The 557,714-nt window shown below is 45.7% G+C and overlaps 1 protein-coding gene across 2 annotated transcripts; it reads left to right on the plus strand.

Annotated features, from left to right (window-relative positions):
* Positions 1 to 12,217: 12,217 nt before the first annotated feature.
* LOC147706598 (cell adhesion molecule CEACAM6-like) lies at positions 12,218 to 464,921 on the plus strand. Of its 2 annotated transcripts, XM_086929103.1 has the most exons (12): positions 12,232 to 12,548; positions 127,072 to 127,208; positions 269,791 to 270,150; positions 354,730 to 355,008; positions 356,689 to 356,952; positions 381,110 to 381,385; positions 382,006 to 382,266; positions 435,481 to 435,621; positions 435,725 to 435,813; positions 449,744 to 449,776; positions 453,037 to 453,080; positions 464,527 to 464,921. In XM_086929103.1, the coding sequence occupies exons 2-12, from the start codon at positions 127,148 to 127,150 to the stop codon at positions 464,531 to 464,533; spliced, it is 1,815 nt and encodes a 604-aa protein (XP_086785229.1). In that variant the 5' UTR covers positions 12,232 to 12,548; positions 127,072 to 127,147; the 3' UTR covers positions 464,534 to 464,921. The 2 variants fall into 2 exon arrangements, with proteins under 2 accessions (XP_086785230.1, XP_086785229.1); XM_086929104.1 differs by lacking the exons at positions 354,730 to 355,008; positions 356,689 to 356,952 and having other exon boundaries at positions 12,218 to 12,548.
* The last annotated feature ends 92,793 nt before the right edge of the window (positions 464,922 to 557,714 follow it).

The raw sequence follows: 557,714 nt of genomic DNA on the forward strand, positions 1-557,714 counted from the left end.
GAGGCCACTGGTCGAGGTTAGCGAGGTCGGAAGGTTGAGCTGGTTCGGGGGGGATGTCACGGTCGGTGGTTTCGGCTGGGGCGACTGGGGGCGGTGGTGCCGGCCATTCGGGTTCTTCGGGGCGGTGGTTGGCACGGGCGGCCATGGACCGGGTGGTGACGCACGCCCAGTCCGGGACGCCTAACATCCCCAGGTGTTCTTTTCGCTCCACGGCTGCCCACGGAGAGCTTTCAAGGTCATTTCCCAGGAGGCAGTCTACGGGGGCATCGTCTCGGACCGTTACTTTCAACATGCCGGAGACCCCTCCCCATTTGAAAGGGACGCAGGCCATCCGACACAGACTTTCCGAGTTATCGGCTGATCGTACAGGGCAGAGAATGTTCGGTAGATACTGTTCTGGGGTCACCAGGTGACAGCGGACGGCTGTTACACTGGCCCCGGTGTCACGAAGGGCTTCGGCCCGGCGTCCATTGATGCTCACCCATTGGCTGTACTTCTGGGTGTTAGCGGGTAGGGGGACCCGCGGGACCATGTCTTTCCCCCCTAAGCATGCTAGAGCCATGGCGGCTGGCTCCCACTCTTGATGCTCTTGTTCGTATTCTTCCTGCTCCTCGGAGATCTGTTCTTCCCCTAGGGCCGCAGCGGCCACTTGGCGGGGTCTTGGGCTCTGGTACTGCGGGCAATTTGGGTCGTTTGCATAGTGGCCGACCCGTTGGCATCGGTGACACGTGACATTGGCTCTGTACCCCGGTCGCGCCGGGGTGCTGCCCCGGTTGGCCGGGGGGGTGGTGCTGGTAGCGGGGGCGACCGGAGCGTTGTCTCTTCCTCGTCCTTGGCCCCCTCCTCCTCCTCTGGGTCGGTGCTGACCATTGTTGTTCTGGTTCTGTTCGTAGGACCCATTCTGGCCCACTCTGGTGATCTCCCACCGGTCAGCTTCGGCTGCGAGCTGCCGGGGATCCGTTAACTTGCTGTCGAGGAGGTGTTGGCGGAGTTCAATGAAGCAATTGTTCGACAGATGCTCCCATACCATCAGATTGAACAGTTGTTCATAGGTCGTGACATTGCTTCCTTTGATCCAGCCCTCGAAGGCTCGGCTAAAGTAGGTTACATAGTCCACCCAAGTTGTACCCGGGATGCGGGTGCAGTCTCGGAACCTCTGACGGTACATCTCGGGCGTGAGGCCATAGCGGGTGAGGAGTGCCGCTTTCATATGGTCATAGGAGGTCATCTGGTGGTCCGGGAGCTGTAGCAGGGTATCGCGGCCCTCATTGAGGAATCTCCCCCATAGACCGGCTCCCCAATCGCTTCTATCGATCCGGTGTGCAGTCATAGCGATTTCATAGGCCTTAAACCATTGTTGGATGTCGTCCTCTCGGAAATATTCTCGGACAACATCCTTGGGGATGTGTACCTTTTTCTCTGTGGCCCCTGAGGTGTGGGGTCGCTCGGGCACCCCTACTTCTTTATTCTGCTTGCGTAGGTTGATCTCGGCTAGGTTCCGTTCGTGTTCGTATGCCAGTTTCTTTTCCTCGAGCTCCCTTTGTCTCTGTTTCTCCTCTCTTTCTTCTCGGAGACGCAGGTGCTCTAAGTTGATTTTTTGTTCGGCCAACTTAAGTTCAACGTCCATTTTGAGCCGGGCCATTTCTAGCTCGTGTAGTCGGGTTCTTTCTCTTTCCTGGATCTCGTCTTGCGAGAGACCCGTTCTTTGCCCTTCAGGGGCCGTGGTGGTTTTTTCTGCGGTGCTTTGATCGGGGGTTCCGGCAGCCCCGGTCTCTGCCCAAGATTCTAGGGCATGCTTAAAATCATCTTTGGTGCTTAGTCCGGTGGTAGCGATACCCAGTTCGATGCAGAATTGTTTTAGTTCACGATGGCTGTACTCCTCTAATTTCTCCATTTGGAACTTCTCGGTTGATCCGCTTTCTTTAGTTGTCATTGTGATTTCGTCGTGGGGTGAGCTACTCTCTGTACGTTATGCGGTGATTCGGATCGCGCCGCTGGCCACCAATTGTTAGACGGACCGGGAGGGTCGGCCGAGACTACGGGGAGAGGTCTCCGGGGAGAGCCGTCTCCAACGACTGTACAGACAAGTAACTTCCCCCCCCACAGACGGACACCACACAAGGTTGAAGTTTAACGAGGCTTTATATGCAATTCTTAGGTTACGATGATATGATACAAGGAGGTCTGGACTCAGGGGTCCCCTCGGTTCTGGTCTCTGGTTTAGGAAAAGGGGTAGCGGGACAGTCTTGTTACCGATGAGTGGAAAATAGCTCTCAATCCTCGAGCTCGGCGTTCTAGATGATCGGGCCGCGGCGGAGCCAGCAGGTCCCGAGATGGACGAAGGAAAAACGACGGTCCGCGGCGGAGCCTGCAGGTCCCGGTGAAGATGACGGTTACAACGGTCCGCGGCCACGCCAGCAGGTCCCGACGACGATGAAGGAGATGAAGGTTGCGAAGTCTTGTGGCAGCGCCAACAGGCAGGACGATGGTGCACAAGACAGAGCTACGGCAGCGCCAGTAGTCCGTCTAGGATGAGTTCCTCTTTACGTCTCTCGACTCCAAGATACAACTGCCTTCCTGCTCTGGAGCTGCCCCAGTTATAGGGCTGGTGTGCTTTGATGTCCGGACCCTCGCACTTGGAGGTCGGGAGGTCCGGGATGAGGGAGTCCAGACACCCAGCAGGGGGGTGGAGCCAGCGCTCGGGGAGGCGATGGGCGAGCGGCACTTGGTGGGGGAGAGCCATCGACACCTCCTTCTCCCATTGACTTGCCAAGTAGCCCGCTCACCTCCTGGGTGGATGGTGGTGCCGGGATGTCTGAGGCCTGGCCAGGCCCAGGGTTGAGGTCGGCCGGGGGCCAGGTGGCCACGTGGTGGAGTGTCCAAGATGGCGCTCCGGAATGGGCGCGTGGGCTGGCAGTGGATCGGACCCACGAGGTTGACATGCTCGAGGGCAGGGGTCCCTGAGGGGACGGAGGACGTGCAAGGGTGGTGTGTAGTACCGGCGTGACCGGGCTCAGGCCTGGTCGGGCCGGGGGAGAGCGGCCTTTCATGTGGCCTGTCCAACACATATTTCTATACAAATTGTGTTTTTCTGTAACTTTAAAGCATTCGTATAAGGATGACATTAGTACATTTATGTTCTGTCTTCGACCCGAAGCTCCTTGATTGGAGCACTCACTGTGGAATGTTTGAATAGGGTCACGTGTACTAGGAAGTCTTAACAAAGAACGTGTCGGGTCACACTTGTGAGCACTTCCTATTCAGAAACTTTTCGGATTACTTTTATTTGAAGTCTCAACGATCTACCCAATATGTGTGGAAAGCAAAGGAGCATCTACCGTTCACAGCATTTTAGAGTGTATGCATCCTACATTGTTTCCGTTTGTAATGTCCTCAGATAGAACATCTATAAAGGAAATAAAACACCTTACAAAAAAAAGATTAGCCAGTTAGTGTAATTTTTACTAGGCATAGGAACACGGTTTGTAATACTAATTCACGTGCAATTGATTTGATTTCTGTTTGACATCTCACTTTTCACAAATAAATAACTATCGGCTGCGCTTAAAGCATCTAATCTGCCCATCAGACAGTGTACTTTGGTTTAATTGTAATAATTGGAGGTCAATGAAATCTAAGGAAAAAAATTGCAAAAACATTTCCGAGTTTCTGAGGGGAAAAGAAGTAAAATCTGCAGGAACAACAGTGAAATATAATAATATTCCTGAGGTAAATTCCAAGAAGAATGAGAAAAACCCATTAAAACTCTACTTGTGTTTCTTTTCAACATTCCTGAATTTTTAGGCAACAAATACATTTAAACAGCTATCGTCTGTATTCGACTCATGCACATCTTTCTTCATCTACAATTTGTGAATCCTGATATAACCCTTTATGTTTCCCTTTGCATCTCCCAGTAAATAACTTCCAGCAGTCTTTCTGTTTGAAGATGCCAGGGTATCTGACAAAGACTCTTTCACTTAGGCCCCTCGTTGCATATTTGTACTTCTATAAGGCTGTCACACTTTTACATTCAGTTACACTGAATATGAGGCACCGAGTGACTTGGAACAGGCACCATACCTGCAAAGACTCGCTATGCAGTTGCCAACTGCTTAGCCTAATCCACAACCCACCTGTGTGGCCATTACAATGAATAAGTACCTCGATCTGTGCCTGCAGCATTGCTAGTTTATGTTAGTGGGTGGAGCTCTGAGTCCTCCTTTCCAATCATTCGTTTTTAGGTCTCGACTACAGCATTGCTATAGCAATGCTTGTTTGTCGAGATTATAGTAAGGCTTTCAAAAGTCTACCCAAAACTGCGGATAGGACACAGGTCATGTGAGCCAGGCGCAAGCACATCGCCAGCCACATCACACAGTGTCTGAGCCTCGGCATCAGACTTCAAAGGAAGCCGCTCCCCCGCCCCCCATCGACTTCAAAGGAAGCCTCTCCCCGCCCCCCCATCGACTTCAAAGGAAGCCGCTCCCCCGCCCCCATCGACTTCAAAGGAAGCCGCTCCCCGCCCCCCCATCGACTTCAAAGGAAGCCGTAGTAAAAAACAACTAATTTAGTCTACTTACCAGCCATCAAAACCTAGAAAAATAGGCCTTCTGCATTATTTTCTACCTCCTGCAAAGCCAACAAACTTAAACTGACTGGCTTGTTACATTTGTTGCCTGTAATAAAAGCCTTCTGGCTATGTGGACACCTCAGCCTCACCTTATCACTCATTGTTCACATGCCCTTGGAGTTGATCGATTTCTGAGGCATGAAACTGCTTTCATGTATAAGAACATTCCTCCTTGCCATTACATACACAATGAAAACCCTAAACACTTTTAAAATGACATAGTATTCACCTGCTTAATCTAGACTATTTGCCCAGCCTTTTTCTTACACCTCGAGTGTTGTTTGTCTAAGGAAGTGTTATGCAACATTGATGTGCAGTATGACCCATGCTCCTGTACAAAACCAGGGATATACTTTCTCCTGGCTAGGAGGCTTGGATGTTGGAAAAGCTACTTCAAAAACCACTATTGCTAAATGTTGTAACTTCTTTATCTCCCATTACCATTTTCTATGCAGGATATCCCTTATTTTGATTGTGCATACACATTTCACTAGGATGGAAGCAGCATTTCCAGATTTCTCCAGGCATGTTTCTATTACATGCAAGCCACCAGTTAGGTCAGACCTCATGCATTCTACATTGCTTGCTCTGGGTATTAGGCCTTAATAAACCTGCTTATTTCGGCCATTGCCTTCCCAATGCTACCTTTCTTTATCTTCTTGCTACGGAACCTACTCATGTGTCCTTCCAATAGGTGTCTGTCATTAGCACAGTATAGGTTCAAATAAAAAAAAAAATTGTAATTTCCCTTTCTTATGTGCTCTAAATGGGGCACGTGGAAAAAGAACAGTTCTGAGACAATTGTATTTGCATCTTTAGGTCAATTGTATGTTTGGTTAATATGCCTCGATCATTAGGTAGATTTAGTAACTGCAGTAACATATTTTGCACCCTGTCCAATAATAGAGATTTTGACTGGGACCTTGCTATTTTTAAAGTCTTGCGAGTTCTCTCAAAACATGTGGTTTTGTCACAGGTAGGGTATTTTCTTTGCTAGTTATATCCGGGCCCCTCACACAGACCACTCACACTGACCCCTCACACACTGCCCTACACACATCAGCCCCCACCATCTGCCCCCTCACACACTACCCTACACACATCAACCCCCACAAACTGCCCCCTCACACACTGTCCTACACACATTAGCCCCCACAAATGCCCCCTCACACTCTGCACCCTCTCACACTCTGCACCTTCTCACACTCTGCACCCTCCTCACACTCTGATCCCTCCTCACACACTGACCCCTCCTCACACACATTGACCCCCCTCACACATACTGACCCTCTCTCACACACTGACTCCCTCTCACACTCTGCACCCTCTCACACTCTGCACCCTCGCACACTCTGCACCCTCTCACACTCTGCACCCTCTGCACACTCTGCACCCTCTCACACTCTGCACCCTCTCACACTCTGTACCCTCTCACACTCTACACCCTCCACTCACACATACCACTCACACTGACCCCTCCACACTGCCCCCTCACACACTGCCCTACACACATGGCCCCCACAAACTGCCCCTCACACACTGCCCTACACACATTAGCCCTCACACTCTGCACCCTCTCACACTCTGCACCCTCTCACACTCTGCACCCTCTCACACTCTGCACCCTCACACACCGCACCCACACACACACCGCACCCACACACACTCTGCACCCACACACACTCTGCACACTCACACACACTGCACCCTCACACACACTGCACCCTCACACACACTGCCCCTGACACACACTCTGCACCCTCACACACTCTGCACCTTCACACCCACTGCACCCTCACACACACTGCACAATCACACACTCTGCACCCTCACACACTCTGCACCCTCACACACACTGCACCCTCACACACTCTGCACCCTCACACACTCTGCACCCTCACACACTCTGCACCCTCACACTCTGCACCCTCACACTCTGCACCCTTCCACTCTGCACCCTCACACACTCTGGAATGGAACATACACTCCAAATACCACTCAGTGCCACATAATTACACGCCACATATTTGCACTGCACTCAATGCAACTTACACTCCAAATACCACTCAGTGCCACATAATTACACACCACATAATTACACTATACTCAATGCAACACACACTCCACACAATACCACTCAGTGCCAAATAATTATATGCTACATAATTACAATGCGCTCAACGCAACATACGCTCCAAATACCACTCAGTGCCACATAATTACACGCCACACAAGTACACTCTACTGAATACAACATACACTCCTCAGTGCAACATAATTACACGAAACATAATTACACTCTACTCAATGCAACATACATACACTCCACATAATATTTATTTTATTTTATTTATTTTTAGCTGTTTTATAACGCGCTCTGTTACTACCAGAGTATCCTGGCACGAAAGGAGAAAACAAGCAGGTGGCCAAAAAGAAACAGAAAAAAAAAAACATTTACAAAGTCTAATAAGCAGATCTAAAAAGATGCGTCTTCAGTGCCTTCTTAAAAGGTACAACATTCTGGATTGATCTCAAGAACAAAGGCAGAGTGTTCTAGGCCGAAGCCGCAAGGACGGCAATTGACTGGCCTCCAAGGCGCATTCGCCGAAAGCGAGGTACACTAAGTAAATTACAATCAGCTGAGCGTAGAGATCGAGTGGGGGTGTAGCGGCTGAATCTTTTCTTCAGATAGGAAGGCCCAAGATCATTGACTGCTTTAAATGCTAGTGTTAGGATTTTAAAAGTAATCCTTTGAGTCACCGTCAGCCAATGTAGTTCCTTCAAATGGATTCGCACGCTCTCTCTACTGGGCACATTGCACAGAAGTCTCGCCGTCGCACTTTGGATGATCTGTAATCTGGCGACTAGGAAGGCTGGAGTTCCACTAAGAAGAGAGTTGGCATAGTCGAGCCGTGATAATATTAAGGCCCTCGCGACCGACTCTCTTGCTGAAGATGGAAGATATGAAAAGAACTTTCTCATAGCCTTGAGGGATCCGAAGCACACCCCTGTACGTTTTTTTATGTGTGCCTCAAATCTCAGATCCTCCTCAAACCATACTCCCAAGTTCTTTGCAGGGATGGTAACTGAACTTGGCTGGGGAAAATCCGGAGGCCACAAGAGTTCTCTAAAATTAGGCGGAAACTGGCCATACAACAAAATTTCTGTTTTGTCTTCGTTGCATTTTAGCTGTGCCACTGCTAACCAATTAAAAACCGCAGAAAGACAAGAACAAATGACCTCAGTGTTGAGTGCTGTATCAGGCCATGTAAATAGAAGTTGCGTATCATCTGCATACGCTATAATTTTGGCCCCCATTTGTTCAGCCAGCACTATGAGTGGGGTAAGGTACACATTAAAAAGCAAGGGGCTTAATGTAGACCCCTGGGGCACCCCGGTAGTAAGAGGCTTGGCCGAGGAAGAGAAAGGCGGGATCCAAACCTGCTGGGACCTATCGGACAAAAAAGATTTCACCCATTCTAGTGCTGAGCCCAGCACACCAATCTCAGCCAATCGAGTCAGGAGGAGTGAGTGCGGGACAGTGTCAAACGCGGCAGAGAGGTCCAATAAAATTAGAACCGCTCTGCCGCCACTGTCCAAACACTCCCTAATCGCCTCTGTGATCTCCACCAAAGCTGACTCCGTGCTGTGTGCTGCACGAAAGCCGGACTGGGCAGGGTGGAGAGCCTCCGAGGATTCCACAAAGGCATTCAGCTGACAAAAGGCAAGTTTCTCTCCAATTTTCGCCATGGCTGGAAGCAGGGAAATGGGTCTATAGTTGCCCGGCACAGCAGGATCAGCACCCGTCTTCTTCAACAAAGGAAGAAGCTTTGCCTGTTTCCATTCCTCGGGAACCTTAGATGTTTTGAAGGATAGACCCATTATTTGTGAAACGACTAATGCCACTTATTCTGCCACTGCAGCCAACACCCGGGCCGGGCATTTATCACCAGGGGCACCGGATCTCAAAGACTTAATCGCAAACATGGTGTCTTCCACTGAGGGGAGGGTAAAACTCTCCATAGTGTCACAGTGCCACATAATTATACGCTACATCATTACACTGCACTCAATGCAACATAACCTCCTCATAATACCACTCAGTGCCACATAATTATAGGCAACGTAATTACACTGCACTCAATTCAACAGACACTCCAAATACTACTCAGTGTCAGATAATTACACGCCAGATAATTACACTCTCCTGAATGCAACACACACTCCACACAATACCACTCAGTGCCATATAATTATATGCTACATAATTACACTGCACTCAATGCAACATACGCTTCAAATATCACTCAGTGCCACATATTTGCACAGCACAAAATTACACTCTACTGAATACAACATACACTCTCCATATTACCACTCAGTGCCACATAATTACACTCTTCTCAATACAACGTAAATACACTCCACATAATACCACTCAGGGCCATATAATTACACACCTCATACTTACACTCTACTCAATGCAACATAAATACACTTTATCTGTCTATCTATAATCCTTACTCTATCTGTCTTTCTATCGCACTCACTCTATCTATCGCCATCACTCTATCTATCTATCTATCGATCGCCATCTATCTATCTATCTATCTATCTATCTATCTATCTATCTATCTATCTATCTATCTATCTATCTATCTATCTATCTATCTATCTATCTATCTATCCATCGCCTCCCTCTATCTATCTATCACCCTCACTCTATCTATCGCACTCACTCTATCTATCACATCACCACAGTATCACTCAGCACCACTACAGCATCACTTAGGGGCACCACAACATCACTTTGCGCTACCACAGCATCCCTGAACACCACAGCATCACTCGTCGCCACCACATCACTCAGTGCCACCACAGCATCAATCTGTGCAACCATTCAACAATAACTGGTTCAAATATGTTCTCTCAATTTTTCAAGCTTTATTACAAATGTCACAAAAAGATGTTAATATTTCACTTCTGTTCTTGGATTTTCGTCACAATAAAATACAATGAACATTATATTCACAAAAGTTATTTACAAAAGCTATTGCCATTATAAATTACAATAACTTTTATTTAAGTATTAATTATTTAAAAAAATTAAAAGCCATTTTTATTTGTAATATCAATAGATCTAAGTCACGTAAATACAACACATATTGCATTACTAATGCTATAGGTGTCACATTTGCGAAAGTTAAAACTATTGGCATTGTAAATGACAAAGCTATTAATTTTGCTATTTTCAAAACCAACACATAAATAAAAAATTGGTCATTTACAATACCAATAGCTCAAACTTTCCTAATGCAAGACCTATTGCATTACAAATGCTTGTTCTACAATGTTCCCAGTATCTGTGCCGAGTTCCTACAGCCCCCGCCCCCCTCCTCCTCCTCTCACCCCGGTCTGCACATTTCCCAGTCTGTGCACAAGTGTAGGTCTCTGTACTATCAAGATACCTCAAGACCTGCGACTCCTTCGCTGAGTCTTAGCTGTTGGGCCATGAGCACTTTGCATTCTGGGACTTGTATGCCTACGTTTCCAGCATGACCCCTGTGGCTGCGCTCTTTGAGGGGCCCTTCAGGTGGCTAAACTCATAGCTATACACAGAGACCCCAGCTTTGCACTGCGGGGACTGCAGGAAGCTCGGTGTCACATGCTGGTGAGTGAAAAGACACTCAGCAGCAGCTTCGTGTTCCCTCACTCCTTTTCCATGAATTAAAGCTTCCATTTTCTATCCTTGCCCAGTGAAATGTGACCGGATAAATGTGGGTTCAAGTAGCGTTGAAAGTTGAAAAATTAAAGAAACTGCTTCCTGATGAAAAGGTCAACATTACAAGTACGGGGGTAACAGTAAAATAGTATGCAAATTCTTTAGTTCTGTCTGAATTTAATTTGTATGTAGTTTATTGGATTGCAGCATTAGCATTCTTAAAAACATTTCATTACTGATTTTGTTTGAAAAGTTCTCAGTGGTTTGAAGGTATGTGTGTCGCTTTTTGCTCCACCCAAAATGCAAAACAAATGTAATTTTTACACAAACCTCACAATATTAGTAGTTTGGTTTGATGTGATGGGTTCAGGCAGGCATATCGGTACGAGACTCTATGACGGGAACCCCATTTTGAATACACAGCAGGCTGCGGGCGGTCTAGCTGCAAGGGGGCAATGACATTATAAGAGCCCCTCATTGGACAGAGAAAAGAAGTACCTTTGTGACTCTTTCCAATAACTGCTTAGCATATGTTTATGCAAGACTCTTACGTCCCTCAGAGAAAGCTGAGAAACATGTCCGGTCACTGACCCCTCATAGATGAACCCATCTCATCACACCAAACAATTTTGGATTGCATATTGATAATGCCGAGAAATGCTCTGAGGGCTGTCTGTAACCCCTGAGAAGATATACTGCATCTGTGGGGGAAATAATTTTTTAATCCTGAAGAAGGTGTTGGCTATAAAACACAAGAGCCATAACCGAAACGTGTCGATGCTAATGTTGAGTCTTGACCCGTTAAGCTTATGGATACAACAACTCCTTTTGCGATAATACTACGAATTGGAGTTTGATTTATTTTCCTTCCAACTAGCGTTTTTCATCACTCTTTGTAATTTGGAATTCTTTTCCATTTTTGTGTATTTCCCATATTTTGTGTGGTATATATTAATTGTGTTTTTACTGTTTTTAATGATGTGTAATAAAATGTACATTTTTTTAAAAAACGTATCACCTATATTTCTTTCTATATCATTGTCTGTGGTTAAAAAGTCTTTCCATATATGTAATGGTGTGGCAATAACTGTTGTTGTGTTTAAAGTTACCCAAAGGGGAACCGTTTCTGACGGTTGTCTTTTGGTACCCTACCCCTTTGGTTTGTGGGTTTCTCTCTTTTATTAGAGACGTTGGGGCAATCTACCCCTGTTCTTCAGGACCGCTCCATCACTCCAGAATTTCAAAAGAGAAATTAAGACCTGGTTGTTTGAATGAACAATCCTCTAGTGCCTCGAAACCTTCACAGGTGTTTTGCAGTGCTTTATGAATTTTTGATTGATTGATTGAATATTACCCATCTGTTTATATTTCTTTTAAACTGAGCAGTCCTTATGTCAAATTTCGACTTGATTTATATTCAGACCTTTACCTGCCTTTTAAACCAAGCAGTTTCTATGTCGGACTGTTGTCTGTTATATTTAAACTTGTATTTCATTCTTTATTAACATTGCTACTCATTTACATATGGCCAGTCAAAATATATTTCAGTCTGATGTACAAACTGAGAAGCGACAATGTAAGCTGTTCTTTTACTTCTGTGCCAAAGAATTTAAAGTTCAGGAGGAGAACAGTACCAAATGTACAGACAATTATTGGATTTGTTTTGATTGCGAAAATATTCATAGATGCGGAAGAGAAAGATGACGTTATAACTCATAAAGAATTGTAAAAACTAGAGAGGTAATTCCCGGGGTTGGTCAGAAGCAAGAACTAATCCTGAAAGCTGAAGTGAACACTGCCAGTTTGGAGAGTAAAGAACTTCCTCTGCCCATGTAATAATGTGTGTTCAAGGGCACGTCAGTGCTCCAGGAAGTTTCTATTTAATGTATCTTGTTACCCGTGTTAGGCGCAGGGAGCTCCACAGCTTGTCCGGGTGCATAACAGCAAGTAAACAGATCCGAGCGCCCCTGTCCGGAGCGGATCCGAAGGTGGGCGAGGGAAGTGCCTCGAAGCAGAGAGATTAACATTCAGGCGGGAGGCTCCTGAACGGGGACAGCTCTCAACTTCAGAGGAGACTGCAGCAGCCAGAAGAGACAGTTTCTCCGGTCAGCGACTGAGCCTCTCTCAACCAAGGGCAGGTGCCCTGGGAAGTGACGCATGAACTTTCAGCCGAAGAAAGAAGCAGGTGCCCTGGTAAGTGACTGTGCATCTCTTAACCAAGGGAGGGGGGACAAGTGCTCTGGCAAGTGACTGTGCGTCTCTCAGCCACGGACCAGGGGCGGCTTCTCCATTAGGGTGGAGGAGCGTCGCACCTCTGCTTTCTTGCAGTGCCAGAAGCAGAAACATAAAATGGTAAAACTAACATTTTATGTTTCTGCTTTCTCGCACTGCGGGAAAGTAGAAGTGCCTGGTTGGGGGGGGGGGGGGGGGGGGGGGCGGGTCTGCTGTAAAGCAGGGAAGACACGGCTAGCCCACTGTAGTGGGTCCTGACTGTTTGGTTGGCCCTCTGGGGCCGACCAAACCAGTCATGCACACTCTCCCTTTTCTCTACTTTAGGCTGCATGCAGCCTATATAGAGAAAATGGCTTCCGTACAGGTGCCTGTCTGCACCAATCACAATGCTACCGCAATCAAACCCGTCCCGCTCCCCTGCGAACCCCCCAACCTGCGAAAACCCCCCCACCCCAAACCTGAGGAAACCCCCCCCAACCCCGGTATGCCAGCCGCAACTGGAATCACAGGCAGCACTACTTTCAGTTAACTCTAAATAACAATTAATCGGCAGCGGGTTTTCTTGTGGGAATTCAGCTTCTCTTTAGAGTAAAGGTTATTTTAAATTCTGAATCTCCCTTTGCCTCGTCAAAGGTCAGAAGCCTCCTATATGGTGGCCAGCTGGCTAGTAATACTAAATGGGTTGCCTTGATCCTAGACACGTATTTCTAAGAAACAAACTCTTCGTGATGTCACACAGGAACCATAAACCTCAGAACCTTGTTCTGGCAGGCCCATGAATAGCCAGGGTGCTGCATTCGCCCCAATGCCCTGCACGGCCCGGGGTACATAGGACAAACCTTACCAGAGGGCACCCATACCTATGCACATGGTAAATGATTAACGGCACAAGGTGAGCTGACCAGGCACAAATATTTGCTCGCCACTTCATCCATGTTTACAGGGTTTGTTTTGTGGACATCTCTGCTTGCGGAGCTGCACAGTTACAGGCCTGGACACATAGTGCCAATATCGGCCACACTCTCCAGCCCTCATGCAGCAACATACAGGTAATATAAATAAGCAGACAAGACAACTTTTATTGGTGGTGAAAATTGCTGCAGGTTTATTAGCATACCAAATATGCCAACAAGGTGGGTTATCTTACAGGTGATCCAAAGGCAAGCCGCCCCTCGCGGCCTTCCACCTGATGGACCAACTTGCATCGTGGCCTTAGCCAAACGGTGCTTAGCGGTTGTGATGAGGGGAAAGCCCCTCCCATTTTCGGTGAACCGTCAGTCCACCCCCTTACTCACGCTCCCCCTACAATGGGCAGAGCGTTCAAGCGACCCCAGGTTGTACAGGTTTCCAACCGCCCGTAGGACAGACGGGGAACCGTTGCACCTCAGGGTCCACCGCAAAGACTTCCTGGGGATATTAGGCCTCAGCACCCTTTGTGCTCTTGAAGAGGGTACCCCGGAGTACCTTTCCACCTCTGGATGGCCCTGTAACTCTGCCACAGCCCTGGTGGTGGTGACCGTCTCAACCAGGGCCCCCCACCGCAGCCGGCATTCCTACTTACATCCTGCTATTTCTAGGGCCTCTCCCCTTATCCAGCAAGAACAGGTCCATGCTTATACTGGACAGATTTACCCCATCATCCTCAAAGCACCCTATGAATTTGCCATGTAGCACCTGCGGGAATGAGATTTTGATATCAAATTATGATTATGATCAATTTAATAAATTATCTCATTCATCTATTTTGGACCGCTAATATCTGTCATTGAGGAAAAGACAACCCCCGCATAGATTAGACAAACCCCATTAACTGACGCCACTCTGAAGAACCACTTACAACTGATAAAGTTTAAAAGTTTTATATGAAGTTAATTTGAATGCCATACAATCCTTACAGAATAAATCTCAAAGTATACAAAATACAAAAATCAGTCTCTAGATCCGCAATCAAAGCTCCAGTGTGAAGTGGTTCCTTCTGCGTCATCTGCAGTAAGATAAAATAATCAAGTTAAAACTGTCCCTACTCTATGCTATGTGACATCCCTATTTCACAAGTTTCTTCCCTAAAAAGGTGTCAGCAGTTTGACTCCCAAAGAAGTTCAAACTCTCTTAGCCTCTAAAGGAATTCTTAAATGTTAGAAGCAGTACCCTCTCTGCCTACCCATCCGCTCTTCTTAAGAGTCCTCGGCCTACTGCGCCCTTGCGCTCTGATCTCTCAGCGCATCTGCTCAAGGCATCTACCCTTGTCTTTGCTCTCGCCTTAGCCTAATGCTAATTGCTCTGCTCTCCTCCCATTGCCCTTCTCTGATTGCTCTCTCCTCCCCGGGGTGCTGTCCCTAAAATACACAATCACTGTGTGGGTGAAACGCCCCTTGACGCCCACCACGGACTTTCCCCGATGATGTCAACTTCTTGCTTCTTCCATTGGTCCACTCCTTGCGTCGTTCGTTAAGTTGACCCGTCTCCTTAGATGTCATCTTCATCATCTCGCTGGCTACTTTCATTGACACTTTTATTGCAAAAGTCAAACGACCTTAGACAAAACTTTAACTCCATATCGCTTAACTTGACCCTTCTAGGTCCTGTGAATGGTCTTGTCAAAACACAGTTCAAATTCTAAGTGTCTCTCCTCACGCACAAGCAATAAGCTCCGTCCGGCATTGTCACCTTAAATCTAACAAGTGCTAGACTTCTTGGCTCTCACGTCCACATCAAGCTATTTACGACTTTTACAAGCCCATTAAATTACATACATTTGACTAAGCTCCTGCGAACTCTTGGTCAGTCGGGTTATAATCACAAATGACCTAAACTCTTCCAGCATTCCTACAAAAACCCTCTACACAGTGTAACCTTTAACATACATTTATATATTCGTACTTTTAGCAAAGTCTTAGTTATGCTTGAATACATTTTACCTAGAATATAAACTACGTAGAGTATAACTTTTATATTCTCACTGGTTACATCGTTAAATAGGTTCTCTGCACATTTCTCCACGTTACATTTCCCTACGTTTTTCTCTCATGTTACTCCATTTTAAAGTTATACACGTACATGTATTCTACTGTGCACGTTCTACATTTCATAAGCAATTCTACACATTTCTATGTCTACCCATCATATATACGGGCCTTCTAAATCTAATGCATGTTTAACATGTGAATACATTTACATTTCCTATACCATGTTATCACGTTAGTTGACCTTTATACTATTATCGTCAACTTTACATTACGATATGCGTTTCATTCCTACGTTTATAACATATACGTCTAAATATGGCTACTATATATTTTATATTCAAATTGCGCTCTCTCAGTTCCCCCCTTTGATGACTTTTAGGAGTCATCACTAAAAGCAATTTGAATACAACCTTTTATACAGAACTAGTTACCTCATTTCCTCTGTTTATCGATTCGAGTGCTCTCAGACTTTTATACTGTTGATCTTGTAACATAGCTAATCTCCTTTCTTGATCTCTCATCGATCTTTGTAACTGGTTCGACCTATACCATTTATATAATTTTACTAATCCTAATAATGTAATTATGCAAATTAATACTATTAATACAGGCTTTAATATGTACCATATTATACTTTTGCCAAGATTAGCAAACCAACTTCCAACCTTTCCCACTCCATGACCGACCTTTTCCCAAACATTTATTTTTGATAAATCTTCGATCTCCTGATGAATCTGTGTAATGTTCCGTATGACTTTCTCAAGTGGTTTTGAATTATCAGGAATATAAGTACAACATTCCTGAACCTTCAAAGCTTTACAAACTCCGCCTTCTTTTGCTAGTATTACATCTAGAGCAAGTCTGTTCTGAAGAACCATTGCTCTGATCGACTGCATCTCACCTTCTACTAGCATTAATGACCTTGCAGTACTGGCAGACAATCTATCCACTACTGTCGCTAACCTCCTAATCTTAACATCGTTGAGGATCAAGCCTAACAATGGAAACATCGCTCCAAATACATCACCTACTACCTCTGCATCTCCTACTTCCCTTTTCGTTCTCGTCGAAGCCTTTCCTTCTATGATCGCTAAATCCTTTGCATGATATATTTTGGGGAAGACAATTGCCAAGTAACACGAACCATACCAATTGTCAGGTAGTTTTACATAGGCATTTCTCCCACATACAAAATACACATTCGGAATAGCTTGCATCCCTTTCATAAAATCTTTCGTGTAGTACTCCAGTTTAAAAGAGTGCTCGCAACTAACTTCACCTACAAATTCACTCTCATAATATGTCTTGCTTCGAGTTAAACATAACTTTCCTCTCTGCGTTCTATCCAATGCTATTGGACCATTGCTACCTTTCTTTTTATGTGCCTTCTCTTCTTCTGTCCAATCTGTTTTCCATTGTCCTGACATTTTTAGAATCTTCTGCCTTCTGTATCGGTCATCTACTTGTGCAATAAACCTTTTCTCTACCTCTGACACTTTGCAAGTCAGATTATTTCTACGTGCATATGATGTATCTAATGTATCCCAAGGAAGAAAGAATTTAGCCAGTCTATCCTCCTTTTTGTAATAGTCCCACTTATTCATTTGCTTATAATTCGGAACTTCAGGCAGTACCGAATCATAATTTGAAAAGTAGTACTCAAATCCTTCTCTACCATAAAATATACTAAGCAGTAAACTACATGTTATCCCATAAGTCAATGGGAGATGATGATATCTAATGCCTTCATCTACCGAAGCCGGCAATTGCATACAAACGTAGCAATCCTTGGCCTCCATGGCATCGATATATTCATATAACAGTTTAGCGTATGCGTTTGACCTAAAATTTCCCTGTGACTCGTCTACGTGCAATCTACGAGCTTCATCTGCAAGTAACGCCTTTTCACGTATAACATTGCTCTGTTCGTTCTTTCCCACAAGAGCAGGTTTCAAAGTCGTTACAGTTTTTACATTTACTATTTCTTTATTGTTCTCATGTCCTATTATGTAAGATATTGTCACTACTGTAATTATGAGGAATATCACTACTGCTATAAGTGTACCTACTATACATCTAGCTTTTCTGTTGGGGTTGCCGTTCTCCATGTTATCAAAACAGCGTACCTCGTTCTCTAGCGAAAGTTCTCCTTTCCAGTCTTTGGTTGCTTGGTTGCTTTCTCAGTCTTTAAAGTGCTTTTTATCAACAAAGTCTCTTCTTGCACAAAAATGTCATTTCTCTTTTTAGCAGCAGACAACCCTAGCCCTTCTCCGTCCTCTAAATGTAATCCCTAATTTTATCTTCTTTCCACTCGGCGCTAGGTTATCTTCTTCTTTACAACTTATATACAAAGTCTTTAAGTATCAACAATTATTCTCGTACCTGCAGCTCTTGCAACAAGTTCCAACAACTCAAACCGAATGACTTTATCTTCTTCCTCTGATATTTGATGACCAAATGTTGGAAATTGTAATCTGTTCAGCACTAAATCTGTAATCCGACTCAAGTATGGGGGTATGGGAAGTGTGAAAGTCAGTAACCCCTCAGTCTCGAGTCCAGGCGTCAACATCCATATCTCCACTGCCACAAATGGATCGAGATCGATTATTTTCACGCTCTTCACTCTCCCAGATTTCTGTCCCCAAGACATCTGCTAGATAAGTCCACTCTGGGGTGGCGTACCTTCTGCAGGGCACACGTACCCTTCTCGATCTTCGTGGACTCTCAGTTCCTGAGTCTGTCGTTTCTTCCTCCTGATCCGATTCTTCAGCGATCGGGACAAGGGTTCTTTCTTTCTTTTCTTTCGAACTTGGCCTTTTCCTTCTCTCCGGCCAACTGGCTTCGTCACTCCTTGTCTTTCCGCTCCTTGTTCTAGGACCTGTCTCTTGGTCACTCTCAGTCTGCTCGATATCTGTGTCGGACTCCCAATTACTTTCTTCTCCTGAGGCGACTTCGGTCCCACTAGTGTCTTGACCTTCGTCGTCCTGTTCCAACACAGTTTCAGTTTCTTCGATCACCTCCACAGCTTGGCTTTCCCCCTCTATGGCTTCTCCGCTTCCCGTCGGATTTTCATCCGAGAGAGGAGCTGTTTCTTCTGGAGGTGTTGGCACTCTTCGGGTGTGTGAGGCATGTATCCAGTTTGGCAGACCTCCACACTTCACCGCAGTGTTCGTTACAAGTATGACTTGAAACGGTCCTCGCCAACGCACGTCTAAGCAGTTCTTCCTGACATGCTTCTTCACCAGGACCCAGTCTCCTGGACTCAGGTCATGGCACAAGTCTTGTGCTGATGGAACCTCTGCAGCCTGGACCTGGAGGGACACAGAATTAACGGCATCAGATAGTCCCTTGCAGTAGTCCAAGATCAAATCGTCTGTGATGTTCACTAGCGCTGCAGTCGGAACCGATGGCAATCTCATAGCTCTCCCCATTAGCACTTCGTGTGGAGAGAGGCCTGTTCTTCTATCAGGTGTGCTACGTATGCTCATAAGAACCACTGGAAGTGCGTCTGGCCAACTCAGGGATGTCGATGAACAAACTTTAGCCAGTCTGGACTTGATGGTACTGTTAATTTGTTCTACAATCCCTGAAGCTTCTGGTCGATAGCTGCAGTGTAACTTCTGATCAATATTCAAAGCTGAACATAGCATCTTCACCACTTCGCTATTAAAATGAGTTCCTCTGTCCGATTCCAAAGAGGATGGCACCCCAAACCTCGGTATCAACTCTCTAAGCAACAATTTTGCTACTGTAAGTGTATCGCACCTACGTGTAGGGTAAGCCTCAACCCATCTAGAAAATATGCAGACAATCACTAAAACGTATCTAAGTCTGTTGCATGGAGGCATTTCTATAAAGTCAAGCTGCATCCTATTGAAAGGCCCCCCAGACCTCCCAATGTGACTCAATGTAACTGGTGTTCTCTTACCTACGTTTAGTTGTTGACAGATCGCACATCGCTGACACACTGCTTCTGCCGCTACTCTAAACTTAGGATTAAACCATGTTTGTCTGAATACTCTCACCATAGCATCTCTCCCTATGTGTGCTGATCCATGCAATTTCCTTGCCATTGGACTAACAAGTTCATTTGGTAAAACTGCCCTCCCATCGGCAGAAACCCAAAAATTCATCTTGCTTTTTACACAACCTGCTGTTTCCCAGCTCCTTTTCTCATCATCTGGTGCATTTTCCTGTACTGCTCTTAATTCATCCCACGTATCTACAGTGTCTAGCAACATGGTCAATTCAGTTCTTTCTTGGATTCCCCCCACTTTTACATCAGTGTGAGAATATCCCTGTTCCGCGCAGTAGCGCGCTACTTCATCCGCGTAGCGGTTCCCTTGTGACACAAAATCAAGGTTCTTTGTATGTGCCACACATTTGACCACTGCTATGGCCATAGGTTTTTGCAAAGCCTCTAACAGAAGTCTCACGAATTCTCCGTTCCTAATGGGAGAACCCGAGGAGGTCATGTAACCTCTTTGAGACCATAACTGCCCGTAATCATGAACTACCCCGAAACCATACTGGCTATCGGTGTATATGGTGACTCGAAGTTTGTCGCCTGCTAAGCAAGCACGAGTCAAAGCAACAATTTCAGCTACCTGTGCGGAGTGTACTCCTTCCAAGCAAGCGGCTTCTATAACTCTGGTAATCGTGCATACTGCATAAGCTGCTCTCAGCTGACCGACATCGTTTCTTACGCATGAACCATCAACGAAGAAAATTTCGTCTGGGTCTGTCAATGGCTCATCTACGATATCAGGTCTCGGTTTGGTGCATAGTTCAGTCACATCGAGGCAGTCATGATCTGTACAATTTTCATCGTCCACTTCATTCGGAAGTGGCATCAAGGTTGCAGGGTTCAAGACAGAGCATCTTTTTAGGGTCACATTCTCGGCAGCCAGTATGACTTGCTCGTAGCGTGTGAGCCTGCTATTTGTCAGATGCTGAGTCTTCGTCCTGGTCATCAACAATTCCACAGAATGCGGCACATACACCACTAACTGGTGTCCCATCACCACGCTCTCGGATCTCTCGATGCTGACACCCGTTGCAGCTACGGATTTGAGACATCCGGGCAACGCTGCGGCTACTGGATCTAATGTAGCCGAAAAATACGCCACTGGCCTGCGCGCATCTCCGTGGATCTGAGCTAAAACCGCTAAAGCGCATCCCTCTCTCTCGCAGCAGTAAAGCAAAAAAGGTTTAGTGTAATCTGGCATTCCCAAAGCCGGGGCGCGACATAAGTCCTCCCTCAGCTGCAAAAATGCCATCAAACAATCTTTGTCCCATGGTACCGGATCACTTACTCCTTTGTGCGTCAGCTGTAATAACGGTTTAGCCTTCAGTGAAAAGTTTACTATCCACTGTCGACAATAACCGACCATGCCCAGAAACATCCTGACTTCTCTTTGTGTTGTAGGCGCGTTCATTTTCATAATCGCCTCTATTCTGTCTGGAGACACCTTCCGCTTTCCCTTTTCAATCCTATGGCCCAAGTATTGCACTTCAGTTTTACAATATTGCAACTTACTTGGAGACACCTTGTGTCCGTTCTCGGCCAAGTGATTTAGCAAGGTTATGGTGTCTTCTCTGCAAGCTTCCTCAGTTTCTGACGCAACTAGGAGGTCGTCTATGTACTGGACCAGAACTGAATTCTTGGGCAGTACTAGACTCTCAAGATTTTTCTTCAATAGCTGGTTAAAGATCGATGGGCTTTCTGTATACCCCTGAGGGATACGACACCATGTTAAAACGCGATCTTCCAGCTTAAAATCGAAAAGATACTGACTCTCTTCGTCTAAAGGTATCGAAAAGAAAGCCTGGCACAAATCTATCACTGTAAACCATTCAGCTTGGAACGGTATCTGAAATAATATCACTGATGGATTCGGTACCACTGGACAACATGAGACAACAATATTATTAATCTTTCGAAGATCCTGCACTATTCTGTATTTTCCACTAGGCTTCTGCAAACCCATGATCGGGGAGTTACATGGACTACCCACGATCTCCTTCAGTATTCCTTGTTTGATCATGGATTCGATCACAGGCTTTATTCCTGCAATCGTTTCTGGCGTTAGCTTATACTGTGGTGTTCTTGGATACTCAGCGTGGGGTCTTACCAAGATCTTTACCGGTTCTACTCCTTTGATCAATCCTATTTCTTCCCCAGTAAAATCCCATACCTCAGCTGAGACTTTCTCCCTCAAGTCCTGTGGAAGCTCCTCCACTGTTAAGGTAGGATATAGTTCCACACACTCTTGTGAGTTTACGACTTTAAAATCAGCATCCTCATCATTGGTCTGCACTTCTACTCCTTCTGGTGTGCAATGTATCGTGCAATTCAGTTTACACAGCAAATCTCTCCCTAGTAAGCACACAGGACTAGAATCGCAGATCACAAACTGATGTTCGTCACTGTAATTCCCTATCCTTACTGACACTGGTTCGGTCAGGGGATTCGTCATCCTTTTGTTCGCGACTCCTACCACCTGAACCATTTCCCCTGATATTGGCAGACCTGGGACTACCGCGGATCTCAACGTGGATCGAGTGGCCCCCGTATCCACCAAAAAGGTTGTAGGACATCCCGCTACTTCAGCCTCTACGTATGGTCCTCTCTGATCTACTTCCAAGGCGGCTCCTAGAGTACAATCTTCCTCCCTATTCGCCCGCTGCCCTGTAAGTGGATCAACGTAGTAGCATTCCTCTCCTCCTACAAACAATGGCATCTGTCTGTAGGTTTTCCCTCCGTTTGAGATGCGAGGTGGTTGAGGAAACGGGGCTCGAGGAGTCTGAGTCCCCCCTTTGACAAACTTGCCCTTCGGGACTGTGGCTCCCTTAACCACGTTGTTCTGAACCTCTTCCTCCTCCTGCTCTAATTCCCCTGACTCAACATTGTAAGGACACTCGCGTCGCCAGTGTCCCACCTCGTTACACTGATGGCATCTCGTCGTCTTTTTCAGTGTCGCGATATCCATTCTCGGTCTCGGTCTTTCTTCCTCATCTCTGCTCTGATTATTCTGTTTCTTCGCCTGCGTTCCTGTTCCCTGTTGCCGCGGTTTATCCTTTCCAGCAGCTTGCATTTGCACTAGCATTAACTTTTCTTTAAGCTTCTTTGCCTTAGAGTCTATCTCGTCACTACAGTACCTTGCATACCTCAGAATTTCATCTAAAGGTTTGTTCTGCCAACAGATCAGATGCTGTTGGATCATTAGGCATATTTCTGGTCTCAATCCGAGGACAAACTTTGAAACAAACTGTCCAATGTCCTTAGGATCCATTACATCTAACCCGCTGTACTGCTTGAATGCTTTCAGTAATCTCTCATAGAACTCATGAACTGTCTCTTTCGGTTCCTGAGTAGTTCGATCTATCTTAACCCAGTCTATGTCTTGCACCGGCACTTTATCTTTTAGCCATGTTATTACTCTCTCGTATTTCTCCATGACTCTAACTGATGGACCATTCGTCCGGGTATCTCTCGGAGGCTCACAATTAGGCCATTCAACACTAAGCTTGCACGCCGTCCACAAATCTCCGGGTACTACGATATCGAACAGTGTGTTCAAATCGATCCACAGTACCTTCGAGATCTTCACGAATCTTTCTACCTGTTTGTACCACTCGACGGGATTATCTCTAAGCTTTGGGAAGGAATTGGTAAATGCCGCCAAATCCCCCCTACTCCAGGGCACATGAACGTAGCTTCCATTCGCGATTTCTCGCAAAGGGAAAGCTTCCATTCGCATCAAATCTGCGTCCTGGGACTTCCCAAGTGCACTCCGTCTGACAGAGCCCTTCTTGGACCATCTTTCCTCCCATCTATCCAGATCTTTCCATATTCTGATACTTAAGATCAATTCCCTTATGTGTACCTTCAGCGCGATCGTTCTACGCTCATCCAGATCCCGATCTGTGCAAGTTAGCCTATGGTTACTCTGTAAAGCCTTAGTTCGCGACAGGTCTACCATGTACCTGTTTGCCAAATTAGATAGGTTCTCATGAGCTGACCTCGCCCTCCGAGTAATATCTTTGGATAAGAACAATATTTCGTCTGGTGTATACAAGTCTAATCTCTCCAGTGCCACTGTGCCATCAATCATTTCATCCAAGTCTGACTTCAGACTCATTACGTCAAGCCGTTTTGCCTTTATTTCAGCTTTCAGCATTTCAGTTCTGTGTTGTTCTCTCATATCCCTCTCACCTCCACTATGCGCCCTACGCCTGAGCACAGGTGAGTTATGAGGAGCCTTGCTTCCATTTCTCTGTTCCCACCTCTCTAGATCCCAAGCCTTTCCATCTTCGCGTGGGGTATGGTGGAATAATGCTCCGTCCCCCAACCCTACATTCCGTCTTTTAGGCTCGGTTTCTCCAGATATGAGATAGGATCCACCGTTCTGTTCTAACCCACTGTAACACGCTTGTTGTCTGGTGTCACTTAATAAACGATAGGTCCTTCACGGCCCTCCATGTTCCCGTGATCTCTTTCGTGATCACCGGATGAATGGCGAGACGTTTCGCGACTCCCTATGTTCTCCTGACTCCGTCCACCATCACCGGATGCATGTCGAGACGCTTCGCGACTCTCCATGTTTCCGTGATTCCAGTGTCTCACATCCTCACCTGGGGCATGGCGTGTGCACCTAAAGGTATTCCGGTACTCCTGTGTCCTACGTTCCCCTTCACTGAAGGTGACGCGAGGCACTTCGCCACACCCTGCGCTCCTGTCATCGCACATTTGTCTATTGCCGCTAATGGTAGGACAAGTATCTCTTCTGCTTTCTTGACTTCCTCTCGCCCACTCGGGGCTGCTTTCGCCAGCTCCACAATGAGAGAGAATCCTGTTGTCCTCTTCTCTCCACTCAGGTCCCGTTTCTAAACTCCTACCCCGAGCCTCTTCGACAGTTTCCCATTCTTTCAAATATTCTCTTAACTCCTTAAAAGACTTCGGTTTAGGACCCCTCAAATCCATTGGCCCTCTTTGACCTCCCTGTTCTGTCCTGGGACCCGTTGCAGAATCTAATGGGGTACTCCGACTCATCGGTGCTAGTATTTGCCTTTGGGGATTCATTGTGGCATTCCTATTCTCCACTTCTGCTCTTTCACTGTCCCATCGTGCCTGTTCCTCCTGCTGGACCCCTTCTGGGTTGTAGATTGACACAATAGGGCCTATGGTAACAGGAACTTGTAAAGCGTCTGGCATTTGGTACGACCTTGCGCATTGCGTCTCAGGAACCTTTTGGACCACAAATCTTCCCACTACTCTCTGTTCGGAACTAGTTTGGGGTATTTCCTCAGTCTTGTTAGCGTCCCACTCCGTTACTGGGATCGATTTATATTCCCCCCACCTAGCTCCGTCTGCTTGCGGTAATATGGGACTCGCAAGTTCACCGCTGTATGGAGGTGGTTTATCTGTTAATAGCCTCTCTATCAGATCCTCCTCCGACTCGCTTTCCTCATCTTCCTGTTCTAGAGGTTTCCTTTCTCCCGTAACTTCCAACATCGGGTACAGTTTATCTGCTTCTATCTTCTGCACCCTCCATTTCTTAGCTTCCTCGTCCCATTTAGCATCCTGCACTGCCTTTACCGATCTTCTCACTCTTTCTTGGCGCCTTTTTACGCCCTTTTCGTGTGCGGTCCTAAACCATACACCAAGTGCTTCAAATTGTGTTGGCCTCGGTAGAGGTCTTGTTGAAAGCATTGTCGCTTTCAGCTGGTTCAACACGTCTAGTTTAAACGTTCCGAATCTCGGAAACGCCAGTTCTTTATGCCCTTCAGTTAGCCTGTGCCACTCGGAAATCCACAGTATCGAATGTAAGCCTACATTTACTGCCATATGATAAGCTGGTGTGCCTTCTGGTGGAGCTTCTTCTCCTGCATATAGATTTCTCCTTTTTCTCCTAAAGATTTTCCCTAAACCCTTGAAACACTTCATTTCCGATAACGTACGATGTTCCTTACTAATTCTCTTCCTTGTTTGCGTCTCGATGACAACCACCAATCCCTGTGCGACTCTTGCTAATTAGCCTATCCCAGCGCGACTCTACGCTGACCGACCAATCTCTATGCGACTCTTCGCTGACGTCTGACAGACTAACCAATCTCAGCGCGGTTTTATGCTGACGTCACTCGTTCCCTCTTGCAGCAATTCTCCTCCGTTCTCAACTTGTCTCACGATTTCACATGCGTTTTCATTCATACACTGAAAAATGACTACTTCCGTCCAAGCGATCACTTTTCTCTGACTGTACGGCCACAGTCTAACTGTAATTGTCACCTCAACTGACAAAACGTCTTCCCTCTCACGGTCCGACGATCGCCTCAACTGATAGGTTACTTACACACAGTAAACGTACGACCAGCGTCCGTTACTCATTCACTCACTCATACGCTCCCCCTATCATCGGTCTGTCGGGAAATCAATGGTACCTCATGACCCCCTTTCAATGGTAGACAAGTTACTCTGGGTGTTCGATACACCCGAACCACTTAAGTCCTCTGGACATAAGATTTCATCCGGTTGCGCGCGCTCACAACCTTCCCTCAATCATACTACAGGCATTCAACTCCGCTTGACATTATAACACAGGAACAACATAAAACACCGCAATCTTACAACGCATGACCCTTATACTCACTCTCGACCGACTCTGCTGCTTTTCTCTCGACGCACCGTCAGCACCGTCTTCGGCTGCAATTCTTCTTCTGGTCGACGATGACTAGGGACCTTGGGGTAAACTAACCTGGCCTAGGTCGTCTTCCTCAAGAAGATAACCATCATACTCTGCTACCAACTGCGGGGAATGAGATTTTGATATCAAATTATGATTATGATCAATTTAATAAATTATCTCATTCATCTATTTTGGACCGCTAATATCTGTCATTGAGGAAAAGACAACCCCCGCATAGATTAGACAAACCCCATTAACTGACGCCACTCTGAAGAACCACTTACAACTGATAAAGTTTAAAAGTTTTATATGAAGTTAATTTGAATGCCATACAATCCTTACAGAATAAATCTCAAAGTATACAAAATACAAAAATCAGTCTCTAGATCCGCAATCAAAGCTTCAGTGTGAAGTGGTTCCTTCTGCGTCATCTGCAGTAAGATAAAATAATCAAGTTAAAACTGTCCCTACTTTATGCTATGTGACATCCCTATTTCACAAGTTTCTTCCCTAAAAAGGTGTCAGCAGTTTGACTCCCAAAGAAGTTCAAACTCTCTTAGCCTCTAAAGGAATTCTTAAATGTTAGAAGCAGTACCCTCTCTGCCTACCCATCCGCTCTTCTTAAGGGTCCTCGGCCTACTGCTCCCTTGCGCTCTGATCTCTCAGCGCATCTGCTCAAGGCACCTACCCTTGTCTTTGCTCTCGCCTTAGCCTAATGCTAATTGCTCTGCTCTCCTCCCATTGCCCTTCTCTGATTGCTCTCTCCTCCCCGGGGTGCTGTCCCTAAAATACACAATCACTGTGTGGGTGAAACGCCCCTTGACGCCCACCACGGACTTTCCCCGATGATGTCAACTTCTTGCTTCTTCCATTGGTCCACTCCTTGCGTCGTTCGTTAAGTTGACCCGTCTCCTTAGATGTCATCTTCATCATCTCGCTGGCTACTTTCATTGACACTTTTATTGCAAAAGTCAAACGACCTTAGACAAAACTTTAACTCCATATCGCTTAACTTGACCCTTCTAGGTCCTGTGAATGGTCTTGTCAAAACACAGTTCAAATTCTAAGTGTCTCTCCTCACGTACAAGCAATAAGCTCCGTCCGGCATTGTCACCTTAAATCTAACAAGTGCTAGACTTCTTGGCTCTCACGTCCACATCAAGCTATTTACGACTTTTACAAGCCCATTAAATTACATACATTTGACTAAGCTCCTGCGAACTCTTGGTCAGTCGGGTTATAATCACAAATGACCTAAACTCTTCCAGCATTCCTACAAAAACCCTCTACACAGTGTAACCTTTAACATACATTTATATATTCGTACTTTTAGCAAAGTCTTAGTTATGCTTGAATACATTTTACCTAGAATATAAACTACGTAGAGTATAACTTTTATATTCTCACTGGTTACATCGTTATATAGGTTCTCTGCACATTTCTCCACGTTACATTTCCCTACGTTTTTCTCTCATGTTACTCCATTTTAAAGTTATACACGTACATGTATTCTACTGTGCACGTTCTACATTTCATAAGCAATTCTACACATTTCTATGTCTACCCATCATATATACGGGCCTTCTAAATCTAATGCATGTTTAACATGTGAATACATTTACATTTCCTATACCATGTTATCACGTTAGTTGACCTTTATACTATTATCGTCGACTTTACATTACGATATGCGTTTCATTCCTACGTTTATAACATATACGTCTAAATATGGCTACTATATATTTTATATTCAAATTGCGCTCTCTCACACCCATGTCTAATGAAGCCAAATCCCCTCTGCTCAGTGAATTTATTCAGATCACAAATGAACCTCTTGTACGCAGGCTCCATCGCCTCCCCCGACTGAGCTCCATGCCACAGGAGCCGGGAGGTGAATTCAGACCACTAAAGTTCACCTGTCACCCATTGGTTGCTAATTTGCTCCTTGTGGTCTTATTCTAGGGGACCCTCCACTGTGTGTGAACCCTTGTTGTTGAGTTTCTGACTGTTAATATTGTCTGCCCGCATCCGGACCCTTCAAGTAAAACCAGCCAAACAAATCGCAGGCCCTCCTGCCAGGACACAACCTACATGGCCATTAACGTGCCCACATGTGTCCAATGAGATTAAACAAGTTAGAGGGAATATTGTATCAGCCAGACCCAAAGCGGAGCCAGATCTGAATGGTCTTAGTGTGGATCAGACTGGAGGAGGTATGTGGGCTAATGCAGGCCCAAAATCTGTGCAAAATGATAATGCATCACCATAGTGCCAATGGGCCTGAGTATAAGGAAATGGCGATGCTGTGATACAACTTATGTAAATGTGTGCAGTATTAAAAACCGACAGTTTATTTTCAAGTACATGTACATTTTCATGTACCCAGCAACACCTCCTGTGTAGCTGCAGGCATCAATATCTCATGTGTAACTGCACACAGTTTCCCTCATGTGAAACTGCACACAGCATTACCCCCTGTGTAACTTCACACAGCGTCACCTCATGCGTAAATGCACACCGCATCACCTCATGCGTAATTGCACCTGCCTCACCTCATGCGCAATTTAACATGTCACCTCATGTGTGCTGAGAGAGCACTCATTTAAGACACAGGGAAATAGAGGCAGGTGCACTCTTGTCACTGTCATAGAGCACAGTCTACACTCTAACCTAGTAAAACAGGTAGCTATTTCTCCCTCATGGAAGCTCTTCTCAGTTTGAGCAGAGCATAATTACTTCAAGTATGTAGGGTGCTGACTGAAATGCCTGAAATATTCTTGGACACCGGAGGTCCGACACCAGGCCATCCTCGTTTGCGGCACGAGTCACCTCGTGTGTGCTTGGACTCTGTCTAAACATGTGTACTTTCAAAGAGGTCCCCTCCTGTACTTGCAAACTGTCACACCTTGTGTATACTTGCCTCGGCGACGTCTCCAATGTGAATACCCCTGTTGTCCCTCCAGTGATTACAGCCATGCCTTGGAGACACAGGAGATAGAGGGAACTGCGCCCAAGTTACCCTGCCCTAGAGCACCTTCACTTTCTATATATGGGAAAACGTGCAGCCTACACGATCGTGTATCTTGACATTTCTAGGAACCAGTGACTTAGATCTCTGCACCTGAGCCCATAACTCTAATGGCCAAAATGCACCAGCAAATAGAAAAGTCCATTTCCGGTTTCAACTACCACCTCCCCCTTTATCATGAGTGAAAGTAGTTGTGTGAAAGGAAACATAACCGGAATAGCTTGATAACTCAGATAAAGGGACGTCCTTTAGCGTTAGGTGCCCCAGAAGAGTGACCCTGCCCCATGTGGTCGTCATTCGCGAATAAAATTAGTGTGATGCGGGCTTGGCTAGCTGATGAAACGTCACACATTATTACACTGAAATTAGGAACATGTCACACATGGCTTTGTAAAACCTTGTCAGTTGTGTAAGATTATTGTAACTGCAACTCACAGCGCACTGATTATCCTGCTATCGTTGTGAAGCTCCCTGGTGCTTCCGGGCCAAATGTGCGCTATCCAGGAGGCTGTAACTAAAATGCCTGCTTCAAGTAAAAAAGTGTATATCGCTGGAACTTATTAGGGCAGGGGCGAAGTATGTTTGAGTCCCTCCCCGCTGTGTTCACTTTCTTATTGCACTCGCAGTGAGGTTCCTTGCCAGTTGCTTTGCTTTTCACGACGCTACAGGAGTAGCCTGCTGTCTAACCCGTTTCCAGCCCGAGAGGAGGAGAGGAGGAACAACACCTGCGTGGCCGCAGAGGAGGCGCGAGGCGCGGCTCCGGGACTGCGAGGCTCAGCTATCAGCTACATCAGCTGTTGCCTCTTCCCGTGCGAGCCGCGCCCCCTCCCAGTGCCCGCCCCCACCAAATCGCCTACAACCTCTCGTGGCTCCAGCTACGCGGGCGCCACTCGCAGTGAGGTTCCTTGCCAGTTGCTTTGCTTTTCACGACGCTACAGGAGTAGCCTGCTGTCTAACCCGTTTCCAGCCCGAGAGGAGGAGAGGAGGAACAACACCTGCGTGGCCGCAGAGGAGGCGCGAGGCGCGGCTCCGGGACTGCGAGGCTCAGCTATCAGCTACATCAGCTGTTGCCTCTTCCCGTGCGAGCCGCGCCCCCTCCCAGTGCCCGCCCCCACCAAATCGCCTACAACCTCTCGTGGCTCCCGCTACGCGGGCGCCACTCGCAGTGAGGTTCCTTGCCAGTTGCTTTGCTTTTCACGACGCTACAGGAGTAGCCTGCTGTCTAACCCGTTTCCAGCCCGAGAGGAGGAGAGGAGGAACAACACCTGCGTGGCCGCAGAGGAGGCGCGAGGCGCGGCTCCGGGACTGCGAGGCTCAGCTATCAGCTACATCAGCTGTTGCCTCTTCCCGTGCGAGCCGCGCCCCCTCCCAGTGCCCGCCCCCACCAAATCGCCTACAACCTCTCGTGGCTCCCGCTACGCGGGCGCCACTCGCAGTGAGGTTCCTTGCCAGTTGCTTTGCTTTTCACGACGCTACAGGAGTAGCCTGCTGTCTAACCCGTTTCCAGCCCGAGAGGAGGAGAGGAGGAACAACACCTGCGTGGCCGCAGAGGAGGCGCGAGGCGCGGCTCCGGGACTGCGAGGCTCAGCTATCAGCTACATCAGCTGTTGCCTCTTCCCGTGCGAGCCGCGCCCCCTCCCAGTGCCCGCCCCCACCAAATCGCCTACAACCTCTCGTGGCTCCCGCTACGCGGGCGCCACTCGCAGTGAGGTTCCTTGCCAGTTGCTTTGCTTTTCACGACGCTACAGGAGTAGCCTGCTGTCTAACCCGTTTCCAGCCCGAGAGGAGGAGAGGAGGAACAACACCTGCGTGGCCGCAGAGGAGGCGCGAGGCGCGGCTCCGGGACTGCGAGGCTCAGCTATCAGCTACATCAGCTGTTGCCTCTTCCCTTGCGAGCCGCGCCCCCTCCCAGTGCCCGCCCCCACCAAATCGCCTACAACCTCTCGTGGCTCCCGCTACGCGGGCGCCACTCGCAGTGAGGTTCCTTGCCAGTTGCTTTGCTTTCCACGACGCTACAGGAGTAGCCTGCTGTCTAACCCGTTTCCAGCCCGAGAGGAGGAGAGGAGGAACAACACCTGCGTGGCCGCAGAGGAGGCGCGAGGCGCGGCTCCGGGACTGCGAGGCTCAGCTATCAGCTACATCAGCTGTTGCCTCTTCCCGTGCGAGCCGCGCCCCCTCCCAGTGCCCGCCCCCACCAAATCGCCTACAACCTCTCGTGGCTCCCGCTACGCGGGCGCCACTCGCAGTGAGGTTCCTTGCCAGTTGCTTTGCTTTCCACGACGCTACAGGAGTAGCCTGCTGTCTAACCCGTTTCCAGCCCGAGAGGAGGAGAGGAGGAACAACACCTGCGTGGCCGCAGAGGAGGCGCGAGGCGCGGCTCCGGGACTGCGAGGCTCAGCTATCAGCTACATCAGCTGTTGCCTCTTCCCGTGCGAGCCGCGCCCCCTCCCAGTGCCACGCCCCCTCTCACCCAACAACCATTTAACTACATTACCAACGCGCATCGCGGGACGCGCGCGGGTCGGAGCCCGGGGCGAAGCCCGGGCCAAGGGCGGGCCCGTTGTTGCCCGTTAGTGCCCGATAGAGACCGGACCGGGCCATCCCTCTTTTATCAACGACCTGGCAACGACCATCATGCCACCTAAAACCAGAAGCACCACCAAACCCAAACCCAAATCCAAACATGCACAGGAGGTAGCACAGGTAACAGGCCCCATTGACCTGTTTATATCGCGGGTCAATGAAACAATAAATCAAAGCATAGCCTTAATGGAAAAGAGGGTTTCATTGGATCTCATGAGCGCAAATGCCAAGCGCTCATCACTCGGCGCTATAGCGAATGCTGCATCCCCAATCAACCTGTCCTCCCAAAACAGCTCACTTCCAGTGCCCCTTCCAACCACAGAACTCAACACCGTTCCTTCAGTAGTTGATCTGTCAGTTACCCACTCCGAGTTGGATTCTTCATTATTATCATCAGAAGATTTGGAAGCAACCCCAGACCTAGCTGGCTGTCAAACGCAAGGAGACATCCAAACTTATGACAACCTACCCCAGCACGATGAGAGGGAAAGGGCAGCATCAGAAACCCGATTACCACTCAGCGAAAAAACACAAAGTTCACCCGTGACCAACTCAAATTCACCATGCTCTAACAGCATACTGCACATTCCTGACTGTACCCTCCCACACAAGCCAATACCTAGTAACAATAACGCAACTGAGCAATGTAAGACCTGCAGAATTACAACACAAGTGCTAACTACCACCAAAGACCTACTCTACCAATATCTAAAGCCCATCCAGCTGAGCGTTAGAAACCTCGAGGCTCAATTAACAATAATATCAGCTACTCTTCTAGATACAAACACCAGGATAGACGTAAAGGGACAGCGAAACACTACACACCCATCAAAAAAGCAAAATCAGAAACAAATTCAGAAAGTAGCCAATTCTACAAATGCACCACACACAGTACAAACGAACCCCAACCCACCGACAACCATACCCAAACCAATAGCAATTACGCTACATCCCCAGCAGGATAAACCAACACAACAGAAGTCCTCACAACAAAACAAAGTGCAGCAGATAGACACCAAAGGAAAGGCTGCGACACGAACCCCATGTCCAGCACAAAATTTAGATTCTAGTAGAATACCCCAGGAGAAACTTGACTCCCAGCTCACGAATTCCCTACCTCCCCAAAAAACACCTAAAACCGCTTCGGAAACTATCCCGAAAAAATATCCCGCAGTCAGACGCCCTGCCCACTTGCCCCCTGAAGCTACTCCCTACACAATAGTTTTAACAGGAGTACCCGAGTTAGTAGATGACACCCCAGAAACTGCATGGTCACTTAAAAACAAGGCCATGCAGTGGCTTAGCATAAATAGACCTCTTGAATCCCATTTATCAGGAGGAATCACATCAGCACGCAGGGTAGCCTGGATAGGCAAAACCAAGAAATCAATACGCGGTGATTGCATTATTGTTACATGCAAAGATCCCGCAACGGTTGATTATATATGCGCCTGGCCACAACTCGAGAAAAAAGGGGGAATAGACGCTCGCCACCTTTCTCTTTTCTATCCCCCAATGAGACAACAACACAACCCCCCACCCTGGGAATGGCACCATCTTCCCAAAGCCCCACGAAATCAGGACCCATGGCGTCAAACACCATGGAACCGGCGGGACTTCCCATGCGAGTACCTAGACAGGGGAGGGCCAAGAGAAAGGTACGTCGATACCCAAGTTCCATACTGGCAGGACAGACCTTACCCCGCACACGAAGATTGGCAGGGTTTCCCGACCCATAACCGCTATGAGTCTCTCGATATGATCGATTGACCACCCATGGTCGATCCGAACCAATCTACAGTTGCCTTCCAATACTTAGATGTCGCCCCACACTTCCCAGCCCCTGATAAGCACCAGATAATTCCACCTGCACAGTCTGAAGCAGCAGAGTCCTCAATGACTCAACAAAACAACCTCTCGACCCTTCGTTGCTCAGAGAACCTGGCCATGAGTGCAAGACCACTCACTGAACAAAGCCTAGCCACTGAAGTCACGACCAGTAGCAAAACCACACTTGCCACCTCGACCATGAATGAGGCCATCATCGCAGGCACAGTTTTCTGGAATGTTGCTGGACTAGCCAGCAAAATAACATGCCCTCAATGGCTAGAAATAGCACGAAGCCATCAAATCTTGTGCTTACAAGAGACTTGGCGTCTATCCCCTCTCCACCTACCGGGATACAAGACATTTTTTACCAAAGCAACGCCAAGCACAATGGGAAGACCCAAAGGTGGCCTCACGACCTATTTCTCCAACACTCTAGCAGCCACGGTAAAACTAACAAAAGAAACATCTGCCTTCCAAGTCATTCAAATTACACATCACACCACTGTATCGAGGAATATTTACACACTCATAAACTACTATAATAACTTAGGCACCCAGGACTGTTGTACAAATCTGGATGAAATGATGGCTCACATATCCATACTCCAAAACTCGAACATAAGTGCAACAATAAAATATATTTGGGGAGGCGATTTTAACCATCCAATATGTCCAAACCATAAAACTGGGATCTGTGGCCTACAATCTGTATCCGGCAACCCGATCCCCCACTTTGCACACACTCAAAGTGGAAACAAGCTGAACGAAATTATATTTACCCTGGACCTAGACTTTGTAAATGAGCTAGTGGACCCGGGCCAGGAATTTCGACCCACCTTCCACGGGAGAGGTTGCACATCCACCATTGATTTCATCCTAGCTTCTAATACCTGTAAAAATTTGCTAAATAACTACAAAGTAGGGCCCAGTCCGATCAGCGACCACTACCCTCTAAGTGTGGAGATCACAATGGAGAAAGCAGGTCCTTCCATAACGAGAACTAGTTCTCTCGATCAACAAACAATAACACTAAAGAAGAGGAACGGGTTCGCAATCAAATGGGCTAAAGTCGACCCTGAGACGACCTCGCAAAGGATATTCGAAAAAACGCACCCCTGGTTAAGGGATTGTCTGTCCGCAGAAGCCTGCCCTGAACTAATCATCGCCTCCTTTCATAACATACAAGGGGCCATAAGAGACGAGTTAGTCAAATATAGGACAAACAAACCAACTCCCCAAACCAAAAGATGGTTTAACTCAGACTGTAGAAAGGCCCTTTCGGCCTTAAAAGAAGCTCTTTGACAGGAACCTAGAGACGCCCAACTAATTTCTTCCCGGAGGAAAGCGTATAACGAAGCCAGGAAAAATCGTAGGCGCCAGATTAAGAGAGACCTTTGGTGCCAATTACACGAGAGTGCACTAAAAAAGGACAGCACCACTTTTTGGCAGACCATTAGATCACCATTCTTGGAAAATGACACCGATCCAAACCACCTCGATGTAGCAGTGACTGAGAACGAATGGGTCCTCCACTTCACAAAAATCTTCGGCTTGGCATCCGACACACCCCGAACAGAATACGAGGCCGAAGCAGAAACCCAATTTCTTCCCATTAACATACGCTTCACTGTTACCGAGGTTAGAAAAGCAATCCAAGCGTCAAAAACTGGCAAGGCTCCCGGCCCAGATGGGGTACCTATGGACTTGTTCTTGCACAACAGTGACTATTGGTCGTTAATAATAACCCGGGTAATGACCGCAGCCGCCCAAATCGGTCTCCTTCCATCATGGTCATCATCCACTCTCCTGCCAATATTTAAGAAAGGGGACCGCAACGACCCTGCGTGCTACCGGCCGATCTCCCTTCTGGACTCTACAGGCAAAATTGCAGGTCGACTACTCCTGGACCGCTTACAAACTTGGGCCAAGGTAAACAACATCTTCACTGACCTGCAATATGGTTTCCAGAAGGGGCTCGGTACGGTGGAGCAAGCCCTAAATTTGACCCTCCTGGCCGGGAAATACGCCCACGCAAAAGAAGGGAAGATCTATCTGGTCTACGTAGATCTGAGCGCGGCTTTCGACTGCGTTCAGCATTCAAAGCTGTGGGAAATCATGTCGAACCTCGGAGTAGACCCAGAGATACTGGCCTTTCTCAGGGGTCTATACACCAACGCAGAAGGCCGAGTGCGCTATGGCATCGGCGGCGACCTATCACGTCCTTTTAAAATCACGCGAGGAGTAAGGCAGGGGTGTGTACTGGCTCCCTTCCTATTCAATCTATACACCAACGGGATTGAAAAAGCTATGTTGGCAGGGAGCCAGGACCTCCCGCAAATTGCACGCCGCCCCATACCTATCCTACTCTACGCCGACGACTCGGTTATCCTGGCCCGAACAGCCAACCAACTTCAACGACAGCTGGCCAAATATGTGTCATTTATGGACTCCTTAGGACTAACAGTAAACACAAAGAAAACATTTACAATGTCCATAGGACCCAAACCTGGGAATTCAAAATCCATATACATAAACAACACCAAGCTGGAAAAAACGTCAGTATATCCATATCTGGGTATACTCGTGGACGACGCAATGACCTGGCGAAAAGCCATAGAAGCCAGAAATCTTAATTTCCGTCGTGCAACATCTGCACTCTGTGCTTTCTCCAGGAAACTAGGCAAACCAGCTCCGTCAGAACTCTTAACCCTATACTACGCAAAATGCCACAGTGTGGCGAGTTACGGAGCAGGCATCTGGGGTTATGGGTGCATTAAGCAATTACAGGCAACGGAGAACGCCTTCATTAAATACGTCCTGGCCCTCCCCCAAAGCTCCCCGATTTTAGCATCTCACCGAGAGCTAGGGATGGAATTTATGACAGACACCATACGTTGCCAGCCTCTCATTCTATGGCATCGCATATGGTGCAATCCAGAAAGCCACGTATCACGCTCCCTCATCACAGACTGTCTTAGCCTAGCTCACTGGAGAAAAATCCCCTGGCTCAACTACGTTTTTAAATTCTTTCAAGATCTCAACCGTGAGCAATACTTTTTTGACCCACCTTCAATTGAAGACATATCTAAGAAACAGCTGAAAGAACTGTGCATAGGCCACCTGAGAGAACTTCGTAACCAAGCGGAGATAGTGAAAATACAAAATGAAAAAATCTCCCAACTGCAAACAGAAAAACTGATACAGCCTTACCTCACGTTCTTTCTCTCGAATCATGAAAAGTTTCTATTGACTAGACTCCGGTTCGATCTCTTTTTTCGCCTGGTCTCATTTCCAGAACAGAACAATTGGTCACGGAACATGATTCGTTGTCCCTGTGATGGGGCCTCCAAGCAATCAACGGTCCATGTCACACTGTTCTGCAAATATTACAGTGTGGCCAGGAAAAAATGGATCCTTCCTCTTCTACGCTTAAGTGGCCATAGAAACACATATCCAGCGCTTGCCCATCTACAGTCGCCGGCAAACCCGCACGAAGCCAAAATGATAGTGATTTTCTTAAAAACAGTAATAAGAACTCGACAGAACATTGTTTTATAAATTATAAATTGTAATATGTAATCTTTAGTACAAAAACGATGGTTTTTTCTTCTTAAATTGTACTTTTTATGATTATGCAAATTTTTATAATCGAATAAAAGTTTATGATTCTGATTCTATTGCACTCGAGGTAATAATCTGTAGCCACATGAATGGAATAGTCGCCATGTAATCACAATGTACCCAGGTCGGTAACGTGGTCTCCGGCCCTGCAATGTGGCTGAACTAAAGAAACAGCAATTTGAAATCGGAAAAGGCGAAAGCCACCTTGCTCTGAGGAGGAAAAAAGCCTCACATCGGCTTGCGCCGCACACTGCGCACGCCACTCACTGAACAGCGGTGGCTCAGCGAGCAAAACCGCCAAAGCCCTCCAAGCAGCAGCTGCACCTAGGATTGAGCAAGACTGGATTCCCTGCACAGGGTGCACTGCTCTCCGCTGCCCGTGCACTGCACTTGCTGTGCACACCAACTGCCCAAAGTGCCTCATTCCACCAAGCAGCCCATCCCTGTGAGAGTGCAGGACCAGAAACCGCGAAAATGCAACACAAACAAAGTCTCCAAATCCATCATTATTCCTCCCCCTATATCTAGGGCAGCTAACGCAGCATCTACGTCCAGGAATAAGTGTAACTGTGTACTTCATGTGGGCAACAGCAGAGGAGGCTGGACCTGAGCACTCACATTCATAACGTAACCAAAGCGATCGCCGTATGTGCCCCAGGTAGCTACTCAGCTTCTAACCCTTGGCAAAAATATTGCGGTTTTTGGAATTTGCATTCTAGTCAGGACTCCCTTCGCTTCACATTACCCAAATGGTCAAGAAGAGCCATAGCCTTCTAAAAGCCGAATGACAGGATACTGGTAGGCGTTCCTCCGTGCCATTTATTCGAAGATGCTTCGACCAAGGGGTTGTCAAGTCTCGAGGCCGCATGCGCATGATGGGGTAAGCGCTGCGGCAGCACAGAGACTCGGGACACCACTTTAGCTTTCCGCGTGGTCCGGACTAACTCGCCCGGCCACGCCCTCTTTATTTTATAGTCCTCCGCGTGACGTGCTATGCCCGCGTGTGCGCACGCTTGTGTGCGTGGCTAACTAGACTGCTAACATGCAGTCTCGAACATTACATTCCTTTCAACCTTTATTTAAACAAAAACAAAATATATATATAAGTAATTGGTGTAATGGTAGTAATAAAGTAATACTGGGCCATCCGCCCTGGTACCAGTCTGGTGGATAGGAAGTCTGTGATCAGCCTACGGCAAAGTCCGCCAGTTGTGAAGACGGGGCGGATTTCTTCTCAGCCCATACCCTGCTGCTTCCCCCCGGGGAAGTACCCTCCGTGGGGTCTCTTGAGGTGGTTCTCTGGCACACCAGGGATCATCTGGGGACCGGGGGCTGCTGATTCTCGGCGTCTCAGGAGCAAGGGGGCTCGCCGCCGAGTCGTCGCACCGGGGTCATTCTCACCTCCTCTTGGACTGATTGGTCCCTCCGGTTCACTGGGTGGTTCTTGCTCTGGTTCTTGGCCTTGGGGACCTGGGGAGCTTGGGGAAGCTTTCTTGAAGAATGCAATATTGCGTGTGACTGTTTCCATCCCCCGTTGGGCCGTCACCATGGTGCCTGTGCGGCGCACGACTGTCCATGGTCGAGGTTCAAATGGGAGTCTGAATTTGCTCCGGGATATCTGTCCTTCACGTATACCTTGTCTCTTTCTCGGATTGATGGTTCTTTGGCCCTGCGTCGGAAGCTGGCTTAGTCATTTGACCGTCTCCGGTTGGATAGAGTCTTTCGTGAGTCTGCGCTGTTCGGGGTCCAGGTATGGTGGTTGGGAATTGTGTCTCTGACTATCCTCCCCATCGCAGAGGGGCCTGGGGCTGCTTCCGTGGTGCGATGTGGTGTGAGCCGATATTCCCTCAGGAAGGTGTAGATTGCTGTTTCCAAGGGGGTCTCCTCTGCATGGGCGATTCGGATGACTTTGTATAGAGTGCGCATGAACCTCTCTACTTCCCCGTTGATTTAAGGCCAGCAGGGGGTCACTTTCCGGTGATGGATTCCCCACTCTTTGAGGTAGTCTGCAAATTCTTGTCCATGAAATGGCGGTCCGTTGTCCGTCTTGACCCACTCGGAGATGCCATGCGTGGCGATGGCTTTCTCAAACTTTGCAATGACTTCCTTGGCAGTGAGAGTTGTCACAATTTCTACCTCCGGGTATTTGGTGAAGTCGTCTATGATGACGAGCATGTATCTTCCATCTGGAAGGTGTCCGAAGTCTGCACTGACGCGTTCCCATGGTCTCTGCGGGTTGTCTTCGGTGAAGACCGGGAGTGGACGTTCAGGTTGCCCCGCAGCTTGGCACCATCGGCACTCTCTGACGGCTAGTTCCACTCTGGTGTCCATGTCCGGGAACCACACTTTTGCACAGAGCCTGCTCTTGGTCTTCACTATCCCCTGGTGTCCGCGGTGAGCTAACTCAATTGCTTGCTGGGTTAGGCTTTTAGGCATCACGATCCGTGGTCCTCTCAATAGGCACCCTTGGCTGTCGACTGACAGTTCTTTCACCTTCAGAAATGTTTCCAAGGAGCTTCTCGCCTGTGGCGTCCTTTTGCTTAGTGACGCTTGAATGGCTCTCCAGTCGTTTGCTTGTAAGGCGTTCATCACCAGTTGGAGGACTTCATCGCTGCGGGTTGCTTCGATGATCATATCCATGCTCATCGGTAGGGGTCTTGATCTTTCCAGCACGACTTTCACATATTACTCAGTTTCCTCTGCATCCTCCTTTTTTCCGCTGGTTGCAGCTCGGGGATGCCTCGAGAGGTAATCCGCTGGGTTTGCCACTCCCGGCTTGTATTCTAACTTGTAGTATTATTCTTGGAGCTGTAGGATCCATTTCTCTATTCGGGGTGGCGGTTTGGTCACCGACCCTCGGAATAGTGGGATCAGAGGCTTGTGGTCTGTGGAAACGGTAAACGAGTGTCCGTATACGTAGACATGGAAATGTCTGCAGGCCCAATGGATCGCAATCGCCTCTCTCTCTATCTGAGAGTATCGTTGTTCTGTTTCTGTTAAGGACCGACTGGCGTAGGCAATGGGTGCCCAGTCATCTTCTCCTTGGTGTTGTGTCAGCACGGCTCCTAGGCCGTAAGGGCTGGCATCCATGGCTATGTTGGTAGGCTTCGCCGGGTCAAAGTATGATAGGGTCTTGTCTGCCGACAGCGCGGCCTTGGTGTTCCGGAAGGCGGTGTCCTGTTCTTCTCCCCACTGCCAGGGGGTGGTGGACTTGGTGAGTTCCCGGAGGGGCCTGGTGAGGTTGGATAGGTCGGGGATGAATCTTCCGCAGAAATTCACCATGCCCAGGAAGCTTCGTACCTCCGACATGTTGGAAGGGGCTGCTTGCACATCTCTCACCTTGTCCGGGTCGGGGGCGATTCCTTGGTCCGAGAAGGTGTAGCCGAAAAAACTGATCTTGTTTTGGAGGAATTGGCATTTCTCGCGGTGCAGGGTCAGGCCTGAGTCTTTGATTCTCCACAGCACGCCTCTCAGCTTTTCATGGTGTTCATCGACGGAATTCGCGTAGATGAGCAGATCATCGCTGATGTTCAGGACCCCTGGGAGCCCGCTTAGAACTTCTCGGATGGTGTTCTGGAAGACTTCTGCCGCGCTGGAGATGCCGAAGTTGAGGCGTCGATACCGTCTGAGGCCTACGTGGGTGGAGAAAGTGGTTATGTAGCTGGAGTCCGGGTGAAGGGGCAGCTGGTGATAGCCCGATCGGAGATCCATCGTGGAGAACCACTTTGCTCCGTTCAATTCTCCTAGAATGTCATCAATGGTGGGGGTTAAGTGCCGTTCCCACTTGACCGCCGCGTTGGGTAGGCGCATGTCCACACAGATGCGGACCTGGCCTGGTTGCTTGGGCTTGCGCGCCACCACGATTGGAGACACCCACGGGGTGGGACCACTGACTTTTTCAATGATGCCCTGTCGTTCGAGGGCCTCTAGTTCCTCCTCCACTTTTTTCCTTAGGTGGAATGCTATTCTTCGATGCCTGAGAGTGACAGGTTGAATTGATTGATCAATGTGGAGTGACACATCCTTCCCTTTGAGGCATCCGATGCCTCAGAACGTGTCTTCGAACTCTTCTAGTATCGTGTCGAGCTACTCTTCTAATACTGCCATTGCGAATGATATTAGTTGGAGTTCTTCGGCTGCCTGCCCACTGATGAGCATGCCACTGCCTTCTTTGGTGACGTAGACAGTCGTCGGGACTTTCCGGTCTTGGTGTTGTAGTTCCGTTTGGAAGCACCCGATTAGCGGAATTGGGGTCTTCTGTCCGTATGCGAACTCCCGGATCTTTGCTGTTTTCAAAGTTGTTTTTTCCCGCAGTTGGTTATATACGTTTGCCGCCATGAGCTCAATCGAGGCTCCAGTGTCGATCGTGGCTCTTACTTCCTGTTGGTGTATTCTTATGCGGCACTTTGGGAGGCGCCTCTTCTTCCTCTGCGGTTGGTCAATGGCGAGCACGTAGTGGACTGGGTAGTCGTTGGAGTCATCGTCCATGTCTTCACTGTCTGGGCTCTCTCTGATGACGTGGGCTGCCTCATTCTTCGACTTCATGGATCTGCATACTGCTGCAAAGTGGTTCATCCGTCCACACGAGCTGCATCTTTTCCCGCGCGCTGGGCAGTCTTGAGCGCGGTGGGGCATGCCTCCGCTGTATCCACATTCTTTGCGCTTTTCCTGCGGCTTCTTTCCTCCGAATTGGCATGATTTCGGCCGGATGACATTGAGCTGTTCGGCCGTGTTGACCTGTTCTGCTTTGACTGGCCTATGGAGAGCTGCCTCCATGTGTGACGCTCTCGCTTGCGACAGCTCTTTGGAGCGTCCTAACTTCAGGATTTCTGCTAGTGGTTTTCCGTCTTCTTGAAGAATCTTCACTCTCAGGTTTGACGAGTAGCACCCTTGTATAATTTGGCCTTGTATCTCCTCTTGCTCGTCACGAAAGCCACAGGTTCTGGCGAGTTCTTTAAGCCTGCCATGGAACGCATCAAGCGATTCTTCTGCCTCCTGTCTGGCTTGCCTGAATATGAACCGTTCATAATCTTTGCTGGCCATTGGTTCGAAATGTGCGTTGAGCGCATTGAGGAGAGTGATGTAGGTGTGTGGTCGGGCTTCCACTAGGGTCTTGTAAATCCTGTGGATGTCTTTCCCTCCCAGGTGAAGGAGTAGCGCCCTGCGACGTTCCCTCGCCGTGCCTGCACCTTCAAAGTAGAACTGCAGGCGTTCCGTCCAGTCCTTCCAGCGCGGCGCCAGGGATGCAGGGGCGCCGTCCACTACAAATGGCTCTATGGGGGGAATGGCCGCCATGTAGGCACGTGGAGCGGCCTAGCGCGTGGCTAGGGGCGATATTGCCGCAGTTCCTGCTTGTCGCGGTTCCACCGTGGCACAGCCTCGCTGATGGGCAACCTTGCCATGTGCATGCAACCGGGCCGGCGATTCTGGGTGCTCACGCCCTGGCAATGACCAGCGTCTGTGGTCGGCTTCTGACCGAGTGCCTCAGCTACTGGTCGCAACCCTGGGGGCGGCGCTCTTACCGCAGCACGTTGGGTCGGGGCGCCAACCCCGCCACTCAGGGCACACCACGCCTGTCGTCGGTCTTCTAGTTCCACGGCACCATCCGCGGGGATCACTGTCTGTGATCGCCGTCGTCAGCCGGCTCCAGGCTCGGGGCGGGCTGCTCGGTTCGGGCCTACTGCGCATGGGGGTCGGGCCACCGGTCGAGCATTGTCGCACCTCCGGAGGTCAGACGGGGTGTAGCGAACGGGAAACAGCATGGGTTCTAGACCCTTGTCGCCATTGTCAAGTCTCGAGGCCGCATGCGCATGGTGGGGTAAGCGCTGCGGCAGCACAGAGACTCGGGACACCAGGTTAGCTTTCCGCGTGGTCCGGACTAACTCGCCCGGCCACGCCCTCTTTATTTTATAGTCCTCCGCGTGACGTGCTACGCCCGCGTGTGCGCACGCTTGTGTGCGCAGCTAACTAGACTGCTAACCCGCAGTTTCGAACATTACAGGGGTCTGTTAATCACCGCAGACCATAAACAACACCCGCCTTGTAACAGGATTTAACCTGCCTCCTGCCCACAGTAGCATGTTCGAATACAAGGTAATTACCAACTTCAACACGCAACATTCTTGTTACCTGCAGGATCGGGCACATGCACCGCCTGCTATGGAGAGTTACATAACAACATTCACCGCCTAAGATTCCTGTAATGTTTTTAACTTAAAAGCACCATGCCCAGTGTTTAATATCATGAGTCGTTCCCTGATTGCAGATTGCCACCGGAATCACAATTTTGACAAGCGTCATAGGCGTGGCAACGGAAGCATGCGACCGACCACTTGCTGCATGGGAGATGCCTAAACAGCAGTACGCCCAAGACTGGGCCAATTGAGATTAGGTGGCACGCTAAGGCATCTGGTGCCGCCCACTTGTACACGTCACCCGGCCCAGGGGACCACGTGACCTCCCACGGATCAGAGGGTGTTGCGGACGTGACGGCTTGTCAGCCAATCTGGCCCCTGCATGTTAATTGTTCCCCAGTTGAAGAAACGCACTCTCTGCCCCACTTGAAACGTTCTGAAGCAATCCCTTGCACACCGCCAGGGCGTTAAATTGAGTTAATTAAGTTAAAAAAAAGTTCAAGTTCAAAATTTGTATAGCGCACTACTCACCCAGAGGGTCTCAAGGTACTTGAGGGAGGGGGGGGGGTGCTTTACTTATCGAATATCCAGGTTTTTAGTTGCTTTCTGAAGGAGAGGTGGTTCTGTGTAAGGCGGAGGTGGGTGGGGAGAGAATTCCAGGTTTTAGCCGCTAAGTAGGAGAAGGATTTTCCCCCCATGGTGGATCTATGGATGCGCGGGATTGCGGCGAGGGCTTGATTGGACGATCGTAGTTGGCGGGTGGGGGTGTGAAAGGTCAGGCGCGTGTTGAGGCATTCGGGTCCTAGGTCATAGAGGGCTTTGGGTGCGTGGGTGAGGAGACGGAACGTTATTCTCTTGTTGACGGGGAGCCAGTGGAGGTCTTTCAGGTGACCGGAAATGTGGGCTTGGCAGGGGATGTCTAGAATGAGTCTGGCTGAGGCGTTTTGGATGCGTTGGAGTTTTTTCTGTAGTTTGGCTGTGGTTCCGGCGTAAAGGGTGTTTCCGTAGTCCAGTCGGCTTGTGACCAGTGCGTGGGTGACCGTTTTTCTTGTTTCGGTGGGGATCCAACTGAATATTTTTTTGAGCATGCGTAGGATGTTGAAGCATGATGATGAGACAGCGTTGACTTGTCTGGTCATCGAGAGGGAGGAGTCCAGGATGAAGCCCAGGTTACGTGCGTGGTCCGTTGGTATGGGTGCTGTTCCCAGGGCCGGTGGCCACCATGAGTCGTCCCAAGCAGAGGGGGATGAACCTAAGATGAGGCATTCCGTTTTTCTCTGAGTTCAGTTTTAAGCGGCTGTTCTTCATCCACTCGGCTACATCTTTCATTCCTTCGTGTAAGTTGGTTTTGGTGGTGTTTGGGTCTTTGGTGAGGGAGAGTATCAGCTGGGCGTCGTCTGTGTAGGAGATGATGTTGAGGTTGTGTTGGCGCGCGATGGATGCGAGGGGACTCATGTATACGTTGAAGAGGGTGGGACTAAGTGAAGATCCTTGTGGTACGCCGCAGATGACTTCAGTGGCCTGCGATCTGAAAGGGGGGAGGCGGACTCTCTGGGTTCTTCCGGCGAGGAACGAGATGATCCAGTCCAATGCTTTTCCATGTATTCCGACGTTGCTGAGGCGTTGTATGAGGGTGCTATGAGAGACTGTGTCGAAGGCTGCGGAGAGGTCAAGTAGGATGAGGGCAACTGTTTCTCCGTTGTCCAGTAGTGTTCGAATGTCATCTGTTGCTGCGATGAGGGCGGTTTTGGTGCTGTGTTTGGCTCGGAAGCCGGACAGTGAGGGGTCGAGGGATTTGTTGGATTTGAGGAAGGCGGCGAGCTGACTGTTGACGGCTTTCTCAATGACTTTGGCAGGGAATGGGAGGAGCGAGATAGGGCGGTAGTTCTTAAATTCGATGGGGTCTGCTGTGGGTTTCTTCAGAAGGGCGTTGAGTTCGGCATGTTTCCAGCTTTCTGGGAAGGTAGCGGAGTTGAGGGAGCAGTTGATGCCGTCTCGGAGGTGGGGTGCGATAATGGAGTCTGCTTTGTTGAAAATGTGGTGGGGACATGGGTCGGTTGGCGATCCTGAGTTGATGGAGTTCATCAGGCGGATGGTGTCTTCAGTGGTGATTGGGTTCCAGGCGCAAATGTTGTTAGAGGGGGGTTTAGGTTCGGAGGTGGGTGGGATGGACTGGTCTCCGGACTGGTCTTCAAAGCTGTTATGTATGTCGGCGATTTTGTTGTGGAAGAATGAGGCTAGGGAGTCGCTGATAAACCCTTGGCCAGCCACGAGCTGTCACCGTGCCAGTATTCCCAAATACCCCAGCCTAGGGTGATGGCACCTGGCCTCCAGAAGTGAAACCCTGCCCTGAGCTTATTGATTACAGATAGTACAGGCTGCACCGGCGCCACCGGAATCGGACCCAGCGTGCGTCCATTGGGGCCTAGGGGCGTAGCCCCACCAGCCACATGGACCCACCGTCGGCGTCGCGTCAATGTGCATCGCGGGCGCAAGCAATCCCAATACAAATGACTGTACTGTCAGCCGCCGGAAATCCGGGACACACCCGGCGATTTCGGAGTGCGCAGGGGAGTGGCCTGCTGCAGCTTGAGTGACAGACAGTCCACACACTCAGGCTGCAGCAGACCAAAGTGCGCAAGTGCAATTTGTGGTAGCAACTTGCCCGAGCATGCGCACTGTAAGGGCCCTTACTAGAGAGCGGTACCAGGGGGTGCTTGTTCACCGGCCGCAACCCCCGGGGTTTACAAAGGGCGACTGGGCGAGCAGCAAATGTGCCCCCCTAGCCGATCCTGGGGCTGCATGCAGCGCCAGGATTGGCTGGTCCACTGCGCAGCATCCATCATTAGATGCCACGCGTGGGGGTGGCACACACTGCCTCAGCCACACTGTTAATGGCCAATCACTGTGTGACTTCATGTGAAGCCATGCAGTGATTGGCCATTTCGCCGGGATGAGTGCGCTGCTGTGACGTCGGTTCCATCTTGCGTGGTTGGTCCCTAGAGCTCAGCTCGCCACACCTGACCTCGTGCGCAGGCAGCACAGACGACCGTGTGTCCCGGCCTGTCTGTGACTGAGTGACTACTAGTGACTGAAGGTAGGGGATGGGTCAAGAGGGGGAAAGAGGAAGAACGGGAGGGCAGAAGGGTGACTAAGTGCCGGAGGAGTGTGGGATTTTATATACAACTGTGCCTGTGACTTCACACGGGTAATATACAGTTCTACAGTGCTGGGTGCAAGGTGGGGGTTTGACTAATTTACACGCTAATATTTACACTCTCTGTACAAGGGGAATCGGTACTCACTTGCCCCGGCGCAACTCTCCAGCGAGTTGCGGCCGCTCTCCAGCCTCCTCCACCGGACTCCACCAGTCCTCGGTCCAGACTTCGTCTTCTTCTTCCGCTTCACCGCTCGTCTCCGTAGGTTCTCCGCACGCTGTCTCCTGCCACGAGTCCTTCTGCTTGAACACACTCCTCTCTTCGATTCTGGCTTTTCCGCACTCCGCCTCGGGTTTGGGGGAGGGACGTCCGGGGTTACTGGCGAGTCCTTCCGGTTTTCCGCTTGTTGCAAAAAAGGAGAGAGGGGTGGAGTCCGGGTTGCTATGGACGCCACGGGATTGAATGGCGAGGTCCGGGGCTTCGAGGGACGAGGCCGCCGGGACGATGTAGGGGATGTGGATCCGTCACATCCCCTTCCACTAGCTGTCCTTCTTGATCGGGTTGGAGGGTGAGGGTAACGGGAGAGGTAATCGGCATTACCCTGATCAACGCCTTTCCGGTGTGAAGTCCAGAACCTATAGGGTTGTAGGGATAAGAATCAACGAAGGACGCGGCCGTTGTGTCCTTTGTTACGGGCCATCCATTCCAACCGGGCATGGTCGGTGTACAGGACGAAATCTCGTCCGTCCAGGTAGTAGCGGAGGCTTTCTACAGCCCATTTAAAGGCCAGAGCCTCTTTTTCTACTACGGCGTAGTTCATCTCTCTTGGAAACAATTTTCTGCTCAAAAAGAAGATGGGTCGTTCCTCCCCGTTGTGGTCCTTCTGGGATAGGACTGCCCCCAAGCCCTGTTCCGAAGCGTCAGTTTGGAGAATAAAGGGCAGGGAATAGTCTGGGCTGATAAGTACAGGACCAGACATCAGGGACTGCTTAAGGGTGTTACATGCATGTAGCCAAAAGGTATCAGGGTGTCTCAGAGCCTCTTCTGTCTTTGTAGACTTCTTTAAGAGATCGGATAGGGGTGCTGCGGTCTGGGAAAAATTTGGGATGAATCGCCTATAGTACCCTAAGAGACCTAAAAAAGCGCAGAGCTCTTTTCGTGTTTGGGGGAAAGGGATCGACTGTATGGCGATCATTTTATTGTTTTGGGGTCGGATAACTCCCTCGCCTAAAAGATAAGCCAGGTACTTAACTGTTTGGGCGGCTAAGGTGGTCTTTGAGGGGTTAATGGTGAACCCGAATGAATTCAGGGAGCAGACAACTTTTTGTAGGTGTGCAGGTGTTGGTCCCAGTCGTCACTGTAGATGATTATGTCATCCAAATAGTCCCCCGCGTATCGGGAATGAGGCCGTAACACTTGATTCATGGCCCTCTGAAAAGTGGCGGGGGCGCCGTGAAGGCGGAAGGGCAACACAGTAAACTGAAACAGGCCTTCGAACGTAGTAAATGCAGTTTTCTTTTTGTCCTCGTTTCTCAATGGGATTTGCCAATAGCCCTTGCATACATCGAGCGTGCTGATGTACTTGGCCTTCCCTATGCCCTCTATCATCTCATCAACACGAGGCAAAGGGTAGGTATCAAAGGATGAGATCTTATTGACCTCGCGGAAGTCAATGCAAAATATGATCGACCCGTCAGGGTGTGGCACCAACACAATAGGCGAATTCCAACTGCTAATAGAAGGTTCTATGATCCCCATGCGCAGCATCTGGGCTATTTCATCCTTAATGACGGCTCTGCGGGCCTCAGGGACCCGATAGGGTTGTTGACGTACCGTTTTACCGGGTTCCGTTTGGATGGCATGCTCAATAACGGATGTGTGACCAGGGTAGGATGAAAACACCTGTTGTAGTGGCCTTAAAGAGTAGCAGAGTTCTTGTTTCTGCTTCTCTGTCAATTCAGGATCCATACAGATCTCATAGGACAGGACGGTTTCTGGTTCCGTACCGGACAGAACGGGGCGAGGGCCTACCCATTCCTTTAAATGATTGACATGGTTTATCTGAGAGGTGTGCCGGGTAGGGTCTGTTTCTATCTCATATGTAAACGGCGTCACCTGTCGTAGGACCGAAAAAGGGCCCTGCCATTGCCCCAGCAATTTGTGGTCTGAGGAAGTCTTGAGGAGGAGCACCAGGTCTCCAGGTTTGAAGGACCTTGGTTTTGTGCCCTTATCATAATGTTGTTTCTGGGCTGCTTGTGCAGTCACCATGTTCTGTCTCACGATGTCCCTTATTTGTCCCAAATGGGTCCTGAGGTTCTCCATGTACTCAGGGAGGGGTCTCCCAGGCTTCTCTGGCCATGTCTAACAGGGTTCGTGGGGGTCGCCCATATAAAAGCTCATAAGGCGAAAACCCCGTGCTGCTCTGCACCTTGCAGCGGATCGCAAATAAAGCTAGGGGCAACATCTCCTCCCATCTTTTGCTCTCAAGGGCCAATAGTTTCTTCAAGGTGGTCTTTAGAGTGGCGTTGTATCGCTCAACAAGCCCATCCGTTTGGGGATGGTACGCGGAGGTTCTTATCTGCTTAACACCTAGTTGGGAACACACCTGTCTCATGAGAGAGGATACAAAGGGGGTCCCCTGGTCGGTCAAGATTTCTCTATGGAAGCCTACCCTAGAGAAGATCGAGATCAAAGCTTTGGCTATGTTCTGGGTGGTGGGTTGTCTTAGGGGTATGGCTTCGGGGATACGGGTGGCGAAGTCGACCAGGACTAAGGCTTATCGACACCCGCTTCTGGAAGGTAACATGGGGCCTATAATATCTATCCCTACCCTACTGAAGGGTATGTCTATAAGGGGCAGGGGTTGAAGTTGCACCTTGATGCCCCTCCGGGCTAAGTTTGTGCAATATAAGTTTTATTTAATTCCGTTCCATTCCAAGAGGCACTCGGGGGGGGTCGATATCTACTGTTCTTTTGGCAGATCGGACATGCACAGCAGTATTGCTTCACTTGCGGTAGACGCCTGGCCAATAGAACTTTTCCAGGATCATCTGACCAGTCTTGTCATCGCTAAAGTGGCCCCCCAGTAAGGGACTGTGGGCGAGAAACAACACCTTATCGCAAAGGGCCCTGGGATTATCAATTGAGGTGTTTGTTGGGTCCCTCCCTTTCTATACAAAAGTTTGTTCTTTTTATAGAAGTAGGGACATACTTGTAGGGGGTCTTCATTGTCCAAGGCACGCCCCCACGCCTCTTGCAGGACGGGGTCCTCCTGTTGTGCTGCGCGGAATTCCCTGTCTGTTTCCCAGGGGTGTTCTTCCAAATGAACGGGGAATGCTATAGCATAGTTCCTCTTCTCTTTCTTCTTTTGGGTTTTTGTTTTGTAGGGTCTGGCTGTTGTTTCGGGGGACGGATGGCCTTGGGGAAACGGGGCTTCGGACCACCACTTCTTCAAGGAGTCTGTCGTATCATGGAGAAGACGGGGAAGACCGGCGTAGTCGCTGCCCAGTATTACCTGTTCCGGGAGGGTAGGTACTAGACCATCAGTCAGCGTGCTTCCGTAGTCCATGGGGTGTTGAACTCGAACTCGGGCGGTAGGGTACAGTTTCGTATCACCGTGTACGCACTGGATGGCTACTGTACCGGTCACTGGTCCCACCGGTGTTGGCAGCTCTTGGGGCCGGAGCATGCTTTGCCTGCAGCCTGTATCAGTGTGACCGGCTGGGTGGGGAAAGGCAGGAGACGAGTCTTTGTAGTGGTCAAACCAGGTTTTATTGAGCTGAATAAACGGTCGGTACAGGTTTTTCTGGTATGGATTCTTCTAGGTGACCGGCTTCTTTCACGCCGACTCTTGCTTATCACGCCTTCCTCTCGTCTTCGGGGTGGGCTCCGCCTTCTTCTGTCCTCGGGCTCCATCTTGACCCAGGCTCCACCGAAAGGGATGACACAAAAGAGGGGATATCAGTACAGGCGCGAAACAATTAACAGTTTCAGGGAAAAGGGGTGAGGACCACCTTAGTGCTCGGGGAAGTATCAGGGTAGTGCAGGACATGTATCAGGGGATTAAACTAGGGCTATGGGACACCTCTTCTTTTTTACCGCACCCAACCCGCTATCCGGTCACGCACCTCGGTTAGCCACACCCCTCCAGGGGAGCGGCTGGGCGATGCGTATATCCGTTGGCCTCCTAGCTCTGTAGACCCTGCTGTTCTCCTCAGGAATCCGATCCTGCGGCTTCCCGGCGTCTTCTCCTCTGTCGGTGAATCCGCCGTCCAACCCTTCGTTCCTATTCTCGTTTCCACCTCCGATGTTACTCTCGCGTCCTCCTCCGATGTTGCTCTCGCCTCCTCCTCCGATGTTGCTCTCGCCTCCTCCCAAACTCCTTCTGTCTGCTCTACGATTACCACGCTCTCCTTCCTCTCCACTTCACCGTCCGCTTTCCTGCTCCACGCCTCTCCTCTCCACTCGCTGACCGCTCCTCCGGTGTAAAGACACCCCTGGTCCTGCGGGCGGGCGTCTTTTAAGGCGTGTAGTGACTCCTCCTCCTCTGTACTCACACCTGGCCAGTTAAAGGGCCCGTGGCCCATTTCTTCATCGTCGCAGCTATACCTCTCCTCATACCTGTTCCATGTAGGGGCCTCAGACACCTGCGGAAACAAGAGGGAGGGGTCACAAGTTACGGGCTCACTCCGGAAAACACAGGGGGCGGGGGCCACCCGTCCTGGTTACACACCATACCCCCGGGACACTTGCATTCGGGAAGTGGATTTCGGGACAGGTAATCGGCAAAAGTGTTGTCAACTCCCTTTGTATGGCGGACTGTGAAGGCGTAGGGTTGCAGCGCCAAGAACCACCTCATCACCCTGGGATTGTTGGACCTATTACGGGCCATCCATTGGAGGGGGGCATGGTCAGTATACAGGGTAAATGGCCGGCCCTCAAGATAGTATGCCAGTTTGTCCACGGCCCACCTGATGGCTAAGCATTCTTTCTCCACGGTAGGTTACTTGAGCTCTCTCGGGAACAGTTTCCTACTAACATAGAGAATAGGATGGTCCACCCCGTCCTCCCCTGGTTGGGATAACACCGCCCCTATACCATAATCCGACGCGTCGGTATGCAGGGAAAATGGACGTGTGAAATCCGGGGAGGTCAGGATTGGAGTCGTAGTAATCAGGCGTTTCAGTTCTGTAAATGCTTCCAGCATCTCGGTCGTGGGGTACAACAGCTTTATTTGTCTGACTTTGGATTGAAGTGTTTTCGAGAGAGGTGCGGCAAGTTGTGCGAACTGTGGAATAAAGCATCTGTAGTAACCAATTAGTCCTAGGAAAGCGCGCATCTCCCTCTTGAGGCTGTGTCCGAGCACGTATCCCAGGTACTTCACTTTCTGGAATGCCATGCGTGTTTTCTTCGCGTTGATGGTCAACCCTGCTCTATCCAGGGTCTCTAACACCTGATGCAGATGAGATAAATGAGTCGGCTAGTCCTGACTGAACACGACGATGTCGTCCTAATAGGCCGACGTGAACTTCGTCAGGTCCTTTAATACGTGGTTCATAAGCCTTTGGAATGTGGCCGGTGCGCCATGGAGTCCAAAGGGCAAAACCGTAAATTCGTAATGCCCGGTTTCCGTGGAGAAGGCTGTCTTGTGACGATCCTCCTCCCGGAGGGGCACTTGCCAGTATCCTTTGGTTAGGTCGATGGTACTGATGTACCGTGCTTCACCTAGTTTTTCTATTAATTCATCTATCCGGGGTATCGGATAGGCGTCGAATGTGGAAATCTCGTTGAGCGCGCGGAAGTCCATGCAGAACCGACGGGTTCCATCAGGTTTTGGTATCATTACTATCGAACTGGACCAGTTGCTCTTTGAGGGCCGAATCACTCCCAATTTTAACATATCGTCCACTTCCTGCTGGATTCCGCGTCGCCTGGCCTCGGGGATGCGATACGGTCTTATCTTTACCACCTTACCCGGCGGGGTCCGGATCTGGTGTTCCGTGAGAGAGGTTCGTCCCAGCTGGTCTGAGAAGTCTTGGGAGTGCTGGTGCAGGGTTTCCATCAGTTCCTTTTTCTCCTGGGATCGTAGATCGTCGTTGATCACGAGATGTCCTATGGTGCTCCTGGCTTCTGGGTTTGTTGGCTCGATTATATGGACCCCTGAAGGCGGGGGACCCAACCACTTTTTGAGCACTTGGGTCTTCCTGGGATGGATCTGTAGTTTATAGCTGGTATTCCCAATAGTAGAGAGCACACAATAGGGTCCTCCCCATTCCACCTTGAATTTCTGTGTGGAGGAAGGCAACAACACTAAAGCCCAGTCGTCCTTCTGTAGTCTTCTCCACCTTTTTCCCTTGTCATAGGCATGTTTTTGTTTTAGTTGACTTTGTTCCAGGTTGGTATATGCCAAGTCTCTCATCTTCCCAAGTTTTGACCGGAGGTTTCGGGCATACTCCAATGTTTTTAGCGTCTCTTCGGGTGTCTCCTTCTCCCAGGCCTCCTTTGTCATGTCCAGGAGCGATCGTGGTTGTCTTCCGTACAGCAGTTCAAATGATGAGAACCCCGTACTGCTCTGTTTTGTCCACGTATCACGTACAGTGCCAGTGGCAAAATCTGGTCCCAATCCGTACCGTTCACCTCCAACATTTTCCTCAGGGTTGTCTTTAGGGTTCAGTTGTACCTCTCTACGACTCCGTCCGTCTGCGGGTGGTATACCGCGGTACGTATTTGGTGGATGTTTAGCAGTTGGCAGACCTCTTTCATCAATTTAGACACGAACGGGGTCCCCTGGTCTGTGAGGATTTCTTTTGGGAATCCCACCCGTGAAAAGAGTTCCAGCATTTTATCCGCTACTTGTTTGGTGGTTGTGGAGGTTAATGAAAAATCCTCGGGGAATCTAGTGGCATAGTCTACCATCACCAGGACATATTGGTGTCCTTTCCGGGTCTTTGGTAGAGGCCCGATGAGATCCATTCCCACTCGTTCAAAGGGTACCCCAATGATGGGTAAAGGCTGTAGGAGTACGGCTGGGGGTCTAGTCATGTTCCTCTTCTGGCAGGTCTCACATTTCTGGCAGTATTCCATGATGTCTTTATATATGCCCGGCCAGTAAAAATGCTGTAGAATATTCTGTGTGGTTTTCTCGGCACCTGTGTGGCCGGCAACCAGATGGGCATGTGAGTAGAAGAGTACTTGTTCCCGGAATGCCACGGGAACCAGTAGTTGCTCTGGTTCGTCTTGTGCTCCCTGTCGATACAGGAGATCATTTTTCGTAATAAAACGGGGATATATGGGGGGAGTCTGTCCCTGCGTCCTCTGAGCGCTGTCCCAGGCATTGAAGAGAGTAGCGTCATTAGCTTGGGAGAAATGGAAGCTGCGGTCCAGTATCCAGGGCTCAGGGGTCACAAGTGCGGATTTAGGGAGGGTGTCTGAGCGTTCCCCCCTGGAGGGCCCATGCTCTGGTGAAACATATCCAGGAAGGCTTGGTTGTCTGTCCCTATGATGAGGTCTTCCGGGAGAGTGGACAGCATACCCACCTTAACGCTCTGGGGCCTACCTTCCGTGGGGTATATGGGGAGGATAGCGACCGGATAGGGCCTTACGTCCCCATGAACACACCGTATGTATACCTGGTCCTCTGGGATTACCTGAGTGGCCTTCACATGCTGGGTCTGAACCACCGACTGGCGGCAACCGGAGTCTAACAAAGCTTGTATGAAGGGACCCATTTACCCTTACACTCACTCTGAAGGCGTGCCCCATTTCTGCCGAGTACAGCACGGTCCTGGGGAGGAAGCTGACCTCCATTGGCTCTTCGGTTGTTTTCCTTCAGGGACACATCCTTGCTATGTGTCCCCAGGTACCGCACTCGAAACACTGCGGTCCGCTGTGTTGCGGAGGTTCGGGTCTCCAGGGTTTTGGTTTACCAGTCTCGGAATCTTTACCGGTTTTTTCTCCGCTTTACTGGTCATTTTCTGTCTCTCGGATTCCCACAGCGTTTGGGTCTTGGTTGGGCCCTCGTAAAGGTGGTGGCCATTTCTACTGCTTGGGCGGTGGTGAGGTTGTGATGTTGTCGCAACCACCTCTGCGTGGCGTAGGGTAGGGCCTCCAGGAACTGCTCTAGATACACCCTGTCCATGATCTCCTCCTTGGAGCAAACGGTGGGGGTCAGCCATTTGTCGGCCGCCATCTTCAGACGGACGAACAAAGTTTTGGGAGTCTCCCCGGGGACACCCCGCTCTTTCCTGAACTGGATGCGATACGCCTCTGTATCCAGTCCCAGATGATCAAGTATTATACGTTTAATGTCCGTGTAGGCTGTGTCCCCCGTCGGGTTAGCCACCTGGTACGCTGCTTGAGCTTCCCCTACTAACAAGGGGGCCAGAAAGAAGGGCCACCCACAGGCCCTTGCGGGTCTTTCAAAATTCAGGAGGAAGGAGTCGGGGTCCTCCCCCGGTATGTATTTTTGGAGAGAGACCCCTCCGATACTGTGGGGCACCCCTCCAGCGGACGGGGCCACTGTAGCAATAACTGGATCCAAGGCGTGAGCTGTCACGGTGGCCTTCATGATCTCCCGGTCGGCCTCGGCCGACTGGATCTGTTTCTCCATCACCCATTCCAGCCGTTCCAGTCCTTTCGCGAATCGCTGCAAGATTTCATCCATCTTTGTTAAGCAGATGGAGGGCGTGCCCGCATTCTCCACCACTGTGACCGGCTGGGTGGGGAAAGGCAGGAGACGAGTCTTTGTAGTGGTCAAACCAGGTTTTATTGAGCTGAATAAACGGTCGGTACAGGTTTTTCTGGTATGGATTCTTCTAGGTGACCGGCTTCTTTCACGCCGACTCTTGCTTAGCACGCCTTCCTCTCGTCTTCGGGTTGGGCTCCGCCTTCTCCTGTCCTCTGGCTCCGTCTTGACCCAGGCTCCACCGAAGGGGATGAAACAAAAGAGGGGATATCAGTACAGGCGCGAAACAATTAACAGTTTCAGGGAAAAGGAATGAGGACCACCTTAGTGCTCGGGGAAGTATCAGGGTAGTGCAGGACGTGTATCAGGGGATTAAACTAGGGCTATGGGACACCTCTTCTCTTGTACTGCACCCAACCCGCTATCCGGTCACGCACCTCAGTTAGCCACGCCCCTCCAGGGGAACGCCTGGGCGATGCGTGTATCCGTTGGCCTCCTGGCTCTGTAGACCCCACTGTTCTCCTCAGGAATCCGATCCTGCGGCTTCCCGGTGTCTTCTCCTCTGTCGGTGAATCCGCCGTCCAACCCTTCGTTCCTATTCTTGTCTCCGCCTCCGATGTTACTCTCGCGTCCTCCTCCGATGTTGCTCTCGCCTCCTCCTCCGATGTTGCTCTCGCCTCCTCCCAAACTCCTTCTATCTGCTCTACGATTACCACGCTCTCCTTCCTCTCCACTTCACCGTCCGCTTTCCTGCTCCATGCCTCTCCTCTCCACTCGCTGACCGCTCCTCCGGTGTAAAGACACCCCTGGTCCTGCGGGCGGGCGTCTTTTAAGGCGTGTAGTGACTCCTCCTCCTCGGTACTCACACCTGGCCAGTTAAAGGGCCCGTGGCCCATTTCTTCATCGTCGCAGCTATACCTCTCCTCATACCTGTTCCATGTAGGGGCCTCGGACACCTGCGGAAACAAGAGGGAGGGGTCACAGGTTACAGGCTCACTCCGGGGCACAGGGGGTGGGGGCCACCCGTCCTGGTTACACTCAGCAAGGGCTAGAACCGGGTGTCCATCCACTCTCACTGGGCAATGAAATTTGGGGGGGTAGCTTCTGCCGTGCGGCAAACAAAGTTCCGGGCTAGACCCACCTCCATCGGTTCTTCTTTCTGCGGGCATACTCGGGCGATGTGTCCATATCTCCCGCAGTGATAACACTGAGGTCCGGGTGGAGGTGGTCGAGGCATAACAGGGTAAGGAAACAGAGGAGCGGGCCCCGGTTTCTTGGGTGTAAGAGGTCTCGGGCCCTATTGTGGCTATGAGTTTGGGGTCGGTGGGTATGTTCCTCTTTTGGTTTCTGGAAGTCTTGTGCCCAGCTGAAGGCACTGGCGATCTCTATCGCGTTCACCAGTGTGAGGCGGGCGTGTTGACCAACCCATTTTTGTGTGGCAGGATGTAGAGACGCCAAAAACTGCTCCAGATATATTTTAGAGAGTATGTCTTCTTTTGTGGCCATGGTAGGTCGTAGCCAGCGATCGGCCAGATCTTTCATGCGAAAAGACAAGGCCCGAAAGGTTTCTTGTGGCCCTTCTCTGGCCTGGCGCAGCCTCAACCTATAGGTTTCGTTATCAATACCCAGGCGCTCTAGGATACATGTTTTGATGTCGACATAAGGGGTCTGTCCCTGGATGTTGGCCTGTTGGTAGGCTGCTTGTAACTCGCCGGTCAGTAGAGGATCCAGATAGTGACCCCAACGGTCAGGGGGCCATGTGGCGGCTTGGGCCAGACATTCAAAATTAGTGAAGAAGAAGTCCGGGTCTTCCCCCGGTACATACTTTTGGAGGACCACAGAGGGAAGAGAAGTGACTGGTCTTTGTTGACCTAGTACATCGGTGAGCTTGCCTAGTGCTTGGTCTTGGGCTGCACCCTGGCCTTTCAGGACATCTTGTAACTGTCCTCGGTTGTCCTCGACCATCTTGAGGAACTGCTCCATCATCTTCCCCAGTTGCTCCTGAGTCTCCACCAATTTCTTAACAGCGGCCTCCATGCTTCCGGATAATCAGCGCTCCCATCTGAGATGCCAGCCAGACGCCACCAACAGTTGCCCGGGGACGTTATCTTGTGGCCTGCTGAATGTTAGATCTCTCAGTAAGCATCATGTGGAAATCGCACTCCTCATTGAAGTTTATGAGTTGGATGTGCTTTTTCTGACAGAGACGTGGACCAGAGGTGATAGTGTTGTGGAACTGGGTTTGGCCTGTCCTTCGGGTTATAAAATCAGACATAATCCCCGAGTTGGGAATAGAGGTGGTGGCGTCGGTTTCATCTTTAGGGATACACTGGCACTCTCTCAGCTGGAGCTCAAGGAACTCCAAGGTTTTGAACTCATAGGCTTTTCCTTAAATGACCAAGGGAGTACTCTGCACTCTGGGCTGATATGCTACAGACCCCCTCGCAATACCTTGTCAGCTTTACCTGAGCTGATAGTTCTCCTATATGACCTTTCCAACTCCCATGCCAGACTATTAGTTCTGGGGGATTTTAATCTTTGGCCAAATGGGCCCCTAGATTCAGCTTATAGAGAGCTGTGCCAGGCTCGCTGTAATATACATCTACAGCAACTGGTGCTCTCCCAGACTCACCTAATGGGTCAAGTCCTAGACATGATGTTTGCGAACAACGACCAGGTCATGATTAGAGACATAATTCCCCAATGCTGGACAGACCATGCTCTTGTCCACTTCTCCCTATCACTCCCCGCCGACGCCTTGCGGGGGGGGGGCAATACGGGAGTCACTAAACTTAGTAGGCAATGGTCCAGACTTTTGAAACATTCTAGCCTTCCTACACTGTTAGCAGGGGGCTTTACCTTGGGAGGAAATGTGGAGGAAATTTATGTGAGTCTATACCAACTAATTTACTGAATCTTTGGATAAAATGGCCCCTTTGAGGAAAGTAAGGGATAAGCCCAAACCTTCCATGCCCTGGTACTCGAAAGATCTCCTCCAGTTGAAACTGCGATGTAAGCAGGCGGAAAGAGCCTGGAGGAAGCAGTATCTAGTGCAAAACAAAGCACTTTTCAAACAGGCCCTTCGGGACTACAAAGCTCAAATTAAGGGCGCTAAAGCCAAGCTCCTCAAGGAGATGTTGTTGCAGGCAGCAAATAAGTCCCAGACATTTTTTAAAATCGTCAAGGACTTTTCACGTCCTGCCTCTGCCACTAATAATATCCCTGCCTCTCAGTCTTTATGTGACTCTTTAGCAGCGGATTTTGAGGATAAAATCACCACCATTCTGAGTGATTTGGGTAACTCAGCTACCACCCGTCAGCCTTTGCCTGTTTTGGCTCCTTTACCTACCTCTGAGGTCCCTGTGGAAGATGTCGGGCAGGCACGGCTAGATAGCTTTCCTCCCCCTTCCTTTGAGGATTTTTGCCTTCTGGCCAATGGCGTGTCCTCAGGCTCTCCCATGGACCCGCTTCCTCATAGATTTTGGAAGGTGTTCCAGGAGGAACTTTTTCCCCCTCTCCATGCCATGTGCTGCCAGTCTCTCAGCACCGTCACTGTTCCCGACTGTTGGAAACTGGCTGTGGTCTCCCCTCTTTTGAAGAAGGCAACACTGGACCCTACTTGTACGGCGAACTATCGGCCTATCTCGCTGCTCCCCTTCCCTATTAAGATCCTTGAGAAGCTGGTCACTAAACATCTGTCCAGCTTTTTGGAGTCTAATCTCTGCCTGGACGTGGCCCAGTTCGGCTTCAGGCCAGCTCATGGCACTGAGTCTGCACTGATGGTTGTGTTAAATGACCTTTGTTCGCGTGTCGACTCTGGTCAAGCAGCCTTTTTAGTGCTGCTTGACATGTCGGCCGCTTTCGACACGGTCAGCCATGATATTCTCATCAGGTAGTGGCCTTGCCACCCTATAGATCTGCTATCAGAAAAGTGGGGCAAGGTGTGCCTCAAGGGTCGGCAATTAGCCCTATCTTATTTAATCTTTATCTCCGCCCTTTGGTCAGGCTGATCAAATCATTTGGTATTTCAGTTATGAATTATGCTGATGACACTCAGCTTATCTTTTACTTTGAAGGCAGTGATGCTGTGTCTCAGGAGACTTTCCACCATTGCATGACAGCTACAGCGGACAGGTTGCGCCTTAATTCCCTCCAGTTCAATAGCTCCAAAACGGAGGTGCTGCACTGTTCCGTGGATCGCATCCCTCGCCCTTTGCCTAGGGATTTTTGGCCCCCTCTCTTCCAGGGTACCGCTGCGGCGGCAGACTCCGCGCGCAACCTGGGTGTCATTTTTGAACCAAATTTACAGTTGGATGCCTTTGTCAGTAAAACAGTTGCTACATGCATGATGTTGCTTTGCACTTTGCGTAAAATTCTCCCTATGCTTCCGACTCAAGCCAGACCAGAGGTAGTGCTCAGTATCATCCTTAGCAGGCTTGATTACTGTAACGCACTGCTTCTGGGTGCTCCTGGAACCTTGATTGGTAAGCTGCAGCGCATTCAGAATATGGCAGCTAAGTTGGCCCTGTCTCGGCTGCACTCGGCTTCCTCTTCCTTGGCGTTAAAAGATCTTCACTGGCTGCCTGTCCACCAGCGTATCGGCTTCAAAGCGTCTTGCATAGTTTTCAGGGCACTTCGTGGGCAGGGGCCTGTTCGGTTGCAGGAACTTTTCTCATGGTACAAGACAGCTCTTCATCAGCATGTCTGGTGGTGGTGCCCAGAATTCAAAGGTTACGGATGGGCGGCCGTTCCTTGGGATACACTGCAGCCAAATTCTGGAACTCCCTTCCCTTGGCCTTAAGGAGTGCTGTTGAACTTACCTCCTTTAAGAAAGGATTGAAGTCCTATCTCTTTCCTAGGGCAGTGTAACTTTGTTTCGTGTGTCAGGCCAGGCAGAGTCAAAGCGCCAGGATACCCTCAGGGTGGCAGTTGCGCTATAAAAGTATGGCTACAATACAATAAATACAATAATCCCACTTCTGACACCAACTGTGATCGTGGGGTTTGGGCGGACCGGAATAACAGGCGTGGAGGCCGTATATAGTGGGCTATCTCTTAGCCGGTTTTTATTGTCAATACAGAGTTCGAAGGGGGGGGGGGAAAGGGAGAACAGTGTCCTGAAGCGGTGCTTGGCCCGATGTCGAGACAATGGCTCTTCTCGGAGGGAAGGTGCTTGGCAGGAAGTCGTGTTGAGGGCTTCTTCCAGAGGGATTAGTCGGTTGGTCACCGGGATGGCGGCTCCTCGGAGGTATGGAAAGGAGAGAGAGAAAGAGGGCTGTTAGTCCGACGAGTTGTAACAGGCTGATGCCGTATACCTTCACCAAGGGGGTGCTGGACTTTGAGCGAACGTGAGGAAGGTAGGGGACGGGTCAAGAGGGGGAAAGAGGAAGAACGGGAGGGCAGAAGGGTGACTAAGTGCCGGGGGAGTGTGTGATTTTATATACAACTGTGCCTGTGACTTCACACGGGTAATATACAGTTCTACAGTGCTGGGTGCAAGGTGAGGGTTTGACTAATTTACACGCTAATATTTACACTCTCTGTACAAGGGGAATCGGTACTCACTTGCCCCGCCGCAACTCTCCCGCGAGTTGCGGCCGCTCTCCAGCCTCCTCCACCGGACTCCACCAGTCCTCGGTCCAGACTTCGTCTTCTTCTTCCGCTTCACCGCTTGTCTCCGTAGGTTCTCCGCAAGCTGTCTCCTGTCACGAGTCCTCCTGCTTGAACACACTCCTCTCTTCGATTCCGGCTTTTCCGCACTCCGCCTCGGGTTTGGGGAGGGACTTCCGGGGTTACTGGCGAGTCCTTCCGGTTTTCTGCTTGTTGCAATTGGCTCCTGCGAAGAAGGAGAGAGGGGTGGAGTCCGGGTTGCTATGAACACCACGGGATCGAATGGCGAGGTCCGGGGCTTCGAGGGACGAGGCCGCCCGGACGAGGTAGGGGATGTGGATCCGTCACAATGACCTAGACCGTAATGTGCACTGTGGTATCAAGGGGAGTAAAACACAGTACTATCAGCATGGGCAGCTGTGTAGGCCTCTTCCCCAGTGGGGCTGGAGGCTGCGGGCGGGGATATCTTATTCCTGCTTATTGCAGGATTACTTTTGGCAAATTCACTATAGGAAGTTGGTGTGCTGGGACGTTAGTTGAAATGCTCAAAGATGGGCAAACACGACGTTTTGTTGGTGACGGTTAGCGTTTACCCAGGGTGGGGTGGGGTTAGGGACAGTATTTGGACTGGTTGTTTTTCCCCATACTTTAAGAGGCCTGCCTAGTTAGGCGGTGGCGCTCAGATCGTTCACTAGGCACATTTTGGTAAAGCGCGGAGGGAGGGCCTTCCCCTGTGAAGTGGGGGGTGGGGGCTGATGTGGTTGGATGCATACACTGCACATTGCAGGGATACAGGCCTACAAAGTGATTACGGTGGAATCTCAGGGGCCTTGGAGGGTACGTGATAAACAACATAGAGAGTTGTTGTATTTGTGGCTCCATGGCATTAGTATCACCTATGGTGGATGAGGAAACACAGAAACTGAAAAAAGAAACAGAGGGGACAGTTATTCTTCTCTACATACTCCACTTATACACAGGGTCCCATTTAAACTAGTCTACTCAGAAGCTGGCCCCAGTGGGTGGTAAGTCCTGGTGCAGGGGACACTGGATGGCCGCTTCAACCGCTAATGGTACGGAGGCTAGCCGACCCAGTCAAAGGTCCCCCGCACCTCTAGCCATCGCGTGCCGGACCCCGCAGCTGAAAAGGCCGAGCCGCACATGCTGTGCGCTTCAGTGCCTTGTATGCCAGCAGGCACAGAAGGACATGCTCTGCCTCCAACCCTTCATGGCACCCCCTTCGCCACTGCTAGCTCGCTGAATGGGGGCCGCAACAATGCACCACCCCTGCCCACGCAAAGCCGCCTCCACCATGCAACGCTAAGGTGGGGGCTCACCAACGGGCCCGCGGCGTGCACACAGGCTAAGAGGTGTGCAGCTGGGTCCGTCTCCCTTGCAGTTGGATGGGTGAATTGCAGGGTCAGAGACTACCCTCCCCAGCCATGCTGCTGGAAAAGGACGGTGGTCCTTGGCCGCCCCCGAGTCCTCTGGGAGACACGACCATCACAGCCCTTGGCCCTTACTACACGTAGCAGAGACCCACAGATGCCCCCCCTAACAAAAGGAGGGAGTGCCTCTATGCTGTTAGTCGTGTACATGGAGCACTGGCCGAACCCCCCCACCCCAGGCTGCCCACAGCCGTGGCCGGGCCACTCAGCCCTCGATACTAACCCCATGGGGAGGCAGAGGGGGGGTAGGTGGAGGGGGTATGAACTCACTGCCTGTAATTGCCAGCCGCTCCAGAACACATGCAAACAGCGACAGGGTGAGGGGACAAATCGGCTCCCGCACCGCTACTTAGCGGGTCTGGGCTCTGTGGGCTCCTCTTCATTTCTTTGGCGCCATCTTGGGTGAGGACGCGCCGTCCTAGAGGCGCCGGACCGAGCGCTCTAGACTTGCGGCCCTCCTACGCCCGCCCTACTTAAGGCTGGTCATTTCTTGGATTGCCAGAACTCGTATTGGACAAACAGCGTGGCTGAGACCCTGACGCTGCAACGCTCTGCTGCATAGCGCTTCGCGCTTTTAAAACTCCCGCTTTTTTCATTTGTGTTATTTTTATTTTCATTTTACCTTGTTTTTAACGGGGACTCCTGTCCCTCACTTGCACTATAATCGGCTCCCGCACCGCTACTTAGCGGGTCTGGGTTCTGTGGGCTCCTCTTCATTTCTTTGGCGCCATCTTGGGTGAGGACGCGCCGTCCTAGAGGCGCCGGACCGAGCGCTCTAGACTTGCGGCCCTCCTACGCCCGCCCTACTTAAGGCTGGTCATTTCTTGGCTTGCCAGAACTCGTATTGGACAAACAGCGTGGCTGAGACCCTGACGCTGCAACGCTCTGCTGCATAGCGCTTCGCGCTTTTAAAACTCCCGCTTTTTTCATTTGTGTTATTTTTATTTTCATTTTACCTTGTTTTTAACGGGGACTCCTGGCCCTCACTTGCACTATAATCGGCTCCCGCACCGCTACTTAGCGGGTCTGGGTTCTGTGGGCTCCTCTTCATTTCTTTGGCGCCATCTTGGGTGAGGACGCGCCGTCCTAGAGGCGCCGGACCGAGCGCTCTAGACTTGCGGCCCTCCTACGCCCGCCCTACTTAAGGCTGGTCATTTCTTCGCTTGCCAGAACTCGTATTGGACAAACAGCGTGGCTGAGACCCTGACGCTGCAACGCTCTGCTGCATAGCGCTTCGCGCTTTTAAAACTCCCGCTTTTTTCATTTGTGTTATTTTTATTTTACCTTGTTTTTAACGGGGACTCCTGGCCCTCACTTGCACTATAATCGGCTCCCGCACCGCTACTTAGCGGGTCTGGGTTCTGTGGGCTCCTCTTCATTTCTTTGGCGCCATCTTGGGTGAGGACGCGCCGTCCTAGAGGCGCCGGACCGAGCGCTCTAGACTTGCGGCCCTCCTACGCCCGCCCTACTTAAGCTCTGCCCTAGCGCGCAGCGGTGACGCGCAGCGGGTCGCGCCTTCCCTGCGCCTGAGTCGAGCCAGAGTCCTGCCCGTCTGCGCCCGTCAGCGCTGAGGAAGCGCTAGGGCAGGGCTCTGTCTCTTGGCCGGTAAGTTCTCATTTCCTGCTCTTCCCCACTGGCCTTCCATTCCCATGTATTCTAAATCTGACCTTCTCCGCCTTCGCTCTCCGTCAGGGCCTTGCCCAGCTCACTCTCTCCATCCTTTGTTTGGCCCTTTTAGATGCCCTGACTGCGCCTTTGCGCTTCCTACCCCTACCCCGATTTCTATTCACTGCCCCGCTCCTCGTTTGTCTCCAGAACCTACAATATTCAAGATATACCATCTCAATGTTCGCTCTCTGGTAAAACACCATCTTGAGGTCCACGATCTTCTTGATGAAGCCCCTGACATTCTTTTTATGTCGGAAACCTGGCTTCATAATGATGCCTCTGCTGCTATCAACTTGGCTCTTCCCCCTGAGTATACCATCTATACTCTTAACCGCGACTCTAGAGGGGGCGGCATTGCTGCCGCTATTAAAACTAGGTATCCCTGCACATGGAAACCTATGGATATTGTGGGTTGCGAAAGTGCCTACTTCTCTGTCTCCGCTAACCCGCATTTTTCTTTTTCCGGCTTACTTATCTACCGACCCCCGGGCCCTGATGCTGCTTTCAGGGCTGCTCTCCCTGAGGCAGTCAGTTCCCTGGCCCTAAAGACGGCCAATTTTAACATAATTGGGGATCTCAATCTCCACTTTGATTCCCCCTGTCCTTCGGCGGCCAGTAGCACTTGTGCTGATCTGGAGGCTCTCCAACTTTCTCAACTAGTTCTTCATGACACACATATTGGTGGTCATACCCTTGACCCTTTTTTTACTTCTCTTACATCGGTCAAAGTCCTGCCTCCTAGACCTATGGCTTGGACTGACCACCATCTAATTGAATGTCATCTCTTACTTGAAGATCCTCCTGCAGCTGCCCCTACTCCTATTATTTCCAGGCGCCCGTGGAAAAAGTTGAAACTCAATGATTTCCATCTGCTTTTAGCTGAAGCCCCTTTGGCTCCTTTCACGGATGTGGAGTCCGGCTATAATCTATACTGCCGCTGGCTCACTAATGCGTTGGACAAGCTTATTCCTTATGCCTTGACTAAACAACAGCGCAGCCATCCCAGCCCCTGGTATGATGATGCTCTTCGACTTTTAAAAAAATCTTGCAAACAAGCCGAAAGAGCCTGGCGCAAGTCTTATGACCCGGCTAGGAAAGCTTTGTACCTCGCCACCATCAAGACCTATCATAGAGCCATTTGCAGGGCCAGGGCCGCCTACTTCTCACGTGAATTCAGTGCTAGTTCCAACCCTAGCAAACTTATCTTTAAAGCACTGAAAGATCTTACTGCCTGTAGAGCCTCTAATGCTGAGATCTGCTCTGCCTCCCACTGTGAGGATCTGGCTGTTTTTTTTATCAATAAAGTGGAAGGAATTTATCGAGCCTTTCCCAGCTCTACAGGTCCCCAACAGCGCATCACAGCCACTTCTAAAACTACTCTCTCACTATCTTATCTTCCGGAGCTTTCTACGGAGGAGTTTGACAAACTTGCGATTAGGGTGAAATCAGGTTCCCCGAAAGATCCCTTGCGGCCCTCACAATTTAGAGAATCCTCCGCCTGTCTTCCTCCGCTCTGTAAACTTATTAATCTATCACTGTCCTCGGGCTCTGTACCAGCTGCCTGGAAACAGGCGCAGGTAATTCCTATCCTGAAAAAACCTGCTTTGGACCCTAAAAAAGCTGAACACTATCGCCCCATCTCTCTCCTCCCGTGGGCTGCTAAGCTGACTGAGGCCCATGTTAATACTATTCTAGCAAAACATCTCCATTCTGCGAATATTTTAGATCCCTCGCAGAATGGGTTCAGGCCCGGCCATAGCACCGAGACGGCGCTCCTGTATATGGCTGAACATCTCCGCATGTTAGAGGATTCAGGTCACACGGCGGCTCTTGTGCTCCTCGATCTAAGTGCCGCCTTCGACACTGTCTCCCATGACATTCTACTCCAACGTCTGGTTGAGGCAGGGGTGGATAAGCTGGCCCTTGAATGGTTCAGATCTTTTCTATCTGATCGCTCCTTCAGGGTCATCACTCCCCCCTTTGAATCCAAACCTCATGCGGTTGCCCAGGGCGTCCCCCAGGGATCGGCCTTAAGCCCCACTCTTTTTAACCTTTATGTCCAGCCGCTGGCTGATGTCGCCATGCGTGGGAACCTCTCCATCGTGTCCTACGCGGACGACACGCAGCTTGCGGTTGCGATTAGTGGGGCTTCCGATCTCGAGGCAGCCAAGTTCCGTGAGGGACTCATATCTGTGGCCCACTGGATGAATGATAATTTCCTACAATTGAATGCTAAAAAAACCAAGGTGCTCATTGTGGGGAAACAAGTTCATCTGTGGGGTGACAGCTGGTTGCCACGCGAGCTCGGTCCTACCCCTACCCCTGTCACTGAAGTCAAAAACCTTGGGGTGTGGTTTGACTCCCAACTGAGCTTTTCCACTCACACTAAAAAGACCGCGGCATCTTGCTTTGGAATCTTGCGTCAGCTTCGGTCCACCTTCAAATACTTTGACGCTCCTACACGTCAACTCATTGTGCAAGCTCTGATTCTGTCTAAACTAGACTATGCCAGCTCTCTTTTTCTTGGAGTCAATCAGGCTGAGCTCTCCCGTCTCCAACGCGTCCAGAACGCTGCCGCCAGGGCTCTGGTTGGTCTGCCTAAATTCTGTTCAGCTAGGAGAACCATCTTTAATCTCCATTGGCTCCCGGTGGCACAGAGAATAAAGTTTAAATCTTTGATTTTGACATTCAAAATCCTTAAGCTTTCTTCTCCTCAGATTCTGCAACAACTCATTTCTCCTTATGTTCCAGCTCGTTCTCTGCGGTCTTCTGTTCTCCACCTTGCCACTGTTCCCCGTTTCAAGAGATCCAGGATTGGCGGCCGCTCCTTCCGAGTCCTTGCCGCCAAACTGTGGAATTCCTTGCCCGTCCACATCCGTGCCATCGATGAGCTCCTTGCTTTTAGGAAGGCGGTTAAAACTTTTCTTTTTCCCATAGCCCCTTAGTTCTGTTGCCGTTGTGTTGTGTTTCCCACCTCCTGTCCGGTTTTTGTTCTGCACTAGCGCCAGGACGCCCCTTTGCTGGGGCAGCTGTGCGCTCAATAAATCAGGATAACATAACATAACATAACATAACAAAGAGGCCGCCAGGTGGGCAAGGGAGGAACTTATACCTCTCCTCCCCCACCTCGGCCGAAAGTGACGATCAGGACCCCAAAGAGGTCTCTGGACACTAGGCTGCTCAGTGTGCCATCCTGTGACATTAAAGTGGCCGCCCTCTCATGAGGGTCCCCTGCAGGGCCGTCGTCAATCAGCCTACAGACGCCAGAGATTAAAGATATGGGGCTAGGGCCTGCATCGTGTAGCTGTGCTGTTCATCCTGCTCACTGCAGCTCTACTGTTATTTTGAATGTGCAACATTATGTTTCGTGAGTGCCCTTCCCCCTCTCAGCGCCTTGAGACCCTCCCGGGAGAGTAGAGTGCTTACAATATCCCTAATTTATTGGGTTTTTTTTAGACAATAATAATAATATTAGAAATTGAACCAGTATTTAGAAGGTGCTCTAGGAATCGCCAGGGTTCATCAAATCAACCCAATATTAGATGAATAGGAAAAATGACTATCTCTGTACTTTGTCCATACCCACCTCCTGCAGCAGTACCCTAAGAGCTACAGATGCAGGCAGGTCTGCTGGCTGAAAGGGTAAACCTTCGATAAGGCGGAGGGCATTCCACAAAAGGAGCCAAAAGGTATTGAATGTGAACATGCAGAGGACAAGCTGTTTGCCATTCATCTTCCCAGCGAAAAAAATGAATAAACCGTGCCACCAAAAACCGCTTGCAATTACATTTTAGACTGCTACGGTTACTTCACGTGTTTCCTTCCATGGCTCTATTGGAATTCCACAAACGTTGCCCATTTGGGAAGGGTAAATTCATCCTCCAGCTGGGAGAGTTATGGTTTCACAAAGTGCTCATTTTTGTCGAATTAAGTAGGAAACAGACAGACGAATAGAGTGAGGAATTCAGTGTTTGTTTTTCTGCAGTTGTATGGGAAGTGCACCACAGGTCATGAACAGAGCAGAAAGGGTGTAGTGAAGTACAGCGCACACCCAGCTTGTCCATGCTGTTCAGTAAATAAAAGTTCTTGTAAGAGAAAATATAGAAGGCTACCAAGAGCAGGGCACAGAAACAGGTGCATCTATTCAGAATGAGGGGACATTTAAAGAATTCCTTACCAAGCACCTCCATGTATGGGTCAAAATTGTTGTGTTGCGTCTTGTGTGGCAACTCCACCAGTAGAAATGATAACATGGGAAGCATTTGCTGTTACATGCAGGCATTTTGTACACAGAGTACTACTTGAAATGCATTCGTAATTTCTGCATGTTTTTGAAATGGCGTTTCTTGCATGAAAGAGAAAATTAATTTACGGAAATAGTGTCATCATATTGATGTACAGCACTGCACAGTCAATTCATGTATTTAGTGTATAGTTAAAATCATTACAAGTGTATCAGTGTTCAAAAGTTAATATGGGTAAATGATAACATCAGCATATGCAAAGATTGTCCTCTATAGCTCATAAAAATTGGCAATTTCTTAAATGATAAATAGTTAAAACGTATTGCTTTATTGACATTCCTGCTTTCTCAAATTTGCTTGAAAATGCACCATTTGTCCACTTTTTAAAAAAAATTCTCGGGGTGGAACCCCCCAAACTCCTCATAAGGTATTCGGATTTGCTCGCTACACTTGCTTGCCGCAGTGCAGTACAACAATAATTTTGCACCTGGCCACTTTCAAATGTCACTAGCCGCCACTGCCCAGGACAGGGACAGGTGCCCTGGTGAGTGACAGTGCTTCTCTCAGCCAAGGACGGGGGACAGGTGCCCTGGTGAGTGCCTGTGCTTCTCTCAGCCAAGGACGGGGGACAGGTGCTCTGGTGAATGACTGTGTTTCTCTCAGCCAAGGATGGGGACAGGTGCCCTAGTGAGTGACTGTGCTTCATTCCGCCAAGGACAGGGACTGGTACCTTGGTGAATAAATACGCTTCTCTCAGCCAAGGATGGGGAGGGACAGGTGCTCTGGCGACTGACTGTACTTTCCTAAGACAAGGATGGGGAGGGACAGGTGCCCTGATGAGTGACTGTGCTTCCCTCAGCGAAGGATGGGGAGGGACAGGTGCCCTAGTGAATGACTACACTTCTCTCCACGAGGAAGGACAGATGTCCCGGTGAGTGACTGTGCATCTCTCAGCCAAGGACGAGGACAGGTTTCCTGGTGAGTGACTGTGCTTCTCTCAATCAAAAATGGGGACAGATGTCCTGGTGAGCGACTGTGTTTCTCTCAGCCAAGGATGGGGACAGGTGCCCTGGTAGGTAACGCATGAACTTTCAGCCAAAGAAAGAGACAGGTACTTTAATAAAGATGAGACATGCAACTAAGTACATGAGAGAGGTGCGCGCAGCCAATAAAAAAGGCAGGTGCCATGGTAAATGGTACGTGACAGAGACACTCTCAGCAACTTATAGACTCAAGGATCTAGTTTGAAAGTACTTTTTAAACAGGGTGTTTTTTAGAGTTTATTTCCTGTTCAGTAGTAAACCATGTTTTTTAGGTCTCGCAGAGAGACCTAATGCCGCCCATCCACAAAGCTGACTTTTCCGATGAGGATTTTCAACAGTTCACGAGAATAGAAATCACGTGACAAGCTCCTCATGCACGAGCTTGCCCGAGCCTTCCACCTGCCAGCAGCATTTCTCCTGCACTCGGCCCAACCCCCTCCCTCTCCATATGGTGCGCTCTGCCTCAGGCCAGCATCTCTCCTCCCATAATTATTCATTCACTGCAGGGCCTGCGTCTCGTCACCCTTCCTCCCCCTGCCAGCAGACTTCAAAGGCTCCCCCAGCGTGCGCTCGGCTGGCCTGACACCCCATCACCATATGCTTGTTCTTTGAAGATCTTTCTGAACCCTTCCATCTGCAGACCTCACACCTCATCGCTTTCCTTTTAAGGACCCTCTTTTCACTCTCTCCTGCACCTACTACCTTGCATCTCCTTTACTTCACTACCCCCTCCCCTCCACACACAGCACACCCATTCTACTGTAAGCAATTATTTAATTTTCTTTTACTTTCACCCTACCAGTATGTCAACAACCGAATACCCCTATGCACACATTCACATAAAATCAGAATTACATTTGGCACCTCCTGTATTGGCCTGTGCGCTCCGCAGGTGAGGAACGTATTGGCTCAGCATGTATTTTTGAAACCCCTAGACTAGTGACTCATTGACGAGCAGTTTGAAAAACTCTTTGCTTCAGCCTGAACTCCAACGATATCAGTCGTGGCCCGCTGGAAAACACTCACCCGCAGCCTGAACGCACACAGATACACAGAGAGGACTCTTTTGATAGATTGTACGCACTATACAAGAGTGATATGTTGCATGGGAAAAAAACCCTCCAGAAACACAACATCCTGAAAAAAAGCAGATGCTCATAGGGAATGCAAGAGTAGGTAAAATGTGAAATTGAAACGGGTAAAAAACATTGCTAGATTATTTTAATGCTTTTTATTTACACTCCTTGTTCGGAAATCGATCAGTATTTTTTTGCCTGTAAAGTTAAGGACATCAATATAGGGTCCGGCATTTTATATATATTTATAGGTTTTTTGGCTCATATGTGTTTTATATAACCTTCGAAAACGCAAATTAACGTAATGAGGATATTTACACGTCAGCTGGGAACTCGTGACATTATAAAGGCACCATGTCTGGTGCCTCGTGATTCTGTGAAGCAGTGGAACTCACTGGTAATTTATTATATATATATATATATCATGGTAATATGTATTTAGTTTTTTTTCCTAATGCAATTATTGCACCGGACTAATAATGGCCAATACAATGGTATTTCCGAACGAGTAAAATGGTCGTTTGAATGGCTGCACTGCCATCTAAGGACAGCACGCGTTGTTGCAGGTTCATTGCCATTTGTAAAATAGAGCACCAAACTGAGACATATTTCAGTTTTGAGTCCGATTTCTGTTTTAACAGTCCAGAATGTTTAAGTGGACTGTGACGGAAAAAAACATGGGACCCCGTTCAGCTGGGTTCGATGTTGAATGAGAGAAACAGAGCAGGCGCATAATAATTTAAAACGAAAATAACCTATTGCATAGCAAATGCTTGTTTTTATTGTAGATTTATATAGGGCAAATTCAACCCTTAGGTATCGGAGCGCTTTACATCAGCGCCGGTTACGTTACACAAGGACACATTCAGGCACCAGGAGATTGAGTGATTTGCCCAGAATCACAGGATGTGGACGCGACCCCGAGGCTTATTTCACATGCATAGCTCCAGTGGCCGTGGTCTCGCCAGCCTGCACAACAAAGTGCAGTTGGAACTTTCCAGTGCAAATTGTCAGGTGCAACCAGTAAAATTGGCTCAGTGGGTTAATGCATCGGTTTGTATGTATTGTAACTTATTTAGTGCAAATCTAGTGTTGCCCAACAATGGTCTTATTACCCTCTCCCCTGCCAAATTTCTCCAGACGTCTGACCACGCTCAGCGGGCTCCGGCACATAGTCCTGTCCTGTTAAAGCTCTTTGCTGGTTCCGGACATGGCCCACTCTGCATAAATACTTCTAATCAGGGCTTTAAGTGGGCCGGGTCTCACTGGTGCTGGGCACCAGCAGTGTTTTAAAAGGGGCCTCGAAACGGGTCTTCATCGGGCTCTGTTTTGTGTCTGGCATAAGCATGGGCGAATTTTGCGAATCTCGCGTTCGCGAATTTTGCGGATTTGCGAACTCGCAATCCGCAAAATCCGCGAATTCTCGCGAATTTGCGGATTTTTTTTGTGTTTGCGCGGGTTTCTGCCAGTTCGCGAGGGTTTTGTACAATGTCGCAAATTGCGAACTTACCTGTCGGGTCGCAAGTTTCGCGAACTTGTTGTTTCTACGTGTCCAGCCTGTTTGGGACACTCTTCTTCATCACTGCCACTCTCTGTCACCACTGCCACTCTCTGACTACTCATGCCACCCTCTGGCCCACCCATGCCACCCTCTGTTTCATCACAGCACCCTCTGGTTGTCCAGTCAGTGTACATTATTGTGGCAATGCAAGCACACCTTCCCTGCCTCAAGTGACCTGAATTAATTTGGGGCTGATTAATGTGTCACAGAATATTTTTTTAGCTGGCACCTGCTTCCTTAGTGCTTCCTGATTAGTGATCTTTTGCACTTGCTAAGTACTTTCATTGTTGCAAAATTAGTTACAACACCTGCCCTGCCCCAACTGACAATAATGAATTAGGGGCTGATTAATGGATTTGAACTTCCAGCCTGGCTCCTGCTTGTCTCCCTTAGCTGTAATTCAGGACCTTTGTGGCATATGTGTAACTATTCTGAGGTTCAGAGCAGGGTCACATAATAGTTGCAACTGGCAACTGAACTCTGGAGGGGCCCCTCAGGAAGCACTACAGGAAATGGCTACTAATGATGAGCCTGAACTTTTGAACCTGGTAAGTAGTTTCAGTTTTGCTAAGATCGTATTTCTGCAATTTTGCACTTATTCGCGGGGCGCGAAGTTGTACTGGGAAGCCGCGAACTCACGCGAACAGTGCGAACAGTGCGAGCAAAATCCGCTGCTCGCGGATTTGGCGGGAGATTCGCGAATCTCGCGGATTGCGAATTTACCGAAAATCCGCAAAATCCGCGAGCGAAACGGATTTTCCGCCCATGCTTAGTCTGGCACAAGCGGTCCGTTTTTAGGTCTACCTGAGCCAATGCGCTTGCACATTGCTCCGGCGAGACTTATGTAGGGGCTCCAGGAAATGCTGCCAGAGGGCTTTGGAATGCGGATTATGGCCAGTGCATGTGCGCCGGGCGCGTGCTCACCATTTGCTCCTCTGCCCCCCCGCATCAGACTTAAAAGGAATGCCATTTGTCTGAGCCTTGGCAACAGACTTCAAAGGAATGCGCTCCCGACCCGCCCCCGCCACAGCAATGCCGAGAACTTGTTTTTGTTTGCATCCATTTCGTGGGGAAGCCGTGTTTTGTACGGCGTTCTCTGCACCTTTCTCGTATTTTTTTATGGATGAAAGTGAAAGCCTACCGTGCTTGTTTACAGTAGCCTTGCTCCTCAAATGCTGTTGCTGTGTTGCCATCTCTCTAGGGACACAGCTTGAAAACACTCGACTTGCTAGCTGTAATGCTACGTCCGCTATGCTTTGCCTCTAGACACGTTGATGCCTCGCAGACTGTGCTGACTCTGCCCCTCCTGATTCTGAAACTGACCAACGCAATCACCACGCAGTCTCTTCTCTCTGTCTTATGATGTCAGCCCTGCCACCATTTACTTCGAACCCGAACCCTCACCCTCACACCTCCTCACCCTCACACACCCTCACACCCTCACACACCCTCACACACCCTCACCCACCCTCACACCCTCACCCACCCTCACTCACTCACCCTCACCCCCTAACCCCCTCACCCTCACAACCCTCACCCTCACTCACCCTTACCCCCTCACACCCCCTCACCCTCACCCTCACAGCCCCTCACCCTCACCCCATCACCCTCACTCACCCTCACACACCCTCTCACCCTCACACACCCTCACCCCCACACCCCTACACCCCCTCACACCCCTCACCCTCACACCTCACACCCCCTCACTCGCACACCCCTCACACCCACTCACCCTCAAACCACCTCATCCTCACACACCCTCACCCTCATTCACCCTCTCACCCTAACTCACCCTCACACACCCTCTCACCCTCACACCCTCACCCACCCTCACACACCCTCACTCACCCTCACACCCTCACCCACCCTCACCAACCTTAACTTACCCTCACCCCTCAAAACCCTCTCACCCTCACTCACCCTCACCCCCTCACCCCCACACCCCCTCACCCTCACACCCTCACCCCCTTACCCTCACACACCTCCTCAACCTCACACCCCCTCACTCTCACACACCCTCACCCTCACACCCCCTCATCCTCACCCTCACACACCCTCACACACCCTCACCCTCACTCACCCTCACACAACCTCACCCTCACACACCCTCACTCACCCTCACTCACCCTCACCCTGACTCACCCTCACTCCCGCTCACCCTCACACCGCCTCACCATCACACCCCCTCACACCCAAACACCCTCACACCCCCTCACACCCCCTGACCATCACAACCCCTCATACACCCTCACCCTCACACCCCCTCACCCTCACACCCTCACACAAACTTACACCCCCTCACCCTCACACCCCCTCACCCTCAAACACCCTCACTCACCCTCACACACCCTCACTCACCCTCACCCCCTTCACCCTCTCACCCTCACACACCCTCATTCACCCTCACACCCCCTCACCCTCACACACCCTCACACACCCTCACACACCCTCACACCCCCTCTCGCCCTCACACACCCTCACACCCTCACCCTCACACCCCATCAGCCTCACACCCCCCTCACCCTCACTCCTCCTCACCCCCACACACCCTCACTCACACACCCTCACCCTCACACCCCCTCACCCTCACACCCTCACACACCCCTACCCTCACACACCCTCACCCTCACACTCCCTCACCCTCACCCCCCCCACCCTCACTCACCCTCACACACGCTCACACACCCTCACCAGCATAGCATAACAAAACATAGCATAGCATAACAAAACACAGCATAGCATAGCATAACAAAAAAGCATAGGATAGCAAAACATAGCATAGCATAACAAAACAAAGCATAGGATAGCAAAACAAAACAGAATAACAAAACAAAACATAGCATAGCAAAACACAACAAAGCATAGCATAGCGTAACAAAACACAACAAAACATAGCATAACATAACAAAGGATAGCAAAACAAAACATAGCATAGTATAACAAAACATAGCATAGCATAACAAAACACAACAAAACATAGCATAACATAGAACATAGCATAGCATAACAAAACATAGCATAACAAAACATAGCATAACAAAACATAGCAAAACACAACAAAACATAGCATACATAACAAAACATAGCATTGCAAAGCAAAGCAAAGCATAGCATAACAAAACACAACAAATCATAGCATAGCATACCAAAACACAGCATAGCATAGCATAACAAAACAAAGCATAACAAAGCATAAAAAACATAGCATAGCATAACAAAGCATAGCATAGCAAAACACAACAAAACATAGCATAACAAAACAAAGCATAGGATAGCAAAACTAAACATAGCATAGCATAACAAAACAAAGCATAGGATAGCAAAACATAACAAAACATAGCAAAACACAACAAAACATAGCATAACAAAACAAAGCATAGGATAGCAAAACTAAACATAGCATAGCATAACAAAACAAAGCATAGGATAGCAAAACATAACAAAACATAGCATAACATAACAAAACATAGCATAACATAACAAAACATAGCATAACAAAACACAACAACACATAGCATACCAAAACATAGCAAAACACAACAGAACATAGCATAGCTTAACAAAACAACAAAACATAGCATAGCAAAACAAAACATATAATAGCATAGCAAAACATAGCATACAAAACACAACAAAACATAGCATAGCATAAAAAAACATAGCATAGCATAACAAAGCATAGCATAACAAATCATAGCATAGCATAGCAAAACATAGCATAGCATAACAAAACACAGCATAGCATAGCATATCAAATCAAAGCATAGGATAGCAAAACATAGCATAGAAAAACAAAACATAGGATAGCAAAACAAAGCATAGCATAGCATACAGCATCATTCCGCACCACCACAGCATCACTCAGGGGCACCACAACATCACTGTGCCCTACCACAGCATCACTGAAAGCCACAGCGCCACTCGTTCACCATCACAACATCACTCAGCGCCACCACAGCATCAATCTGTGTAACCATTCAACAACACCTGGTTCAAATTTGTTCTCTCAATGTTTCAAGCTTTATTACAAATGTAATAAAAAGATGTTAATATTTCACTTCTGTTCTTGGATTTTTGTCACAATAAAATACACTGAACATAATCTTCACAAAAGTTATTTACAAAACTTTAAGCTATTGCCATTATAAATTACAATAACTTTTATTTAAGTATTCATTATTGAAAACAAATTGAAATCCATTGTTATTTGTAATATCAGTACATGTAAGTCACGTAAATACAACACATATTGCATTACGAATGCTACAGGTGTCACATTTGCGAAAGTTAAAACTATTGGCATTGTAAATGACAAAGCTATTAATTTAGCTATTTTCAAAAGCAAAACATAAATAAAAAATGTGTCATTTACAATACCAATAGCTCAAACTTTCCTAATGCGAGACCTATTGCATTGCAAATGCTTGTTTTTATAAGAGGCCTTTAGTGCAAGCCTCTCAATCATATCTCTGCGGCGACACAAAGCCACCCTGCATGGCTTTGCATGGCCTCATAGATATGGAGTAAGGCTTGCTCTATGTCAAGGATGCGTTGTGGTGGGTCACCGTCACAATAGGCATGGGTTTTAACACATTCCTAGATTTACAAAGATCTGTAAGCCTGGAAATGCATCAAAACGTGTACTTCCCCAGGGAAGGCGTAAAAAAGAGAACTAACTTTATTTCTCATGGCTACACACAACGCTTTGTCTGATGTTTGGGCTAATCTTTATCCACAGACAGATGGTGATACTTTTTTCTCTGCCCCTCATAGAATAATGGTAAGGTTGGATTATTTTCTAATCTCCAATTCCTTGCTCTCAAATTCACAGGCTACCCCGCTTGGTTTCAGACCACAATCCCCTAATCTTGACAGTTAGTCTAAATGGGATAGTAAGGAAGGTATATATATGGACATTCGAGAGAGCTCTGTTAAAAGATGAGGGATATTGTAAACATATAGACAGGTGGATTAGAGAGTTTTGGTGTATTAATAAGGGGAGTACTAGCAGTGGCAATGCTTGGGATGCATTTAAAGCAGGGATAAGGGGAGAGACGCTTAGCTTTACAACCTTTAGGCAGAAAATGGAAAGAGAAAGGGTAGAACAACAAGTTAATTCTCTCTTAGTTGCAGAGGAGGAGCTGGGCAAGTTAATTTTGAGTGGAAGCCCCTTGGATCAACAACTGTTGAAAATTATGGTGTTAAAGGCTGGAATAGCTGAAAATATTGCTAATAAAACAGCAGCAAACTACTTGGCAAAGAAAGAACAAGCTTGTGAGTTCAGCGAGAGAGTGGGGCATATTCTTGCCGTTAGAACGAGACAGAAGATTACTGCAGGAGATATTAAGAATATGAAAGATGGATTAGGCAATTTGATTTCTAACCCTGCAGATATAAGAGAGGAGTTTTGGAGATATTATTCAGAACTATACGACGTGGAAGCTGAGGAGTGTAGGGACAAAATTAAAGACTATTTAGGAAACATCCAATTTAAAGAGTTAGAGGTAGCGGAAAGGGAAAATGTAGACTCTATTATAACCATTGAAGAATTGACATTAGCCCTATCAGACCTTCCGTCATCAAAGGCTGCAGGCCCAGATCAGATCCCTGTGGAGTTCTATTAAACATTCTTGGCGGCCCTCAGGGTGGAGTTACTGGATACGCTCACTCAAGCTCATAGTGAAGCTTCAATTCCAAACTCATGGGGAGGTACTGAAATCATAGTCATCTTGAAAAAAGGCAAACCTTCCACAGCCCCTGGGTCATATAGACCTATAGCTCTAATGAATGCGGATGTGAAGCTATATTCGAAAATTTTGGCAACAAGACTGGCTGCTGTTATAGAGAAGTTAGTTTCTCCAGTCCAACATGGGTTCATCCCAGGGAAGGGCACTACGGAACATGTTAGGACAGTGATTACCTCCTTCGATGCTATGGAGGTTTCGGGCGGCCCTGTTGCAGCTCTATTTCTGGATGCCGAGAAGGCTTTCGACAGGGTCGCCTGGGGGTATCTGTGGGAGTTAATGAGATATTATGGTTTTGGTGAAGGATATATTAGAGCAATTCAGGTTTTATATAAGGCACCAACGGCTAGAATTAAAATTAATCGAGAACTCACAGCTGCGGTACAGATAAAAAGAGGGACAAGGCAAGGGTGTCCGAGTCCCCCACTTCTCTTCGCACTCTATATGGATCCTTACTTACGTTATCTTAATTTTAATCCTAGAATTCCCACCCTTTGTTTGAATGGGTTAGAAATTAATGTGTTGGCATACGCAGATGACGTTGCTATAATCACCCCGGACTAAGCGTGGGCGGAAAATCCGTTCCGCTCGCGGATTTTGCGGATTTTCGGGAAATCCGCAATCCGCGAGATTTGCGGATTTCCCGCAAAATCCGCAAATTCGCACGCAGCGGATTTTTTTGGCGGCGCGCGGCGTTGGTGATACAATTTTTGCGGCGCGCGGCGTTTATCATCGTTTGCCGAGTTGTTTTTTTCGATAGTTTGCGAGTGCTGCGCCATTTTGGATCTTGCTGTGTGATCCCGCGGGAATTGGCGAGCGCGATTACGTCATCGCGGCTTGCCAGCGATAGTTTGTCAACGCGAGTACGGCGAGATCACGTCTCGCGGTACTTCACAATTGCGAGATTTGAGATGCGGCGAGCGAAAATATAAATTTGCAATTCTGCACAAGAAATCCACCAGCAAGCAGCATAAACCTTCTAGAAATGATGATTTTTATGTGAATAACTCCTTAGTTTGACATTTGCCTGCACTTTTTTAGCGAGGAGTCCATTTTGGGGAGGGGGGTAGGGGGGTGGGAGGAAGGAAGTGCCCCATAGTCTTCAACTTCCTGTTCCTGTTCAGCAGGCTCCTCCCAGTGCTTTGTCCATCTCCTGGTCACTTTTCATTCGGATGTGGACCTGGAAGGATTACTTTTTGTGGATGCTGCTGGATCTTTGGATTTGAGGCCTTTTTGACTTTCTTTGGATCACTGTTGGATTAGAAATTTTACAAGTAAGTTTGTTTGGGGCATTACAGTTGCTGCAACTAAAATTTTGGGATTTTCGATTTTTGGGCTGTTTTGGGGCCTTTTCCCCAGGGGTACTCAGTGGTGGGTGGACTGATTCTTTCTGTGGGTTGTCTTGAACTTAAACATCATGGAGGCCATAGATGAATTGGGATTGTGCTGATTTTTCTGTGTTTTTCGATTTTTTTTTGTTGTAAAATTTTGTGTTTTTCGATTTTTGACCTGTTGTTGGGGCCTTGACCAGGGGTAGTGAGTGGTGCATGGGCCTAGTCTTTCTGTGGGCTGTCTTGAATTTAAACATCATGGAGGCCATGGATGGAATGGGATTGTGCTGATTTTGCAGTGTTTTTCGATTTTTGGGCCTGTACTTGTGGCCTTTTCACCAGGGGTATTTGAGTCTAGCATGGGCCTAGTCTTTCTGTGGGCTGTCTTGAATTTAAACATCATGGAGGCCATGGATGGAATGGGATTGTGCTGATTTTGCAGTGTTTTTCGATTTTTGGGCCTGTACTTGTGGCCTTTTCACCAGGGGTATTTGAGTCTAGCATGGGCCTAGTCTTTCTGTGGGCTGTCTTGAATTTAAACATCATGGAGGCCATGGATGGAATGGGATTGTGCTGATTTTGCAGTGTTTTTCGATTTTTGGGGGTGTTCATGGGGAGGGACATGCCATGTGGCTGGTGGCCATTTTGAGTGCAGCTACAGGCACTGGCCATGTGCTGGCAGGCAAGTGGCCATTTTGAATGCAGGCTTTGTTGTTAGGCCTCCAACCATTTTGTCTACTTTTCAACCTTTATTTATGCCCAGGGGTAGTGAGTCTTGCATGGGCCTAGTATTTCTGTGGGTTGTCTTGAATTTAAACATCATGGAGGCCATGGATTGAATGGGATTGTGCTGATTTTGCAGTGTTTTTCGATTTTTGGGCCTGTACTTGTGGCCTTTTCACCAGGGGTATTTGAGTCTAGCATGGGCCTAGTCTTTCTGTGGGCTGTCTTGAATTTAAACATCATGGAGGCCATGGATGGAATGGGATTGTGCTGATTTTGCAGTGTTTTTCGATTTTTGGGCCTGTACTTGTGGCCTTTTCACCAGGGGTATTTGAGTCTAGCATGGGCCTAGTCTTTCTGTGGGCTGTCTTGAATTTAAACATCATGGAGGCCATGGATGGAATGGGATTGTGCTGATTTTGCAGTGTTTTTCGATTTTTGGGGGTGTTCATGGGGAGGGACATGCCATGTGGCTGGTGGCCATTTTGAGTGCAGCTACAGGCACTGGCCATGTGCTGGCAGGCAAGTGGCCATTTTGAATGCAGGCTTTGTTGTTAGGCCTCCAACCATTTTGCCTACTTTTCAACCTTTATTTATGCCCAGGGGTAGTGAGTCTTGCATGGGCCTAGTCTTTCTGTGGGTTGTCTTGAATTTAAACATCATGGAGGCCATGGATTGAATGGGATTGTGCTGATTTTGCAGTGTTTTTCGATTTTTGGGTGTGTTCATGGGGAGGGACATGCCATGTGGCTGGTGGCCATTTTGAGTGCAGCTACAGGCACTGGCCATGTGCTGGCAGGCAAGTGGCCATTTTGAATGCAGGCTTTGTTGTTAGGCCTCCAACCATTTTGCCTACTTTTCAACCTTTATTTATGCCCAGGGGTAGTGAGTCTTGCATGGGCCTAGTATTTCTGTGGGTTGTCTTGAATTTAAACATCATGGAGGCCATGGATTGAATGGGATTGTGCTGATTTTGCAGTGTTTTTCGATTTTTGGGCCTGTACTTGTGGCCTTTTCACCAGGGGTATTTGAGTCTAGCATGGGCCTAGTCTTTCTGTGGGCTGTCTTGAATTTAAACATCATGGAGGCCATGGATGGAATGGGATTGTGCTGATTTTGCAGTGTTTTTCGATTTTTGGGCCTGTACTTGTGGCCTTTTCACCAGGGGTATTTGAGTCTAGCATGGGCCTAGTCTTTCTGTGGGCTGTCTTGAATTTAAACATCATGGAGGCCATGGATGGAATGGGATTGTGCTGATTTTGCAGTGTTTTTCGATTTTTGGGGGTGTTCATGGGGAGGGACATGCCATGTGGCTGGTGGCCATTTTGAGTGCAGCTACAGGCACTGGCCATGTGCTGGCAGGCAAGTGGCCATTTTGAATGCAGGCTTTGTTGTTAGGCCTCCAACCATTTTGCCTACTTTTCAACCTTTATTTATGCCCAGGGGTAGTGAGTCTTGCATGGGCCTAGTATTTCTGTGGGTTGTCTTGAATTTAAACATCATGGAGGCCATGGATTGAATGGGATTGTGCTGATTTTGCAGTGTTTTTCGATTTTTGGGGGTGTTCATGGGGAGGGACATGCCATGTGGCTGGTGGCCATTTTGAGTGCAGCTACAGGCACTGGCCATGTGCTGGCAGGCAAGTGGCCATTTTAAATGCAGGCTTTGTTGTTAGGCCTCCAACCATTTTGCCTACTTTTCAACCTTTATTTATGCCCAGGGGTAGTGAGTCTTGCATGGGCCTAGTCTTTCTGTGGGTTGTCTTGAATTTAAACATCATGGAGGCCATGGATTGAATGGGATTGTGCTGATTTTGCAGTGTTTTTCGATTTTTGGGTGTGTTCATGGGGAGGGACATGCCATGTGGCTGGTGGCCATTTTGAGTGCAGCTACAGGCACTGGGCATGTGCTGGCAGGCAAGTGGCCATTTTGAATGCAGGCTTTGTTGTTAGGCCTCCAACCATTTTGCCTACTTTTCAACCTTTATTTATGCCCAGGGGTAGTGAGTCTTGCATGGGCCTAGTATTTCTGTGGGTTGTCTTGAATTTAAACATCATGGAGGCCATGGATTGAATGGGATTGTGCTGATTTTGCAGTGTTTTTCGATTTTTGGGCCTGTACTTGTGGCCTTTTCACCAGGGGTATTTGAGTCTAGCATGGGCCTAGTCTTTCTGTGGGCTGTCTTGAATTTAAACATCATGGAGGCCATGGATGGAATGGGATTGTGCTGATTTTGCAGTGTTTTTCGATTTTTGGGCCTGTGCTTGTGGCCTTTTCACCAGGGGTATTTGAGTCTAGCATGGGCCTAGTCTTTCTGTGGGCTGTCTTGAATTTAAACATCATGGAGGCCATGGATGGAATGGGATTGTGCTGATTTTGCAGTGTTTTTCGATTTTTGGGGGTGTTCATGGGGAGGGACATGCCATGTGGCTGGTGGCCATTTTGAGTGCAGCTACAGGCACTGGCCATGTGCTGGCAGGCAAGTGGCCATTTTGAATGCAGGCTTTGTTGTTAGGCCTCCAACCATTTTGTCTACTTTTCAACCTTTATTTATGCCCAGGGGTAGTGAGTCTTGCATGGGCCTAGTATTTCTGTGGGTTGTCTTGAATTTAAACATCATGGAGGCCATGGATTGAATGGGATTGTGCTGATTTTGCAGTGTTTTTCGATTTTTGGGCCTGTACTTGTGGCCTTTTCACCAGGGGTATTTGAGTCTAGCATGGGCCTAGTCTTTCTGTGGGCTGTCTTGAATTTAAACATCATGGAGGCCATGGATGGAATGGGATTGTGCTGATTTTGCAGTGTTTTTCGATTTTTGGGGGTGTTCATGGGGAGGGACATGCCATGTGGCTGGTGGCCATTTTGAGTGCAGCTACAGGCACTGGCCATGTGCTGGCAGGCAAGTGGCCATTTTGAATGCAGGCTTTGTTGTTAGGCCTCCAACCATTTTGCCTACTTTTCAACCTTTATTTATGCCCAGGGGTAGTGAGTCTTGCATGGGCCTAGTCTTTCTGTGGGTTGTCTTGAATTTAAACATCATGGAGGCCATGGATTGAATGGGATTGTGCTGATTTTGCAGTGTTTTTCGATTTTTGGGTGTGTTCATGGGGAGGGACATGCCATGTGGCTGGTGGCCATTTTGAGTGCAGCTACAGGCACTGGGCATGTGCTGGCAGGCAAGTGGCCATTTTGAATGCAGGCTTTGTTGTTAGGCCTCCAACCATTTTGCCTACTTTTCAACCTTTATTTATGCCCAGGGGTAGTGAGTCTTGCATGGGCCTAGTATTTCTGTGGGTTGTCTTGAATTTAAACATCATGGAGGCCATGGATTGAATGGGATTGTGCTGATTTTGCAGTGTTTTTCGATTTTTGGGCCTGTACTTGTGGCCTTTTCACCAGGGGTATTTGAGTCTAGCATGGGCCTAGTCTTTCTGTGGGCTGTCTTGAATTTAAACATCATGGAGGCCATGGATGGAATGGGATTGTGCTGATTTTGCAGTGTTTTTCGATTTTTGGGCCTGTACTTGTGGCCTTTTCACCAGGGGTATTTGAGTCTAGCATGGGCCTAGTCTTTCTGTGGGCTGTCTTGAATTTAAACATCATGGAGGCCATGGATGGAATGGGATTGTGCTGATTTTGCAGTGTTTTTCGATTTTTGGGGGTGTTCATGGGGAGGGACATGCCATGTGGCTGGTGGCCATTTTGAGTGCAGCTACAGGCACTGGCCATGTGCTGGCAGGCAAGTGGCCATTTTGAATGCAGGCTTTGTTGTTAGGCCTCCAACCATTTTGCCTACTTTTCAACCTTTATTTATGCCCAGGGGTAGTGAGTCTTGCATGGGCCTAGTATTTCTGTGGGTTGTCTTGAATTTAAACATCATGGAGGCCATGGATTGAATGGGATTGTGCTGATTTTGCAGTGTTTTTCGATTTTTGGGCCTGTACTTGTGGCCTTTTCACCAGGGGTATTTGAGTCTAGCATGGGCCTAGTCTTTCTGTGGGCTGTCTTGAATTTAAACATCATGGAGGCCATGGATGGAATGGGATTGTGCTGATTTTGCAGTGTTTTTCGATTTTTGGGCCTGTACTTGTGGCCTTTTCACCAGGGGTATTTGAGTCTAGCATGGGCCTAGTCTTTCTGTGGGCTGTCTTGAATTTAAACATCATGGAGGCCATGGATGGAATGGGATTGTGCTGATTTTGCAGTGTTTTTCGATTTTTGGGGGTGTTCATGGGGAGGGACATGCCATGTGGCTGGTGGCCATTTTGAGTGCAGCTACAGGCACTGGCCATGTGCTGGCAGGCAAGTGGCCATTTTGAATGCAGGCTTTGTTGTTAGGCCTCCAACCATTTTGCCTACTTTTCAACCTTTATTTATGCCCAGGGGTAGTGAGTCTTGCATGGGCCTAGTATTTCTGTGGGTTGTCTTGAATTTAAACATCATGGAGGCCATGGATTGAATGGGATTGTGCTGATTTTGCAGTGTTTTTCGATTTTTGGGGGTGTTCATGGGGAGGGACATGCCATGTGGCTGGTGGCCATTTTGAGTGCAGCTACAGGCACTGGCCATGTGCTGGCAGGCAAGTGGCCATTTTAAATGCAGGCTTTGTTGTTAGGCCTCCAACCATTTTGCCTACTTTTCAACCTTCATTTATGCCCAGGGGTAGTGAGTCTTGCATGGGCCTAGTCTTTCTGTGGGTTGTCTTGAATTTAAACATTATGGAGGGCATGGATGGATTGGGATTGTGCTGATTTTGCAGTGTTTTTCGATTTTTTTGTGCTCTATAACTGAACTGATGTTCCTCTGTCTTCCATTTTTTTTAGGTGCACAAGACTCAAGAGAACCACCAGTGCCAGGAAGAAGTCCTGCAGCGGTGTGTGTGTGCAGCATAACGTCACGCGACGTCACGTCTGGCCTCAGACAACTCTACAATTCGTGCAACTGCGGCCTGCTGTCTGACCTGCTCTGAAGAAGATGGCCCCGCCCCCAAAGAAAGTTCTCCGTAGCTCCTCTAGCAAGAAAGTTGCTAGTAAGGAGCAGAAGAAGCAAGTTACCAAGGAGGCTGGTGTGCCACCCGCCACTTTTTTTGGGAGCAAAAAAAAAAGTACGCCTGCAGCAGCAGGATCTGCTGGGGACCAAGCTGAGAGCAGCACCCCTGCTCCATTGGGTTCAGTGCCTCCACCACCACGCCAACTTAAGTCAAAGCCCTTGAGTGCTTCAGAGGCAGTCAGTGTACTTCTCCAATCACCATCGACCAGTGATGTTGGCTCATCGCAAGAAAGTAGCAGCAATGTCCCTGAATCAACACAGGTTGTTGTAACTCATCTGACAAGTGTTGAACAACCACAGCCGCAACAACAACACCATGTGCAAGTACACGCCCAAGTACATGTGGAAGGAGAGGCAGCAAAAGGAGATGCGCAAGCAAAGGTGCATGGAGGTTCACAAGTGCCCACAATAGTTGTTCCTCCCGAAGTAGGGGCACATTTGGAAATCGACAATGAAGCTGAGGTATCATTGGAAGCCACTCCTCCTGATGATCATTCATTGTCTTCCACATCCCTAGCAAGGAAAAGATCAAGGGGGGTGTCTACATCTTCTTCAAGCCCACCTCGTTCTGATGCAAGTGATCTGTCTTGGGAACCACAACTGCGGTCTGACAGTGAGGCACACCATGATCTGACACCGGTACCTAAGCGTAAAAGGAAGGTCGTCCAAAAACTCAAACCTATGGAGTGTGATGAGGCTCAACAAGAAGTGACAGATACTGCTGGTGATGAAGCCTCTCACGATGACGACGAGCCAGTCATCACAAAGGTCACTGCAGCCCCACCGGGCATGCAGCAAAGAGACATTTTGACCCTATCCCGAGAAGCTGCTGAGCGTGATGATGATGTCGGCGAGGAGGCAATGGAAATGGAATCATTAGATTTGGAGTTAAGTAGTACACCAAAACCTACCGCTTCCATATTTCTTCGCAAGAAGGTACCCACCTCGTCCTCGACCTCAATTCGTGGTGGTGAAAGTGCAAAACGTACTGAAGTTCGGCAATCCACATCCTCCACTTCATCTGTCATTAGCAGCAGGACCACCACCACCAGTATCGCCGCCTCCTCCGGCCCCCGAAGACATTTCAAGTCTCCAGTTTGGGACTTCTTTAGTGTTTGCCCAAAAAAGGAAAACGTAGCCATTTGTAGCCTTTGTAAGCTTCGATTTAGTCGTGGTAAGCTTGGTTCTAACTATGGTACCGGAGGCCAGAGAGGTCATCTTGAGAGAAGGCACGCTGTCCAATGGTTTCCGCACCTAGAGGCGGTCAAGAAAGCCGGAATTGCACGTAATGAAAACGTTGATTTGTCATCTGCTGATGACGAGGAGGTAGAAGAAGACGATTCAAACACTTCACTTACACCCAGTTCCCATGTCAGCAGCACACCCCATGGGAGCCACACTAAGAGTGTGGGAGAGAGTGAGACATCAATGCGGGAAAGTTCATCAGCGAGCGTAACTGGGTCGAAGAGATCATCATCATCCCGTAAATCATTGGTCCAGGGCAACATTAAAAAGATGTTGTTTACAGAAGCGCAATATGAACGCAACCACCCAATGACCCGTCTGTATAACACTAAGCTGGCTAAAATGCTAGCTCTGGACCTTCTCCCTTTTTCTTTTGTAGAAGGGGTTGGTTTTCTAGAATTAGTGACAGCGCTCTGCCCTAAATGGAAGGTTCCTAGCCGGTTCTATTTTGCCCGAGTTGCGGTTCCAGCACTACATGAAGATGTTCTGAAGGTGATTGGGGCAGCTTTGCAGAAGAGTGCTGTTCACACTATACATCTGACAACAGACATGTGGACCAGTGGCGCAGGCGCTGATTACATGTGCATCACTGCACACTGGGTCTCTTTTTCAGGGGCTAAAGCAAAGCTAAACTCAGGTGTTGACACTAACATTGTTTTTAAAGGTGCTCGGAAACATGCAACACTAGCCATGTTTGGTTTGGAGAAACGTCACACAGCAGAAAACATTTTGGATGTCTTTAACACAAAGGTCCTTAACTGTCTGTCCCCACTAAAACGCAAGGTTGGTTATGTTTCCACGGACAATGGCTCCAATATAGTTAAGGCCATGAGGGACGGTTACTATTTCAGAGTGCCGTGTTTGGCGCACTGTATAAACCTGGTTGTCCAAAAATTCTTGGGTAATAAACGCAGTGCAGCGTACAGTGTATTGGAGAACTGCCGAAAAATTTGCAAGCATTTCAGGCATTCTTTTAAGGCCCGGAAGCAGCTGAGGAGCATGCTATATCAATGTCAAATGCCAGTGAAAGCACTCATCCAGGAGGTGGTAACACGTTGGAACTCAACCTTCTACATGCTTGAGCGTCTGTATGAGCAGTATACGCAACTCGATCAATATTTCTTGAAAGTGGGTATAGAGGAGCTGAGGATGGGTGGGCCGCAATGGAACATAGTTGAAAGCCTAACACGCATGCTTCGTCCTTTTGAGGTCTTCACGCGTGCAGTCAGCAAGGAGGACTCTAATTTGGGAAAAGCTATCCCATTGTTGTACATGCTGGAGGACCAACTGAAGGAGGTGTGTTCTGTGTTTGGAAAAGATGACAAAAAGAAAGACTCTTTGCTTCTGGCTGAGCAATTATTAGAGCTCCTACAAGGTGATGAACGTCTTAAAAAGATCCACTCAGAACAGCATTACATTTGTGCTACTATTCTGGATCCACGCTACAAAAAGGCGCTGGCAGGCAGAGCATTCTTTCCTTTTGGTGATGAAGATGTTACAAAGTACAAACGTTGGCTAGCCTTGTCAGCCAAGAAGTTTGAAACAGAACGGCTGGAAATTGAAGGAAATGGCAGTACATCAGCAGGCCATCCCCAGTCAAAACAATCCACTTCTGCACCTGTGGCTGTGGCACAAGTGACCTCTCAGCCGTTAAAGACACCGGCAACCGGATCATCTGCACGAAAGACAACAGAAACATTGGAGGCTGAAGAGGATTGGCTAGCTCTGCGTGGGTTTGGTTCTCAAAAGGTCAGAGGCACAGCAAGAGCTACGCAAAGTGGAGGAACCTTGGAGGAGGACCTTGAGTCGATGGTGAAGGACTATCTGAATGACTCCACAGAGGTCTATGTTAATTCTGACCCATTGGCGTATTGGCATGGGAAAAAAGAATTGTGGCCACAGCTCACCAACCTGGCTTTAAACTACTTGTCTTGCCCACTCGCAAGTGTGTCTTCTGAACGGGTTTTCAGTGCGGCTGGTGGGATTGTAACTCCCAAACGGAGCCGCCTCTCGCCCAAAAATGTGGAGAGGTTAACAATGATCAAGATGAATCAGCACCTCATACCACCAGATATAAGAGTACGAGAGAGCGTGCCGGATGAAGAGGAGGTGGCCAGCCACATAGATGAGGGAATTTCTACTCTGTCAGGTGGCACTGACCTCACCCTGGCTGAATTCGCAGAGTATGATGACGAAGCCTTATTCTTATTCCTGGACCGTGATACCGACTTCGAGCCCTGAAAATGAGACAACGAATCAATAACTTTCTTTTTCATCCTTATTCACTTTTATTCCTGTGTGTCTGTCTTTCTTTGTTGTGCACAGTTAATATAATTCAAACTTTAATCAGATAATCACAAAAACAAGCCCATCAGCAGAACTGTCTTCACTTGTTTGCTAATTTATTTGAAGGTGCCGCAGTCTGCATTCCTCAGGTTCACAAGTTCAGAAGAACATGCTCCTCTATCCTCCTCCTCCAGACTCCTATTTCCATCAAAGCAGAGGGCTGGTTTACGCCCAATGAAGAAAGACTCAGCACTTGTGGGGGTGTTGTTCTACCTCTTTGCAGGTGAGTTGACGGGTCTGGGGCCATTGCTGGGAAGCACTAAAAGTGGTTTGGACCAAATCCGAGGCAGAAAATTTTTTGTGTTTTTGATGACTTGCTTGCCTTTGAGGTGCTCTTAGGGGGGGTTCCGTCTGTTTGTGGGTGAGTTTCGTGGTCTGAGAGCATTGCTGGGACACTCTAATCTTGATTGCATTTGCTTTTCAGGAAATCCGTCGTGCCAACCCCGACTTATGGCCTAGCTACGCAGCGCGTTTGGACCGAAGGCCCAGAAATATTGCAAGTATGAGATTTTGCTTTTGGCCTGTTTGGGGGTGTTATGCTTCTTGGCGGGTGGGTTGCCGGGTCTTGGGGCATTCCTGGGAAGGTCTAATACCGGGTAGAAGTGGTTGGGACAAAATCCAGGCCGATTTTTTTTTGGGCTATTTCTGACATTTTGCTCTATGTAGCGTTTTCGGGGGCCTGTTTGGGGGGCTTCCTGGTGTTTGCGGGTGAGTTTCGTGGTCTGGGAGCACTGCTGGGACACTCTAATCTTGATTGCATTTGCTTTTCAGGAAATCCGTCGTGCCAACCCCGACTTATTGCCTAGCTACGCAGCGCGTTTGGACCGAAGGCCCAGAAATATTGCAAGTATGAGATTTTGCTTTTGGCCTGTTTGGGGGTGTTATGCTTCTTGGCGGGTGGGTTGACGGGTCTTGGGGCATTCCTGGGAAGGTCTAATACCGGGTAGAAGTGGTTGGGACAAAATCCAGGCCGATTTTTTTTTGGGCTATTTCTGACATTTTGCTCTATGTAGCGTTTTCGGGGGCCTGTTTGGGGGGCTTCCTGGTGTTTGCGGGTGAGTTTCGTGGTCTGGGAGCACTGCTGGGACACTCTAATCTTGATTGCATTTGCTTTTCAGGAAATCCGTCGTGCCAACCCCGACTTATGGCCTAGCTACGCAGCGCGTTTGGACCGAAGGCCCAGAAATATTGCAAGTATGAGATTTTGCTTTTGGCCTGTTTGGGGGTGTTATGCTTCTTGGCGGGTGGGTTGACGGGTCTTGGGGCATTCCTGGGAAGGTCTAATACCGGGTAGAAGTGGTTGGGACAAAATCCAGGCCGAATTTTTTTTGGGCTATTTCTGACATTTTGCTCTATGTAGCGTTTTCGGGGGCCTGTTTGGGGGGCTTCCTGGTGTTTGCGGGTGAGTTTCGTGGTCTGGGAGCACTGCTGGGACACTCTAATCTTGATTGCATTTGCTTTTCAGGAAATCCGTCGTGCCAACCCCGACTTATGGCCTAGCTACGCAGCGCGTTTGGACCGAAGGCCCAGAAATATTGCAAGTATGAGATTTTGCTTTTGGCCTGTTTGGGGGTGTTATGCTTCTTGGCGGGTGGGTTGACGGGTCTTGGGGCATTCCTGGGAAGGTCTAATACCGGGTAGAAGTGGTTGGGACAAAATCCGCGCGGAAAAGCCTTTAGTTTTGGCACTTTTTGTAACTTAGGGTTCGTTAGGGTTAGCCCTAGCAGCTGGATTGCATGTGTTTCGGGGTGTTCTAGATTTTTCAAACTGAGTTCTGGGGTCTTAGAGCACTCGTGAGAATGTGTAATTTTGGTTGCAAGTCATTTGAAGAAAATCCATGGTGGGAAAGGGGGGATTTGGCATAGTTAAAGAAAGCCTTTGCCACTATTCTTAACTTAGGGTTCGTTAGGGTTAGCAGTATTTCTATTGCATGTGTTTGAGTGGGGGGGATTTCGAGTCTTGGAGCGATGCTGGCTATGGCTACTTTTGCTTGGTTGCTTGCAAGTGGTTTGAATGCAATCCACGGTGGGTAATGGGTAATTAGGGTACTTCGGCCTACTTTTACTTTCAAAGTAAGTTTTGTCACCAGTTTTCTGCTAGGCCTCGTTTTTTGAGATTTGATTGGGGGTCTTCTACATTTTTGCGACTGGCTTTAGTAAGGGTCTGGGTGGGAGCACTGCTAGGAAGATCTAATTTTGTTCTAAAACACAGTTTACAGTACACCTAGCTTGAGGGGCAAGATCCGCTACATTAATTTGCCCATACTTATTTATCCTTCAAAAGGTGACTCAGAGTACGCACTTTCAAAAACATTGTACTGTCTACTAGGAAAAACAAATTGTGACTTTTTGCACTCCACAGCCTACATACCTTATATTTATTTATCAGTGGTGTTGTAATATTATATCACTTCCTGTTTTTCGTTGAATAATTACAGGCCGGGTTTCAGTCTCTGCAATGGGGAAAAAAGGATGGAGTCAGGCTTCACAGTAGCGAGCCACAATTCAGCATCAGGCAGGCAGTGGACAGGGTGTCTTCTGGTGACCAACATCGGTGGACGAAGCGTCGGCTGCAATGGAGGAGTGCCGCTAATAGGAGGATTTTTTTTCTGCGGGCAACTTACTTACCACTTCCAACAGGACCACTACAACCACATAGATACAGTATCCCTTGCCTTTTTCTCTGACTGTGACTGCATTTCTTGGCTCTCTCTCGGCTTCTACATTGATCCCTTAACACATCACTTAGTCCACTCCACTATCTGCACCACACATAGTCATTTGTAAGTGCTCCTACGTAATTCGCAAGTCGCAGCACGCCCCAGGCCGTAGAGGACTGGGATGGCCCCAATGATGAAGCATGTCACCAAGGGGCAACCCTGGTGAGTGAGGGGACACCTAGAAAAAAAGCAATTTCTCCTTTTCTATCTACTATACCTTCTGTCAGGTTACGCAGCCCCTAAGCGCCTACCGTACTATGAAACTACATTTCCCATGAGTAGGCGGGAGACTTGCAGACTATTTAGTGAGACTATATGAGAGTACCCTTGTATGTTAGGACAGCACTTCACTGATGCCTGTCTTGTCTTCTGTTACAGGTATCCTTTCCCTGCTGACCCTACCTTTACCCATCCCACATTTTTTATTTTAGTTTGTTATTTTTCTCCCCCGCCTAATGCCTCGAACACCCTGTGTTTACACTTCTGGGTGTTGGTGACATTTGGAGGTGGAACCATATTTGCATCGACTGGATCACGGGGAGTAAACCTGACACCTTCCAGACCAACCCCATTGAGTGTTGTTGTGAATGGATTTATAGTGACCAGCAAGGCTCTCGGGTATCTGGCTACAGAGACCTTATGTTGAATATCGTTATCAATAATTCCACACAGGCCCTGTACTGTCGCATTCTTTCTTTCCACAGTTGTCGATGATATATTCTTACTCTGCTTGACAAAGAACCATTGCTAATGTGAAAGAACTTCAACCGAATTAGTAGTTATACTTTACCATTTGTTAGGCTACAATGTGGCACTGCTCTACTGTACTTCTGTCACCTGCTATATTCTCAGTTGTACCGTTGAATTGCTCAGGAGGACAAACCAGATTTCATTTTCTTTTTTTTCATAGGCATGCAACTGCCACTGTGTCACACCACTAGTACCACCGCTATGAGGAAATTTTATCCGACCAAGATTGCCAACGTTATTCGGTGTTTCCCGTGGAGCCAGCCCTGGGTCTAGCCCTACTTTCAAACACAAATTACAGGTAAGATAAGCGTTTGGTGGTTTGGGGGTATAATGGAGTATTAGTACGAGAGACGAGAGACTGAAGGTAGTACTACTAAAGTCCTAGGACTCTTGGATTCACTTCACTTAGTCTGTGAGAGGCACTTAGTGTTGAAAACATTTGGGCATTTACACTTAAAGGAAGAAAATGGAACTAAACTTTCAGGAAAACAGTCAACGTTAAACCCCCACCCACCAGGCAAGCAGTAAAAAACAGGTATGCTCAGATAAAGTTTGAAAAAGTATATTTATATCCCTAACAAAATAATCTCCCGCAAGACCCTCCCTAACCCCAACGATTGTCCTTCAAAAGTCCCCAAAAACCCAACTCCCAATTCCCACCCCCCAAAAGTCTCTAAAAAAGGGGCAAGGGACACTATGGGTGGATGCTGTTAACTTTTTGGGCCAGGGCATCATGCTCCTCGCGGAGCAAGGCGAGCTCCTGCTGAAGGCGGGACACCATCAGGGTAGTGCGGCGCAGGCGTGCCTTCACTGCCTTGCAGGTGCAAGGCCTGTGAGAGGCAGCTGTTGGCCTTGCTGCTCGGCGGTGGCGTTTGCCTTTGGCAGCCCGGCTCAGTCTCGGTGGACCACTGTGCTGGGTGGCAGCCCGTGGGGCCACGGAGGCCGATGCAGACGACGTTGTTGTAGTTGTCGACTGCACACTTTCCACGTCCTCCAGGGCCACCAGCCGCCGATATTCCGCAACAGTGGCCTCGATCCTCCGTTGCCGGGCCGCTCTAGCCAGCTCCTTCCTCCTTGTTCGTTTGGAAGGAGAACCTATATGAAGAAAGAAAGACATAGTCTGTAACCAATGCTCTTTAAGATTAACTCAATCATTCAGCAGAAATTTGTGCTGCAGTACAACTAGCAACTTGCAAGCGCATTACATAACTATTGAGGCCAGTATCTATCTAACCTCACACTTCTTCATCCTTGCTCTAACATTAGTGGGAGTTTAAGGAACAAATTCTACGAGCACTGTGGACTTCCATTGGAGTCGACTATGAAAGTACACCAGTCTTATTCTTCTTCTTATCTCTTGTTTTGGAAAATTGGTACGTTATTTTCTGCAAGCCGGCATAATGCCAGCGCAGTAAACTTGCACCCGAGAAAAAGAGACGCACGCCATGAGGAGTGACCTAGACTTGCGTTGCCGTTGCGTTACTGTACCCCTCCAGTACATGCAGGTGGAGAAGCTCTTACTTTTCTATTACGGGTGGCACTGAGAATACTCTGTTACAACTCAAGGGCTACTGCTTAATTAATTTAACTTTCACCCTACAGTGGAAATGAGTACTAGAAATGGAAAATTGAAGAAGATAAATAATCTGATTATCTATCACTTCACATGGGATGTTTTTGCTTATATATGGGATGACTTTAGGTGCTTTGCTTTTTATTGAGTGACCAGTGATACATCCACACATGAATGACTGAGTACTACTAAACTTATTAAGAGAGGTAGGGAGTGGCCACCATAATAACCGGATCTATGCAGTGCTTGCAATACAAACTACTGCTACTATTTATGGAAGTATTTGGACAAAATTAAAAGTTCTTTTCCTTGCCTTTCCTACACTGGAACGGACGTGCGGGTGCAGTGTTACATGCTCTTCAAAGTTACACTTAGTTCATCCACTGACCGTCTACTCTCTCTAGATCATGGGTACTCACAAACTTTCTCTCAGGGGCTACATTTACAGTGTAGTTTGGGGCCGAGGGCCGCACTGGTGGGGGCGGAGTCAGAGGGGGCGGGGCTAAAGCAAAACGATAACTTGTGACCATGAGGTTGCACACAGGTCCCTGCAGCAGATGCCCTCATCCACTGAGCCACCAGACCCAGCATTTACATACATCTCTCTCCCTCCTGCTCTCCCTCCTGCCCTCCCTCCATCTCTCTCTCCCTCCTGCCCTCCCTCTCCCTCCCCCTCTGTCATCTCACTGTGTGTGTGTCTATCTGTGTCAGCCTTCAGCCCGGGTTGAGACCGCTTCCTCAACGCGCACACACAGACAACAACACCAAAGTACTTAACAGGTCTTTAAAAGACCATTAACATATTATTGAGGCTTTGTTTGTTTTAGCGCCCCTGCTTCTCCACCCTGACAATCACTGCTTGCCCGGCCCCACAGAGCAGAGGCTTTGTTCTATTTCACCTCTTTGTGGCCTTGCATCTCCACTCTGCTCTGTGGGGGCCGGGGGAGCAGTGATTGTCAGAGTGGAGATGCAGGGGCGCTAACAGGTGAAATACAAAAAAGCCTCTGCTCTGTGGGGGCCGGGGGAGCAGTGATTGTCTGCAAGGTCTGCGCACCGCCAAGGAAGGCTTGCCGGGCCACCACCGGCCCGCGGGCCGTACTAGGAGTACCCCTGCTCTAGATACACATATGCTATCTAAGAGTCAGATAGTAGCATGATCCAGGTATATGGACACATACAGTTTCTGTGTCACCCACCCAGGCTGTTGTCCTTCCACCCATCATTGCTTCATCATTCACCCAGCCATGCATCTCATATTCTTGCCTTCCCAGCTAGTCTTCAATCTCAATAAGTAAGGAATATATAAGAGCTTACCTCTGGCCGCCACCACCACCGTCTCAACTCTCACAGCCGCCGCCGCCGCCTCCTCCCCTGAACAATCGGCCTCCGCCTCCGTGTCCAGCACCACCACCTCCACACTGGCCCCGCCACCAGATGTTCCACCTACAAAGTACATGTAACAATGTTAGAATAAAGCACTCACTAGTCACTAGTATTTGGTCTAGGAATGAAGACATGTGAAAACAATGTAATTTGTGACTGTCTACGTTAAAGTTAAAAAAAAAGTCCCTTTTTCCAGGGAAGGTTGTCTTGCTGCACTTTTTGGCACAACTGATGAAGGCTGTTTTTTTAACACGCACCATTTTTCTCCACATAGACAGAAGATGGACTTCTAACTACAAGATCAAGTTGAAACCAGGTGAGAGCTCGGCTCGACCACAAGAAATGTCTTCAATTAATCGTCAGCACTAACCACTTTTCCATTATCAGTTAAACGTTTAGTTTTATTATGACTTCATTTTAATAAATGTGTTTACTTTTAATAAAGCTTTTAAACTTAAATACAATCTGTGTTTTTTGGTCCAGACTAGAGTGACTGAGCGAAAGGTTTTGCAATTTTTGCAAGCATGAGTCCAGATAGAACACTTCAAAAGACATTATGGACAATCCCAGAGGACTGCACTAAGTTGACAGAGCTATTGCTGACTAGAATCATGGGAGTTTCGCCAACCGTGCAATCTTAGTTAGCTACACAGACAGACTAATAAGAATAATCTAGTAATACCACAGGGAGTCATAGTAGAGGCAGGATAAGAATTTAGATACAGTCTACAAGAAGAGCAAAGACAATTTTGAAAAAAGTCAAATGAGGAACGCTAGGAAAAATAGGTACTAGTCTAAAATGAAAACTTACTGGGGCCAGCAGAGGAGCCCTCGCCTGCCCGATCCTGGCCCTGTTGAACAGCATCCGCCGCCTGCTGCTCCTGTGTCCTCCTCTCGCCCCTGGGGGGAGCTGATGTACAACATGAAAGAAAGAACAGAAAACATGGATGATTGTTGCTTGTCAATGTCAACCAAATCAAACATTTCAAAAGAACAATAACAAAATATTTCCGCGAAATTATATTGATTATGGTTACTTTTCATTTATTTGCGGACCTGTGACTTCGAAAGTCACGTAACTCACTAAACAAAGTACTGAAACGTTCACCTAGGACTGGCAGTCCGCAGTCCGCAGGCAAGACGCAAAGTGACAGACAAACTCCATTGTGATTTCAGTCAGATCAGTGACAACACTAACAGTTGCCTGCTACATTACCAGTCATTTAAATAGTCAAACTATCAATCCACCGCCACTATTTTTCTTATTGTCAGGGTTACAAAGGAAGGGGCAGATTTAAGCCCTTGCGGCTCTTTTGCGCCGTTCTTGCGTGACTTTTGTGACGCAGCAGCTAAACAAAAAAGGTCGCCATGGTGCGGCGTATAATATTATAACAACGTGACGCATTTGGGAGATGCATCCCGTTATAAAGCCCTGCGCCATCAGGGGGCGTTCCGGCGCAAGGGAGGGCATTCCTGCGCTGGAACACATCCTAATAGTGGCTGAGGGAAATCTACAAAATATCTTTAGGACAATGATGCGTCACACAAACCCTGCACCTGCTTGAAGCAGAGGTACGGCTTGACCCAGCATTGGGGAGATAGGGTACCCCAGGGCATTGATGGAGCTGCGCCATCGTTGCGACGCAACTCCAGCAGTAAAGCTTCGGTGACGTTTTGGGCCCATGGTGCGCCGCATTGCAAATACGGCGCACCATGTTTGGTGGTGGTAGCGGGCCGCACAATTAATGGCGCATCCCTGCTACTTTGCAGGGATGCGACGGTAATTGCAATTCTGCCCCTTAGGGGCATACTTACTTACGCGTTCTGGCGCATCTCCAGAGATGCGCCAGATCATCATCAAATGCGTCACGCAAAACTACCCTTGCGACACGGCAGATGTGCCTCATTTACAATGCGGCGCGCCCTGGCGCAAGGGTAGGCACTTGCGTGACGCATCTCGTCACGTAAGAGCGGCGCATCGCTGGAGTCACGTCGCCAACACAATGCAACTCCAGTAATGCTCAGGGCCACCCAATACTTAACATGCTGTGTCAGTCCTTTCGCCTGCTTCGAGCAGACATAAGGAATTGAATTGACGTAGCAGCGTCGCAGAAGTGCCTGCGTTAAATCTTGTACATTTCACGCAGGCAATTTTGCGAGGCGCACAGCCGCTGGACCGCCCACCCTGCGTACTAGGAACGCACCCATTGTGGTGCAGGCCCATGGCTTTATAACGTGACGCATCTCCCTAGATGCGTCATGCTGTAAATGACTCGCAGGGATGCGGCACGTTTACGCCGCTGTTGCGTCACGCAAGGCAACGTAAACGTGGCGCAAGGGGCTTGTAATTGTAATCTGCCCCCTAGTGTCTAGCATTACGCAGTTCTGTAAAGTACACTCATACATAATAGTTACTCAGGCCAATGAGACCACGAAATAGAAAACAAATAAGCATAGTAGCAACGCCACTGAGAAGGAGAGCAGTGCACCTGAAATGCACAGAAGATTTTGAAATATAATTTAACTACAATGTAATCGTCATCAGCGGCATTATTGGCTTGCTCCATGTAAAAAACAAATATTTGCAATACAACAACACAGAGCAGGAGAAAACATCATAGTAGTGAGTGATTAAATGGCTACTACTACTCACCAAGCCCGGGGATCTCCAAGCCGAGCTGGTCCAGCAGGTCGCGCTCGCGGTCCAGGAGGTCCGTCCAGCGATGGGTGACCTGGCTGTAGGTGCGCTGGACCCCGTAGAGGTGGGATATGGCCCAGCACACCTTCTCCCACCGCTTCCGGCGCTCCCGCATGTTGTAGCCGCCGGCCGCGATCCTGCCGCCTCCCGCGATGGTCCTGGGCAGGCGGCGCTGGACGAAGTAGACCAGCGCGCCCACTTCCTCCGGGCTGAATATCTCCCGTCGCGTCACCTGCTCCCCCCTCAATCTCCCGCATGCTGTCCTGCCACTGGGTCCAGCACTACTCCCCGCCGCCGCTGCGGCCCTCAAGTGCCTGGGCAGCTTCACGGCGCCTGGCTTGACCATGGTCTGGGCAGGTAAGGTAGGAAGAAGTAGAAAATTAAGAAAGAATAGGATAGGGAAGAAGAAAAGAAAAGAGTTTAAAAAAGTAGTTTAAAAGTAAAGAAAAATAGCAGAAAAGACAAAAATATACAGCTAGGAAAAGAGAGGGATAGATAAGAAGCAAAATCGTAAAAAAAAAACTGAAAACAAGCAAAGGATGGCAAAGATACCAAGAGGATTAAACACCATGCCCAGACACAGGAAATGAATGAAAAACAAGATGGCCGGCGCCCGTTCACGAGCACGAAAGTAAGTTCGCGCGAGATTTTCCTCGCGATCTCGTGCGAACCTCTAGATTTCCCGCGCGATCTCGTGCGAACCTCTACTCGCAATGCGCTTACTGCGCGAGATTATACATAGCGGGCGGAAACGGAAATACGTCACGCAAACAAAATGGCCGCGCCCGTACTCGACCTTGGGGTAAATTCGCGTGTTGCGCTGCAAGCGGCTCGCGAATACTGCAAAAAAACTCGCGAAACAACAAGCCGCAAAAAAATAAAATGCTCATTCGCACGAATTGGCGGCTTCCGCGGTCGGTTTCGCACGACGCCGCGCCCCGCGAATAGCGCGAAAAAAACCGAAAAACGATTTCAGCAAAAGCAAAAGCAATGAGCAGGTGCAAAAGGTCAACCTCATGATTTGTAACGATTCTTTGTAGTGCTTCCTGAGGGGGCCCTCCAGAATTCGGTTGCCTGCTTGCAACTATTGTGTGACCCTGCTCTGACCTTAACTGTATGCCACAAAGGTCCTGATTTACAGCTAAAGGAGCAGACAAGCAGGTGCCAGGCTGGAACTTTAAATTCTTTCAGTGACACATTAATTAGCCCCTAATTCATTATTGTCAGTTGGGGCAGGGCAGGTGTTGTAACTAATTTTGCAACAATGAAAGCACTTAGCAAGTGCAAAAGATCACTAATCAGGGCGCACTAAGGAAGCAGGTGCCAGCTAAAAAAATATTCTGTGACACATTAATCAGCCCCAAATTAATTCAGGTCACTTGAGGCAGGGAAGGTGTGCTTTGCTTTGCCGAAAATAATGTACACTGGACAACCAGAGGGTGTGGTGATGAAACAGAGGGTGGCATGGGTGGGCCAGAGGGTGGCATGAGTAGTCAGAGAGTGGCAGTGGTGACAGAGAGTGGCAGTGATGAAGAAGAGTGTCCCAAACAGGCTGGACATGTAGAAACAACAAGTTCGCAAAACTTGCGACCCGACAGGTAAGTTCGCAAATTGCGAAATTGTAAAAACCCTCGCGAACTGGCAGAAACACGGGCGAACACAAAAAAAAAAAAATCCGCAAATTCGCGGGAATTCGCGGATTTTGCGGATTGCGAATCCGCAAATCCGCAAAATTCGCGAACGCGAGATCCGCAAAATTCGCCCATGCTTACCCCGGACCCATCTACGGCAATTGGAGAAATTGAACAAGAGGCCCATAAATTTGGCATAATCTCTGGTTACAGGCTTAATAGTGCCAAAACTCAAATCATTAAGAATGCAATGGTATGTTGTAACGATACACGAGTGGTTTCGGCAGCAGTTTATTTAGGGGTTGAAATTTCGTCTAATTTTGAGACAGTGGTAGAACGGAACATCTCCCCCTTATTGAGAAAAGTAAGCCTAGATTTGGTCAGGATAAACAACCTTAGACTTTCATTGGTGGGTCGCACCAACGTGATTAAAATGCTTATACTCCCTAAGTTTCTTTATTTTTTCAAAACAATACCCTTAAGGTTTGAGTCTTCTTGGTTTAACCCCTTCGAAGCTAATGACGAGCTGGGCTCGTCATGGCGCTTACCTGCTGTGCACGGATGACAAGGCCAGCTCGTCATGATTTATGGTGTTTTAGATTTTTTAGCGCAGGACGGGAAAACGCCTAGCAGCCATGTGGTTAATAAGCTTGAGTCAATTTTGAATACGTTTATTTGGGCACATGGGAAGACCAGGCGGGCTTACAAATTTATGACTTTACCGAGGGCAAGGGGGGGGTGGGGGGTTCCAGATTTTAGATTATATTATTGGGCTTCGGCTCTTGAATATATACAGGGTTTGATTGGTGCAAGCGGAGTAGATTTGAATGTTAATGCCTTTTCGACCATGGAATACTCTATTGTACTGGGCTCTGAAACTGCGAATGCTTTCCTAAACTGCGCCGATTCTTCATACTATAAATGCACTCGATTTAAGACTGTTTTAGCGGCACATAACATCTGGACAGCTGTAGCAAAAAAGTGTGGGTTGGGTAGATTCAACAGATACACTAGACTTTACAGGAATAAAACCCTCCCACCTTTAATTTTTGCTGATACTACTATGGCAGAATGGGCTAGAAAAGGAATTATAAAAATAGGAGATCTGTTGGGCCCAGATGAAAAGATATTGCAATTTTCCGACTTGATGGCAAAGTTCAATATTGTTAGACAGAGCTTTTTTAAGTATCTTCAGATCAGGAGTTTTCTCAGCAGGAAAAAAGGCGGTGAGGCTGGTTTTGTAAAAAATAACATTTTGGAAGCTATAGAGCAAGGCGGGGTGTGTTCTATTCGTCGTTTTTATGCTATTTGGTAGAATTGAAGCAAGATGATATTGAAAAATATGGAAATAAATGGGCTGGGAAATTAGGAATACAGAGCCGATTTTTTTCGGACTCGCTGGAATTAGGATGCTCCGTTCTCTGTTCTGCCTCGCTTCAATCTCAACATTACAAAACTTTATATCAACTTTACCATACACCGGATCGCATTGCACAGTGGGGAGGTATTACAGGGACTACCTGTCCTCGCTGCAGTACTCCGGCAGCGGATAGTATACATATTTTTGCGTTATGTCCTCAATTAAGAACACTGTTGAAAGGTATCGAAGAATTTATGGATCGTATACTTGGGTTGTATGTGATGTTAACACCAACTGTAATTATGTTAGGGGTTAGGGGGTTTGATGGTGAATATTGTGAATTTTTGTTTGCAGTAATGGCGGTGTATAGATTGCTGATCACTAGAGCCTGGCTGGATATAATACCTCCAGTAACTCAACAATGGATTGCCTTGTTATTGGGGACTTTTAATCTAGAAAAAGGCATTTATGCTAGGAAAGGAAGAAGGGCAAGGAGGTTGGGAAGGCAAACATGGGAACCAGTTCATCGATGGAAAGAAAGGATAAGTGAAAGTCATAATTGATTTAACACTTTTCATTATGTTCTGTGGGTTAAATGGAAGTAAAGTGATGTATAATGTTATATAGAATTTCTGTTCTTTAGTACTTGTTTAATATATGTATTTATATTTTGTGAATTTTGTGTAGTGCTATACGTGTGCCCATAAAAATTTCTCATAAAAATATTTTTAAAAAAACAACATCACTCAGCGCCACAACAGCATCAATCTGTGTAACCATTCAACAACACCTGGTTCAAATTTGTTCTCTCAATGTTTCAAGCTTTATTACAAATGTAACAAAAAGATGTTAATATTTCACTTCTGTTCTTGGATTTTTGTCACAATAAAATACACTGAACATAATCTTCACAAAAGTTATTTACAAAACTTTAAGCTATTGCCATTATAAATTACAATAACTTGTATTTAAGTATTCATTATTGAAAACAAATTGAAATCCATTGTTATTTGTAATATCAATACAGTTAAGTCACGTAAATACAACACATATTGCATTACGAATGCTACAGGTGTCACATTTGCGAAAGTTAAAACTATTGGCATTGTAAATGACAAAGCTATTAATTTAGCTATTTTCAAAAGCAAAACATAAATAAAAAAAGTGTCATTTACAATACCAATAGCTCAAACTTTCCTAATGCGAGACCTATTGCATTGCAAATGCTTGTTTTTATAAGAGGCCTTTAGTGCAAGCCTCTCAATCATATCTCTGCGGCGACACAAAGCCACCCTGCATGGCTTTGCATGGCCTCATAGATATGGAGTAAGGCTTGCTCTATGTCAAGGATGCGTTGTGGTGGGTCACCGTCACAATAGGCATGGGTTTTAACACATTCCTAGATTTACAAAGATCTGTAAGCCTGGAAATGCATCAAAACGTGTACTTCCCCAGGGAAGGCGTAAAAAGAGAACTAACTTTATTTCTCCTTGCTCTGCAACACACACAGAAAGAAGAAAACACGTGCATTGATTGGCCCTTTCCTGCACAAAAACAACACAGGCACCGACGTACCTGTGTTGACGTTTTGCTGCAAATTGTGCACCGGTGCTGGCTGAAAGGACAGGAATGTACTGTATTTTGTAAATATGGTACATTTCTGCTATTTCAAATAGGCATAGGACAGAGCAGCAAGAAGCCTTGCGGTGCCGCCCTACACCAATTTGTTGTAAATGTGTCTCCATATTTGTAAATGATGACACAAAGCAGACACAAATGACTCTTTGAGTTACAACAATGTGACAACTTGAGTGAGTCTTGGCTTTTAACCTAACTCACTATTCATGCTGGCATTATTATGCTCATATTTACAATGGTAAATAAAAATGTGACAGCATTTTAGGAACTGTTGGGCTTATTTACAAGTCCATTTTGATGCTCTGGAATCGTAGAGTGCAGACCAGACCCATATCTATGAGACCACGCAAAGCCACCTTGCTTGGCTTTTCATGGCTTCGTAGATATGGTGAGAGGTTAGGCAGCGCAAGTCACTGCATTGCTTCACACTGCGTCAGAGAGCCGTTCCATGGGCTTTGCGGTCGGTGTTCCCATGCCACATCCATGAGTTTTGAAGCATTTCCAGATTTACAAGGATCTGTATGCCTCCCCAGGGCAGGGGCAATGATTGTTTTTGTGCAGGAAGATGTTCCTTTGTGCACACACAAAAAAATACCTGATTCCAACGCAGGCACCCTTTTGCCCTAGGCGACGGTGTCTATATTGGTGCAAGGCTGCCTAAACGGTGCCCATGCAGAGGAAAGGACAGGGATGCATAGAATTGCAGTAAATATAATGCATCTCTGCACGTTCCTTATGGCGCAGCAAGCTGGATTGCGGCACCGCGTAGGATAATTCTCTTGCAAATGAGCCCCTGTGTTTATAGTTTTGCTTTGGTGTGCAGGTAACAACTATGTACTTCATGGAGTGGATCAATATCTCGAAAATATTTCTTCTGTGCGGTTCGTGTCCTTGTACCCATGAAGCACAAGGTTCTGGTTAGCTGATGCAGGGACCTGGGGCCATATTACGCAAAGTGCCCTAGGGGCGCAATGGGGAATTGCGCCCACTTGAAGGCCCCTTCTGTGCACTTTAGTATTGCAGATGGGCTTCAGAAACTTGTGCAACCCCTTCTGTAACACTGATAGCCTTGCCCACACGTAGCACCAGCTCTATCATCAAAGGGTGTTCCCTCATTTGTGTGAGGGGTGGCCGCATGCAAATAAGGGCATCTCTTTGTCTCTGCACCCAAGCTGTTTCCCCGATGCAGAGGCAAACATGATTTTAGGAGGCAAAAAGGCAAAGGGGCTTCCAGAAGACGCACCGACAGAGTGCCATAAACAGGTAGCGCTAGGATGGGGGTCAAGGAGGTCCTATGCACCCCACGGGCATATCCTTACTGGCAGGTGCAGTCACTCACTGCACCTGCCAGTAAGGGGATCACTAATCCCTCTTAAATGTGCAGGTAGGTTGCTGTCTGCACAGCAAAACATAGAGCGGCTGCTTTAAAGCCACTTCATATTTCATTTGAATACGCTGCGTCCAGGGCAGCGTGAGTTCATGGCTGCCCTGAGGGCAGTGCATTCAACATAATAAGGCGCACTTTCCCCTGTTTGCGTACAATGAACCTGTTTGAATGTGCACCTTGGTGAAGTTAATATGGAACTTGATGTATTTATCAATGAAAATCATATCTTGTCCTTATCAATAAAATGGCCCATTGTGAACTCTACATCAACTCCAACTCGCAAATATGTAACTAGGCAGGCCCTGAAACTGTTGCTCCGATATGAATTTATCTTAAAAAATGAAAAGACAGGAGGTGTTTGGCAAAAAAACAGGAACAGGTAGGTTTATTTAAATGAAGGGGCCAGGAGAGTATGACAGAGTAGCATTTGTAGAAAGTCTCTAATTGTACAGAAGTTTTGGCTGATTATTTATACTATTCCTGAGGTACAATAAACCAATCTGGCATTCTTGCAGAAGTCGCCCTCGAAGGAGGCTTCAAGGACCAGCACTATAACAGGGCCCTGGAGGAGCCGGTTTCAGCTGCCAAGAAGCCCCCCAAAGCAGAAGGGGTGCTTCCCTTGCGGTGCGCTCACACCAGAGAGGCGCCCAGTCACCTGGCCAAAGGGGAGGCCATGTGATCTTTGAACCCCCCCAATCACTACGCAATCCCAGTATCGTCGGGGAAAATCGTGGGAGGGGATATAAGGCAGCGTCCCCCACACTATTGCTCACTACTACATCGTGGAGCTGGAGAGCGGCGCCAACAGTTTTTCCAGATGTCGCCTCTGCCTGAGATGCCAGAGGAAAGCCTGTTGGATGAGGCAGACATTGATTGCAAAATAACTTTCAAAGTTGATCAAAGCATGGAACCCTGGTGTAAGGGCTCACAACTCAAAGTAGACCTGTTGCCAGTGCCACCCAAGAATAACGGATTTTGATCAGTTGCTTGAAAAGATGCAGTTTTCGACCCATGGATGAATCGGGGATTTGAGGCATTTGAGGATTTATTAAATAACAAACTGGAAGGTGGCAGTGAGCTGTGCTCTTTGAGGTATTGATGTTGCAATGGTATTGGTTCATAAGGGAGGTGGTATTTGGTGTGTTACTGCTTAAGAGAACCCCTGTACTGTGTGAAAGACAATGGTTTTTTTTCTCAGTTGGAATTTGTACTCATTGCAGCAAGCAATGTTTATGTAATCCTGCTAACTGCATCAGAGGTCTAGAAAGCAGTGTTTGTGAAATGTTATCAGCTTGTCCTTACATTTCTATTTATTGGTGTAAACACACGAGGCAGCACGATCCAACCAGGTGTTAGAACTGTGTGCGTGAATAATTTCTTGGTCCATTGTCCTCCCAGGCCGATCTATGAACGTGTGTGCGCCTCAATTGCTCAAAGGAATTGACTTTAACATAGGAATTCACGTTGGCATTTAACCATTGTGAGAAATGCAAAAGCTCATGTTACAGTCGGACTTTTACCTTTTCAAAGTGAGTGGTGTGTTTGAATGGTCATAAGGCCGCCATAGCTAGGCGGACACTGTGCCATTTTGCTGGAAGTTTATGGAATATCTTTGTATTTCAGACATTATTTGGCGTGGTCAGTGAAGTTTGATTACTGTTGGACCAGTCCTTTAGTTTTAAACGTTCTCTGCTTATAGTTTTGCTTTAATTTCTATCCCTTTTCCCTATTTTTATTTTTCCTAAAGAGGATACAACAGCTCTCAAGGCACTTCTAACTGGTGACTTGCTGCTCAATTGTTCTGCATCGCACATGGTCCTTTCTCTAACCCAGGAGAATATTATGGAATGTTGTTGTCCAAAGTGCATCTTTGTTCACCATTCCAAGATGGTCCTCATGTTGGTTCTAAATTTGGCGGTCATGATAAACTATGCAGAATACCTCTACAAGATGGTCATTTGCTGTTGTATTTAGTTTCATTATTGCAAGAATATATCCACAATCTTTAGATGGCAGCATGGTTTACTTCTACTTCTATTCTTTTTATTTATCTTTCGTATGGTGCTGAGTGTGTGTTATATTGCAGTGTGTCAGAGGGCGAATGGAAGAACGAGATAGATGACTTATTGAGCATCTAAACTTATCAACGACACACAAGACACTTTCATTCATAAGCCAGACCTCTTGGCAGTGCTTGTTTGATACTTTCCCAGAATTAGCAAAACCAGCAGTGCTGGCATAAAAGTGAAAACAAAATAAAACATTTGGGCATGCAGCACATTTAAACAGCATTTGTTAATGCCTGATTTTAAACATTTCGGCACGAGAAAGCCAAACATATTGGCTTGTTTGTATTTTAAGTTTAGAATGTACGAAGGGGCAGATTTACAATAACTGCGCCATCCCTGCATACCAGCAGGGATGCACCAGGGGCCTTATTTATGAAGGCCTTGCGCCACCGGTGCGTCACTTTTTCCCATGTTAAAAGTGACGCACTGGTGGCGCAAGGCCTTCATAAATAAGGCCCCAGTTATTTAGCGGGATGGTTGAAACCCCTTGCGCCACCATGGATGCGCTGCATTTACAATGCGGTGCACCGTGGCGCAAGGATAGACAGATGCGTGACGCATCTGACTGCAAAAAGGTGACGCAGTGCCGGAGTTGTGTCACAAGCACAACGCAACTCCAGCACTGCTCAGGGGTGCCCTATACTTTCTCTGCTGATTCACTCCTTATGCCTTATGAGTGCACCGAGCTTTTAAATATAGCAAGACTGACTTGTGTGGGGAGCGGACTTCGGGGATTTGATGGGCACTTTCTTCTCTTTCCTTGCATGGAAACTCGTCTCAATTGCATCTCACCAGCAACATGCTACAGACATTCCTGGCATTTCCAACGAAGGTTTTTAAACAAAAACAAGCTCTCAAGTTCTTTTCAGTGCATCTACTGTAACTAAAAAATATTCTTGTGTATGGTTATTCTTTTTAGCATAAAAAGTAAAGCGCATATTTTAGGAATGTCGTTTATTTCCAGGTGTGGACAGTAAACTCTGCTCTGCCGGAAGAGTTCGCAGAGGTTTGCCCGCTCCTCCTGCAGCGCAGAATTCCGGAAAAACTCCGCCAAACACAGCGTACCTGCATTTTTCTCAAGGATTGCTTGCCAGTGTTAAGTTGAAGAGCCAGAAAATTAAGCACTAGGACGAGTCCCGGTGCAATTACTGAACGCGGGTGGTAGCTATCACTTGCACTAAGAAAGCTTCAGCGCAAGTAGAAAATCTACTCCAGCGGCAGGAAGCATCAGCATTCCCTTATTAGATCCTCTTAGAAGAGCTTGCATGTTCCATTTTCAAATTTAACTGTGGAGATATCTGCAATTTTATGATTTATGACAAGCCAATGATAAGGATATAGATTTGAATGGTTCCTTGGGAAATATTATCTGCAGGTAAGAGCTATGGTATTGGTCACACACTCTGAAACATCCTAGGATAGAGGTCTTTCACTTTGATAATCATTGTTACGTTCTTAGGAGGGCATGAATATTGTTTTACCCAGCACATTTTTTTCATTTTTCTAATATTGTGATTCTTTAATTGATGGATCCTTGTGAGAAATGTTATGCTCCATATATCAGTGTAATAAACTGGCTCTATATATACTGTACCACAGTGAGGTACAGTGCGTATAGAGTCCAAGGTTCTCCAGAGGTGTGGCAGTGGCTAAAGTTAGATGGAACCTTACTCTCTAAAGTAGTAGCTTGGTCGAGTAGTAAGACAGTATCAGAGGACCGTGTAAAGCATTTGATGTACACACTCAGTCAGCAAAAGGTTTCACACAATCAAGCACTGAACTCGAGGCCAATTGTTTTTGTATAACAAAACATACTGTTGTTTATTTCTAGAACCAAGCCAGCCTGGCACACGTAAGCATAACAATACTTTGCAGTAGTATATTACTTGTGTGAACACAGTTCAAAATTGCAGTGTAACTTGTGCTGGTTTTGGATACAGTTTAAGAAAGCAGTTTGCAACACTTAGCAGGTACAGTACATTCAAATGAATGGGCTTTTAAAGTAAAGTGCAGTTAATTACTTTTCAGATTACTTTTACTAACTCATTTCCTAAAAACAGTTGCGAAAATACATTTTGGCTAATCAGATGTTTTTGAAGGACATTTTCTCAGTTTCGACTCGGAAACTTTTTGGGAGAAAAAGTGTCAATGTTATTCTATGACGAAAAAGAGGTTATCGGTTTCCAGATAGGTAATCGGTCTTTGTAGTTACGGTCCTGGGGTTAGACTCAGGGGTCTCCCATGGTCAGTGATGCACTGTTGCTGCACCCTCAGCAGCACTCAGGCAACTGGGTGCAGAGTGTTGAGACCCAATGTTTTCGGACGTAGGATAGGGGGGGCTCTGGTTGGTGGCTGCTGGCAATCAGGCCACGAGGTTGTGGGAGCAAAGCTCCTAGGGTTAAGCTCAGGGCAAGTTTGGGACCAAGTAAGCACAAAAGGGGCACGCTCAGCGGCCCTAGTACGGCCTGCTGCAGGGTGCTCTTTTGAGGTTGGGTGCCTTGTTGATTTCAATAGAGATTCTCCGGGACAAAGAAACACTGCAGGCTCAGAGACGAGGATCTTCCAGGACCGACCACCACTTCGAGGGGTAAGTAGGGATGTAGAGGGTTGGTTAGGCACTGCTGGGTTGGGCACACAAGGCCTTGGGGCGTCGGGTGCAGGGGTGGTTTGGGACATCGGATTTTCTTACCCACTCTTGTCGCGGTAGGGGGGGTCCTCTGGATTGAGGTTGCAGGCGTCGTCTGGAGGCTTGAGGCAGATCAGGGGTCGCCGGATCTCGGGTCAGGATTGCTGGGGGGACCGCCTCATGGTGTTTTTCTACTTGAGCTCGGGCCTCATTTGGTGGGTGCAGAGTGGGCTGGATTTGCGGTTCCTGGCTGGCACCAGAAGTTGCAGTTCAAACATGTCCGGTGTTCATGGGAGAAACAGCTTGGAAAGTGAATCAAGGCAGGTCCTCCAGGGTTTTTGAGGTTGCTGGCTGCTGGACACGCCGTGGTTTAGCAGGAGCAGGTGCGAGAGGAGACGGCCTATAAGGCTGGGGCCAAGTCATTCAGTGTCGTCCTCTTGTTAGTTCTGCACAGCTTTTCGTCCTTCTTCTTCTCTTCTTTTCTTGTGGTTGCTGGATCTGAGGAAGGTATGTTCAGGGTGCCCCTAAATACTATATTTTGGAGTGTTACAGGTAGGTAAAAGGCAGGGACCAATGGGTCACTTCCCTGGGGTGGGTACACCCCCTATTCTGCCACTCTCCAGTGGGAGGGGGACAAGAGCCTGTCCCTGGTTGGCTGGGAACCCCCATCCTCAAGATGGCAGGGACTCGAGGTTGTGCTTCATCTCGCCTCCCCCACCTGAGGGGTGGAGTCCTCACTTGTTTTTCTCGCCGGTTCTCCCACCCAAATTGGGGGGTAGAACCAGTGGGGACCAGTTGCTGAAAGCTGCAAGTGGTCTGGAGAGGCTCACAAAGGCAGTAAGCCTTTGAAGCTTCTACTCCGTGAACCCTGTCCATCCTGGGGGAGGAGGCTTGGCACCTCGTCCTAGGATGTGCATTGTTTCAGGCCCCCGAGAGCAGCAGGCTCTCGACCCAGGGGTCATAATCATGTCTGGTGGTGGCAGCCTGTGCAGCCACTCAGTCAGGTCACTGGTAGTTGGTCAAGTTTCAGGGGCCATCTCTAAATGCCCTATGTCATGCATTTTACATTAAACCCACACTGGCATCAGTGCGGGTTTAATGTGCTGAGAAGTTTGATACCAAATTTCTCAGTCTTCATTGTGGCCATCATGGTGCTGTGGAGTTTGTAATGACAAACTCCCAGCACCATTTACTCTTAATGGCATCACTGCACATACTGTGTCCAGGAATGGGCCTGGGCACTGTAGGGGTACAGGGATCATGCACCTGTACCCTCACCACTGGCATAAGGCACCCAGCTATAGGGGTGACTGATGTATGCCATGGCAGTGGTCTGTGGGCATGGCACACAGTGATGTGTGCCATGTCGACTCTTTGTTTGGTTCTGCACCAAGACACTCAGCCTGCAAAGGCAGTGTGTGTGTGTCAGGGTAAAGGGCCTCTAAGGGTGGCACAATAAGTGCTGCAGCCCTTAGGGGCCTTCCCTGGTCACAGTGCCCTGGGTACCTAGGGTACCATTTACCAGGGGTTGACAAGTGACAAGAGATGCCAATTGGGTTTAGGTTTCAATGCAATTTTAGGGAAGGAACACAGGCCCTGGGTAGCTGATTGGCAGGATCCCAGGGTACGCTCAGTCAAAACACATCAGCAATTCAGCAAAAAGTGGGGGCATACATGCAAGAAAGAGGGCACTTTCTCACTCCCCCCCTGTTTGACCTGACATCCTTGACGTGGTTTTTCCCCCATCTTTTTGCATCTGACTCATGTATTTTTGATGCTGTGCTGGATTTCGTTTTTGCTGGTTTAGATGCTTTGGACCCTCTGCCACTGCTGATCAGTGTCAGAGGGTAAGTGCTCCCTCTGTAAATTGTCATGTTGATTCGGTATACCTGATTGGCATATTTGTATCACCATGAAGTCCGTAGTAAAGTGCACTGTGTGTGCCAGGGCTGGTGATGACAGATGCTACTAGTGGGCCTGCAGCGCAGATTGCGCCACCCACATGAGTAGCCCTAAAATGATGCCTCAGGCCTGCCAGCGCAGGGCCTGTGTGCAGTCAGTGGACTGCCTTGTCCGCCTGGCCAGTGTTCCCACTGGCTGGGCCTAACCCTTCCATGTCTGTGCACACCAGTCACCCCTATGGAAGGCTCAAGGTACCCCCTGGGCAGGATGCAGTGCATGGATAAGGTAGAGCATGTACTAGTGCAGGTAACATGCTCTGGTAGTGAGCAGCAGCCATTTTGTGTGCTCACTGCTGTAAAGCTATCTTGCTCCATAGAGTAACATGGGGGAGGCTGGTCCCATTGGATCCCAGACTATCTTCCCATAGGAACAAGATGGGACATAAGTGAATGATATCCCTGAACTCAGAATTTAATAACACATCTTTTAGTAAAGGTTGTTTTTAAATTCTGTGTTTGAGAATAGTACTTTTAGAAAGTGGCTGTTCTCTTGTCTAAACCTTTCTGTGTGCCTGGGACTGTTTGTGGATTGACTGTCTGGGTTGAGGATGACAGGGTCTGCAGAGCCCCCAGGGGGTTATCTGAGCCAGCCCCGTGGATGAAAGGCAGCATCTGCTGCCAGGGAAGTGGGAGGAGATAGCATCTGATAGTGAAGGGCTGTGCCTGCCTAACCTCAAAGCTGGCTCCACCTCCTGCTGGGCGACTGTCACCTCTGTCCCTGGGACTGGGAGGAAGAAGGAAACCAGAAACACCCCAGACCCCCAGAACTGGTTTGGACCGGGCTCAGGGCCCCCTTTGCACAAAGACTTCAAAAGACTTCAAAGGACTTCAAAGCCTTTTTGGGGTATAAGAGAAGGACCCCTGACTACAGAAAATCAGATTCTACAATCAAGAGGAACCTCTGCCAGAAGAAGGACTGCTGAAGGAGCTGATGGAAGATTGCCTTGCTGTGTGCTTTAAGGGCTGACCTATCCTGCTATCCAACTGAAGGAGAGGAGAAGAAAGGGACTTTGCTGTGTGCTGTGACCCTGCCTGCTTGAAACTGCCAAGACTTTGCTGTGTGCTGTGTCTTTACTGAATCTCCAAGGGCCTGAGAAGAGCTGGCCTCCTGTTCCTGGAACCCAGGGTTAAAAGGTTCCTAAAGTGACACTTGGACGCTGGGAGATCGTCTTTATTTCCAGCCTGCGCTCTGCAAGTCATCCACCAGCCGTGGGAGAGAATCGGTGTGTTTATCGACACACAACCGACGCTGGCCGTGGGACTGCTTTGCTTCCCCCGTGAGCTGCTGGTGGCATATGCTGAAAGTATTGAGGGCGGCCTCCCTACTTCGTGTGCCTGTGGTGGGGACTGCTGTGCCCCGAAGCGCCAGATCCGTGCATCACCGCGCGACCTGGGACCCAGAACCGCTAAGAAAACACACTGCCAGCGGCCCGGGACCCGTGAGCAGACTCGGAGCGGCCGCGCTGGGATTGGCTCGCTCAGGGAGGCTCGCCCGAGAAGGACGCACTGCCATTGGTCCACCGCCAGGGTCTACACGAAGGAGCCGCGCTCCTATTGGCCGAGGACCGGAGAGGCGTGCGGCGTCATCAGGGGCTCGTCCCGAGAGCCGCGCACGGATTGGACGAGAAGAGGCACTGCTGCGGGGGAAGTCCTCCTGCCACCCCCTGGGCCCTCGCGTGACTGCTGCCTACCTCGCGTGTGGCGAACTCGTCACCAGAGACCCCCGACTGTTGTGGGGGCATAACGAGGAGCACGGGGAAGGTGACAGGAAGCGCTGAGAGCGCAGGAGAAACCGGGAACTCGCTGTCCAGAGCGGGTAAGACAGCCTGAGAGGAGCGGTGAAGGGCACTAGCGCCAGAGCGGTCCTAGAGTCAATTTGCTCGTTTTGAGAGCATTCTAATTATAAATCAGTGGCCATATTTTCTTACTACTGATTAACAGAGACTTGAGACTTGAGACATTGACTTGATGATAACTTCCTGAAACTACATACCACCCTGAAGATTAAGTGCATCATTTTTATAACAAAGTGATTATCGTGCAACTGCCTTATTTACATTGCTGCAACCAGATAAAGTTATATATATTTTTATAAAATATACTTACCTGTGTGGTCTCAGTTTGTGGTGGATTGGGGATTATTGTTGTGTTAAATGCAAATATTATACACATTGCCTTTGGGATAAGCCTGCCTGCTCGCGCCAAGCTACCTAGAGGAGAGCGGAGGTTATCTACTGTGTGTATTCCTTCACCCTGACTAGAAGCAAGGGTCCCTACTTGGTCTAAGGAACTTACCTCTGCCAACTAGAGACCCCCAGATCTAACACCCCCCCAAACAAAAGATGATTAGACTAACCTTTCCCTACGGAGTCTTCATTGTCTAAGTGGAAGAACCTGGAAAGTCCATCTGCATTGGCATGGGCAGTCCCAGGTCTGTGTTCCACTTCAAAGTCCATTCCCTGTAGGGAGATGGACCACCTCAACAGTTTAGGATTTTCTCCTTTCATTTGCATTAGCCATCTGAGAGGTCTGTGGTCAGTTTGAACCAGGAAGTGAGTACCAAACAAGTATGGCCTCAACTTCTTTAGGGACCAAACCACAGCAAAGGCCTCCCTCTCAATGGCACTCCAATGCTGCTCCCTGGGGAGAAGCCTTCTGCTTATAAAAGCAACAGGTTGGTCTTGGCCTTCATCATTGGTCTGGGATAGGACCGCTCCTATCCCTAGCTCAGAGGCATCAATCTGCCCTATGAACTGCTTGGCATAATCTGGAGCTTTAAGAATTGGTGCTGAGCACATTGCTTCTTTCAGGGTGTCAATAGCCTTTTGGCTACTAACTGTTAAGTTAACCTTCTTGGGCATTTTCTTGGAGGTGAGTTCTGTGAGGGGAGTGACAATGGACCCATATCCCTTCACAATCCTCCTGTAGTACCCAGTCAAATGTATGACATTACAATGCATACATTTACAATGCATGCCTTTACAACGCAGTTTTTACATCGCAACATCCTTTACAACGCATTCCATTACATTGCATGGCATTACATCGCATTTTTAGAAACTACCTTTACAACGCTTTTCATTACATTGCATTATACCTTTACAATGCCTACCATTACAACGCATACCATTACATTGCCTTTAAGGTAAGTATTGGATAGTATAGGGGTATAAATTACTATTCTAACTCCAGGGGGTGCAACAGTAGGGTAAGTATTGGATAGTGTAGGGGTAAAAAATACTATTCTAACTCCAGGGGGTGCAACAGTAGGGTAAGTATTGGATAGTGTAGGGGTAAAAATTACTATTCTAACTCCAGGGGGTGCAACAGTAAGGTAAATATTGGATAGTGTAGGGATTAAAAATACTATTCTAACTCTAGGGGGTGCAACAGTAGGGTATGTTTTGGATAGTGGAGGGGTACTATGCACTGTAATGGTATGCGTTGTAATGAATGCGTTGTGGTGACATACGATGTAGTGTCATGCGTTTTAATGGTATGTGTTGTAATGCCTGCGTTGTAGTGACATGCGTTGTAAAGGATGTTGTGATCTAATGACTTCGTTGTAAGTGTAGTGCGATGTAATGGTTGCATTTTTAAGGTTGTTTTCCTCCCAGTCAAGCCAAGGAATGCCCTGACTTGGGTCTGGGTTGTGAAGAACCGGGATTTAAACCCAGCGGCGCTAGGCGCACACCCAAAGTCTTCGGGTTCACCTGTCTTAGAATACAGAGACACGGGATACTTTTTGGTGGCGTCAAAGATCAGATTTATTGGCTGCAGCCAGTAACAGAGGTCCTAGAAGTACAACACGGTGTATGTTCTCAGGAGACTGCTCAACTTTACAAAGCAAGAAGCATGAAGACAAACACATTTTTCAGTTTGTCCAGTCCATAATTAATCATCAAACAAACCCAAGATAAACATTCTTCTTTAGACAAGGCCGGCCGAACCCATAATAAAAAGGACCACAACCCACATCATAAATAGACCATAAAGGAAGAAACAGAAACAGAAACAGATAGAAGTAGGATAAATCAGGCATGGCAAAAGGACATCCCATCTCCTCTTGAGCTTTTCAGGGAGTCTAATGATCATGCCTTTCAATGTCTTGTTGAATCTCTCAACAAGGCCATTGGTTTGTGGATGATATGGTGTAGTTAACTTGCACTGCACTCCACCCTCCTTCCACATTTGTTTTAGGTAAACAGACATGAAGCTGGAACCTCTGTCTGAAACCACCTCCTTAGGAAACCCTACCCTGGTGAAGACACCAATGAGGGCCTTGGGTACTGCCGGAGCTGTAGTAGTCCTAAATGGAATTGCTTCAGGTAGCATGATCCACTACCACTAGAATACATTTGTTCCCTGAGGCTGTAGGAGGTTCATGTGGACCGACTATGTCCACACCTACCCTTTCAAAGAGAACCCCCACCACAGGTAGTGGTATCAGGGGTGTCTTTGGGTGGCCACCTGTCTTGCCACTGGCTTGACAGGTGACACAGGAGCTCACAAACTCCTTCACCTTTTGGTGCATCTGGGGCCAGTATAAGTCGCTAACCAGCCTTTCCCAAGTCTTGGTTTGGTCCAGATGTCCAGCTAGGGGGATGTCACGAGCTAAAGTTAGCAGGAACTCCCTGTACTTCTGTGGCACTACCACTCTCCTGTTGGCTCCAGGATTGGGGTATCTTGCCTCAGTGTAGAGTAATCCCTCTTCCCAATAAACTCTGTGGGTACCACCGACATCTCCCTTTGCTTCTGACACAGCTTGCTGCCTCAGGCTTTCAAGAGTGGGACAGTCCTGCTGACCCTGGCACACCCCTTCCCTAGAGGGTCCCCTTAGGCCCAAGAGTTCAACCTGGTAAGGGTCAAGCTCCATAAGCTCAGTTCCCTCTGGGGTGTCCAAGTCCTCTCCCTAAGGGGAGGGGTGCTGATCTGTTTGATTTACAGAAGCTGGTTCCCCAGCCTTCTTACCTTTTCTCTTGGTAGTTTGGGCTATACTTTCAGGCTCCAACACTTTTTTTCTTGCTCTTGATCTGTGCTCTTGTTTTTACACACGCCAATTCAGGGATATCCAGCATTGCTGCATGGGTTTTTAGTTCAACCTCAGCCCAGGCCGAGGTCATTGCCAAGCAGACATGCATCTGATACTTTGGAGAGACCACTACCTGTTTCAGGCCAGTAAACCCCCCCAGTATAATGTCACCATAGCCATTGCATGATTAGTGGTAACACTGTCAGCACTGGTGACTGGGTAAGTACGCCCAATCAAATATTGCTCAGGGGAAACCAGTGTGTCTCTGACCATAGTGACACTGGCACCTGTATCCCTCAGAGCCTCTATCCTGGTTCCATTGATCAAAGTATACTGTAAGTATTTCTTTAAGTTGGGTGGCTACACAGCTACAGTGGCAAACTCAACTTCTAAAACAGTGTGCAACCTGATTTGCTCTGGACACACTGTTGATCCCATCTGTAGACTTGCTACCCCAGAAGTAGCTGTACTTGTTGAACTAGGAGCCTTATTGTTACAGGTAAGTGTCCCAACTTCTTAGAGTTGCTTCACCAGGCCTTTAATGGATCAAAGTTCTTCCCCCTATTGGGCTGTGGAGTATAGGGAGTAGTTTGGGACCCCCTCCCCCCCTGTGCAGGTTTTGGGGCCCTTTGGAAGACTCAGACTTTTTATCTTGGGGATTCTCACCACCTTTCCTCTATGGAGGTTTTGTAACCACCTTCTTTTGGTCCCCCCGTGGTTGTCCTTGTCACCCTAGTCTTGACCCACTGGTCTGCCTTCTTTCCCAATTCTATGGCAGGACCGGAGGCTTCGGATTATGCCTTACTTTCTTCACTTTATTTCTCACAGCAGCAAGAAAAAACATGTATAAAACTACTTTTCCCATGAACATCAGGGAAAACAGGAAACAAAACAGTAAGTCCTTTCTCAGTCTCTGTGCACCGGCAGCAACCATCATGCCTTGCAACCCCTCCTTCTTCCTCTTTCTTCGCTGCTCAGCAGCAAGTTAAGTGGCTTTTTCTCTCTTCTCCTGGGTTGTTGTGGGTTCCTGTGGGTGAAGCGTTGTTTGTTGTTGGCGCTGGTTTTGCGACCCCTACAGGTCCCCTTTTGGCATCGCGGGACGCTCCTGCGCTCCTTACGGGATTGGCAGCCCCAGTAGAGTGCGGTGCGCTAGGAGCGCCGCTAGGGGGCAGTGCCTTCTCTGCGTTAGGCGCGCTTTACCTCGCGTTCTTCGCAGCTTGGGCGCTGTTCCTGGCTACCCAGTGTTGACACCCTCCGGGGTCGAAATTAGGTTTCCCTTCATTCTGACGCCCTGAGTGGGTTGTATTGTTAGCTTGAACACCCTCCCCGGGTCGTAACGGGCGCTGGTGCGCAGCGCTTGGGAACGCTTGCTGGGTAGCGCCCTAGGAAGCAAAGGGCTGTGCGTTCCCTGGGCTTGTCCCGTAATTTGTGCCTCTGGGCCGCCACATCCTCTGGGTTACCCAGATCCGTATTGTGCCCCTCGGGGTCTCGCTGTTGGCTGTGCCGTACCTCTCGCCTGTGGAGCCCAATTTACCTCATTATGCAGGGGGAGTCAGGCCAGTACCACGAGGAAGACCCTCTCTCTTACGCCACCTGGGATGAGAATTTCTACCAGGCGGTGGACGACTCCATTTACAAGGCGGTGGATCAAGCGATCGAACCGTTAGAACAACGCCTAACGGCGCGTCTGGACGAGGCGTACGCGAAGATTGCGGCCCTCATTCCGGCGCCGGCCCCAGGCTCGGATCCTTCCCCGTCGCCCCTTCCCCCCCGCCTAAAAAGGCTTGCGTTGAGGGGATTGATCCGGTCGCCTTCGACAAGGTCCGGCACGCCTTCAAGGTGCTTGAGGACCAGGTACCCGTCCCAGACCAGCCGGCGGTCGCCGTGGCAGCGACTCCTCGCACCATGTCCCCAGAACCTAGGCAAGACGACGACTCTCCGGATTCGGATGAGGAGGAGGCCTGCTCTTCAAGGTCTTGGTTGCCGTCCCAGCAGCCCTCTACGTCCGCGACCCCCTCAGACATGTTGGATCCGGACGACATCGTTCACCCGCGCTCCTCTGACTGGGTGCCGGGTGACAAGGTGGCGGCGTATGTGGCAAACCGCCTCCGTAAGCCGGTGGACAAGGACGCTCGCAGCCGTCTTCGGGCGGAGTGTCCCAGACCCTCCTTGGAGGGAAAGGTGGCCATGACACCTGATATAGATCCCAAGATGGCCACCTTCCTGGCAAAGTTTGTAAAAGACCCCCGAAAGGGCATCGACCGATCATGGCGTACGTGCCAAGACAAACTGCTGGATGCAGTGGGCCCCTTGACTAAAATCCTCGACATGGCGGAGGAAGCTAAGGTCTCGGGGGACCCCATCTCCCCGGAGGTACTCTCCAATTGGGCGCAGCGGGCCATAGTGTTTGTCGGTAACGCTAACTGCGCACTCTCTACTGAGAGGAGGAGGTCCCTGCTAATTAAGATCGACCCCAAACTTGGCGACCTTGCTTCTTCGGAGGCGGGCGCCGTGGTGCAGGGCGGTTTATTTGGGGATCCTTTCATTAAAGATTTGGGCAAGTTCGTTGCGACGTTTACGTCGTTGGACCGGGCCCAGTCCAACATCAAGAAAGTGTTTGCCCCTCGGGTTTTCGAAGGGGCCGGACGAGGCAGGGGCCGCTCGTTCGGCCGGGGCGCTCCCTCTGACAGAGGCCAAGGCTCCGGACGTGGACATGGACAAGACCATGGGTCGAAGTTCAACAACTTTTACCCCACCCGGGGTCAGAAGTTCAAGGGACGTGGCGTCTATCGCGGACAACAGCAGGGTGGACGAGGTGAGTGTTCTACCCTCTGCGACTTTGCGGGTGGGAGGCAGACTGGCACAGTTCTTCCCTGCTTGGCTTTCCCTTACCAAGGACGCCTGGGTACTTCAGACGGTTCAGGGGTTTCAACTGGAATTCCATGGCCATCCGGTGCAGCCCCAGCGTCCGCGCCCCATTACCTTTTCACAGCGCGATGCAGCTTTGGTGCGAGACAAGGTTGCCGCCCTCCTTCACAAAGGGGCGATTTGCCGCGCATGCGAGCACCCGGCCGGCTTCCTCAGCAATCTGTTCTTAGTGGACAAGGTAGATGGAGGCCGCCGTCCGGTTATCAATCTCAAGGAATTCAACGAGTGGCTGGTTTACCGCCATTTCAAGATGGAGGGGATCCATCTCCTGAGGGATGTTCTGCGGCCGGCGGATTGGATGGTCCGCCTCGATTTGAAGGACGCCTACCTGGCGGTCCCAATCTTCCCTCCTCACCGCCGTTTCCTTCAGTTCAAATGGGACGGTCAGGTGTACGAGTTCACCACGCTGCCCTTCGGGCTCTCTTCCGCGCCGTGGTGTTTCACAAAGGTACTCCACCCCGCGGTAGAGGCCTTACGGGCTCGTGGTGTCAGGATGATAGTGTATCTAGACGATATGCTTTTCATGGACCAATGCCCGAGGCGCTTGAGAGCCCAATTGCAGTTCGCAGTGGACCTGTTGCAGGGTCTGGGGTTTGTAGTCAACGAGAAGAAATCCCTCCTGGTCCCGGCTCAGTGTGCTACCTTCCTCGGTTTCAGCATAGACTCAGTTTCGGCTACCTTGAGTCTTCCCGCACGAAAAATGTGCAAGATTCGCCACGAGTTGCGCCATACGCTGGCGAAATCGATGGTCTCGTTGAGGCACCTGGCACGGATTGTGGGCCTGTTGTCGTCTTCGATTCAGGCCATCTTTCCGGGGCCACTCCATTACCGGGCGATGCAACGGCTGAAGGCGCATCACCTCAGACAAGGCCTCACGTACTCGCAGCTCATCCCGTTGTCTGCGGAGGTGAGGGGCGAGATGGACTGGTGGCTGACGCACATGGAGGCCTGGAATGGTCGTGCCATTTTTGGGTCAGCTCCCGACGTGGTGATAGAGTCGGACGCCAGTCGAGCAGGTTGGGGGGCCCGCTGCGGAGAATTTTCTACCGGCGGTGCTTGGTCCCCCCACGAACAGTCTTTGCACATCAACTGCTTAGAATTGCTGGCGGGCTCCTTTGCGGTCCAATGCTGGACCAGGGAGCGGGTGCAGTCGTGTGTTCTTCTGCGGATGGACAACGTGTCTGCAGTCCGGTATATCAACCATCTGGGCGGCACCAGATCCAAGATGCTAGCGGATCTAGCGAGGGACTTCTGGAACTTCTGCCTAGATCACCAGGTCTCGGTCACGGTGGAATATTTGCCCGGCCACCAGAACGAGGTGGCAGATTGGCACTCACGCCATCTCCTGGATGCCAGCGTTTGGAAGTTGGATCCGGAAGTCTTTTCCCTACTGATGGCCCGGTGGGGCCCGTTCTCGGTGGACCTGTTCGCCTCGCGGCTGGACCATCAACTGCCGAGATACTTCAGCTGGCGCCCGGACCCGTCGGCGGAGGCGACGGATGCGTTCCTCCAGGACTGGTCGGGCGAACAGGGTTATGCGTTTCCCCCGTTCTCCATGATCACAAGGGTGTCGGCGTTGTTGCGCCGTCAGTCAGCGCAGGCGGTGATGATCACGCCTTGCTGGAGGTCTCAAGTCTGGTTTCCAGTTCTTCTGGAACTTTCTTGGGATTCTCCAATCCTACTCCCCTACTCTCCTCGCATTCTCCTGAACCCGGACGGGAATCCCCACAGGTTGGTTCTGGAGGGTTCTCTGAGGCTGATGGCATGGCGGATCTCCGGCGTCGCTGGTCTCTCCCAGGCCTTTCGGGAAAGGCAGAGAATCTGCTCTCAAAGGCACGGGCGGACAGCACCACCAAGAGATACCGATCTGCCTGGCACAGGTGGCGTCGCTGGTGTGTGCGACGGGATCTCGATCCCGTGGGGGCGGACGTTGTCTATGTCCTGAATTTCCTTGCCGACCTGGTTGATGTTGGCTTGGCCTATAGGTCTCTCAATACCTTCCGCTCGGCCATTTCGGCAGGTCATGACCTGGTTCAGGGTTCCCCGATTGGGGAGCACCCGCTAGTTTGTAGGTTGTTGAGAGGAGTTCGCCTCTCGTTGTCCCCGGAACCGAGGTACTCAGCCCTCTGGGACGTCAACAGGGTTTTAAATCTGTTTCTCTCCTGGCAACCGAATAGGTTTTTGTCCCGCAAGGAGCTTTCCGCCAAGTTGGCTATGCTTTTGTGCCTGGTTTCTTGCAGGAGAGTCTCTGATGTGCGGGCGCTTGATCTTTCGGCGCGGACTTTCTCCCCTGACGGGGTGTCCTTTACGGTCAGCAGGAGGACCAAAACCCTTACGAGGGTTATTTCATATCCGGCCTTCCCGGATTCCCCGAAACTGTGCGTTGTGCAGTGCCTCCGTGCATATGAGGATATGACTGAGGACACTCGCCCTCCGGGTGAGCGACAATTACTGATTGCCCTACGGAAACCGTACAAGGCTGTTTCTTCCCCGACCATCGCCAGATGGGTGCGTTGGGTGATGCAGGAGGCGGGGATTGACACTAAGCAGTTTGGTGCTCATTCGGCTAGGGGGGCCATGGCCTCGAAAGCTTTTGCGCTGTGAGCTCGGTTGGAGGACCTGATGAGGGACGCGGACTGGTCCTCGGACTCCACCTTCAAGAGGTTTTATTTTAAGCCAGTGATAGAAGTGGCTCGGCTTGTGGTCGATAAGCTTTGAACTGGCATAATCCGAAGCCTCCGGTCCTGCCATAGAATGAGAATTTGCCTAGCCTTGGTGCTGGTAAGTTCCAATTCTATTAAGGACTCGGAGGCGAGGATTATCCCTCCCTGGAACTTCCTGGAAGTGAACCCTCCCCGTATGGACCGTAAGTAATCTCTTTACGTGCTTCTCATGTGATTGACTTCTGGTACTGTTCCTCTCTGAGATGCTTATGTACCGTTTGTTCGGAAATAGAGTCCTGACTCCCTTATTTCTTCCAGGGTCTGATGGATCGAAACAAGATGCGTGAAGTTGACGGACAGAATGCTTCGCGCGAAGAAAGAGGAAGAAGGAGGGGTTGCAAGGCATGATGGTTGCTGCCGGTGCACAGAGACTGAGAAAGGACTTACTGTTTTGTTTCCTGTTTTCCCTGATGTTCATGGGAAAAGTAGTTTTATACATGTTTTTTCTTGCTGCTGTGAGAAATAAAGTGAAGAAAGTAAGGCATAATCCTCGCCTCCGAGTCCTTAATAGAATTGGAACTTACCAGCACCAAGGCTAGGCAAATTCTCATTCTTGGGGAGAAATTAGACCTAGGTCTACCAAATGCTGATGTAACTTTTCATTCGTGCAATTACTCAAAATGTGTTCCTTCATAAACAAATTGTAAAGTCCAGTAAAATCATGCATATTGTGTCCAGTTCACCAACCATCCAGTGTCTTTACTGAGTAGTCTACAAAATCAATCCAGGACTGGTTTTGGGTTTTGTGAACCCCCTGAATCTAATTCTGTGCTCCTTAGTGTTGAGTCCAAATCCCTCAATCAGAGTCTTCTTCATGAGACCCTGCATCTGGCCCAGAGAGGGTCATAGGCCTGTCTCTGCAGTTACCAGAGACCCCCCTGGAGAGGTTTTTTTCTCCTTTTTCATGTCAAAAGCCCTCTCAAAGGCTGTGAACAATTTGGTGACGTCTTCACCCTCCTCAAATTTAGGGACAATCCCTTTGGGGATTTTAGGATCATAGGATTGCTCTTTATCCTTGTTATTTGTATTGCTGCCACCATTGATGGGGGCTAAACCCATCTCCTTTCTTTCTTTTTCCAGAGCCAGGAGTCTGGACTCTAGATACAGTCTTTTGGCCAGCCTGGCTAACAGGCTGTCCTCCTCATTGAGGCTGTCCTCAATGCCCTCACTGGAACCTGAGCCACCTGTGTGGCCTCTAGGTCCCAGATGTTAAATCTTGGAATCAAGTTTACAGGGACCCTTTCTTCCCTAGGAAGTGATGGAGGTTGGTACCTACCTCCATGCTCCTCACCTTCTTCCCCTTCTGGTTGGTAATCACCATTCTCAGAAGGGCGGGCCTTAGCATACTCAGCCAACAGCTCCTGGAGTCTTTGGTTGGATGCTGGCCCATGGCTATGTTTTTAATTTTACATAAGGACCTTAACTCCTGAAAAGTCAGGTGAAGGTAAGGGGTGAGGTCGAGCTGCTCAACCATGTCATGTATTTTATCATGATTATCTTCACTAATAGCTGGGTTCTTTTGAGACATTCTAACAAAAAGTTCTAACCCCTCTTCCCTTGACTATAGTGACTTTCATTTTCTAACATTCTAAGGGGACTTAAGCAAGGCCCTAATAAGACTTTTAGTAGTTTGGATAAAAAATGCCAATTTAAAAAAATCTGAATTCTAAAGGAAATTTAAGAGTTCTGCCGTGTTATCAGATGGTAACCAAGTATTCCAACAAATGTTTGTATCCCACAGCGGATCCACCAATGTAAGAAATTGGCTCTATAATATAAAATTGTTTCTGTGTAAACAAATATACTGTTTATTTCTAGAACCAAGCAAGCCTGGCACAGGTAAGCATAAAAATACTTTGCAGTACTATATTACTTGTGTGAACACAGTTAAAAATTGCAGTATAACTTGTACTGATTTTAGATACAGTTTAAGTAAACAGTTTGAAACACTTAGCAGGTATATTACATTCAAATAAATGGGCATTTTAAGTAAAATGCAGTTAATTACTTTTCAGATTACTTTTACCAACTCAGTGCTTGATCCTAGATTCTGCACTGGGACATTTCCTGAAAACAGTTTAGTAAATGCGTTTTAGTTAGAGGTACGATTTTTCAAGAATATTATTGTATTTCAAAAGTTGACACAGAAACTTTTTCACATAGAATCACCAATGTTATCCTATGGAAGGAAATTTCAATTCGCAGGTAAGTTACTTTATCGTTACTTTACTTACTCAGCACTGGGACATTTCCTGAAAACAGTTGAGAAAATGCGTTTTGGTTAATCGGGTGATTTTTAAGGAATATTCTCAGTTTCAAAAGTCGAGATTTAGAATATTTTTTGGGGAGAAAAAGTGTCAATGATATTCTATGAGTAAAAAGAGGTTATCGGTTTCTAGGTAGGTAATCGGTCTTTCGAGTTAGGGTCCTGGGGCTAGACTCAGGGATCTCCCAGGGTCAGTGATGCATTGTTGTTGCACCCTCAGCAGCACTCGGGCGGCCGGATGCAGAGTGTCGATACCCAATGTTATCCTATGGACGATAGGGGGGGGCTCCGGTTGGTGGCTGCTGGCAATCAGGCCACGGGGGTGTGGGAGCAAAGCTCCTAGGGTTAAGCTCAGGGCAAGTTGGGGACCAAGTTAGCACAAAAGGGGCACCCTCAGCGGCACTAGTGCTGCTGGGTGCTGTTTTGTGGTCGGTTGCCTTGTTGATTTCAATAGAGATTCTCCGGGACAAAGAAACACTGCAGGCTCTGGGATGAGGATCTTCCAGGAGCGACCACCACATCAAGGGGTAAGTAGGGATGTAGAGGGTTGATTAGGCACTGATGGGTTGAGCACACAAGGCCGTGGGGCGTCGGGTGCAGGGGTGCCTTGGGACGTCAGATTTACTTACCTGCTCTGGTAGCGGTAGTGGGGGTCCTCTGGATTGAGGCTGCAGGCTTGAGGCAGGTCAGGGGTCAGGATCTCGGGTCAGGATCACTGGGGGGACCTCCTTGTGGTATTTTTCCACTTGAGCTTGGGAGGGATTCAGCATGTGCAGAGTGGGCTTAATTTGCGGTTCCTGGCTGGCACCAGAAGCTGCAGTACAAACAGTCCGATGTTCACGGGAGAAACAACTTGGAAAGTGAATGCAGGCAGGTCCTCTGGGGTTTTGGAGGTTGCTGGCTGCTTGACACACCGGGGTTTAGCAGGAGCAGGTTCGAGGGGAGACAGGCCTGTAGGACTGGGGCCAAGTCAGTTAGTTCTGCACAGCTTTTTGTCCTTCTTCTTCTCTTCTTTTCTTGTGGCTGCTGGATCTGAGGAAGGTCGGTTCAGGGTGCACCTAAATACTAAATTTTGGGGCATTACAAGTAGGTAAAGGGCAGGGACCAATGGGTCCCTTCCCTGGGGTGGGTACACCCCCTATTCTGCCACTCTCCAGTGGGAGGGGGCAGGAGCCTGCCCCTGGTTGGCTGGGTCCCCCCATCCTCAAGGTGGCAGGGACTCAAGGTGTTGCTTCACCTTGCCTCCCCCACCTGAGGGGTGGAGTTGGCAGAGGTTGCCCCACACCTCTTCCTCACTTGATTTTCACACCAGTTCTCCCACCCAAAGTGGGGGGTAGAACCAGTGGGGACCAGTTGCTGAAAGCAGCAAGTGGTCTGGAGAGGCTCACAAAGGCGGCATGCCTTTGAAGCTTCTATTTCGTGAACCCTGCCCACCCTGGGGGAGAAGGCTTGGCACATCTTCCCAAGATGTCCATTGTTTCAGGCCCCCGAGAGCAGCAGGCTCTCGACCCAGGGGTCCAGAAACATGTCTGGTGGTGGCATCCTGCGCAGCCACTCAGGCAGGTCACCGGTAGTTGGTCGAGTTTCAGGGGGCATCTCTAAGATGCCCTCTGTCGTGCATTTTCCATTAAATCCCACACTGGCATCAGTGCAGGTTTAATGTGCAGAGAGTTTGATACCAAACTTCTCAGTCTTCAGTGTGGCCATCATAGTGCTGTGGAGTTCGTAATGACAAACTCCCAGCACCATATACTCTTAATGGCATCACTGCACTTACAGGGCGCAGGAATGGAACTGGCCCCTAAGGGTGGCACAATCGGTGCTGCAGCCCTTAGGGGCCTTCTATGGTCACAGTCCCCTTTGGACCTATGGTACCATTTACCTGGGGCTGACATGTGGCCAGAGATGCCAATTGGGTTTAGGCTTCAATGCAATTTTAGGGAAGGAACACAGGCCCTAGGTACCTGATTGGCAGAATACTAGGGCACACTCAGTTAAAGCACATCAGCAATTCAGCATAAAGTGGGGGCATGCCATGCAAGAAAGAGGGTGCTTTCTCACAATCAGATCTAATTTGGTTCTTATTAAAGGCTATGGGCCTGATTGGTTTATTTTGGAAAAGTTATGCAAGGTGGTACAGGTTTTCTCTTTTTATTATGAACACCTACAGCAAAGACAGTAGGATTAATTTGTTATTAAAATAAAAAAATTAGAACCATTAGGCCTTTAAAGGCGGTTTGTGAATTTACTGTGTTACTGTTAATGCCTGTAGACTGGTATTGTGTTGCATGGAAGCTCACAGGTAACTTTAGTAGCCAAGGGTTTTGGATATTCAGTTTGATAAACCTTATGATAGAAAATGTTCACTGTGGTAATGTTAGGAGGGACTGACTGGTTTAGTTGTCTGTCAGGCTCGTTGAAGCAAATACCTGAAAAATACATACACACACCAAGATGACCCTCTGAGCAGACCATTTCTGCTGTTCTTCTATTAAAATGTGGTTCACTTTCTTCTTCTGCCTGTGGGAGCAAATGGCATGGGGCAACGGGTTAGAATATTTCAGCTGTGTGCTCTGTTGCCATGGGATAGTTGGCATTTTGCCTGACCACATGCACATCCATCTGAAAATGAGTGTGCTCAGTACGAAGTTTGGCAGGCCAATCCTTTAATTTTCAGGTTTTTTTAATAGATCCCTTTTCATTTATTTCTCTCTTCCATATTCAGTTTTGTTTTTTATGTTAAACTGCCCTACAGCTCCCAAGACAGTGCTGCCAAGCCTCTTGCAGTTCATTTCGTCTGCAGTGGGCTATATCAAGTGGCCACTGTTTCTCATCTGGACGCCCAGCTTGGAATGGCATTGTCCATAGTGCATCATGGTTTTATCGTTAGTTCAGTAAATCGGGCCCATATTTATAAGTATTTCCCTAATTTCTACAGGATCCCCACCCCCTGTGCAACTAGGGAAAACTTTAGGGGTTCTGAATCTGCAGAAATATTGCAGATCTTCCTTACCCAGTGATCCTAGCATCAACGTCGAATTTGAGCAGCACTTTAACACAATGTGGGGAGTGAAATGTGAAATTTCACTTACCCCAGGCATATAAAAACTCATTTTACAAGGGCGTACCTTATACATATCTGACCCACCACCCCTGGGATACCTAGGGGAGACCCTGGGGGTTCCTAATATGCCAACACAGTGTAGGTTGGCCATTTGTAATTCCCCTACCACCAAAGTCAAGTTTGGGCACAATTTACTTTTTAAAAGCAGTCCTGGCACCGAAGGCTATTTTTAAACTGACCTCAGGCTTCAGCAGCATGCAGAAAAAGCTGCTGGCCTCTAAACTGCCATGCCTCTGGGTACTGGGGACTTCTAGGTAGTTTCAATACCCTGCCCTGTTATATACTAGGGGCTGATGGGGAAGGTCATGCCAATTACAGGCTACCCCACCATACCGTAGTGTACCCTAGTGTATGTTAGATGTTTTAACAGTATTCAAATGTGTTCCTTTCAGCTTAGCACTGGCCCTGGGTCTGGTTAGGCAGAGCCCAGGGTCAGTCAAAATCAGTTACCACCAGCATCAGTCAGCAAAATGTTGGGGGGTGCCCAGAGCACAGGATTACTTTGTAACTGTAGTTAATTAGCAGTGGAGTGCATTCAACATGAAAGTAAAATACTATATCATAGTTGCATTTGTTGATGCTGTGAACTCGTATATATGTTTGTACGTTCGTGCATGAACATGGTATCGGTACCCCAAACTTAAATAGGGACCTGAGTCCCCCGTGACCATACAAGACAGTTCCCTGCCTCCTTAGACAGCACAAATTTGAATTTGATTGTCTTTTACAAATATTTCTTCCATTCTAATCCACCTCAGTAATTTTTGCCAGGAAAGAGTTAGCTCTTCAGTCAAATGTGAAAATGATTTTCCATCTATTTCTCTCTTCTTCACACAGGAAGGGGTACAGATTTCAACTCTGCATTCTCACTTTAGTACCAGAGGATCTCACAAGGAAGGAAAGCCAGACAACTATGTTACCAAGCAGAGGTGCACTTGGTAGGAATCAAAGGCTGCAAGAACTTATCCTAACAAGTAAGAGAGAAATGTAGGAGGGAATGAAAAAATGGGTCGGTTTGCATGAAGTATTTTACCTTAACTATAACAATGTTTTCTCATTATTTTTCATCTTTCATATGGCCCTGCCTCGTCATTGTACCTACCAATGCTCATAAACATGAATTTGCACCTTGAATACTGTATAAAATGACTTAGGAAGTTGAATGCTTACCCTCAATAGCAATGTGGCATGCAGTTCAAATATTCAGATCCTTGTAGGACAAGCTCAACCTTATATGCTTCTTGGGAAGATAACAGATGTTCTAGTAAACCAGGTACTATTAACACATGAAATGGCAGAATAATCGTGGCAATTGATTACTAAAAACACATTAACAAACTCACTTCATCTACCTTATTTTATGCACCTCTTTATTCCCACTTAGACTAATGTGTACATTTAATCACTTGATCACACATAATCCGATATACACAAACTCAGCAAACAATGAAACTCACTTTTAGTTGTCAAGCCTACTGTTTTTGCCAATGTTTAGTATTTCCATGTTGTTAACACTTAGAAATTTTCTATAACTGGAATCTTTACTAAAATCAAAGCACACTAACAAATATTTTCTATGGTGAAAAAAACGTTACCTAAGGCTGGTTATTGAACTTAGCGGTCTCTTCAGCATCACCCCAAATGTTTTTCTCACGCCTCTCCTGTTTTTGGAATCTGTTTTTGTTAACTTTCAGGACTCTTAACCTACTACTACTAACCAGTCCTAAAGGCCTTGTATCTCCTTTAGACATAACAAAATTGGCTTTCACCCAATCAGCACATTGATTTTACTTAGAAGTCCATAAAAAGTGGTACTACTACAATTACCTAGGGCATGTAAATTACATTCTAGTAGTAGGCCTGCAGGACTTAAGTAGGCTTTTAAACATGTCTTTGGGCTGCCTTTGTATCCTGTTTGCAGTTTTAAACTGTCAATCCAACCAGGCAAAATAACCCTTTTTAAAACATTTCCGTCACCCCTACGGTATGCCCTAAAAAGCCCATAGAATAGGGTGAAAAGTTAAAACTTCTAAGTTTTACATGTCCTGGTAGTGAAAAACTCTAAGTTCGTTGTTAACTACTGTAAGACCTACCGCTCCCATGGGATAACATTGGTTTACCTTATTTCATTCCATAAGTGGTAACGCTTGTTTGGGAACAGGTAGAAATGTCATGTTTGGTGTCTAAGGCTTTGCATTTTAAAACCTTCTTTAATGATAAAGTTGGATTTTGAGTCACAATTCAGACAATTTCACTATTAGAAAGTTCAAATGTTTATGTCCTAACCAGTTGATGCCTGAAGCCTGTATCCTGGAACCACATGAATAGGTGTAGTTGACAGATGGCCTTTGTGTATTCCTCCCAGACAGTATTACAAAGAAGGGCTAGGAGTTAGTAGTGTTGCGTTCTAATCTAGGACCCGATCAATACTGTGACCTTATGCCCCTATATGGCTATAATCCCTTTGTACCCCTATATTGGCATAACCGATCAAATGCAATATTCAGAAACTCGTCTCTGGCCTCACACGATCAGAGCCACATTTCAGAATCTCTTCCTCTGCAGCTTCCTCTGCAGCTCATTAGAGCAAATGACACAGCAGAAGCCACTATCTAAGATTCCTAGATTACACTCCGAGTTCTTCAACAAGATAAAAACTCAGCAACCTGGGAAAGCCCCGCTTGCTATGTTTTGATTAGTAATAGAACTCTAATGAGCACTGAGAGACGATCACTTCCTAGTGACATCTTTATTGACGTCTTATGTCCAAAAACGTACGTCAAACAAGGCACCTTTCAGGTATGAATATTACCAACGTTGCCTTAAGCAAACGCTGCCACGCTGATACTGATGCTATCGCTGCCTCAACGACATCGGCGAAGGATGGCGTGGTGAACATAGGAGCAGAACAGCTGTCCCCTGCAAAGCCCAGCAGATACAAGCTGCCCACGGACGCTGCCCCTCCTCCTCCTTGACGCGCTGAGAGAGACGCCGTCTTTTCTCCTGCTGAGAAAATCCAGCTCCGGCGTTTCCAGCCTACTCTTGCGAGTGACTGGGATATCGAGTCCTGGAAGGAGATACAAGACCTCCAACATTCTGTTCCAGAGGTATGGTGTTGACTAAACCCTTAGAGAGAATTCTTGAAGCAAACCTTGGCAAAACCAACTTAACTTAAAGCTACTTACTTACTCCCTCCCAAGAATTAGGCTTAGGTCAGGTACACTGGGGTAGGCGTAGTTAGAAGCACCAGTTGAGTATGTTAGCCTAATGTATATATGAATGTATATATGTGTTATTCATTTTAAACCATTGTATGGCTAAGAAACCATATCAATGCTTTTTACAGTATTATTTCGCAATCCTCATTTTACTGTACGCACTTTTTATAATAACTAGTCTTGCAATTGTGGCAATTCATTTCTCTTGTATGAGAAGAAAGACTGTTCAATAAATAATACCTTTTTATTGAAAACGCCCGTCTCTCTGTTCTCTGCATATTGGTGAAAGTAATCTGCACAAAACTGACTGAATAAAATAACTGTCTATTGTTTCACACGACTCTAGAGATTGACTTTTATTCTAAGGAGCAAAGTTGTCATGTTTATGCTGTTGTTGGAAAACTGAATCGCTTCTTGTCTGTACCAGGGAAGCTGATCACTTCCTATTCAGTCAAGAAAGTTTCCAGTGACCTCTGAGCTAGTTGGTAACAAACCCAATTAAGTTTAGCATAGTCAGTGGAGACCTGGAAGATCCGCACTTCTATGTCCCTACTACTGTTTATGTTATTCCAATGCGCAGGGCCTTTTGGGAAAATAGGAACTACACTACATGGCGCCCAACGTTTTGTAAGGCGATAAACTAACGCAAGACGTTAGAGTAACTCAGTCCTGCATTTTTCACACAGACCCCTTTCTCCCGTAAATACTCCAATAGACGTCTGGAGTGGGTGAAAGGTTAAAATCCGCCCGAACTTAGTAGGAAGAGATTCCTATGTAAAGCTCTGGTTTATTCAACATTGAAGGATACAGTGTTCCAAAATATTGTGCACCTAATCTTTGTCTCCTTGGAGACCTGCTCTGCAAAACCTGCATTTATAAAATGTCAATGGAAAACAACGGAACTGATGCCGCAGTAGATGCGACTCAGCAGGGTTACTGTCGGGACTACTGAACCGGGTGCAATAATCATCCCGGCACATTTAAGAAAATCTATAACGTCAAAACTTATAGAAAATGGACTGACCACACAAGGTGGCACAGTCGTCTTCGTGATAGAGGCACACGAATATCGGCAGACAGAGGTAGTCTATTCATGGATAAAATTGCCACAACACACGAGTTCCACTATTATAAAATAGGGGATCCACCGGAATAGTACGCTCCTTTCGAGGAGATTGAAATCCCATTAAAATTCCAAGAGCATTTGCTCTGGTTTAAAGGCGCCCTAAAACATAATGATCATATTACCAGGCTCGGTCCACTAGGTAGACCAGGAGCAACGTGGCCGGTTCTAGCCAGCTACACACCACACCCAGACATTGATAAAATGTCAAGTGAAGAACTCTTAGTCAAAATAAGAGAATTAACAAAGGCATATAGAGAGTTAGTTCAATTGACAATGGAGGATAAAACGATCCGCCAGAAGTTGAAGGAAACAGATATAACAGATCAACCAATTGAGCTTGCCAGAATTATAGAAAAATGTTATGAAGAACTAGGTAGAGACAGCTTGGGTGGAAAACCAGTAAAGCCGCAACTGCTCGAACATCCTGAAAAATTATTTATTGAAAATAATTCAAACACTCCTAAAAAGAGCTGGGATGGAAATAAACAATCCACTCCCAAGGAAAAAGTTTTCCAGTCCAGAGGAAGGTCTCCTCGACGGAGGGAAAGAACTCCGACTCGAGAACACCAGTCTCCCCAGAGGGAGCCCTCTGAGAAAAGATATAACCTTAGAAATAGGGATAATTTGAAGAAGCCTGATAGATATCAAAGTATTGATACACGTCCCTCTCGATCTTTTTCGCAGAAATCGGAAAGAAGAGGACGGTCAGACCCAGGAGAGCACACCAAGTCCAAAGACAAGGAACCTGCTCAAAGTAAAAAAAATCTCAATTTCCAAGACAGAAGGTAGCCAGTAATAGAGTAATCGAACATGCCGAGAATACTGAGGACACAGTTGAAAAACGGGGAGTGGGCACAGACAATGCTAGACAGTGCAGCAGAAATCACCATAGCTCGCAAGATCCTGATGAGTCATCTGGAGACAGTGGACATGAATGAATACATTCAAGTAGAAACTGCCGACACCAGAGTTAGCGAGCCCCATAAGATATACGAAATAACACTGCGTATAGAGGGTGATACGACTAGGAAAATAAGGGGTCTATTTTGGGATAAACTCTCAAAAGACTATGACATTCTGTTAGCTGAAAAAGATTGGCCCCCAGAGTTTGTTAGGGAGTGCCATCGTGGCGAAGAAATGATTATGCCTGCCTTCTCGAATCACATTCCGATTCACCAAAAATATACTTATGCAAGGAAATGGGCAGTAGCCCAGGCACCAGCATTATATAAAAATCATGTAGGATGGGATGAGGACTCTCCTCCTCACAAAATCCAGTTAAAAAGTCAACCGACTGCACAAAGGCAGTATCCCATTAAGCAAGAAGCTAAAAAACAAGTCAGGGAGATTTTAGATCAACTTGAATACCAGGGGGTGATTGAAACATGCACCTCTCAAATGAACAATCCTTTGTTTCCTGTCTCCAAACCAGACAATTCATATCGTCTAGTTTTTGACTACTGACACCTTAATGCATGTTGTAAAACATTTGCAGTACAAAATTCGCATAGTGCTGCACTAATGAACAACATAGTTAGGAAAAAATATAAAACGACATTAGACATATCTAATGGTTTCTTTTGTCAAAACATTGCACCAGAAAGCAGATATTTGACCGCTTTCTCAGTAATGGGGTCTCAGAAAAATTTCTGTAGGCTCCCACAGGGATTCAAGAACAGCCCAGGACTATTTTCAGCCAGAGTAACAGAGTTACTACAAATATATGATGATGAGGCATTATCTTACGTAGATGATATCTATCTCACAGACGACGACTTGGAGACTCACTTGAAAAGAGTGAACACCATTATACTTGGGTTCGCAGCAGAGGGTTACAAATTCAACTTTAAAAAGTCTCGAATTGCCCATCTGACAGTATTATTTTTAGGATACGAATTGTCAAGTGAAGGAAAAAGCCTAGCGGACAACTTCTTAGCGAAGTGCGCTGTACTCCAAGCTCCAAAAACGCTGAAAAACTTACTTTCGATTCGAGGCTTCCTGAATTTCGGTAGAACTTACATTCTAAATTATGCGGAGAGAGTTAAACCTCTCTACGAACTAATTAAACCTGATTTTAAACCAATCACTTGGACTCAAAAACACACAGAAATTTTGAGATCACTGCAAACAGACATGTTAGCAAAAACAAAATTAGATACACGTGACAACACACGCGATCTTGTAATCAAAGTCATCCCAGGAGGATGCGGATTCACGTACCTGACCTCTATTGAGGAAGAAAAGGTACCAATTTCAATTAAATCTCACTTGTACACACAAGCGGAGAAAACATTCAGTCTCACAGAAAATACCGTGAAAGCAGTAGAAACTGCATTCGCGAATGAACGAGAACTAGCACATGGTAGAAGGATCAATATCCTCACAGCGGAATGCGCCTTCGAGGCTCTATTCAGCCCAGTAAATCTGCCCACAGTGTCACTGGATCCGAAATGGATACAGTGTGTAGATTCTCTTGGAGCGGAAGATGTGAAATACTATTTCGCCCCGCAACTGGAAAAACTGAATGATTTGACATATGAAGAAGAATATCCTCTGCCAATCGAACTTCTGCCTCTCCCACAGTACGCCTGTATAATCTATACAGATAGATTTGTACAGCATTTCAACGTAGAGAACAAATCCTACGATGCAGCCGGTGCGATTGTTAAAGGTCGTTGGCTGTGCGGTAAATTCAGACCGAAAATAACAAAAACTGGATCAGTTAGAGACTGTTCGGCTCAGAGAGCTGAAATCAGATCTTTAAAGATGGCGCTTGAAAATGCAGAACGTGAATTCCCGACACTAATCGTGTGCGATTCGCATTTCTGCGTCAACTCTTACAATAACAGGTTGCAGAGCTGGATTCAAAATGATTACAAAGATGACACAGGTGCCACAATAAAACATAAAATGCTTTGGAAACAGGTAGCTCTTTTACAGAAAGAACTACAAAAGACTCACGTGATACACACTTTGAGTCATCAACGTGATGGCGTTCACGTTGCAGGGAATTCATTGGCTAATACAGCCACAGCGGAAGCAACTAAACCGGCTTCCGTAGCCACAAAAAAGTGTTCAGAAAAATACATAGACGGGGAAACCATGCTGGCAGTAAAAACGTCCGTAAAAGGCGACTGTGCAGCACTACCCGTGAACTATCCACTCAATTATGCATACTTAATTGATGCAAACTCCGTTCCTTTTGCTCGAATCCCTGGAGTGGGGGATAGGGTAATTCCACACATGAACAGGAGAATACTTTTAATAGCAGATGCACACATGGGATTGGGTCCTAGGCACAAAAAGATCAAGGAATCTCTAACTGAATTCCAATCAGTATACTGGTGGCCGGGAATGAGCGTGCAACATCAAATATATGTAAAGAACTGTCCCGACTGTGACAGGGATCGCAGTAGTGCACTGGTCCAGTCTGTTGCCCGGCTACCAATTAGAAACAGCGTAATGCTGTCTACATGCCATCCAGCATCCTATTAATCATTTAGACTAAACCCACTTAAAAAATGTGGCCCCAGCGCTCGGCTGACGCCAGAACGGTTATAAAAGATCTGCGAGTCTTTATCGGCACATACGCAATTGCCATGTTCCATTCTGACCAGGGTCCTGCTTTCAGCTCTCGAGCTTATAAGGAGGCCATGGACAGCATGGGCGTTGGATTGCGGTATTCTTGTCCGTCACACCCCTAAGGGAACAGTGTGGTAGAAAGAAAAAAACGGGACATAAAGCAATCTATAACAGCGAAGGTATTAGGTTCAGGTGCTGGGTGGTTCAAACATTTAATAAGTGTCCAGTTAAGCCTAAACAACTTGCCAAGAAATTCTCTAAAAGGTTTCAGGCCATACGAACTATTGTTCGGAACTAGAATGCTAATTCAGGACTTAGATAGTCAGGTATCAGTGGTAGAAGATAAGAAAACAGACTTTGACATCAAAGATCGTTTGGCTATTTACAGGACTTGAAAGAAACAAGAAAATCCTTAAGAAACATAAAGTTAAAACAACAGCCAGCTACCACTGACGAGGCACCATCAGCCCCAGCAAGGCCTGTCTGGATTCCAAAGATTGGGGATCTAGTCAGAGAAAAAATAGCGGTGAAGAAGGAATTTGGGCCTTCTTACAGAAAAGCAGTACCTGTCTTAGCAATCAACGGAACGAGATCAGTAGTACTACCGCCCCTTGCTGGTAAAAAGGAGAACAAAGTTGTATCAATCGACCTGGTAAAACCACAAGCATGTGGCCTATAATCAACAGTAGGCCCAGTGGACTCCCGAGAAACAACAGAATACCCAAACTTGCAACAATCCAAGAGGTTCAAACTGAAAGACTAATCACATTCGATCAGCCTGCAGTGCACAGAGACGGACTATGCAATAATGCCATGGAACTCGTGCCTCTTGAGACACAGATTGAAACAGTTCGTCAAGAAACACCAGTCTACAATGATGTGGCATCAGAATGTGCTACCGAAAGACAAATGGAAAGAACAATTCCAACAATTGACAGAACTGCCTCTGGCTACTTCATCAACTTCGATAACTTTTCTGAGGATCAAAGCGACCCCGAAGTGATGCCAGAAACAAAAAGGACTTTTAAAGAAAAAGCAACTGAACTCTTTCATCAACTCAAGGAAATGTACCTTATTTCTCCATGGTTAGAGTTCTGGTTTGGTCTAGGTGTATTTTTCCTCCTGCTTTGGCTCATCATGGTACTTTGTTTGGGAAAATTCATTGAGGGAAAATATAGTACAATGAACACAGCAAGTCAGAACCTCAATTTAGTCCTCGAACCACACAGATCATCCCACGTGAAGAAAAGAGAACTGTCAACAGTAAATGTCACAGCCATTCCAATACCCGGGGGGGTAGTATGGGAGAAAACTGACTATGAAATATATGGTCCGGTCGAAATCCTGAAGTATCCTCATCAATTCAAGGTTTCCTTAAGTGACTTTGTAAAACCTAATACATTCTCTGATGATTGGGATTTTGAAAGTATTAATAATATGATGTCTGATTTAGTAATGTCAGCTAGATTCACAGAACATGATTATTTACAAGGTTCGTCTAGTTATGAACAGATGTTCTGCTACACACACTATGGTGATCATTACTTGCATAAATCTGCACAACCTAGAAATGTTTTTAAGTATAACTAATGGGAACATTGTGCTACTCCACCTAAAAGCAGTTCTAAAACATTCTATGAGAAATTTCAGTACTTCTCAGGGTGTAACACCAGTGATGCAGAAACGTTTTATTACAAACTGTTAGATAAAACAGGATTGAAAACAATGCTGACAAATACTAAATTGATATATTCAGAAGCATTTTATGAAAAAATGATGACATTTGGTTTTGATTATTGGAAAAATAACATTGAAACAAAAACAATCTGGGGTACAAAAGATTGGCAGGTACAAGGCCTAGAAGCACTATTTCGAGCCTGCATGATCGCCGAACAAATAATGTTTTTAAATGAAACAATTCAACAAACAACTTGTCTTGGCCTAGCTAAGGTTAAAGACCTTAACAAACCATCTATTCCAAAGCCAATACCTGATAATGCAACAACAGATATTGAAATAGACGTATATAAAATTTTACATTTAAACAGAACACAACCTGATTGGAAAAAGTGGTGAATCTGGCCTACTGACACAAACAACTGTCAAGATAGATTCCTGAATAGAACACAGGGGTTAACAATGTCCAGACCAGACCCTAGATACTCCCAGAGACAACATCCAGGGATAGTAACAACATACAGTGTAGGGAAGCTGTGGCTTGAGTGGCTAGAATCATCCACACTGGCTGAAATTAAGCAACACTTATCTTTACTTAAAGATGGTGCTGATTTGCGCGATTTTATTATGGGACCACGCAAACAGCGTCAAAAGCGTTTCATAGTGACCAGCATCTATGCGGCATACAACGAGGCTTGGAAAGTCACACAAATTGAAACAGCTGAAAAAATACGAGAAATTGATCGTATTCATTTGGAAAAATCACTTTCTGTAGTGGACAATGGGTTAATGACTCTGTCCTCCAGAATATATTCACTGGACAGTATTGTATCATCTGCCATAGATATAATAGACAAAGACTTGCTAATGTTACAGCATGGCCAGTCGCTATTGCGTTCTATTGTACAGGTAGGCTGGACGCTGCAAAATCTTCATTCAGGCTATGTGCCTTGGCGTGTAATCAACACAACGTTATTGTTTTCCATCTTTAACCTTACTGATAAACAAATCAGCTTGGCACAGAAAGGAGCAGACTATACAATCCTGAGCATCGAAAAACTTGAGAGATTACCTTTGACAATGTCAGAAAGTCCTGTCATTGAATGGATAATACACGGGATTATCACAATTCCGATAACAACTTTCCAATTTAAAAATTGCCTTGAATCCATACCTACTGGCCAGTATGAACGATTGGGTAAAGGATACATTAAGTCAACATGGAAATTACCATATACACACACATGCTATAGTGACAGCAACAAAAATGTATTTCTTAGTGATGAAAACTGTAAACATTCACTAAGTAGTATACTTCTGTGGCAGGGTATTAATTTACACGGAGCCTGTGAAGGTAATTCAAACAACCTTTCATGCCACCAACATGTCACACCTGCAACGCAGATAGAGCCTTTCTTTATGCAACTCGCAAATGGGAGTTACATTCTAAGAACGGATCACAGCTGTTGTGGCCTTTTGCCAGGAAAAGCCTATCTTGTAAGCGTAACATCCATGGTCAAATGCTGAATGCAAGCATTGTTTACAAACGGCCCTGGAGACACTGAGACTCCCATATGGCCTCGTTTGAATTTCTCTTCTATATGAATTGATACTTTAAGCAGAATGAAGTCTGTGCTTTTGCAGACAACAGTGCCCATCACGTCATCAAAAGAGACATATGATCTCCTAGTTGCAAGGACGGCTACGGAGATACATGACCTTTTATCAACAAATTGCCCCGTGCATTTCACAGAAATGCTTAGCCAACTCCTTAACATGTCTAGTGCCACAGGCATCCCAGGCATATTTAATACGATTTTTACGGGACTGCTAACACCATTTCAAGCAATTCTGGGAATCATTCCTAATTTTGCCCATTCAGTCTTTGGCGGCATACCCCTGATTTTGGGACTCGTAGCAGGCATTTTATTTTTGACCCTCCTGCTCCGATATGGCAAGCCAAAACTCAGACATGACTCCGACAGGGATGGAAGAAACGATCCTAGCAATACGCTACCGGGACAGAATGACTAGAGTCCTTGGATTGGCCAGGCTGAGAGATCTGAACATGACCTGGTTTCTTTCATTCAGACCTATATGGCAGACCTGCATCTTACCTGTGCTTCGATGTATGCTATGCGGAGATGAGTGCGTGTTGGACATCTGTCTTGCACTTCCATCAGCAGTACCAATGGATGTCAATACTTTGCTAAGTCCGATAACGGCTCATGCCTTGTGTTGTCCCCAGAGGCTACCAATCCTGATGACGGCATTCGTTGAGACTCCTGTGCTACGACTAGGTGGTGACAGTAGAGCGAGAAATAAAAGCAACATCACCCAGGTGAGCATTGCTGATCCAGACTTTGATGATAGCAATCATTCTCACACCTGCCAAGTTACAGCACTATCGAACTTGGTCGAACTGTCACCTGATTTTGTAGACCAATTCTTTGAGAGCCTGTCTGATATGATGTTCTCCCCCGAACAGAAACAATAATTTAGAAAAGCATTCCGACACACAGCGTTCCCATGAACTCTGAATTCGGCCTTAAGTTTTGATCAACAAAAACTGCTGAAAAGCGTTGGAACTCTATTCCCCCGTTCAACAAGAATTTTATTTTTTTAATTGAACACTTTTTAAAAATATTTACCTTTTCCGGCACGAAAACTCTTTGCTTAAAGTAGACCTATTCTTAAAGAACAGAAGCTTCTATTTTTAGGTAAATCTAGAGACATAATAACTTTACATCAGCCTCTAGCACATTTTACAGCAATGCATTTATATGTGATGAAATTATCTCGCCCTTCTTTTCTGTATTAAGAGATATTTCATGTGTAATTTTTTCGCAAAATCGTTCATTGATTACATATGCTATAATTTTGAATGATTTCTGTGCTTAAAGACGTACAGTACATTCCATGTATTTCAAATACGCCATTTCAAATGCATATATGTATTTTGGGGTGGGTAATGTTACACAGGCATCATTTGCTATAGTTTTTAGTAAATTGATGGACATAAATTCGTAGAGTGGGTGAGCACTGAGAGACGATCACTTCCTAGTGACATCTTTATTGACGTCTTATGTCCAAAAACTTACGTCAAACAAGGCACCTTTCAGGTATAAATATTACCAACGTTGCCTTAAGCAAACGCTGCCACGCTGATACTGATGCTATCGCTGCCTCAACGACATCGGCGAACGATGGTGTGGTGAACATAGGAGCAGAACAGCTGTCCCCTGCAAAGCCCAGCAGATACAAGCTGCCCACGGACGCTGCCCCTCCTCCTCCTCCTCCTCGACGCGCTGAGAGAGACGCTGTCTTTTCTCCTGCCGAGAAAATCCAGCTCCGGCGTTTCCAGCCTACTCTTGCGAGTGACTGGGATATCGAGTCCTGGAAGGAGATACAAGACCTCCAACATTCTATTCCAGAGGTATGGTGTTGACTAAACCCTTAGAGAGAATTTTTGAAGCAAACCTTGGCAAAACCAACTTAACTTAAAGCTACTTACTTACTCCCTCCCAAGTATTAGGCTTAGGTCAGGTACACTGGGGTAGGCGTAGTTAGAAGCACCAGTTGAGTACGTTAGCATAATGTATATATGAATGTATATATGTTTTATTCATTTTAAACCATTGTATGGCTAAGAAACCATATCAATGCTTTTTACAGCATTATTTCGCAATCCTCATTTTACTGTACGCACTTTTTATATTTAACTAGTCTTGCAAGTCAAGTCAAGTCAGCTTTATTTGACAATTGTCATAAAAGCAAGTTCAATACATAAAAGTACATGTGTAAACCTTTAGTATTAAAACCAATATAAAACCATTATAAAATCAAACTATAAATATCATGAATAAATAGGTAAAATCATTACAAAAACTGTACAAATGTACAAAATATTACTCTCAAGTCTTGCAATTGTGGCAATTCATTTCTCTTGTACGAGAAGAAAGACTGTTCAATAAATAATACCTTTTTATTGAAAACGCCCGTCTCTCTATTCTCTGCATATTGGTGAAAGTAATCTGCACAAAACTGACTGAGTAAAATAACTGTCTATTGTTTCACACGACTCTAGAGATTGACTCTTATTCTAAGGAGCAAGGTTGTCATGTTTATGCGGTTGTTGGAAAACTGAATCCCTTCTCGTCTGTACCAGGGAAGCTGATCACTTCCTATTCAGTCAAGAAAGTTTCCAGTGACCTCTGAGCTAGTTGGTAACAAACCCAATTAAGTTTAGCATAGTCAGTGGAGACCTGGAAGATCCGCACTTCTATGTCCTTACTACTGTTTATGTTATTCCAATGCACAGGGCCTATTGGGAAAATAGGAACTACACTACAGTAGGATCGATCATCCTGACTTGATGGGAGGGGCAGAGAAGTCACCACACTTGCACTTCAAAGGAGCTGCCTCAGCACACACACAAATAACTTCACACTAGCCTTTTGTGACTCCAGCCATCCTGGGAGTAGATCAAGGAGGAAGGAGATTACAGAACTATTTGGGAAGGGACATCTTGGCATCTCTCCCACTTCAAACCTGGCACTAGGTATAAGTATTGGGCTGTCATTATAATATGATAGAATACTCCTGAGCCTGTGGCTACTACAGAAGAAGACCTACCCTGCTGTCAGAGGCCTGCCTTGCTGTCTGAGAAGGAACACTGGATTTCTTCCCATCTTCCTAGGCTACCTGAGTGATTCTAAGGGTCAGTTGGCTGACCTCCTGTCTAATCTGTAGGCACGCAACAAGCTCCAGAGGCCTCCCTGCAACTGCCGAGCTGACCTGCTGCAACTTTACCTGCCTAGACAGCAACTGGACCTGCCTGAACTATTGTGGCGTGGCTTGCATGTATTCTCCATTTTATATTCAACTCCTTAAATTGACATCTCTACCTCGTGCTGCTCGTTTCCATATTTCTCCACTTTTCTGCTCACACATGAATGTGCTGTATGTGTTTTTTCGATAGGTACTGGTGCCTTGTAGTCTGTACAGCAGGTACCAGGGTTGTACAACAAGAACATGAGTTCACTGTTTTCCGTACTTCCTGTGCTCATTAGGAGACTCTTCATTTTATCTAGACAAAACCAAATGAGCTGTTTGCACCTCAGCCCCAATTGAAAAGATAAGCATTTTATTATATAAACAGCTTCAACACTTTGACTGGAACATTTCCATACTGGGAATTATCACAAAACCCCTGCAGACTGTGACTGAGATGCAGCCCTGCTGACTCCGACCTCCATCCTGCTAAGGAAGATAGGCTGTGCACTGTGATCCGCTTCCTGACACCTACGACCAATGTATGGGGGCTAGGCTATTTCGGTTGCTGTGCCAGAATAATGCTACCACTATGCTCTCTTTAGTATAGTGTAGATACAGATAGTAGTTGGCAAACATTAGCAACAATTAACATGGTTGAATTGTTCAGATAGTAGATCACATTTTTGAAACATCTATAGGAGCCAATTAACAATACAACACTTTAAGGAAAATCAAACCATTCCTCCTTCCTAATGACATGCAGCTAGCAGTCCAATCCCTTGTTATCTTCCGCTTAGATTACAGACTTGTGACCCAAACTGGGCTTCCCAAAGCTAGACTGGTCCCTTCGAGGGCTACTCTGCACTCTGCTGCCAAACTCATCACAGGTTCAAGAAAACGTGATCAAATCACTCCAGATCTAATGCAACTCAAGTGGATCCCCTTTGAAGCAAGGATTCATATCAAGATATTCTGCTTGATGCAAAAAGAGAGTCATTATAACACTCCCCTTTACCTGCATAAAAACCTCAACTATCCAGCTTGAATCGAGCCCTAAGGTGCTCTAATACTCTAGAGCTAAAGCTACAAAAATTCAAAAAGAGGAGATCGTATAACCGTGCCTTCTCTGGTCTTGCTCCGAAAATATGGAACCCTCTCCATTCTGAAATAAGAATTAACCCCTTGATTGAAACATTCAAAATGAAAAACAGAGTGTTGCTCCTGAATAGCTACCTGGAACAATAGAGCTGAAGCCACCCAAACTAACTTTTACTTCTTTAGTACAGCACTGATTTTAACGTTCAATGATGCATTTTGCACTGCTTTATAACTTCTGTGATGTTGTTTGTTCCCTTTTCATGTTTCTGCTTACCTGAGCACCTACATGTTTAGCATTTTACCTTTTCCTGTTTATTTTGCATGCTGTTGTGTACAGCGCTCTGATACCCTGAAGAGTCATGTTCACACTATATAAAACCTTTCAAATAAAATAAAATAAAATTCTAACAATGCTGATTACAGTAACATGTCTCATCATTCTAATAATCGCAGCTTACTCTTTTTATACAAGAATATGATCATTCCAATAAATGTTTGAAAATGCATTGTGGTATCTTGTGTTTACCATCGGCATGCAAAAGTGACAAATGAAAGGGTTAGTTTGTTTTGATCGATTCCTTGGAAATCAGAAGGGCATATTTACAAACCCCTACCGCCACTACAACGTCACTATTAAAGACATTGTGGTGGTGATACAGGCTTCGCCGTATATACAAGTCAGTGTTAAGCCACTTAACGAGCCTTAACGCTGCCTTGTAAACAAGGCACCCTTTCATGCTATAGTAGCGTGAAAGGGGAGGGCAATGGGTGTTGCTGTGGGTATTCCACCTTGACACCCATTGATTTAGATGCTGCCCCATATTTACAAGGGTGGTGTAAATATGGGGCAGCGCCAAAATTAAGACCATGGAAAACCTGGTCTTACCATGGTGAAACTAGGAGAAATGTTTAATTTCTCCTTGTTTTTGCTGTTTCTATGTGTGCTGCATTGTGCGGGTCACATAGAAACAGCAAAATAATTTTGATTGTTTATGTGCAGGAAGGTGTCCTTTCTGCACATAAACAATCGTTAAAAAAATGAAGTTTTGCAATTTCTATGTGTGCTGCATTAAGCCACATACATAGAAGTTTCAAAACGCCAATTCAGATTGTTTATGTGAAGGATGGTACATCTTCCTGCAAACAAACAATCATTCCCCTCAACGCAGACACCCTTGTACTATGGTGCAAGGGTGCCTGCATTGGGGCTAGGCAGCTGCATTTAGCACAAAGTCAGGGGGAAATGCAGGGCTGCACCATATTCTTGTATAAATGGTGCAGCTCTGCGTTTCTAAAGTGACGGAGCTTGTTGTTAGCCTTCTTGGCTTAACAACACGCTTTGCCACTTTCCTTGTGAATTTCCTACAGAGTGTTATATTTGAGCTTGCCAACAACATCTGTTACCCTAGTTAGTTTAGAGGTTAGATGTGATACTGTGAGCTAAATGAAAACCACCAAGACTCACAAATGTAATAAACAGTCCTGCTATATTTGTAGAAACCATAAAACATACCACCACAACGTTTTAGGTAAGGTACTTATTTAATGTGTCTTCTGAGTAGTTTTCTCGTGTATGCCCAAGTCTCCTTTTTACTTCTACGCGGAGACACCAGCTCCATCACCCTCCTGGAGAATCTGAACAACATTGACCCCATTTCACCTCTAGCGACAGAATCAAATTCAGCCACACCACAGAACTCACCTGGTCTGACCACACAATCATACACTTCACCATCTCTGATGCCCAGCATACCATCACCAGGTGTCAGACCCCCCCCGACACAGCAGCTAGAGCAAAGTCACTGAAAATCAGTGTTTCCAGACCCTCAACACCTCCCAAACCAAGGCCTCAACAGACTTCGACCAGGCCATCCAGAACTTCGCTGCCTGGATCACCAACATCGCTGACTGAGTCTTCCCTCTGAAACCTACAAAATCCAACAAAACCTCCAAACATGCTAGCTGGTACACCTCAGACCTCAGGACAACCAAGAACAACTGCCACCAACTGGAGAAACAATGGGGCACCACATAGAACTCCACCGCCAGATCAGCTCACAAAATAGCCCTCAGCAAATATCACCTGCACATCAAGGAAGCCAAGAAAGCAGACATCACCACCTGCATCAACTCAGTGGCCAACCACACAAATTAACTCTTCAAAATATTCACAGAATTCTCCAAACCAACAACCATAGAGGACACCATCTACCCTACCCGCTCAGCCTATTTCCACAGCAAGATCACCAACATCTACGACAATTTCAACCTCCAACCCGCCACCCTAAACCCCTATGACCTCTTTCAACCAGCAAACATCAGCCAAACCGTTGCCACCTGGTCTCCGTTCACCACCCTGACCACCTCAGCCATCATGTCTTCTATCCACTCCTGGGAACCCATGACCCCTGCCCCCACAATCTCCACAAACTTGCAATGAACACAATCAGCATGAAACTCACCAGCATCCGAAAAACCTCTATCTCAGCAGCAACCTTCCCGGACAGTTGGAAACATGCAATGTCAGACCCCTCATGAAGAAAGTCTCTGCTGACCCTAGTGATCTAAAAAATTATCTTCTGATCTTCCAGCAGCTTTCTGAATTCCTGGAACAAAACTACCTATTGGACAACTCGCAATCAAGATTCTGTGCCAATTACAGCACTGAGACCGCACTGATTGAAGCCACAGACGACATCAGAACACTCCTCGACCGCGGAGAAACTGTGGCCCTGATCTTCCTCGATCATTCCTCTCCTCAACACCGTCTCCCACAACACTCTCATCAACAGACTCTACAACATAGGCATAGAGCAAGATGCCCTCAAGTGGATCGCCTCCTTCCTTACAGCATGCACACAGAGCATCCGACTGCCTTCCTTCACCTCGGCCCCAAAGACATCATATGTGGCGAACCACAAGTATCATCCCACAGCCCAAGCCTATTCAACATCTACATGACCCCCTCGCAGACATTGTCATCACACAATAATCTCCTACGCAGACGACACTCAACTGAGCATCTTGCTCACTGATAATCCCTCAAAAACCAAAATCAACTTCTACACTTCCATGACCAACGTAGCCAAATGGGTGAGAGACAGCTGCCTCCAACTTAACTCTGAGAAAACTGAAGTACTGATCTTCGGGAAGAATGCTGCTGCATGATACCACAGCTGGGGGCCTTCAGAACACGGACCTACATCCGCACCAACTGACCATGCACGCTACCTCGGCATCATCCTTGACCACCAACTGACCATGAAACGAAAAGTCAATGCATTTCCCTCCTCCTGCTTCCATACACTTTAAATCAAATCAAATCAAATATACTTTATTCGGCTTTTGAAAAACAAAACCATAAAAGTTCATGATAAAATACAATTTAGAATAAAAAACATTTTAAATGACCAGCGTACAGTAAGGAAGGGTCCCTGACATAGAAAGTTATTTTCCGCTCTAAGATTATGGCAGTATCAATGGGGTTCATGATTTAAACACAGGAGTTCATGGTTAGCCTTTGTTACATATCCAGATATTCAGGGGGGAAAGCACGGGATTATGGGGTAAAAGTCATGTAAGTCCCATATTGATATTGGGCCGTCTCTTACTCGAGGCGGGCAGGATTTCAAATAAGGTACTATGTTTCGATCCCTGAATCTCACGAGTACCAGGTCCCCCGCAACGTCTTTGGGAAGAGAGCCCAGCCAACCAACCCTTCTAACACTCCTTATTACTCCGTATAAATTGGGAGGCAATGGTCTATTTTTTGAGAGCCAAAATTTGGTTTTATTGACTAAATCATATTGTCTCTCAATTTTTCCCGGTGGCAGAGAAGGTACACCCGCAAGGATGCACACGTATGGGGCCGCTTCCGGAGGTAAATGGATAGAATTAGTTTTCTTTTGACCTACTCTCGGTGCGGTCAGCTGTGGGAGGGAAACTTTAGTGGGGACATTAGGTGTTTGTTGCTCTGAAGCAGTAGGGCCAGTGGGTTTTATTTGATGCCTTTTATACTGCACAGGAGGTTTTGAGCCTGGATGTGTAGGGGGAGTCTTAGGGCAATTGGTTGTAGCACTATGTTTGCCAACCAGCGGATTTAACGTAATGGCTTTCTCTATCACGGAAAGCCGTTCCCCTAACAGGTTCATTTTTTCTAATAGGGGTGCTATCATAGAAGTAAGCAGTTGTTCGATAATGGGTATTAATTGCAGTTGGGAAGGGGGTGCTATGGCTTCTGGAAGCTCCGCAGACAGAGGGATCGTTGGGGAGTTTGCAGTGGATGGAGATGGGATCAGAGGGGACTCATTGCCTTGTGTATTCGGACAGCAGAATTTATTATCCAATATGGATGGATCTCGAGGTGAAGCCTTATGTGAAAGTGAACTAACATTTTTGGGCAGAAGGGGAGTATCCAATGAGGCATATGTGGTTTTGCAGAGGAGATTCAGCTCATCTAGCAGGGAGCACGTTTGCCCACTGCTGTCTTCGTAGGTGAAATGGTTCATGGTGGTATAGGAATGTAGGGCCTTGATGTGAGAAAGAGTCCACTAATAGGAACACTAGAATCTTACAGGGGGTCTTTACCTACTATATAGTATGCCTACAATGTGGCAGCCAAGGGGGGTGGCCCGTCCTGTCCTTTTCCGGCCTTTGAGGGCCGTGGAGGGCCCGCCCTTTGCCCGGGCTTCGCCCGGGCTATGTCCCGCGCGCGTCCCGCGTCGCGGGAAAGGGATCGAAATTAAATCACTACTGGCGAGGGGGCGGGAACGCCGAGGGAAGAGGCAGCAGCTGGGTAGGCAGAGAGCCTGCTGGACCTCGCAGTCCCTCGGCGTCTGCTTCACAGTCAGAGTCCTTTCCCCTTCAAGCACCACAGACAGGGAGAGTGAGCGCTGACACAGCGCAGGGGTCCCACGACGACCTGCCCTCAGATCCCGGTAACAGCAGCAGTCCGTGAGCGGCACCCGCGGAGCGGGGGCCGCGATAGGTATTTTAGATGTCCAAGGCGGGGGGGGCGGGAACGCCGAGGGAAGAGGCAGCAGCTGGGTATGCAGAGAGCCTGCTGGACCTCGCAGTCCCTCGGCGTCTGCTTCACAGTCAGAGTCCTTTCCCCTTCAAGCACCACAGACAGGGAGAGTGAGCGCTGACACAGCGCAGGGGTCCCACGACGACCTGCCCTCAGATCCCGGTAACAGCAGCAGTCCGTGAGCGGCTCCCGCGGAGCGGGGGCCGCGATAGGTATTTTAGATGTCCAAGGCGGGGGGCGGGAACGCCGAGGGAAGAGGCAGCAGCTGTGTAGGCAGAGAGCCTGCTGGACCTCGCAGTCCCTCGGCGTCTGCTTCACAGTCAGAGTCCTTTCCCCTTCAAGCACCACAGACAGGGAGAGTGAGCGCTGACACAGCGCAGGGGTCCCACGACGACCTGCCCTCAGATCCCGGAAACAGCAGCAGTCCGTGAGCGGCTCCCGCGGAGCGGGGGCCGCGATAGGTATTTTAGATGTCCAAGGCGGGGGGCGGGAACGCCGAGGGAAGAGGCAGCAGCTGTGTAGGCAGAGAGCCTGCTGGACCTCGCAGTCCCTCGGCGTCTGCTTCACAGTCAGAGTCCTTTCCCCTTCAAGCACCACAGACAGGGAGAGTGAGCGCTGACACAGCGCAGGGGTCCCACGACGACCTGCCCTCAGATCCCGGTAACAGCAGCAGTCCGTGAGCGGCACCCCTTTAAATGTGCAGTAGAATCTTCAGATGGATTCCAACCACTACCAGAAAGACCGTCAGTCAGGCCCTCGTCATCAACCGCCTTGACTACGGCAATGCCCTCTATACCGGCATCTCCAACCAGCTCCTCTGAAGACTCAAAACAATACAGAATGTCACAGCCAGAATCATCCTGGACCTCCCAAATGAACCCACATCACCCAATGCCTGAGAGATCTCCACTGGCTGCCCATTCAGAAGAGATGCCAGTTCAAGCTGCTCACACCATTGTTTTCGGTCACAGAATGGACTCTTGCACAAGCCTGTGCATTATATCGCAACCGGTATACAGTCATAATATCGAGTAAAAAAATATAGAATTGCATTATTATCGAGTTAAAAATATAGAATGGACAAAATATCGAATGGACAGGATATAGATAACAAAAATATCGAATGTAATGGACAAAATATCGAATGGACAGAATATAGACAAGAAAAATATCGAATTTGAGGTAAGTAAGTTAATATCGATTTACATAAATATAGAAAGTGAAAATATCGAAGTATATAATATAGATGTTAAAAATATTGTTTGTTGATTAATATCGAATTTTTTAAAGTGTTTTTATGTTAGTATATGTGTGAAAAGTGTATGTTTATTTTATAATTTATTTTAAGTAATGAATTTTATGGTATTTAATTTTTGCGTAGTTTAATTCTGAAGCGGGTTGTGGGTTCATAGGGGAATAGGGTGGGAAGTAATTTAATTATAATTGATTAAATGTTTTAATTTATTAATTGGTATTTATCTTGAATTAATTGGTAATTAATTTGTAATTGGTAATTAATTAAATTATAATTGGTAATTTATTTTTATTAATTGATTAATTGATCATTTATGTTAAATGTATTAAATTATTTTATGTAGCGGGTTGTGGGTTTATAGGGGAATAGGGTGGTAAATAATTAATTATAATTGTTTGAATGTTTTAATTTATTAATTGGTATTCATCTTGAATTCATTGTTAATTAATTTTTAATTTGGAATTAATTAGATTGTAATTGGTAATTAATTTTTATTAATTGATTAATTGATAATTATGTTAATTTTTTTCTGTAGCGGGTTGTGGGTTTATAGGGAAATAGGGTGAGAAGTAATTTAATTATAATTGATTAAATGTTTTAATTTATTTATTTGTATTTATCTTGAATTAATTGTTAATACATTTTTAATTGGTAATTAATTAAATTATAATTGGTAAATAATTTGTATTAATTGATTAATTGATAATTATGTTAATTTTGTTTATTTATTGTAGCGGGTTGTGGGTTTATAGGGGAATAGGGTTGGAAGTAATTTAAATATAATTTATAAAATGTTTTAATTTATTAATTGGTATTTATCTTGAATTCATTGTTAATTAATTTTTTGGGGAAATAATTAGATTGTAATTGGTAATTAATTTTTATTAATTTATTAATTGATAATTATGTTAATTTTTTTCTGTAGCGGGTTGTTGGTTTATAGGGGAATAGGGTGGGAAGTAATTAAATAATAATTGATTAAATGTTTTAATTTATTTATTGGTATTTATTTTTAATTAATTGTTAGTTATTTTTCAACTGCTAAATATTTATTTGTAAATTGGTAATTCATTTGTATTAATAGGTAATGATTTTTAATAAATATGTTTTATTTGTATTTCTAATTGATTAATTATTATATTTTTTAAATTGGTAATTATTTTAAATTAATTTGTAATTGGTATTAATATTTTTTTTGTTAATTAATATATGAAGTATTTACTTTCCCTACTGTTGCGCTCACTGGAGTGGGAATAGTAAATTTAACCCCTACGCTATCCAACGGTTTCCCTACTGTTGCACTCTCTGGAGTGAGAATAGTAATTTTTACCCCTACGCTATCCAATGCTTTCCCTACTGTTGCACTCTCTGGAGTGGGAATAGTAATTTTTACCCCAATGCTATCCAACGCTTTCCCTACTGTTGCACTCTCTGGAGTGGGAATAATAATTGTTACCCCTACGCTATCCAGCGCTTTCCCTACTGTTGCACTCTCTGGAGTTGGAATAGTAATTTTTACCCCTATGCTATCCAACGCTTTCCCTACTGTTGCACTCACTGGAGTGGGAATAGTAGTTTTTACCCTTCCACTATCCAATGCCTTCCCTACTGATGCACTCTCTGGAGTGGGAATAGTAATTTTTACCCCTACGCTATCCAACGCTTTCCCTACTTTTGCACTCTCTGCAGTGGGAATAGTAATTTTTACCCTCCCGCTATCCAATGCTTTCCCTACATTTGCACTCTCTGGAGTGGGAATAGTAATTTTTACCTCTACGCTATCCAACGCTTTCCCTACTGTTGCACTTTCTGGAGTGGGAATAGTAATTTTGACCCCTATGCTACTAAAAGATTTCCCTATTTTTGCACTCTCTGGAGTGGAAATAGGAACTTTTACCCTCCCGATATCCAACGCTTTCCTTACTGTTGCACTCACTGGAGTGAGAATAGTAATTTTGTACCCCTACGCTATCCAACGCTTTCCCTTCTGTTGCACTCACTGGAGTGGGAATAGTAATTTTTACCCCTACGCTATCCAACGCTTTCCCTACTGCTGCACTCTCTGGAGTGGGAATAGTAATGTTTACCCTCCCGCTATCCAACGCTTTCCCTACTGTTGCACTCTCTGGAGTGAGAATAGTAATTTTTACCCCTACTCAATCCAACGCTTTCCCTACTGTTGCACTCAATTTTCAATTTTAAAGCTTTATTCGATTTTCACCTTTTTTAAAAATCATAAAAGCAGTTCATACAAAATATGTCACTTTGCAAATACACATAATAAATAATTGTAAAAAAGTATTAAATCAATTGGGGTGATTAATCGATTAATCAAAAGTTCATAGTGAATTCCGTAGTTTCAAAACACTTTTTAAAAACATCGACATAGACCTAATACACAGAGGGTTCCCTAGTTGTTGGAGATTCAGATAAGCCGATCTACATTGCCGCCATGCCCCACCTCTCAAATATTGTTTCAACCATCTAGCACGCTCTTTCTTGTATAATTTACATAATAGTACAAGATGGAAGGTGGACTGGGTGGATACATTGTCACATGGGCAGGGGGCCAAAGTTCTATTCCAGTAATTTTTATCCGGATATGAAACCAAGTGGTGAAAAATGTTGAACCTGAATCTCGTCAGGACAAAGCGTTCAAACCCCAAAGTCACAATGGTTAGGTATGGTTGTATTTTATAAGTAGTCAGCAGCGGCTGGTGTTCGAGCACAGATCTTTTACTGACTTCACTCCCAAGCCTTAGAATGTTGAAGTGTTCCATACATAGATTTCTTAAGGCTTTCTTAGGGGTTTTCCCAATTCATTCAGGTTTGTAGTACCATTCTGGCCTTTCAATGTCCATCAGGACTTTCCTCACGTACTCAAGCCATTTGATGCTTTTTACATTGTCTAGTGCCATGACGTCCTTAATTACTTCTCGATTTAGGCCCAATTCTGGCGTTGCCCAAATTCTCCTCCAGAGCAGAATTGGCTGGATTTTAATCAGGTCTGTCAGGTATTCCATTCCTAATTCCATGTGACAGTTGTAGACTGATATACTTTTTGGAAGGGACAGGAGGTATCGAAAAAAAATATTTTCGATGATTTGGAGCGCTGTGACGTCATGATATCCCCATATCCCTGCTCCGTACAGAGCAATACCTCTACACTTAGCCACATATATACTGAGCATTATTTCTGATTGTTTTTTGCCCAATTTACTAGCAAAGTGCTTTACAGCCACAACCGAGCGTTTAAAGGCTAAAGATCTATTTTTCACCTTGGGGCACCAAGCCCATGTTGCCTCGATTGTGACTCCTAGGTATGGGAATGTTTTTGTAACTTGTAGTTGAAGACCTGCCACATTGAGTTGCTTACATCTTGCTCCACCTTTGCCAGATCCCATCACAAAGGACTTTTTAGCGTTCAGTTTAAGGCCCCTATCCTCCATGTAGTCTACGTATTTATTTAATGCTTTTGGGGCGCCAACCTTTGTTCTTGCCATCAACACAGCGTCGTCCGCATACAAAAGGGAGCTGATCTGCCTATTCCCAACTTTTGGAGAGTCAATGTTGCTGGCACCCAATTCCTTCTCCAAGCTGTTAGTATATAATGAGAAAAGGAATGGGGCCAGCACACATCCTTGCCTCACCCCCTTCTGTATGCGGAAGGACCTAGTGCATTCCCCCCCCCAGCCCATACCTTACTCTGGCGGTAGCATTCGAGTATAATTGTCTCAAAAAGAGAACAATAGCTGGGTCCACTTTCATCTCCTCTAATTTTTTCCATAATTTGTTGTGTATTACGCAATTAAACGCAGACGAAAGGTCGACGAAAATTGCGTAAAAACAGCCCTCTTTTGCTCTGGTATATTTCCCCTGTAATAGAACAAAATTTAAAACTTGCTCCACTGTGCCCATCCCAAGCCGAAATCCGTATTGTACTGGCGTCAGGATATTCTTTTCTTCTGCCCAATCCTGTAGTTTAGTCAGAACCACTCTTCCTGCAATTTTCACTAGGGAATCTAGTAGTGATATCGGTCTGTAATTTGATGGGCTATCCCTATCCCCCTTTTTATGTATTGGGATGATTCGTGATTCTGCTCATGTTGTAACAAAACCTTTTACACAGCAGGCCCCCATTACTCGTAGACAGACAGGTGCCCAGAGATCTGTGTTCATTTTATAGAGATCACTTGGGATCCCATCTGGTCCCGGGGCTTTATTATTCTGAGTGGACTTTATAGCCGTCACAACCTCCTCTAAATTAAACTCTATCGGGATAGGGCAGTGTTTACTCTGTGATTGGGACTCATCTTGGGCATTGCAATATAATTTGGAGAAAAACTCCACCCATGAGTTTTCATCAATGGCGATTTCCATTTTAGCTGACACTTTGTTGTTAATAAATGGTGAGTTAACTACCTGCCAGAATAACTTTGGATCTCTACTTTCCGCCGCATTCATTAAGTCCCGCCATGCTTTTTCCTTTAATAGCCTTCTTTCTTTGGTCTCTTGCTAACTTATATGCCTTTCTAAGTGTTCTAATCATGGCATAATCCCTTATTGTTTCTTTTAAGGCCTTTTTAAGGGCTTTATATGTCTTGGTGCATTGGGTGTCAAACCATCCCTTAGGAGTATTGTTTTTTCTTGAACACTTCCTAGTCCAGACTCCCTGTATACTCCTAGTGATATTGCTAAATGCCTCCAGGATTTCACCATTTGTAGGATTATCCTCTAAACATACGAGTAATGAAGGGAGAGCGTCTTTCACGATTTCAAGGTTTTTTCGGGGTCTACCATACTCCATTTTAAAGCAATGCCATTTTGGCGTGCGACCACTAGATTTTGCGTCCATGCCAGGGTCTCAGTTAGTGAGGGTGTTTTTGATCCCGGTGTGCTAAGAAGAATTTTTAACTGTAGGTGGTCGCTCAGACCCATAGCCAGGGTCTCAAAATTCACCACCCAACCCCCATACCTATTCGTTGCACTCACTGGAGTGGGAATAGTAATTTTTACCCCTACGCTATCCAACGCTTTCCCTACTGTTGCACTCACTGGAGTGGGAATAGTAATTTTTACCCCTATGCTATCCAACGCTACCTCTACTGTTGCACTCTCTGGAGTGATAATAGTAAATTTTCACCCTTTACGCTGTCCTATGGTAAAATATTTGTATATTTGTTATTAATATTACGTTCATATATATATTCACTGAAAAAACCATAGGTTTCACACCAGTTATAGTTAGGAATTAGCATTTAAAAAACCTATTAAATTCACTGAAAAAACCATAGGTTTCACACCAGTTATAGTTAGCTGGAAATTTTACTGACATAAAACCATTGAAATTCCCACGTTATAGTTAGTTGGACTCACTATAACTTGCGCGCCTGTAATGCACTGCTGATGACGTCACATATTACATCACTCATGACATGGTCAGTGACATCACTCATGACATCACTGATGACACCATCCTTGTGACAGAGTGACAGACCTAATTTCAGTGTAATGTAACGCTTGAAACACATATTCAAAAATAGAAACAAACATTTTCAAAAAATGGAGATACCCAAACCAGTAACAACAACCAATTCAGTAATTCCACCATCTATATACACATCCACTCATTGACCAACAGTTCTATATAGTCACTCATATATATACTCACTCATCATATGTAGTGATACACCTATACATCCTGTTACACATCAGCAGTCATCCAAAAGTTACTCACACACATACTCACACATGCAAATAAACTATTGAACATCCATTTATTTGTATATACATTTATACACACACTACCACCTTACTTCTAAGGAAACTTACCCATACTTACTCTCTTAAACAATCACTTATAGAAACACATACTTATTTAAACAGGAACTCCTACAATCTCTCACTATATATACTATACTCACTTATATACATCAATACTCACATATACTAGATTAAAACATATGTCGTTACTAATGAAGACACTAGTGAGACAGTCATTCACTCACTAACACACACATATACACACTCATCCACCCATACAGTCCTGCACATATGCTGTCTTCAAAAGACATACAAACAGTGAGTCAGTCACCAACCCCTGCAGCCACTTATACACAAAGAGAAACACTGATACAAACATTTAAATATTTAAACAATACTCGCTAATATATGTATTTACTAAGATACACGTAATAAGCAAGTTACCCAACCAATTTTTTTTTTAAAAAACATCCATTTACACACTTATTTAAACATTTATTCTTCCATCGACCTTTACAAATACATATATAAAACAAATTTATTTTTCAGAAAGACACACATTCACTGGATGGTGTCATCAGTGATGTCATGAGTGATGTCACTGACCATGTCATGAGTGATGTAATATGTGACGTCATCAGCAGTGCATTACAGGCGCGCAAGTTATAGTGAGTCCAACTAACTATAACGTGGGAATTTCAATGGTTTTGTCAGTAAAATTTCCAGCTAACTATAACTGGTGTGAAACCTATGGTTTTTTCAGTGAATTTCATAGGTTTTTTAAATGCTAATTCCTTTGTATATCGAGTTTCTTACCTTTTTTTTTTTTACAATTTGCTGTTTTTTTTAAGTATTCATGTTTTTTTTTTATATAATTTTTTTCTTTTGCGCTCTGGGTGCGCGCTCCGGGAAGCTTTCAGCTAAACTCTCCGGTAAGCTTTTCCGTGAGCTCATCTGAAAGCGCACCCAGAGCGCAACTGTCGTTCGTGAAAAAAATATGAATGAAAAGTTAATAATAATGCAAAACATTTCGTACCATACAAATAAATTTAGTTTTTTTTAATAAGGAAAATGATTATGCATTTCTGTAAAAGTTTGATGACGTCACTTCGGCGCGCAACGTAAGTGCCCTCGGAAGCGCCTACGTTCGCGGCGCATAAACGCACGCAAAAGCGCCTACGATCGCGCCACGTTTGCGCCCCGGAAGCGCCTACGATCGCGCTGCGTAAACGCACCCGGAAGTGCACCGGAGCGCGCAGCGTAAACGCGTCGGGTCATGTGACCCTAAAATAACACTTTTCATTGGTTGCTAACAGTTTTTTTTTACAATGAATGAAATCCCCACCCATTTCCTTCACTTCTTCTTTCACTTTTGTGACTGAAAGACCTGCCTTTTTTGCTGTTGCATATTTCTTGGATAATCATGGCTGCCAGACCATCCAGCAGTGAAGATGACTCCAATGATTTCATTGATGAAGAGCCTCCTCAGCCGAAGGTCAAAGAGCATTTCATCTGGAAATTTTTTAAGTTTCCAGCAGACCAGAAAAAGGTGAATGCACCAAAAGTAGAGTGCAGGATCTGCAAACAGGTCCTGTCACGGGGTAACCCCCAAAAAAAGTACTCTTTTGGGAACTTTACCATGATCCGACATGTGGAGAGGAGGCACCCCCAGAATTTTTCCCGGGAAAGTGTCAGGGCTCTGGCACAAGAGGTTCCCAGAGATGGGGCCTCTACATCAACCGGAGGAGCAACTTCTTCTGGGAGAGAGCAATCGCAGGAGCAGGTGCCAAACATACAACCTGCATTTAACCATGGGGTCGTCAGATGCAGATACTGCAATCAACTCCTCACCTATGGGGAGCAAAGTGTCCTGCTCATGGTTCGAGCATTGGAGAACCATCGCTGCCCTTCCCACCCCTAATTTTTTTGTTTTCTTTTTGCTCCTGTTGAGCAGTTTCCATTCCCTGTTTTTGTTCCTGTTCAGTTAAAAGAAGAAAACCAAAAGTTCTTTTCAGAACTACCTCCAATTCTCATCAAAGAGCTATATTCTTAAAAAAATGAAGAGTAAGTGAAATATAGTGCATTGATGATTGAAAGGAGAATGAGTAAGAAAGAACAGAAAGGTATGAGAGGTGAAAGGAAGTGAAGTAGGAGGAATGAAAGAAGGTGAGTGTTAGAAAAGAAAGTTATGACACAGTGAATAAACTGGAGGCCTCATTTCTGAAAAGTGACGCATCGCTACGTGAAAACAGCGATGCGTCACTTTTCTGGACGCACTCCTTATGACATTCCAGATATGTCATATTTAATATATGACTAATCAATTCGCAAGGAGTTACAGATATGTCAGTATTTCTGACGTATCTGTAAACACAAAAGTAACGCATTGCTGGAGTGCGTCACAAAAGTGACGCAACTCCAGTAATGTATCCTTTCACATGGAAAAAGCACCATGTGAAAGGTTTGCTGTGAAGCAGGCGCAAGATTTTGGCGCAACAGCATCCTAAAAGTGACGCACTGCGTCATTATTACCAAGCTTTTTGCAGGGGAACACCCCCTCTGCATGCATTATACCTGACACTATTTTTTAAAAAGTGACGCATCTAGGTACATGGGTCACTTTTTAAAACTCTGCGCCACATTATATCTGCATCAGGTATAATGTATGCAGAGGGGGCAATCCCTCGCAAAAAGCTTGGTAATAACGACGTACTGAAATCTATGAGATTTCTCTGCGTCACTTTTAGGATGCTGTTGCGTCAAAATCTTGCGCCTGCCTCGCGTCACTTTCATGTTTACAGATATGTGAGAAATACTGACGTATCTGTAACTCCTTGCAACATGATTCGTCATACATTAAATATGACACATCTGGAATGTCATAAGGACTGTGGACAGAAAAGTGACGCATCACACCAGCAGTGTAATAAAATGTGCCTCGTTGCACTATATTTAAAGGATGCAACAGCATCCTAAAAGTGACGCAGTGAAATCTCAAACATTTCACTGCGTCGCTATTACAAAGCTTTTTGTGGGGGAACACCCCCTCTGCATGCATTATACCTCACGCAGATATAATGTGGCGCTTGATTTTAAAAAGTGACCCATCTACCTAGATACGTCACTTTTTAAATATAACGCAACGAGGCACATTTTTTTACACCACTGGTGCGATGCGTCACTTTTCTGTGCGCACTCCTTATGACATTCCAAGTAACGCATTGCTGGAGCGCGTCACAAAAGTGACGCAACTCCAGTAATGCGTCCTTTCAAATGGGGAAAGCAGCATGTGAAAGGTCTTGCCTCAGTCTAACACCTGCTGTAAAGCAGGCACAAGATTTTGACGCAACAGCATCCTAAAAGTGACGCAGTGAAATCTCAAAGATTTCACTGCGTCGCTATTACAAAGCTTTTTGCGGGAGAACACCCCCTCTGCATGCATTATACCTGACGCTATTTTTAAAAAGTGACACATCTAGGTACATGGGTCACTTTTTAAAACTCTGCGCCACATTATATCTGCGTCAGGTATAATGTATGCAAAGGGGGCATTCCCCCGCAAAAAGCTTGGTAATAACGACGTACTGAAATCTATAAGATTTCTCTGCGTCACTTTTAGGATGCTGTTGCGTCAAAATCTTGCACCTGCCTCGCATCACTTTTATGTTTACAGATATGTCAGAAATACTGACGTATCTGTAACTCCTTGCAACATGATTCGTCATACATTAAATATGACACATCTGGAATGTCATAAGGAGTGCGCACAGAAAAGTGACGCATAACACCAGCAGTGTAATAAAATGTGCCTCGTTGCACTATATTTAAAAAGTGACGCATCTAGATAGATGCGTCACTTTTTAAATATTGCATAACAATGCGCATTTTTTTACACCGCTGGTGCGTCACAAAAATTGACGCACAGGAGGCGCAAAACTAGCAGCGCAAGGCCTTCATAAATATGGTCCTGGATTTTCCCCGTGCTTCGCCGGTGCGCGTACCATGCGCTTCCCCCGCGCAAAACGAAAAAAAAAAAAAATTGAATGCCCTGCAGGACCCTATTTTAGCCCCTACATCAAACCTAGGGGGTCAGAGGGGGTCTACTCTTCCCCCTTATGGTCATTTGCCCCTTTTTTTTTAAAACCCCTTGTGTCTCGATTTTACCGAGACACAAGATGGCGGCCGCTCCAGACTGTTTAGAATGTTTACAGACACCCAAGAGCCAATCAGCTTCCTGCGCGCAAGTCGCGTGTCGCGCCTGGAGCGCACTCCGGTGCGCGCACCGGAGAGCGCATATAGATATATATATTTTTTTGAACCTAAATTACTCAAAATCCACTGGAGCACATATCTTGAGACATAGCAAAGGCACATCGGGCTACCAGTCCCTACAATTTTGCCAAGTTTGGTGGAAATCCATTCAGCCGTTCGGGCTAAGAGTGAAATCGACCGCCCTATGGAAATTAACATGGGGAAAACGCGTTTTGGGACCCCCCTTTTATCTCGGCCCCCGCTTGACGTATCCCCCCCAAACTTTTAAGGAAGGACCCGAGCTCGACGAGGCCATTTTCAGGAAATTTTCAGGCAGATTCGTCAACCGGTGCCAAAGTTATTCCAAATAGAATTTTGAGATTTAACATTGAAAAAAATCCTAACTATAACTACCTACTGGCGACCGCCAGTAGGTAATATATATATATATATATATATATATGTATTAACAAATCAATTTGTATGTTTTTTTTACTTACATTAATTATTTATAAATTTTAAGGTTATTTAAGCATTTTAAGTATGTTTGAGTTAAATATATTTATTATTTCATTAATTTTTAATTACTTTAAAGCATTAAAAAAAAATCAATATTTTGACTAACTATATTTTTACAATGATATTTTGATTCAATATTTTTGTACTTACCTGTTTGGAGATAGGAATTCGATATTTTGGCATTTTATATTTTTTACTCGATATTATGCTACTTCTATATTTTTGTCCTCAATATTGTTTCAGTGATCCATCGCAACCAAGCTTTTTGGGATAAGGACTCATCTTATCAAATGAAACACATATGGTCCAGCCTGCATTTGCAACCAAAATAACCTATTAAACATGAAGCTGACCACAAATTCTATCACATATTAGAATATCAAGGTATAATTGAGCCTTGCATCTTTCCTATGAATAATCCTCTATTTCCTCTAGACAAATAAGATCATTCCTATTGTTTAGTGTTAGAAATTAGGGGGCATCTTTACTGAAAACTTTGGCGCAGGGCAGCGCAGCAAGTTACTGTGCTGAGCAGCCCTGCACCACAATGAAAGGGCTGGAAGGCACAATATTTATCCAGTAGGGGGTATGCCTGTCCTTTTGCCCTATGCTGGCACCATTTCGGAAGTTCAGCACGTTACACCGTGATGCAAGGGTGCTTGCAAATTACAGGTAGGATTGGTATTGTGCAGGAAGAGACACCTTCCTGCACAAAAACAATCCATAGAGGGATTTTACTTTTTCTATGTGTGCAGCAAAATGCAGCACACAAAGAAAGAGGAAAAAACGTGGCGATATAAATATATTTCTTCTTGTTATGCCTCACCTGGGGAGGTGTAAGAGATTGATGCATTCCCAGGTTAACAAGTCCTTGTAGATCTGGAAATGCCTCAAAAACCATGGGAGTTGTGTGGATCAACCACCACAATGCCCATGAAATGCCTTCCGTGTGCAGAGTAAGGCAACTCAGAGATTTGGGTTGCATTGCTTGACTCCATATTTTTTTAAGCCAAGCAAAGTAGCTTTGGTGGCTTCATAAATGTGACTGAGAGGTTTGCGTTGTGCATGTACCACATTGTGTGGTGCAATATCAACAAAAAATGCCTCTGAGACCGTAAATGAAACTTTACTTGTGCCACAGTAGTCCTTTTTATTAACTCGGGGCTTCCACTTTTTTGAACAATTGTTCCTATTTTTAACAAATTAGGATTTCTTTCACCCAACACATTTAGAACATACACCTCTTTTTTGTGTGTGTATAGAGATATATATATATATATATATATATATATATATATATATATATATATATATATATATATATATATATATATATATATGTATATATAGTTAGGATTTTTTCCCTATGGGATTTTTGAAAATTCTATGTCTAATAACTTTGGCGTTTGTGAACGGAATCGGCTGAAATTTTCAGGAAAATGGCACATTTTGTTTCTGAGCGTCCCTTGAAAATTTGGGGGGGTTTTGTCAAGGGGGGGCCGAGAAAAAAGGGGGGTCCCAAAACGCGTTTTTAACATTGTGGTTGGCCTCACTTTTAGCTCGAACGGCTGAATGGATTTGCACGAAACTTGGCAAAATTGTAGGGACTGTTAGCCCGATGTGCCTTTGCTAGGTCTCAATATATGTTCTCCAGTGGATTTTGAGAAATTAACGTTCAAAACAAGATAAATATCTGTAACAGCGCTCCGGGCTGCGCTCCGGTCCGCTTACTTTTCGCGAAACGGAACTTTGCGATGCGAAGCTGATTGGCTTTCCGGTGTCTGTCAACATTCTAAACAGTCCGGAGCGGCCGCCATCTTATCTCTCGGTAGGATCGAGAGAGAAGAAGAGGTGAAAAACGAAGGGGGAATTTAATGAAAGGGGGCAAGGTAGACCCTTCTTGACCCCCTAGGAATGATGTTGGGGTTATTAAAGGGTCCCGTGGGGAAAATAAAAAAAAATTGATTTTTCACGGTAGAAGCGCTTCTCGGGCCGCGAACTGGGCCGCAAACTGGTAGCGAAACGGGAATTCGCCATTTTGTGTTTCGTTTTAATTAAATTACTAGGTATAAGGGGGTGCGGGAGACGTATCCTGATCCCTTATGTTTTCTGAGGGTGGCTGAGGAGGCTCATATATGTTGATATATGTCTTCCAGCGGCTGTGCGTGCGCCATCTTATCTCTCGGTAGGATCGAGAGAGAAGAAGAGGTGAAAAACGAAGGGGGAATTTAATGAAAGGGGGCAAGGTAGACCCCTCTTGACCCCCTAGGAATGATGTTGGGGTTATTAAAGGGTCCCGTGGGGAAAATACAAAAAAATTGATTTTTCACGGTAGAAGTGCTTCTCGGGCCGCGAACTGGGCCGCAAACTGGTAGCGAAACGGGAATTCGCCATTTTGTGTTTCGTTTTAATTAAATTACTAGGTATAAGGGGGTGCGGGAGACGTATCCTGATCCCTTATGTTTTCTGAGGGTGGCTGAGGAGGCTCATATATGTTGATACATGTCTTCCAGCGGCTGTGCGTGAGCGTTTTTGTTTTTTTTTGCTGCGTGACGTCTGTTAACGTTCGATTCGATGGAAATCAGGAAGTGTTGACCGCCAATTTGTCACTGCGATAAAATATTTTGTTATAAATTAATCCTTATTGATAAACATTGTATGCGCCATCTTGCCTTTTTTCCAATGGCACAATTTTGTCGTGCACGGCAGCCATTTTAGATGCCTTGACCAGACCCACTCTCTGCACGCCGTCGATTCTCAGCACGGCTTCCCACCCTCGCAAGCATCTCCCCCACGCACTGGTCACCCCCGCTCTCTCTCTCATGCATGGGCCATAAACTTCCCCCCATCTGCGCTGCTCTTCCCTGAGAATCACACCCTGTGCCCGCCCGACACCTCCCTTTCACCCTATTCACTACCGCACCCTCTGACACTCCTCTTCCTCTGTGTCCGATTGTCCAGGCCGGTCCCAGGCTATCACCTAGCCCTGCGGATGTAGTTTATGGCCCCAGCTGCTGAGAATCCAGACATGCCAACCCTCCCGATTCAGGCGTGAGACTACCGATTTCAGTGCTAGTCTCCCGCCTCCCGATTCCTGCAAGCAAAAACCCGATTCCTCGGGGGTTTCAGCTGACAGGGCTTGGTATTGTGTTACGTGCTAATTCTTCCAGGAAACGTCAGAGGGCCGATGCAGGGGCTCTAGAAGGGGTGATAAATCATTTAATTCTCATTAACAAGCGCATGGTCTTTTAAAGATATGTGAAGTACTCGGGGCGGCGGTGTGTGTGTGCCCTCTTTCAGGAGCGGGCGGGGGGGGGGGGTGGGGGGGGAAACTGCCAGCAACTTGCCAGGCCAGGCAGTGTTCAACACTTGCATCACCCTTTCTCTGCCTGCTATTGCGCTCCATGCTTCGGAAAGGTAAGAAAAAGAACGTGCATTTGAGTTTGAAATGTCCGATCCTGTAGCAGCACACTTCCAAAGCCCACACATGACAATAACCCGATTCAAGGCCCCATTCACCCGATTTTTAAAAAATATATAGTACTCCAACAAAGTAGGATTATAAAACTTTATTAACTTTATAAATATATCGAACGCAACAAAAACTGTAAATACATTTAAACATTTTTGGGCAAAAAGAAGCAACAATGGTCAGTAGCTGTCTTTTGTGCGAATAGTCCCAAGGCAGCACAACGTGCTGAGTTCTGGACGGCACCCAGGTGATGTTACCTGGGTGCCGCACTGGTTTTTGGTTTCCTACAATGCAGCTCAGAAAAACAGCGTGGGGCGTCCCGGGTGGTGCGGGGAGAGGCCTCGTCAGTAGCGGTCTGTTGTGCGAATAGTCCCAAGGCAGCAGAACGCGCTGAGATGTGGATGGCACCCAGGTGATGTCCAGTAACTTGCCGCACTGGTTTTGGTATCCTACAATGCTGCTCCGAAAAACAGCGTGGGGCGCCCCGGGGGGGGCGTGGGGGAGGCGGCGTGAATGGGCCTCCCCAGGTGGAGGCTCGTCTGCTGTACTGGGGCGCCCCTTTACTGTTTCAGTTGCCATTCCGCCCGCTTTTGCTACACTGTGCCTCATCCTCCATTCAGCTGTTTATCGCCCGCTCTTGCGGCTACAGCATCTCGCTCACCATGTAGTTGAGTTGCGCCCACTCTTGCGGTGCAGCGATAGGCGGCTGCCATTGGATTCTTAAAATGGCAGACGGCTCTTCGGATTTGGGCCTGGTCCACTAAAATGGCCCTGGGACACCTTGGAACTCGGACGCTTGCCTGCTAGGGCTTGGGCTCCATTCTCGAAAGCGTCCCCTCAGCCGTGAAGATTCTACAAAAGTCTTGGGGGCCCTCGACTCCTGCAGGCTTCCGGTGGGGAGCGGCTGCCATGATTGCTCGCGGAATGACCACGACGGAGCCACGAGATGGTGGTGCTCTCATGCTGACGCCAGCTTCAGTCTGAAACATCCAGAAACAAGGTGGGGCTTGCATCGTTTGGGAAAAAAAAATGTTCTAAACCAATAAAAAGTGTTATTTTTAGGTCATATGACCAAGCCTTCCATCATTAGGAAACCAAAAGTAAAATGAACCAATGAAAAGTTTTATAAACAAGTCACATGACCTGTTATGCGGCATAGGGCTACAAAAAGCATAGAAAATCCGTTGGCACGTGAGGCGGCGTCAGTAGCGGACCGATGTGCGAATAGGCCGAAGGCAGCACAACGCGCCGAGATCCGGATGGCACCGAGTTGTTGTCCAGCAAGTTGCTGCACTGGTGTGGCTATCCTACAATGCTGCGCCGAAAGTCGGCGTGGGGCGCCCCGTTGGCCTGTAAGGTCGCGTCAGTCAGTGGGTGCTGTGCGTCTCCCCCAAGATGGAGGCTCCTCGGCTGCAGTGCGGCGCCCCTTATCTTTTCACTCGCCGTCCAACTGAGTTGCGTCCGCACTTGCGGCTACAGTAGGCCGAAGGCAGCACAGCGCGCCGAGATCCGGATGGCACCGAGGTGGTGTCCAGCAAGTTGCCGCACTGGTGTGGCCATCCTACAATGCTGCGCCGAAAGACGGCGTGTCCAGCTGAGTTCCGGTAACTCTTGCGGTACAGTGACTCGAACGCGCCGAGATCCGGATGGCACCGAGGTGGTGTCCAGCAAATTGCCGCACTGGTGTGGCCATCCTACAATGCTGCGCCGAAAGACGGCGTGTCCAGCTGAGTTCCGGTCACTCTTGCGGTACAGTGACTCGAATGCGCCGAGATCCGGATGGCACCGAGGTGGTGTCCAGCAAGTTGCCGCACTGGTGTGGCCATCCTACAATGCTGCGCCGAAAGTCGGCGTGGGGTGCCCCGTTGGCTTATGAGGTGATGTCAGTAGTGGACCGATGTGTGAATAGGTCGGAACCAGCACAAGGCGCCAAGATCTGGATGGCAAGTCCTGGATGTTGAGTGCCATAGTTGAGAGTTCTGAGCAGTGCTTGTAAGACTGTCTGAAGCTTATTTGCACCTGCTGCAGCTTCACTATTGCCCTGGTGTGGCCAAAGATCGCCCATGACATAGGCGGCCGGCTCCCGAGGTCCGGCGGAACTTTTTTCCTTTTCCTTTCTGCATCTTGTCCCACAATCCGTTTCACCTGAAGACACGACCAGGTCCCTGAATGTGTGCAGGGGGACGTTATTGATTGAATCAAAATGGCGGCTTCACACAAAGCTGACTCAAGCGTTGCTGTTGATGCTATACAGACAAAAATTGGTTTTCAGTTTGTACATTCTTCAGGATTTTTTTTTCCATCCAAGGCTGATTGAGAGTTTGTAGAAAAATGGCTTCAGATTTTCAACATACTACTCTTCAACATTCTTCCTAAATGTAACAATGTGAGACTCACTAGGAGAACGGCTGTTTATCTTTCCTTTCAAAATGCTGCCAACAATATTTTCTGAATGGAAGACACCATCTTGTAGCATAAAGGGCCGAAAGGGGTTCTGGTCTGGCCGATGGTTGGTGGAGACATTTTGACTATATCTTGGACCTGCCCGGCCTCGCCCAAAATGGCGCCGGTATAAATGGGACGCGTAACTCCTTGTTGTGTACTGGTTGAACAACCTTGATATCACGAGATATGAATGCAGTTTTGATGCTCATGGCGGGCGGGGAAGAGAATTGATTGAATATTTCGACATCCCTATTGATATTAAGTTCTGATGTGTTATTGATTACTGTACTATTGAAAGTTCGAATTAACGTCACCCATGGTACTTGCCCGCAAATGTATATCTAGTTGATTTTTTTGTAAGTGGCTTTGTCGTATTTTAATTACAAAATGTACGTCCACCGATTCCGCAACTGTTAAACACCTTAGTTCTTGCAACCTAATGGCCCGCTCGTTACGTTCCTCTACAGTGTAAATGTCTCCTCATCATATACGTTTCCAGTTTGCTCCGTGGCCGGCCCACGTGGTTATAGGCCCGTATTTGTATACTGACATTTTCACAATAAAGGTTTTTAAAACAAAACATGGTAGTAGTATTTACATTGGTAAAGTTTTTACTTTTAGTCACTGTTTTCGAATCAGTAAAAGGCAAGTGAAATAAAGCAGTCCAATTACATGACGGATAAAAGGTATAATACGTAGGAACGCAGTAAAGATAAATGGTCAAGGGCAGTTGTGTTTTCCACTCCTGCAACATAAAGTGATCGATAAGAATCTGATAATCAGGCGTATCGGCAAGTAAGACAGCAGGCCGAGCCTCTTTTACTCAACGGCCCCGTCATGGGACGAAGAAACTCCCTTTTTCTCGAAAAAGGAATATATTTTACTTGCAGGACAGTTGTAAATTTTCCGGGAAAGTACATTAGCCTGGAACATTATAACATATATGTTTAAAAAAAAAGAAATGTTTGAAATCAATAGAAAGCGTATTTTTTAGGTCATATGACCAAGCTTTTCATTATTAAAATAACAAAAGTAAAATGAACCAATGAAAAGTTTTATTAACAAGTCACATGACCTGTTATGCTTACGTTACACGCTGCGCGCCGCGCCCCGGATCGCTAACGCGGCGTGTCATATAACGCATTACGCGACAACGTAAGTCAAGAATATAGTCAAAATGTCTCCACCAACCAGCGTTCGGAACACAACCCCTTTCAGCAGTCCAAAAAGTTCTGTTAAATGACAACAGAGGGGACAGGCAACAAGAACCATCAGTCAAAGAGGGGAGGGCAAGTTCTTCTCTACCGGGTCATGTTGGGGCGCTACCGGAACTGATCGAATTGGTAGTCTACAGTGTTTCTGGATGTTTCAGACTAAAGCTGGCGTCAGCATGAGAGCACCACCATCTCGTAGCTCCGTCGTGGCCATTCCACGAGCAAACATGGCAGCCGCTCCCCACCAGAAGCCTGCGGGAGTCGGGGGCCCCCAAGACTTTTGTAGAATCTTCACGGCTGAGGGGACGCTTTCGAGAATGGGACCCAAGCCCTATCAGGGAAGCGTCCGAGTTCCAAGGTGTCCCAGGGCCATTTTAGTGGACCACGCCCAAATCTGAAGAGCCGGCCGCCATTTTGAGAGTCCTGTGGCAGTTGCTTATCGTTGCATCGCAAGAGCGGGAGCAACTCAACTACATGGTGAGCGAGACGCTGTAGTCGCAAGAGCGGGCGGTAAACAGCTGAATGGTGGTAGAGGCACAGTGTAGCAAAAGCGGGCGGAATGGCAACTAAAACGGTAAAGGGGCGCCCCACTACAGCGTGTCTTCAGGTCAAACGGATTGTGGGACAAGGTCCAGAATAGAAGAGTCATCAAAAGGCAAAAAGTTCCGCCGGACCCCGGGAGCCAGCCGCCTATGTCAAGGGGCGATCTCAGGCTACACCAGTGCTATAAGACTTGGGGAGGGGGTCGGAGCCAAGCATCTTCTCCGAGTCCGTGCCATCACACCGCCCCTCGGGGGCCTCCGTCAAGCGGTTTAGGGAGGTACCATATCACATTGTTTTCAAATGCAGTCAGGTCCACAAACGACCCTCACTTACTTTGAGAATAGTGAAGCTGCAGTAGGTGGAAATAAGCTTCAGACAGTGTTACAAGCGCTGCTCAGAACTCTGAACTATGGCACCCAACATCCAGAACTTATGCCATTTGAGAATGGCAGTGACATCGAAGCAACTCAGGGACCAAAACCATTAACGTACTTTCACGTATGAAAATCTTACTTGGCGAGGGGGCAGCAGCGAAGCGCCCCCTCCCAGTCCGCGCCACCACACCGTATGTTGAAAATCTGAAGCCATCGTTCTACAAACTCAACCAACCTTGGATGGAAAAATCTAGAAAAATGTACAAACTGAAAACCAGTTTTGGTCTGCATAGCATCAGTAGCAACGCTTGCTATCAGAGTGCATGAGTTTCATGCTCGATGGATTGAGCTAGCCGGATCGGGCAATAAAAAGTATAAAATAGTTATGTAAATAGTTATTTAATAAAATGTTTTACCCTGTTACTTTGCTGGTGTGTTGTATATATTTTTAATATTTGCATAGGGTTTGTCGTTATTTTGGGCGGGGTGGGTGACGGAGCCGAGCTGTCTTGCAGCCCTCATGGTGTGGAGCTCAGTTCATCTCACTATTTTCGTATTTCTCATGAAGGGTTGTTCCTAATATTTCTATTTTAGCGAGGTCAAAAAGAGATCCAATTAGTGGCCTACTGATTTTGCTCGATTACTTTTATTTTTTTACACGATTTTTCACGATTTTTCACTATCTGCAAAGACTAAACAGAGTATTGCGACTTTGTGCTTGTTTGTAAATAGAGAATGAACCAAAGAGAATCAATTGTAAAGCAGTAAATGCTTGGATAACAATCAATCAAATGGAGAGACAAGCAGGCACGACGGATTACAACGGGGGTAAAGGCCTGCGTTAACTACTCTTCACTATCTGCAAAGAGAGAGTACTACTAAGAGAAAAGAGGGGAGGGGGGGGGCAGCGTTCAAAGCACATCAGCGTGCATAAACACGAAAAAGTTTTTACCTATCACGTACTTGACATTTGACAGCTTTTGATATTTGCTATTAAAAAAACATTGAAATTCACAGAAAAAACCATAGGTTTTAGGCCATATATAGTTAGGAATTTGCATTTACAAAACCTTGAAAATTCACTGAAAAAACCATTGGTTATAGACCATATATAGTTAGGGATTAGCCTTTTCAAAACCTTATTTTACTCACACAAAACCATTGAAATTTCATATATAGTTAGTTGCACTAACTATATATCGCGCACCCGCAATCCACTGCTGATGATGTCACATATTACATCATTCATGACATGGATAGTGACATCACTGATGACATCACTGATGACATCTCAAATGACATCACTGATGACATCACTGATGACATCTCAAATGACATCACTGATAAAATCACTGATAACATCTCATTTGACATGACTGATCACATCACTGATGATATCATTCATGTGATAATACCATGAACCTCTTCAGACTCTAATATAACCTTAGATACAATCAGTGTAAACAGACAGTCACAGACTGTCACTCATCCATGGAGTTACTCACACACCTAGTCAGTTATGCAAAAAATTAATCACACCTCCATTTTCTCAACTATACAGTTATACACACCTTACTTATTGAAACATATACTAACACATATTTACTCTCTTATACAATCCCTGATACATGTTCACAATGATCCATACAGCCACTCACACATTCACTGGCTCTTATGCACAGTTATTTATATATGTCAACTCTCACATGTACTGTGTTTTACATATGTACTTACTTTGACATGTAGCACTGAGATATCCATTCACTCACTAATACACTCATGCACAGTCAACCGCCCATACAGCTGTTTCCACATGCACTTTTGAACCCATACATATAGTGAATCAACTACTCACACATCTATGTACAGAGTCACACACCTCCCAGCCACCCATACACACACACTCAGTTTCCCATACAAATACTTGGACAACCAATGAATAACCCACACAGTTACTCATATAGCTACTGATCAACACATGCAGCAGTTTGTAGAACAACAGATATAATGATGCACAAATTAAGACAGTTTAGTCACTAACCCATGTACTCAGTAAGACACATTTAATCATTCTCTCATACAGTCAGTCATGCACCTACTAAATCCTTCTTCCAGACACTTATACATCCACTCATTCTTCAATATGTAAGACATATTTTAACTTTACAGAAACATACAGTCACTGGATGTTGTCATCAGTGATGTCATCAGTGATGTCATTTGAGATGTCATCAGTGATGTCATCAGTGATGTCATTTGAGATGTCATCAGTGATGTCATTTGAGATGTCATCAGTGATGTCATCAGTGATGTCACTAACCATGTCATGAATGATGTAATATGTGACATCATCAGCAGTGGATTGCGGGTGCGCGATATATAGTTAGTGCAACTAACTATATATGAAATTTCAATGGTTTTGTGTGAGTAAAATAAGGTTTTGAAAAGGCTAATCCCTAACTATATATGGTCTATAACCAATGGTTTTTTCAGTGAATATATATATATATATATATATATATATATATATATATATACAAAGAATCAGTGCTTGATCTCCACAGGGTGAGGCGTTCCCCCCACTCCACAGAAAGACGCAGACACGGTCCAAGTACGTGCAATTCGTTTAATTAGTGCAAGCACATCGCATGACGTTGAGCCGTTCTTTTAAAGAGACAGCTACTGTTGAAAAAAGTTGATCACATGCTTGGTTTAAAAATGGACATGAAAGAAACACTTTTGGTTCTGACCCGTTTTTAGGTTTGTTACAGTCATATTCTTTTGGGAAGCAATTATTTTGCAACAGTTTTTACCATAAATTGTAAAAATCAAAGGTTAAATACCGTTTTGTTCATAATAGGTAGACTATCTTGAGTTTATTGATATATATATATATATATATATATATATATATTCAATGAAAAAACCATTGGTTTTAGGCCATATATAGTTAGGGATTTGCATTTACAAAACCTTATTTTACTCGCATAAAACCATTGAAATTCCATATATAGTTAGATGCGCTAACTATATATCGCGCACCCGCAATCCACTGCTGATGATGTCACATATTACATCATTCATGACATGGTCAGTGACATCACTGATGACATCACTGATGACATCTCAAATGACATCACTGATGACATATCAAATGACATCACTGATGACATCACTGATGATATCTCATTTGACATTACTGATCACATCACTGATGACATCACTGATGACATCTCATTTGACATTACTGATGACATCACTGATGACATCTCAAATGACATCACTGATGACATCACTGATGACATCTCATTTGACATTACTGATGACATCACTGATGACAACATCCAGTGACTGTATGTTTCTGTAAAGTTAAAATATGTCTTACATATTGATGAATGATTGGATTTATAAGTGTCTGGATGAAGGATTTAGTAGGTGCATGACTGACTGTATGAGTGAGTGATTAAATGTGTCTCACTGAGTGCATGGGTTAGTGACTAAACTGTCTTAATGTGTGCATCATTATGTCTGTTGTTCTGTAAACTGTTGCATGTGTTGATAAGTAGCTATATGAGTAACTATATGGATTATTGATTGGTTGCCCAAGTATTTGTATGGGAGACTGGGTGTGTGTGTGGGTGGCTGGGAGGTGTATGACTGTGCATAGATGTGTGAGCAGTTGATTCACTAGATGTATGGTTTCAAAAGTGCATGTGGAAACAGCTGTATGGGCGGTTGACTGTGTGCATGAATGTATTGGTGAGTGAATGGATATCTCAGTGCTACATGTCAAAGTAAGTACATATGTAAAACACAGTACATGTGAGAGTTGACATATATAAATAACTGTGCATAAGAGCCAGTGAATGTGTGAGTGGCTGTATGGATCATTGTGAACTTGTATCAGGGATTGTATAAGAGAGTAAATATGTGTTAGTATATGTTTGAATAAGTAAAGTTTGTATAACTGTATAGTTGAGGAAATGGAGGTGTGATTGATTCTTTGCATGACTGACTAGGTGTGTGAGTAACTCCATGGATGAGTGACAGTCTGTGAGTGTCTGTTTACACTGATTGTATCTAAGGTTATATTAGAGTCTGAAGAGGTTCATCGTATTATCACATGAATGATATCATCAGTGATATGATCAGTAATGTCAAATGAGATATCATCAGTGATGTCATCAGTGATGTCATTTGATATGTCATCAGTGATGTCATTTGAGATGTCATCAGTGATGTCATCAGTGATGTCACTGACCATGTCATGAATGATGTAATATGTGACATCATCAGCAGTGGATTGCGGGTGCGCGATATATAGTTAGCGCATCTAACTATATATGGAATTTCAATGGTTTTATGCGAGTAAAATAAGGTTTTGTAAATGCAAATCCCTAACTATATATGGCATAAAACCAATGTTTTTTTCATTGAATTTTCAAGGTTTTGTAAATGCAAATTCCTAACTATATATCCACTATAACCTATGGTTTTTTCAGTGAATTTCAATAGTTTTTTAAAAGCAAATATGAAAAGCTTTAAAATGTCAAGTACGTGATAGATAAAAACATTTTCGTATTTATGCACGCTGATGTGCTTTGAACGCTGCACCCCCCCTCCCCTCTTTTCTCTTAGTAGTACTCTCTCTTTGCAGATAGTGAATGGTAGTTAACGCAGACCTTCGCTGCTGCGCACTGAGAGCTCGCTCCCCTAGTCTCTCCTGAGAGACCTGGTATCGTTTGCTGCCTGCATTTCTATCTGCTTTCTTCGTGTGTTGCCTGCACTGTTGGTGTTCATATTGTAGCGCATCGCCTCGCGCCCACGTGTTGCCTGCCTCTGTTGCTGCTAGCGCTTTGCATCGCCTCCACAGCCTGACTTGTTTTTATTATTAAGAGCGAGTTTACCCCCAGCGCTGTTATTATTATTTAGAGCGAGTTTACCCCCAGCGCTGTGCTCTGCCCTCCCCTCCGCTGCCATTTTGTTTATGTTGTTGTCCTCATCAGCCCGCCCCGCCTCCCAGCTGAGACGCCCTCCCACTTAGCTTATACAGCGCTCCCGTAGCAGGAAGCACCGTGATCCCCTCGCTGCTGCGCACTGAGAGGTCGCTCCCCTAGTCTCTCCTGAGAGACCTGGTATCGTTTGCTGCCTGCATTTCTATCTGCTTTCTTCGTGTGTTGCCTGCACTGTTGGTGTTCATATTGTAGCGCATCGCCTCGCGCCCACGTGTTGCCTGCCTCTGTTGCTGCTAGCGCTTTGCATCGCCTCCACAGCCTGACTTGTTTTTATTATTTAGAGCGAGTTTACCCCCAGCGCTGTTATTATTATTTAGAGCGAGTTTACCCCCAGCGCTGTGCTCTGCCCTCCCCTCCGCTGCCATTTTGTTTATGTTGTTGTCCTCGTCAGCCCGCCCCGCCTCCCAGCTGAGACGCCCTCGCCCCTCCCCCTCCACTCTCCATATATGACAGTAGTTCCCGCGTGCAGCGTTCACGCGCAGCGATCGCGCCCCAGTCGCGCCGAAGGTGCGCCAAAGATAAGCCCGTCTACGCCCGTGTGCGCCTGGACCGCGCCCAGCGCCATACCCCCTGCCCCTCCCGCTGCCCAGCCCTCCCGCACAACCTACGATGCAGCCACCCTCCTAGCCCTTAACCCCGGTCGCGCCCCCAACTGCGTCCAAGCCGCTCCTGGACACACCCATGGACCTTTCTCCTGCTACTCCTGCAAATTCAGCGGCACCGTCAACATCTCCGCTACAACCACACCACAGATCCCCGACCCCAACCACCTACAATGCATCCTTCTCAACACCCGATCAGTCCACAGGCACGCCATTGACCTATGGAATCTACTAGACACCATCTCTCCAGACGTCGCCTTCCTAACGGAAACATGGATGAACGCTTCCTCCGCACCAGACATCACCATTGCCATCCCAGAAGATTATAAGATCATACGCAAAGACCGTACCAGCCACACAGGAGCAGGGATCGCTATCGTCCATAAGAAATATATCCGCATCTCAACCAGCTCTGACACCAACCTCGCCAACTCCGAACACCTTCACTTCCAGATCCACATCGACCCCAAGACCACACTCAGAGGCACCCTCCTCTACAGACCACCAGGACCCCGAGCTAAATTCAGTGAAGACATCACGGACTTCATCACTCCACATGCGCTCCCCTCCAAAGACTACATCCTTCTGAGAGACCTCAACTTTCACCTTGAAAAGATCAACGACCGCAACACCGCCATCCTCGTGGACAACCTCACCAACCTCGGACTTAAACAACTAGTCACTTCCCCCACCCACATCGCAGGTCACACACTCGACCCAATCTTCACCTCCAGCAACCATGTCTCCTTCAGCCACACCACGGACCTCCTCTGGACTGACCACAGCTGCGTTCACTTCACCTACAACAAACCAAAACCCAACATCCACCTCCAACCTACCCTGCAAAGAAACTGGAACAAAATCTCCACGGACCAAATCTCCGCATCGCTCCTCCGAAACCCCCCAGCCCTCTCTTCTAACACCAACGAAGCCGCCGCCAACTTCACCCTATGGTTATCCAACACAGCCGACACCTTAGCACCACTGAAAAAACGTCAAAGCAAACCTGGCAGCAAGAAGGCCTCATGGTTCAACGATGATCTCAAGAAGTCCAAGAAACTCTGCCGCTCCCTTGAAAAGGCCTGGAAAAAAGACCCAACCACCAGCACCAAGGACGCCTTCAAAAGCGCCACCCGCACTCACCACCAACTGATCCGAAAAGCCAAGAAAACAGCATTCAAAGATCGACTCGACAACAACGTCCACAACAGCAAGGAACTTTTCAACATCGTCAAGGAATTTTCCAACCCCTCGGCCAACTCCAACGACATCACCTCATCTCAAGCCCTCTGCGACTCCCTAGCCTCATTTTTCCACAACAAGATTGCAGACATCCACAACAGCCTCGACAACCAACCCGGAAACCAACCCACCCCACCATTTGCTGATCATCCTCCCCCCGTGAACACCCTCAACAACTGGAACCCAATCTCCACTGAGGACACCATCCGTCTGATGAATTCCATCCACTCAGGATCCCCCACAGACCCATGTCCTCACCACATATTCAACAAAGCAAACTCCGTCATAGCACCGCACCTCCGAGACGTCATCAACTGCTCCCTCAACTCCGCCACCTTCCCGGAAGACTGGAAACACGCCGAACTCACCGCCCTCCTGAAAAAACCAACAGCAGACCCCACCGAACTCAAAACTACCGCCCCATCTCACTTCTTCCATTCCCGGCCAAAGTCATCGAGAAGGCTGTCAACAACCAACTCGCCGCCTTCCTCGAAGCCAACAAATCCCTCGACCCCTCACAATCTGGCTTCCGAGCAAAACACAGCACTGAGACCGCCCTCATCGCAGCAACAGACGACATTCGAACTCTACTGGACAATGGAGACACAGTCGCCCTCATCCTCCTAGACCTCTCTGCAGCATTCGACACAGTCTGCCACAGCACCCTTTTACAACGCCTCAATGGCATCGGAATCCAAGGAAAAGCACTTGATTGGATCACCTCGTTCCTCACCGGAAGAACCCAGAGAGTCCGCCTTCCTCCATTCAAGTCCGAGGCCTCCGAAGTCATCTGCGGCGTACCACAAGGATCCTCACTCAGTCCCACCCTCTTCAACGTATACATGAGCCCCCTCGCGGCCATCGCACGCCAACACAACCTCAACATCATCTCTTACGCGGACGACACTCAACTGATCCTTTCCCTCACCAATGACCCCAGCACCGCCAAAACTAACCTACACGAAGGAATGAAAGAAGTTGCCGAATGGATGAAACAAAGCCGCCTAAAACTGAACTCGGACAAAACAGAAGTCCTCATCTTAGGTACATCCCCCTCTGCATGGGACGACTCCTGGTGGCCAGAAGCCCTCGGAAAAGCACCCATCCCGACAGACCACGCACGAAACCTAGGCGTCATCCTGGATTCTTCACTCTCAATGAACAGACAAGTCAGCGCCGTATCCTCTTCCTGCTTCAACATTCTTCGCATGCTCAGAAAAACATTTCGCTGGATCCCCTCCGAAACAAGGAAAACAGTCACCCACGCTCTGGTCACGAGCCTACTGGACTACGGAAACACCCTATACGCAGGTACTACCGCAAAACTCCAGAAGAAACTCAAACGAATCCAAAACGCCTCAGCCAGGCTCATATTAGACATCCCACGCAACGAACACATCTCTGGTCACCTTAAAGACCTCCACTGGCTACCCATCAATAAGAGGATCACTTTCCGTCTGCTCACCCACGCACACAAATCACTCTACGACATCGGACCAGATTGCCTCAACTCACGACTGTCCTTCTACACCCCCCCCGCCAACTACGTTCTTCCAGCCAAGCCCTCGCCACTGTACCTCGCATCAACAAGACCACCATGGGAGGCAGATCCTTTTCATACCTGGCTGCTAAAACATGGAACTCACTCCCCGTGTACCTTCGCCTCACCCAGAACCACCTAGCATTCAGAAAGCAACTTAAAACATGGATATTTGACAAGTAATCCTCCTCCCCTTCCTAAGCGCCTTGAAACCCTCTGGGTATGTAGTGCGCTATACAAATTCCATGACTTGACTTGACTTGACTTTACCCCCGTTGTAATCCGTCGTGCCTGCTTGTCTCTCCATTTGATTGATTGTTATCCAAGCATTTACTGTTTTAGAATTGGTTCTCTTTGGATCATTCTCTATTTACAAACAAGCACAAAGTCGCAATACTCTGTTTAGTCTTTGCAGATAGTGAAAAATCGTGTAAAAAAATAAAAGTAATCGAGCAAAATCAGTAGGCCACTAATTGGATCTCTTTTTGACCTCGCTAAAATAGAAATATTAGGAACAACCCTTCATGAGAAATACGAAAATAGTGAGATGAACTGAGCTCCACACCATGAGGGCTGCAAGACAGCTCGACTCCGTCACCCACCCCGCCCAAAATAACGACAAACCCTATGCAAATATTAAAAATATAGACAACACACCAGCAAAGAAACAGGGTAAAACATTTTATTAAATAACTATTTACATAACTATTTTATACTTTTTATTGTCCGATCCGGCTAGCTCAATCGATCGATCATGAAACTCATGCACTCTGATAGCAAGCGTTGCTACTGATGCTATGCAGACCAAAACTGGTTTTCAGTTTGTACATTTTTCTAGATTTTTCCATCCAAGGTTGGTTGACTTTGTAGAACGATAGATTCAGATTTTCAACATACGGTGTGGTGGCGCGGACTGGGAGGGGGCACTTCGCTCCTGCCCTCTCCCCAAGTAAGATTTTCATACGTGAAAGTACGTTAATGGTTTTGGTCCCTGAGTTGCTTCAATGTCACTGCCATTCTCAAATGGCATAAGTTCTGGATGTTGGGTGCCATAGTTCAGAGTTCTGAGCAGTGCTTGTAACACTGTCTGAAGCTTATTTCCACCTACTGCAGCTTCACTATTCTCAAAGTAAGTGAGTGTCGTTTGTGGACCTGACTGCATTTGAAAAAAATGTGATATGTTACCTTCCTAAACAGCTTGACGGAGGCCCCTGAGGGGCGGTGTGATGGCCATGGACTCGGAGAAGACGCTTGGCTCCGACACCCTCCCCAAGTCTTATAGCACTGGTGTAGCCTGAGATCGCCCCCGACATAGGCGGCCGGCTCCCGGGGTCCGGCGGAACTTTTTGCCTTTTGATGACTCTTCAATTCTGGACCTTGTCCCACAATCCGTTTGACCTGAAGACACGCTGTAGTGGGGCGCCCCTTTACCGTTTCAGTTGCCATTCCGCCCGCTTTTGCTACACTGTGCCTCTTCCGCCATTCAGCTGTTTACCGCCCGCTCTTGCGACTACAGCGTCTCGCTCACCATGTAGTTGAGTTGCTCCCGCTCTTGCGGTGCAGCGATAGGCGGCTGCCACAGGACTCTCAAAATGGCGGCCGGCTCTTCGGTTTTGGGCCTGGTCTACTAAAATGGCCCTGGGACACCTTTGAACTCGGACGCTTCCCTGATAGGGTTTGGGTCCCATTCTCGAAAGCGTCCCCTCAGCCGTGAAGATTCTACAAAAGTCTTGGGGGCCCCCGACTCCCGCAGGCTTCTGGTGGGGAGCGGCTGCCATGTCTGCTCGTGGAATGGCCACGACGGAGCTACGAGATGGTAGTGCTCTCATGCTGACGCCAGCTTTAGTCTGAAACATCCAGAAACACTGTAGACTACCAATTCGATCAGTTCCCGTAGCGCCCCAACATGACCCGGAAGAGAAGAACTTGCCCTCCCCTCTTTGACTGATGGTTCTTGTTGCCTGTCCCCTCTGTTGTCATTTAACAGAACTTTTTGGACTGCTGAAAGGGGTTGTGTTCCGAACGCTGGTTGGTGGAGACATTTTGACTATATTCTTGACCTACGTTGTCGCGTAATACGTTATATGACACGCCGCGTTAGCGCACCCGGAAGTGATCCGAGGCGCGGCGCGCAGCGCGTAACGTAAGCATAACAGGTCATGTGACTTATTAATAAAACTTTTCATTGGTTCATTTTACTTTTGTTATTTTAATGATGAAAAGCTTGGTCATATGACCTAAAAATTACCCTTTTTATTGTTTTCGAACATTATTTTTTTTTAAACATATGTTATAATATTCCAGGCTAATGTACTTTCCCGGAAAATTTACAACTGTCCTGCAAGTAAAATATATTCCTTTTTCGAGAAAAAGGGCGTTTCTTCGTTCCATGACGGAGCCGTTGAGTAAAAGAGACTCGGCCTGCTGTCTTAGTCGCCGATACGCCTGATTATCAGATTCTTATCGATCACTTTATGTTGCAGGAGTGGCAAACACAACTGCCCTTGACCATTTATCTTTACTGCGTTCCTACATATTATACCTTTTATCCGTCATGTAATTGGACTGCTTTATTTCACTTGCCTTTTACTGATTCGAAAACAGTGACTAAAAGTAAAAACTTTACCAATGTAAATACTACTACCGTGTTTTGTTTTAAAAACCTTTATTGTGAAAATGTCAGTATACAAATACGGGCCTATAACCACGTGGGCCGGCCACGGAGCAAACTGAAATTGTATATGATGAGGAGACATTTACACTGTAGAGGAACGTAACGAGCGGGCCATTAGGTTGCAAGAACTAAGGTGTCTAACAGTTGCGGAATCGGTGGACGTACATTTTGTAATTAAAATAAGACAGGGCCACTTACAATAAAATTTTCTAGATATACATTTGCGGGCAAGGAGTTACGAGTCCCATTTTTACCGGCGCCATTTTGGGCGACGCCGGGCAGGTCCAAGATATAGTCAAAATGTCTCCACCAACAATCGGCCAGGCCAGAACATCTTTCGGCCCTTTATGCTACAAGATGGTGTCTTCCATTCAGAAAATATTGTTGGCAGCATTTTGAAAGGAAAGATAAACAGCCGTTCTCCTAGTGAGTCTCACATTGTTACATTTAGGAAGAATGTTGAAGAGTAATATGTGGAAAATCTGAAGCCATTTTTCTACAAACTCTCAATCAGCCTTGGATGGAATAAAAAATCCTGAAGAATGTACAAACTGAAAACCAATTTTTGTCTGTATAGCATCAACAGCAACGCTTGAGTCAGCTTTGTGTCAAGCCGCCATTTTCATTCAATCAATAGCGTCCCCCTGCACACATTCAGGAACCTGGTCGTGTCTTCAGGTGAAACGGATTGTGGGACAAGAAGCAGAAATGAAAAGGAAAAAAGTTCCGCCGGACCTCGGGAGCCGGCTGCCTATGTCATGGGCGATCTTTGGCCACACCAGGGCAATAGTGAAGCTGCAGCAGGTGCAAAAGAGCTTCAGACAGTCTTACAAGCACTGCTTTTCTAAACATTTTTTTGTATTTTTGCACAGTTTTATATTTTTTTTTTGTTTTTGATGGAGGGGAAACAACAAAAAACAGGCATTGAAAAAAGCTCAACAGTGCAGGGCGCCTTGTGCTGGTTCCGACCTATTCACACATCGATCCACTACTGACATCACCTCATAAGCCAACGGGGCACCCCACACTGAATTTCGGCGCAGCATTGTAGGATGGCCACACCAGTGCGGCAACTTGCTGGACACCACCTCGGTGCCATCCGGATCTCGGAGCGTTCGAGTCACTGTACCGCAAGAGTGACCGGAACTCAGCTGGTCACGCCGTCTTTCGGCGCAGCATTGTAGGATGGCCATACCAGTGCGGCAACTTGCTAGACACAACCTCGGTGCCATCCGGATCTCGGCGCGTTCGAGTCACTGTACCGCAAGAGTGACCGGAACTCAGCTGGACACGCCGTCTTTCGGCGCAGCATTGTAGGATGGCCACACCAGTGCGGCAATTTGCTGGACACCACCTCGGTGCCATCCGGATCTCGGCGCGTTGTGCTGCCTTCGGCCTATTCGCACATCGGTCCGCTACTGACGCCGCCTCACGTGCCAACGGATTTTCTACGCTTTTTGTAGCCCTATGCCGCATAACAGGTCATGTGACTTGTTTATAAAACTTTTCATTGGTTCATTTTACTTTTGGTTTCCTAAAGATGGAAGGCTTGGTCATATGACCTAAAAATAACACTTTTCATTGGTTTAGAACATTATTTTTTCCCAAACGATGAAAGCCCCACCTTGTTTCTGGATCATTCAGACTGAAGCTGGCGTAAGCATGAGAGCACCACCATCTCGTGGCTCCGTCGTGGTCATTCCGCGAGCAATCATGGCAGCCGCTCCCCACCGGAAGCCTGCAGGAGTCGAGGGCCCCCAAGACTTTTGTAGAATCTTCACGGCTGAGGGGACGCTTTTCGAGAATGGAGCCCAAGCACTAGCAGGCAAGCGTCCGAGTACCAAGGTGTCCCAGGGCCATTTTAGTGGACCAGGCCCAAAACCGAAGAGCCGTCCGCCATTTTAAGAGTCATGTGGCAGCCGCCTATCGCTGCACTGCAAGAGTGGGAGCAACTCAACAACATGGTGAGCGAGACGCTGTAGCCGCAAGAGCGGGCGCAACTCAGCTGGATGGCCGCCACCTGGGGAGGCCCGTTCACGCCGCCTCCCCCACGCCCCCCCCCCCCCCCGGGCCGCCCCACGCCAATTTTCGGAGCAGCATTGTAGGATACCAAAACCAGTGCGGCAGTTTACTGGACATCACCTGGGTGCCATCAACATCTCAGCGCGTTCTGCTGCCTTGGGACTATTCGCACAACAGACCGCTACTGACGAGGCCTCCCCCCGCACCACCCGGGACGCCCCACGCCAATTTTCGGAGCAGCATTGTAGGATCCCAAAACCAGTGCGGCACCCAGGCGACATCACCTGGGTGCCGTCCAGAACTCTGCACGTTGTGCTGCCTTGGGACTATTCGCACAAAAGACAGCTTCTGACCATTGTTGCTTTTTTGGGTGAAAAATGTTTAAATGTTTTTACAGTTTTTGTTCCGTTCATTATATTTAAAAGTTAATAAAGTTTTATAATCTTACTTTGTTGGAGTGTTATATATTTTTTTTAAAACGGGTGAATGGGGCCTTGAATCGGGTTATTGTCATGTGTGGGCTTTGCAAGTGTACTGCTACAGGATCGGACATTTCAAACTCAAATGCACGTTCTTTTTCTTACCTTTCCGAAGCATGGAGCGCAATAGCAGGCAGAGAAAGGGTGATGCAAGTGTTGAACACTGCCTGGCCTGGAAGTTGCTGGCATTCCCCCCCCCCCCCCCCTCCCCGCCCGCTCCTGAAAGAGGACACACACACACCGCCGCCCCGAGTACTTCACAGATCTTTAAAAGACCATGCGCTTGTTCATGAGGCTTAAATGGTTTATCACCCCTTCTAGAACCCCTGCATCGACCCTCTGACGTTTCGTGGAAGAATTACCACGTAACACAATACCAAGCCCTGTCAGCTCAAACCCCCGAGGAATCATGGGGCATATTATCAAGGGGGTTTATCTCCGCTTTTTTGGCTTTAAAAGCCAAGTAAGCGGAGATAAAATTATCTCCCTATTACCAAGCTGTCGCTAACACCAGTTAGTGACAGCTAAAAGGAGATAGCGACCATCTTGGGCCCCGCTTTGCATGTCAGTGATACTTATCACTAATGACATGCAAAGTGGGCGTGCCAAGATGTTAGCGACTGGAAACAGTCCCTAACATCGCTATCTCCTATTACCAACTTTTGGAGATATTCGCGCTAAGCGCGAATATCTCCAAAAGCTAACACCTGACCGGAGCAGTTCTTAGCCATGTTATCCAATGGGAGGTGGATAACATGGCTAAGAGCATTTGCTCGATAATACATGAATATCGCTGACTTTTCTGCGATAATAGCAAGGTTTATCTGCGATAAAAATCGCCGATGTGCGGCGATAATTTTTGTCTCTAAACAAGTTAGAGACAAAAATTATCGCTAGTTGTTGGTAATATGCCCCCGGGTTTTTGCTTGCAGAAATCGGGAGGCGGGACACTAGCAATGAAATCAGTAGTCTCACGCCTGAATCGGGAGGGTTGGCATGTCTGGATTCTCTACAGCTGGGGCCATAAACTACATCCGCAGGGGTGGGTGATAGCCTGGGACCAGCCTGGCATCTAAAATGGCTGCCGTGCACGACAAAATTGTGCCATTGGAAAAAAGGCAAGATGACGCAGACAATGTTTATCAATAAGGATTCATTTATAACAAAATATTTTATCGCAGTGACAAATTGGCGGTCAACACTTCCTGATTTCCATCGAATAGAACGTTAACAGACGTCACGCAGCCGCTGGAAGAGATGTATCAACATATATGAGCCTCCTCAGCCACCCTCAGGAAACATAGGGGATTAGGATACGTCTCCCGCACCCCCTTATACCTAGTAATTTAATTAAAACGAAGCACTAAATGGCGAATTCCCGTTTCGCTACCAGTTTGCGGCCCAGTTCGCGGCCCGTGAAGCGCTTCTACCGTGAAAAATCATTTTTTTTTTATTTTCCCCACGGGACCCTTTAATAACCCCAACAACATTCCTAGGAGGTCAAGAGGGGTATACCTTGCCCCCTTTCATTAAATTCCCCCTTCGTTTTTCACCTCTTCTTCTCTCTCGATCCTACCGAGAGATAAGATGGCGGCCGCTCCGGACTGTTTAGAATGTTGACAGACACCGGAGAGCCAATCAGCTTTCTGCACGCAAAGTTCCGTTTCGCGAAAAGTAAGCGAACCGGAGCGCAGCCTGGAGCGCTGTTACAGATATATATCTTGTTTTGAACGTTAATTTCTCAAAAACTACTGGAGCACATATATTGAGACCTAGCAAAGGCACATCGGGCTAACAGTCCCTACAATTTTGCCAAGTTTCGTGCAAATCCATTCAGCCGTTCGAGCTAAAAGTGAGTCCAACCGCCCTATGGAAATTAACATGGGAAAAACGCGTTTTGGGACCCCCCTTTTTTCTCGGCCCCCCCTTGATGAAACCCCCCCAAATTTTCAAGGGCGGCTCAGAAACAAAATGTGCCATTTTCCTGAAAATTTCAGCCGATTCCGTCCACAAACGCCAAAGTTATTAGACATAGAATTTTCAAAAATCCCATAGGGAATAAATCCTAACTATATATACCTACTGGCGATAGCCAGTAGGTAATATATATATATATATATATATATACCGACTTTTTTTTTATCACTGATCACAATACACTTAACAAAGACAATATTTACATCACAGACAGATATCTTTGCTACTAACAACGTGTAATTTTTTCACATAAAACAACACCCTAAACCATAATTACAAACTTTCCTTTTTCACAGGAAAAGACTTCCTATCAAACCTGTACAGTCCTAGTGTCTTATATTCACTATTGGGACTTATTTCTTTTTAGTCTTCAATCAACGCGTTTCAACCTTCAGTTGGTGGGACCTGAGATTTCTACGAAGGTCTTCATCAAGGCAGGGCAATATTCATGTAGGACAGATGTTGCCTATAGGGATGAAAGTGATGATACTCTGAGTCTGTTATCTATACTTATGTTACAATTTAGATGGTAATTATACTGGGTACCTTACATACCGACTCAGATTCTCATGATGTGCCAGAATGAACGTCTTGTTTCATAAAGTCAAACAATTTTTTAGGCTTTCTGAAGGGGAGGCGGTAAAAGAAGAGGAACATTCCCTTTAGTTAAGGGCTTTATATGTGTCATTAAAACAATGGGCTTGCGTTTTACACTTTTGGGAAACAAACGGTCTTGATTAGAAGTGGGGCGGTGAGCAGTGGAAACAGTATTTAAGAGGAAAGTTGGAGTAAGTGGTGGTGCTCAAAGTGTTACAAGCCTGTTTTGGGGAGGTTAATTTAGTCTTCTTTCCTAAGCATGACTATCAAGTGATACACTAGTTTTGCACCACCCTGGTGTGTGCCTCCTATAGACAATGAAGAAATAAAAGATGAGTTCCCCTGCTTCTATTTAAAAAAAAAAAATTCCCTGCTTTATTGTAAATCTGGGTTCTCTGTTTCTTTGAAATGAACTGCAGCTTTACCATGAACTATCACCAAGACAACACGTGCAGTAACAATGAAGAAAACGGAAGCCAGGCACAGCCAGGCAACACGCAACACATGTGCGCTGCGCATGCCCACGTTCAATGCGAGGAAGCAGAAGCAAGGAGATCCGTTTTTTAGGTCTCGCGCCTGCGATGCATATGGTGAATATGCCATGGCGCAGGCGCGATACTATTGTTGCCGGGTCTGCTTCCCAGGAAACAGATGTCACGCGCACGCTCTGGAAAGCGATCGGAGCCGGCCGCGCGCGCACGTTCCCAATCTCCTGTCCCTCTGGGAAGCACACAAGCAAGCCCAGCAAGCCCCGCCAAGGCACCACGAGTGAACGCAGTAAGAGTTGTGCAGCCCGCATTACTAGTATTCGCCTTTCATATAGTTTCATACCAGTGTGTCGCACGTCATGCGTTCTCTTTAGTATAGCTGCAGCCTGCTTTTGTTTGTTCATACATGGCGCGCTTTCATTTTAGGTATAAATGTTTCCTTCTCCACGGCACCCTCTCCATTTACTATGGCTGCCACCAGCTCTTGGTACTTTTTCCAGGGTGCGCTTTCACAAATACATTCACTATTTCCATCATTCTTACTAATTTTCTCAATTAGTTAATACCATCCGATTCCTTAGTGATAAAAGTAAATGCTCTGTTCCAATCTCCGCTCGAACCTGGCGGCTGCAGTACTTGCTTAGGTTTGGTCACCTCCTGCAGTCAGAGCGCAGCTGCTACAGGTGTATGGCGCCCACTTTTATATTTTAAAAAAACAACAGTCTTGTTTCAATTTCTGCTGCTGCTCTCACTTTTCCTAGGCAGAAGGTTTACCCTTGTCACCCTTTCCCAGCCCCCTTCCACGTTGGTGCTACCCCCATGCCCTTGCTCCCCTGGGCTTTCACTTGCCACCTCTGTGGTTCACTCTGCCCGGGCTGTGGCCTCCACAGTGCGGCGGTGGCCTGGGCTGCACATCAAGTATACTCTTTCCCTGTTTTTCGGCGCAGCCTCTGAGCGTACAAACAGAGGCCCTCATCGGAAGCAGAAACGGCAAACTCAGGTAAGGGTTCCTAGGCATAGGGATGTGGGACAGGGGCTTTGTCACCTCGATCCACCTAGCCAGCTGCCGCAGTAAGTAGTTTGTGGGGGCTACCCCCAGATCCGCAGTCTCCGTCGTGTCTCGCTTTTCTACACACTTCTCCTCTTCTTTTCATCTCTATGTTCTCTAGTCCCTCTCCTTGCCTCCTGTTTTCTCTATGTTTCCCCCTCTCTCTCCAAATTCTTTCTCTCTCCAACGGCTGTCTGTTCTCTTTCCTTCAGCCATTCCATTTTTTTCAGCAAGGTGACTTAGTGATTTAATCTAGGGACTACATAGCGCTTACTACCCCATGTGGGGCGCTGAAGCACTTGCCGAAATAGATAGCACACTGCACCAGTTGGAATTACTTATTCGGTGCTGCCGTAAAAGAGCCATGCAGCAACACCTCATACCTGCTCCCCTCAATTGTAAGTGACGCCACCCCTCCCAGCACCCAGTTAACCCACTATAACAAATTGTCTACCTCACTGCGAACCCAGCTGGGGCTGGCCCCTGGCTCAACTCTTTAATTGGAAAACACTAATTACAGGAGTCAAGTCACATTAACAGCCCTGGAAGTGACGTTTTCCCTAGAAGGTGCGGTTCAGTTCAGTTCTGCACTACTAACAGTTTAACTGTTCGTATAATTCAAGCATGGGGAGACAAAAGACAGAGTGTGTGCATTTATATACGTGCATGCATGCATGTGTGTCTAAGTTTGCACATATGAGTAGGTATTTGGAAATGCCTGTGTGTGTGTGCGTGCCTGTATATATGTGCATGCATGTGTCTTTGTAAATATATCACCTCTTGGTAATGCGGTGTATGTATGTGCATGCTTCCTTGTGTGCAATGTGCATGTCTATATGCGCGTGAGTGTCTGTATGTAGTATGTATGTGCATGCTTCCTTATGTGCATATCTATGTGTGCATGAGTGTCTATGCTTATATGTTCCGTACCTTCATGTGTATTTGTGCATGACTATATGTATGTATGCTTATAAGGATGCATCGATCTGCGTATGCAGCTGCAGGTGGCTGTTTCCAAATGTGTACCTGTCTATGTGTGTGTTTGTGGCTGTGTATATGTGTTTCTTTGTGTCTGTGCTTGCACATTTATGTGTGTCTATCTGTGCATCTATGTTTATTTTGAATTTTTTTTAATTCACATAAAATGCCCAGGGGGTTGCTTAAAGTGCTTTACTAAAAACAATAAATGTGACAACATCTATCGGGCTGCGGAAAATATTAACCTCAATAGTACCACTTTAATACTTCAATTCAACAGTCACCAACTGTACAGTGATATATTAAACTTTGGAGAGAAAATGCCAGTGTCCAGCACCATGTGTTATGCTTTATATTTTTCCTTTGTTTAAACTGCAATGTGTTTGTTGTTGCACTCTAAGGTTATACAGGAGGTTGTATATTATGTGGCTTGTTTATAAAATACATAGTCCTCTTTAAAAACGTGTGGCTTCAGGAGAATATAATTCAATTGTTGTTACTTTTTACCCCAACCAGCATATTTCTCTTGTCTCCCCTCCCTTATAACATATTTCCAATTTTCAGGTTCTCCAGTGCAATGACGTCATATGAATAACAATAGCGCTGTGCAAATATCATCATTTCACTACATACAAAAAACAAAAGTAAAAAACATTGCCATTTTTAACACCAAGAGCTCTAGCTTTCACGAATGTGGGACCTATTGCATTGCAAATGCGTGTTGTCTGTTTGGCTTAAACTATGGCGCTTATGGTGAACATCTTCAGTCAGAAAATCCCCAATATATTGAATGAGCTCTAGACACTACAGCTCAAAAACAGGAGGAGCCATGTAGACAATACAGCTCAAAAACATCAGGGGCACCACCACATCACTCAGGGGCACCATTCAGGGGCGCCACCACATCACTTGGGGGCGCCGCCACGTTGCTCGGGGGCGCCACCACGTTGCTCAGGGGGGGGCCACCACGTTGCTCGGGGGCGCCACCATGTTGCTCGGGGCGCCACCACGTTGCTCGTTCTTTCTTGTGGCTCGTGTGCCTCTCACCCTGCTAAATACCTGACACCACCCCCCACCCCCCGGCCTCTGTTGCTCCCTTGTGTGCTTCTGTCTCTCGTATGCTTTTCGTGCTCCGCTTTACTCTTTTCCATAGAGGTGATGCTTTTATCACTCCCTCTCTCCATTGCTTCACCAGATGTCGACTCTGCCCGGAAAAAGTTTGTAGTATCATCTGTTTCCAACACCTAGAGTGCATCTAAAGCAGCATCGATTTAGTCCTCCCCACCCCGCGTACTGTAGTTCGGCACAATAGGTCTCGCATTAGCAAGAGTATAACCTATTGGCATTGTAAATGACAATGCCTTAGACTTAGGTTCTAAAAACCAAAACATAAATAAAAGGCGTTGTCATTTACAATGCCAATAGCTCAAACTCATGTAAATGCGAGACCTATTGCATTGCAAATGCTTGTCAACAAATATCGAGCGAGATGACATCCGGGCTGCCAAACATATGCCCGTTGCGGTGTGAGATGTGAGAAGGCCAGAGAAGGAGAATAGATGAGAACGGTGGACGTAAAATTACTGTGCCACATAAGATGCGTTTGTAGGTATGTGGACAGAAGCAACAGGAAGAATGCCAAGCTCCTGACTGCACCTTTTTAAATGTCACTTTCAAACAGGTTTTTAAAGATCATTGAGCACCGAGTAACCCATAGGAGGCACACACCAGGGACTGCTGCTCAAGGGATGAAGTCCACTTGCAGCCACGTTAACATGAATCATGCATTACCTTTGCCCACAGCTCATGTATGGGTTCACTCCTAGACCAAGAGTCCTAAGAGAAAACACAGATTGCCATCGATGGGGGATCTGAGTCAGCCCTGCAGCAAGGCCACCGCAGACAAAGACATTACAACGCTACCACAAAGACCTATAAGAGGACACAAGATCACAAATAATGGCAACACAAATTTATCATTTGCGCAAATGGGAAGGAAAGGGGGGCAGAAATGTTGTCAGATCATGGCCTTGAACATAAAGGTTTCATATAGTTTACTAAAGGAACACGCAGGGAAAGGTTCAGTATGATGACCTGTCACCCAGGCACAATGAGTGATAGCACCAATCAATGGTGGTACTCCGGGGGTCAGGAGGATAGAGTCTTATCAGATCCACTAGGTTTCCAGTTTCTATGTGTAAGTAGATTATCCAGTCCTCAACGTTTCTTGTTCTTCTTCTACTTTTAATACTAAATTTATTATGGTCAGCTCAGGGCTAGAAATACAGACTGCAAAATAACCCTAGACAGGGATGAGGTTCTATATTCTGGAACTGAGAAACTTGGTAGCTCACCTGTTTCTGTTGCCCATGTGGGAACTGGATCACAATAATCCTGGTTTTGCACCCTTTCAAAATGCATTAGCTCATCTACTGCTGTTAAATGGGTGCATCAAAACCTCTCTTCTCCAGGTCCAATTATCAGCTCTTGTCTTAGAGCAGAGTTTGGAGCCTGTCCGATTCTGATCTTATGTTTCCAACTTTCTATTTCCAAGTGTGTGATCTTGTGTAAGCAATAAAATACACTTGTGTGGTTTCTGTACCAATGTGTTTCTTGGTGCAATCTCTTCCTACTCCACAGCAGATGTGCTCTTTACCTGTTTGGTTTTTTAAAAAACATTTTCCTGGTTGGGTCTAAGCTGCTTCTCCGAGGTTCTTCTCTTGAACATGGACTTGAGGTCTCTGCAGCAGCACTTAAACTTTTGCTTGATGTCTCTGTAGGAGCACGTGAACATGGAATTGATGTTTCTGGAGCAGCACTTGAACATAGAATTGATCTTGGTAGCAGCACTTTCACATGGACTAGATGTCTCTGTAGGAGCACTTGAACATGGACTTGATGCCTCTGTAGGAATACTTGAACATGGACGTGATGTCTCTGTAGGAGCACTTGAACATGGAATTGATGTCTCTATAGAAGCACTTGACCATGTAATTGACGTCTGTGTAGGAACACATGCACATTGACTTGATGACTCTATAAGAAAACATGCACATTGTCTTGAAGCCTCTGTAGGAACACTTGAACATGAACTTGATGTCTCTGTAGCAGCACTTGAACATGGACTTGACGTCTCTTAAGCACCACTTGACGTCTCTGTAGAAACTCTTGCACATGTACTTGATGTCTCTATAGGAACACCTGAACATGGTCTTAAAGCCTCTGTAGGAACACTTGAACACGGATGTGATGTCTCTGTAGGAGCACTTGAACATGGTCTTGAGGCCTCTGTAGGAACAATTGACACTGGACTTGATGTTTCTGTTGCAGCACTTGAACATGGACTTGATGTCTCTGTAGGAACACTTGAACATGGACTTGATGTCGCTATAGGAGCACTTGAACATGGACTTGATGTCTCTGGAGGAGCTCTTTAACATGGACTTGATGTCTCTGTAAGAGCACTTGCACATTGACTTGATGTCTATATAGGAACACCTGAACATGGTCTTGATGCCTCTGTAGGAGCACTTGAACATGGAATTGATGTGTCTGTAGCAACACTTCAACATGGACTTGATGTCTCTGGGGGGGTACTTGAACATGGACTTGAGGTCTCTGTAGGAACACTTGAATATGGACTTGATGTCTCTGTAGGAGCACTTGAACATGGACTTGAGGTCTCTGTAGGAACACATGAATATGGACCTGATGTCTCTGTGGCAGCATATGAACATGGACTTAGTGTCTCTGTAGCACCACTTGCACATGGACTTGATGTCTCTGTAGCAGCACTTGAACATGGACTTGATGTCTCTGTAGCAGCACATGAACATGGACTTGGTGTCTCTGTAGGTACACTTGCACATGGACTTGATGTCTCTGTAGCAGCACTTGAACATGGACTTGGTGTCTCTGTAGGAACACTTGCACATTGACTTGATGTCTCTATAGGAACACCTTAACATGGTCTTGAAGCCTCTATAGGAACACTTGAACAGGGACTTAATGTGTCTGTAGGAGTACCTGAACATGGACTTGATGTTTCTGTGGCAGCACATGAACATGGACTTGGTGTCTCTGTAGGAACACTTGTACATGGACTTGATGTCTCTGTGGCAGCACATGAACATGGACTTGGTGTCTCTGTAGGAACACTTGCACATTGACTTGATGTCTCTGTGGCAGCACATGAACATGGACTTGGTGTCTCTGTAGGAACACTTGCACATGGACTTGATGTCTCTGTGGCAGCACATGAACATGGACTTGGTGTCTCTGTAGGAACACTTGAACATGGACTTGATGTCCCTGTAGCAGGACTTGAACATGGACTTGATGTCTCTGTAGGAGCACTTGAACATAGACTTGATGTCTCTGTATGAACACTTGGACATGGACTTGATGTCTCTGTAGGAACACTTGAACATGGACTTGACGTCTCTGTAGGAGCATTTAAACATGGACTTGATATCTCTGTAGGAACACTTGAACATTGACTTGATGTCTCTGTAGGAGCACCTGAACATGGTCTTCTAGCCTCTGTAGGAACACTTAAACATGGACTTGAAATCTCTATTGCAGCACATGAACATGGACTTGATGTCTCTGTATGAACACATGAACATGGACTTGAATTCTATGTAGGAACATTTGAACATTGACTTGATGTCTCTGTAGGAGCACTTGCCCATGGACTTGATGTCTCTACAGCAGCACTTGAACATGGACTTGAGGTCTCTGTAGGAACACTTGAACATGGACTTGATGTCTCTGTAGGAGCACTTGAACATGGACTTGATGTCTCTGTAGGAGCACTTGAACATGGACTTGATGTCTCTGTCGGAACACTTGCACATTGACTTGATATCTATAGGAGCACCTGAACATGGTCTTTTAGCCTCTGTAGGAACACTTGAACATGGACTTGATGTCTCTGTAGGAGCACTTGCACATGGACTTGATGTCTCTGTAGGAGCATTTAAACATGGACTTGATGTCTCTGCAGCAGCACTTGAACATTGACTTGATGTCTCTGTAAGAGCACTTGAACATAAACATGATGGCTCTGTAGGAGCACTTGAACATGGACTTGATGTCTCTGTAGGAACACTTGAACATGGACTTGATGGCTCTGTAGGAGCACTTGAACATGGACTTGATGTCTCTGTAGGACCACTTGAACATGGACTTGATGTCTCTGTAGGAGCTCTTTAACATGGACTTGATGTCACTGTAAGAGCACTTGAACATAAACATGAGGGCTCTGTAGGAGCATTTGAACATGGACTTGATGTCTCTGTAGGAGCACTTAAACATGGACTTGATGTCTCTGTAGGAGCACTTGAACATGGACTTGATGTCTCTGTCGGAACACTTGCACATTGACTTGATATCTATAGGAGCACCTGAACATGGTCTTTTAGCCTCTGTAGCAACACTTGAACATGGACTTGATGTCTCTGTAGGAGCACTTGCACATGGACTTGATGTCTCTGTAGGAGCATTTAAACATGGACTTGATGTCTCTGCAGCAGCACTTGAACATTGACTTGATGTCTCTGTAAGAGCACTTGAACATAGACTTGATGTCTCTGTATGAACACTTGAACATGGACTTGATGTCTCTGTAGGAACACTTGAACATGGACTTGACGTCTCTGTAGGAGCATTTAAACATGGACTTGATATCTCTGTAGGAACACTTGAACATTGACTTGATGTCTCTGTAGGAGCACCTGAACATGGTCTTCTAGCCTCTGTAGGAACACTTGAACATGGACTTGAAATCTTTGTTGCAGCACATGAACATGGACTTGATGTCTCTGTATGAACACACGAACATTGACGTATTTCTCTGTAGGAGCACTTGCACATGGACTTGATGTCTCTGTAGCAGCACTTGAACATGGACTTGAGGTCTCTGTAGGAACACTTGAACATGGACTTGATATCTCTGTAGGAGCACTTGAACATGGACTTGATGTCTCTGTAGGAGCACTTGAACATGGACTTGATGTCTCTGTAGGAGCACTTGAACATGGACTTGATGTCTCTGTAGGAGCACTTGAACATGGACTTGACGTCTCTGTAGGAGCATTTAAACATGGACTTGATGTCTCTGCAGCATCACTTGAACATTGACTTGATGTCTCTGTAAGAGCACTTGAACATAAACATGAGGGCTCTGTAGGAGCACTTGAACATTGACTTGATGTCTCTGTAGGAGCACTTGAACATGGACTTGATGTCTCTGTAGGAGCACTTGAACATGGACTTGATGTCTCTGTCGGAACACTTGCACATTGACTTGATGTCTATATAGGAACACCTGAACATGGTCTTGATGCCTCTGTAGGAACACTTGAACATGGACTTGATGTCTCTGTAGCAACACTTTACCATGGACTTGATGTCTCTGGGGGGGAGGGTACTTGAACATGGACTTGAGGTCTCTGTAGGAACACTGGAATATGGACTTGATGTCTCTGTAGAAGCACTTGAACATGGACTTGATGTCTCTGTAGGAGCACTTGAACATGGACTTGATGTCTCTGTAGGAGCACTTGAACATGGACTTGATGTCTCTGTAGGAGCACTTGAACATGGACTTGATGTCTCTGTAGGAGCACTTGAACATGGACTTGACGTCTCTGTAGGAGCATTTAAACATGGACTTGATGTCTCTGCAGCATCACTTGAACATTGACTTGATGTCTCTGTAAGAGCACTTGAACATAAACATGAGGGCTCTGTAGGAGCACTTGAACATTGACTTGATGTCTCTGTAGGAGCACTTGAACATGGACTTGATGTCTCTGTAGGAGCACTTGAACATGGACTTGATGTCTCTGTCGGAACACTTGCACATTGACTTGATGTCTATATAGGAACACCTGAACATGGTCTTGATGCCTCTGTAGGAACACTTGAACATGGACTTGATGTCTCTGTAGCAACACTTTACCATGGACTTGATGTCTCTGGGGGGGAGGGTACTTGAACATGGACTTGAGGTCTCTGTAGGAACACTGGAATATGGACTTGATGTCTCTGTAGAAGCACCTGAACATGGACTTGAGGTCTCTGTAGGAGAACCTGAACATGGACCTTGATGTCTCTGTGGCAGCACATGAACATGGACTTGGTATCTCTGTAGGAAAACTTGCACATGGCCTTGATGTCTCTGCAGCAGCACTTGAACATGGAGTTGATGTCTCTATAGGAACACCTTAACATGGTCTTGAAGCCTCTATAGGAACACTTGAACATGGACTTGAGGTCCCTGTAGGAGCACTTAAAATTGACTTGATGTCTCTGTGGCAGCACATGGACTTGGTGTCTCTGTAGGAACACTTGCACATGGACTTGATGTCTCTGGAGCAGCACTTGAACATGGACTTGATGTCTATGTAGGAACACTTGCACATGGACTTCATGTCTCTGTAGGAACACTTGCACATGGACTTGTTGTCTCCGTGGCAGCACATGAACATGGACTTGGTGTCTCTGTAGGAACACTTGCACATGGACTTGATGTCTCTGTAGCAACACTTGAACATGGACTTGATGTCTCTATAGGAGCACTTGAACATGGACTTGATATCTCTGTTGCAGCACTTGAACATAGACTTGATGTCTCTGTATGAACACTTGAACATGGACTTGATGTCTCTGTAGGAACACTTGAACATGGACTTGACGTCTCTGTAGGAGCATTTAAACATGGACTTGATATCTCTGTAGGAACACTTGAACATTGACTTGATGTCTCTGTAGGAGCACCTGAACATGGTCTTCTAGCCTCTGTAGGAACACTTGAACATGGACTTGAAATCTTTGTTGCAGCACATGAACATGGACTTGATGTCTCTGTATGAACACACGAACATTGACGTATTTCTCTGTAGGAGCACTTGCACATGGACTTGATGTCTCTGTAGCAGCACTTGAACATGGACTTGAGGTCTCTGTAGGAACACTTGAACATGGACTTGATATCTCTGTAGGAGCACTTGAACATGGACTTGATGTCTCTGTAGGAGCACTTGAACATGGACTTGATGTCTCTGTAGGAGCACTTGAACATTGACTTGATGTCTCTGTAGGAGCACTTGAACATGGACTTGACGTCTCTGTAGGAGCATTTAAACATGGACTTGATGTCTCTGCAGCATCACTTGATCATTGACTTGATGTCTCTGTAAGAGCACTTGAACATAAACATGAGGGCTCTGTAGGAGCACTTGAACATTGACTTGATGTCTCTGTAGGAGCACTTGAACATGGACTTGATGTCTCTGTAGGAGCACTTGAACATGGACTTGATGTCTCTGTCGGAACACTTGCACATTGACTTGATGTCTATATAGGAACACCTGAACATGGTCTTGATGCCTCTGTAGGAACACTTGAACATGGACTTGATGTCTCTGTAGCAACACTTTACCATGGACTTGACGTCTCTGGGGGGGAGGGTACTTGAACATGGACTTGAGGTCTCTGTAGGAACACTGGAATATGGACTTGATGTCTCTGTAGAAGCACTTGAACATGGACTTGATGTCTCTGTAGGAGCACTTGAACATGGACTTGATGTCTCTGTAGGAGCACTTGAACATGGACTTGATGTCTCTGTAGGAGCACTTGAACATGGACTTGATGTCTCTGTAGGAGCACTTGAACATGGACTTGACGTCTCTGTAGGAGCATTTAAACATGGACTTGATGTCTCTGCAGCATCACTTGAACATTGACTTGATGTCTCTGTAAGAGCACTTGAACATAAACATGAGGGCTCTGTAGGAGCACTTGAACATTGACTTGATGTCTCTGTAGGAGCACTTGAACATGGACTTGATGTCTCTGTAGGAGCACTTGAACATGGACTTGATGTCTCTGTCGGAACACTTGCACATTGACTTGATGTCTATATAGGAACACCTGAACATGGTCTTGATGCCTCTGTAGGAACACTTGAACATGGACTTGATGTCTCTGTAGCAACACTTTACCATGGACTTGATGTCTCTGGGGGGGAGGGTACTTGAACATGGACTTGAGGTCTCTGTAGGAACACTGGAATATGGACTTGATGTCTCTGTAGAAGCACCTGAACATGGACTTGAGGTCTCTGTAGGAGAACCTGAACATGGACCTTGATGTCTCTGTGGCAGCACATGAACATGGACTTGGTATCTCTGTAGGAACACTTGCACATGGCCTTGATGTCTCTGCAGCAGCACTTGAACATGGAGTTGATGTCTCTATAGGAACACCTTAACATGGTCTTGAAGCCTCTATAGGAACACTTGAACATGGACTTGAGGTCCCTGTAGGAGCACTTAAAATTGACTTGATATCTCTGTGGCAGCACATGGACTTGGTGTCTCTGTAGGAACACTTGCACATGGACTTGATGTCTCTGGAGCAGCACTTGAACATGGACTTGATGTCTATGTAGGAACACTTGCACATGGACTTCATGTCTCTGTAGGAACACTTGCACATGGACTTGTTGTCTCCGTGGCAGCACATGAACATGGACTTGGTGTCTCTGTAGGAACACTTGCACATGGACTTGATGTCTCTGTAGCAACACTTGAACATGGACTTGATGTCTCTATAGGAGCACTTGAACATGGACTTGATATCTCTGTTGCAGCACTTGAACATAGACTTGATGTCTCTGTATGAACACTTGAACATGGACTTGATGTCTCTTTAGGAACGCTTGAACATGGACTTGACGTCTCTGTAGGAGCATTTAAACATGGACTTGATGTCTCTGCAGCAGCACTTAAACTTTAGCTTGATGTCTCTGTAGGAGCACATGAACATGGACTTGATGTCTCTGTAGGAACACTTGAACATGGACTTGATGTCTCCGTAGGAGCACTTGAACATGGACTTGAGGTCTCTGTAGGAGCTCTTAACATGGACTTTATGTCTATGTTGGAGCACTTGAACATAAACATGAGGTCTCTGTAGGACCACTTGAACATGGACTTGATGTCTCTGTAGGAGCACTTGAACATGGACTTGATGTCTCTGTCGGAACTCCTGCACATTGACTTGATATCTCTATAGGAACACCTGAACATGGTCTTTTAGCATCTGTAGGAACACTTGAACATGGACTTGATATCTCTGTTGCATCACATGAACATAGACTTGATGTCTCTGTAGGAACACTTGAACATGGACTTGAGGTCTCTGTAGGAGCTCTTTAACATGGACTTGATGTCTCTGTAAGAGCACTTGCACATTGACTTGATGTTTATATAGGAACACCTGAACATGGTCTTGATGCCTCTGTAGGAGCACTTGATCATGGACGTGATGTGTCTGTAGCAACACTTCAACATGGACTTGATGTCCCTGGGGGGGGGGGTACTTGAACATGGACTTGAGGTCTCTGTAGGAACACTTGAATATGGACTTGGTGTCTCTGTAGGAGCACTTGAACATAGACTTGAGGTCTCTGTAGGAACACATGAATATGGACCTGATGTCTCTGTGGCAGCACATGAACATGGACTTAGTGTCTCTGTAGCACCACTTGCACATGGACTTGATGTCTCTGTAGCAGCACTTGAACATGGACTTGTTGTCTCTGTAGGAACACTTGCACATGGACTTGATGTGTCTGCAGGAGTACCTGAACATGGACTTGATGTCTCTGTGGCAGCACATGAACATGGACTTGGTGTCTCTGTAGGTACACTTGCACATGGACTTGATGTCTCTGTAGCAGCACTTGAACATGGACTTGAGGTCTCTATAGGAACACTTTAACATGGTCTTGAAGCCTCTATAGGAACACTTGAACATGGACTTAATGTGTCTGTAGGAGGGCCTGAATATGGACTTGATGTTTCTGTGGCAGCACATGAACATGGACTTAATGTCTCTGTAGGAGTACCTGAACATGGACTTGATGTTTCTGTGGCAGCACATGAACATGGACTTGGTGTCTCTGTAGGAACACTTGCACATGGACTTGATGTCTCTGTGGCAGCACATGAACATGGACTTTGTGTCTCTGTAGGAACACTTGCACATGGACTTGATGTCTCTGTGGCAGCACATGAACATGGACTTGGTGTCTCTGTAGGAACACTTGAACATGGACTTGATGTCTCTGTAGCAGGATTGAACATGGACTAGATGTCTCTGTAGGAGCACTTGAACATAGACTTGATGTCTCTGTATGAACACTTGAACATGGACTTGATGTCTCTGTAGGAGCACCTGAACATGGTCTTCTAGCCTCTGTAGGAACACTTGAACATGGACTTGAAATCTCTGTTGCAGCACATGAACATGGACTTGATGTCTCTGTATGAACACATGAACATGGACTTGATGTCTATGTAGGAACACTTGAACATTGACTTGATGTCTCTGTAGGAGCACTTGCCCATGGACTTGATGTCTCTGCAGCAGCACTTGAACATGGACTTGAGGTCTCTGTAGGAGCACTTGAACATGGACTTGATGTCTCTGTAGGAGCACTTGCACATGGACTTGATGTCTCTGCAGCAGCACTTGAACATGGACTTGAGGTCTCTGTAGGAGCACTTGAACATGGACTTGATGTCTCTGTAGGAGCACTTGAACATGGACTTGACGTCTCTGTAGGAGCATTTAAACATGGACTTGATGTCTCTGCAGCAGCACTTGAACATTGACTTGATGTCTCTGTAAGAGCACTTGAACATAAACATGATGGCTCTGTAGGAGCACTTGAACATGGACTTGATGTCTCTGTAGGAGCACTTGAACATGGACTTGATGTCTCTGTAGGAGCTCTTTAACATGGACTTGATGTCTCTGTAAGAGCACTTGAACATAAACATGAGGGCTCTGTAGGAGCATTTGAACATGGACTTGATGTCTCTGTAGGAGCACTTGAACATGGACTTGATGTTTCTGCCGGAACACTTGCACATTGACTTGATGTCTATATAGGAACACCTGAACATGGTCTTGATTCCTCTGTCGGAACACCTGAACATGGACTTGATGTCTCTGTAGCAACACTTTAACATGGACTTCATGTCTCGGGGGGGGGGGTACTTGAACATGGACTTGAGGTCTCTGTAGGAACACTGGAATATGGACTTGATGTCTCTGTAGAAGCACCTGAACATGGACTTGAGGTCTCTGTAGGAGAACCTGAACATGGACCTTGATGTCTCTGTGGTGTGGCAGCACATGAACATGGACTTGGTGTCTCTGTAGGAACACTTGCACATGGAGTTGATGTCTCTGCAGCAGCACTTGAACATGGAGTTGATGTCTCTATAGGAACACCTTAACATGGTCTTGAAGCCTCTATAGGAACACTTGAACATAAACATGAGGTCTCTGTAGGACCACTTGAACATGGACTTGATGTCTCTGTAGGAGCACTTGAACATGGAATTGATGTCTCTGTCGGAACTCTTGCACATTGACTTGATATCTCTATAGGAACACCTGAACATGGTCTTTTAGCATCTGTAGGAACACTTGAACATGGACTTGATATCTCTGTTGCATCACATGAACATAGACTTGATGTCTCTGTATGAACACTTGAACATGGACTTGATGTCTATGTAGGAACACATGGACTTGGTGTCTCTGTAGGAACACTTGCACATGGAACACATGGACTTGATGTCTCTGTGGCAGCACATGAACATAGACTTGGTGTTTCTGTAGGAACACTTGAACATGGACTTGATGTCTCTGTAGCAGGACTTGAACGTGGACTTGATGTCTCTGTAGGAGCACTTGAACATAGACTTGATGTCTCTGTATGAACACTTGAACATGGACTTGATGTCTCTGTAGGAACACTTGAACATGGACTTGACGTCTCTGTAGGAGCATTTAAACATGGACTTGATGTCTCTGTAGGAACACTTGAACATTGACTTGATGTCTCTGTAGGAGCACCTGAACATGGTCTTCTAGCCTCTGTAGGAACACTTGAACATGGACTTGAAATCTTTGTAGCAGCACATGAACATGGACTTGATGTCTCTGTATGAACACATGAACATTGACTTGATGTCTCTGTAGGAGCACTTGCACATGGACTTGATGTCTCTGCAGCAGCACTTGAACATGGACTTGAGGTCTCTGTAGGAGAACCTGATCATGGACCTTTATGTCTCTGTAGCATCACTTGAACATGGACTTGACGTCTCTGTAGGAGCATTTAAACATGGACTTAATGTCTCTGCAGCAGCACTTGAACATTGACTTGATGTCTCTGTAAGAGCACTTGAACATAAACATGAGGGCTCTGTAGGAGCACTTGAACATGGACTTGATGTCTCTGTCGGAACTCTTGCACATTGACTTGATATCTCTATAGGAACACCTGAACATGGTCTTTTAGCATCTGTAGGATCACTTGAACATGGACTTGATATCTCTGTTGCATCACATGAACATAGACTTGATGTCTCTGTATGAACACTTGAACGTGGACTTGATGTCTCTTTAGGAACACTTGAACATGGACTTGACGTCTCTGTAGGAGCATTTAAACATGGACTTGATGTCCCTGCAGCAGCACTTAAACTTTTGCTTGATGTCTCTGTAGGAGCACATGAACATGGACTTGATGTCTCTGTAGGAACACTTGAACATGGACTTGATGTCTCTGTAGGAGCACTTGAACATGGACTTGAGGTCTCTGTAGGAGCTCTTAACATGGACTTTATGTCTATGTTGGAGCACTTGAACATAAACATGAGGTCTCTGTAGGACCACTTGAACATGGACTTGATGTCTCTGTAGGAGCACTTGAACATGGACTTGATGTCTCTGTCGGAACTCTTGCACATTGACTTGATATCTCTATAGGAACACCTGAACATGGTCTTTTAGCATCTCTAGGAACACTTGAACATGGACTTGATATCTCTGTTGCATCACATGAACATAGACTTGATGTCTCTGTATGAACACTTGAACATGGACTTGATGTCTATGTAGGAACACTTGAACATGGACTTGAAGTCTCTGCAGCAGCACTTGAACATTGACTTGATGTCTCTGTAAGAGCACTTGAACATAAACACAAGGGCTCTGTAGGAGCACTTGAACATGGACTTGATGTCTCTGTAGGAGCACTTGAACATGGACTTGATGTCTCTGTAGGAGCACTTGAACATGGACGTGATGTCTCTGTCGGAACACTTGCTCATTGACTTGATGTCTATATAGGAACACCTGAACATGGTCTTGATGCCTCTGTAGGAACACTTGAACATGGACTTGATGTCTCTGTAGCAACACTTTACCATGGACTTGATGTCTCTGGGGGGGGGGGTACTTGAACATGGACTTGAGGTCTCTGTAGGAACACTGGAATATGGACTTGATGTCTCTGTAGAAGCACCTGAACATGGACTTGAGGTCTCTGTAGGAGAACCTGATCATGGACCTTTATGTCTCTGTAGCATCACTTGAACATGGACTTGACGTCTCTGTAGGAGCATTTAAACATGGACTTAATGTCTCTGCAGCAGCACTTGAACATTGACTTGATGTCTCTGTAAGAGCACTTGAACATAAACATGAGGGCTCTGTAGGAGCACTTGAACATGGACTTGATGTCTCTGTCGGAACTCTTGCACATTGACTTGATATCTCTATAGGAACACCTGAACATGGTCTTTTAGCATCTGTAGGATCACTTGAACATGGACTTGATATCTCTGTTGCATCACATGAACATAGACTTGATGTCTCTGTATGAACACTTGAACGTGGACTTGATGTCTCTTTAGGAACACTTGAACATGGACTTGACGTCTCTGTAGGAGCATTTAAACATGGACTTGATGTCCCTGCAGCAGCACTTAAACTTTTGCTTGATGTCTCTGTAGGAGCACATGAACATGGACTTGATGTCTCTGTAGGAACACTTGAACATGGACTTGATGTCTCTGTAGGAGCACTTGAACATGGACTTGAGGTCTCTGTAGGAGCTCTTAACATGGACTTTATGTCTATGTTGGAGCACTTGAACATAAACATGAGGTCTCTGTAGGACCACTTGAACATGGACTTGATGTCTCTGTAGGAGCACTTGAACATGGACTTGATGTCTCTGTCGGAACTCTTGCACATTGACTTGATATCTCTATAGGAACACCTGAACATGGTCTTTTAGCATCTCTAGGAACACTTGAACATGGACTTGATATCTCTGTTGCATCACATGAACATAGACTTGATGTCTCTGTATGAACACTTGAACATGGACTTGATGTCTATGTAGGAACACTTGAACATGGACTTGAAGTCTCTGCAGCAGCACTTGAACATTGACTTGATGTCTCTGTAAGAGCACTTGAACATAAACACAAGGGCTCTGTAGGAGCACTTGAACATGGACTTGATGTCTCTGTAGGAGCACTTGAACATGGACTTGATGTCTCTGTAGGAGCACTTGAACATGGACGTGATGTCTCTGTCGGAACACTTGCTCATTGACTTGATGTCTATATAGGAACACCTGAACATGGTCTTGATGCCTCTGTAGGAACACTTGAACATGGACTTGATGTCTCTGTAGCAACACTTTACCATGGACTTGATGTCTCTGGGGGGGGTACTTGAACATGGACTTGAGGTCTCTGTAGGAACACTGGAATATGGACTTGATGTCTCTGTAGAAGCACCTGAACATGGACTTGAGGTCTCTGTAGGAGAACCTGAACATGGTCCTTGATGTCTCTGTGGCAGCACATGAACATGGACTTGGTGTCTCTGTAGGAACACTTGCACATGGCCTTGATGTCTCTGCAGCAGCACTTGAACATGGAGTTGATGTCTCTATAGGAACACCTTAACATGGTCTTGAAGCCTCTATAGGAACACTTGAACATGGGCTTGAGGTCCCTGTAGGAGCACTTAAAATTGACTTGATGTCTCTGTGGCAGCACATGAACATGGACTTGGTGTCTCTGTAGGAACACTTGCACATGGACTTGATGTCTCTGGAGCAGCACTTGAACATGGACTTCATGTCTCTGTAGGAACACTTGCACATGGACTTGATGTCTCTGTGGCAGCACATGAACAAGGACTTGGTGTCTCTGTAGGAACACTTGCACATGGACTTGATGTCTCTGTAGCAACACTTGAACATGGACTTGATGTATCTATAGGAGCACTTGAACATGGACTTGATATCTCTGTTGCAGCACTTGAACATAGACTTGACGTCTCTGTAGGAGCATTTAAACATGGACTTGATGTATCTGTAGGAGCACTTGAACATGGCCGTGAGGTCTCTGTAGGAGCTCTTAACATGGACTTTATGTCTATGTTGGAGCACTTGAACATAAACATGAGGTCTCTGTAGGACCACTTGAACATGGACTTGATGTCTCTGTAGGAGCACTTGAACATGGACTTGATGTCTCTGTCGGAACTCTTGCACATTGACTTGATATCTCTATAGGAACACCTGAACATGGTCTTTTAGCATCTGTAGGAACACTTGAACATGGACTTGATATCTCTGTTGCATCACATGAACATAGACTTGATGTCTCTGTATGAACACTTGAACATGGACTTGATGTCTATGTAGGAACACTTGAACATGGACTTGAAGTCTCTATAAGAGCATTTAAACATGGACTTGATGTCTCTGTAGGAACACTTGAACATTGACTTGATGTCTCTGTAGGAGCACTTGAACATGGACTTGATGTCTCTGGAGGGGTACTTGAACATGGACTTGAGGTCTCTGTAGGAACACTTGAATATGGATTTGGTGTCTCTATAGGAGCACTTAAACATGGACTTGATGTCTCTGTAGGAACACTTGCACATGGACTTGATGTGTCTGTAGGAGTACCTGAACATGGACTTGATGTCTCTGTGGCAGCACATGAACAAGGACTTGGTGTCTCTGTAGGAACACTTGCACATGGACTTGATGGCTCTGCAGCAGCATTTGAACATGGACTTGATGTCTCTATAGGAACACCTGAACATGGCCTTGAAGCCTCTGTAGGAACACTTGAACATGGACTTGACGTCCCTGTAGGAGCACTTAAAATTGCCAAGATGTCTCTGTAGGAGCACTTGAACATGGACTTGATGTCTCTGTAGGAGCACTTGAACATGGACTTGATATCTCTGTAGCAGCACTTAAACATGGACTTGATGTTTTTGTAGGAGCACTTGAACATTGACTTGATGTCTCTGTAGGAGCACTTGAACATGGACTTGATGTCTCTGGAGTAGTACTTGAACATGGACTTGAGGTCTCTATAGGAACACTTGAATATGGATTTGATGTCTCTGTAGGAGGCCTTGAACATGGACTTGAGGTCTCTGTAGGAGAACCTGAACATGGACTTGATGTCTCTGTGGCAGCACATGAACATGGACTTGGTGTCTCTGTAGCAACACTTGCACATGGACTTTATGTCTCTTAAGCACCACTTGAACATGGACTTGATGTATCTGTCGGAACACTTGCACATGGACTTGGTGTCTTTATAGGAACATGTGAACATGGTTTTGAATCCTCTGTAGGAACACTTGAACATGGACTTGATGTCTCTGTAGCAGCACTTGAACATGGACTTGATGGCTCTGTAGGAGCACTTGAACTTGGACTTGATGTCTCTTTAGGAATGCTTGCACATGGACTTGGTTTCTCTATAGGAACACCTGCACATAGTCTTGAAGCCTCTGTAGGAAAACTTGAACATGGACTTGAATCTCAGCTGAGCCGTGGTGCTGCCCCGTTCTGACCCTGCGGTGAGGGACGGTGTTGGGAGGCAGAATGCGGCGCTTCTGATCGCTCGTGCTACACAAGTGCACTGCGAATCGAGCTGAGGCGGAATCACCTGGCCGGTGCCTGGCACTCTCATTGCTGCTGAGTGGGCCCTGCATGAAACTTGCTGCCCCGCCTAGACACAGAGATGGAGACGGACCCTGGTGCGGCCCCCACATACCGCTGAGGAAGGATGGAGTTGCCCCTGCTAGCTGTGGTGAGTGGGGTAGCGGCCTTGCCTGGGCCTGCAGCAGCAGAGGCAGGTGTAGGTCTTAGTCCATGGTCGTGACCTGCGAGTTGCAGCTGGCAGGATTGCTGGGGAGGCGATTGGGCCCGCGTATGCCGGCCTCGGGACTGGGTCGGATTCCTGCATGGTGCAGATGCTGGGTGGCTGAGGGACACCTTTCCTTCCTATCCTGCCCTGAACGTGCAGAGCCCTCACCGCCTGTGAGACACTCAGGCATCGAGGCCTTCATCTCCGGCTGGCATGGCGAGTGACTGCCATTGTGATGCTGTGGGGAGTTGGCAGGCGCTGAGAGGCCTAGATTATGCAGCCTCTTTGAGACATTGTTTTGCATGCTCCTACAATACGACTTAAACGATGGACTCAGCTCAGTCAGCGGCTGCTGAACACTGCATATGTGGAGGTGCAGTCTATATAGGCCCATCATCAGAGGCACGGCATTCAGCCTGGACCCATCTGCACGAATTATATGCAATTGGACGGCGTTTATGATCTTTATCAGCCGTGCTTCCTCTTGTGGAGCAGATTGAGGGGAGTGGGGCTGCCTATATCTCAGTACTTGCCTGGTCATGAGGCTGCTGCTGTTCTGATTGCCGAAGGTGTGTGTGTGTGGAATCGGGGGTAGAGTCAAGCAAAGAGATTCCTTTCTGTGTGTTCCAAATCATATACTAACATTTACTTCCCAAAACACCATTTGTTTAGACCAATTTCAAAACTACATGTATAGCCCCATGTAAGATATTATAATCACAAAAAAAATGCATGTATCTAAGTGCTTTTCATTAAAATAAATTCGAAATAGATGTATTAACAATTCATTAAAAACAATCATACATATTCCTCATAACAACATTATGTTCAGTTTTGGTGAATTTCACAGTAAATCAGTACATGTTTCACAATACATCATTTCAATAAACCAATATTTATACATATAAAAAAATCTGTATGTCGACGCGTTTCGGTGCTTCGTGTTTATAAAACACCTTTCTCAGGACGGTATGGTTTAAAAACATCAAATCTTCTTTCTAAAATTAAATGCATCCAATTAATGGAGTTGTACTTGTATAAAGAAAACTTCCTTTTACTAGCGGGCTACTAGAGTGAGTGATCATAAACAGATCTTACATTGTTGTTAAATTCAATCTTTCGGGTACCAGATATATCCCTGGGGTCACAGTGAATGCTAAACCTCCACTTCAACTCTGTATTTCATCAGAGAATCTGTATATAAAGCAATATATATTTTTAGTTTTCGCATTTAAATTTTATTGTCTGATGTATAAAGACATATGCCCCAGTATGCACTTGCTTATTTATTGCCTGACGGCGACACGCTTCGTTTAGAACATTGTGTGTCTTTTGATTCTTAAGTTTTATTTATTCTTTTCCTTGCTTGCACAAGGGTATTTCTTTCTTTATCTCCTCTTGGCGTGTCTCAAGGTTCTTTCCTCTTTATGCTCTGAAGGGATAGTCAGCGTCTAGGCATATAATACACAATGTAAGGAACGCCTAGCCCTCTACTAATTATTGCAATTAAAAGATGCATGTTTGCCTAATTATTTGTTGTTTTGGTAAATAGGCAGTTCATTTCTATTAATGGGGGCGTCCTATTGTATATTACTCTTACCCATGGTGCACACCGATCCCTCCGTGATTATAATTCGGGGTACAGGACAATCACATGGTTTACACTAATTCTTCCGTGTTTCTAAGTTATAGTGCAAGGTCGCCGCTCATATTCTTTAATAAATAACTTATATGCATTTTAGTTGTCAGGGCCATTGGTTTTAATAAGGACGGTCCGACAACAAGCTAGCATAGAGCATATAATGGTTATATTTTAGTCCTAAACAAGATCTATCACCCATTGTGCATATTGCCTAAGGTAATGACAGGGATTCAAGTTAATCCTAACATTTCTACATCCCAGTTGACGTCTGTAACAAACGTCAAATTAAGCTTGCCTTACCTCTTGTAAAAGTAGTAGCGGTCTGACTTCCCGGTCTCCCTGGTATCCTGAGTCAGATAAATTTCTACTGTTGCAGGTTCTATTTATACCCAGCGTGACTACAATTACTCTAGTTAACGAGATACAGCTGAGAATCATCGGGTAAAAATTAACCCCCGGTCTCACCATCTTAGTAGTTTCTAGTAGTAGTTTCTTTATAGTATTAAATATAGAAAATGGACTAAAGCCTCCATAGTGGGGGGACCTAGATGTCAATGTCTCTCCCGTTCTTCCGACCTGTTATCCCTTTTAGGTGTCATTTAATACACCTTCCCATAAGTATAACATACATTTGTCAGTTAATTTGGATGATTGTGTGTCCCTATTCATTTAATATATCTCGGGGCCAATCACGCTTATAAATATGTCCGCCATTTTTGTAGTTTTGTGGTGACAGTAGTTCTAATATTTATAACAAAGAATAGAAAATGGACTCAAGTGTCTATGATAGGAGGACCTAGATATCGGTGTCTCTCCTACTTCATTAATTTATTGGATTTATTAGATGTCATTTAATACATTTACCCATAAGCATCACAAACATTTGCCACATTGATTCGAATGATTACGTATCCCTATTTAATATATATATTTCGGGACCGATCTAGGTTTAGATTATGTCCGCCATTATAGTAGTTTTTATGGTGACGGTAGTTCTAGTGTTAGTTTCTAAGCCTCAATATGTTACCCGTTATTGAGATGTTATTGTGACATTATTGAGATGTTATTGAGATGGCGTTTTCCATTTATTAATATGTTTTTGGCGATTTAGCAGATATAAAATAACTTGGTAGCAAAATTTATACAACAAACACTTCGTTTTTTCACAATAATAGGGAATCTATTCTGCAATACTCCAACAACATCGTAATTCCCGGCATTCAACGCTGATTACATCACAAATTCTTACAACGTGCGATATTTACAGTGATTAAGTCATTTAAAGTTGTACAATCAACTATGGTTCAATTTCTTCAGCGCCACTATCATCATCAGTTTTACGTAACACTAGATGCTTACGTTAATTTCAGATGCTTGTATGTTCACTATTACATCTCAGATTATCATTCTAAATTTCATTTCATAAAACACACATAATGCTATGTCTCTTGGTCAGTGCTTGTGGGTACATTGATCTCCATTCTCTTTGTTACACCCTTTATCTCTACAGGCCTAATGTTGTTTCATTCTAATTAATACTATTAGGGCCTATACCTATACATTATTATGATCATCATCTAAGCATTTGGTTAATATCATCACAATTCTATTCATTTAACCATTTATATACTTATATAATCATCATTATTTAAACTTTTGGTCGGTATCAACACAGTTCTATTCTTGCTGTTCTCATAATTATTTGACTAATGCTCCAGCTCAGATTAGATGTACAGCTATTTTCACCTAACCATCCTTTCCCATTCTTCCGTACTGTTAAGGCCATGAGTATATGTTCTAAATTTCGACATAAAGAATTGTTCCCTTTGTTTCCGTCTTTTCTCAGTTTCCCCTCCTTTCATGGATATCTTAATTTTTTCTACGATAAACCATCTCAGTTCGTCTTCTTTGTGGTTCTCTGCCATCCAATGGTCTACGAGTGGGGCATTTTTTCTTTGATTTTTTAGGGCTGAATTAGTGTTCTGTTAAGCGTAACCGCACCTCTCTACCTGTTTCCCCAATATAGCCTTTTTGGCAGGGGCATACTAGCAGGTAAATGACATTGGATGTTCTACAATTCACGTGCTCATTCATCCAATGAGTGATGCCGTTTAGTTCAATTTTGTCCGATTTGACAATAGATTTACAGTGGGAGCATGTTCCACATGGCAAATTACCACGAATAGGCCTACCCTGATCAATGCTTAGTTGGGACCCTCTCTTTGGCTCTCTATATGATTGAACTAAACAGTTACGGATAGTTTTGTTTCTTCTGTACGAAAAAGTTGGTTTTGGTAAAAAAAATTTGGCCCACTTTATTTAAAATTGACCAGTTCTTATTAATGAGGTTCTTAAGTTTATAGCTCATGCCATTATAGTCAGATACCATTACAATGTCAGATTCTTTTTGTTGGGCCTTGTTTTTAGGTTCAAAAAGAGTTTCCCTATTCTGATATTTTGCTCTTTTGTAACTTTTCCTTATTAATCTTTTTGGGGGTAGAGTGCCTGATGCCCATGCACGCCGATCACCACTGCGGGCCCACTGGTACCTTAATCCTCGCTGAGACAGACTCCAGGACCATCCTTTTTCCCGGGCCTCACTGTCGCATTCCAATCTGCGTGGCGGGAGTTTCGGTGCTGTTAAAAAATTCCTTCAGTCCGAAAACATTCCATACGCTATGTTGTATCCTGAGCGTCTGCGTGTGGGATCGGAGGGGAATTTCAGAATCTTCATAACCCCAAAGGCGGCGTGTGATGGTGTGGACATGTACTCGGGTATTTTTGTACTAGAGCATGTGATTCTATGTGTGCTCGTGTTGGTGCGTGCAGATATTTCTGTAAGTATGCTTATGTCTGTGAGTGTGATGGTGTGTGCATGTACTTGAGTGTTTTTGTACTAGAGCATGGGATTGTATGTGTACTTGTGCTTGTGGATGCTTCTGTATGTGTGCTTGTGTGCGCCCTCTGTTCATGTATGAGTGTGCGCGCACATTTGTGTGTGCTTGTGCATGTCTGTGCGGGTGATGGTAGATGTGTGCATGTACCTGTGTGTACGTCCTTGGGTATTTTTGTTCTGGGCTTGTGATTGTATGTGTGCTTGTGTTTTTAGTAGTTTCTGTATGTGTGTGTGTGTGCGTCTGTGTGTGTATGAGAGTGTGAGCGCATTTGTGAGTGCTTGTGCATGTCTGTGCATGTGATGGTGTTTGCATGTGCATGTACTTGAGTGTTTTTGTACCAGAGCATGGGATTTTATGTGTACTTGTGTTTTTGGATGTCTCTGTCTATGTGCTTGTGTGTGTGCGTATGTGCGCATATGAGAGTGTGTGCCCACATGTGTATGTGCTTCCTGTGCATGTGATGGTGTGTGCAAGCTGGATTTGTTTTTCTTTGGCAGCCACTGTCCTGGAAATTGACTCTAACTGCCAGATGCCTGACCTTAGGATGGCCACCCTTGTACATTACAGTCTCCTGCCTGACCCCAAGATGGCTTCCATAGTGGTCCCCTCCACGTTGTTTTACTTCCCTGGGACAACAATTGGACATTGATCAGACCTTGAACCTATCCCCTAACTTGCTTACACATCAGGACTTGGAACCTGTGGAACTTACCCCAGACTGTAGAGACCAAGTGATTTGGCTGATTCCCGGTGGAGCTACCATATAGCTAAAGGGGAGATGGGTTGTGGACTCCCCCCTGCCATCACCTCCCCAGCTGGACTTTGGGCAGATATTCCCCTCGTCTCTACGTCCTATCTTCCTCCTACCCCTTTACCCTATCCCCTTACCCTATCCCCTTACCCTTCCTTGCGCCATTCACCTTGTCCCCTATGTTCATTAAATTCTTTTCTTGACACTTATGTAATTTTTAACTGATGTAAATTGCAACATTATTGTTCCTAATGTGAAGTGCTCTGTTTCCTTCGGGTCTAGCCAGTGCTATATAATAACTGATTAATTTTTATTTGTTCACATTTAGTATTCTTTCTGTCTTTGTCTACTTCCCTAGCTCCTATCTCCTCTACCCTGAATCTCTCACCTTGCCTGCTAGTCTGCCTAGCCCCCTGTCCTTTGTGCCTTTTGACTAAACACTCCTTCTCCCCTTGTTGGGGAAAGATCCAATCTTTATACTCTGGAGTCTCAGCAAACCCGCTGAGAGAGTTCACTGTGCCAAGGGAGCCACTCACAGCTGCTGCATGGTATGGCACCCTTTGCCAAAGCACTCCCTCTCCCCTTATTGGGGAAGGATCCAGTATGTAGGCCTTGGAGTCTCAGAGACCCCTCTGAGAGAGTCCACTGCGTAAAGGGAACCTGCCACAATAGAAATAGAGAAGTGATATCACTTCCCCTGGGATCACAGCTTACTGGACTTTGGACGCTGCTTTGACTCGTCTACCGGTTTGTGTCCCCATGGCGCTTCCCCTACTCTTTCCATGCTGTGTCTGTCACCCTCCTCTTCTCTTTCCCCCCTCATTACCCCTCCCCTGAATCTTTCCCCTTGCCTGCTTTTCCCCTTAAGTAACTGTGCTTATTATTGTATCTCTTCCTTACAAGTAACTATGTGGCCAAGCTCTAATAACTGTGTAACCTTTGTAATGATGTAACCTGTAACTATAATCTGATGCTCATGTAAAGCGCTCTGATACCTCTGGGTCTAGACAGTGCTATATAAAACCTTTAAAATAAAATAAAACAATACGAACATTCAAGGAAACTTAGATCGAGTGGGGCAAAGTTGATTAAGATTCCCAAATTCAAGCAACTAAGATGGAGGGGGAGAAGCTTCCTACTGCAAACAGCTAAAACTTGGAACCAACTACCACTCTCAATAAAAAATAGCTCCTTGCTTGTATTATTCAGGAAGGCCGTAAAAACCTGACTCTTTTCAGCCTAGTTAGAACTTCATATCACGGGTAGCTCCAAACTTTGTGCACTTAACACAGCGCCAAGACGCCCTTGGGCTCTCGTGCTCTCTATAACTTTACAAATCAATCAATTAATCATGTACAACATTGTTGGGAAGTTATGCCTAGATTGGCTAAAAACCCTGACACTGCCTGTGGTGAAACAACACTTATCCCTACTGTCAGATGACATGTTCCAGTCACCAAGCAAATGGGAAAGAGTCTTTTAGAGCAATGTTACCGTGATCACATGGTACTCCATCTTGGCACACCTCGACTGTGCTTGCTAAGCGAGTCTTGGTTCCTTTCATTTTGACCAGTCTGGATTGACTGTGTTTTGGCTGTTCTCCGCTGCTTGTTCTGCAGCCATGAATGCTTGTTGGACCTCTGTCTAACACTTCAAACTGTTGCGCCTCAGGATGTGGATGCATTACTGGACCAGTTAACGGCACACATACCTCAGTGCCCCTTGTGTATTCTAATGGTGATTTCGGCATTCTTAGAGCCACCACAGGATTCTTCAGCTCCTGTTGGACCGGATACCAGCTCCTCCAGAGGCACTCAACCTTTGGATGTTACAAATGCTTCCCCAGCATCGGCTATGGAAACTGAGTAAGATATTTTTTGCTCAATTGACCTGATCTGTGAGGTGTTATAGGGACCGTGGTCTGCGAAGGCAAGCAGCAGTGATGTTTTGTCTCCCACACAGGAAACATAAACATTTGGCTCTCCGTGCACTGGGAAGAATTTGGCCTTTTTTCTAAACAACCGAAAATTGGAATTTTAAACAAAACTTTTTCTTTCTATGCTCTTACTGAGCTCCATGGCTTTCGGACGTACTCAGTGGCTCAGACTATATATATGAACATATTTTAAAGGACTTTTAGAGTTTAATTTTTTAGAGATTTTATGATTTTTTAAAAACTTTTTAACTGTCTTTTTTAACAATGTCTAATGCTTGATTAGAAGGACATTCCCTTATTAGCATGTCGCCCGGTCAGATGAGGAGTGGCTGTTATGTCAATAGCATTCCCTGTGTAGGGGTATGTCCCTCTAGGCACCAATCAAATCCTTAAAAAGGAGTCAGAAGTCCTGGTTCATTTAGAATAACGACAGTAATCCAAACTTCTTCATTCACTGATTGAAGTATTACTTGTTGATTTTTCACAAGATTGAATTTGTTTATAAAGCAAAATCCTGGTTTCAAATCAGACTACCATATCCAAGATGCATTGCAGCATTATACTTTATCAAACACATAGATTACATTTTACCCATTTTTTGTTTTCCCAATGCATTTCGAGTATTCCACCCTTCATCAGGCGCAAACCTACACAAGACAAACATTCTGTACTCATCATCAAAAGTTTAAGTCACTTTACATAAAGCATTTATGATTACAGGATAGAGCTGAATACCTTCAAGGTGTGTGAATGAGTTAAATGGTGACTAAAAAATACGTTAGGGTGAAGGTTACCAACCTATGTTAACTTCCTCATTAACTGTTCAGAACTGTTGTTTATAGATTCACCTAGATACCACTTTTTAGATTTGGGGTCTCTAGTTGGCAGAGGTCTAGTCAGGGTAAGTGGGTACACTTGTAAAAGAACCCCTGCTCACCCCCTTGGTAGCTTGGCACGACCAGGTAGGCTTATCTCAGAGGCAGTGTGTGAAGCATTTACAGTAACCCAGTGACAAAACTACAGATGGACACCACACAAGTTGTAGTATAAAAATAAGATTTTTATATAGACTTAACACAAGACTACAAATGACAAAAATCTACAATACTGTAATTTAAAAGTGGTAGAATTAGCCTAGTTCTCTTTAGATGGTAAATGCGACACTTTAAGTTCAATGTACCTTTGGATGCGTAACGCTATACAACAAAAGTGTTGCAGGGAACGGTGATGTGTCGGGTCCCTACTGATGCATAGGGTATGCGCCGGTTCTTTTCAGCGTGGGCAGGTGATGAGTCGGTTTCTTACTGCGCTTCCATGGCAATGTGACCAGCAGTGCCGTGATGCGATGAAGATCCGGTGCAATGAAACAAAAATGGCATCTTCTCCTTGATGCGACACAATGCGTGCATGCCTGCCGGCCGTGCAGTGACTTAACGATTCTTCTGAGCCGCGACAGACCCTGCAACATGCTTCTCCGGTGATGCAACGCTGTCTGATGCGACAGCGACACTCTTCTCCGGTAATGCGAGACGCTTCAGCGATGCAATGCGACACCTGCAGCGTTGACACCCTTCTTCAGTGATGCGACAACAGTGGTTGGAGCGGCTAACGCTTTCCGATGATGCGTTGATGACCACTTCTGCGAGGCAAAGCGACAGTGACGACACCCTTCTTCAGTGATGCAATGGCTGCGGCTGCGACATGATTCTGCTTCGTGAGTCGCGCTTCCACCTCCTTGCGACATGCAGTCCCTCAGAAAGCCCAACACAACTGCAGGCACTTCCAAAAAACTCTTGGGGAGCTAGTGGGTGAAGTGAAGTCTGTTGTCCCTGAGACTTCAGCAGGAGGTAAGCTCTAGCTCTATCTCAAGCCCTTGGAGATCTTTCACAATTTGAATACAAGTAGCACAAAGTATTTTCTCCTTTCTTTGGCAGTCAGGCAACCACTGCAGGCTAATCCCCCAGACAGCACTCAGGTTAGGGATAGCCTCTTCCTTAGTTCCTCTGGTTCCTCTCCTCAGAAAAGGTTTCTTCTTGTTTCCCAAAGTGGTCTAAAGTTCTGAGGTTTGGGTCCCCTCTTTCATACTCATTTTCCCTTTGTTCTCTGAAGGCAGAGAGGCCTTTTCCTAGTCCAAACCAGTTCTGGTCAGGCCTGGAGCACTTTGTTGACTAGATTCCTTCTTTCCTTTCACAGTGTAGGCCAGGGACATCAGACGCACCACAGGAGGTGGAGCCAGCATTGTGAAAGGCAGGCACAGCCCTATTCAGGTCCCAGGTGCAACGCCTCCCACCCATCGACATGCAGATAGCTCTATTCAGCCCTGTGCTGACTCACCCTGTCTCCTGAAATCCCCCAGCCCCTGTCACTCAAACTTCAGACAAGGAATACACAACATAGCAGAGGCAGGCTTGGACATTTAGGCAAGAAAATACCAACTTTCTAAAAGTGTTATTTTCAAACACAGTCTGTTAAAACCACCTTCACTAAAATATGTATTTTATCATTCTGAGTTCAGGCATACTAAACTCAAATTTCTACCTGGTTCCCTGAGACAGTTAGGATTATAAGATGTAATAATCCAACTGTCCATTCTGGCCTATGGGGAACAGGTAGCCTTGCAATAGTGAAAAACAAAAATGGCTGTAATTTACTATTAGGACATGCCACACACACCAGGGCATGTCCTACCTTTTACCCACAATGCACCCTGCCCTGGGCCTACCATAGGGGTGACTAATATGCAGAAAAGGGAAGGTTTAGGGACTGGCAAGTGGGTGCACTTGCCCAGTCAACATGGCAGCACCAGACTGCACACAGGCTCTGCAATGGCAGACTTGAGACACACTTTACAAGCCGCTTCTGTGGGTGGGACATCCAGTGCTGCAAGCCCACCAGCAGCATTTGGTTTACAAGCCCTGGAAACCCTTAGGGCACTGTATTAGGGTCTGACAAGTAAACCAAACCAGCCAATCATGGAGTTACGTATCCCGACACCAATTTACAATAGAGAGCATATGCACTTTAACACTGATCAGCAGTGGTAAAGTGCCCAGAGTCATAAAACAGCCAACAACAGGCCAGGAAAAATACAGGAGGAAGGCAAAAAGTTCAGGGATGATCCTGCAAAAAGGGCCATGTCCAACACAACCCCCTTCCATCCAAAACACAGAGGATACCAATCACTATCCTCATGGGCTTCTCTGCTTTGGGCGATAGAACGTGGACCACTGCCCTCAACATCAGGGGCGTATTCCAGTTCTATGCCAATATGAACCCATTTCAATCCCTCTGTCTTTACTCTCAGGGTCCACCAAGCTAATCCATGTGGAACCCCTCTCCTCACCTGTGGACACCACCTGTACAGCACCTAACCATAGCTTGCTCATGTGTGTGTCCACAGTGGCCCCTGACAGTAGTCAATGATGAGACCCAGGCCTTATGCCTCTCATGGCTCTCCAACCTCTGTGGCATCAGAGAGCGGGGTAGTAGCCCCAGGTGCTTGGCACCCTTTGTCCACTCTCCCTCCTGTCAGGTCGGGTATGACATCATGACACGGACCCACCATCCCCAGGCCTGTACTTGGCGCCTGGACAAAGGACTGGGGTGGGCTCTTCCACACCCGGTCCTCCTCCTAGGGGCTCTGTACCCTCCCACCTGGACCGGTACCCCTTCCAGAATTGTCAGGGTACCTGTGGCAGGTGTTCTGCACAATTTTCCCACCAGCTCAGGGATTCCATCCTGCAACTGGGCTTCCAGGTCAGGGGGGACACCCTAAACCTGGCCCTCCAACCTAGGGTCTAAACCCTCCAGTTGAAACAGGGTCAGAGGCAAGGACTCCCTCCCTCTGCATCCCCTTCCAAAGTACTGCACCCTCCCATCAGGGGTGGTACCCATAGAAGGCCTACCGGTCAGGACACAGTTTACAGTTGTCCCACCCTTAAGGTCAGACAACACCTGGCCTCTAACAAAAGAGAGTGACCCAAAATCCAAAGGGGTAGGGTACCAAAAGACAAATTGTCAAAGAAAGTTTTCCTCTTTGGGCGAACTTACAAATAGCCAACACTTATACCCACATTATTCCATAGAACATTAACTTGAGCAACAAATATGGAGCAAAATGATAATGATACTAATAAGTTCATAAAAAGTGTACAGTTTATTTCAATATATTAAAAAACATAATATGCAATGTTAAATCAATAAAAATACAATTATACACATAATTCTTCTACATACAGTGGGACAAAAACAAGGAAAATAGTTCCAAAATGAGGTGAGTACATTAGCCAAAGAACATAGTCAAACTCCAAATCATATGTTAATATCGTAATTGGAGTAGTTGATTCCAACAACTTAATATGTCACAACTCTGGATTGCATTGGCGCGTTTCGGTTTGGTACTTATTTTTAAAGCCAACACCTTCTTCAGGATTAAAAATCAATTCCCACTAATAATATAAAACATCTCTTGGCGGTTCAAACAGGGACCTTAGACCTTCAAGCTTTGTCCACGATACCATATAATGGTTATCTATTTCAGGTTTGAGGATCCCGTAGATTCAAGATTGTAGAAATGCGAGGTAGTAAATGAATGTATTCCTCAATTATCTGGACGTTTATCCTGTTTGTGCGCACAAAATTATGCTTCAAACAGTAGTTTGCCGATTTTAAACAAAATTTGTCGGATTAAAAGCTAATCACAGTCCCAATGTGCAGTTAGACCGCCTGCAGTCTGCTTCTTTTGCGTAGATCGGCCAAAACTGGTCCAACGCCTCTCGCGTATTACGGCGAGAGGCGTTGGACCCGTTGGACCCGTTTTGGCCGTTTTGATCGTCTTGGCCGATATATAATATGATATATTGAAATAAACTGTACACTTTTTTTTTCTTTTTTTTCCTTCTTACAATTTTTTTTAACTTTCATTTCTTATTTTTTTATTTTTTATAATTATTAAAAAGGGTTTTTTCCCTTTTATCTTCCAGTTTTACATCAAAGCAAAGCTTTATACAGTATATCCAAACCGTCAATACTTATATACAGTAAATACATATTACAATTAAGCTTCATTGCAGTAAATCACGATGTTATAGGCTATCTATGTTAATTTATAAAAATAAAAAAGAAAAAAGGAAAAGAAAACAAGAAAACAGGGAAATACAAATTAGTTCAATTATTCCATCACTCAAAACAGCTGCAATCCCTTTTTCCATCTCCTAATGGGGTCCCATATTCTCAACCCAAGCTGCCTCCCTCTCCTACCTTTCCATGCATAGATTGACTTTTCCAAATTATATGCGGTCAGGAGGTTTGCCAGCCAAGTTTGTAATACAGGGGGGCTTTTATCCAGCCAGGCCCTAGCTATACATAATCTGTATACTGCCATAGCTACAAACAAAAAGTCCCTCTGTGAGGTGTCACCATGGGGGCTAATCCCCAGTAATATCCAGGTTGGTGTAAGTGTTATTTGGATACCTATTGATCTAGCTAAGAATAACTCTATATCTCTAATAAGGGTGTGTAATTGGGGACAAGTAGCAAAAATGTGTACAATATCTGCTACTAGGAGAGTGCAGCGAGGACAGGAAATCCCTGCAGTACCGCCCCATTTTGCTATTCTTGCCGGTGTAAAATAAAGGGAGTATAGTGTTTTATAATGCTGCGCCTGCAGAGGTGCTGAACAAAGGATTGTACGCCTGAAGAACCGGGTTTTTAGAACCCAGCGGCACCAGGGACACGCCCAAAGTCTTCGAGTTCACCTGTCTTGGCAAACAGAGACACGGGATACTTCTAGGTGGCGTCAGAGATCAAATTTATTAGCTGCAGCTAGTAACAGTAAACCCAGCAATACAACACGGTGTACAACTCAGGAAACTGCTCAATTTTGTAGTGCAAGACATCAGTATTTATACCCAATATTCACATTACAGATGGACACCCATTGCAGCAAATTCTGACCAATAGAAACACATTTCTATACATTATCACATTCCAAAAGGCTCACTTTACATTGTACCAACCCCACAAGTTAATTTTTAGGATCGTCCCAAATTCAATTACCAAAAGCCGAACAAACCCATAATTGAAAGCACAATGCATATAATAAAGAACCATAGAAAGGAAACAATGACAGATAACGAGCAAGATAAGGCATGTGTAGAAAAACTAAAAGTTAACGATGTCCTGAACTTTGACTCATAATCTAGGACAAGAATCAACTAAGGAAATTGGCCTCACAAAGGGTCAGTTTCAGATAAAGAGGTCAGTTCCTTACAATGCACCTTAGAGTCAAGAGAAGGCTTAGGTAATAAGTGCATGAACAACGAGGCCCATGCAACTTTGTTCGTTTGTTTACTTCCACAGCCTACATGAGGGCAACACAAAATGGCATCTTAAAGAACGCAAACAATATGGAGTCTGGTTCGAAAATCACGAAGCCTCTGACCGTCCTTTTGCCATTACGAAGGCAATAACCTAAACTCACGTCAATCTGAATCCAGGTCTATATCTATTCTCAGCAGGTCATCAAGGTGTTGCTGTAACATCATCTTATTATCCTTCACTTCTCTCGGGACGGGTCTTCTCACACAGATTGTAGCACAAAGGCCACAAATGGCGGGACCACACTGGATGCATAAGCAACACGCGAAAAGGATAGCTAACGCCATACCAAGGAACATCAGAACCTTCCATCCCCATTTGGCCAGCAATTCCCATAACCATCCCATCAACGACCAGTTACCTTCGTCCACATGAATAGACTCAGAGATCTTATGTAGTCTAGAGATGGCTTGGTACACTGTCGGGGCATTATCTGGTATGAAAATGCAGCAACTAGATCTAATCAATTTGCATACCCCACCTCTATCTGCAAGTATAATATCTAAAACAAAGCGGTTCTGTAATGTCATAAGGCGATCCGCTTGAAGCTCAGCTGTAATGTTGCTAAGGGCACCTGCAGTCTCATTTATAGTGGCCTCAACCACTCTCGTAAGCTGACGAATATTCCTACTATTAGCCATAGGACCCTAAAAGGATAGGAAACCCTTAAAGAAGTCTCCAACTTCTTGTGCGACAGTATCTTTCGCATCGATAACACCTCTACCATATCTTGTCTTATGGTAATCGAAAACAGCAGTGTATGTAGGGGGAAGCAAAAATGCCACATAACATGTGCCAGAAAAATCTGATGGCAACCATGTATATGCTCTATCATAACAAACAAAATACGTGCCTTTAGCTGGCACGAACGGAGGAGATTTCTGGGACGGATAAACATATGTGTGAACACACACACTCTTACCAAGCTGAGCTCTCGGATTCTGACCATTACCTTGCAAACAAAGATGACCTCGGTGGGGTACAATCCAAATAGGAGGAGACCTTCGCTGCCTTTTTTTCTCCGTCAAGCTAACACTATATGTCGTCTTATTCCAACAGACATATGCTCGTACCTCATCTTTAGGGATAGCGTTATACGCATCGATATCTCTAATCATATCAACTATTCCCCGTATCAAGGCATTATTACTCGCATTATCTTTGACAGAACGTACAGAAGAGGCTTCATTCGCATAGATAAACATTGATTGGCGTGCCCAAACTAACCCATTAGGCGAAAAAAACAAAACCAAATATGGCATTCCCTTATCTGTAGTATGTGGCATAAGACCACACACCCAACAATTTGTGGTATTTATGACTAGCTGATGCTGATGCAACATCTGTATAAACGAATTGTTCACAAATTCTGATCTTCTTGTCTGTTCATGTTCAGGCAACGTATGAAACTCATGTGGAGAAACAGTAGAAAAAGAAAGAGTAGGTTGGGAGGTAGATGTAAGTGGCAATTGTGTGACATAGAAAATCCAACCCACACAAGCTAATGTAATATTCACAAGCATAAGAAAACACATTATTAAAAAACATTTGCTACGAATCAATATAAATATTCGGACTTTAGAATCCACTTTCCTAACACACTTATCAGACTCAAGAAACTCCATCCTCTAACTTGCTGCTCACGGCTATTACCTTCTTCACTTAAGTGTGCGCCAAGATCGCACTAACGACCCTGAACCACAGACCTTGTGTCAATTCGTGGCTCACCCCTTAAGGCTGTACCGCGACCCTGCAGCTGAGTCCGGATGGTGACTCGAAAAAAGAAAAAGCAAAAAAGTCTCTTGTCTGATAAGGTGTAATTCACTATATAAAAAATTCCAGTTTCAATTTTATTTGTCCATATGTACAGTCTTTCGCGGTCTTAGATCGTAGCGTTCTTTATCAGGCACAGCCTGGTCCTTGAATAGAAGATCCGGATTGGTGGTGTCAATCTTCAGATGAGGAGGCACAGCAGCTTGCAGAACATCATCATCCTCGCGTTCTGACCGTGTCCATGTCAAATGAGCATCACTAAAATGCAAGAATCTGGGGACTTTCTCGCAATCTGTGTCAGCTATACCATCCCTCACCCACTGATCATATGGTAAAGGCAAAGGAACTTTTTTACAGTGGGTGGCATGCACCCAGTTCTTTTTGCCAGCTACTCTAACAGCAGTTCTAGTAACCAAAAAGACTAAGTAAGGACCAGTCCATCTAGGTTCCAAATTCTTGGTACGCTGGAAGTTCTTGATGAGGACGTATTGACCAGGCTGGATTATATGCCCTGGATCTGCAGTAGCTGTCGGCAAACTGTCATAGACGTGTTGGTGGAGAACACGTAATTTAGCAGTCAAGTCATGTAAGTAATCCACCAACATAGGGTACTCAATACTGCTGTATTCTTTAGGACGAGGCACACCCCAAACATTCGCTGGACGACCAAAAACTATTTCGTAAGGGCTAAGTCCCACACAAGAGTGTACTGTCGTCCTTGTTGACAAAAGAGCCAATGGCAAGGCATCCGGCCATGTAGGACCAGTGTTTGCTTATACCTTAGCTAATTTCAGCTTCAAGGTACCATTGTAACATTCAACAAGTCCAGCAGACTGAGGGTGATTCGCTGCGTGAAACTTCTGCCTTATTCCCAAACCAGAACACACTTTCTTTACGATTTGACCCACAAATTCACTCCCATTGTCCGACCATACAATTCTCGGGAAACCATACCTAGGGAAGTGCTCTCTCAGCAAAACCTTGGCTGTAGACAAGGCAGTATTATCCTTTAGGGGGTAGGCCTCTATCCATCTGGAAAAGGCACAAACAACCACAAGGACATACTTCAAATTATTGCATCTCTCCATATGTAAATAATCTAGCTGTATCACCTCAAACGGATACGTCGGAGGAGCAAAATGACCAGCTGGAGTTGGAGTTCCCTTACCAGGATTATACTTCAGACAAATCATACAATGTTTCACCACATTATCAGCACATTTAGGAATTCCAGCATTCTGCCATACTGGAGCCAACAACTTGCATATCCCTTTCGAACTTATGTGAGCCATTCCATGAGCCATTGTAACCACTGGGAGCACATACGCATCAGGCAACAACCATCGCTGGTGCTCCGACAACTCAACCCAACAACCTGTTGAATCCAACATACCAGTACTTTCTCTCTACGTACTCACTTCTTTCTCAGTAGCTTCAGCCTGAATCAACTTCACACTTTCTATTGTGTCTTCACACATTCCACTTTCCGCAATCCATCTTGCAGGACCCGCAACATACATTCGACTCGTCATGTCTCTCGCTGTTTCTTTCGCAACTTCATCTGCAAATGCATTTCCTCGACCCACATCATCCACAACCTTTCTATGCGCACTACACTTCACAATTGCAATCTGCTTTGGGAGAGTGAGAGATTCCAAAAGTTCATTCACCAACTGCCCATGCTGTATTTTAGTTCCATGGGAAGTAAGGAATCCTCATTCCCTCCACAAACGTCCAAAACTATGGGCAACACCAAACGCATATTGACTATTGGTGTAAACATTCACTCGCTTTCCTTCTGACAACACGCACGCTCTAGTCAGTGCAATCAACTCTGCTGCTGTTTGCGCAGAATTCTGTGGTATGCGTGCTGTCTCAACAACTGTATGTAAAGATGTAATAGCGTACGCTGCAGTCGTTTCACCATTCGTAAGCTTAAAACACGAAGTCAAGTCAAGTCAAGTCATAACATTTATATAGCGCACTACATACCCAGAGGGTTTCAAGGCGCTCAGGAAGGGGAGGAGGATTATTTGTCAAATATCCACGTTTTAAGCTGCTTTCTGAACGCTAGGTGATTCTGGGTGAGGCGAAGGTAAGCGGGGAGTGAGTTCCATGTTTTGGCAGCCAGGTATGAGAAGGATCTGCCTCCCATGGTGGTCTTGTTGATGCGAGGTACAGTGGCGTAGGCTTGGCTGGAAGAGCGAAGTTGGCGGGAGGGGGTGTAGAAGGACAGTCGAGAGTTGAGGCAATCTGGTCCGATGTCGTAGAGTGATTTGTGTGCGTGGGTAAGCAGTCGGAAAGTGATTCTCTTATTGACGGGTAGCCAGTGGAGGTCTTTAAGGTGACCAGAGATGTGTTCGTTGCGTGGGATGTCTAATATGAGCCTGGCTGAGGCGTTTTGGATTCGTTGTAGTTTCTTCTGGAGTTTAGCGGTGGTACCTGCGTAGAGGGTGTTTCCGTAGTCCAGTCGGCTCGTGACTAGAGCGTGGGTGACTGTTTTCCTTGTTTCGGAGGGGATCCAGCGAAATGTTTTTCTGAGCATGCGAAGAATGTTAAAGCAGGAGGAGGATACGGCGCTGACTTGTCTGTTCATTGAGAGTGAAGAATCCAGGATGACGCCAAGGTTCCGTGCGTGGTCTGTCGGGATGGGTGCATTTCCGAGGGCTTCCGGCCACCAGGAGTCGTCCCATGCAGAGGGGGATTTACCTAAGATGAGGACTTCTGTTTTGTCTGAGTTCAGTTTCAGACGGCTTTGTTTCATCCATTCGGCGACTTCTTTCATTCCTTCGTGTAGGTTAGTTTTGGCGGTGCTGGGGTCCTTGGTGAGAGATAGGATCAGTTGAGTGTCATCCGCGTAAGAGATGATGTTGAGGTAGTGTTGGCGGGCGATGGCCGCGAGGGGGCTCATGTATACGTTGAAGAGGGTGGGACTGAGTGAGGATCCTTGTGGTACGCCGCAGATGATTTCAGAGGCCTCGGACTTGAATGGTGGGAGGCGGACTCTCTGGGTTCTTCCGGTGAGGAACGAGGTGATCCATTCCAGTGCCTTTTCTTGGATTCCGATGTTTCTGAGGCGTTGTAAAAGGGTGTTGTGGCAGACTGTGTCGAAGGCTGCAGAGAGGTCGAGGAGGATGAGGGCGACTGTGTCTCCATTGTCCAGTAGAGTTCGAATGTCGTCTGTTGCTGCGATGAGGGCGGTCTCAGTGCTGTGTTTGGCTCGGAAGCCAGATTGTGAGGGGTCGAGTGATTTGTTGGCTTCGAGGAAGGCGGCGAGCTGGTTGTTGACAGCTTTCTCGATGACTTTGGCCGGGAATGGAAGAAGCGAGATGGGGCGGTAGTTTTTGAGTTCGGTGGGGTCTGCTGTTGGTTTTTTCAGAAGGGCGGTGAGTTCAGCGTGTTTCCAGTCTTCTGGGAAGGTAGCGGAGTTGAAGGAGCAGTTGATGACGTCTCGGAGGTGCGGAGCTATGACGGAGTCTGCTTTGTTGAAGATGTGGTGAGGGCATGGGTCTGTGGGGGATCCAGAGTGGATGGAATTCATCAGGCGGATGGTGTCCTCAGTGGAGATTGGGTTCCAGGCGTTAAGGGTGTTAACGGGGGGAAGATGGTCAGCTGATGGTAGGGTGGGTTGGCTTCCGGGTTGGTTGTCAAAGCTGTTGTGGATGTCTGCAATCTTGTTGTGGAAAAAAGAGGCTAGGGAATCACAGAGGGTTTGAGAGGGGGTGATGTCGTTGGAGTTGGCCGAGGGGTTGGAAAATTCCTTGACGATGTTAAAAAGTTCCTTGCTGTTGTGGGCGTTGTTGTCAAGTCGATCCTTGAATGCTGTTTTCTTGGCTTTTCGGATCAGTTGGTGGTGAGTACGGATGGCGCTTTTGAAGGCGTTCTTGTTGCTGGTGGATGGGTCTTTTTTCCAGGCCTTCTCAAGGGAGCGGCACAGTTTCTTGGACTTCTTGAGGTCATCGTTGAACCATGAGGCCTTCTTGATGCCAAGTTTGTGTTGACGTTTTTTCAGTGGTGCTAAGGTGTCGGCGGTTTTGGATAACCAAAGGGTGAGGTTGGAGGCGGCTTCGTTGGCGTTAGAAGAGAGGGCTGGGGAGGTTTGAAGGAGTGATGTGGAGATCTGCTCTGTGGTGATTTTGTTCCAGTTTCTTTGTAGAGTTGGTTGGAGGTGGATGATGGGTTTCGGCTTGTTGTAGGTGAAGTGAACGCAGCTGTGGTCAGTCCAGAGGAGATCCGTAGTGTGGCTGAAGGAGACATGGTTGCTGGAGGTGAAGATGGGGTCGAGAGTGTGACCTGCGATGTGGGTGGGGGAAGTGACCAATTGTTTAAGTCCGAGGTTGGCGAGGTTGTCCAAGAGGGTGGCGGTGTTGCGGTCGTTGATCTTTTCAAGGTGGAAGTTGAGGTCTCCCAGAAGGATGTAGTCTTTGGAGGGGAGCGCGTGTGGGGTGATGAAGTCCGTGATGTCTTCACTGAATTTTGCGCGTGGTCCTGGTGGTCTGTAGAGGAGGGTGCCTCTGAGTGTGGTCTTGGGGTCGATGTGGATCTGGAAGTGAAGGTGTTCGGAGTTAGCGAGGTTGTCGTCAGAGCTGGTTGAGATGCGGATTGATTTCTTATGGACGATAGCGATTCCACCTCCTGTATGGTCGGTGCGGTCCTTGCGTGTGATCTTATAGTCATCAGGGATAGCGATGGCGATGTCAGGGGCGGAGGAAGCGTTCATCCATGTTTCCGTTAGGAAGGCGACGTCTGGAGAGATGGTGTCTAGTAGGTTCCAAAGGTCAATGGCGTGCCTGTGGACCGAGCGGGTGTTGAGAAGGATGCATTCTAGGTGGTTGGGGTCGGGAGTCTGTGGTGTGGTCGTAGTGGAGATGTTGTCGGTGCCGCTAAATTTGCAGGAGAAGCAGGAGAACGGTCCATGGGTGCGTCCAGGAGCGGCTTGGACGCAGTTGGGGGCGCGACCGGGGTTAAGGGCTAGGAGGGTGGCGGCATCGTAGGTAACGCGGGGGGGCTGGGCAGCGTGAGGGGCAGGGGGACTGGCGCTGGGCGCGGTCCAGGCGCGGACGGGCGTAGACGGGCTTACCTTTGGCGCACCTTCGGCGAGGCCGTAGCGCGTTGACGCTGCGCGTGGGGGCATTTGGCCATAAATGGATGGTGGGGGGGGCGGAGCGTGGAGGGGCAGCTGGGAGGCGGTCTCGGGGAGGCGTGTCAGGGGAAAGGACAACAAACACACAAGATGGTGGTGGAGCCAAAATACGAAGCTGATCTAATTATCCCAGCAAGCACAGCCAGATTAGCGCTAACACAATAATCAATCTGCGGTCACAGAGCGCTCACAATACTGCACAGTTACAACTCGCTGCAAGCTCAATGCTAACAAAATGCTTAGCGCGCAGTTCCTAACGCTACAATACCACTCTCGAGATGATTAATGCCGAGGAGTCACGCTTCCAAATTCGTTTCAGCTGAGGGCTTTGGTCGCTGCAATTAGCTCGAGTCAGGGAGCGTGAGGGGGGAGCGGCCGTTCAGGACGAGGTCCAGGCGGTCACAATCTGCCTTGGGAGGACGGGAACCCTCTGTTCGTGGGTGGGAGGGGCAGCTGGGAGGCGGTCTCGGGGAGGCGTGTCAGGGGAAAGGACAACAAACACACAAGATGGTGGTGGAGCCAAAATACGAAGCTGATCTAATTATCCCAGCAAGCACAGCCAGATTAGCGCTAACACAATAATCAATCTGCGGTCACAGAGCGCTCACAATACTGCACAGTTACAACTCGCTGCAAGCTCAATGCTAACAAAATGCTTAGCGCGCAGTTCCTAACGCTACAATACCACTCTCGAGATGATTAATGCCGAGGAGTCACGCTTCCAAATTCGTTTCAGCTGAGGGCTTTGGTCGCTGCAATTAGCTCGAGTCAGGGAGCGTGAGGGGGGAGCGGCCGTTCAGGACGAGGTCCAACCGTCCACCCATAGCGTACCATCAACATCCTTAAGGGTATTATCCCTTAAGTCAACTCTAGCTTTCGTTTCTTCCTCTGTACGAAGAAAACAATCATGCTGTTCCTGAGGATCCGTCTCTGTAGAGATCGGTAACAACGTAGCTGGATTCAACACATTACATCTTTTAATGTGAACATGACTAGCCAACAGTGTCAACTCGTAACCTGACAGACGTGCACTAGTAAGGTGCTGTGTCTTAGTCTTGTTTAATAAGGTATCCACTGCATGTGGGACCATCACAATCAACGTATTATCCAATACCAAACCAGCAGACTGTCGGATAGAAACAGCCGCTGCAGCTGTAGCTCTCAGACAACTCGGCAACGCCTTAGCAACTGGGTCTAACATTGCTGAAAAATACGCACATGGACGCTGCTTGTCCCCAAATGGTTGTGTCAACACTGACAATGCACAACCTTCTCTCTCGTGCACGTACAACGTGAAAGGCTTACTATAGTCTGGAGTACCCAACACGGGAGCCAAACACAATGCATCGCGTAGTTCAAAAAACCTTTTCTGACATTCGTCAGACCAAGGAAGAGGATGCAGAGTATCTTTCAGAGTCAACGCTAACAGAGGTTTCACCAACAGTGAAAAATTAGGGATCCACTGTCTACAATACGATATAATACCTAAAAAGGCACGTACTTCTCTTTGTGTGGTTGGCACCTTCATTCGCGCAATCACTTGAATTCGATCTGGGGTCAATCTCCTTCCCTCCTTCGACAAGAGATGACCTAAGTAGGTCACTTCTTGGCGGCAATATTGCAACTTTGAAGGTGACACTTTATGATGAAGGTCAGACAAATACCGCAACAAAGAAAGAGTAGCCTCTTTACAAATCTTTTCATCATCAGCAGTAATCAACAAATCATCGACGTACTGAATAAGAGTAGCACCAACAGGTAACACAAAACCGTCAAGCTGAGTTTTCAATGCTTGACTATAGATGGAGGGACTTTCACAATAACCTTGGGGAGCTCTCTTAAACCGGAAGCTTCGGCCTCCTAATGAGAAACCAAAAATATCTCTACTCCCCTCAGCAATAGGAATACTGAAGAAAGCATTCTTCAAATCAATGACAGAAAACCAAGCTGCCGAAGCCGGAATCAAAGTCAACAAAGCAGTGATATCAGGTACCACAGGAAACTGTGGCACGACAATCTTGTTGACCTCTCGAAGGTCGATCACAAACCGGTACACAGGTGGCTGAGAAGCATCAGTACGTTTAAGGACAGGCAAAACAGGACTGTTACACACATTACCTCTCATTTCCTCAACTACACCCTTCTCAACCAGATCATAGACAGTCGCTAAAAGAGCTCTCTCACCATCGCTCGAAATCTTGTATTGTGGAATACGGGGCAGCCTAGCATTCGACTTAAGGGTAACAGCATACGGAGGAATCTGCAAGAGACCAACATCATTTGGGCCTGTAGCCCAAAGTGTATCAGGAAGCGAACGCAATTCCAGTGGCAAACAATCCTTAGACAAATAAATTGAGGAAATCACTTTCTTACCAAGAGTAAGTTGTACTCCTGAAGGAGAACAATGCAATGTCGCATACAATCTTTTCAGCAAGTCCAAACCCAACAAATTCTCACCACAACCAGTCGTTAGAATAAGTGAAGCTTCCAATTCACAAGGGCCAATGGAAAGGGACAAAGGACTAGAAACCGGATTACGAACTGGGGCGCCTGAAAATCCTACTGAAACATTAGTCAAGCCAGACAAAGGTGCGCCAGGAAGTTTAGAGTGCATAATAGAACTCTTCATCGCACCAGTATCCAAAAGAAAAGGTTCTACCACACCTGATGTAATCATTTCAACATAAGGTCCACTCTGGTCTACTGGAACTGACACTACTCCCTCACATTGTCCTTGGCTGTCCTAGTTATTATTATAACCAGAACTCTCACCTTCGACATAGTAATCCTCAACATAATACTGGGCAGACTCCCCACTCGGAACATTCTGTCTGTCAAAATAATTTGCAGAATTCTGTAGGGAAGAGGAACGCTCATTCTGGGGAAACACACCACGTCCCCTACCCCTAGGAGCTTGCTGAAAACTACCACAACCTCTCTGACCAGATACACCATTCGCACGCTGTAACAAAGCCGGGCAACTATTCTTGTAGTGGCCTTCCTCTCTGTAATAAGCACACTGATTAGGGCCAGGAAAGAATCGCGGAGCAAAGGGCTCAGGCTTCTGTAACAATCTCTGAAATTGTGGAGGTTGCTGAAACTGAGGCTGATTCTGACGAGGCAGATAAGCTTGCTGCAAAAGAACTTTCGTCTTTAACTCTTTAGTTTTCTTTTCTACTTTATCCTTCTCATCTTTATCCCTATTCTCGTAATATTGTGCAGTAGCCAATATCTGGGCCGATGAAGAAACAGCCCATGAACTCTCAGAGTCCTTTAACTTATTAGAAAGTTCGGGAAGCAAATTAAAGACAAATTTATCCACGAACAACCTTTGACCACCTTCCGTACTCATTTCAGCGAGGCCCCAGGGGCCCAAGGGAGATCAGACAAGTCCAGCAATATGTCAGATCAGGCACAATAGAGTCCACTGGTCCTGGGACTCTGGTCAGGGGGCGAGCTCAGTATCACGCCCTTGGAATATCACTTAGCACATAACAGAAAATCACTGTAGCAAAACAAGTAACTACTGGTAATCAGGTAAGTACTCCCTACGCAATCCTAACCACCCTAGGAACAGGTCACGCAGGGAACCAGGACCTCACTAGCACCACCTGTACTAGCAAGAACAACCAACTAAATATCAACATACATTTAGGGGTATAGACCTGGGGACAAAACACATGATGTATCAACAACACATTCAGCGGTGTAAGGAACACATGACGCATCAACACACGTTCAGCGGTGTAAGGAGCAAGGCACATGATGCATCAACAACACATTCAGCGGTGCAGGACAACACAATAGAGCAAAAATCACATTAGCCACCACCTGTGGCAGTCCCTAGGCCAACTGGCCTCTCTAGGGCTAGGACGCCCTGTGTCCAAAGTCAGGGTCCTAAACGTGGCAGTTGCCCACAAAGTGCTGGGCAACTGTAGAGCAATGCTGGTGAGGACAACGTTGGAGCCTCTCAGGGCTCTAAACAATTGTGGCACCAACGTTGGAGTCGCCCCTCTGGGGACTCGAAATGAATAAATGCCCCCTTGAGCCTCTCAGGCTCAACCACAAACTGCGGCCGTCTCTGGAGCCTCTCCGGGCTCTGAAGCAAATGTGGGGCAATCGGTGGAGTCCCCCTCCTGGAGACTCGAGGAATAAATATGCCCCAGAGCCTTCCAGGCTCAAACATACAATGCGGCCGTTTTTGGAGCCTCTCAGGCTCTTGGAAATGCCCAGGACTTTGTGCTACTGAGAGGGTGGGGGGCGGACACCGGCAATGTGTCCCGACGCCCCCCTCCTCCCCTTTGCAAGCACCCTCACTCACCGGATCTGCTGTGGCGGGGACTCCTCTCGCTGGCTGCGGCGTTGCTGGCAGCCCCGGGGCTCTCCATAATTCACTGGAGCCCCGGGCCACGAGACGACATCTCTCGGCCGGCTGTTTGTTTCTTTTTCCCCCGTGGCAGCGAGCAGCCAATCGGTGCGCGGCGGCAGGCGGGACTTCCCTCCAAAACCGGAAGTCCCGCCCCGCGTCAGGCACCGTAGTGCCTGGCTTCCTGTTTTGCGGCGCTCGTGCCGCGGCGGTGATTCTCGGGGGCATTTAAGAGGGGTGAGCACCCTCGAAGTGAAAAATCAAGATGCGGCCATAATCGGGGTGGCACCCGACTTTAAATAATTAAATAAGCGGGGCAATGCCGGGTGGGCACTGGCTTTAAAATAACCATAAAGCGTGGTGTGCACTCGTAACCACACAACGAGTGCAGCAGAACTCCACAAATGCCGGGTGGGCACCGGCTTGGCAAACAAAGCGCTCTCAGCGCGCTGTGGCAGAAAGGAGGCGCTCCCAAGCGCTTAGTATACACTCCAGCGCTCCCAGGCGCTAGAAGGGCAGACAGAAAGGGGCTCCACAGCGCTAGAGCAAAGAACAAGCGCTCCCAGGTGCTTTAGGGCATTCCACAGTCCAGCAAAGGTCCATTAGGAGTCCAGGGGCTGGGCTGGGCCCAGGGAGGCAAGCCTTCCCCCGGGCCCCAGCAGCAGCATGCCCCTGGTCAGATTCAAGTGTCAGAACAAGAACGTTTTCATGGGGTCACAGCCCCTCTTTTATACACCTTTCTCTTTTGTCTGTAGGTGCAGGGTGGGGGCAGAACCAGTCGCAGCTGGTCTGTGAGCACTGTTGATGGCTCAACCACCCCTTTCATTCATCAGGCAGGCTAGGGTCATCAGTCGCACCACAGGGGGCGGAGCCAGCATTGTGTGGGGGAAACCCAGCCCCATTCAGGACACAGGCGAAGCCCCTCCCTCACATCAGCATGCTAATCTCTCCATTCACCACCGGGGCAGACCCACACAGACTTCCTGGAGCCTGGCATCCCAGCCAGCTCCAGCCAATCACACGCCAGCACCTTCACAGCACATACACAGTCATGTCTAGAAGTGGCGCTTCCGCACAAGACACATACACGCCGCACATACCATTGCGCAGCATTCACTCTCACGAGTTCGCACATACCAAACTTGACCATGCACGCCTCACGCATCAGGAACTACCAGGGACACAGACATTCCGCATGCATTCCTATGGGAGAGCAGGCCAATCTCACACACGCACTCAGGGAGAGCACGCACTTTACACTGCGCCACCGTGTCAAAGTGCGCAAAGACCAGAAATCACTAGGCAAAAAGTTCAGGGGTGAACCTGCCAGAAGGGCCAAGTCCAACACAACCCCCTTCCAGCCAAAACGCAGGGGAGAACAATCACCACCGTGATGTACTTCCCTGCTTGGGGCGATAGAACGCGGACGCGGGCCCGCACTGCAGGGACACCCTCCGGTTCTACACCACGTTGATCCATAAGACAAGCACATAGTTAAAAAAAAGACAGGCCCAACTAGGCTACCCCACTAGTACTCCTTAGTTGTCCACGGCTAGGACCAGGCCCTAGGCCATTCAGATACCACTGGTCCCTGCCAATACATAAAGTGGGGGGTAGTAACCCCTGGCCTACAATAGCCATTCTCCACTCCCTTTCTCAGTGTAGTTCCAAACTACCACTGATCCTCCAACCTAGGGTCCGCACCCTCAGGCTGACAAAAGAGGTCACGGGCAAGAATGCCCCACCCTACCTCTACTTCTGAAGCACCCTCCAGAACAAACTCTCCCACCTGGGATTCAAATTCACCGGATGCACAGGGGTCAGACTTCCTCTGACCCCCTTCCAGAGTTCAGCACCCTCCCACTGTAGAACAGGGTCCCTCCACTTAAGGTAGGCCCCACCTGCTCTCAGGGTAGTACCACAACACTCAGCCAAGAACCCTAAAAATCCCTGCTAGGTCTGTACCACCCCTTCTGGGAAACACAGGGTCTCTTCACTTAAGATGAGCCCCACCTATGTTCACAGGGGTACCCCTAGAAGACAAACCGGCCAGGACACTGGCTACAGTCGCCCTGCCGTCCAGGACAGGCAACCACCTGAACCTGGCTCCCCAACCTAGGGACGCTACCCTTTGGTTAGATGCCTGGCGCACCAGGACTTCCTTGAGGGTGACACATAACTAATGTGTTGTGTACAAGTCTGCCTGACACTCAGGACAGAAGTGGCATCACCCTGGTCACTCCTTGGCGACACAACCCTTCTGGTTGGCCCCTGACTCCACTGGTTACTCCACTGGGGAACCTATCCCCCTCGCACCCCTCCATCTGGACTTCTGCACCCTCCCAACTGGAGCGGTACTGCCAGATAACAGAACTACTAGAGCCCTGCTTACAGGCGCTCCACGTTCTCTCCACACTGGGAGATCTCCCTAGAAGGACGCTCCATACGGACATGCTAGGCTCCCTCACCTGGTGTTCCTAAGAAAAAAAAAACCCAGACTACGAAGACCAGGCTTGTGCTCCTCTGAGCCACTTCCACCACACTGGGCTGGAAGACCAGAACCTTTCCTTAGGGTCACTCCCCAACAATTAACACAATGGCACAGGGGCAGGGGAAACTCCCATGAGCTTCAGGCCCACCCATGAAATCATGTTCACTGATGTTCTACATTCTTCAAATACTATGGGAGATCTTCCTCAAATGACCTATTGGTACAGCCTAGGCCCCCGACCTGACGTTCCCTCCAGAAACAATCCAGGCCCTGACACTGGGTTTCGGGCACCTGGAGACATGCAGTCCCACCCACTCCTTCTCCTCTTGAGACAGGACGTGAGCCCCTACACTGAGACCTAGCTGGGCTACACTTAACCTCTTCCACCACACTGGGCTGGAAGACACCTCAGCCACTCCTTTTGGAATCACTCCATCCCCTATGCCTCTCTCCTCCCAGAACATTACCAACTCCAAACATCTGTCTCTAAATAGACCACAGAAATCAAAAGCCGGCTCCACTGTCTGCAGACGTTCTTGGGAAAAGTTTAACACACGGAACTTAGGTATCTGAGCAAAACAAGAGCACACAAGCATTCAGCAAGCTCCCCATCCAGAGAACTCACACACTTGCTCAGTGCAACACACCATTCGTCCACACACACCCCTCCCCAGACTGGTAAGGCAGTTTCTACCACCCCTGATTTCTCAACCTGACCACACGTGACACAGGTACCATTACTCCAGGGCAGGGACGGGGGACACATGCACTGAACACACTTATGCTGCCACCACTGGATCCCACCCTCATGGTGAATCCAGAAAACACACTGCACTTGGGGGGATGATCTACCCTCCCGAGCTAGGGACACCTAACTCAAAGTGCACAAGAAACACATTTCCACAGAAATGACATTTTTAGCAAACTCCATACAATAATCCCCAAAATGTGATATCTAAAATGCAGAGTTTTGTAGATGTGGCCAGTTGCCACTGTGGTACAACGCAAACACAAATCCTTATCCTCACCGCTGCGTCCAATGTTAGAAATGGGATCCCTGGCTGGCCAGGGCTTTCGCCAAAGTCAGTCAGAGACCACCACTCCCAAGTCAGAGCAAGGGAGTTTCACGCCAAGATAACCCCTACTCGCCCTCTAGGTAACGTGGCGCGAGCAGCAAGGCTAAACTTGGAGGCGATATGAGTTAAGTATTTGCGCACGCACCCCAGCAACAACACCCAAGGCCCACCACAAAGGAAACTCCACACAAGGGTATATATAAAAATAGCCTTTGTATTCCAATAAACATACATTAGATAAAACACACACTTTACATTGTGCCAGAGGCACGGGCAGAATTTACAAGGAATATTTACAAGACAGGGCCACCTGGACCACTGTCAGGAATCAGCACTTTTAGAACTTAGAATACAATACTTGTAGGCCTAGAACTTAGACATAGAGCCTAACGGACAGTACCTCGCGACCTGGTTGCAGGGATATTGCGAGTGACCTCCTTAGTAAACTTGAGCGGGCGGCCCAGCGAAGCGGCACGACTCAGGGGAGAGTGGTGCGGCTCGAGGCTTGAGCGGGCCACCGGCAAGGTACAAGCGTTTCTCTGGGGCGACCAATGTGTGCGGCTCAGAGGAGGAGGGGAAGGCAGGATGCAGGCGACCCAGCGAAGCGGCGCGGCTCAGGGGCGAGCGGTGCTGCTCGAGGCTTGGACGGGCTGCCGTGCACGAGCTGCCGAGGGGAATGAGCAAGGCACATTTCAGCGAGGCCCCAGGGGCCCAAGGGAGATCAGACAAGTCCAGCAATATGTCAGAGCAGGCACAATAGAGTCCACTGGTCCTGGGACTCTGGTCAGGGGCCGAGCTCAGTATCACGCCCTTGGAATATCACTTAGCACATAACAGAAAATCACTGTAGCAAAACAAGTAACTACTGGTAATCAGGTAAGTACTCCCTACGCAATCCTAACCACCCTAGGAACAGGTCACGCAGGGAACCAGGACCTCACTAGCACCACCTGTACTAGCAAGAACAACCAACTAAATATCAACATACATTTAGGGGTATAGACCTGGGGACAAAACACATGATGTATCAACAACACATTCAGCGGTGTAAGGAACACATGACGCATCAACACGCGTTCAGCGGTGTAAGGAGCAAGGCACATGATGCATCAACAACACATTCAGCGGTGCAGGGCAACACAATAGAGCAAAAATCACATTAGCCACCACCTGTGGCAGTCCCTAGGCCAACTGGCCTCTCTAGGGCTAGGACGCCCTGTGTCCAAAGTCAGGGTCCTAAACGTGGCAGTTGCCCACAAAGTGCTGGGCAACTGTGGAGCAATGCTGGTGAGGACAACGTTGGAGCCTCTCAGGGCTCTAAACAATTGTGGCACCAACGTTGGAGTCGCCCCTCTGGGGACTCGAAATGAATAAATGCCCCCTTGAGCCTCTCAGGCTCAACCACAAACTGCGGCCGTCTCTGGAGCCTCTCCGGGCTCTGAAGCAAATGTGGGGCAATCGGTGGAGTCCCCCTCCTGGGGACTCGAGGAATAAATATGCCCCAGAGCTTCCAGGCTCAAACATACAATGCGGCCGTTTTTGGAGCCTCTCAGGCTCTTGGAAATGCCCAGGACTTTGTGCTACTGAGAGGGTGGGGGGCGGACACCGGCAATGTGTCCCGACGCCCCCCTCCTCCCCTTTGCAAGCACCCTCACTCACCGGATCTGCTGTGGCGGGGACTCCTCTCGCTGGCTGCGGCGTTGCTGGCGGCCCCGGGGCTCTCCATAATTCACTGGAGCCCCGGGCCGCGAGACGACATCTCTCGGCCGGCTGTTTGTTTCTTTTTCCCCCGTGGCAGCGAGCAGCCAATCGGTGCGCGGCGGCAGGCGGGACTTCCCTCCAAAACCGGAAGTCCCGCCCCGCGTCAGGCACCGTAGTGCCTGGCATCCTGTTTTGCGGCGCTCGGGCCGCGGCGGTGATTCTCGGGGGCATTTAAGAGGGGTGAGCACCCTCGAAGTGAAAAATCAAGATGCGGCCATAATCGGGGTGGCACCCGACTTTAAATAATTAAATAAGCGGGGCAATGCCGGGTGGGCACCGGCTTTAAAATAACCATAAAGCGAGGTGGGCACTCGTAACCACACAACGAGTGCAGCAGAACTCCACAAATGCCGGGTGGGCACCGGCTTGGCAAACAAAGCGCTCTCAGCGCGCTGTGGCAGAAAGGAAGCGCTCCCAAGCGCTTAGTAGACACTCCAGCGCTCCCAGGTGCTAGAAGGGCAGACAGAAAGGGGCTCCACAGCGCTAGAGCAAAGAACAAGCGCTCCCAGGCGCTTTAGGGCATTCCACAGTCCAGCAAAGGTCCATTAGGAGTCCAGGGGCTGGGCTGGGCCCAGGGAGGCAAGCCTTCCCCCGGGCCCCAGCAGCAGCATGCCCCTGGTCAGATTCAAGTGTCAGAACAAGAACGTTTTCATGGGGTCACAGCCCCTCTTTTATACACCTTTCTCTTTTGTCTGTAGGTGCAGGGTGGGGGCAGAACCAGTCGCAGCTGGTCTGTGAGCACTGTTGATGGCTCAACCACCCCTTTCATTCATCAGGCAGGCTAGGGTCATCAGTCGCACCACAGGGGGCGGAGCCAGCATTGTGTGGGGGAAACCCAGCCCCATTCAGGACACAGGCGAAGCCCCTCCCTCACATCAGCATGCTAATCTCTCCATTCACCACCGGGGCAGACCCACACAGACTTCCTGGAGCCTGGCATCCCAGCCAGCTCCAGCCAATCACACGCCAGCACCTTCACAGCACATACACAGTCATGTCTAGAAGTGGCGCTTCCGCACAAGACACATACACGCCGCACATACCATTGCGCAGCATTCACTCTCACGAGTTCGCACATACCAAACTTGACCATGCACGCCTCACGCATCAGGAACTACCAGGGACACAGACATTCCCCATGCATTCCTATGGGAGAGCAGGCCAATCTCACACACGCACTCAGGGAGAGCACACACTTTACACTGCGCCACCGTGTCAAAGTGCGCAAAGACCAGAAATCACTAGGCAAAAAGTTCAGGGGTGAACCTGCCAGAAGGGCCAAGTCCAACACCGACATACACAACAGCCTCATAAAACAGTCGGATGACCAATCCTTCCCACGCACCTCTGAACCTAATCCCCCTCCTAACAACCTCCTCACCTGGAACCCAGTCACCACTGAAGACACCATCCGCCTGATGAACTCCATCCACTCAGGATCGCCAACCGACCCATGTCCCCACCACATCTTCAACAAAGCAGACTCCATCATTGCTCCCCACCTTCGCGACATCATCAATAGTTCCTTCAACTCCGCTACCTTCCCGGAAAGCTGGAAACACGCCGAACTCAGCGCCCTATTGAAGAAACCAACAGCAGACCCCACTGAACTTAAAAACTACTGACCTATCTCGCTCCTCCCATTCTCTGCCAAAGTCATCGAGAAAGCTGTCAACAATCAACTCGCCGCCTTTCTCGAATCCAACAAATCCCTCGACATATCACAATCCGGATTCCGAGCCAAACATAGCACCGAGACTGCCCTCATCGCAGCAACAGACAACATCCGTAAACTATTAGACAATGGAGAAACAGTTGCCCTCATCCTACTTGACCTCTCCGCAGCTTTAGACACAGTCTGTCACAGCACCCTTATACACCGACTCAGAAGCACCGGAATTCAAGAAAAAGCACTGGACTGGATCATCTCGTTCCTCGCCGGAAGAACCCAGAGAGTCCGCCTTCCTCCTTTCACATCAGAGGCCACCGAAGTCATCTGCGGCGTACCACAAGGATCTTCACTCAGTCCCACACTCTTCAACGTTTACATGAGCCCCCTCGCATCCATCGTTCGCAAACACAACCTCAACATCATATCCTACGCAGACGACACCCAGCTGATCCTCTCCCTCACCAAAGACTCAAACACCGCCAAAACCAATCTACACGAAGGGATGAAAGAAGTGGCCGAATGGATGAGGAACAGTCGCCTTAAACTGAACTCGGACAAAACAGAAGTCCTCATATTAGGATCATCCCCCTCCGCTTGGGATGACTCATGGTGGCCACCGGCTCTGGGAAACGCACCCAAACCTACGGACCACGCACGTAATCTGGGCTTCATCCTAGACTCCTCCCTATCGATGACCAGACAAGTCAACGCCGTCTCTTCCTCATGCTTCAACATCCTACGTATGCTCAGAAAAATATTCCGATGGATCCCCACCGACACTAGAAAGACAGTCACCCATGCTCTGGTCACTAGCAGACTAGATTACGGAAACACCCTTTATGCCGGAACCACAACCAAATTACAGAAAAAGCTCCAACGTATCCAAAATGCCTCAGCCAGACTCATTCTAGACGTCCCCCGCAGAGTTCACATCTCCAGTCACCTGAAAGAACTCCACTGGCTCCCCATTAGCAAGAGAATAACGTTCCGTCTCCTCACCCACGCACACAAAGCACTATACGATCTAGGACCCGAATACCTCAACACACGACTTTCCTTTTACACCCCCACCCGCAAACTCCAATCGTCCAACCAAGCCCTCGCAGCTATACCACGCATCCACAGGTCCACCATGGGGGGAAGAACCTTCTCCTACCTTGCTGCCAAAACCTGTGACTCCCTCCCCACCCATCTCCGCCTTACCCAAAACCACCTCTCCTTCAGAAAACAACTCAAAACCTGGATATTTGATAAGTAACGCCCAACCTCCCTCAAGCGCCTTGAGACCCTCTCGGTGAGTAGTGCGCTATACAAATGCCAAACTTGAACTTGTTCCATCACCTGTCTAGGCGTGGCAAAATTGTCCATGGGCCCTTGTTTGGGCGCTTTGGGTACAGTGTCTTTCTTCCCCATAATGGCAAAATAGGTGGTTCAACCACTCGGGACAAACGATGTTTCACCCTATGTCTTGCTCAGTAGTCACGCTCTAATGGGCCGGCCGTTTCCTCAGCAGTGTCTTCGGAGCATCGGGGTTCTGCGAGCCACTCACCGGTGTTTGCGCGGGTCTCCACCAGCTTCTTTTTTCTTCTTGCTCCGGTCTGTTGTGAAGAACATCCGGTAGGTTTGTCTGCACCGGTGTCTCTCGTGGGGTTCTCTCTCGGTCGCTCCCCTCTCTCTGCGTCCCAGCGCACCTTGTATAGACTCCCGTTGTCTTGGAGAGCCAGGGGCAGTGAGGGACAGGCCGTTGGATCAGGCCCCGTGAGTGGATGGGGCGCAGGCAGCGTCCGTGTCCCGGCAGTCGGCGTCCTGCGCCTGGCGGTGGGCGCGCAGTGATTTCTCTCTTGTCTGCAGCGCTAGGGCGTCAGGGTCTGGATGTCCGCCTGTGAGTCACTGTTCCTGCTACCCGGTGGTAGGGGCTCCACAGGGGCTTGGCCCCCTAGGACGTCCTGCCCAAAGATAGTGACTCGCTATTTATTGAAGCCCGCTGGTAGTGCCCCTGTCCAGCAAGGGCAGAGTCTCTGTGTCTGAGCCGGATTGGCGGCGAGGGGTTCAGCTGCCACTCCCTTTAGACCCTCAACTGTATTGCGGTGTACATAGACCCCGGTAGCCGTGCACCCAACTGTGCCGATCTTACTGGCCTCCAGTGTCTGCCGTGGTCTCCATCCAGCCCAGAAGGGAGAAGTGTCCTCACTCCTGCCAGTCTCAGCACACCGAGTATGCCTTCTGCACCCAGGTCGCCGATCTCGTATCGCTATGCCTCACCTCAGAGGTCTGCTAGGCACATTCAGCCTCAGGCGGATCAGCCCCAGCCCGCCTATCGGAACCCTGTGTCTCCGGGTCCCGGGCCAGGGCTCAGTGTCTCAGCCGGCTGCTCCTGTGGCACTCCCCCGGGGGCAATCTCCGCTGTCTTGGGCGCCTATTGCTCCTCCTGACCTGGGTCCGCCACCGTGCAGGGTTGCACCAGTTTGACAGGCTCCGTCGCTCCTCACAGCTCGGGCCAGCTCCAGGGCCCTCGGAGCACCTCCATCTGCTGCGCAGGCCCGAGCTCCGTCTCTGCCCCACTGGTCACCCGGCTTCCTCCGCAGCACCCCTACTTCGTCGATCGGAGGCTATATCGGGTTCGCCTCCGCCACTCACAGCGCCTCCATCAACGCCGGGGGGGGGTAAGTCACCTTCCGCCCCCAGGCCGGGGGCCTTCCCGATACCCTGAGCGTCCTGCTTCCTCCTCGGTCCGAGGTTCGCCTCAGCCCCTCCGCACCTACGGGCGTAGGCTGGCCCGGTTGCGACCCTCCGGTGCGCTGCAATTTATTCCGGAGTTTCCTCCCCCTTCAGGGCCCGGCCGCCATCTTGAGGCCAGTCATCGGAGCTCCCGGCAATCGCGGAGTAGGGATTTCACAACCTCTGGCGCTGCAGGTCTCGATGTTTCGGTCCCAGCTGGTGTCGGGTGCGTTTGTGAGCAGATGCCTGCCAGAACTGGGCTGGTGGGCATTGTTTAACGCCGGATTACAGGCAGCTCGGCGGGAGCTACTAAGGAGCACGTCTTATCCAGCCATGCTGTTGGCCACGCCCCTAGGGAGGTGGCAATCTGAGTAAATGAGAGATCAAAGGAGGTTGCTGAAACTGAGGCTGATTCTGACGAGGCGGATAAGCTTGGTGCAAAAGAACTTTCGTCTTTAACTCTTTAGTTTTCTTTTCTACTTTATCCTTCCAGACCCTCCATAAAGGTAATACAATAGATTGTGGGGCGACAACTTCAGTCTTTCCAAGGCATAAGTCGGTTGGTCCACCGGGCCATGTATCCAGTCATTGATCGGCGTCATGTGTTCTGCCCAATAATATGCTTCTAAATTAGGTAATGAAATCCCTCCATTATATTGATGTCTTTGGAGCGTAGTCAGTGCCACTCTAAGTTGTTTACCCAACCACAGAAAGGACCTCAGGTCAGAGTGAATTTTGGGAAGTATCGAGGCCGGAAGTGGATAGTACTCGTTCTGCAGTGCATAAAGGAATTTAGGTAGTATAATCATCTTGTACATCGCGGCGCGACCCGGGAGAGTGAGTGGGAGCTGCCTCCATCGGTCCATGTCTACCACGGCGCCCAAAATTATCCGTTCCAGATTCTTTCGGAACGATAGAGACTTGTCTAATGTAATGCAGATTCCAAGATATTGAAAGCCTTCAGTAGTTGTCAATAGCTGGTCTGGCAGCCTTATCCATCCCCCCACCCCCCCGGGTCATAGAGCATCGACTTGTGCCAGTTAATGGTGTGTCCCGCCCATCTGCCATAATTTCCTAGCTCCCGCAATAATTCCAGGACTGTCGTCTCCTGGTTCGTAGGACATCGTCTGCATAGAGCGATATTTTCTCTTGCACGAGGTCCGATGCCGTCCTTCGAAAGCCTGAGATGCCCTCATTTTGGCGTATCCTGGCTGCCAGGACCTCAATAGTGAGTGTGAAGAGGAGGGGAGACAGGGGGCAACCTTGGCAGGTCCCCCTTTGGATCGGGAATTCCCTCGATAGCCTTCCATTGACCCGCACTCTGGCCCTCGGGGTAGTGTATAGGAGCTGGATCCATTTCTGAAATTTAGGTCCAAACCCGAACTTGCGGAGCACCGCACTGAGAAATGGCCAATGTACTGCATCGAAGGCCTTTTCGGCATCCAGGGAAAGAAACCAATGCGGCTCATCTCGGCCCTTCACTTCCTGGAGCCAATTGTGGGTGCGCCTCAAGTTTAACTTGGTGGCCCTGTCCGGTAAAAGGCCGGATTGGTCCAGATGTATAAGATTCACAATAACTGACCTCAGGCGCCGCGCTAGGATAGTTGCCAATATTTTAACCTCTGTATTGAGGAGGGAGATGGGACAGTAGGATGCACAGTCATCCTTTGGTTTACCTTCCTTGTAGATCGGGACGATCGTGGCCATGGAGAGGTCTGGGGGGAGCTGTCCCGCCCGATATGCTCCGGTAAAGAGCCCCTTCAGATGCCTACCCAGAAGGTCCGCCGTACATTTAAAAAACTCAGCTGGAAACCCGCTCGGGCCCGGAGTTTTCCCGGGTTTCAGTTGAGCTATAGCGTCCGATATATCGTCCGCCGTGAGATCAGCTTCCAAGACCAGAAGGTCCTCTGATGACACTGTGGGCAAGTCCACCTGGTCCATGTAAAGGCCCGCTTCCTCGCATGTTCCTAAATCCCTAGCCGCAAAGAAAAGTTCATAGTGGGAGGCGAATGTGTCAGCAATTGTCACATCCGAGGCAACTAGCATGCCCTCCGTGGTCCTTATGGCCTCAACCCATCTGGCCGCCTGTTCCCTATGACTAAGTCACGCCAGGAGCTTGCCTGATTTATCACCCACGTCGTAAAGACGGTGGAGGGTGGCCAGGGACTGAGTCTTTGCCTCATTAGTGACGAGCTCTCTATAGTGTCTTTGGGCATCTAATAATTTCCTAAGAATACTATTATCCTTTTGGCCTTGGTATTCCTTTTCCCATTTTAAAATTGTCTGTTCGGTATCAGTGACCTCAGCCTGGATCTTACGGCGTTCTTCCCCCTTTCTGCTTCGCAGTCTGTCTCGTAGGACTGGCTTCATGGCCTCCCAGAAGGTAACTTCCGAGTCCACTGTTCCTTCATTTTCCGCCACATAGATCTTAATGTCCGTCCTCAAACCGCGCCGAATAGCTGTGTTTTCAAGGTCCCAGGCCGCGAGGCGCCCGGATGCTCCCAGAGAGCCCTGGACGTGGCCCACCTGTATCCATAATGGCGAGTGGTCCGATATCCCTCTAGCCTTGTACTCCGCCGTGTCATTCACCTCCAAATATTGCCTGGACATAAATACGTAATCTAGCCTCGAGAAAACCTTATGTGCCCCCGAGTAATAGGAGTAGTCACACCGTGTAGGGTGTAGCCACCTCCAGATGTCCGTAAGACCCAGGGTGTCAATCTGATTGGCCAAGGCTGTCCGCACCCCTCCTCTATCTGTCGCCCCCAAACGGTCCAGGCCTATATCCATCACATCATTGAAGTCACCCCCATGATCTGGATGGTGTCTGCCGTGTCCAAGAGAATGCTAGCAAGAGCCGTAAGTGTATGTGTCTGTAGCTTAGGTGGTGCATATACTGAGAGTATTGTGTATGTAGATCTATTCCATACCCCCTGAACACCCACGTAAGTTCCCAGTGGGTCTACCCAGGTGCCTGAAATTGCGAATGGGGAAGATTTTTAGATAATGATCACCACTCCCCTGGAGTCGGATGTGTATCCCGCATGCGCCAACACCCTGAATCGACCCCTAGCTATGAAGGTGCATTGCGTACCCTTAAGATGTGTTTCCTGAAGTAGGGTAATATCTGGATCTTGTCTCTTAAGGTAGGAGTGCACAAGCCCCCTCTTGACTTTGGAGCCCAGCCCGTTCACGTTCCATGTCAAAATACTAACTCCCCTGTTATCCATTGGCTGCGTTATTAGTGTACTAGGCATTCGTGAATGTGTAATGTCATTGAGGTTGAAGTTCTCTTTGGAAATGCAGTGTGGAACTTTAAGGGGTACAACTGCTTCTTCTCAACTGCTTCCCTTACCCCCCAACTCCCCCCTCCCCGTCCCCAGCCCAAACCAACATGGAAACCATCTCTCCCCACCCCCTCCCCACCTCCCTCCCCATCCAGTCCCATCCCATCAAAAGACAGAACTGTCCGTAGGAGAAGGTCTGTCGCCCCCCAACACATCCCTCCCTTAGATCTCTCCTAGTACCCTCCCTCCGCTACTGGGACAGGAGAGTGGTTCGGAACACAAACTTATACAAAACAGTGAACTTAAATAACAAAAGGGCGTGTCAACTTGCGTGCTTCCCATCAACGAGCTGCATACTCAACAGCCCGATCTGCTCCCGTTCAAGATCTGGAGTCCTGAGTCTCTGATTCAGGCGCGCTGTGTTGCTCCGACATGTCCTGTTCCAGCACCCGGATCACATCCATCAGCGGGTGGACGGATTGACTCTCCTCTTCCCTTTCATCCCCTCCAGAGGCACAGCTGTCAAGTTCATCGTCTTCGTCCCCCTCTGAACGAGCATTAGTTCTTAAACAGGTGAATCTCGAGCCCGCCTCAGGCCCGCTCTCGGGGAGGCGGATCTTCCTTTCCGTGTGCCTCCTGAGCCACGGCCTCGATAAGATGTTGACGGGTTTTGTCTCTTTGCCCGCCTGGAGTTCATCCTCCGTGTCTTGGGCAATTCCCACATGGGCCCATTCCGCAAAGATCTGACCAGTTCCTCTCGTCCGGCGGCCTCCCTGCTGTTGAGAATTGGGCGTTCCTCCAGCCACTGCCAGGCATCCTCTGGATGGGCGAAGAAGAGCGATTGTTCCTTGTAAAGCACCTTGAGCTTTGCTGGGAAGAGTAGCATATAGGAAATCTTCAAATTTCTGAGTTTCGCTTTCACAGCGTCAAAAGAGCGGCGTTGCTTCTGCACCTCCTGACTGTAATCCGGAAAGATCATGATGTGTGCATTTTCTAGACGGATCTCCCCCATTTTCCTTGCTTCCCGGAGGATCAGGTCTCTGTCCGCGAAATTAAGAAAGCGCGCAATGACCGGTCGCGGTCTCGTCCCCTCCAGTGGTTTTGCCAGGAGGGCCCTGTGCGCTCTCTCAATAATGAAGCAGGGTGAACATTGTACCGGCGGGAAGGTCTCTATCAGCCAGGAGTGAAGGAAGGACACCATATCCGTCTTCTCAATTCCTTCCCTAAAACCGACAAAACAAAGGTTATTGCATCTCGCTCGGTTTTCCGCGTCATCAACCTTCCACAGGAGTTGGTGGTGGGATGCCTTGAGTTCCGCCACGTCTTTTCTCAAGGTCGTAATCGAGTCCTCGGCTTCACCCATCCGCGCCTCGGCCGAACTCACCCTGTCGGATAAGTCCTGTCTCAGCAATGTTACTTCGGATCCCACTTCGCCTATCTTCACCTCCAGGGCGGCTCGTGATTCCTGGATATCGGCTCGGGATGCCTGAATGGCTCCCATGAGGAGATCAGTGTCCGAGCGCACACCGGATGCTGGCCTGAAATAATCTTTCCCCCATAGCGCTCCATTATTAATATAGCTCTTGTTGTTGGGGACCCTTCGCAGCATTTGTTTACATTACTGCCATTTTGTTTTTGTTTTTTGGCCCATCCCAGACCCTCCCTGCACCTCACTCCCACCTCCCAGCTGCCCCTCCCACCCACAGAGATACAGGCTGCGCTCGCCCTCGTGGAGAGCTGTGACCGTCCTATTCCTTTCAGAAGCGGTCGCTCCCCTCACCTCCTCTCCTGGTATCGTTCAATACTGCAGATTTGTGCCTCGCAATTGCTAATATTTAAATACCAAGCTGTGCCGCGCTCTGTAACGCCTCTGTACCTTGCATTCCATTACGCTTGTGCTTTGATCGTGGTGTGCTTCGAGATTTGCTTTGTGTAGCGCTTTGTGGTTTTGCTTGGGGTAGCGCTTTACCACTGCTGGCCTGAAATAATCTTTCCCCCATAGCACTCCATTATTAATAAAGCTCTTGTTGTTGGGGACCCTTCGCAGCATTTGTTTACATTACTGCCATTTTGTTTTTGTTTTTTGGCCCGTCCCAGACCCTCCCTGCACCTCGCTCCTGCCTCCCAGCTGACCCTCCCACACTCCGCCCCCCTCCACTATCCATTTAAGACAGATGGACTTACGCGCAGCGGTCGCGCTGAAGGTGCGCCAAAGGTAAGCCCGTCTATGCCCGTCCGCGCCTGGACCCCGCCCAGCGCCGTACCCCCTGCTCCTCGCGCCTCCAACTCCCTCCGCATCTCATGCGACACCTCTACCCTCTTAGCCCTGAACCCCGGCTGACCACCTAACTGCTACCTAGCCGCACCTGGAATCACCCATGGACCTTTCTCCTGCAATTCCTGCAAGTTTACCTGCATTAGGACCCTCACCAAATCCACCAACATAAAACAGAATCCCAACACCAACCACCTGAAATGTATCCTTCTCAACACCCGCTCAGTCCACCGACACGCCGTTCATCTCTGGGATCTACTCGACACTACATCACCGGACGTCGCCTTCCTCACAGAAACCTGGATGAACGCCTCTTCAACACCCGACATCGCCATTGCCATCCCTGATGGCTACAAGATTATCCGTAAGGACCGCATCAACCAAACAGGGGGAGGCATTGCCATTGTTCATAAGAACACCATTCGCATCTCGACCAGTTCCAATGACAACCTCGCAACCGCCAAACACCTCCAATTCCAGATCCACATCGACCCCAAGACCACACTCAGAGGAACCCTCATCTACAGACCACCTGGACCCCGCACACAATTCAGCGAAGACATCACTGACTTCATCAGCCCACACGCCCTACCCTCCGAGGACTACATTCTACTTGGCGACCTCAACTTCCACCTGGAAAAGAACAACGACAACAACAGTACCACCCTTCTGGACAACCTTGCAAATCTTGGACTCAAACAACTTGTGAACACCCCCACCCACTGGGCCGGACACACGCTCGACCCAATCTTTACATCCAGCAAATACATCTCCTTCAACAACACCACAGCTCTCCATTGGACAGACCCCAGCTTCGCGCACTTCAACTACAAAAAGATTACGCTCCACAACCACCCACAACAAATTCCCCGCAGAAACTGAAACAAAATCACCACCGACCAGCTTTTCACATCGCTTCACCAATACCCTCCTGCATACTCATCAGACCCAAACCAAGCAGCTACCAACCTTGCACAATGGATCACCCGCAGCGCTGATGAATTAGCACCACTGAAAAATAACCCTACCAAGTTAAACCTCAAGAAAGCCCCCTGGTTCAACGATGAACTTAAAAAATCCAAGAAGACATGCCGCACCCTCGAGAAAGTCTGGAAAAGAAATCCAACTACCGAAAACCTAGCCACTTTCAAGAACGCCACCCGTAAACACCATCAACTAATACGCTCCACTAAGAAAACAGCATTCAAAGATCAACTCGACAACAACGCCCACAGCAGTAAGGAGCTGTTCAACATAGTAAAAGAATTCACCAATTCATCATCCCCTCCCAGGACCTCTGCAACTCTCTAGCCTCATTCTTCCACAACAAAATCGCCGACATACACAACAGCCTCATAAAACAGTCGGATGAACAATCCTTCCCACGCACCTCTGAACCTAATCCCCCTCCTAAAAACCTCCTCACCTGGAACCCAGTCACCACTGAAGACACCATCCGCCTGATGAACTCCATCCACTCAGGATCGCCAACCGACCCATGTCCCCACCACATCTTCAACAAAGCAGACTCCATCATCGCTCCCCACCTTCGCGACATCATCAATAGTTCCTTCAACTCCGCTACCTTCCCGGAAAGCTGGAAACACGCCGAACTCAGCGCCCTATTGAAGAAACCAACAGAAGACCCCACTGAACTTAAAAACTATCGACCTATCTCGCTCCTCCCATTCTCTGCCAAAGTCATCGAGAAAGCTGCCAACAATCAACTCGCCGCCTTTCTCGAATCCAACAAATCCCTCGACATATCACAATCCGGATTCCGAGCCAAACACAGCACCGAGACTGCCCTCATCGCAGCAACAAACGACATCCGTAAACTATTAGACAATGGAGAAACAGTTGCCCTCATCCTACTTGACCTCTCCGCAGCTTTCGACACAGTCTGTCACAGCACCCTTATACCCTTATACACCGACTCAAAAGCACCGTAATTCAAGGAAAAGCACTGGACTGGATCATCTCGTTCCTCGCCGGAAGAACCCAGAGAGTCCGCCTCCCTCCTTTCACATCAGAGGTCACCGGAGTCATCTGCGGCGTACCACAAGGATCTTCACTCATTCCCACACTCTTCAACGTTTACATGAGCCCCCTCGCATCCATCGTTCACAAACACAACCTCAACATCATATCCTACGTAGACGACACCCAGCTGATCCTCTCCCTCACCAAAGACTCAAACACCGCCAAAACCAATCTACACGAAGGGATGAAAGAAGTGGCCGAATGGATGAGGAACAGTCGCCTTAAACTGAACTCGGACAAAACGGAAGTCCTCATATTAGGATCATCCCCCTCCGCTTGGGATGTTTCATGGTGGCCACCGGCTCTGGGAAACGCACCCAAACCTACGGACCACGCACGTAATCTGGGCTTCATTCTAGACTCCTCCCTATCGATGACCAGACAAGTCAACGCCGTCTCTTCCTCATGCTTCAACATCCTACATATGCTCAGAAAAATATTCCGATGGATCCCCACCGACACTAGAAAGACAGTCACCCATGCTCTGGTCACTAGCAGACTAGATTACGGAAGCATCCTTTATGCCGGAACCACAACCAAATTACAGAAAAAGCTCCAACGTTATGTTATGTTATGTTATTAAAATATTTCTAAAGCGCGCTATCACCGATTGGTTTCTTGGCGCTGTGATCAGCAGTAACATGAACATAGAGGAGGGTTGCGTTATTGAAATGCTTGTCTAAAGAGCCAGGTCTTCAAGGCTTTCCGGAAAGAGAGGAGATCTTGACAACTCCGGATCTCCAGGGGGAGGAAATTCCACAAGCAGGAGGCAAGGGTAGCGAACCTACGGCCTCCTGCGCGCTTAAGTTTGAAGGAGGGCGTCTGCAGGAGGCTCAGGTGGAGTGAGCGAAGGTTGCGAGATGGAGTATATCTGGAAATCAGTTGGTTAATGAATGAGGGGCTTTAACAGTAGAGGGACTTGAAAATTATGCAGCCAGTTTTAAAGGCACAGCGCTGGGTTACTGTGAGCCAGTGTAGTTTCCTTAGTAGGGGGGTAGCTGCATGTCGCCTTGGTTGGTTCAGGATTAGCCTTGAGGCATGGTTCTGTACCATCTGGAGTCGCTTAACTAGGTAGTTGGGAAGACCTAGGTAGATAGCATTCGTGTAGTCCAGATGGGACAGTACAGTTGAGATCACAACCTGGGTGATTGCCTCGGGTGTAAGCAGACGGCGTACCTTCCTAATTTTTTTTAGTTGGAAGAAGCACTTGGAGACCACCTGACCTACTTGCGCTTTCAGTGATAGGTCGCAGTCCACGGTGACCCCAAGTGTTTTGGCTGACAAGGAAGGTGTTGGAACTTGGCCCAGTTCAGAAGGCCAGTAGTGTGGGCCCCAATACTTGGCGCTGTCGCCGGTCAGGACTAACTCCGTTTTCCCCGGGTTTAGTTTGAGCTGGTTCTGGTCCATCCAAATTTTAATAAAGCTCATGGTAGACTGGAAGTGCAGTATGGAGTCTTCAGTGTTGTCGATGGTAAAAAGCAGTTGTAAGTCATCTGCGTAATTGAAGACTCTCACCTGTTTGTCTCTTAAGGTCTGAATCAGGGGAAGTATGTAAAGATTAAATAGGTGAGGTGACAGGGAGGAGCCTTGTGGCACTCCGCAGGTGATGGCCTGTTTAGCACCCATTAGGTCACCAAGGCGTAGTGTTTGGTTACGGTCTGTCAGAAAGGATCTCAGCCAGCAGGCTGCTAGGTCCCGGACGCCGGCCTGTTCGACACGGTCGACCAAGATGTTGTGGTCGACCGTATCAAAAGCAGCCGAAAGGTCCAGGAGCACCAGGGCCTGTGGGGAGCGTCTGTCGGCGCAGTCACGCAGGGTGTCCAGAACTGTCGTGACTACTGCTTCAGTGGAGTGTACAGGCCGAAAGCCTGCCTGGTGGGGATCGAAGCAGGAGGATTCCTCAAGAAAGTTAGAGAGGCATTTGGCCACGTGCGCCTCCAGAACTTTTGCCAAATATGGCAGCAGCGAGATGGGTCGGAAGTTGGCTTTACAAGCTGGGTCTACCCCAGGTTTTTTTAGCAGCGGAATGACTATGGCCTCTTTAAACGCTGCGGGAACTATGCCAAGAGTCAAGGAATTGTTCAGGAGTGTAAGGGCAGGGGCTGGGTGTGTCAAGAAGCACTCTTTTAAGATGTGGGGCGGGCAACTGTCCGAGGGTGCACCGGATTTTACTCTTGACAATAATTCCCGAAATTGGTCCTGGGTAATAGGTGGGAAGCTACTAAGGATATTGTGATTAGGCTTGATTGTCATACCAGACGTGAGGGGGGACACCGGTTGAGGAATACTGGCTTTGATGTCCAGTATTTTGTCAATAAAGTAGACGTTGAGTGAATCACAAAGAGGCTGGGTGGGAATGATCTTAGGGCGAACAGTGTCTAAATTTGTTAGTTCGTTAAGGATGGAAAAGATGTCCTTAGATTTGTTTGTGGATTCCAGGATTTTGGAAGAAAAGTAGGACGCCTTTGCAGCAGAGATGGCGGTCATATACTCCTTCCTTGCTTTTATGAAGATCCTTTTTAAATCAGGGTCGTAGTTGCGACGCCAGTGACGTTCTGTTTGCCGTAGGGCCAGTTTCCTCGCTTTTAGATCAGTGGAAAACCACCGGTTGGCATCGGCACGTCGTGCCAGTCTGATTTTTTTAAAAGGGGCATGAAGATCACTGGCCGTGTTTAGCCAGTTGGTGAGCATGGATACTGAGGAATTAATCTCATGTTGAGGGGGGGGATGGTATTGGCTAATGACTCTAGGAAGGCTGTTTTGTTCATTGTATTGTATCCAAAATGCCTCAGCCAGACTCATTCTAGACGTCCCCCGCAGAGTTCACATCTCCAGTCACCTGAAAGAACTCCACTGGCTCCCCATCAGCAAGAGAATAACGTTCCGTCTCCTCACCCACGCACAAAAAGCACTATACGATCTAGGACCCGAATGCCTCAACACACGACTTTCCTTTTACACCCCCACCCGCAAACTCCGATCATCCAACCAAGCCCTCGCAGCTATACCACGCATCCACAGGTCTACCATGGGGGGAAGATCCTTCTCCTACCTTGCTGCCAAAACCTGGAACTCCCTCCCCACCCATCTCCGCCTTACCCAAAACCATCTCTCCTTCAGAAAACAACTCAAAACCTGGATATTTGATAAGTAACGCCCAACCTCCCTCAAGCGCCTTGAGACCCTCTGGGTGAGTAGTGCGCTATACAAATGCCAAACTTGAACTTGAACTTGTTCCATCACCTGTCTAGGCGCGGCAAAATTGTCCATGGGCCCTTGTTTGGGCACTTTGGGTACAGTGTCTTTCTTCCCCATAACTGCAAAATAGGTGGTTCAGCCACTCTGGACAAACGATGTTTCACCCTATGTCTCGCTCAGTAGTCACGCTCTAATGGGCCGGCCGTTTCCTCAGCAGTGTCTTCGGAGCATCGGGGTTCTGCGAGTCACTCACCGGTGTTTGCGCGGGTCTCCACCAGCTTCTCTTTTCTTCTTGCTCCGGTCTGTTGTGAAGAACACCCGGTAGGTTTGTCTGCACCGGTGTCTCTCGTGGGGTTCTCTCTTGGTCGCTCCCCTCTCTCTGCGTCCCAGCGCACCTTGCATAGACTCCCGTTGTCTTGGAGAGCCAGGGGCGGTGAGGGACAGGCCGTTGGATCAGGCCCCGTGAGTGGATGGGGCGCAGGCAGCGTTCGTGTCCCGGCAGTCGGCGTCCTGCGCCTGGCAGTGGGCGCGCAGTGATTTCTCTCTTATCTGCAGCCCTAGGGCGTCAGGGTCCGGATGTCCGCCTGTGAGTCACTGTTCCTGCTACCGGGTGGTGGGGGCTCTGCAGGGGCTCGGCCCCCTAGGACGTCCTGCCCAAAGATAGTGACTCGCTATTTATTGAAGCCCGCTGGTAGTGCCCCTGTCCAGCAAGGGCAGAGTCTCTGTGTCTGAGCCGGATTGGCGCGAGGGGTTCCACTGCCACTCCCTTTAGACCCTCGACTGTATTGCGGTGTACATAGACCCCGGTAGCCGTGCACCCAACTGTGCCGATCTTACTGGCCTCCAGTGTCTGCCGTGGTCTCCACCCAGCCCAGAAGGGAGCTGTGTCCTCACTCCTGCCAGTCTCAGCGCACCGAGTATGCCTTCTGCACCCAGGTCGCCGGTCTCGTATCGCTATGCCTCAACTCAGAGGTCTGCTAGGCACATTCAGCCTCAGGCGGATCAGCCCCAGCTCGCCTATCGGAACCCTGTGTCTCCGGGTCCCGGGCCAGGGCTCAGTGTCTCAGCCGGCTGCTCCTGTGGCACCCCCCCGGGGGCAATCTCTGTTGTCTTGGGCGCCTATTGCTCCTCCTGACCTGGGTCCGCCGCCGTGCAGGGTTGCACCAGTTTGACAGGCTCCGTCGCTCCTCACAGCTCGGGCCGGCTCCAGGGCCCTCGGAGCACCTCCATCTGCTGCGCAGGCCCGAGCTCCGTCTCTGCCCCACCGGTCACCCGGCTTCCTCCGTGGGGCTCCGCAGCACCCCTACTTCGTCGATCGGAGGCTATATCGGGTTCGCCTCCGCCACTCACAGCGCCTCCATCAACGCCGGGGGGGGGGGGGGGGGGGGGATAGTCACCTTCCGCCCCCAGGCCGGGGGCCGTCCCGCTACCCCGGGCGTCCTGCTTCCTCCGCGGTCCGAGGTTCGCCTCAGCCTCTCCGCACCTACTGGCCCGGGTGCGACCCTCCGGTGCGCTGCAATTTATTCCGGAGTTTCCTCCCCCTTCAGGGCCCGGCCGCCATCTTGAGGCCAGTCATCGGAGCTCCCGGCAATTGCGGAGTAGGGATTTCACAACCTCCGGCGCTGCAGGTCTCGATGTTTCGGTCCCAGCTGGTGTCGGGTGCGTTTGTGAGCAGATGCCTGCCAGAACGGGGCTGGTGGGCAGTGTTTAACGGCGGATTACAGGCAGCTCGGCGGGAGCTACTAAGGAGCACGTCTTATCCGGCCATGCTGTTGGCCACGCCCCTAGGGAGGTGGCAATCTGAGTAAATGAGAGATCAAAGGATCTTTTTCAAGGTCTTCAATCACTTTCGGAGGAGAAGACGGCAAGGCCGGATAACATTCATCTATGGCCATACAACGCTGCCTATCTGAGACTTCACTGACACGCTCTTCTCCATCTTCCTTAAACTGCCTAGCAGCTTGTAATACTGACATATTCTTATCTTTCCTATCTCTTTTTGCGTGTTTAATTTCTCTCTGTTTGGCTTCCTTTCGCCAAAGGCGGAAAGAGTCAAACATTGCCGGCCGGGCTTTCTTCTTGAACAGTGCAACTTCTAGATTATCTAAAATATTTAATTCGAAACTACCATGTTGGGGCCATCGTAAAACACCATCTTTTCTTGTGTAACAAACCCACATTTCATTATAAGTAATGGGACCAACTCCGTGTTTTGAATAGAGCTCATAAGTTGGAGTTCCAACCGGAGGTATCGGACACAAGTCCTCCAATCGGGAATCCTTGTTGCAGCCACAACTAAACCATTTCCCAAAGTTGCTAAGACCAGGCATCTTATAGCTCACTAATCTAGCTTCAAACTTCAAGGGGTTATCAACTATCGATACGCTCGCAAATATACGAGCCCCTCGGCTTCAGCTATTGCAATATCTGAATCAAAACCAAGGACCAAAACAAAGATCGTGGGAGCGACCCACTTATACTTAACCAAAGTATCTGTCATGCCACCAGAAGACCGTCTATCGTCTCGCTCTACAAAGGATCAATCAAGGGTCCAAGACAGGGCGACAGTCAGGGCAGCATTCCTTCGTAGCCGTCGGAAAGCGGGAAGCCTCGCAGCAAAAACTTTCGGTCCACGTCGACATACAGGGGTCGATGAAGTGGTGGCCTTCCTCCAGAATTTTCTCACATGGCTCCTCACGATCCTCGGGTTCGGACCGGTACCGCTGAAGTCACCCCACCATTGGGCGCCAACTGAAGAACCGGGTTTTTAGAACCCAGCGGCGCCAGGGACACACCCAAAGTCTTCGAGTTCACCTGTCTTGGCAAACAGAGACACGGGATACTTCTAGGTGGCGTCAGAGATCAAATTTATTAGCTGCAGCTAGTAACAGTAAACCCAGCAATACAACACGGTGTACAACTCAGGAAACTGCTCAATTTTGGAGAGCAAGACATCAGTATTTATACCCAATATTCACATTACAGATGGACACCCACTGCAGCAAATTCTGACCAATAGAAACACATTTCTATACATTATCACATTTCAAAAGGCTCACTTTACATTGTACCAACCCCACAAGTTAATTATTAGGATCGTCCCAAATTCAATTACCAAAAGCCGAACAAACCCATAATTGAAAGCACAATGCATATAATAAAGAACCATAGAAAGAAAACAATGACAGATAACGAGCAAGATAAGGCATGTGTAGAAAAGCTAAAAGTTAACGATGTCCTGAACTTTGACTCGTAATCTCAGACAAGAATCAACTAAGGATATTGGCCTCGCAAAGGGTCAGTTTCAGATAAAGAGGTCAGTTCCTTACAATGCACCTTAGAGTCAAGAGAAGGCTTAGTTAATAAGTGCATGAACAACGAGGCCCATGCAACTTTGTTCGTTCGTTTACTTCCACAGCCTACGTGAGGGCAACACAAAATGGCGTCTTAAACAACGCAAACAAAATGGAGTCTGGTTCGAAAATCACGGAACCTCACGCCCTAAGTCCAACGACTCCTGAAACCAGTGTATTTCGCCGCTCAGTTTCTCGGCCCATTTGGTACTGTATTTACCTATATCATCTGGTTTCCCTGCAGCTAAGCTAGCATAAAAACTACGGATTGTGCAGTCACCCCCTTTCCCTATTTTACCCAGGATTTCATTGCTGCCAAACCCTGCAGGACCACCCTGTTTAACATTCAAGAATCTCCTAACTTGCAGGTATTTAAAAAAGCTCCTAGTATCTATGTCATATTTATCTTTTAGTTCAGTGAACTGCACCATCCTATCCAAGTCCATAATATCACCAATCCTTACTATCCCTTTTTCAGGGATGAATCCGCGAAGACCGCCTCTGGAAATGATGTATTTTTATACAACCTCATATATCTATTATATCTGCCTAAACCAAATGTTTTCAAAAAGGCTCTCCAGATTCTGATAGCGGCACTAACCGTTTTGAACCTCGCCCTTTTATAGCATACAAAATCAGTGCAATTTAAAAAACAATTTTCCACCTCCACCCCAAAAACCGGTGCATACACCTCTGTCGAATTATTAGTGATTCTTTGATCTATACCTCCCCCACCGATTAACCCCTGCATGTATTGTAGAGCCGCCGGCCAATAGTATAACCTAAAATCCGGGGCACCCCATCCACCTCTATCTCTAGGGAGGGAAATAAACCTATATGCCCGGCGTGTTTTGCCATGAGCCCAAATGAATCTATTGAGAATTAATTCTAAAGCATTAAACCACTTAGCCTCAAAGTATAAAGGAATGGCTCTAAAAAAAGAAACAAACTTGGGTAAAACGAACATCTTGATAACGTTGGTGCAGCCAACAAGGGATAAATGTAGATTATTGATTCTCTCTAAGTCTACTCTTACTTTAGCAATTAATGGAGACATATTACTCTCCACCCCCTTATCCAAATCTGCAGAAACCTCAAGCCCAGATACACTGCAGAGCTGGTAACCCGTGTATCGCTGCAGCATGTGTAGGTATTTTTAACTGTCTGGGTCTTAGCTTTGATAAGCCTGTAGCCAGAGACCTCTCCAAAATGCTGAGCTTCAGCTTCCACCTCCCTGATAGCTATAGTCGGGTTAGATGTTAAAATGGCCACATCATCCGCGTAGGCCAATGTTTTTACCTCCCTGCCATTTATCCTTATTGGAGGAATAGCAGGATTAGTTTCTAGGTTACGCAGCAAAGGGTCCAGGTATAGGGCAAACAGCAAGGGGGAGGAGGGACATCCTTGTCTAGTCCCGCTATGAATCCTGACAGCCGTTGAATACCCTCTATTAACCCTAATCCTAGCAGTTGGTTCTCTATACAGGGTCTGAACTGCTTTTATGTAGCTCTCTCCAATACCACACCATCTCATTGGTGCCCAAAGATAATCCCAAGAGACCCTATCAAACACCTTTTCCGCGGCAAGGAACAAGGCAGCCATAGGGTCTCCCGGGACTCCGGCTGCATCAAACATTGTAACTACCTGTCTGACATGCTGAGTAGTATCTTTGCCGGGAATAAAGCCATGCTGTGATTGGCTTACCAAACTCTCGATGATCCTAGCAAGTCGTTTCGCTAATATTTTAGAGAATATTTACGCGTCAGCGTTCATTAATGTGATTGGCCTATATGTCCGCCCCCCCCCCCCCAGGAATTCGGAATCGAATCCCCTTGCTGTGCCTGTAACATAACGTTGAACATATCAGAAACCAACACTCCTTGAAGTACTTTATAAAATTCTATCGGGATCTGGTCAGGGCCGGCAGCCTTACCCGAGGGGAGGCTGCCCAATGCTGTGATGAGTTCCTCTACTGGAATGGTAGATCTAAAACCACCTTTTATTCCTCATGCAGAATCAAGGGTTGGATGTCTCTAAAAAACCTTGCTATATCAGCTGGCCCCCTTTCATTATCAGGAGTATATAGGTCCGTGTAGAACTGCCTAAACACATCCCTCACCATATCTGGATCAGAAACACAGTTGCCCAGTCCATCAGTAATCTCCTTGATATCAGATGAGGCTAGTCTCTGTCTGGTACGGGCAGCTAATACGTGGCCCACTCTCTCACTAAACTCATAAGCGGTTTCCTTTTTGATAAGATAATGTTCTCGTGCTTTATTGGCAATACATTCCGACGCTTCTGCTTTGAGCGCCACGATTCTAAGTAAGTGTTGCTCCAGCGGGAGTTGTTGCTGAATATTTCTGGCTAACTCTTCTTCCGCCTTAAGCAGATTTTTACTCAATTCCTCTGCCCTAGGTTTTCCCTCTTCTGCTTATGCAACGAGAAACTCAGTGTCTCTCCCCTGATCCCGGCTTTGAGAGCATCCCAAACCATACCTGGGGATGCTGACCATCTGTTTGTCTCCAAGAAATTCCTAATCCATATTTCCATATGTTTAAAATATGCCTCATCTTTCAGCAATGCCCTCTCAAAAGTCCACTGAGTTTCCTGTCTTTGTGCCACACCTATTTTAATCGTTAATACTAATGGGCTATGGTCTGAAATAACCTGAGGGTGTCTTTCTATCTGGGCGCCAGAAACCAGAGAATTGGATATCAAAAAATAATCTAACCTAACCATACCTTTATGGGGAGCCGAGAAGAATGTACTACCATCTATATACGGATGTATCTTAACCCAAGGGTCTACCAAAGAGTTATGCTGCACCATGTCAGACAATGCTCTATACGTTTTCCTCTTCCTCCCTAAATACTGCCCCCCTACTTGTGTAAATGAGCTAATGAGATCATGGATATTAAAGTCACCACAGCACACAATTGGTTCAGGCCACTGAGCCAGTTCTATATCTAAAAATTGGAAAATATCGGGGTCATCCTCAGTGGATCCATAAATTGTCACAATCGTAAACCTCTCTCCTTTATAGGTTATTTCCAAAAGCACCCACCGACCCCATTGATCCTCTTTTTTCCTAATAACTACCATGTCCCTGGTCCTACCCAAAACTGCTACTCCTCTAGTTCTTGACCCCTGCTTAGTGTTTGCCAGTGGTGAGAACCCCAGCTGCTCCAAGAGGTACCCCTTGGTACATGCAGCCCCACACTCACTCCGTCTCCACTGAGACAAGCCGTGAGCTCCTCACCCCTCACCCCTTCCACTACACCAGGACCTAGCTGGGTTAGCGTGCACCTCTTCCACCACTCTGGGTTGGAAGATACCTGAACCACTCTTAGGATCACTGTCCAATGTCTCTCCAGACCCTCTGGAATCCACCCAAAGGTCTGCCTCCAATTTGAGCTCACTGGGGTCAGAGAACTCACCCTCCAACAGGTGTTGGCATAGCTCTGGAAAACAGGGACTTACAATATGCTCTCCCACAATTGGATGACACAGTCTCCTACAAAGGTTAACCAAACTATCCTACACCTCACCATCCTGTGCCTCACACACATTCCCCACACCACTCACTTGAGATTGGCAAGACAGTATCTGTAGGAAGGTGGAAACTTGCTGCATGTTTACCCCCACTTTTTGCCTGGTGTTTTGCTGGTTTTCGACTTAGTTGGACTGGGATCCTGCTATTCAGGGCCTCAGTCTATCTGCTTTCTCTAAATTGATACCATGTACTTTAGGTACATACCAGATTGGTTACTGGGTCACCTTTATAAGTCCCTGTATATGGTACCTTAGGTACCCAGGGCATAGGTACCCCAGAGGCCTACCAGGGGCTGAAGCATGTATTGTGCCACCCCTGGTTAGCCTTCCAAGCTGACACCACAGGTCTGCACTTGCAGCCTGGGTAAGGTGGTATAAGCACCCCTTACTTAGATATAGTATACCTATATCTACCTTTACATATAGACACATAGTAACATAAGTCATTCCTATGGCAAGCCTTGACAATCCTGAAGGCATAGTGCTTGGTTTTGCATGAGTGGGTGCCCTAGCATGAGCTGAGCCCCTCTGCAGCTTTTGGAAAATCTCCTTATAGCTGTTCTATGATATAGCCATACCATATACTCTTAAGTGCATTATAATCCTCGTGGTTAATGCTAACTTTGGTTTGACTTTATCAAAACATGTCATGTTTGATGTCAAACACTTTGGAATACTACCCCCCTCACCAGTTCTGGTGGTGGGGGTAGCATTTCACCCTTCTAGAGGGAGAAGACATGTACACACTGGTATACCCGGTTAAAGTTAAACAGAGCCCCAGCATCACAAAATGGATGCTACTGCCACAGACACGAGTCTGCCCTCCTGCTGCTGGATGAAACTGCGGCAGGGGAGGCCTGGACAATCGTTTTCCTGTCCAGGGAAGTGCTAGCACCTCCCCAGTCAGGCTTTAGTGTATTGTGGCAGGGTGGGTTGCATTCAGTGAATGCTTTTCAGACACTGCCTGGGGCACACAAGGTGCTCCATGCATTTCCCAGTTCAAACCGGTTGCTGGGGCACTCAGCCCCAGCTCTGGCATGAAACTGGACAAAGAGGAAGGGGTGTAACCACCCCCTCCCGAGGTCCACCCATATGTGGGACCTTAGAGTTAGTCCAACCCCTAAACTTACTTTAAGAATAGGAACCCAGTCCCTAGGACTTTAGATTACCCTGGATGAAACTCTGCAACATATATCTTGGACCTTCGATGTTCCATATCGACTGGAAGACGGAAGAAATCTCCCCTGTGGTCAAGGAGTGACCACCCTGTTCAAACAGGCACCAAAAACATCTTTGCCTGTATGCATTTTTGAGGCTCCCGCCAGATCCCGAAGAATCTGTGACACAGGACATGGACTTCCAGACATCTCTGAAGCTGACCCGAAATCCCAGCAAAGCTGAGACCCGTAGCTGACACGATAGACGTGGGACTGAAACTCCTGAACATTCTGCATTTTTGCAACTGCACCTACTTCCCGAGGTATCCCGAAGTTGTGCATTGGGGTATTTAAGGCCCCTGCCCCGAGCACCTTTTGCACCAAAGTACAGAGACCAGCATTCCACAAGTGACCCGTGAGTCCTCTTTCTTCACCTCAGCTTGAGGCTCCTTCGCGGTTCCTAGTCCATTGGCTAGTGAGCATCCACGAAGGCCAATCCTTTATTTCTTGAACTTTCCTGGTTGCTCCAGACGTGCTCTGACTTCCCTCCAAACGAGGAGTCCCCCAGACCTGCTGGTCTGAACTGAAGCCAATCTTGTCATCTTGCATGGGTTGCTGTTGCTAAGGCTTGTTGGGTCCAACCTGGATTCCGACGCTGCAGCACTCAACATCCTTCGTGGGACAGCTCGAATCCAGCTCCTGGTTGTCATCGACATCTTCTGGTCCTCGTGGCTGAAGAGTCAAGCTTCACCACTTTCACCTGAAAACACCCGACATTGATTAGCATCTTCCTATCGCCATCCTGGTCACTGGCTAGTGACCCAGACTCTGTCCCTTCTGCTTTCAGGTTCTTCACATTTCCGATCCACCCTTGGATCCACCCGGACACTTTCCCTCTGGTCGCCTGCAGCATTTCTTTGCATCTTTCCATTGGAATCGACGACGAAACCCGACACCAAAAGACACCTATGCACCCGGCTTCCCTGGGTGAGGTAACGCGAGTACTCCGGTGCTTCCGTGAGTCTTGACTCTCGACGTGTCCTAGTCTAAAAGGGTTCCATCGTAGTTTACCTCTAAGTGCCCTTAATCTTTAAAATTGTAACTTGTTCGTTCTCCATAGAAAGTCAATGGTGATACGTGGCTGTGTTTAGACACTGCATGCGTCCCCCGTGGGCCTCCTGTGTCCCTACCTTGGGTGGTTCCTTGTAGCCCCAGCGGTTCTACAGGCCCTAGGCCTGCTTTCTAACCCTCATGTGGTTCTTATACCACTATTTTAGTATATGGTTTGTGAGGCCCCTAGGGCATAACGTATACTGTGCAACTTATCATATGCTAATTAAGTTCCTTATATTGTACTTTTACCTCTGACCTCATAAAGAGTCCAGAGGGCTTGTGTTTAGATGAAATACATATATATTTGATATATACCTTGTGTGGTGTGCTTTCATTTGATCATTCAAGAGATTATAACTGGTAAAACAACTTGCTTAACTCGCTTCTAAGTCTTAGCCTGAAGGCTGCTCTCCACAGCTACCACTAGGATAGCTTTCTATAAGGTTGACTTTAAACCTACCATCAATAAGGGTCGTTTGGACTGGTGCAAGGTGCCCACTAGAATAGTGAACATTATATGCCAGGCCAACTTCTCACAGTATCTGACTGTCTCTGCCACTCAACCCACACTCTTCTGGGTGGTCTTCACACTCACATACCAGGACTTTGACTTTGGGGGAACACTTCTCCCTGCACCTCTCATCTAGAGCCAGTACAGTGTCCCTCCCACCACTAGGGCCATTAACCCCTGTATCAGTTTCCCCATTCTCCTCAGGGACACTGCTCACTACTGGAGCTACTTCATGTCCTTGAACCTCCTGGTGTATGTTAACTCTCTCCTTCAAGTCAGGATAGAAGATAGAAATAACACGTTGTTGATCATTCAACCAGGGCACTGGCATGCAATACCTGTCTTTTACACTTCTCAGTGTGCGATCTTGTGCTATCCGATGTCCCCTCGAGAGTCTAAACTTTTGAAAGAATACATCGCAGTATTTACCTCTATGAAAGGAAAACTAACCAAGCTCTCAATGATTGCACGTTTTCAAGACTTGGGATTTCCTGTAACAACCAAATGTATTCTGGGAGTGTTATTCCTTGGTCGCCTCAATTGAACTACCTTTCCAGGCTAGTCGGTTCATGACTGGACTGACATAAGGTGTCCCTGGAGCCACTGGGCCATCTGTTCACACGTTAAACAAGGGAGGGCCAGGGTTAGAAGAATCATGCCTTTAAAAGATTAGAAATACCTTCATGACAGCCGATCCAGTCCGGATGGGCCAGACGAAAAGGAGAAAGGGTGTAAACCAAAAAGGCTCAGTTCCAATCAGAGGCCACCATTTTACATAAACGATGACCCCAGCCAATGAAAATAAGGGGCCGGCTTCAAGTCCCCTTCTGAAATCTCCTCATCCAGAATATGTCTCACAGAGCGACAGCGCATGCGTGCTGCAACGCTAGGCGAGACCTAAAAAACTGGTAATTACCACACAGCGGCAGGAGTGACTAGCTAGTGAACGGAAACCGTAACTTTACGAAGGTTTTCTTTCCATCACATTTTTCATCTCTGTATGCACTCAATTGAATACTCCAAAAAGAGAGAGTTATCCAGGTTAACCAGTAAGGACCAGGAATAGCAAGACAATATAAAAAGTATTCCTTTCTGTGTTCTTCAATGCTAATATGACAAATATATTCAAAGTACGGTGAACCAAAGGAAATCTCCTTACAATACAAATATCGCAACACGTAAATCAATCTTCTTCTTTCATTATGATATTATTGGCATCATTATAAAAATTAATACAATCCTTACTGCAATTAAAAACATTTATTATTAAACATCATTACAATCAATCAATAAAATCAGGTAAGGACATTTTACAGAGTTATGCGATATTTTTTACATCGATTCTTTCAATAATTGTTGACATGTAGTCTAATAAATTTCATACAATTATCATCACGCTAGGGTGTGTGAGCGAGTCCAGCATAGGTTTTGTACAAGAAGGGTACCCTTCCTGTACAAAACATGATACCCAGACAAATGCAAAATTTTTCCTACTTAAAAGGAAGGAGAAATTAAAGCATTTCTCCTTCCGTACGCCTACTTGATAAAGGCGCAGTTTTCTCACGCTAAACCCAATCACTTCATTTAATAAATTGGTTTTAGTGAGAGAAACCCTGGGTGGATGCTTGGGAACACCCATGCTCCACCCTTGATATGCCTCCATGGCGCTAAGTAGTGCGAAGCAGCACAATGCGCTGCTTCGCATTACGTTTCTGTTATTTCCAGCGTGCTAGAAAGTAAATTGGGGAAAAAAAGATTTTGCGCCGATTTGCGTCACTTTTGTGATGCAAACACGGTGCAAAATCTTAGTAAATCTCCCCCTTAGTGTGCTGGACAGCCCTGCTAGTTTTGTTACTGGGGGATGGTTTTGCAGCCTCGAGTAACAAAACCAGCCTCCCACTTCTCCAGTCTCCCTCCCGATGCCCATTAATCCAGTCCGGACTTGGTACCTGGGCCTATTTGTTTTCACAGTCCGACCGTGGATGGGGTCCACAAGGGCTCTGGTGCTCGGGTGTCTCGGAAATGGACACCTCGGGCTGCTTCTATGTTACATCCTTAAAACAAGTTAAACAGTATTTTTAAAAATACCACATCCCTAAACACAGACAGAGCAGCAGTACACAATCTATAAAATAAGGAAGACATTAAACGTTTTCTACAGCTTTTTTTTTTAAAGCGCCATGGTCAGGGAACAGTCTGCCACAAATTCCACACTGGGGTGCTCTTCCTTTTCTTGTGGGGTCGGCAGTCTAGGTGAGGGCGGGGACGCCAATGCATCCTGACAAATTGTATTAGGCACAGTGGGGTGCAGGCAGGTAGCATCGTCTAAATGAGATGTAAATCATTGCAGCAGCAGGGGCATCATTGGAAGCCACTTTCTCTGGATTGCTCTTACAGTGCAAAACGGCTCCTTCAATCTTCCTGGGCAGGTCCCTTCCCACAGACACAGAGGGGAAGGGAGAGGAGGTCCCACAACTGCACAGGCTGTCCTCAATGTGCACCAAACAGGGCTTGCAATGTTTTTCAAGTTCAGGCCATTCCTGCCATCCCGAGACGCATTTTAAAAATAAAGAAGTAGGGGAACGGACTTTGGTAAATTAAAAAAGTAGGGGCAGGCCGTGCCCTTCCGATCCCGCCCACTTCTACCACTGAATCTGATAGCTTAGACCACAGGAGGACGCTGATGTGTCAAGGCTTCAGCGTAGAAGCGTATCGCACTTAAAAGGGAATAACGCTCCACGAGCGTTTGATACGGCTCAAACTCCATGTTCCAAGTTATTTGATATGGTGAGCATTCAGTCTATTTCTACATTAGAACATGACCGCATAGACACCGCTCCGTGCACACAAGGAGAGTGATTTAGATAATAGCACGTCTGTTTTTAATACTGCAAAACATTGGATTAAGACCACGTTTTCTGATAATTTTACCCACACGGGCGTCTTACACCCAATCTATTTGTCGTCAAGCGAAAGGGCATGTATTGATATGTATTCGGGTTCAGCTGGACTGACAGTAGGTAGGAGATTCTTCATTTATTGATGTCTGATGGATGTCTGAGTAAGTTAACAGATGGGCACGACTTTAATTAGATTGGTATCTGACTTAGATAGCAGATATTTGATGGTGTTTCCCTTCACATTTAGGAACCATTCCAAACCCATAACTTCAAAACACGCGGCGGAGTAGTCCCGCTGTCTTACCTAGTAGGTATTATTTACCAGACACACCAATAGCATTCACATGATTTGTATGTTCCCATCCCCCCTCACACACTGTTTTGATCATTCACAGGAGCTCTTCTCAGTTCAGTCCTGATTGAGACCTCACTGCGAGGGCACTAACCCAGCCTGCACCTTAGGGGTTGAAACGTCGACAATACACAGACAACAATCTACACAAACTCTGGCAAAAGATTTAAAAAGTGGATTTTCATTAGAGTTATGTGTGTAACCAGGAAGATTTGACCTATTCCAAGCCGGAAAGGTTCATATCATGTATAATTGATTTATATATATGTCACAACCACCTTTTCCCTGTCCTTCACCCACACGCTACCACTTGACCGCCATACTTTTCCCTTCTTCTACTCACACTTACGAGCACTGTATTTCATTTATTGCACTGTGATATAATTGAGCAACTGTGTTGCCATCATCTATTAATGCTTTGAAGTTAATTTCATTAGATGCCCTTTTCCAATTGAATAAATTGTGCTCATGGTTTATGAAAACTGGTGAATGCTATTTTTTATTGTCAATCAAATGTTTTGCTACCGAGACCACTCTTCTATTTGTACTATACTAAAATCTAAGCAGCTGTGGCATCAAAGCTGAACAAAGGCTGACAGTAACAGAGCAGGAAGCCACAAATAAAAGAGTCCACCAAACAACAGATAAAGAACCATAGCGTAATGAAACAGTAGAGCCCTAATCCTCACACATTTAAGCGAACTGCTAAACGACACAGACGGGTCCGTGGAGGCTTGCACAAGGAGGGAGAACGTTTGCCTGCTGTTTGGGATGCCCACGCACCTGACCGCTTCACACTGCTGGTTCCTCCCTGCCGGGACGCGAGAAGCATCAGCGCCGCAGGTAGCAGGAACTAGCCTTCCCAGGGGGCACCGCTATCGCGCATAGGAGCGCGTCATCATCTAGCGCCAGGCGGCGCTACAAAGCGGGTCTCCGCCCGACCAGAGGGGCGAACTGCTAAACGACACAGACGGGTCCGTGGAGGCTTGCACAAGGAGGGAGAACGTTTGCCTGCTGTTTGGGACGCCCACGCACCTGACCGCTTCACACTGCTGGTTCCTCCCTGCCGGGACGCGAGAAGCATCAGCGCCGCAGGTAGCAGGAACTAGCCTTCCCAGGGGGCACCGCTATCGCGCATAGGAGCGCGTCATCATCTAGCGCCAGGCAGCGCTACAAAGCGGGTCTCCGCCCGCAACGCGGGACGCGAGCGGGACGCCCGGGGCGAAGCCCGGGCAAAGGGCGGGCCCTCTACGGCCCTCATCGGCTAGAAGAGGCCGGGCTGGGCCAGAGACCCTGGTATAAGGACCACGTAAGTTACTGTCTCTGTTGTGTGTCCACTCTGTTATTACCCCTCACCACTGAATGGCTGCTGCGGCTACAAGCCCTGCTCTTGTGGGGTTGGACAAAAACATCATCAACCGAACACTGGATGACTATTTCCTCAAACCAGCCGTAGATGGTAATAAGGAGCTTTTGTTAGCCGAGAGGAGGGCAGACCGCCGTCGCTCTATTGAGCGCATTAAAAACAGAACATTTTCAGAACCCATAATGTCTGTTTCTTTAGACGACGATCTGATCAGCACTCCAGCAGACAACACCTCACTGACCTCCAGCGTACCCTTGCTCCTCCAAGAATGTTTAGCTCCGGCACTGTCACCCACTCAAACTCAAGAAACCATTTCTACAGTGACCACTGAACATAATAACATCCCTAAGATCCTGATATCCCCTACAATAAGGCCTGGTCAAGTCGTAAGAGGCAAAAACTCGAGGCTAGTGACACATAAAACGCATTGGCCCCCTCCACCTAAAAGAAGAAGGAAAACCACAATAGCTAATAAGCCCAAAATAAGTCACACCGAGTTTGGCATAAAGAAGAATACTGTTACAATACCATCAATGGGAGCTCCTGATACAAACCAAACTATTGATTTGGATGGGATGAATGCACTGCTTCTACTTATTATTTTTTGTTCTCTGAGTTCCTTAATTTCGTTGGTGCACTAGAAGGTAATGCCGAGGGTCCAACGGCATTCAGTATACTGTCAAAGTCGTGGATCTAAAGGTACTCTAGAACCATCCCTTCATAGGCCTATGAAGGGATGGTTCTAGAGTACCTTTAGATCCACGACTTTGACAAACCAAACTATAACAGTCAGCCCTACTTTACCGATATCTTTACCTCAAGCATCTACAGATTCAGATACTACTCATATCCAGATGGAGGAGGACTTGCAATCCGCCACCCCCAAGTCACTTCTGGACAATATTGAGTTGATTATACGTAGTTACATGCTTGCTTTGTCAGACAGATTCAGGGGGATGGAGGCACGTCTAGGTAAAATTGAGGGGGATTTGACTGTGTTAGGGAATTTTGTACGTCTACAAGGACAATCTAAAGTACAGCTCCAACAAGTCACCACAACAACCCAACCCCTCTTAAAAAATACCGTGGGTCTCACACCATCTAAACCTAGCACAAGCAATAGCCAGGTAGCTGTAGCAACTCCAGCCGCCCCTAATCCCTCAAATGAGGCACCGAAAGCACATGGCGGCAATACCTGTAAAAATTCTTTATCAACAGCTCCAACCGCTATACAGGGTAAACCTACTACCGTATTACCACCTAGTAACACAAACACCTCCGCAAATATTCCATCCAGGGAACCTAGTACTCTCCCGGAAAGATCCCCTAGACCTGAAGGGAAGGAGAATAACTGGGGAAGAGGGGGTCAGTCTAGGACACCACCCACAGAACTTCCCCCAGAAGCATTACCGTACGTGGTCATACTCACTGGGGTCCCAGAACTGCCCAATGGTAAAAGAGAGGGATACTCACAACTAAAAAATAAAATAACGCATTGGCTCTCTCTTTATAGACCCAAACCCATTGCAATAAATGGAGAGATAGTCCATGTCCGGCGCCTGTCTTGGTTGGGGGGCAGAGCAAAGGACATTGGTGGCGATGTCGTGGTCATAAACTTTAGAGACAGAAAAGCCGTACAACATATCTTGAATTGGCCTTACGGAAATGAAAAGAACTGCATAGTACCACGCCCCCTGACATATTTTTACCCCAGATCCACTGTCTTCCCCCCACAATACCATAATAACAATACCTTTACCACTTCCCAGTTCCTCAACATTGAGTCCGTCTAAACCCTGTATACATGCACCAACTGGCTCCACCACCAGTTATACACGGGTGGAATACTATACCTTTTAATTATAAAACAGGATTCAATGGGAACATGTCAAATTTGTTACCTTTTACGCCCCTAGAGCTTTCCAACAGGTTCGCGGCCTTTAGCGGCCTAGAGGACTGCGATTGATGTTTAAGGAATGCAGAAGCTATGGGGGGTGGGGTAAGTGCTTCATGTACCTCAAGGTCACCTGAGAAGCTAGGGGGTCGCTGCAATGATAAAAATATACACACTGCCCTAACAATTGCTGTTAAAAACAGTAGCCCCCCTAAAGTACCATCTACAGTGTCCTCTGGGGAAATCGAGGTGCCTTCTACACTCCTACCAGCTATAAGGCTAGTTAATAGTGACACATCCGAGCATCGGGAGTCAGATGCAGTGAGTATCGTGGGCCTGGTGGTGGTAGGCGCAGCGTTGCCTACTTCAACATCTACCCAATCAACCAGAGAGTCTGTTACTTGCCCTGCTCCCGAAGACAGTGTAAATTTAATCTCTTGGAATATTGCAGGCTTGGCAAATAAGCTACGAGATCCAGTATGGCTAACATTCATTAGAAAATTTAGCATTGTGTGCCTCCAAGAAACCTGGATAGAGGATAACAATGTCCATATTGAGGGTTTTCTAAGCTTTATTATTCCAGCAGTTGCCTCGACTAGGGGTAGGGCCAAGGGTGGCCTGGCCATCTTCATTAATCAAGGTCTGCGCTGTAATACAAGCAACTACCACAGTGTAAATTTGAATTTACAGAAGATTGATATAACAAATGGCAAGAATGTGCTGACACTGGTTAATTTTTATAATGCTAACAGTAGTAATGAAACTTGCAATATTGCCTCCCTAAATGATATTCTGAGCAAAAATGTTTACAATGTATCACGGCATTTGCTGATAGCAGGTGATTTTAATGTTCAACCATGTGGTAACCCAGCTAGTACGCCAATGGGGTCCTTAGGGTGTAATAATGAGGAAGGTTTTCACTTCTCCCATAGTAGGGGTGGCAAGAACCTAAACGACCTAATGAATGAACACAATTTGACTGTAGCTATGTCGTTGGTCCCCGATACAAAAATCTTTGACACCCCAACCTTTAAAGGGCACGGGCAGGGTTCCTTTATCGATCATATATTAATATCTCCAGATGCTGTTCAATGGGTCTTGCATTTTTCTATTCTCACTAGTATATACAGTGATCATAATCCCCTTGTTATAAACTTGGGCGGACCATTAATTGCAAAACGACAGTCACGCATTGATCATGGCACGCTAAGGTGCGTAAATGGCAGGCGTCGCATTAGATGGTCAATGGTAAATCAAGATACCCTGTATACTAACATAACCAGCGCATGTGAAGAGGAGCTGTCCGTTTGTCTTTCACCTGATTCAATCCCCTCGAACATTCTGTCCAGGTTCGAGGGGCTGGTCACCAAAATTGGCTCCATGCTCACAGCGCCAACAAAGGGTCATAGTGAGAATAATACCAAATGGTTTGATCATAACTGCTCAAAGGCAAGCAGGGATCTGAAACATGCATTAAAAACTAAACCCAGAGATCGTGATTTGATAAAAAATCTCCGCCTGGCCTATAGGAAAGCAATAGCCATCAGAAAAAAGGAAATCAAGGCGAACGTTATTGAATCCCTTTTAGACCCATCTGTGTTGGGGAATAGCAGCAAGTTCTGGCAAATAATCAACAAACCTGTGTTTGAAAATCCAAACGACACAGCCCTTGGAACAAACATCCCAGAGGGGGAGTGGGTGTCCCATTTCAGTACAATTTTTAAGAGTAATGAGCATCGGGAAGTCTCTGATTTTTTAACTTCAACTGCGATTCCACTGTGTTTCACAGTACAAGAGACCGTTAGGGGAATACAGGGTCTAACCACCAACAAGGCCCCGGGTCCGGATGGGCTGCCGCCGGACCTGTTTAAGTCCAGCATCCCTTTCTGGGCTCCGGTTCTCACGGCTGTAATAAATGCAGCGGTGACAACTGGATGCCCAAGAATTTGGGGTCTTTCGACTATAGTCCCCATTTTTAAGAAGGGCGACCGCAGTAGCCCGTTATGTTACAGGCCAATCTCTTTACTGAATTCAGTAGTTAAAGTGGTAGGGGGTGTAATTCTTAACAGGTTATCTACTTGGGCTAAAGAAAATAATATCCTTTCACCCATACAATACGGGTTCAGACCAGATCATTCGACCATTACGCAGTGTCTGAACCTATACCTTATTTTAAGTAAGTATACACTGGCGAGACAAGGCACTGTCTACATGGCCTTTATGGACTTGTCGTCCGCTTTTGACTGTGTAGACAGAAGCCTATTATGGGCCACTCTGCTGAGAATGGGTGTAGAGAGGAACCTTGTCAATTTCCTCGCTGATCTGCATACAGATACAAGGGCGAACGTCCGTTACTCCCAAGATCTTAATGTAACGGATGAATTTAAAATAAATCGGGGTGTCCGACAAGGTTGTATCTTGGCCCCTTTTTTATTCAACCTGTATATTAACGAACTGGAGGAATTTCTTTTAAACGTAGAAGCAAATTACCCCTTAGTTGAGCACAAAGGGGTACCTGTGTTACTCTACGCCGACGATGCTGTTCTTATTTCTAGAACAGCAATCGGCCTCCAGAAACTATTAAATTCCTTCCACAAATTTATGGAGTCACGTGGTTTAAGCATAAATAACTCTAAGTCCTACGTTATGAAAGCAGGTAAGGGTATCCTGAAACCTGACTATTTCAGTATAAATGGGGAGAAAATTCCATCAACCAACTCCTTCTCTTACCTCGGGGTCCTGCTAGATCACAAGTTATCATGGGGCCCAGCAGTCTCCAAGAAGAAGGGAGAAACAACAAGGGTCAATGCGGCCATCTTTGGCTTTGCAAAAAAAATTGGCAATTGCCCGTTGGCCGCATTGCTTAAATTGTACCAGGCAAAAAGCGTTGCTGTTGCCTGTTATGGGAGTGAGCTCTGGGGCTATCGTAAGACTAAAGACCTAGAGGTCACAGAAAATAACTTCCTAAAAAAGATTCTGAGACTGCCCAGGGGTACTGGGAATTACTCAGTACACGAGGAGCTGGGGGTCCCCTATTTAGGCGACAGAATAGCAGTAAGCCCAGTCACATGTTGGTTGAACTGTTGGCTGAACAATGAAATTCCATTAACACATGCCCTACTGAAAGAAGCTTTACAGCTAGATGGAAGATTTAAGGTACCGTGGGTAAAGTATATAAAGGACAGCCTAACAGCAATTGATCGTCAGGATCTGTTTTATGCCCCAAACACAATTAGAAAATCTGATGTGAGCCTGGTTAAGAATGCCATAGTTTTGTTAAGATGCACCAACAGAGAAGATGCCGAGATACAGAAGGTCAGTGTTAGGAAACACCTATTGTTAAAAACATGCTTGCAAACAGAACCTTACCTGACATGGCCTATGTCCAGCTATGAACGGTTTTTGCTAACAAGGTTCCGCTTTGACCTCTATCATCTCCTATTGGCATTCCCAAGTGGTGCTCAACGGGGCGAAGTGTTGCCAGCTTGTGGCTGCGACGGAAAGTCTCCTCAAGACCTGGCACACTTCCTTTTTATTTGCCCCTATTACTCTACTCCACGGAAATTATACCTTAAACCGTGCCTTAAAAAAATGAGTTTCACACAAATTAAACCCGCACTTTATTACCTACAACTACTGAATAGTGATTGCACTTTGTTTGTATGTAACTTTTTAAAAAAAGCCATCTGCTTCAGGAAAAGCATGGATGGCTAACCACGCTGCAAAAAATTGTAGGTGCTTTTTAAGATTACAGTTATTTATATTTTTAATCATATATTGCCCATGCTCATATTGTCTGATATATTGTACTGTTTACTGTGCCATTATTTGCCATTTGAAAATGAATTGTGCGTAATGTTTTTAACTGTGTGCTTATAAAATGCACTTTTATGATTGTAAAACCTACAATCGAATAAAGATTATGAACTGAACTGAACTGCAACAGTACTTTGTCCCTGCTGCATGGGAGGAACTGAAGACAAAAAAGAGGGACAAAGACACAGGACTGACCACTAGTAAGCAAGGATTTTTAAAGGACAGTGAAACAAACAAATCAAAATCAGGGTGGTGGCTTTAAGCACACAAGAGAAGTTACAACAGGCCTTCAATGCTCGACCTAAAAAAGACTTGCACTAGGTACAGTCTGACTGTGTTTTATTAAAAAAATAAATTTTGTGAGCACTTTTATATCTTGAGTCTTTGCACACAATTTGGGGATGTATAACTCATATTATGTTTAATACAATTATAAATTCAGGAGTTAGATATCTACATTATTTTCCCTTTCAGCTTGGCCTTCCAGCACTATAAATGCATGCTCTTGTTTCCAACTGTTCCAACCACTATTTAGTTCTGTGACTTTTCAGTCCGGCAGACAGGAATCGGTGGGTTTGCATTAACCACATTAGATTTCATAACATAAAAATTGCTTATTTTCCACAGATGAGTTTAACTTACACTTCTTTTTCATTCAAGGGGTGTGTGTTCTTTGATATGCATTTTAGCTGTGTTTTTGACCGCACTGCCATACTCACTGACCCCTCCCCCTTTGCAATCAGGATCCCAGTTCCTAAACATTTTGCAAGCACTTCAACCACTGGACACGAAGTACCCCCCATGGGTGAAGGCCTTCAGGAACCTCCAGGCATCATGCTGTTGAGGAATGAGGTGCTGTGGAGGGAGAGCCAGGAAAAGTTGTCCTTCACCACCACCACTGCCCAGTGTTTTGAAAGTGTTCCTGGGAGCAGGGTCCCCTGCACTTGTAATTTCTGTGGGTTCATCTTCAGTGCAGGAGGTGTTTGGGGGTCATAGCTGTTCATCCATCAGTAATGTCCGCGTCTGTCTCTTCTCTCCTTCCTTACAGCCTGGCTCTGTGTGTGGACCCAGCGGACGGCGGGGCAGGAGCCAGGGGCGAAGGGGATCACTGCCAGAGTGGGAGAGACGGCCACCCTCAATGCCTCAGTCACTATGGGTGTGTTCTCCTTCGCCTGGTTCAGAGGAACATCAGTGAATGATGAGACGCAGAAGATTTTCAGTTACACCACATCAAGTGGCCTTCAGACCCCAGGGGACCAGTACACTGGCCGGCAGTCAGCATTAAAGAATGGATCTTTACACATCACAGGCCTGCGAACAAGTGACAGCGGTAACTACACAGCGCTCGCAATACTGGCGGCTACTGGATCACCAGTAGTCGGAACCCCCCAGCAGCTGAGGGTCTACGGTAAGTGACAGAACCTCCTCTCTATGATTCTTAAACCTCGTCTCCTTCTCCTCTGTAATAGCTGAGTGACTTCAACGCTCATAACTGACATCGACTGAAAACTCCAGGTCACTGATTTGAATACCGACAAACCCAGATTAACTTTTCATCTTCCAACACTGACAAGCTGAGTACTACAAAGATGAATAGGAAGATAAATGAATGTAATAACTATTCACAAAGCCAATACATCAGGCATATGTGAAAATGCTGTCTCACTGGTGAGTTAGTATCTCATCGCACAGCTGTGTGAGTGTGTGAATGTAAAAGTAAGTAAATAGGCTGATGAATGAAGAGTTGCTTCGGTGGAATAAATGTGTATTCATAGCGTTGTCGTTGAAGTAGGGATGTGGGTGATTTACTGCTTGTATACATTCAGGATAGGAAAGCTCCAGCAAATGTTTGTTAAATATCTACATATTAGTGATTTTGAGGGCAATCCCTATTTATTTTCCACTGGACCCACCAAGGAACAACCAGAAACCCACCCTTCTGAGCAAAGCATGTGATATGTAAACTGTGCCATAATAGCAAACATCTATGTGAGCAAAGCCCATTCAAGGGGTCTACATCACTACAACCTTTAGGATAGTCCGTCCTAGCAATTACTCATGAGGCCACCCTGCTTTCCAAGCCAGAAACGCTACTAAGCTTTCTTCCATATCTGGGAAAAACTTCTCTATCCACATGTAGAAACACCCCTTGCCCCTCTTCCTGTTGGCACGTAACCCACATATAATTGTGTCCCCGGATGAAGAGGACTATCCAAGGGTAATGAAGATTACCCAAAAGAAATTTGTTCATTACCCAGATGTCTGTCCTCCTTTACTGAGCAATTTCTCATGAGGATACAGCAAAGCAATGAATACACTGACACAATCAGATGGCTTAGAAAATATATTTCAACACTTTATCTCATTGCTGTTTTCATACCTGAAAATTTTTTTTTGAAGTAGTGTTAAAATCAAATCCAATTTGCAGCGGGAGAGAAGAGCATGATATGAAGATCATGAAGCTGATCTACACGTTTCTTGTAGTGAAAGTGCTGTTGCTTCTGCCCATGAGGCTTCTACTTCATTAGTTGACATTGCTAACATATTGCCAGACAGCTGCAAGCCCACATAAGTAAAGCTTGATAAGCTTGAGAAATGGCTTGTCTTACCCACCTACTGATGATGGTAGTACAGATTTCTTTAAGTTTCGCCTGCACAGTGCTGGTACTGTGCTTGTGAAATCTCTTGTATTTATTTATTTATTTATTTTTTCAAAGTTTTTTATTTGCATCAAAGGATCACATAGGCAATAAACAATTCATTTTTTCCAAAAAAATAAAGAAACAAAAATATAACAGTATTCCATGGTTGCATTTAGATAAATATATAACACTACTTAAACAGTGCCAAACATAAAGTTAAGAATCGATAGACATAAATTTTAAGAAAGATTACTAAGACATAAATAAACCCCATATTCTATCAATTTTTCGTCTGGCCTGCAATCCCCTTGAATCTGCAATAGCGGCTTCCATACTATGAATCTCCTTAACTAAACTCCACCATTCTAAAACTGATGGTGGGTTCTTTTGGATCCATGCTCTGGCAATAATTAACCTTGCACAAGTGATTAGGATATTCAACAGATCTCTAAACCTTTCACCCCCATTGACGCCTACACAAACATCAATATTTGAGAATAAGAAGGGTTGCTCCAGCCTCTCAGTGATAACCTTAGTTATTCCTTCCCAGTATTCTTTAAGGTGAGGGCAAGTAAAAAACATGTGGACAATATCCGCGCCACTCATATCACATTTAGGGCACTTCGTTCTATCAGATTGATTATTGTTCATTGCCCATTTAAGTATCCTTTCAGGCGTGTAATATAATTGACAGACTGTTTTAAACATCTCTAATTTTAAGCTGGAAGATTGAACTGATGCATTTAGGCTTTTAAAAGATGTGACAATTAGATCTGTTGGGACGCTCATTGCCAGTTTCCTATTCCATTTCTCTGTTAAAATAGTGGCATCACCGGTCCTGAGATCAGAAAAGAGCTTATAACCCAAGCTTATGATAGATTTATTAACATCTCTATAGATACAGTCCCATATCTCAGATTCTGAGACTGCAATGAGTTCTAATTTTTTCACTAGATAATCTCTAATCTGATAGTATTTAAACCTAGCCATTTCAGGCAGATTATAGCAGAGTTTCATTTTATCAAATGCCATAAAGCCATGATGATCATATACATCCCCCAGAAGTCTAATACCGGAGTTTAAAAACATTTGACAGGCTGTGTCATGAAAAATAGTAGGAAAGCCGGGATTGCCCCATAGAGGTGTTTTACTGTGAAAAAGAGATGTATTGCATTTAGCCATAATAGATCGCCAGACACTCACAGTGTCCCTTATGGTCTTAAATTTAACCCTTTTAAAATAATTGGGGTCATTTGTCCTATACAGAAACATATTGACATCTAATCCTAATAGGAACTTGTGAAAGTATAAACATTTATCGGGACTGTCAAGCTACATATCCGAGTCATAAATGCTGACCAGTAGTAAAATGTAAAGTCCGGAAAAAGCAGTCCTCCATGACTAAAGGGGAGTTTAAGCAATGATACAGCACGCCGGGCTTTTTTATATCCCCATACAAAACTGCCAATAATGCCTTCTAGTCTGATGAAGAAGGAATTGTTGACCCGCAGAGGGATTGTTCGAAACATATACAAGAATTTAGGCAAAATTTTCATTTTTATTAAATTTATTCGACCAATCATACTGATTGGAAGTTTATGCCATTTCTTAAGTTGCATGGCAGTTTCTTTTAATAAAGGTTCGTAGTTTAATCCTATGATGGAATCAATATCCGAGCAGATTTTAACACCTAAATAGGTGGCTACATTACTTATTCCAGAGACAGGAGTAGTTGGTTGATAGTTCATGACGACTTGGGTTTTGGTGGTATTAAGTCTGTAACCAGAGACTGAGCCATAGGTGCCAGCTTCTATTAAAATACCTTTCATAGTTTTAGCAACATCTGGCGAGAAAACTGCAATATCGTCAGCATATACCGTTATATCTAATTTATCTGATCCATTAAAAAAAGGGCAGATTAATGTTTGGCGTTGTAGAGCTATTAAAAAAGGTTCTATTGCAAGAGCAAAAAGTAGTGGTGATAAAGGGCACCCCTGCCTTGTCCCTCTTTTAATGGAAAACAGAGAAGAGCATTTCCCCATATATGAGATCTTACCCATTGGATTATCATATAGAGATTGGATCCATCGTAGATGTTGTCCTTTAATACCAAATGCCTGTAATGGGGCCCACAGAAAACCCCACCCCACCCGGTCAAATGCTTTTTCAGCGTCTAATAAAATCATACCGAGTGGGGTGTGTTTAATCCGTGCCGCATCAAAGGCTGATATAGCCATGTTAATATGTGCTGTGGTGTCACGCTTAGGGATGAATCCATGTTGTTGGGGAGAGACAAGTTGGGACACGTACGGAGCTAGTCTAGTAGCCAGTATTTTGGCAAAGATTTTTGCATCACTATTAATAAGTGAAATAGGCCTGTAAGATCCCCTCTCTTGTGGTGCTTTACCTTTTTTTAAAAAGAAAATAATTTGGGTTAAATTCCACGATCTGGGTGCTTGTTGCCCTTTACCAATAGCACTAATCACATCAACAAATAGTGGTATTAATTCTTCAGTGCAATATTTATACAGTTCCAAAGGAATAAGATCTTCCCCTACAGCTTTACCCATTGCAAGAGATTTAATTGTGCCCCTAATTTCTAAAGGCGTAATATTGGCCTCTAATTGAGCCGATTGTTCTGGATCTAAGCTATTGACTTTGTTAACATTAATATAGTTATTAATACAGTCATCTGAGATAGCAGCTTCCGGTGTATAAAGGGTTTGATAGAAGGAAGCAAACTGTTGTAGAATCGATTTTGGATCGCAAAATAATTGATTATTGTCCCCTTTAATTTCTTTAACCATGTTAATGGAACGATCTTCCGCAACCTTGTAAGCCAATAGTTTCCCACTTTTATCTCCATTTTCATACTGTTCTAGATGATATTTTTTGAGTTTATTAATACTTTTGTCCCTCAGAAGATTTTTTATTGCTGCTTTAAGCTCAATTAATTTGAAGTTTAATTCTTCTAAGTTTGGAGCATTGTTACAGATAGCATCAGATATCTGGAGTTCAATATCTCTGATTTCGTTTAACCTTTGCTGATTTATGGTTCGGAGTTCTTTGTTTTGTCGCCAGATGTATTGCTGGGTAAATCCAAGTACGCTAGCCTTACACGAATCCCAGACTATCCATGGTAAGCTGGATGGTCTGTTAATATCAATGAATTCTTTTATATGCTCTTTAAGCTGATTTATAAACATCGTGTCAGAGAATAAGTAACGAGGAAAAGAGAAGGAGCGAATAGTTCTTTCCTCAGTTGTAAGTGTGAATGTTATAGAGATCGGGTTGTGATCAGACGTCACCCTTGGATGTATATCCATTAAACATTTGCATTTGTCAAGAATCAAGTCTGAGGCCCATATCATGTCAATGCGTGAGCATACCTTATGTGCAGCAGAGTAAAACGTATATCCAGCTATATCAGGATTTAAAGATCTCCATACATCTTTTAAAAGATGAATTGCTGCCAAAACCACAATTGCAGCTCTAGTTTTCCTCATTCTTTGAAAGGCATTTTTCCTAGTGATATCCAATTTATAATTCATTATACAATTAAAATCTCCTAACACAATATACTCTCCACCCCACCCAAGTAGTTCCATATTAATTTGATCAAAGATTATAGGCTCATCTTGATTAGAAGCATAAACTCCACATATTGTGAGTTTGAAATTTCCTAACTTTATCTGCGCTATCGCCCATCTGCCAGCTTTATCGGTTAGAGTCTTGATTATTTCACATTTCAGTCCTTTATGTTTTAAGATCGCTACTCCCCTAATTGAAGCATTAAATTCCGTGCAAACTACTGGATCAAATCCTAATTGTTTGATCAATTGTTTGTCTTTATAAGCAATATGTGTTTCAGTAAGAACTACTATTTGCGGATTATACATCCTAAGTTCCTCATAGACAAGACGGCGTTTAATTTTGTTGTTTAATCCTGAAACATTCCAGGTTAAGCACTTTATTAAATGCATTTTAAATTATATATTTCCTTACCCATGCAACCACAAAAAACAATCATCATCAGTGCCTTGTAAAACGTCTTAGTTTTTTCTTTGTTATTTTTGTGTCCTTTGATGCAGTTTTTACCCCAAACCATTGCTTCCCTTAACCCACCCCACACTCTGATACTACCTCCCCCCACCCCGTGTTTACCTGTGGATCCCCCCTTCCTGTTGACTGCCGTTCACCTGGCAGTAGGTGAGTGGGCAGAACGCTAATCGGGTCCAGGTATTTATAATTAGTCCATACGACACAGTACTACACATTTTCTCATTATTTCAAATTTAACCTTATCATTATCATATAAGCAATCAACTAATATCCTGTGAAAATTTAGTAGGTGGTGAAAAACTAGAAGATATTAACATCAATATATCCAATAAGGCCAGTAAGACCAAAAAGAAAAAGACATAGCACCCCTATAACACCCGTATTTACTTGACATAAATCCTTAGCTCAATCATTTCCCAGCTTTCCAGGAGGTAATTGCTTTTTCGACCTCATCTACATCCAAAAAAAAATAAGAGCGGCCATTTTTTATCACTTTCAGCTTTGCAGGTTCTTGCAGATAAGCTTGAAATCCGAGTTCTTTGATCGGGTCTATAAATTGTTTTAGTTTCCATCTTTTTTCCAGCGACAGTTTACTTAAATCTGATCTCACAAAGAAGGTGACAGACTCAATGGTAACTGGAGTATTAGGGCATGCTTTTAAGGAGATGGCTTGTCGGAGCAGATAATTGCCAATATAGATCAAAATAGGTCTTGGAAATTTCCCACTCTTATCTCTCTGGAATAGGGGCAATCGATGCGCACGTTGGATCTGTGAGTCCCAGTCCCAGTCTGAGAGATCAGGAAAGCCTTTTGAAACAAATGAGTAATGTATGCCCTCGGATCTGCCCCCTCCGCCCCTTCAGCAATACCAAAGACACGAAGGTTCTGCCTTCTATTCCTATTCTCCAAATCTTCCAGTTTGGCTTGCATCTGGTGTATTTGTGAGGCATGCCTATTCAATTCTACCTCAGAGCATTGCGATTTTTCTTCTGTAGCAACCACTCTCTGCTGCAATTCCTCTATGTCCTGTGACACTGCCCCCAATTTACATGCCATCTCTTGTAGAGAAATTTGAGTTCTATTGTTGTCTTCTCTCATTTGTTGATAATGAGTTTTGGCCTCTTGTTTCTGTTCATTTAAGAGGTGCAAGATCGTCTGAAAAGAAGCAGTCACTTCCCCCTGCGGTATCCACTCAGTTGCCCCAGTTGATGAGGATGAAGTATTATCTCCCAAGTGCGTTACTTGTATAGGTTCACCTAATGGGGTCCTTAATATCTCCGGAGTGGTAGCCTTAGGCATGTCACACATATCTTCAATTATGCTGTCATTACCATTATTGCCACTATTACCACTATTACTGCTGGTATTGCTACAGTCAATTAACACAGAAGCTGAAGCAGGGTTGTCTCCGATAAATATCAGGGTAGATGCAGAAGAATGAGGCTGTAGCTGATCCATTGTACTATCTCCAGTAGCCTTTAATCTATCAGAGATGATAGGTTGAGTAGGACTGAGTGGAGCAACAGCTTTTGTTTTGTCTGTAGGTACAGTGGTTACATCATTAGGGCTATTACCAGAAAGTCGCAAAGCCATAGTTTTTACACCACCCTTAGCCTGCACCCATTGTCTGATAGGGCTATTTTCAGCGATAGCCTTCAAGGCGTTTGTCTTAGTTTTGCCCGCCATTTTAACCATCTTGTTCTTACTTTTGCCCTTCGATTTCTTGGGTAAAGTTTTATTTTTGTCCTTGACCATACATAAGGGCGTGTTACTCCCCTGTTCATTAACATCCACATATTCTTCATCCGTTTCACCTATATCTAGGTTATCATCATTTTCAATTCCTTCAGTTTCTATCATCCCCACAGCACACCCTTTATCGAGGGGCAAACTAGTAACGTTAGAAGCGCTAGAAGAAGTCTTAGCGTTAGCGTTAGTATCGATATTGGATGAATTCGGCATTGGAGATTGAAGTTCTCGAGGGTCAGTATGATGGCTAAAAGTGCTATTAGTGCTGTTAATAGTGGTAGTGTTAATGGTAGGAGTTAGATCACTTGCTCCTTTTCCCAATTGAGCTGTCTCTAAGGCCAGTACATCAGTATTAACCTGAGCTGTGGAAACTGTGGTAACTGTGATAGTGTCATTTTGGGATTGTTTCACAGGGTCTTTTAAATTATTCTGCTCTCCTTCCTTTACATTTGCAGCATTGCCTCCCATTTGACCCCTATCGTCTGTGTTACCTTTCGAGTAAGATGGGGTTTTTCCTCCATCGCATACACCACCCAGCAGTTGATTGTCTTTCAAAGCAGTTTCAGCAGTTTCAGCAATGTTCTCCCCTGCCGCCGGGGCTCCCGCCACTCCCCCGCTTGCTCCAGGCTGTGTCTGCTGCTCAGTGCTCTGAGCCGTACTCTGAGCCGTGTCCACGATGGATTTCTTACTTGCCAGAATTTCGTTGATTGCGGTTACAGACAGCGAAGCTGCCGAGGCTCCTGCTCTCCCGCTCGCTGTTGTGTTGCGCGTTGTCCGTGTGGGAGGTTTCGGCGCCATCCCGCTGACGCTCGCTCTCTCCGGCTGGGCTGCTGCCGGTGCTGTGGGGGAACGCAGACCCGACCAGCGGATTGCTGCTGATGCCGATCCCAGCCTAATCCACTCTGAGAGGCTTTCCCAGCCCCACCGAATCCTTGAGGTTCCTCGCGCCGTCTCAGCTCCTTTTACACCGGCAGAGATAAGTAAGCTTTGGATACGGCTCCTGAACTGCCGTAATTTCCACATCAGCCTCCGTGTCCATCAATATTACTGTTGTCAGTAATGAGATACTGTGAGATCGAGGTGAGTCCTCTTGAGCCCTCCTGAGCCCTCCAGATTGCTCCGCAGATTGCTCCGCAGTGTTATTTAAATTATTTAACAACAGTTCTCGGATCAACGCTGTATACTGTGTCGGGTCATAGCGTAGCTGTTACTTCAGACCTGGACCCGGCTCAGCATCCTCCACTCGGGCGGTGTCAATCCGCCATCTTGGATCCGCTCACTATGAGTCGTTGAAATCTCTTGTATTTAATACATCTCAAAAGGGGGCTCTTATCAGTTCCCAACACCCAATTACTGTGTTCATTCGCTTTTGCGTGTAACTTTTTATTTTGTTAACTTCCCTCAGCTACATGCATTTACAATACTTCAGACTAAAGCTGTTCACACTGTTTAAGCCCCATTCACTGTCAAGATAAGATCTCTTTCCACAGAAAAGGCAAACAGCTCCTAACAGTATGCTGGAATGCTTGCTTTTTTTTACTTAGTTGTGTAAAGCAGATGCTTTAGCCTTAGAATATTTGTGGCATTTCTTATTCATGCCTGAGTACCTTTCGGAGCACATTGTAGGCATGATCAGATTGATTTTTTCAACTTAATCTTTTTGGTCATTATCAACAAATTCTACATGTTGTAATATAGCCGTATTGCCCACTGTCGCGGCTATATCGGCCATTAAAAGCCTGCTCCAGTGTTTGGCTTGGGCCTTTTTTACAAGGGAGCGGGACTTTAATGGCCGGGATAGCCCAACTAAGGAGGGCTATAAGGCTATTAGAACATTCTGCCACTAGAGGGCAGAATGTTCTAACAAATAAAACAAAGGCCTCTCAGAGCCCGAGTGGGTTTAAATCCCTTCGGGCTTTGAGAGGCTTTTGTAAAACATTGGAATGTTGCTTTGCAGGCTTTTACCGGCCCGTAGAAGCACAGAGCACTCCATTGTATTCAATGGAGTGCTCTACATTCCAACATTCTAATAAACATTAGACATTAAAAATAAAGTTAACATACAAGAGCTATCCTATATTTCGCTACTAAACAGGCAGCCACAGTTACCTTGCAGACAACAGGGTCATGATTTGAATGGCAAAGCAGGTGCAGTAGCAACTTTGAATCCATGTTTTATATTAAAAGACTGTTCCTTCAATAATAGTGTAACCTTGTCAAAGAGACTATAAAACACTAGGTTGTGAGGCTGAGGAAAATATGCTACATCAACATTTTGCTATTTATCACAATAACTGTGAATTTAAAATTACAAACTGGGGCAGCAAAGCACAGATTCTGCTAAATCCGATTTAGAGCACCCATTTACACATTTATGGACAAATAGTTGGATGACATAGTCCTAAGCTCCTCAGCGGCTGAACATTTTGTGACTTTTCACTGGCCCACATACTTGTACTCCCTCTCGGGCCATGTTGCACTTATTCCTGTTTGGTGACTACCTTATTTTTTAGAAGGGACTTTCACTTTTATTAAATGTAATTATTAATTAAATGCCACCTTGTGCTTGCACACAAAAGATAGCTACCTTGTTTAGGAAGAGAATTGCTATCCAATAACTTTACTGTCTTACTTGTGTTGATTGAGATGGGAACAGCTCAGGGAAAAATGTTCGTTTTAAGTTCCTACACAGATTGTAATGATTTAGTCAAACAATAAAGTACTGTTAGTCTTGATTGCCCCAATCAGGCAGCAGGTGCAGTGACACCAGGACCAAAAGCTCTAGACATCTCTCTAAATACCTAAAATCGATATATTTTACTACTAAATAAGCAATTACAAGTGCAGTTACTGTGCAGACAACAGGGTCAATATTTGAATGTGTAGAAGGTGCAGTGGCACCGGGACCACAAGTTGCCAGAACTCCTATAAACACCTAATATTGCTATATTTTACTACTAAACAGGCAGTCACAATTTCAGTTACATTGGAGTTAAAATGTGCTTCATTTAAATGGTGCAAAAACCACAGTTGATGGACAGAATGGAGAACAATGTCATACATTCACCCCAGTACAAAGATCTGGGCCTAAATCCATCGTTTTTGTGCACTCCACACCACCCCAGTTCAGATATGGCCATATGCAAATCAGTCCGACCTTGTGCCTCATGGGAACAGTTCAGCCCGAACTGCCAAGCCATGCCTTCCCTGGACCGGAAACAAGCTTCCGAGGACCGGTTTCTGGCATTTCAGCTGTCTTCAGCCCAGCTTGCTTGAATCCAGTGGTGTGGAGAGCATGGGACTCACGTATGAGCATACCCATCCCACTCGGAGTGACAAATGCAAAAACCACAGTTGATGGACAGAATGCAGAACAATGTCATACAGTCACCCCAGTACAGAGATCTGGGCCTAAATCCATCATTTTTTCACACTCCACACCACCCCAGTTCGGACATGCCCATATGCAAATCAGTCTGACCCTGTGCCTCATGGGAACATTCCAGCCCGAACTGCCAAGCCATGCCTTCCCTGGACTGGAAACAAGCTTCCGAGGACAGGTTTCTGGCATTTCAGCCGTCTTCAGCCCGGCTTGTTTGAATCCAATGGTGTGGAGAGCATGGGACTCACGTCTGAGCATACCCATCCCACTCGGAGTGACAAATGCAAAAACCATAGTTGATGGATAGAATGCAGAACAATGTCATACATTCACCCCAGTACAGATATCTGGGCCTAAATCCATCGTTTTTTTGCACTCCACACCACCCCAGTTCAGACATGGCCATATGCAAATCAGTCTGACCCTGTGCCTCATGAGAACAATCCAGCCCGAACTGCCAAGCCATGCCTTCCCTGGACCGGAAACAAGCTTCGGAGGAACGGTTTCTGGCATTTCAGCCGTTTTCAGCCCGGCTTGCTTGAATCCAGTGGTGTGGAGAGCATGGGACTCACGTCTGAGCATACCCATCCCACTCGGAGTGACAAATGCAAAAACCACAGTTGATGGACAGAATGCAGAACAATGTCATACAGTCACCCCAGTACGGAGATTGGGCCTAAATCCATCATTTTTTCACACTCCACACCACCCCAGTTCAGACATGGCCATATGCAAATCAGTCTGACCCTGTGCCTCATGGGAACATTCCAGCCCGAACTGCCAAGCCATGCCTTCCCTGGACTGGAAACAAGCTTCCGAGGACCGGTTTCTGGCATTTCAGCCGTCTTCAGCCCGGCTTGTTTGAATCCAGTGGTGTGGAGAGCATGGGACTCACGCCTGAGCATACCCATCCCACTCGGGGTGACAGATGCAAAAACCATAGTTGATGGATAGAATGCAGAACAATGTCATACATTCACCCCAGTACAGATATCTGGGCCTAAATCCATCGTTTTTTTGCACTCCACACCACCCCAGTTCAGACATGGCCATATGCAAATCAGTCTGACCCTGTGCCTCATGGGAACAATCCAGCCAGAACTGCCAATCCATGCCTTCCCTGGACTGGAAACAAGCTTCAGAGGAACGGTTTCTGGCATTTCAGCCGTTTTCAGCCCGGCTTGCTTGAATCCAGTGGTGTGGAGAGCATGGGACTCACGTCTGAGCATACCCATCCCACTCGGGGTGACAAATGCAAAAACGACAGTTGATGGACAGAATGCAGAACAATGTCATACATTCACCCCAGTACAGAGATATGGGCCTAAAGCCATCTTTTTTTTTGCACTCCACAACACCCCAGTTCAGACATGGCCATATGCAAATCAGTCTGACCCTGTGCCTCATGGGAACAATCCAGCCCGAACTGCCAAGCCATGCCTTCCCTGGACTGGAAACAAGCTTCAGAGGAACGGTTTCTGGCATTTCAGCCGTTTTCAGCCCGGCTTGCTTGAATCCAGTGGTGTGGAGAGCATGGGACTCACGTCTGAGCATACCCATCCCACTCGGGGTGACAAATGCAAAAACGACAGTTGATGGACAGAATGCAGAACAATGTCATACATTCACCCCAGTACAGAGATATGGGCCTAAAGCCATCTTTTTTTTGCACTCCACAACACCCCAGTTCAGACATGGCCATATGCAAATCAGTCTGACCCTGTGCCTCATGGGAACAGTCCAGCCCAAACTGCCAAGCCATGCCTTCCCTGGACCGGAAACAAGCTTCTGAGGACCGATTTCTGGCATTTCAGCAGTCTTCAGCCCGGCTTGCTTGAATCCAGTGGTGTGGAGAGCATGGGACTCACGTCTGATCATACCCATCCCACTCGGGGTGACAAATGCAAAAACCACAGTTGATGGACAGAATGCAGAACAATGTCATACCTTCACCCCAGTACAGAGATCTGGGCCTAAATCCATTGTTTATTTGCACTCAACACCACCCCAGTTCAGACATGGCCATATCAGACCCTCCAGGATTTCGCGGTTTCCCGCTAAATCGGCACTTTTGTAAAAATGCAGCGATTTTTACTAAAGTGCCCGCGAAATCGGCACTTTTGTAGAAATTGCGGTATTTTTACAAAAGCTAATCCATGCCTCTATAGCCTGGGGGGTCTGTGGGAAGCCGCCTCAGCTGTTTAGGACAGGCAGCAAGAGAGGTGTTAATCATCCATAACAACTGCTCCATTAGATTGTCAATACACTGGTATGCAGGAGACTACTGGAGACGGTGAAGACTTCTAGACTGGGGGAAGGGCAACTAAATCCACCTTCGTAAACTTGGTCGACAGGACTGCTGGCCAGGGGCGTAACAAACGCCCCCGCAGTCCAGGGGGGCCTCATTCCCTTCATTAAATAAAGGGGGCCCGGGCCCCCTCAGCTCTTCTGAGGGCTGTGAGAGAGGCTTGCGCTGAAGCAAGCCTCTCTCCATCTCGTCTCGTCTGAAGCAGGTGCAGCCTGCAGCCTGCTCGGATCCCCTCGCCCACTCCCTCTGACTGAAGAGAAACAAAGTATCAACATACATTTTTTCTCTTCAGTCAGAGCGGCGAGGCCCGGGAAAGAGGATGGGGTGGGGGCCCCAGAGAGCAGAAGGCAGCACCGAGCACTGCTCAGGGCCCTGACAAGGGTGGGAGTGGGGGCCCAGAGAGAGCATTCCCCACAGATCAAGATTTCAAGGACACTGAGCGACTGTGGGGCTAGGCATAGCCAGCGACTGTGGATAAAAGCCATTTCCAAGAATTTGGGGTAAATACTCACCGGATGTCTGTGGGTTTTAAGTCCCAAATATTGTAAATCTCTGCAGGTATTTTACAAAAACTCTTCCAGCCAATTCGGACAAGCAGGCCAAAAAAAACCTGGGATTTCTTATTCTTCCAGTTTGAGGGGACATGGCCGGGCAGATTGGGTTGAAATGCCCTGTTCAGGCAGGGCCAAGGCTGATTTCTGTACGACTAATCCTTGTGTGTTATGGCACATATGGAGCTAAAAACGATGGAATAGAATTCAACGTGAGTTATTACCAGTGTTTTTAGTGAGTCAGAAGACCATACATTAACCACATCTCTCATCAGCCAAACATATGCTACTCAAATACAAATACTTTTATATAAAAAGATACAGATATTCAACATATTTTTAAATATACAGAATGTGCCAAAATTAAAACCCTTCTGCACAGATAGAATGAATGAAAGGCTTACAGTGTCATCCCTTCAATAAACAGGATACACATTAAACAAATCTCACACATCGCCTACTATAAGTTAATGTACTCATGTTAAATGTAAACTAATTTCCACTTTATACTTTGTGTCACACAGTGCCTTAAATGAAGCCTCTTGTGTTCAGGCTTGGCCATAGCTTACTATTTCTCCATTAATATGTTTTTTAAAAAAAACTCAACTCTGAAAATGTTTATAGCCACAACCTTTCTAATGATAAAACAATTCCTCCATAATTACAAAAATTCTGAACTTCTCTACCCTTCCAAACGGTAAGAGCTTTCCAACTCTTCCTTCTTAAAAAATATGTCTGGTCATTAACGAGCCACAGACAGGGGCGTAACAAACGCCCCGCGGTGGGGGGGCCCACTCTCTTTGGTAAATGAAGGGTGCAAGGCGGAGGGGAGAAGGGTGCAAGGCAGACGGGAGAATGGTGCAAGGCAGAGGGGAGAAGGGTACAAGGCAGAGTGGAGAAGGGTGCAAGGCGGAGAGGAGAAGGGTGCAAGGCGGAGGGGAGAAGGGTGCAAGGCAGAGGGGAGAAGGGTGCAAGGCAGAGGGGAGAAGGGGAGAAGGGTGCAAGGCAGAGGGGAGAAGGGTGCAAGGCGGAGTGGAGAAGGGTGCAAGGCGGAGTGGAGAAGGGTGCAAGGCGGAGGGGAGAAGGGTGCAAGGCAGAGGGGAGAAGGGTGCAAGGCAGCGGGGAGAAAGGGAGAAGGGTGCAAGGCAGAGGGGAGAAGGGTGCTAGGCAAAGAGGAGAAGGGTGCAAGGGGGAGTGGAGAATGGGGCAAGGCAGAGGGGAGAATGGTGCAAGGTAGAAAAGGGTGCAAGGCGGAGGTGGAGTAGGGTGGAAGGCAGAGGGGTGAAGGGTGCAAGGAAGAGGGGAGAAGGGTGCAAGGCAGAGGGGAGAAGGGTTCAAGGCAGAGGGTAGAAGGGTGCAAGTTAGAGAAGGGTGCAAGGCGGAGGAGGAGAAGGGTGCAAGGCGGAGGGGGAGAAGGGTGCAAGGCAGAGGGGGAGAAGGGTGCAAGGCAGAGGGGAGAAGGGGGCAAGGCAGAGGGGAGTAGTGTGCAAGGCAGAGTCGAGAAGGGTGCAAGGCAGAGGGGAGAATGGTGCAAGGTAGAAAAGGGTGCAAGGCGGACGGGGAGAAGGGTGCAAGGGGGAGGGAGAGAAGGGTGCAAGGGGGAGGGCGAGAAGGGTGCAAGACAGAGGGGAGAAGAGTGCAAGGGGGATGGTGATGAAGTTAAGAATGTGCCCCCCCCCCAAACATTTCTGCGGACGCCCATGGCAACGCACACTACTTTGTGAGAGAGAGTGGAGTGAGAGGGATAGTGGAGTGAGAGAGAGTGGAGTGAGAGAGAGTGGGGAGAGAGAGAGTGGAGAGACAGTGGAGGGAGAGAGAGAGAGAGAGAGTAGATAGAGAGTAGAGAGAGAGTAGAGAGAGTGAGAGACAGTGGAGAGAGAAACAGTGGAGAGAGAGAGAGTGGAGAGAGAGTAGAGAGAGAGAGAGTGGAGAGAGTAGAGAGAGTGGAGGCAGTGGAGAGAGAGACAGTGGATAGAGAGTGGAGAGAGAGTGGAGAGAGAGAGAGAGAGAGAGAGTGGAGAGAGAGAGAGAGTAGAGAGAGAGAGTGGAGAGCGAGTGAGAGACAGTGGAGAGACAGTGGAGAGAGAGAGAGACAGTGGAGAGAGAGAGAGAGAGTAGAGAGAGAGGGAGTGGAGAGAGAGAGAGTGGTTGAGAGAGAGTGGACAAAGAGAGAGTGGTGAGAGAGAGTGGAGAAAGAGAGAGTGGAGAGAGAGAGCGTGGAGAGAGAGAGATTGTGGAGAGAGAGAGTGGAGAGAGCGGAGAGAGAGAGCGGAGAGAGATAGAGAGTGGAGAGAGAGAGAGGAGGGAGAGAGGAGAGAGAGAGAGAGAGAGTGAAGAGAGAGTGGAGAGAGAGTGGAGAGAGAGTAGAGAGAGGGAATGGAGAGAGAGTGGAGAGAGAGTGGAGGGAGAGTGGAGAGAGAGACAGTGGAGATAGAGTGGACAGAGTTGAGAGAGAGAGAGAGATAGAGTGGAGAGGGTAGAGACTGATTGACTCAGAGACTGAATACTGACTGACGGAGAGACTGACTGGCTGAGAAACTGACAGAGAGAGAGAGACTGACTGACTGAGAGAGACTGACTGAGAGAGATCGAGAGACTGACAGAGAGAGAGAGAGAGACAGACCGACTGACTGACAGACTGAGAGAGAGAGAGAGAGAGAGAGAGAGACTGACAGACTGACTGACTGGCAGACTGACTGACTGAGAGAGACTGAATGACAGAGAGAGAGAGACTGACTAACTGGGAGAGAGAGACTGATTGACTGAGAGAGAGAGACTGACAGACTGAGAAAGAGAGAGAGAGACTGTGATGGAATTGGGGTCAAAGTGTGTATGAAGCTATGCAATGCCTCTTAAGATTGCTATTGTCTACTAATTAAAATGTATTATCAAAATGTGCTCTTTGTAGTTACATCTGCTTTTGAAATACTGCATTGTCGCATTGTCTAATGTTTTAAAATGGATAGATGAAGGAGCAGTGGATGCGCTTTTGTCAAAACTGAACGGTGAGTGAGCCCGATGTTGTATATCATGACAGGAGTCTGCATCATGAAACCCACCTAAAGTTGGGAAAACTGCAAACTTCCCTGGCGTACTGTTGGCAGGGACCCTGTAATGAATGGACCACCACCTATGATAGCCTGCTGGCAGACTACGCCCAACCTTTAACTCCACCATCCAGTGTTACTTATAACGGCTGTATTGGTGACAGTGTCATAACAATAGCCCGCATCCCCTGCAGTGTGGCGGGTCACTGGCCTGAGAGCTCTAGACTGGCACAGAGGATGGGAGTGGGGCCCCCTCCATGTAGTTTGCAGGGGGGGCCCCTCAAGTTTCGTTACGCCACTGTGTGGAAGAGAGCCCGGCGCTGCCCTCCGTGCCAGCTCCGCGAAGAGTGGCGTCGCCACCTGTGAACCCCGCAGAATGGGGTAAAGGAATGTGCAGTACAATCGCCGGAGGCAGGGCCGCTTTCATTCCTTGCTGGCACCCTGCCCTCCCCCTCTCATGGCAGCAGCGGTCCTATGCACTGCTCTTCATCTATCAGGCACATGCGCTCTCTGACCAAGTACTCTATCTGTGGTGCACTCAAGTACACCCCCGGACCCTCAGCCCGACCGTCATCTTCATTTCAGTCCTGTTTCTCCACCTTTGGAGTCATGCCATGCCGCCTCTTCACTATGAAGCACCTTCTTGTCCATAGGCGACTTCCAAGCGCTGTGTGCCTACAGAACAAGGCTAGCCCTTGTGCATGCTTCCTTCCTTGTGCAAACTAAGACTGCTCCCCTTGACAGCTTGACACGAGCGCCCATGGTGCAGTTAGATCATGTCCACACAGACGCTGATTTGATACTGTAGCCAAATATTCCTTCCATTCATTATCTCCGAAGCCGACCCTCCCCAGGTACACCTCTACTGTTTCTCCTCAGGAATGGCCCACGAGCTAGGACTTTTATTTATTTATTTAATGCGATTTTATATAGCACGAACATTACCCGAAGGTGTCAGAGCGCTTTACATAAGAACCAGTTGCAAAACATAAGGATTTAGGATTACATGCGTTACGTAAAAGATACAAACAGAAAAAAATACAAATGTACAAGATGTAAAGTCACACAAGGAAGAGATACAAACAGAAAGAAAAATTGCAAATGTACAAATGGTAAAGTCACTCAAGGAAGAGATACAAATGAATACACTCTAAGAGTCACATAGGATTGGTAGAGAGTACAATGGTCTACTGCATATACTAGTGATTAGAGTTATCTCTATATACATAGGGAAGGGATACGAATGGATATACTCCAAGAGTCACATAGGAATGGTAGAGAGTACAAAGGTCTACTGCATATACTAGTTGTTAGAGTTATCTCTCTCTATATAAATATACACATAGTAGATTTTCTCAGTTTAAGACCAAGAGGAAAAAAAAAGCACAGTTCCATCAAGTGGGGTCGGAGGGGGGGATGCAGTCACAGCACCAAGGGAAGTGTCGCGGCTCCTTAAATTTGAGCGCAGTTGGGGGACCTGTCAGTGGGTGGATTTGTTTTTAATTGTATATTTTTTGCAATGCTTTGTTCGGCTCGCGGCTTCCTCAAGCTGTTCAGGTAGTTGGAGTCTAACAACACAATAACAAACATCAAGGAATAATACTTTGCATGGTTTTATACCACCACCTACTGAATAGATATAGAAGTCTCAATCTTAGAAAATGAAGAAGGAACTATTATTTAACAAGCTCAAGCGTGTGCCGCCTTCGATGGCATCAGGGGGAGGGGAGAGAGGAGGGGGCCTGTGCGATTCCCTCGCGGGAGCGAGGGGCTCGCACCGCGATAATTGAGAACATTTGGCGCCAGCTGCTCGCTCCCATGAGTGAATAGCCAGACGTGGACGCGTTGCCATTGGAAGCAATGCAATGCGTGCACGTTTTTGACTGGAAAGCTGTACTGATGGCATTAAGTCTCATGCGCGCTACTTAGGCGAGACCTAAAAAATCTAAAAGAGAGTCAGGGATACCACTTTGAGGTAAAAAGATGTTTAAAACGAGCCATTAACACCTTCGACGATCATGATGAGCTGAGCTCCTCTTGAGCCACGGCGCTCCGGTGCTCATGACGAGCTCAGCTCGTCATGGCCCGTGGAACGCTCAGGTGCGGGGAGAATTCCCCTGCTGTGCTGAGCGTTCCACGGGAGTCAATACACCTGTAACGAGCTGAGCTCGTCATGAGCACCGGAGCGCCGTAGCTCATGACGAGCTGAGCTCATCATGAGCACGGGGGCGCTGTGCGCGCCCCCCTCCCCCCCCCCCCCAGCACAGCGGGGGAATAACCCCCCCAGCTAAGGGGTTAAGATAACTGCCTGATAGGAAAAATACTAAGGAGTCATTTTTCTTTTTATTCAAGTAGAATCCATTTGTTACAATTTCCCCAGGTAGTTGTTTACCGTTTGAAAAATACAAAAATTAGAACCCATCTTTCTATTTATGGGCAGTTTATCACAAGCTTCAGGTAGAAGGTGTTAGTGCAATCGGTAAGTGCGAGGATTTAAGAGAAGATTGAAGTAGCGGAGGTCACTGAGCACAAGGCGCATTTCATAAAAGAATGCAGGAGGGGGTGTGACCATTTATGAGTGTTAGGAGGTAGATTGCAGAGGTGAATGTGGGTGTTTAATGGAGGCAATTGTTCTGTACATGCTAGGATACTTTTTTTGTGAAGAACAGGAGCATTAGGTAAACACAGATATAAAGGGCATGGCTACAGAGAGGCCAGCCTCTTGATAATCTGCTTCGCCCCCTACTACAAAGTTTCCTAAAAAATATCAAAAACAACACATGCTACTCATCAATGAGTGGAATGCTATCTGCTTCTTACAGCCGAAGCGGCAGCCACTGTCCCTGGCTGCTTGGAAACCGATGTAGCTGGAAAAGCATGTTGTACCTGAAATAGGAGAAATTCATTTAATGAAAATAGTGCTTACAGACTAAATAATCAAGAAACACCAAAGGGCCTTGACTCTACTCAGTAAGGCTGAGTCCATATAACAACAAAATAAAATTATTTCCATCTGCTCTAGGCCTTTGTTTTGGATGGTGTGAGTGTTTGTGTACGAGTGTCTGGCCACATTTGTATGAGGTATGTGTGAAGGTTTGCATTGAGTATATGCTGTTGTCGAGTATGATATAATGTAGTTTTTTTGTATATAGCTTTTCCCTTTGTTTTGTATTCATTTTTGATACACATGTAGAAAGTATTATTGAAAAAGTGATGTCTAAGAGAGTTGTCAAATAAAGCAATCTATGGTGTAGTAAAAAACGCTGACCTATATGTTTTATTCAGAGGTTCTGGAATAAATAGTTGTTTTGGAGTTGCCCTTAGTATTGGCAATTGTTATGTTTTGTTGTACAGACTAAACAAAGCATCCCATGTAACAACAAAGAAAGACAAGGTGGTACTGAGGAGGAACTAACAAGCATATTAATGAATCAGAAGCCAGCATTTCCAAAGGGCAATGACACAAGCTAATGACAAATATGGGTGGAGAGTGGGTGGGGCTTCAATACATACTCCAATACAGCATGGCTTGCAGGGCAGTGCATGTGCTGCCCAGGCTTGACCTAAAAAGCAGTGACCTCGGAGGGGTGGTGGGGACGGGCATGCACTGTTGTGGGAGGGGTAATGTGGTGTGTGGAATCAGAAAGCAAGATTAAGAGCAGCACAGCGGGAGCCAAAGCGGAGTACGCAATGATCTCGGAGCGGGAGTGGGTCAGTTATGCACTGTTGTGGGAGGGGTGAGGTAGTGTGGGAAAGGCATGGGGCGATTAAGTGACGGGCCAAGCTGAAAAATTAAGCAGCCACAAAGGTTTCATGGCAAGAACACGAGCAGAGGCAGGGCAACCAAAAAAGAGTGATTTTGAAGTTTGGGAAATTACCTGAATCATATAAGCACATATAGCAGGTGCAGTCTTCATGGCAGGACACAGAAGGCCAAAAAGAGGGCCTAGAAAGCCTATCTACCAATTAAAAGCAGGCATTTTACAAAGGACTGTAAGAGAAGCCAACTGAAATCATGGGCGGTGCTTAAAGTCCATACTTTAGTACAACATGCCTTGCAGAGCAGAGCATGCGCTGCCCACGCTTAACCTAAAACGGAGTGGTGACAATTTAGAATCATCATGATATTTAACAACTTTGAACGTACTACACTAATCTTGGAGGTTCCCGTTTCCTTGTCGACAATTTCCAAAAATGCACTTTCTATTTCAACTTCAGTGCATTTGAATTAAAATGAATCTATGATATAACATAAAAAGTGACACTGATGATGGCAGGATTTGGTGGAGAGATGATTTGCTTCAAATGTGACCTATAGAAATAGTGATACAAAACCACTGTTATTTGGCACTTGGTTTGCTAGCCTCCATGAGAGTTGATGAATTCGGTTCAGCTGCCGGTGGGCTTGGGACCGCTACACAGAAAAATTCCCATCACATGTGAACTATATTATGACTGTTTGTTCAGAAACCAAGAATAGAATGTGAATTAGCTGCTTACCTCTTCCTTACAGAAGAGGCTCAAATACAGAAGTTTAGCTTTAAAATAATTTGTCTGGAGTCCCAAAGCATTACTAAAAAGTAAATAAATATTAGTTTGCATAAGGGTGGCCAGAACATAATTAGCTGTGTTGGAATTCCAAATGTCCTTCCAGGATATGATAGGTGAGTTAAGTGTGATGACCATTTTTGATTCAAATGTGAAAAAAGAGGAATTTGAAGTGTTAAGTTTTTTATATACTTTAGAGGCTATATGTCCTGAACAGCTGAACCCAGAAATACAAAATTCAATACCAGAGGACTGAGACAAAGAGAGTAGTTGTGGGTAAGCATTAAGAATCGTATTGCATAGTAATGTATATTTAAGTAACTCAGACAAGGGCAGATTGTAAGTAGATTGAATAACATCAAATGTGTAAAACATATCATATTAACATATGTTGGCAATAAACAAAATACCAGCAGTAATCCAAAATTTCCAGAAAGAAATATGCTTATGATATTGGAGTTTAGGATTGAACCAAAAAGAAACTTTTTTAGTGGAAGAAAGAGTAATAGAAAATCTACTATCAAAAGATAGAAGGGCAATTTTAGAGTTAACAATAATAGGGGAACACTTACCAAAAGAGCTATGGGCCATGGTGAGAAACGCAATTAAAGTGTTTGGAGCCAAAATATATTTTTCCAAAATAAGCCATTTAGGTGCATTAGAGGGGAAACAGTATGGAACCATAAAGAACATTGTGCCACAAGGAATGGAAAATGATATTTTTTTAAATCTGGAAGACCAACCTCACCTTCACATTTGGGCAATTTTAGAGTCTTAAGACTAATATGTGCAGGCTTATTATTCCAAAGGAATTTAGTAAATAACTTATATATGTTAGCAAAAAAAGTGGATGGGAAGGAGAAGGGTAGCATAGACAATAGATATAGAATTTGTGGAGTTATAGACATTTTAATTTATGCAAAGCGTCCCTACCAGTTTAGATGTAGATTACACCATCAATCAAGGTTCTCTTTTGTATTAGTTAAAATAGCAGAACACTTGGTTTCAACTGTATCTTTAACCGAACCAGTAAAAATGATCCCTAAAATATTTGAGTTTTTTTGGAGACCAAATTTGGGGGTCAATAAGGACCGTCCGCCATCCTGTCGGAGGACGGGACCCTCCGCCACAGGGGCGGACGTCCCGTGCCTCGAATTAGGATGCACCCGCCACAGTGGCAGGTTCATCCCGCATTTTTAACATTGCGGCGGGCGGTGCTGAAAGCACCGCCTGCCGCAATGCTAAAAATGCATGTTGTGCATTTCAAAGCACAACATGACAGGCACCGCGCTTTGCCTTAAACACAATGAGGAGCACAGAGGAAAGAACCAGACACAGGTTGCCCTCCACTCATAAAGTCATGCAAACAATAATGACCTGGTCCACTTAGGCAGTGTTTTATGCTTCCTCAACAAGTGTATAACATGTTGCAATCATTTACAACTTTCTCCCCTTTCGTCAAGATCTTTGGGGTAGCGTGTACACCGTTACCACGCCGAATTTAAAAAGCCTCCATCCCTTCTAGGACAGTCGTGATTAATGGGCAACAAACAAAAATGTGTGTTGAGAAAAAATGTGAGAAAGCAAGATGACCCCTCATGGGCGAACCACCAACGGGGAACCTTGTAGGTACTCACCAGTGTATCCCTGTTCTCATCATCGGCAGTCATCAAGATTTATAGAAATGTGTCCAAACAACATAAATGTGTGCAATTAAAGTGCAGTGGAAAACGGTGTAAAACACACAACAAACAAAACAAACAGTGTAATGCGAAAAGATAGGAAAACTGCACGTGAATGCGACCTTTATTCTATTTCTTCGTGCAGCCTATCTATTTAAAAAGCAGGGGGTGGAGATTAATTATATAACCACAAACCACACGCCAACATGTTTCATTGCCTTGTATACTGTAGGCAATTTCTTCAGGGCATTAATTTTCTAGCCACTGCATCAGTGCTGGACACGCCATTCTTCACGACTGTCAAAAGAACACAGATATAAAGCATCCTTACAAAGTGCCCATCAAACTTAGATTCCTGCTTTTTAAATAGCTCTAATAATCTATAAAGCTTGATGACTGCCGATGATGACGATGACGATGCCGACATTTTTTCACAACACACATTTTTGTTTGTTGCCCATTAATCACGACTGTCCTAGAAGGGATGGAGGCTTTTTAAATTTGGCGTGGTAACGGTGTACACTCTACCCCAAAGATCTTTAAGAAAGGGGATAAAGTTGTAAATGATTGCAACATGTTGTACACTTCTTGAGGAAGTATAAAACACTGCCTAAGTGGACCAGGTCATTATTGTTTGCATTACCACGCGGTGCCTGCCATGTTGTATTTTGAAACGCAGGGGGGTACCGTAGGTACCCCCCAAGTGCAACCCCCACTCCCCCTTCACCCTGGGGGCCTGCAACGGGCCCCCAAAGCAAAGACTGTATGCCTCTTCGTGGCGGCATTGCCGCCACGGAAAGCCATTGCCCACAGCACATCCTAAAATGGCAGTGTCTGATAGACACCACCACCATGTTAGACCTTTTCCGCCGCGGTCGCAAGGTGACTGGGGTGGAAAAGCGGAGGACGGTCTTTCCGTCCGCTGCGGTCCCCCCGCCATTGTAATATGGTGGGGGGAAATAGGTGGCGGACGGGCACGGATGGCGGACGGATTGCCATCCTAATCGGCCCCTATATTTGTATTCTCTAACATTGTAGAATTGCAAAAGGCATTTAATGAAATATTTCTGTCTTATTAATATTCAGGGAGTAACCAGAAACCTCAGCATATTTATGAATAATATCAAGGATAATAGGTATAGAGGTAGGAGGGTCAGCGACATACAATAACACATCATCAGATTAGGCCGAAAGTTTAATGGTAGTATCTTTCAAAACAACACTTGTCAGATTTCAATTGGTCAGTGAACCAACGCTGAGCGTCGTGGGGACCAAACGTCCCCACGACGCTCAGCGTTGGTTCACTGACCAATTGAAATCTGACAAGTTGTCCCTCCGTCAAGCTGAGCGCCGTTGGTGGCGTAACTACGATCCCAGAGCTAAAACCGAGTATGCAGACTTACTGAAACACTATAAAAAATCTATTCTACTGGCCAAAACCTCCTATTTCTCCCAGAAAATTATGGATTCAGCATCTAAGACTAAGGAAATTTTTTCCATAGTGGAGGAGCTCACCCTGCCGCATCGTGTTACTGTTCAACCTTTACCCACCCAAGCTCTATGCGACTCCCTGAATTCGTACTTTTCTGATAAAATTGTTACCATTAAAAACAATATCCCTCTTCCCTCATCTTCCATTCCCTCTCCTTTGCCTCCTATGAATCCTTGTCGATTTGATGCTTTCCCTCCTATTTCCCTGACCCAGTTTACCGCGCTGCTACACTCAGTGAGCTCAAAATCCCCTAATGACTGTTGTCCCCCTCAAATTCTTAAAGATATTTTTTGGGCCTGTCCAGACCCCCCCCTTGTCACTGCTCAACGAATCGCTCGCTACTGGTAAGGTCCCAGAATCCTTTAAACAGGCGGTTGTTGTCCCTATTTTAAAAAAGCCGGAGCCGATCCTTCGGTCATGAGTAACTTTCGACCTATCTCCCTTCTTCCCTATTTGGGGAAAATGTTGGAGGCTCATGTCACCCACTGCCTCAGTGCATTCATCGAGATCTCCTCCTTTTTGGAGAAGCAGCAAGCTGGCTTTCGGCCAGCTCATTCCACCGAAGCGGTCATTGTAGCCGTGATGGATGTACTGAGGCAAGGGGCCGACAAGAACATCGCCCAGGCTCTTGTTCTACTGGACCTGTCGGCCGCCTTTGACACGGTCGATCATGCTATTTTGATCGACCGTGTCAACAATGCGGGTATCCAGGGTGTGGCCCTCTCATGGATTAGATCCTTCCTGTATCAGCGTTCCCAGGCAGTCCATCTGTCTACCTTTTCTGCCTCTTATACCCCCTTAGTTTGTGGAGTCCCTCAAGGCTCTGCTCTGTTGCCTCTTTTGTTTAATCTTTATATGCAACCCCTTTTGGCCTCCCTCTGTCACGCCCCCGTTACTATTTTTAACTATGCGGACAATCTTCAATTGATCTTTCTCGTGGATTCCTCCCCTTCTTCCTGTACCAACTTTCAATCCACCATGCTTGTGATCTCGGAGTGGATGCAGTATAGTCAGCTGAAGCTTAATCCGAACAAGACGGAGTTGGTATTGTTGGGTGGGCCAGCCAACCCTTGGAATTCCAGCTTCTGGCCCCCCTCCCTCGGGCCTCCGCCCTGCCCCGTCAAGTCGGTAAAGAGCCTAGGTGTAATCATCTCTAGTGACCTATTTATGAGACCTCAAATTAATGCAGTAACATCATCCTGTTTTTTCCATCTTCGCAGGATTTGCTAAATTCGTAGGTTCCTCACCACCGAAGCACTCATTCTTGTCATTATGGCTCTGGTGTTCTCACGCATTGACTATGCCAACTCCCTCTATGTTGGAATCCCTGCTTATCATCTCCACCGGTTGCAGTTGGTGCAAAACCAGGCGGCAAGACTGGTCTTTCATCTGGCCAAACATCAACACGTCTCGCCCCTGTTGAACAGATTGCACTGGCTCCCTGTGGCCTACCGCTGTCTGTTCAAACTTGGCTGTATTGTCTTTAAAGCCCTCATTGGCCAAGCTCCTGCTTTTATTACATCTAGCCTTCAGCGCTATACTCCATCTAGAGACCTCCGGTCCACTTCCCATAATCTGCTCACGATCCCAAGGTACAAAGGTAAAAAACATGGAGGTTTATGCTTTTCTTTCCTGGCCCCCACTTTGTGGAACTCTCTCCCTATCTCCCTTAGACTTTGCTTCTGGTACGACTGCTTCCGCAAATTACTCAAGACCCACTTTTTCTAGCTAGCTTATTGAGTTAACCTGTGGCACTGTTTTCCCCGCAATTGTTTTGAGCGCCATGAAACCGTCCAGTGACCGCGCGCGGTACAAATGCTTTTAACATAACATAACATAAGATAACCTGTATAGGTATCACTATTATGAAGGGAGCATAAGAGGGGCTCTATTGCAATGAGAAAAAGTAAAGTGGAAAGAGCACATCCCTGCCTTTACACAGCCAAAATGAGGAGGAGCACAAACCATTGACTAAAATAGAGGCTGAGGGGGCTGAATACAATGCCTTAATCATATTGAGGAAAATAGGACCAAAACGGAATGCTTCTAAAGTTTTAAATAAAAATTGCCCCTTAACCTTATCAAATGCCTTTTCTGCATCTAAGGCCATTACACCAATAGGACCACTGGATTTTTTGGCAAGGGATAAAGTATGACGGAGCAACCGGGTATTATGAGCTGATAGTCTACATTTCATAAAGCCAGTTTGATCAGGTTGTATAATATTGGATAGTGGGGTGATAATCTATTAGCTAAAGTTTTGCATATATTTTACATTCCTGATTGATTAAGGAGATGGTCCGAAAATTTGAGACTAGGGTATGATGTTTATTAGGCTTGGGATGGCTTCATTAAAAGATCTCCCCATCATGAAAGTACGCTGAAACTCCATAAAAAGAGAAGCTAAAAAAGAGGATAATTAATCTTAAAAACATTTATAGAATTCAGCCGGAATTCCATCCGGGCCAGGAGTTTTTTGGGAATTTAATACATTAATTGCCGCAAAAATGTCTTCAATGTTAATAGGTTTATCTAAGTATTAGACCTGGCATAATAGGCGGGGGACCCCCTTCCTCTTTTCTCTTCCTCTCTGTCATGTTGGCTCGATTTAGGTGCTCTGGGTGCCGTGCCACTGCTAATCAGTGCCACAGCGCGAATGCTCTCTGTGTAAAGATGATTGTATGAATTAGGATAACCGTAATGCCTAGATCTGTGTAGCATGTTCTGATAGTCAGTTACCCTCTCTTTCATTGTCGCCACTGTGAAACAATCCGTTCTCATAGGCCAGAATTGGCTGATTGAGGATTACCTTCTATCATCCTATCTAACCCCAGGAACCTGATATGAACTTCGAGTTTGATATGTTTATGCTCAGGACATTGAGACACACCTTTTTGTAAAGACCGTTTATATATCCCATGTTTGGAAATGCCTCTTCTGAAAATGCGGTAGGTTCTTGCCTAAGCGTTACTGTAGGCTTAGCGAGTATGTGTGTTGGCCGTCTGGTTTTGGAGTAGCAGGGCCAGCTGGGTCAAACCTGGCTGGAGAGAGAGTTCGGTATTCAGGGCATGGGGAGGGGTGACTCTTTGATCCGCGCAGGGCCGTGCCTGGCAAGGTGAATGATGACTCGACCACCCACTGGGTGTCTGATAGCAGACCCCCTCATTCTGAAAGGGCAGGATGTCGCCTCGTAAACCAAGTGCTCCCCGACCCCACGGAACTGGTTCTGACTGGTCTGAGTGATTTGTGACTTTAGAGAACAAAGAATTTTCAGGTATAAAACGCTGGGCTGGAACTTTATCCAAGTGCATTCCTTCGGGATGTCAAGATTAAACTCTGTCTGAGTGAAGAGAGGAAAGGACTTTGAAACTTTCACCAAGCTTGCCAAAGAAACTACCCGAGGGCCTGAATCGAGAGAACCTCCTGCAGAAGTCTCAGGGACATTAGACTTCACCTCGTCATCCGTCAGAATTCCTGTGCGAGGACTTCTGCTTGCAGGTGAGGCGTCCGTCGAGTAATCCGGAGCCTCTAGTTCTACTGGGAGGACTGTGGACTGAACCTTCTAAAACTTTTCTGAACCTGTGTGGGCTGCTGCAGCTAAGAGAGCCGCCGCCGCTGAGAACCCGCCTGCATCTGGACCTTTGGAACTGTCGCTGAATCTGTGTGGGCCGCTGCAGCTGAGAGAGAGCTGCCGCCGCTGAGAGCCCACGTGAATTTGAACGTTCTAAACTTTCGCTGAACCTATGTGGGCCGCTGCAGCTAAGAGAGCTGCAGCCGCTGACAGCCCACCTGAATCTGTGTGAGCCGCTGCAGCTAAGAGAGAGCTGCCGCCGCTGAGAGCCCGCCTGAATTTTAACCTTTGAAACCCTCAATGAATCCGTGTGGGCTGCTGCCGCTGAGAGCCTGCCTGAATTTGAACCTTCTAAACTTTCGCTGAACCTTGGTGGGCGTTGCATCTAAAAGAGAGCTGCAACCGCTGATAGTCCCCCTGAATCTGAACATTTGGAACTGTCACTGAATCTGTGTGGGCTGCTGCATCTGAGAGAGAGCTGCCTCTGCTGAGAGTCCACCTGAATTTGAACCTTCTAAACTTTCACTGAACCTGTGTGGGCCGCTGCAGCTAAGAGAGAGCTGCTGCCGCTGAGAGCCCACCTGGATCTGTGTGGGCCGCTGCAGCTAAGAGAGAGCTGCCGCCCCTGAGAGCCCTCCTGAATTTGAACCTTTGAAACCCCCGCTGAATCAGTGTGGGCTGCTGCAGCTAAGAGAGAGCTGTCGCCGCTGAGTGCCCGCACCATTGCCATTGTTGTATCACCGTGCTTCGTCCTGTGGGCCGCTGCAGCTAAGAGAGAGCTGCTGCCACCGAGTGCCCTCACCTTTGCCATCTTTGCATCACCCTTCGTCCTGTGGGCCACCGCAGCTAAGAGAGAACTGCCGCCCATGAGTGCCCCCACCTTTGCAAACTTTGCATTATCGTGAATAATTCTGTGGGCCGCCGCAGCTAAAAGAGAGCTGCTGCTGCTGAGTGCCTGCACCTTTGCCAACTTTGCCTTATTGTGATTCCTCCTGTGAGCCTCCACAGCTAAGAGAGAGCTGCTGCTACTGAGTGCCCGCACCTTTGCTAACTTTGACTCATTGTAATTTGTCCCGTGGGCCGTCGCAGCTAAGGGAAAGCTGTTGCCGCTGAGTGCCCGCACCTTTGCTAACCTTGCCCCATTGAGAGTTGTCCTGTGGGCCGTCCCAGCTAAGGGAGAGCTGCTGCTGCTGAGTGCCCACACTTTTGCCCCATTGCCATATTGTGGATTGTCCCGTGGGCCTGCGCAGCTAAGATAGCCCGCAGCTTGTTCACCATTGTCGAGGATTGTCGCTATCATCTCATGGGCCACCACAGCTAAGAGAGAGCTGCTGCGGCTGTGAGCCCACCACGGAGCTGCAAGACGAGAGTCATTGCCACCACCAGCCTGGGCCCCTGCAGCCACGTGCTGCTGCCGCTGAGAGCCCACCTGCCCCCGAGTGCCCGAATCATTGTGGGTCACACTGCGGTCCTCTGCAGCCAAGACTTGTGGTCGCTGGGAGTCTGCCTGTCACCGTCTCCACTTCTACGAGAAGCTGCGTGCTGTGTCCCCTTGCAACGACAGGTATCTGGCTCGCAACGGGTCATGTAGGCCCCGGCCTTGAATTGACTCATTTCCACGTTGTAGTGAATACATTATTGCCTGTTTGTGTCCCTACTAGTTTATGTGCATTTTAACTTGTTGAACCGCTTTGAGAGTTTTGAGTTAAACTGTTAGATAATGATACTATTTTTCTATACCTACCTGAGCTGTGTCCTTTTGTGGTGTCGTTACTGCCTTATTGTGCATGGTCATAAATGCTTCACACACTGCCTCTGAGATAGGCCTAACTGCTCGTGCTACTTTACCACAGGGTTGAGCAGGGGTTGTCAAAGAGGGTAGCCCACTTGTTCTGACTTAGGAAGAAGGGTCCCTTTTGGACATTGGCGCCAGCCAGTGTCAACTAGAGACCCCCATTTCTAGCATTGGCGGTCAGCGGTGAGGTAGTGGTGTGTAGTACTTCTGCTAGCAGTTCAAGGTAGACATTGAAGAGGGTAGAGAAAAGCGTTGATCCTTGGGGGACTCAGACTGTAATTGGAGAGGGAGCAGATAGGTTACTGTTGATTAAGAATCTCTGGGAGCGGTTCTAGAGGAATGTTAGGTTTGCAAAACCCATGATCGTCATGCATCCGTTTTATGCTATATTAGGTTAGCAGTGTGTGGCTAAATAGAAACCATTTGTCTTCATTGCATGCAGCCCACTGTGTTATCCATGTACTTAACTGTGCAAGCTTCAGTTAGCGAATGTGACTCCATTTTGTATTTCATAATCCCTCTCTAGCTGTGTCTGAACTAGGCCTCATGACTCGTATTGCTTTCTTCAGTAGAGCCCTGTTTCCAGGGATTATTTTCCTTAGTTGCTCAAGGTTGGATCATGTCTCACTAATAAATAGGCCATTCTGTCCTTGCATATATATCCTTGTGTGCAACTCTGCTCCCATATTAGGAGGCGCTGAGACCAAGCACGGAAACCTTAAAACTGTGATAGTGTGTACCCATCTGGCAGGTGGTAGCTCATCCTTCTGTGCCTCCTTTGTCCACGTTCGGCCTGAGCCGTAAACTTTCCACTGTGGGCGTGGTTGGGAGTTCTTGAAGGAATGATTATGCGTTGCAGACTATTGTGGGATCAGTCCCTCAGCAGACCTTTTAGGGTGCAGGTCAGATTGGACTCCTCTGCAGAGCATTACTAATAAAATGTCTGTTTGTATTCTCTACTGTCTGCCACACTCTTCATTTGTTTGGAAGGCGATTAGGAGGTTGTAGATTACCCGGGTGGCCTCTAAGGGCCACATCCTTCAGTTGGCGCCCAAACAGGGACCCCCACATAGTGATCTGACTCACCCGTAATTGGTTTGCAGGGTCGGGTCAGCTTCTGGTCGGTCGGGCGAATCGGGTATACCCACATGATAGGAGCCTGGTTCTCCTGGCTGCCCCGCCTGTCTGATTGGGTGACTCCTCATCTAGTGGTCACTGGCTGGGGTCCTGAGAAGGTGAAACTTTGGATTTGACCCTTTGGTCCGAAGAGTCGGCAGTGAAGAATAATCTTGCTCAACCTGAGTTAACCAGGTGAGTGATTTGATTTTTGAAAAATGTGGCGCCATGGTAGAAGGGCACAAGCCTACTAGCTATGACTTGGTTCAATCTCCGGACTGTCTTGTCTTGGTTTGAACTTGGTGGGTTTGCAGACCCTCAAAGAAAAAACCCAGCATTTGTGGAAAATCTGCCAGGGCAACTGGAAATTTGGCTTAATCTTGAAAAGGCCTGGGACTGGAGCCTATCTTCTTGTCATGGTGCAGCCCACGGACCGGACGGTGCAGTTCTCAGACTGTTTTGGTTTGTTTTTGCTGGCTGGCGTTAAAGTTGCCCACTGGGGATAGTGCATGTGTCTTCTATTAAGATGTTTTGAATAAGTAAGTTAGGGTGATTTGGATATTGGTGTTGTTCTACTGAGGCTCGATTAGAAGCGAGGCAGCCTGCGTCTGCAGAGGGCACCCCAAATTTTGATGTATACGTCAAACACGGGCATTAGCCTTATTATGTTTAGCACGTTGTGGAATAAATATACGAGGGACAATGCTGATTTAAAATGTCCGCTTACTAGCACATCTGAAGAACAAAAGGTGAATTACTTGCAGGACAAATTGTTTGCGAAGAGAAGCAGGCAATCGATGTCGATTCATTGAAGGTATGGCAGAAGGGAGCCAAGCAGCGATGAATGTGGGCAGAAAAGCAAACTAGGAGGGAGCAGACACAAACAATAATGCACAAAGCAATGGCTTATGATAGAAAACAGACAGAGAAAGGCATAGAGTGTGCAGATATGAAGTTTCAATTGTAAAGTGATAAGTGTTATGTTGCTAGAGAGGAAGGTGATGATCTCATTGAGGAGTTATTAGACTCTCGACCCCTACCCCCTTATGCCCCCGAACGAATATATCCTATAGTTCCAACATCTCAGTCATCTCTGTCTCCGGCCTCTTGATATGCCATTCCTAGTCATACTGTTGCTTGCCCTGTTGCTTCGGCCCCTACCCTGTCTGTTTCTTCAACACTTTTGTCAGGCACAGGGTTGGGAGCTGTTAGATCTCCCCTTTCTTCTCCCGGCTCTGTGTCAGTTGTTACACCTTTTCTTACTCCTGCAACACAGTCTTTGTTTATGATGGTACCTGTTTCTTTATCTGCTCTTCCTCCTCTGAGTGTTTTACCTCAGCCTCCGTAAAATGCCTAAACGCGTTTGTGTGGAATGCATGAAGCTAATTGGGCAGCAGCAGGTGACCGGATGGAGAAAGTGTTGGTGCGCTCAGAGGTGGGTGATGAGGAAAAGAAAATGATGGCTGACCAGGCTGCACAGTGGGCTCGGAATCCAATCTATAGTTGGAAGATGTGTGGAGCCTGATGAAAGATTATGAGCTGCTTAAGCATATGTCGGCTATGATGATATGATTGTGGGAACAATGTTTTAAGGGTATTGCACTTCAGATTATCAATGACATTCAGGACAGGTTGTATACGACAGATGTGGCCCCTAATGATGTTTTCAGTAACGTGACAACATAAGTGGGTTAATGAGGTAGATTGCTTCAGAAGGTCCCGACGACAGTGACGCAGTTTCCCATGAAGGAAGTTCATCCCATTTACCACCCTGAAATACCAGAATTGTGAGATGAACATTACATGGTTACTCACCTTCGAGTGGCAGCCCATTTTCAGGAACAGTGGATCTACACTCCATGGAAGAGGAATGAGGTATTATCCCTAAAGGGCCATTTGCCGGACCCTCGAAAAAAAACAACTGCATACTATAAAGAGTTGACGGAGGCGGCCTCCTCCACACCAGCTGATATTGGGTTGTTTTTCGGTCTGTTAGTACCAATAGATATATGGAGGCAGGTAAATACACAGGACAATGCGGCAGAGCTGGATGGAACATGGAATGAGATGTGTGCATGAGATAAGGAATGCAAGCCCAGTGAGAAGCAGAAGGCAGACTTGTTAGCCTTGCCGGGGCATATTATCACTTATATGCATTCCCTCATCCTGACGAGATGAGTGGACTGGGGCAAGTTTACTGCATGTCATCAAAAGAAGCATGAGGTTTGAATGGGTGTTCTCAGATTTTAGTGGACAAGATCTGTCATTGGAGGGTGGTGTCCGCCCGTTTGTCAACAGTTTTGTTACTAATTTCATTCTCGAAATTGCAGCTCGGTTGCAGGCTGCGGAAAGTCCTTGGACCACCTTATCCCCATCAGTAATATTGAGTATGGTGCAGTACTATGAGATAGAGAGAATGAGGGGAAGGAGAAGGTGGAGAAAAAGTTGAAGGAGTTAAAGATGAGGGTGTTGTTGCAGGAAGTAACACAAGGAAATAGAAGAGGTAGAGGTTTGGGCCAGCGGTTCCCCTGGCCTAACAGTATTCTGAGTGTGCCCGTTTGGCCCAACCAATGTGTGTATTGTAAAAAGGAGGGGCATTGGCGTAGTGAGTGTCCGGAGTTGTTACAGAAAGTTGTGGCCCCAAAAATGTGGGGCTTTAGAGGGTGTGGTAGATCAGGAGGAGGCCCGGGGTTGGTGCAGTCAGAGAATTCTTTGTATTCTCATCAGAACAAGAACTATTTTGACCAACCTCGAGGCAGACAATACTATCCTGATGACTATGACATGGACAAAGTGACGGGGTTGTCCCACAGCTAGGACAGCCAGGGATAGGGTAAGGGACCAGTTCTGGTGCCTGTAGATCAGCCTGGACCCTATGTCACTGCAGATTTGCAAGTCACTGCAAAGACATTTTTGATTGACATGGGTGCTATGAATAGCTCTGTTTCTTGTTCGCTTGTCCCAGGGGCAGCTCTGTCTGGCCAAAATAATGTGTATGTAGGTTTTTCAGGCATGCCAGTTGCTAGCCCTATTTCTAAACCCCTTTCTCTGACTATTGGCCCTTTTGCAGTAGATTCGCCATTCATGTTGACATCAAATTATTGGGAGAATTTGATGGGATTGGATTTGTTGAAAAGGTTACATGCAACTATATTTTGTTCTCCTGATGGTGCTTACATAACCATTGGGCCAACAGTGGCCCATGCAACACAGTGTTTTGCAAAAGATGTGCCCCTCCCTGCTGAGTTTAAATATGTGCCACACACCTGTGGGCTACAGTAGACACGGATGTGGGGTTACTTCAGATCCCACCAGTCTCTATTCAGATCAAAGACAAACCCATATTGCACCGTATTCCCGAGTATAAGATCTCACAAGCAGGTGAAAAGGCTTTATTACAAACTAGCAGCCCGTCCCGACGTTGTCCGGGTATGAATTGCTGCCGGCCGATTGTCGCGCCCATTGGCCACGCCCCCAGAACACGAAATATTGCCCAATAAAAATGACCATAACAAATGCCTAAATCCTAATATGTGAGCGCCCTCCATAGAACTTCTGGCGGGAGGCGTGTCTAAAAGTGTATGTCGGTGCTGGCCATCAATGAGAGAGACCTGTGCATTTTTCAAATGGGTGGTGAAACATTATGAGTATGTTGCTGGAGATCTGGCCCACCATGCCAGCAATGTACTTACTGGGGGAGGGATAGGCCTTTTCTTGCTATTTCCTTGGAGGCAGGCCTTGTTTCCGGATGTGCGTCTCGCGAGGCGAGATTAGATTTCCTGCACAATGGCCCCTGTTTGCGCTCCTTCCAGCCCTTGGGAATAGCGCCATGCCTGACCTACATACAGCAAAGCAGGTGCACAGCAGTGGGAGCGCGGGGCAAGCACACCCGGAGCTGGAATGTAAGCTCGCTTTTTTTTTTCTTGTAATGCTGTGCCCTGCACACGCCCACAGCACAGAATATGAGACATGGCATGAAGGGCGGAACGTACCACACGCCCCCAGTGTTTGTCACGCCCCCAGCACATCCCCACAGCACAACGCAGGCACGCCCACAAGGGACTACTTTGCTGGCACGGTTCTTTTACCTTCTAAATGTATTTGGTGGGCGTCTGCATAGCCTATGTCCTTCTGCTGCAACTGCCCTTTCCAACGCTGTATTGGGTGTTGTGATTGGTGCTGTGGTTACTGAGATTACCCGCCTCAAAGGTTTGGACTCTCTTTATTATATTAGTATGGATTGTCTGTTTTAGAAACTATTCCTTTCCACAATTAGGGCATATATTGCTGATACAGTGATGTGCTATCTATCTCACACTCTATCTACAGCTACTCATCTCCCTGCTTGGTTAGCCTTGGTATTTTGTTCCACAAAGGTGTGTCATGAAATCAGCAAGATGTATTCTATGCAGGTCTGCTTGATGGAGATGTGTCTCCTATTGAAAACAGATATCTGCCTCCAAGTCATATAATTTCCATACAGTGTTCATCCATTTGATAGGGTTCTTAAAATCCATGACATTATTGGTTGTGGCTATTAGTGGGTGTGTCCTAGGCATCAACCAAGTGTATGCTGCTGTTCGCTATGTCAGGCCATCTATCTGTGACCCTGTGAGTCATGTGTGGGCCTGTCTTGCTTCTCTGACGTGACTGGTTTCTACTCCTGCACCACCCACCCACCTCTAATATGTCCCCAGATTTTGAACATTTCTACCTTGAAAAGCAAAAGGGATTAAACTTTTACCAACTCCACAAGTAGTCCATTTCCATAGTTCTAGTTTTCTCCACTTGCACCCTTACTTCAGTCGCTTGAGTTTAGTCTGAGGCGATCTAGTGTAGATTGGGATTATGAGCCCGGTCCCCCCAAAGGCACTCCCCACTGGCTTAATTCACCGCAATCCCCCCATACACACACACACACACACACACACACACAGACACACAGACTACTTATCCACTGTCTGTCAGTTTCAGTATGTGCTTATCACACAGATCTTCAGTATTGTGGCTTCATCTCGCTCCTTTCGTCTGAAGGATTGTTGTCTGCCTTCCGACTGGAACGTCACTCTTAGCGGGGGGTGACCCCCCACCAGTATTTGATGGCTTTTGATGTCAGAAAATCTGTAATTGGCTTAACAGCTTTTTGTTTTGCGAGTGTGGTGGGAGAGAGTTCTTGAAAGAGTACTATCTTCCCCCTATTAAACAATACCGGCCCTCCCTGTCATGCTTTGGAAATTATATCTTCCTTTTCCACGAAGAAGTGCATCTGTGCCACTACATCTGGGAGCGGGGTTCTTGCTTGTGATATTGCAGGCTGTCTGTGTGCCATGTCTATTCTTTTTGGCTCTTTTATTCTGTCTAATATGGCATGATAGGGGCTAGAGCAATATTGCTGCAGGTCGGTGCAGGCTATTTTGCAGGGGATTCTGCAAATTTGATTTTACCTACAGCAATACTCCAGCTCTTCACAATTTCCCTGCAGAATCACATGATGTTCCTCGAGCACCTACATGCATCTTTGAAGTCGCATGTGCTTGTTTATTTGTAAAGGGTTTGGGGGCACTTGTTCAGCCCTTTGATGTAACTGCGGGCATAGGGTGCATGGTATTCATTCTGCTGTAGCTGCCAGTTATGCAAATCTGTGTGCACGACTCCAGACAGGGCGAACAGACGTTGTCCGGGGGTCCCCCTTTGCGCACCCGCCACCTTCAGGGCCCCTAATTAGCTGCACACAGTTTACCGCTCCTCCCCACGCTGGATGGGGTATTTGTTTAGAATCAAGTGTCTACTTTTTAACATACACGCTAGATGCCAACCTTTCACCTCAGCCTAAGTATCGGGGTCTCTTTCTGCTTTAAGAACACACACTTTGCTGTTCGGTAAGGTAAAATTAAACGTTTAGCAAAGCTTCATGTCTGTTGTTAGGCCTCATTGTTGTTAAAACAGCATCGGGTTTTTATGCATGTGGTACTTGTGTGTAAGCTTGTGTTTTTTTGTTTTTGGGCATATCGGTTTTCTCCGGGAGAGCAAGATACTTTTAAAAAAAACTCAACGTTTTTGGTATTTCTTATTTTGCTTAAAGCACTCGCTTGTCTGCAGGATTTTAGGACGGACGATCCTCCCATCGCTTCACCTACCTCAGCCTGAGTTCCTCGCTCTTGTCTGCTGCTCCTCGACCTCCTCGCGCTCCTGTCCGCCACTCTCCCCCCCCATGATGTCAGCACGCACGTTCACGTCGTTAGCACACACGGCCGGTGCTACATCCAAGGGACTACTTTTTTTTTATGTATATTTTTTATAAAACCTATATTTTTTGGGTATATATAGCCTATGTCACTCTGCAGACCCTGACAATTCTAATGATGTATCGTGTGTTTGGATTGGCGCTGTGGTTCCTGAGTTTACCCGCCTCAAAGGTTCAAAGTTCTTACTTTATAATAGTAGTATAGATAATACAGGATTTGATTGAGTCTGGTGTGGTTGAAGAGACTGTCGAAAGCGTGTGTAATAGCCCTATCCTTCCTATTCTTAAGAAGGATTCTTCTGATGATCATCCTGATGTTTATCACTTTGTAATTGACCTCCGTGAAATTAATAAAATTGTTTTGCCCCAGTATCCTGTAGTCCCCGACATTACAATGCTATTAACGATGATCCCCATCAGCAAAATACTTTCCAGTGATTGATTTGGAGAATGCTTTCTTCAGCATTCCGATCCATCCAGAAAGCAGATATCTGTTTGGATTTGCCTTAGCCGGCAGGAGCTTTAGATTCTGTCATGCTCCCCAAGGTTATACAGATAGCCCTAGTAGTTAAAGTCAAGCTTTAAAACATCAAATGGACTCCATGGTACTCCCTTCTGGTAATGTGCTATTGCAGTACGTTGACAACCTCCTTGTGGCTTCTAATACGGCGAATGGTTGTAAGGGGGGCACTGTCAAATTGTTGTTACATTTAGCACACCATGGACATATAGTGTCTCTTTCCAAATTTCAATATTGTCAACAGGATGTCACCTATTTAGGTCACCTACTATCGAAGCAGGGTTGCAGACTAACACCTGAGCGCATAGCTGCTATTACTAATATGCCTGTTCCTAGAACCTAACATGAAGTACGTGCATTTATTGGCATTACCTCTTATTGTCGCCAGTGGATCCCCAATTATTACTTACTAACAAAACCCCTCCTTTACCTGACCACCAAAGAAGTGCATGAACCCCTGCCTTGGAAATCTGTATGCCAGCAAGCTTTTGAGCAATTAAAGGTTGCACTTTGTTCTGCACCTGTGCTTGGTACTCCTGACTATCAGAAGCCTTTTGAGCTCTATGTACATGAGGCAGACGGCTACGTGCTCTCTATTCTGACACAACTTTTGGTGCTAAGCAAAAGCCCGGCCCTTATTTTTCTGCCATTCTTGATAACATCGCCGGAGCCCTCCCGAGATGCCTGAGAGCTGCTGCAGCGGTGGCAGTTTCTATCAAACAATCAGCAGGGCTCCTTTTTCACACTGACATCACAGCAATGGTAACCGATGCTGTGGATACACTTTTGAACAAGACAAAGACGCAGCACCTTACTAGTGCGTGTCTGACTGGATATGAGCTTACTTTGTTCGCTCCGCACATTACCATCAAAAGATGTGCCACTCTGAACCCCGCCACCTTACTACCTCCCTTTGATGAGCAATGACACAGATGCACATGATTGTGTGTACAGAACAGAAGAGGAGACAAAGGGAAGGGGAAAGACCTGACTGGTGTTCCGCTATCTGACCCCCAATGGGAGCTATATGTCGATGGCTCTTGTTTCAAATTACGAGATGGCACCACCACTGCAGCACATGCAATTACAATGTTGCACACTGTAGTTGAGACATCCTGTGTCCCATATCAGTCTGCCCAAGCTGCAGTGCTGGTTGCCCTTCTTCGGGCCTGTGAACTGAGTGAAAGACTCACTGTCAATATTTATACTGACAGCCAGTACGCCTTTGGGGTCGCCCCTAATTTCGGGCGCCTCTGGGCAGAGAGAGGTTTTTTGATATCTCATGGATTATGAGAACAGAATGGCCCATTGATACATAGACTTTTGTCAGCTCTAAAGCTCCCCGATAAGTTAGCTTTAATAAAATGTAGTGCACACAAGGCAATGCAGATGATGTTGGAAGAGGAAATGCACTTGCAGACCAAACAGCTAAAGAGTCAGCTAGATCAAAGATGAAAAGGATGTTTGCGGCAGGTCCTGTTAGGTGGGTCCCAGACAATGGAATGTTTGAAGACACGTTAGAAATCATTAAAGAGATACAAAGTGAGGCGACCCTAGACAAATTGGCTATATGGCAGTAGAGTACAGCGCTTCTGGATGAGGGTGAGTGTTGGACTGATAAGTCTGAGAAGCAGTGATGGATGCTATCCAATGCTTATATACTCCGTGTGGTTACCATGGCCCATGGCCCAGCCCGAATTAGTGCCAAGGGAATATGCAAAGTGTAGGACCCAGTGTGGCAGAATGACAACATTTCCAAAGTAGCCACTCATCTAGTGAAGCACCGTATAATTGCATGATACATAATTCTGGGAAAGGTACTTCTACACCCTCAGGTAACTTTGTACCACCTTCCTTCCCTTTCGAGATTCTGCAGATGGACTTCATTGAAATCGAACGAGTTAAAAAATTGGAAATATGTGCTGGTAGTGGTCTATGCATTTAGTAAATGGATTGAGGAGAATACAGCTATGGCGATGGCACTCTTAAAAGAGTTCTTCCCGGACTTTGGATTGCCACCTTTATTCAAAAGTCATCAAATTGGTGTGCAAAGGCCTGCATATTAAGCAGAGGTTTCATGCATTGAACCACCCCCAGTCAGCAGGCTAGGTGAGAAGTACACTGGTACTCTCAAACTGAAGTTAGCAAAGATACAATAAAGCACAGGATTGCGATGGCCAAATGTGTTACCTTTAGCCTTGTTATCTACCAGGGAGACCGCACACTCTAGGACTGGGTTTTTACCATACGAAGTGTTCTTTGGCCACCCTGCAAATATCTGGGGAGTCCCAAGGCCCCTCGAGCTGTTGGGCTGACGAGCCTGGGACCCCGCACCTGCGCGCCTGAGTGGTACTAGACCTGGTAATATTTGGCAGCCACCGGCAACCCCAGAAGATAAGAAGATGGCCTATTCCCTGCTGATGAGGGGTAAATACCCCGAAACACGTGTACAGGGATGGCGAAGATAAGATACATCGCGGAATACAAACTACACTGACCACAGTCCTTAGGGGCGATCCCGCTGGTGCGTGAGTGGTGTGCGACCCCACCCCCTTTTGAAATGTTTAAAGCTCCCTCGAGCTGTTGGGCTGACGAGCCTGGGACCCCGCACCTGCGCGCCTGAGTGGTACTAGACCTGGTAATATTTGGCAGCCACCGGCAACCCCAGAAGATAAGAAGATGGCCTATTCCCTGCTGATGAGGGGTAAATACCCCGAAACACGTGTACAGGGATGGCGAAGATAAGATACATCGTGGAATACAAACTACACTGACCACAGTCCTTAGGGGCGATCCCGCTGGTGCGTGAGTGGTGTGCGACCCCACCCCCTTTTGAAATGTTTAAAGCTCCCTCGAGCTGTTGGGCTGATGAGCCTGGGACCCCGCACCTGCGCGCCTGAGTGGTACTAGACCTGGTAATATTTGGCAACCACCGGCAACCCCAGAAGATAAGAAGATGGCCTATTCCCTGCTGATGAAGGGTAAATACCCCAAAACACGTGTACAGGGATGGCGAAGATAAGATACATCGCGGAATACAAACTACACTGACCACAGTCCTTAGGGGCGATCCCGCTGGTGTGTTAGTGGTGTGCGACCCCACCCCCTTTTGAAATCTTTAAAGCTCCCTCGAGCTGTTGGGCTGACGAGCCTGGGACCCCGCACCTGCGCGCCTGAGTGGTACTAGACCTGGTAATATTTGGCAGCCACCGGCAACCCCAGAATATAAGAAGATGGCCTATTCCCTGCTGATGAGGGGTAAATACCCCGAAACACGTGTACAGGGATGGCGAAGATAAGATACATCGCGGAATACAAACTACACTGACCACAGTCCTTAGAGGCGATCCCGCTGGTGCGTGAGTGGTGTGCGACCCCACCCCCTTTTGAAATTCCCAAGGCCCAAGCGCTTTTCCGAGATAGTGTTGTGTTTATATCTAGGACCCTATTCGATATTCCCTATTTATGCCCTTGTGAGATTATAATCAATAATACCCTGATAAAGGCATAAGAATCAGATCCATATTCAGTAATAGCCCATGCAGTCCAAAGCACAGCACGGCTACTCCCATCGACTCCTAGAAAGCACAATGCGTTCTTTAAACAAACCAAGCCTCCAGCAGCCCGGGAAATCCCACCTGCTTTTGTTTTGATTTGAACAAGAACTCCTGAAGTCCAGAAAGAACTGTTCGTTCTTAGTGACGTCTTATGTCCAACCTTACGTCAAACCAGGCACCTTCCAGGTATAAAATACCAACAGTTGCCTTAAGCAAACACATGGTGGTTTGGAGCAGAGCGGCCATCTACTTGCCCGAGAGCCCAGCTGACGTGCAAGCCCACGGAAGCCGCCCCTCCCGTTTGATGCACTGAGAGAGACGCTGTCTTTTTCTCCAGCTGAGAAAATCCAGCTCCTGTGTTTCCAGCCTACCCTCGCGGGTTGCTTGGATATTGAGTCCTGAGGAAAGAGATACCAGACCTCCCACATTCTATTACCAAGGTACGGAGCTGACTAAACCCTTAAGAGAATTCTCGATGCAGATTCTTGGCAAAATAATCTTAACCAACTTAACTTAAACTGCTACTTACTCATCCCTTCCCATGTATTAGGCTTAGGTCAGGTACACCGGGGTAGGCTTAGTTAGAAGCACCAGTTGAGTACGTTAGTCAATGTATTTATGTATGTATATATTTTATCCATTTTAACGTGTCATATGGCTAAGAAACCATATCAATGCTTTTACAGTATTATTTCCTAATACTGCTTTTACTGTACGCACTTTACTTTACTTTAAGTATTGCAATTGTGGCAATTCATTTCTCTTGCATGAGAAAGAAGACTGCTCAATAAATAACACCTTTTATTGAAAACGCCCGTCTCTCTATTTCTCTGCATTCTGGTGAAACTAAGTATGCACTGCTGACTGAGTGAAATAGCTGTCTATTGTTTTCACACGACTCTAGAGATACACTCTTATTCTGAGGGAGCAAAGTTGTCATGTTTATGCGGTTGTCGGAAACTGAATCCCTTCTTGTCTGAGCCAGGGAAGCTTATCCCTCCCTATTCATTCGGGAAAGTTTCCAGTGACCTCTGAGCTAGCTGGCGCAAACCTAAATTAGGTTTAACATAGTCAGTAGAGACCTAGAAGACCTCAGTCCTACGTCTACACTGCTGTTTATGTTATTCCAATGCGCAGAGCCTATTGGGAAAATAGGAACTACACTACATGGCTCCCAACGTTTGTTTAGGCGATAATCTAACGCAAGACACTAGAGTAACTCAGTCGTGCTTTTTCACACAGACCCTTTTTCCCGTAAAAACTCCAATAGACGTCTGGAGTGGGTGAAAGGTTAATATCCGCCGGAACTTAGTAGGATGAGACTCCTATGTATTAGTTTTTGGTTTGATCAACGTTGAAGGATACAGTGTTCCAAAATATTGTGCACCTAATCTTTGTTTCCTTGAAACTCGATCTGCAACAGAAAACTTTCAGTCAGTAAAATGTCAGAAAGTGACGAAGAGAGAGAAAGAGAAGCCTTAGCAGCTCGACTCTTAGAGGAAGACACAACCCTCCAAGATAATGACCCGAGTGTTATAATCATTCCGGTCAATATTAGAAGAACTATAACTCTTAAACTTATAGAAAACGGACTGACAGCACGAGGTGGTACAGTCATATTCGTGGTAGAGGCACATGAATATCGGCAGACAGAGGTATTCTATTCATGGATACATTTTCCAGCAGAACACGCTGTGACAAAAGATTTCCACTATTACAAAATAGAGGAACCTCCGGATGAATACACTCCTTTCGAGGACATTGAAACCCCACTAAATTACCAAGAGCACCTGCTCTGGTTTAATGGCACCCTAAAACATAATAATCACATCACCAGGCTCGGTCCACTAGGTAGACCAGGAGCAACGTGGCCGGTTCTAGCCTGCTTTTAATGTACGCACTTTACTTTACTTTAAGTATTACAATTGTGGCAATTCATTTCTCTTGCATGAGAAAGAAGACTGCTCAATAAATAACACCTTTTATTGAAAACGCCCGTCTCTCTATTTCTCTGCATTCTGGTGAAACTAAGTATGCACTGCTGACTGAGTGAAATAGCTGTCTATTGTTTTCACACGACTCTAGAGATACACTCTTATTCTGAGGGAGCAAAGTTGTCATGTTTATGCGGTTGTCGGAAACTGAATCCCTTCTTGTCTGAGCCAGGGAAGCTTATCCCTCCCTATTCATTCGGGAAAGTTTCCAGTGACCTCTGAGCTAGCTGGCGCAAACCTAAATTAGGTTTAACATAGTCAGTAGAGACCTAGAAGACCACAGTCCTACGTCTACACTGCTGTTTATGTTATTCCAATGCGCAGAGCCTATTGGGAAAATAGGAACTACACTACATGGCTCCCAACGTTTGTTTAGGCGATAATCTAACGCAAGACACTAGAGTAACTCAGTCGTGCTTTTTCACACAGACCCTTTTTCCCGTAAAAACTCCAATAGACGTCTGGAGTGGGTGAAAGGTTAATATCCGCCGGAACTTAGTAGGATGAGACTCCTATGTATTAGTTTTTGGTTTGATCAACGTTGAAGGATACAGTGTTCCAAAATATTGTGCACCTAATCTTTGTTTCCTTGAAACTCGATCTGCAACAGAAAACTTTCAGTCAGTAAAATGTCAGAAAGTGACGAAGAGAGAGAAAGAGAAGCCTTAGCAGCTCGACTCTTAGAGGAAGACACAACCCTCCAAGATAATGACCCGAGTGTTATAATCATTCCGGTCAATATTAGAAGAACTATAACTCTTACACTTATAGAAAACGGACTGACAGCACGAGGTGGTACAGTCATATTCGTGGTAGAGGCACATGAATATCGGCAGACAGAGGTATTCTATTCATGGATACATTTTCCAGCAGAACACGCTGTGACAAAAGATTTCCACTATTACAAAATAGAGGAACCTCCGGATGAATACACTCCTTTCGAGGACATTGAAACCCCACTAAATTACCAAGAGCACCTGCTCTGGTTTAATGGCACCCTAAAACATAATAATCACATCACCAGGCTCGGTCCACTAGGTAGACCAGGAGCAACGTGGCCGGTTCTAGCCTGCTTTTAATGTACCCACTTTACTTTACTTTAAGTATTACAATTGTGGCAATTCATTTCTCTTGCATGAGAAAGAAGACTGCTCAATAAATAACACCTTTTATTGAAAACGCCAGTCTCTATATTTCTCTGCATTCTGGTGAAACTAAGTATGCACTGCTGACTGAGTGAAATAGCTGTCTATTGTTTTCACGCGACTCTAGAGATACACTCTTATTCTGAGGGAGCAAAGTTGTCATGTTTATGCGGTTGTTGGAAACTGAATCCCTTCTTGTCTGAGCCAGGGAAGCTTATCCCTCCCTATTCATTCGAGAAAGTTTCCAGTGACGTCTGAGCTAGCTGGCGCAAACCTAAATTAAGTTTAACATAGTCAGTTGAGACCTAGAAGAATGCGCAGAGACTATTGGGAAAATAGGAACTACACTACAATAGGGTATCCTTTACATTTGGACTATCAGTATGAGTTAACTAAAGATCTTCGTTCTCTTCATCAACAGATCCAGGAGACACTGCGACCAGTACTAGAGGTGCCCGGGCATCAGCTGCAGACCGGCGACTTTGTCCTGGTATAAAACTTCCAGAGGAAGAGCTGCCTGGAGCCTCGTTGGCAAGGGCCACTGTTGGTCCTGCTTGCCATTCACACTGTTATGAAACTCGATGGCCGGAAGCACTGGGTGCATGGGGCCCACTGTAAAAAGGTCCCTCTCCCACTTCCCTATGACAAGTGGGTGCTTGAAGGTATTGCTGACCAGGAAGGGGAACAGGTGTACCGCTTCATTCCCTCCTCTGACGCCCGGGTGAGGTGGGTGCAGACGGATGAGGTGAGTGATGCTGCCCTGCTTGAGGCGGTCCACCCGCAGATAAGGGCCGCCCCAGTTTCTCCCACTTCTGATACACAAGAGTCTGATTCTCAGTGCCCATCTGATCCTGAGTTTCACCCCCTTTTTATTGATGAAACAGTGCCTGGAGTCACCAGGTATAATCGACGCCCCCGGCAGAAGGACAGTGCCCTGGAGGGACAGTCTAGCAGTTAGGGAAGTACTTGAGACCAGATTGTGTGTACTGTTTTTAAAGTGCCTGTGATAGAGTAGGGGCAGCTGAGCGGGTGCACTGCCCGGACACTGGACCGGATAGTTGAGGGTACTTGCCCAGGAGGGACGGAGCCCTATCCTGAAAGAAGAAGGATTTGTTTCCAGCAAGGGTTACGATCGTGCAGCCCCCTCGAGGGAGTGCTTCATAGCACAGTCATTGATGAACAATAGGAGCCTACCAGTGAGGCTCTAGGCGGATGCTGGGTGACTTGTGCCCCTCTGGTCAGTTGTATTCTTGTAGCTCAAATTTCTAAGGCTTTTCCCATGTACCCATTTGGCCGTGCAGTCATGAGGGAGGAACAGCGCCTAGTGGCCCCACCACTAGAGCAGAATGGTCCTGGTTGGTCTAGCTGGTCTACTAGGAGTAAGATATTAGTGGTAATTTTCCTTCTGATTGTAATGATCATACTGTTTGGGGTGGTCTGGTATTTAGAAGAACAACATCCAGTTCACACTTTGATAGGGACCACCCCTGTTCCACCCAAGCACCGGTTTGTTATATTGGCCCCGCATAAGGAAAGACATAGACAGATATGTTGAAAATGCCTTTGTGCCTCAAGTTCACAATATGAATAATACAACAAATTGCTGGGTGTGTGGGTTTCTCCCGGCTGTTATGCACAAGAATGATTGTCTAGTGTCCTTACCCTTGTCGTACCTCGGTAGCTGTGAGGCGTGGTTCCAGTTGCTTTCCATGTGTATATTCATTATCATGCTGACGATATGAACATAACGGAGTCTGATTATGAAACAGTTCTGGAATATATAGTAATATATCAGAGTTATACTCCCGGAAAAGGAGGAAAGGAGGGTACCTTACATCCCAATGCTTGCATGAATGTATACGACAATAACAAAAATGTCACATGGTTGAAAGATGAAATGCTGAATTTTCAGGGATTTCATGTCTCTGAATACTTTAACTGTTTCCATGCAGGAAATATCACTAGAGAAACAGTCATTCCTGTACCTGTGATTGATTCTGCAGATAGTTTCTGTGTCGATTACAAAAGCCATGTTTGTGGATGTCTGTCTGACCAGGACAAGGCTTTATACCCCTGTCTTGCCTGACCTCTGCTTAAGACAGTGCGTCATTTTAGCCAATGGTGGATGTCTTGTGCAGCACGATAACTAATGTGTCACGTACCTTAATGTAGTAAATGTTATAGCTAATAAAGCTTTTCCTTTAGGAGCAGTGTTGGTGACATTTGAATGAACAGACACAGTGTTCCCAGGACCCCTTCATGCTTTCTGCCAGATCCCCTAATGTATCTCCTGGACCTCCCTTTTAAAGAAGCAGGATGTTTTTTAAAAAACAAGCTGACATGCAGAGAATGCAAACACAGCAATGGAAGTCAACTGTCCCTCCCAGGCCACTATCACAGTGGCTGCAGCCATTAATATAATTGAGGCAGGAGGTTTTTCAGAATTCCGGGGCAAACAGTCAGTTTGCATAAGAATCGACTGGTTTGTGAACTGCCCCCTTCCTTCTCTATGATCAGCATTTCCAGTTAGGGAAAAAGGAAGTAACAAAGGCAACAATTCACTGTGGGATATCTGTAATGCTTTTTGGTTGCAATGCTTAATTAAAGGGCAAGGGCAGCCCTATTTGTAGTCTGTCAGTCAAAATACTTTATTTTGGCTGTACAGCCATAAAAGCACAAAACAATTTACATTTAAACAATAAATCAAAATATACACAAAAGGCAACTGTTAAAAAGAGATGATCGAGAACTGCCAATCGGTAATAAAATAAGATATATTACATCAATACCACAGCCATAACAAACGATAGATGACTACCCAGCCCTCGTATTAATGGCAAACAGGGGGTCGAAAAAAGCTCAGATCTCATAGTTAAAACATTTTTTTAATACTTTTTAAAAAACAATGTCAGTTCATATGCAGAATTATTTGAACCACTTGATAAAAAAAAATAAAAGAAATAGAGTTAAAAATATGCACTCCTAATTTCCTATAAAAACAGGATGGAGGCAATTATTGTCATCACATTCTCTGAACAATACTATATAGTAGCAAAGGGCTATGGAGAGATGGTATGAAGGGCAACATCAACTGTTCCCCAAATCTTTCCTCTTTAAAATTCCTCTACAGAAACACCACATTGCAAAGAGGAATTTCGAGGTAGCGGATACAAAATTAATGGTAAGGTTTCATATTTAAGTAGCCTAAAAACCTCAATATGGTTTCGTAGCCCTACATTTCTGCACAATTGGAGAACCCACTTTGATCTAGGCCTATGGTATGCAGGGCAAAAAATCATTACATGGAGTTCTGTCTCTTCCGACCCAGAACAACCAGAGCAAACTGATTTGGCTGTGCCGTTCCATATATTAGTAAATGCACCTAAAGGAAGGGTTCCATGCCTAAATTGTATGAACAGTTTTTTTTGCCGTAAGTGGTTGGATGCTATTCAAGGTCTTTTCCAGTTTGTACTGCTGTTTGGCATCAAGAAACTTTGATGTCAAGGAGCATGAGGTCATGCTTCGAATTAAATGGGCAAGTTTAGATTCCTTCAAGGCTAAAACTAGAACTTTTTTAGAGGTACTGGAACCGGTCTCCTCCGGGTTTGACCACAGATTGCCACGGCCCAGTGAAAGGCACAAATTCCTAATATAGGACAGCCATGCCATGGTAGATATATGGCATCCAGTTGACAAATAACATCCCTCAGTGCCTCCCTATAATTAATTAACTCTGGTGTGCTCCAAAGACGGCACCAGAATAGGAGAGGACGAGAGGCAATTAGATCTGATATGGGGCCAATACCCAGGTCCATCCTAAGGGGAGTTAGTGGCGTGCTTTTCGGGAGACCCAGCAATTGTCTAATGATTGTGTTCTCAGTCAACTGTAAGGGAAGGGATGAACAGTGTCCCCAGAGTTCCACACCATAGAGGGATGCTCCCCTTGCTTGTGTTTTATAAATTTCAGCCGGGGGGCCAATCACCTTTTGGTAGCAGTTTTTATACACTTTAAGAATTCCTCCCGATGACTGTGTGAGTTTCAAATTAGCCTTCATTATTTGTGTCGGCCAATAAATTTTGTCATTCAGTGAGATGCCCAAATAATCAAAGATAGGGACTCTCTCTAGGGGTCTACCGTTCATTTGGGGATGTGGGCAGTTTGTTGTTTTGGCATGGAAAACCCTATATTTGTTTTTTTTATATATATTTATCACCAAATTCCTTTTCCTACAGAATGAGCTAAACTCATCCAAAACACTCTGCATCCCCTTAGATGATTTAGACAGGAGCAGCGTGTCGCCAGCAAACATTTAAGCGGGAATTTTCCTATTTGCTAACCTTGGTGAGTCTATATCATTCACAGCCAAAAGTGTATCAATTAAGCCATTCAGAAAGAGAGAGAAAAGGGTTGGGGCTAGCTCACATCCCTGCCTCACCCCTTTCTCCACAGGAAAAGGCGCAGTCAGTTCTCCATTCTTGCCAAACCTAACTCTTGCATAGGTGCCTTCATGAAGGCGCTTTAAAAGCTGGTAAAGGTAAACCGGCACCCCCATATCGAATAAAAGGCCCAATAACTGCTCCCGATGGACCAAGTCAAAAGCGGACTTGAGGTCCACAAAAGTCAGATAAAGACTACCCCCTCCCAAGGTTACCGTCTTCCAATAGATTAATTGTAATCTAAAGATTTGGTCTATGGTCGAATTCGGGACCTAAATACTGCTTGTAAGGGGGTTAAAATGTCTGACTTGTTCATCCATGCTTTCAATCGCCCCAAAAGGACGTGGGCAAATATCTTTTGGGTGACATCAATGAGGCTGATCGGCTGATAGTTTGCCGGATCTAATGGGGAACTCCGCACCAACCCAGGTCGCCGGGAACTCCATACCTTGAATAATAGAATTAAATAAAATCTGCCAGTAGGGAGCACAAAAAATCTGTTCAGTTCTGAACAGATCACCAGGAATTCTGTCCAGGACCAGAGCCGTGTTAGGGATTATCTTGCCCAGTGCCAGAGTGACTTCCAACTGTGTGAAGGAAGGTGGTGCCATATTCAGTGGAATATGAAAAACATCCACTAACCCTCGAGTTACAGCATCGTTCAAGGGCCTCAAGAATAACATTTTAAAATGCGATCTCCAAGCTTCTTCAGCCAGATTTGGAGCAATGGCCAGGTTGCCTTCGGTATGACCAGTCTTCACTAGATTCCAAAACACGTCTCTAGAGTCCAACGCTTTCCAGATCGCTTCCCATTTTTCATTCTCCCAGGCTGTTTTGGCCTCAGCCAGGGTGTTTTTAAAATGAGACCGGGCTAGTCTGGTACCTAGGACATCCTTATTCTTAACTCCTTGTACAAGTGCAGTTTTAGCTTCTCTGCATGCCTTATTAAACCATGGGTGTTTCGGTTTGGGATCGGGTTTATTATTATTTTCATGTTCATAAAAAAAGGCTGCCGATTTTCAAAACATCTCATGGTGGTTTGTTTTCATCATCATCATCATCATATATTTTTGGTCTTGGTGGTTTTTAATCATAGAAAAGGCAAACTCTAAGAAAGGGGTAATCTCAATATACAAGGAGGCCATTTTCTCGTATGATGCAGCTAATGTACCCCAACAAACTCTTCTACCACCTTCTCTTACAATTACATTTGGAGGAGCTTGGGTGGGATGGCCTTGAGCTTTCCTAAATTGAGGAATACATAAGTCAAGTATTAATGGATTATGATCGCTTTCACATCTTGGTTGGACAGAGAAATCCCGAATTTTAGACCAATTCTCAAAATCAACCATGATATAATCAATGATGAAGGCCTGCCCTATTTTATTAAAAGTTGGGTTTCCCGGATTATCTGATGGAAATCGACCATTACAGGCCGTAAGCGAATGAGTGAGTGTAAGTGAGGTCAACTGGAGAACAAGGGGAGACGACCCCCTTGTTGGTTAAGTATTACAATAAGGGATTGACCAGACAGAATCTTCTTCACTTGTAATGCTGGGACTAATGCCATTGAGAGGTTCAAAATGGCAATTAAAATCCCCCCAAACAACTAAATGGACAGACTCCGGAAGAGTCAAGAGAAAGGAAGACAAAGAGTCTAAGGTCTGCGAGATTTGCCCCAACTTCACTGGGTGTGAGTATACATTTATAATAGCCAATTTAGATTGATCATTAAGCGAGAGGAGAATACAGAGTATGTCCAGGGATCCAGTATTGAGGACTTTAATGGAACACCCCAAGTGGGTAGCAATACAGATACAAAGGCCCCCGAGCGTCTCCCCCTTTGGCCCTGTAGGGCATAAATTGAATAAGTAGCAAATCCTAACCTATGTTGCGGGGTAGCAGACCATGTCTCTTGAAAGAGACATATCTCATGCTTGTCAATATAAGCTCCCCAATCAGGATGATCCAACTTAGAGGCAAGACCTGCTATATTCCATGAGAGGACCCTTATGTTACGTGAATCTAATGAATTTTCAGTCTGGAGGTCAGGAGATTCCTCCTCCTGGTGAATTGTTAAATAGGATGTCTCCTCATAATCTGGTAAAGTTCCAGATGAATCCCCTGTTATACTCAATGGTGCTCCCAATCTATCTGAATCTTCTATAGCCTTGAGTAACTCCCCAAAGAAGCAAACCCCTTGCTCAGTCTTTTCGCTTTTTTGTAAGAATGGTGACTGGGTGGTTATACCTTCAACAGTTTTTACTGGGGGATCCAGTCAATCCACTAGATCTAGGCTGCTAAATCTGTTACTAACTGGGATATTAAAAGACGGGAATGTTTTGTGGCCCCATCTCGTATTCAATGGGAGGTCAGTCTGGGCTCTCTTTTCTCATTTTTAGGTCTCGCTCGAGACCTATTGCTGCCGAGTTGGGTCTCAAGGGAGATAGACCTGGGCACGAGCGCCGATTGCACATCGTGGACGCGCATGCCCAGCCTCCCGGAGCCGTGCGCATCTCCTGTCCCGCAGGCAAACCAGCATTCAGACAAGAGATGGCCACGTGCAGCACGCTGCTCATATGCATACAGGTACACACACACACACACCCTCCCTCTCTGCCCCCCCCCCACTCACCGGCTCTTTCCGCGTTTCCCTCTCCTTCTGCAGCGGGTCAGTGTCTGCAGCAGGCAGACTCGGAGGTCGGCTAACTTCTCCGGCGATCCGATGTGTGCGCTCACGGTGACGTTGGTCCCCACCGCGCTGCTTCGCACCCGGCGATCCTCAGCCTGTTACATTAGCATTCTCGCAGTTGCACCAACCTGACCAAAAACAAATCCAAAAAGCACAACCATTGACGTGTGGACGTGTGGAGCGTGGTCAGCCGATGATCAGAAGCATGCCTAGAATGACCGCGCAAGCACGGATGGATAGTGCCCTTTTATTTACAAACCTATAATTTAGCGAGCGCAGCACATCCGTGTGCTGTCCCTTTAAAGCACAGTGCTTGCGCATGCGCCGTGATCCAATACGCTGAAGTCTGAACAAGATCCTTGTTTCCGGCCTGCGCGCTGCCGCGCTGCCGTCACACCTCTGTTTACCCGTCGTGTTTCCTATCTCACACCTGTGCGGGTCACGCCACGTCATCGCCGATGTTTCCAGGATAGAAATTTATAGCGGGAGCAGAAACGGTGGTGTCATGTTGGTGAGGTGGAGGAGTTCACTAGGTACGGGAAAGGGAACTTGGCCGGGGGAGTCGGACAGGAAAGGCACCCACCAGGGAAAAGGAATGCAGAACAGTGCATATAAAGTGGTGTTTGAAGGTGCTGCTATCCATTGCCTACCAAGGTTCTTGGTTGGTGCATCGACCTTCACGAGGTTGCAAACACCTGTGCACTTCTTCAATGTGTTGCTTAAGTGAATAAGCACTAAGGCGTCGAAAGTGTTGACTCCAGAAACTTTGAAAGAATGGAGGGTGTTGTATGAGAGCAATTTGCTCTTTACTGAGGTTCCAGTATGCATCGTATTTTGTTTGTTTGTATTGGCCCTGTTCCAAAATGTCATATTCTACTGTTTGCTGACCTACCTGGTGCTAAATAGTTATAGGTTCTGAATACCATATCACATAAATCATTTCCTCACTCCATATTGGTAGTCGGAGTGCTCCTGTCTTACTGAGAGGTGGAGGAAACTGCTTTATAACATCACGAAATGCACGTTCACCCGTGGGCAACTTAGTGCTGAATAACAGATGCTTATTGTTACCCAACTCAATGGTACTCATTTTATCAATCTCCGAATGATGAAAGGCTGAGTGGACCAGCCGGAATTTGAACCTGCGACCATAAGGTCAAACAGTCCCCTAGAGTGAACGCATTAGTCCACTGTGCCACCAGCCCCGGGGTAAGATGTGGGGGGGAGGAGATTCTTCAGGAGTGTGGCGTGATTGCTAAATGTTCGTTTGTTTCCCTCAAAGGTGGATTGTGGCTATTTCCTGCTCTAAACTGTGTTCTGTGTGCTCGGTCCAATGTTTTTTAAAAGAGGAGTGTACATATATATAGAACGTATGTTTCATGCATTTAGAATATTTTGATGTGCTTTTGGTAGTCTCCATCAAAAGTACAGTGATGTATTTTTTTTATTCTAGTGGAGTTTTCTCGTATCTGATGTCAGTGTTCAGTGTTGGTGTGAATTGTGTGCTGCTGTTTGTACGGACTCAGTCTGGGTGGCGATAACCATTGTTCTCTCTTTTGCGTGAGGTTACATTCTCTTTGTCTGACTAAGTTTATGTTCTTCAGATGAAGGCGGTTGCTATCGAGTGGTCATTGGCAAGTGTGTACCTATTATATGTGTAACGTGTTACTGTCACCCTTTACTACAAGTTGCCGAGGAGTAGCTTTTCACAAGGCAAAATGGATTTTGTTTACGTTAATTTCGCGGCTGCCAATGCTTGTTGAGAGATGTTTTCCATTTCCTGTCAGCATGAAATTGGACTATTGGTAGATAAGGGCTTCCTTTGTGCAAGTGATACCTTGGGAGGAGCTGTGAATCTCGTCAGCCTCTCACCCGAGCGTGTGATCCTTTGCCTGTGTCTGCTGAAATCCTCACCTTTACTGTGAGTGACTGCGCAGCAGTGCCGAATTCTTGTCCCTTTCGCCCTGTCCCCTCTATCTCTTAACTGTCCCCTGCTCTTGCCTCTGTCTGCCATATCTGTCCAGACTTCCATATTTATCTGCCTTCTACCCGCCTTACAGTGGCTCTATCTATCAATCGCCCTCCCTCTATCTATCTATCGCCCTCCCTCTATCTATCTATCGCCCTCCCTCTATCTATCTATCGCCCTCCCTCTATCTATCTATCGCCCTCCCTCTATCTATCTATCGCCCTCTCTCTATCTATCTATTGCATCACCACAGCACCTCTCAGCACCATCAACGCATCACTCAGGGGCACCACAACATCACTATGTGCTACCACAGCATCACTGAACGCCACAGCATCACTCGTCACGACCACAACCCTCAGCGCCACCACAGCATCAATCTGTGCAACCATTCAACAACTGGTTCAAATATGTTCTCTCAATGTTTCAAGCTTTATTACAAATGTCACAAAAAGATGTAAATATTTCACTTCTGTTCTTGGATTTTCGTCACAATAAAATACACTGAACATAATCTTCACAATAGGTATTTACAAAAGTTTAAGCTATTGCCATTATAAATTACAATAACTTTTATTTAAGTATTAATTATTTAAAAAAATTAAAAGCCATTGTTATTTGTAATATCAATACATCTAAGTCACGTAAATACTACACATATTGCATTACAATTGCTATAGGTGTCACATTTGCGAAAGGTAAAACTATTGGCATTATAAATGACAAAGCTATTAATTTCGCTATTTTCAAAACCAACACATAAATAAAAAATGTGTCATTTACAATACCAATAGCTCAAACTTTCCTGATGCGAGACCTATTGCATTGCAAATGCTTGTTTATATACACCTCCCATTCTTTCTATCAAGTGGGTGGGAGGATAGAAATAGCCAAGGGGAAGGGTCCTTATACCACTGGTCTTACATTGCATGGTCCCAGTTTAAGATATAATGAACCGCCCTAGTGTCCCTAAAGTTAATTAATAAACAATCCCCTTGTATATCTTTCTTCTTTTGTCCCAGCCAGCTAACCCTCCTGGCAAAAAGACTTTCACTCTGGATTAAAGGGGGCATTGTTCTATTTTTGTTTAGCCAGAAAATGACTTTCTTTTTTAACTCAGGGTATGACTCTACTCTGTCTGTTTCCAGCTCAGGTACTCCGGTTAGGATAACAGTATAAGGAGTCGAGGCAGGAGGCAGGTCTATACATGGTAGATTAGGTTTAGATGTAGGTCTTTTGAGGTTATCATTATTTCCATAATTTCCTCTATTTTTGCTTGGAGAATCATGTTCCATTACCTTTTCCCTTGTTGTTCCGATTGTCGTCAGGGCTTGACCTTCCACCCACACCTTTGTTACCTTTGTAGCCCCAGGTCGAGACCCACCCAGGACCGTGGAAGGGTTAACTAAAGAGAGGGGCTCAACTACATTATTAGGTTCTATATTGGGAATGTAGGGGTATGTGGTTGCCTGGTTACTCTGTTGAATAGAGGCCTGTTCAGAAGTCTTCAAATTGCCCAAGGTAATAGAGAGAGCATCAATTTTACTCCCCCATGAATCAACCATTGAGGTAAGCTTCTCTAGATGCTGTCTAAGAACTCCTATCTCACTATTAATATAGGTTTCCAAATGCACTTTGATTTCTCTTGACATATTTAAAGCCCATGGCGGAAGCTCCAGTGCTAGTTGACTACTTCCACCAAGTGTGTTGCTCACAGTCTGAATCTTTGGCGCTGCTCTCAGGGAGGAGTTTCTTGCTTCCCTCCCTTATTTGCCTTTTGCTTCCTTTGGGCGCCTTTCCTAATAGTCCCCCCCACGGCAGATTTGGCGGTAGTGACAGGAGGAGAGAGAGTTTCCCAGAATACCAGAAAGGACTGGGTGTAAAGCAAACAAAAAAGAGAGAATTCCTTTCTGTGTAACTAGCTTTTGGTTTGTAACCGAAAGGTCTGCACACAAATATGACCTTTTTAGTGTTGTAACGTGACACGGATAATTATATCTGCACAAAACTAAGGTATCTTTTTGTCTCACAAAATTTATTTTAAAAACATGTGAATTCATTTGTTACATAGCTTTTTCTAAAAACATTACATCAATCAAAGTTTATCTAATACATACAGTTTAAGTAATTTTACTACAATTAAAAACAATCAATACAAAGTACTATTCACATATGAGGAAATTTTAACAAAACTTTATAACATAAAAACAGAAGAAAGTTCTTTGTCGACGCGTTTCGGTGCCATTAAGAATTAACAGATAGGTCTACTATCTGAGATGAATCAGAGACTCCCTCTTCCAAGACCAAAGATGGGCGTGGAATGATTGGTGTCAAAGGGAGCCTACGTTCTGGGTGCTCTATCTCATTAGAGGTACACAAAAGTGAGCAACCCAATATACCCTTGAGGGTTTGGGCAATAGATATGTTATGGTAATTGAACCTTCAAGGGTTTTAATTGTCTTAATGTTTCGAATATTATTTTAAATATCTACAATTGTACGACCTGATATATTTGATGCTGTTAATGCACAACAACTGTGACAAATGTCTTTTTAAGTTAATTTCTGTTTGTCACTGAACAGTGATCTTTTTGAGACAAAAGAGAGCAAGAGAAAGGGTGTATATGAAAGAGTATTCGGATTTAATATTTGTTACAAGGGTACATGATAGATAAACAACGTTGTAAGAGAACATACAATTAAATTGATCTATAAAAATTCTCTATACAACAATTGCAAAAGCTTTTCTACCTATTTACAATCTAATTTATTATCCGGTAGAAAAAGCAATCGTCGACGTTTCGGTCTCTATTCTTGCGTTTCCGAGACCATCCTCAGGACATAAAAAATCATATCTTGGGAGACCCTCAATCACGAAAATTCTGAATATGGTGGTAATGTGCGACACAGCATAAATCAAAATGATTGTATGTCTCTTAGTAGAATAACCTGATTGAAGTCCTTATTCGTCTGACTTCATAGATGTATAGAAAAGGAATTGGGCAGATAAGATATCTAAAAAAATTGGTGAAAATCTGCTATCGTATTATTCTGGCGTTTGTAGTTACAACGTTGAGTCTATCACAGTCAGCTCTCAACAACTGACATTAATTTGCTGCAGCCCGTCACTTCCAAGTCAGTTCAGGAGCAAGGAACTGACTTGGAAGTGACGGGCTGCAGCAAATTAATTAGATTGTAAATAGGTAGAAAAGCTTTTGCAATTGTTGTATAGAGAATTTTTATAGATCAATTTATTTGTATGTTCTCTTACAACGTTGTTTATCTATCATGTACCCTTGTAACAAATATTAAATCCGAATACTCTTTCATATACACCCTTTCTCTTGCTCCCTTTCTAAAATAATATTCGAAACATTAAGACAATTAAAACCCTTGAAGGTTCAATTACCATAACCTATCTCATTAGAGACCACTCCTATCGCCTGCCGTAACATTTTGTCTATAGCGGTAGGTTTGATAGTAGGGGTAGGTGCAGAAGCTTTATATCGCATATTAGGCCTTGAGATTGGAGGCGGACTCTCCTCCATACTTAAGCAGTACAAACGTTTCTCAACAAAGGGACAGTAAAGTAGGGGATTACAATAGGATAGATACACTCCCTATAGTACTTTTTGAGGCCGCTAACATATGCACTTACTAAATCTTCGGCAGATTGTAGTAAACAACAACGATTTAACAACACTCAGGCAGCCGCAATAGGACTCACTTTGCACAGCTTATCAGAGGAGTGGCCCAGTCTAGTGTCATCCAGTCTCGTACAGGCTCAGATGCGCCAGCCCTTGGCCCGGGCTTCGCCCGGCGCGCGCTCGCACGCGTCTCGCGGTGCGAGAACCCTACTCTGGTTTATCAAGCGCCTCCTGGTGCTTGGTGATGCAGAGAACTGCAGGCACCACACAAAGGATGACGGTACTTGGAGTCTCTCGTCCGTCCCGTGCTGGTGGTGGCGAGGCAGCGGGAGCGGCAGGGAACCGGGGGTGAAAGTTATGTTGCTGTCACCCAGGACCGATAAGCAGGTGAGTGCAATGGCGTCCAGGTGTTAGAGATGCATCTTTCTTTATTACAATCTCTCCTGCTTTGCTTATTAGAATGTTACCATGGTTATGATGTAATAGAATGCTGCCTCAGTTTTGAGTTCAGTTGAGACTTGGGGTTGAGCTGAGATGATACTGCTCCTGGTGGGACTCTACTTCTCAATTCTTATACTATTACTTATACCTGAATGTACCTTGTACCTTTCTACTTAAATAAAATACTTCTTCAAGGGGGTTCAAGCAACTACTCGGATCTTAATCATCATTTCATCACTACACAATTTATGGCGACGATGTGGGTGAACTTCTGCCTGACTGCTAAATTTCTAACAACTATTAATGGATGGACTTTCAACAACGAGGTAACCAATTTCATTTTCACATCCTTCAATTGACTTTCAAGCATACTGGCGAGCCCCACCTGTGACCAACCACCAGTCGCCCAACAAGTGCCAGTCCCTGCTGTTACTTTCTTCATAACAATTCCTGACTGCCTAATTGAAAGGATTCCTGACTGAATTTACTTTTGCCTTCATCTTCCCCACTTTCCCATCTCCTATGTGCTGTACTGCAATAAAGTAAGTCTCCTTTCCTTGCTGCCTCTTCTTTCACATGAAGATTTCCAGATTAATTTATGTGGCGTTGCTCTGGAGAGCTTCGGCCATGGCATGCTGTGCTTCTCCACTACCTGCCATGAGGAGAAGTAACCTTTCAGTTCTACAAGAACATGTCTACTCTTTTCCTTCTGTTCCACTACTTGTGCGTTTTTTCTATAATTTACAATGCTTTTTTGTATTATTTTGTCACTACACCATTGATGGCAGTTCAACTGTTTTAAAACCGTCTACGAGCGAGTCAGTTGATGCTTGTGCACCTTACCTTCAGTTTATGCCTCACGCGCATTCCTTTCTACGCTGCTTCACTGCGTCCATGGAATCTTCGTCACTGCTGTTTCTTCATGTAGTTATGCTTCTGCTCAGCTACGTTTGGCGCACGTTCCCACCTGAAACCACCCTGCTTCAACAAATACTATGTGCCTCCATCTTATGTTTAGCACCGCCAAAGGACTTTTATATCTATGTTCTTGGGGGCTTATTTACAAGGCCCTTGCGTCAGTTTCGCGTCCTTTTTAACATGGGAAAAGTGACGCAAAAGTGGCGCAAGAGGCTTGCAAATTTGCCCCTTGGTCTTTTGAAGTCTCCCTCGGCCAGCCACGTTCTGTATTTTGCATCGCCTCAATAACGTTGTGTGCAACCTCCTTTTCATCTCAACATTCTTTTTTTCAATTTCAGGTGAAGTTTCATTGAGGATTCCTTCCATTCTTAGGGCCCGATGTAGGTCGCCAATTACCGGTCGGTAACGGCCGATTTCGGCCGTTACCGACCGATATTTGGGATTTGACATGTGGGTAGGCTTAATTTACAAAATCGGTATATTTACCGATTCAGTAAATTTACTGATTCTGTAAAATACCGATTCAGTAAATTTACCGATTCTGTAAAATACCGAATCTGTAAATTTACCGAATCGGTAAATACAGATGTAGGTGGCACTGAAAACAGTGCCACAGGCCATTACCGATTCGTTATTTACCATGTAATACTATTACATGATAAATAACGAATTCCAGTGTACATGCACATCTGTGCATGTACACCTGTGCCATGTGGCACACAGACATGCCCTAAGGGCATGTATGTGTGTCACATGGCCCACAAGCCAGAAACAGGGGTGCAACAGGGTGTCAAAGTGACACCCTGTCCCCCTTGGCAATTCGGTATTTTTACTGATTCGGTAATTACCGAATCGGTATTTGCCATTGATTCCTATGGGCTTCAAGGCCTATAGGAATCAATGGCAAATACTGATTCGGTAATTACCGAATCGGTAAATACCGAATCATACAGATTCAGTATTTTTTACCGAATTTTTACCTACATTTGATTTACCGATTCATGAATACCGAATCGGTAAAATTCGGTATTTATGAATTGGTAAATCACATTTACCTACATCTAGGCCCTAGTTCGGTATTTTCTTCCGACGAATGGATTTTCTTCAAGGGCAGATTTTATTCAAGGGTGCCATCTTGTGGTTTTCCAGCACTAACACTCCTGCACACTCAAAATGCTTAAAATACCGGGAGCACCTTAACTTATTATCATGCTTAACTGCATAGTGAACTGCGTTGAATCCTTCTCTTTCCATTGACTCTGTTGTGTGCCATTCCCATGAATTCACTAGACTTCCATTCAGTGTTGGTGAGAGCTTCTTTTTCATCGAAATGGCATTAAGTGCGTGAGTACCTTATCTATACTACTATTATAAAGAGAGAACTGTGTCCTTTGAGCCAGGTAAACTCAAAAACTGCACCACCAATCCAAACACCCAAGACATCTTTGAAAACCTCAGGGCAAGCAGAAGGACATAGGCTATATAAAAATAAAAAATATACCTTGTTGAAAAAATTAGGAATAAAAATAAAGTAGTCCCTTGCAAGTAGCGCCGGCGGCGACGTCTCCGTGATGACATCGGGAAAGAACCTGGGCGTTTTAGTATTGTTTCAGCAAAGGGGACTACTTTTTCTTCATTTTATATCTGCCCCGTTTTTATAAGGTATTGGCTGATGCCTGCAAGGAAACTATCGCTCTTACTAGCGAGAGTCTGTTTATTCGTATTTTATAGCTCACTGCCCTTGGAGCTGGCAACACTGACCATCAGTGAAAAAACGGCAAAACGCTGAGGAAATCTCTCCGCGGGACTACAAAATGAGATCACAGCGGCCATTTTTGTAGTTCCACCGGCTCGCGATGTCAGTCCCTTCCTCATTGACAAGTGTGTTGAGTGTGAACGGGGCATGCTACAATCTCTGGCATGGAGGTGGGGTGGGATAGCGCTAAGACAGGGGTCCCTCCTAAGCAACAAGCAGAGAGGCTAACATTAATTAAATGAAGGGAGACCAAGCAGTGACCTGGCACGATAGCAATTTAAAGCTGATCTGGCTCACTTTCTATTTCAGCATCTACAGCGCTGAAGAAGCAGCAGAAAATAAACGGCATGCGTCTTTAAACCTCCTGTCTGTTGTGTGTGCACGGAGGCCTGCGCTATTATGCCTGGAGTGGAGGAAAGGGCAGGCCTAATCCATGAAACCGAACCAGTTACCCCCAGGGAGAAACGTGTAAGACTTGAGCCACACACAGTCTTTTTGTCAGAACACTAGAATTATGGTTAGGTTTCTGCACTTATGAACAAGTAGCTGGAGGACAGAAACAAGGTTAAAGCTTCATGTATGGGCCCACAGGTGTTCCTGTATCAGGCCTAGAAGTAACTCAACTAGAAAACCTTAGACAGTCATAGGCACCACTTCAAAATTAAGGACAAACTAAATATGGAGTCAGAGCGACCAGTGGCTAACAAAGAAAAATAAAATAAAATTTCTTTCCCACCCACCACGTAACTTTTAAAATTATCACTTGATAAAACGAATTTCATTTTCATCAGCAGCCACTGCCACAACAGAGAACTGAAGTCGTCAAGCGAGTTCAGTGTCCAGGAGGAAAACTGACCCGGACTGCCTCCTTCAGGCAGGGTTTACAAACAGTTGCTTTGCAAGCTAAAAATGAGCAATGACATTGACTGCTCTCTTCTAATCCCCTCCTGTCTCGTGACCTCGCTGGCTCTGGGCCCAAGGGAAAGGAAAGAGCATTACGTAAAGCTCAGAGAACAGGAATATGGTCAGTCACTGCTCTCTCTCTCTCACTATTTTTTTTTATTTGACAAAGAATTCACCAATCCATACTAATATAATAAAGAGAGAGCCCAAACGTTTGAGGCGGGTAATCTCAGGAACCACAGCACCAATCACAAAACCCAATACAGCATTGGAAGTAGTCCCTTGTGGGCGTGTCTGCGTTGTGCTGTGGGTGTGTGCTGGTGGTGTGACAAATGCTGGGGGCATGTGGTACGTTCCGCCCTTCATGCCATGACTCATATCGTGTGCTGTGGGCGTGTGCTGGGGGCGTGGGTTTGTGCGGGGCACGGGATTACGGGAAAAAAAGTGTGCGTTGTGCCCAATATTTCATTGTTTTTTCTTCCCAGGTTCAGTACATTCCAGCTCCGGGTGTCCACCCTGCTCCCTTTAAATACCCTGCACCCCATCATCATAACCCACCCTTACTCCTTAAAATACCCCAACACCCTTAAACACTAACCCATCTTAACCCTATAAATATACCCTGTACCCCAAAACCCAAACCTACCGCTAAACCCTAAAAATCCCCCTGTACCCCAAAACCCAAACCTAGCCCTGAACCCTATAAATACCCCTGTACCTCAAAACCAAAACCTACCCCTGAACCCTAAAAATACCCCTGTACAGCAAAACCCAAACCTAGCCCTGAACCATAAAAATACCCCTGTACCCTAAAACCCAAACCTACCCCTGAACCCTAAAATACCCCTGTACCCCAAAACCCAAATCTAGCCCTGAACCCTTAAAATACCCCTGTACCCCAAAACCCAAACCTACCCCTGAACCTTAAAAATACCCCTGTACCCCAAAACCCGAACCTAGCCCGGAACCATAAAAATAACCCTGTAACCCAAAACCCAAACCTACTCCTGAAACCTAAAATACCCCTGTACCCCAAAACCCAAACCTACCCCTAACCTACCCCTGTACCCCAAAACCCAAACCTAGCCCTGAAACCTTAAAATATCCCTGTACCCCAAAACCCAAACCTAGCCCTGAACCCTAAAAATACCCCTATACCCCAAAACACAAACCTAGCCCTGAACCCTAAAAATACCCCTGTACCCCAAAACCCATACCTATCCCCAAACCCTAAAACTACCCCTGTACCCCATAACCCAAAACTATATCTGAACCCTTAAAATAACCAAACACCCAAAAGCCTATACCTCAGTACCCCAAAACATATACCCCTATACCCATACTTACCTTATCCAAACATAAAAAAAACATGCTTTTACCATTCATGCATTTATAAACGAATTTCATTGTAAATGTATGCGTGGGTTCAAAATGTAATGCCACGCGTTATAATGGCATTGCGGAGTCATGGTACTTTCATAATGAAAGTATGCGGAGTGATGGTATGCGGAAAGAAAGTTGCGGAATAATGGGTGTTTACCCTCCCCCGGTAAGTACATTGGTGGCACGGCGGCCCACATCTCCAGCAACATACTCATATTTTTTCACCACCGATTTGAAAAATGCACAGATCTCTCTCACTGATGGCCACCACCGACATACACTTTTAGACACACCTCCCGCCACAAGTTCTAGAATTGCGAACTTTAGAGCTGGGGAGCTACGTTCGAATCTCGGCATCAGCTCAACATCCTGTGATTCCAGGCAAATCGCTTTGTCTCCCTGTGCCTACCACAAATGAATGTGTTCTTCTGTAATGTACATTGTGCTCATGCCATGTTGTCGAGTTAGCGCTATATAATATTGCAAGGAAAAATAAAGTAGGGAAACACGAGTTCACGCACTACTGAACGCGCACTCTTAAGTGCATCAGCAGTGCACTGTGAATCGGAGCGTTTCACAGGCCTGTCACAGATAAGAAATGCTATCAAAACGAAATCCTACAAAACAATATACTACTGGCCGGCAGCAATTCATACCCGGACAACGTCGGGACGGGCTGCTAGTACATATATATATTACCGTAATATTAACGCACATGCGCGGTATTTATCACCACACACAGGCGAGATTTCGTCCTCGTAAGAAATTTGCAGACAACAGAAGTTGTACCGTCAGAACCCGCGTAATATAGTACAAAGTAAGACCGAAATTTAGTGAAGCGCCTTGATAGATGCGCGAGTGGGAATATTTGACTTACTAAATTAATGCGGTGTTCGCTACCGCACTGTTAAGATCATCCATACATTTTTAACTGTCAAAACCGCCGGACTGTTTATATTTCAAGCCTGCTCAAAAGGTTGCCTGGTTTGAATGTTCTATCTGAACGTCCCGTCTTGAACGCGTAATTTGAACGTTTTTTTTCTTCTTTTTCTTGCTCAACCATTGTGATTCTTTTCACGCAGCATCCGGTGAAGTACATTACTCTGAATTCTAATCGTGAGTAACACAGATTTATTATCCAACACTCCTAAACACATGAAGAGCACGTTTTTCGTTTCTGGGCTCTACACTTTATACACACACTACTGCACAAACTATAATAAAGTGCATGACAGTTTCACCATGAAATTAATGAAAATCTAATGCAGTTATAAGTCCTGGTACTACCATGTATTTATAATGTAATTTGCATTGTAGATTGTACCCCCTGAAATGCATTGGAGTGTATCACATAGAAAGAAAGGCATTGTGAAGAAATAATGTTTTAAGAAGAATTAACATATGGAACATTAAGAACAATCAAAAAGCATAATGACAATGAATGAATAAATTCATGAAAAGATGATGAATGTTACGACTACAATTTTTTAAAATCCTATTGGATATAAGTGGAATGCCCGAAGGGGGATGCAACCAAGATCCTTGGAAGCACTAACTGTTTAAAAATTACTATTCCCACTCCAGTGAATGCAACAGTAGGGAAAGTGTTGGATAGCGGGAGAGTAAAAACTACTATTCCTACTCCAGAGAGTGCGAAAGTAGAAAAAGCATTGGATAGCATAGGGGTAAAAATGACTATTCCTACTTCAGAGAGTGCAACAGTAGGGAAAACATTGGACAGCGTACGGGTAAAAAATGACTAATCCCACTCCAGTGAGTGCAACAGTAGGGAAAACATTGGATAGCGTAGGGGTAAAAATTACTATTCCCACTCCAGAGAGTGCAACAGTAGGGAAAGTGTTGGATAGTGTAGGGGTAAAAATTACTATTCCCACTCCAGTGAGTTTAACAGTAGGGAAAGTAATGATTTAATATATTAATTAAAATAAACTAAATATCAATACCAATAAAACACTCATTAAAATTAATTACCAATTTAATATTATGTAATAATTAATTAATTAGACATACAAATAAACATTAGTTATTTATAAATTAATTACATATTCATAATTAATTAACAACTAATTAATTGTTGATTGTTAATTGTAACAGTAATGTCAAAAAGATTTATTGCATAATTAATTAAAATCATTACAATTTCCACATGTTAATGTTATGGTACAAAAAATGCTTACTAAAAAGATTAGACTCTTCCTTTGTTAAAATGATGTAACACAATTTTAAAAAAGGGTTTCTTCCGAGGAAACTCCCACCGGCGTTAGGAGGTCAGAATGTTATTACATGTTTGTGCAAGGATTACCAGTCATTGGGATCAAGGCAGCGTTATTAACCCGCTTCTTTCACCCTGTCCTTGTTCCACAAGACTCAGGCGTTTTTTCACTTCTGCCAGGAATTTTATTCCCCGGCATGCCAAAATAATTGAGCTCCCTCCCAGCCAACAAGTTACCGCTTGTCTGCAGGTGCGGATTTTTTACTTGTTGCAGATCTGTTTTAGTAATATACGACGTTGTACCAGGAGAGACGGACAGACGCTCAAAAAGTGAGCTAGTGATTCTGTTTTGTAGCCACAAAGTCTACAACTCTCGGTCTGGTGGTTACCTTTCCAGGATGGTACTAAGTCCTTCGAAATGTGCATACCTATCCTATAGGCTGAAAAGGCTCTTTTTAGGTGCACATTGAAGTGAGAGGTTAAGTATGCGTGCGGTCGTCCAGCTTTGAAGGAGTTGATTATGGTCCAACCATGTCGCCGCTTGAGAAGTAACGCTTTGTCATCTTGGAAAGATTTCGTCCTTGCTGCCTTGTTGGCTAATCTGCTTATGGTTACTTTATCCGTCACAGACTCCCATGTTCCTTCCAACCCCAGCTCTATTACGCAGGTTTTCAAATGTTTTCCCCAAGGGCACAGGGTTCCCTTCACTCCTTCATTTTTTATGGCTTCCCAGTTCAACCAATCCATTGAATCCGGTTCTGCTGATCTTCACCTGTGACACAGTTTTATGAAGCCGCTCATGCTCCTATATTTCTGGTTTTGCAGACCGAATTCAAGCCTTACTTGCGGGGCTGAAGCACTCTTTGGAAGGTTAAAAACTGCTTTATAGATTTTGGTTTGGAGCTCATTTAGTAGGTCTATTTCCTTGCCACACCAGGTGACGAGACCGTAAGACAATGATGGTAAAATTTGTGCCGACATAACCTTCAAGAGGTGATTGTAGTTCGGGCAATTCATTTTTGTTTTTAGCAACCGGTAAGCAAAGATTAGACTTTGGGCTTTTGCGCGTATTGCAGTTATATGCTGCATTTGTTTTGCTCCCTGGGATATTGTTACTCCGAGGTATTTATACGAACCTTGTTCGTTCACCTTCGTCCCGTTGAACATCCATGTGTAACCAAGTTTTTTTGGGTCTACTCAACGGACCACTTTGGTTTTTTCTTTGTTTAAGTCCAGACCTTCTTGACTTAAGTACATTAATTATCAATACACAAAAAGTATTTTTAATATGTAATTAATTGCAATTAAGAGCTAAATGTAGGTAAATCTTTTTTACCGATTCTAAAATACCGAATTTTATCGATTCGGTATTTTAGAATCGGTAAATTAGATGTAGGTAATAATTTGGTATTTTTTACTGAATCGGTAAGATTCGGTAATTACCGAATCGGTGTTTACCGATTCGGTATTTGCCATTGATTCCTATGGGCCTGGAGGCCCATAGGAATGAATCTCAATTACTGAATCGGTAATTACCGATTCGGTAAATACTGAAAAATTCAAAGGTGGCAGGTTGTCACTTTGACACTCTGTTGCACCCCTGATTAGTGCTTGTGTGCCATGTGGCACACATACATGCCCTAGGGCATGTATGTCTGCCACATGGCACGGGTGTAAATGCACATATTTGCATTTACATAGGAATTTGTTATTTACCACCAACTAATAGTTGGTGGTAAATAACGAATCCTTAAAGCCCTGTAGCACTGTTTACAGTGCTACCTACATCTCAAAACACAGATTCGGTAATTTTACCAATGCAGTAAAATTACCGATTCTGTAAAATTACCGATTCGGTAAATTTACTGAATCTGTGTTTTTTAATGCCCTACATCTCAGTATCCAAATACCGGTCGGTAACGGACAAAAATCGGTATTTTCGGCCATTACCGACCGGTATTTGGATACCTACATCTGGCCCTAAATTACTTCCCACCCTATTCCCCTATAAATTCACAATCCGCTAAAGAAAATAAATTAATACAATTATCGTAATGATCAAATAATCAATTAATACAAATTAAATATCAATTAATAACAATTAATTACCAATTAAAAATGAATAAACAATAAATTAAAAATCAATACCAATAAATAAATTAAAATCATTAACTTAATTACAATTAAATGACTTCCTACCCTATTCCCCTATAAACCCACAACCCGCTACAGAAAATAAATTAATAAAATTAACATAATTATCAATTAATCAATTAATAAAAGTTAATTACTAATTAAAAATTAATTAACAATAAATTCAAAATGAATACCAATAAATAAATAAAAATATTTAATTAATTGCAATTAAATTACTTCCCACCCTATTCCCCTATAAACCCACAACCCGCTACAGAACTAAAACGCAAAGTTAAATTAAAAATAATTAGTAATTTCTAAAAAATAATATTTAATTTAATATAATTAAATTACTTCCCACCCTATTCCCCTATAACCCAAAACCCGCTACAGAATTAAATTACGCAAAAATTAAATAACATAAAATTCATTACTTAAAATAAATTACAAAAATAATATACACTTTTCACACATTTACTAACATACAAAACGCTTTAAAAAAATGTGATATTAAAAATTAGATATATTTTAATACCTATATTATATACTTCGATATGTTGACTTTCTATATTTTGAAAATCAATATTATATGACTTACCTTCAATTCGATATTTTTCACCACTATATTGTGTCCATTTGATATTTTGTCCATTTTCTATTTTTACTTAGATAGTATGGCTATTCTATATTTTGCATTCAATATTATGTCTAGTTACCAACGTTGAATAAACCAAAAACTAATTCATAGGATTTTCGTCCTACTCAGTTATGGCGGATATTTTATCCTTTTACCCACTCCAGACGTCTATTTGAGTATTTTACGGAAAAAAAGGGGTCTCTGAGAAAAGAACAACCGAGTTACTTTAGGCGCCATGTATTCCCAATAGGCTCTGCGAATTGGAATAATATATCCTATAGATTAGACTTAGGACTGAGGTCGACTAGGTCTCCATCGAATATATTAAACTTAATAGTGAATGCCAGCTAGCTCAGAGGTCACTAGAAACTTTCTCGAATTCACAAGAAGGGATTCGTTTCTGACAACTGCATAAACATGACAACTTTGTTTCCCAAGAATAAGAAAAGTATCTCTAGAGTCGTGGAAACAATAGATAAGTATTTCACCTAGTCACTTGTGCATGCTCGTTTCTATGGAGAGGCAGAGAAATAGAGAGACTGGCTTTTTCAATAAAAGGTTTTATTGAACATTCTTCTTTCTCATGAAAGTAAAGTGAACTGCTACAATCGTAATGCAGACTGCAAAGGATAATGAGTGCAGCGAGAACAATATTACAAAATAATACTGTAAGGGCATTGTATGGTTTCTGAACCATATATAAATACATTCATAAATAACAAGGGCTAAAAGTACTCAACTGGTGCTTCTAAAATACGCCTACCCCAATGTACCTAACCTTAGCCTAGTACGTGGGAAGAGGTAAGTGTGGTGTAGCATAGGTTTAGTTTTTCTTTGCCAAGAATCTATCCAAGGTTTCTCTAGGTTCTAATTAGCTCCATACCTTTACTTTAGAATGAAGGAGGTCTGGTATCTCAGTCTCAGACTCGATTTCCCAACACCCCGCAAGGGGAGCTTGGAAACACTGGAGCTGGATTCTCGCCGAGAGAAATGCAGCCTCTCGATCAGTGCGTCAGCTGGAGGGTCGACTTCCTTCGGTACTTGCTGTAGCGAGCTGCGTTGGGCAAGTAGTTAGTCGAACTGCTCCAAACCACTGTGTCTTGCTAGAGCAAGTGAAGGCATATTTATACCTTGAAGGTGTCTAGTTTGACGTAAAGTCAGGCATAATAACGTCAGGAAAGAACCCCAAGGGAATAGTTGTTCTTTGTAAAGTACATGAGTTCTTGGACAAATCAATATTCAAGCAAGGGAAGGTCCCTGACTGCTTAAGCTGATTTTACAAGAAATCGTTGTGACGTTTTGATACGGGTGGAAGAAGCCATGCCTGTATTTGGTCTGCATGGGCTATGTCTAAATAAGGGAATGATTTCTATGCCTATATTATGGCAGTGTGAATTGTACCTATAAGGCCATGAATCTGGAAATAAGAATTAGAATACATGAGCTGCAATGTGAGGCATGCTGTGTTCAGCTATGGATGTGAAGCTCAGCCTACTCTCCACCCATATTTTTCATTGGCTTGTGTCATAGTCCTTTTTAAACTGTGGCTTTTCATTGGTTAATAGGGTTAGTTGTCTTTCCTTACTACCGCATTTTCCCGATTGTAGCCTCCCATAAGGTCACCTCCTGTAACTTGTGTTGTTGCTCCGAAGGCTTTAATAACAGCCTTTGATCCCTATTTTCTCAAATAGCTTTGTCTTGTAGACAGGAAAAGGCAGGACATGCTCTCTCCTAAAGACAAATACATTTGCAATGCAATAGGTCTTGCATTTGTGAGACTTTAACTTATTGGAATTGTAAATGACAATGCCTTTTATTTATCTGTTTTAAAAACAACACATAAATAAAGCCATTTTTATTTACAATGCTAATAGCTCAAACTCTCGTAAATGCGAGACCTATTGCATTGCAAATGGTTGTTACTTTCTGGTATTGTCATGCAAGTTCCTACAGAGAATTCGCAATTAATGTTGCTGCTTTGTGCACCCTGTCTCGGAGAATGTTGTGTGACTGTTTTGTGACTTACTAACACCCATAGCGATCACACAGCACAGCAGTCACAAACAGAGGTAATCGCATATTTCAAAATAGTTGAAAGCAGCAGTGAGAGACACCCATGCACACAACAAGTGTGTTTAAGTCATGTGACTGTAGGGAGTTGTTAATAAAAATGAGTCTGAAACCTACAAAAGTGTATTATCTATCCTAAAACTGGTGGAGAGGGCAAATAATTCTGAGTTGGAGCCTCGCACAGACTTTGGTGAGAAGCGGATGACGTTTGATCTTGTGCACACGTGCACGGGCCCTGGTGTTGTCGTGACAGTCCTACCAGGTCTGCTTTTACGAGCACATGACAGTGTGCGCCATGCCAGCCGGTGGGCATGGGATTTGCCGTGCTGCTCAGCACGTGTGTGTGAGTGTGCATGAGTGAGGCACAACTAACCAGTGTTTTTTGCGACCTCACAAAACAGTTAGACATTTTTCGGTGATAGGTGGCAGTGACTTTAAGTTAAAACCAGAAGCAGTGAACAGTTCATTTAACCATGTGTCTATGCTTGGAGTATGTCAGGGACTCTGGGACAATATTTTACGATCTCTATATCTGGGCTGACTTCTTCAAGACTTTTGTCTGACTCTATTATTTAGTTAGGAAACTTCCTATATAGTAATATAGGCCATACTAATACATTAAAATGTTTACATCACAATATGTTAGTACCACCTGCCTGCTGTTCTTATACATCAGATTGGTACTCTTAACGTGTAGAATTGCCAGCTAACAACACATCCATCCATCCATCCATCCATCCATCCATCCATCCATCCATCCATCCATCCATCCATCCATCCATCCATCCATCCATCCATCCATCCATCCATCCATCCATCCATCCATCCATCCATCCATCCATCCATCCATCCATCCATCCATCCATCCATCTATCTATCTATCTATCTATCTATCTATCTATCTATCTATCTATCTATCTATCTATCTATCTATCTATCTATCTATCTATCTATCTATCTATCTATCTATCTATCTATCTATGTATCTATCTATCTATCTATCTATCTATCTATCTATCTATTAATCTATCTACTTTTTGAGTACAGCTGTATGATCTTATGGAATTATGACTGTTTTGCGTTAATGACCTACTACACTTGATGGTTTACTGTTGGTTCCCTTGGAGGAGCAGTTCAGTCTCCTATCGCCATGCCGGGTGACCACTTTGGGGGCTGGATGGGAGGACGGGTGGGGGAAAAGGGAGAGGGTTGGTTTACATTTCTCTGTTCTATGTCTAAAACTATTTGCTTTCTGCCCATTTTTATTTGCCTTTTATTATGATTTGTCAGCAATCAAGGCAAAAGTAGGAGACACCAAAAGAGAACTTTAATATGCTCTCACACCAAATATAACAAACAGGCACCTCATAACTTCAAACCAAGGGCCTTATTCTTACAAAGTTGGGTAGTAATAAATTTAGAAGTTGATAAACAGAATCTACAAACTTCTTCAACCAGACCTCATAAAGAGCCTCTCCCGGAACCTACTAACATGGGAAATGGAGTTGAACCCAAGTAATATTCCAATTTATTGGGAAGTCATAAACCAAACTCTTTTCAAGAATAATATTTCACCAACACTCTCCCAATCAAAATACATGATAACAGAGCATACTGGACCTCCGCTAGACTCTGCAAGATCAGTCTTACCCAAAATTCCACCTGCTGGCGCTGCAACATACATGAAGGTCACCTAGCTCTCATGCCATTCTATTGCCCCATACTACTGGGTTCAGACATTGACTGTATTCAGTTTACCTTCAATATCACCCCCACTAGGGAGTTTTCGTATATAATTCTCGTCTCACTAGACCCCCAAATAAAAAACGTAAATGACAGATTTTTACTAGATCTTATGCTTACATTAGCCTGCAATCTGATACTACACATCTGAAAAAAGTTCAAGGCTATATCAATTTGTCTGTGGTAAGAATAGCTTACCTTCCTGAGAGGAGCTGATAATATCGATCGCTGGTTCTCCCCTTGGGGCTCCCCATCTGGACCGATGTGGGACTCACTTGATGCCACTTCTTTTACCTTTGAATCCCATGACTAGATAGGATGAATGTGCAATAATACTATTTTAACAGTAGCCCAATGTAGGTCTCCTATCCAAGATTAAGCTGGATAGATGTACAATGATACACCCATCCAACCTTACTTACACATTGCTGACAGTCTGCGCTTCTGCTGTGCAGACACTCAAGCTTGTAAACATCCCCTGCAGCCCTATCCTAATCAAATCAAACTAGCAATATGTGCATACTAACCACAAACATGCATAGTCCAAGAGTACTGGTTAACAGACTTATTTTGATGCTTCTATTACAAATAAACGGCTCGGTTTATGCACTATCAACTTATACCAAGTTCATCCTGTTAATCTAAATATGACTAGCCTATTATTAGGCCCATGCATTCAATCGTTAGCTGTAGTAATACTGCTTTGTACCACTGAACTGTATCACTGTATTAATGATGGCACAGTCTGAACCCCCTTCCCTTCTTACTGTAACCTGTCGTTCTGGTGTACATTACTGAACGCAATTGTATTTATTTCTTTTTCCAATATATTTGTGTTCCCTTTGATCTTTGAAAATTCAATAAAAGATTTAAAATTAACTTCCCTGAGGTAAATGGTGCTGGTGACCTGGCGCCAATTTTCATTCATTATCGCTGTTTATATGACCAGGTTAAACAACACATTGCAATACAATGCGATTAGTATTTGAAAATACCTGCATTTCTAAATGAACAATGAAAATAAATCACTATTAAGCATTTATCAGACAGGCCTCATATTTTGAGATGACCAATGTGTCAGGCCTCCTTATGGCGACATTCATTGAAACGGTGGGGGGGGAGGAGGGGGGGGGGGGAGCATAACCCCACGGCTTTTAAGCAATGGGAATCACAAACTTAAAATAATAATAACGTGCATTACTATCAATTTCTGCTGCTTTCTGCTGCTTTGCGAGTGGGAGAGTAGGCGGGGATGTTCTGCTCTTGCAGCAGGGCAGGGGAAGAGTTGTTTGGCCGCTTCTAAGTGTGCAATGCCTGGTCAGCCCTCTTGGGCCACCCAAACCGTTCCCCTTTACTATGCCGGCTGCATTACAGCCTGCAAGGAGAGCAAGCCCAGGCCCCCATTCCCTTGTTGAGTGTCACAACAGGATGCTCAAACCAATCACAACCCTGCATTGCTGCGTTTTGATTGGCCAGGGGAGCCTGGGTGCTCCCCTGGCCAGGAGGGGAACTTCAGGGCAGACCGGGTCAATTTCAGTATATGTGGGAGGCATCCAGTACTATTTTATGAAACAAAGTTGATTTTGCCCACAGTGGGGTTATCAGGTAGCGTCATGGCACCGCGCAGAGTGTGCGCTGTTGAAAACGATAGCCTTGCAGTAGTGCAGATACAACATGGAGCACTTCGAGTGGCAGTGATTGTAGCCCATATCAGATGACAGGGTTATGCCCAGCAAAGACAGAGGGTATCCCATTGTTGTTGCATGAGAATTATGGGGCAGCAAGCGTAGGAAAGGCCACGGACCGACATATGGGAGACAGTGGGGGCGCAACTAGGTCTTAATTTCGGGGGGGCTAACATGGCAGATGAAGGGGCGTGGCTAATGTAAATCAATGGGGGGTAGCTAAAATGGCAGATAATCCGGATCGGTTAATGCTCAGGTCAAGCTGAATTCTGCATTTGAAACTGGACAACAATTAAAGCACACATTTTTGTTAGTTTGATGCATTGCCCCCCAAAACCCATACTCACCCTGAATCTTAAAATTACCCCAGGCACACCAAAACACATACCCACGCTGAACCCTAAAAATAACCCCCTCACACCCTAAAACCCATACCCACCCTGAAATCTATAATAACCCCTGGCACCCCAAAACCCATACCCATCCTATCCCTAAAATTATCCCTCCCCGGCACCCCAAAACCCATACCCACCCCACAACCTAAAATTACCCCCTGGCACCGCAAAACCCAATACCACCCTGAACCCTAAAATCACCCCCCCTGGAGCCTCAAAACCCATACCCGCCCTGAACCTTAAATTACCCCTGGCACCCCAGAAACCATACCCATGCTGAACCATAAATTCCCCCTTGCCCCCCAAAATCCAAACCCACCCTGAACCTTAAAATCACCCCAGGCACCCCAAAACCCATACCCATGCTGAACCATAAGTTCCCATCTGGCACCCCATAACCCATACCCACCATGAACCCTAAAATAGCCCCCTGACATCCCAAACCCACACCTGCCCTAAACCCTAAAATTACCCCTGGCACTATAAAACACATACCCACGCTAAACCCTAAAATTAATCCCATGGCACCTCAAAACCCACACCCACCCTGAACCTTAAAATTGCCCCTGGCACCCCAAACCCCATACCCATGCTGAACCATAAATTCCCCCCCGGCACCCCATAACCCATACCCACCCTGGACCATAAATTCCCCGCTGGCACCCAAGTACCCATACCCACCCTGACCCTAAAATTGCCCCCTGACACCCCAAAACCCACACCTGCCCTGAACCCTAAAATTACCCCTGGCACACCAAAACACATACCCACGCTGAACCCTAAAATGTCCCCTGGCACCCCATACCCACCCTGAACCCTAAAATAGCCCCCTGACATCCCAAAACCCACACCTGCCCTAAACCCTAAAATTACCCCTGGCCACTGTTCCCAATAACGTGCGCGCGTGGGCGCGCGCCCACGTCTGTAGTATGAAGCGCGCAGTGCTGTGTGTGGAGCGCGCACACACACAGCACATCGATCAACAATATTCAGCGCGGCTGCTTTTAAAAGCGGGCGGCGCGATACCGGGTATTTCTTTAATGTGTGCTTTTGTTTAAAGTACTCATGTTATTTGCAGCGCCGTCACAAGCTGCAATTAACATGAACACTTTAAACAGAAGCGAACAATGTGCCCATCACCCTTGAGCTGCGCTCTATTATGAAAAGAAATGCAGCAACTCTACAAACACAGCGTGTGCTTTTCACTTCGTGTTTGTAGAGTTGCTGCATTTCTTTTCTTAACAGAGCTGGGCTGCAGGGTGATTGTGGGGCTTTGTTAAAGATTTCAGGTTAATCACAGCCCCAGACGGGCGCTGTGATTAACTGGCTGAAATCTACTGTCAGTCTTATCGTGAAAAATCAAGGGACGTTTGAGGATACAAGAAGAACGTGGAATAACAATAATAAAATATTTGAACAAGAAGAGTTTGGAACAGTTTCTCACTGGCTGTGCGATTGGTGATGGAGCGCCTTGCCGTTTCAATTGTATTTGCATTATGTTAGCGTGCTTTGAGGTGAGGCATGTGCCCAGTCTGCGCGCGAAAGTAGAAAAGCATGGAAGAAAAAACGAAGCAAGTTTAAATATGGAAAACCCAGAGAAAATTTCGGTGTGCATTCTGCTACCCCCATAACTGCATTCAATGAATTAATTCTTGCCTCGCTTGGAGTTTGCACTCAATTTAAGAACGATTTATTTGGACCACTAGATTACATCATCACGATAAAGCTGCTTTGAATTCATGAAAAGGAAGTACTTAGTCATCGGTGGACAGTCCTTTAGGGTCTGTGGTTGATAAATACACTGGAGAACAAACGTATACACTTTTCGGCCACTTATGTTTTTTTTTTTAATTCATGTATGATGCAGTAAATTCGCAGTTTATTTAGGAGATTGTAAACCATTCATCTTTTGTGTTAGACTGTTAGCCAAATAAAGAGGGCTAGATTGAATTAAGGGATTGTGGGTCACGTAGTTCTCTGGGAAACTTAGTTGCAAGCAATTAGCATATTGTTCATTGGGAGCATAATTGGAAACACGAGTGAGAAGGTAAAAAGTAGGAGTGGAGGGATGTGGGCGTAACTTTAATGGAAGGGAGTTGAAGGTAATGAGGATGGGGAGGTGACAGAGTTACGTAGGGGCAAGGGTTTAAATTCTGAACAAGGGGAGGAGTCAGCTGCTCGAGCATCTGTTTGTGTAAAACAGGCATGAAGATGGAAACCTTTGGTATTGCCAGGATTAAGGATGGAGTTAGAGCAGGTATGAGGATAAGAACGAGTCTAGGGGAACGATTACAGAGTTTAGCAGTTAGTGGTAGTGTTTTGGACACAACTAAAATCCTTGAGTGAGGTAGTGAAGGTATGGTTTTTGTATGGTTATAATGGGATAGGGCACATTTTTGCGGTTGAGGTTTCGCTTGATTATGCGGTTTAGTATGGTAGGTTTAATATCGAGGCTGGTGTAGGGGAGGTTGCTGCATTCAGGGAAGACTCGACATGGGTGATTTATTTATTTCTGGCAAGGGGTGAGAGTTTGAAGTAGGTAAACTGTTGTGTTAAGCATGCAGAAAAAATGAGTGGAAAAGAGTTTCGTCTATCCGCACATGAATGACAAAAAATATCAACAGAATTGATTTAAGGGATGCATTTGTGTATAACATCAGAGTTTGTTGACAAGAGATTAATAGAGGTTGTATTTTCATTTTGATTTAACAGCTACCCCTGACGAAGGGCACTAAAAAACCCGAAATGCATTGGAAAATTATCAAAAAAGAAATGTTGCTGCTTATTATGAATTTCGTAACCCCGCGTGTTGCAATAAAAGGCCCGGATAGGCATAATTGCTTCATTTGAAACAAAAGGGGTCTACTGTCAGTCTTATCGTGAAAAATCAAGGGACGTTTGGTGATACACGAAGAACGTGGAATAACCATAATAAAATATTTGAACAAGAAGAGTTTGGAACAATTTCTCACTGGCTGTGCGATTGGTGATGGAGCGCCTTGCCGTTTCAATTGTATTTGCATTATGTTAGCGTGCTTTGAGGTGAGGCATGTGCCCAGTCTGCGCGCGAAAGTAGAAAAGCATGGAAGAAAAAACGAAACAAGTTTAAATATGGAAAACACAGAGAAAATTTCGGTGTGCATTCTGCTACCCCCATAACTGCACTTCTGAAGCATTGCCATACCACACTTGCTGTCTTCTCTGACATATCTTTTGTCCTTTTTTTTCTTCCACTCCCCAGCTGCTCTCGCCATCTCCTTCTCTTCTTTTTCTTCTTCCTCATATCCATCCCGCTCCACGTTTACTCACTTTCTCCTTCTCCCCATCCCATTCTTGTCTCCATTTCCCTCTCACTGCCTGTTCTTTGCCTTCTCTCTTACTGGTTTTCCATTCTCCTTTCTCCCTCCCAGTTCTCCAAAGCCTCTGGCTACCTTTCTTTCTGTCCCTCTCTTACCAATTTCTCCATTACCCCTTTCCCATTTCTCGTCTTTGCGCCCTGACTTTTTTCTACTTTGTTCCTCTCTCCCCCTTTCTCTGCCACTAAATCTTATTTCTCACGAGTCTCCTCTCCTTTTCCTTCAGGCTATGTTATAATTTTAAAAACACAGACTGTCTGGTGGCCTTTAGGGTCCCGGCTTGGGATACTCTGAGCAAGATAGCGATTAGTATTAAATCTGGCTTGCCTAAAGATCCTGCGCAGGCTAAAGTTTTAAGGGGAAGCACTGAGACTTTGGAGCCATATATCAGACACTTGTTAGAGCTCTCTTTTAGCTCAGTTAGAGTGCCGAAAACATGGAAGGAGGCAGTGGCGCTCCCTTTGAAAAAAAAGCTGAACATCAGTATGGAGCAGTGAAACAACCTGCTCCCCATCTCGCTTTTACCCTACTTCGCCAAGATTGCGGAGAAAGCTGTTAATCAACAACTGACAGCCCATATTGACACTCATAAGCTGCTCCTTCCCACGCAATCTGGCTTCCATGCACTCCACTGGATGAGGGTCAAACAGCGGCACTCATTTTACCTGACTTAAGTGCCTCATTTGATACTGTAGCGCATCATACTTTGCTGCAGTATCTGAATAGGGGTGGAGTGGCTGGTAAGGCGTGGGAATGGCTGGAATCCTTTCTTCATGTTCATAGTTTCCAAGTAGCACAGGGACCATATAGGTCAAAAGCTATAAGCCTGAAGCAAGGGTTCCCTCAATGGTCCAGCCTTAGCCCGACCCTTTTTTTTAATCTTTATGTGGCACCAGTGGCAGAGATTACCGATAAATATGGTGTGCAAGTAGTGTCATATGCAGACAACACTCATCTGGTTGTGGCTTTGGCACAGCCAGCTGAGAGTGCAGCCAGTAATTTCACCTCTTGTTTACAAGAACTGGTTGTCTGGATGGCTAGCAACGGTCTCCGATTGAACTGTGATAAAACCGAGGTGCTGATTGTTGGGAAGGCGCCGTCAGTGTGGACTTCGGTGTGGTGGCCTCAGACGCTTGGCCCTCTACCCTCACCCAGTGAACAAGTCAGGAACCTGGGGGTATGGATTGACTCTAAAACCTCATTTGAGTACCACACTAGACAAGTTGCAGGCACCTGTTTTGGCATCTTGCGGGGCCTCAGGAAGACTTTGGATCAACAGCTAGGAAATCCTTAGTCCATGCCTTGGTCACTTCGAGGCTGGACTATGGTAATGCCCTCTATTTGGGAGCAAATGTGAGGTGCATCCAGAGGCTTCAGCACATACAGAATGCGGCGGCTCATCTGGTGTTGATGCTGCCAAAGAGAGCTCCCTCTAAGAAAGCTCTGGAGACGCTACACTAGCTGCCAGTGAAAGAACGGGTGCAGTTCAAAGCCCTATGTGTGAGTCATCGGATCACACAGGGGAAAGGGCCCTGTTATCTCCAGAACCTGCTAACCCTATACAATCCGACCTGGAAATTGAGATCTAGCGGGATGGGGCAGGTTAAGGTCCCTAAGATCAGAAGAGCGAGAATGGGAGGGCGCTCGTTTTGCTTTCTGACAGCACAACAATGGAACAGATTACCTCTGACGCTTTGGTTGGAAACCTTAGAGCTGGCTTTTCGTAAAGAGCTGTAAATCTACTTATTCCATAGGGGGGTAGGCCAGAGAGGTTTGTCCGGCGGAATGGGATATATGATGGCAAGGGAGGCTGTGCTAGGCTGGTACTACAGCGCGGGGACACACTGGTCCGTGTAACCATGCGCTTTATAAGCTCAGTTTACTTACTTACATCCAACTATCTCTGAATATTACATGGAAGCACATTTAGAATTTGCACCAGTGTGCCTCTGCAGTGTCGGTGACCTGGCCAAAAGGGACATGAAAAAGCTGAAATAAATCCAAAGCTGTTCAAATCAGTGGCCCCGGAAATAAGTTTGGCCCTGGCACTCAAAATCCTTAAGATGTCCCTGTGCATTTGTTAAAGTTTTCATGTTAATCGCAGCACCATCATGAGCTGCAATTAACATGAAAACCTTAACAAATGCTCACAATCACCCCGCATCCCAACCCTATTATGAAAAGAAATGCAGCAACATAGCTGCCAATTTTTCAAATTGCAATGTGGGATGTTTTCATACTTTCACTGTAATTATTAGTGCCATTTGAACAGGGCCCGCTTTAGTGCTGGTGGCGCCTGCTGTGACCGTGTTTGTTGGCGGCCCAATGACCACCTCAGCCATAGAAATTCTCATTACCAACCTTTAACAGTGACCCTCAAGTCTCCAAAACCCCTCTTTCTTTCATATTTATATTGTTTAATAGCGCCACTCATACCAGTGTAAGGTGTTAAGCACTTTACATCACATACACATTACACAGAGACACTGAATCATAGTGTGTAAATCAATGTATAGGAAATGTTACATCAGACAGAGGAATAAAATGTCTTTTCTTAACAGAGCTGGGCTGCTAGGGTTTTAAGCAAACGTTTGTAGTGATATTTGGCGCTGCACACACGCGCGCTGTGTTTCCTGGCGCACATAGCCACGGCTGAAGTGCACAGAGACACTACACTGCCGCACACAGAGGAAAAAAATTAGAGGGAACATTGCCCCTGGCACCCCAAAACCCATACACATGCTGAACCATAAATTCCCCCCGGCACCCCATAACCCATACCCACCCTGAACCATAAATTCCCCCCTGGCACCCCATAACCCATACCCACCCGAACCCTAAAATTGCCCCCTGACACCCCAAAACCCACACCTGCCCTAAACCCTAAAATTACCCCTGGCACACCAAAACACATACCCACGCTGAACCCTAAAATGTCCCCTGGCACCCCAAAACCCATACCTACCCTGAACCCTAAAATTGCCCACCTAGAACCCCAAAACCCATACCCGCTCAGAACCCTAAAATTACCCCCTGGCACCCCAATCCGTAACCCACCCGTAACCCACCCTGAACCATAAAATTACTCACTGGCACCCTAAAACCCACACCCACCCTGAACTCTAAAATTGCCCACTAGCACCCTAAAAAAAAATGAACACTACAAACTTACACTACATTTGCATATTTGGAGGGGACTGTCCTCTTTGACGTTTCTATGTATGTAAGTCAAGAACAACATTCACAGTAACCTAGATATGCAGGCAGTAGGTAATGCTGTGCTGAAAAATGCATTAAAGTTACTGGAACTTACACAAAAAATTGCTGCCTGCTCTTCTGATACTATACTGTGGAGTATGGCTGATCAGCAGCACTGTGTCCTGGCATCCAGCCCCTCCTGAAGGTCTCACTGTGTAGATCAATGTGGGTCAAATGCACAGACAGCAGGGGGAAAGGGATGGCCAGTGCAGGTGAAGCTTTTCCTTTGTAAATTAATTCCTGCTGGCGTCATAGGGTTTGCTGTCTGTGCACTTGTATGGAATACACATCTATACAAGTGCACAGACAGCACACCCTGGGCTAAGATGCCAGCAGAAATTCCTGTACAAAGGAAAAGCATCACCTTAACTGGCCATGCCTTCCCCCTGCTGTGCACATCTTCACACCCCATGCTCACAACCCATCAAGTGCTTTGGTGAAATCAGACAAAAGCTGGTAACAGTTAATCGGAGCGCACAGCACAGTCGAGGTAAATGTATGTCCACAAGTAAGTCAAAGTGGTGCTCAGGAAGAAAGGGGGGGCTGGTTACCACAGCCCTCAAAAGGTTGACCACAAAGTGGTTCTACAAGCAATAATGTGTTCCTCCGAGCACTCAATCAATAGAAAAAAGTCTTATATGTAGTTTTCACTGATCGTTTAATGTCCAATCTTCCATGATTATTCACATCCTAGTTCCACCAATTCATATGACGCAGCCAACACGTGTTTCGTCAAGTCTGTAAGACCAATGACTTCTTCAGGGCTGCAACCCAAATATATACAATCAATTACAATTCTAATATCCAGTAATCTCACTAAACATAGTAGTCTTTCTCATTACAACTGCTGAGAAAATAAAAGGAAAGGGATACACCCTCAAACCAATCAATGTTGATAGATTAACACAAAAACTCCATTGTAGACATTGGAAAGAAGAATTATATTACACCAAATTCGTGTACACGTCTACATTGCATAGTAGAAAAACCAGGTCATTGGTCTTACAGACTTGACGAAACACGTGTTGGCTGCGTCATATGAATTGGTGGAACTAGGATGTGAATAATCTTGGAAGATTGGACATTAAACGATCAGTGAAAACTACATATAAGACTTTTTTCTATTGATTGAGTGCTCGGAGGAACACATTATTGCTTAGGTGAAATCCCTGCCTTCAGGCAAGGATTTCACCTCTGCGCCACTCTAAAGGAAAACAAGAGGTGGGGGCAGGGGGGTTCACTCGCTGAAACTGTTCAGAGGCTCGCTGTCTGGCTCGGGCTGCTGGGCCTCTCAGAAGGCATAATAAAAAATCACATTCTCGGATCGGATGCGCAGCCTTCTTGCACCATTTCAGTGCGTGTAATCTTAGCCCGGGCAAAGGAGGCGACGGGGGGGGCTGAAGCCCGGTGAGCCCAATGGGTGTTGCGCGCCTGGGGTAGCAATTAACAGCGTGAGATACAGCGTTCTGTACACCCTGACCTGAGGGCATGATCAAAGTGTTGTGGGTATTATGAATATTCAAGGAGGTCGATCAGACTGGCAATGATTCTAAATATATAAACATCTCCTACACAGACTGACTTATTGCAGCGACCATAACGAGACCTGTAAAGAATTTACGGGGGTGCATCCGTTTCTCCTACGGGGATGGAGGTATGCCGATGAGTGGCAAATACCCGGTAAATAGATCACATGTGGTATCTTTGATTCCCCACAGATATATGATATCTTTTTAATTTGATGCTTGTCTGGGGTATATGTTGATGTAATGTGGTATACAGTTTCTCTGCAGGTACAATAAACGGATAAACGAGGTGCAGTGAAAACGCTGACCCTAACCCTGATGAAATTGCCACCAAATTTTGTAAGGCAATCAAACATGTTGGTTTTAATTGAGCAGGCACACAGCAAGGAATAAAATATTATAGCCAGTGTTGCCTAGCTCATTTTTAAACTAGGGGATACCGGGTTTCTACGTCAGATCTCAGGACCCCCAATAGGGTCATATTTAGAATACACACCACATTTTTGGGTTTTTCTACTTATTATTTCTTACAGTTGGCAGATGCTAATGATGAGAACCTGAGGACACAGGCGAGTACCAGCCAGTAACCTCCCTTGGTGTTACTCCTGTGAGGTTCTGCCAACTTTCCCTCACCTTTCTCTCCTCTTTGATGTCCTTCGCACATTGATGGGAGGGCAGACTAGCAGACACAGCACCACATATTTTAATTTGAGTAGTGATCTAGGACACTTTGTGAGAATTAGATCCACTGCTGTGACACTCAAAATTGGGTGTCTCCTTTAAGAGACACATGGTGGATCATTGTACGTACATATAGTAGGAGCAGGTCTTTTTTTGAGGTGGAGCCTGGGTACTCACCAATTACAACTCTGCATTGTAGCATTTTGATTGGTTAGTGGGGCCAGCTTCCTGTTCCTCAATGTGCTCGAAGGAGAGCAGGAGCAAAGACGGGGGACCCGGCCGGCGACAAGGTAAGTTTTTTTTTTAATTATTGAAACATTTTTTTTAATTTATCCATGCCTCACCCCCGCGTGATACACTTGCAACCTCCCGCTGCCCACGAGCCATGTCAGCTGTCCCTGCCACCGAGTCATGTGTGTCTGATCCGATGGCAGTTGTAGACGCTGCGTGTTGGCACTGTGAGAACCATGCACGGCATCCTTCTTGAACAATCTAACCAATCCTGGAACTGATCTCATGCTGTTTTCAGCATGAAAGAAACACCAGGATTGGTTGGAGCAGGGTACCCTACTGCTCTGTTTTGGACCAGGTGCTTCTCTGGAATCCTCAAAACTGTTTAAAGCGGCTGGGATTGGTGTGGTCTGAAGTGTGCATGTCAGGCTGTCCATCGCAATCACGTTGACCAATCCAACATGCCCACCCCACACTTTACGCTTTAGTCATCCCCAGTGTCAATCTTTAGGTATGATCCCATCCCCCATCTGGCTCACACTCAAGCTAGAACAGCACTCAGCACAGTACTTAATAATAAAATAGTATTAACCATTTTTTTAATTTACATTTGCTGCCGAACTCGCAGCAGGCTGTTGGGTGCTGCTCGTCCACCCTATGGAAGGAACCGCTACTGAGTCCCTCCCACTTAGCTACCTCACTCCAAGCTCCAATGGTGCAAACTGCTGTGCTCATATTCAATGTGTAGTGTGGAGTAGGGGTTCCAATCACCAACTTCAGCCTCGTTGTTGATATAGAGTCCTTCTCCACTGTCGGTTGTGTGGTGGATGCGGCCAGGTGAAACCAGCAGGGCGCATAGTGTGCCTGGGCTCAGAGATAATATAATTCCAGTTCCAGGGTTTCAAATCCCTCTTAGTGCCTCCCACTTGGTCCGAGGTTGTTTACCTGCCCCTCTTAAACTGATAAGCTGAGCACATAGCTGTCATAAAAAAGTCTTGGTTATCTTTTGACACAAAGCCTTTTCTACAAAAACATTCAGACCTGGCATTGTGTCAAACACTGACAGCTCCTTGAAGCAGGAGTAAAACAGGGCATATGTGCTTATTGCTAAAAACAAACACATTGCATGTGCTCAACAGTACATGGGATGCTTCTGAGTTTAGTTTGCCTGGGTTTGTCTAGGCAAAGACATTTTCATATATAGGGTATGTTTTCAGTACAAATTCTGTGTTACACCGTGGTGCAGGACAGTGTGTTGATCAAGACAGTCTTGTTTGAGCTGTATAGAATATTTGGGTGAGGGAAACAATACGAACAAATAAAGTGTCATGGTATATACGCATTATTATTGCAAATACCTGGCACAATTGATGTACTAGGAGCCCTTTGTTTTCATGAAACTGACACCAGGAGAATCAAGGATGGGTGATACGAAATTAAAAGTATTCCTTAAACAGGCCCTTTTGCTTTTTAGGGAAGACCCTTAATGTAGGGTCACCCAAGCCTGCTTCTCCAGTACTGGTGACCTTGGTGTGATGCTGCTAGTCTGGAAGATTATGTGGGCATACTGGAGGGGCCTGTGTAGTTTCTTCAGAGTCAGGGTTATATAGTCATAACTTCTTAGATCTAGAGATAATATATGCTGCAGAGTGTGTGATGCACTTCAGGGACACAATGTGGTATCAGGGCAATGACAGAGCAAGGAGTGTGAGAGTACTCATGCTTGGCTGTTGTTCACAAATTCGTTTCCAAGAGGGGAGGTTTCACTTACTTCTTCTTGGAGTTATCTAATATTGTATTTGTTTTTTGGCAATGCGTTCTTTGAAGGTGAGTTAACTGTGAATCTTAAGAGATTTTTTTGTTTGGCCTCCAAATTCATCTTGAATCATTGTAACTATTGACAACTGGAGCATTCAGTCAATCAGGATGACTTTTTAGCCAGGTGCTGGACATCCAGTTGTAAATGAGTTGAAGGCTGCTTTTGAGTAGCTGGATTTTGTGAAGAATAATAATGTTTAGCTAGAGTTTGGAATATTCATAAATCTTAATGTAGGAAGAGGGTTTGACAGTGTTGATGAGGAACATGAGTGTATAATGGAATTAAGTTTAATAAAATTCCACTGTATGGGGCTTTGATCCTTCCTCAATAAGTTTCTATTTTTTAATTTTATTTTTCCTGAAAATTAACAAACTAATACATTTCCAACACTGTTTATTTTCATTTATGGAAACTGTGAGAGGTCCTCTGAGATAATTGTACAACTGCACCTTGAGACTTAAGGTGATTTAATTTATGTTCTGAAGAAGAGAGTTTAAAATGTCAATTAGGATAAATGATGATTGTGAAGAGAAGTAGCTACTGTTTGAAACAGAGATACTTTGGAGTTGGAAAAAAGGTTGGTGGAAAATTGTGGCAGGACGTAGTGACTCCTGTATGGAGACAAGCCCCAGAGTAATTCACATTTGCACCCCTTTCTTCTCTACAGAGAATGTTTCTATCCCTGTTATTCGAGCCTTGACTCAGAACCCGGTAGAGAATGGATCAATGGTTCTGGTCTGCAATACATCGGGCACAGGCATCTCCTATCAGTGGTACCAGGACGACAAATTTATTATATCTGGAGGAAGGATTAATATCGCTAATAACAACCAGACTCTAACTCTTTCACCCTGCACCAGGAATGACACTGGAACCAACTTCACTTGCGGGGCATCCAACGCTGTCAGTCATTCCACCAGCAGCCAATACACTCTCACCGTTAGCTGTAAGTGGGACCAAGAAACACCTAACCTGCTTCTTTTTATCAAGTAGAAATTTTGTAGCAACTGCAAATCTTGATATTTTTTTCTGATTAAGTTTTAGACAAAAAAAGATCTAAAGATAGATGTTGTACCATCATTTCAACCGTGTGTACACCTACTTTAACACATCGGGCCAATTAAAAGTGGGCTGGTAGCAGCATCTTGGCAATAGAAGACCTAGACCCTCATTACAAATGGCCTCTTAATTCTGATGAAGCCGCTAACTGCAGTTACTGGCTGTATCGGAATAATGAGTTCTGCAGAAACACCACACATCTCATAACTCATCAAGAGAGTTCGGAAATTAAAGACCTAAAAACCAGACTGGGAATGACTAGTTCCACTGGTAATTCCTAATTTCGTAATACATGCCCATTATCCAGCTCATAATGAGCCAGATGTTCCCCACCACAGAAGTTACTGATACCTGGGCTACATTGTGGAGAATATGTCTCAGTTAATGAGGGTCCTAGTATTATCTTTACTTAGCAGCCATGTCACATCTTTATTGGAGTGTTAGAAGTTTGGGTCTTGGAAGGAGTAATGTTACTCAGGGTGGGAAAATACCACACTGCTTTCTGCATGTTTTTGCTCTTTTGAGGCATGTAATCCAACACTTTTTTGCAGGTGGACATATGTCCAGAAATACCAAGCCACTTGCAATCCCCCTTCCTACTGAAAATAGAAGTTGAACCAGAGCTAATGGCCCACTTGTAATTGGTGACCATAGACTTTTGCAGTAAGTCTATAACTAAGAATGAGAACTCACAGGGTTCCTTTTGAACAAATCATATTGATAACGCATTACAAACAAACAATGCTCAGTATCACAGACTTTTGAGTAAACATCAGTACCATTGAGTTGGTTAACAATAAACATCTGTTATTCAGCGGCAAGATACCCTCGGGTGAATGTTACGTTATGTTACATTACATTACGTTATGTTATGTTATGTTATGTTCGGTTCTGTTACAAACTCTACTTACTGGACAGCACCTCTCCCTTGTATATTCACCTGATGATTGTAAACCACACAGAGCTGAGTTTGCCCTGTACCTCTGCATTTCATATACCTTTTATTCATTGTCTCTGTCCATGTTACTGAATTAATGCTGGTCTTTTGCTCTTTCTCTTTCTAATAAAAGGTTAAATTACTTATTTCAGGGTTCCATATAGAGTGGTCCCTGATTGCATAGTCTTAAATGTCTCTTACAGAGCCCTGAGATCTCCACCTCTCCTAGGTTGATGCAGTTCCAGTTTGATGTCTCTCCTGATAGGGCTGGTAGCTCAGGTCATTGACTATTCTTGTCCACTCCCTCCACTCTTCACACCAACTCCTCATCCAGGCCACTTCATGATACACGTCACACCTGGGAATACGTTACCGGTTGTACAAGCTTTGTGTTGTAGACAAGAAGCAACATCAGCCTGACAGTCTGCTGATAAAAGTGGTTCATGTGAAGACAATCATAGTTTTCTCAGGCTTAAATAATCTATCCATACAGTCAGACTGGATTTCTATGGACTACTTTTGAATACCCATTTATCAGATCCAAACTGTAATGAACACTAGCACCAAGTAGAATATAAGGAGTTTGTTCCATTGCTCTTCTAAAAAGTTCATTTAATGTGTTTGCTTCAGATGGACCTGGCACTCCGGTGATCTCCGGCAGCCCTGAGAAGCCGGTCTATGTGGCGGGCTCAGCTCTAACCCTCTCTTGCACGGCTGCATCTCACCCTCCTGCACTGTACACATGGCTTCTCAACGGGCAATCCTTACTGAGGACAGGACCTGAGCTGGTCATTAACTCTCTAACCCTGACTGACTCTGGGAACTACACCTGTAACACCTCTAACAATGTCACGCACCTTTCTAATCAAGGGACCTGGGGGATCCGCGTCCGGGGTGAGTAACCTCCTGCCTATTCCTTGAAGAGACGGTAGACCCTCTCCCTTCTAGATGTTGTTGGTGGTGGGCTTCCAGTAGTTGCCTTTCAGTTGGTAGATCTCTTTTTTTCAGTGGTCTGCTTCTTAAGAAATGTCTTTCATTTGCTTTTGGAAATAATGGGAAATATTTAAGAACAGTGAATATTTTTAATTTTTACTGTGCGAGTACCATGTTTTGAGAGTTTCGTTTTAAAAGTACTTTTGCTAACCCACTGGCTGTATTGAGATGTTAAAAAGGTTTTTGAAACTAATTTTAAATATACAACACCTTTCATCAAAACATGTGCTATAATATGTGTTAGTACTGCTGCTCATACTAACAAAAAAATGAGCTCAAGAATTGAATATTAATTATAGTTAGAATCAAAGAAAATAAATGTAGCAATTTGTAGCAACAGATGTGTCCTAATCAGTGGTAGTAATGTACTCTTTACCCAATAGGTGTGTCTTAGAGGTAGTAATGTGTCCTGTTCACAACAGTTGTGTCTCACTCAGTGTTAGTAATGTATCCGTAACACAATAGTTGTATCCTACTCAGTGGTAGTGATGTATCAAGTACACAACATTTGTGTCCTCTTCAGTGGTAGTAATGTATTCTTTACACAACTATTGTGTCCTACTCAGTGGTAGTAATTTATCCTTTACACAACAGTGTCATCTTCTTCAATGGTAGTAATGTATCCTGTACACAACTGTTGTGTCCTACTCAGTGGTAGTAATGTATCTTTTACACAACAGTGGTAGTAATGTATACTTTACGTAGCTTTTGCATGTAAATCTAAATTGGCAGAATCTTTATTTTCATCATACCATACATTTTGTATTCTTGCATTCATACACAAATATTTTGTAAATCTATTAATTAAAGATTTCAAAAGCTATTCAGATGTAAGTTTGTGAATGTAATGGATTCCATGTCACATGAATCTCACAGTCCTACTTAGTACATATCTTTAATGCAACTCAGCTAGCAGCAACAAACATATCTTCATGTTAGAAGAGGTGACATCTCTAAGGCCTTCAGACTCCATTATAAAGACTCCATCAAAGGTTCCACCGTCTTTCTTGCTGCGATGTAAACATAAAAGATGAGCAAAGTGAAGATTAAATGATGCTTACAATATTAATGTCTACAATTGTTTTCACACAATATTATAGGATATGGTCAGCTAATATAGGATCACGATTTTGTGGTAAACAATATTTTTGTCAACGACATTGTTTACCACAATATTGTATCATTGATCTGTTGGAAATGAATGCAATTCATATATTCTATTTCTTGATGGATGAGTATCCCAAATGTCCTACCTTTTGTTGTATCTTCCTCCACCTACTCTTCAGTGTAACTTGATTTGCCACTTACCTGTACAGCTGGGGTGACTACATTGCTGGCTTGGAGATCCCAGGGTAAACTAAGGACATATGCCAGGTTATAGGGTTTTCGGAAGCTCTACTTGGACAGCAATAGAACAAAGCATACACTGTCATGTCACTATATTAACACATGTGTTTCCACATCATCTAAGCAACCTTTGGCATTTGTATGGTGTACCTGACCTGCCTGTAACGTCAGGATAACTCGTGGCCGGAAGAGGAAGGGGGGAGAGGGATTTGCAAGCCAGGAATAAAGATGTACATCCAGTAGCTGGTGTCCAAGCCTTATTGAATGCGAAAGACTCGAAATCTGGCAATGAGGGTGGGATGCGGAGACACCTCCCTCTAATTTGCATACTTGGCATATGCTGACAACGCGCTGCAGTGCCTGCTATACCTCAAGATTTTTACCATCGTTGGGAGCGCGAGCGGCGGCTTCTTCTGCAATGAGGAACTGACTGCCAAGACTGCCAGTAGTTTAACTTTGGAGGACATTCTGGAGCTGGGGTGAGCCTCACTTGTTTCAATATCAAGGCTGGTGTGCAGAAGTCGCAATCGGTGGCCATTTTGAAGTCAGGCAGAAGAGGAAAAGCCTGTTGGTGCCTGCCCAAAACACAATTTGAAACCCCTGCAAACACTGCCGCAAGTTACTGGAGTGGAGAGTGAGGCCAGCTGTGCCTCATCATGTCTACACAACAGGACTCCTCACAAAATGCACCATCTGGCCCGGCCGAACTGCCCAGTCCGGAGCGGTACTGATGAGGGTATCCTTCCTGCACCCGCCTGAACCCCTGAAGCTGACCTCCGAAAACAGCACGGGTCCTAAATGACAAAGCTGGATAGAAGACTTTGAAGACTTTATGAAGGGTTCCAAAGTCAGCGATCGCAACCAACAACTCATCGCTTTGCAAAATTTGGTAGGCAAAGATGTCAGACAAATTATTAAAGAATTACCACTGACTAATGCTGTGTCAAACACAGATGTGATAGAAGCGTTAAACAGGAAGTTTCTTCAGAAGAGAAACCTGGACTATGAATGCTACACCTTCAACCTCGCGTCTCAAGAATGAGATGAATTCATGGATGACTTCATCTCTCGCCTCAAGCGCCTGGCCCATTGCTGTGAATTTGACAATTTCAACACTGAAGAGGCGCTGCGGTTACGAATCATTGAGGGGTGCCAGTCTTAATCACTGCGACGCTGTTTGCTGAAGAAGCACTATTCGCTCGATGACATTGAGGAGCTCACATGAATAAATGACCAAGCGGAGGAACATGTGAAAAATATGGAAGCTAGCAAGACGGAGAAACATGAATAAGCCTTGCGAATAGAGTCTCAAACAGACTCAAGACGCCAACTGGATCATCGGAAACCTGACAAATTCACAAACTTGTCCCGCAGCAGAAACAAGATTAGCAACAAGGGGAAACAACTGCTGCAATACTACCCCCACATGGGCCCTGCCTGGCAATCAGACAACAATGCCCTTGATGTGGGAAAGACAACCACTTCGAAACAGCGTGTCAAACACATCGCAAGGAATCCGAGACAACCAAGAGAAGCACAGGATCACACCACCATGTGAGGGCAGTGCAAGTGAGAAGAGACCGCTCAACGAGCTCGTCAAGATCTAGCACCCGGTCACAAGGTTCATATCGATCCCGACAATCTACCTCAAAGGAATCACAACACAGTGAAGAGTATCTATGCTTGGTAGCGGACACCCACCGACTAAAGAAGTACCCACGGTTACACATTCAAATGGGAAATCACGATGCAAAGTTTGTCTAAGACACCGAAGCATCACTCAACTACATATGCAAGATTGAGCACAAAAACATGAACCCGAAGCCTAAGTTGGAACCAGCCACAGTGCATGTCTACACGTGGATGTCCTAAGAACCGCTGCTGTGTTTGAGACAATTTTGTATGTCTCTGACCTACAAAGACAGGACAGTACATGGGCAAATTCATGTGATAGAAGGCCCTGAAGCAGCTGACTGCCTTCTCAGCTTATCAAAGGCAGAATGTCTGGAACTAGTAGAGATTCTATACAAAGTCGATGATTCGCCTGACATCAATAGTAAGTTCCGAAAGCTATTTTCTGGCCAAGGAAAACTAGCTCCTTTCAACGTACGATTGCACATTAACGGACAGGTGGCGCCTGTGGCCCAGCACCATAGGAAAGTACCATTCCACCTTCAACAAGCAGTAGATGACGAGCCCCGAAACCTGCTGAGAGCAGGCATCATAGAAAGGTCAACAGGACCTACTCCGTGGGTGTCGCCAGTAGTAGTTGTGCCCAAAGGAGGACTAGAAAATAAAGTGCACTTGTGTGTGGACATGCAAGCCCCGAACATTGCCATTGAGCAGGAGTGGCATCCAGAACCCCATATCAGTGACGTGATCACTCCCCTCAATGAAGCAACTGTCTTCTCAAAATTGGATCTCAACAAGGGGTACGACCAGCTCGAACTTCACGACAAGTCAAGGTATATCACCGGGTTCCTCTCAGCACCAGCATATTTACCAGTGGTGCACACCTTTCCCTCACAATCACTATGAATATATTTGCAACTATATTTTTCTCTTTACTTTCTTTAACTCTTGGTTTTGATGTGGTAGTGCCAATGATGAGAACCTGAGCCCACTGGTGAGAACCAACCAGTGGACTCCCAGGGTGTTACTCTCGTGAGGTACTCCACATCTTTTCTCACATTTTTTATCAAACTTTTGGTCATTCCTTTCTTCTCTTTTTTAGCTATGTGTTATACTACATAGTAGGATCTATACTAAACAATGCGGTGAGAGTCACCTATTAACCTGCACTATTGAGAGATTAATCTATTGGTATCTGCAATAGTGAGAATATGTTAGATACTCAACTCGGAGTGGTCCACCGCAAGGGCCACTACTACAATAATATATATATACACAAAACCAAGGAGTATCACATATATTTTTCAAAAAAGTCCTTTGTAGACAAAGTTCATATGAAGAAAACTATGCAAAGCAGGCTTTACTTCTTCTCAATTTTTATTTGTTCTTGTTCTGTGATTGTTCAAAGATGTTTCAAAATCAAAAGATGTTGCAAATACAGCCACTTAAAATTGGTGATCACAAGTATTGTTACAGCCTACGCATTTCGTCCCCTCAGGGACATCATCAGGGCTGTAAAAGGTAGAAAAGAAAAACAAAATTTTGTAATTTAAGTCTATAACTGACTATAAAACAGAGAGTACAAATCAAGTTTTCTGATAGTGTCATTTCTCTGTACCATCTCAAACTAAAAGAAGGGATTTGGGTTTGTTATTACCCGTTACTGAACCCTCTGAGACTCTGTAACATGGCTGGAATAATTATTCAGTTAAACAGTTTATGTACATTAGGTCCGCATATTGCTACCTATATGACAATCTAAGCTTGTGCTCTAAGAAAGCCTGCCTATGTAACATTCTAATTAACAACATCACCATTAGTCAGAGAAAAAATGACAGAACTACTACTCACATATGCTTTAAAAAGAATCTAATAAACATTAATACCTGAGACCTTTGCATCATGACAGAAAGTTAAATAATTACATTCCTGTTTATCGAATGGGTGCTCCCTGTTTGGATGCTGTAAACAATAGTGGAAACTCGTATAAATAGATAGTGATGTGAGCTCACCTAGAATGTGCGACGATAGTTAACAAGGAAAATCTTCCTTAAGAATCAGAGTATAGGCGTGGATGCGGTAAAGAGAAGTCTTAAGCACCGGTAGCACGAAATTAGTAGCGTCCAATAATCTAAACAGAAAAAATAATATATATATCAGTTTTATAAATTAAGTAAATGAGTCCAATGGCTAGGTTACATAAGGTGATGGCATCACTAAGCTATCTGGTACAGATATGACTGTATAAAGTCAAAGGACCCAAGGTAAACTGCAAATCATACCATTCAGAATCCATCCAACACTGTGGATTCAGTGACTTTGTCTTGACAATGATCCTAGTAAAGATGTGATTTCAAAATTTTTTAATTCTATAAGAAAAGAAGATGTAAGGCAAGACTTAATTAAAGCTCCCCCTTGTTAAAAAACCAAAAGACATCTGTTTTAACACGCAAGCCAATGCCTCAAGATAGTCTCTAATCTACGCCTACCTTATTCTGTGTAATTCAGCTTCACCCGCATCCTCATCCTGCGGGTGAAGCCGCATCCTCATCCTGTGCTGACTCGGGGACCGGCAGACGAACGGAGGGACTTGTGACGGCCCAAAGCAGGTCAGAACAGTGCGCCCGGGGCCCAGCAGGAGTGGATCAGCCGATCCGGCGGCGCTACCGGCTGGTGGCGGGCCGCACACAATGCCAAGCCCAGGGAGCGCAGTGAGTGGTGAGGGCCCAGTGCTGGTGGTGGGCTCCTGGCCCCGGAACTGTTGCGGCGCCGCGGTGCGGCGTGGGGGACCCTGTGAGGGGAACTGAGGCCCCCCAAATCAGTGCAGCCGGCGGCGAGCGTGGACAGAGGGGGGAGCATCCCCCCGACTGACTGCATGGGTGTGGAGCAGGCCGCACAAACGTGGAGAGCGTGGAGAGCGTGGAGAGCCCGGTCTGGGCCTAGCGCCAAGGATATAGCTGGACGCTGGGGTAGGGACGGCCAGACGGACTACGTGACACCCCGACGGCGGTTTGGGGATTGCGGTAGGCCTGCAGCCATGGCTGACGGGGGCCCCCTGTGGACTGCGGGGCTCTTGCGAAAGATCGGCCGACCCATCACGGCCCTGAAGGTGATTGTGCGTCCCGGGGTGACCGACTTGGGCCCAGGTTTGTGCCATTCGAGACCCGCGCTTGCGGCCTAGCCCCATATGGGCTGCTTGTGCCCGGAGGAGTCGAAGACGTCGAGGCGCCTGCAGAAGTGGTCCCGGGGACGCCTGATGTGCATCGGTGGCCTGGCGACCCGTGGTGACACCTGGAGGTGAGGAACAGGAGGGGGCCCCTCCGGGGATGTGAGGTGGACTGTGGTGGACCCACGAGGCTTGAGTGGGCATGAGCAGGCAGGGAGGGGCCTAGAACTGGCTGTGGCGCCATACGAACACCTGCGGAGCTGCATCCGACGGTGGACACCCCTGAGACGCAGCAGCACATAGAGCCTGGAGGTGACTCGCCCGGGACCTCTGCGCTAACTCGACGGGTGGAGCTGCCTGGGGGCCGGTGGAGACGTACACGAGTGGAGCTTGAGTGCTGGGGTCCACTTCATTCCCCCGGCTTGCTAGTAGGCCCCCCGGGGCCCAGTCATGGCAACGGCCAGGATCAGGTAGGAAAAGGCGGAGAAAGAGGGATCCCCGAAGGTGGCGGTGCAGGCCGCTGTGCCGGCATCTGACAAGTCCCCGTGGAAAGAAGATTTGGAGGCCCCGGCAACTAAGGCTTTCATGATCGAGCTGTTCTCTGCCATCAAGGATGACATTGCGGAACTGCGCTCCCAGCTTGCGTCTGATCTCCGGGAGGTGTGGTGAGATGTTGATGGTGTGGGCGAGCGGGTCGCGACCCTGGAAGAGCATGATCTAGGGACGGCGGAGGACATCCACCATCTCCAGCAAGACGTGATCCGTCTCACAGAGCAAAACTTAGACTTGCAAGCCCACGCTGAGGACCTAGAGAATAGGTACCGTCGCAATAACATTCGGATTAGGGCAGTGTCCTGGAAGGGCGAGGGATCGGATCTGCGAGAGTATGTGGGGTCCCTCTTCCTGCACATTCTTAATGAGGAGGACATAAAGGATATCCGATTGGACCGAGTACATCGAGTTGGTCTCCCTCGGGGACCTAAGGCCCCTCCTCCTGACATATTGGTATGTGTGCACGACTTCCAACTCAAAGAACGGATCCTAAGGAAAGCCATGGACTTTGTCACCCTTCAGTTTCGAGAACATCGTCCTTTGCTCTTCCCGGACCTAGCGGCCTCTACGCTGGTAAAGCGGAGAGAATTCAAACCCGTCACTAACTAACTCAGAGAGCATAATGTCCCCTACTCCTGGGGGCACCCATTCCGGCTTATCTTCAAGTGGAAGGCCAAGGTCATACAGGTCCGGTCCCTAAAAGCGGATTATGACATATTAGGGCTGGAGCGACCTGCCCCCCCTAAGAGGCCGATGGCTCTCCCGGTAGACAACAGCGACGGTCCACCGAATGGTAGAGAGTGGGTAAACCTGCGCCCAAGTCGAAGCCCGACTCGACGCGAGTATGATGGAACGTGACCTCTGTGGCCCAGGTGACGGACGCTTCAGCAGGCACTTGAGGTATGGATCCTTCATCAGGCCCTAACAGGGCCAGTAGCTGGCGCCGGAGGCAACGGTTCACAGGAGGAATCCGACTATATATGCTATGTCCTGGTTCGGCAGGGAGTCCTGTATCAGGAATTGGATGAATGACTGGTTGGTGCCATGTTCCCCTGCCTTTGGGGCCTCTATGACGAACTACCGTATGTTCCCTTATTTTGGACTGTTGGGTCATGGTTTTTGGGGGTTGGGGGAGGGGTTGTTTTTGGGGCTCCGCATCAGTGCTGGGGGGGTTGGGGTAGGATGAGAGGGTTGGGTGCCTCTGAGAGGTCCTCCAATGGTCCCGTTTCAGATGCCCTGTCTAATGCTCCTATCCCTGTTTGGCGGGTATGGGTAAAGATCTGAAAATTGTTAGCTCGAATGTAAGGGTTCTTAATAACCCTGTTAAGCGTGCAGCCATACTATCACTGTTGGAGAGTGCGGATGGGGATGTATGTCTGTTACAGGAGACCCACCTCCTCTCCAAAGATACTAAGAGGATGAGAGACAGGCGTTTCCCAGTGCAACTGTGGTCCTCAGGTCCAGCGAAGAAGTAAGGGGAGGGCTATCTAGTTTAGCGCTAAAGCTCACTGTAAGGTCCTGTCAAAAAAGGGCGCTTTCAGGCGGTCAGGATCCAATGGGGGGCCACGCATCTCACGATAGGCTCCCTGTATGCCCCAAATGAACACCAAGAGCCCTTTTTGAAGATGGCGCTTGCGGAGGCGCTGGCTTCCCCAGATGCATGTGTGTTGGTGGGGGGAGACCTGAATGTGGTAATGGATCCTGTGCTAGATAGATCGGCTGCGCGCTCGCCTCAAGCAGGGGCCATCACACAGGGAGGGAAACAGTGGCTGTAGGAGGGGGGGTTACATGATGTTTGGCATACCCAGCATCCCCTAGAGCGGGACTTCACTTACTATTCAGCATCACATAAAACCTATGCGCGCTTGGACCACTTTCTCGCTGCGACATCGTTAATGCCCCATTTGTCTGCTGCAGAGATTTCCCCGCGCTCTTTGCCTGACCACGCCCTTATCTCTGTACAGACTGCCTGTACCGAGCAATGCCCACCGTTGTCCGGGTGGCGTCTTCGGGACTCCCACCTTAACTTGGAATCAGTGGTCTCCCGCATAAAGGCCACGCTTACTCAATATTTCGTGGAGAATGATCGGGATGGTATGTCGTTGGGGGTCCGTCTGGGAGGCCTTCAAATTGGTGGCTCGGGGGGACCTCATCACGGTATGGGCGTCATTTGCCTGGATTTGCAGGGAGAAGCGGGTAGAGCTGGAGAGGGAGGTGGGGGATCTGGAGGCGATCCATAAGAGGACCGGGCTTCCACGCATCTGAAGGGCGTTGGAAACAAAAAGACGCATGCTTAAGCATCTTGACCAGGACAGAGCAGAATATGCCCTCCTGCGCTTGCGCCACAAGTTTTACCTCAGCGGGGACAAAGGGGGCCGGATGCTCGCACATAGGTTGAGAGCCCGGACACAGCAAAACGCCGTCCAGGCCATTAGGGATGCAGGGGCGGTGGAGCAGACTACCGATTCCCTTATTGCAGACTCCTTACGGCGGTTTTACCACACCTTGTACCGCCAGGAACCTTCGGATTCGGAGCGTGTGGAGGCGTCCCTTGCCTCATGTGGCATCACGCCCCTACAGGCCTCGACAGCAGCGCTGGACACTGAAATACGGATCGAGGAAGTCATCTCCGCGATTGCGCGATTGAAACTAGCCAAATCCCCAGGACCGGATGGTTTCTCGGCCATTTTTTATAAGAAGTTCTGTGTGGAATTAGCGTCCTTTTTAACTCGCCTTTTTAATTTATTCCTGGAGACAGGAGAGGTGACCCCCTCCTTGTCGGAGGCCTCGATCACAGTTCTCTCCAAGGCTGGGAAAGATGCCATGGAGTGTGGATCGTACCGCCCGATCTCACTCCTCAACATTGATGCCAAGCTTTTTGCTAGCATTCTGGCTGCTCGCCTTAGCCCACATATGGACGGCCTCATAGAACCGGATCAGGTTGGGTTTATACCGAAGCAGCAAGGGGGGGGAAACACTAAGAGACTTCTACACCTCATGGACTCTGTCCATCGCGCTTGCACGCAGGCCCTCTTCTTATCAATTGATGTGGAGAGGGCCTTCGACCGCGTCGACTGGGTGTATTTGTTTGCGGTTTTGAAGGCTTTCGGACTGGGAGAGAACTTCTTACGATGGGTGCGCTGCCTGTATGCGGCACCGAAAGCGGCGGTCCGAGTAAACGGCTGCAGGTCTACCCATATTTCCATCACTCGCGGGACGAGACAGGGGTGCCCCATGTCGCGCTGCTTTTCGCGCTCTATATGGAGCCCATTGCCCAGAGAGTGCGGTCCAATGGAGGTATTGAGGGAATTCGGTTTGGCGCAGATACACACAAAATAAGTCTCTGTGCCGATGACGTGATTCTCTTGCTCACGTGCCCCCACACCTCCTTGCGGCACCTGTCAATGGAGTTGCACGACTTTGTTGAGGTTGCAGGTTTCAAAGTCAACTTTTCTAAATCACAGATACTTAATGTGTCCCTGCCACTGATGTGCAAGATCTACAAAAAGACTTTGCCATCCAGTGGGTCCACTCCGATATCCCGTATCTGGGAATTCGCCTAGCCCCCACTATAGCACGGACAGTCTCCCTTAACTACAAGCTTTTAGTGGAACAAACAACTAAATCTCTGGCTGACTGGTCCCGTCTCCAACTCGCCTGGTTTGGCAGGCTGGCTGCAATCAAGATGACGGTCCTGCCGCGGGTTTTATACCTTTTCCAGATGTTGCCTTTGATCCCCCCGCTGGGTACCATACAGAAGTTGCAGGCACTACTTACCAAATTCTTATGGAATCACAAACGTCCAAGGATTGCCTTGTCGGTGCTAATGGCCCCTAGAGCTAACGGTGGGCTGGGCTTTCCCGCATTGCAAGCATATTACCAGGCAACCTGTCTGCGATTTATCCTCGAATGGAATAGGCAATACTCCAGTAAGCACTGACTGTTTATGGATCAGACGGTGGCGGGGTGCAATGTTTGGCGCGAGTTGTGGCTCCCTCGGAAACATAGAGCATGGGGCTTATACTTGTCCCCGGTGACGTCACCGACTATGAAGGCATGGGACCAATTGGCGCTGCATAAAAGCTGGACCACCTTCCCCTCGCTCATGATGCCCATTGTCGATAACCCTGATTTCCCGCCTGGCTGCTCCTCCCAGATCTTTCAGTGCTGGAGGGAGGAAGGATGCAAGAGAGTGGGCCAACTCTTTGACCTTAATGGCTTAATCTCGTTCTCCGCGCTCTGTCGAGACTACTTTTCCCTCTCCGATTCCGATGCCTTTCCTTACTCCCAAGTAGCACATTGGGTTACTCAGTCTCCTAACATTGCTGATAAGTTACGCCCATTGACGGCCCTGGAACGTTGGGTGGTTTGCAAAAAAGATGATTGCAAACTTATCTCTGTCTTATATGCTATGATCACTGCATGCCCTAAAGCTCCACGTACTAAAATGCAGGCTCGCTGGGAGACGGAGCTGGGACGACCTCTGTCACGTAAGGAGTGGGAGAAGGTGTTTTATCGTGCACATCACACCACTGCCAATGTTGCAGGTGCTGAATCGGCCTACAAGGCGGTGGCATACTGGTACCATACACCAGCCCGTATTAAGGCCTTTGTCCCGAAATGCTCGGGTCTGTGTTGCAGGGGCTGTGGTGCGCCGGGCACCTTGACTCACCTACTCTGGCACTCCCCGAAACTAGAGTGCTACTGGAAGGTGGTCCTCGATGATATAGATGACGCATTTCACATTACATTTCCTAGGGCTCAGGAGCACGTGCTGCTAGGGCTCCCGCATGCAACAGCGTTTCCCCTACGCTCTATGAGGGGTAAGCAGATTGCTCTGGCATTGTTAGCAGCGCGCTTAGTCATCCTTACGCAATGGCGAGCTGTTGAGCTTCCTGATCCGAGGGACTGGATTAGGCGGCTGTGGCATTTATTGGCGATGGGAAGGCTTTCTTTGTGCATGGATGGCAGGGGGGAGGATTATGCAGAGCTGTGGTAACCATTCATTCACCTCCTATCTCGCGATCTGCGTGAGGTAACGTGTCCGAAATATCTGCAGATCCTGCGACTTATCCCGGTGGTGCCCCAAGGGGTAGTCCAATAGATTTGAGGGCTCTGGGATGTGCTGGGGGGCGGGTGTGATTTAGTGTGATTTAGTGCGTGCTAGGGGAGTAGACGAGACTGATGCGGAGGGGGGTGGTGGGAAGGGGCGTGGTGGGAGGGTGTGGGGGGGTGGGAGGGGTTCCTATTTTGTTTTACTATTCCTGTTTTTCTTCTTAAAATGCAGTGAAACGCTACGAGTGCTGGCCGTTCCACCTGACATTGCATACGCCATCTCCGGGTCGCCCCCCGGGGTGTAGACCCAAAGGCTGTGTTCAATTAATTTTGAATATCACTTGATCTTGCTCTGCCGGCTGGTGGATGTAGGCAGCTGAGCTGTGTTCTGTGACGTTATGCTGCTCCAATAAAAATTATTGACTCTAAATGCTTGTGAACTCTGCTGGCCTGTAGCCCTCCTTGAAGCGTCAAGTGGCTGCGATGGACCAAAATACTCCAAGGTAGCCTCTCAGGGACCCAAAAAGGCATACTGGTGTCTGCTAGCATTGAGAGCTTTGTACTCACCCTTCTCTACATCCCGATGTGTGAACTTGACTCTGATGTCCAATGTCTTGAGGGACTTTCAGGAGATTAGTGACCCGACGGATCTTCGTAGAGACATAGGGGCCGATCAGGATCGCGGACGGACTTGCGTCCGTCCGCGACCCCAGAGCAGGAGGGAACCTCCGCATGGCATGCGGAGTTCCCTCCTGTGCAATTAGGATGTGACCGCCACCCTGGCGGTCACATCCTCTATTTTTAACATTGCGGCGGGTGCAGCTTCAAGCTGCACCCGCGGCAATGTTAAAAATGCACGCATTGCTTTTGCATGCAGAAAGAGGCAGGCACCGTGCGGTGCCTGCCGCTTTCTGCATGCAAATGCAGGGGGGTACCATAGGTACCCCCCATGTGCACCCCCCACCCCCCCTTCACCTAGGGGGCCCGCAACGGGCCCCCGCAGTGAAGTTTCGTATGCTTTTCCACGGCGGGAAACGCGCCGCGGAAAAGCATAATTCACTGCCCATCCTAATATGGTGGACGGTGTCTGAGAGACACCGTCACCATATTAGAGCTTTTCCGCCGCGGTTGTAAGCCAACCGCGGCGGAAAAGCTGCGGACGGAAACCAGGACCCACCAGCCATCCTAATGTGGCGGTGGGTCCTTGGTCAGTCCGCTGCGGTTTTTCCGCATCCTCGGGGCCGGCGGTGGCTTCCACCGGCCCCGAGGATGCGGAAAAACCGCTATCCTGATCGGCCCCTTAGTGTACGCTCAGATGACTCTATGCTTACGAACAATATGGAAATATGTGAAATTCCCAGGACACACAGAAACAGTAGCCCTCACGCGTTCTCCCCAAATGTGCAGGGAATCTTATGGGGGTCACCACAATGTCTGGTTGAATTATGGATACAGATGACCAGCATTTGACTCACTTGAAATTGGCTGAAGAATCCTAAATTACTTTGTTTGATTTCAGATATGAAATATATTATGTGCTAACTCAGAGGGAAGGTGATTCTGTTATTGATGCAGTCACTGTTACCAACGACCTGAGAAGAGTTCGGTGGGCAAGGATTGCCAATAACGAGGGTGAACTAGCTCAGATGAGGGATATGGTTTCGGGGTCACTGTCCATACTCTCCGACTGTAAATCTCAGGAGGTGCTAAAAGATATTCTACCGGGTGTTCATGAAGAACTGTTTAAGAACTTGAAAAAGTTCTTCATCAAAAGGTGCTCCTGTAGGAAGGTTAGACCTTTGAAGCCAAGCACTTGGTACAATAATGCATGTAGGAAGGCTTACAAAGCGCTGGTGAAGGCTATTAGATCAAGAGAACAGGGTAACATTAAAGAGGCACAAGCAAAATATAAAGCAGCACAGAAACAGGCAAAGAGAGAGTTGGACGAAGAAAGATGGCAGAACCTGTTATTGGCATGTAATGGAAGGAACATGACCCAATTCTGGGACCTGGTAAAATAGGGAAATAGTATGCAGTCGCAGATAACGATTAACCACGTTGACCCAGAAAAGTGGGTGACATACTTTGAGGCTCAGTTCAGATCTATAGATAGCAGTGAGGAGCTCCCCCAGCTCACTTTAATTAACGAACCATTGAACTTTACTAGCATTGAGGTCAAGTCTGTGTTAAAAAAAAGCCCAGAGTGGTAGGGCCCCGGGGCCAGATTGTATTCACGCAGAATTATTCACAATAGATAAAGATCTATGGGTTCCATATTTAAAGTTTCTAGCAAATGCTATAGCTAATGGTGCTTCCTGAAACATGGTCTGGCGCTGAAATATTGCCGATTTGCAAGAAGGGGGAACGTTCTGAACCAGCAATTATAGACCCATTAGTCTCATAGACGCAGTTCAGAAGATCGTAGCAAGACTAGTGCTTGGGAGAATACAGGGTTGGTTGGCCGATACCGACATCTTAACTCCACTCCAGGCATCTTGTTCACTGGGTGAAACTGTGGATGGCATTACTGAAAATGGGGATGCCGCCAGGTTTGGTGGCAATTTTGGTTAAATTTCACGAATCGACTTATGCTCAGGTTCGCTGGGGCAAACCGGGAGAGACCACTGAGAGATTTAGGGGCCCATTATGATGTCGGGTGGATCGTCACTGTCGTGGTGGCGGTGGTGATCCGCCCGACATTAATGCCCACCCGCCACCAATTTCCCCCTAGCCATATTACTATGGTGAGGGGGACAGCGGCTGACGTAAACACAGTCCACCGCTTTTCCGCCCCGGACAAAATTTTTTAATATGGTGGCGGTGTCTATGAGACACCGCCAGCCATATTATGATGGGCTTCCTGACATGTTTTTCTGTGGCCGAAATGCTGCCATAGAAAGGCATGCAGAGACTCCCTGCGGGGGCCCATTGTGGGCCCCCTGGGAGTCCAGGGGGTGCACATGGGGGGTACCTATGGTACCCCCCCGAATTTTAAAGTGTAACATGGCAGGCACCGTGCGGTGCCTGTCATGTTGTGCTTTGAAATGCATAACGTGCATTTTAACCATTGCGGCGGGCGGCGCCAGTGTGGCGGGCGCATCCTAATGCCCAAGGCGGGACCGCCGCTTCTGTGGCGGGCGGTCCCGTTTTGCATGAGGATGGGGGGGTGGGCAAAGTCCGCCTGCCATCCTAATGGGGGCCTTAATGTGTCCAAGGGGGTCCGACAAGGGTGTGTACTGGCTCCTACCTTGCTTTCACTATTTATAAACGAGGTAGTCCAGTACTTTTCAAACCACCCTAATGATGCACCAATGTTAGCTGGTATGAAAGTACCATTGCTCATGTTCGCGGACGACACCCTGCTAATATCCAAGACGAGACAGGGGCTGCAGGCGGCTCTATCTCGTTTTGAGGTGTTTTGCCGTGAACATGAGCTAGTGGTCAATGTAGGGAAAACCAAGTTTATGGTGCTCCATAAAACTAAAACCATTAATGCCAGTGTCTATATGGGTGGGGCTCTGTTGGAGCAGACCGACGTGTTTTACTACTTGGGTGTTACATTTAGCAGCAAATTAGGCTCGAAGCCCCAAATCGAGTTGCTGGCACTAAAACATGTGCAGCTAGCTGGCACACTCATTAAGGAACACCGGCTTTCCCAAACCAAGCCCATTGCCCCTATATTAAAAATGTATACCACCAAAATTAGCCCAGCAATATTGTATGGTAATGAACTATGGGGATTTGGCAATTTATCCCCACTTACTATAGCCCAAAACAAGTTTGTAAGAGTGATAGTTGGCCTCCCGCAATCTTCGCCCCTTTTACCGCTTTTTCTTGACCTGGGTTGCCAAACCATTGAAGATGCAGCGTGCTGTAGACCTTTGGAATTCTGGAGGCGTCTCTGGACGATACCAGAACTCTCCCTGTAGGCCAAGGCATTACTGGAAGTGAGGAGCTTGAACCGATCACATAAGATCCCATGGCTGAATACCATCAGGTCCCTCCTGGCTGCAATGGGGATGAGTAATCTATGGGACCATCAGGAGGACATGGAATTCCCTTCTAAAACAATCTATAGAGCAGCATATTGGGAAATGGTCAAAACCAAGAGATACTCTTCCCAGATAAGGCATTCATTGTTGAGGGATTTCTTCGACTTTAAGGATGAGGCAGCTTTGGAAGCTTATTGGGATCTCATTAGTAAGCCACATGATCGGAAGCTCTACCACCAGTTCAGAATAGGCACGCTGCCATTAAGATGCTTCACAAGTAAATGGAACCTTGCCAGGTGTGACAAGTGTATATTCTGTCAGTATCATATTGACAACATAGATCACTTTCTGTTCTCTTGTCCTGATTACCACCTTCCTAGATCAAAATGGCTTAAACCAGTGTGCATGTCTATGAATACAAGGTCGGCGATGGTTGCGAGCAGAATCTTAAAAACAGACACCACCGCCCTCACCGTGATTGGCGTGACTTAGTTTTTGAGTTGGGCATGGGCCATTCGCAATGAAAAGGGGGGGTTTAGCACTACATAAAGTTCAGTTGATCCTTACTTTATAGGAGTCTGAGCTATGATCTGTATTGTTCTGTTACTGTAAGGCAGATAATCTGTTCCTTTTTTAAGTACCTGTTATTGAAATTATGTCTGCACAAAGTTTTTTAACTATTCAAATCATATTTTAAGATGCTGTTTTATTATATATATATATATATATACTCATTTAATAACATATGAGGACATTTGGAGTAAGAATTTTGTATAACACTTCCTATTTATATGATGTATTTTAAGTGAAGGAGTACTGGTTTTAAAATTGGATGAACTTGTCTGTTATGATGAATAATCGAAATAAAGACTTCATTGAATTGAAAAATGTAATTGATAAATGTTAGCCCGAGCCACCATCTCTCTTGATCTGGGGATCTCACTGGCAGATTCTATGAGGTGCGAACACCACTCACTGCCTGTAACCTGTTGACGTCTGTACCATCAGTTGTCTCATCCTCTGCCAACATCACAACACTTAAATCACTATTCTGGGGGCTGTTAGTAGAGGTGGCTTAGTGTCTCACTGATTTCTCTCAGAGGCACATGACATTTCCCAACCTTCCTTTAGTCACACATTGGAGCAGATTAATGCATTGATTTGTGTACTCCTGGACCCAGCCCTCTAGGTTCTTTCCTTCCTGCAATACCTTTTTTTTAATTGTGTTAGTCATATGCTTTGTCTCTTTTTACAGAATACAGGGGTACACTTAACATTATACAAGTGCTCTTTTTCTTTGAATTGTGCCAGGAAGTGTTTCAATATTTTTAATCCTTAAGGAAAAAACAGAAAGATCATCGACAGGCGTAAAATGGCTAGAGTGAGGGACAATAAGAAGAGAGTGCAGCGTGCACAATAGGAGAGTGAAACGTGCACTATAAGAAGAGAGTGAGACATACACAATAAGAGAGTACGACATGCACCATAATCAGAGAGTGAGACGTGCAAAACAAGACGAGAGTGAGACATGCACTATAAAAAGAGTTTAAGACATGCTCTATAAGAAGATAGTGATACATTAACAATAAGAGAGCATTGTGTGAACTATAAGAAGAGAGTGAGACGTGCACTATAAGAAGAGAGTTAGGATTGCACAATAAGTGAGCCTGGCGTGAACTATAAGAAGAGAGTAAGATATGCACAATAAGTAGATAGTGAGATTGGCACTATCAGAAGAGAGTGAGATGTGCACAATTAGAAGAGAGAGCCATGCACTATAAGAAGAGAGTGAGACATGCACAACAAGAGAGCATGGCGTGAACTATAAGAAGAGAGTTAGAAGTGCACAAAAGGAAAGCACGGCGTGAACTATAAGAAGAGAGTGAGATATGCACAATAAGTAGATAGTGAGACTTGCACTATCAGAAGAGAGTGAGATGTGCACAGTTAGAAGAGAGTGAGACGTGCACTATAAGAAGAGAGTGAGACATTCACAATAAGAGAGCATGGCGTGAACTATAAGAAGAGAGTGAGACGAGCACAATAAGAAAAGAGTGAGACGTGCACTATAAAAACAGTGAGGCATACAAAATAAGAAGAGAGTGAAACGTGTTCTATAAGAGATTTAGAAGTGCACAATAAGAGAGCGCCCCGTGCACGATAAGAAGAGAGTGAGATGTGCACAATTAGAAGAGAGTGAGACATTCACTATAAGGAGAGAGTGAGAAGTGCACAATAAGAAGAGGGTGAGACGTGCACAATATGAAGAGAGTGAGACGTGCACTATAAGAAGAGAGCGAGACATGTACAATAAGAAGAGAATGAGACATGCACTATAAGAAGAGAGTTAGAAGTGCACAATAAGAGAGTGCTGCATACACTATAAGAGAGTGAGACGTGCATAATTAGATGAGAGTGAGACATGCACTATAAGAAGAGAGTGAGACATGCACAAAAAGAAGAGAGTTAGACGTACACGATAAGAGTGTGCAGCATGCACTATGAGAAGAGTGAGACGTGCACAAAAAGAAGAGAGTGAGAAAAGCACAATAAGAAGAGAGTGAGACATGCACTATAAGAAGAGAGTGAGACATACACAATAAGGAGAGAGTGAGATGTGCACAATAAGTAGATAGTGAGACAAGCGCAAAAAGAGCAATGCGTGCACTATAAGAAGAGAGTAAGACGTGCACAATAAAAAGAGAGTGAGACGTGCACTATAGGGCGAGAGTTAGAGGGGCACAATAAGAGAGCACGGCGTGTACTATAAGAAGAGAGTGAGATGAGCACAATAAGAAGAGAGTGAGACATGCACTCTAAGAAGAGAGGTAGAAGTGCACAATAAGAGAGCACGGCATGAACTATAAGAAGAGAGTTAGACATGCACAATAAGTAGATGGTGAGACTTGCACTATCAGGAGAGCATAAGATGTGCACAATTAGAAGAGAGTGAGATATGCACTATAAGAAGAGAGTGAGACATGCACAATAAGAGAGCATAGCTTGCACTAAGAAGAGAGTGAGACATGCACTATAAGAAGAGAGTTAGAAGTGCACAATAAGAGAGCGCTGGATGCACTATAAGAAGAGAGAGCGAGGAACACAGTAAGAAGAGAGTGAGACGTGCACAATAAGAAGAGTTAGACATACACAATAAGAGAGTGCGGCGTGCAGTATAAGAAGAGAGTGAGACGTTCACAATAAGAAGAGAGTGAGATGTGCACTATAAAAAGAGATTGCAACATGCACTATAAGAAGAGAGTGAGATGTGCACAATTTGAAGAAAGTGAGATGTGCACTGTAAGAAGAGAGAGATGTGGACAATTAGAAGAGAGAGCCATGCACTATATGAAAAAGAGTGAGACATGCACAATAAGAGAGCACGGCGTGAACTATAAGAAGAGAGTGAGACGAGCACAATAAGAAGAGAGTGAGCTGTGCACAATTAGAAGAGAGTGAGACATGCACAATAGGAGAGCATGGCATGCACTATAAGAAGGGAGTGAGACGTGCACAATAAGTAGATAGTGAGACTTGCACTATCAGAAGAGAGTGAGATGTGCACAATTAGAAGAGAGTGAGATATGCACTATAAGAAGAGAGTGAGACGTGCACAATAAGAGAGCGCTGGGTGCACTATAAGAAGAGAGTGAGAGGTACACAGCAAGAAGAGAGTGAGACGTGCACAATACGAAGAGAGTTAGACGTACACAATAAGAGACTGCGGCGAGACTTTGAGCGAGCTACCCCAAGATTTGCCCACCCTACAAAAGGTCCCTACCTCTGACAGATTGTTACCATGCGACAGTGACACTCTGGAGCAGATGCATTCTGTCATAGTTGTTAATAATAGGAGTGGGGAACAGACAGGAGATGGCCCGACCCAGATGAAAAATGATACATGTGCACTGCTGTTTTGGAATATAGCAGGGTTCAGGCAAAAAATTACTAATCCAGCGTGGGAGTCAGTAATAAATGGCCAGGATATAGTGGCCTTGCAAGAAACATGGACTCAGGAATCAATCCACGTAAATGGTTACAGAACCTTTTTTACACCAGCTGTTGGAGGTCATTTTGGTAGAGCCAAGGGTGGACTGACCACGCTTGTTTCAAATCAACTTAAAATTAAACAAGCTCATTGCCATTTATATTCCTGTTATTTTCAGCTTATAACACTAAGGAATTTTAAAGGAACCCTGGTGTTAATTATTAATTTCTATAATAATGTCCCGAGAGATGAAATTCTGGTTGTAATGAAGCAGCTTAAGGAGGAAATTCAGTTAGAGGTAGACAAAAATGAAAGGGAGTTGATAATTTTATGGGGGGGGGGGGTTTAATTGTTCATTATGTACTAGAGGGAATCAGGGGCTGTGTGGCCTAATGACAGAGAGAGATATACATTTGACACATTTTGATCATACTCTGATGGGGGATCTGCTTAATGAATTATTATTCATGTTTGATTTAGGGTTTGCAAATGAATATGCCCTAGAACCCACACCCTTTGTACCGACCTTTATTGGTAGAGGCTCAGCAACAACCATTGATTTCATCATCGCCTCCAGTAATTTTAATAATAGACTGTTGGGGGTTATGAACATCCAATTACCCATAAGTGACCACCTTCCACAATGCCTTAAGGTAGTAGATTTGTTTCCAGACCCATCGACGGCCGCGCCTCTAGTTGAGACAGCGGTTGATGTTGTCCTTGGGAGACAAAATGGGTACACACTTAAATGGAGCAAAGTAATCCCCATAACCTTTTTTAGGGAACTCTGGGAGGTGTGCTCAAATAGTTTTAGGATCTGTCTGTGTGATAACTCCACTAATGATCAAATTATTGCGCATTTTGGAATAATAGCTATAAACATAAAAAATAGCCTAAGGGTGGAGGCAAAACGCAGAGGTAAGGGACCCAAGAGTTGGTTTAATAACGCATGCACTAGGGCACTGAAAAACCTAAAACAGGCAGTACACAGATGCCCCAGGGATAAAGACGAAATAAGAGAGTGCAGATCCACATATAATCAGGCCCTGAAAGTAAGGAAAACCACGCTGAATAAGGAGGCAATAGATTCCCTTTGTGAGGCCTCGCAATCTAAAGATTCCGCTGCATTCTGGAAAGTAATTAACACCCCTTTCCCATATGAAACTCATACGGCGCGAATCGAGATTGCAATAGACGAGGATAAATGGGTAGATCATTTTTCAAATCTTTATAAGGCACAGGAAGACATCCATGGTGGGGGTCCTAACTTTAGTTTGGATGTACAACAGAGTTACAACTTGGTTGTAACACTTGATGAAGTACTTCTAGCCTTGAGATCTACCCAAGGCGGCAAGGCTGCCGGACCTGATGGGATTCCGGCAGACCTATTTAAAGCTAATACTGAAATCTGGGGGCCTATGTTGGTACAACTTTTTAATGCAGCACTCTCAATGGGCCTGAAAGAATCCTGGTTCACCTCAGTCATTGTCCCGATTTACAAGAAGGGGGATAGGAATAGTTGTGCCTGTTACAAACCAATCTCCCTTCTTGACTCATCAGTAAAAATTTGGGGGCGTATCGTGTTGGCAAGACTCCAAAGCTGGGCAGAGGAAAATGATATTATCAGTGATTTGCAATTTGGTTTTCAAAAAGGGATTGGCACAATTGAGCAAGGTTTAAACCTAATGCTCTTGCAGCATAAATACATAAGGATAAAATCTGAACGCTTATATTTTACCTTTGTCGATCTCTCATCAGCGTTCGATTGTGTATCACACTCTAAATTGTGGGGTATAATGAAAGGTTTGGGAGTGGATAATAACATCATCTGCTTCTTGAGGGAACTCTATAGTGGAGCTACAGCTTCTGTTCGCTACGGCAGGGGGGGGAGAATGCTCCAGACAATTTAGTGTAGGTCGTGGAGTGCGGCAAGGCTGCGTATTGGCACCTTTTTTATTTCTTCTTTATATTAATGGGCTCGAGCGTCACCTGCTGCAGGAGTGTAGGGATATGCCCAGGGTGGGGAGGAGGGAAATCCCTGCGCTCATGTATGCGGATGACGCAGTACTCATGGCACGCACTCCTCGTGCCTTGCAAAAACTAGTAGTTAGTTTTGAGAAATTTATGTTGAACCTGGACCTACTAGTAAACTGTAGTAAGACTTTTACAATGAATTGTGGCCCAAAACCAGGCAAACTGATGAAGCGTATGTTTTTAAACAATGTGCCATTGGATAACACCCCAACCTTTTCTTATTTGGGCATTCTATTCCACGAGTCAGGTTCCTGGGCAAGTGCAATTAAGGCTAGAACTCTTTTATTCATGAAAACGATCATGGCCTTACAGAATTTTGTTAGAAAATTGGGCAGGAAGCCGATAAAAGAAATGTTAACCATATATAAGGCTACATGCTTGTATGTGGCTATGTATGGCTCAGGTTTGTGGGGATATGCAAATGTAGACCAAATCCAGCTGCTAGAGAATACATTTTTGAGGGGAGTCCTAGCAGTTCCACAGTGTGTTGCCACATTCAACTGTCACGCTGAACTTGGCCAACCTTACATAACGGACATTATCAATATTCAACCTATCCTATTGTGGCATAGGGTATGGACTACTAATGAATGCGTTATGAACCGGGCCCTGCTACGTGACACCCTTAGTTTGGACCATGTGGACAGAATGGAATGGCTGGGTTATGTAAAGCACTTTCTAACCGAGATTGGATTATATTCATATTATTCGGACCCAACCTCAATGGATACCATCTCTAGGAATACACTAAAAACCATCTGCCTGGACTATCTTGGGGATAAGAGGAGGAGAGTGGAAATTTTGAAACCCTCAGTACACTCTCACCTTCCTACTCTCTGCGAGATTAACTCTGTACAGCCATATTTATCCCTGCCCATGACTAACTATGATCGTTTTCTTTTAACTCGTTTTAGATTTTGTATATTTTTTAGATTAGTGTCTTTCCCATGCATGAACTCATGGAACCACGTTTTGCCCACCTGTTTGTGTGATGGTATGTCACAACAATCTGATATTCATATCCTTTTCTTCTGCAGATTTTATAGTGCCATACGTAGAAAAATTATTGTCCCTTTCTTAAAAAATATGAATTTAACCAGATGTCGCCCAGCTTTTTTAGAAGTACAGAAAATGGACACGGTCTTAACTGTTACTGTGGTTTTAAATTATTTAAAAAGTGTTTTTAAATTTAGGAAACAAATGCTAACTGAATTAGCCTAGACCATCGACTAATCTACCTTACTGCACCAATAATCATGAGATGTAATTATTGAAATTATTGTAATCATTGTAATTTGTTATATGTATGTTACTTTTATGGTTATTTGTTTTTAACCGAATAAAGTCTATTGAACTGAACTGAGAGCCATGCACTATATGAAAAAGAGTGAGACATGCACAATAAGAGAGCACGGCGTGAACTATAAGAAGAGAGTGAGACGAGCACAATAAGAAGAGAGTGAGACTTGCGCTATCAGAAGAGAGTGAGCTGTGCACAATTAGAAGAGAGTGAGACATGCACAATAGGAGAGCATGGCATGCACTATAAGAAGGGAGTGAGACGTGTACAATAAGTAGATAGTGAGACTTGCACTATCAGAAGAGAGTGAGATGTGCACAATTAGAAGAGAGTGAGATATGCACTATAAGAAGAGAGTGAGACGTGCACAATAAGAGAGCGCTGGGTGCACTATAAGAAGAGAGTGAGAGGTACACAGCAAGAAGAGAGTGAGACGTGCACAATAAGAAGAGAGTTAGACGTACACAATAAGAGAGTGCGGCGTGCAGTATAAGAAGAGAGTGAGACGTTCACAATAACAAGAGAGTGAGATGTGCACTATAAGAAGAGAGTGAGACATGCACAACAAGAACAGAGTGAGACGTGCACAATAAGATGCAAGAAAGCAAATTATGGAGAGTAAAGATAATTAGGGACATGCGACAGAAAAAGACAACATGCAACAAGAGGTGAATGTTGGTAGAACTGGGAAATATTTCCTGGAATCTAGGGGTGCAAATAGACCTCAGACAAGCAGCGTCTATCACAAGTGTCATTACAGCCATGGTTAATTGGGCTATGAGTGGTCTATGTAAACTACGGAGAGGTGGTCACCCTATTCTAGAGATTCTGAAACCATTAATATACAGAACCCATGTGAGATTGTGGGAAACCACCAGGCAGAGAGAGGTTTGTCACCCTCTTGCTCTGTACCATCCATTTCCTGATTCATCTTTGAGGAGAAGCGCAGTAAACCGCATACAACTAATCCTGTCTCTTTATTTTGGTTGCAGAGGTGATGACTAAGCCCACAGTGACTTCTGTGCCCTCACAATTGGTGGAGAACAGGGGTCCTGCGGAAATAACCTGTGACACCTTGAGCGTGGCTGTCACAATCCTCTGGTCCTTTAATAACATCCCGGATCTACCTGGAAGCATCCTTCCCTCTCCAGATAACAGAACCCTGACCATCGCCAACGTGTCCCGGGGGGATTCAGGGATCTACCAGTGCGTGGCCATGAACCCTGTCAGCAGCAGCACCAGTGACCCTCAGACTCTGACTGTCGCCTGTAAGTAATCTCACAACCCCACCTCATGTTATTTGTCACTTTGGGCCTTATTTATGAGGCCTTTACAGCGCATTTGTGTCACTTTTTAAACCCCTGGGCTACATTATACCTGCGTCAGGTATAATTTATGCAGGGTTGGCGTTCCAGTGCAGAAAATGCTTGTAGAAGTGTTGCAGTGAAATCTATGAGATTTCACTGCATCACTTCTATGGCCTCACTGTGTGAAATCCTTACCCCTGCTTAAAGAATGCAAAAGGGGTGACACAGGCCTTTTCACATGGGCCTTGTCCTTTGTAAAATGACACATTGCTGGAGTTGTGTCTGTTTCCGGACACACTTCAGCAATGCACCATTTTTGCACCGACAGATACATCAGGACTCCTGACGTAGCTGTCAATAATTGTGACATGGAGCGTCGTACAGTAAATATGGCACATCCATGGTGTCGCAAGAAGGGTGCACTGAAAAGTGCTGCATTGCTCTTTTACCGCAGAGATGCAACACTTTTGATAAATGAGGCCCTTCATGTCTGACATGCAGAGCTCACAAACCATCTTCTACGTCACCCCTTCTTTTTTGTGCTGCAAACTCTCACAGCCCCTTCCTTTGTTCACTTCCAGATGGGCCGGAGGACGTGAAGATCTCCCCACCAGGATCACACTGTGTGCAGAATGGGGCAAAACTCTCTTTATCCTGCAATGCGGAGTCCTTCCCAGAACCGCGGTACCAGTGGTTTCTGAATGATACTGATCTAAATAGACCTGTTAGCACATACACCGTTGAGAAGGTGTCCTTGCAAGGTAATGGGAACTACACATGTGTGGCTCACAACACGGCCACCGACCTAACTGCAAAAGCTTCTGTCTATATTGTTGTTACAGGTAAGTTATCAGTAATCAGAGAATTTACACCACACTCAATCTATTGGTGAAGATGTCTTTTCAAGTTCTCATACTGTACGTCATATATCATCTAGCTTGTTTCTGGTTTCTCTGCTTCTTCTGCTAGCTCTTTCCTGTGTTTGGCAATCCTTGAAGCCAGCTGTCTCGTTGCCTGTCCAGTCTGTCAAATCATTTTTTCAAATTGTTATTATTAATTAATTACAATTTTTCAAGCCGGATTGTTCAACATACAAAAAAGAGAGGTAAATCGCAGACCTTAACTGGAGGAGCAAATACCAACAGAGTACAAAAAATGAATGAGAAGAAAAGAGGATTTACAGTAATATTCATGATTTGGATTTAAAAAAGAAGACTCCCAGCTGAAATGTATCACATTTATTTACAAATTTTCCCAAAGAATTATGACCTTTAGCGGTTGCCAGAGCTAACTCCAAATTATGAATCTGTTGGATTGGGGCACACAACTCAACTGCTTTTGGTGGGGCAGAGGAAACCCAAGATCTTGCTATGCAAAGCCGGACAAATACTAACATTACTGTAGCGTAACAATAGCCCTGCAGCTCAAGGGGCCCCTTCGGACTGTGCATGGGCCCCTGGCTTGAGAGATCTTTACTGTGTCCAGATCGTGCGGGCCCCCTCTATATAGTTTGGAGGTGGTGCCCACTCAAGGTTTGTTACACCACTGGTGGTTAAGCACCATAAGCCACCCTCATAGTCGTACTTAACGCCCAACATTATCGCCTTAGTATTTAGTACAAGTATGTCTAATGCGCGCCGAATCTCTGAGAGTAGAATCTCAGATGCAAGAGACTGGCTCCATTTTGTAGCTAACTAGGCAGTATCATCCAAAACATATTGACAGAAGCCTTGGTACAACATACTAATCACAGGTTTCCTGGCGGATTTGTATTAATTCAGTTTTGAGCCTGCTGCCTGAAACAGAAATTCACATCCTGACAATAGATAGTCTCTAATTTGTAAATACTTATAGAAAACATGATGAGGGAGTTCATACTTATCTAGCAATCCTGAAAAGGATACAAAAAAATCACGTTGTTAGCTGGCCCAGCGTTGAAACCCCATACCATGCCCAGACCCTACAGACCGAATTATGGAAGTTTGGGGGAAAAGCGGGATTATCCCAAAGTTGTGCATCTTTCTTCAAAGAAGCTTTTAAGTATTTAGTGCAAATTCCTGTCAAAAATAAATGAAATCACTTATTATTTTAAAGAGTACCCTCCTAAATAGTTGGGGTCCTGAGCCTATTAAGAAAAAGCATCAGAGAGCTAGCTGCCAGCCAAAAGATGATGGATTCAGATCAGCTGGGATTAGTACATTTCATATATTAAATCCATGCAATTCAAAATACAGAAAAAAGTAACAGCAACAATATACAGGCAAAACCAGTAGTACTGCAGTCACTTTCCCTCTCTCAGACCAAGACACTTGCTTCGATAAGGAGTTTGGAAAGAAAGCGGCCACTAGCAATGAGAGACATTCTTTTGGCCAAAGCGCCTCATGGAGATTATGAATGAATGTTAAGATTTGACTTACTCAGCCACCCAAGAGATGGAAAGTGACTGCTGTCCTACTGGTTTTGTCTGTATATTGTTTTGTTTAGTTTTCTGTATTTTGAAATTAATGGTTTTAATAGATGAAACTGAATAAAGTATTTGATTGTTTGACAGCTGTACTGTCACATGGCCATTGGGGACATTGTCGACATCACTACATTAGCATAAGCCCTGCAGCCATTATGCAGGTTTGTGCATTTTACTACAAAGCTTTGTTTTTACAAACAACATTGTTTGTGCCTTTCACATGAGAACTGTCTTCTCTGCCAGTTCCTGGAGTTTAGTTTGAACATTGTGAACAAGGTTGATAAACAATGCACCTTGTTATTCTATTCTGGTCAAACCCTAGCACCTAGACAAAACATACAAATGCAGCTGTTGTTTGGAAACTGTACTTTTGTCTTTTGGGGATACATGCATAGGGGGCACACACTTGGAGAGGGACCTTTCCAGGGAGATGAGTGAGACAGCACCTATGATGTAGATCTACCATCTATAGGCAAGGTATGGGGTCTGCTTGACAAAGCGCAGAGATCTTTCATTATATAAAAATACTTATTGTTAGCAAGGGGAGGTAGGTAAAGCACTATAGCCTTTACTCCATTGTCTTTTTATAATGACATCTCCCTTCATTATATATGGACTAGCTGCTATGCTGACTATATTCATACTATACATTTTTCTGCTTGTTGTGGCACATATGTTCATGTTAGAACACTTTGGTTAAAATAAATATTTTAAACTGTTTTGTGTCTCTGTCAGATCTTACTGTGGACAAGTACAAGAGTGCAAGCGAAAGGGTGTGTCTTGTTACTACGATTCCTGAGTGTTCTGGGAGGGTTGTGTTCTGAGATGTCTAATCATTTGTTTCTCTGGGAGTGAGTAGGTGAACAAGGGAGATACTATAGCTAGTCGTTCGTGGGATTGTGGGCACTCAGGTCGTAGGAAGACTCAGTCCCTGCTCACTCAGGTCCCATAATCTTATGCATAGTTCTGTTCTTGTTCAGAATCAATGTAACAGTACTGCTTCACTGGATTTAGGCTGTATTATTGACTTTATCTGCCGACAGAATATTTGTATTCCCCTTATACTGTAAATTATAGTGTAGACATGTAACCTACTATGCGCTAGATGAAGGTAACTGGGAAATACCGATTCCTAAATACCGAATTTTACCGATTCGGTATTTAGGAATTGGTATTTCAGATGTAGGTAAGAATTCGGTAAAAAATACAGAATTCTTAATATTCGTTATTACCGAATCGGTAATTGAGATTCGGTAATAACGAATACCTACCGATTCATTCCTATGGGCTTGGAAGCCCATAGGAATGAATGGGAAGACATTCTGGATTACAGATTCAATATTACCGAATTGGTAATACCGGGAGGTATTTCAAGGGTGCCAGGGTGTCCAAAGGACACCCTGTTGCACCCCTGAAATGTGCATGTGTGGCATGGCTGGGTGCCACATGGCACACTTCAAAAAGCAAAAAAGTGCTTTTTGAAAGGAAATTGCTATTTACCACCAACTTGGAGTTGGTGGTAAATAGCGATTCCTTAAGGCTGAGCTGCACTGTTTTAAGTGCTACCTACATTGCATTTAAGGAATCGGTATTACCGATTCCTTAAATGCAAGGCCATAAGGAATCGGTATTAAGGAATCAGTATTTACCAATTCCTTAATACCGAATCCTCCCTACATCTCACATGCCTAAATACCGGTCGGTAACGGTGAAATTTAACGAATTTCACCGTTACCGATCGGTATTGGGCCACCTACATCTAGCCTTATTTAACATACTTACTGAATAAATTAGTTTATTTTAAATTTGTGTAGAACCACATAACCTTGAAAGAGAGTTGTATGGCATTGTAGACATATGCGTACACCAGGTAGAAGTGACCTCGTAAATAAGGACCTGATTATTATTTTGAAGGGACTTATGTCCGCCTCACACCAAAGCGTAAGCAGGACCACCTGACTAGCAGTCGGAGGTCCAGCTGACCACATTGCAATGCAACCGCCTTTTTGGCGATCGCAATGTGTATTCTTTGTAATGCGATGTGTGCAATACAAATAAAACACATCTGACATATTCCTGCACTATGTGGCAGGCACCATGATTTACCAGTTCTGTTAAATCTGAAAATGGGCCAAAAAGCATGGGAGTTGTGTGGGAACACCTCTCTTGTGCAGAGTATGACAATGCAGCCAATTGCACTGCATTGCTACAGTCGAGATATATGAAGCCACTCAGGGCCAGGCAAGGTGGTTTTGTGTGGCTTCATAAATCGAATTGAATTTTGTTGCTCTTGCACCATGTTGTGCTGTGCAAGATCAACACATCTTGGGTCATAAATATGATCCCCAGTGGTCTGTCACATGGAGGATGTTGCACCACTCTCCTGATATCTCTAACACAGTGCTGTGAACAGGTATTGTGGCATACACCAGGCACCACATGGTAAGAACAGCAGGCAGATCTTCTGTGTGCATTTGCTGTTGACTTGAAGTGTGTCAGGTTTTTATTTTTGTTTATTTTTTTATTTTACGTGTTAGTCTATTGTTTTGGAAATGAGAGCTCAAAAGTTAGGCTTGCGCTAGCACTGCTTGTGCATTTTTCGCACAACATGAAGCTACCCTTACTCAGTGTCTGATTCTTACCAAAAGTTGAGGCCCATTATGCTAATGAGTAGGTGGTGCTAGACATCTAAAAAAAATGAATGGACTGGCCTCACACACCACCAGGTGTCATGCTTCATCATCGGATGTCCTCACTCTTTAAAAACCACGTTTGATAAAGGGCGGGCCTTCACCTGGAGACAGGGAGGCACTTCTATAACTAAGTGGGGGCCTGTGCTGAAAAAAGTGAGTGAGTGATGTTAAAAATCAATGCACAATCCTGCGTGAAGGCTTTAATAGTGCAGAGCGTGCTCGATATTAAACAAAATGGTGGAGATTAGGGGGTATAATACCCCATCTCCATCTGTTACCAACATGTTCCTGCCACTACGGCCAGGTGGGTCCATGGAATTCATCAGGGCGTAAGTGAGAGAAGGGCTCCTATCTTGCCTCTAAGAGACAAAGACAAATCCTCTCACGTAGGTTGGCTCTAGTCCAACTCTACCATAACATTTTCGGTATACCTGTAAGACAATGACATATCACAGTATAAGTAAAACCATTTTAAATACCCTCCCACTGGTCAGGAAGGAATCAGACGAAGAAACAACATGCACGTGGTACATTTAAAGTGCATGTGGTGAGCACACGTGTCACTGCATACATGGTGCTCCAAAAATAGTTGAGAGACCAGCTCACACTCTTACCCTATTAGAGGTATGGGGACATCCCATGGGAAGGGAGGAGTAGAGGGACCCCTGTAGTCAAACGCTGTATGTCAAATTAAGTTGGAGAAAATTAAAAAGGTGAAAATTAAAAGAATGCATTCAATTGCATTCAATCTTATTTGTAGGGGTTGCTAGTTCCACCAAGTAGCTCAATCACACATCCATTCATCCCCTTACTACATCAAGGTGTGTCCCTCGTGATGCTCTTAGGTCCTTTCTCACTGCTTCCCCACTGGTGAATGGCTTGGGGAGGCAGCGTGGTGTGTATACATATGATGGGCGGTCCTGTGGTAAATTGACTCATTAGCCTATAAAGGATTTAGACCTGGAACCCTGATGGAAACTGTACCAGGTGCTTTGATATTGTGTCGTACTCCCCTGTCCGCGTAAAACTGCCTGAAGTATGGGTCATCGTTGTGTGGCTGTTGTCATTGGAACAAAGAAATTGTGCACTCCCATCCGGTTTAGTTGTTTTATAAACAACGCATGCGCAAATGACTACCGAAGTGTCGCTCATGCGTTTTACAGCCCAGAATGAGTGTGGGCACAGAGCGGTGTGCTCTCTTGGTAATAACTGACCCCAGATTACCACTACCCAGGGTGAGGGTGTTACATAGAAAAAAACAGTGCAAAAGGCTATATAAATGCTAAAGATAGAGCACATGAGTTCCAAAGTTTGAAAAGGAGCAGGCAAAAATGATCGCTCAGTTTCAAAGTAAACATGCTCAAAGACTGCTCCGAAAAGCATGGGACCCTAAAGGAGGGGAAGATATAGACTGTAATAGCACTAATAGTTTGATGTATGGGTAAAGTAAATGGAAGTGGGGGAACACATACTTAGAAGCATGGTTCAACTGCATGTAAGTCTACGTAACTATTTACAGAAGGGGGGGTTATATTCATATGCACACCATTGCTGGTCTCTAGTCTGAGTTGTTGGTTTGTTGTAGAGGTCATGGTGTCATATGGGTCTAACCCATATGGACCCATGGTATTTTGTCGTTTAACCCATGGTCATTAGATTTTAGGCGGTACACCCACCTCTGTTCTCGAATGTGCAGTCTTCTTTGAGGATTGGGACTGCCAGGATGCATCTTCTCCAGCACTACCCACTCAAGGTCTTTGTTGCAATGTCCTTGTTCTAGAAAGTGACGTGCAAGCTTTGTGTTACTTTTCTTGCATCTTATGCTGCTACGGTGTTTGTTGCCTCTGACCTTTACTTCATGTAGTGTCATGACCATGTATATGAGGTTACAGGGGCACCTTATCAGATAGACTACACTCTCACTGTTACAATTGGTCCGATTCTTCAAGATGCATTGTCCTGTCAGTGTTGATGTTGACCTCTTTAGTAGGATGAGTGATTTGGCGTGCTACGCAGCTGCCGCAGGGGTAGTGGCCAACAGGTTTGTTCTGAAGCCACAAAGTGTTTTTTGTCTGTGGTGTAACCTTGGAGTGGACAAGTGCACCTCGGATGTTCGAGTTTCTCTTGAAGGCAAATAATAATGCGGTCATTGCTTTCCTGCTCCGTTCCGTATACGCCAATGTTTTTCAATGATGTTTTGGACTTTATTGGAAATTGGAGTGTATGTCGTGACACACACTATCCTGTCACTCTCTTGTTTCTCATTGTTTTCCAGCAATGCCTCCGGATTATTGTTCTGGGCTCTTTTTCTTGCTCTCCTGACCATTCTTTTTGGGTAATGGTGTTGTATCAGCTTGTCTTCTAGGCTTTGGGCTTGATGGTTTTAGGTTTCTAATGATGAACAGTTCCTCCTCATGCAGAGGAATTAGCCCACTGGGAGATTCTGTCTAAGTTCTTTGGGGTGATAGAAGGCTGTTTTTGACAGTGGGTTTGTTGTTTACTTTTGTACTCGGTCCTTCATTCGGGGTAATTACGAGGTCCAAATACACCAGTTTATTCTTGTTGATGTTGCACGTAAATTTGAGATGTTCGTCTCTTGTGTTGTCCCACTCGCAGAAATCAGTAGCTTGTTGTTGGTTCCCATGCTAGATGATGAGGATGTCATCAATGTATCGGCGCCACATCTTCAGTTGTTGTCTGAAGGTGTTTTACTTGTTGTATATGAAGTCCTCCTCAAATTGGTGTACATAGAGGCACGCCATACTGGGAGCAAAGGTGCTTCCCATAGACATACCCCTGATCTGGTGGTATATCGTGTTGTTGAAATCAAAGAAGTTTTCTGTCAGAGCCATTTCTGCGCATTTCATGATGAAACTGCGAGGGGTGATGAAGTCTGATTCCTTCTCTTGGAGTATATGCTCCACAACGGCTAAGTGCATCTGTGGATATGCTTGTGAACAGAGCCTCTATGTCCATTGTGTTAACCAGTCTTCTCCTGGGTCAATCTCCATGTCTCTATGGAGGCATCATTCATCCTTGGTGTCTTTGAGACATGATTTAGATGTTTGAACAATTGGTTTTAGGAACCAGTCACAGAACTGCGAGAGGGGTTTGAGTACCGAGCCGATACCTGACACAACCGCTCTTCCTGGTGGTGGATCCTTCATCTTATGGATTTTTGGTAGGGTGTAAAACTTTGGGGTCCATGGGGTGTCACCCACTAGAAATTCCGCCTGGTGTTTTGTTATCCAATTGTTGGCAATACCTTTTTCAACTAGGGTTTTGATCTTGGTAGAGAGTCTGGATGTGGGGTCATTGGTGATGATTTCATAGCTCTCTGTATCTGATAGAAGGCTCATGCATTCAGCATTATATTTGTCTTTGTCCATAATGACAATCGCTCCCCCTTTATACACTGGCATTATTAGCAGATTGGTGTTACTCTTCAGGTTTTCAGGTGCTGTCTTCTCAGTGAGCTTCAGATTTTGGAAACCCCTTTTCTCTGTGCAGTTGATTGAACAAGCAGTTCTGAAAGAGGTTGATGCGAGCGCCTGGATATGGCATGGAATAATTTGGGTAGAGGGGTACAAAAGTGGATTTCTTTTTCAGGCCTGTGTTGTTGGTCGGTAGTTCCCTGTTGTGTTATTTTCCCTCGAAGAAGCTTCTTGCTGTGTGAAATATGTTGGTTGGAGGCCAGCTTACCCTGCACCCCATAGCTTCCCGTTCTCTCCCCTTTTGAACAAAAGGGTTTTTGTGTATACAACTGCTTGTGCATTAACAGTACAGTGAACACAAAAATACAAAATATGTACAGCGTAACTGAAAGGGAAGCAACATCACTTTTTGACAAGGCACCCGCACTCCTTGTCATACTGCCATGTATGAGCACATAGCCTACCATTGAGTGCTGTGGAGGACAAGGAGATCAAGGGCCACATTTATGAGCTGGTTTGTGTCACGCTTGCACCACCCAACGTGGTACATGTGCAACAGAAGCCTTACATGGGATCTATGAAGCTATGTAAGGATACTTTGCCTGGCCCTAAGCAGCTCCATAAATCTGTAGTAAAGCAAAGTAGTGCAAATCGCTTCATTGCCATATTCTACTGTAAGGAGGCGTTTCATGGGCGTTGCGTGGTGGGTGTTCCTTTGTAACTCCCATGAATTTTGATGCACCATTGAGAAGGTGTCTTAATGAGATAATGGCAACTACACATGTGTGGGCACAACAACTTGAACATGAGCCTAACTGCGAAGGAGCTGTCTCCATAACTGTAAACGGTAAGTTCTTTAGGAATAAATAGACTCCAAGGCTGCTTCTTCTAGGTCAAAACCATTCCTGAATTTGAATATGTGAATTCATCATCTTTCAAATTCCTTCCTCCTTCATAGTCTATATCTCCTCCGTTTTCTAAAATATTACAATGTACCCTTTCTCTAAGTACCTCTCATTCAAATACCTTTTTTCTCTATGCTCTCTCTTTGAATCATTCATTCTTTTCGATTGTTACAGTCTCCTTATCCGCTGAAAGCTCTGTGAAGGATAGCTTCATCCAAGTTCTTCTAAATAGAACATCTGATGATGATCTCAATGTATCTATTCTCATTCATGTCTTATGGGTTCAGCATCTCTCCAGCTGCAGGGCCAGTGCAGTGCGAAGCATCAAAATGAGAAAAAGAAAATGAGCAACTGTCAAAATACATATGTTTCATCTGAATACACCACATATTCTGCCAAAATATCGTGAGACATACATGACATGTAAAAAAATTGTTATTGTCAAAAATATCATGTGACAGAATGTAGAAGGTAATAATATTGTTTTTAAAGTATTTTTTTAATATAGTTGTAAATAACATGTTTATATTTAATGTTATAAGTTGCTATTTTCTAATTTTAAGCAATTTTTAATTATTTGCAGAATGATTTTGTTTTTGTTTAATTGGTAATACATTTTAAGGGCTATTTTTAATGTAATTTATTTTGGCTGTAGTGGGGTTTGTAGGGGAATATGGTGGAAAGTGTTTTTCTTTTGAGTTTAACATTTTTATACATGTTAATTTCTTAATTTCATAATAAATCATGTAATTATTTTTTAAGTTCTGGAATAGATAAGTTGTTAATTTTACATGTATTAAATATGCAAATAGGAAATTGATTTGTATGATTAATTGTTTGTATGCATTTGGATGTTTCTCTTTAGGGTTTTATGTTCAATAACTAATTTTAGAGTGCTGTTATGGTTTAAAAAACATATGTCTTACTAATTCAGTTCTGTTTTTAATTTAGTTTGTTTGTGTAGTTACATTTTCAGATGATACGGTAGCTAGTGATTGAAATTTATTCTGTACGCTTTGGATATGATTTTATGCAAAATGTATATTGATTTTGTGTTTTTAATTGTTAAAGATTTACATAAATGATCAAGTTAAAATATATTTGTTACATGTTTATCGAAATGTAGTTTATGGTTTTTTACAGTATTTATATCTAATTTATCTTAAATTAATTTAGCATGAGGAAAACTAAAAATTAGCATTCTAAAATTTAACATTTTCCCTACTTTTGCCTTTGCTGAAGTGGGAATATTACATTTGACCCCTCCAAAATCCAACATTTTACCTGCTGTTGGTCAGGTTGAAACTTTTTTTTAGCATTGTTTTAATTTGATTTCCTTGATTATAAAAGCTAATTTAATGTTAAATATTTTTTATTATAGGTTTTTAATAATTTACTTTTTAAATTAGTTTCGTTATTGTATATTTTTAAATGTTTGGATATCTTGTGTTTACAATTATATTTTAATTAATGTTAGCATTTATTATTATGTATATGTATATATTCATTATATTTTTTAAATGTCTGATTTTTTTGTATTTTTAAGTATTAATTCTCATTGTTTGTTTGTCATTTATATATTTCCTAAGGTTTTTTTTAATGTTACTTTAAAGTTAATATATGTGTTAAATGGCTGTACATACAAAATGGCATATTTATGAAATACAAATACACAAAAACAAACTATCTAAAAGAGGGTCCAAGGGCTATTTTAACGACTCTACACTGGACACATGCCCCCAATAGAACTACTTACAACAAAAGGTGTCCAGGAGTCACAACCCTGTTATCATACTTAACACTAACCACTATATGACTAGCAAAGTAAATTGTGAGTTAAATACAATTAAATGTGTAAACACCATCTCATCACTCATATCTATGACATAGAACCCAGGTGGGAAATTTTTCCCATCAGTTATCGTTCTGTGCCACCACTATTACATCATTTGGGTACTCCTTACCCAGGAGTTAGTATGAAGTCCGTCACCCTAATTATAAGGTGAGGGCTATATGAGTAAGGAGGTGTTGGTAATAGGGTTATTACTGGGTGGTGTCAGTATGGTGTTGGTGTTTACAACTGAGGAAAAGCAGTGCAAGTGAAAATGAGTGAAGTGAGTAAAATTAGGTGGAACTGAGTAGAATAGATATTTTAATGATTTCTCTCAGACCCCTAAGTTTAAAAACAAGTGAATAGTGAAAGGAAAAGTAGATTTGACATAATATCTACTCAGCAAGTGGTCGACATGTTTCTGCATATAGGTGGAAGGTTTCCTATGCTTTCATCAGGACCATGATGTTGCTACTGCTGTATTATTAAGTGAAAAAGAGTAAATAGAAAAAATATCACCTGTTTGTCAGGTGTTGATTCTCCACCACAATCTAGAGTAGTCATAATAGTGAGAAAAGAAAAAAGAGAAACAGGCATATTTATCACAGAATGCACTTCTCAGTAGTGGTATTCTTGTGGTCATGTACATAAAGTTCAAATGACATGATAACACTCACCCAATTTCTGTGGGGATGGCGCCTCACCTCACCTGGCTGCAGCTCAGGTAAATAAGGAGCACCGCTCTGTTTAGCAAAAGACAATCGTAGAAGCACTCAACCAATTCATATCAAAGCAACATTGACAAAAGTAAAACCTTTCAGTATTCACAAGGCTGAGCAAAAATATGCCCTGGAAATTGAGAGTTAATGCATGTGGGTCAATTACAAAGGTAAAACCTTAGGTATTCATAAGGCTGAGCAAAAATATGCCCTGGAAATTGAGAGTTAATGCATGTGGGTCAATTATTGTATTACATAGGTAAGTCACACATCCCACTGTCCAGATGTAACTTCTGACTCCTCTATCTCGCCAAACACTTGTTTTTAATATGGGTGGGCCAGGGGGGCATGTTAATCGGTGCATTTGTAGTGGAAAAGATCACTCGCATTGTTGTTGGTAGATTGCATAATATAGAGAGCGAGTCGATCGGTAAATGCAGCGAGAGCCGTCGAAAGAATGATTAATGAGCCCACGAGTTGTTACAAAAAAGCTGCTGGTTTTGACAAAAACCGAGCGTGGGACTCGGCGTGGGGTGCCTCTCGCAACTCTTTTTAAACGATCCGCATTGCCAAGCATGTTTGTGCGTAGATCGTCAAACGCGGCAAAGCGCCGTCAAAAGATGCATCTGATGCGCCCACAGCGTATTGAGAAATGCGCAGCCGACCGTTTATCAAGCTGTAAGGTACACGCTGTGCGCGGCCGGCAGGAGAAAAATAGAGCGCACACACCTCCCCTCCCTCCGCTTACCTCTACGTCGGTGTCTCCCAGCGTCCCTCTGGGCTATTCTGGGGAGGCACCGAACGGAGGCAAAAGCGGGCCTTTCAAACATTGCCTGTAGTGCAATGGTTTATGGGAGTAGTAGTTTCCGAATCTAGCGGAAACAATGTCAGAACGAAGGACAATTTAAAGCACCATATTATATTAGCACCCTTTCAGCCATGTTAAAACGGCTATGTGAACACTCGTTCACTTTATTTTTAATATGTGGAATGACGGTCTTAATACAAAATATGTGATTGAAAGCACTATGAATGAGTAGATGTCTATGCATCTGGGACCCAACTAAGCAAACACGCTGTGATTAAACAAAGTATACATCTAAGTGTAGTAGTCTAAGGGCACACAACTTGTACCTAATGTGTGTCACAGATGGTTTGTACTAGGCACACATGTAATGAAAAGAGAATAATGCGCAATGATGCAGTTGTTAATTAGACATGTTGGGACTTGTTGTCACTGTCTGATGGAAACTGCAGTATTATGGTTAACGGATAACCATCGATTGGTACTAATTCTAATATGTATTAAGCGGTGAAGGGGTGTTCTGCATCATTGAATATATATTCCCACTCAAAATGAGTGTACAACTCGTCACTGGTTTTTGCGCAGTGTATATGATCAGTGTGACATTTCTACACATTGTGGCAAAAAGGTGGTTATTACATACCGACTAGAATTTTCTATAGTGACATCCACGGTATGGGTTCATTAAGACCGTCCTTGTCACTGTTCAGCTTATAGACCCACTTCTGCTCAATCTTAAACAGGAATTTGCCTATGTCTGGACAACTATCTGGAATATTGGGTTGTTCAAGTATGGTCCATGTGAAGTCATTAGGGCCATGTCCTTTTTCCAAAAAATGTGCTGTTAAACGTGTTGCCTGTTTCCGGCAGCGGACAGTGCTTTTGTGTTCACCGATCCTGATTTTAGTTTTTCTTGTCGTCATGCCAACATATCTTTTAGGGCACGGACAAGTGATCATGTATATGGTGTTTTCACTGTTACAATTAGTGAATTTGCGTTGTTGCCATGGGCGCGTGGTTCCTATGTCCACTGTAGTTGACTTAGATGTTTGGGGGCATGCAGAGCAGTTGCCACATGGGTGATGACCTTGTACTGGTGGAAGATCCCATAGAGTTCCAACTTGCCTAGAAGGTTTGTTTTTCGGTCTGGTGTGGACCAATTGATCTTTTATATTAGGTCCTCTTTTAAAGGCAAAGAGGGGGGGAGGTATTGTGTCTCCACTTGTGTTCAATATGGACCAGTGTTTGGTTATAATTTTACGGACCTGGTTGGATTTTGTATGAAAGGTGTTTACAAATGTCATCCTTTTCGTTTTCTCTTTGGGGACACTGAAGTCCAACAGGGCGTCCCTGTTGTTGTTGGACGCCCTCTTCTTGGATTGACGAATGATCCTCGTAGGGTAGTTCTTTTCCCGTAGATCTTCAGACAATTTCTTAGAGTGTTTCTCGAAGGCTTCTTTCGTTGAACAGTTCCTCTGGAGCCTGAGAAATTGCCCGAAGGGCAGATTCTCCCTTAATGCTCTTATATTAGAATTAGTACCATCCAATGGTTATCCGTTAACCATAATACGGCAGTTTCCATCAGACAGTGACAACAAGTCCCAACATGTCTAATTAACAACTGCATCATTGCGCAATATTCTCTTTTCATTACATTTGAACTTTATGTACATGACCACAAGAATACCACTACTGAGAAGTGCATTCTGTGATAAATATGCCTGTTTCTCTTTTTTCTTTTCTCACTATTATGACTACTCTAGATTGTGGTGGAGAATCAACACCTGACAAACAGGTGATATTTTTTCTATTTCTCTTTTTCACTTAATAATACAGCAGTAGCAACATCATGGTCCTGATGAAAGCATAGGAAACCTTCCACCTATATGCAGAAACATGTTGACCACTTGCTGAGTAGATATTATGTCAAATCTACTTTTCCTTTCACTATTCACTTGTTTTTAAACTTAGGGGTCTGAGAGAAATCATTAAAATATCTATTCTACTCAGTTCCACCTAATTTTACTCACTTCACTCATTTTCACTTGCACTGCTTTTCCTCAGTTGTAAACACCAACACCATACTGACACCACCCAGTAATAACCCTATTACCAACACCTCCTTACTCATATAGCCCTCACCTTATAATTAGGGTGACGGACTTCATACTAACTCCTGGGTAAGGAGTACCCAAATGATGTAATAGTGGTGGCACAGAACGATAACTGATGGGAAAAATTTCCCACCTGGGTTGTATGTCATAGATATGAGTGATGAGATGGTGTTTACACATTTAATTGTATTTAACTCACAATTTAGTTTGCTAGTCATATAGTGGTTAGTCTTAAGTATGATAACAGGGTTGTGACTCCTGGACACCTTTTGTTGTAAGTAGTTCTATTGGGGGCATGTGTCCAGTGTAGAGTCGTTAAAATAGCCCTTGGACCCTCTTTTAGATAGTTTGTTTTTGTGATTAAGTACAGCCTCGGCTGTGGGTCCCTGTTGTTGAAAAATACAGACATACAAACTTTATTGTCTGTCCTAGACCTCTGTTTTGACTTTTTTTTCAGTTGTAGAGCATTCCCTTTTCTTCTCGTCTTAGCAAAACATTGAAAATCACTAGTTCTGTATATTGGTAAATTAAAAATACTGTTTATAATGGCATCAAATTGTGGGCTAGCTTTTGAGGAAGCAGAGATCCAGAACATCCTAGATTAAAATCCCAGCATACTAGATAGTGCCCCCCTTGCAGTAAATACCACCAATGATGGTTGGAACAAAATCTTGATTTAAAAAAAATCCCATACAAGGACCACAGTGCACGGTATAATCATGGCACATTACCTACACGGCAATTGTGCACCGTCAGGACTAATCATGACTAATGCACCAAGACTTTTCTTGGATGACAAAGAATTCCTAAAAGACTGGTCACTGATTGCCTGGCGGTGCACTAGGGACTGGCTTGTCCTAAATATTAAAACCGCCAAGCGTGCAGCAGATAAAATCTTAGTTGAAATACAACTACTTGAAGGGAAAATAAAAACTACCCTAAAAAATCCAGCCTTCAAATCTGGACAAGATGACTGCAACAAGAAAAATACTGAATTTAAAGAATCCATTTTGTTCACGAAATTGGAGAAATTCAAGAAGGATTTAGCCAACTTCTCAAGTGAAAAGGTGTACCCTTACACCAGTGAATCCTATGTAGCCCAATCATTCAATCAGAACGGACGGCGAGGGGGCTCGGGCTATGCCACTTCAAGCTCTGATGACAACTCAAGTGACTCTGAAACATCACAGCGTGGCAATGGAAATTCCTTTAAGGGAAGAGGTAATAGAAGAGGACGGAGAGGAAATTATAATAATTTCGGACAGAACCAGTTCCAACCCTTCTGGCAACCAGGCCCGTGGATGTATGGTCCCAATTTCCCTCAAACGGGTCCAGCCTTCTTCCCGCACCAAATGCAACAAGCACAAGGACAACAGCCTTTTTTAGGGTTTGGCCCCAGGACCAACAGGGGCAGAAGAAGACAAGGACAAGGGTCCCAGGTCAGATGGACGACTCCGGTGCAACAACCAACAATGGACCTCAGGAGCGGGAAACGGATTCCACAGGACGGAGCGGGAACGAGTGGGACAACCGACCCTCCAGCCTCGTGATCAACCTGAGTTCCCATACTTTGTCCCAGGACGAAGAAAACCTTCTCAACCGTGGACTAGGCTTTGTTGCAACACATGAAGGTGACCAGTTCAACACACAAGTGGAACTGTCCAAACTATTTAGGAAGGTTAGGCTTCACTATTTCTTTGCCAAGCAGAACCCCGATGGGAACATGGAACCGGTCATCAACACTGGTCTGAAAAGACCATCGACCTTTAATCCCACAACCATTGGCTTACCCACAAGAGTTCAAACTTTTGAGGAGGCAGTTGAAACAGACATCAATCGACTTTTCAACACTCAAACTCCGAGATCTTTCGTCAACTTACCGAATAAGGAGAGACTAGCACTGCAGGCTTTAACAAAAAATGAAGCCATCACAATAAAGCCTGCAGACAAGGGTGGCGCAATCGTCATCCTAGACACAGAGACGTACAGACAAGAATGTCTGAGACAGTTACAAGACCGAAAGTCTTACTTACCTTTGAAAGATGATCCAACGGAAAGATTGATGACCAAGATCAGCCAAATTGTCGAGGAAGCAACTACAGAAGGGTGGATCACCCCTCAAGAAGGCCAATATCTATGTACCGCACATCCATCGGTGCCCTATTTTTATTGCCTACCAAAGGTACACAAACCACAGAGACCGCCCCCTGGAAGACCAATAATCTCCAGTATAGGGTCAGTGTTGGAACCATTATCCACATTTGTGGATTTTTTCCTGAACCCTATAGTTAAAGAGATGCCCACGTACCTAAAAGATACGAAAGACATGCTACGACTACTACCCAGTATAGACTTCAACACCTCTACGGACCTACTTGTATCATTTGATGTAGAGTCCTTATATACATCGATTCCCCAGACAGAGACATTAGAGGTTGTGGGCAGCATACTACAAGAGAGGGATTTTCAATCTATTACCCCAGTTGCCTTCATCATGGACCTAGCAGAGCTGGCCATGAAAGAAAACTACTTCAAATTCGAAGACACTACATATCTCCAGATCTCTGGGACCAGTATGGGTAGTGTTTTCGCGCCTAGTCTAGCAAATGTATACGTCCATATGCTGGAACAGACTAAGGTGCTGAATAATGACAACCCGTACTATGTATCGCTTCGAGTCTGGAAGCGATACATAGATGACATTTTTGTCGTTTGGAGAGGGTCTGAGGCTAGTCTGTTGGAATTTCATAATTGACTTAACGGTTGTAACCAATTTCTCAAATTTACACTGGAATTCAGCAGAAGGAAGTTACCCTTCTTGGACCTTTTGATATCGGCAACAAGTGAAGGGCTTACAACCGAACTGTATCAAAAACCGATGGCACGGAATGCACTTCTGAATTTCGAGAGTTGTCATCCAAGAGCATTAAGGGAGAATCTGCCCTTCGGGCAATTTCTCAGGCTCCAGAGGAACTGTTCAACGAAAGAAGCCTTCGAGAAACACTCTAAGAAATTGTCTGAAGATCTACGGGAAAAGAACTACCCTACAAGGATCATTCGTCAATCCAAGAAGAGGGCGTCCAACAACAACAGGGACGCCCTGTTGGACATCAGTGTCCCCAAAGAGAAAACGAAAAGGATGACATTTGTAAACACCTTTCATACAAAATCCAACCAGGTCCGTAAAATTATAACCAAACACTGGTCCATATTGAACACAAGTGGAGACACAATACCTCCCCCCCTCTTTGCCTTTAAAAGAGGACCTAATATAAAAGATCAATTGGTCCACACCAGACCGAAAAACAAACCTTCTAGGCAAGTTGGAACTCTATGGGATCTTCCATAAGTACAAGGTCATCACCCATGTGGCAACTGCTCTGCATGCCCCCAAACATCTAAGTCAACTACAGTGGACATAGGAACCACGCGCCCATGGCAACAACGCAAATTCACTAATTGTAACAGTGAAAACACCATATACATGATCACTTGTCCGTGCCCTAAAAGATATGTTGGCATGACGACAAGAAAAACTAAAATCAGGATCGGTGAACACAAAAGCACTGTCCGCTGCCGGAAACAGGCAACACGTTTAACAGCACATTTTTTGGAAAAAGGACATGGCCCTAATGACTTCACATGGACCATACTTGAACAACCCAATATTCCAGATAGTTGTCCAGACATAGGCAAATTCCTGTTTAAGATTGAGCAGAAGTGGGTCTATAAGCTGAACAGTGACAAGGACGGTCTTAATGAACCCATACCGTGGATGTCACTATAGAAAATTCTAGCCGGTATGTAATAACCACCTTTTTGCCACAATGTGTAGAAATGTCACACTGATCATATACACTGCGCAAAAACCAGTGACGAGTTGTACACTCATTTTGAGTGGGAATATATATTCAATGATGCAGAACACCCCTTCACCGCTTAATACATATTAGAATTAGTACCATCCGATGGTTATCCGTTTACCATAATACGGCAGTTTCCATCAGACAGTGACAACAAGTCCCAACATGTCTAATTGACAACTGCATCATTGCGCAATATTCTCTTTTCATTACATGTGTGCCTAGTACAAACCATCTGTGACACACATTAGGTACAAGTTGTGTACCCTTAGACTACTACACTTAGATGTATACTTTGTTTAATCACAGCGTGTTTGCTTAGTTGGGTCCCAGATGCATAGACCTCTGCTCATTCATAGTGCTTTCAATCACATATTTTGTATTAAGACCGTCATTCCACATATTAAAAATAAAGTGAACGAGTGTTCACATAGCCGTTTTAACATGGCTGAAAGGGTGCTAATATAATATGGTGCTTTAAATCGTCCTTCGTTCTGACATTGTTTCCGCTACATTCGGAAACTACTACTCCCATAAACCATTGCACTACAGGCAATGTTTGAAAGGCCCGCTTTTGCCTCCGTTCGGTGCCTCCCCAGAATAGCCCAGAGGGACGCTGGGAGACACCGACGGAGAGGTAAGCGGAGGGAGGGGAGGTGTGTGCGCTCTATCTTTCTCCTGCCGGCCGCGCACAGCGTGTACCTTACAGCTTGATAAACGGTCGGCTGCGCATTTCTCATTACGCTGTGGGCGCATCAGATGCATCTTTTGACGGCGCTTTGCCGCGTTTGACAATCTACGCACAAACATGCTTGGCAATGCGGATCGTTTAAAAAGAGTTGCGAGAGGCACCCACGCCGAGTCCCACGCTCGGTTTTTGTCAAAACCAGCAGCTTTTTTGTAACAACTCGTGGGCTCATTAATAATTCTTTCGACGGCTCTCGCTGCATTTACCGATCGACTCGCTCTCTATATTATGCAATCTACCAACAACAATGCGAGTGATCTTTTCCACTACAAATGCACCGATTAACATGCCCCCCTGGCCCGCCCATATTAAAAACAAGTGTTTGGCGAGATAGAGGAGTCAGAAGTTACATCTGGACAGTGGGATGTGTGACTTACCTATGTAATACAATAATTGACCCACATGCATTAACTCTCAATTTCCAGGGCATATTTTTGCTCAGCCTTATGAATACCTAAGGTTTTACCTTTGTAATTGACCCACATGCATTAACTCTCAATTTCCAGGGCATATTTTTGCTCAGCCTTGTGAATACCTAAGGTTTTACTTTTGTCAATGTTGCTTTGATATGAATTGGTTGAGTGCTTCTACGATTGTCTTTTGCTAAACAGAGCGGTGCTCCTTATTTACCTGAGCTGCAGCCAGGTGAGGTGAGGCGCCATCCCCACAGAAATTGGGTGAGTGTTATCATGTCATTTGAACTTTATGTACATGACCACAAGAATACCACTACTGAGAAGTGCATTCTGTGATAAATATGCCTGTTTCTCTTTTTTCTTTTCTCACTATTATGACTACTCTAGATTGTGGTGGAGAATCAACACCTGACAAACAGGTGATATTTTTTCTATTTCTCTTTTTCACTTAATAATACAGCAGTAGCAACATCATGGTCCTGATGAAAGCATAGGAAACCTTCCACCTATATGCAGAAACATGTCGACCACTTGCTGAGTAGATATTATGTCAAATCTACTTTTCCTTTCACTATTCACTTGTTTTTAAACTTAGGGATCTGAGAGAAATCATTAAAATATCTATTCTACTCAGTTCCACCTAATTTTACTCACTTCACTCATTTTCACTTGCACTGCTTTTCCTCAGTTGTAAACACCAACACCATACTGACACCACCCAGTAATAACCCTATTACCAACACCTCCTTACTCATATAGCCCTCACCTTATAATTAGGGTGACGGACTTCATACTAACTCCTGGGTAAGGAGTACCCAAATGATGTAATAGTGGTGGCACAGAACGATAACTGATGGGAAAAATTTCCCACCTGGGTTGTATGTCATAGATATGAGTGATGAGATGGTGTTTACACATTTAATTGTATTTAACTCACAATTTAGTTTGCTAGTCATATAGTGGTTAGTCTTAAGTATGATAACAGGGTTGTGACTCCTGGACACCTTTTGTTGTAAGTATATTTATGAAATATTCACACAACACAGAAAGCCACATTGTTGCGCTCTGCTGCGTGAAAGGGAGAGGGAAAAATGCATTGTAATTAACATTATAGGGTGCGTTTATGCTTTCTGCCTGCGCTGGTGCACAAATTGGTGCCTAGCCGCAAAACAGGCACCCTTGCACCATGAAGCAAGGGTACCTGCGTTGTAGGCAGGATTGTTTTTGTGCAGGAAGGGAAACCTTCTTTCACAAAACAATCTTCTGTTCTGAAGCTTTTTCCTTTTTCTATGTGTGTTGCAGAATTTAGCACACTTAGAAAGAGGAAAGTACGAAGGAGAAATAATTATATTTATCCTTTTTACGCCTATCCTGGGGAGGCGTAGCATTTTGACACATTCCCAGGTGTACAACCCATAGAATACCTCCCTGAGGCAAAGTAACCCAAGGCACCTTCTTGCGCTACTCCACATCTGTCAAGCCACACAAGGCTTGGTAAATGTCATTCTAGGTTTTGTGTCACCCTTGCGTGTTGCAAGGGTGACACAAGACCAAGATAATTTTCCCTCAAAGTATATAAAGTCGATATCTGAGTCCTCAATATTTATTTTGAAGATATATTTGAAACCATTGTTTTGGTCGGCAATATTTTATCATCCAACTCTACAAGTAAAATTCAAAATTGCTCAAGTTGGTTCACAAGATCTGTGAGGAAAAGAAGCAATGGTTACAGGATGATTAAAGGTAGTCTCTATGTTTTAAAACCATTTTAAATGACTAGTAGAGAAGCAAGGTTCAGAAGAGCGAGTTAGGCTGTTTTGACACACACTAGAGTCTGTATTGAGGAAGCTTTCCTGCAGTGTAATGTTCATTGCTAAGATTATGTTACATGTATTGTATGTATGTGAGATGTCTTTGGTTCATGGATTTTGCATTATTCTAGGAATTTTTGAGAACTGGTTAAATTGAGTTGTTAGGGTGCAGAAGGTAATACATTGTTCTATGGGTCGGGGGAGCTCTGAGGCACCTACAAAGATAGAATTCTCACTATTGATTTCAGCTTGAATGACTGACCAAACAGCAGCTCTGAATCTATTAGTATCAGAAATGGTTAATTTGGGAATGAGTTCATTTGGGCGAAACATAGGACTTGCTTAGATTAGCTACATGATCTTTCACAGAGAGTTTGGAGATGGCGACCTGCACCCCTTGCTCTTACAGACAACCTCATAATCTTTGGTGCTTCACTACCCTGAGAGGGGCAAGTTCAGCACCCAGGTACATGAGGCCGATTACGATGGCGGACGGACTTAAGTCGATCCGCCATCATCACAGGAATTGGGATCGTCCGCCTATATGGCGGCGGTCCCGCCCATGGAATTACAATGCAACCGCCACAGTGATGGTAGCATTGGGCATGTTTACCATTGTGGTGGGTGCTGCAGTACCCGACACAATGGTGACCATGCAGGATTTGCATTTTCCTGCACTACGTGGCAGGCACCATAGTGCAAGGAAATGTAGGGGGCACCTATGCAAGTGCAGAAGTAAAGTGACCCAGCTGAAGGGGGGCCCGGAATGGGTCCCTGAAGTCACTCTCCGCCAGCCTTTGAATGGCGGGTGAACCGCTATTCAAACCTGGCGGAGATTAAGCATCCTAATATGGCGGACTGTGCCTGTTAGGCACCACCGCCTATCTAGGTATGCTTTCCGAGTCTGCCAGGCAATCGGAACAATTGCCTGTGGCGGACTCGTGATGGACGGACTTCTCATCAGCCAGGAAACCGCCTGCTATCATAATTTGGTGGGCAGAGAATGGCCGTAAGTTGGTGGTAAATTCGCCACCGGCAGGCTGCCGGTGGGAGATTCACCGCTATCGTAATCAGGCCCAAAGTTCCCACCAAGGAGACAATTATATCTTATACTTGTGCAGGACAGTTTTATGATTGAGCAGTGATAGAGAAACTCTACGGGGCTATTCAAAGCTGTATTTTGTAGTACATTTAGAACTACTATAACAGCACTTCCAACAAACTGCAAACTGGTATTCACATGCTTATATGGGGACGTCGCCACCTCTCGAATCTTTCCTGTCAGCAGATCTCTCCCCTAATTGTGGAGATTTCAGCAAAAAATGTTGGAGAGACAGAGAGGAATAGATAGAGAAGGAAGTATACTTATAACTAAAGAGGAAGAGTTAAGCGAGGACTAAGAATAGAGTTAGTAGGTTAGGGAGGGGGTTTAGGGATGGATATGCACCCATCCCCAAAAATATAGACCTATTGCTTCTTCTCAAACTGCCCTTTTATAGTTACTGCAGCCAAAGGAGACCCAAAACAGTTGTAAATGTACTCATGCTCAGAGATGGTAATGTTCATCACCACACATGGCCAACCCTGGTGCTGCAACAGCTTCCCTTAGAAAGTAATTCTGATATTACTTTAGGTGTTTTTTTTTAAACGTTATACTTCAAAAATATACATTTCTTTTTTATAATATAATCAAAATATTTACATTTGTGATTTAAATTAAGTGTTTAATACTTTAACATTGTCATTATAATATTCTGCATTTAAAATAATATATAATCGAAATTTGCCTAGCTTAGTAACGGTAAGTTTCAATTCTATTAAGGACACGGAGGCGAGGATTATGCTTTTCTCTCTTCGCTGTTTATTCACATAACACCACACAGCAGCCAGAAAAGCATCAAAACTTGAAAATTTTCGTATTCCAAACAAGGAATCATCAGAAAAAACATCATAATAACATTTCTTATAACCACAAGTCCCATCAGTCCAACATAAGGTAGTCCTTTCTTAGTGTCCATAGATCCAAATATAGGGCGTCCATCTTGTGAACTCCTCCTCTTTCTTCGTCGCGAGTCAGGCCAAAGTCTCACCGATCTTGTTTCGCACCATCATTACCTGGCGGAAAACAGAACAGCGTGAGCCATGCCATACCCGCTAAGCTTGAAGGCAAGTCAACGAAAGCATTACAACAAGTCAATGACATGCAACCAAAGAGAACAGTAAATCCATATTGCAATCCGGAAAAAGATTACTTACTCCAGTACGGGCGGGATCTCGGCAGGAGGTGTGGGTGGGATAATCCTCGCCTCCGTGTCCTTAATAGAATTGAAACTTACCGTTACTAAGCTAGGCAAATTTCGATTCTATGTCAGGACCGGAGGCTTCGGATTATGCTTGTTCAAAGCTTGTTCACCACCAAACTAGCAATATCCACCACCGGCTTGAAATAAAACCTTTTGAAAGTGGAATCCGAAGACCAATCCGCAGCGCGCATGAGGTCTTCTAAACGTGCCCCAAGGGCAAATGCTTTGGAGGCCATGGCCCCTCTTGCGGAGTGAGCTCCGAACTGCTTTGTATCAATACCAGCTTCCTGTAATACCCAACGCACCCAACGGGCTATAGTGGGGGAAGAGACAGCCTTGTGAGGTTTGTGCAACGCAATGAGCAACTGCCGCTCGCCCAGAGGGCGAAGTTCTGTCGTGACATCCTCATACGTTTTCAAACATTGCACCACACACAACTTAGGGACATCCGCAAAAGCAGGGTAAGAAATAGACCTCGTAGCAGATTTTGTGCGGCGGCCCACGGTAAAGGTAACCCCATCCGGGGAAAACGCTCTCGCCGTGATATCTAAGGCACGCACGTCGGACACCCTGCGACATGACACCAAACAGAGGAGCATCGCCAGTTTTGCTGACAGTTCCTTTAAGGAGAGATACTTGTTATGCTGCCAAGAAAGAAAAAGGTTCAACACCACGTTAACATCCCACAGGACAGAATATCGTGGCTCCGGTGGTAAAGCAAGACGCACTCCTCTGAGGAGTCGACAGACGAGGGGATGTTCCCCGACCGCCACTCCATCCAACTTCTCATGAGCTGCTGATATGGCAGACCGTATCGTATTAATAGTCCGGTATGCTAAGCCGGCCGTAGATAGTTCCGCCAGGAAATTCAGGATGGGAATGAGACCTGCGACCATGGGATCCAAATCCCGTCGAAGACACCAACGAACCCACCTGGTCCAAGCCGATCTATACCTCTTTGCAGTGCTACCTGCCCAGGCTTTGGACAAAAGGTGCTGAGCCGAGTTCGAAAGGCCAGGGAGCGACCAGCGTCTCCTGAAAGCCTCCATGCCATGAGGCGGAGAGAACCCTGGAGGAGATGGTGAGGGTCCCCGTCCGGATTGAGGAGAAGACGAGGGAGCCGGGGGAGTAGGATTGGAGAATCCCAGGAAAGTTCCAGAGGAACTGGAAACCACACTTGCGACCTCCACACGGGCGACACCATCACTACGTCCGCCATCTGTCGGCGAAGCTGGGCCGCGGCCCGCACTATCATGGAGAAAGGCGGGAAGGCATACGGTCGTTCCTGACTCCAGTCCTGGAGGAACGCATCCGTCGCTTCGGCCAGAGGGTCCGGTCTCCAGCTGAAAAACCTCGGCAGCTGGATGTCCAGACGGGATGCGAACAGGTCTATGGAAAAAGGACCCCAGCATGTCGCCAGCCAGTGGAACACTTGAACATCCAGCTTCCACAGGCTGGAGTCTCGCAGGTATCGCGAGTGCCAATCCGCCACTTGGTTGGCCTGTCCCAGAGGTATTCTGCCGTTACCGAGACCTGATGGGCGAGACAATAGTCCCAAAAGTCTTTCGCCAGATCCGCTAGCGCCCGGGATCGCGGGCCCCCCAAATGGTTCACATACCGAACCGCCGAAATATTGTCCATTCGTAGAAGGACACAGGACTTCACCGAGTCTCTGGTCCAGCAACGGACGGCGAAGGATCCTGCTAGAAGTTCCAAGCAGTTGATATGAAGCCGCTGTTCGTCGGATGACCAAGCGCCGCCTGTGGAGAAATCCCCGCAGCGGGCGCCCCAACCGGACCTGCTGGCGTCGGACTCTATCACCAAGTCCGGAACGGACCCGAAGCACGCAAGGCCGTTCCACGCCTCCATGTGGGCGAGCCACCAGGACATTTCTTCCTTGACCTCCACCGACAGGGAAATCAAGTGGTCGTAAGAGAGCCCCCTGCGCAAATGATGCGCTTTGAGGCGCTGGAGGGCCCGGTAATGAAGAGGGCCTGGAAAAATCGCCTGAATTGATGACGAGAGAAGCCCTACCACTCTGGCAACCTGCCGAAGAGAGGTTATGCGATTTGGAGATTGTCTGCCGCAGTACGTGCTTGATTTTGGCCATCTTTCTGGACGGCAGACTGAGAGTCGAGTGCACCGAATCTACAACGAAGCCCAAGAACACCATTGTTTGGGCGGGCGTGAAAACCGACTTCTCCTTGTTGACAATAAAACTCAGACCCTGCAATAGAGAGACTATCTGGGATAGATGAGCGGTGAACCTGCTCGGGTCCTGGCCCAGCAGCAAAATGTCGTCCAGATAGACGATCAACCGAATCCCCTGACTCTGCAGGGTCTCTATGGCCGGGTGCAGAATTTTGGTAAAGCACCAAGGGGCTGAGGAAAGCCCGAATGGAAGGGCCTTGAACTCGAAAACCATGCCTTTCCAGCAAAACTGGAGGAAACGGCGATGAGGCGGATGGATGGGGACCACCAAGTACGCGTCTTTGAGGTCCAGGCGAACCATCCAATCGTTCGGGAGTAATACGTCTCTCAACAGATGGATGCCTTCCATCTTGAAGTGGTTGTACACTACCCAGCCATTGAACTCCTTGAGGTTGATGACTGGCCGTCTGCCCCCGTCCACCTTCTCCACAAGGAAAATATTGCTCAGGAAACCCCCCGGGGTGACGCGTTGTTCGACAAATAGCCCCTTTGCGCAGCAGCGCCGAGACTTCCTCGTCGATCAACAGCACGTCTGGCTGAGAAAAAGTTATGGGCCGAGGTGGCTGTAACTGGCGCGGTTGATCGTAAAACTCTATGCGGAACCTCCGCACGGTCTGAAGGACCCATGCGTCCGTTGTAATAACCGCCCAGGCCTGTGGGAAACATGCCAACCTTCCCCCAATAACAACTTGATCCGCAGGGATCACACTCACCGTGGGAATTGTTGCCGCCTGAGTCATTCCTGAAGTTTCCACGTCCTCGGAATCGCTGACCCCTCATCGGGTAGAAGTTGTTGTAGTTTGCAGAGGAGTTGTAGTTTCCTCTGCCGGAGCCCTGCCCTTTATTGGGTTGTTGCTGACCGCCACGGCCGGTCGTGAGGCCCCTGCCACGACCAGCCCCTCGGGAAAAACGCTGGTGGAAGACCCTTTTGATGGTGGACTGGGCCTTGTCCAGTGAAGTGAAAGTGGAGACAAATTTGCCTAGTTCCTTTATAAATGGTTCTCCAAAGAGACCCCCTTGCGCGACAGCGCCTGCCTCCGAGGAGGCCAAATCTCCCAACTTGGGGTCCAGTTTGATTAAGAGAGAACGCCGCAGTTCAGTTGAGAGGGCGCAGTTAGCGTTCCCCAAGAATATGACGGCCCGCTGCGCCCAATTGGATAACACCTCCGGGCATATGGCGTTGCCCGACACCTTGGCTTCTTCGGCCATGTCCAGGATCTTGGTGAGGGGGCCAATGGCGTCCAAGAACGGTCGATCCCCTTACGGGGGTCCTTCACAAACTTCGCCATGAAAGTGGCCATCTTCCCATCCAATTCCGGTGTCATAGCCACCTTTCCTTCTAGGGTAGGACGGGGGCACTCCCCCCTCATGCAACTGCGCGCCTCCTTTTCCAAGGGCTTGCGGAGGCGGCCCGCCACAAACTGCGCGACCTTGTCCCAAGCCGCCCAATCAGCCGACCGTGGGTGGATGATTTCATCTGGATCGAGCATGCCCGAAGTGTCCTTGGGCAACTCCGTCGCGGATGAGGACGGTCGCCAAGACCGCACAGAATCCTCGTCATCCTCGTCCGTATCTGTGGGGGAAATACCTCCCGGGGAGGGAGGGGCAGTACCAGCCGACGTCGAGGGGACCTGAGGCGGGAGCGACGCAGGGGTAGGCACGGTCGCCTTAGCCAGAAAAGCGTCCCGTAAGCACTCGAAGGCATCCTTGTCCACGCCCTGCGCGCCACTAGGACCCGCGTCCCTACATGCCTTCTTGGCCGCCGGCGGCTGACTGGGATCGTTGGCGGGCACCCCCGCGAGACTCGGCGCCAACTTGGCGCACTCCTCAACAATGCGGGCTGATAGCCTGTCCTCCATGGGCCCTACAATCTCCTGCACACAACAATAAATTGACTGGTCCACAGCCGCATAAAATTCGTCGTCTTGGAGGTACTGGTGGGACTCCTCCTCCTCGACGCAATATCCCTCAGCCATGGCGCACACAACGCGCAGCAATAAAAGATAGGGATCTGAGGGTTTCAATGGCGTAGACAAACCGCCAAGTATGGGCCAACCGGAGGTTAGCGGGTTTTTGTACGCCGGCGGAACCAGGCAGTCACGAAGGCAGCACCAGCCTTCCTAGTCGCCGACCCTCTCACAGAGACCGGGCCACACCGCCTTCCAGCGCGCTTAAGCGGGTAACAATGTAGAAAAAAGGTGCTCAAATCTGCCCGAAGGCGTCAACGTGGTCACAACCACCAATACAGACCCCAACGGGGCGTTCAAATACAGGACAATACAACCCAAGAAGGGCGTCAGGGTTAGGCGGCAGCAGGGCTCCGGCGACTTCGTCTCCCCAGCGCGGCTCCAATCAGCGAGACGGAAGCCGCGATAGGGCAAGCGAGACGCTACGGCGCCCTCTAGCGGTGATATCGGCACCGCGGAACACACAGGGACATCGCGTAAGGGGGGAAGGCGTCCCCGCGATGAAAGGGGCTCTGGAAAAGGAAAAAAAACCCACAGAACCCACCAAAGAAATAAGCAACAAATCTATACAAATAGGATATATAACAAACAAGAAAAAACCCTTTCAGACACAAAACTGTGAGAGAGAGGGAGAAATAGCACTTAACTGGCTGCGAAGCAGCGAAGAAAGAGAAGGAGTTCACAAGATGGACGCCCTATATTTGGATCTATGGACACTAAGAAAGGACTACCTTATGTTGGACTGATGGGACTTGTGGTTATAAGAAATGTTATTATGATGTTTTTTCTGATGATTCCTGTGTTTGGAATACGAAATTTTTCAAGTTTTGATGCTTTTCTGGCTGTTGTGTGGTGTTATGTGAATATGTCAAAAAACACAAGAGGGAGGTAGAGCGAAGGGTTGGATTCTTGCTCCACAGTGATACTTAAATAAACATAAGGAATCCAACTCAAAGGAAGGAAGGGGGGGAGTGATCAGCGAATGTTGAAGCACTCAGTGTTCTGTAGAATACCCCTCACACACCAAAAGGCCTCTTGGTGTCATGCTTCATCATTGGGGTCCTCGCACCCCTCTATCGGGATGTGGCGTGCTACGGCCTGCGACTACGCGGGAGCACTTATAGGGATGACTATGTGTGGTGTGTGGTGTGTGGGGTATATTGTCATAAGTGAGTGGTGGGATGTGGTGAAAAATTAAAAAGTACCTGGCACATGAGTGTACAAGAAAACATTTTATTCCGAACTCTGGCTGGTACTATTAAAAGAAGTGCAGTGTGAGGTCGAACCTGTTGATTTAAGGAACAGGACCTCTGGTGTGCGTTGTCGACATGTTTCGGAGACAGGCTCCTTCTTCAGGACGGGGGCACAACCTCCCCACCTTACTCACGTCGTGTTTTTAATAAAAAATAGTGTATTTACAAAAAAGTGACAATATTTTAGGCTAAGTGTGCCTACAGCGGTCTGCTACAAGTACAATGACCTGCAGAAAGACAAAAAAGAACAACTAATGGTTACCCATGTAGCGGGTAGTTCAAGCAGGTGCAGTCACCTGGAACCTCACCATATGCTTGTATTAAGCCTGTTAAAAAGGAAAAGTACTCACAACACAAACAACGTACCTCCTCCAGCATTTTATATTTGATCTGTATGGATTCTGATCATGGAGCCAACAGCCAGAAATTGCTTGTTAAGATACGACAGCTTTCACCCCAGACACCTACGAGAAAACCTGCCGTACGGACAATTTCTACGCCTCAGGCGTAACTGTACAGATGTGTCCAATTTCAAACAGCAGGCAAATGACCTAAGAGAAAAGTTGAAACAGCGAGAGTATTCCATCAGAATCATTGACAAAGCAATGAAGAGGGCTAAGAACAACAATAGAGAGGCATTATTGGAGGAGCGAAGCAAAGAACCGAAGGAGAGCAAACGACCTATATGTGTGACGACATTCAACACAATGTCCAACGAGGTATCCAAAATCGTTAATAAACATTGGAGGATACTAACTTGTGGCAAACTGAATTTTGAAAAAACTTTATTTGCTCACCGCAGGGGACGGAATCTCAGAGATATGCTGGTACATACCAGACCAAGATCAACAACCATTGCCTCACAACCATCTATAGGCATCCAGGGTCATTTCCCATGCGGGAATTGCAGTAGCTGCCACTTGACAGAAAAAAGCACTCAACTCACCTTCCGCAATGGAACAACCTGGGATCAAAGGAGATTCACCAATTGCAACTCTAAAAATGTGGTCTATCTCATAAGGTGTCCCTGCAACCTTGAGTATGTAGGCATGACTACACGTGCAATGAAAACAAGAATGAATGAGCACAAGAGCAACGTGCGCTGTAAAAAGAGCACAACAAAAATGGTCACACATTTTCTGACTGCACAACATTGCGTTAACGATCTCAAGTGGACCATTATAGAACAACTACCCACAGATGCTGGTCTTTTCCAAAAAGAACAAAGATGGGTGTTCAGACTTGGGACCCACTTAACAGGGCTGAATGATGATGTACCCTGGAACCAACTGTCCAACTAAGAGATGATCATTATAACGACAATACACAAGGTTGTAAGGTCTTCATGGACCAAAACTAACTTCTGTTGATGTACCCATATGAAACTAACACGCGTGCGCTAGACTCATACATTAGCGTCACACAATAAACATCTTGGCCTACAACGCATGCGCGGAATAAAAGACAGATATCCACACGCATGCGCAACATCCGTCTAGCAAGACGCTGATCCCGTGAGAACCCACGTTTGACATACGAGGATTATGTATGGTGGATGAGCGGATACTCCATACATGGGCACATACTTAAACACCGGAACACCTGTAACGACCGGATTTTCCGCTTAGATGGAATCAGCCCCTAGGGGCCCCTCTAACCCAGCCGGAACGTAATCACCTCCCACCTCAGGACGTATTTACAATGGGTATAGACATATATGTACGTACATTTCATACCTAAGGATGGGGAAGACAGCAATAAACATGCATAGGTTTTCTACAATATCCTATTTATACCAACTAGTCTCGCGGCCACTTCGGCCCAGACTAATCTACCCTAGGGCAGGTCTGAATATGTACCGTTACACACTGATTACTATCAGTGCTCACTCGACACACAATCTGGCGTGTCTACACACATGGGTCTGCAGCCCCAGTGCTCTCATTTTCCAAACGGTCCACAATCTGGCAGACCTCCACGCTGGTATCCCCCCCCAGCGCTCTCACTTATACACACGGTCCACAATCCAGCAAACCTCCACACTGTGTCCTCCCAGTGTTCTCATTAACGCCGTTCACTAAGAAGGAAATTTCTCACTTGTCTACTCGGGATGAAACTACAATAATCGAAATCGGTACGACTTGTCAAATTGATGTGTATATATGTACCTTCTGCTCTTGACATCAAACATACCCTCCTTCCCTCATTGTTCATTCATTCCTTACCTGATCGGGAATCACAACCGTTCATGCAAACAATGCCTGACTAGAAAGTACGGTTACCTCGATTGAACAAGAATACAAGGCACATGTCAGTTCACTAAGAACTCGGGGTATTTATTAGCAGTTAACACAAACACAATACTATGCGATATGTATATATTCAGCAAAGGAAAAAGACAAAAGGGGTTAGGATGAGCGCTCAATATGGGAAAGGGCGGAGGTCACCTGGTTAATATGAAGTCGGGACTCGGTAGTCATCTAGGTTCCCTTCTCGTCTCTGTGTCTTGGCTCGTCTCGGGGTCACACCTCAGCCGTCACAAGTACACGTCTGCACCGCTAGGCTCAACCTCCTCTGCTTCCCTCCAAGGCACTGGAACCTCGCTCGCTATTAGCTACCGTCTCTCTCTCTCTCTGGCGCTATGCGCTCTGCGCTATTTCTCCTCCAGTCTTTCTCAGAGAGTCTCGGTCTCAGAATATTTCTCGGACTTCAAAATGGCGACTGTCCGCCGTGAAGATAATTAATAGCATAGATGCTAACGGCTAGCTGCCGCCTATGAACTAACTGACTCATTGCCTAACACTTTCGCTAATATCAAAGCCTGTCCCTTCATGGAAAGTTACGGCCAGTAACCTGCCGCCCACCAAATTCTTGTACCTCCCTGTACCAAGGACACGTTCCCAGCCGGCCGGCCTGGAGTTGTGTCTTCGGAGTGGAGAAAAATACATTTCTTCGATAAGGGCCAGCCTGAGCCGGTTCTCTCCAAGCGAACAACACCTTGAAACTAAAACATTACACTTGACCTAGAAAGCCTCTCCAGCTACCGGGCAGAAAGCAAGATGGAGTCTGTCCCGTTTAAGGCCTACCAGGCCCAGAATACGCATAACTCCATGGGAAATATGCTAATACTCTAGCAAAAGGATGAATCATCACTAGCACTTGTATATCTATTCCCTAGCTTAAGCTCATAAGCCCTGATCTAAGAAGAAGGGTACGAAAATGCACTACTGTGCCTTATGAATAGGTCCTACTTATAGTCCTCATCCCTATACTATAAAGGTGATAGACTGGAGTCACTCTCCATCATACTCCCTCTAAAAAGGGCCACAAAAAGTCGGTTATTACATTTCACCCTTGACTCCAGTCTATTATCTATACACTATATAGAACTAACATCAGTAGAGGAATAATAAGAAACAAAATTAACTGATCTATGTCTTCCGCTAATTCTACAAAATTGGAGTAGGGAAGGAATGCACTGAATAAAAGAGCAAATAGCCACTAAAACACAAACGCAAAGTATAATACCCCCTGTTGGACAGGCTACATGAAGGGCCGCTCCCCCTCTGCCCGACCAGGCCCGAGCCCGGTCCCTCAAGTGTCACCCACCACCACTTCACGTTTTCCGTCCCCTCCGGGACCCTTGCCTCTGAACATATCGACCTCGTGGGGCCGATCCACTACTGGGCCGCGCACCCAGCCTGGGCGCCATCTTTGGACACTCCGCCACGAGGCCGCGTGGCCCCCGATCGACCCCAACCCTGGGCCTGGCCAGGCCTCAGACATCCCGGCACCACCATCCACCCAGGAGGTGAGCGGACTACTTGGCAGGTCAATGGGAGGAAGAGGTGTCGATGGTTCTCCCCCGCCAGGTGCCGCTCGGCCACAACCTCCCCGGGCGCTGGCTCCACCCCCCTGCTGGGTGTCTGGACTCCCTCATCCCGGACCCCCCCGACCTCCAAGTGCGAGGGTCCGGACATCAAAGGGCATCAGCCCTATAACTGGGGCAGCTCCAGAGCAGGAAGGCAGTTGTATCTTGGAGTCCTTGACGGACTACTGGCGCTGCCGTAGCTCTGCCTTGCGCACATCGTCCTGCCTGTTGGCGCTGCCGCAACCTTCGTAATCCTTCATCGTCGTCGGGACATGCTGGCGTGGCCGTGGACCGTTGTAACTACCATCTCCATCGGGACCTGCTGGCTCCGCCGCGGACCGTCGCTTCTTCCGTCCATCTCGGGACCTGCTGGCTCCGCCGCGGCCCGATCATCTAGAACGCCGAGCTCGAGGATTGAGAGCTATTTTCATCTGTTGGTAACAAGACTGTCCCGCTACCCTTTTCCCAAACCAGAGACCAGAATCGAGGGGACCCCTGAGTCCAGACCTCCTTGTACCATTCTACCGTACCTAAAGAATTGCTATAAAGTATCGTTGAACCTTATCCTTGTGTGGTGTACGTCTGTGGGGGGGAAGTTACTTGTCTGTACGATCGCTGGAGACGGCTCTCCCCGGAGACCTCTCCCCGTATCCTCGGCCGACCCTCCCGGTCCGTCTAACATTGGTGGCCAGCGGCGCGATCCGAATCACCGCATAATCGTACAGAAAGTAGCTCACCCCACGACGAAATCACGATGACAACCAAAGAAAGCGGATCCACCGAGAAATTTCAGATGGAGAAATTGGACGAGTACAACCATCGTGAATTAAAACAATTCTGCATCGAACTAGGTATCGCTACCACCGGTCTGAGTACAAAAGACGATTTCAAGCATGCCCTAGAGTCCTGGGCAGAAACCGGGGCCGTCGGAACCACCGACCAAAACATCGCAGCAGTAGAAAAAAACACCACGGCCCCCGAAGAGCGAAGAACGAGTCTCTCGCAGGACGAGATCCAGGAACGAGAAAGAACACGACTACATGAACTAGAAATGGCCCGGCTCAAAATGGATGTTGAACTTAAGTTGGCCGAACAAAAACTGAGCTTAGAGCACCTACGTCTCCGAGAAGAAAGAGAGGAAAAGCAGAGACAAAGGGAGCTCGAGGAAAAGAGACTGGCATATGAACACGAGCGCAAATTAGCTGAGATAGACTTACGCAAGCAGAACAAAGAGCTAGGGGTGCCCGAGCAACCCCACACCCCAGGGGCAACAGGGAAAAAGGTACACATCCCCAAGGATGTCGTTCGAGAGTACTTCCAAGAGGACGACATCCAGCAATGGTTCAAGGCCTACGAAATCGCTATGACCGCCCACCGGATCGATCGAAGCGACTGGGGAGCCGGTCTATGGGGGAGATTCCTCAATGAGGGCCGCGATGCCCTGCTACAGCTCCCGGACCACCAGATGACCTCCTATGACCACATGAAAGCTGCCCTCCTCATCCGCTATGGGCTCACACCCGAGATGTACCGTCAGAGGTTCCGAGACTGCACCCGCATCCCGGGTACGACTTGGGTGGACTACGTGAACTATTTTAGCCGAGCCTTCGAGGGCTGGATCAAAGGAAGCAATGTCACAACTTACGAACAACTCTTCAATCTCATGGTGTGGGAGCATCTATCAAACAATTGCTTCATTGAGCTCCGCCAGCACCTCCTCGACAGCAAATTGACTGATCCACGGCAGCTCGCAGCCGAGGCTGACCGGTGGGAAATCACCAGAGTGGGCCGAAATGGATCCTATGAACAGAACCGGAACAGCAACGGTCAGCACCGTCCCCGAGGAGGAGGGGGCCAAGGACGCGGAAGAGACAACGCTCCGGTCGCCCCCGCTACCAGCACCACCCCCCCGGCCAACCGGGGCAGCACCCCGGCGCGACCGGGATACCGAGCCAATGTCACGTGTCATCGATGCCAACGAGTCGGCCACTATGCAAACGACCCAAATTGCCCACAGTACCAGAGCCCAAGACCCCGCCAAGTGGCCGCTGCTGCTCTGGGGGAAGAACAGATCTCAGAAGAGCAAGAAGAATATGAGCAAGAACATCAAGAATGGGAGCCAGCCGCCATGGCTCTAGCATGTTTAGGGGGGAAAGACATGGTCCCGCGGGTCCCCCTACCCGCTAACACCCGGAAGTGTAGCCAATGGGTGAGCATCAATGGACGCCAGGCCGAAGCCCTCCGTGACACCGGGGCCAGTGTAATGCCGTCCGCTGTCACCTGGTGACCCCAGAACAGTTCCTACCAAACATTCTCTGCCCTGTCCGTTCAGCCGATAACTCCGAAAGTCTGTGTCGGATGGCCTGCGTCCCTTTCGAGTGGGGAGGGGTCTCCGGCATGTTGAAAGTGACGGTCCGAGATGATGCCCCCGTAGACTGCCTCCTGGGAAATAACCTTGAAAGCTCCCCATGGGCAGCCGTAGAACGAAGGGAACACCTGGGGATGTTAGGCATCCCGGACTGGGCGTGCGTCACCACCCGGTCCATGGCCACCCGTGCCAATCCCCGACCGGAGGAACCCGAATGGCCGGCGCCTCCTCCCCCGGTCGCCCCAGTCGAAAACACCGACCGTGCCGTCCCCCCAGAACCAGCTCAACCTCCAGACCTCGCTGGCCTCGACCAGTGGCATCAAGAGGGGGGGCCCACACAAGAGCAGTTTCGCCAAGAGCAGAAGACCTGTCCCTCCCTCGAGGGACTCCGCCAACAAGCCCTCGCCCAAAGCGCAGGGGATACCTCCGGAACACATTGGATCTATTGGGACAATGATCTGCTATACAGTGAACAAAGGATCGCGGAGTTGGGGGCCAGCCGAGTGCTAGTGGTGCCCCTCCGTTTTAGAGACTTCTTGCTAAACCTGGCCCACGATGTCCCCCTGGCTGGACACCTGGGTCAGGATAAAACCTACAGCCGCCTGGTGACCCACTTCTTCTGGCCCAAAATGAGGAATGATGTACTCCAGCATTGCCGATCTTGCCCCACGTGCCAAGCCAGTGGAAAGAGCGGCCGCAAACTAAAAGCCCCCCTGCAACCGTTTCCCGTGGTCACCACCCCGTTCGAGAGGGTCGGGATAGACATTGTGGGGCCCCTAGACCCTCGTACAAAACAAGGACATCGGTTCATCCTGGTGCTAGTGGACCACGCCACCCGCTACCCCGAGGCTGTTCCCCTGTGAACCGTGACAGCCCCGGTAGTCGGCCGGGCCCTGATGGGGATCTTCTCCCGTGTGGGCTTCCCCCGAGAAGTCGTCAGCGACAGAGGCACGAACTTTATTTCCAAATATATGAAGTCCCTCTGGCAACAATGTGGGGTCACCTACCGATTCACGACCCCCTATCACCCTCAAGGAAACGGACTCGTTGAGCGGTTCAACCGCACGCTCAAAGGGATGATTGGGGGGTTGGAAGAGCCCCTCCGTCGCCAGTGGGATGTGCTGCTGCCGTGCCTCCTCTTCGCATATCGAGAGGTCCCCCAGAAGTCCCTCGGCTTCAGTCCGTTTGAATTATTGTATGGACATCCCGTACGGGGGCCTCTCAGTCTGGTCAAGGAAGGCTGGGAAATGCTCCCTCTAAAGAACCCTCCAGATGTCTTCAAATACCTCCTAACCCTCCGCAACCAGACCCGACAGTTCAGAGAGCTGGCAAAAGCAAACTTGGAGGCCAGTCAAGAGGACATGAAAAAGTGGTATGACCAGAATGCCTCCTCCATCGAATTTGAACCTGGGCAACAGGTATGGGTGATGTCCCCCACCGAACCCTGCGCCCTGCAAGACAAGTGGACGGGACCCTTCAAAGTAGTCGAGCGCAAGGGTCCTGTCACCTATCTCATCGACATGGAATCTTCACGGAACCCCCTCCGGGTCCTCCACGCTAATAGACTGAAACCTCACTTTGTGCGTTCAGAACTCAGCCTCCTGATGGCCACAGACAGTGGAGCCGAAGAAGACTCCGAACCCCTCCCTGACCTCCTACGGACTCGGGAGAAAGATGGCTCCGTGGATGGGGTCCGACTCTCGGAGGCCCTCACCCCGGAACAACGCCAAGAATGTCGAGGCCTCCTGTTGCAGTTCGCCAGCCTGTTTTCCCTCACTCCAGGTGTCACGTCCTGGTGTGTGCACGACGTGGACACGGGGGACAGCCCCCCTATCCGCCACCGGGCCTACCGCGTACCAGATCGGGTACGGGCCTGCCTCCAGGAAGAAGTAACCAAAATGCTCACGCTCGGGGTCATCGAGCCCTCAGACAGCCCCTGGGCCAGCCCAGTAGTGCTGGTCCCCAAAGCAGCCACTCCCGGCACCACACCGGAACTCCGGTTCTGCGTCGACTACCGGGGCTTGAATGCGGTCACCAGAACAGACGCACACCCCATCCCCCGGGCAGACGAACTAATCGACCGCATGGGAGCTGCCCGCTACCTCAGTATTTTCGACCTGACGGCGGGCTACTGGCAAATCGGCCTCACACCCCGGGCCCAAGAACGATCTGCATTTTCCACTCCTGATGGCCATTATCATTTCAGGGTCATGCCCTTCGGCATGAAGAATGCCCCAGCAACATTTCAGCGGCTCGTCAATCAGGTCTTGGCCGGGCTCGAAGGATTCAGCGCCGCCTACCTAGACGACATCGCTGTGTACAGCCACCATTGGTCCGAGCACCTCCACCACCTCCGAGCGGTGCTACAGGCCCTTCAGCGGGCTGGCCTCACGATCAAGGCCAGCAAATGCCAAATTGGTCAGGGGTCCGTAACCTACCTCGGACACCAGGTGGGAAGCGGCCGGGTGGCCCCTCTGCAGCTCAAGATTGCCGCCATCCGGTCCTGGCAGCCCCCCATCACCCAGACCGAGGTCCGCGCCTTTCTGGGACTCACGGGCTATTACAGACGGTTCGTGAAAGACTATGGTACCATAGTGGGGCCCCTCACAGAACTCACGTCCAAAAATCAACCCCAGAAGGTCAACTGGACCCCAGATTGTCAAACAGCCTTCGAACAACTGAAGGCCGCCATGTGCTCCGCCCCTGTGCTCCAGGCCCCCGACTACAGCCGGGAATTCGTCGTCCAGACGGATGCCTCCGACCACGGCATTGGGGCGGTCCTGTCTCAAGTGAACACCGAAGGCCTTGATCAGCCAGTGGCCTTCATCAGCAGGCGGCTCCTACCTCGAGAACAACGCTGGAGCACCATCGAGAGGGAGGCCTTCGCCGTGGTATGGGCCCTCAAAAAGCTCCGGCCCTACCTCTTTGGCACACACTTTCGGGTGCAGACCGACCATCGACCCCTGCAGTGGCTGATGCAGATGCGGGGGGAAAACCCGAAACTACTACGTTGGTCCATCTCCCTACAAGGAATGGACTTCACTGTTGAACACCGGCCTGGGCCAGATCACGCCAACGCGGATGGCCTGTCCCGCTTTTTCCGCCTCGACGAGGAGAATCCCCAAGAGGATGGGTGACTCTCCCCGCCTTCAGCTGGGGGGGACGCATGTTGGACAGGCTACATGAAGGGCCGCTCCCCCTCTGCCCGACCAGGCCCGAGCCCGGTCACTCAAGTGTCACCCACCACCACTTCACGTTTTCCGTCCCCTCCGGGACCCTTGCCTCTGAACATATCGACCTCGTGGGGCCGATCCACTACTGGGCCGCGCACCCAGCCTGGGCGCCATCTTTGGACACTCCGCCACGAGGCCGCGTGGCCCCCGATCGACCCCAACCCTGGGCCTGGCCAGGCCTCAGACATCCCGGCACCACCATCCACCCAGGAGGTGAGCGGACTACTTGGCAGGTCAATGGGAGGAAGAGGTGTCGATGGTTCTCCCCCGCCAGGTGCCGCTCGGCCACAACCTCCCCGGGCGCTGGCTCCACCCCCCTGCTGGGTGTCTGGACTCCCTCATCCCGGACCCCCCCGACCTCCAAGTGCGAGGGTCCGGACATCAAAGGGCATCAGCCCTATAACTGGGGCAGCTCCAGAGCAGGAAGGCAGTTGTATCTTGGAGTCGAGAGACGCAGAGAAGAACTCATCCTTGACGGACTACTGGCGCTGCCGTAGCTCTGCCTTGCGCACATCGTCCTGCCTGTTGGCGCTGCCGCAACCTTCGTAATCCTTCATCGTCGTCGGGACCTGCTGGCGTGGCCGCGGACCGTTGTAACTACCATCTCCATCGGGACCTGCTGGCTCCGCCGCGGACCGTCGCTTCTTCCGTCCATCTCGGGACCTGCTGGCTCCGCCGCGGCCCGATCATCTAGAACGCCGAGCTCGAGGATTGAGAGCTATTTTCATCTGTTGGTAACAAGACTGTCCCGCTACCCTTTTCCCAAACCAGAGACCAGAATCGAGGGGACCCCTGAGTCCAGACCTCCTTGTACCATTCTACCGTACCTAAAGAATTGCTATAAAGTATCGTTGAACCTTATCCTTGTGTGGTGTACGTCTGTGGGGGGGAAGTTACTTGTCTGTACGATCGCTGGAGACGGCTCTCCCCGGAGACCTCTCCCCGTATCCTCGGCCGACCCTCCCGGTCCGTCTAACACCCCCTAAAATCTGTCGTAAGGAATGTAAGTCAGGTAACCAATTAAAGGGCCAGTCAAACCAGCCCTGATCAATGTGTTGTCTAACCTCTGCAGTCAAATCGTGGAGTTTGTCAATATGGGCTTGGATCGATTTAGAATGGTCGGACAAATTAAAACAGCAAAGGCCTTCAAAATCAGAACAGTCATGTCCATGTTTCAATAAAAGGTAATCAATTGCAGCACGATTCTGCAAAATGGCTCGGCGTTCACCCTGGGCATCTAATAATAGGTCAGATAATACAGTAGATGTTTGATTAATAGATTTAACCATCCAACAGGCCATCTTGCCAATTGTTTTGGCGTTATATACAGCTAACGCCGGGACACCAATGATAGAAATAGCTAAACTAAGATATTCTGATTTAGAATAGAGGTGTACTGATGAATCACAATCTTCATGTAACATCATTGAATCACGTACTACATGGGAATGGGAACCAGGGTGCGAAGAAAACATTAACAAGCTTAATCTAGTGATAGCACATGGACCTCCAGAAATGTTAGCGGGAATATAGGGCCAGGAAGTATTCCCACAAGAGAACAGCCATCCAGCAGGCAATAACATTGCACGATAATAACTAGGGGCAACTAATAAACTTTTACATGTCATATTGTTCTTGACAGAAATGCATGAACTTGGAAGTCTCTGTAAACACAGTAATCGTTGATGAGCTGAAAAAGAAGTGGCAGCCTGCAACTTTAATCTAAGACATTCTGTAATGGCCTTTGGATCGCACGTTAAAATAAAACACAAGTCACCCTGTGAAATATTATATGTGGTGATTTGGGAATAAAGTGGGGAAACTGATTCAGATAAAACTGTACACAAAGGGCAAAATTCATGAGCCGAAAAATCGCCCAGAATAATATTTGGTCGGGCACTGGAAATATTAAAAATATGTCGTAAAGTCTCAGTAGAAGCAGGGACGGCAACCAAACAGGTCGCTAAAATGTCAGTCACAGACCTCATGGGAGTGAGGCAAAAATGTGGAGAGTTAGTCACTCTTTTTGCGAGTGTTATCCAGAAGTTGGCTGACGAATCCCACGCAGCAAAGGAACGCGGAACTCGGGTTCTCCAATCAACCGAAGTCGGTGGGTTCTCTCCTCTCCCGGCGTAGCAGACCAAAAGGAGTCCAACGCCGGCACATCCTGCAGCAGCAGTCCAGAGAATAATCTGAAAGAATACAAACACAGGCCTTAATCATTCTTGTAAATAACCTTTGTCAGCTGGGACAGCTTCCCAGCTATCTTTCCCTGGCTTCATCACCAAAATGGTGTTGTCATGATCGGTCGCAATAATTTCAGCCTGTTCAGGGGGATGCTTAGGCGATTGCACCCATATCTTAGCTCCGGGATTATCGGAGGAGCCGAAGCCCTTTTGGCCACGTGTCGTTAGCAAAATTGGGGCAGAGCCTTTCTTAATCTCACCACTGAAGACAGGCATGATCAACAATTGAGCAACACGGTCAGACTTTTTGAATGATAAATCCACCTCACTGCTATTAAGCAAGAGGACCTTAATCTCTCCCTGATAATCACTGTCAATCACTCCTCCAAGAACTTGTATACCTTTTAAGGCAAGGACCGATGCAATCAGTCCAAAGCTACCGGCTGGTATACAGACACCAATGCCAGTTTCAACAATGACTCGGTCTCTACTTTTTAGAACAATGTCTTCCATAGCATGCAGGTCCAAGCCTGCGGAACCTGGGGTTGCTCTACATGGAGCCAGAGCTCCGGGGGTAATTTCCCAATACATAACGGTAGTAACAAGGGTATTCGGTTTTGCATCAACAGCTGGAGGGAACAAACGCATTAAAGGAGATTCAGAATGCAACAAGGGACGATTGTTCAAAATCAATAATGCCTGAATTACAAAGTCTCTCCAATGTTTGTAATGGTCATCCGTTAACTTTCGTAACTGTTCCTTTAGCAAACCATTCATTCTTTCAATCAATCCCGAAGCCTGTGGATAATATGGAATGTGAAACACCCATTCAATGTTGTTTTCCGCACAGAATTCCTGCACCAATCTTCCACGGAAGTGAGATGCGTTGTCAGATTGAATTTGGAATGGAACACCATAATATAAAATGAGTAGTTCCAGTGTTTTAATGGTATTGATTTGGGTAGCATTTTTACAAGGGAAAGCGACCAAAAGGCCACTATAAGTATCAACAGCGGTACAAATATACTGACAATTTCTGCTCATAGGGAGCGGACCAATATAATCAATTTGCCAAATTTGAGCGGGCAATTTTCCTCGATGTAAATGGCCTTGAACAATGTGAGGCACTTATCTCTTTCTAGAATGCTGGCAAATGGGACAATGCAGAATGACATCTTTAATCAAATTTAAAGGAATGTGAATCCCTCGGTCAGTGGCCCACCTGCTAGTGGCTCTCTCTCCAAAATGTCCCGCTTTCTGGTGGGCCCATTTCGCCAATCCCGCCAAATCAGAATCTTGCATGTCCACCACTGCCTCAGAAATTTTAGACTTTTCATCTGCAATATTATGAAAAAATTTGTCAAGGGAATCTATTGGGGTGTGAGCATCTACGTGAAAGATTGTCACAGTACTCTGTGGGAGCAATTCCCAAATTTCTTGCCATAGTTCTTTTCCCCACAGTTCTTTTGAATGCAATTCCCAATTATGAGAATGCCATGTTGGTAACCATACCGCCAGTCCATTAGCAGTGGACCAGGAATCAGTGAAAATGTGACATGTGCCAGGTAGTTCCTGCTTCAACACTTGGTAAACCGCATACAATTCAGCATATTGACTACTCTTTCCATCATCAGTGGTACCAAATCATTTCTGTGTAATCGGATTGTAAGATACTGCCTTCCAATGTCGTTTCTCACCAATGAATCTCGCTGAACCATCCGTAAACCACACATGTTTTCTGTCCTCCACGGACAGATCATCAAATGATTTACCCCACTTGACGGGAGATTCCTGTACTACAGGTACCGAACAATCATTTCCAGTCTCATTCGATGGCGCCTGCGCCACTCGCTCATGCAACACTGCCACACCTTTCGGACCCACACGCGCTCTGTCCTGAATGTACCACTTCCATTTAATCACGCTCGCCTCCTGAGCATGTCCAATTCGATGGGATTTCGGCGAACTCAAAACCCACTGCATGATAGGAATTTCAGGTCTCAAAATCACAGCATGACCTAAAGTCAATTGCTCGGTATCCACCAGAGCCCAGTAACATGCAAGCAACTGTTTTTCAAAAGGTGTATAACGCTCACCAGCTTCAGGTAACTTTTTAGTCCAAAAACCTAATGGCACTTTTTGTCCGCCCTGCTTTTGCCATAAACTCCAATTGGCATACGGACCTTCCACAGACACATTCAGATCCACATCACCCTCGCCCACAGGCCACAAATCCAAGGCATACTGAATGGCTTCTTTCGCCAAATTAAATGCATTCTGTTGTAGTTCACCCCATTCAAACGCATTCTTTTTGCGAGTGACTCGATATAAGGGAGCCAAAATCTGACTCAAATGGGGAATGTGCTGACGCCAAAAACCAAACAAACCAATGAAACTCTGAGCCTCTTTTCTATTCCTTGGAACCGCGAAATCTAAAATTTTCCGCTTCACCTGTGGGATCACTTCTCTGTGACCTTCATGCCAATTAATGCCTAAAAATTTTTGGGATGGACCTTGTAATTTATCAGGATTGATTTCCCAACCTTTTGCTCGTAAACAGTCAAGGATCTGATCTAAATGGGACTGGACCTGATCTTGCGTCTCACCTTGGATCAAAATGTCATCAATATAATGACACACCTGTATTTGTGGATGTACGGGCACCTCAGACAAATGTTCCGCCACCAGCCGGTGACAGATCGTAGGACTATGCACATAGCCTTGAGGAAGACTCCTAAACGTCATTTGACGTCCATTCCAGGTAAAACTGAATTGTTCCTGACACTCGGGGGCAATTGGAATCGAAAAGAAAGCATTAGCAATATCAATAGACGCATACCATGTACCTGGATGCTTCTGAATTCTCTGAATCAAAGTAACAATGTCTGGTACAGCAACAGTCAAACGAGGTGTATGTTTGTTCAATTCTCGATAACCGTCATGCGCCAAGAGTTATCACTCTTGCGCACGGGCCAAACGGGATTGTTCCAAGCAGAAGTAACCGGAGTTATAACTCCTGCATCAACCAAATCCTGAATTGTGGCACTGATCTCTTCGTGGCCACCTGGGATACGATACTGTTTTTGAGAAACTACTTTCGTGGCTTGAGGAATTGTAATGGGGGGCATTCGTAAACGGCCAACCCGTACGGGTCTGGACCAAATGTAATGCTTGGTTCCAAATTGATAACAACCATCATCCAAATGTAAGGTCATTCCTTTCAAAATATCAATTCCAATTATATACTCCAAGAGTGGTACGACTAACACAGAGTATTCTTTACGGGGAATCCTACCAATTTTCATCTCAAGCGTAGTTTGCACTGCGGGGGTCTCTTTTCCGCCTAGACCAGTAATTTTGAAGAATTGTCCTTTAAATTTCTTTGCTTTGCCATGAATTAAAGTGGCCTCCGCTCCTGTATCCACTAATGCTCGGGCCCTTTGGATATTACGATGTTTCCAAAAAATCTCAATATCTACATAGGGTCTATTATCTCTGTGAGCCCACCTTCGTACTGGAGCTTGACCTATTTCCTAGTCATTTTTACTGCGTTCCGCTAACCAGGACAAATCAGGATAAATGCTCTCATGTTTCTTGGGTATCAAAATCTCCTGTTCATATCCTTCTCCATTGCGAAATGGATTTTTGTCATTTGCCTCATACTGTGAATTACGATCAGCAAGCCTGTGACGATCCTCCCTTCTCCTCAGCTCAGGGGAATAATCTCTCTCCTCTCTATACCAGTTGGATACACGATCATCTCTCCCCCTTTCTTTTTCCCCCTCTCTCTCTCTCTCCCTGTCACGACGGGGGGACACATCACGCTCATACCGCCGGTCACCACGGCGATCAGAATCCACACGGCGCCTCTCATCACCACTGTCATCAGAACCACGGCCACAATCATTCTTGCGTACACGACGGGCACCCTCCTTCCGATCCAAACCACGCTTACGGAATATATCCCACAAGCGATTATTAGGCTCACCGTCAATATCCTCCCTTTTCACACCATCAGCCAAAAGTGCAAGAAACATATCACGTCTAGAGAACTTGTAATCCCCGGCAGTACGACCCTCAGGGCGAGATTGTCTCTCAGGTTTAAACCATTCACCCATCTCACCAAGCTGACGAACAGATTCAAGCACCGCAGACAAAGGATTACCAGTCTGATTAATCAATAAAGTCATCATCACCTGCTTGTAAGCAACAGGGGAAGAACGGATAATGCGATTGCGTACAGAAGATGTTAAAAGACCGTCCAACAACCTGTCAGAAGTACTGAGAAAAATCGCGGTTTTCATCACTTCCTCCTTCAGACGTTGCGACGCATCACGCAAAGTGTACCACGGCTTGTCATTGACAGGCCAATCAGATTCAGTAGGGTACTTCTGGCTACAGCCATCAGACGCAAGCTGGAGCAAAGTAATTTGACCAGCACCATTATAGTTCCGAAAATGATCTTGAATGGTAGAATCAGAACTCAAAGAGCAAAACTGTAAACAATCAACAGCATCGAGCATGATACCGGCAGCGCCCAGTTCATAAAGGCGCACCATCCACGTAAGCAAAGCCTCACCGGGCCGTTGACGAAAACGTTGTAAAATATCACTAACCTCCTGTTGAGTAAAATCTTCAATACTATCCAGGGCAACACCACCCGGATTACCAGGAGCTTGCTGTAACTTGCGACGAAACACAGGATGAGCAGAAACCTCCGGCAGAGCTCCCGAAGAAGCCCCGTCCTTAGATTTAGAAGAACAGTCAGGATGAGACACGTCATCGGAACGGGAAGAACGACCACGGTCGCTAGACACGACATCTTTGTCACAAGAAGCAGATTTACAGTCACGTCCGGAGCGAGAAGACTCGCGCTTGTCACCCTCCTCAGCCGAGGAGTCAGAAGTATGAGAATCCCAGATATTACCATCCCACTCATCAGGGTTCCAATCCATTCCGGCTTTCGCCACGACCATACGCACTTTCCGTGTAGACACACGACCACGACGGTGTTTGTACTTATACCTCGCAATGCGAACTGCAGCCCTTTCGGCAATAGTTTGATAAGTCTCAAGTTTGTCGGCAAGCAATTTATTTTGACACCGCATCAAAGTATGCGCATTCTGCAATTCAACAACCTGTCCCTCCATATCCTTGCACTGCTTTCGCAACTGAACAAACCTCTCATGAAGAATCCGGTATGCATGTAGCACAATCCAACCTCTGCGACCCAAAATAGGAAGCTCATCACCCTTCACTACCGGAGCTTTTTGCAAGCAAGAAACCACCTCAGCAGGCTCCGCCTGCTCCAAACAAGAAGTCCAATTCTCGCTCAAACCAGTAGAGTCGGCCCACTCACGGGCCAAAGCCTCGTAAGGCGTAGACTCCCAGCCGGGAATCTGGAGAGGCAACTTGAAAACAGAGCCCGATTTTTTGAAAACATTTCGACACACAAAAATTATATACAAAATTATTAACAAAGAAAAACACGTACGAGCCGAGCGCAAACCAACAAGATGAAAACAATACAGCGCACACAGGCTTCGTAAACAGTTCGTGACGCCAGATGTAACGACCGGATTTTCCGCTTAGACATATATGTACGTACATTTCGTACCTAAGGATGGGGAAGACAGCAATAAACATGCATAGGTTTTCTACAATATCCTATTTATACCAACTAGTCTCGCGGCCACTTCGGCCCAGACTAATCTACCCTAGGGCAGGTCTGAATATGTACCCTTACACACTGATCACTATCAGTGCTCACTCGACACACAATCTGGCGTGTCTACACACATGGGTCTGCAGCCCCAGTGCTCTCATTTTCCAAACGGTCCACAATCTGGCAGACCTCCACGCTGGTATCCCCCCCAGCGCTCTCACTTATACACACGGTCCACAATCCAGCGAACCTCCACACTGTGTCCTCCCAGTGTTCTCATTAACGCCGTTCACTAACGACGACCACTTTCCTATGAGTACTTAAGAAGGAAATTTCTCACTTGTCTACTCGGGATGAAACTACAATAATCGAAATCGGTACGACTTGTCAAATTGATGTGTATATATGTACCTTCTGCTCTTGACATCAAACATACCCTCCTTCCCTCATTGTTCATTCATTCCTTACCTGATCGGGAATCACAACCGTTCATGCAAACAATGCCTGACTAGAAAGTACGGTTACCTCGATTGAACAAGAATACAAGGCACATGTCAGTTCACTAAGAACTCGGGGTATTTATTAGCAGTTAACACAAACACAATACTATGCGATATGTATATATATTCTGCAAAGGAAAAAGACAAAAGGGGTTAGGATGAGCGCTCAATATGGGAAAGGGCGGAGGTCACCTGGTTAATATGAAGTCGGGACTCAGTAGTCATCTAGGTTCCCTTCTCGTCTCTGTGTCTTGGCTCGTCTCGGGGTCACACCTCAGCCGTCACAAGTACACGTCTGCACCGCTAGGCTCAACCTCCTCTGCTTCCCTCCAAGGCACTGGAACCTCGCTCGCTATTAGCTACCGTCTCTCTCTCTCTGGCGCTATGCGCTCCGCGCTATTTCTCCTCCAGTCTTTCTCAGAGAGTCTCGGTCTCAGAATATTTCTCGGACTTCAAAATGGCGACTGTCCGCCGTGAAGATAATTAATAGCATAGATGCTAACGGCTAGCTGCCGCCTATGAACTAACTGACTCATTGCCTAACACTTTCGCTAATATCAAAGCCTGTCCCTTCATTGAAAGTTACGGCCAGTAACCTGCCGCCCACCAAATTCTTGTACCTCCCCGTACCAAGGACACGTTCCCAGCCGGCCGGCCTGGAGTTGTGTCTTCGGAGTGGAGAAAAATACATTCTTTCGATAAGGGCCAGCCTGAGCCGGTTCTCTCCAAGCGAACAACACCTTGAAACTAAAACATTACACTTGACCTAGAAAGCCTCTCCAGCTACCGGGCAGAAAGCAAGATGGAGTCTGTCCCGTTTAAGGCCTACCAGGCCCAGAATACGCATAACTCCATGGGAAATATGCTAATACTCTAGCAAAAGGATGAATCATCACTAGCACTTGTATATCTATTCCCTAGCTTAAGCTCATAAGCCCTGATCTAAGAAGAAGGGTACGAAAATGCACTACTGTGCCTTATGAATAGGTCCTACTTATAGTCCTCATCCCTATACTATAAAGGTGATAGACTGGAGTCACTCTCCATCATCCTCCCTCTAAAAAGGGCCACAAAAAGTCGGTTATTACAACACCCCTATATGGTCACCTAGATCCTTCCGCCCAATGGTTTCTCAGGGTATAAATAGTTCTAACTAGTCTACCACCTCATATCAGCGGAGCAGCGCTAGGGGTAAGACGGTGATCAAAGCGTCCCGATCATGTGAGTATCATGGAGCAAAACAACTGAAAAACCACCATCAGGTTTCTCCCGCCTAAGTAAGTGAGAATGATTTATTAAAACCTGCATCATTCTTCACTACAGATTGCATATCAAGCAACACCCCTGACGTCCTTTTTCTGCTCATGAAGCCCACAAGCAAGCTTCACAAGTATGACTGCAAATAAGTATAACTACTAGTATCTTCTGTGTTTTATGTTGTTTGTGTTGTGAGTACTTTTCCTTTTTAACAGGCTTAATACAAGCATATGGTGAGGTTCCAGGTGACTGCACCTGCTTGAACTACCCGCTACATGGGTAACCATTAGTTGTTCTTTTTTGTCTTTCTGCAGGTCATTGTACTTGTAGCAGACCGCTGTAGGCACACTTAGCCTAAAATATTGTCACTTTTTTGTAAATACACTATTTTTTATTAAAAACACAACGTGAGTAAGGTGGGGAGGTTGTGCCCCCGTCCTGAAGAAGGAGCCTGTCTCCGAAACATGTCGACAACGCACACCAGAGGTCCTGTTCCTTAAATCAACAGGTTCGACCTCACACTGCACTTCTTTTAATAGTACCAGCCAGAGTTCGGAATACAATTTTTTCTTTCACACTCATGTGCCAGGTACTTTTTAATTTTTCACCACATCCCACCACTCACTTATGACAATATACCCCACACACCACACACCACATATAGTCATCCCTATAAGTGCTCCAGCGTAGTCGCAGGTCGTAGCACGCCGCATCCCGATAGAGGGGTGCGAGGACCCCAATGATGAAGCATGACACCAAGGGGCCTTTTGGTGTGTGAGGGGTATTCTACAGAACACTGAGTGCTTCAACATTCGCTGATCACTCCCCCCCTTCCTTCCTTTGAGTTGGATTCCTTATGCTTATTTATGTGTTATGTGAATAAACAGCAAAGAGAGAAAAGCATAATCCGAAGCCTCCGGTCCTGACATAAAATTTTACTTATCATTAAAATGTAACATTAGAATATTTTTCACATTTTTAAAACATCAAGGTCCTAATTATGATGTCAGTCGGACCGATATCACTACAGATTGGGAACCGACTGACATCAGATCAGCGGTTCTGAACCCGCAATTAGAATGCAACAGTACATGGTATGGTCATGAATTTCCATTTTTCAATGGGAGCTTGTGCGGCTGACTGAAACCACCCACAACACAAGATCCAATTGAAAAATGTATGTTTTTAAACATCCCTGCACTGTGTGGCAGACAATTCACAGTGCCTGCTATACAGTGCAGGGATGTAAAGTGGGACACCAGAGGTACCCCCTAGGGCCACATGCAGAGGCCCCAAAAGTCGCTTTTTGACAGCCTTTCCATGTCAGAAAGGTCGACATGGAAAGGCTGTCTGGAACCGACATCCTAATCCTGATGCTGGAAACACCATCCTTAAGGGATTATGGAGAGCTTCTGACTGACGGACTCAAAGAGCCTGTTGGATTGTGCCGGTCGGTCCCTCGACTGCCGCCTCCAACTGCACGCATCCTAATGCGTAAGTCGGACCGTAGCAGTGTATGCGGTTCTGAACGTACCCAACAAGCTGTTGGTTGCAGTCCTGATATGATTTGTAACTTTTCCAAATACATTACCAAAGGGAGATGTCCACCCTGGTGGCAGACAGAAACCTACCCCTACATGTGTAAAGTTAGTTAGTAGTAGTAACTTTAAACTTGTAAATTAGCCTCCGCCTACTGAATTTATGGTGTGGAGACTTGTAACTCTAAAGTTTGCAGCCAATTTACACCCTTAAATGGTAAATTGCCAAAAGTAAAGTAAACTTAAATGGGTAGATTTACTTATGTGCAAGCTTACCTTTGTGAATAGCCTGTTCTTTGTCTAAGAGTGGCCTATCGATTTTAGGATGGATAAATAAATATGACTTACAATCTGTAATAAACACAGAACAACTGATCTGGTGATTATTGTAGAAGATGCAGAGTTGGAAGAGGTTTTTTTTCAGAAATGTGCTAAGGAATTTGAGGACAGGTTGGGTTTGGCTCAGGAGGAAGTTCAAAAATGTTATTGAAAGACAGAGCCTTGCCCTTTGGGCACACGGTTAGGAGAATTCCAGTGGTCATAAGAATCGAAGTGACCAGATGGTCACTGAAGGAGTCATGGAACCAGTGGAAAAAGCTGAGTGGCTGTCTCCCGTAGTTATCAAAATATGATGCATTCTCACTCAGCATACATTACAGATTGATTTATATCGGTGAGCAACATGCAGACTATTCATCATGTTGCTAATACTTAGTTATTGATCATAGTTAATTACATTTCTCAAAACAATGCCAGGTTATCAACTAGAGATACTGATTGATATATAGCAAGAAAATCAAATACAGATCAATAAGCAAATGTTTAAATTATGCACAGTTGTTTGAGTAATACAAACAAAATGAAATGCCACTGACACATATTTGATATCATATAAACGATTAATCAATGCATGACTTAAATGTACATGAATTTTATGATAAGAATTTGTATATTGAAAACGAGTTCAAATGCAGTTGTCCCATACAGGTAACCTGCTATATTCAAATGGCACCAAGGTACTCCACACTTATCCCTATATCTTTTGATCTCTGTTTGGGTGACCACATGCGGGCACTTCACTGGTACAGCCGACCTAATTTATCAGATGCACTGTAGAATGGGTGTGATACTCTTAGAAGCGAACATTGTCCTGCTTTTCGTTAAGATCTTGCTCAAACTTCAGTCTTACCACGTTCCTTAGTTGACCTTTTAAATGAATATGTTTTGCTTGGTTGCATACACCCACCTGCGCTCCAAAGACACTGATCCAGTTACTTAGTCCATGGTCAATGTCTCCCTCTTTCATTCTATGGCAGCGCCCTGGCTTCTTTCAATTGTCCTCATTCGCCATTGGTGATTCGAACTGTTTCAGTATTCTATTACGCTCTGATGTCATCATTGACTGCTAGGATGTGTAGTTCATCATCATACCTCATACCAAGTAGAACTGGATCTCAGTACTTGTTGTCTCTTCATTTTCATTGTAGTTCTTGCAAAGTGAGGGGACATTTATTGCTATTTAATGAGATAACATTCTTTTCATGAGACTAACTTTGCTTTATATGTTTGAGAGTGTGTTATAGGTTTTATCTGTGTCCTGTAGTCATCTCTCATGTATGTGGATTGGTCACTAATGCCTGGCAATGGTAGATGCTGGCACATGTAGTCCAACCAGTCATTTTGCGCCATATCGACTCACTTCTAAAGGAGATGTGTTATAGACTTGACTTGAGTATCATATTCATCATCATAATGATCCATGCATCTGGATTGGGTATGGTGGATGCTGTGGTCTTTACAAAAGAATCCAGTGGGAGTCTGGCAATAATAATATAACCATAGACTGTGTTCCTCTTCCTAGCATAAACAAAATGGTCTTGATGTTGGAAGTTGGTAAGGAGTTCTCAAAGTTATATTTGAGAAGTACTTACCATCAGATCAGATTACATCCGGCATGAAAACCAGTGAATGTTAGTTTTTGGAGAGTTGGTTAAACAGCATAATGAGAGGCTTGAGCAAGTTTTAGAAAAGTTATCCACCTCAGGATCAACCCTCCATAAAGAAAATCCCAATTTTTGGAGCAGGAGATTTAATTTCAGCAGCAGGGATGAGGCCGATGTCTGAGTTAGAAATAAATCTTTGTCAATGCCACAATCCATATTGACAAAGATCAGTTTAGGTCTTTTATTGACCTTAATTTTTGTAGCGTTAGCCTGATAAAACTCAATGTTTGAGACTTTTATTAATAAAGGAGAATCCAGATGTGTGGGGTGAAGATGAACAAAACGTGTGAGGATATAAAAGGAGCTATTGCTGGACCAGGTGTAGAGTTTATGTTCGATGTTGGCATAAAAACTATTGCACAGTGGAAGCCAGTGCCTTGAGCCTACGGTGAGGTTCTCTTGCAGATATGTGAGGGACGAGAGGAAGCTGTCACTTTTGCCAGCCGCTCTTTGTCTAGCAGGGTTAAGATTTGCTTGGTAATTGAATGGGAGACATTAGCAACTTTCTGACTCTTTATTTTCGCAGATATGTTTGGGGTGTTAAGGTGATTTTAAAGACTGATCATAATCCAATACTCAGCATTTTGAAGTCGGGAGGGGTGAGTGATTGCTTTGCTAGACTACTGGCCAAGATGCAATTTTACATTTGCATCATTGAAGATGTTCCCGGATGAAAGAACTGTGTCGCTTGCCAGATGTGTCAAGGGTGCTTATGAGACAGAGAAAGGAGAAGCAGTAGCAAATGTATGTGATGTCATGGAGGTGTTGGAAGTACTCTATCCAGAGAGGATTGGATGGTAGCTATGAAAAATGGCAATGCTTTGAAAGCAGTGGTTGTGTTCATAGAGAAAGAGTCTTGAAGCGGGACAACAGTTCCAGAGAGTGACCAACGTTGTTACACCATTCTGGAATCATTAACAATGAGTAATGGCTATAAGATGATGCAGGGAGAACAATGTGCTCCCCTAAGGTGTCAGCTCCAAAGTGTTAGCATCAGCCCATAAACCATGCGAAGGAGAGGGTTGAGTGGGATGGAAGATCAAAGCAAAGAATGTGTGAGGTGTATGAGGGAGTGGAGACAGGTTTGTAGGTTGTTTTGGGTACTGTAAATCCTGACCAACATATAGATGATCTACGATTGTCATGAGACAAAATATGTTTCAATTTATTGATCCTTTTTATGGTCCTTACGAGATCTTTCAAGATATGCAGAAGTGGTTGTTGATCTGCATTGGGGCATGGAGGGCAACCTTTAGTAAGGACGGAATTCTATCATGCCTGGCCCACTTTAGAAATTAAGAACATTTTGGAAGGATGTGAAATTTGTCATTCACACACCTCTTTGTACAATCTCATGGTTAATGGGCAGTGGGAGAGAATAATCTGATTAGTTAGGGGCACCATGGAAATGGTGTTCAAATCAGGTAGTTCAGAGGGCACTGGGACACATGTTGTGGGAACACCATACTACAATTAATATTGTAATGGTTAACATCCTGATTGAGATAATGTGAGATAGGTCAGTTGGCACATAGGTGACTGCCGGATGGATGCACAAAAGGTACAGTGTTGAGATTAAGGAGTAACTTTTCCCATATCAAAAGTCAGTTGCATGCTCAGTAGTTATTTCCGGTAGTACAGAGGCAGAATTTAGTCATATATTTATGAAAATGCTTTTCAATGTTCTGCTCACCTCTTCGCCATACCCATATTCTCATGCTCATGTATGTCCATTTAGTTCACTCACTCTTCTAGCACAACCCTTAAGTCTTAGTGAGGTGGCATTATTGGCCAGCACTCCCACTCTAAAAGCTGTTGCAGCACCACTGCGTGTGCTCAGATCCAGTATATATAATCCAGGCTCTCACTGGCTGCTTTCATTCTGCTCCCTCCCACAGGCAGTCCTTGCCCCACCCCTGGCTCCTGCTGGCAGACCACTCTTGGCGTGGCCTGTGGAGTTCTCCTCGGTGCTGCAATAATTGTGGTTGGGATGGCTGTTCATTATGAGAGACGCCTGAACCAGATGGCCACAAACAAAGGTAAAAGTCCATAACATGGCCCTTAATGTATCTCTCTGTATATTATATACTATACTCTGTATATGTGACACAACAGTAATGCTTCCATCACTCTCTGCCTCAGATGAAAACATGTACCAGAATCCCAGTGTTATCAAAAACGCTGATACCCCCTATGAGAACGTGAAGAAAGGGCGCGATGGTCAGTCAGCGGTGAGTAGCTGGCAGTGTTGAAGTCACGGTTCAAGTAAAAATGTAAATAATGTCTCATATGAACAAATCAAATATATTCGTATTGTTTTTGTTTTTAATTTTCATACAATATGAAACAAAGTGCATAGAGCTTTCACTCTCTGCAGAAAGTGCATTGCTTCTAGGGGTTCTTTTGATCCCTTCACACAATAGACTGCAAGCTGTGTCTGGCAGAAAAACTGCCTCCAACTTTTTAGAGTGACCATGAGGTGCCCTGCTGCGACAGTCTGGGAGTGGCTACTGTTAGCTGAAGATGCTACAGGAACCTTACTTCCTTCATTAGGGGCAGTGCTTCTTAACACTTTAGTACATATAATTTTAGAAAATGTAGATGCGCTCCCTGCACTGGGCCTGAGGGTGCAACCACGGCCTGGCCTTTGTGTCTACATGACACTGGCATTACACCTCTTTACATACGTTGACAGCGCCCACATACCTAGTCTCCAGCATATAATGTGTGTTAGGGAGGGTCTTTCCTATCACTTCATCTAAGGAACACACACCTGTTTTAAAGTCTATACCTCTATTTATGATTGAGCAAGGAGTGCTGCAGATGTTGGCAGACTATACATTGTAAATGGGTTGGTGGATATGCAACCACCGTGGATTGACTTAGCAGTGCAACCCAATCTTGGAAACAACTCAGCCTCCACCAGGGGAAAATCCTCCAAGTAAGACAGCTTCAAATTGGATGATTAGCATAAGAAAGTGTGTTATTAGTTGGGGGAATTTGAGTTCTATCTAAGTAATAAGTCCACAATCTGGACAGCCCAGAGGGGGGGTGCAATGTATTAAAAAAGTAGGAAATCTGTTTTCAAGTTTTACATGTTCTAGTAGTGAATAACTCTTTAAATACATTTTTCACTACTGCAAGGCCTACCTCTCGCGATAACATTGGAGTTACCCTATTTATTTTAACAATCAGTAATTACCACATGGGAGCAGGTAATCAGTTTATTTTTGTTGTCTTTGTAATTGTAATGAAACATCCAGATTAATGGTGAAGTCGGATTTAAAATTTCAATTTTGAAAATGTCACTTTTGGAAAGTTAGGATGTTCCTGCCTTAGCCATTTGGTACCTGCAGCCTGTCTCTGGGTCACATGCCCGGGTATAGTTGGCAGTTGGGCTTTGTTTATTCCTCTTAGACAACCACACACAATACATAGCTTAGGTGTTCCTGGATAGGCTATCTCTGGCAGGATCGGAGAGAGGAGCTGGGAACAGTACCTCTTACACTTAAATAGGCCTTATTGTGCCTCCACATTAAAGCCTGCCTACCCGATATAGTCAGTCTGGAGCCAGGGCCAGGAAGGCAGGCCATTTGTGCAATTCAAAGCCATACCTGTTTCTCCCACTTCAAAGGCACAAATGGGTATAAATGCTGGACTTAAGACACTTACAGCCAGATTCTTCATCAGCATGTTTTGCGAGTCTGTAATAGCGATTTATAAGGAATCGCTATTACAGACTCGCAAAACGGGATTCATGTAGGAATCGCAATATTTATTGTGATTCCTACAGCTTCCTTATTTGCGATTAGCTAATTGCTAATCGCAAATAAGGAATACCTCCTCATTCATTCCTATGGGCCTAGAGGCCCATAGGAATGAATGGGAAGACATATCAATATGCGAATCGCTATTAGCGATTCGCATTTTGATTTTGCGATTTCAAGGGTGCAGGGGTGTCCAATGGACACCATGTTGCACCCCTGAAATGTACATGTAGCCTGATGCTTTGCACACACATGTCACTAAGTTTCCGCTATTTACCACAAAGTTACACTTCGCGGTAAATAGCGGCCAGGAATAGCGAATTTGCAAATAAATATTGGTTAATGAATTGCATTTAAGGAATCTCAAATAGAGATTCCTTAAATGCAATTCTTCGCAAATATGCGATTTCGCAATTACCGATTTTTGCATTTGGGATGATGAATCCCAAATGCAAAAATTGCGCTCGCAAAGGCCCAGATTCGCAGAATCTGGCCCTTTGCGAGTCGATTTTCCCTTCATGAATCTACCGGTATCTCTTTAGTACACTTCTGGACCTGCGGATATTCTGCCAGGAAGAAGGACTGTGCTGCTGAAAGGACTGAAACTCTGCTTGAATGTTGTTCTTAAGGACTGCTGCCCTGCTGTTCTGACCTACGGCCTGCTGCCCTCTTGCCTGGTTAGAAAGACAGGACCTGCATATGTGTAACCCAGGACCACCTGAGTGACTCCAAAGGCTTGGTGGTTGCCCTCCAGACTTGAGCCTCAAGAACAGAAGGCTCCAACGACCTACACCCTAGCACTTGTACACTGACATCTGTAAGTCTACCCAGCCAAGTGATGCCACCCCAGTCTTGGACCCTTGGAAGTGGGCGTAAGTTGCTCTGCCAGCCTTTATAGTGGCCAGTCCTGTTCAGAACCCACACATCCCTGCTGCTGCATGGATTGAATCCTTTTACAGAGACCTGCGTAGCTTCTGCAGCAAGCAAACTATTTGGAACCACCGCTGTACGATACATCCTTGGGGCACCCCTTGCATCCTTCGTCGACGACAGACTTTACCACAATGCCAGCAGCGCATTGTAGCCTTGCATCTCCGCAGGCACGCAATGCATCCTCAATGCCAGACTTGGCATCGCAAACCCTTGTTGACGGGATCCTCGATGACAATGCAAGACCTCGCATTGCAGCCTTGCTGCATCTCCTAATCAATGCATCACTTCGGTGGCACATCTTCGGCGCAACTTTGACGCAAACCTGGATTTAATATAATTTGTTCTGCTGGCCTGCTCTCCATTGCAGTCGCCTGAACCTGTGACTTGGTCTCAGTCAGTAGTAACCAGATATCCACTACGTTTTACTTTTTTGACACTATTTTCACAAAAATCTTTACATTTGCATATCTCCAGTTCTACTGATTAGATTTTTTTAGGTTTTTTTTGTATATTAAAGAAATCTCTACTATTCTCATCTGGTGCGGGATCCTTTTGTGTGGTACTGGTCACTTTATTACGGTTTGAAGAGTTGCACACATACTTTACACATTGCCTCTAAGTTAAGCCTAATCCTCCTTGCATAATTAGAAGTAATTTAGCAGAAAAATCCAAATGCATGATCATATTTATCACTTGTTAATCGTGTTTTGTTGCATTTGGCGCTGTTTCTAAGCACAGAATGCACCCTTGTGTCCAATTAGCACATAAGGGTGCATTCTGCACTAAGAAAATACTGCAAAACGCCGACAGTAAGTTGGGGGAAAATTCCTTGCCAAAAGCACATTTAGCGAGCTCTAGTGGCTGCTCGTGTTGCTTTTTAATTGCATTTAGCATTATCTCTTAGCGCAAAATCATCCTTTCATCCATTTTGGACATGAGGGGTCATTTCTGTGCTATGAAATAGCTCTAAATGCAGACTTACTCTTCTCATGTAATTCAATTGTAATCTTACAAAATTCTTGTGATTAATCACACAGATTTATTTGACTAACATCCATCTGTACTAGTGTCCTCAGGCAGGCCACGGGACCCTCCTCTCCTCTCCCCCCCTTTCTTCCTCTCCTCTCTTCCTCACTCTCCTCTCTTCTCCTCTCCCCTTTTCTCCTCTCCCCTTTCCTGCCTCTGTAAATTACATGGACCCCCCCCAGCCTACTCAGTTAACCCTTCGGTAATGCATACATATGTATGCATTACCTAAGGGTTAACTGCTAGAGGTCATGCTTCCCAAAGTACTATTGTACGAGAATATCATAAATAAGATATTGTGCTACAAAAATATCTTAGCCAAAATACTACCACAGTATTGTGAAGGTAAATATATGTAGGTAGGTATAGATTTATATTTTATACCTACACACATTTGTAACTCATCAGAGATCTAGGAGCCTGAATTGAGAAATATTTTAAAAAAATACATTATTAAACCATATGCATTTTAACAATTTTCAAGAAAAAAGAGAAATACAAGAGAAGAGAGAAGAAGAGGAAAAGAAAGAAAAGAAGGGAAGCAAAATAAACTTTAACTGTAATGCAATAATAAGGACTTCAACCATTTAATCTTCCAAAATGTATGTAAGATTATAACTGGTAACATTAGATGTAGAATAAACAGATTGCGTAGATAAGATGGAGGTGAGTGGTCACGCTGTTTTTGCCCGCCTTGCCTGAATCATTACCTGTACTGCGCCCAGAGGAGAATTCAGAAACAATCTTCCCCGGGCTGTCGAGACCCATTACCGCCAGCCTCCCGCCGCCCTGCTGTTTTCTGCCATCTGACAGCGGGGCCGCCGAGTGGAGTGAGGCGAGGGGCTGCCTACAACTCCCAGCAGCCCTCGAGGTCTCCAGCCCCACCGTCATAACTCCGCGCCAGGAGGCGCATTAAGGTCCTCACTGCTCCCTCTCGCGGTACGCTAGCGGGACGCTGGGCGAAGCCTAGGCCAAGGGTGGGCCCATCCTAGCCCGTCACAGACTGGAGAAGACTGGGCTGGGCCCACCCCCCTAACAACTATTATAAGGTAAATCTCCAAGAAAGGAACTATACTCTGCCCGGGGAGGGATCACACAGTACCTACGTTTTATAACTTCGAGTAAACCGATATCTGTCATTCGCCTGGTCAAACCACACATAATGTCTACAAGGGGTTCCAGGAGTAAAACACTTAAAAACACGGCGAGCTCTGTAGGCCCCATAGATCAATTCATTATTAAAGTGAACCAAACCATCGATCAAACTGTAATGTTGATTGATCGACGAGTCTCCTACGAACTAGACCAAGCCAGACGCTCGTCAATGGGTCTGTTGGCACAGGCACGAACGCCAAATGTACTACCACAAAATATCACTATGCCGGAAACACACGCGGACATTAATGCAATTCCGAATTCAGTTGATCTTTCAGTATCCTCACAACTGTCAGACTCACAATTGACTCAGGGTCTTGAGCAAACCCCTGATATCTTCGCAAGTCCGCAGCTATCGCAAAACGAACTCACACAGAGTGAAATAAGAGGGATTAGGGAAGGAGCAATCCCGAAACACCCGCAACACAAAGAAACACACTCAAAAAATTCTGCAAACATAGATGCGCAACCTCTGAATTTGACTCACATTGTAATCTCCGTGAGTCAAATAAAGACCAAAGTCAGAATAACATTGAATCCACCGCAGTCACTGAAATTAACAGCAATACTAACTCTGATGTAGTTATAGTCGAAGACCATAACGACGGAGTTAACTCCAACCAGACCCATCAAGAAAACTTAGTTCCACCTTCAGTAAAAAACTTCAACAATGTTAAGACACAATCCTCTCTGCTAAAAGAAATAGCTGAAATAGTCAAATACCAGCTACAACCTATTAAAAAAAGCCTAGAAATTATAGAGAAGCAAGTAGCGATATTAATTGCTACCTCAAAAAAAACTCCGAACTCAAGATCTCCCAAACTTGGCTGGACCTAAAGCTCCAGTTGGTAACGCAAAGCCCACTAACAATTCAAAACAACCAGCTAATAACACGGCTACAACAAATACTCTAACCGTAAAATTAGGAGAGCCAGTGAAAAATTCAAATAATCCAACTCCTTTATCAAAAACTAAGACCCCCAAGAACCCCTTAAAATAGCTTCAGGCCTACAAAATCAACCACCAGTAAATGTTCCCCCAGTAAATGTTCCCCCAGTAAAAGCTCCCCCAGCAAATGTTCCCTCTAGACCACTTGCATCAACTGCCCCCCAGCATGATCAGACACAGAGGCACAACAATAAACCAGAACGATCAAAAAAAAGATGGCCTAAACCAGTAAACCTCCCACCGGAGGCAGCCCCTTTTGTAGCCATCCTAACAGGGGTTCCAGAACTAAGTAACGACACAGATGAACCAACTTGGTCCTTACTAAATAAAACCCGCTACTGGCTGAACATTAACAGACCTAATCAGCTTAACAACATTACTAGAATCACTACGGTGAGAAGGGCCTCATGGATAGGCCATCAACCAAAAAAATTACTGGTGACTGTATAATAGTCAATTTTGAAAATCCCCGTGCTGTGGATTACATATGCTCTTGGGACTCACCGGGAAGCAGCGGAGGAATAAACGTAAAACGCCTATCTTTTTTCTACCCCCGACAAGGCCATCGTTCCGAGGACCCTAACTGGCCCTCAAACTGGTCCTGGAACCAGTCTGATTATGGGCAGAGAAGCTGGAACCAGGGTGACTGGGGTTATGGAAATAATCAAAGGAGTTGGTCTCAGGGAGAATGGGGGCATGATTATAAAGACCGGGGTGACTGGAATACCTATGGCAGGAGGGTACAGCAATTACCATACAGGGAACCATGGGGAGGAATACCAACTTTCAACAGCTATAGCTGTTTAGAGATGGTCGACTGACCATCACTACAGAACCATATTATGACTCCCCTGTCCAATAACAGAGTCTCACTAAACAACTTAGCTAACCACCCCAAAAGCAAGACATTTAATAAGGATCACCTTGTATCAAAAACCTGGACACACGAATCCACAGCGACGACAAAAATTCAAAATACGGTAAATCAGATACAAGAGCCGCAATGTCTTCCCAAGGCTCACATTAGACCCTCGACAGTGTTACAAATCGCCCCAAAGGCGCAGGTAAACGCTCCAAACTCGACATCTGAATTACAACCTATCCAATTTGAAGAAGTTAGCGTTCAGAAAATGCCACCTGTTGCTACCGTAGAAAACCTTGACAAGAGGGTGCTATTTTGGAATGTTGCGTGGGTTAGCGACTAAACACTCCGAAAAAAGCTTCCTTGAATTAGTCGATTCGAATGATGTAATTTGTCTCCAGGAGACGTGGCTTAACGACCCAATCCATCTTTTGGGTTATAAAACATACTTCTCCCAAGCAATAAGATCTAATTCAGGGAGAAGCAAAGGAGGCCTAATAGTATACATTTCCAACCTTTGGCCGTGTCGTGAAATAACTCCTGTAATACTACATCAGAACTTTCAGATCATTAACATCCAAGGAACCAATCAAGAGGTTTATACTATCATACATTTTTACAACAACATGAGCCCGACAGAGCTGACCAAGGCCTTAAACGAAATTTCCAACCAGACCAACGATCTTAAAACAAAACACGCTAAGGACTCACATACAATAATTTGGGGAGGAGACTTCAACCTCCACATATGTAATAAAAGTGACACCTCCATCTGTGGGATTACAGATGAACAAGGAAATTGCTTAACTCACTTTACCCACACCACAGAAGGCAACAACATACAGGCCATTATGTCCGAATTAGATATATGGTTCGCCAACATGATAAAGACGCCCATAACCCAATTTACTTCAACCTTTCATGGTAGAGGTTTTGAAACTCTAATAGATTATATATTAGTATCCATTAATAAAGCTACACGTATTAAGACCTTCGAGGTGCACAATAATGCACTTAGCGATCATTTTCCACTCAGATTGATTTATCAAGTACCCGACCCCCGAAAGAAAACAGACAAGGCCTATCCTGGCATGCTCTTCCAGGAAGCATTAACACTGGACAGATTAAATGGCTATACCCTCAAATGGGACAAAATTGACCAGGAAACCACTAATACAAGAATAATCAAAATATGTAGAAATGAAATAGACAAGTGCCTAGACCCCTCCACAACTTCAACAGAGATCATCACCAACTACAATGAAATCGTGAAAAACATAAGAAACTAATTAACCAAGCCCAATAAACAAAATAAGACTATAAGAAAGGGATAGTTCAATACGGAATGTACAAAAGCCTATTCCGATTTAAAGAGGGCTCTAGCCCAAAAAGAAAGAAACAGAGAAGAGGTAATCAAATTAAGGAAGGTTTATACGCTGGCAATCAGACAAAGAAAAAAGGACCTACAAGGAAATCTCTGGACCCAACTACTAAAAAGCAGTACTCTAAAAGACAGCGCAGCTTTTTGGGAGATAGTTAAAACCCCCTTTTTAACAGAAAATAACGATGACCCTTCCTTGGATGTTGCCATAAATGCAGAGGACTGGGTGCAACACTTCTCAGGGGTATTTAGAGAGGTCAAACTCACAGACTCAACTTCCCCGGATCCTCTTCCGTTGGTGAAATATCCATTAGCAATTCATTTCACAATCAACGAAACGACGAAGGCTATAAAGATTGCTAAAACTGGCAAAGCACCAGGACCAGACTCGGTTCCTATGGATCTTTATGAATTCTTACCCGACCTTTGGTCCCCCCTCCTTACTAAAGTATTAAACGCGGCAAAGGATACTGATCTCCCCGACTTTTGGTCTACCTCGATACTCGTCCCCATTTTTTAAGAAGGGTAACAGAGATAGCCCCTACTGTTACCGTCCCATCTCCCTCCTGGACTCGATCGGAAAAATGGCAGGGCGCATACTTCTCGATCGACTCCAGGAGTGGTCGAAAGAACATGGGGTACTCTCAGACCTACAATATGGGTTTAGGGCAGGACTGAGTACAGTGGATCAAGTCCTAAATCTAACATTATGGGCCAGAAAATACGTAAACGCAAAAAGATCTTGTCTACATATGGTTTATGTTGACCTCACAGCAGCGTTCGACTGTGTGGAACACTCAAAACTCTGGTCAATAATGCTGCAAATGGGGATTGAACCACCAATAGTCAACTTTCTCCGCGAATTATACACTGGAGCCACGGGAAAGGTCAGATTCGGGACAGGCGGACAATTAACTGACAGTTTTCCAATACAGAAGGGGGTCAGACAAGGGTGTGTGCTGGCCCCTTTCTTATTCACGCTCTACACTAACGGTCTTGAGGCTGCAATGTTAAAGAATGTAAAAGATCTCCCAGAAGCCGGTCAACGGCAGATTCCAGCATTATTATACGCCGACGACGCAGTAATTCTCGCCCGAACTCCAGTCCAGCTTCAACGGGCTTTAAATAACTACTGCTCTTTTATGACCAGCTTGAATTTAAAAGTCAACATAAAGAAAACATATGTGATGCATGCTGGTACCAAGGGGAAAAAAGTAAAGAAAATCTATGTGGATAATCTACCCATTGAAAGAACAAACACGTACCCCTACCTAGGCATCACCATTGATGAGGCATTTAATTGGAAAGAAGCAGTTAATTCCCGAAAACTGTCCCTTATAAGAACAGTCGGCACATTAAAGGCCTTCTCTCTTCGCCTCGGTAAAAGACCTCCGACCGAGATGATCAAGATATACAATGCCAAATGCATTAGTACAGCCACCTTCGGAGCAGGGGTCTGGGGAACGACAAACGCAGAACAATTACAAAAAGTCGAAAACTCTTTTTTAAGATTTTTATTGGCTGTCCCAAAAAGCACAACTACATTTGGATGTCACCTTGAACTCGGGGTGGATTATATCTCCGACATCATTAAAATCCAACCGATCATGTTGTGGCGCAGAATATGGGCAACGGACGAGTGCCAGCTCACAAGAACAATAATTCTGGACTGCATGAAACTAGATAACATGACAAAGATAAAATGGTTGGTCTACGTGAAATCATTTTTTACAGACATTGGTTTCTCGAGATTCTTTGATGACCCCTTGTCAGTAATAGACATATAGAAAAAAGAACTAAAAACACTCTGTCTGTCGCACTTATCTCAACTACGGTTGTTGAGTGAAATAGGGAAGCCATCAGTCCAACAATGTCTACTAATACAGCTGGTCCCAACCATCCAACCGTACTTGCAGTATGACTTAACACAATATGAAAAACTTCTTCTTACTCGTTTTAGGTTTAATTTATACCATTATATGGTTTTATTTCCTAACCAGAATGATTGGACACATAATATTTCAGTGTGTCCCTGTGACCTAATGTCCCCACAGTCTACAATTCATGTCCTCTTTTTCTGCAAATTTTATACGCCACTAAGCAGGTGGTGGATAATACCATTATTAAAAGTTTTAAAAATTCGCAAATGTCGCCCTGCCTACTTGGCGCTACAATTTTTGGAAAATAATCTGATGACAAAATCTGTTGCACAGTATCTCAAATTATGTATTAGGCACCGAACGAATTTATGAATTTTGATTGAGTATCTTTTTCTGATATAAGATGGATTTCTAAAAATACGCTTTCAAGGCACTGTTTGATACAGAATGAATGTGATTTTTAATATTTATTGTGTTTTTATGTACTTTTATGGCTTTCAAAAAATGGAAACCGAATAAAGATGATTTGATTTGATTTGAGTGGTTACCATAATAAATCTTTTTTGATCATTGAAGGAATAGATGTTGCATATGATGGGTCCAATCTGTGATGGTGAAGATTCCACCAACTATGAAAAAGTGGCATCTTTCCAATGTGTGGTAATATTCTGTAAAGCAATAGCAAGAGTCAAATCAATAAACCTTCCTACCATACCCTGAGAGCACCATAAGGGAGAGGAGCCATTTAAAAAAAGATATCAAAAGTAATAGACCTGGACAATATATTTTCAATGTATCCCATATGAGTAACCAAAGCTTTTTTACAATTGGACGAAAAAAGAACATGTGTAAAATATCACATTCAACATTAGAACAAGACCAACACCTTGCATCATTAGAAACTTTAAACCTATACAGGTCCTCAGGGGTCAGGTATAGTCTATTATAAAAGTAATATCATGTTTGGGTCGTGCTTGCTGAGCGAGAGGAAGTATGAATCTTGGCCCATATGGAGCCCAAGATCTGAAAAGAAAACTCCTGTTGAAGATCAGTCTCCCACAAGAGCTCTACCTTGCATTTTGTTCTGATATTGGAGAAACAAGAAAAAATCTTATCAATTTCAGCTGCCTTCTTTCAATACGAGAAATCCATCGTAAGAAGGAAGTCTGATTATGTGGGACAGAATTAGAGTTCTGAGAGAGAAATAGAAGAAGAGGATTATTTAGATGCAGGTAATAAGAGGATATCTCAGATTTTTTCTGAATCTCAGAAAAATCAAAAAGAGATCCGTCTGAAAGTATATGACCAATGGTTATAATTCCTTTGTCAATCCACTCCTTCCAATAGAGAGCTCTATCATTCAATTTTACATGCTTATTATACCAAATAGGAGTTGGTGAAATAATGTCAACACATAAAATAGAGGAGGTAATTAAAGGTTTAGCAATGGCTATAGAATGGGTAAGTATAGGCGAGGAAAAAGTACTGGGGGACTGAGAGATATAAACCGTCTCAATGAAAGAAAAAGGTGTACATTGAGCCTGCTCCAGTTGACCCCAGTTTGTTAATATTTCATGAGGCTCCGTTCAAAGGGAAATTCAAATGTGTAAAGAGCAGGAAAGTTAACCCCTCCAGTGTCTTATGGTTGTTGAAGATGGGTCAATGAAATTCGAGTCTTAAGTTTATTCTACGAGAATTTGATCAAGGAAAAGTTAATAATTTTAATGAAAGAGAGTGGAAGGGTAATTGGCAACATGGAGAAATAGAAATTAGCTTTTGTTAACAGCATCATTTTAATTGTTGCTATCCTATCCCATCAAGACACAAATAGAGGAGACCACCCTTCCATCCATGACGTATTCTTTTTGATGATTTCTTTAAGGTTCATTTTCATGGTTTCTTTGATGTTGTTTAAATATAGGATACCTAAACACTTAATGCTTTTTGAATTCCACGTGAAACCAGTATCCTTAAACACATAGGGGAGGCAGTACTTATTTGGGTGCAGGACCTCTGATTTATCTATATTAAGCTTACAAACCAGAAACTAAACAATAGTAGTTTAATAATGAAAACAACTCATGTTTTGATGTGCTAGGGTTAGATAATTGTAACAAAATATCATCTGCATAAGCAGTACATTTTATATCCATGTTCTGAAATTGGAAGCCTGTGAAACTTGAGGGTCGGCGGATTTTTTCTAAGAAGGGTTCTAAAGAAAAATAAATAAAAGTGGAGATAAAGGGCAAACTTGTCTAGGCCCTGTGTGTGGAGAAAAAAAGAACTGGATTGCATTCCATTGACCCATAGAGAAGTGGAGGTTTCAGAGTATAGTATCCGAATATATTGAAGGATATGGGGACTAAAATCGTGCCACTTCAATGCTCCAAAAATGAACCCCCTATCGAAAGCCTTTTCAGCATCCAGAGTGATGGCAGCTTAGGGGGAGTTGAACTTAGAAGCCAAGTAAATAATATTACGGAAGGTTCTAGAGTCTGTGGCTTAGGTGCAAAAGAAGGGTTTTTCCAAACTATAGGGCTCCTGCGATAATCTCCAATGCGCTCATCTAGTATGAATGATTCATTAGGATACTTGGAAACCTGGCATGGGCTACACACCCCCCTACACACCACCATCCTAATATCTACATAAACCGTTCATCCCATACGTCATCCTCACTGCCAACAACAGATAACATAAGACAAAGGGACTCCATGCTTTTAGTATGAATACAGCACCTCTTGCTAGCATGAGACAGAAGGAACCGAGACTTCCAGGCCGGCACTCTGACCAGAGACGCTACATGCAGTCGCTCCAGCTGACAGTGGTCTAACCATCCCGTGCGGGGTGTCCAACTCTAGACCAGGACGAGGTCCCACTCTCTCTTGACTAAGGTAATGGGGTTCGACTAAATCCTAATGGGAGTCTTGGCTTTTTTCGCACCTACTCACATGCTAGGTACACTTAGGTACATCTAGACAGGCATCGTAGGAGTATGCGCTTTATTTTATAAATGCATTTTATATTCATGTATGTGTTCATGACTATTGCAACATGGCAGAACTGTACTATCCCTTTTAATTCACTGTACTGCTGGTTTTATATCTCTGCTACTCTGCTACTGTTTAACAGTTGTCACAGCACATATATTTTACACAAGAAGAACAACTGTGCAATAAATACTTATTGTAAGCACGCTCAACAGTTTTTTCTACATATCTCTCTGAGACTGAATTAGCAAGCACGAGTGACTGAGCGAAAAGTAGTACATTGTTTCCACGAGTCTGAGAAATCAGGGTTTGTCGTGTTCTGAGGTTGCCAGAAACTAATCTCTCTGATAACAAGTATATTCTAGTGGCACTGTGACCTAACTAATGCAAACAGGCTAACATATGCGGTGGGGCTGCTCAGAATCAGTCTGCCAACAAGCCCACAGTATATGTTATCGAAAAGCGCAGGTCCTGCATAAGGGTATTATAGGAACTTCACTACAGTCTCTGCTTGAACTGGTATTGATTTGTAAACTCACAAAGGTCATATGTTAATTTATGTATGTAAACACTGTCATTATGTTTTTGCACTCTTTAAAAATCACCTTCATCACTGCTCGATGGTTCTCTCTCAATGCCTCCAATGCAATAAATAGAATTATTATTTGAGCTACGGCCACGGTGGCAAGTGAATTATGGGCTAAAGAGGATGACGCTCTCTAAGGTGCCCCCTCTACGGAGAGGAGGATTGGAGAATGTGCTCATCTATTCACCAGCGAGTGAGGCAATCTCATAATAGAGCTCCTATCTAAAGGATGCAGCCCTGTGGAACAAAGCTTAAGAAGAGACTGCTGCAGGGGCCCGCGCCCCAGGATAATGGCAGGTTCCACTTTACCCTTTCACTTTCCCTTCCTCTCCAGTGGCCTGGATATGTGAGAGGAGAACAAAAGCAAATAAGAAGGTGTTGAGAGAGTGGAGGGTGGACAAGGGTTGGAAACAACAGCAAGCAGAGAAAAGTCTCAAGGATGTAGCGAGGGTAGCAGAACAAAAGCCAGAGCTGCCCCCCTCAGCGAGTTACAATTGATGACGCAGGGGTCAGTCTTCTTGTACCATCCTTTCAGCCTTGGGACCACCAGGACAGGATGCTGACAGATGTTCTCTTTCTGTTTTATTCTTAAATCCTCAAATGTGCTAAGTCTTTTCCTTCTCTCTCCTGCAGAATCCCGACTCCACTGCAGACCCTGCGTACATGGTAAGTACTTAACACAGTACAAGGATCACACCTTGTGACATCACAAGACTTCTACCTTAGAGTCATTATTGTTTTACACCTCAGAGACAGGAAGCAGATCCCTGGCACAGGAAGTGGTGATGCCTTTCTGTGGGGAGGAGACTTGTCTGCCTGAGGGACAAAGAAACAGGAAACAGAGGCAGGGCAGATGTTCTTGGTCCTCAGCTTCAAAGCTTACGGAGGGAGAGGAGGAGTCTCAGGGAGGAGAACATCAGCAGAGCGTAGATCAAGAGCTGATGCAAACTAATTATGGGTGTAGAAAGGATAAATTGTAGACTTTTCTGAATTCAAAGTCAGGAACTGTAGGAGTCAGTAAATAAAAAGGTAAAACCTAATAATTCATAGTCATCAGATTTACTGAACACTGATGGAGTGAGGGTCCACCCGACGGATGGCTGGTGAGCACCACAGTCGTTGCTCAATGAGGACCGGTCCGTCGTGTCATCGTGTCAGGTGTTTCTTTTAAAGATTTGAAAAACAAAAGCTTGATTGTTCCTGGCACACTGGGGGCTGTCTCACAAATGCATAGGGCAGGGGTGTGGCTACCACTGCTGCATCAGGTACAGTGGCACCAGGGCCCAGAGCTCAAAGAGGTTCAGTGATCCCTGACAATGCTGTATTTTACGGATCACTGAAATAATATCGACTGACAAAATATCGACTTGCCAAAATATCGTGGACAAAATATCGACAGTCAAAATATCGAGTTTGTATCTACAAACAGGTAAGTACAAAAATATCGAGTACAAAATATCGTTAACAAAAATATAGATGTAAAAAATATCGACTTTATTAAAAACAGTGTTAAATTAAATTAATATTAAATTTTAATTACTAAAATATACTTAAAACGACTTAAATTAAATTATAATAATAAAATAATAAATGAAAATAATAAAAATAATTTTTTAAAATCTTATTTGTTGACCCTGAACCCTAAAAATACCCCTTTACCCAAAAACCCAAAACTGACCCTGAACCCTAAAAATACCCCTTTACCCAAAATACCCATGACCTGAAAACTGACCCTGAACCCTAAAAATACCCCTTTACCCATGACCTGAAAACTGATCCTGAACCCTAAAAATACCCCTTTACCCATGAACTGAAAACTGACCCTGAACCCTAAAAATACCCCTTTACCCATGACCTGAAAACTGACCCTGAACCCTAAAAATACCCCTTTACCCATGACCTGAAAACTGACCCTGAACCCTAAAAATACCCCTTTACCCATGACCTGAAAACTGACCCTGAACCCTAAAAATACCCCTTTACCCATGACCTGAAAACTGACCCTGAACCCTAAAAATACCCCTTTACCCATGACCTGAAAACTGACCCTGAACCCTAAAAATACCCCTTTACCCATGACCTGAAAACTGACCCTGAACCCTAAAAATACCCCTTTACCCATGAACTGAAAACTGACCCTGAACCCTAAAAATACCACTTTACCCATGAACTGAAAACTGACCCTGAACCCTAAAAATGCTCCTTTACCCAAAATTTATCAATATTATTTAATTACCAATTAATTATTAATTAACAATAACAATAAAGTAAATATATTAGAACATTAGGTGTAATTATTTTGATAATTAATATTATTTTATCAAAATTAATTACTTAAAAATAACACAAAATTATATATATAAAAATGTACTCTAATTAATGTAATTAACTAATTACAATTAATTAATTAACAATTATTTACTAATACAAAATATATTCAAAATTATATTAATTAATTAACTAATTAATATTAATTAATTATCAATTAATTATTAATTAAAAATATTAACAAACATATATTAATTAATTAATTATTATTAAATTACTTCCCACCCTATTCCCCTATAAACCCACAACCCGCTACAGAATTACATTACGCAATTATTATCAAAACAAAATTCATGTAATAAAATATTTAATAACATTAATACACACTATTCACACATATAATTACATAAAAATACACTATAAAATATTATATATTATTAAAAAATCGATATTTTTGCTATCTATATTTTATACAGTCGATATTACTTCACTTACCTGAAAAACGATATTTTTGTAGTCGATATTATGTCCAGTCGATATTTTGTCCAGTCTATATTTAAAACTCGATATTATGTCCAGTCGATATTTTGGAGTCGATATTTTGTCTCTATACCGTATTTTACTACTCTCACAGCAGTTTAAGGGCGCATTTTCCTTGCTTGCACCAGGGTCCATGGCATCCTTGCTGTGCTTCTGGCGAAGGGAACATAGGGCCAGATGTATCAAGCAAATTCGCATTTGCAAAGGCCAAAATTCTCAGAATTTCGGCCTTTGCGAATGCGAATTTGCTAAATGGAATGTATGAAGCAAAATCTGGTGCAAAATAAGGAATCGCAAAATTTGCGATTCCTTATTTTGCAATTGCAATTAAGGAATCGCAAATTTTGCGGTTCTTTAAATGCAATGTATGTAGCAAAAAAAAATTAGCAAAATGCCCTTAAGGAATCGCACATTACCACCAACTTCTAGATGGTGGTAAGTTGCGAATTCCTTGAAAAATGCAAATGTTTGCATTTTTCAAAGTGCCATGTGACGCACATACATGCTCTTAGGGCATGTATGTGCGCCACATGTGCACCCATGCATATTTCAGGGGTGCAACAGGGTGTCCTTTGGACACCCCTGCACCCTTAAAATTATTCTCAATTTGCGATTTGCAAATTGCGAATCGCAAATTGAGAATAACTTTCCATTCTTTCCTTTGGGCCTCCTTGCCCATAGAAATGAATGGGAAATTATTCGCAATTAAGGAATTTTAAGAAATCGATAAAAAATAGCGAATTTCTACATACCTCTCAATTTGCAATTCCCAAATAGCGATTTCTAAAAAATCACTATTTGGGAATCGCAAATAATGGTGATGATACATCTGCCCCATAGTTTGTCCCAGATCCATAGAGTCTGTGGCGCACAAGGTTTTGACGTCTGAGCCAACTGATGTTTTTGCGTTCACGCCTCTACATGAGACGGGGAACCATGAATAATGTGGACGAGTTATCCAGAAGTTACTGGTACATACAGCTTCTCCCAGCTGTGCCATACTAATACCAGACTGTGCCCTATTATGAATACATTATATAAACATCTGATGCTGGCTCAGAACAAAGGGAATCTATTCAAATATTTTTATTTCTAATACTTGATTCTTTGATTTCCAGGAGTTGAAACATGGAGACCGAGCAACCTACGAGCAGATCAAAAGGTAAAAGATGAAAAATTCAATTTTAATGTATTATTGTTTCTTTATCCTAAGGTCGGTCTGGTTAATATATTGAAGGAGGTCGCTGGGGGTCATTTGAACCCCATGACCGGGCAGTGTAGCTGCTGTCCTGTTAGAAGCTCACTCCCTACCCAGCCTGCCTAGCGGGGATCTTACGGCCTTCAATGCATCTGTTGGTGATGTGGTTGTAGTGAAGCTTTGTTGAACAAGAGACAATGTTGTTTTTGTTTAACTTGCCAATTTTTTTCTGCTTTCTATTATAAACTCTAAAAGCAGGATTTCGTTTTTGAAAACTAAGATGCAGGGGCCTTCACTCTGCTGATTGGTAATTGGTTCACTTCTCTTCCTGGTGCTACCACATCCTCTGAGTGACAGAGAAGTCTGGGGGCATTCATTACGACCCAGTGAAGATCTGACTGGGGGTCGCGTCCGGAGGGCTAAATGCATATATATGTTAGAATATTGTGTGCTAAAATATCGCCCATCAGAAAAATCATAATGTGATAATTTGTCAGACCAACATTGTGACACAAAATATTGTGCATATAACCCAGAGGAAGTGTCCCATGCTCGGAGCCTCTCTTCACACTCTGTCTATTGTTGAGTAAACTGTAGAATGTTTTTATGTCATGATGGGGTTTGGAATGTCGTTGGGGGTATTTATAATGCACAGTAGAATGTTGGTGACAGAAGGAACATTGCTCAAATGGAGTCACCTCTACTGTTCGATTCTTTTCTCTTGTGGGCTTTATAGTTTATACTACTATTATAAAGAGAGAACTTGACCTTTTGGCAAGGTAAACTCGAAAAGTACACCACCAATCCGAACAACAAAGACATCATTGAAAACATCAGGGCAAGCAGAAGGACATAGGCTATCTAAAAAAAAAAATAAGTTGTTTTAAAAAAATATTATAAATAAAAAAAAGTAGTCCCTTGCAACTAGCGCCGGCCGCGACGTCTGCGTCATGACATCGGGAGCGCGGGGAGGAGCGGCGTGGAAGCAACAGGAAGAGCGGCGCTGGAGAATGCAGGAGGAGCGAGGCTGCCTACAACGCAGTAGGACTCCGGAGCAAGCTGGAGCTCAGGCAGTCTCGCAGGAAGAAGGAGGTATACAGACAAAATATCGAAATTAAAATATCGATATACAATAATATCAATATTTTAATTTCGACAGTATAGAATATCGATGTCCAAAATATCGACAGACAGAATATCGGTGTTTTAAGGTATGTATGTTACTAATATCGAATTTTACTAATATCGAAATTTTGTTTAGTGTTATGTATTTTATTATGTTGTTTATATGTTTGTTAAACATGTTTTGTAATGTATGTTTGAAAATTTGTAAATTTGTTTACATTTTGCGTTTTAGTATCAGAGCGGGTTGTGGGTTTATAGGGGAATAGGGTGTGAAGTAATTTAATAATAATTAATTAATTAATATATGTTTGTAAATAATTGTAATTAATAATTAATTGGTAATTATTTATTATTAATTAGTTAATTAATTAATATAATTTTGTACATATTTTTAATTATTAATTAATTGGTAATTAATTAATATTAATTAGTTAATTACATTAATTAGAGTACTTTTTTTATATATATAATTTTTTGTTATTGTTAATTAATTAATTGGGAAAAAATATTATTAATTATTAAATTAAATTAATTACAGCTAATGTGCTAATATATTTATTTTATTGTTATTGTTAATTAATAATTAATTGGTAATTAAATAATATTAATTAATTTTGGGTAAAGGAGTATTTTTAGGGTTCAGGGTCAATTTGGGGGTTTTGGGTAAAGGGGTATTTTTAGGGTTCAGGGTCAGTTTTGGGTTTTTGGGTAAAGGGGTATTTTTAGGGTTCAGGGTCAGTTTTCAGTTCTTGGATAAAGGGGTATTTTTAGGGTTCAGGGTCAGTTTTCAGTTTTTGGGTAAAGGGGTATTTTTAGGGTTCAGGGTCAGTTTTGGGTTTTTGGGTAAAGGGGTATTTTTAGGGTTCAGGGTCAGTTTTCAGTTCTTGGATAAAGGGGTATTTTTAGGGTTCAGGGTCAGTTTTCAGTTTTTGGGTAAAGGGGTATTTTTAGGGTTCAGGGTCAGTTTTGAGTTTTTGGGTAAAGGGGCATTTTTAGGGTTCAGGGTCAGTTTTGAGTTTTTGGGTAAAGGGGTATTTTTAGGGTTCAGGGTCAGTTTTCAGTTTTTGGGTAAAGGGGTATTTTTTGGGTTCAGGGTCAGTTTTCAGTTCTTGGGTAAAAGGGGTATTTTTTGGGTTCAGGGTCAGTTTTCAGTTTTTGGGTAAAAGGGTATTTTTAGGGTTCAGGGTCAGTTTTGGGTTTTTGGGTAAAGGGGTATTTTTAGGGTTCAGGGTCAGTTTTGGGTTTTTGGGGGACAGGGATATTTTTAGGGTTCAGGGTCAGTTTTGGGTTTTTGGGGTACAGGCGTACAGGGTAAAAATAAAATAAATTTAAATTAAATCAATTAAATGAAATTAAAAAAAATAAAATTACATTAAATTATTAAGTTTTTAATTTATTTTAAATGTATATGTATTAGTTTTAATTTTTAAATTATGTTTTAATATTTTTATTTAATATTTGTAAAATTATATGTATTTTAAAATTATTTTGACATTATTATTAATACATTTAAAAAAACGATATTTTTAATTTCGATATTTTTGTACTACGATATTAATTTTTCGATATTTTTGTACTTACCTTTATGAAGATATGACTCCGATATTTTTGATTTCGATATTTTTGTGTCGATATTTTTGTATGTAGATATTCTGTCTGTCGATATTATGTCAGACATTCAAGAAGGAAAGGTAAGTTCTTCGTCACCCCCCCCCCCCTGTGGTATCCTGCTTTGGATGCCATGTGAGAAATCATTAGTAACGAAGGTGCAGGCGAAATCAAAGTTTAACATTCCTCCAGTAGGTGGCAGTAAGTATCCAATCATGCCGGTAGCAATGTTCCAAATCATAATTCACTGACTCAGTTGACGGTACTGCTTTTCTGAAATGTGTGACGCAAGGCAGTAAAACGGCCAGACAAAACATTCGCAGCACAGATGAACAGCAGGGCACACAGGCGGAACCTCGCACATTTCAAATGTAGGTGACAGTAACTGGAACACATCACAAGTGTGCAAGCGGGGAGGGAGTTGTACACACAGATATGAGAAAGTAATTGGCACACTTCACTTGTGTGCAAAGAGGAACGATGGAACAAAACCAGGCAGCATCAGTCTCTGCGTTCATGAACTGTCACATCCTGGTTGTCAGGTATTTCAAATAGGGACATGGTCTGAGCCGCTCTGCTGGTGGGTGAAGGACGACGAGGCTGAAAGATAACACACTCCACTCGGGGCAATGTAGGAGTGTTAGGGGGTCGGGGCGGGCGGGGGCCAAGGCGGGCGGTTGGCCCTAAAGCCTCATTACCCCCAGGCAACGCTGGGGCGGGCTGCTAGTATTTATATAATTTAAGTACATTAATAATATTTAAAAATCCAACGTACTTCCGGTATCTTTTAAACACTACAATTGGTAGACGCTCTGTGCAGTCACACAGAGAGGGGCTTAAAGTGCTCATGCGTACACTGGGGCTGCATACTCAGCTGCCCCACCTGCTGTAGTTCCAGCCTGGACTTACACTGCGGTCAACAAACAGTTCTCGTGGAGAGTGGCCCCTTTGGTGCCTCTTTTATGCATTGTTGAGTGAGGCTGATATATTTCCCAAATTTCGATAGTTCCATAGGCTCCATGAGGTTGAACACCAGGCTTGTGACCTCATTGCATGGTCTTATCCATATGCCAGGAAGAGTGGTTTTGGTAGTGTACAGCATAAGTACAGGAGTGCCGAACAGCCACAAGACAGGTGGTTAAAATATACATATTTGTAGGCCCAAAGGCTGCAGTTGGGAGTTTTAATGAGTAATTGCCTTTTTGAGCTTACTTTTATAGATCGTTGACCCATTAGCCTAGGAAACATTATTTGTTTCAGGCTTGCTTTCTAAAAGGCGCAGCTGAGATAAGGGTGAGGTATAAGGCAGTCTGAGTAGCATTCGCATAGGATTGCCCCACTGCTAACAACAGCCTGGATTTACTGAGTTTATCCCTGTCACTTGCCTCGGACAGTGTTTTCATTTGTTTTTTCAATGTTGCTTTAAGGGCGGCACATGAGAGCAGGAGACTGGCCAATGCTGACAGGTCGGTGTCAAGTATGGAAATAGATCTATGAAGATATATCAACCATGGGTCCCTTCTTGGTCAAAGTTGTTCCAAAGAATGGTTTCATAGTATTAATTGGGACCTTTTTGTTCCTATAGTAACAATTTAAGAAGGACGCCATGCTTGCCCATGTTTGGTCCTCCGGGCCGAATTCCAGCCTGTTTAGGCATTTCTGGAGAAAAGTATGACATTGAGAGACCATTGTATATGCATTGAGCTGATACTTATCTATGATGTTAACCAATTGGCCTGGATAGGGTTTGTGGCCTTACCTGATTGTTGGAAGAAGAGTTGCTGCGATTACCCATCTCATTGCAATAGAGGAAGGGGTTTTCCAAAGCTTGGTTCACTGAAAAATATCGAAACTCAAAATATTGTGATACAAAAATATTGTGTAAAAAATATTGAGCTCAAAAATATGGGCCCCCATTAGGATGGCGGGCAGATTGGCCCCGCCAGGCCGGCGGTAGCCCCCACCTGGCTGGCGGGGGCGATCCGCCCGCCATCTGCTCCGGAATGACCCCCCGCCATATTAGTATGGCTGGGGGGTCTGCGGCGGTCCGCCGCTTTTCTACAAGATTTCACTGCACCCCTTCTAGGATGCCATTGCATCAAAGCCTTATGCCTGCTCGAAGCAGGCATAAGGAGTGAAGCAGTACAATAAGTACAGGCCTCAACATGCATTGCTGGAGTTGCGTTGTGCTTGTAACATGACTCCCGCAATGCGAGACTTTTGGGCCACCAGATGTGTCAGAATTTCCGAAGCATCTGTCAATCCCTGCGCCATGGTGCACCATATTGTAAATACGGCACATCGACAGTGACGCAAGGGTTTTGCAGCCGAGCGCAGGGAAACTGACGCATCTTTACAGATGGGTCAGTTTCCTGTAAATGTTCCCCTTAATATTTTTTGAACTTGATGTTTTTAGCTCAATATTTCGTCCAAATTAACTAAGGCATTGTTTAGTTTGCACATTCCGATTATAATTACTTCTGTCTTTGTTGCATTGTGTGTAAGATGCTTTTTGGCTCCTCTTTTGGTTGAAACCCAAACATCTAGGAAGTTGTATCTATCCGCCTTTTTAATTTTTAGTGAGCCCATGCCCCAGATAAAATTGGAACTTTTGGTTGAATTACCATTAGCCACGGTTTTGTTATCCTGACTTTACTTGTGCAAGGCATTAAGGGCCTTTGTAGGCCAACTCTTGAGTGGTCCAGAGGGATAATGTTATCAGAATATTGAAGTAATGGGACCTTTGTACTTCCAATTTTCTGAGAGATAAAATTCCCATGTATTAAATCTGCGCCCATCTCTGCAGAGTAAAGGGTAAATAGCAAGGGTTCTAACACACAGCCTTGTATGAGGATGTAGTCTGTCTGGATTTTCCTGCTAACCGCTGTCTGTGTCAGCTTGACCCAAACCCAAGTAGAGGTGTATAGGACCATGAGGGGCTAGAGCAGAATGTTAGGTATGTCCCAGTCTCTAATCTTTCTCCAAAGCCTATTCTTGTCAGCCAGGTCGAAAGCTGATGAATAATCCACAAAGCAGACAAAGAGGGGAGTTGTTTCTTAAGTGGATTAGGTAAGATAGGGCCACTGCATTATCCAGTGTAGAGAAGTTAGCTCTGAAACCCGTTAGACTAGGTGGTATTATATTGTTTGCTTTCGCCAAGCGTTCCAGGTCTTTCAGGAAGACAGAGGTGTACGCCTTGGCTTCGATACCCAGGAGAGAGATGAGGTGACAATTATGTGGATTGCTCCTGCCACCCTTCAGCCCCTCGAGCTCTCAATGACTTGCTTGGTCACAAATCAGTATTGATAGGGTGAGGTTGCGATGGCAGACCAGAGGTCTGGATCTCCCTTGAAGACCATGGCGCTCAGGTCTTCTTCAGGATTTTGGAAACAATATTTTTTGTGATTACCTCCCCTGAGTCTTGTACCTTCAGGCAGGTATTTGATGCATCTGATTCAGTGTCAGTAGAATTTGTCAACACATATAGATTTTGTACATGCAGGGTCTAGTGCCATTCTGTGATTACATTGATTCTAGCTGTTGGGGGTGCTAGTTTTATTCTTGAGGTATCTCCTTAGCTCAGCGTGCCCCTGTTTACCCATCAATGTGTGTACTTGCATTGATTCAATTTACAACTGCTCCCGTATAGCGCCCATATCATTTGCTTATGCTATTTATTTAGGATGCGCAATTGACCGTTGAGATCTTCTCTTTTTGTTTTTTCATGTTCTTTTTGACAGGCTTTTTGGAGTTTGCAAATCTTCAGGTTACTGGCAGTTATATGTATTTTTTTATCATCTGTGAGATGTTGGCAGTTGATCTGTAAGAGAGAAGATTATGTCCATAGATTTAGGACCTGATTAGGGCTTTGGTGGTCCTACAGTGGATGGTGCAAAGCTTCATCTGCTGTAGGACCACCAAAGCCGTGGTGTGACGGTGCACCAGATTGGGAGTTAAATCTTGTTCTAGTGTGTGGTCCTGTGGCAGTTTGACGGCAGCGGTCTGCTTCGCTCATTGAAGAGCCTATCAAGAAGACCAACACACAGTCAGAGCGCCGACTACATCTACCTGCACGGTGTGGCATACATAACACACATTGCAAGAAGGGGAGTGCACATCCAGGGGGCACTACATGTTCCCTCCACTGCACCCCCAGGCCAAAATCTGGCATGAGGCTCTGTTAGGGCCCCCTTTGTTGCTATTCCACCACTCTTTTCATGGTGGGTTCACCGCCATGAAAAAAACGGTGAAAAGGCAACTCAGTATATGCTCAGCGGTGCAGGCTGCAGCACCACCAGCATTTTCCTGTTGGTGAAAGACTTCAGTTCCAGCTCGATCTTTGATCCAAGTGGTGCTGTCGGTCTAGTGATGGTCCTGCCAGCCGCAGTCATACTACTGCGGACGGTCCCGCAGTGTGGTTGTCGTCCGACAGCCACCACGGTTAGGGCAGTCTTATGGATCGAGTGGCCTTCGTGTATTTTATTAAGGATTAGGGCTCACTCGGCCACAAGGAGTTCTTCATTCATGTTCTTGATAAGCAGGCTCCTACAGGATTCACACATATTGAGTTCCTGCCTGTTCAGTTGACCCCATTTTATCTTTCAAATTAAGTGGCTGCTTGCTTCACCCGTTGAGTTGGCAACTGACCTAAGGTTGTACAAACCTTTTGGAGTTGACCTTTAAAGATGTGACAAGAGGGAAGTGATCAATCTGAAACGGGTCAGGATCTCAAAGTTCTTCAGGGCCTCTAAGATTTCTGATTTGATGAATAGTTAATCCAAAATGTTGATTCCCTTAAATGATTTCTGGAAATTGGCGCCAATGGGGTACTTTCCATAAAATGCTGGATCGATTTTAAGTCATGATTGTTAAAAAGAGTGACAAGTGGATTCATTGTATATGTCAATCCCTCCAGATTTAATTGATCAGCTGCCATGTAGCGCTGATTGAAATCACCACACACAATGACTTCAATGATTGTATTTCCACAGAGCACAGATTCAAGAGAGTCACAAAATTGGAGCAGCCGATTTGTGCGAATTGCGCCCAAACCATTAAAATATACATTCATCCGCAAGATCCTTAGGGCTGGCCATTTATGCACATACATTCCACAATTTCTAACTGGAACTTTTTGTCTTGGCTTTCGGGGGAGTTTAATATTCAAATGCAAGCCCAAAGGTGCATAGGTTGAGAGGCCACCTGAGGGTCTTCCACCTATATTTTAACGTGTGGTGGCTTGGTACAGTCCTAAGACTACTGGGATTGTGATGGGATGTACTGCTCATGTTTCCTGAAAGCAGAGGTCTGCCGTCTGATGAGCGACTGGAGATTCAAGTAGCTTTGATAACTTCACCACGTTTCATATCAGGTTTATCGCTGGGTTCCTCTTGAGGTTTACCTGCTGCAGGTCACTGTATGAGCCAGGAATAATATTTGGTATTGCTCAAAAGTGTAGCTGACAGCCAGCTCCAATCATTTCCATACTGTCGGTGGTCTCTGGGGCTTTTCTCCTTGCTGGACCTTTTAATTGGAATTGAAGCATGATATAAGCTGCTTACTGTAGGACAGGTTGAGTTGGAAGTTTCTGGCCCCTTTCAGAATACTGTAAGAGTGTGTCTCTGAGCATAACTGTTCTCCTGAGGTCCTCAGTAGGTGAGAATATTTGGGAGCTGCTGGTATTGTGAGTTCAATTCCCCACTCCTCAAAAGTCTGCTCTCTGGTCAGGATTTGTTCTGCTAATAATGAAGATTTGAGCATTAGTATTATTGATTCTCTGCCGCTCTGGTGACCAAGGTTTTAAATTCGACTCCTAGAATGTTTTCCAACCTTGCATTAGGTAAATTTGGGAAATTGTTGGCAGCCTCAGCAAATGTGATCTATTTAAGATTGACTCTTAGACTGGTAATGTGGGTTCAAAATCAGTATAGTTGATACTTGTTTATCGCTGGCCTCCATTTGAGTGCTGTTACTAACAGCGTGGTTTCCCCACGATTTATCTAGTATGGGCCAGTTGAGGCTGATACTAGAGTTGGCCAGGGGAGGTCCCTTAATATTTTGTACGACTAATGGAGTCGGTTACTCAGGTCCGGGTCCCCACCAGGTTTGAGGTGAGAGGCACTAAGCTGGGTTTAGGGCACATTTAAAGAACATGTCTACGTTTCGGAGCCTAGCTCATGGTGGGCTTTTGCAGATGATGGTTCTCCTAAACGGCTTCTGGTGCATCTTACTTAGGCAACTTAGAGCTGATATTGGAGTTATCACAAGGATGAGTCTCCAGAGTGCTTTGTACTACTACTGAGATCGATGACTGAGTTAACTGAATTCCTGGACTTGGCCTGGTTTGGATCTTTGTTGTATGAGTGGGATTGAGCTTTGTTTGGGGGACAGTTGAAGGCTGTGGAAGGGTTGCCAAACCTTGTCTACAGTGCACCTTTCTAAGCTGTTGATCTCTGAACTGGGGTTACAATGCTGAAGGGACTTCTAATCCCTTTGGGCAATTGAAGAAGCTGGCGGAAATGTCTAAACCAATATTGTGCTGTTACTTCTTGTTGGTCATGAATTTGGTTCCTCAGTGTTTGCTTCTTTTTTGGGGGGCATTGATTCCCTTAAAGATGGGGTACAGGGCCGCCAAGTTATTACATGATGTTTTTGCCTGAAGTGGGAGTGTTAGGTGTTGTAAAGCATGCTGGCGACTGTTTTATAGCTTTGTTTTGAGCTTTTTTCAGTCTTGTCCTTGTTTTTTCCTAAAGAGTCCAGGTCCATTCGTGTTCCTGCTGTGCTACCAGGCCTTGTGTGCTACATGAGGATTCACTGCCGTTAATTGCTGTTGTGTGATGGTTGAAATTAGTTCAGTTACTGGTGGAAGTGTGTTCCCAGCTTGTTGGAGTATCTTGATTACAGCAGTTGTAGTAGAACCAGGTTGATATAGCAAGTGTAACGAGGCAAGCTGCTCTCTTACGGTGCCTTAAGTGCCACTCCGAGATTGGCTACCACTAATTTCCATTACAAGGGGGTTGGAGTCCAATAGATTCACTTTGGGAATGTCTACGCTAATTGTCTAAAACCAATGTCAAAGGGGATGGGCCTGCACAACCCAGCAGGGTAAGTAGCTCTCTGATGATGGATTTGCCTCGACTTGGTGGCACGGCTGAAACTAACATGGTTGCAGAGTCATCCAACTCTAGATGTGAAGGTTGAGTGCCTGACTTGACTGGCCGATGGAAGGCCTGTTTCCACTCTGAAATCATGGTGGTAAGGACCACAGGAAGCATACCCAGTTTTTCTACTACTGGGCGGCAAGACCAGATAGGTTAACCCTTCCCAAGCGATCTGGTACGTTGTTCACCTAGGTCCAGCGAGTCCAATTGAAACTCCCACTTAGTTATAGACGTTGCCAGGGCAGTGCTTAGTTCGAGCAGGAGGTTTCGGGTGCTTGGCACAGGAACCTATTTGTCAACTCCGACTCTGATGACCGCTGCCACATGGGGGCACTGTTTGTATAATTCAGAGATGAGCAGAACAGCTGTGTATTCATTCAATGTATATTAAATCAAAGTAAGCATCTGCCAGCAAGCCATTCTTATGACTTTGTTGGCCTCAAATAGTCTGAATTGTCACATTTGTAGGCGTGTGATGGTTCGAAGTTGTGCCGGCACTGTCATTGGCAGCAATGGCATGGACAATGGGTTGTGAAAGCTGCAATGGCATCCCTACAAGGGCCCTAGGACTTACTTTATTTTTAAAAGTAAGCACTGTGCCTTGGTACTGATCAGGTCCAGTTTTATCTCCACTGTCTCTGATTGCCAAGTCAAGGCATTTATCGTTGCTGAGGTATCCTTTCGGTGACTCTCTTAGAGCTCATAAAATGGCAGAGCAGGCAAGCTTTGTGCTCCCGTCAGCAGGAAAATGTTCATTTACACACGCGCTCTGACACCCCAAAGGACGGATGCAAATAGTGATTGACATTAGCACCAAAGCTAATGTCTGAAGGAGGCTGTCCCCTTGAACAATGATGCTAATTACAAGCTGATTAAGATTGTGAATTGAGCTTCAGGCAACCAACCCTTTTTAGGCATTTTTATGATTATGATAAAGGTTATGAGTATGAATATTATTATTATTATAAGTGGTAGGAGGAGGAGAGGCGTAGCAATAGTAGGAGGAGGAGGGGAGTAGAAGTAGGAGGAGGAGGATTAGCAGTTGTTGTAGGAGGAGGAAAGGGGAGTAGGAGTAGGAGGAGAAGCAGTAGAAGTAGGAGGAGGAGGAGGGGGAGTAGGAAGAGGAGTAGCAGTAGTAGTAGGAGGTGGAAGAGGAGGAGGAGCGGAGTAGAAGTAGGAGGAGGAGAGAGGTGTAGTAGGAGAAGCAGTAGGAGTAGGAGTAGGAGTAGGAGTAGGAGGAGGGGGACGGGGAGGAGGAAGGGATTAGAACTAGGAGGAGGAGAAGCAGTAGTGGTAGTAGTAGGAGTAGGAGGAGGGGAGTAGAAGTAGGAGGAGTAGCAGTAGCAGTGGTAGTAGTAGTAGTAGTCATTATTAGTCCAGAAATCTGCATTTAACACCGGGTCAAGAAATGAAAGAAATGATAGACTACAGTTTCCATCATCGGAGCCTTACTCGAGATTGAAGAAGACAAGATTTCCATTTGAAAATATTAATCTATAATTCTTTTCTCATTTTAGGCCCTGATGCTTTGGCTGAGAGGACTCTGTGCTGGAGAAGAAACTTTAATGCTATTAATTACCAGAAGAGCACCGCTTACATCAATGTACAGAACAAAGTAGCTAATAATTGAAACTGTTTTAGTAACAATGAATTCAGCTTCAAATGATTTTGTTTGATAAGTGCTTCAAATGTGACCACTTCTTTCCAGACTAATTTCTGTTAATTTCTATGACATGTAAAAATTATTAATTTTGTTACAGAAGCAGTTATATTTTGTACTTAAACATTAAATTGAATATATTTTTCTTTTAAGACTGAAAATAACATGTTTAGTACATGTAACAGATCTATTCTAATATGAAAAAATAAAAAAACAATTAATGGTGTATTGAAATAAAATTGCAACAATTACAACAAATGATGATTTATCCTATAAAGAAACCATGCGCAGTACATAGAGGAGAAGATGAAATAATGTAGACACAAGCATTATAAGAAGAGGAGAACATAGACTAAGGGGCAGATAGCGCCGGTTGTTGTGCGCCGCAGTTCCGCCACCCATGGTGCGCCGCATTGCGAATGCGGCGCACCATGGGGCAAAAAGTGGCGCATTGCTCTAGTTGCGTGGCAGGCGCGACGCAGCTCTAGCAATGCTCTCAGGGGCCCTATCTGTCCACTGCTGCGTCAAGCCTTACGCCTGAAATTTTGTAGATTTCACTCAGCCACTTTTTTCTGCGACGGAACGCATCCCCCCCGCCCCCCGTGCCGAAACGCCTCATTATGGTGCAGGGCTTTGTAAGTACCCCGCACCATGGTGCATCTTTTGCGCCTCCGCTGCGTCACAAAAGTGACACAACGGCGGCGTAAAAGAGGTGCAAGAGGCTTGTAAATCTGCCCCATAGTACTTTAAAAGACTGTAACTAGATTAGTTTGGTTACAGGGCACATCTTTCATTGTCCAACTGTACCAACTATTCTGAGTGGAGCAAATGTCAACAGCCTCTTCTTGTTTTCCAACTGGACGTACGTGTTGCCATCTCCACCTCATCAAAAACAGCACAGACATCAAGGAAGCCACAGCCATTCGCCTAATGGCCCGTTTGCCAAATGCCACTGGGTAGAATAAGTGGTCCATAGTGTTGCATCCCACCCTACGTCCGTCCTGTTTTCACTCGCGAGCTCAGTTTTAAAAAGCCTCATGTCCAGCAGCAAGAATATCAGCATCTTTACTGCAGCTTTTCATGTTCTAGCTTGATAGACAGTTTGTGAGAATTGCCAGGAGAAGGGCTTTGGCTTCACATACATGCTGGGAGCCATGTTTACACAATTTGATCAGGCAAACAAAGAGAGTAGTTGTACTGGACTCCTACTGGCTGTTGATAACGCTACAATCCCATTGTGTGTGCATCTCTCCCTGGTCGCCCCACAGATGCCTTCAGCTTGTGCCATGTTTTAAGCATGCAGAGTTTCTCAGAAACACCTGTGCTGACCTTCGAGCACCCTCATATTAGTAGATGCTACCGCAGACCACCGCTATTGGATGAGCCCTCAAACAGGGCCCACCCATCCTCTGTTAATCATGTGACATCTCCATTAGAAGGCATAAGGCGTGCCCTTCACTTGTCTTCTTACCAATGGTGGGATGGAATATGTAGGGACATGGACATAAAACAACTAAAACGTGTTTAAAGGGGTGTGGCCTCAGTAATGAAGGGTGTGACCAAATAGAGGGGAGTTGAATCCTTTGATGTACAAATTCTCAAACAGTCTGGAAAGGATTTTTTTTATGAAGAAAAATTGTCTTTTCAAAAACTGAAGCATTGTATGAGCAGTTTAGCAGGGGCTGCCTATTTTCATACTCTGCATATAAAAGTCTAACATACATTGTTTGGGTTACTTTTATTTATTAGGAAATGGAGCAGAAATGTCACCTTTAGTTTGAAAACATAAAGCAGAGATAGGATGCCTGTATATGCCATTCTGAAAGTCTTGACCGCCATGTGAAAGTGAGGAACCAGTAGTACTCCTGTCAGCAATGATCCCCCATCCGGGAAGCACTAGGGGCAAACTTTGATTATATATAGGAGAGATGAGGGGCATGCAGCACAACGCGATATTGATAGTAGACGACTGTCCTAAAGTATGTAAGACATGTAAAGTGTGAACATGTGCCGATTGAATTTTTGGTTAATATGTCTGGTTTTCTGCTGAACTGCAATAAAAAAATATAAAAAATAAAATTTAAAAAAAACTTCATAGAGTATCACCAACAATGACTGTGAGCCCCCAGGGTACAGGCTGCCAGAGAGACAAGGCAACTTCTTGATAGCAGAGTGTGATTTTAGAATTGTCCTGCTGCTCAGTGTTCTAGTAAAGCTAGAAGCTAGAAGTTTTCCATAAACTAGAAATAAAAATAATCCACACTTTCTAATCACAAAGTGACATGTGTTGCTGATAAAGCGCCTTGAGACCCTCACAGGTGAGTAGTGCACTTACAATTCCCTGATTGATTGATACTATCTCCTTCTTATGAAGTAACCTGTGTTCTGAAACCCTCCATCTTTTAAGAGCATCCTGGATGGCTGGATTTTTATGGCATGTAATGGAACCAGGCCTGCCTCATACTAGGTCCTCTGTGTGAGGTGACCCAATATGCCTTGATGCTCTCTTCTAGCCACTAACCCCCTTCTTTGACCACTCCCGTAGATTTCATTTAAAATATTTAAGACTTTGTCACTTAATGTGGTGCAAATCTGGGCTATTGTTTCAAGTCCTGCACAGGTATTTGTTGTGAGGTGGCAGAAGATGTACGTTGGTAAGAACATGAGAGGGTGGCGTGGCCCCGAAGACGTCTCAGCGTTCCCACTGTTTGGGCCTTACTGGAGGTAACAGGAGGCTTGTTGGCCCCCACAGACCCTCTGGAGCCAAGGAAACTTCATCCCCCAACCATCAGAGTGGCAGTTGGCATGTTGGCAGAGTGGTTGAGAAAAGGTGTGTGGCCTCCAAAGACCTCTAAGCAATCACACTGTGTGGTACTTACTGAAGGTAACAGCAGTAGTTGTAGGTTCCCAAGGACCTCCTTGTGGGCCAACTACCCCTCCTGTTACCTTCAGTAAGTCCCATGCTGCAGGATTGCTGAGAGGTCTTCGTGGCCCACCCCCTTTCTCTACCACTCTGCAAATGTGTCTCCTGGCACACTACTGGTTGTGGAATGAAGTCCTATTGGATGCTGAAGGACCATGGGGGCCAAGAAGCCCTCCTTGTACTTTCTGTAAGTCCTACACAGCAGGATTCCTGACAGCTGGTCAGAGGCCCGGCCCCCTTTCTTCACCACTCTTCAAATGCCATTACTGCTTAAAAAAAAAACATAGAAATTCACTGTAAAAAACACGTTACAGGGACATTATAGTTAAGGCATAGAATAAAAATAGCCATAGAAATTTGCTGTAAAAAACAATTTTATAGTTAGACTCAGGTTTCCCTCATACAAAACCAGTGAAATTCAGCAGTTATTGTTAGCTGAGCTTACTATAACTTGCACCTCCACATGCGCTGCTTTTGACCTCACATATCAAATGTCACCCATGACACAAGTGATGTACTATGCAAGGTCATAACCAGTGCATTGTGGGGGCACGAGTTATAGCTAGCTCAGCTAACTATAACTGCTAAATTGTACTGGTTTTGTATGAATGAAACCTGAGCCTATATATATATATATATATATATATATATATATATATATATATATATATATATATATATATATATATATATATATATATATATATATATCACGCTCCAACTCCTCCTCATATAAGAAGAAGACGACAGCACTCGAAGGTTACTTTCCAAAAACGTGCAGGTTTATTACTCGCAGGCACCCTCCACAAACGCGTTTCGGCGTGCTGCCTTCGTCAGTGTGGTAACAGCATTATACACTCTTAGGTGGATTATATAAGGCATTTTCACTTTCTTGTTACAATCATAGAAATAGACAGAGGACAACCCCACTATGGTTACTGTAGGCGCCATCTTTTAATGTCAGTATGTACAACCTAAAGATGTTATACAGGTTGTGCAATTAAGCCCATAGATGGGCAAATCCATACAGGAAGTGGGTATACACAAAAATTATAATGTTTAAGACATAAACAAAATAAAATAAAGCCGTGGATCGGCTAAGGTCCTCTACCTAGTGTGTCAAATAATAGTCCACCAATATTCTGCAGGCACATGACATCCTATGTTACTGAAAAAAATAGCAAAAATCGCTATTCTGTACAACTCCATGACTAGAAACATATTCATCCACATTGTTATATAAATACAATTATGCCAGCCATGAGACACAACAATATTCAAATCCTATGCATAGTTAAGATCTAAGCACAGGAACAAATTCTAGTAGATATGATCAAGGTCCATTCAACCTAATAAAGGGCCCTGATTTGCTGAGCGTACAGACAGTGCGAGGATGTTAAGATAAATTATATATTCTCGATAAACAGTTGAGTCTTACATTGTAAGGCAAACAAGCAGACAAGTGCTTCAGCATGCGTCATATTCAACATCTCATTACAGCTACATTGAAGACCCTGTGTGTGCTATATGAACACCTGGGATTCTGACTCCACTCCTCCTCAGATGTTTCTTGCTGATAGGGAGATATTCTATACTGTATGTGGCCTACCCGGTGTTTCTGGTCCTATTTTCCCAGATGGAACGCCATCTCCTCCCCCGCATTCAGACCCCTAGGGTGCTTCGTTGAGAGGTCTATGATAAACCTGGATTCCAGTCTACGGAGTCGTCTCAAGCGATCTCCACCCCTCGCATTAACAGGTATGGTATCTAGACCGTAATACTGTAGCAATTTACGGTCACGTCCATGAACCTCCGCGAAGTGGCGGGCCACTGGATAACTGGGGTCGGCTTTGTCGATTGCTCTCAAGTGTTCCATGACCCTCAGTTTCAGTTCTTTGATCGTACTGCCTATGTAGCGCAAGCCACACGGGCAGTGCAGACAGTAAACCGCGTATTGCGTACTGCAGGTGATACATTTTCTTATAGGCATGCTCCTTCCTGTGTCTGGTATGGTATACGAGAAAACCCTTTTGCTGTTCGCACAGGCTTTACATCTCCCACAGGGGAAGAACCCTTTTTGATCTTTCAAGGTGTTTACCCTTGGAAGGGGTTTTTCCAGATGACTTGTAACGAGCATATCACCCACAGACCTGGCTTTACTGAATGTCAGCAGTGGATTGGGGGGAAGGTCGTCCTTTAATACAGTATCTGTTTGCAAGATATGCCAGTTCTTTTTAAGCATTCTTTTCAGATCATTGGCCCCAGTGGAGTAGGGGGTGATCATTCTAAATTTATTGACAATGGTGTTTTTGTTTACATCACGGCCTGATCCATCCGTTCTGGCAGTGAGCAAACTCCCTCTCGGTATCTTATTCACCCTTCTCAACGTATCCTGTAGTAAGTCTTCATCATATCCCCTTATCTTGAAACGGGATATGCATTCAGAGGCAGCCGCCTAAAAATCCGAATCTATATAAAATCAAGATTTCTTCATCAAAGGGTCATTCCATTTTAGGACAGAATATTCTGTTTATGTTCTTTTTTATACATGTGGGCTCAGATACATCCGCAACACTACTTTGCCGGAGTATAAAATAATTCTTTAGCACATGCAAGATATTACATGCATTGATTCTACCTACCCAGTGGCTCGTAAGTGTGCAATCTACCACAACAAAGACCCAATTAATATCACTTATTTTGTAATTGATGTAATACCACCAAATAGGCAAGGAGGGGAACAGGAGAAACAATTGAGAGCACTAGAAATGAAATAGATCATACATTGGATTGTAAAGCCCTGAAAGGTTTAAACATGGATGAGGAGTTACATTCATGTTTGTAATCAGTTAGCTCCTAACTTTGAGTTATCAGGAATGGATACAGGTTTTTGGATTAAGTCGACATTTAATAAGAGATGGTGCTTTAATTGTCAGGATTACTTACCTGGAAATGACAGACGAGTGGAGGAGAAAAACAATGGTTCCCAGAAGTTTTTGTGGTTTTCCAAATTTTGAAATGTATTTTTGTGTATTACATGAAGCTGCGGTTACAATCGAGTTCAAATAATTTTCTTTAAGAACTGATGCATTGCATTATTGAGATGTAAATCGTTTTCACACAAAACCACTATTGTGTAATACATTTCATGTATGAAATTGAGCACTAGGCAAAGATACATTTAGAAAAATTCAATGCATTTCAGTGAATAGATTATAATTGTGAGTTAAGCTACTATGACATAATGACTGGTTTGTTGGTCAGCTGATGTATTAATTATGGGCAAAAATGAAAATTCACAAATAAACATGAATTACAAATTAGCATCATGAGCAAATTGAAAGAATTAAGAAAAATGTAAAGGAATGATTTTTCATGTAATACATTAATGTTGATTTGTGTTGGGGAAAACAATTTTTTATTCACAACATGTAAAACTTTGCATGGAATTTACGTTCAATCACGACATGGGGAACTTTCTTTCATGCTTACCTCAGCATGTAATATCAGGACATATAAACAAAGTTTGATGCGTGGGCATATCATGAGATCAAGACTGCTGAGTCGGTCAAAACGCGTTATGGTGGACAAAGCTTGAATAAATCGAGATAGTGAAATCTGCTGGTGGTATCTGCCTCAATCTTTTGGAAGAATTTCGGATTGCAAACGAGAATAGATGTTGGAAATATAAATATATATTATATATATATATATATATATATATATATATATATATATATATATATATATATATATATATATATATATATATATATATATATATATATATATATATATATATATATATATATTACATACTGGCAGTCGCCAGACGGTAGTTATAGTTAGGACCTAGTTACCATAGGAAAATCGCAATATTCTATTCCCAATAACTTTGGCGCCATTTGATGAATCTTCGCGAAATTTTCAAAACTTATGGCCCGATCCGGTCCGCTCCTATCATCAAAGTTTCAGGGTGATTCAGCAAGCAGGGGCCGAGAAAAACAGGGGGGGTCCCAAAACTTATTTTTTCAAAGTAAGTTTCCATAGGAAACTTTAGACACGGCTACAGTCGAAATGCAGAATGGAATTACACCAAATTTTGCAAAAAGGTAGCCCTTGGTTCAGAAAGAGCCCTTTTTGTTAAATGGTGTAAATCCGTTCAGTAGTTTTTTAAATAATAATGGTAAAAGAAATATATATATCTGGGCGGAGCCTAACCACACATCTCATCGTGAGATCTGATTGGCTGTCAGCACTTCATTCAAGAAGTGTTGGCAGCCATCTTGGGACTAATATACATGATAGCACCTCATTAAAAAGCATTGCAGTTAATAGAAGAATTTAAGACTGTGGTTACATTATAAATCATTTGTTGATGGTACCATACTCATTTTAGGAATTGTGATGTATTCTAAGGTAATTTTACCATATGAAAAAGCTTTCTGCTGGGATATCATGTTTGAGAGAAAACTGTTTTCTCATGCTTTTCCCACAGATGTTTGGAAGGTGATCTATAAACTAAACTGAGAGCATATTTTCTGTAATTTCACATTATCTTTCTCAGTCATGTGAGAATGTAGTCGGACATTCTCAGTAAAACATGTACATCCAAAAAGGGCAGAGACTGTCAGTTGATTCCTTTGTGTTCTACTGCAGCTCTTCAGAGTGTTCTAAAGACCAACTAGAGCGCTAACAGTCTAACTTATGACAAACGTATTGCACAGCTGAAGCCATCTTGATTGGAAAAAAGTGGTAACTCTTAAAACATTTAATTTAAAAAGGAACAAAATGAGGGGGTTCATTTTGCCATAGATAGTATGATTAGTGCTGCAGAACGAAAAATGAGGGCACATTTTAAATGACTTTTCAAACCCTCTTTTATTTCTTTTTTTTAAAAACTTCTTGTAGTGAGCCAGTCTGCCATTTTACAGTTACTTGGTGTATGCTGTGTCGTGCTGGCGGGAGCTTATAATAAACATTACTTTTAACTTATCTTCTGTGCCTATGAGTTATTAGAACTCTTTATTGGCGACGAGGCACTTAAGCTCCCGCAACGGACCCGCGAAAATAAAGGAAGAAGAAAAACGTATTAGCTTGGAAGAAGGCATGAGAAAACAACGAAGCTGAGGGAAGCTGGCTGCGACGTCTGGACATACAAAGCATATTGAGGAAGGTATCCCGCTGCTGTGAGGTGGGGACAGGAGTGGCACTGCAGACGATCTACGCAGGCTCCGCTTCTCTTCCTCTCTGCTTCGAGAGAGACGCTGTGGTGGTGACTGCGCATTCACATGAACGTAAGTCGAGCGTGAGGAAGTAACCGCCTACCTCATTAGCTTGCCTTTTCAAGCTGCTGCCATTCAAAGTATCTTAAAGGGGAAGTTACCCATTTGGAGGAGAGCATATGTACCGATGTGCATTTGTGATGAAAGAGATTTATAGCACAAAGTTAACAATAAAAGAAAAATATCGCTGGGGCAAACACCACTCAACAGTGGGTATCAAAGTTAATGCACGACGTTTTGATCTTATTTTTAAAAAAAAGAAAAGAAACTGACACCAGAGAATTTCAACCTATGTCACGCATTGTAGAGGATACTGACACAGTCAAGCCCAGGAAAAAGGGTTTTTAGGAACTATTGATGTTTTTTTCCCTGTTTATGTTAAACCACTGTCATTTTACTTGACAAGAGTTAATCTGCAGTTGTGGTAGAAAAGAAATTCGCAGTGGCATACGTTATATAATTTGATCTCTCAAAAAATAAATAAACAATACCTGTGAGAAATGATGCAGTCAATTCACCCTCCGCCTCCTTTCTTAGACACACCTGGGGAACCACCCGTAGCATGGAGAAAATGGTTTGAAGCATTCGAGAACTATTTGGGAGCCATTGGTGTGCACAGGTTTAGAGCAGAAAGAAAAAGATTCTTACATCTTCACTCACTGGGGTTTGAAGGAAGAGAAACACTCAAACACTTACCTGATGTAGTTGATGAGGGTGGTGAAGAAACTGATGAATATCAAAACAAAGTTAGAAAACTGAAAATAAGGTATGACAAGCAACCCAGTGTTGTTGTTTCAAGACATAAATTCTTTAAAAGAGCGCAAAAAACAGACGAAGATGTTGACACGTACATTACCGCTTTGAGGAAGTTGGTAGCAGAATGCGAATTTGAAACTTTCAGTGAACAACTGGTGCAGGATCAATTCATAAGTAAATGCCTGGATAAATCCATTAGACAAAAGTTGTTGTCCTTGGAAAATCCATCTTTAGATGAATCCATCCGTATAGCAAAAAGCATTGAAACATCACAATCCTCTATCAAAGAGCTCGAGAGTAAAAGTGCAGAAATGGTAACTCCTGTATGCATTAAAAATGTGGTGAAGAGAAAAGAATTTCAACAGAATAATTTCTTCAAAAGAACAGATATCTGCTTCATGTGCGGTTATCCTTCACATGCAAGAAGTGGAAGGCCATGTCCCGCGAGGAACGCTACATGTCGGTAAGCATGGGCGGAAAATCTGTTTCGCTCGCGGATTTTGCGGATTTTCGGTAAATTCGCAATCCGCGAGATTCACGAATCTCCCGCAAAATCCGCAAATCCGCGAGCAGCGGATTTTATGGCTTGCTCGCACTGTTCGCGTGAGTTCGCGGCTTCCCAGTACAACTTCGCGCCCCGCGAATAAGCGCAAAATTGCAGAAATACGATCTGAGCAAAACTGAAACTACTTACCAGGTTCAAAAGTTCAGGCTCATCATTAGTAGCCATTTCCTGTAGTGCTTCCTGAGGGGCCCCTCCAGAGTTCAGTTTTCCAGTTGCAACTATTATGTGACCCTGCTCTGAACCTCAGAATAGTTACACATATGCCACAAAGGTCCTGAATTACAGCTAAGGGAGACAAGCAGGAGCCAGGCTGGAAGTTCAAATCCATTAATCAGCCCCTAATTCATTATTGTCAGTTGGGGCAGGGCAGGTGTTGTAACTAATTTTGCAACAATGAAAGCACTTAGCAAGTGCAAAAGATCACTAATCAGGAAGCACTAAGGAAGCAGGTGCCAGCTAAAAAAATATTCTGTGACACATTAATCAGCCCCAAATTCATTCAGGTCACTTGAGGCAGGGAAGGTGTGCTTGCTTTGCCACAATAATGTACACTGACTGGACAACCAGAGGGTGCTGTGATGAAACAGAGGGTGGCATGGGTGGGCCAGAGGGTGGCATGAGTAGTCAGAGAGTGGCAGTGGTGACAGAGAGTGGCAGTGATGAAGAGTGTCCCAAACAGGCTGGACACGTAGAAACAACAAGTTCGCGAAACTTGCGACCCGACAGGTAAGTTCGCGTTTGCGAAATTGTACAAAACCCTCGTGAACTGGCAGAAACCCGCGCGAACACAAAAAAAAAAAATTCGCGAGAATTCGCGGATTTTGCAAATTGCGAGTTCGCAAATCCGCAAAATTCGCGAACGCGAGATTCGCAAAATTCGCCCATGCTTACATGTCGGAAATGTGGGAAGATAGGGCATTTTGACAAAGTATGCCAAACAAATAAGAAAAGTTCTAACCAAGTTGCGTGTATTAACGACTCGAGTGACAGTGACAGTGATGACACTCTCTGTGAACTTAAAGACATGGTTCTGGTGGTCAATGAGGGAGACATAAAAACGGGTGATCCAAATGACTGTGTTGATCCATATGCGATCATTGGTGTTGGAGATAAAAATCTAAGACTTTTAGTAGACTCAGAAGCCAGGATCACAATGATCAATGAATCTTTATTCAAAGAAAAATGTGGAAATCGACCTCTGCAACCACCTGATCGAGAGCCAGTATCCTATGTAGGGAGGAGCATTGAACTTCTAGGGTATTTTGAAGACGTCTTGGTGTTCAAGAACAGGCACATATATGGGAAAATATATGTGGCCGTCAAAGGATTAGACATTCTAGGATGGTTCCATCAAGGTTTGTTCAGTATGATGCTATGTCTCGGAGCAAAAGAACAAATTTTGGTTATTCGCGACCAAACACATGTGGAAGAATTACTCAATAAATTCCCGAAAGTGTTTTCTGGAGAGCTTGGAAAGATCAAGGGGTTCAAGCACAAGATAAAGATAAAGAGTGATGCAGTGCCTGTAAAGCACAAAATAAGGAGTATACCCTTCAGCATCCGTAGTGATTTGGAAAAAGAACTCTTGTCTATGCATAAAAGAGGAGTAATTGAACCGATTGAATCGTCGGATTGGTCTTCGGCATTAGTTGTAGCAAGGAAGAAGAACGATGAACTCAGAATCTGCATTGACCTGCTCAGTCTAAACAAAGTGATTTGGGTGGATTCGCACCCTTTACCCAATATTACGGAAATGCTGGGTGTAGTGGCAGGGGCTAAGGTTTTCACCAAACTTGACTTGGCCTCTGCATACCACCAGATCGAACTTGACAAGGATTCACCCCACTTCACGGCTTTCAACACTCCATCAGGATTGTTGCAATTCTGCCATATGCCTTTTGGCCTGGTTTCCGCAGCATCTGTCTTTCAGAAAGTCATGGTCAATCTGCTCAAGGGAATCAAAAATGTTGCTATATTTCAAGATGACGTAGTGATATTTGCAAAGGATCAACAGGAACATGACATTGTTTTGACCAAAATGTTGTCAATTTTCCAAGAGCATGGTGTTGTACTAAAGAGGGATAAATGCGTATTTTCTAATGACAGTGTGAAATATCTGGGTCACACCATCTCAAGCGAAGGTGTCTCACCAAAGCCGAGTTTGGTTCAGGCAATAGTCGACGCAGCAGCTCCCAAAGACAAAGCAGGTGTAAAATCACTTTTAGGCCTAACAGAGTTTTATTCACGTTTTATCCAAGACTATGCTACTAACATTCGCCCCATTTCAAAGTTGTTACAGGACAAAAGTGAATTTGTGTGGGATGAAGAGTGCAAGTTAGCATTCGAATGGATCAAAGATAAATTGTGCACTGTCAGTGCTTTGAAACCTTTTGTGCAGGATGTCCAGTGCACTTTGACTGTTGACGCGAGTAACTATGGGTTGGGCGCTGTCTTGACGCAGGAAGTTGGTCCTAATGAACACACGGTGGGATTTGCATCCAGAGTACTTAGAGAGGCGGAAACGCATTACTCAGTGATTGAAAAGGAGCTCCTAGCATGTTGGTGGGGCATTGAAAAGTTCAAAAATTATCTGTGGGGGCGCAAATTTACACTTCAAACAGACCACAAACCGTTAGTGTCTATTCTTGGTAACACAAAAGGCTGAAATGCTACTCCCTGTATTGCACGCCTTGCATCTAAGTTAGTTCAATACAATTTTGAGATAGTCCACATTGCTGGGGGAAAAAATGTGAGAGCAGACGCTTTGTCACGCTTACCGGCCTCCACAAACAAAACCACGCAATGCAATGAGGACTGTTGTTATGATGAAAAAGAAGACTGTATTATTGCCAGTGTTGAATTGATGCATGTATGATCTGTGGGACAAGAAGGTTGGAGGGAGGCTCTAGAAAGTGATGAAGTCCTAAAAGAGGTGAAGAAATATATTGCTCAAGGGTGGCCTAGAGAAAGGAATGTGGGTGTGGATTTACAACCCTATGTGAAGGTGGGAGATGAACTCTCTATTGAAGATAGCCTAGTTTTCAGGATTGAGAAACTGGTACCCCCTGAAAACATTAGATCCACACTTTTAACCAAGGCCCATAAAGGGCATCTTGGAGCCACACTCACCAAACGTAGAGTAAGAGAGTACTTTTGGTGGCCACAGATGGATAAAGACATTGATGCGATGGTGCAAGAATGCACAATTTGTTCTTCTAGTGACAAATGTTTTCGCACAGCCAGTTCACCGCTCACGCCATACCTCTTCCGGGTGCTCCGTGGGAAAAACAAGGTATTGATGTGCTAGGACCATTCCATAGTTTACCCCATCAATGCAAATTTGCCATAGTGATGATGGATTATTATACTAAGTGGCCAGAAGCTAAATTTGTGTCTAAAGTTGACCCTAAAGAAATCATTGACTTCATGAAAGAAATTTTCATGAGAGAAGGGTTTCCTCTTTCCATCGTTTCCGACAATGTGGTGCAGTTTGTGTCCACAGAGGTGGAAGAGTTTCTTAAAGAGTCAGCCATCTCTCACTACAGGAGTTCCCTTTACCACCCGCAAACTTATGGCTTGGTGGAATGCTCAATAGAGTAATTGGTGACTGTGTCAAATGGGCTATTGAACACAACAAAGCTGTTCCCCAGAGTGTGAGGGCTATGTTATGGTTCTACAGGACCACCCCTCATTCGTCTACAGGAGTGTCTCCTTTTAAACTACTGAGGGGCAGGAAACCATGCACAGAATTTAGACCTGAATGGATGTCCAAATGGTTTAAATCTTTTTTTTTTATTTCTTTTTATTATTCATCACATTAAGCACACTTTATCCTGTAAACAATACACTTTAACAAATGCAACCTTTCCTTCATTTCTATTGCACAAATTCAATCCTAGGTACATATACAATACAACATTCAGTAGGTTGTCATTTCAATACTTATAAAAAAGTAATCAGGGTTTTTTAACATTTCATTCAATCAATAAAGGCAAATTAGCCTAACAAGGAATAAAAGCAGAAGGTTTTTTTTTCCTATTCATCATTACTTTGCGTCTCCTTCCATTTACTTAAGGGCTCCCAAATCCTTCTGCCCAAGCATCTTCCTCTCCTCCCCTTCCGAGCATAGATGTTTTTCTCCATATTATATGAATATAGCATATTTGCCAACCAGGTTTGAAATTTTGGGGGATTTTTATGAAGCCAAGCCCTGGCTATTGTCAGTCTGTAAACAGCCATTGCAACAAATAAAAATTCCGCGTGCTGTTCCTGCTCACCCTTAGCCACTCCTAGCATAATCCAGGATGATGTAAGAGTAATCAATATACCCAAAGATCTTGCTAAAAAACCCTCTATCCCTTTAATCAGTGAATGTAAGTGAGGGCAAGTTGCAAAGATATGTATGCTATCTGCCTCCAATGCATCACATCGGGGGCAATTAATTCCTGTACTACCACCCCATTTTGCTATCCTCGCAGGAGTAAAATAAAGAAAATATAGTGTCTTATAATGCTGAGACTGCAGAGGGGCTGCACTCAAGATTGTACGTCCTAAATTCAGGGATTCAAGAAACAGGGTACTTTCATCTCCCAGGTTGTCTGCCCATTTCATGCTAAATTTCTCCAAATCGTCCATCTTCCCCTTTATCAATATTGCATAAAAAGACCTGATTGTGCGATCCCCCATTAGCTTAATTTTCTCCATTATTTCATTTTTATCAAAGCCTGCGGGGACTCCCACCTTGTTTTTAAGGAAGCTCCTGATCTGTAGATACTTTAAAAAAAAACTATTGTCCAGCCCATATGCATCTCGTAGGTCTGAGAATTGTACAAATCCATCCTGAGAAAACAAGTCCCCTATTTGCGTAATCCCCCTTGCTGCCCACTCTGCCATCGTCTGGTCAGCGAAAATTTCAGTGGGGAATGATCTATTATTAATCGGAGACACGTATCTATTGTACCTCCCCATCTTAGCTTTCTTTAGAAATGCGTTCCACACTCTTACAGCAGCCAAAACCGTCTTGAACCGAGTTCTCTTAAAATAATCAAAATCTGTACAGTTTAAAAAACAATTATTAGCATTTGCCCCAAACACAACAGCATAAACCCCAGTAGACATGTTATACACTCTTTCATCATCATTATTCCCTCCAATTAATCCCTGTATATATTGCAAAATGGTTGCCATATAATATAAACGAAAATCTTGTGCACCCCATCCCCCTTTATCCCTAGGAAGTGTCATAAACCTATAGGCCCCCGGGTCTTACCGTGCGCCCAGATAAACCTATTAAATATGGCCTCTAGGCCGTTAAACCAGCTGGCTTCAAACAGGAGAGGTATAGCCCTAAAGAAGTACAAAAATTTAGGTAGAACCATCATCTTAATTATATTAGTAGAGCCTACAAGCGATAGATGTAGGTTATTCATCCTCTCTAGGTCCGTTTTGACTTGGGCTATTAAAGGTGACATATTATTTTTTACTATCTTATCTACATCTGATGTAATTTGCACCCCTAAATAGGTTGCCGCTCCCACAACTCTGTCATCATTACATACTACCCAGCGATTTTTAACTATCTGGGTTTTAGTATTATTCAGACTGTACCCTGAGAATTGCCAAAATCGAGTAGCTTCTTCTTCGATTGCCCTAATAGCGTCTGTAGGATTTGAAGTCAAGATGGCCACATCGTCTGCATATGCCAACGTTTTGAACCAGCATCCATTTAATACTAGCGGTGGAATCTGATCATTACTTTCCAACTTGCGTAGATATGGATCAAGTTACAGTGCAAAGAGCAGGGGAGAAGATGGGCACCCCTGCCTTGTTCCTCTATTAATGTTAACTGCAGTTGATTGCCCTCTATTAACCCATATCTTGGCCACCAGGTTTATATATAATGTCTGCAGGGCCTTAATAGATCCTGCCCCTATGCCGTTCCACCTCAGAACTGCCCATAAGTACCTCCAGGAGACCCTGTCAAATGCTTTTTTGGCATCTAGAAACAAAGCTGCCATAGGGTCTCCTAGAGTACTTGCTGCATCAAATGCCGTAATTACCTGCCTGGTATGTTGAGTCGTTCCTTTACCCGGAATGAACCCATGCTGCGAGGGGGTTACCAATGATTCCACTACTCTTGATAACCTTTTGGCCAGGATTTTGGAGAATACCTTGACATCCACGTTCATCAGAGTGATGGGGCGATAGGACCCCGGGACATTTGGGGTTTTTCCTTTCTTAGGTATTACGATGATATCTGCCCCGCCCCATGATTCTGGGACGAACTCGCCCTTTTGTGCTAATAACATGACATCAAACATTTCTTTTAAAAGAATTGGTTGAAAAGCTTTGTAAAATTCAACAGGAATCTGGTCCGGGCCAGCTGCCTTCCCGGATGTCAAATCCCTCAGAGCCGCGACCATTTCTTCTAGCTGGAAAGCCTCTTCCAATTCATCCCTATCCTCCTCTGTTAATTCTGGGGGCGCTATCTCTCTTAGATACCTACTTATGTCCTCCTCCCTCCCTGGGCCATCCGCTGTATACAGCTCTGTATAGAATTGTTTAAATACCTCTCTAATCTGTTCAGCTTCCGTTACCATAGTACCCTGGGAATTTTTGATCTCCTTGATATCAACCATCCCTTCCCTTTGCCTAGCACGTACAGCCAGTATATGGCCAACTCTTTACTAAGTTTGTATACTTTTTCTTTATTTACTAGATACCTCTCTACTGTCTTTTTAGCCATCCCGCCCAAAGCTTCTGCTTTAAGAGCAATTATTTTCAATAATAGCTGGTCAAATTGGAGAATGTAATTGTATAGCTAAAGCAAGTTCTTCCTCTGTGTCCATGATTAATCTCTTAAACTGTTCGGCTTTTACCTTCTCTATCCTTCGATCCTTGATTACATAGCTCAAGGTCTCCCCTCTTACTCCAGCTTTAAAAGCATCCCACACTACCCCTGATGCTGCTGTACCTCTATTTATCTCCCAGAAATCTTTAATCCAGTTTGTCATAGTTTCCCTGTAGCTCTGATCCTGTAGCAGTGCTCTTTCAAATGTCCATTGTCTTATCTCTTTTTCCCCCCCTTGCCCAATTCTTAATGTTAGAACTAACGGGCTATGGTCTGACATGATTCGAGGTTCCCTCTCTATTCTTACCCTATCCATCAACCCTCTTGAGATTAAAAAATAATCCAGCCTGACCAATACCTTATGGGGGGCTGAGAAAAAAGTGCTCCCATCTAAATTTGGATGACACTTTATCCAGGGATCTTCCAGAGAATTATGAGTTGCCATATCTGCCAGTGCTCTATATGTCCTGTTCTTCCTTCCTGAATATTTTATACCAGGGTCTAAGAAGCTGCTGTCAGTGTCATGCAGGTTAAAATCACCGCAACAAATAATCGGTTCTGGCCACTGCGCCAATTCTGTATCTAGAAATTGAAATATATCCGGATCATCTTCTGTGGAGCCGTAAACAGAGACAATAGTAATAGTTTCCTCCTTAAATCTTAATTCTGCTATAACCCATCTCCCCCACTGATCCTCCTTTTTCCTCCTAACCACCGTATCCTGCCTCCTACCTAGGATTGCAACGCCTCTTGTCTTAGTGCCTTGATTAGTCTTTGCTAATACATTAAAACCAAGCTGCTCCAACAGATATGCCTTAGTGCCTTCAATGTGCATTTCCTGCAGACACACTAGATCAAGATGTAATGATTTTAACAGGGCAGCCACTTTAAGTCTTTTATTCAACTCATTTAGCCCGCAGATATTTATCGAGGCTATCCTACATGCCATCACAGTTCATTTCCCCCCCCTCCCTGATTGTACCTGTGCCAATTAGTTTCTATAAGGTTCACTTCCTCCTCTCCTTCTCTTCTTCTTCACATAGTGCGTTGCATATCTTGCTTTGTAACCCCACGTGTGCTGTGTCCACGACCACATCCTAAGTGTAAATCCATTTTTCACCCCCCCCCCTCCCTTTTGGATTCCACCCTCCAAACTACAGGCAAATAGGTCAATCTTGACCTATGTGTAGCCTCTGTAGTCTGTAGTGTCGCTACTCCCCCCTACCCTGCTCTCCTATCAGTCAATTACAGCTGTGTTTTCCCTTTATGACATTTCCTCTACGGAGTTTTTGGTGGGCTTTTTGGTGGGGTTTTTCCTCTGCTCTCCTTTCCCTTATTTTGCTCTGAGATCTCTGTCAAAAATTCCCCCGCTTTTGTCTCAGAAAAGAACATCCTAGTGTGTACCTTACTGATAACTTTCAATCTTGCCGGAAACAATAAGTATGCTTCTGCACCTTGTTTCTGGAAGGGAACTATCAGCTGCCTTAGCTTCCACCTTCTTTCGACCGTAACATGGCAGAAATCAGGCCTGGCAAAAAATGTATTTCCATCAGCTGTCTTTCTGGATTCTGGTCTAGCATTATCCATGATCTCTTGTCTCACTAAGAAGTTCCCTAGAAAGACCAGCATTGCCCTAGGAAGCGCATTCTGCTGGCCCCCACAGTTTTTCCTTACAAATAAAGGATATCTGTGGGCTCTTTGCACTTCTAGTTCCCACTGCCATTGTGATTCTGGAAAGGCCTCTTTTAACAATTTGATCACATATCCTCTCGGATCCTGACCCTTCCGCCCTTCTTCAAGTCCCAAGAGTCTTACATTGTTCCGCCTTTGGCGATTTTCAAAGTCTTCGAACTTCCACTGCAGGTCTTCCACTACCTTTCCTTGCTCAGCTTTAAAGGTCTGCCAGTCCGTTACTTCATCTTCCACTCTACTGGTTCTTTCTTCGACCTGGGTTACTCTTTCCTCCACCTCTTAATACTTTCTATTTACCTTCCTCAGCGAGGCTTGTAATTTTTTTGTGTCGCGTTTTGCTCTCCGGCTTTCTGCCCTAGCTTCGGATTGCATCTGCTTCAATGTACCAAACAGCATCTCCAAAGTTACGTTCTGAGATTTTGGTCGCCCGGCATTGTCCCCCTCCCCCTGACCGCTTTCTTGGTAAGTCTCTGAAGTAGCAGAATAGTCCCACGATAGCTTTTTGTTCATGCTACTTCTGGACCCTCGCCCATCTCTTCTCATTCGGACTTTCCTTCTTTTTTGTGTTGCTAAATCTCCGGAATCCTTGCTTGTATCTGAGCCGGTAGTGTGGTCAGTGTAACTCCCCTCCTCCTCATTTTCAGGCTCGCTTATATCTGTTGTGTCTGACCCCTCATTAACTGAAAAAAATTCAGGGGAACCTCCTATATTGCCTCTGCCCTCCTTGCCATCCTTAACACTGGCCTGTTCTTGCTCAAGTTCTCGTCGCACTTCAATACTCTGTGTGCTCCCCCAACTCGACTCAGAAGGTTGCCAGGTTTTTTTATTAAACCCTGCTTCTACAGTTAGCAAAGCGTCCAGCATTTGTACATTGTTATGTCTTTCAAGCTCCTCCAGAGCTTTCTGACCTGTAGTAGCATTCTCCTTTGCCCCCTCGCTCACCTTCTCTGCTCCGGCGCTCTGCTCCACTCGATGCGGTCTGCTTCCTGACGTGTCTGTTGGTTGCCCGGCAACTGGAGCTTCAACGCTTGCGTCCTCGCGGTCTGCTTCCTCCGTTTCCTCGGTGCCCGCGTTCAGTGCGGCTGGGAGCCGCGGAGCACCTTCCCCATTCTGTGATGCTGGGGGTCCGCTCAGCACGCCTGATTGCCGTGCATCATCCGCTCGCTTCTGCAGAATTGGGGGCGCTTTAGGTGTAAAAGATTCAGGTAACGTAGATTGCCGCATCTGCTCCTTCGTAATAGCCGTTTGTGCTCGGTGTAATTTCCCTTCAGCCTCCTGTGTCGGCTCTTTTACAACTTTGCTTGCTGCAAGTCTGGTTTCTGGTTTCGCCTCAGACTTTCTTTCTTGTCTGTCAGTTTTCTTCTGCAGAGCTCCCTTTGAGGAGCGGCTGAGGTATTCCATCTGCTTTTTAGCGGCCACCAGAACTTTTGGAATAGCTCCTGTACGGTTTTCTACTCGCGCTGCTGGGCCTTTGATCGACCCAGTTGCTGATCTTTTCTCTTTGTCTTTGTCTTGCTTATTTCGCTGTGACATGTTGGCAGATGTATTATCGATAGTAGCTATACTCCTCCAGCCGCTACACCAAACTTTTTTCGCTGCAGCAATTATTCTTTTCAGGTGTCCTGAGTCAAGCGCTTCAGCAGAGATACGATGTATGAGAGCAGCAGGGTCCCACATCCCCGTATTCAATAGTCCAGTATCATGCTAGGGTAGGAGAGAGGAGAAAAGTGACTTTCCTCTACAGAGCTACGGCGGCCATCTTGCCCCTCCTCCCCTCATCAGATGCCCTGGACCCCAAATGGTTCAAATCTAATTCTTCTCCCCAAGAAATTGATGAAAAAGTTAGGAAAATGAGTGAAAAAGTACAGTCAAAACAGAAAGAATACTTTGATGAAAGGAGTGTTTGCTGTGGGGGACTGTATAAGGATAAAGAAACAAGGGTTTGTAAAAAAAGGTGAAGCTAAGTTCGGTGTAATTGTAGTGGTTGACAAAGTGTGTGGTAATGCTGTTCGGGTCAACGGACAGCAATGGTGGAAGGTCAACAAGGTGGTAAAAGTTAAAAATGTGAAAAACAATCCGCTGAACTCTAATGATGCAAAAAATGTTTCACGTGACAATTCCCCATGTGATCTCAGTGTACAGCCTTTCACTCCTCAACCCTCAATGGTGAGGAGGAGCACTAGAGCCATCAGAGTTCCCATTAGATTCCGTTGTTGATTCTTTCTCTTTCCTCTGAGCATTCCTTTTGTTCTCTTCTCTTCCCCTATCTCTTTTTCTCTCTTTCTTTAGGGAAAGGAGAGATGTAGTGAGCCAGTCTGCCTCGCGCCCCCTGTGTGCATTGCGCGAGGCACTGGTCTTTTGCTGCCCATTGACGTATGGTATTGTGACAGTTGGTGTTGTAATAACTCATAGGCACAGAATATAAGTTAAAAGTAATGTTTATTATAAGCTCCAGCCAGCACGACACAGCATACACCAAGTAACTGTAAAATGGCCGTGTCCGCCGGCCGCCAACTGTCACAATACAAAACAATAAAAGATATGCAAGGCTTCATCGGGAAAAACAACCAAAACATTTACAGTGTAGTAAATCAAAAGGAGTTCATACATTCGTCAGCTAGAGCTTAAACAAACAACAATTATACAGTAATATCAATAAAGAGAGATACAGAGGATTGCACAATAACCATATCACCTTTCCTTATGTTTGACCAGGCTTGTACCTTTCATGTTGCTTTCAATTGACTGATGCCTTCCATCTTATGAGAGGGGCCCAGATTTGCTGCCCCAACTTCTTAGCTTTCTTCTCCTTCCTCTCATATATCACTCTCTCCAGCATAAATATAGAAAGCAATCGAGCCAGCCATTGATGAAATGTGGGGGGAAGAGAATCTAACCAGGCAGAAGCAATGTTGATTCTTAACACTGCCATAGAAACAAAAAGAAAACGGTAAGCGGTCCCTATCTGACTCATACTACTTATTCCTAACAAAATTAATTCGGGAGTTAATATAACTTTTTCCCCGAGAGAGCGATCAAGGCATTCAGTAATTGACTCCAGGAGTCCCTGTAGACATAGACAGAAAGCGAACATATGGACCAGATCTGCCTCCAACCCCCCACACCTGGGTCAAGTAATATCAGATACTCCACCCACTGTGCTATTCTAGTGGGGGTATAGTATAGGGAGAAAACCTTTCTATAATGTTGAGCATGGAGACAGGCAGAGCATAGAACCGTTTGAGCCAGCTCCAGAGATTTTGAGACTGCACTGGGAGCAGCACCCACCCGTTCTGCCCATTTGGCCTCATGTTTCGGCAATTCATCAGGTTTCAAATTTATCAATTCTCCGTATAACACCTTAATAACTCCCTTAGTCTGATCTTTAATAGTATCAATAATTACATTACTGCAAAACCTGCTCATTCCCACATCTGTTCCATTTCATTAAAAAATTCTGACATGCAGACTAAAACATGCACTTTCAATACGAGCAGCAGACTTCCGTGGTGAGCAGTAGCTTTACTACAATGATCTAATAGGCAACTAGAGTGCTAACATTCTGAATTCATGGCAAATGTGTGACACATCTGAATGCCTTCTTGATGGAATAAAAGTAAAAAAGTGAGAGTATTTCCTACTGAGGAGGCTGTAGTAAATGAGGAAATTAGGAAACTTAATTTCATTCACAGTTTCATATTTTCAGAATTGAAACATGATCAATTTTAATTATTCATTACAAAACCTTTGTTGTTACTCATTTATTTGGTCCTATTAACAAGCACTGCCATAGCCAATAGGTCTGGCTGATTTGGGTATTTGTCCATTGTAATGTGTCTAGATACAATAACAGAAACGGACCCAAAGGCACCCTAAAATGGGTCAGCTAGCATTCTGTGTGATGCACAGGAGTTTAGTCCACATATTTTAAGTCACACCCTCAATTTCATAAGCTATGTCTCTTGAAAAGGATTCCTGGGTATGATAATTGGCTACACCTCTTTTAGACACTTCAATTTTTCTTAAATCCCATGTAAAGCACTAATTATAATCACAGTAAAGTAGCAATGGGTTTTGCTTGCAGTTTCCTGAAAAGTGCATTTCCTCTGACGTGTTAATAGACTTAACTTTTAGAGCCCAGAGGGATCTTTCAGCTGCCTGCCATAATTCAACCAGTTAGGGAAAGGATCAAGTTCTCAGTTTCCACAAACCTACACTGATAAATTGTTTTCAAGTTTAAATCTAGAGAATATTTAGAAAGTTTCCACGTCGCATATTTTAACCATGTAAAGTGCCTCGACCAAAAGTCCTTGCAGGTTAACAATGAGCAGAGTGGTATGAGCATCTTCACATTTATGTATAGCCTGTTCAACAGTTTAGATACTGTGGACCTGCTACACTAACTGCACTTTTGAGTAATTTCTCACTTTTGAGGAAGTATACTACTTTTCACTGTTCACAAACTGCACTTTTGTACTCACTTCCAGCACTCCACATAGCCAACCACTGGTGCTGCAACACTCTCTCATAGAACATTTTAGGAGGTAGAGCTATAGATAGGAAGTAATGTTAAATAATTTATAATAAATATTAGTATATATATTTTAACATTAATTTATATTTATTTATGTTTTTAATGATTTTAAATAATGTAATTTATTTTACCATTATTTCCCATGCGTTTTTTATTAAGTCCCTACATCCATTAATTTCTTGGGACTCAAGTACACCTTCTCCTCTTGCTCAAGCTAACAAGATTGGATTTATGAAGCACAAAGTGGTCCAAGCAGCTCTTCAATGATGATGCACTGGGGAAACATTTGTGCGCACTATACAAGTGCAATATATTAGGCAAAGGGAACCTGGGTATACATTAATAGATAAAAAGCAGTGGTTCACCAAGGATTGAATACACATTTAAGTAATAACAGTCAGCAAATGTAGTACTGCATACAAGGTGCAACAAGCATTGGCATAGCCAATAGGTCTCGCCTTTGGGACCTTATAAGTGTTTAGCCATGCAACAGTTGATGTTGTTGCACCAAGGATATTGTGCTGGATAACTAAACAGTTATAAGGTTCCAAAGGCGAGACCTATTAACTATGCCAATACTTGTTTTTCTTTTCTTTCGTGTACGAGCCATTATAATACGCAACAAGCCCAGATTAATATAGCCGATAGCCTTTCACTTTAAAGTAATGTGTAGTCCATTGTTTATGTTGATGTTTGCAATACTAAGTATGTTTCTAATAAATAAGTCACGTTGGTGAACATACAGGTATGGCGGTCACGGGGCAAGATATGCTGAAAAGACATTGTGTGCATATTAACAATTGTTTTCTTTTCTTTATTGTATCAATTCAAGAATTTTCACATCGTGGCCAGGCCAATATGGCGGCCAGCTTCTTGGATTAAAGTAATATGTAGTCCGTTGTTTATGTTGGCAAATGGAGGCATTTTTAGATTTAAATAAGGATGCTACAATGACGTCTTGTATCGTTATCAAGGTTCGGACGAGCCAAAACGCGTGGATCACGTCCTTTGCAGATTAAATACTTCCAAACTACAACCTGAGTGCTGATTCCTTCATTTTAAGAGTGAGAGCAGATTAAATACTTATATATAAAATTCACTGAAAAAACAAAAGTTTCAGGGACATTATAGTTAGAAATTAGCATTTAAAAAACCTCAGAAATTTACTGAAAAAAAACACAGGTTTCATGGTAATAGTTAGTTGGACATTACACTTGTACAAAACAAGAGAAATTTGGCCATTATACTTAGTTGTGCTAACTATAACTTGCACCCCCGCAATGCACTGCTGATGATGTTACATATTACATGATTCATGACATGGTCAGTGACATAACTGATGACAACTCAAATGACATCACTGATGACATCATCCACGTGATCATCTGATGCACCTCCTCACACTCTAAAATACAGACTATCATTCTCGAAACCTTAGACACACCAACACTAGTACAGCTACAATATTCTGTGCACTGTGCAATCAGACCTCTAATCAGCAATATAGCATTGATACAGTCTTTTAAATACTCAGTTAGCACCTATGCAGTCTAGGAATCCTTCTGTCTGTCCCATGCACTTGTCCATTCACCCATACATCACTATGTACGTCTCCTATCACTCTGCAAATACATACGCACTTATAAATTTAGCATGCACTCTCTTTGCTGCACTGAAATGACTCCAGTTATTAGTCATATACTTAAGTAATGGCCTAGCCACTAACTCAAGTACAGGTACAATGTTTTGTATACTATGCATGCAGATCTCTAACAAGCTACATACTATTAATAAGCTCTTCTAAATACCCAGTTAATACCTATGCAGTGTTGGAATCCTTCTGTCTGTGCCATGCATTTCTCCAATCACCCATCCAGCACTATCTACGTATCCTATTTCTCCACCAATACCTAAGCATTTATAATTTCACTATACACTATATACCAAAAGTCCTTGCAGGCTAACAATGAGCAGAGTGGTATGAACAGCTTCACATTTATGTATAGCCTGTTCAACAGTTTAGATACTGTGGACCTGCTACACAAACTAATACTGTAATTATTCTAGTTACTAGTCATGAACGTATGGAATGGCCTAGCTACTAACACAAGTACAGCTATAATATTTTGTGCACTATCTAAGCAGACCTCTAACTAGCTACATGCTATTGATACACTCTTCTAAATACCTAGTTAGTACTCATGCAGTGTAGGAATCGTCCAGTCTGTCCCATGCACTTCTTTGATCACTTATCTACCACTATCTACGTATCCTATTACTCCAACAATATGTAAGCACTTATAAATTAAGTGCTCACTCTGTTTGCAGCACTGTCATAATTCCAGTTACTAGTGGTATTCTTATAAAATGACCTAGGCACCAACACAAGTACACATAAAATATTCTGTGCATAAGCCCTACAAATCTCTAAGCAGATACGTACTATTGATCCACTTCATTAAATACAGAAGCAGTACCCATGCAGCGTAGGATACCTCCTGTCAGTCTCATGCAATTCTTTAATCACCCATTCAGCACTATGTTCTTATTGTATCAGTCTGCCAATACCTAAGCACTTATGAAGCAGATGTACAAGCACCTTGCGCCACCATTACTTCACTTTTTGTAACGTAGTGATTGCGCCAGGCACTCCTTCATATTTACAAGGAGAGGAAAAGCCACCCTGCGTGGTTTTTCCTCTCCTTGTAAATACAACCCCTTGATACCCAGAACTTTGCGCTGAAGGGGCGTTCCACAGGTGTTGCTGTGGGTGTTCCCACATAACACCCATAGAATAAGACAAATCTCCAGATTTATGAGAAATCATAAATCTGCAAATGTGTGTGAATGCTGCGCCATACTAGAGTTGGTGTAGCAAGGGGCAACGAGAAGAATTGTTTTCATTTCTCCTCAATTTTCCTCTTTCAATACATGCTGCATTCCACAGCATACATTGAAAGAGGAAAATGCCTTTACTGATTGTTTTTGTGCAGGAAGGTGTCCCTTCCTGCACAAAAACAATCTCCGCACAACATAGACATCCTTGCAACATGGTGCAAGGGTGCCAGTGTCACCGCATATCTGCAGTTTGTGCAGCAGTGCAGAGGGAAGCACAGAGTTGCAACATATTCATGTACATATGTCACATCCCTGTACTTTGGAAGTGCCACAGTGCAGTGCAGCTAAAGAGCTTGCAGTGTCTCGCTGCAGTACTTCCTCATAAATCTTCACCTATAAATTCACCATACACTACAAATGCATTCTTTCAATCATGCTGTATACATATATTCAACCAAACTTTCACACATTACCTTGCAATTATAGTGCTTTCTTTAACCAGATGAGGTAGTTCTGATAGGAACTTTTTTTCTTCTTTTTTTTGTATTTTTTTTACAATTTTGTTTTCTTTTGGTGTTTTTTAAAAAAAATGAACAAAACAAATTATGAATAAAACAGGAAACATTTGGAATTACTTATCATTTCAAAAACAAACAAAAAATAATTAACAACAATGGTTGCGTTGCGCTGCACAAACTGCATTCACCAACTACTCACAGAAGCATATACGTTTCTTACACTTCATGCAGTGTTGCTCGAGAAAGGTGAATTCTGGCCTAATGCCCATTGCAGGTGTTCCTGAGGACGCTCCAGACGTACTTGCCACAGGAAGTGTGGGGTTCAAAGCAGCTCGCCTCATTTCCTCCCGAGCAAGATTGAGAGGATGTGTGGTCCGGAGATGCTTGTACATGGAAGCAGTGCCACAAGAGCATTTTTTTTCACTGCCTCTTGACAGGACTCGGTAACAAATTTTGCACGTCACCTTTCTCGCATTTACTTTCTTATCACCAGGTGGAAAAGTAAAGAATTTCCACATGACAGATTCCGGGCTCTGTGGACTTGGTGCCTCCTGCAAGAATTTTTCTTCAGAAGATACTTCTTCCTGCTGCTGCTGCTGTCCAGATGCCATTTTGTTTGATTTTTTTTAACAAACAACAAAAAAATAAGCAAAAAGGGTTCTTGGAGGAAAAGAGATGTATCTCTAAAGATGCTCCAACAAGAATGATTAACATGGGTGGGGTCCTTCATTAGTTACAGTGGGAAATGATATGAACCAATGAAATCTTCTTTCTTTGAGGTCACATGGGTTCCGCACACTCTGCGCTCACGAAGCACGCACCCGATGTGACGTGGGGAAAATATATTTAAAAATAATATATTTATTATATGTACAAATATATTCTTTTTATGAATATCTTAGATAATCTCTTGCCCTAATATGTATATTAAAGACAAATACATATCATTTTAGAACATAACATTTTTTTGCGGGAGTCACACACCCAGCGTGCCCCAGCACGTACATGATGTCACGTGGACCAGCACTGTAATGCGCATGTGTCGCGAATGCGCAGGAGCATGAGTCGCGCACTGGTCGCATACCAATTGCGCACATCACGTAATAATAAATGTATAGGATGTAACTGAAAAACACGTAGCCATTGCACACTGTGCCCAGATCCTTCACGACTTTTCTAAAATAGTGGCTAGAATCCGCGCACCCACCGTGATGTGTATGCTTTGGGTGCGCGAATTCGAAAAAAATTAGGAAAACATTTATTTTTTAAAGAAAATAATGTAAATATATTTAACTAAAAAATAAAAAAATTAACAATATTTCAGTTTGAAAAAAAAAATGTGTTGGAATTTTCAGAAAAATATATGTTATTTAATGAATAAAATATTTATGAATAAACAGTTAAAAACTGTAGAAAATCAGTACAAAAATTAGGTATCACTACTTATATACTTAGCATTTAAAAACCTTTGAAATTCACTGAAAAAGCCATAGGTTTTAGAGACGTTATAGATAGAAATTAGGATTTAAAAAAGCTTTGAAATTCACTGAAAACACCATAGTCATGAGTGATGTAATATGTGATGTCATCAATGTGGACGCACTTAGCTGATGGCCTAGGATTTTTTTCCCACATTGGTTTTCACCCTGCCCTAGGAGTCTGTGTATTACTGATACCCAGGGGGTCCTTGTTTTCTCTCATATGTGATGTCATCAGCAGTGCATTGCAGGCACGCAAGTTATAGTGAGTCCAACTAACTATAACGTGGGAATTTCAATGGTTTTATGTCAGTAAAATTTCCAGGTAACTATAACTGGTGTGAAACCTATGGTTTTTTCAGTGAATTTAATAGGTTTTTTAAATGCTAATTCCTAACTATAACTGGTGTGAAACCTATGGTTTTTCAGTGAATTTCATAGGTTTTTTAAATGCTAATTCCTAACTATAACTGGTGTGAAACCTATGGTTTTTTCAGTGAATTTCATAGGTTTTTTAAATGCTAATTCCTAACTATAAGTCTCACTTTATAAGTAAGACTGTTAACGCTCTAGTTGTTCTTTAGAACACTCTGGTACATTCTATCATTGGGCTATAGTTGGGCTACATATGGCTGATATTTGGGCTACATTTGTTTTTTTTTGTCTCTGGTGGCCATCTTTGGGCTACATTGGGCTACATTGGGCTACATTTGGGCTACATTTGGGCTCTAACATATATATAGCCCAATGTAGCACAATATATATTTTTTTCAAAGTTAATTTTCGTAAAAACCACTTGAGTATAGCAAAGGCACATCAGGCTACCAGTCCCTACAATTTTTCCCATTTTTAAAATTTTTTTTTATTTATTTATTTTTTAATTTCGCCTCGGAGCGCTCCCGGTGCGCGCCCCGGTGAGCGCCCCGGAGAGGGTACTCGTTTGAAGCGCCACGGTGCGCGAACCGGCAAGCGTCCCGTTAGCGCCAATGTCGCGAACGAAAAAATGATCGTGACGTATCGCGTAGCCGCGTCCGCGTGATACGCACGGCGTAAACGCACCCAGAAGCATTCGACGCGCTTACGCGAGGCGCCCCTGGGCGCGCCCCGGGACACGCCCCCGGGGTGCGTAGCGTAAGTGCATCGGGTCATGTGACCTGAAAATAACATTTTTGATTGGTTCACAACAGTTTTGTTTTCCAAATGATGAAAGACCCCACCTTTTTTCCTCATGTTCACTTTGTTGTTTGAGTGAAGAAGACCTGCATTCTGTGAGAAATGGCTTCACTAGTAGCAGCTGCAGGTGCATCTGCACCACCACCACCTCCACCACCACCACAAGGACCACCACAAGACCACATTGGTGGTCATGAAGAAGAGGAGGACGAAGAGGAGCAGGAGGAGAGGCAATATCTGCCTGAGGACAATCCCCCATACAGACCCAAGGAACATTTTATTTGGGAGTTTTTCAAGATGCCAAGGGGTGTCAAAAAAGTAAAAACAGCAAAGGTGACTTGCCTCATCTGTGACCAAGAACTGTCAAGAGGGAACCCAAACCTAAAATATTCATTTGGGAACCACACTAGGATAAGGCATATGCAGAGGAAGCACCCAAACAATTATTCAAGAGCAGAAGTCAGGGAACTGACCAAGAACCCTCCCCATCCTTCTACTTCAAGCACCTCCAACCAACCCACTCCATCGGGTGCAGAGGCTAGGGAGATGGTCCCTAATGTCCAAACCAAGTTTTCAAAATTTAAATTTGTTTGCATATATTGCAACAAAACAATATCATATGGTGAGCAGAGCATCACTTTACTTAATCGAGCTGCAGACAACCATCACTGCAGCAAGCAACTTTAATTTTTTTCTATTTTTTTGCTCCAGTTGAGCTGTTTGCAATTCCCTGTCATTTTTTTCACCCCAGAAAAACTACAAAAAAAATATAAAATTGTTCTGAAAATCCAAAAAAAAAGTTCCAAAAAACAAAAACAAAAATATAAAACAACAAAAAGAAAATAAAAACAGTTCTTTTCAGAACTACCTCCAATTTATATGAAAATGCTACATTTTTTAAAAACTGTCTTTCTTTTTTCCCCCATGGTACGCTCCCCGGTCTGCTCCCAGGTGCGCGTACCGGGCGCTCCCCCCGTGAAAATCGAAAAAAATATATATAATTTTATGCCCCGCGGGGCCCTTTTATGACCCCCACATCAAACCTAGGGGGTCAGGGGGGGTCTACCCCTGCCCCCTTATGGTCATTTCCCCCTTTGTTTTTGCCACCTCTTGTGTCTCGATCCTACCGAGACACAAGATGGCGGCCGCTCCGGACTGTTTGGAATGTTTACAGACACCCGAGAGCCAATCAACTTTCTGTGCGCAAGTCGCGTGGCGCGCCCGGAGCGCTCCCCGAAGAGCGTACCGGGGCGCTGCCATAGATATATATATTTTTTTTAACCTAAATTACTCAAAATCCACTGGAGCACATATCTTGAGACATAGCAAAGGCACATCGGGCTACCAGTCCATACAATTTTGCCAAGTTTGGTGGAAATCCATTCAGCCGTTCGGGCTAAAAGTGAGGTCGACCGCCCTATGGAAATTAACATAGGGAAAACATGTTTTGGGACCCCCCTTTTATCTCGGCCCCCGCTTCACGAATCCCCCCCACATTTTTAGGGAAGGAGCGGAGCGCCGCGAGGCCATTTTGAGGAAATTTTCAAGCAGATTCCTCAACTGGCGCCAAAGTTATTCCAAATAGAATTTTGAGATTATATATATATATTACCTACTGGCCAGTAGGTAGTTATAGTTAGGACCTAGTTTCCATAGGAAAATCGTAACATTCTTTTCCCAATAATTTTGGGGCTGGTTGACGAATCTTCTCAAAAGTTTCAAAACTTATGGCCAGCTCCAGTCTGCTCCTATCTTGAAAGTTTCGGGGTGATTCGGCAAGCGGGGGCTGAGAAAAAAAGGGGGTCCCAAAACATGTTTTCTCCATGTTAATTCCCAAAGGAAACTTTAGACAGAGCTACAGCCGGAACTGCTGAATGGAATTACACCAATTGTGGTAAAAAGGAGGCTCTTGTTTCAGAAAGAACTCTTTTTGTTAAAAGGTGTAAATCGGTTCAGCAGTTTTTTAAATATTAATGGAAAAATAGATATATATCTGGGCGGAGCCTAACCACACATCTCATTGTGACATCTGATTGGCTGTCAGCACTTCATCCAAGAAGTGTTGGCAGCCATCTTGGGACCAATATACATGGAAGCACCTCATTAAAAAGCATTGCAGTTAATAGAAGGTTTTTAAGACTTTAGTTACATTATAAATCATTTGTTAAGGGTACCATATTCATTTTAGGAATTGTGAGGTGTTCTAAGGTGATTTTACCATGCGAAAAAGCCTTCTGCTGGGATATCTTGAATCATGTTTGAGAGAAAACTATTTTCTCATGCTTTTCCCACAGAGGTTTGGAAGGTGATCTATAGGCTAAACTGAGAGCATATTTTCTGTAAATTCACATTATCTTTCCCAGTCATGTGAGAATGAAGTCTGACATTCTCAGTAAAGCATGTACATCCAACAAGGGCAGAGACTGTCAGTTGATTCCTTTGTGTTCTATTGCAGCTTCCCAGAGTGTTCTAAAGAACAACTACAGAGCTAACATGCCTACTTATGACAAAAATATTGCACACCTGAAGCCATCTTGATTGGAATAAAGTGGTAACTCTTAAAACATTCTATTTAGAGGAACAAAATGAGGGGGTTCATTTTCCCAGGGAAAGTATGATTAGTGGTGGGTCAGGCAAGATGGCTGCAGATTGACTTTGGGGAGGGCAGCGCTGACCTTCCTCTCCTGCGAAAACCCGCTTAGGATGGATGGTTAAGGAAAAGGGCTATGCCTCGATGGATTCTTGTGAGGCTGCTCAGACCCCACAGGCTCTGGGTGTTGTTGGTTTTCACAGACTGTGGGGCGGTCGGCTCTGCATACCTGATTGCCTTCACGGAGTTTTGCTGTGTAGCTGACAGCCCTCTCCGATCTTATCGACTCTGCAACCGCTTTGTGAGCTCTTCCGGCAGTGGTTACAAACAGGGATGGCTCCGAAGACTATAAAAAATGCAAAAGAACAAAATGCTGTGAAAGATGCCAAACAAGACACAAAAGATGTAAAAAATGCTAAAGACGCCAAAAACTCGATGGGTGCAGTCAGGAAGACCAAGGAGACCAAGGAAGGCAAGGAACTCCCGGGAATGCAGGACACTGGTACAATCGCCGGGCAGACACAGCGTGGCGGCCCCCCAAAAAAAGGTGAGGAGAGTAAATCACAGGATGTCAGAGTGGCGGTTGGTACAAGGCTACACACTGCAACCATCATTACTAAAGAGGGCACCATGCATCAGCCGTCAGTGTTAGAGGCATTTGGAGTGCAAAAATGCTATAGCGCCAACTCCTTCAAGCAATAATGGCTTACCTGTTGGTGCCCCTGCTTCAAGCACTGCAGCTTTGCCCGGAAGCGGTGCTGGTTCATTTTCATAGGTGGACGACTCGGCTCGCTGTACACTAAGGAATGTTGCTCCAACAACCGACCAGGTGGATTCTGGGGCAGGTAGTTCATGCCTCTCTTTTCTGCTTCAGGGAACAGAAAATTGTGAGGAGGGCTCAGAGCTGTGGACTATGACCCGCCTCTGGGACAGACAATGCAAACTCTCGGATGACGGTCACTACAGTGAGCAGCCATATTAATAACTTGGATTAGGAAAAGGAGAAAATTAATGAAGCCTCCAATATATGTGAGATACCAGTGTCAGCTGCTGCAGCTGCTGAGAAAATAGCCACTCAGTTATCTTAAAGATATTCTAATGTATTCGCACAAGCTCAGTTAAATACAGAAACATCGGAGATAACTGATGGTAATCTGAGTAGCGCTTCTGTTGAGTTGAATAATCAAGGGACTATATCTACTAGGTCGAGGGCACCCCTGCTTTCCCCGAAAGAAGATAATTTCTTTTCGCTGAATGATGAATCAAACACTTCTCAGATCAGCGAGCAGGATTCATCGCAAGATAGTACCTCAGGGGATGTATCTCCAGCCACACAAAAGAGTCATCGCAATCAATCCATGACCTCTAGACAACGGGCCAGGACCAAAGGCAGATCCTCGGATTCTGCTAGTAGGCGGCTCGAGTGGGACTATTTTGTATCAACGCTTACAGCTTGTACTGGCAGTGGGCCAGGATGAGGGGACGATCAACAAGGTAGCACAGATGGAACTAGGAACTCTGGCAAGGCGTCTCCCTCCCCATCACTACAGTTACTGTATGTGACTCTCACGCAAATGCAGGGGGAAGCAAGGCAGGAAAGCAAGAGATCACAACTTGCTACTAAGAAACTTTCAGGGGGCCATCCGTAAAACGAACAAGCTATGTTCTGATATGTTGGAGCGAATAACCCATGTGGAGGAGCGGACTGTTGTGGTGGAGGAGGAGTTTGAGAAATTGCATATATTTAAAGCCACGCAGGAAAAACAAACACAAAACATATGCTGGAAACTCGAGGAGTTCGAGAATCGGCAGCACTGTAACAATGTCCGGTTGCTTGGCCTGGGGGAAAATGTGGAGGGAGAGAACATTATGGCCTTTGTTGTGAAGCTGCTGTAGGGCGCTTTTCCCGACCTTGCCCACTGGAATTGGGAGATGGAAGTACATCGGGCCCAACGTTTCCCCATGTTTAAGAGAACCCAGTTGAAAAATCAAGGAGAAAGACCTAGAGCCATGATGATCTTCATTGGTAATTTTTTGTTAAGACAGGCCATTATAGACCGGGCTAGACCTGACTCAAAAAGAGCATTTGATGGACACACCTTCTTCGCTCGGCCGGACTTTTGCCACACAACGGTCGAGCGGAGATGGAGGTTACGCCAGATGATCACCTTGTTTCAGGGGGTGGTCTGCGAAGCTTTTCTGTTCTTTCCTGCACGGCTTAAGGTTATTCGTAAGGGGAGGGTTAGAATATTCTTCTCTGAGATTAAAGCTCAAGAGTTTCTCACGGAAATAACTGAATTGCAGGGGAAGATGGCTTTAGTTAATGTTGCAGAAAGGGGGCTACAGGGAAAGATTGAGGGTGAGGGGCTTTCTTTTTGTGTTTTCTTAAGATGTTTTACTATGCTAGCCACCACAGGCTATTAATGTATTATGAGGGATGGTGCAAAAGAAAGCTGATCATGAAGCATATTGTCTCTTTGCTTTGTTGCTTAGGTACTTTTCTTGTTGGAAACCTGGGGGCTGGGGACAAGCCTCACTGATGGAATTACTTCAAGGACTTGTCTATTGAGGCTAGGTAGTATTTGGTGACAGGGGGCACTCAGGGGGGTAGGGAGACCGGTGCTCCCAGAGGGGGATTCTCAGCAGTCATATTTGGGTCATGCTTGACCTAATTGCCTGTAAGGGAGGTAGGGGGGTGGGGAGAGGAATGGGGTAGGTGTTTTTAGAGGGGTTTGGTGTGGGTTCAGCACAGTAGGAGGCATTTCGATTTGCGAGGTTACTGAAGGAACTGCATAACTGGATTCAATATGTTTTTGTCTGGTCATTTAAGGAGGCTTGAACATGAGTATAAATGTAATACGGGTAGGGAGAGATTAAATAAATGCAGGGCTCACACTAAAGAATTGAGGAATCTTAAGTCATGAGTTTGCAGATTTTGACAGTGAATATTTGTGGGCTAAACAACCAGAAAAAGAGGAATAAGGCGGCAATTTGGTTGAAATCTCTGCGTCTGGACTTCCTATGTGTTCAAGAGACACATATAGAGGGCAGCAGAGCTCTTATAATGGAACAACTGGGGTTTAAATGTTTGGCATACACGGCACAGGGTTCTCGAACCAGGGTGTGGCAATTCTTACCCTGAGGAATGATGTAAGGGTTCCTAGAAAGACCGTAGATCAATGGGGTCGGTGGGTGGTGATTGAATGTTCGCTAAATGGATCTATATTTACACTTTGTTCGCTGAATGGCTCAACATGTGATGACCCGGAACTGTTTGAAACCTTTGTTTCTAGCCTGGCTATGTGGTCTGTTCCGATGATTATTTGCTGGGATTTTAACATTAATTTATTTATTTTATTTATTTATTCAAAGTTTTATATAGCGTGAACAAGATCCTTACAGATATCAGAGCGCTTCACATGGACAAGGTAGGGGCAGTAGGAATGAACAGAGATAATGGGAGCAGTGTAATAGTCATTAACATGGTAATAATCATAACATACATAAAACATATGCATATACAATCAAATAAACAAGTAATATAAGACAGCACAAGTCGTTGATCACACTACAGGGGTGTTCAGGTACACCTTGGGTATGTGGATGGCTTATACCAGTGTTATAGTATATAGAGAACACTGAGTGAGGGCAACGGGAGAGTGGATCAGTAAACCAGCGTGTATCCTATATTAGTCGGTAGACGAGAGTAGCGTAGTAGTGTCCCCATCAAGTAGAAGTATGGTGCCAGGGGACAATGAGAACAGTGGTACAAAGTAATGCAGAGTCACTGATCCAGCACCTGTGAGGTTCAGGAGATCTTGGCCAGAAGGATGCTTTTCACCTCTTTCTTGAAGAGTGTAGTGGAGGAGATAAGCCTTGTTTCAGGGGGGAGCGCATTCCAGATCCTGGGTGCCATTCCTGAAAAGGAGCGCTTGTATGTTTTCTCTTTCCGGAATCTACAAGGTTTCAGGAGTAGATTTTTTGTACTTCTATTGGATCTCGACCCTCCTGATATAGACAACTTTTGAGCGAGGTAGTTGGGTGCATTGTGGTGCACGGCTGCATGTGTCATAACTGCAATTTTTAGCTGTATTCTGGCTTCAAAAGGCAGCCATTTTAGCGATTTTAGGTCTGGGGATATATGCGAATGCTTTCTTGATCCAGTAATGAGTCTCGCGGCAGCGTTCAGGGAGGCTCTTAAGGGTGCTGTTGTGGATAGCGGTAGTCCGCTGAGGGTCACAATTCCGTAATCTATTCGGGGGATGACTAAAGCTTGTACAGCAGTTTGGAAGTCTTCGGCAGGGAGGAAGGGTTTAATTTTCCTTAGTATGTTGATTTGGAAATTAGCTGCTTTTGTGGCTTTGCTAACGTGCTGCTGCATGTTGAGCTTGGCGTCGAGAGTGACGCCTAGGGATTTCGCCGAGTCCACGATTGTGGGTTGGACATTGAGTGCTGTTAAGTTATTGAGCCAGGTTTGGGTGATGGAAATTTTCGCCGGGGGTGAGATGAGTAGGAACTCAGTTTTCAGAGCATTTAGTTTGAGGTGATTATCGGCCAGCCAAGATTGAGTGTTAATAAGCGTGGAATTCAGATGTTTGATATCTTCAGGGGATTGTAGTTTTAGGTAAAGTTGTGTGTCGTCGGCGTACATATGGAATTCGACATTGGAAGCTTGGAGCAAGGTGGCGAGCAGTTCCATGACGAGGTTGAACAGTGTGGGGGAGAGGGAGGATCCTTGTGGTACCCCTAGATCTGCAGGCACAGGTGTAGATAGCACATTGTCGATCTTGAACTTCTGAGACCGGTTGTGAAGGAAGGACGAAAACCATTTGAGAACAGTTCCCGATAGACCCATTCTAGTGCTTTGCAGCTCCAGCAAGTTCTCATGTTTGACCGTGTCAAATGCTGACGAGAGGTCAAGAAGGATGAGGAGGCAGGACTCATTGCGATCAAGAATTTGGAGGGCGTCATCAATTATGTGTGTCATAGCTGTTTCCGTACTATGTTTCGCTCGGAAACCTGATTGATGAGGGTTGAGGAGGTCGTATTGGTCAATGTGTTTTGTTAGTTGGAGTTGGACACATTTCTCCAGCAGTTTGGCCAGGGTGGGGATATTGGTGATGGGCCAATAATTGTTTAGGTCAGACGGATCAGCTGTAGGTTTCTTGAGTATAGGCGTGACTTGCCCCACCTTGAGGGAATCTTGAATGAGGCCTTGTTGCAGAGAGCTGTTGACGATTTTGGTCCACAGAGGGAGGAGCACGGGGATGAAGTCTTTTACAGCACTAGCAGGTAGAGGGTCTGTGAGGTGATTGGAGGGCTTTAAGGTGCAGAGCAGTTTGTGAATTGCTTCTTCCGAATAGGTATCGAAGAACATCCAAGTTGCCTTGTTTTTAGGTTGAGTGTTAGCCATTCTGGTGTGGTTGGGGAATCGGCTTACATCCATGATGAGGTCATTTCTTATGTTGTCAGTCTTTAGCTTAAAGAAAGCAGAGAAGGATTCACAGTGTGGGGTGTCGCTTGTTGTGCTGTTTGATTGTAGGGGTTGTGTCTTTGTTTGGGTCTTGATTAGTTCAAACAGCTTTCTTGGCCTGTTTTTTGCTTGGTCCAACTGGCGGCTAAAGAAGTCCGACTTTGTGCGCTTTATTTTCCTGAAGTAGGCATTTCTCTTGTTCTTAAGCCTTTTGAGGTGCAGTGCTGAAGGGTCAGATCTCCAGGTGCGCTCTACCATTCGCATAGTACGCCTGTCGTCATTGAGTCTGTCATTGAACCAGGGGTTAGAAATTTTGGTGGAGACTCTCTTCAATTGCAGGGGGGCGACTTCATTGACTATTGTCTTCATAGAGTCAAGGTAGTGGTCGGTCAGTGATTGAACATCCGAGGCACCTGAAGGGGGATGGAGGAGATTGCCGATGTGGGGAAGCAGGGTAGAGGGGTTAAGATTCTTCATGTCTCTTTTCCAAGTTTTGGATTTGATTGGTTGAGCAGGGTTAGGTTTAACTTTTTCATTTATAAAGAAGGTGATAATGTGGTGATCTGACCAATCGCAGGGTAGAATCGCCTCCAATTGTGTAGAGTTCTCTTTGGCAATGATGAGATCAAGTATCGAGCCTTTGTCGTGTGTTGGTCTATCGCATATTTGGGTAAGGTCAAGCGCATTAAGGAGAGTTTTGAGACTATTCACCACTGTGTCTTTCTGATCGTTCCAGTGGAGATTGAGGTCACCAAGGTAGACTTGGGTGGTCTGCCGGCCGGCATTGGAAGTGATCATGTCCATGAGTTGTTGGGTGAATATGAGATTGTCACCAGGCGGGTGGTAGATGAGATATACAGCACAAACTTGTTTGCCCTCGCTGGTGATGTCGAGGCAGAGGAGTTCACAGGAGGAGAGGGAGGGGGCGGTGCCTATAGTAACTGAGAGGTTGCTCCTAAAAATGCATGCAATTCCCCCGCCCGTCTTGCCAGGAGGCCTGTCCAACTTAATGATGTGATAATTGGGGGGACTAGTATGTCAATAATCGGGGTAGAGGTTTCAGTAAGCCACGTTTCCGTTAGAAAGGCTAGGTCCAGATCCCTAGCTGAGACGAGATCAGCGATGTCGGAGGCGTGTCTCTGGGCTGATCTGCAGTTGAGTAGGATGCATTTGAGTTTGGGAGAGAGAAGGGTGGTCGAACTTTCTAGTGTGAGGGGAACTTTTCTGAGGTTGTTAGGGACGGAACCTCTGTTGTTCAGTGTTGGGAGCCTCAGAGGGTTTGTAAGAATTGTGGGTATGGGGATGTGTGTGTTGGATATGTGTTTAACCGGACCTGGGCCATAAGCGCGCAGGAGAGAGCATAGGTCGCAGTCCGACAATGGGTTGAGGACACAGCGGGGGCGGTGGGAGCTGTTGCGAACGGGGATAGTCGGCCAGCGCGGGTGTCGTCGGAGGCGAGGGTATGTAGGAAGGGTGTGTCGTTTGTAGGGTAGAGAGATCGTGGGAGGAAGGCTGGGCTGTGGGGAGAGAAGGTCTTTGATTGCGTGGATATCTTTTTTGATTTGTAGAATATCCTCTTTGACTTGTTGGAGGGTGGATAAAGTCAGGTCGGGAGGTGCACTGGGGATGGTGTTGGTGGTGAGAGCCATTGGTGAATGATTGAGTAGTGCGTTGGAAAGCGGGCAAGGTATCGACGGGGGGTATATACTAGCGTTGTTGGAAGGTTCTGTGGTGCTAATGAGTGGTATGGCATTCAAAGTGTGGGCGTGTTTGTGAGCGATGGGTGTGGGTGAAGTTGGTGAAGCAGGCGTGGGAGCGCGGGAGGCATAGGTAGTGACGTCAGTGGGAGACGGTGCCGGAGAGTAGAAGAGTGAGTGAAGGCTGAAGTCAGTGGGGGAGACGGGAGGGTAGTGAGGGCTGAGAATAGGAGGTGGGAGAGAGGGGGATGCTAAGGTAAGGGAGGCGGTGTGTTCTGTATCTTTTGTTGGGAGGGTGAAAGTGTCGTGGATGGGGTTGGGGAGGGAGCTGGGGAGGGAGAGGTGTCTGCTGTTGGGGGGATTGGGAGGGGGGGGTGGATAAACTCTGAATGGTGGTGTGTTCAGATGGTGGCGTGTTGTGGGTGAGAGTTGTTGTGTCAGGTGTGAGAGACTCGAGGGAGGGAGTAGGGAGGGAGAGGCATCTGCCGTGGGGGGGAAGGGAGGGGGGGTGGATAGACTCCGAGCGGTGACGTGTTCAGATGGTGGCGTGTTGTGGGTGGGATTTGTTATGTCAGGGGGGTAGGGATGAAGGGGGAATGAGCGGAGTAAGAGGGGTCATGTTAGAGGGGAGGCTAGTATATGAGGTGGAGATAATTGTTTTGCCCTTGGGGAGTGTGGGGCATTAACAGCCTGTGGGCCATTTACTGGGGTGCTGGGGGAAGAGGTGTTGTAGGTGGGGGCTGCGACGCCAGGGGTGATAGTGCTGGTGAAATTCTGGGTGGGTATCTGCGGCTTGGAAAGGTGCTCTTTGAACTTAGGGAACAGGTTGTCGAGTAGTTCCAAGTTCTTGTCCGTGGATTGAATTAGGACAATCTCGTTATTGTAGATAGTAATGGTGGTCCTGCCAGGGAAGAGGTGGGAAGGTGTGATAGAGAGGGATATTAATGGTTTGGGGATACAATGGGGTTAGCCAGGAAGTAAGTATTCTGGGGAAAAAAGAAGGGTTGGTCTTGCATTAACCAATTTATTCTTCAATAATGGTTTGATAGATGTATGGGCATATCTGAAACCCTCATATTTAGGTAGTACCTTTTTTTCAGTTCCGCATAAGGTTGTTTCCCGCTTGTATTTGTCTCAAATCAAATCATCACTAACTCTGGTATTGAAAGGCATCCTCGCATAATGTCGGATCACAATCCGTTAATTTTAACAATTAATTTTTTGATGGGGGAGAAGCAAAATCTGGGATGGACCTTTGAGCGGAGGTTGTTATATGATCCTGATTATGTTGAATTCATGATGGGCTGGATAAAGGAATTCTGGGATTTTAATCGGGGGAGCACTAGTGTGGGAAATGTTTGGGATGCTTTTAAGGTGGGGTGAGAGGAGAAACAATCAGTTACAATCTGCATCGGGAAAAAGAAGGAGCGATAACGGGAGACTGAAGTTAGGGAAAAATTCAATTAAATTAAAGAAGCCTTAGCTACTGCTATTAGTACTGACGGACCGACCGACACAATATTACTTCAGTTGGCTATTAATAAGGCTGAGGCGGGGGATAATTTTGCTAAGAAAGCAGCGAAGATCTATCTTGCTAAAAAAGAATACTGCCACAAATTCAACGAACGGGTGGGACATACTCTGGCTGTAAAAGTTAGGTAAAAAATTGGCAGCCGGGGAGATTTCTGAAATCTATGATGCCGAAAGGAAGGTTATAACAGATCCATTAGGTATTCGAGAGACCTTTAGGCTCTTTTATCAGCACTTATATAGTAGAGGTCCATTAGTGGCATCTCTGGATATTCGCAATTTTTTTGATAAAGTAGCTATATAGAAGTTAGACCCTGTAGACAGAGAAGAACTCGAGAGGGTGTTTTCCCATGATGAAATTATTGGGGCTTTACAAGATTTGCCATCTGGAAAGGCAGTTTGTCCTGACCAGATTCCAGTGGAGTTTTATAGTATCTTTAAGGACTCAATTAGACAAGATTTTATAGAGGTTAGGTTTTGCTACTGGCTCAAAAGGGGGGTCCCGCTCCAGAATCTTGGGCGGGAGCAGATGTTATGTTTTTGTTTTAAAAAGACAAGCCAGCCAGAGAGCCGGCTACTTATCGCCCTATCACATTATTAAACAGTGACGTTAAAATCTTCTCTAAAGTTATAGCTATGCGATTAAATGGCATTCTAAAAAAAACTATCCACCCCTGTCAACATGGGTTTACAATGGGTTGTGGAACCACACAGCACATACAGAGGGTGATCACTCTCTTTGATGCAACGGAGATCTCAGGAGACCCTATGGCTGCTTTGTTACGAGATACTGAAGAGGCATTCAATAGGGTCTCCTGGGATTTTCTGTGGGAATCAATGAGATGGTTTGGGCTGGGGGAGGGGTTCATTAAATCCATTCAAGTGTTATATTTGGCACCTACAGCTTGTTTAAGATTAAATGGCAATTACACTCTGCCTTTTAATATACAGAGGGGGACACGGCAGGGGTGTCCTTCTTCACCTCTGCTATTCGCTATTTATATGGACCCCTTAATACGGTTATTTGTGGCCAATAATGGAATTTGCCCAGTTGTAAGTCAAGGGGTCAAATCCAGAGTCCTCGCTTATGCTGACGATGTGGCTATTATTACTGCAGATCCACTCTCGGCATTGGTAGCAGTCGAATCAATTGCACAAGAGTTCGGCACATACACTGGGTATGCACTTAATAGATCTAAGACTCAAGTAATAAAGAATTGGTTTGTCAATTTTGAGGATTCCCGTTTCACAGACTCGGCAATATACTTAGGTATACGGAATATATCCGACTTTGAAAATTTGGTGGCTAAAAATATGGAACCTGTAATCAGGAAGGCGAGAACAGACTTTGACAGACTGAATACCCTTCATCTGTCTCTTGTGGGATGGTGTAACATCGTTAAGATGATGTTTCTACCAAAGATTTTATATTTGTTTAGGGCAATCCCACGGGAATTTCAAAAATCTTGGTTTATTTTTTTGGAAGGTTTAGTTAATCGATTTATTTCGGCACATGGGAAAACTAGGAGGGCTCTTCGGTTTATGTCTTTACCACGGGAGTTGGGGGGGTTTTGAGTTCCTGATTTTCGAAGTTATTACTGGGCAGCCGCTTTGCAATATATGGGGATTTTGGTTGGGTCATGCCCCGAGGAAATGGATGGGGAAATAGAGCTCCCTGATGTCTACAAACTAATATTGGGGGAACATGCAGATAATTGTTTCTGAAAATTGACGGAGCCCAGTTACTACAAGAGGACAAGATTTAAGACTCTGCTCCCTGCTTTTAACCCCTTCCATGCTCATGACGAGCTCAGCTCGTCATAAGGCACACTGGAGCTGTGCTTATGACAAGGTGAGCTCGTCATGAAATAATGCCTTTCAAGCTTTTCCAGCACAGGAGGGGAAAAGCCATAGCAGCAAAGGTGTTAATATCTGGGGGGCTTTAAAAAAGAGGATTGGTTTGGGGAGACTCAAAAAACCCCACCCTTCTGTAAATTTTCTCCAACAAGAATATGGCAGGATGGGCAAAAAAGGGAGTCAGAAAAGCTGGGGATTTTATTTTGAATGAAGTCTTTCACCAATTCAGGGATATTCAGTTGGAATTGGGCTGGAAAAGGGCAATTCTTTTTAATATTTTCAGTTGCGCTGCTTTTTTGGCAAAAAAATGAGGGGTTAGCGGGTTTAATAGTAATGCAATTATTGATTTTATGCAAGGTAGAGCTAAGGGCACCATTAAGATAATATATGCAGAATTGATTAGCCTTAAACAGGGCGACATAGCGAAACATAAGATTAAATGGGTGGAGCGTGTGGGGGCTGAACCAGTTGGATTCACAAAATCTCTAGATCTGGCTCGGACAGTTCTGTGCTCTGCCGGACTTCAGGCACAACATTTTAGATCTGTTTTCTCTCTATATTACACTCTGGCTAGAATAGCACAGTGGGGTGGGCTATCAGGGATTAGATGTCCTCGGTGTGGGGGGATGGCCGCAGACCTTGTGCACATGTTTGCATCCTGCCCTCATTTGCAGGGCTTATTGGAATCTATTACGGAATTTTTAGATCATTCACTTGGGTTAAAAACTACATTAACCCTTAAATTAATTTTGCTGGGAACATGCGATACTGGACAAAATGAGATGCCCTACCAATTCCTTTTTGTTGCTATGGCTGTATTAAGGATCAATATTGCTTCTGCTTGGTCAGACCCTCTTCCCCCCACCTTTCAGCAATGGCTTGCGCAGCTATTTTCAATATACACACGGGAAAGAGCGATTTATGAAAGGAAGGGGAAGAAATAGAAGCTGCTAGGTCGAAACATCTGGGCTCCCTTAATAAGATCGAAGGAATCAGAATAACTGATAGGCATAAGGGGAATAAGCTAAATCTGCTGTTAGTAAAAAAAAAAATTGAGTTTAGCCAAAATATGTGCTCCTGCGTAAGGAGATCTTTCTTTTCATTTTTGTAACTGTTCTCTCCCGACTGTCTGTATAATAGTTTTTTTTTTTCTTTTCTGTTTTTTGCTGATTTTGTGTGTTTGCTTCCTTCCAAAAAACCTTGCATTTTTGTTCTTATTTGGTTATTTTACTGTGCTGATACCTGGGGAAAAAATGTAAAATCTCAATAAAATTTTTTTTTTAAAAGTATGACTAGGGCTGAAGAGAGAAAAATTTTGAGTGACTTCTCAAATTCTCTTCTATTTCATAAAAATATTCTGACATGCAGGCTGAAACATGCACTTTCAATGCCAGGAGCAGACTTCCATGGTGAGCAGCAGCTTTACCACAGTGATTTAATACGAAATTAGAGTGCTAACATTCTGAATTCATTGCTAATGTGTGACACCTCCGAATGCCTTCTTGATGGAATCAAAGTAAAAAAGTGAAAGTATTTCCTACTGAGGAGACTGTAGTAAATGAGGAAATTAGGAAACTCCATAACAAATAAGTCCCCCGAGATGGGCACCAGAGACAAAAGAGCCCAAATGTAGCACAAATATCACCCAGATGTAGCCCAAGTATAGCCCAATGACAGAATGTCCCAGAGTGTTCTAAAGAACAACTAGAGCGCTAACAGTCTTACTTATGACAAAAGTATGGCACACCTGAAGCCATCTTGATTGGAATAAAGTGGTAACACATAAACATTTAATTTGCAAAGGAACAAAATGAGGGGGTTCATTTTGCCATAGAAATTATGATAAGTGCTGCAGAAAGAAAAATTAGGGCACATTTTGAATTCTCAAATCCTCTTCTATTTCATGAAAGAATTCTGACATGCAGACTGAAACATGCACTTTGAATACCAGCAGCAGACGTCCCTGGTGAGCAGTACTCCACTACAGTTACGATCCTCCAACCAAGCCCTTGCTACCGTACCTCGCATCAACAAAACCACCATGGGAGGTAGATCCTTCTCCTACCTGGCAGCTAAAACCTGGAACTCACTCCCCACTCACCTTCGTCTCACTCAGAACCACCTAGCATTCAGAAAGCAACTTAAAACTTGGATATTCGACAAGTAATTCCCCACCCTCTTCAAGCGCCTTGAGACCCTCCGGGTATGTAGTGCGCTATATAAATCTTTTGACTTGACTTGACTTGACAGTGATCTAATGAGCAACTAAAGTGCTACAATTCCTAATTAATGGCAAATGTATGACAAATCTGAATGCCTTCTTGATGGAACCAAAATAAAAAACTGAAAGTATTTCCTACTGAGGAGACTGCAGTAAATGAGGAAATTAGGAAACTTCATAACAAATAAGTCTCCCAGGATGGCCACCAGAGACAAAAGAGCCCAAATGTTCTATTTCAATAAACAATTCTGACATGCAAACTGAAACATGCACTTTTAATACCAGCAGCAGACTTCCGTGGTGAGCAGTAGCTTTACTACAGTGATCTAAAGAGGAACTAGAGTGCTAACATCCAGAATTTATGGCAAATGTGTGGCATATATAAATACCTTCTTGATGAAATCAAAGTAAAAAACTGAAAGCATTTCCTACTGAGGAGACTGCAGTAAATGAGGAAATTACGAAACTTCATAACGAATAAGTCTCCCAAGATGGCCACCAGAGACAAAAGAGCCCAAATGTAGCACAAATATCACCCAGATGTAGCCCACATGTAGCCCAATGACAGTAGTGTGCAAAACAATTTTTATTTTTTGTGTTTTTTGCCGTTTTATTTAGTGCAGACTTGTCAGGTATTGGAGTGCTTTACATGAGCATTGGTCACATCACACAAAAATGAATTAATTTTGGTTGTAGGAATGGGGAGATTAAGTGATTTGACCAGAATCACAGAATTTCGAGCTGAAGCAGATACTCCAACCTGGTTCCCCAGTTGCAAAGTCTGCAGTGCTGGAAGTAACACCGCATCCTCTCCCTTACGTGCAACATTTAATCAAGTGGTCAACTGGGTAAAAAACATAAAGATAACAAATAATTTAAAAGTGGTTAGTAGCTGTTTGAAAATTCAGAAAATATGTCCTCATTTTTGTTCTTTAGAGCACTAACCATAATTGTGATGCAAATAAGATCCTCTCATATATGTAATTTCTAAAGGAAATGCTCTAGGTATTACAGTTATAATTGATAGAATGTTAGCAATCTAGTTGTTCATTGGATACTGTTGAAGGCAGGTGAGGAGGGTGAAGAGGCAACAATTTGACCACACTGGACAGGCAGGAAGGGCAGTGGCAGCACAACTGACTATGGAGAGCAGAGGAAAGGGGGGCAGGGGAAACAAACCAACAATACAGGACTGGCAAGAGAGGCTGTGGCAATATAATAGACCATTGTGGGCAGAAGAAAGAGGCAGTGATAGTACAACCATACATGCCAACAGACCCAGCCAGAGAACATCCAATGATTTTATGCCTCCATGGGGTTTATTTGATCTGTCTCCTGTCTACAATCTCCTCTTTTTCATGGTAAGTCAAAGGGGAAAATCAATACCCTAGTTTTTTCTCAAAATCTCCCTCTTACCAAGTTCAAAATGTTAGCAACTATGGTACATTGGATCATGGAAGAATGGAAGGAGGAATTGGGGTAGGGACATGGACTCGGATAACAGAGGACCAGAGGGACATGGAGAGGTGCACCAAACTGACCCTACAGGGCAGGCATCAGGGTTTGCAGCAGCACAATACACCACACTAAAAAAGTGGCAGCAACCTGCTTCGGCATTTTACGGAACCTTAGGCCTATCCTGGGATTTTTTGACAATCAAACCCGTCAGATGATAGTCCAAGCAGCCATCCTCTCCAGGCTGGACTACGCCAGCTTCCTTTTGCTAGGAGCGAACGTTGCAGAAAAAGCTAGACTCCAGCGAGTCCAGAACGCTGCCGCCAGGGCTCTGGTAGGTCTCCCTCGCCACACGTCTGTGCCTAGCGTCCTTATCAAGCTCCACTGGCTCCCAATGGAGAAAAGGATACACTTCAAAACGCTATGCCTAGCTTTTAAAATCCTAAAAATGGCCTCCCCCCCATGCTCTGCCCACTCTTGTCAACCTACGTCCCTCGGCGCGCCTTACGCTCAGAAGGCCAAAATCTCGCAACGGTACCCCGTTTCAAACTATCCAGGATGGGTGGCCGTTCCTTCAAATACCTGGCTGCCAAACTTTGGAATGGCCTCCCAGACCAGATCCGAGGGATACAAAATCTATTGACCTTTAGGAAAGCAATAAAAAACACACCTCTTCAGTTAACTTCTCCCTTCCCTCCTACCTTCCTATCCTCTGTCCCCTTTCATACAGTAAGCGCCGGGACGCCCCTTTGCTGGGGCAGCTGCGCGCTATACAAGCACATATAACATTGCCATTAACATTAACAGGGCATGTAGGACAGGGGTACAGCACAACAATCCACAGAAAGCAATGGAGGTGGGACAGGACCATGCACATAGACAACAGAGAACAGAGGGGAAAGAGGCAATGGTAGCTAGCTGACCATATTAGACAGACAGGAGAGAAAGCAGCAGCATAATGGATCATAAAGGCAGGAGGGATGGATCAGGGACATTACAATGGAACACACAAGCCAGGAGGGAGGGAATAGGGGTCTGCACATGGAAACAGAGAGCTGGGGCAAGTGGGCAGGTAAGGAGCAGCAAGATGACCATGGAGGTCAGGCAGGATGGGCACTAGAAGCAAGACACACCATGGAGAGCAACAGTGAGACTATAATGGCATACACACAGACCATGGAGGGAAGGTGGGAGGGGGTCAGGTGTAGCTAGCTGACCACACAGGGAAGGTGGGAGGGGGTCAGGGGCAGCTAGCTGACCACACAGGGAAGGTGGGAAGGACTGTGGCAGCACAGAAGACCATACATGGCAAGCAGTCATGTTGCTGACAGCACAATGGCTATGATGGGCAAGAAGGAGGGTGCAGGAGCATGCACAAAGGACCATGGAGGATAGAAGGGAGGGTCAGGATCTGGCTCCAGACAAGAGAGTTCAGGGTAAGGGGCCTCACAACAGACCATGAGGAGCAGGCAGAAGGAGCAGTTGCAGCACAACAGACTAGGGAGGGCAGAAGGGTGTGGCAGTAAAATGGACCACGGAGGACAGGAGGAAGGGGATAGGGGCATGGAATGTGGATAGTCAGGGTGGAGGTGGCTGGGACAGGTTACAATCATCTGACAATACTAGGCAGGTGGGAGGGGAGTGTCAGCTCAACAGAACACTCAGAGTAGATAGGAGTGACAGGTCCATGGAACATGGTGGGCAAAAAGTAAGGAGCAGGAGCATTCCAGACTTCCGAGGGCAGGTAGAAGGAGAATAGGGGCAGCAAGCTAAGCACAGAGTCTAAGCAGGAGGTCAATGATGGGGCATAGAGTTGGGCAATGGAGGGCAGGAGGAGTGGACTGGTACATCATGCTAAATGGAGGGAAGTAGCAGCACATCAGACCATGCATGGCAGGAGGGTGGAGGCTAGTCCATGGATTCAGACAACAGAGGATAGGGAGGAGGTAGATGGGGCAGCAAGCTAACTGTTCAGAGAAGGCGGGAAGGCCAGTGGCAGAACAACTGCCACCCAGGGCTGTAACAAGGGAGCAGGGACATGGACTTGGACAATGGATGGCTAGGAGGAGGAAAGGCAGGAGCAGCAAGCTTGGGTGGGGGCAGCACAATGCCAGGACCTGCTTCCACCATCCATTGTGATATGCATCTTACTTAACGTTAAAAGAAGAACTAGAAATTTGCTGAAAAAAACAAAGATTACAGGGGCGGCATAATTAGACTCAGATTTCACTCATACACAACCACTGAAATTCAGCAGTTATAGTTACCTGAGCTAACTATAACGTACGCCCCTGCAATCTACTGCTAATGACCTCAGACATTACATAATTCATAACATGGTCAGTTACATCACTCATGACTTCACTCATGATATCTCAAATGAGCTGTGAATGGAATGTAACTATAATAGCTAGAACTTTATTTAGGGCTAGTGTGTGTATATTAAACCCTTTTTTTTTCTTTTCTTTCGTTTAAGAACCATTATAATACGCAACAAGCCCAGATTAATATGGCTGATAGCCTTTCACTTTAAAGTAATGTGTAGTCCATTGTTGATGTTGATGTTTGCAATCCTAAGTATGTTTATTATGAATAATTCACGTTGACGAACATACAGGTATGGTGGTCACAGTGCAAGATATGCTGAAATGACATTGTGTGACTAATAACACTTGTTTTCTTTTCTTTATTGTATTAATTCCTGAATTTTCATATTGTGACCAGGCCAATATGGCCACCAGCTTTTTGGATTAAAGTAATATGTAGTCCTTTGTTAATGTTGGCAACTGGAGGCATTTGTACATTTAAATATGGGTGCTACAATGACATCTTGGATCGTTATCAAGGTCCGTACGAACCGAAACGCGTGGATCACGTCCTTTGCAGATTAAATACTTCCAAACAACACCGTGAGTGCTGATTCCTTCCTTGTAAGAGTGAGAGGAGATTATATACATATATAAAAAATTCACTGAAAAAAACACACGTTTCAGGGACATTATAGTTAGAAATTAGCATTTAAAAAACCTCAGAAATTCACTGAATAAACCACAGGTTTCATGGACGTCATAGTTAGTTGGACATTTCTCTCATACAAAACAAGAGAAATTCAGCCGTTGTAGTTAGTTGTGGTAACAAGAACTCACGCCCCCGCATTGCACTGCTGATGATGTCAAATCGGACATCACTCATGACATGGTCAGTGACATCACTGATGACATCACTGATGACATCATCCATGTGATCATCTGATGCACCTCCTCACACCCTAAAATACAGACTACCATTCTCGAAACCATGGACACATCAATACTAGTACAGCTACAATATTTTGTGCATTATGAATGCAGGCCTCTAATCAGCTATATAGCATTGATACATTCTTTTAAATACTCAGGTAGTACCTATGCAGTCTAGGAATACTTCTGTCTGTCCCATGCACTTGTCCATTCACCCATCCTGCAGTATGTACCTATCCTATCACTCTGCCAATACAAAAGCACTTCTAAATATACCATGCACTCTCTTTGCAGCACTGACATTACTCCAGTTATTAGTCATATACTTAAGGAATGGCCTAGCCACTCACCCAAGTACAGGTACACTGTTTTGTCCACTATGCATGCAGATCTCTAAAAAGCTACTTACTATTAATACGCTCTTCTAAATACCCAGTTAATACCTATGCAGTGTTGGAATCCTTCTGTCTGTGCCATGTATTTCTCCAATCACCCATCCAGCACTATCTACGTATTCTATCACTCCACCAATACCTAAGCACTTATACATTCAACATTTACTCTATTTGCAGCACTGAAATACTCCAGTTACTAGTCATTTACCTAAAGAATGGCCTAGCCAGATAAATGAGTACAGCTACAATATTCTGAGCACTATGCATGCAGACCTCTAATCAGCTACATAGCATTGATACAGTCTTTTAAATACTCAGTTAGTACCTGTACAGTCTAGGAATCTTTCTGTCTATCCAATGCAGTTCTCCATTCATCCATCCAGCACTATCTACATATCCTATCACTTCAACAATACCTAAGCACTTATTAATTGGGCATGCATTCTCTTTGCAGCACTGAAATTACTCCAGTTATTAGTCATATACTTAAAGAATGACCTAGCCACTAATACAAGTGCAGGTACAATATTTTGTACACTATGCATGCAGACCTTTAACCAGCTACATACTATTGATACGCTTTTCTAAATATCCAGTTCGTACCTATGCAGTGTAGGAATCCTCATGTCTGTCCCATGCATTTCTCCAATCACATCCAGCACTAGCTACTTATCCTATTACTCCACCAATACCTAAGCACTTATAATAACTGAAAAAAATGTTTATCATTTTTTGATATGTACTACTATCAAGGTAAGATTAAGTAATCTAAACACTATTAATGCACAACTACATTCACCTGTGCACTATATATATAAACCTCTAACAAGCTACTTAGTAAATTACTACCAATGCAACCATGGAATCCTCCTGCCTGTCCATGCACGTCTTCAATCACCCATCCCGCGCTATCTACGTATCCTATCACTCCGCAATACCTAAGCACTTATAAATTCAACAAGTACTCTCTTTGCAGCACTAAAATTATTCTACTTACTAGTCATGTACCTAAAGAATGACCTTGCCAGTAAAACTAGTACAGCTACAATATTCTGTGCACTATGCATGCAGACCTCTAATCAGCTACATAGCATTGATGCAGTCTGTTAAATACTCAGTTAGTACCTGTGCAGCCTAGGAATACGTCTGTCTGTCCCATTCACTTCTCCATTCACCCATCCGGCATTATCTACGTATCCGATCACTCTGCCAATACCGAAGCACTAACAAATTCAGCACACACTTTCTTTGCAACAGGGAAATTATTCCAGTTATTAGTCATATACTTAAGGAATGGCGTGGTCACTAACACAAGTGCAGGTACAATATTTTGCACACTATGCATGCACAACTCTAACCAGCTACAAACTATTGATACACGCTTCTAAATACCTAGTTAGTACCTATTCAGTGTAGGAACCCTCCTGTCTGTCCCGTGCATTTCTCCAATCACCCATCAGCACTATTTACTTATCATATTCCTCCACTAATACCTAAGCACTTATAAATTCACTATACACTCCGTTTGTAATAATGTAATTATTCTAGTTACTAGTCATGAACTTATGGAATGCCTAGCTACTAACACAAGTACAACTATAATATTTTGTGCACTATCCAAGCAGACCTCTAACCAGCTATATACTATTGATACACTCTTATAAATACCCAGTTAATACTCATGCAGTGTAGGAATCGTCCAGTCTGTCCCATGCACTTTTTTAAACACTTATCTACCAATATCTACTTATCCTATCACTCCGCATATACGTAAGCACTTATAAATTAAGGGCCTCATTTATGAGGCTATGCGTTACTTTTACGCCGCCGGTGATCACTTTTTGCGACGCATCAGTGGCGTAAAAAATGCACCTTGTTGCGCCATATTTACAAAGTGATGCATCTAGGTAGATACGTCACTTTGTAAACCCCTGCGCCACATTATACCTGGGCCAGGTATAATGTATGCAAGGGAGCATATTGACGCAAGAAAGGGTCGTAGAAGTGACGCAGTGAAATCTATGTGATTTCACTGCGCCACCTCTAGGACACAAATGCAGCAATTTCTTACACCTGCGTCACAGCAGACGTAAGACTGACGCAGGTCCTTTCACATGGGGCTTGCCCCATTTGAAAGGATACATTGATGGAGTTGCGTCACTTTTGTGACACACTGCAGCAATGCGCCACTTTTGAGCCTTACAGATACGTCAGAAACACTGACGTATCTGTGACTCATTGCGCAATGATGCGTCATACTGTAAATATGACGCATCATTGGTGGTGCAAGGAGGGCGCAATGAAAAGTGACGCATCACTGTTTTCATGCAGCGATGCGTCACTTTTCATAAATGAGGCCCTAAGTGTTCACTCTGTTTGCAGCACTGTCATCATTCCAGCTACTAGTGGTATTCATATAAAATGACTTAGGCACCAGCATAAGTACACATGAAATATTCTGTGCATAATCCCTACAAATCTCTAAGCAGATATATACAATTGGTCCACTCCATTAAATACTGAAGTGGTACCCATGCATTGTAGGATACCTCCTGTCAGTCTCATGCAATTCTTCAATCACCCATCCAGCACTATGCTCTGATTGTATCAGTCTGCCATTACCTAAGCACTTATCGGGCCGATGTGCAAGTACCCTGCGCCACCAGTATGTCACTTTTTGTAACGTAGTGATGGTGCCTGGTACTCCTTCATATTTACAAGGAGAGGAAAAATCACCCTGTGTGGTTTTTCCTCTCCTTGTAAATACGACCCTTTTCCTACACAGAAATTTGCATTGAAGGGGCATTCTATTGGTGTTGTTGTAGGTGTTCCCACGCAACACCCATAGAACAAGACACATCTCCAGATTTATGAGAAATCGTAAATCTGGAGAAATGTGTGAATGCTGCCCCATGCTAGAGTTGATGTTGCAAGGCGTAACCAGGAGAATTGTTTTCATTTCTCCTAATTTTTTCCTCTTTAAATGAATGCTGCGTTCCACAGCATACATTGAAAGAGGAAATTGCCTTTACTGATTGTTTTGTGCCGGAAGGTGTCCCTTCCTGCACAAAAACAATCTTCGCACGACACAGACATCCTTGTACCATGGTGCAAGGGTGCCAGTGTAACTGCATGGCGGCAGTTTCAGCAGCAGTGCAGAGGGAAGCACAGAGTTGCAACATATTCATGTACATATGTCTCATCCCTGTGCTTTGGAAGTGTCAAAGTGCAGTGCAGCTAAAGAGCTTGCCTTGTCACGCTGCAGTACTTCCTCATAAATGTTCACCTATAAATTCACCATACACTACTAATGCATTCTTTCAGTCAATCATGCTGTATACCTATATTCAGCCACACTTTCTCACATTACCTTGCAATTATAGTTGTTTCTTTACCAGATAAGGTAGTTATGATAAGAACTTTTTTTTAATTATTTTTCTTTTGTATTTTTTTGAACAATTTTGTACTTTTTCAAAAAACAAACAAAAAAAGAACGAATAAAACAGGAAACTTTGGAATTACTTATCATTCCAAAAACAAACAAACAAAGAAATTAACAACGATGGTTGTGCTGCGCAGCACAAACTGCATCCACCAACTACTCACAGAAGCATATAAGTTTCTTACACTTCACGCAGTGTTGCTCAAAAAAGGCGAATTCTGGCCTAATATCCATTGCAGATGTTCCTAAGGACGCTTCAGACGTACTTGCCACAGTAGATAGTGCTGGAGGGGTTCAAAGCAGCTCACCTCATTTCCTCCCGAGCAAGATTGAGAGGATGTGTGGTCCGGAGATGCTTGTACATAGAAGCAGTGCCACAAGAGTATTTATTTTCACTGCCTCTTGACAGGACTCGGTCACAAATAATGCACGTCACCGTTCTCGCATTTACTTTCTTCTCTCCCGGTGGAAATTGAAGAATTTCCACACAACAGATTCTGGCCTCTGTGAACGTGGTGCCTCCTGCAAGAAGATACTTCCTCCTGCTGCTGTCCAGATGAAAAACACCCAAAAAAAACAAGCAAAAAGGGTTCTTGTAGGAAAGAGATGTCTCTCTAAAGTTGCTCCAACAAGAATGATTAAAATGGGTGGGGTCCTTCAATAGTTACAGTGGGAAATGTTATGAACCAATGAAATCTTTTTTTTAGGTCACATGGGATCCGCGCACTCTGCACTCACAACGCACACACCCGACGCGACTTCGTGAAAATATATTTAAAAATAATATAAGTTTATTAGGAGTACAAATATATTATTTTCATGAACATCTTAGATAACCTCTTGCCCTAATAAGTATATTAAAGACACATACATTTAATTTTAGAACATAAAACATTTTCGCTGGAGTCGCGCATCCAGCGTGCCCCAGCATGTTTATGACGCCATGCGGAACCCTCGACCGCGCTAGTGTCACGTACCATAATGCGCATGTGTCGCGAATGCGCAGGAGCAGGAGTCGCGGACTGGTCACATACCAATTGCGAATGATTTGTTATGGATCCCGCACTCCTAGGTAGTTATTTCGAATTTGGTTATTAAACGAGTGTAGCACTGTTGTTGGTGCAATGGATGGTAATCTTGCTGGGCTTCCAAGATCAAGATATATCACCATAGAAATATGTATCCTGTGAACACAAGATGCATTCCATCCATGCACTCCTTTTCAAACTTTCATAAATTTGCGTGCAAATCTTTCTTAGATGTTTGATGATTCATTTATTTGTCAAAACATATCATTGTATTCATGATTACTCAACATATTCCATGTCTCAGAAACATTTTTTCACGTTGTTAGTGTTGCCCAATTCATTTCAAGCGTAACGCCCTTCCTCAGGGGACTTCATAAACTCTAGAAACATTAATCATAAGTCACAATCAGTATCCAAATTAACTCTGTATGGAAACACGCTTTTAAATCAACATGTTACAATGGTGATACCCCACATGCTGTAGTGAAACTAATAAGGTTGGTGAAAACAATCTTAAGTGTATTTTATAAAAAATAGGGTGCTTGTGTTACGCTGGTGTAAAGACAAAAATAGAGACCCAATGACTGGGTACTGACCTTAATGCATGGAATTTTTCATTCACGATGTTTAGCTGCAACAAGGTAAATGAAATCTGGTTGAGAATACATTCCGTGACACGAATGTCTCGTTTCTATGTCAAAAAAGATGCCCATAGTGTCTTACCGGGGTACTGGAACCGTGGAGTTTCCCTCGCTAATCTCGGCGTGCAGCGCTCTATACGGGAGCGCTCTATGGTATATAGGTCGTTTACTGTGTGTTGCCAAGGTTACCGTACGTAAGCGGGAGACGCTCTATGTACTCTATGGCTGTGAACGACGCTAGGACAACGGTGTGTGTTTACGAAGGTAAACAAGAAAGACGGACTATATCGCTACCCGAGAACTCGGGTGCATATGGATATGAGTGTAGAGATGTAAATATAAAGGCACACAAGTGGGGATGTGTCAGTTAAAAAGTGCTGTTCATACATTGTAAACATGTTGTGTGTGCATAGCAAAACGTACGTAAAATATCATATTTAACAAAATCTGTGACTAATTCAGTCTTATAATACGAGCTGAAATACATTGCATTTCAAAACCTGTCCACGTTATAAATAACAATGAAAATCCAATCTTTCATTGAGCCCTTTCGGCTGAAGGGTGCATAAGTGATCTATCCAGAAGGTTTCTCTGCGCAGTAAGTGGCTGTTGTTATCTCGACCCGGCAGGGTTGCCACTTTTTCCAGTATGCAGAATTTGGGTTGGCTTACGTTGTGCTTTGCCTCATTAAAATGTACTGCTATGGTAGATTTGTCATTTTTTAACCGAATGTTACTTTTATGTTCTACAATTCTGGTCTTTATTTTTCTTTGTGTTTTGCCCACATATGAGAGTCCACAGGGGCATCTCAATAAGTAGATGACATTTGAAGTGTCGCATGTTCCAGATACCTTCAATTGTACACGCGTATCAACTCAGACCCTACAAAAGAATTCATCAAAATTCTCACCAACATAATACAGAATGCAGTTGACCAAGGTACTATAGGTCTCAAAGAGAAAGAATACCTTATAAAAAACAATCCTGCAACTCCGTATATATACATGACACCAAAGATTCACAAACATGAAACATTACCACCATTAAGACCCATTGTATCTACAGTTGGATCCATTCATGAGCCAGTTGGAAAATATTTGGATAAACATTTTCAAAACATGGTACAAAATAGCTCAACTTATATTAAGGATACTACACACTTTCTTAATATTTTGGAATCAGAAAAAAGCAACTTCACCACAGACATGATCATGGCAAGTATAGACGTGAAATCATTATACACATCCATACCGCATGATTCGGGCTTATTTGCCGTAGAAAGTTTTCCCGTCCATGAGAATAAACCAGAAAAACTCAAGATACTACTAATGGAGTTACTACACTTTACGCTATACCACAGCTATTTCGAATGGGAGAATCATTTCTACATACAAATGTCGGGCACTTCTATGGGCAATTGTGCCGCGCCTACCTATGCTAATACGTTCATGCATCGCTATGAATTAGACCACATACTCAACAAAGAAGAATGGGCCAGCAATCTAATCCTCTACAAGAGATACATCGATGATATCTTTGTGTTATGGAAAGGGAGCAAAGCAAATCTAATTAAGGAATTGGACCTACTAAATCAAATTGATGAAAGAATACAATTCACCTACACTATAGATAAGGAGTCCTTATCATTTTTGGATGTACAACTAAACAATAAAAATGGCAACATAACAACATCCATATTCACCAAAAAAACAGACAGAAACAATTTACTCCATTTCAAAAGTTTTCACCAAACTCCGCTCAAACAGCATTTACCCTTTTCACAATTACTAAGAATAAAAAGAATTGCATCCACAAATGAATTGTATCAAAAACATAAAGAAGACATGTTGGAAAAATTCAGAAAACGAGGATACCCCCAAGCCATCTTGGATTCTGCTTTTCAGAGAGCTGAAATACTACAAAGAGATCACCTATTAAAACCCAAAGAAAAAATTGATGAACACAGATCTGTATTTGTATCCAAGTACTCTACAAATAGTTCTATGATCAAAAAATCCATTAAAACACATTGGCCTATGCTCGCACTTGAAGAGGATTTCAAAAACTTATTCAGACACCAACCAATCTTTGCGTATGAAAGAACAAAGAATTTTAAAGAATTGGTAAAGGAAATGAAAACAATACAACATGGTACTCACAAAGGAACTTTACCATGTCACAACTGTGGTAATTGCTCCGCAATCATAAAAGGAAATACCATCAACCACCCTACAAAAGGTTCGCCTATAAAATTGAAGGTATCTGGAACATGCGACACTTCAAATGTCATCTACTTATTGAGATGCCCCTGTGGACTCTCATATGTGGGCAAAACACAAAGAAAAATAAAGACCAGAATTGTAGAACATAAAAGTAACATTCGGTTAAAAAATGACAAATCTACCATAGCAGTACATTTTAATGAGGCAAAGCACAACGTAAGCCAACTCAAATTCTGCATACTGGAAAAAGTGGCAACCCTGCCGGGTCGAGATAACAACAGCCACTTACTGCGCAGAGCAACCTTCTGGATAGATCACTTATGCACCCTTCAGCCGAAAGGGCTCAATGAAAGATTGGATTTTCATTGTTATTTATAACGTGGACAGGTTTTGAAATGCAATGTATTTCAGCTCGTATTATAAGACTGAATTAGTCACAGATTTTGTTAAATATGATATTTTACGTACGTTTTGCTATGCACACACAACATGTTTACAATGTATGAACAGCACTTTTTAACTGACACATCCCCACTTGTGTGCCTTTATATTTACATCTCTACACTCATATCCATATGCACCCGAGTTCTCGGGTAGCGATATAGTCCGTCTTTCTTGTTTACCTTCGTAAACACACACCGTTGTCCTAGCGTCGTTCACAGCCATAGAGTACATAGAGCGTCTCCCGCTTACGTACGGTAACCTTGGCAACACACAGTAAACGACCTATATACCATAGAGCGCTCCCGTATAGAGCGCTGCACGCCGAGATTAGCGAGGGAAACTCCACGGTTCCAGTACCCCGGTAAGACACTATGGGCATCTTTTTTGACATAGAAACGAGACATTCGTGTCACGGAATGTATTCTCAACCAGATTTCATTTACCTTGTTGCAGCTAAACATCGTGAATGAAAAAATCCATGCATTAAGGTCAGTACCCAGTCATTGGGTCTCTATTTTTGTCTTTACACCAGCGTAACACAAGCACCCTATTTTTTATAAAATACACTTAAGATTGTTTTCACCAACCTTATTAGTTTCACTACAGCATGTGGGGTATCACCATTGTAACATGTTGATTTAAAAGCGTGTTTCCATACAGAGTTAATTTGGATACTGATTGTGACTTATGATTAATGTTTCTAGAGTTTATGAAGTCCCCTGAGGAAGGGCGTTACGCTTGAAATGCATTGGGCAACACTAACAACGTGAAAAAATGTTTCTGAGACATGGAATATGTTGAGTAATCATGAATACAATGATATGTTTTGACAAATAAATGAATCATCAAACATCTAAGAAAGATTTGCACGCAAATTTATGAAAGTTTGAAAAGGAGTGCATGGATGGAATGCATCTTGTGTTCACAGGATACATATTTCTATGGTCACATACCAATTGCGCACATCACGTAAAATGAAATGTACATGATTTAACTGACAAACACGCAGCCGTCGCACACTGTCCGCGGATCCTTCACGACTTTTCTAAAATGGTGGCTAGAATCCACGCACCCATCGTGATGGGAAAGCTTTGGGTGCGCTACTTTGAAAAAAAAAAATTGGAAAAAAGTGTGAAAAAGAAAATAATATAAATATATCTATACTACTATTATAAAGAGAGAACAGACACCTTTTGGCAAGGTAAACTCGGGAACCACAGCGCCAATCCACACACCCAATACATTGTTGTAATCCTCAGGGTGTGTAGATGGACATAGGCTGCATAAAATAAAAAATGAACCTAAATTAAAAAATTAAAGTTTAAAAACAAAGTAGTCCCCTAAAACAAGCGCCGGCCGCGACGTAGCGCTGACCGCGACCTACACCTGCGTGATGACGACAGGCGGGAGGAGTGGTGACAAGCGGCGACGTGCGGCAGCTCAGGTAAGGCGAGGCGGGAGGCGGTCCGGGCAATGTCGGGGCGGGCGGGTCTTTGAATATGGTTTAATTCGCTAGGCCAATTAATTAACCAAATGTTGGCACTCCGAGCAGCAGGGTAGCCAAACGTCATACTCTGTTGGCAGCGAATACAGGCAGAGCTTAATTTGTTAAAGAATATCAGTGCCAGGCTCAAACTTTTTCACTGTAAGGACGATAGCTATTGGCACCATTGGCACAACGCACTTTCACCAACATTGCCGCCAAGTGCCGGCACCTCCAATAGCCAGGCCACAAGTCCTACCAAAAATAGTGAGAGGACTAACCAGCATATGCAATTCAGTTATGTCATCAGGAGTGACTCACAATAATTAATGTCATATTCTTTAAACATTCCTCAATTTCAATTGGACGGGCCTGTTTTATGAATGCGGAAAGCAGAAATGGGAAAATATTTTTTCGTTATTTTACTTTTAATAAATTATATGTAGGTTTTCCATATGTCAGTGTTTAATTGAGCTCAGAAGTGGATGAAAGTGACACTGTTTATGTACAGACATGCGGAACTTGGTAGAAATGTTCTGGGTTTATTATTTTGCACAAAAACTTGATGTACGTTTGTTTTATGTTGCTGTTTTTTTATCCAGCTTCAAAGGACCAGAGCCTGCACATTTGCAGTTCATTAGGTGATAGAATGGTTAATAGGGTGAAGTTCTCTCTTATTTCTGTGAAGTAGATTCAAAGACCTCAAAACCCAAACCTACCCCATAACCCTAAAATACCCCTGTACCCCAAAACCCAAACCTACCCCTGAACCCTTAAAATACCCCTGTACCCCAAAACCCAAACCTACCCCTGAACCCTAAAAATACCCCTGTACCCCAAAACCCAAACCTAGCCCTGAACCCTAAAAATAACCCTGTACCCCAAAACCCAAACCTAGCCATGAACCCTTAAAATACCCCTGTACCCAAAACCCAAACCTACCCCTGAACCCTAAAAATATCCCTATACCCCAAAACCCAAACCTAGCCCTGAACCCTAAAAATAACCCTGTACCACAAAACCCATACCTATCCCTAAACCCTAAAACTACCCCTGTACCCCATAACCCAAAACTATATCTGAATTCTTAAAATACCCAAACACCACACAACATATACCTCAGTACCCCAAAACATATACCCCTATACCCATACTTACCTTATCCAAACATTTAAAAAAAACATGCTTTTACCATTCATGCATTTACAACGAATTTCGTTGTAAATGTATGCGTGGTAAAAGCATATAAAATGTAATGCAATGCGTTATAATGGCATTGCGGAGTCATGGTACTTTCGAAATGAAAGTATGCAGAGTGATGGTATGCGGAAAGAAAGTTGCGGAATAATGGGTGCTTACCCTCCCCCGGTAAGTACATTGGTGGCACGGCGGCCCACATCTCCAGCAACATACTCATATTTTTTCACCACCCATTTGAAAAATGCATAGGTCTCTCTCATTGATGGCCAGCACCGACATACACTTTTAGACACACCTCCCGCCACAAGTTCTAGAATTACAAACTTTAGAGCTGGGGAGCTACGTTCAAATTTCTGCATCAGCTCAACATCCTGTGATTCCAGGCAAATCACTTTGTCTCCCCGTGCCTACCACAAATTAATGTGTTCCTCTGTAATGTAAATTGTGCTCATGCCATGTTGTCGAGTTTGTGCTAAATAATATTGCAAGGAAAAATAAAGTAGGGAAACTCGAGTTCACACACTACTGAACGCGCACTCTTAAGTGCATCAGCAGTGCACTGTGAATCGGAGCGTTTCACAGGCCTATCACAGATAATAAATGCTATCAAAACGAAATCCTACAAAACAATATACTACTGGCCGGCAGCAATTCATACCCGGACAACGTCGGGACGGGCTGCTAGTTAAAAAATAAAAATGAGACAAAAATATAAAACAAGTAGCAGCCTGTCCCGACGTTGTCCGGGTACGAATTGCTGCCGGCCAGTAATATATTGTTTTGTAGGATTTTGTTTTGATAGCATTTCTTATCTGTGACAGGCCTGTGAAACACTCTGATTCACAGTGCACTGCTGACGCACTTAATAGTGCGCGTTCAGTAGTGTGTGAACTCGAGTTTCCCTACTTTATTTTTCCTTGCAATATTATATAGCGCAAATTCGACTACATGGCATGAGCACAATTTGCATTACAAGAACACATTCATTTGTGGTAGGCACGGGGAGACAAAGCGATTTGCCTGGAATCACAGGATGTTGAGCTGATGCCGAGATTCGAACGTAGCTCCCCAGCTCTAAAGTTCGCAATTCTAGAACTTGTGGTGGGAGGTGTGTCTAAAAGTGTATGTCGGTGCTGGCCATCAATGAGAGAGACCTGCGCATTTTTCAAATGGGTGGTGAAAAAATATGAATATGTTGCTGGAGATGTGGGCCCCCGTGCCACCAATGTACTTACCGGGGGAGGGTAAACACCCATTATTCCGCAACTTTCTTTCTGCATACCAAACTCTGCATACTTTCATTACGAAAGTACCATGACTCCGCAATGCCATTATAACACATGGCATTACGTTTTATATGCTTTTACCACGCATACATTTACAACGTAATTCGTTGTAAATGCATGAATGATAAAAGCATGTTTTTTTTAATGTTTGGATAAGGTAAGTATGGGTAAAGGGGTAAATGTTTTGGGGTACTGAGGTATATGTTTTGAGGGTGTTTGGGTATTTTAAGGGTTCAGATATAGTTTTGGGTTATGGGGTACAGGGGTAGTTTTAGGGTTTAGGGATAGGTATGGGTTTTGGGGTACAGGGGTATTTTTAGGGTTCAGGGCTAGGTTTGCGTTTTGGGGTGTAGGGGTATTTTTAGTGTTCAGGGGTAGGTTTGGGTTTTGGGGTACAGGAGTATTTTAAGGGTTCAGGGCTAGGTTTGGGTTTTGGGGTACAGGGGTATTTTTAGGGTACAGGGCTAGGTTTGGGTTTTGGGGTAAAGGGGTATTTAAGGGTTCAGGGGTAGGTTTGGGGGTACAGGGTTATTTTTAGGGTTCAGGGCTAGGTTTGGGTTTTGGGGTACAGGGGTATTTTTAGGGTTCAGGGGTAAGTTTGGGTTTTGGCGTGCAGGGGTATTTTAAGGGTTCAGGGCTAGGTTTGGTTCTTGGGGTACAGGGGTATTTTAGGGTTCAGGGGTAGGTTTGGGTTTTGAGGTACAGGGGTATTTTTAGGGTTCAGGGCTATGTTTGGGCTTTGGGGTACAGGGGTATTTTTAGGGTTTAGGGATAGGTTTGGGTTTTGGGGTACAGGGTATATTTATAGGGTTAAGATGGATTAGTGTTTTAGGGTGTTGGGGTATTTTAAGGAGTAAGAGTGGGTTATGATTATGGGATGCAGAGGTATTTAAAGGGAGCAGGGTGGGATTCGTTTTTAGGGTGTAAAGGGTAATAAAATAAAATAATAAATAAAAATAATATAATTAATGCAATTTAAAAGAATAAATGTTTTAAGTAAATAAAAAAATGTGTATACATATATATATATATATATATATATATATATATATATATATATATATATATATATATATATATATATATATATATATATATATATACTAGCAGCCCGTCCCGACGTTGTCCGGGTATGAATTGCTGCCGGCCAGTAGTATATTGTTTTGTAGGATTTCGTTTGGATAGCATTTATTATCTGTGATAGGCCTGTGAAACGCTCCGATTCACAGTGCACTGCTGATGCACTTGAGAGTGCGCGTTCAGTAGTGTGTGAACTCGAGTTTCCCTACTTTATTTTTCCTTGCAATATTATTTAGCACGAACTCGACAACATGGCATGAGCACAATTCACATTACAGAAGAACACATTCATTTGTGGTAGGCACGGGGAGACAAAGTGATTTGCCTGGAATCACAGGATGTTGAGCTGATGCAGAAATTTGAACGTAGCTCCCCAGCTCTAAAGTTCGCAATTCTAGAACTTGTGGCGGGAGGTGTGTCTAAAAGTGTATGTCGGTGCTGGCCATCAATGAGAGAGACCTGTGCATTTTGCAAATGGGTGGTGAAAAAATATGAGTATGTTGCTGGAGATGTGGGCCGCCATGCCACCAATGTACTTACCGGGGGAGGGTAAACACCCATTATTCAGCAACTTTCTTTCTGCATACCATCACTCCGCATACTTTCATTACGAAAGTACCATGACTCCGCAATGCCATTTTTTTTTTTTTCATTTCAAAAGAATTTTATTATTAGAAAAAAGCAAATAGATATACACAATACATGAAAAAGTGACACAATCAATAAAAAATAAGAAGCAATTAGAAATTGGAATTCAAAAATGAGTCGTAACCAGGACATCAATAAACAAAAGTAGCCTGCCAAAAACTGATAAATGGATGAAGTGAAATAAAGTAAGTGGCTATGCAAAGTCTACAATCAAAAGTATCACTATCAGCTGGTATAATCAGGGGAGGAGAGGAAAGGAAAAACGAAAGAAAAGAGAAAGAGAGGAAAAAGAGAAAAGATGGGAAAAAGAAAGAGGACAGAGAGGAAGAAGAAGAAAAAAGGAGAGAAGGATTTCCGCCAAACTACCTCAACAAACAAGACACCAGTCATACAGACAAATCGAAGGGAAATTGTTCAATCAACCCTTTTGCTGACAAATCCATATAGTTATCCAAGGACCTCCAAACTCCACTAGAAATAGGAGGAGAAAGGTGAGCATGATCGACCGAAGTATGAGCACTTCGTAAAAAGGAAACCCAAGCCAACCAGGTGTGATAAGAAACAGCGGTAAGGATTTCCAATCCATAAGAATTACTTTCACTGCAATAGTCAATAGGAGATCCAGCAGCTGTAAATCCATGGTATCTAAGGGAAGTGGGACTGGGACAGCTAGTGGACCCAGAAGAATTAATGGAAAGGAAAGTTGGAACTTAATATCAAAGATGAGCATTAGGTGTTTGTGAATGAGGTCCCAAAAGGGAAGGAGGAGGGAGCATTCAAAAAACATATGCGGAAAGTCACCTGGTAGCAAGCCACAGCTCCAACAAAGGTTATCCTCTTTGAGATTGAGCGAATGTAAATGAACAGGAGTTCAATGAAGGAGGTTAATGGAAAAAAATTTAAATTGCATTAGCGATGGGGCGATCTTATTGCGAAGAGAAAATTTACCAATCATCTGCCAGGTGTCGGACGAAATATGGTCAGTAACACCATGATCAAAATGATGCAACCACTTATGTTGAGCAATTGTGTGAGTAGGTAATGAAATGGTTGATAAGAATCTGTAGATTTTAGAGGCTACATGACCAGATTTAGTCCATAATTGAAAGAGAGAAATCGTAGGGGAAGTAGGATGAAGATGCACCTTAGCAAGAGCTACTTTGATTTCGCAATGCCATTATAACGCATGACATTACATTTTATATGCTTTTACCACGCATACATTTACAACGAAATTCGTTGTAAATGCATGAATGATAAAAGCATGTTTTTTAATGTTTGGATAAGGTAAGTATGGGTATAGGGGTAAATGTTTTGGGGTACTGAGGTATATGTTTTGGGGTGTTTGGGTATTTTAAGGGTTCAGATATAGTTTTGGGTTATGGGGTACAGGGGTAGTTTTAGGGTTTAGGGATAGGTATGGGTTTTGGGGTAAAGGGATATTTTTAGGGTTCAGGGCTAGGTTTGGGTTTTGGGGTATAGGGGTATTTTTAGTGTTCAGGGGTAGGTTTGGGTTTTGTGGTACAGGAGTATTTTAAGGGTTCAGGGCTAGGTTTGTGTTTTGGGGTACAGGGGTATTTTTAGGGTTCCGGGCTAGGTTTGGGTCTTGGGGCAAAGGGGTATTTTAGGGTTCAGGGGTAGGTTTGGGGGTACATGGTTATTTTAAGGGTTTAGGGCTAGGTTTGGTTTTTGGGGTACAGGGGTATTTTAGGGTTCAGGGGTTGGTTTGGGTTTTGAGGTACAGGGGTATTTTTAGGGTTCAGGGCTAGGTTTAGGTTTTTGGGAACAGGGGTATTTTTAGGGTTCAGGGGTAGGTTTGGATTTTGGGGTACAGGGGTATTTATAGGGTTCAGGGCTACGTTTGGGTTTTGGGGTACAGGTATATTTATAGGGTTATGATGGATTAGTGTTTAAGGGTGTTGGGGTATTTTAAGGAGTAAGGGTGGGTTATGATTATGGGGTGCAGGGTATTTAAAGGGAGCAGGGTGGGATTCGTTTTTAGGGTGTAAAGGGTAATAAAATAAAATAATAAATAAAAATAATATAATTAATGCAATTTAAAAGAATAAATGTTTTAATTAAATCAAAAAAATGTGTATATATATATATATATATACTAGCAGCCCGTCCCGACGTTGTCCGGGTATGAATTGCTGCCGGCCAGTAGTATATTGTTTTGTAGGATTTCGTTTTGATTGCATTTATTATCTGTGATAGGCCTGTGAAATGCTCCGATTCACAGTGCACTGCTGATGCACTTAAGAGTGCGCGTTCGGTAGTGTGTGAACTCGAGTTTCCCTCCTTTATTTTTCCTTGCAATATTATTTAGCACGAACTCGACAACATGGCATGAGCACAATTTTCATTACAGAAGAACTCATTCATATGTGGTAGGCACGGGGAGACAAAGTTATTTGCCTGGAATCACAGGATGTTGAGCTGATGCCGAGATTCGAACGTAGCTCCCCAGCTCTAAAGTTCGCAATTCTAGAACTTGTGGCGGGAGGTGTGTCTAAAAGTGTATGTCGGTGCTGACCATCAATGAGAGAGACCTGTGCATTTTTCAAATGGGTGGGGAAAAAATATGAGTATGTTGCTGGAGATGTGGGCCACCGTGCCACCAATGTACTTACCGGGGGAGGGTAAACACCCATTATTCAGCAACTTTCTTTCCGCATAGCATCACTCCGCATACTTTCATTTCGAAAGTACCATGACTCTGCAATGCCATTATAACGCATTGCATTACATTTTATATGCTTTTACCACGGATACATTTACAACGAAATTCGTTGTAAATGCATGAATGGTAAAAGCATGTTTTTTTTAAATGTTTGGATAAGGTAAGTATGGGTATAGGGGTATATGTTTTGGGGTACTGAGGTATATGTTGTGTGGTGTTTGGGTATTTTAAGAATTCTAGTTTTGGGTTATGGGGTACAGGAGTAGTTTTAGGGTTTAGGGATAGGTATGGGTTTTGGGGTACAGGGGTATTTTTAGGGTTCAGGGCTAGGTTTGGGTTTTGGGGTATTATTTATTTTTATTTATTTTAGGTTTTTATAGAGCGCGTAGTCACCCAAGAGTATCCCAGCGCTAACCTCGAGTTCCTGATGGCTGAAAGTAGGGGATGGCGATGATTTTAAGGGAAGAGAAGGGTTTTGAGAGACTTCCTGAATCGCAGGAGGTTAGGTTCTGATCTGAGACTCAAGGGGAGCGCGTTCCATTGCTTCGCTGTGTTGACTGAGAAGCGGCGGCCACCTGCCCGGGCCTTCTTCACCCTGGGAACCAAGATAAGGTTTCCATGGTCTGACCGAAGCGCTCTCGTAGGTCTGTAGGGTGTGATCCAGTTGTTACGGATTGGTGGACCTGCGTTGTGCAGTACCTTGTGAGCCAGGCAAAGGGCCTTGAATATCACTCTTTCCCTGATCGGGAGCCAGTGTAGTTTTTTCAGTGCAGGTTTGGCTGATGTTCTGGCTGGGGTATTCGTGAGCAGTCGGACCGCGGCATTCTGGGTTTTTTGTAATATTTGGAGAGTGGTTTCCGGGGCTCCTAAGTAAATGGCGTTGCTGTAGTCCATAGGGGTATTTTTAGGGTTCAGGGGTAGGTTTGGGTTTTGGGGTACAGGGTTATTTTTAGGGTTCAGGGCTAGGTTTGGGTTTTGGGGTACAGGGGTATTTTAAGGGTTCAGGGGTAGGTTTGGGTTTTGTGGTACAGGGTTATTTTTAGGGTTCAGGGCTAGGTTTGGTTTTTGGGGTACAGGGTTTTTTTTTTAGGGTTCAGGGGTAGGTTTGGGTTTTGGGGTACAGGGGTATTTTAGGGTTCAGGGGTAGGTTTGAGTTTTGAGGTACAGGGGTATTTATAGGGTTCAGGGCTAGGTTTGGGTTTTGGGGTACAGGGGTGTTTTTAGGGTTTAGGGGTAGGTTTGGGTTTTGGGGTACCTGGTATATTTATAGGGTTAAGATGGGTTAGTGTTTACGGGTGTTGGGGTATTTTAAGGAGTAAGGGTGGGTTATGATTATGGGGTGCAGGGGTATTTAAAGGGAGCAGGGTGGGATTAGCACACAATATGAGACATGGCATGAAGGGCGGAACGTACCAGACGCCCCCAGCACAACGCAGACACGCCCACAAGGGACTACTTTGCTGGTACGGTTCTTTTACCTTTTAAATGTATATGGTGGGCGTCTGCATAGCCTATGTCCTTCCGCTGCAACTGCCCTTTCCAACGCTGTATTGGGTGTTGTGATCGGTGCTGTGGTTCCTGAGATTACCCGCCTCAAAGGTTTGGGCTCTCTCTTTATTATATTAGTATGGATTTATGGAGTCACTCGAGGCCACGCAACGTGGCCTACTGTGTCTTAATAAATCTCACTTAAGGTTTGCGTTGCAAATGTTCCACATTGTGTAGTGCAAATGCGATGCAAACTGGGTCATTAATATGCTCCTTTGTAGTTACTAAAGGACGCAAAGCTACGCAAGGTGGCTTTGCGTGGCTTAGTAAATTAAAAAAAAAGGATTTTTGCACCGGGGATGCGCCATGAATGTGATGCAACTCTGACGCAAAACCTCCGTAAATGTGCCACTGCGTACCTGTAACCTGGCCTCAGGGTGTTTGTAAACCTCCATCACACTGGGAGCATTCTCTTTATTTGTGAAAGTGATCCTGTGGGGTTATCTTTGAATCTACTTCACAGAAATAAAAGAGAACTTCACCCTATTAACCATTCTATCACCTAATGAACTGCAAATGTGCAGGCTCTGGTCCTTTGAAGCTGGATAAAAAAACAGCAACATAAAACAAACGTACATCAAGTTTTTGTGCAAAATAATAAACCCAGAACATTTCTACCAAGTTCCGCATGTCTGTACATAAACAGTGTCACTTTCATCCACTTCTGAGCTCAATTAAACACTGACATATGGAAAACCTACATATAATTTATTAAAAGTAAAATAACGAAAACAATTATTTTCCCATTTCTGCGTTCTGCATTTGTAAAACAGGCCCGTCCAATTGAAAGTGAGGAATATTTAAAGAATATGACATTAATTATTGTTAGTCACTTCTGATGACATAACTGAATTGCATATGCTGGTTAGTCCTCTCACTATTTTTGGTAGGACTTGTGGCCTGGCTATTGGAGGTGCCGGCACTTGGCGGCAATGTTGGTGAAAGTGCGTTGTGCCAATGGTGCCAATAGCTATCGTCCTTACAGTGAAAAAGTTTGAGCCTGGCACTGATATTCTTTAACAAATTAAGCTCTGCCTGTATTCGCTGCCAACAGAGTATGACGTTTGGCTACCCTGCTGCTCGGAGTGCCAACATTTGGTTAATTATTTGGCCTGGCAAATTAAACCATATTCAAAGACACCACAGCCTCCGTCTGACAGGTGATGATGGCGCATAATTGCTTTACGTTCGGGATCACTTTTCACACCCTAATGCCTGGCTTATGATCACTTTCCCAGATGCAAGCACTTTCTTTCAATGTGTCTGCAAATGACTTCCAGGCAGCAGTGACATCTTGAGAGAATCGAGCCAGCTGCCTTCGAGGGCCCCACGAAACCACAGCTCTCCTCGAGCCATTAATAACTTCGCAATTCCTCATCCTTCCCCCGTTGCTCCCCGAGAGGAGGTGATTGGTAGAAGTTCACGTTCATTTTCAAGAGTCTGAGGAGGGCATGCCGATGTTTTCAGCGTCTAGCTCCCATCATGTGTTTTCGATTGCATCTCTTTGATGTCAAGTCAAGTCAAGTCAAGTCAAGTCATAAAATTTATATAGCACACTACATACCCAGAGGGTCTCAAGGCGCTTAGGGAGGGGAGGAGGATTACTTGTCAAATATCCACGTTTTAAGTTGCTTTCTGAATGCTAGGTGGTTCTGGGTAAGGCGAAGGTAAGTGGGAAGTGAGTTCCATGTTTTAGCCGCCAGGTATGAGAAGGATCTACCTCCCATGGTGGTCTTGTTGATGCGAGGTACAGTGGCGAGGGCTTGGCTGGAGGATCGTAGTTGGCGGGGGGTGTGTAGAAGGACAGTCGTGAGTTGAGGCATTCTGGTCCGATTTCGTACTGTGCCTTGTGTGCGTGGGTCAGAAGTCGGAAAGTGATCCTCTTATTGACGGGTAGCCAGTGGAGGTTTTTCAGGTGACCAGAGATGTGTTCGTTACGCGGGATGTCTAATATGATCCTGGCTGAGGCGTTTTGGATTCGTTGGAGTTTTTTCTGGAGTTTAGCAGTAGTACCTGCGTAGAGGGTGTTTCCGTAGTCCAGACGGCTCGTGACCAGAGCGTGGGTGACTGTTTTTCTGGTTTTGGTGGGGATCCAGCTAAATGTTTTTTTGAGCATGCGAAGGATGTTGAAGCAGGATGATGAGACGGCGTTGACTTGTCTGGTCATTGAGAGTGAGGAGTCCAGGATGACGCCCAGGTTCCGTGCGTGGTCCGTCGAGATGGGTGCTTTTCCAAGGGCTTCCGGCCACCAAGAGTCGTCCCATGCAGAGGGGGATGTACCTAATATGAGGACTTCTGTTTTATCTGAGTTCAGTTTCAGACGGCTGTGTTTCATCCATTCGGCAACTTCTTTCATTCCTTCGTGTAGGTTAGTTTTGGCGGTGCTAGGGTCATTGGTGAGTGAAAGGATCAGTTGAGTGTCATCCGCGTAGGAGATGATTTTGAGGTTGTGTTGGCGGGCGATGGCCGCGAGGGGGCTCATGTATACGTTGAAGAGGGTGGGACTGAGTGAGGATCCTTGTGGTACGCCACAGATGACTTAAGTGGCCTCGGACTTGAATGGTGGAAGGCGGACTCTCTGGGTTCTTCTGGTGAGGAACGAGGTGATCCATTGTAGTGCTTTTCCTTGGATTCCGATGTTTTTGAGGCGTTGTAAAAGGGTGCTGTGGCAGACTGTGTCGAAGGCTGCAGAGAGGTCGAGGAGGATGAGGGCAACTGTGTCTCCATTGTCCAGTAGAGTTCGAATGTCGTCTGTTGCTGCGATGAGGGCGGTCTCAGTGCTATGTTTTGCTCGGAAGCCAGACTGTGAGGAGTCGAGGGATTTGTTGGCTTCAAGGAAAGCGGCGAGCTGGTTGTTGACAGCTTTCTCGATGACTTTGGCCGGGAAAGGAAGGAGCGAGATGGGGTGGTAATTTTTGAGTTCGGTTGGGTCCGCTGTGGGTTTTTTCAGGAGGGCGGTGAGTTCAGCGTGTTTCCAGCTTTCCGGGAAGGTGGGGGAGTTGAAGGAGCAGTTGATGACGTCTCGGAGGTGTGGTGCTATGATGGAGTCTGCTTTGTTGAAGATGTGGTGAGGACATGGGTCTGTGGGGGATCCTGAGTGGATGGAGTTCATCAGGCGGATGGTGTCCTCAGTGGAGATTGGGTTTCAGTCGTTAAGGGTGTTCAAGGGGGGTGAATGTTCAGCATATGGTTGGGTGGGTTGGTCTTCGGGTTGGTTGTTGAAGCTGTTGTGGATGTCTGTAATTTTGTTGTGGAAGAATAAAGCCAGGGAGTCGCAGAGGGCTTGAGAGGGGGTGATGTCGTTGGAGTTGGCCGAGGGATTGGTAAATTCCTTGACGATGTTGAAAAGTTCCTTGCTGTTGTGGGCGTTGTTGTCTAGTCGATCCTTGAATGCTGTTTTCTTGGACTTTCGGATTAGTTGGTGGTGTATGCGGGTGGCGTTTTTGAAGGCGTCCTTGGTGTTAGTGGTTGGGTCTTTTTTCCAGGCCTTTTCAAGGAAGCGGCAGTGTTTCTTGGACTTCTTAAGATCATCGTTGAACCATGAGGCCTTCTTGTTGCCAGGTTTGCTTTGATGTTTTTTCAGTGGTGCTAGGATGTCGGCGCTGTTGGATAACCATAGGGTGAAGTTGGCGGCGGCTTGGTCTGGGTTAGAAGAGTGGGCTGGGGTGTTTAGAAGGAGCGATGAGGAGATCTGGTCGATGGTGATTTTGTTCCAGTTTCTTTGCAGAGTTGGTTGGGGGTGGTTGATGAGTTTAGGCTTGTTGTAGGTAAAGTGAACGCAGCTGTGGTCAGTCCAGAGGAGATCTGTGGTGTGGCTGAAGGAGACGTGATTGCTGGAGGTGAAGATAGGGTCGAGAGTATGACCTGCTATGTGGGTGGGGGAAGTGACCAGTTGTTTAAGTCCGAGGTTGGCGAGGTTGTCCAAGAGGGTGGTGGTGTTGCGGTCGTTGTTCTTTTCAAGGTGAAAGTTGAGGTCTCCCAGAAGGATGTAATCTTCCACAGGATGTCAGTCAGCAGATGTGTCTGTAATGAACGCTCTTCTAATGCCTTCTACACATAAACACAGACCATGGATTTAGGGGGAGGGGGGGGCGGAGGATGAAGGGTAGGAGTACAACACCGCGAAATAAATAAAACCTGCACTGACGTTCGCATACCAGAAATACCTGCAAAGTGACACATCGGGGAAAATTGATCGGCCTGTTTTTTTTTTTAATTCATTTGTTTCGCCTAAGTCATTTCCAACACAAAAGTGTAACTGACTCTGTGCCGTGGGGGAAAAGGCAGCCATGGGCTTTAGCAGCCCGTCCCGGCCAGCCCCCGCCGGCCGCGACATTGCCCGGACCGCCTCCCGCCTCGCCTTACCTGAGCCGCCGCACGTCGCCGTTCGTCACCGCTCCTCCCGCCTGTCGTCATCACGCAGGTGTAGGTCGTGGTCAGCGCTACATCACGGCCGGCGCTTGATTTAGGGGACTACTTTGTTTTTAAACTTTAATTTTTTAATTTGCGTTTATTTTTTATTTTATGCAGCCTATGTCCATCTACACACCCTGAGGAATACAACAATGTATTGGGTGTGTGGATTGGCGCTGTGGTTCCCGAGTTTACCTTGCCATAAGGTGTCTGTTCTCTCTTTATAATAGTAGTATAGATAAATACACATATATACAAACATATATTTAATGTTTTAATAATGTACTTTTACAATGTATCTGACTTTACCACACATGCATTTGCGTTATAACGGCATGCGTGATAAAGTCATCTGCGTTCTAAACGTTTTCAAAATGATGTCTTTGAGGAGTAATAGTCCCGGGCTATAAAAATTGCGGAGTGATGGTATGCGGGATGTTGGTTTGCAGAATATCATCACATATTCCTGGGGGAGGGATAGTCCCTTTCTTGCTATTTCCATGGAGGCGGGTCTTGTGTCCGGATGTGCGTGGCGCGAGGCCTGTGCACAACAGAAGTGGAAAATCTCCAGTGTGCGCTTCAGGCATCACCGGAAGTTAAGGCGAGATTACATTTCCTGCACAACGGCCCCTGTTTGCGCTCCTTCTGGCCCTTGGGAATAGCGCCATGCCTTTTTTTTTTAAACTTTATTTTTGTTGCAGGTACACACACATAAATCCTCCGCCCGTGGGCTGCATTTCCAAACTAACAATCGTGCGCTGATCTAGGATATAGTTATGGACACGGCCCATCAGCCCACATCCCGGAGGCCGGGCGGCGCAACTGTAATCAGTCAATCAGACATTATATAGCCGGCATCTGTGCGTATCATCCATGTTGAGTCGGTACCTTGCATTTTTCATACAATAATCCCCCCCCCTCCCTCCACTCTATTCGGTATAACTGAATAACACACCCCCAACAAGTTTGTTGCCACATCATTTCCTTTTGTCGCATAACCATCGGTGCAACTTCTCTACAGCCACAATTGTACCCTCCACCACCTTCCCCCATCCCTGCACTTCTCCCCCGAACGGCACCTTTTCAGTCTTTGCTTTTAAAATTTCGTCACGATGTTGCAGACCTCCCCACTCATGTCTTCGCAGTTGCGAGATCAATCCCACTCCTGTTGTAGGCCCTCCATGTCCGACCTAGTACACCTCATTGCCCTCCCTCTAAACCATGGTATTGTCTCCATTTCGCCCAGACCCTCTGAAACTTTTTGGGGCACCCCCTCGCCTTATATGTCAGCCTTTCTGCTGCCATGTAGAGATCTAGGCCCCTTCTCCATTCCTCTATGTCTGGTGTCTCCGCAGCCCCCCAATGTTTTGCGATGTCCCTCTTGGCCACCACTAGCACCAGGACCAAAAATATAAGGTGGTTGCGTGGTAAGTCTATGTCGTTGGTCATGCCCAGCAACGCCAGTTTCGGGTCGCGCTCTAATTCTATTCCCAGGACCTCCCCCAGCTCCGCGAAAATGTGTGTCCAGTAAATGCTTATATTGTCGCATGACCATATTGTGTTGTAGAAGTCACCCGGGTGTTGTTGACATCTGAGACACCGGGGGTCTGTTATTTTCCCTGTTTTGAGGAGACGCACTCTATCAAAGTAAGTCCTGTGGAGTACGTTCAGCTGGATGAGTCGCAACCGTGACTTAATAGCTACCTCTCGTGGGTGCATCAAGACCATTTCCCAATCCAAGTCCTCCATCTCGCCTACCTCCGCCTCCCATACTCTTCTAAGTTTCGTTAAGTCCCCCAGCATATTGTTAGTGAGTGTCTTGTATGTGAGCGAGACCGCCTGGTGTGTTATCTGTTCCTGCAGGAGCCTACCTTCCAGTGGGGCGTATTCTGGCAAATCTGTGGGTATGATGTTTTGGGCTTTCCATGCATGGGCTAATTGTGTATGTTTAAATAGTTGTGATCGGTGTAGTCCGTATTCCATTTGTAGCCTGCCAAACTACTTCAATTCCCCCCTATATGTGACATTGCCGATATGTGAAATCCCTATATCGTCCCATCGTTGGAACCCTTTCAGCTTTTTAAATTCAGTCAGCCAATGGCATTGCCAAAACGGCATCTGTCTAGTCGGTCTCTTATCCCACCCCATATGTTTTGTCGCTCGCGTCCACGCCTGAAGTGTGAGCAGTGTTGCCGGTAGAAGCGATCGTCGTGTCTTACCCCCGTATAGATAGTGGTATACACTGTGGGGTGACAGTTTCTGTCGTTCCAGTGCGTATGTCGGGTGGTCGGCCAGGGCATGGATCCACTCGTTGATTGGCGTCAGGTGCTCCGCCCAGTAGTACGCTTCTAGATTAGGCAGGGAAATCCCCCCACTATACTGGTGCCGCTGGAGCGTCTGAAGTGCAATACGCAGTTGTTTTCCCCAGCCATAGAAAAGAGCGTAGGTCTGCGTGGACTTTGGGGAGCGTGGCGGCCGGGAGCTTGTAGTATTCGTTTTGAAGGGCATAGAGGAACTTGGGGAGGGTAATCATTTTGTACATTGCGGCCCTTCCTAACAGGGTGAGCGGCAGTTGTCTCCATCTATTCATGTCCTCTACCGCCTCAGTCATGACTCGCTCTACATTTCTGTGGAACGAGAGCGCCTTGTCCAGAGTGATATATACTCCCAGGTATTGAAATCCCTCAGCAGTGGTGAGCAGTTGGTCAGGTAGGGTCCCCCACCTATCCGCTCCCCGTGAGTCATAGAGTATAGATTTGTTCCAATTTATCGTATGTCCCGCTCTTGCGCCAAAGCTCTCCAGTTCCCTGAATAACTCCGGGACCGAAACCTCCGGTTCTGTTATGTATAGCAGCACGTCGTCTGCATACAACAATATTTTTTCCTGTGATTCCCCGGCTGTTTCCCCAAAGAAGCCGTGTATTTCGGGGTTTTGTCTAATCTTGGCGGCCAGGACCTCGATCGTGAGCGTGAATAGTAAGGGGGACAACGGGCATCCCTGTCTCGTGCCTCTGGACACCCGAAATTCTCTGGACAGTCTGCCATTGACGCGAACACGTGCTGTCGGGGCTGTATACATTAACTCTATCCATCCCCGAAATTTTGGGCCAAGGCCGAACCGTTGCAGTGTTGCCAAAAGGAATGGCCAATGTACAGCGTCGAACGCTTTTTCTGCATCCAGGGAAAAAAACAGTGGGGTTCTTTTCTGTCTCTGACTTCCTGCAACCAATTGTGTGTGCGTCTCAAATTTAGTTTAGTTGCTCTGTCTGGCAGGAAACCTGACTGGTCTGTGTGAATGAGATCTGGGATCACCGACCTCAAGCGCGTCGCCAATATTGTAGCCAGGATCTTCACCTCAATGTTAAGGAGGGAAATGGGGCGGTATGAAGCACAGTCGTCAGGGGGTTTGCCCTGTTTGTGGATCGGTACTATGGTGGCCAGAGGGAGGTCGGGTGGGAGCCGTCCCCCCTGATACGATTCAGTGTAGAGGTCTTTCAGATGGCGCGTCAACAAATCTGCTGTACGTTTAAAAAATGCCGCGGGGAAACCATTGGGACCCGGCGTTTTCCCTGTTTTGAGCTTATTTATGGCCTCGGAGATCTCGTCTAACGAGAAAGCTGTCTCCAGAGCCGAACTGGACTCAGCGGCTAGAGCTGGCAGATCTACACCCTCCATATAGTGCAGTGCGTCCCCCACCGTCCCGAGGTCTCTCGCAGCGTAGAATCCTGCATAGTGCGACGCAAAAGTATTGGCTATCTCGTGTTCGGTGCTCACCATGGCGCCATCTGTCCGCCTAATCCGTTCCACCCATCTGGCTGCCCTCTCCTTCCTACTAAGCCATGCCAGGAGCTTGCCTGATTTGTCGCCCACGTCATAGAGCTGATGCAGGGTGGCTAGCGCCTGCGTCCGCGCCTCATTCGATGCTATTTCTCTATACTCCGGTTGCTTGTCTAGCAAAAGCCGTAGAGTGCCGTCCTCCTTATGTGTCTGGTATTCTCTCTCTAGTTGTAGTATTTCGGCCTCCAGTCCCACTATCACTGCCTGCTGCTTCCTACGGTCCTCCCGCAGCCTACTCTGTGCCCTGTCTCTCAGAACCGTTTTCATGGCCTCCCAAAAGGTCACTCCAGAAGCAACCGAGCCTTCATTTTCTGCTATGTATACTTTAATGTCCGCCCTGAGGCCTCTTATCAGTTCTGGCCTCTGGAGATCCCAGGCAGCCATACACCACTGTGTGCCTGTCCTACCTCTGTCTGCCCCCACCTTAGCGTATAATGGAGAGTGGTCCGAGATCCCCCGAGCCTTATACTCCGCCTCGTCGCCAGTGGTGAGATATTGCCTGGCCACGAAAATATAGTCCAGTCTTGAGAACACTCTATGTGCCCCGGAGTAATCCTTATGCGTGGGGTGTCGCCACCTCCACTCGTCTGTGAGACCCAGGTTGGCCACGTGTTGTGAAAATGTGTTCTCCGCCCCCCCTCTACGTGTTGGCCCCGTGCGGTCTAGCTCTTCCGACATAACATCGTTAAAGTCGCCTCCCACTATTTATATTGTGTCTGCGGTGTTCATGAGGATCGTGGCTATCGCCTTATATGTGCGTGCTTGTAGTTTCGGCGGGGCGTAGACTGAGAGTACTGTGTAACTTTGCCCCCTCCATGTTCCCTGTACTCCTACATATGTCCCTTGTGGATCGCTCCAGGTACGTGTTGTGTTGAATGGGAATGCTTTGTTTACCAGAATAGCAGTTCCTCTCGAGTCTTGGGTGTACCCCGCGTGGGCTAGGACCGCATACCTCCCTCTAGCTATGAAGTTACATTTTTCGCCCCTGAGGTGTGTCTCCTGCAGGAGGACAAAGTACGGCGCCACTCTCTTAATATATGCATTTACTAGTCCCCTCTTTATCCTAGAACCCAGGCCATTCACGTTCCATGTGAGGATCGATACCCCTCTACCGTCTTGAATCGGTGTCGGCAATGTACCTGCCATGGTGTGGTGCGGTATTCATGTTCTGTTCGGGTCTGTGCTGGACGCCAGTGGCTGTACTGCAATCTCTCTGATTGTGGCTGTCTTCCCCCCCGCCTCCCCCCCAACCCCAACTTGTGTAACTGTTCCCCCCCAGCGATCCCCCCCTCCCCACCTCCTTCTCCATCCAGACTCATCCCCCCTGAGGACCGAGCTTTCAGTAGGAGTCGGTCTGTCGCCTGCCCACACCCGCCCACTATTTAGTTATATTGAAACTTGAAGAGAATTTGAAACAGAGAACAACTTCCCAAAAAAGAACAGGAAGACAGTGTTAAAGGAAAAGAAAAAACAAAGAAACAGGAGTTGGTGACCACTTGCGTGCTATCGTGTGCTCCGGCCGACGTCTGCTCTCGTCCACTCCAGCAGCATTCAAGAGTGAGAGTCTTGTGTGGCCGTTTCTGACCCACTATATTTGTCAGAGTTGTCTTTTTCCATGTCCCGTATCACAGTCACTAATGGGTGAGTGGACCCCTGATGAGTGTCACATGCATCATCCTCCGCTGCCGAGTCTCTAGTTTCGGCCTCATCCTCACCGTCTCCCTCCGAACAGGCCTGTTTGTGTGTATCTTGTAATAGTGGGTCCGCCGTACCGGAGGCTCCTGGCGACTCCGACCTCCCCCTCCTATTTCCCGTCGCTGTGCGTGCTCGATACGGGGTTCCTGAGGCACAAGAACGCATCCTCCTAGATTTTTGCCTTTGTGGTTTCGGGAGATCCCATTGTGTCGTTTCTCGTACAGTTTTATCCATTTCTTCTCGCCTCGCAGCTTTCCTGCCGTTGAGTATCGGTCTCTCTTCGAGCCATTGCCATGCCTCCTCCGGGTGATTGAAGAAAATAGCCTTCTCCTTGTACATGACTTTCAGTTTCGCCGGGAAGAGCAGCATGTAGGTAATGTTCATAGATCTGAGCTTGGTTTTCACTGAGTCAAAGGACAATCTCTGCTTCTGCACCTCCTGGCTATAATCCGGGAAGATCATGATGTGTGTGTTCTCTAACCTTATGACTCCGAGTTTCCGCGCTTCGCGTAGAATCAATATTTACAACAAGGGGTGGTGAGGGACAGAGTCTCTGAATTAAGCAGAAAGCTCTCACCCAGTCAAGAGATCAGGGCTAGATCCAACACCGTTTTTTAGCTCACTGCACCATCCCAGTTTCAGAACCTGGCTGTATGCAAATTAGTCTGTTCCTGTCCCAGTGCATGATGGGAACAGGGCAAACCAAACTACAAAAGCCAATTCTTACACTGGGAAGGAAACAAGCTCCCGGGGACCGGTTTCTGGCATTACAGCCGTCTTCGGCCCGGTTTGCTTGAATCCTGATGGTGCAATGAGCAAGGGTCTCACATCTGAGAATACCCTTCCACGCTTAGGGTGGACAAAAATATTTACAACAAGGGGTGGTGAGGGACAGAGTCTCTGAATTAAGCAGAAAGCTCTCACCCAGTCAAGAGATCAGGGCTAGATCCAACACCGTTTTTTAGCTCACTGCACCATCCCAGTTTCAGAACCTGGCTGTATGCAAATTAGTCTGTTCCTGTCCCAGTGCATGATGGGAACAGGGCAAACCAAACTACAAAAGCCAATTCTTACACTGGGAAGGAAACAAGCTCCCGGGGACCGGTTTCTGGCATTACAGCCGTCTTCGGCCCGGTTTGCTTGAATCCTGATGGTGCAATGAGCAAGGGTCTCACATCTGAGAATACCCTTCCACGCTTAGGGTGGACAAAAATATTTACAACAAGGGGTGGTGAGGGACAGAGTCTCTGAATTAAGCAGAAAGCTCTCACCCAGTCAAGAGATCAGGGCTAGATCCAACACCGTTTTTTAGCTCACTGCACCATCCCAGTTTCAGAACCTGGCTGTATGCAAATTTCGTTTGGCCACTATAGGTGTGGCAGGGTATACTCAGACATGAGTCCCTTTCTCACTGCTCCATCAGGATTCAAGCAAGCCGGGCCGAAGAAGGCTGAAATGCCAGAAACCGGTCCCCGGTAGCTTGTCTCCTTTCTGGTGAAGAATTGGCTTGGTAGTTTAGTCTGCCCTGTTCCCATGATGCACTGGGCCAGGGACAGACTGATTTGCATATAGCCAGGTTCTGAGCTGGGATGGGGCAGTGAGATAAATAATGGTGATGGATCAAGCCCTGATCTTTGGACTGGGTAAGAGTGGTCTGTTTAACTCAGACACTCTGTTCATCACCACCCCCTTTTCTAAATCGTTTTTGGCCACTATAGGTGTGGCAGGGTATACTCAGACATGAGTCCCTTTCTCACTGCTCCATCAGGATTCAAGCAAGCCGGGCCGAAGAAGGCTGAAATGCCAGAAACCGGTCCCCGGTAGCTTGTCTCCTTTCTGGTGAAGAATTGGCTTGGTAGTTTAGTCTGCCCTGTTCCCATGATGCACTGGGCCAGGGACAGACTGATTTGCATATAGCCAGGTTCTGAGCTGGGATGGGGCAGTGAGATAAATAATGGTGATGGATCAAGCCCTGATCTTTGGACTGGGTAAGAGTGGTCTGTTTAACTCAGACACTCTGTTCATCACCACCCCCTTTTCTAAATCGTTTTTGGCCACTATAGGTGTGGCAGGGTATACTCAGACATGAGTCCCTTTCTCACTGCTCCATCAGGATTCAAGCAAGACGGGCCGAAGAAGGCTGAAATGCCAGAAACCGGTCCCCGGTAGCTTGTCTCCTTTCTGGTGAAGAATTGGCTTGGTAGTTTAGTCTGCCCTGTTCCCATGATGCACTGGGCCAGGGACAGACTGATTTGCATATAGCCAGGTTCTGAGCTGGGATGGGGCAGTGAGATAAATAATGGTGATGGATCAAGCCCTGATCTTTGGACTGGGTAAGAGTGGTCTGTTTAACTCAGACACTCTGTTCATCACCACCCCCTTTTCTAAATCGTTTTTGGCCACTATAGGTGTGGCAGGGTATACTCAGACATGAGTCCCTTTCTCACTGCTCCATCAGGATTCAAGCAAGCCGGGCCGAAGAAGGCTGAAATGCCAGAAACCGGTCCCCGGTAGCTTGTCTCCTTTCTGGTGAAGAATTGGCTTGGTAGTTTAGTCTGCCCTGTTCCCATGATGCACTGGGCCAGGGACAGACTGATTTGCATATAGCCAGGTTCTGAGCTGGGATGGGGCAGTGAGATAAATAATGGTGATGGATCAAGCCCTGATCTTTGGACTGGGTAAGAGTGGTCTGTTTAACTCAGACACTCTGTTCATCACCACCCCCTTTTCTAAATCGTTTTTGGCCACTATAGGTGTGGCAGGGTATACTCAGACATGAGTCCCTTTCTCACTGCTCCATCAGGATTCAAGCAAGCCGGGCCGAAGAAGGCTGAAATGCCAGAAACCGGTCCCCGGTAGCTTGTCTCCTTTCTGGTGAAGAATTGGCTTGGTAGTTTAGTCTGCCCTGTTCCCATGATGCACTGGGCCAGGGACAGACTGATTTGCATATAGCCAGGTTCTGAGCTGGGATGGGGCAGTGAGATAAATAATGGTGATGGATCAAGCCCTGATCTTTGGACTGGGTAAGAGTGGTCTGTTTAACTCAGACACTCTGTTCATCACCACCCCCTTTTCTAAATCGTTTTTGGCCACTATAGGTGTGGCAGGGTATACTCAGACATGAGTCCCTTTCTCACTGCTCCATCAGGATTCAAGCAAGCCGGGCCGAAGAAGGCTGAAATGCCAGAAACCGGTCCCCGGTAGCTTGTCTCCTTTCTGGTGAAGAATTGGCTTGGTAGTTTAGTCTGCCCTGTTCCCATGATGCACTGGGCCAGGGACAGACTGATTTGCATATAGCCAGGTTCTGAGCTGGGATGGGGCAGTGAGATAAATAATGGTGATGGATCAAGCCCTGATCTTTGGACTGGGTAAGAGTGGTCTGTTTAACTCAGACACTCTGTTCATCACCACCCCCTTTTCTAAATCGTTTTTGGCCACTATAGGTGTGGCAGGGTATACTCAGACATGAGTCCCTTTCTCACTGCTCCATCAGGATTCAAGCAAGCCGGGCCGAAGAAGGCTGAAATGCCAGAAACCGGTCCCCGGTAGCTTGTCTCCTTTCTGGTGAAGAATTGGCTTGGTAGTTTAGTCTGCCCTGTTCCCATGATGCACTGGGCCAGGGACAGACTGATTTGCATATAGCCAGGTTCTGAGCTGGGATGGGGCAGTGAGATAAATAATGGTGATGGATCAAGCCCTGATCTTTGGACTGGGTAAGAGTGGTCTGTTTAACTCAGACACTCTGTTCATCACCACCCCCTTTTCTAAATCGTTTTTGGCCACTATAGGTGTGGCAGGGTATACTCAGACATGAGTCCCTTTCTCACTGCTCCATCAGGATTCAAGCAAGCCGGGCCGAAGAAGGCTGAAATGCCAGAAACCGGTCCCCGGTAGCTTGTCTCCTTTCTGGTGAAGAATTGGCTTGGTAGTTTAGTCTGCCCTGTTCCCATGATGCACTGGGCCAGGGACAGACTGATTTGCATATAGCCAGGTTCTGAGCTGGGATGGGGCAGTGAGATAAATAATGGTGATGGATCAAGCCCTGATCTTTGGACTGGGTAAGAGTGGTCTGTTTAACTCAGACACTCTGTTCATCACCACCCCCTTTTCTAAATCGCGTAGAATCAAGTCCCTATCCGCGAAGTTGAGGAAACATGCTATCACAGGACTAGGTCTCGCACCCTCCGGGGGTTTCGCCAGCAGTGCTCGGTGAGCTCTTTCAATTACAAAGCATGCTGAGAAGTGTGCCTCCGGGAAGGTCTCTTTGAGCCACGTGTGCAAGAACGCCGCCATAATATTCCCTTCGATTCCTTCTCGAAATCCTACGAAGCGCAGGTTGTCGCGGCGCGCCCTATTTTCGGCATCATCGACCTTCCACAGCAGCTGCCTGTGTGACGCCTGGAGTTCTGCCATGTCCTTTCAGATCGTTGTAATCGAGTCCTCCGCTTCCCCGATTCGAGATTCAGTTTCCGTTACCCTGGCTGAGAGGTTCCTGAAATCCTGGCGTAGGAGGGTGACCTCAGATCCCACCTCTCCGATTTTCACTTCCAGTGCCGCCCGTGATTCTTGTATATCTGTTCTGGAGGCCTGGATTGCCGCGAGCAGTGCCCCCGTGTCTATGTGGTCATCCGCTGACGTGTCCTGGTTCCCCCTGGCCTGTCGTGGTGCCGCAAAATTGTCCATCGGGCCTTTTGGCAGTGGTTTGAGTGGCGGGTCCTTTTTCCCCATGGTGGTCGACGTGGGTGCAAGTCTGGCCTTGTCTGTGTGTGCCCCTCCCTGGCAGAGCAGTCGCAGGGGTCCTCTGCCCGGTCTGACCGTTCACTGGGTATGTCCACCCGGCTCCCGCTCCAACATGCACCTCACACTCCTCTCTCAGTATTACTGTATGTGATGCGGATGGCCAGCTCCGTATTGCCTCAGCTCCGTCAGCCACCGGTGTGCAACCGTTAGCCTGGCGGAACTCCCCCTCTACGCGTCGCCAGTCGTCGATGGATGACTACCGCCGCTCACTATGTGTGGTCAGTGTCCGGGGGGAGCGCCACGTGCCCTAGTTCGTGTGGGCTCTGTTTCCCCGTATGGTGCCCATCCACTCTCTCCCGTCTTCGATGTTCTGCCACCGGGTCAACCACCCTCCCCACAGTGGCTGTTGCCTGTATGTGATTCGACCAGTTATGTCCTCAGTCCCTGCCTCCTGCTCCGCCAGGGGGGCGTCTATGCCCACTTACATCGCCTTATCCGGGGCTCATCCGGGTGCCTCCCGCCGCTGGTTTCGCTTGCCGCACCTTCCACCGCCAGCCGCGGGATTCCCCCGTCATCTTACCCCGTTAGTAGGACTGTCCGTTCTTCCCCCGCATCCGCCGCTTATGCAGGTAGCGCCAAGTCACTGCCTCCGTAGTTCGCCGTGTTCCGCCCCACCTGTGGGTTGTGGTGCTGTTCAATGAGGCACGGGATGGTGGTGCATCGCCTCCGCTCCAGTCTCGGCGGGTTACTTCTCCCTGGAATTGGTTGTGGGGCAGCTGGTCCGCCCTCCTTCAATGCGCGCCTCCACAGTTGCGGATCTCCGCTTACCGCTATAGTACTGCTGCGGGTGAGATCGGCCAAGTTGCCTCACCCCTGTCGTCAGGACTGCTGTGTAGATGTGCTGATGCTGTGCGTTAGCGCCGACCTCTCCCCCCGTCGCGGAGTCTCCGAGTCTTGCACGGGCTCACTGCAGATACTCGCAGCCCGTTGTCTCCAGTCCGGGTCCCGCCGCCATCTTGGTGAAGGTAGCCCCGATGCCGGTGTCCGCTGTAGGGATCAGCATGTCTCAGGTCTCACACCGAGCGGAATTGACCTCCGGTGGGCCCCCACTCACGTCTCCTGCTGCAATCTGTCTTCATGGCCCCAGCCGAACGCCGCTAGTGCCTTCGGGGTAGCCGGGGCTGGGCGCCTGGCTCGTCCGCCATGTTGGTGCAGTTGCCACCGGGGTCCGGCGCCTCACCCGATCACAGTCCTTCTAATTTCTGCATCGTCCCGCGGTGCTGCAATCCCGCTGCGTCTCCGACTGGTTTCTGGCCAGGTGTACGGGTCAGTGCAGCATCCCGCTGGACATCGCTTCCCGGATTCCCTTTTCAAAGCGCGGCCGCCATTTTGCCTCCTTGGGGTTCTCCGCCGCCGCCGGCCAAACCTCCGTTTCTCTGGCCCTGAGATCGACGGGGTCGCCGTCCACCTCTCCAAACAGCCTCCAGGTATTCCTCTGCACTTTCTGCGTGTTTTAGCGCTTCATAGATGAGTTTTACGACGGATTTGATATCTGCCGGCCGGGAGCTCACGAGCTACACGTCTAGCTCGGCATGCTGCTGGCCACGCCCCCCCGGGAATAGCGCCATGCCTGACCTCCATACAGTAAAGCAGGTGCACGTCACTGGGAGCGTGGGGCAAGCACACCCGGAGCAGGAATGTAGAGAACCTGGGAAGAAAAAAGCAATGAAATATTAGGCACAACGCTCGTTTTTTACTTCCCGTAATCCTGCGCCCTGCACACGCCCGCAGCACACGCCCACAGCACACGATATGAGACATGGCATGAAGGGCGGAATGTCCCACACGCCCCAGCGCTTGTCACGCCCCCAGCACACGCCCACAGTACAACACAGACACGCCCACAAGGGACTACTTTGCTGGCATGGTTCTTTTACCTTTTAAATGTATATGGTGGGCGTCTGGATAGCCTATGTCCTTCTGCTGCAACTGCCCTTTCCAACGCTGTATTGGGTGTTGCGATTGGTTCTGTGGTTCCTGAGATTACCCCCTCAAAGGTGTGGGCTCTCTCTTTACTATATTAGTATAGATTTTTCAGTTTGCATTTTTTTTCAAATTTTAAGAAAAATATATAATGTTATTTAATTAATAAAATATTTATAAATAAACCGTTAAAAATGTGCAGAAAATCAGTACAAATTAATAGGTATTACTACTATTACACTTAAAAATTTGCATTTAAAAAGCCTTTGAAATTCACTGAAAAAAACATAGGTTCCAGAGACGTTATAGTTAGAAATTAGCATTTAAAAAAACCTTAGAAATTCACAGAAAAAAAACAGGTTTCAGGGGTGTTAGAGTTAGCTGGACATTTCACTCATACAAAACCATAGAAATTCCTCCGTTATAGTTAGTTCTGCTAACTATAACTTACGCGCCCGCAATGCACTGCTGATGATGTCACATATTACATAATTTATGACATGATCAGTGACATTACTGTTGACAGCTCAAATGACATCACTGATGACATCTCAAATGACATCACTGATGACATCACTGATGACATCATCCAATGAATGTGGTTTAGTTTGAAATGTAAATATGTATTATATATATATACATATTGTCTATATTATTTGCATAATTTGCACTGTTGGCACTCGTCACTTTACATGTCCATATTGCATTTGCACTTTATGGAAACATTTATGCACTTTATTGCATATTTTGCACATTGACTAGGTTGATTGGTACAAAGTGTATTGTATTCAATGTATATTTTCTATATGGGGTTTTAATCTGTATAATTTTTGTATACTCTTTTGCATTCTATGCATTTATTTATTGTTACAAAAATCATTGTATGATGTTTAAAACATTTTAAACTTGGCTTGGATTTTAACCATTTCCACTATAGTTAACTAACAACTTCTTTTATAAGTTTTGAAATTGTTTGGAAAACAGACTTCCCAGTACTTAATTTGGAGTATGTCCTCTATTTCTATGAACACATGGTGTTATGTATGAAAAAAACAGAAAAACAGAGAGAAAAAATACTAATAAAAAAAAATGCTAATTGAAAAAAACTGTGAAGCACTAGCTATTTATATGTGAAAGTTTTACTTACTGACTGTCTGTGAGCAAGGGCGGATGCCCGAAACGTGTCAGATTTAGTTGGACTCAGCTTGTAATTAAACTTTGTGCCTTCAAACACGTTGGATTCGTGTGGTTTCCTTTGGTCGTTCCGACGGAGCTTTTGGAGACTGCTGTTGATTTATTTATATATATATATATATATATATATATACCAATCTGTATTGATGATTGAGTGGATATATAACTGTCTGGATGGAGGATTTAGTAGCTGTCTGACCGTCTGTTTAAGTGAGTAATTAAAAGTGTCTCACTTAATACATAGATTAGTAACTAAACTGTGTGAATGTGTGCACAATCACACACCCACCCACTCAAAGACCCACAAAACAACTACCACACCCCCTCACAGACCCGCACAGCCCCGTACAGACCCACAAAACCATTACAACACCCACTGACAGACCAACACAGTCAGTCATACAACCACTCACATGTCCTTACAAACACTCACTTGCCCACTCACAGTGACATATATGTGGACATATGGTATCAGTTATTAATACATTGACAAGCATATAACACAATGGTTTTCTTTCTATAGACCAAATAGTATGCCCTAAAAATAACATTTTATTTAGGTCTCGCCTAGGCTGCGCATGTGCTGTCTCGTTGAGACATGCAGTATATGCTTCACTATGTGGCTGACCGCCTCTTTTTCAATTGTTGTTTTCATTTGTTCTCGGGTGTGACTTTCAAAATGGTGTACAAGGCATTGGTTAATAGTGTTTTAAGTCCCTCCCTTTTGACTGTTGGGCACGCCTATGGCTATTGGCCCTTTTACTTGTATTAGGGGCGATGTTTACGTATTCTGTTTTTGTTCGACTTTTTATTTAATGTGCTTTGTTTTTCATTTTATATTTAAGCCAATCACGTGATGTTGATAGAGCGCAAAACGTTTCAGCTCCAGTCCATTGTGTGCCTCCCAGGCACACACACACAGTTTTTTCAACTGGTGTGAAGTTTATAGAGTGCAAAAGGTTTCAGCCCCTGCTGATCGTGTGCTTCCCAGACACACAGAAACATCTTTTTTTATTTTTTTTCTGAGTTGGGGCCTGCCTTGGCGTCTGTTTTTCTTTGAGCCGCACCCAAGGAGTTCACAGGTCTGCTTCAGATTATATGGTACCCGGGTACAAATAAACACATAATTGCAAAGTTGCTGCGTGGCTTGGTGTCAAAGCTGCACCCGAGTACTTCAAATGTCTTCTTCAGATTGTGTGCTTCAAGGGCAGAAAGAAACACATAGATTCATAGTAGCCACATGGCTTGTCGTCAGTCTTCTTGGAGCCCCAGGTAAGTACTTCACAGATTTTTAAAACAGCATGCATATGTTAAAAAAGGCTATTCTTTTCTGTTTGTTGGAGGGCTTGCATTTCCACTGTGTCTGTTGCTGGATGAATTTTCCCTCACCGTAATTTTGCTATAGGTCTAACTTTATTGTACGTTCTGCATTTTTTTTTAATGCTGGTTTTTATGGTATTTGATGTGCCTTGCTTCATATTTAACAGCCGCTCCCCAGTCCATTACTTTACTTCAGTGTTGTTTTTCATATGCTGTGCTCTGTACGTACTTGGTATCAGTGCTTGAAATGGACAAAGAAAAGTGCGGGTACTTAATACGTTTATTGGAATGGGTCTTGAGGGTCTGGTAGAGGTGTGTTTTTTAGAATGTATTGCAAAGGATTTTACAGATTACATTTTATTTTTGCATTGTGTTGTTTTTTAGTTAAGTGCATGATGTTGATGGAGTGCAAAAGGTTTCTGCCCCAGCCGATCGTGGGCCTCCCAGGTACAAACGCACATACTTTTTTTGCTGCTGCTTGGTTGTGTCCGTATTGCACAGACACACATAGTTTTGTAGCATCTGCTTGGTCTGGCATTTGTCTTTTTATTATTATTACAGATTCCACTTTTTTTTTTATTCTTTTATTGTATAGTTAATAAAAACCATTACAAAAAATAAAATGCAGTAGTATTTAAAACTGATCGAGAGATACATACATAAATAGAAGTTACAATCATAAATGGAAATGTCCTTCAAACTTCAAAAAGCCGAGTCAGTTGCAGAGGAAACAGTTACACAAGAAATGTGAGTTCAGGGTATGAAATGGACCTTTGCCAAAATTCCTCTTATTTTCTCAAAGTTGGTGATAAATGTAACTGCTCTACAGATGAGTTGAGGGTCTGCTGAGCACAGGACTTGTATGATCGCAGAACGACAGGTGCGTATTCCATATTCCTTGAACTTTGCTTTTAACCTGTTCTGGCGTTCCTGGTCCAGTGCGGGACAAATGCAGATCAGATGAAAGAAATCTTGTTTTGCGGCACCACATAGGTCACACTCCTTGATATCTTGGGTCCTCCATTTAGGGTGATCGGCATTTGTTGGCAGGTTGCCCATCCTTAGGCTGAGGTATTTATGTTTGACATATGATGAAAATGCGAGTTTTAGATAGGCTGCCGGCGTAGACTTTTTGTATGGTTGTATTGTCATCCAGGCATGTGAGCGATGGCTCAGAGTTGTCTTGTGATTGAACAATGAGTGCCTGTTAGCAGCCTTTTTTACCGCCTGTTTGAACATTGGTACAGGTAATTTGGTTTCCCAAAGTGCTACTATTTCGGTTGCTTCCCACATGGCATGATTGAGCTCAATTTCCTGATTCATCCAGACGTCATACCAGAATTTAACAGTCTCGTATTTTTTCAACAATACTTGGGACTGCAGGCCGAACTCGAGTCGCACTTGCGTGGGTGATGCGTTGTGCGGTAAGCCGAATACGCACTTGTAGACTTTCGATTGAATCTTGTCTATAAGCTGTGCACTCTTTCCGTGATGTAACCCGCTGCCGTAAGTTATTGTTGGGAGTAGCTTGGCTTTCATTACGGTTCATAGGGGGTTGAACAAAGGGCCTTTGAGTTTGTTTGCTAAACTGCTAAATGCGTGTAATAGGGCAGTTCCCTTCTTTTCGATGGCGTTGAAATGCGAGGAAAAATTAAGGCGCTTGTCCAGTTGTATCTCCAAATACTTATAGCTTTCCACTACTTCCAATTTGTTGTTGTCTATTACAAATGTTGGTGATGCTTTGCAGCGTCGAGTTATTATCATGATCTTCGTTTTCTTGCTATTTATTTCAAGCAGGTTCTGTTTTGTGTATCCGGTCAGTTCTTGCAGCAGACGCGGCAGGCCTATTTTCGTCTGGCTGAGTAGGACCACATTGTCGGCATAAGATACATGTGTTAGACGAAGGTTTCCTAGCCGCGGTGGATGAGCATTGATCCTGTCTAGCCTTGATGTCAGGTCGGCCATGAATAAATTTAAAAGACGGGGGGCCAAAACGCAGCCTTGTTTTAGTCCATCAAAGGTGCTGATCTGCCGAGTAAGCCGATGTCCATTGTCGATCTTTACCTGCATCCAGGTGTTGGTGTACAGGTCCATTATTGGGGTTAAGATTGAATATAGCAGGCCCTGCTGCTTCAGTTTAGACCAGAGTAGTTGCCTGTTGACACGGTCGAACGCCGCCTTAAAGTCTATGAAACAGGCGTACAGTGCCTGATGATTTTGTAGACTTTTTTCGGCTATTATACTTAGCGCCATTGTATTTGCCATAGTGCCCAAGCCACAGCGAAACCCTGTCTGGTTTATCGAGATTTTGTTTTTGACTTCGGACCATTATGCAAAGTCAGTTAATGCCAGGAATGCATAATATTTAGCTTCAGCATCGATGAGTGCTATAAGGCGGTAATTAGCTGGATTTTTACGATCTATGCCTTTATAGATTGGATTAACTATCGCCCCTCTCCAGCTTTCTGGGAGCCGACTTGTGTTGTTTATTGACTTGAACAAGAGGTTGAAGTTACAGGCCCAGTAGTGGGGGTTCTGTGCACTGAAGCACACACTTCAGTTTGTGTGCTTCTCGGGCAGAAAGAAACACATAGCTTCAAAGTAGCTATGTGGCTTGGAGTCCATCTTCTTGGAGCCTCTAGTATGAGATATTTGTAAAAGAAAGTAATTTGTAATGTAAGATGCGTAATAAAGCAGGGTGTGTGTATGTCATGGGGTATTTGATTTATTTTGCATTATTTTTTACATTTGTACTTGTTGTTTAATGTGCCTCTCTTTGACTTATAGAGCCGCACTTCAGTAGTTTACTTTAAGATTGGCATTGTTTTTCTGTGCTGCGCTTTTTGGCATTTGTAATTTAATATACATTTTTTAGACACCCAAATAGTTTTTGAGCTGCTGCTTGGTCTGGCGACCCTTGACCCTGATTTCAGGAAGGTCGCTTCCGCACACCGCAAAGCACCACCTCTGCTCACTGCCACCGCCGTAGGTTGTAGGCCTCTCTGCCTGGGTTGAGCTCTTCACTGTAATTTGTTCTTTCTTTGATAATTGTTGTGTCCTGTTTTTGCCCCCTTTTGGCCTCTGTGTCCCTCTTGCCTTTGCCGTCTGTGCCCCTTCGCCTTTGCCCCCGCTGGTGCCCCTTTTGCCTTCTGTGCCCCTGTTTTTTTCCTGCAGTTGCGTCCCCTGAGCCCCACCTCCCTGCTCGCCCATTCGTCATCCCGCTCCCGCCTCCCAGCTGCCTCTCCCTCCCACCTCCCCTTATAATGGCGGCCGCTGTGCGGTTGCGCACAGCTGGCGTGCTGAAGGCGCGCCTAAGGCAAGCCCATCTGCGCCCGTCTGCGCCCATCTGCACCTGGATCATGCCCAGCGCCACACTCCCTGGTCCCCGTGAAAGCCACAACGACTGACAAGACTATGGTGCCAGCACCATCCATGCACTCAACCCCAGACGATCACACACATGCTTCCTGACCGCCCCAAAGGGCACCCAAGGACCCTTCACCTGCCAGAGCTGCAGCTACACCAGACTCCAATCCACTAAACAACCCATTGAGGCAGGACGCACTCCCTGGTCCCCGTGAACGCCACAATGACTGACAAGACTATGGTGCCAGCACCCTCCACGCACTCAACCCCAGACGATCACACACATGCTTTCTGACCGCCCCAAAGGGCACCCAAGGACCCTCCACCTGCCAGAGCTGCAGCTACACCAGACTCCAATCCACTAATTAACCCATTGAGGCAGAACGCAACCACCTCAGGTATAATACTACTACTTGACACCATCCTCCATACGCAAACACGCCATCGAACTCTGCGACCTGCTCAACACATCCTCCTCGGACGTCACCTTCCTCACAGAGACCTGGATGAATGCCTCCCCAGCCCCCGACGTCACCATTGCCATTCCGAAAGGCTACAAGATTATATGCAGAACCTGTACCGGAGTTGGAGGAGGAATCACCATCATTCACAAGAACACCATCAGGATCTCGACCAGCACCAATGGTACCCTCAGCACCGCTGAACACCTGCACTTCCAGATCCACGTCAATACCACCCTCAGAGGAACACTCGTCTAGAGACCCCAGGAACCGGCCTCAATTGAGTGACTCCATTGCCGGCCTCATCAGCACGCACACCCTCGCCTCCACAGACTACATCCTCCTCGGAGACCTCAAATTCCATCTCAAGAACAACAACAACAGCAACTCCACCACCCTGATCGATAACCTTGTCACGACGCCCACCCACTCTGCTGGACAAACGCTGGACCCCATCTTCTCCACAAGCAACCACATCACCGTCATCCACACCACTGAACTCCACTGGACCGATCACTGATGCATCCACTTTGCCTTCCAAAAACCCACCAGGCACCACCACACTCAACAGGCCCCCCGTCACAGCTGGGGCAAAGTCACCGATCACCAGCTAATCACCACTCCCGCCTGAAGCCCGCCACTGGACCCCACAGACACCACCGCCCGTAACCTCAGACAATGGATCTACAACTGCGCTAACACGCTCTCCCCGATCAAGAAACCCTCCAACAGATGCGCTGACAGAAAGGCCATCTAGTTCACCGCCGAACTTCAAGCCTATACAGCCCACAAGAGCGCCATCGCGCCATCTGCAGACACCATCACCTCATCTGAACCACCAAAAGGACCTGTTTCAAGGACCGCCTCAACAACAACGCACGCGACAGCAAAGAGCTCTTCAACAGCGAGAAAGAACTCTCCAACCCCAGCTCTAACACCAACGCCGTCCCGCCATCACAAGACCTGTGCGACTCTCGAGCCACCTACATCCATCAAAAGATCGTTGACATCCACGACAGCTTCAAAAACCAGACCTTCCAGGCAGCCAACGATATCTCAGAATCACTGCTCACCACCCGAACCAACACTCTACTCGCCGGGACCCACATGAACGACGACAACACCATCAAAACCATGAACACCATCCATTCCGGCTCTCCGTCAGACCCATGCCCACACCACATCTTCAACAAAGTCAGCCCCACCAACGCGCCCCATCTCCACAAGATCATAAACGCCTCTTTCGAGACCGCCATCTTCCAGAGAGCTGGAAACATGCTGAGATCAACACCCTGCTCAAAAAACCCAAGGCGAACCCGAGGACCTCAAGAACTTCCGGCCCATCTCCCTGCTCCCGTTCCTGGCAAAGGTCATTGAGAAGATCGTCAACAAACAACTAACCCTCTACCTCGAGGACGACAACATCCTGGACCCATCCCAGTCCGGATTCTGCAAAAACCACAGCACCGAAACTGCCCTCATCGCCGCCACCAACGACATCAGAGCCATCCCGGACAACAGAGAAACCGCAGCCCTCATCGTCGTGGACCGCTCAGCCACCTTCGACACCGTCTGCCACCACACCTATGCACACGCCTCCATGATGCAGGAATCCGTGACAAAGCCCTTGACTGGACCACCTCCTTCCTCTCCGGCAGAACCCAGAGCTTTCTCCTCCCGCCATTCCAATCCCAAGCCACAAAGATCATCTGGTCCTCATCCTCGGCTCCACCCCCTCTGCCTGGGATGACTCCTGGTGGCCGACAACACTAGGAATTGCACCAACACCCATCGACCACGCACGCAACCTGGGGTTCATCCTCGACGCATCGCTCTCTTCATGACCAAGCAGGTCAACGCCATCTCATCCTCCTGCTTCAACACCCTCTGCATGCTCTGCAAGATCTACAGATGGATCCCCACCAAGACCAGAAGGACGGTCACAAGGCCCTTGTCAGCAGTAGACTGGACTACGGCAATGCCCTCTACGCAGGACCTAGCTCCTGAAACGACTACAACGGATACAGAATGCCTCTGCTTGACTCATCCTCGACATATCCCGCCACAGCCACATCACAACCCACCTAAGAGACTAGCACTGGCTCCCTGTCAACAAGAGGATCACCTTTAAGCTCCTCACCCAAGCCCACAAGGCACTCCACAACTCCGGCCCAGCATACCTCAACAGACGTCTCCCCTTCTACTCTCCGAACCGCCAGCTCCGCTCTGCCAACCACGCCCTCGCGGCCATCTCCCGCAACCGAAGAACAACCATCGGGGGCAGATCGTTCTACTACCTCGCCACCGAGACCTGGAACACCCTCCCCTTACACCTGCGACAGACTCAGGACCTACTAGCCTTCAGGAGACTTCTCAAGACCTGGCTCTTTGAGCAGTAGCAGGGCCTACCCTCCGCCCTTCCCCCCTCAGCCCCTTGAGATCCGCGCGGGTATGTAGTGCGCTCTATAAATGTACTGATTGATTGATTGGCGTCCGTGTCTGCCCGCCTAGCTCTATTTGCGTCTGTTCTTCAGAGGTGATTTATGGCATGGGCTGTATACACACGTGCCTTATGTAAAGAGCTGCATTAGGATATGTTGATATTGTTTTTCCTTGTTAACATTTCTTTTATGTCTTTCAAGTTGCCATGCGTTCTCCATTCTCATCCATGCGCACCCTCATGCAAGTTTATGCTTGAAAGTGCATCGCTCGTGTTTCTGTCCCTCAAGGCAGCATCCCGACTGTGAACCCTCAGATTTACAGGTCATGCCTCGTTGGATACAGATGCGCTCCTGTGTTTTGCGCGGAGTCTGAATAAACATCTTCAACTTTAACCTTCAAATCTTGGTCTCTTCATTGGATTACCTTCATTTTGGAAATTTCTCACCTTATGCGGCACTTTATTTGTTTATGTAAATGGCGCTTCGTGGGCTCGCAGCATCCTGTCTATATTTGGCTTTGTCGACCGAGTAATCCACAGAACCGTTCACTTCCGGGAGGGGTGGAAAAGAGGAACCTGTCAAAAAAGGTGAACGAAGGCCCTGAACACACTTCACTGGTTCGATTCATCTCCACACATATTTTGTAACTATTTTTTATAGAATCAGTTTATAGGCCGATTAATTTCATATTATATTAGGAAAAAACGCAAAGTGTCAAAAGGAAATGAAACATCTCTTATTTACAGCGCCTAGAATCAGTCGAATGAAGCACTTTTTAAATATGTCTATATAACAAGCATTGCTGTGCTTTAATGTTTAAT

This window comes from Lissotriton vulgaris, chromosome 7, assembly GCF_964263255.1.
Source record: "Lissotriton vulgaris chromosome 7, aLisVul1.2, whole genome shotgun sequence".
NCBI classification, from domain to species: domain Eukaryota; kingdom Metazoa; phylum Chordata; class Amphibia; order Caudata; family Salamandridae; genus Lissotriton; species Lissotriton vulgaris.

Excerpts from the sequence above, each read along its gene's own strand:
- LOC147706598 (XM_086929103.1), top strand. The coding sequence starts at position 127,148 with ATGTTACCAAGCAGAGGTGCACTTGGTAGGAATCAAAGGCTGCAAGAA. Across the intron at positions 270,151-354,729 it reads CCAGCAGCTGAGGGTCTACG|AGAATGTTTCTATCCCTGTT; the intron begins GTAAGTGACAGA and ends TCTTCTCTACAG. Across the intron at positions 381,386-382,005 it reads TCAGACTCTGACTGTCGCCT|ATGGGCCGGAGGACGTGAAG; the intron begins GTAAGTAATCTC and ends GTTCACTTCCAG.